This window comes from Apodemus sylvaticus, chromosome 10 (assembly GCF_947179515.1).
Source record: "Apodemus sylvaticus chromosome 10, mApoSyl1.1, whole genome shotgun sequence".
NCBI lineage: Eukaryota > Metazoa > Chordata > Mammalia > Rodentia > Muridae > Apodemus > Apodemus sylvaticus.
The window spans coordinates 39,097,888-39,540,579 of NC_067481.1; the positions used below are offsets into that span (position 1 = coordinate 39,097,888).

Here is a 442,692-nt window from a genome sequence, read left to right on the forward strand (position 1 = left end):
GCTGCCCCGGGACTCCGGGGCTGCCCTTTACCAGACCGGTCTCTCCCCCTTTTAATTTGCCAGTACGGGTTTTTGTTTTTGTTTTGTTTTTGTTTTTCTCGTCCGACCAGAGCGGGTTTCTTCTTTTTGGAGGAGCTGGTTGTCTTCAGAAGTCATCCCCTCGACTCTAGTTGCCCTGTCGCTCCGGGCCTCACCGGACCAAACCAAAGACCATGGTGCACTGTGCGGGCTGCAAAAGGCCCATCCTGGACCGTTTCCTCTTGAACGTGCTGGACAGGGCCTGGCACGTCAAGTGCGTCCAGTGCTGTGAATGTAAATGCAACCTGACCGAGAAATGCTTCTCCCGGGAAGGCAAGCTCTACTGTAAAAACGACTTCTTCCGGTGAGTACTTTCCTCCCGCGCCTTTGCGGCTCCTTCCCCATGGGCCCTCCCTGGCCAGCTTGGGATCAGAGGTCTGTGTGGCCACGGCAGCCAGCCGCGTTAGGAGCTGCCTTTCACTAGGGCAGCCAAGTCTTTCCCCGCTTCTACCTCTTAGGAAGCTAGCTGGTATGAGAGATATATTCCTTTTCTCTTTATCTTTTTATAAACAAATCAGCTGTTGCACTTGGTTCTGGAAAGCGTGGTCGGGGTTTGACTGCCCGCGCCTGGGAAGAAAGGGTCTGAGCCGGCTTCAGCTCAGAAACCCTTCCTAACCGAGGAAGAGGTAGAGCAGCCTCGGGGTTGCAGCTTTCTCTTGTCTTTCCCCGAAGCCAAGCTCTCCAGCAACCAAAGGCCTTTTCTGGTCTTCCCAGATTGCCGATTCTCCAAGTTGAGCTTTGAAGCTCCAGCTTTATCCCAGCCATTGCCTTTTACCAGAAGTAAAAGAGAGATCTTGTCGGAACTACAGAGTCCCTGTGGCCCAGAAAGCCACAATAAAGAGTCCGACCTTGAGGCCAATCCTGTATGCCTAGGGATCTCCCCAAACGTGGATTGGCCTCAAAGCATAGATCTGGGAGAACCGTAAGGTTTGGCTTTGGCCTCAGTCCAATGCCCAGGCTCCTATTCATACCTTTCCAGCCAATGCCTCACCAGGAAGCCCACCTCCTGTCCGATACGCAGCTCGTTAGAACCGGGAAAATTCTCTTCTGTTTACCGCTTTACATGGATTTTAAAAAACTCATTGTTTGTCCCGATCACAACTCAACAGAATGGTTCGAATGTAAACGATATTTCCCACTGATTTGAAATCCCACATTTTACTCCGCTGTTTTGGTCCTGGTTTCTGAGGCTATCTCAAATCTGGGAAAGAGTTTGAAGCTACTCGGCCTCCTTTTGCCCAAAGGCCCTGGAAGCGCAGTCCTCAGGGGGCGATTTAGGACGCGCGCCTCTTGTGTTTGCAAAGGAGCAAAAATCGGTACAATCTGCTGCTGAGGAAAGGCTGAGTTTTGGAGCTTCTGCAGACTGCGCGGGTTTTTACTCTGGAAGGCCTGAGAGCCTAAACCACACCGGCTTGGGGTGGGGGTGGGGTCGGTGGCCGTGGGGGCCCTCGAGGCCTTGCGAGCGGCAACGCTCAGCAGGGCACCTAAAGCCGGCTCAACCCGGCATCAGCTCCGGCTTGCGCCAATCTGCCAAGCTTTTGCGCAAGAGCGTGGCAAGAGCCCAACTACAGCCACCAAGGCTCGCGGAGTCAGGGTTTGTTTACTCACCGCGAGATCGGACTTTGCCAACTCCTCGCCTGAGCGCAGGTCCTTTTGTGGCGAGAGAAAGGCAAACCTAGCGGAATAGAGCGGGCATTTATTTCTAAGGAGCTCTTAACTTGGAATTAACTTCTTTGAAGACAACCGGGAAATGGGCGCTCTGTTTCCCTTCTGCTCTGGTAGCCACTTTGAAGCCTTTTCTTGCGACGCCTTTTTTCCTGGGGGCAATGTCTAGGCTATGAGGTCAGAGGTAGTGGGCAGCTTGGGCCTTAACTCTAACCGAATGTATTTCCTCCTTTCTCCCTGATGTCCGGCATCCTCCCCCGTTTCCTCACTTGCTTAATAAATTCTTATATTTATTCTCTCCCCCACCCCAACTTCTTCCCTGGCTATCTTTATTTCATCCTGGCTCCTACTTCTTTCTAACCCTCACCCACCCTACGCAGATGTTTCGGTACCAAATGCGCGGGTTGTGCGCAGGGCATCTCTCCAAGCGATCTGGTTCGCAGAGCGCGAAGCAAAGTGTTTCACCTCAACTGCTTCACCTGCATGATGTGTAACAAGCAGCTTTCCACCGGCGAGGAGCTCTACATCATCGACGAGAACAAGTTCGTGTGTAAAGAGGATTACCTGAGTAACAGCAGTGTCGCCAAAGAGAACAGCCTCCACTCGGGTGAGGCCAGGATTCCCAACTGGCTAGTGGGCGGGTATCGGGGAGGGGAGGAAAGCCCGCCAAGACCCTTACTCACCAACCCTTTCCCTCTCCCCAGCCACCACAGGCAGTGACCCTAGTTTATCTCCGGATTCCCAAGATCCATCGCAGGATGATGCCAAGGACTCTGAAAGTGCCAACGTATCGGATAAGGAAGGTGGTAGCAATGAGAATGATGACCAGAACCTTGGTGCCAAGCGCAGGGGACCCCGGACCACAATCAAAGCCAAGCAACTGGAGACGTTGAAGGCAGCCTTTGCAGCTACACCCAAGCCCACGCGCCACATCCGTGAGCAATTGGCCCAGGAGACTGGCCTCAACATGCGTGTTATCCAGGTCAGAACCCTGGTTTGTCACTCTGTCTCTCAAAGACTTGAATGGTCCCCAAGGGATCCTAGGCTGATCCTGGGGGGAGCCCAGAGTTCTTAAGGTTGGGGGAGAAGTAACTGGGGCTAGGAAAAGACTGGAAGGGGCTAGGAAAAGGGAAATGTGAGAAAAAGCCCACAGAGCTGGTAGTGGCTTAAAGGGTAGGGACCAGCTTGGGAGCCCAGGATAAAGCAGGAGGAAGGGACGAGGTCCAACACTACACTGGCAACAGCTAGCACCCGTCTTTCTGTACACGTCCTGTCCTTTAGGAGCTGGTTGTGGGCTCCAGAGTGACCCGGTTCTGGTTTCTGCATAACAAGCTCTCTTCTAATTTCTCAACCCCAAATTTGTTAGTTTTGTGCCACAGTTAGAAAAGTCTCAGAGCGGACTTGCTCTCCCCAGGTAGATAGGGCACCATGGGTTGAAGGAGAGATGGTTTCCAGCTCCCACAGATGCTGTCTGGAGTAGGACAAGGTTAAGCCATCTGCAGGTAGCTGGGCCTCTACACTGGAAAGAGGCCAGATAGAGTGTGGCTCAGACACTAGGAGTCTGGTCTTACCCGTACTATGTGTCTAATCAGAGGGCCTGGAGGCCACGTGTTGGTGTGGGTGAATATGCCTGTGAAGCTGACTGTGCCTGTCCTAGTGCTGGAAAGGGGCAGTCTCTGGGAGGCTGTGTGAACTGGTGCTCATGAATGTGGGGTTGTGTGTCTGTCACTATTGGTGAGAGGCTGTGGCTAAGTACATTTGGCACTTGGAGACTGTGTGTGGGTATGAAAAGCGGATTGTGGGTTTTGGTGTCACTACCCTTGGGAAACAAGCAGCAGGAGGCTTTATGAGTCTCTGTCACTATCATGATATGGGGTAGGGGCTACAAGAGACCCTGAAATGGCAGCCGAGTATGTGACACTATCTTGAAACGTTTCAATATCTATGATTCCTTAGATAATGCAATGCGGAAAATGTGACTGTTGGTAATAGTGGAACTGCAAAGTCAGACAAGGCAGTAGTCTGCTCAAATGCCATTCTTGGGAATCCTGCACATCCTTAGCCTGGTCCTACTCAGAGACCAACACACACCCGCGCATGTTCACACGCGCGCGCGCGCGCGCGCACACACACACACACACACACACAAACGCCCCCTCCCCTCCAGCCAGCTGGGCCCCGTTATACACCGCTGCCCAGTGGAGTTTCCGCGGTCTGACTTTGTGCCTGTGTGCTTCAGGTCTGGTTCCAGAATCGACGCTCCAAGGAGCGGAGGATGAAGCAGCTAAGCGCGCTGGGCGCGCGGCGCCACGCCTTTTTCCGCAGTCCTCGCCGGATGCGGCCGCTGGTGGACCGCCTGGAGCCCGGCGAACTCATCCCCAACGGCCCCTTCTCCTTTTACGGAGGTGAGTGTGGCTGAGTGACAAGGGGGTGTCCGGGGACTGTGCGGGCTTCGCTGGATCCGGGTGGCAGTGCGGGAGGTATCACCTCTAGCTATCTCTGAGGTGTAAGGGCGAAGGCTGGATAGCAAGTCAAAGGATGCGACCGAAGTCCCAACCCCCTTGAGAAGAGGGCCCCCGAGTAGGGAGCAGCTCCGAATCTTGTGCCAAGTCTCCATTCTGTTCCGGAGCCTCACAAACAGCCAGTATGCCGAGCCGCCGAGCAATGCTCGCTTGAAAGCCTGCCTTTCTAATTTGTGGGTGTTACTAGACCCGGGATTGCGCCTGATAGTATTGCCTTCGTTCTCCTTACTGGTCCGCAGATTACCAGAGTGAGTACTACGGTCCCGGAGGAAACTATGACTTTTTCCCACAAGGACCGCCATCCTCGCAGGCCCAGACACCAGTGGACCTACCCTTTGTGCCATCATCTGGGCCTTCGGGAACGCCCCTTGGAGGTCTGGACCACCCGCTGCCTGGTCACCACCCTTCCAGCGAGGCGCAGCGATTCACTGACATCCTGGCACATCCCCCAGGGGACTCGCCTAGTCCTGAGCCCAGCTTGCCTGGGCCTCTCCACTCCATGTCAGCGGAAGTCTTCGGTCCCAGTCCACCTTTCTCATCTCTGTCAGTCAATGGTGGAGCCAGCTACGGGAACCACTTGTCACACCCTCCTGAAATGAACGAGGCAGCCGTGTGGTAGCGGGGTCTCGCTTGAGCCACGGGAGCTCGCGGTTGTACAGAGACGAGCTTTTATTTCAGAAAAATATGAGATAAAAACGAACAAACAAACAAAAAACAAAAAACCAAGCCTCCTGCTCCACTTCCTTCATCTTCGAGGACTATTCTGTGTGAGGAGACTGGATGGCAAAAGGGATCCAAAATAGGACCCAAATCGGCCTCAAAGTAGAGCTGGTATATTCATCCACACACTGGCTGGCAACGCGCAGAACTGGGGCTACGGAAGGGGAATTCTGAGCTCTCCCCATCTTCGCGACCTGGATCCATGGACAGACTCCACTGGCGGTTCCTCTGACTAATGGAAAGGCGTCTTGGATAGCTGAAGACTTGTCTCACTCAGTCCTGGGCTCCCCAGGAGCCTGGGGAGGGAGACCTTTCTAGAGGCGCTCTGCCAGATATGGAAGGAAAAGATGTCAGGGGCGCTCCAGGCCAGAGGGTTCTAGTTCTAGTTCTGGGAGATTCCCTTCTTAGTGTTGTCTCAGAGTTCAGCGAGGACAACATACTCTTAATAGCTTCAGAAACACCGACCTGCTGTGCATCAGGTGGGACTATATATATATATATATATATTTTGTCTATCCGGGTTTTTGATTTTTGTTTTCTCCAAAATTGCAAAATTCTAAATGTAAAGCCCTCAGTATCAACTCTTCTACCTTCACCTCTCTCTCTCTCTCTCTCTCTCTCTCTCTCTCTCTCTCTCTCTCTCTCTCTCCCTACAGACACACACACACACACACACACACACACACACACACATATTCTCTCCACAGGATGGTCTCCAGCCAGACCTCTCAGTAAAATGACTTGAACATCACCTCTACAAAAAAAAGTATTCTACCTTCACATGAAAGTTTAAAAAAAAAAAAAAGACTATCGAACTAAAAACAGTCAACTGTTTACGTATAATGTTAAATTCAGGAGTTCAGTGTTTTACTAATATATATCCTGTTTTGAAACCTCTTGTTCAAAAACAAAATGTTTTGAGCAATCAACCAAAATTGTTCCTTTTCTTTTCCTGTAGATGTTCTGACAGATTTGCAGGGCTTGCAGCTCACTGTGCTAGTATGTAAAAAGGTGTTGTTTACACGAGGCAAAGGAAAAACATGATATTCAGACAGTTGCCAAATAGAATAAATTATAGCACAAATACTGTAAAGGTGCCTGGCACCAGCAACCTGAGAAAGTGTTTAAAAAAAGTGTTACAAGGTTAAAAAAAAAAAATCTTTGCTAACTTTTAGTCCTGTTAAACATTCATGAAATTGTTAATATGACTTATATAGACCCACACAGGTTTTATTTTTGTGTCTTTAAAATAAAAATCCAAAATATTTAAATTTTATGGTCAAATATGCAGTCAACAGCTGCTACTTTTTTCTTTATATATTAAATTTCTCATATGTCTTTTATTGTTCTAATAAACCTAAGCTTGTGTGACCTCCAGTGCATATTAGACCATTCACTGTATGAAAGAAAACATGTTGAATAAATTTGTGAGTTTTTAATAAAAATAGAAAACCTGATGTTTAGATAACTGGTGTGGTATTCCATGTTTTCAGTGAGTGGAAGGAAGTCCCAATAGAGTGTTGAATGGATCCTCAGAAGCCAGTAGCAAGGGAGGCCAGATGGAAGTGACTCATTTTCACCTTGACTCTGGTTGAAGTTCTTTCCCGAAGCCAGCCAAGCATTCTTTGGCTTCCTGCTGTTATTAAATACAGATTTGCATTCTCTGGGTTTAACTGATATAGTTGAAGAGATATTTGCTGATAAGTTAATATAGAATTGAAAATATGATTCAAATCCATGGTATGGGTCTGTGGTTAGGGGAGAGAACCCCCCCCCCCCCCACACACACACACACATCCTGTCTCCTCTCTGCACTTGCAAAGCCAGGCTTATGAATGTCAGATACTTGTAAATATAGTTAGACCTAGTCTTTTACAGTTTCAATTCATTTTCCATAGATAATCCTGCTTTCTAATTTGGTGGGTTGAAAGATAACCGAAAATGAATATAAAATATAACTAGAAATGAGATCCTTTAATCCTTTTCACAGAACTGATATAAAATTATTATTTTATAGTATCTGCCACATTTGAAGTTCCTCAGAAGGAAAACTATTTTGTCTGGCACAAGATGCATATTGAGTTTCTGCAGAAGATGAACAAAAATGACCAATAGAGAAATCAAATTGCAACTGAGAGTTGCCAATAGAAAGGGCCTGAGAATAGTTAACTCCCACCCAAAGTTTCATTAGAAATGGAAGACATGTGAATGTTTTCTTCTGTGAAAATAATGTGTGGGTGTTTTGAGTGTTTTAATATCAGGGTTCCAGGGTTTCTTTACTATAGCAGCTAGAGTTCAGTCTGGATTCTTCTTCTTCTTCTTCTTCTTCTTCTTCTTCTTCTTCTTCTTCTTCTTCTTCTTCTTAGTCAAGCATTTTACATTAAGTTGTATGCAATTTCTAGCACTATTTGCTTATTTTGTTAAAACACAGCCAAGTTTACCGTCCCTGTAGAGAAGGCTTTAGAGTAAACTGTATTTCATTGCCCTCCTAGGATGGCTTATCTAACTAACAACAACCAGGGAGGAATCTGGCCCTGTTCTTTCAGAAACAAAAATTTATGAAATACAAAGGAGACTTTGGAAACTCCTAGCCTAGCTGTGGCATACAGCACATTATCTTGATATGCAATAACAGACTCTGTGTTTTTTCTTTTAGCATTTATATACATTAAATCAGAGATCACATTCACTACAGCCACCATCCTGGAACCCTCCCCCTTAAAGGCAGTCATTTAGCTGAACCTATGCTCATTGGGAAGTGGCATTTTCCTATCAAGGGTGCTGAATTATTTAGCATCTTTATTGTGTTATCAGAGTATTTGATAAGAAACGCTTTAAGAGTTGGGCAGGCGGCGTAGATTCGTAGATTCAATTTTAACTCTGAGCTGGCGGCGCGATCTTTTCCCTCTGCGGGTCATTGTGAGACCCAGCGAATACCAGGACAAGTGGTACCAGATCAGCGGGGATCAGCAGGGGATCAGCAGGGGCTGGGTCGCAGTCACCTCTGCTGCACACCTCTGGCCCGGAGCTGCCAGGAGAGACTGACAGGAAGAAGGGAAGTGTCTTTTGGTCCTCTGTCGCCCCCTCCTATCCGAGAGGAATATTCCCCACCGCGGAATTTGGCAAGCACTTTTCTTGCCCCAGGCTATCTTAAAGCCTCCACTTCTGTGCCTCCAGACACTTGTAGTCAGGGTTCCGGGTCTAAGCTGAGGGTCTCGAAGCTCACCGACTCACCTTATCCCCCTAACAGCTTGTTTTGATGCAAGGCCACGCAAGAAGGCAGGCAAATTAGTGCAGACCCAGGACAGGTCCTTTCAGGGATCCAGCCTGAGATTGATACTGTTTAGAAAGACAGACAGGTCAAAACCTGGTTTCTCTAAACTTGTGAAACCAGCTGTTTCCGGCCATCGGACGGAGGTGTCTAATTTAGTCACCCTCTGCCCATCCATGGCTATCCCGCCACTTTGCAGTACAGGCAGCAGACAGAGGGAGGTGAACCCAAACCCCTGTCTTGTCTGCCGGGCAGACTGCTTCACCTTTTTCTTCCTCTCGGCTCAGCCCACCTGCTCAACATCCTAGAACACTTAAAGGCTAAAACTTCTTAAGGAAGCTCAACTGCCCTTTACTGGCCCCTCCCACAACCCACCCTCCAAGTCCAGAGGCTGGCCACCTGGAGTCCTTCACCCGCCTTTCAGGGAATAAGAAAGTCGCTGGAGAAGGGGCTCCAAGGCTTTTGAGTGGTTTCTCCCTCGCTCCCGTGTTAACTTCCTTTAATTGCATCTTAAGTTCTACCATTCTTTCTTATTCACTCCCCTCCAGGAAGAAGATTTCCCTGGGTAGGAAAGCCAAGGAAGCAATTTGGGGGGGGCCTAGGGTATACATGTGTCAAGAGTAAAGCGCTATTGACTACTTAAAAAAACAAAAAAACAAAACAAAAACCAAAAAAACAATGGAGCTGGCGGTGGTGGCACACGCCTGAAATCCCAGCACCTAGGAGGCAGAGGCAGGCGGATTTCTGAGTTCGAGGCCAGCCTGGTCTATAGAGTTCCAGGACTGGCAGCCAGGGCTACACAGAGAAATCCTGTCTCAAAAAACCAAAACCAAAACAACAAAACAAAAAACAAAAAGGGTCCCAAGTCAGGAGCAGGCAGGACAGGGGAGGGGAGCTTGGGAGGCAGTCTATGGCACCGCACCTTACAGTGTCTGCTCTGCTTTGCCTCAAGTGAGCCAACAGTGTCCTGTACACACTACAGCTTCAAGGTGCTCTCTACCCTGCTTCCTTTTCTCTTTCCCCTTTCTCCTCACCTTTGAGGGAAGGCTTCTAAGAATGCCTAGCACCTGAAATAACAAAGGAGGAGGATCTGGGGGGAATAGAACTTACTAAATGTGCGGTAGGAGACCATTTTTTGTTCTCTATGCCCAAGACAACTGCACACTGAAGAGAACCGAGGAGCACAGTTTTGCTATGGAGGCTTGAATAGAGACCGGACTGCAATCACAGAGTACCTTAAAAAGCAAGCTCTCTAAACTGTTCTCAGCCACACACAGTGATTTTCTTCGCCCGAGTCTTTGCCTAGCCTGACATTCTTTGCTCTCCATGTCTGAAAGACATTACCCTAAAACAGTCTCTTTTTTCTCCTCTTTTGTACTTTTGGTCATCTTCACTCAAGGTCCAGTTAGGACAGGAACATGGAACAAGCCACACTAAAGTAAATTATTGCCTGAATTTGAGGGTCTCTGGATTGTCTTCCAGTGGGTTCTACTGGTGTGCTACCGGCTATCTACATTGCTGGCTTTGGGATCTAGTTGGCCTGGAGTATACTTAAGAAATGGTACAGCTTGGGAATTTAGAACTGGAAGAGTTCCGGCTTAGCATACAAAACACTCTGGGTTCAGCCCCTAGCTCTGAATAAACAAGGTGTAGTGGCAGGCACATGCTTCTAATCCCAGTGGAGGCAGGAGGATCAAGGAATTCATGGTCATCTTCAACTACATAGCGTGTTGGAGGCTAGAGATTGTTTCAACATACAAACAGGCATGGACACAATGTCTATTATTCAAGAGGTTTTTTTTTTTTTTTTTTTTTTTTTTTTTTTTTTTTTTTAACTGAATTCTTCTGAAGCAGCTTTCCTGTTTACAGTAGATTCTAGGTCTCCATGGAGGAAGACCTCCAACAGATCAGTATAGACAGATCACTTTACACTCAGATTTGCCATTCCTCGTTGTAGTTCACCTTTCCTGCCCTTCTAGGCTGGTCACTGTGTAGAGTCTAACTTACACATCTTATATTTCATCTAGCAGTGCCTGCCACATAGTGGGCAGTCAAGGGACGTTCCAAGAAGGAAAACGAATGCAAAGTGGTTGCATAGTTTCATGTGCCTGGGTGCAATTAAATGTATCTCATCAAGGTCTTTGTATTTTGAGTCTAACCATCTAATACTAGAACTGAGTGAAGGGTTTCTCTTCTCCATTGTTCACTAGTTTCGGGGCTCTGACTGAATCACTCCATCTTTGAACAGAAAAGCTGTTAATATCAGTGTGTAGTAGAGTAATTCTACGCGCCCCACCCCGCCCCCTTTTGCTTGCACAGGCAAGAGGGTACAAGAAGCTACAAAAACAATCTTGATTTGTGGTACCACCATCGCGATTCCTAATTATTTCCACCAGTAAAGATCGCACCTCGCCACACACGGACACACGCAGGCTTCTCAGATCCTGGCCGTATAGATGAAAGCTGTATGCCTGGCCCCAGGCTCCTCTGCACTGAGAAAAGCCTTGTTTTGAGTCCCGGGTCTGTGCTTGCTCGAGTGTGTACCTGAGGTTTGAGAGGCTTATCCTTTACTCCTTTCACAAATCAGCTATCCACCATGAGCTACAGCTACTTTACACTTAATTCCTAAACCAACCTCGCACAAAGCTTGAGGCGTTATTTCGTGCTTAGGGGACCCTGGCAGCTCGTAGTACAATCAACCTTTCTCGCTAGACGCGGTCACGTGCTCTTGCGCGCTCCCGTGCCGCGTCCGGGACTCTGGCGCACGCGCGTTAGGCTGCTTAACCTACGGTTTCGGGCGCTTGCGTCTCCAGCCTGGCAGCCCAGTGGTGACGCGAGGCCCCGCCTCTCCGGCGCGCGCGCGCGCGCGCGCCTCCCGGAAGTTGTCTACAGGGATTCTGAGGCGAGGTCTCCGCCTGTAGTTGCCAGATAGAGTCGGGCTGTAGCACCACAGCCGGGAGCGTCGGGCGGGGGCTCGTGCAGCAGTTTCACGAGCGCTGCGCCGACAGTGACCTGGTGACCATGGCGGAGCCTCAGCCCTTGGCTCTGCAGCTGGAACAGTTGTTGAATCCGAGACCGCGTGAGGCTGATCCTGAGGCCGACCCGGAGGAGGGTGAGGCCTGACTGGGGCTAACCACGTGCAGAGCTGTGGGCCCGACTTAAAGTGGGCCCTAGTGGGCCGCTGGTGCTTGAACCTGCTCTCCTTCCCTTTGCGCTGAGGAAAATTGTCTCTTGGGAGGCTTGTCCCCTGGAGGGGTGGAGGGTGACGCGAGCTGTAAAAAAAGCCTTCTAGACTTTGCGGGTGGGCGGGACACGAGGACTCTGGCGGGGAGATGCCGTAGGGAGCCACTGGCAGCCGGCTGGCGCTTGTTTAGGATGTCCTCCGGTATTCCCTTCGAAGGGAGAAAGAAGTCTGATGAGTTTTAGGTTTTTGTGTGTTTGGAACTGACTGCTTCTAAAATCTTAATTCGAGAGTGAAAAAGATTACCAGATGCTGTTTAACCATGTTTATTTAGGTCTTAACTCATTTGTCCACATTCTGATGACAGACTGATCCTCCATAAACCTGTTCTGAGACTGGCTGGGTCAGGGAGGTGTGAGGAAGACAGCTGGAGGGGTGTCATGAGTGTCTATAGCACTCAATGACGGTGGTCACATATTGAGGAAGAATTAAGGACCCTGGGAATGTAGCCAATATATTTGATGCACTGGATTTAATCTTCAGAACCTCTGAAAAAGAAAAAGAATAGAAGACACCATGGGAAACGAAGGAAGACTCAGACTGGATTTATAGCATCCAAGGCATAAAAACATGTCTCTTAGTAGAGGTAGGGAGTTAGCTCTCTGTTTAGAAACAGAAAGCAATATGGCAGCAGTCTCCCTAGGAACCAGAAGTAAACTCCCTATTCCTGTAAGTTAGTGGAGATGTTACAGAGGACACTTAATGAATGGAGGGTTGGGGATGTAGCCCAGTAGTAAGAGTCCTCACCTAGCCCAGGAAGGTGGGGTGTGGGCTTAAGTGGGTTCCTATTCAAGTTTTTTCTAACCTAAGATTCTGTTCTCCTCCCTCCCCAACAGCCACTAGAGCCAAAGTGATTGACAGGTTTGATGAAGGGGAAGAGGAGGAAGGTGATCTGGCAGTGAGTAGCTTTAGAAAATTGGCACCAGTCTCCCTCTTGGACACCGACAAAAGATATTCTGGCAAGACAACTTCTAGGAAGGCGTGGAAAGCAGACCACTGGGAGCAGACTCTGCCAAGTTCATCTGGTGAGTAGACATTTCCACCCCAAACTCTTCTCTTGGCCTAGTTTTGTATGGTTAAGCTGTTTTGTTTCTGGATTCTTTCCGGAAGTCTGTGTGTCTCTACTCACTTTAGGAGTGACCATTGAATTGGTACAAGGAAGGGCCTTAGAGGTCAGCATTTTACTTTAAAAAGAATCCTAAAGCCCAGTTAGGCTTTTTATCTCGTCTTGTTTGACTTTGTTTCCTGTTAGCATTTTAGAGATAGTAGTAAGTTTGTTCAATAGAGCACGATGACATGCTTGTTCTCTAATATAGGCTCCCACAGATTAATTGAGATGTGGCCTGGTAATTTTCTCTAGGTAACTCCTTTCCCCTTTTCCCTCATGATTTAGATAACGAAATATCTGATGAAGGAGGATCTGAAGATGGGGACTCGGAGGGCCTGGGCCTGGAGGAGATCTCAGAAGATGTTGAGGAAGACTTAGAAGGTGAGGATGAGGATAGTTCTTTTATCTTAGAACTAGGAGAGACTGAAGCAGGGGAATCAGGAGTTCAAGGACAGCCTGAGCTACATAGTAAGTTCCGTACCAGCACGTACTACACCAAAGACCCTGTCTTAAAAGAACAAACAACAAGTTAAGGTTAACATTTAGAGGGGGAAAATGAGCAATGGGTAATGGGTATTGACAGGACTATGTGGTAAAGTTTACATGCACGTGTTGCTTTTTATATTTAGATTCTTTTTGTTTTTCAGGTCTTGTATTGATTTCCTGTGTATTAGTTTCTCATGAAACTGGCCTTTTGTCATTGTAAATGATAACATAATGCTTCCATCTTTCCTGAGAAAGAATTACCTTATAGTTTTAAGCAGTAGTACATTTCTCAAGGTGGAAGAGGTCTCTAGATATGGATATTGAGAGGATGCCATTTATTTTAGGGAGGTCAGTGGAGTTATGTTGAGAATCCATTGCTACTCCAAGGACCTGTCTGTCATTCAGGTTATGATATGTATGATTCAGCCCTTGACAGAGTTTAGGAACTTATCAGGCTTTGTCTACAGGCTTTGTATACAGTTGTGTTTCAGGCTACCAGGACTCATGTTTTGTTTGTCTTTGTTTTCCCTTAGCATTTCTAGAGATGATACAAACATAGTAACTTTGTTCAGTAGAACAGAGCACACTAACTGCTTGTTCTTTCATATTAGCTCCCACAGAAATGAAATGAATTAATTGAAATGAAAGATGTGGCCTGGTAGTTTTCTCTAGGTAACTCCCTACCCCCCTTTTTCTCCCTCATGATTTAGATAACGAAATATCTGATGAAGAAGGATCTGAGGATGGGGACTCAGAGGGCCTGGGCCTGGGCCTGGAGGAGATCTCAGAAGATGCTGAGGAAGACTTAGAAGGTGAGGATGAGGAAGACAGAGAAGAAGACAGGAACAGTGAAGATGACGGTGTGGTGACGGCCTTCTCCAGTGTCAAAGTTTCTGAGGAAGTGGAAAAAGGCAGAGCCGTGAAGAATCAGATAGGTGCGCTTTTCGCTGCCTGCTCGCTTTTCAGCATTTCTGCGTTAGTCTGCTCTTTAGTTGTGGTTTTTCCGATTCTCCAGGGTCCTTCCAGTTAGTCTAGACTGGCCTCGCTTAACCAGAGGCCTGCATCCTGGTACCTGTGTAACTGCTCAGCAGGTTCTGCGCTAGTCCTTATGGGATTACAGGCGTGCGCCACCACCGCCCGGCTGAGTTTCCTCTTTCATAGCAAGTATTTCCATCTAAGAGAATTTACTTTGTAGAATGAAGAATGTTTGTATGGCATGAAAGTCACAAAGTATGCTGCTTAGAAATTGGTGTTCTTGTCCTTCTCCAGTGCCCAGCCCAGAAAGACTACCTGATCCTGACATTGGGTTCTCTTTTACATTTTTCTTTTCCTCAGCATTGTGGGACCAGCTCCTAGAAGGAAGGATCAAATTACAAAAAGCTCTCTTGACTACCAATCAGTTGCCTCAACCAGATGTTTTCCCTGTCTTCAAGGACAAAGGTGGCCCAGAATTTGCCAGTGCTCTGAAAAACAGTAAGAATACTCATATCATTTTGGGGTATACTGGATTGGATGTAAAAAAAAAAAAAAGTTTTGATTTTAGTGATACTACAATATAGAATATTGGTTTCATTTCTTTGATTACATTTGATCTTATCCAAAACACTGAATAATCAACTATTCTTAAAATAGCAATATAATTATCAGTGAGGACAATTTTGAATTGGATCAGATTCTTGAGTCTGTTTTATGATATCAATCGCCATCCTTCCCTTGACTTTTTGATTTAATTCTTAAAGGTTTTTGTTTGTTTGTTTGTTTGTTTGTTTGTTTTTTGGATTTGTTTTTTTTTTTCAAGACAGGGTTTCTCTGTATAGCCCTGGCTGTCCTGGAACTCACTCTGTAGACCAAACTGGCCTCGAACTCAGAAATCTGCCTGCCTCTGCCTCCTAGAGTGCTGGGATTACAGGCGTGCACCACCACCGCCCGGCTAATTCTTAAAGTTTTTATTCTTTTTTTTTTTCCCTATGTAGTTTTGGCAGTCGGAATTCAGTCTGTAGACCAGGCTGGCCTTGAACTCAGATATTTTCCTGCCTCCTTGACTGGAGTGCTAGGATTAAAGGTGTACGCCACCGCTCTGGATAAGTTACTTCTTAAATTGTTAGGGAAAACTATTGGAAAAGCCTACTGATATGGAACCAGAGGGAGCAAGAGATTGAGAAATTAAACTCAGTCCTTATGGTGGTTTGACCGTGTGTTTAAAGGATGCATTCCTCTGTTGGGGGGGGGGGGGCTTTAAATGGTGTATTGCTCTTTCCTTTGGGTAACAAAGGGGAGAGAGACTGACTGTAGGGGAAGAACTATTTTGGAAGAGAATTACTAAGCTATACAATTCGAGAGAGAGAAAAAATCACACAGGTTATGTGTTGCTTAATTCCTTTACTTTACAGATGAGAAAACCAGAGACAGTGGCTCACTCATGATTATTAACAAAAGATATAAAGCTCCAGCTTTTCTTCCCTTAAACCAGGAGTGCCCTCACACCATGCTGTCTCCTGGGTGTCCAGTGGCACCAGGGTCCTCTAACTTGTATGCTGAGATGTTGATGTTTGTTTTTTCAAACTTAAATGCTGGATAATTGCCTGCAGTCCTTGTTATTTTGGAGGCTAAGGCAGGAGTATCCTTTTAGCCTAGGATTTAAGAGCTTGCTGAGCAACCCAAACAAAAAACAAATTAAAAAAAAATTTATGAACCCCAAAATGTAACCCTTTATAGTAGGGAGTTAGATTTAGAACAGCATTGAGGACATCTGGCTTGGTATTGTCTTTAAGAAGAGTCACTTGAAAACAATTCAGGATGCATATGTGCAACTTTGAGGACAAAAATTTCTTCCTTCCTTCTTTCTTTTCTTTCTTTCTTTCTTTCTTTCTTTCTTTCTTTCTTTCTTTCTTTCTTTCTTTCTTTCTTTCTTTCTTTCTTTCTTTCTTTCTTTCTTTCTTTCTTTCATATATGCAAGTACAGTGTCTCTCTCTTCAGAGAGACACACCAGACATACCAAAAGAGGGTACCAGGTCCCATTACAGATGGTTGTGAGCTTCCATGTGGTTGCTGGGATTTGAACTCAGGACCTATGGAAGAGCAGCCAGTGTTCTTAACCGCTGAACCATCTCTCCAGCCCTTTTTTCTTTCTTTTTTATTTTTTAAAGACATGGTCTTACTATGTAGACCGGCTGGTCTCACAGAGATTTACCGTGCCAGGATTAAAAGGCATGGGCCACCACACCTGGCTTAGCATTTCTTTTGTAGGAGAATATGTGGTTAGAATGACTTTCTGTGGACAGTTTTTAGTTTTTTGGTCTGTCATGCTTATACTTGAAGTTTGTTTTCTGTGAAATCTAGACAGGTTTTTCAGGATCAGAGTGTGTATTGAGTTCTGTAAAAAAAGAAAAGGAACTACCTGATCTCCTCTCCTGGCTCCTCTTTTTCCTCCCTAAATACATGATCTATTTTCTTAGGTTTCTGGAGTACTGCTTTGCTATATTTAGTGCCCCAGTATCCTCTTTTCTGAGATGCCTTTGGATGAAACCTAAACTGCTCTAGAGAAAATTTTTTAAACATTTTATAGTATGATCTTTTCCATTTTGTTACTCAGTCTTACCTGAATTTTTATAAACATTCATTAAAATACAGATTTTTTTTTTCTGGGTTAGCATCACATACTTAAGTTCTTTAGTCACTTGCATGTTACTTTAATTCTGCTTTGTAACACTTCTGGACTTTTTTTTTTTTTTTTTTGGTTTGTTTGGATTTGGTTGTTTTTTTTTTTTGAGACAGGGTTTCTCTGTATAGCTCTGGCTGTCCTGGAACTCACTCTGTAGACCAGGCTGGCCTCGAACTCAGAAATCCACCTGCCTCTGACTCCCAAGTGCTGGGATTACAGGCGTGCACTACCACTGCCTGGCCACTTCTGGACTTTCTATCTTTGCACTTAACCAGTTACTTGTCCTGGTGAACATTAGTCACCCTAAGGTCTGATAGTCTGACATGTGTAGGTTGTGGTAGAAGAGGGGAAAGGATGGAGTGTTGTTTGGTATTACATTCCAGGAGGATGGGGGGGGGGATCTAATAACCAGAATTTCTGTGCAACCGAAGGTAGCTGTTTTTTGTTTGCTTCCATCTTCTTATGACAGTGTGGCTTAATATATAATGTACACCACTGTCGTGGATGATTTTCAAAACAATTTCTTGGGTATATTGTTCTGAGTAACTAGTTTATATAGTTCTATTATAACTACTATGAAACAAGCTGAATTTATACCAGTTGAGTCTAATTTACTTTGCTTTTGATTTAGTAGGTTTTTGTTTGGTTTTGTTTTGTTCTTTTGTGAGACAAAGTCTTCTGTCTGACTCACATGCTGTGTAAATCAAACTTCAAACTTAGATGTACCTGTCCTTGTCTGAAGAGTTGGGATTAAAGGCGTGCTTAGTCAGAACAGTTACAGTTAGGTCGCCCAGGTTTGTTTGTTCAGTTTTAGACAGGTCTCCTGTTCCTTAACTTTGCTCTGGACTAGCTGTGTGGTGGAAGATAACCTTGCACTCCTGTTCCTTAACTTTGCTCTGGACTAGCTGTGTGGTGGAAGATAACCTTGCACTCCTAATTCTCTTCTTCCACCAGCATTAAATAATGCTTGATTATTTACCTTTTTATTTATTTATTTTTGAGACAGTGTCTCATGAATTCATGCTGTCCTCTAATTTGCTGTGTAGTTAAGGATAGCCTTGGTCTTCTGATCTTCCTACCTCTATCTCGTGTGCTGGGGGTACAGACGTGTGCTACCATGTCTAGAGTGCAAGTACCCTAATACCCTGCCTGGTTAGACACTATCTCAGCAGTTGATTAGCTCTATGGTCTTGGGCAGGTCACTTCACAGTAAGGTAGGACTAATATGTTTGTGAGGATTAAAGGACATAATCAGTGTAAAAGCATTATAGTTGCACAGGGACTACCATACACCCCACTGTAAGAATTATATACTAGGGTTACTTTTCCTGTTGAAAGGCATTTGACAATGTATTTTTACAATCTTTTTACTAGTATTTAGAATCCCCATGTAGTTTAATCTAAGTATTGTCTAGTGTTATAGTCTACTGTAATACTTGTAAAATTTTCTTCTTATGCTGGGCAGTGGTGGCGCACGCTTTAATACCATCACTTGGGAGGCAGAGGAAAGCAGATTTCTGAGTTTGACGCCAGCTTGGTCTACAGAGATAGCCAGGGCTATACAGAGAAACCCTGTCTTGAAAACCCCCCTCCCAAAAAACAAAAAAAAAACCCACTTTCCTCTTATGCTGCTATAGAAAGGTAAGTTGATAGTGATTTCCTTATTGTCCTGCAGAAGCATTTAGCAAAGTATTTTCCTTTTTAATATTTGTGATTTTGTGCACGTGTGCACACACATGCACATACATGTAAGAGAGAAAAAAAAACATGCAAGCTGGAGCAAACAAGCACAATTACATTAGACATCCCATATATGGAAGTCAGAGAACTTTGTGGGGTTTCTTGTCTCCTTCTACTTTTATGTAGGTTCTGAGAATAGATTTCAGCTTATTAGACTTGCAATGCAAGTACTTTTACCTGCTGAGCCATCTCACTGGTCCAACCTTGAAGTATGTTTTTGGGGCTTTGGTGACCCCCAAATACACTGTTCACATTCTCCTACCTGTCTGATCTCTTCACAAGTTCTTTAAATGTATATATGATTTTTAAGTTTTCAAAGAGATTTATTTACTATGTATGCAGCATTCTGCCTGCATGTATGCCTGCAGGCCAGAAGAGGGCAACAGGTCTCCATATGGTTGTGAGCCATCATGTGGTGGCTGGGAATTGAACTCAGGACCTCTTAACCTCTGAGCTATCTCTCCATCCCTGGTTTTTAATTTTTAAAATTATGAGTATGTGTATGCATTTATGCACATGAGTACAGGTATCTCTGGAGACCAGAAGAGGGCATCATATCCTCTGGCTGGAGTTACAGGCAGTTGTGAAACATCTGACTTGGGTACTGGGAACTGAATTCCAGTTCTATAGGAGTGGTAAGCACTGTTTTATTTACCTTTGATATATTTCTCCAGTTCTTTAAGTTCTCTCTGCCACTGCAGTGTAAACTGCAGTAAATACAGGATTCTGTTCTTAGGTTGTGTGTACTCAGTGTATTTTCCTTGTACTATAGTTTACTCTCGGTCTTCCTGATAGCTTTTAAAATATACTTAATAGCTATACTTTTAGCACTGTAGACCCCTAGAACCAAGTCTTTGTGTCTTCAGCACTTCAAAATCTACTTTTCAGAATTGTAACATATATTTCCTTGCTTTTCCTAGTACTTGCACTTAGTTTCCAGGCCTCTTGCTGTTGTGTGTTGGCAATTGCATCTCTTGAGCTGTCAAGTGACTTCCTAGTAGCTGTGTAAGATTAAGCTGTAGAATAACTGTAACAAAATTAAGGGATATTCTTTACACAAGCTACTTCCCCAAAGATATTAGCTTTCCCCCTTTGACTTGCATTTAACCAGTCTTAAAACATCAGGAATTAGGCCTTTTATGTTGATGACAGTGTTGTGTAAGGAAGAAGGCAAGTTATTTAAGAAAATGCCAAATAAATTATATGTACTATGTTATGTACACAGACTATATTAAAGTAGGAAGGAGAGCACAGTAAGCCCCCATTTAATATCACTAGCTTAAACAGTTAACTCATGCTACTCTTCCTCCCCCACCCCCCCCAAGACAGGGTTTCTCTGTGTAGCCCTGGCTGATCTGGAACTCACTCTGTAGACCAGGATGGCCTCAAACTCAGAAATCCGCCTGCCTCTGCCTCCCAAGTGCTGGGATTAAAGGTGTGCGCCACCACTGCCCAGCCAACTCGTGCTACTCTTACTGCATCTTTCTTTATATTGGTAACTTCTCCTTTCTGGACCATTGTTAAGTAAATAATGTATGCTTTCTCATGTTTTCAGCGTTTCAGCATGTATTGCTAAAAAATAAGGTATTATTTTTTTAAAGATTTATTCTTTTTATCTGTGTTTGCCTGCATGTGTTTACATGCATCTTATACATGCTTGGTGCCATTGGAGGCAAGAGAAGGACATTAGATTTCCTGGAACTGGATTTATGTATGGTTGTGAACCACTGTGTGGGTGCTGGGAGTCAAACCTAGGTCCTCTGCAAGAGCAACATGTGCTCTTTACTGAACTGCTTCTCCAACCCTAAAAATGTTATTACTAGCTAGATGTGGCTCTTCCTTTTAATCCTAATGGATTTCTGAGTTCCAGGTCAGCCTGGTCTACAAGAGCAAGTTCCAGGATAGTCAGGCCTAATTAGTGAGACCCTGTCTCAGAAAAAAAAAATCTTGTAGTCATTGCTCCACATAAAAATATTAGCAAGTTAGTTAATAGTGCTAGGAAACGAACCCAGGGCATTGTACATGCTAGCAAGTTCTCTGCCACTGAGCAATACCTTGGCTGGGCAGTTAGAATGGCTGATGTGGACAGATGGGAGAATTGAATGCTTTTCTGTAACAGGCACTCTGCTGTCTTCCCAGAGTTTGCTGTACAGCTTTAAATGAAGTGATAATAGGAAAGCTAAACTTTAACCATAGGAAGTTGACCTTTTAGTTAAATGCATGTTATTAATGTGTTTAATGAGATGCATTACAAACTGCAGTGAGCACCATGTTTCATTACAGGTCTAAAATGCAATATCATTAAAGACCTTTAATAGAAACAATGGTTGACATTTTGATATTTCCCATAAGCAAAACACCCAGGAATACAGTATAATGTACATAAATGTAGAGAAAGTTCTAATTTTCTTACTTAAGAGTTTAAAAACAAATTCTGTTAGTAATGTGTGTTTTCCTTGCTCCCTTCATTTTCCTGTTTCTGATTTATATTCACCTCATTGTTCCGTGGCCCTTTTCTCAAGATCCGCAATAATTTTGACTTGATTAGATTTATTATTGTTTTATTTTGTATTTGAGACAGGGTCTTACTTTGTAGCCCTGGCTGTCCTGCAACTTGCTGTATAGACCAGTCTGGCCTTGAACTAAAAAAAGAGCCCTGCCTCTGCCTCCTGGGTGTTAAAGGCGTGAATACCACATCCTGCTGAATAGAGTAGCAGGTTTGTTTTTTTTTAATTTAAATCTTTTTTAAATTTAATTTTTATTAGATAGATTTATTTTATGTCTATGAGTATGCAGGTGCACCCTTGTGTACCCATAGAGGTCAGAAGAGGATGTTGGATCTCTTAGAACTAGAGTTACAATGGTTGTGAGCCATGCTATATGAGTGCTAGAAACTGAACCCTGGTCCTCTGAAAGAGAAACAAGTGTTCTTATGGGTGAACCATTGCACCAGCCTCAGACTAGCACACTTAATACTAATTTGACCTCGGCACTTAGAGACCGACATTTTCTTGGGGCTGGGCAGATGGCTCAGCAGGTGCTTGTTTGCCAACTTGCTTTGCAGCCTGAGGTCAGTCCCCGGACCTGATAGGGTGGAGAGAACTGATTCCCTCAAGTTGCCCTCTGACTTTTATCTATATGCTGTAGCATACATGTACCACCTCAATAATAAATGTTAACAATTTTTAATTAAAAAATGAAGTTTTCAAATTTGAATTAATCATGGAAAGTAACTCACTAGGTAGAACAGACTGAAACTCAAAGATCTGCCTACCTCTGCCTCCGATAAAAGGCAATGTACCATCACCTCCTCACTTGCTTGTTTGCCTGCCTGCCTTCTTCCTTCCTTCCTTCCTTCCTTCCTTCCTTCCTTCCTTCCTTCCCCCTCTCTCTCTTTCCCTCCCTCCTTTTCTTTTTTTCCCTTTTTTCCTTTTCTTTTTTTCTTCTTTTTTCCTTTTGGTATTTTTGAGACAGGATTTCTCTATATATCCCTGGCTGTTCTGAAACTTGCCCTGCATACCAGATCCCATCTTATGGGCGATGGGCAGGTAACTGTGTAGATGGCCTCATCAAACACTTTTGAGGCTTTGTTTTATAAGAGTGGAACGTTCCAGATATTTTACAGCACCTGTCTTCTCCATAGCTGGTTAGGTTAGGTTGACTCAGGTTTTGCCTCAGTTTCTTGTCTTTCTTACCCTAAGATCAAGCTTTATTCCTAGTAAAAGAGGTATTGCAAGAATGGTGTTGGCATTTGAATATCACTTTACGTAGACATTTTCTTTCTTTTCTTCGGAGACAGATTTTGACTGTATTGGACCTTGTTCTGTAGACCAGGCTGGCCTATATAATTCAGAGATCCACCTGCCACTGCCTCCGAGTGCTGGGATTGAAGGCCTGTGCCATCATGCCTTGGTCCACAATAACAGATTTTAAATTTGTAATGAGTAGGCTGGGGTTTTTAGCATTCAAAATCATCCCTTCTTTTCCCTTCCCCTACTGTCCTCAGGGTTTTACATGGCCAGGCTGTCATCAAACTCTGTTTATAGCTGACAGTAACCTTGAACTCTTGGTTCTCTTGCTTCTCCTTCCCAAGTGCTGGGATAAGTATGTGCTACCAAGATTTGCTCAAGATTATGCATGTGATTTGACCTTTCTTAAATAGCTAAATCCTGAGCCCCTGAAAGTTTATATTGCTTGTTTTTGTTTGGGCATGTGACCTTATCACATGCATAAGGTGACCTTATCATCACAAAGAAAAGGGCATAAAATCTTGAGCAAATCTTGGTAGCACATACCTATCATCCCAGCGCTTGGGAAGGAGAAGCAAGAGAGCCAAGAGTTCAAAGTTACTGTCAGCTATAAACAGAATTTGAGGATAGCCTGGCCATGTAAAACCCTGTGGACAGTAGGGGAAGGGAAAAGAAGGGATGATTTTGAATGCTAAAAACCCCAGCCTACTCATTTTGTTTTGTTTTTTGAGATGGGGTTTTCTGTGTATTCCTAGTTGTCTTGGGACTTGCTTCGTAGACCAGACTGGTCTCAGACTCAGAGGTCCGCCTGCCTCTGCCTCCCAAGTGCTGGGATTAAAGGCATGTGCCACCACCTCCCAGTGGAGTTTATATTCTTTTGTCAGGCTTTAGCCTGGCATAATTTTTTTGAGATTGATCTATATCAGTCTCAATCAATCTCAATATTTCTTTTAAAATATTTACTTATTTGCTTATTATTGTGTACATTTATGCATGATGTGTGTATAGGAATGAGGTAGGGCTACATATGCCAGAACACCTATAGAGGTCAATTCTAGGGAGTCAGTTCTGTCCTTCCTTTTTATATGTGATTGAGCTCAATTTTCCAGGCTTGTGTGGCAAGCTCCCACTGATGTCTCACCATCACAAGCCATATTTTTCATCAGATAAGTTTTCAGTGTTTTTTACTGTTAAACAACATTCACTTAATTGCTTGTAGTTTGGGACTGTTACAGATCTGCCATAAACATATATGTATTATTGTGTAGGCTCAGATTTTTATTTTTCTTTATAACTGAAAATGGAATGGCTAAATCATATCTTAAACGGGTTTTTAAACAACCTAACTGTTTATCAAAGCAGTCACATTCTTCTAGAACCTAGCAGAGGGTCCATCTTCCAGAAATACTTGGTTTGACCACTCTGACGTTTTAGAAATTCTAATAATTGTGCAGTTCATCAACTTTTTAGGTTATAAAATTGAATCCCTATATACTCTTTGTTCTTCCTTGGTGGGTTACTTTAAAAAATTTAAGTAGAATGTAAGAGTTCAGAAGTGACCTTTTAAAAGAGGCAAGTCTTTACAATGGCAAAAGAAGCTGGAGAGGGGGCTAGGTGGTTAGAAGCATTGGTTGCTTTTCCAGAAGACCTAGGTTTGAATCCCAGCACCTGTATGGTAACTAACAACCATCTGTACTCCAGTTCCAGGGGATCTTATGCTCTCTTCTGGTCTCTGAGGGCATCAGGCAGTTATGTGCATATATATGCACATAGGCAAAACACTCATATACATAAAAATAACAGTTAAAAAGTTTATAAAAGGCAAGAGAATAGTCTTGAACAAACAACAAATGAACATATATCTCATGCCTTATATTAAAATCAATCCAAACTGGTTTATAGTAACTTACATGTAAAACATAAAACTATAAAGTGTTTTCAAGACCACAATTTTTATGGCCTTGGGTTAGGCAGTGATTTCTTAGACACCATAACACAAAATCAGTCTATGGGACTAGAGAGATGGCTCCGTGTTTAAGAGCACTGAATGCCCTTCCAGAGGATTTAGGTTCAGTTCCCAGAATCTACACGTAGGTTTTCCCCTCTGTAACTCCCATCTCAGGGTATCTGGTGCCCCTTCTGGCCTTTGTTGGAGTTGCATGCATGTGGTACACAGACCTATATGCAGGTAAAACACCAAAACCCATAACATAAAGTCTAAATAAAAGTAAATAATTAAGAAAAAAAGGTACAGTCCATAAAAGAAGAAATTAATGATTGTGCTGTCTGAATCAGAACCTTGTGTTCTATGTTAACAGACTGAAAAAACAAGATACAGATAGGAGGAAATACTTGTAAATCATGTTCCAGACCAAAACATGCCTTTAGAATATGTCAACATATGTGTCTCAAAACACAACAATGAAATTACTCATTTAAAACATGCACAAGTGCCAGCAATTTGCCTCAGAGGGTAAAGATGTCTGTCACCAACACTGAAGGCATACACTCAGTTCCCTGGGACCCAGTGGTAGAAAGAGATGACCCACTCCTGAAAGTTTTCCTTTGACTTTCACACATGCATATGCATACACAAAGCAATAATGTAAAAAACAAATAAGAATAAAGACACAGACAAGGATTAGACAGAACCTTTACCAGAGAAAATGTATGATGGCAAATAAGTAGATGGAAAGACATCTCACCCAGTCATGTTCATGTAATACGCTTGGGAGATTCCTTTGGATTTCATTAGAGTATGCAGCAACAAAACCTAACACCAACTTGGGATTTTCCCAGGATGTTGTTGGTAAGAATACAAAACAGTACAACCATTTTGGAAAAACAGCTTGGAAAAAAGTTTTATTTCTAAAAATAAATGTAAGCATGTATTTACCATAGGATCCACATGCCGAAGTCCTACTGTTAGATCTTAGGGAAATGAAAACATTCACACAAAGATTTGCACACAGACGTTTACAGCAGCACTATTCATAATCAGAATATCTGGAAACAGCCCAAATGTCCTTCAAACAAATTGGAGAAATGTGTAAACAAATTGTGGTACATTACTCAGCAATAAAAAAGAATCATTCTCAGTGGTATTATGCTAACTGAAAACCTCAAAAGGTTATTCACTTTAAAACTCCATTTACATGACATTCTGGTGAATGTGGAACTATGGAGAAGAGAACAGCTCAGCAGCAGCCTGTGGGCTAAGGATGGGGGAAGGGTTTGACTACAAAGAGGCAGTCCAGCTTTTTTCTTTGTCTTGTATGAGTTTCCATTTTCCTCTCCAGTAGCCTCATTTCCTTGAGAGTGTTTCCCACCTGTTCTCCACCTGCTTGCTGGTGAACCCTTCAGCTTGCATTGATTGTGAACATTTTGCTTGGACTGAAGGAAAGGAGTGTAAATAGTTGTGCGCATATTCCCAGATAACAGGAATATTTCTTAGAGTAATGGATACACATACAGTGTTTCTAGGGATAGAGAGATAATCTACATCAACCTATAGTGTCACTTTTGCTTGAAATATATATATCTTTGGCACTAAAACGTTACCCAGAAGAGAATAATAGATTATATAAAGCTTCTGGATTTTGATGTGGGTTAAAACTGAAAAATGAGATGTCTTTAAACTATTTTTTCTTCTCTCTTTGATAAGTGATATAATGTGGTTTGGACACTCAGAGATTCCTGAGATTCCAGGTTCTGGTTGATGATTTACTGCAAAATTGCTTATAAATTGAAGTAGAAAATGTTTTGCAGACCTGGCAGCTTTCTGGCTTCACACCCATTTGTCACCCAGCATTTCCCTTTGTGTATAGAACAAGAATTAATTAGGCTGCACTGCAGGAAAAGTTTATGGCTATAATTTATATAGAATGAATTTCTTTTTAAAGAGACAGCATTGTTTTGTTAAACCTACACATGCGCGCGCGTGCGCGCATACACATACACACACACATTATATATATGTATATATAAGATGTTTTGGTGGTGGTAGTTTTTTTTGGTTTTTGTTTTTCCTTAAAGCTTGAGGAGCAGACATTTATCTTTCAGTTTAATATGATATGGGATAGAAGCTTTTGTAGTGATTGCTTTCTGATTAAACTTGGTTTTTAATTCCTTGTGTGCTAGAGAGCACTCAGGTGCAGGTTTGCACTTCAGACGACAGTCAGACTTGTCTGGTTTCCAGAGCTTCATATTCTCTTGGTCCTTGGAAGACTTGGGATTCTGTCTTTCATAGGGTCTTGCTCATTCAATTAATGTTTTCATAATCAATGCAAGTCAGAACTTGCAATTTGTTCCTGATTTGCACATTAAAGAGCTCCATTAATTAAGAATCCTGGTGTTTGGCATGTTCCCGCAGGATCCGTGCATTATTTACGTGGTAAAAGTGTGAGGAGCGAGTTCTTAACTGTGTTGCACTTGCAGCTAGTCTTGCCTTCTTGCTCTCTTCTTTCTTTTCTTTTTACTTGTGGTGAATAACAGTTGTTTCACAACTCATTGAAACTCCTTAGGGATACATTGTACCAAAATAGGAACAAATGATCCAAAGGAGAGGGCTGTGAAGGAAGAGTAGGAGGGAAATCCTTTGTTTAAAAGAAAAAACAAATCCTGAAAAAGTATGTAGAATTTATGTGTTTGGTTTTATGTTCTTACTTGACATGAAAGTAGGAAATGTGAGAGTTGAATGGTAATTCTGTTTTCTCTCAGATTGCCCCTTTCTTTTAGTAGTAATTGTATTTACAAGTGAAGTTGCTTTTTATAACCCAAATAATCCTATAAATGTAAAGCCCAGCCAGCAGTATGCTATATGAAGTGGGCTTTTTCATCACTTTTAAAGGTGGTGGTAGCTTACACCTTTAATTCCAGTCCTTTGAAGCAGAGGCAGTTGAATTTCTGAGTTCAGGGCCAGCCTGGTCTACAGAGTGAGTTCTAAGATAGCCAGGGCTACATCTTGAACCAAATCACACCACCCAAAAATAGAAGTGGGTTCTTTTGCCATTTCTCTGGAAGTCTTGTTCTAAGCCAGTGGTTGTCATCAACTTGATGTTTGAAAGGTATATTGATGGGCGGCATGAAATAAGACCACCATATCAGCCGATTCCTCTTTGTCTTGTATGGCTACTGCTTACCTACTTATAACACAGTTTGCTGATACTAACTGCTGCCATCTTTATCAATACCATAGGAAACAAAATTTCCCCCAAGAATGCAGGTATTTATTTGAGATGAGCTTTTTATATAGCCAGCCTTGAATGCATGATCCTCCTGCCTCAGCCTCTTACATGTTAGGATTTCCAGAGTGTGCCACCATGCCTGGAATTTCTTGGTATTTATGGGACTTAATTCTTAGTTCAATTTGTATTCTTGCTTTTCTTTCCCTGCCTCCTCTAGTTTTGAGGAAGGTATCTCAGTTAAACCTGGAATTCAGTATGAAGATAGAAAGAATGTAAGAAATAGTACAGAAGAGTGTAAAAGAAAAGACAAACATTCAGAGAACTTTGGGGATTTCTGTGTTCGAGGCCAGCCTGGTCTACAAAGTGAATTCCAGGAAAGCCAGGGCTATATAGAGAAACCCTGTTTCGGAAAAAAAAAAAATCCAGAAAACTTTGGGATTCAACTCTTAAGATCCAGGCACTGAACATGGGTAACTAGGCTATGAACAAGCACCTCTACCTAATCAGCTGTCTTGCCAGTCCTCCCCACTTTAAAAATTTGCCATTAAGTCATTGTTTTGCTATTTTGTTTTGTCTTGTTTTTAGTGCTAGGGTTGGAGCTCAGTGCTTTGTACATTGTGCTACCCTTGAGTCACAGTTATCTTCCATTTAATTTTATTTACATATACATATATAAATATAATATATAATATATATCATATATATTCTCTTTATTTTATGTGTATGCGTATTTTGCCTGCATGTGTGTCTATATACCACATATATGTACTGTCAGCAGAGACAGAAATGGGCATCAGAATCCCTGGCTTGGAGTTATAGATAGTTGTGAACTACCATGTTAGTGCTGAGAACTTGACCTGGGTACTCTGAAAGAACCACCAGTAAAATACCCTTAGCTCCTGAGTCATTTCTCCAGCTCCTTACATTATGTTTTAATGGCAATTTGACCAAAAGAAGTTGGATGGAATGACCAAACCAGGCCACAGTGCTACTTACAGATTACCTGGGTAACTTTTCCACACAATTTTCTCTTGATCACTTATATAATTATCATATTTATAACCTGTCTGAAGACAAGTTTGTACTTATAAAACATTTTCTTTTATCTTTTTAAAAATATTTAGTTATTTTATTTATTTACTTATTATATGAGTAATAGCTATCAGACACACCAGAAGAGAGTATCAGATGCTATTACAGACGGTTGTGAGCCACCTTGTAGTTGCTGGGAATTGAACTCAGGATCTCTGGTAGAGCAGTTGGTGCTCCTAATCGCTGAGCCATCTCTTTAGTCCTCTTTTCTTTTTCTATTATTTTAAAACAGCCTCAATGCATTCCAGGCTGGCCTCAAACTTGCTTTGTAGCTATGGAATACTTTGAAAATCTGATGCTGCTGCTTCTACCATATTGGACTTAGGCAGTGCTAGGGATCAAACCCAGATTTTTGTGCATGTCAGACAAGCATTCTGCAAACTGTTATAGGCATATTTGAAAGTTATAGTTGGAATTGCTTGTCTTTAGTTTATTTGTTCCTTCCTTCCTTTTTTAGACAAGTTCTGACTATATAGCTCAGGCTACCCTAGAACTTTTCCCCTCCTCTGCCATCTAAGTTCTGGGATTATTGGTGTGTGTCACCATGCATGACCCTTTGTCAATTTTTAAATGTCTTTCATGTCATTGAGTATAGTGGTACACACCTTTAATCTTAGCAGTCTGAAGGCAGAGACCGGCAAATTTCTTGAGTTTGAGGCCAGCCAATTCTAAAGAGCTAGTTCCAGGACAGCCAGAACTATACAGAAAGACCCTATCTCAAAATATCTTTTATGTCACATTACTTGGTATTCTCAAATCTACCACTTTCTGTCTCCCTATGCCTTGAACAATTGACTAAATTTGCATCTGGAAAAATGCAAACTGATTCTAGTTTGAGAAGAGTCCTTTCTAACTAACCCCTTATCCTGTTTTATATAAGCAAAAGCTTTATAGGTAGAGAGTGTTAGACTTTTTTATATGAAAATGTCACATCACAATGTATACACATCAGTCATTGTGAGGTGTTAGGCAGTGGGTTGAGACAAATGTTCCAACTCAAATTTTTTCTTTGTTTTCATTAAGACTTATAAAATACAACACTATGAGCAAGAAGAAATCAAGTAGGATGTTTTGAGAATGGAGATCATTCAATTTATTTTTATCTTAGTTTTTTTTTTTTATTGTACAAGTGCAATGCTATATACCACTACATTCAAAACTCATGAAAACAATCTCATTGGTTCAATACACCAGCTCTGTCAATTCCTGATGGGGGGGGGGGTGGGGTATGTACAAAAGCCTTGCCCGTGAAGTAGGTGCTAAGGACTACTGTACAGGTGAGGGAATCAAATCACTTGACTAGTTACAGATAAAACCAGAAACTGATTTTCTTCATTCACCTCAGTCCTTATTCTTGATCACACTATCCAGTCACTGTGTGGATAATCTTATGAGCTGTTCAAAGAAAAGATGCGAAAATACTTAGAAATAAGTGCCAAAGCTTGAAAACAGAAAGGAGAAACACAGAGATGAATGTGTTATTAAGATATATTTGGGTAAGCCGGGCAGTGGTGGTGCACGCCTGTAATCCCAGCACTCAGGGAGGTAGAGGCAGGTGAATTTTTGAGTTCAAGGCCAGCCTGGTCTACAGAGTGAGTTCCAGGACAGCCAAGGCTACACAGAGAAACCCTGTCTCAAATAAACCAAAAAAAAAAAAGACCTTATTAAAAAAAAAAAGATATGTTGGGTAGAGACCAATAATAATAAAAGGTCTTACTGAGTTAAAAGGAGGCCTTGAGTGTGTTGTTCTTGTCTTGATTGATAGCAATGGCTGCGAGTAATCCCTTCCTCCTGCCTGGCATTTTGAAGACTTGAAAGGAGGAGCAGCAAGTCAATGGACCAAGCTGATTCTGCCCCAAGTCTACATCGTCAACACAATACCATCCTGAGAGGGTTAGCAATCACCACACTGCTGAGGAAGGTCTCGTGAAGGACCATGACATGCAGGAGGATATTTCTACACTGAGCGTGATGGCTCCTTGCCTAGAACCCTGGCCTGGAACATTTGTGACAGACAGACAAGTGATGCTGTTTGAGAAGAGTAGTATTGGAGTATTGACCTTAGTGGCATCGGGGTGTGGTAGAGGTATATGTTGCTGGATTCTGTTGTCTGGGCTATTTTTGGTGCAGCTAGCAAATTACCTCGCTGTGGCAGGGCGAGGACCCGCAGATGCGCCTGCTGGGGTACAGCCTCAGCCAACTCCCTGGGCTATAGGCGAGTACCTCACTCTTGACATCACAAATAGCCAACCTGGAGTGTCTGTGCTGTGGTTGTACTATTCTTGATGGTGTTCTTAAGAACCTAGATGGCCTCTTCTATAACCAACTTCTTGGTCCTTGCTATTGCCATCATAACGAGCAAAGGGAATATCAAGAACATCAAGGTTCGTAAGATACTAGTGACTGAAACTCTGGAGACTATGGTTGAAAGCCTGGACATCACACAGGAGCAAATACTCCACAGCTGGGAGGGATTACTTAACAGCCCACTGGCAGCAAAGATAGTGATCCGGAGCTTACTTTGAAAGAATGTTTGCTTGGATCGGTGAAGCCTTCACCCTCTTGTCTCTGTGCCTTGGACTGTTGTGCCAGCAGACAGAATATCCAGTGCTAACAAGGATCTCTACATCCCTGTGAACTATCCAACGGTTCAGAGATTTCCCCTGGCCTGCACTCTTTGATCTTTTCCGTGCTCAAATTGGTTTTGATGAGTATGCAAGCGTGATTGCATTCGGACAGTATGATGCTGGAGGGCAAGCTGCTGGTGGGCATTGGATGGGGTGGGAGTTTGCTTTCTGTGATAGTTTTCAAGATAGAATTTATTAATCTTTTGCATGTTTCTCTTCAACTCACCATCAAAGTAGGAGGGAATACCACCATGTAACAATACCAGGGGTTGAATAATCATATTGTCCAATTGAAGACAATCATAGACAAGTGGTTTCAAGACTATATTGTACAAAAAACTGCGCCTGCTAGGTTCTGACTGGACTCTGTGAGCCACCCAGCACTGGTCCTGACCCAACGTCGGAGGTCATCCACAATCTCCTCTTGTAATGTAGAAAGGCAACAAGTTACTACTTCAAAAGTTACTACCTCTTAAGTATCACCATACATGTAGAAACCACTCAGTCTCACTTGGTTTAATTTTAAAAAGAAAGAAAGAAAAAGGTTTGGAGAACATTAAGTTCTCAGAACTAGAGCTAGGAAGACCCTTGGGACATCAGTTGATATAGTCTGTCCATAGGCAGGTAAGACATTTCTTAGGTGATGAAATAATAGGTAAATATGTATTTTTTTCTTTTTTAGATTTATTTTATATGTATGAGTATTTTGCCTGTATGTGTGGGTGTTTATGGGTATGTATGTATGTATTTATACCATGTGTGTGCCTGGTGCCTGTGGAGACCAGAAGAAGGAGTTGGATCCCCTGAAACTGGAATTACTGATAGTTGTGAGCCACCATGTAAGTTCTGAGGATTAAACTCAGGTCTTCTGCAAGACCAACAAGTACTCTAAACTGCAGAGTCCATCTGTCCAGCCCCCTATTTTTAGACAATATATATCTATTATATGAACTTTGGAAAAAGCTAAGCAAAATGAGGCAATAGTCTCCCCTAATTCTAGTTAGGTTCTTTTAAGCTAGGCATTATGGTGTAAGCATGCATTTCACACACTCAAGAGTTAAAGGCAGGAGCACCACAAAGTGTGTTGTGTGGTGGGGATAGAGTTAAGTATTTTCAGTATTTTGGTATGTGGTCTTTTCTTTATCCTAGATGTTTCTTTTCTATGTATATAGTTAGAAAATAGGAACATACTCTAAATTGTTCTATACACTGACATTTTTTCATGTAACATGACTTTTTCTGTGTCATTACATGTTCTATTTGCATTGTTTCTAATGACAGTGTCGGCTTTCGTCATATGGGTAGTTTAATCACTTCTTTATTGTTGGATATTTGGGTTATTTCCAGGTTTTCATTTTCCTAAATAATGAACAGAAATTTTTGTTACCGAATCTCACATTCAGGATCACCTTGTTACAGAAATTGAATTCTAGACGTGGAATCTGTGCATTTTCCAGGACAGTTGAAACTTTAAGGCTTTTGATCCCGAACACCAAACTGTTCTCCAGAAAAGTTTTATTAGTTTACACTCTTTCTTTATTTATATTAACGTGAGTTTCCTATCCTTGTCAACACTGGGTATTATAATTTTGTTTCATCTCTGCTGCTTTGATAAGTGGAAAATGGTGTGCATATTTTAATTTACATTTCTTTTAATTTACATTTCACAGTATTTAATGAGGGCAAGCATTTTCTACCTTATAGTTATTGGTCTGTGTTATTTCCTTTGTGAATCAAATAGGAAGACATTTAAACTGGTTTTAGGGATGGGTTTTTCTTGTCAGCCAATCTGAAAACTACCTCTTATTCCTCCTAGTTATTCTCTTTTCTTCCTTCCTTTCCTCCTCCTCTTCCTCCGCCTTCCCCTTTCTCTCTTCTCCCTCCCTTCCTCCCTCCGTCCCTCCCTCCCTCCCTCCCTCCCTTCTTCTTTCTTTTTCTCTTATAGAGAGAGGTTTTCATTCTGAGGCCCAGGTGACTTTGAACTCAGGGCCCTCCCACATTAGCCCTTCCAAGCACTAAGATTAGTATGTATGTCATCACACAGGTTCCTGGTTTGACTTTAACTGCTCCATCTTTTTGCTAGATTTTTTTTTTTTATTGTTACAGAGAATTAAATTTACCTTAGAAGACGACACCCTCCTTTGGTTGGTACGTAGGTACATAGATTTTTTGGGGGTGGGGGGTGGACAGGGTCTCTGTGTAGCTCTGGCTGTGAACTCATTATATAGACCAGGCTGGCTTGAAACTTACAGAGATTACCTGCCTCTGCCTCTGTGAAGTGCTGGGATTACAGGTATGCACCACCACATCTGGCTTCCTCCTCCTCCTCCTCCTCCTCCTCCTCTTCCTCCTCTTCTAATTCAATTTTATTTTATGTGTATAGATGTTTGCCTGCATGTATGTCTGTGCATCATGTGTGCCGAGTGTCCATAGAGGGTGTCGAATCTCCTAGAACTGAAGTCACAGAGAATTGTGAGTCACTGTATAGGTGTTGGGAATCAAACTTGGATCTTTTGGAAGAACATCCAAGGCTCTTGATCATTGAATCATATCCCCAACCCCATCTTTTTATATTTTTGAAGATATTTTATTATTGTTTATTTTAGAGTCTTGCTAACTTGCTACTTGCTGTACAGCTCAGGCTGACCTCAAACTCGTGACTGCCTCAGCTTCTTGAGTTCTCAGATTTTGGGCATGCTCCACCCTGCCAGACTTTGCTTTATTTGATCTTCATTGCCCATTTAAATAATTCAGAAGAGCTAGAGAAATGGCTCAGCAATTAAAAGAACTTGCTGTTCTTTCAGAAGACTGGAGTTCGATTCCCAACACACAAGCTGGGCAGCTTATAACTGTCATTTATGCCTGTCACTTCAGCTCCGGGTATCCAGTACCTCTTCTGGCTTCTGTACACCTGTGCATGTATGTGGCATATGGTCATATACATAAATTAAAAAATTTCTAAAAAAAATTTTAAGTCATAAAACTTGTTTGTTACAAAAATATTTTTCCTAACAAAACTGAATATGCTTCTCTTACCTCAAATAACACTGAAATATACACTGAAGAATGTGACAAGTCTTTCTGTTCTCAATATTTTCTCTAGAGATAAACCATTCTTTTCCTATTTTATTTTGTTTTGTTTTGTTTTATTTTAGAGACAGGGTTTTTCTGTGTAGCACTGGCTGTCCAGGAACTCATTCTTTAGACAAGGCTGCCTTTGAACTCAGTGATCTGCCTACCTCTGCCTCCTGAGTGTTGGGACTAAAGGCGTGTGCCACCACTGCCTAGTGAGAGCTGTCCTTAACAAGTCTGTTTATTGTATATCTATTCAAATACTTTCTATCAGTAAAACTGTAAAAACAATGTGAGCTCATGCCTTGAGTATCTTCTATTTGGTGTGCATACCTGACCTCTCTTTCTTTTCTCTTTTTGAAATAGTTTGCTAATAACAATCATAAGACCATATTGCCTGCAAATATTTAAATATATGACTTTTTAAAAAATGAGGACATTTCTTATGCAATCATTATCTCACCTAAGCAAGTTAATAGTCCTAGTAATGTTGTAATGTGCCCATTCCATATTCAGATTGATTTTTTTTTCTTCATGGTTTGGTTTGTTTAAACCAAGCTCCATTTATATGTACCTTTTGCAGCTGTTACACAAGAATATTTCTGGTTAAGATAAAATTAAGCAGTTCCTTACAAATGGGCAACAAAGATTTTTGTATGTTTTTTCCTAACTTATTACAAACAATGCTGAAAATGCTTTTTGTACCTACCTCTTTGCTTTAAAATTCATTTCTTTATGATTAATTTCTAGCTGTGGAAGGAAACATAGATGTGTATAATTTGATGCATTTTACCTGACTGCTTTCTGGATGTGCAGAGCTAATTAAACTCTTATCTGTTGTGAAGGGACTTTTCCTTAAATTCTTGACAGCTTCAAGATTTATCAGAAAAAATATTTTATTAATATGTATGTGTATTTTTGTAGGATTAGGATCCCAGAGTTCTACATGTTTTAGGGTGGTGCTGCACCTATGAGCTTCATCCCCAGGCCAAGAAATTGATTACAACAAGCTTGATAGTAGATGTCACTTATCACATAGATTTGGTCTTTTTTTTTTTTTTTTTTTAATGTTTCAATAGTTTTACTTTTTTTTTTTTTTTAAGTATAACTTTAAGCATCTTGTCTGTGTTTGGCTATTGGAAATTTTGAGGCTTATTATTTTATTTCTTAGCATAGCCTTTTAAAAATATACATGTTCCTTTATCTTTTCCTGGTGGGACTTGGTTTTTGTTTTTAATATTTGGGCTTCCTTTCATTTTCCTACATTGTGTTTTCAATTGTGGGAACCAAATTTGGGTGAAACATTTTAATAGAGTCTCACTAGTGTTTTCTTATTAAGTGGTGATATTGAAATGGGAAATTTAGTAATTGAAGAAAGATTTTGGGAATTGAGGAGATGGCTCAGTGTTTAAGACTGCTTCCTGTTCTTACAGAGAAACAGAGTTGTGTTTCCAGCATCATTGCTGGCTTACAATTGCCTGTAATTCCAGCTTCAGGACCTCTTATGCCCTCTTTTGACCTCTACACTCATGTCTACCTCCTCCACATATCATAATTAAATTTATCTTAAATTATTTCTGTATTATTAATTATTAATTAAATTTTAACATTTATGATAATAATGCTGCAGAAAAATCACACACTGAAATTAATCAGACCTAAAGACTTTATAATTCAGTGAACTTCTATATAGTTAGGATGGTCATTCAGAACAATAGCTGGGGAACTTTGCATTGGATTTAATATAAAATGAAATACTAGTTAGTTTTAAATAAGAATTTGGAGGAAAATGGATATACTTAGAATGTATAATAATATTAAGTGAAGTCACACAATCTCAGAAAGAACATATTTAATATAATTATTTGTTTAATCTGTGCTAGAGATTAAACTCAGGGCCTTGTGCATTCAGGCAAGTGCTTATAGCTAAGACATGCTCCCAGCAGTCTTAGTAACTGAAATTTGATTGGACTTGGTTCCATGTTAATTTTGCTTCATAATCCAGAAGGATGCATTAATATAGAGAAGAAAACTTCAGGAACTTGAGAAATGGCTCGGCAGTTAAGAGTGCTGAATGTTCTTCCAGAGGACCCAGGTTCTTTTCCCAGCACCTACATGGCAGCTCAAAACTGTAACTTCAATTCCAGGGAATCTTAACAGCCTCACACAGAAATACATGCAGGCAAAACACCAATGTACATAGATTAAATAAAAAAGAGAAAATGAAAACTTCAGTTTTTTTAAAGCTCAGTAATTTTTTTTTTATATTAAAATGGACATAGAATAGCAGTATCTGCCCCAAAAGGGTTACTGGAAGGATTTAAATGAGATAATAGAGTCTTTTCTTAGGGTATATAGTCCTCTGGCCACAGTATTTGTTTCTTCTTAAAAAGATTATGTGAATAAATATTAGATTTAGTTAGCTCAGTTATTTGAAGTCTTGAAATTAACATAAAAATTTTATGTGTCATGATTAGGGAGTTGGGGTATGTGGTTGCCTGCCCATGGTCCCAGTACTTGGAAAGGAGTCTCAAGTATCAAGAGTTCAAGATTACCCTGGTTATATACAGAATTTGAGGCCAGCCTGGGCTATGTGAAACCCTGTGGCTGAACACAAAAACACAAAGCACACACACAACAAAAATAGATTAGACTGTCACTGGAATATATATACTCATCAATATAGAATAGATTCACCTCTATTTATACATATTCAACAACAGAGACTCCACCACTTACCAGTCCTGAGCGTAGCAAGGGTGTATAGCCTTTGATTTCAGAGTGCTCATAGGAAGATGTGGGTTTTAGTAAACTGCTTTGAATGCAGAACACATTATTTATATGGTTTTATATGAATATAACCTCTCAAAGTGATTCATTCTGAGTTACTGAATAAATAACCCTTGGTCTCACTAGTACTCAAAGAAACACAATTGAGACATTGTTTGAAATTTTATGGCTCAGTTTATTATGTACTAATAATCACTAAGTCTTCATGAAAATGTGCTTATTTTATGATTTTAAGTTCCTAAACCTGGAGCTGGGGCGTAGCTCAGTCAGTACAGTGTTTGCCAGCATGGGTTGGATGTGCTACTGCAAGCCTTCAATCCTAGCACTCAAGAGGTTGATCAGAAGCTCAAGAGTTCATCTTTTGTTTTCATTTAGATTTTAGTCAGATATTTTACATTGACTTTCTGAGATGAAAACATTCATAGAAATTCATTCTGGCCCAGGTGATGTGTTAGATGCTAAGGTCTGAGTTGAAGGCCAATCTGACCTATAGAGTGAGTTCCAGGACTACACAGAAATCCTGTCTCAAAAAAACCAAAGGCATTGGGGTGGGGCGTTGGGGTGGGACATTGGTGATGTGGCTGGAGAGATGGTTCAGCCATTAAAAGCACTGTCTACTCTTCCAGAGATCCTGAGTTCAATTCCCAGCAATCACATTGGTGGCTCACAACCATCTATAATGGGATCTGAGGCCCTCCTCTGGTGTGTCTGAAGAGAGCCACAATATACTCATACATAAAAATAAATAAATCTTAGAATAAACAAACAAAACAAAAGGGAGTCGTTGGAGGGAAGAAAGAAAAAAAGAAATCAGACTCATAGTAGGATGTGATGATAGAAGTGACCCTTAGATAAAAGTGACTAATGCTACATGAAATCCTGTTTCAAAAAGGCACTTCCTAAACCCCTTTTTATTGGATTTGCTTGTATGTCACTTTTCATTGGATTTATTTGCATGCCTATAGGATTTTGAGAAATTGGTCAGGCTCAGTTTTACAATAGGAAAAAAATCATATGTTTTTTAGAAATAGAAGTCCTAATATCCTTTGTGGGGGGTTAGGCTTCTCAAGACTATTTTACATGAATTAAGAGAGGGTTTCTTAGGTTTTGGTTCTAATTTTTTTTTAATAACTTTCCTTATTTCACAGTTTACTTTAAATTTTAATAAAATTTTAAATTATGAAAGTAATATATGCTTATAAAATATTCAAACAGTTCAGAAGTATATCAAATACAAATGAAAGTATCCCCACTCTTCCTGGGTAACTACTGCTCTGCAGTTTAAATAATCACTAGTAAATAAACTCAGATTTTAAGTACCTTGTATTCTGAATATTTACTCTTTCTGTTTAAAGGGGGGAAATGAATTCCTTTTCAGGAAAGTATTCAAGAACAGTGGAGGCTGTCTAGGACCTGTGCGGGAAGGTAACTGTGGAGGATTTCTGGAAGTACATTGATCAGTTAGATTGTTGTGTCCTATAGGGCTTTTTAAGGATTTATTGGCACTTCATCAAGGTGTTTGAGAGACTATTCAGGGAAACTGAAGAAATTCCGCAGTTCCGTTCTCTTCCTTATAAATTCATGCCTGGTCAGAAATTACAGCGTGAGTGGGATGTCCCTCCACAGAACTCCAGTATACTCTATTTATCATGCTACTTAGTGTGGCAGTAATGTAAAGTGCTGAGGATTTTTTCTTTCTTGTTTCCTTCTGCACAGGGGCTCACTCAGAATATATTTCACCATATGTCTCTTCGTCTCTCCCTCCTTTCAACTTCTGCTCACTTCCCCAATTCCCCACATCATTCTCTTAAAAGAAAAAAAATAAGTTTTGTCCACTGAGTCCTCTTTCTTATTTTATTTAATATATCTTGAGTTGAATGTTTCTTACAAAAACACTTTGCATTCTGAATTAGCCCATCAAGCTGTTTTCTCTGTAGACTCTTCCACAGGCTGCACGTCTTCTAAAGCTATACCCTCTGAGGTTAGAAAACCCAAGTCTGCTTATGGCTTAGCATTCATGATTTTAGAATATAAGTCCCCATACTCTGCTACATTCTTGTTGTTATTTTTACACCATTAAGAAAATTGTACTTTTGCTCCATAGAAATAGCCATCACAGGGGTGCCTGTGTCCCTTCCCTGTCCACTCAGAGCCACAGTTCCTGCCACAGTTGCCCATTTGTCTAAATTTCTGCATGTAAGAATGCTTATACCTGAACATCTGCATCCTTACATGGAAATACACAAATCCTAGTTGGATGTACATTAGAAATGATAGCCATTCATCCAAATGGTGGATGTTGAGGAATTGTAACTTGCAGTCCTCTTTCTTACTGGTAATGCCATTCTGCTTGGGGAATATAGAACAAGCCCAAACAGTAATACTGACAGAATTCGGAATTATGATACAGTGAAGCCTTCACGTAATTCTTTGTTGAAGAAGTTAGGGCCTAAATGTTAAGGCTTATTGTTATTCTGAGTTGATAATCTCTGCCTTGCTTTAATAATTTTTCCTCATGCCTGGGTAGCCTGCGAGTTGCACAATAATCACTCACACAGCTTTGTAATCAATGCCCAAAGTAATAGGATTCCTCTGGCCACCGGCAATTAATAAATTTGTGTCTTTTTTAAAACACTAGCAAGTCGGGCCTGAAATACGACTGACTGGCTCTCCTCATTTGCATATTTATTGCAGTGGAAAAATTCTTACCAGATGATTGATGCTGAGCCTGCCTCTTGAATTCCAAGCAGCACATTATTATGAAATGAAAAATGCCGGCCATACAGTTGATTAAAGTTGAAGACAGTGGAATCGGTGTTTTTTAAGATTGTGGGAGAATTAAAGGCATATTTTAATAGATGTTGACAAGAAGTGAACTAACAAAAGCAAAGCAAAGGATTTGCTTGAAAAGATTTAATCAAACGTCTTTCTTGGGGGATTAATTGCTGGGGATGACTAGTGCAAGTGGCAGGCTTGTGTGGATTTGAATGAAAAGTATTGTTCTCGGCCAGTCTTTCTTGTGTCATTTTGACCTGTACTTTAGCTCTAGTTTTGGAGTTACTTTTGATCAAGAAAAAAAGACACTCTTACAATCTGCAAATTCCAGCTCAGTGTGTCCATCAGGGGTGATGAGGGAAAGATTGGGTGTACTTGGTTGTAAATAATTGTTTGCATACTTATTTACAATAACTATATAGGCATTTAAAAAGTGGAAAGGCTAGCTTCATTTTACTTTATACATTCATACACTTATCATTTCCCCTCCTTCCACTGCCAAAAATCTACTTGTCAGTTTATAATCTAATTAGCACACATACAAACTGATTCTTTGCCTACAATTTTGCTATTAGGCAATCTAGATGGATCAGGAAACAAACTTGTTAGCTGAAGATGGTTTTTAGACTGATGACATTTATAGAAAAGCTTGCAAATGAGTAGTGTGTAAATGAATACTGGGATCAGTGAATGCCAGTCCAGTCCAGTCTTAGTACTGTATCTCAGAACGTGCAGCTCTTAAAAGACTTTGACCATGTAGGAGATGATGGTTTTACAGTAACAGACCTTTTCTTTCTAAAGGCTTTAGGAAAATATCCAAAATAGGTCTATAAACAATAATACAGCTATCATTTTTTACCTCATTTTTATAAGATTAACAGAGAAAGAATTGCCTACATTATACAGGTGAGAAAGTTGAGCCTCAAAGATATTAAATCAGTCCTTCGGGCTCTGGACTCTCAATAAAGTGCTCTTTCCCTTGTTCTGTACTCAGAATTATTCCAAACACTGGTAGCTGCTTATATTGAGTCTTGTGGGAAAGCATATGTCTTTCTTAATCTCCTCTTAGGAAAAAGGCTTCTGGAAATGGACCATGTAGGGCAAACTAAACACAAATATCCTTGAGAGTCTCCATTTGTTTTGTGGCTATATGCCAAGAAGCTCGAACATTGAGTCTTCATTGCATCTCTTAACTTTTTAACTCTGTAATCGTTAGCAGAAAAATTAGAGGTGAATTAGATACTGTTGATTTCAGTTTATCTATTATTCATAGTGTTAGACAAATAGAATTCAGTTCTGTATGAATAATAAAGAGGATATTTATTTGTTTTGCCTGGGAGGAATTTGAAGAATTCACTTTTGGATTTGAGCATTCAGATTCTTCACTCCCCATCTGTAGCTTTGTGGAGGCCTTTTACCTTCAGCAAAGGATTACTCTACTGTGTCTGAGGTTTTATACAGCATCTCTTCATTTATAAGTAGAGCATGGGGCTCGCTGGGTACCTTGCTCATGTGTGGAAGTCAGAGAACATCTTGCAGGAGTCAGTTCTCTCCTTCCATCATGTGGGTTGCAGGGGTCAAACTTGGGTCATTAGGCTCAATAGCAAGGACCTTTACTGGGTGAAGCATCTTACCAAACCAGCTTTTGCATACTAGACACAAGTGTGGACTTCATATTTGTAAAGAAGTGAAAATTGAGTCCTGTTTTCTAAGTGTGTTTATGGGAAGTTACCTGTGTAGTGATTTGATTAACTCTGTGTGTGTGAGGTTAGGGGAGCTTAAAAACATAAATAATTATAGAGTTCATTCCTGGCCAGTCTCTTGACTTAAGGGCTATTTTTTGAGTGAGTGAAGGGGTGTAAGATATGCAAACATATGAGTGTTAACAGAAAAGCACTTTGATTTACTGATGCTGGCTCTCTACTTTCTTTTTGGATTGATAATGTTGAATTGGATCCACAGTAGATTAAAAAACAAAACAAAAAACAACTGGGACAAAATAAAAAGTCCTCAAGAGTGGCCCTTAACAATTGTAGTCTTTCGCTGGGCAGTGGTGGTGCACCCCTTTAATCCCGGCACTCAGGAAGCACAGGGAGGCATATCACTGAATTCGAGGCTAGCCTGGTCTACAGAGAGTTCCAGACAGCCAGGGCTACCCGGAGAGACTGTATCTTGAGAAGAAAAGAAAAAAAAAAGGAAGGAAGTTATTTAGGAAGGAAGGAAAAGTTTCACTAGATCCCTTTACATTCTTGGTTACTCCACACATTGGAGTCCGACTGTAACGTGTTAGTTGCCAAGCAGCCGTGGCACATTGTTTTGTAGCTTTCTTTTAAAAATATTTCTAACCAAATGTTTTATGTATATATGAGTATTTTGCCTGCATATGTATGTGCACCACATATGTGCCTGGTACCTGTTGAGGTCAGAAGAGGACATTGAATCTTCTAGAAGTGGAATTATTTATTGATAGTTTTGTTTGTTTCTGATTGGTTGATTCATTTAAGGTTATCAGGGGTCATCTGCCATACTGTGCTTCCTTTTAAAGTCTAAATGTTCATTTTTTTTCTGATCGTTTTGCATAAACTCAGTTTAAAATAAGTATTTTGCTCCCTATAAAGATTGATTAGAATTATTTGCTGTACTGTGGACTTGAGCTTTAAGTCATTGTGTTTTAGGTTTCTGTTTGGTTGGTTTTGGGTGGTGGTGCTGGTTTGAACCCAAGGCCCTTTTCATGCTGCATAACTGCTCAACTACTGAACTATATCAGTTTTGTTGTTTTTATTGTGGCACATAAACCTAGTCTTTATTAAACCATTTTAAATGTATAGCTTAGTGTCATTAAGTACAATTTATATTGTACTGTCTGTCTCCAGAACATGTTCATACCCCAAATTGTACTGTTAAATGATAATTCTCCATTTCCTCTCATTTATTAATCTCAATATTTTAGGTCCTTTGTGTTAATGGAGTTATATACACTTTTATACAACTGGCATTTTTCTTTTCTTAGTATAGAATAGAATTTATTTGGGGGCATGGGAAGGAGGGTTGAGAAAGGAGTAAAGGCAGAGAAAGAGAGGGGATAGAGAACAGAGAGAGAAAGAAAGAAAGAAAGAAAGAAAGAAAGAAAGAAAGAAAGAAAGAAAGAAAGAAAGAAAGAAAGAAAGAAAGAAAAGAGGCTGATAGGGAACATGGGGGATGAGGGAAGGGAGAGGAGAGAGGCAGAAAGGAGTCAAAGGGAGAGAAGAGAGTCAGAGGCAACTGGCATATTCTTAACGGAGGGTTTAGTCTGGTGATCGTTACATCTGTCTTTATGAGAACAGGTTTTATTATGTAGCCTAGGCTGTTCTAAAATGTGATCCTTCTGCTTCAACTTCACAAGTGCTTCTATTATAGGCAAGCACTACCACACACACACACCTGACTTGTTTTTCATTTTCATTTTCTCAGTGCTTACTTGGTCCAAGGGATTTTTTCCCCTTTGAGAATGTAATTACATCATTTCTCCTTTCCCTTTTCTCCCTCCAAACCCTCTCATATACCTACCCCTCCTTCCTCCATTTCAAATTCATGGCCTCTTTTTTTCATTAATTGTTATTATATGTATGTATGTATGTATGTATGTATGTATGTATAGTTAAATATTAGTTTCTCAATCTGTGTTGTGTGTGTGTGTTCGTGTTCAGAGCTGATCATTTGGCACTGGATAATTAATAGGTGTGCTCTTCCCTGGAGAAGACTATTTCTCCTGCTCTCAGCATTCCTAATTTGCCTGCAGTTCTTTGTCTAGGAAAGAGGCCGTATGGGCTTTCCCTGGCCTACTCTGACGTCTGTCACTGAACTTGTTCATCTCGTGGTTAGGCAGTCATGCTGGTGAGACTTCATTTGTGTAGCTTCAGATAGCACTAGTTGACAGAGTCTCACAGCAGACTCTCTGTTCCTATGGCTCTTCAAAATCTTTGCATCCTCACTTAATGTTTGCTCCCTGAGTCTTAGATTCAGGGATTGTTTTGTAGATGTAACCTTCAGGATGTAACCTCCACAGCTCTGCATTTTGATTGGTTGAGATTTTATGTAATGATCTCCATCTGTTGTAAAAAGACGTTTCCTTGATGAGAGGTAAGGACTACACTTATCTGTGGGTGTAAAGACAAATATTTAGAGGGTTTGTGGTTTGTAAATTGGTAGTTGTAGATTCTCCTCCAAGATCCATGACTTCACTGGGCATGAGTAGTTTTCTAGTTTCCACTACCAGGAATGGTTTTCTTTTTGTTGAATGAATCTTACGTGCACTGAGAAGCTGTTGGTTTCTGCCAAGGCATGCCACTACTGTACCTTTATGCTATTGTGCCATGCTGGATGTTGTGATTCACAGGCATCATGGCTGGATTGTTGGTTGCTTTTCTCCTCTGGAAGTTTGCATGGCACCTTTGGGTACATGAAAGTTAGTCCTCAGGGAGGAAGCATTCAGATCAGTTCCATCCCTAGGGCCTCTGGGCTCTGGGTCTGAAGTGCATGGTGTCTTCAGCAATAGGTACTTAACCTTCCACCTTTGGGCAGTAGCAGTAGTCTGTATGTTTTGGGTGTGTCTCTTGGACAATCCTGACCAACAGTTCAAGAGAAGGCGTCTCATGCCTGGTTTTTGTTAGGGCTTCTTTGGTTCTTGATGGGGAGATTGTGAATCCAGATGAGAAATTTTCATTCAAACTGTATATTTATATTTGGACTAACGTGTATTAAATAAATTTAATAGTTATTAGTATGATTCCTTATGATTTTATCAGATACCTTTACTATTATTTTGCCTTCCTTTTTCTGTGTTTATCTCCCTCTCACCTCCCGAATCTGAGCCCCCATTTTGTTCCCTTTTCTCTGATCAGATCAGTTGTGCCCTGGTTTCCTCTTTACTGTTTCCCTGCTCCCCACCCTGGCAATGGCCCCTTTTACGTCCCTGATTTTTGCAGTTACTCCAGGATATGTGCTCTCATCTAAAGATTTGGAGCTAGGAGCCTCTGATGAAAGAGGACGTGTGATCTTTTCTAGTTCCATGGTTTCAATTGAGTCAGTTTTTCAGACTGGATTTTCAAAATGGATTTGTGGTTTCACTTTGGGAACTGGTATTTATCTCTTATAAAGTTACAGCACTTGCCTAGCAGCATGTGAAGCCTTAGACTTAATCTTTAGCACAGGAAAAAACAAAACTGAGCGTACTCCCATGACTGTGTAAGTTCTCACAGTGCATCGTCCTACAGAAACAACAAAACCAAGGCAAAGTCTGCTAGAGAATAATGTAAAACAGTGGCAGAGTGGGATCCTGACCCCCATCTCTGTTGTCATGGGCTTTTCCTCAGTGCTTTCCTAGGAAGGCAGTTTTGCCTTTAAAATTATCATATTCTCAGCCTTATATTTTTATTTTTTATTTTTTTGTTAAGACAGAGTTTCTCTGCATAATGGCCCTGGCTATCCTGGACCTCGCTTTATAGATTAGGCTGGCCTCAAACTCAGACATCCTCCTGCCTCTGTCTCCCAAGCTCTGATATCAAAGGTGTGTGTCACCATGCCCAGCTCCTTATCCTTTATTCTTCTACTATTCATTTTGTAGTAGAATTTGTTTTATTCTAGTCATTTTGTCTATATTTGTCCATTTCCCGAAATCTGATTTACAGAGAAATGGCTCTGTATGAGGGTTCATATGCTTCTTGTATGAAATGCTTTGCTGTACATTCAGGTCAGTCTTGACTTAAGATCGCCCTGCCTCAGTCCTGCATGATCTGAGTATATGAGGTACCATTTCTGGCTCTGATTTATTTTGTTCTTCCTCTCTATGGTGGAAAACTTATATTTTTGGGTTTTTTGTTGTTGTTGTTTTTTAGAGATAGAGAGTAATCCGTTGATAATTTTGGTCTGGCACACAAGGTATTTAGGATTTTTAGGAAATATATTATAAATTCTTTCAAATTGCATGAATGTACACTAGTTATGAAAGGATTATAGAATTTATAAAAGTTATGAGGTATCATTTAAATAAGGAAATTGTATTTATATAGCTTTATATACAGATAATGTAAACGTGTATAAAGTTGTTTTAGGTCATAAAGGTCTTCCTGACTAGTCTGGGAAGGCTTTCTCAGGTAGTAAGCTCTTAGCTTTATGTTAAAATAGAACAATATGGATGGAGCCATTGTTTAACTTGTGTTGGTGGTACTCCATTACTGGATTGGCTAGGATAGAAAATGGCTTAAAAAAAAAAGGCTGCCTGTGCTAGGCAAGGAAGGAGACTAGAAAGAAACAGAGTAAGACTCAAAAAAAAAAAAAAAATCATTTAGTCAAAGTATGTGTGTGCTGAAGTGAGTAGGGAGTAAATGTAGAGATTGTAATGAGAGTAGGGAGATCTGTGAGATTATAGCTTGAAAGGGGGCAAGAAGTGATTGAACCATGGCCACAAAGGAACAGTTATTGTTATTGGTCTCAGACAGTCCTCAGTTAGGTCCTCCTACAGGAGATGATTTTACAGCTACATGGCCCCCAATGTTTGCATAGAGGTGACTGTCTCTGTTCCTCCTACAAATTATATTATCAATGATAATATAAATGGAAAATATGGGAATTCATAGCCAATTACATGTATAGAGTTATAAGTATCCAAATGCCAGTGATTTGTGAAAACAAAGTACAGAAGAAAAATATAGTCAAGAGGGAAATATTAGGTGGAAGAAAGTTCTGTTTTGAGATGGTAGGTTTGAATTGTGATAGGGTACTGAAGCAGAGATTGTCTGGCAGTTACTGAAGATGTGAGATTTCATTATTAGAGTAGAATTTGAGTGCTCTCAACAAGTATTATTATCAATATTTAGTGAGCTCTTTTTTTTTTTTAAAGATTTATTTATTTATTTATCATATGTAATGACACTTCAAATACCCCAGAGAGGCTGGCAGATCTCGTTACAGATGGTTGCATGTGGTTGCTGGGATTTGAACTCAGGACCTTCAGAAGAGCTCTTAACCACTGGGCCATCTCTCCAGCCCTAGTGAGCTCTTCAGTAGAGGTATTCTAAGGCAGAAGTCAAGAGTTCCGAGGTCTGGGGGTTTTTGTTTGAGACTGGGTTCTCTGAAACCTTGCCTCCCCCGGAACTCACTTTGCAGACTAGGCTGACCTTGAACTCACAGAGACCCACCTGCCTCTGCCTCCCAAATACTGAGATTAAAGATGTCTGACACCATGCCCAGCAGAGGTCTGGTTTTAATGTTTTGGTTTGTTTGAGACAAGTCTCTCTCTAGCCCACACTCACTTTAAATTCCTTTTGTAGTACAGAAGATGACTTTGAATTTCTGACCTTTCTGCCTCCACCTCGTGAGTTCTGGAATTATAGATGTGCCACCATGCTCTGTTAATGGTGGTTGTTGAGTATCAATCCTAGGGCCTTTATGAATGCCAGGCAAGCAGTCTACTGACTGAGTTACAGCTCTAGATTTTTATTGTTTTTGAAAGTTTGTAGCCATGGATTGTATATTTAATCTTGACCTGTATTATAGATGCACTCTGTTGACTGTAAGAACCGAGTGAGAGTACTGTCTATGAGTAACCCACTCCCCTGGTAGGGTCTTTCTGTGTAGCCTGGTGGTGGCCTGGTGCTTGAGCTTCTCAAGTTCTGTGCATGTACAAATTAATATACAATTCACTACCATAAGTTGGAAACTAGTAACTTGAGGTTTTTTGATCTGGTTTGGCTCTGGTTTTTCCCTGTGTGTGATATGCATTTATGTATGTATACATGTTCTTGTGTGTATGAGTGTACATGTATGCTTGTGCCTGTGGAGATCAGAGACCAACATCAGGGGGATATCTTCTTTGGTGGTTCTTTACCTTATTTACAAGAGGCATGGTCTCTTACATAAACCTGGAGCTTGCTGTTTTGCTCTAGTCAGCCAGCTTGTTCTGGGGATCCCATTTCAGCTTTCCTAAGTCTGGGAATCTGAACTCTGGTCCTTGTGCTTTTACCCACTGATCCTTGTCTCTAGCCCCCCTAACTTGGGTTTTGTATGGACAGAGACTTAATGTAGGATATGTTTGAGAAGTTGAGAGACTAATTTGCAGATCAGAGGCAGATGAGATCTGACAGGAGAGAGAGAACTGAGCTTCATTCTTCAGAAGACAGGAGAGCCTTCCAGGAGAAATTGCTTCTCAGACTCATCGCCCAGGAGATCTGAGGGTAGCCTGTAGAATATACCCAAGGAACTTATTACCGGGGCAGATTTTATTATTTATGATGACAGGCAAGGAGTTTGCCAAACTTAATAACTTTAAGAACTGGCCACTGAAGTCTTTCTCTCTACAGACACATTTCTAAGCACCTTCCACATGCAGTCTTGCTTATCCTTAGCATCACATGAGACAGGCACTGGAGTAGTTTCCATGGAGTTGATCTTAGAGAGTACTGATTGTCTCCCCTCAGAACTGTCTCCAGTCAGAACTTCTAAGGAAACAGGGGGTGACAGCAATAGTAAGAGAGTTGTAAATGACTAATTATCCCTTTTCTCTGCTTTATTTCTATTCCAGGTCACAAAGCACTTAAAGCCTTGTTAAGGTCTTTGGTGGATCTTCAGGAAGAGTTGCTTTTCCAGTACCCAGACACTAGATATCTAGTAAATGGGACGAAACCCAATACAGAGAGGTAAGGGGAAAACAGAACCATGGGCTTGCTTATTTTCTTATCTGTCTGAAAAAGAAAGGCATGGCCTGCTCAGACAGATAGATATGGGATTTTATAAAAGGTAAACTGGAACACCCTTATTTTCAACTGGTGGTCAGAACAGGACAGTGGGGGATTAGAGTGCTTGTTCTAGCTTTTTTGTAACTGCTTATCTTTGTAGCCTAAGGCAAATTATTTGCCTTCTCTTTTGTTCTATAATAGTAGATTACAATCATGTTTTGAATATTAATGCTTATGAAATACTTTGTGCCCATACCATGGACACAGCCGTCCCCTTGAGCACTTTCTACGTATTGGAACCTGTAATACAGAGAGTGCCTTTGCCCAAGTAGTTGGAGGTTGTGGTATATTCATTCTCACATGGTTTTCATCACATGTACAGTTGTCCCTCTATAGCCAAGGGGGAATGGCTCTGGAACCTTTCATGGGTACCCACATCTGCCGATTTTGAGTCCTTTATGCATCTTTCTATAATCTTATGTCATCCCTGAATACCAGTTACACAACATGCTGCTAGGTAGATAGTTGCTAGGGAGTAATGCCCATATTTGGAGTGGCTGTGAACTTCCTCTGCTGTTTTTGATCTGCATTGCTTTTCAGGTTAGTGTTAATGTGGGTGCTTATCCCTTGCAATTTTCTTCACATTAAGCTTCTCTTCATTTGGTCCAATTAATATTATTCACCTCTTAACAGTTGGTTATGGAAATATGTTTCTCTTATTGATTTTGGTATTTAAGGTCACAGAAATGTGAGTATGTGTTTAATTTTTAAAGTTTTAAAGCTTCTCCTGTAACAGTATGTGCTTGCTTCATATATATTTCAAAGGATATTTTTACAACCTCATTTCTTTTTATGGTAAGCTTACCATTAAAAAAAGTTCAACCTAGGCACTTTGGATATTTATTTGAAAATTCCCATGAATCTTTGATTCTTCTTATGAACTTTAAAACATTTTTTAATCTTTATTTGTATTTTATGTGTATAGGTGTTTTGCCTGCATGAATGTTTGTGCACCATGTATAATCAGTGCCTTCAGAGGCCAGAAGAGGGTATCAGCTCCCCCTGGGACTGGAATTGCAAACATTTGTGAGCCATCATGTGGATGCTGGGGATCAACTGGAGACCTCTGGAAGGTCAGCCAGTGCTCTTAACCATGGAACATTTTAGCTCATGAAATTCTTTTCAACCAAACAAAAAGTCATCCTCGTATTTCTGATATAATATAGTTATAATGGGTAGGATCTAAATACTTGATGTGAACCTAATCTGTTATTCATGTAATGCTTACTTTGGACTTAATGTTCTTACTGGTTTTCTAGTGAGGAGATTTCCAGTGAAGATGATGAGCTAGTGAGAGAGAAGAAGAAACAAAGAAAGGCCCCACCCAAGAGGAAGCTAGAGATGGAGGACTATCCCAGCTTCATGGCAAAGCGCTCTGCTGACTTCACCATCTACAGGAACCGCATACTACAGAAATGGCATGATAAAACCAAGCTTGCTTCTGGGAAACTGGGCAAGGTGTGTGTGTGTGTGTGTGTGCGCATGGGTCTACTGGCTTTTACCATTTGATGTTAACTTTATTAGAATGTTTTATTCTGGAAAAGTTGCCTTGTTCTGTGCTCAAAGTATAAAATACTTTTAAATAAGCAGATTTGAAAACATTATAAAGGAGCAGAAGTAAGTGATGACTGCTTAAGACTAAGATTTTTCGAGAACCATTGTTAAGTATACTCAGCTTTTAATAGAAACACCTCTGCAAAGACAACTCTCTATTTCTCTGCTGACACAGAGAGAAGCCAGTGTAGCTGCCTTCAGCACTGACCTGTGTTATCTGACATTGTTAAATGTTGTTGTAGGGTTTCGGCGCCTTTGAACGCTCCATCTTGACTCAGATTGATCATATTCTGATGGACAAAGAAAGATTACTTCGAAGGACACAGACCAAGCGCTCTGCCTACCGAGTTCTTGGCAAACCTGAGCCAGTTCCTGAGCCTGTTGCAGAGATTTTGCCAGGAGAACCGGTAAGAACTCGGGACACATGCTGATGGGAACAGTCTCTGGGAGACTAATTAAATGAATAGCCTGCAGAATGAACTCTTTCTGTGAGAAACAGGTGAGCTGCAGAGAGCAGCACTGCTCTGCTGGGGCCAGCATGAGGCTTTGAGGTATTCCTGTTACATCTCCATTTTGTGTTTGATTAGGAGTTCAGCAGGGGAAATGTTTAAAGTCCAGTTTTTAAGATTTAGGGAATTTGGATGTTTGTGGTTACTTCTGTGATCTGGAGATTGAGCCCACGGCTGCGCAAACTCTCTACTGCTGTCCTGTACCCCAGACCTTAAGATACAATTTAGAGCTACTGTGTAGAAATGGCAGCATAGACATTTCCTTAATGTTTACCTTTGGGCACTCTAGAGAGGATCTGAAAGTAGAATATTAAAATTATTTTGTTTAAAATGAAATATTTTTATTTGGGTTTTTTGGGAGGAGGATATTTCTGAGATAGGTTTTCTCTATATAGCCCTGGCTGTCCAGGAACTCACTATATAGTCCAGGCTGACTTCACAGAGACCATTTGCACCCGACTTCCAAGTGCCTTAATCTAAGAGAATTAAAGGCATGCGCCACAACCCCTAGCTGCTTTTTGTTTATTTTGTGTGTATGTATGAGTGTTTTACCTCCAGAAGACACTGTTGACTTCTCTGGAACTGGATCATGTGGATGCTGGGAACTGAACCTGGGTCCTCTATAAGCAAGTGCTCTTAACTGCTAAGCCATCTCTCAATACCTCCCCCCATTTTAATTCTATAATTTATATTTTTTTATGTTTATAGATTGTTGTTTTTTTTGTTTTTTGTTTGTTTTGGTTTTTTGGATTTTGGTTTTTGTGAGACAGGGTTTCTCTCTATAGCCCTGGCTGTCCTGGAACTCACTTTGTAGACTAGGCTGGCCTCGAACTCAGAAATCCGCCTGCCTCTGCCTCCCAGAGTGCTGGGATTACAGGCGTGGGCCACCACCGCCCGGCTGTGTTTTTTAAAAAATTAGAATTATCTCACTTTCCTTTTTCCCCTTTCTTCCTTCTAGCCCTCCTATGTCCTCCAACTCTCAAACTGATAGCCTCTTTTTCTTTGGTTTATTATTGTTACATACATATATACACATATCTAAATACAACCTGCTGAGTCTGTTTTGTTGTCTGTATGTGTGTAATTTCAGGACTGCCTGCCTCATATTGAATAACCAATAAGGGAGCTCATCCTTGGAGAGGATAGGTTTTCCTCTCCAAGAGGTCATCTATCTATGGGCAAGACCCTTTGAAACATTTCCCCTTCCATGTTGCAGAGTCTGAGTTTTTAACTATACACACACACACACACTTTATTTATTTATATATATATATTTTTTAATACTTTTTAATTTCATAAGATTTTAAAATGAAGTGTTAAATTTTTTCTACTCTGAAAATTCTAATCTTTATATTGTTGCTACAAGTTTTATGAATATGACATATATATGTAACGTAGATAAATGTGAATTTTTTTCCATTTAAAATTATTTTTAAATTTTTTTATTTTTAATAATGTGTTTTTACACACACACGTGGTATGTGCATGTGAATGCAGGCCAGAGGCACTGGGTCCTCTGGAGCTGGAGTTATAGTTGTGTTGTGAACAACCTGATGTATGTGCTCGGAATTGAATTCCATCCTCTAGAAGAGCAATACATGCTCTTAACCAACAAGCCCCTTTTTAAATCTTTAAAAAGCTGTTTTCACAGTTCCATCACACACACATACCACATGTGGTATGTGCTGCAATAATATTCTCTCCCATTATCCTCTCTTATCCCCTTCCACTCCACCAAACTCTGTCTTCTTCCCAGACGGTCTCCTCCTACCTTTGTGTCTTTTCTGTTTGTTTGTGGCCCACTGCTGTTAATTAGGATTTCCTCCGTAAGCATGGATAGATTATTTGCTTGAGCAAGGACAGCCTAGCATTGAAGATTATGGCTCTCTTGCCCCCAGCAGCCATTAATTGCTTATAGTACCTCAGGGCTTGTTTTGTAAAATTAAATCAAATAGATATATGTGCATCTATATAAATATATAAAATCCCATTGCATTTTAAAATATTAAAAAAATAAATATCCTATATTTTAGATACATTAGCATGAAAATCTACCTAGTTATTTTCTGTCTATAAAGAATTCCATTGTATGCTGGGCTGTAGTGGTGGGAGGCAGCGGTAGACAGATCTCTTGAGATCTAGGCTAGGACAGCCAGGGCTATAGAGAAATCCCTTCTGGAAAACAACAAACTATTAAAAAAAATTCTCTTAAATGACTTTAAGGTATAATTTAGTCAAACTTGATGTTTTTGTTGTCTCCGGTTAGAAACAAATTATAGGAACCATTTCTAAATATTTCTATTTCTTTGTATGAATATATGGATGAATTTTTTAAATTTAAAATGTTAAAAAATACATTAAATACTAATTGATATTGCCAAATTACCTCCCAAAAGGGCCACATTAATTTCAGTCCCTCTGGCTCTTTTCTCAGTCCTGAGTATTACCAGTCTAAGAGGTGAAATATTTTTTGTGTGGATTTTGGTAAAAGTGAGCTTAAACGTTTTCATGATAATTTATGCCCCTTGATTCTGTCAGCCACCTGTTAATAGTTTTCCCTCCTTTCCCACTTTTTTTTTTAAGACTTGGTCTCACTATAGCATTCAGATACTTGAATTTTTTTACTTATTTAATTTAACTAACTAATTAATTTATGCATTCATTTATTTATTTATTTTATAAGTTCTTAGCTGGGTTTTATGGCTCACACCTTTTAATCACAGCATTCTCTGAGTTCGAGGCCAGCCTGGTCCATAGAAGGAGTTCCAGGACAGCCAGGGCTACACAGAGACACTCTATCCTGAAACAGGCAAACAAACAAGTAAATGAATAAATAAGTAAATTTTAAGAGTTCTTTTTATCTTAAGGAAAAAGTGCTTTGACCTTTATGCATAGGCTTTAGAGTAGCTAGGTTAATTGGACAGACTTCCTGGGATCCACACTTTATACCCTTTCCTTCCTATTGACATAGGAGATCCTTCCTCAGGTCCCTGCCAATGCTCACCTGAAGGACTTGGACGAGGAGATATTTGATGATGATGACTTTTACCACCAGGTATGAGTGTTACACATTCTCCCTTTGTTACAACAAGCCAGGGTTTTTTTTTTGTTTTTTTGTTTTTTTTTTGCATTTTAAAACCACTGATTGCATTCTCTGAGTAAAAGGAGTTAAGACTTAAATGGTGTCATTTTGGATGGTGAGTTTTCTTTGCCTTCATATTTTCCTTTTGAGGTGAAAACATCTCAGCTGTTTGTGAGTGCAGTTCTGGTCTAAATTATCTGTACAACAGTTTAAGCTATAGTCAGGGTCTTTACTCTTTGCTGCTGCTAGGTGTTACTTATTTTTGTTTTCAGTTTTGAGTGATCGTCTCACTGTGTACTAGTCCAAGGCAGCTTCAAACCAGCAGTGCTGCTCCAGTCTCTTGAGTGCTGGAACAGGTATGCACGGCCACATTGGTTATTCAGCCTAACCTTTCTTGTCCCGGTCCAGGCACCAGCTATCAGACCCAGAACCTTGTACATGCCAGGCAACAGTTGGGATCCTAGAGTTCTTGAAATGAAGTTCTGGTTCTATAACCTAACTCAGTTTTTCTACTGTGATTTGTTAAAAAAAAAAAAAAAGGATTAATTTATTTTTATTTTCCTATTTTTGTATGTCTGTGTATCATGAATGTGCTTTGTGCCCAAGGAGGCCAGAAGAGACTGTTAGGTCCCTTGGAACTGGAGTTATGGATGATCGTGAACCTCCATGAGGGTGCTGGTAACTTAACCCTGGTCTTTGCAAGAACAGTAAATGCTGTTACTCAGTAACTGAGCCACTTCTCCAAGCACCTGTTTTTTTTTTTTTTTTTTTCTAAAGATTTATTATTATATGTGATTACACTGTAGCTGTTTTCAGACACACCAGAAGAGGGTATCAGATCTCATTATCGATGGTTGTGAGCCACCATGTGGTTGCTGGGATTTGAACTTAAGGCCTTCCTTCAGAAGAGCAGTCAGTGCTCTTAACCGCTGAGCCATCTCTTCAGCTCCAACAGCACCTTTAATGTAATTTTTTGGTATGTGTTTAAGTCAGTTTAGTTGTGCATTAAAAATGTAAGCTACTGTTGGGTTTCTCATCTTTCTGTCTAATAGTTTAAAGAGATCATCAGTAAAAGTTGATCCATACCTCAAGTCTTTATTTTATCATTGTTGCAATTGTTTGTTTTGGCATTTTAGAGATAGCATCTCACTGTGTTCCCTAGATTAGCCTTGAACTTGCAATTCTTCGCTTCCACTTCCCCTGTGCTGAGTGAGAACCCAGGGGGTGCCACCTAGTAGTTCTCAGCCTGGTAGTTCTTGTCTCTTAGGAGAGTTCTCCCAATTCTTTTCCTGACATTATTTGCTTGCATGTCACTCTTTAGAAAAGATAATAATAATCTAATAATCCTAGTGCTTGCTTAGATGGACTAAACACGAGATATTATAAAGGGCTACAGTAACTGTCTATTCCTGAATCTCTTGGGAGTTATATTAATGAAATGTGCTTTCTTGCCCAGTGGAGAGTTGAGGATGCTGCTTACCAGTGTTGTACTTTTTTTGTTGAGCCATTACTTATTAAGAGAAGACATTACTCTTGAATTTCTAGTTAGTTTTTGCCAGAGGTTTTGCAACAAATTGTTGAAGATTTAGTCAGAAATGATAAAAATGTACTGAAAAAATCTCTGAGGAAAATTATGGTAAAATGAGAACAGGTGATCTGTCTGTGTTGGATTTGCCATAGAAAGAAACACTCATTTTAATATTTCTATTTAAACTGTTATTTGTGTGTGTGTATGTGTATACACTCACAGCATGTGTGCAGTACCCGTGTTCAGAAGAGGGTGTTGGATCCTATGGAACTAGAGTTACAGGTGGTTGTGAACCCCCTGATATGGGTGCTGGGAGTCAAACCCTAGTCTGCTGCAAAAGCAGCAAATGATTTCACCCTGCTGAGCCATCTCTCCAGACCCATCATTTTTATTATTTGATACAATTATTGTCATAAATAAGTGTGACAAGTACATTAAGGGTAGAGCAGAGAGTATTGGCCTTGACTGCTCTCGTCAGGGGTCTTGATTCTCTTCCTTTTCTCCTCTTCTTAAACCCATTTGTCTGAAGGACAGGGAATGTTCTGGAGAGTCTCAGGATGTACTTGACACAGGATATTAATGCTGTCTAATTGTGTGAGATCATGGGAGACAATCAAAAATGTTGTAGTCCTCATTAACTGAAGTGTTCATTGCTGGAATAAAAGTGCATTGTGAGTTAAATAGACTGAAGATGGGAAAGCCGAGATTGCTGCAGAGAAGCCGATTGCACTGGCAAGACCAGGGGCCGTGAACATATTCCTTCCTGATTTCTTTGTCTTCTCTTTTTATTTTTTATTTATTTATTTTGATTCTGAAGACCTATTTAAAAAATATCATTACTTGATTGGTCCTTTATCCCAATTAATAATTTTAAGTTCAATAAATACTGATTTCAGAGTTATGACTAGTCACATCTTAGCTTTTCCCCTTGCTGGTTAATTGGGGTGCTGAGGTTAATCTAAATTAAAACTTAAACTAAATAGAGGTCAGTAAGGCAGCTGAAACACCTGAGTGAAACAAATGGGGCTGCCAGGCACAACTTTATCTTGGCTGTTTCCCAGGAGGGAAGTGGCAGCAAATTGGAGTTGTTTCAGCCTTCTGTAAAGGTGAATGATGGGTGACACTTGTTAATGTACAGCGTCTCCGGAAGCATTCCAGATTGCTTTGCTTCTGTACCAACTGCTGCCATCCTTGCACACTCAGTAGGAACTGGACCAGTTGCCAACATCTGGCGGCACAGCGAGGCACGGGTGCAAGTCTTGAAACCCCACAGATTCTAAATATGGTGCTTAGAACGGTGCAAGCTTTAATCACTTACCACTCCCTGGCAGCAGGCTGCGACAGCTTATCCTAGCCTCGTACATCACGTCCTGACATCTGCTGAGCTGCAAGGCAGCTGCACATTCATTTTCTTTTCTTGCCTTTTCCCACTGCTTCTTAGCCCTCTTCTGCTCACTGCCCCTTTCCTCCCCCATCTCCTCCCTTCAGCTTTCCTCCCCCTCCCCAGTATGCTGCTTGGAAGAGATGATCTGTAAAGATTACTGCTTCATTGTGTGCAAGTAATTGTGGTGATGCCAGACCCTTGACAGACACAGCGTAGCACCTGTTCTGCTGACCTGGTTAATTTCTTCTGTTGAGTGGGATTTGCCAGAGATTGGAACTGAAGCCAATTCAATGATAAGGCTAAAGAAAATGGCTGTATGTTTTCTGTCACCTCCCAATTAAATTGGCTTCATAAAGTGCTTTCCTTATTTGTCAGGGTAGTGAGCCTGAGCTAAGTGTTGCATTCAGAAGGGGTACAATGTGTTACTATAGAACTGCGAGTTTCTTTTATTTTTTTTTCTCTTTTGTCTTTTTAAAATATGGTCATGTGGATGAGGTAGATGGTGAATATAATACATTGTGTGTGTGTGTGTATGTGTGCACACACACATACACACACACACCTTTTTAGCATACTTGAGGCTAAACTCTTTGGGTCCATGTTTTGTAAGGAAGAGATTATAACCACATTGAATTTTAATGTTCCATTGTAAGGGTTTAAAGGCTTACTTGGTTAATTCAGGTATTATGAGGCTGTGTAAATGGCCTAACTGCAGAGAATGATGTAGAGGGTCAGGGGCCCCCCACCTGCTCACACACATTCAATTTTACTCTCATTCTTTGTTGTTTAATGGTCCTTGAACTTAAAAAGCATGGCTACTTTGTTTGGTAATAGTACATGTGTACACACACACAAACACATATACTTAATGCAAGCGTGTGTATTTTTACATACAAAAATGACAGACCTGAGGGATATCATGATAAATCTCATCCATCTATCCGTCCACTTATTTGAGATAGGATTTCTCTATGTATTTCGTCCTCCCTGCCCTGAGCTCACTGTGTAGACCAGGTTGGCCTAGAAGTCACAAAGATTCTCCTTTCTCTTCTTTCAGAGTGCTAGGATTTTTTTTTTTTTTAAGATTTATTTTATGTATGTGAGTACACTGTCAATCTCTTCAGACACACCAGAAGAGGGCATTAGATCCCATTACAGATGTTGTGAGCCACCATGTGGTTGCTGGGATTTGAACTCAGGACCTCTGAAAGAGCAGCCAGTGCTCTTAACTGCTGAGCCATCCATTTTTCCAGCTCCACAGTGCTAGGATTAATGGTGTGTTCCACCATTCCGGCTTAATTTTTATTTATTTTTCTAAATGACTTTTTCATATTATTATATTTGTATTAGTTAATTTTTGTTCTTGCTGTGATAGAACACTCTAAGTGAAAACAACTTTTAGAAGAGTTTATTTGAGTTTCTGTTTCCAGAGGAAGAGTCCATTATACCAAGGGAGGCATATCAGCAGGCAGACAGAGCAGGAACCTGAGAGATCACATCCTCAACTGCAATCATAGAGCAGAGCAAACTGGAAATACTGCAAGGCTATATTTTCAAAGCCCTCCCCCAGTGATGTGCTTCCTCTAGCAGAAGTGTACCTCCTAAACCTAGACAGCAAATGCCCTTACCTGACACTGAGCCATTCTACTGGCTCTTATTTATTTATTTATTTAGGCATAGTCTCACTGTGTAGCCCAGGCTAGCCTGAACCTCTTAGCTTCCTTTCTCAGCCTTTCCAGTGTTTCGATTATAATTTAACCCTATAATTTAAAATTTCACTGCATTTATCTGTTTATTATGTATCTGTGTGCAACTATAGTGAGTTTATATGCATGGTGCACATGTGGAGGTCAGAGGACAACTCACAGGAGTCAATTCTCTCTTCCTTCCCTCATCCTCTCTTTGATGAACTTCTGATCATTAGCCTTGCCTTGGTGGCATGCACCTTTACTTCCTGGGCCATCTTGCCAGCCTAATCCTTCCACTTAAAAAAATTCCTTTATTACATTTATTCATTTATTTATTTGCGTGTGTGGGTGAGAACATGTTTGTGCATGTGAACTCAGAGTTTGGGGCTTGGTGGCAAGCACCATCACCCACTCAGCCATCTTGCCAGCTCCCAGGATTAGCAGTTTTAGAGCTGAAAAACATAAAAAGTTTGGAAACTTAAATAATGTCCTAAAAAAAAAAACATTACACAGCCAGGCGGTAGTGGCACACGCCTGTAATCCCAGCACTCTGGGAGGTAGAGGCAGGCGGATTTCTGAGTTCAAGGCCAGCCTGGTCTACAGAGTGAGTTCCAGGACAGCCAGGGCTATACAGAGAAACCCTGTCTCGAAAAAAAACAAAATCAAAAACAGACCAAAAAACAAAAAAAATCACACAGCAATTGGCAACATTGGCCTCAATCTCTAGGCTGCCTAGACCAAATTTTGTTTTATGTACCCTTATTTCTTAAATATTTCATTCTTTACCATAAAAAAATTATAGCTTTATGGCTTACAGTTTATAAATAAGCTTTACTTTTTCTTTTTTAGGACTCAAAGAAATATGTTGTTAGAAAGTAATTTTTTTTTCTTTAGAAGGCAAATGATTTATTGAACTCCTGTTACTTAACAATTCTAATGAAAAAATTAGCTTTGTAGTTTTGATACTGGTTTGTGTGGAAGCTGGATTGCCAAAGGCCTGATGTGCCCAGCAGTAGGGACTTTAGGAAAGGCCTGTGGTCTTCTGCAGAAAAGCAGTGTAAGTTCTCACTTTTGAATGGAATTGGTTTGCGTTCATTCTATCTGTCTACTTTCAAAGCTCATCCCTAAAGACAACTTCACAAAACATCAAGAGAGTGTGAAGCATGGTCATTCAGAATGCATTAAGTATCTATTTTTCATTTTCATGTACTGCTTTGTAATATTTTTTTTTAAAAGATGGGTTACCTGTATTATCACTACTTAGGAGTTTCTTTTGTTTGTTTTTTAAAAGCCCAGGCAGCTTTTTCTTGGTAAACTTGAATTCTTAATGGTTTAGGAGCATATATTCTCTGAGTACTGGTTCTATACCAGCCACCTGGTATATAAGTAGACGGGTGACTGACATCTTTATTTAATCCTCATAAGATTAAATAAAGTGTGATGTGAATTGCCCCTTCACAGTAAACAATGTAAAGTGACTGCGCTTTTCATATTCCTGAGCTCTGACCAGTTTCTTGCCACCTCAGCAGCTATTTTGTTCAGAAAGCCTGAATTGAACTGAGATGTTGACAGGTCAGTGTGCGCATTCCTAAGGGTTCATCAGGATTTTCATGTTGCTTCCAGCTTTGTTTAGGTTTGATCTGGTTTGTCTTGCCACTTTGAATCTTGCCAGGAGTACCTAGAGAAAGGCATAGCAGGCTTTTCTTTTGTGCTGACCACTTTGATAAGTTAAATTTCTCCTTTTATTTCCATTTAGGACATGTCTAGTACTGACCTTGCTACATGCTAGACCTCTGTATCCAAGATATTTGATAATGCCATAAACAAGTAATTACTAATTTGGTGAACTATTAAAAGTTGATCGTGTTGAGAAAGAAGTAGAGAAGCAGCAGGCTGACAAGATGGTTTTCTTTAATTAACTCGGTGAGTGATTAATATGGACAGTTAATGTAGTGGCTTTAATTGTGTCCATTTAAATGAAGTGAGAATAAGTGGTGTCTCAAGCTATCTCTGAAGTTAATAGTAGTACAGTAGTCTTTCTGTTGCTGTGTAACTTCCCAGTAGCTCAGTTAATGGTTATTAACATGTTAGGAAGTCTGATATGAATTTCTTCTTGCTCCCACCAGTACTGGGAAATAGATGCCTTTTATAAGAGGTTTTTTTTTTTGGTATTTAATTTTATTTTTAAATGTTCATATTTTGGATCTGGGTAGTGGTTCTTAAAAGTCTAATGAAATTTATTGTGTATAGGTAGTAGTGGTGATTTTTAGAGAGATACATATGTAAAAAAAATTTGAAAATTGATATTATGGCTGAAGATAGAGCAGAGAGCTAACCAATTTGGGCTTGGGGGGCATGGTAATATTATTTTAAAAAACTGATTAGCAATGTCTGATTAAATTTTAACAATCTCAAGATAATTTTGTGTGTGGCCCATGTGTAAGGATTTTATTTGAGATATATGGTATCTTGAATACTATCTCTGTAGACATTGCTGTTACTGTCAGCATTGAGTATGATGTTAGCACCAGCATTTGGTCACTAGCTTGAGGTCATTATCATGCAGGCTGCTGCAGAAGGTCTAGAGGTACTTTTTCCTGACTTCAATTTTATTTCATTGAGAAAGAGTCTTATGTAGTGCAGGCTGGCCTTGAACTCCCTTGATCTACTTCTGTACAAGGGTCCTTCCATGTAGAAGGCTTATAGGCCTGAACACTACACCCAGCCAGGGCACATTTTAAATGCTAGGTCCCGAAGTCTCATCAAACCACAGCATCAAGGGAAGGTAACATGATTAGACTGTTGATAGGGTTTCATTGTGCTGCCTTGACTGGCCTGGAATTCTCTATGTAGACCAAACTGGCCTTGAGCTCACAGAGATCCTCCTGTCTCAGCCTCTTGGAATTAAAGGAGTATGTCACCATACCTAGCACCTTCATTTCCTTTACTTTATTGTTTTTAAAAGTATACCAGAGCCTGACTTATATACTCTGCTTCACTCATTAAAGATAAAACTGTAGAACAAAGCTTTAAACAATACAGTTTATTGGGCTAGTTAAGAAAGAAGTAGGGTTGTCTTAAAACTATTAAGGAAACTTTCTTAAGCGTAAATGGTACCGTGAAAGTTTACTTGGCAAGTATGTGGCCAGAATTGCCCTTTTTTGTAATAATAAGCACAATATATGTTGGCTGAGTATAAACTAAACATAGGATGCCAGCAGTATTTTTGTAACTGCAAGTGAAGAATTTGGTACTTCTCACAGATAGGCATATTGACTTGGTACTGAGTTCTGTTTAATGTTTTCTTTCTTCAAAGAAACTTATAGGGAAATGCTCTAACAAAGAAGAGGGTAAGTTAATAAATCTTCCAAAATATGTGCGATTATAGATCTAAAATTGAATCTTATTAGCCTCAGGAGTGACTAGGGGAGATCAACCCTCACACAGAATCAATATGGAAATGGAAGGGTTCTTGATTCCAGTTTGACTTCCTTTGCAGTGCATTTACCTTTTGATTGAACAAATTTGAAAATTCACTTGAGGACACTCTGACAGTTCACTTGTATCACTTTTATGAATTATGACCATTCCATTAACATTCATTGTGCCAGGTGATGGATTTATAGAGGCTAATCTGCTGAAATTCCCTTCCCAAGGAGTTAATCTTTCTAAAGAGAAGGCGGTTCTAACTTTGTGAAATTACATAGCTCTTCTTTAAAAATACAACTTGAGCCTGGCAAGGTGAGCCACACCTTTAATCCTTGCTCATGAAAGCTGGAGGTAGGTGGATCTCTAGAAGTTAGAGGACTTCCTAGGATACATAGTAAGACCCTGTCTCAAAAACAGCATGACTGGAGGAGTAGATATGCCTCTAATCCCTCTATTCAGGAGGCAGAGTCAGGCAAATCTCTGAGTTCAAGAATGGTATGGTCTACCTAACAAACATCCAGAGCTACATAGTGAGATTCTGTCTTTAATTATTCTTTATTTTCAAGAATTCAGTCATTGTTGGAAACCAGATTATAAGAAGAACCTTCAGATTGATAATGGTTACGAGAGGATCCCATTATGCTATTGTCTTACCTTTTGGAGAAGAAAACCCTTCAAGCTCAGTATAGTGACAGCCTGGGGTGGGAAGATTCTAAGTTTGAGGCCAGTGTGGGCTGAAGAGCAAACCTCTGTCTTTACAAAAAACAAACCAAAAAACAATGCCATTTTCCACTCAGTCAGTCAGTCAGTCAGCAAGCATTTGAGGTTTTTTAATATTTATTGTGTGTTTTTTTGAGAAATTCTTCTTTTTGCTCTTCTAGTCTGTTGTTCAATGTGTAGTTGTTGTATCTAACTAAACATAAGGGTTTTGTTTTTATTGTTTAGGAGCAATCTTACTTTGTTGCCTAGGGTACCCTAGAATTTACTATGCTACCCAGACTGTCCTTGAATTCATGATCTTCTTGCCTGAACCTCCCAGTGCTAGGATTGCAGACGCATGCCACCATGCTCAACAAATTTGTTTTGATTATTAAAATAAAATAAAATAAAATAAAATTTGAAAACCCTCTCAATCAGTCACACCAGCTACATTTCAAGGGTTTAGTAGTGGTCTATGCTAGAGACTACTGTGTCAGGCTCTATAACTATGGACCATTTCTATACTATCTGTATTTCAGGGCTCTATTAAAGGCTGGAAGCAGACAAAGTCCCTGTTGTTGTGAATACTCACTGTAGATTAGATAGGATGAAGCAGGGAAACACTGACAAGCACAGCAAGATAGGGAAGGGCGATGTGTCTTCCAGGCAATACGGTGGTGTCTGAACAGAGATGGAGAAAGTCACCAACACCCACGCAAGTGTCTGCATGGGGAGTGTTGCAGGGAGTGGGTGGCAAGTGCAAAGGCTCTGAGGCACAAAGGAGCCACCACAACCTAGGGACATCAAAAAGACAGTAGACAGGAAACAATGGAGCAAGTTCTTCAGGCACCTTAGACTTTAGACAACAATAGAGGAACATGAGATAGGTCACATGATTGATACTTTACAGGGTTACCCTGGTGGTTGTGCTGAAAATAGATATAAAACCATAAGTGACAAGGGAGCAGATGTAGAGACTGGGAAGCGTGTGATAGTGCCTGCAAGAGATGGTGGGGTCTTGACTTTGGAGGGAAAGTGTTTGGGTTGTGGAGATGAGTTGAAGACTGAGCTGAGGATTTGCAAGAAACCAAAACTTTGGTTATAAGAAGTCTACTCCTTCCTGTCTCTTTTTTCCTGTGTCCACATTTATTTAGTTGTCTTGTTTGTTGGTTTGGTTTGCTGTGGTGTGGTGTGGTGTGGTGTAGTGTGTGTGTGTGTGTTAAAAGATTTTAGTTATTTTTAATTATGTGTGTGTGTTTGCATGCCAGTCTATACATAGGCATGCAGTTGCCCTTGAAAGCCAGAAGAGCTTATAGATCCCTGGAGCTAAGGTTACATGCAGTTGTAAGCCACATAGCATGTAGTCCTCTGCAAGAATAGTAGGCACTCCTAACCACTAAGCAATCTTTCTAGTTCTTTGTTCTGATTTTTTAAACAAGCTTTTGCTATGTAGCTCTGGCTGGTCTTGAAGTTACTATGTAGCGCTGGTTTATCTCAATCACTAATTGATAGAGGAATGCTCAACCCACTTGGTGGCACCATCCCTAGGCAGGTCCTGGGTTGTATTAAATAACTAGCTAAGCATGAGCTACAGAGTGAGTCAGCTGACAAGCAGTGCACCTCCATGGTTCCTGCATCCAGTTCCTGCCTGAGTTCCTGCCTGGACTCTGAACTGTCAGCTGGCAGTATAAGAGCCGTAAACCCTTTCTTCCTTAACTTGATTTTGATCAGAGTGTTAATCACAACAGCAGAATGAAACTAGAGTACTGGGCTGGAGAGATGGCTCAGTGGTTAAGAGCTCCAACTGCTCTTCCGAAAGTTCTGAGTTCAAATCCCAGCATCTACATGGTGGCTCACAACCATCTGTAATAAGATCTGATGCCCTCTTCTGGGGTGTCTGAAGACAGCTACAGTGTACTTACATATAAGAAATAAATGAATAAATAAATAAATCTTTAAAAAAAAAAGAAAGAAACTAGAGTACCACATAAAGGTGGAAGCAGAGAGTTGGCTTCACTAGTGTGCCATGGCATGTGTGCACATGAGTGTACATGTGTACAAATTAAGGATCAATAAGATATCTCAGCAAATGAAGTGTCTTGCCAACTCAGAAAACCTGGATTCAATCCCTGGAACCACAAGGTAGAAGGAGAGAACCAGTTCCTATCTGTTGTTCTCTGACCTGCATGCATCTCCCCTCCCACATGTGCAAGACCCACACACAATAGAGTAAATGTAATTATTTTTCAAGTTAAAAGAGCTAACGCTCATGCAGGCTAGATTAAAGAAGAGTTATTAGCAGGTAGGGGGAAGAGGTCCAGTGTCATCCAGTAACACCATTGTCAGATAGAACATCTCAAAAGAAGGAAGCAGACCAGTATTTCTTATGCATATTGATAAAAAACTAGCAAACTTGGATATGATTGTTTGGTTCAGTGATAAAGAGCCTGCCTACCATATACAAGGCCTGGATTTGATTCTTTACACTGTAAAATCAAAAGTCCAAAGACTCAATTCATAAACATGTTGGAAAGATTTTATACTATGACCATGTGGTATTTAGCCTATCTATTCAAGCCTAATTTAATAAAAAATTTAAGTAAATCAATATGATAGATTCTGACAATAGATATTAAAAAACAATAAACATTATTAAACATATTATTTTCTTGATAAAAAAAAACACTCAGAATACATGTAAGTTCTCACCTGAGTGTTGTCTTATCTCTAAGGGACTAGGAAAATGAATTTAGTCTCAGAAGACCCTAGAGTTAGGGCTCAGGGAATTAAATAAGCCCAGGGCACAGGGGCTTGTGTTTCTCTTGTAGCCATATGGAGCTGATTGAGCTCAGACACTAAGATTTAATGTGGTTAGTGTCATCACACAGGATCTTCTGCTCTCTAATTCTGGAATGAAAAAGTTTGCAATGCCCATGTGTTTGTTTATGTGGTAAGCTTCCTATGGTGCAGGACCATATCAGAGTGGTTCTGAATCTGTAGTCTTTTATCCCACTTCCTCATTTACCATCAGTGTGGAGAATCCACAAAAAATTAAAAATAAACCTGCCATGTCACTCCAAAATACCGCAGTCCTTGGCATTCTACTCCATAGATACTCAGCTGTGTTCATTGCTGTTTGCTTCACAATAGCTAGGACAAAGAAACAACATAAGTGTCTTTGTGGCTTATGTAAACTGTGGAATACTATTCAGCTCTAAAGAAGAATGAAGTCATGAAATCCATTTCAGGTAAATGGATGGAATGGGGAAAGATCAGATGAAGTGAGGTCACACAGGACTGCCCAGACTGCTGAGGCAGTTATGGCATATGCACTTTGTTTTCTTTCTTTCCTTGCAAAAATTTCTGAATTCCAAGATTTAATCCCTTGTAAGAGGTCTATGGATCTATATAACAAAGGCATAGCCTGTAGGAGAGTAGAGGAGACTTTCCAGGAGTGATTGTCCTAAGGAACCATGGGATCAATATCTACCTGATAAAGAAGGTGAGCACTAGAGGAGAGGATGCTGAAAAGATGGCAGTCAGTAGAGTATTGATCCGAGTGGGACTGAAGAATTATTGGTATCTGAATGCTAGAGGCAGGATGTGAGAAGAGTTTGTTTCTGCCAGGCTTTTAGTCCTTATGAAACATAATTACAGAATACAGATTAGTTCTTGCCTTTCAGTTTCTTACCTCTAAGTTCTCCAGCTTGGTGGGACTTCTCTGTTCGTTCAACACAAATGATAGATTATATGATACTGTTAAAAGAATTATTTCTAAGTACCCAGAAATAGTCAGCACTTAAGCTCTGGCCCATAGGGACCCCTCCTCACATTTAGGACAGGTATTTTGGGAACAAAAAGGCTGGAATATTTCAATGAAAACTGTTGTAAAATTTCACCAACGGCACCCTTCTTCTTCTGTTTACTCTTAGCAAAGATTCCAAAGAGTGGCTTAATGCTATACTTAAGAGTTCTTATTAAATTGTTTTTATTTGTGGTAAGAATAAAGGAAAAAACAAATTGGCAACAAGTTCACTAGAATTTCAAATCATTGTGTTCATACATGAGTGCCTGATGCTAATAGTGATTTTCTTATACTTCTAGTAAATAATTAGACATTGAGATAGTGTATATTATGTCTAAAGAAATGTATGGGTTCTGATAAGAAAACCTACTGTTTTGACTAATAAATTTTATGCCAGCTGGCCAAGCTTACTGGAATATTATGACCTTTGAAAACATTGCCACCTCATTTGTTATTTAAGCTTGTACATCCTTCCAGGTCACAGTCCAGCTGCAACACACCTGAGTCAGAAGTAACTGAGAAAAAGCAACTGAGTTTCTAAAGACCTGCCGGGGAGGGCTCAGGTGGACTTACCCACCAGGATAGCATAGCAATACATTCTCTGCCCTAGTAACCAAAGGCCAGTCATTAGTAACTGTAGAAGTAAGATGTTTCTTGGAATTTATCTATCTACTCATTCTGGTTTTCTTCCATTGGACTCCATTACTTTTCTCATAATGCTGTACTTTTCCCCTATAAAAGCTGAATACTTTTTGTACTTGTTTCTAAGGTGGCTGCTTACTTTGACTAAAAAATATATTAAGTAATTGTGTGGGTGGCATCGATCTTGGATGTATGTAAGAATTTGGATAACTGAATTACCTGCCCTCAAGAAGCTGATAGCAAGGTAAAGATGATATAAACAATAAAAATGCATACTGCTGAGGCCTTTCTGATTACAGAAGAGTGAAGGTTTACTAATGGTTTGGGGAAATTAAAGAAGGCTCTAACATTTGTTTAGTAAGATAGTGGAAGAAGGACTATTAAGCAGTAGAGTTAGTTGGAAGTAAGTGGACCCTGTGGAAAGAGGTGAGAGAAACAAGCCCTGTGGGAGGGAAATCATCTTATATTGACCTTACACTGTGGGGGCGGGGGGTGCATGTAACAATTCCTTCACAACAATTTAAAATTACAGTATATGCAAATCTACTTTTTATAAGCCTTAAGCAAGTAAAAATCAAAAGTGACAGGATTTGAGAGACTCTAAGGGAAGATGTGGTGTCTGAAGAGTCTGCAGAGCCCACAGTATCTCTGGAATAACTGAAAAAAAAAAGGCGGGTCTTATGAGAAGATGCTTTTAAAAAGTGGTCTCTTGAAATTGGAAGTAAAGATGGCAGAACAGAGACTCATGGTGGTGACAGGTGTCAGATCGTGACTATAGTAGATCATGTTGTGGCTGAGCAGAGCTAGTCCCGCCATTGCTCTAGCCCTTGCTGTAGGAGGAGAGGAACTTGTGGCCACAGCGCTGCCCATGGGATGCAAGTGCCAGGGTTGTACTAGTGAGCCAGGATAGTACAGGATAGCCAGCATCGAGGGCAGAGAGGTATGCAGTAGCCTGGAGTTCTTGGGAATCCTGACTCTGGGCAACATCAGGAAATCCGAGATAAGTTTCAGTAATAGTCCAGTATTTATGGTGCTTCAGAAACCAGAAACTTTGAATTAGACCAATTAAACTTATTGCAGTATTTTCATGAAAAGCTCTCTCTCTCTCTCTCTGTGTGTGTGTGTGTGTGTGTGTGTGTGTGTGTGTGAGAGAGAGAGAGAGAGAGAGAGAGAGAGAGAGCAGTTTGCAGTGCTATTTCAGTGAATACATATGGGGTGGAGTGGTGAAAAAGATGGTGGACTGGAGTAGTAGAGAGGCAGGAGCAGTGGCAGCAGATGTGGGAGCACGTAGAAGCTGCCATTGAAGGGTGAGCATGTCATTGCAGAGTAAGGCCACAGGGGCAGCCCCAACATGTTGCCCAACTCTGAGCACTGGATAAGATGGAGAACAGTTCATTTTCTGGATCCGACCTCCATGGAAGACTTTACTGGTTCGCTTTGCACCTGGAGGCCATGTTGGTGTCTGTGGTTTTTCCTGCTGCTGACTGCTGGCTAGTGAAGCTTCTTTTGCAGTGGCTTCAATGACTGCAGGCTTGTAGTTGAGAGTAAGAGACACTGAAGGATTCTGTGACAGCCTCTCCCACCCCCAAAGAAATAGTCTAGACAGAAAGCTGTCAAAGATAGTCCTTTAAAATTGTGACAGGGATGCTGAAGTGTAGCTTTTCACTCTTGATGGCTTCTGGTGGTGGTGGGGTTGCAAGAGTCAGTTATCCATAAGAGGCTGGCCACAAGGGGTTTGGACTGCTCTAATGAGTATATGGTCAACACAAGTTGGACTTAGTGGAGGGGTTGTTGTTGTTTGTGTGTTTGTTTGTTTGTTTTGGAGGATGACACAGTGTTATCAGGGTACATTGTGTGAAATTTCCAAATAATCAGTAAGAATATTTTGTTGGAAAAAAATGGGAAAATCACAAGCGTCTTCTTTTAGGTTAATTTGGTTTATTCTGTCTGTCTGTCTGTCTGTCTGTCTGTCTTTGAGGCAGGGTCTCACTTTGTACCTTTAGTTGTCCTGGAACCCTGCTCTATAGACCAGGCTGGTCCTAAACTCAGAGATCTACCCGCCTCTATCTCCTGAGTACTGGAATTAAAGGTGTGTATTGTCACCACACTAGCTTTATGGTTAATTTGAAAGACTAGGGAGCTGAAAACAGACCATGGGTGGTAAAGGCCCTGCTTTTGTACCTCATTGTGGGAGAGTCTGAACACACACATAGGAACTGGGCCATCTCTGGGTACTAAGGAAGGAGTTAGAAATCCTGCCTTCAGCTAGGCCAGCTGAGTTATAAAAAGGGTTGTCCTAGCATTTTCCTTCTCCAAGATCTGAGTCTTTGGACTTTAAAAGCCTGAGAAGTAGAACTCAGTCACTCTAGATCACAAATTTAGAAAGCCCAGGGATTAGGTGATCATAAAATCAAGTTCTTTTTAAATGGTTTGGCTTTTTGACAGTGTGCTAAGACAGTTAATTGGAGAAAAGAATAGACTTTTCAACAAATGAAACAATAAGATTCTACACATGCAAGAATAGAGCTGGACCTCTACTCTTCACCTTATACCATGTACAGAGTTAACTGAAACGCACCATATAAATTGGAAAACTCTTAGAATAACTTATAGGAGTAAATCTCCATGACCTTGGGCTACACAGTGGTTTTCTGTATACAACATTAAAAACACAAATAGAGGAAAAAAATAGATTATATCAAAATTAGCTACTTAACCTGCTTCAAACGATACCATCAAGAAAGTAGAAGGGCACTTCCCTTGTAAGGAACTAGTGCACAAAGTACACAAACAGCTACACCTTGATGACAAAACATAACCTAACTTCATTATTTTATTTTATATTATTTTTAAATTTGTGTGTGTGTTTGTGTGTGTGTGTTGCCCTCAGTTATTTCTGTGTACTATGTGTATACAATGCCCTTGGAGACCAAAGACCAAAAGAAGGCATATTGGATCCCTCTGAGACTAGAGTTATTCATGGTTGTGAGCTACCAGTTCATGCTGAAAACCAAACCTGGGTCCTCTTCAAGAGCAGCCAATGCTCTTGACCACCAAACCATCTCTCCAGGACTCCTGGGTCACCAAAATGGGTAAAGAATCTGAATAGACATTTCTCCATGAAGATACACGGAGAACCAGTAAATACAGGAAGAGGTCCCACATTATCAGGGACATACAAACTCAGACCTCTATAAGTTATGGCTTCTTACTCTTAAGGTGTGCTGTATTACCTTACTAAATAACACCCATGGGTAATATGCTGATGACATTTTTTGTACTTTTTCTGAAATCTTGGACCCCAGTAAGTTAGACAGGCAGCCCAGCCGGATTGGTAGCATCTTCTCCACCATGTGTGACTAAGCAAAGGATGCAGACACAGGATGCTTGAAAGCAGACACAGCACCACCTTGGTATTTGAGGGACAGTGGCTGCAGTGTCATAGATCCTCTGAAGTTGTGGGACTCCCAGTCTTTGTCAGGGCTTGTGGCGCTCTCTTCCAGGTGAAGCCATGCCTGTGTGCTGGAGGAACCTTCCATGAGCACTTGCTCCCTAGTGGCCATAATGGTCCAGGCTCAAGGGATCAGGGGTGATTAAGAAAACCAGGAATGGTGGTTGTAATCTCTTGTGTGGCTGAAACAAGGTACAGCAGTAAAATCCAGTCATTTCATTCTTTTCTCTTCATTAAAAAATATAATAAAAATTATTATTAATGTCTCCCTTCCCCTCTTGCCTCGCTTCTCCCAGAACACTGACTGGAAAGCAGAGCATGGCCCTTGGGCCGCTGTTTGCTCTGCAGCTGGTTACACAGGTTTACACTGTCGTGCCTGTCTGTGGAGCGCTGGATTTGGATCTTGTATTTAGCTGCCAGAAGTGACTGTGATGAAGTAGGAGAGATAAACTGATAGATTGGCTGCCAGAAAGATGTTAGGAATCAATCAGATAAGCAGGGTAGAGAAATTGCTTGCTGTTTTCTAGTGATAATAAACCGGTGGCCTCTGGTCCCTGCATTTTTAACCGTAATTGCTGTGGTAATAATGCCCAAAATAAGCAAATGAGAAAACTTCACAGTAGGGTTTTTAATTGCAATTGAGATATCCTTTCCTGTGTGCAATAAAGCTGCAGCTTATGGAAATGGATGTTTTTATAAATTTTACTTCTTCAGTGCCTACTTACACACAACAATGAAAATTAGAAAGTAAACTACTTTCATGGGAATTTATATCTTCTCCGTTCCCCCAAAGGCTTCAGCTATTTAATTTATTGAAATATCTATGTAACCACTATGCTTTACCTGTAAAATAGTTGCTTGTTTTTGTGAAGAAACAAATTTTAAGGCAACCATGTATTATTGATAGATGGTTAGCAGGAATGGTTTATTTTAAATTTCTCTCAGATGTCTAGAAACTTAATTTCTGTTGTCATTTCTCTGCATGTAGAACTTATATAGGAGGATTACACCTAATTTTATTATTGCAAGTTAAAGTTCTCTTCTCCTTTTCTGTTTAAATTTCATGGCATCTTTATACTGAGGACTCTCAAGTCCTATGCAAATTCGTGTGTGTGCAGATTGAGATTTTTATTGGCTGCAGTGGAGTGCCAGAATTAAGAGGAGAATGGGGGAATAATGTTAGAACCCCCATAGAGTTAACCCTAGAGAATGGAGACCCACTTCTTTATACAAGGAGTGAACATGAATGACTTCCTTTTGGTTCTTCAGAACTTTGGTGGCTCTGCTGCGGGTGTTTGGTCATGTCTATTTAAGCCAGTTGATAGTACCAGCATGGCAGAGTACAGCTGTAGAAGAAGGTACGAAGATGAAGTCTACACTCTTCATTGTTGACAGTCAAGGCTTTCACTCAGGGAAAACTTTTTGATTGCTGGGGTTATAGTTCTGAAGTTAACTCTGCACTATTGTCCCATTGGTTGAAAACAGATGTGTTTCTCTGTCCACAGCCCTTCCCATCTGTCCTTTTAAAGATTATCCATTGTTGATCAGACAAGGAAAACTGGTCAGAAAACAGTGAAAAGAATGTTGCACATTCTGATGCATTTGAAAGAAACTCTGGCACCATAAGTCACCCAAATGGATGTCAGTACAGCTATTGTGGTAGCTACCTTTGAAAACCACAAAAATACAAAAGAATTAATGAATATTCTTATTTAAAAGTGGTCACTATGCTGTTCAGAATTCTTTCCATGCCCTTTTAAGCCAGTTGCCACTGGGAGATGATAATAACTCAGTTGCTTTCCTTTTCCCTTAGCTCCTTCGAGAACTCATAGAGAGGAAGACCAGCTCTTTGGATCCAAATGATCAGGTGGCCATGGGAAGGTAACTTTGGTTTTCTGTTCACTCAAGCTGTTGTGCAGGAACTTCTCCCATTGAATCCCTTTAATTTTGCCTCCAAGACAATGACTGGTCCTATAATTATCAGTCTTAGGATCTTTACCCTTAGTGTGGATTGTGTTTATGTCCATAGCAATCTGCTGACCAGTGTGTAAAGGCTTCTGCCTAAACTGTGCTCTCAGCTCTCAGAGCAGGTTCCTTGTTGTGCTGAGTACAACAGGTTCCTGGCTCAGATGAATCTGCTTTGTTAATCTCCCCTAGTGTAGACATCCACCCCTCAGAGAAGCTTCAGCTCAACTGGAAATGGAACATAATAGCATTACCCAGAAGTCCGTGTAGAATGCAAAGTAGTGAAGGAAGGCTCTTGTTTGTATGCTTATCCTGTGCATTCAAAATAAGAAGGGCATGTAGAGTACTACCTAATGAGTGGTGTGCACTTAAATAACCTCGAGCCATAATTTGAAAAAGCGTAAGAAAGAAACTAAAGCTGTAAATGTCAGAATGAGATTCTGGGCAGAGCAGCATTTTGAGTGGCAATGAAAAATTAGCACTGATGAAGTAATTTTGAGTTGAATTTTGGGGTAGGGCACTGTTGACATTTCCTGTGTCTTTGGAATGTTGTAGGGATGTTCACTATATAGTTAATGTGATAGAGCAAATTGTATTTAAGTGATGATTATATTATACATTTATCTGACTTTACAATAAAATAGATTATGGTAATTAAGATTATATTAAGATTACAGTAATTGGATTTCCCTAGGACCCCCCCCCCCATGTTGGGTTTTCCTTGTGCAAGTCAGGCAAGATGACTAGCTGCTACTGCAATTTCCCTTTTCATTTGTTCACAGGAACAATTTGAGGGGATTCTTCTAGCTTGTTTTCAACTCTTATGTGAAAAATTAAGTTCCTGAGGGACTCTTAAGATGACCACAGACATATGAATCCTGTATAGACCCTGACCCACTAAACCATCTATGAAAAAGAGACAATCTAGGGTGTTTGGAAACTGATAAAGAATTGAGAATAAATAGTATTTATTGCCGGGCGGTGGTGGCACGCACCTTTAATCCCTGCACTTGGGAGGCAGAGGCAGGCGGATTTCTGAGTTCGAGGCCAACCTGGTCTACAGAGTGAGTTCCAGGACAGCCAGGGCTATACAGAGAAACCCTGTCTCGGGAAAAAAAAAAAAAACCAACAAAACAAAAATATTATTTATTGTGTCCGGTTTCCTGTTTTTTTTTTTTTAAGTGTAATAATGGTATTAAAATTACATTGAGGCTAGGTGGTAGCTCACACATTTAATCCCAGTACCTGGTGTTGTGTACATAAAAAGATGAAGAGAAGTGGGATGTGTTCTATGGAGGTGTGGTGAGGTGTAGGGGGAGGGGTGCCTCAATGGTGCCCATGCTGAAGCGTCCCTTCCCCGAGAGACCAGCCACACAACAGTATACCATAGAATAGATTTTATTCAGGGTAGAAGAGGGAGGGAGAGAGAGAGAGAGAGAGAGAGAGAGAGAGAGAGAGAGAGAGAGAGAGAGAGAGGAGAGAGAGAAAAGTAGTAGTGACCACGTGGAGCGAGAAGGGGGAAGGGAATGGGGAGAAAGGGGGGGAAGGGGAAGCAGAGACAGAGAGAGGAGGGGCAGCTCCTTTTGTAATGGGTCAGGCATACCTGGATGTTGCCTGGTAACTATGGAGTGGAGCTTAGACAGATTGCTAACATTCCCCCATTTTGGTTTAATTAAAAAAGAAAAAATTATAAAGAAAGAGGTGATAGTGAAACAGGAATAGGGTTGTCATAATATCTGATTACTTCCTGCTGGCATTGGGGATGATGTATCTCTGGAAACCTAGAAGAATGGGTATGGGAAATGTTTGTCCAGTTTTAGGAGAGTTGGCTGTTTCCTTGCTGTCCAGGATCTATGGAACCATCTGTGGATAGATCAGAAGGAACAAGTCCAGTAGAAGTGCCTGTGTCTGTGGAGGAGATTGGAGCCTCTGGAGGTTGCTGCTCTAGAGCTGTCCTAGATGTAGTAAGCACCTGGACTTGACAAGATGCTGAAACACACACACAAATATATATATATATATTAAAGGTAGAGAGTAAGATTAAGTGTGTTTGGGAGAAAGAAAATTTTTTTCCACCTCGGAGGAAAAGGCAGGTGGATCTTTGTGTGTTTTAGGCAGCCTAGCTACACAGGGAATTCTAGGCCAGCCAAGGCTACATAGTGAAAGCTATCTAAAAAAATAAAATAAAATAAAAGAGATAATATTGAGGGAGGGAAAGAATGGTCTTTATCTTTTATTAACACATACGGAAATATTACAGATAGAATATAAATATTACTATATAGAGAATACAAATTAAACAACTATAAGCCTAGTGGATGATTAAGTTAGAAGGGAAGAGCAGGTGAGATGGCTTAGTAGTTCTGAGCACTTGAAGCTTTGGTTCCTAGCACCCACATGGTGGCTTACATCTATCTGTAAATGCAGTTCCAGGGATTCTGACACCCTCTCTGACCTCCATGGGCACAGGGCTTAATTTACAAAAATACATGCAGGTAAACACTAACACACATAAAATAAATTAAATCTTTAAATGCAATTAGAAAGGAGGACTGGGGGCTGGAGAGATGGCTCAGCAGTTAAGAACACTGACTGCTCTTCTGAAGGTCCTGAGTTCAAATCTCAGCAACCACATGGTGACTCACAACCATCCGTAATGAGATCTGACGCCCTCTTCTGGAGTGTCTGAAGACAGCTATAGTGTACTCACATATAATAAATAAATAAATGTTTAAAAAAATATTTAAAAAAAAAAGAAAGAAAGAAAGGATGACTGGTAAAATGACTTAGTAGGTAAAGGCCATTTGCCACCAATCTGATGATCTGAATTGGTGCTCTTGCAGATGACTTGGGTTTGGTTCCCAGAATCCACATAGTGGAAGGAGACCCCCATGAGTTGTCCTCTGAATTTAATACATGTGCTGTAATAATTTTGGGCATGCACGAGTGAGGACACACACATAGATAAATAAATTAGTGTAAGTTTTTTAACTAGAAGAAGCAAAAGCGCTGAGTCTAGAAAACTGAGCCAGGCATAGGAGAAGTGCATGTCTTTAACCTTAGCACTTAAGAGGTAGCGGCAAGTTCAGGAACAGCCAGGGCTACATAGAGAGACTCTGTCAAAAGGCAAGAGAGAGGGCTGATGAGCTTTCAGACCAACTAGCACTTGTAGTAGCAAGAGGCCATGTGTGTAAGCTGGAGCAGGGACCGGCAGCTCACACTTGGGGCTTTCCTGCAGACCACAGGCAGAGTGCTCGTCACAGCAACTGCACCGAGGAATGTTGTTAACCAGATTTGCTTAGGATTTCCCAGCTGCCATTTGTCTTACCATTGCACAAATCCTCTCCAATTGATTAGTCACTTTTGCCCAAGACTATTTGAGGAATTTGATTTAGGTTGGTGATTTCTTTCTGCAGGGTTGTTAGTGAGAAAAATTCTAATTTGTCAATATTCATAACTGTTTCTGTGGTTGGTGATGCATAACATGGCTTGTGATTTTCCCAGGCAGTGGCTAGCAATCCAGAAACTACGAAGCAAAATCCGCAAGAAGGTAGATAGAAAAGCCAGCAAAGGAAGGAAACTTCGGTAAGTTTGTGCGAAGCAAATGAACAAGAGACCATGCTGCATCTCTTTCGTTTTGTTTGTCCCAGCTTTCTTCTGATGAATCTAGTTTTGATTTTGGTTTTTGAGACATGCTGACCTTAAACTTTAAAAATGTCCTACCTGACTGAGCCTCTTAGGTGTTAACAGTATGCTGGTATATGCTGTCATGCCCATTGCTTATGAGTCTGTTTTTACAGATGATAAAAGTAACAAAATGATGTGCAAATATTTCTATGACCGTTATTACTCTAAAAGGGAAAATACAGTTTATTGAATTTTTATTCTATTGTTGTGAGTGGATGTATAAAATACTGTTAGTGTTTCCCTAAAAGAAATAATTAGAAAACAAAAATCAGAATTATTATTTTAGCTTTAAAAAGAGAAAAGTTGAGGACTTTAAAAATATTAATAGTATTCTTAGATGATGAGGAATATAATTTTTGTGGGAAAATAGAAGCATTTTTGATGCTATAAAAACTCTCCACTATGAACTAATAATGAGTCCAGAGAAGATGCAGATACTGTTCTTGCATAGGACATGAGTTTGATCACCAGGACCCTTATCAGGCAGCTCACAACTGCCTGTAACTCTGGATCCCCTGGAGTTAGACATACACATATATATCTACACATGGATGCATAAATAAATAATAAAAGATATTTTTAAAAAAGAAACATACAAAAGACAGAGCAAAAGAGTAGGAACTGACATTGCTAGACTTTTAGATTGACATCCTCGGGCCAGAGTAGGGCAGTGTTATCTGACAAAACCTCAGTATCAAAGAGTCTGCTTTGTTCAGCAAAAAACATCTTCACCTTGTTGTATTAGATATATAACTATATATAAATTGTGTATGTGTGTGTGCACACGTGTATCCTACATCATTAAAGAGTTAAAGAGGCTCTCTTGTTGCATTTTCTTTAGACAAATAAATATAGATCTGTCTCACTTTTTTTTTTAAATTTATTTATTGTTATATGTAAGTACATTGTAGCTGTCTTCAGACACACCAGAAGAGGGCATCTGATCTCATTACAGATGGTTGTGAGCCACCATGTGGTTGCTGGGATTTGAACTCAGGACCTTTAGGAAGAGCAGTCGGTGCTCTTAACCTCTGAGCCATCTCTCCAGCCCCCTATCTGTCTCACTTTTAAAATGTCTGTAACTTCAGCACTAGGAAGTACAGTCGGGAGTATTCTGAGTTGGAAGCTTGCCTGGGGAGCTAGCAAAAGCCTGTTGAGACAGGGAGAGAACCAACTTCACACAAGCAGATTTCATACTTGCTTGACCTTGTTTGGGTTTATTAAAAACATACCAGGAAATGCTGGCTCATCTTTGCAGGAGTGCAAAAGGGCTGCTATTTTTCCTACATTGCAGCCTGAACTGTTAGAATTTTTCCACTTTTCAGTTGATGCAGCTCTAGTGCTTCTCTGGACATTGTCACTGTTGAAGTTAAGAGGGTGACTCAAGCCACACTGAGTTTGGAGTCCAGTTCTGACAGTGATTATTGGTTACTTTAGGGGAGAACTTGAACTCTTTATGCTGGTTTCTTCGTTTGTAAAATGGGAATGATAATGACTCAGAACCAGTTTGTGAGTGAGAGTGATTGAAGCCGGCTGTGGAGCTCTCAGTGCTCGGTCCCCGGAAGCACTGCTGCAGCATTGCTCGCTGTTGCCGTTACTCTCCTGTCATCCTTCCAGGGCTGGGCCAGTTGGTCACCCTAGTGTTTGTTTCCTTGCCCAGTTCCACTCCTTTTCTGTAGCTGTCCTTCCTTCCTCTCCACATGTATTTACAGAGCGTGACTAACGGTCTGTGTAAGTGGCAGCTTCAGTCATTACTGTGAGACTCGGGTTGCACAGTGGGGCTTTGTATAAGACTGTAACTTACTAGGTTTCTCCAGACACTGGGAGACATGGGTTCAAAGACTGTATAGATATCTGCTACACAGCGAGCAATCTGTTAGTCTATCTAATGGAATTTCTCTTGGAAATAAATGTATATTCTTCCAGTGAATTGAGAGAGGCCAGCTGTGATGGTAGAACCCGTAAGCTCAGCACTTAGGAAGCCAAAGCCAGAGGATCAAAAGCTTGAGGCCATCTTGGACTACACAGTGAGAGACCCTACTTCCTAAAAAGTAAAGAGAGAGAAAGAGGAGAATGGAAAATGTCTACATTATTATATTACTTTGAATTTTTAAATTGTTAGAACCAAGAATTGTACATATCCTTTGTAGTCAAGAGTGGTGTTACTTTATCCTTTTAGATAGTTCCAACCTAACTGCCAGCTGTAGAGCCTTGTAGATGATTGTCAGTCAGAAAACAATGTTGATCCAGGAATGAGAATTGGCTGTGACTGCAGGCAGAGCAGAAAGTAAGAGATCTGGGGCTGGAAGCTTTGCTCACTGGTGGAATGCTTGCTGAGAGTCCATGAGGCTCTTCTGTCCTTAGACCAAAAAGGAAAGTTGGGCTGGCCTTGGAAAGCAAGCACTCTTCTGTTGTGTTAACTGAGTTAGAATATGAGGCTGTTTCTCAGACCAGAATCAGAATTTCTAATTTTATCAGGTTGAAAGAAAACAATAGGATATTGTGTAGGGTGTGTGTGTGTGTGTGTGTGTGTGTGTGTGTGTGTGTGTATGTGTGTGTGTATGTGTAGGCCAAAAGTTAACATTGGGTGTCTTCCTCAGTTGCTTTTTATATTGAGCCAGGATTTCTCATTTGAACCCAGAGCTGGTGATCCAGCTGGACTCACTAGCCAGTTTGCTACCGGAGTTGCCTTCTTAACACCAGGAGTATAGGCAGTCAGCTATGTACATGGGTGGTGAGTAGCCAAACCGTGGTCTGTATGCTTCCTTGGCAAGCCATTTCCACGTATCAGGATTTTGTTTTAATAGAAATTGCTTTTATTATCTTAATTTATGAAATTAATTTCATTGAACTGTTAGAGGTCTGTGTCGATGAAATTATATAACTTGATAGTGGTTGAAATCCCCACCTGCTCAACTATCCAGAGACATTAAAAATCTTATTTTGAGCCAGGCAGTGTTGTCTCATGCCTTTAGTCCCAGCACTTGGGAGGCAGAGGTAGGCGGATTTTTGAGTTTGAGGCCAGCCTGGTCTACAAAGTGAGTTCCAGGACAGCCAGGTCTACACAGAGAAACCCTGTCTCAAAAAACAAAAAACAAACAAACAAAAATCTTATTTTGATGACACCCATTCAAGAGACAGTCTTTAAGCAAAACAGAACTAAACATGTTGTAGTTTATACTCCAGGCTCAGCATTGAGGCATGCAGCCTGCACAGGAAGATTGCAAGGTGCCACATCTACACTGAACTGTTAGAAGCTAGTTAGACCAGTTAAAAGCAAAGAGAAGCCAGGTGGTGGTGGCGCACACCTGTAATCCCAGCACTCTGAGAGGCAGAGGGATTTCTGAGTTCGAGGCCAGCCTGGTCTACAGAGTGAGTTCCCAGGACAGCCAGGGCTGTACAGAGAAACCCTGTCTCAAAAAAAAAAAAAAAAAAAAAAAGCAAAGAGAGTAATGTGTTACAAATGTTTGCCTGCTTAAGACAGTGGGGGTGGGGCATCTTGGGAATTTCGGGCTTAAAGTGAACATGGAGGAGTGGAGGTAGTGAGGCTTGATGTAATCTAGTCAAGCTAGATTACAGCCATATTCTGTGGGACCACAGTGAGCCATTTCAAGAGTCCAGGCAAAGGAATATTGTCATTATACTTGTGTTATAGAAAGACAGTTCTAGGAATTTGTGAACTAGGAAGTAGAATAGAAATTTATGAGAGCAAGGGCTAGATGAAAGATAGGAGATGAACCTGAATTCAGGTGAGGACTGGGGGCTTCACAGTGACTTGTCAGGTAAGCATATGCTACAAGGAGGAAATCTGGTTTGTTTGGGTTTTGGTTCTTCACATTGCTGAGGGAGAGAGTAAATCGTGTTTCGGAATACCTGAATTTGTCATAACCTTAAGAGGTCTTATTTTTTGAGAGACATTTTTAATTGAGAAGAGTGTAGATATTTATATTATCTGGTAGTTTGGAAGCAATATAATTGCCATTTCCCCCAAAACTGTGTAATATGATTCTGTAATGAGAAGAATAGAACCCCAAGAAATAAATATCAGCATATATGAGACTGACAGAGGGAGAGGAGCCCATAAAGAATGCTGAGTAGAGACAGAGGCACCACAGTGGGTATGGAAGTGTTTGCTGTGAGCCAGAAGTGCCTGTCATGTCAGAAGTCACAGAGGCCCTCTCCTTTCTCTACCCAAGGAGCTCTTGGCTATTGTGTTTAAGACTAGAAGTAGCAGCCAACAGGCCTTCCATACTAAAATGCCTCAGGAATCTCTCTGCTCAATCTGTTTCTCTATTTATCTTCCTTCCCTTCTTCCCTCCCTCCTTTCTCTCTCTCCTTTCCTCCCCGCACCCCCTATTTTTCTCTCTCTAGACAGGGTCTCACTATGTAGCCCAGGCTGATCTGAACCTCTCAGCGGACCAGTCTGGCCTCAGATACAGAGTTCTACCTGCCTCTGCCTCTAAGTGCAACTTTGACTGTCTGGTTTAGCCTTTAGGATACCATTTAATATCTTGTCTAATGTCTCCCATAATTCTGGTTACTAAGTAAATGTAGAAGGAGCCAGAGAAGTAGTAACTCACCAGTGGGCAAACGCCACAGCAAATAATTCTTTTCTTCTGGTTACTAAAAAATGTGTGTGTGTGTGTGTGTGTGTGTGTGCACATGTGGAGGCCATCAGTTGCCATCAGTTGTTTTCCTCTATAATTTTCTTCCAGGATCCTCTTGTCACCGCACTGCCCCAGCACTGCGGCTACAGCTGCATCCGCTGTGCCCAGCGTGTACGTGGAGGTGCTAACTCAGGCCCTCTGTTTTGCACATCAAGCACTTTACTCCTTGAGCCTTCTCTCCAGCTCCACATAGCAATACATTTTGCAGATAAGACCCACAAGTAGATATTAAATCAATGAGTAAAAATGTCTAAGGAGGGCCAAACAGGTCTCTGTGAGTTTGAAGCCAACCAGGCTAGTTAGAGCTACATAATGAGACCCTGACAGAATAAAAAGAAAGAAAAGAAAATGTTTGAGGAGAACCCTGGAGGTCAGGTCATGAGGATTGTTTCAACTTTGAGACCAGGCTAAGCTACAATGTGAACTCCATCATAAACAAAACCCTTAATTTTTTTCCATTGTATAATATGTTCATAATATACTAAATAAATTATATAGACAAGAGCACTCTGAAACTGTGATGATAATGCAGAATATTAAATACAGTCTTCTGTTGCTTACCAAGAGAAGACCTGTTATCTGATTTACTTACACATTTACACAAAACTAGGTGTTGCAGCCTATGACATAGCTAGGCTGGGTAGTGTATGTCTTTGACTATATAGCCATCTTTCAACAAAATATTGTATGTGGGGGATAACTGTATTACAGTCTCATTTTTAAACTTTTTGTGCATATAGGTGTGTATTTTTTTCTGTTACTCTTGGATTGAAAGAAGTCTCATGTTTTTTTAAAATTCATTTGTTGAAAAATGAAATTTGGGGAATTTAGATATGAGTGATTTAATAGGTAATTATTTCATATGTGTAAAATTATTTCTGAAACTGAAATAATTACATGCATGACTTTTTTGGTTTTTATTTTTTGTCTGTAAACATTTTGCTCAAGTAAAACTTTTGCATATATGTCTTTGAGCTTGGTTATGTATAAAGACATCTAAGCCTTTTCTAGGGTTTTGTTTTTTTGTTTTTTTGTTTTTTTTTTTTTCTTCTGGGACAGGGTTTCTCTGTATAGCCCTGGCTGTCCTGGAACTCACTCTGTAGACCAGGCTGGCCTCAAACTCAGAAATCTGCCTGCCTCTGCCTCCCAGAGTGCTTGGATTACAGGTGTGCGCCACCACCACCCAGCTTCTAAGCCTTTTCTTTTCTTTTCTTTTCCTTTCTTTCTTTCTTTCTTTCTTTCTTTCTTTCTTTCTTTCTTTCTTTCTTTCTTTCTTTCTTTCTTTCTTTCTTTTTATTTACATTGCAAATGATTTCCCCTTTTCTGGGTCCCCACTCCCCTCAAGTCCCATAAGCCCTCTTCCGTCCCCCTATTCTTCCATCCACCCCTTCCCACTTCCCTGTTCTGGGATTCCCCTATACTCTTGCAAGAGTATCCATTCCTCCGTTGAAGGACATCTAGGTTCTTTCCAGCTTCTGGCTACTACAAATAGGGCTGCTATGAATATAGTGGAGCATGTGTCCTTATTGCATGCTGAAGAATCCTCTGGATATGCCCAGTAGTGGTATAACAGGGTCCTCAGGAAGTGACATGCCCAGTTTTCTGAGGAACCGCCAGACTGATTTCCAAAGTGATTGCACCATCTTGCAATCCCACCAGCAGTGGAGGAGTGTTCCTCTTTCTCCACATCCTCGCCAACACCTGCTGTCTCCTGAGTTTTTGACCTTAGCCATTCTGACTGGTGTTTCTAAGCTTTTTCTAATTGGTAGAGTGAAAGAGTACATTGTGGAATTCTTTGGTGTAATTCGATTACTGTTTAGTGGTATATGTGCTTAGTGAATTTTTCCTATAAATTTCAAATGACTGTACACAAAAATACCTTTATCTTTTGACAGATAGTACAGGTGGGGTAGCTTAAATTTCATGGCATTTCAAACTAATGTTTGGAATCAGAGTTGTTCAGAACTTAGCTGTGGTCCCTCAGCTAAAGGTGGTACTTCATGTGAAGGACCCAGTAGAGTCCTGTGGAGATGATCGCAGGCATGGCACAGAAAACTTAAATTCACACAAAGAAGGCTAGGGTAGCTGGGGGCTTGTCTGGAATGGCTCACCTGTATCCACTGTTTCCTCTGTGTGAGCTAAATGGATCTATGCTAAACTGTCATTTTCACTAATTGTGTGTGTGTGTGTGTGTGTGTCTGTCTGTCTGTCTGTCCGTGTTTTCAAGACAGGGTTTTTCTTTCCAGGTTGTCTTGAAACTCACTCTATAGACCAAGCTGGCCTCAGACTCAGAGATCACCTGCTCCTGCCTCCTGAGACCTGGGGTCAAAGGGGAGTGTAAACACTGCCCGGCTGTTTTCACTGTTCTGGTACCAGACTATTTCCTGTTGCATTAAGAGGAAAAGAGAGAAGAGACTTGAAAGTGCCTGTGAACTTCCCTCCCCACCACTCTGGAACCAAAGTTCATGGGATCAGTCATGGGATTTAGCTGATCAAGTATGTTTCTTTTATGAGTTAATGGTTACTAATGTTGCTGTTTGTTTTCTGACTTTATTTAGGTTCCATGTCCTTAGCAAGCTCCTAAGTTTCATGGCACCAATTGACCACACTGAAATGAATGACGATGCCAGGTGAGTGGCAGTGCTTGTATGTCTCAGGTGCCTGATAGTGATGGTCACAGCCAGTCAGTGGCAGCACAGCAAGGTCTGTCACCTGTGTTTCCTGCCTTGGTTACTATGAAGCCCAATCAGACCCCATAAATCTCAACACCATCTCTGGGGGCTTGCTCTCCTTAGCATTCGTCCACCTGCCGGGTCATCTGCTCCTCTCAAGGCAGAGGCTGTGTGCGCTGTGTGTGTGGCTCCCTCGGCACCACGCAGGGAAGGGCCGCGGCCGCTATGGTTGTTGAAGCTGCTGTTGGGGATTACAGATTTTTTTATTTTTATTTATTTATTTATTTTTCTGAAACAGGGTTTCTCTGTATAGCCCTGGCTGTCCTGGAACTCACTCTGTAGACCAGGCTGGCCTCGAACTCAGACATCCACCTGCTTCTGCCTCCCAAGTGCTAGGATTAAAGGCGTGTGCCACCACTGCCCAGCTCAGATTTTTTGTTTTAAATAAAAGAAGTGTGTGTTCATAAAGCTGAAATGATAGGGTCTGTAAAGGGGATGAGCTGATGCTCATTGTTATCCAGAGATAACATTTTATTTGTTTATTTATTTATCTTAGGGCAGGATCTCACTGTGTGGCCCAAGCTAGCCTAGAACTTACAGAGTTCTGCCTGCCTCTATCTCCCAAGAGCTAGGATAAAAAAAAAGTGCCATGATGCCTTGCTTTATTTTTTTATTAGATATTTTCTTTATTTACATTTCAAATACTATCCCCTTTTCTTGTTTCCCCTCTGAAAACCCCCTTTCTCATTCCCCCTCCCCCTGTTCACTGATCCACTCACTCCTGTTTCCTGTCCTGGCATTCCCCTGTAATAGACCAACGAGCCTTCACAGGTCCAAGGGCCTCTCCTCTCATTGATGTCCAACAAGGCCATCCTCTGTTACGTATGTGTCTGGAGCCACGGATCCCTCATGTGTACTCTTAGGTTGGTGATTAAGTCCCTGGGAGCTCTGGGGGTACTGGTTGGTTCATACTGTTGTGCCTCCTATGGGACTGCAAACCCCTTCAGCTCCTTGGATACTTTCTCTAACTCCTCCATTGGGGACCCAGTGCTCAGTTCAATGGTTGGCTGAGAGCATCCCCTCTGTATTTGTCAGGTACTAGCAGGGCCTGTCAGGAGACAGCTATATCAGGCTCCTGTCAGCAAGCACTTGTTGGCATCTACAAAGTGTCTGGGTTTGGTAACCATATATGGGATGAATCCTCAACAGAGGAATGGATACAGAAAATGTGGTACATTTACACAATGGATTACTATTCAGCTATTAAAAACAATGAATTCATGAAATTCTTAGGCAAATGGATGGAACTAGAAAATATCATCCTGAGTGAGGGGACTCAGTCACAAAAGAAGACACATGGCATGCACTCACTGATAAGTGGATATTATCCCAGAAGCTCAGAACACCCAAGATATAATTCACAGACCACACGAAGCTCAAGACCAAAGTGTGGATGCTTCAGTCCTTCTTAGAAGGTACAAAATACATGGGTACAAAGTACCCATGGGAGGAAATATACAGAGACAAAATGAGGAACAGAGACTGAAGGAAACACATCCAGAGACTGCCTTGCTTTATTTTTTTAGGTTTTTTTTTTTTTTTTTTTTTTTTTGGATTTTGGTTTTTTCAAGACAGGGTTTCTCTGTATAGACCTGACTGTCCTGGAACTCACTCTGTAGACCAGGCTGGCCTCGAACTCAGAAATCCTCCTGCCTCTGCCCCCTAAGTGCTGGGATTACAGGCGTGCACCACCACCGCCCAGCTATTTTTTTTTAGTTTTTAATTGTTTTGTTTTGTTGAGACTCTCTTAGCTCAGATGAAGTGACACTCTTTGGACAGTCCAGACTGACTTGAAACTCAGGACAATCATCCTGCCTTATTTTCTCATGTGAGGAGCTTAGAGGTATTTGCCACCACACACACAGCCTTTTTTTTAAAAAAGAATAATTTACTGGGCATGCAGCATACCTTTAATCCCAGGACTCTGGCAGCAGAGACTGGCAGATCTCTGAATTTGAAGCCAGTCTGGTCTACAAAGTTACTTTGAAAATAGCCTAGGATACACAGAGAAATCATGTCTCACCAAATCAAAATACTAATACTAATACATTCTTCTGCTGTGTATTTGTGTCGCACACTTTACTCCCAGCATTTGGAAAGCAGAGGCAAGTTCTCTGAGTTCAAAGCTATCCTGGACTCCATAGCAAGTTCTAGAACATCCAGGCTGCATAGTGAGTTTCTGCTGAAGAAGGTGGAAGAAGAAGAGAAAAAATATTTCTTCTCAGTTTATTCATTTTCATTCTACCCTAATGAAGAGATTCCCCCTTTCTTATATTTATTTACCATGAGTGATTTGTTTATGGAAACATCAATTCCTACTTTCCTATCTTACTCGATGAGTTATTTATTTTGATATTAAAACTGTACAGATTGGTGGAAGTCCCTTCAAGCCTGGTTGTATCATTTTGACCCTACCACTTTTTATATCCTTATTCTTTGCACATGATACTTAATTTTTTTCTTTCTTTGGTGGTTCATTTTTAGACAGGGTCTCACTTCATATTCCTGGTTGGTGTGGAACAGGCTGGCTTCCACCATGTTGGACCTTTCAAAGGTTATCTTCTACTTTCCTTGTGCTTGCTCTGAAATTGTTCCTTCTTGAAGAAGCCCTTCCTATTAGTGGTGCTCAGGTTTGGGTGTAAAATAGTGTTTATTATTTCTGGCTATTCTTATGTGGAGGGACTCACAGTGTAAACACACGGAACATGTGGGCACACATGTGTACTCTCAAAATGTTTCTATTCAGAGTTTGTTGGTTTGGGGTTCGTTTGTATATTTGTTTCTACTTGTTCTTTTCTTTTTCATAGAATTAAAATTATGTTCTACTATAAATATTTTTTATACTGTGAACATTGTTATGTCATTAAAATTTAAAATTCATATGACAATAATATTTTATATCATTTAGCCATTCACTGACTTGTAGACACATTATTATATCACACACACAAAAAATATTGTTAGTCTTCTTAGTGGTTGACTGTAGGCTGGTGTTGGTTTTGCCAGGTGTCTCTTAAGTCACATTTAGCCTTTGGACTTGTTTCCAAAGCTCACTGGATCATATTGTCTCTTGGCCTGAAATTAACAGATCTACCAGTATAGGCCACACCCTGCCTGCTGTTTGCCATTGGGTTTGTTTGAATGCAAAGCAGCTTGTCCATAATCCTACATAGACATGAATTTCTTATCCTCACCTCCTGAGTGCTGGGACTGTAGGTGTGCACTGATGTGCAGTTTTCATTCGGTGCAGAACATTTAACCCAGGGTTTCATGCATGCTGGGCTATACCATTTGAGCTAAATATCTAGCATGCTTCCAGAATGAGAAAAATCTGAAATTAAAAAGGTGCCACATAGCTAACTATTTGACCAGCATGTTGGCACTCAGAAGTTTCTGCTTTCAGGGACTAGGTTCCATTGTAATGGTACATCCCTTGCCTGGCATCCTTGAAGGCTCAGGTCCCCACACTGTGACAACCAAGTATAGGTTTCAGATTTTCATGTTGGTGCTGCCTAACCTGTATAAAGTAGGAAAAAAAAAAGAGACCAAATAGTTTTACTGCCATGCAAAGATCTTCAGGATAATCTGTTAACAGATGAGAGAAATTTTGCCTGTAGCAGTCATTATAGTTTAAAATAAAAACTAAGGGGCTGGAGAGATGGCTCGGCAATTAAGAACACTTGTTGCTCTTGTATAGGACCCAGGTTCAGCTCCCAGCACCTACATTCTGGTTGCAACCACTTGTAACTATTTCCAGGAAATCAGTGCCCTCTTCTGAACTCCACAGGTACCAGGCATGCAGTGTGAACTTTCATGTAATGTACATACATACATACATACATACATACATGCAGGCAAAGCACACATAAAATGAATAAATTAAAGTTTAAAAGCTACAAACATTAAACAGGCATATGGTATCCTTGGGTGTCTGTACCACAATGTGTGACTGTATGAGAGTGTTTGCCCAGAGATTGCCAGTGGGGAAGGGACAGGACAGCACGCAGTGAAGAAGCTTTCTTGTCTGCCTCTGGGCTAACCTATTCTATGAGAGAACTCATCTGTCACTCATTAGGAAGAAAGAAGCAAGCCTTTGATTTATTACTGGGGACTGGGGTGAAGTAAAAGATTCTTTTACTGTATTGTGTCTGTGGTACTTGAATTTTCTACAGTAGTTTGTATTGCTTTGTATCAACATTTTCAGTTTTGAATGTGAACTATGTTTTGTATGTGAACTTTGGTGGCATAGGGAAGGGTCTGCTACTCCTTTGTTGCAGTGAAAGATGGGCTCTCCCTGGTGGTTTCTGCCCTAGGCCGACTTTGTGGCACCTAGCTGCTTCTTCCAAGCTCTCCTCCCTAACTGTAGCATCATGAATTCCCTGTGCTCTTGATGTTTTGTTCCCAGAAGCAGCTCCCCCACAGTTCTGAGCTGATCCAGGTCTGTGGTTGCCTTCATCTCTCTGCAGGTGTTCCTTGGCTCCAGGTTATTGTTTGCAAATAGGCCTAAATTAGATTCTGCCCAGCGGTTGAGGTCTCTGAGTGCTCTTTCTTGACTCTCCCTTGTCCCTGTCCAGTTTGAGGTCAATACATTTAGATTGGTTGGAGAGGACTGAAAGAGGATGTACTCATTAAGAGAAAGAACAGAACTCCTTCACACAGGTTGTTAACACACACATCGTGGTTTGTGGAAGGGTAGCGTGGCACCCCCATCTTGTCCCTTGTGAAGTGTCTTTAGTTAGTTAATTTTTGCTGATACAAATTCTTTTCTTACACTAGGAATTTTTGTCTTGAAGTGATCTATTTAAAAAACCTTTTTAAATGCAAAGTAGCCCAGCTGAATTCTCTGGTCGCCATACTTCCCCTTGGGAGAGAGTCACTTTGGATCCTGGTGTGTTTTCAGGGCCCTTGTTACTGAATGTCTTCGGGTGACCCTGACATATCCTGTGTCCAGTAGGTGTGACTCTAGCTCTGAGGAGACACGTGTGTCTGGGAAACATTTTCCTGAACTGAAAGAATCTTTGTGCCTTTGCACAAGGCTTGGTTACCATGAGCCTGAAAGCAAGTCCCACTTCACCACACTCTGTACAGCAAGCAATGGGTGGGCTGAGGAGAGCAGACATGGGCTGCCACTCTGTGCCAGACCTGGCTTCCGTCTGACTTACAGGCAGAGGTTTTTCTAAGCTGGCCATAGACTTTGAGTACCAGAGTTTCCCTGACCTGATGTGAATACTGACCACAGAGAGTTCGCTGTTGTCAGCCTCCATAGCCTTCCACTGCCTTTTGCTGTCTGTGCTAGGCCTTTGGAGGCAGACTTCAGAGGTGTGAAGTCTTGTCATATGTGGTGCAGGTAGAAGTCAGTCATGTGCCTTCAGGAAGAGCATTGCAAGTCCCTGAGATGCGCTGAGAAGGGGCCCATGACTGAGCTTCACTAACTCTGGTTTCTGCTCTTGGCAAGGACAGAGGGTCTCAACAAAACAGTCAGCTGGTACAGGCCCAAGAAAAGTGGGTGGCTGTGTTTCCTGCCATTTCTGGGAGGATTCTCCTTCCAGGTTGACTCTGGCACTGACCCTTATAAGTTCAGGTTATTGCATTTTTCTGTGTAACTTACTTTCCTTTATTACAAACATGGTGGCAACATTAGCATTTAGAATTATTTGGTTCCTTTACCAAAACAAACAAAATACCAGCAAATTCTTAATAGGAACTGCAGCCTCAACTCTTCCCCAGAATAAACCCTCATCCTTTCTACAAGTGTAAAGCTGCTGGCATTAAGCAGAACGAGGGGGCCTTTGGTAATGAGTACTGTGTACTGAACGTATTATTGTCTTACATCTGGAGCTTAAGAAATGTGCAAATGTAAGCCCATCTTGTAAAGTGCTTTGTCAACATTGCAGCCATGTTGCTCCTGAGGTGCCTTGGTATAATAGAATTCCTACAGGCAATTTGTCTTTGGCTTGCCATTTTTTGTGTATGAGTATGCAGCCTACATTCTACTTGCAGGCGTGTTCCCCTCTCTCCTGATGGCAGTCCTGTCCCCAGCCCATACCCCCTACCCTACCCCTACCCTACGTACTTTCTTAAAGCTCTCCTGCCTACTGTGCTGCTTTATTCAATAGAATCGGGCACTGGTCTTGAGACATTGTGCTGTAGCTTGCACAGCATCGAGAGCTCATGTGCTCTTGACCCCAGGAAACACTATTCTTACAGCATTTTCTGTTGGGTAAGAACTTTAGGCAAGAATGGTTAAAATACAGATGCTTTCTCTGGGGCTTCTTATCTCCGAAGAAGACACAGGTTATTCTGACAGGTGAAACAACTCTGGGCAGATATGCAACATTGATCTAATCAGCAGAACAAGAGCCCCGCTCTAACCGGTGCTACCTTTTACCAGCGTCATTAAGGGCTCCCATTACTCTTTTATTAGCTGCTCCTTCTCTTCCTTATCAGATTGCAGAGCAAACATAACTCAAGGCAGTGATTTGATCTCTGTTAAAGAGGATTACAGCTTTGCATTAACTCGGATTGACATAGTTTATATAATTCACTTGTTGATACTCAGGAGAGTGTTGCCGCATGCCTGACCTCCCGGCAGTGCCGAGGGGAAAGGATCCCTGTAGACCATCATTAAAGATGGTGCCCAGCACAGACCGGCTCCAGGCCTTCAGGTAACAGCAGAGAGGATAATGGAGCACTCTCAAGCTCAAGTCTAAGACTGGGCCAGACTCAAGCCTGGGTTGAAAATAAGACATTACTGTTGTGTCTTTGTTCTTCCTGTTTGGTGCTGTTGGCCTCTCACACTAGAGAATCGGAACTGCCAAATGGAGGTTTGGTTCCAAGCAGGAGAGAGTGATAGAAGTGCATCTTCTCAATTGGACTGAGGACACGGAGCAGAGAAATCCTTCTAAGGCGGGCTTTGTGGCTGCGGTTTTCTTTTCTGCAGCCAGGTTCTCAGTATTTCCTCATAATTTAAATCTCTCTCTTCTCCCAAAAGGGGAATGTGCATGTTTATTAAAGTGGTTCTAGAATTTTTTCTTAAAGATTTGTTTTAAAATTATTATGAGATTCTAAATGTAGCCTCTTACAGATACTACTTTAATCGCAGCTAAAGTGGCTTATAGGTATGTAGCTAAGCTTTCAGCCTTTCTCTTGATTGGCCATTCACACATATTATTAATGTTTCCCGTGGTGATCCCCAGCTGACATCAGAGATCTTTTTGTTTCACCGTGATGCCTTGATTTGCTCTCTTTTTTTCCATCCTGTTCTGATTAGCAGGGCAATAGCAGTGAGGGACATGATCTTCTCTACCCCATTGTGATCAGCAGTGGATGGCACTGAGGGATGGGGTCCTTCTCCTCACCGAGCACTGCCTCAGACATGTGTCAACCTTCATCAGAAGGCAGTGGGATAGTTGGCAGTATCTACAGTTTGTGATTAAAATACTAAGTCATGGAGTAATGAAATAACTTGCTCACATTACAAGTTGTGAACTAGAGTGTCCCAGAGTGTAGCCCTGCTGCTCCTGGAGAGTCTGTGGAAATAATGCAGTATCTCAACCAAAGAGAATTTTAGCTTGCCTAGAGTAAATCTGAAAGCTTGGCTTACAGGCTGTTTACATTTTGGTATGAATCACTGAATTTCCCAAACCTGTCCTGTGGTTATTCTGCCTGGTGCTGGTGCAAGGCTTAAACCACATAATAAGCTTTGACTTCCTGTCCTTCGCATTCTGCCCATTGCCATTGGACCTGTCGCTCCAACCCTAGAGTGCCCTTTCCTCTGTGGTGAAAGTAACACAGAGAGGACAGAAAACTTCGTCTAGCACCTGCTTTTTCTTTTCTTTTTCTTTCTCTCTTTTTTAACATTTATTTTGTTTGTGTATTCATGCACACACGCTGGTCCATATGGAGGTCAGAGGATAGCTTAGGGGAGTTTGTTCTTTCCTTCCATTGTGTGGGTGCCCTTGGTGGCTTTTTTGTTTGTTGTTGTTGTTGTTTAGCATGCAGTAACAAAATTCATTACAAGGCCTTTTTACTGTGGGATATTTCTGCTGCTTTTGCATAGCTGTTGGAATCCACCCTGTGTTTGTTTGGCATCTTCCCCTCCCTCCATCACAGGAGCTGTCCTCACACCCTGCACTTCCCTCTGACTTCTATTCGTGTCCTCAGAGCTTTGGTTAATACAGCATGTTGTTCAGTGCTGTCCCGTCTCCCTCATGTGACCTTCCCATGTGACTATCACAGAGGCTGCATCAGCTCTGCGCGGCTCCACACTGATCTCCCTTGATTCTCTGGAAGCAACCTGTTCTTCCTTGCCTATAGAATAAACTGCCTGCCTGGACTCCTGTTTAAGCAGCTAGGTGCCATCCAGGGTGGGACTGCCTCTAGAGCATGCTCCACACGCTGCACCGCCCTTCCTGAGGGCATCTCCAGTCACCTGACATTCAGTCGCTTGCCTTTCCTCAGCCCTTCTCAGTGGTGGATCCTTCTCCCTGAAGCCCCTTGTCATGTTGGCCCTTCTCTCTTGTGTCTAGTGCAATTCAGGACAGCAGGTAACTAGAGGCTCCTTCTTGTGAAGAACCTTAGCTCCTACTGTAATAGAGCGACCACGCTCATGCTGTAGTCAGGGCCTCAGCCCCGGACAGTGGTGTTGGTCCTAGTTGTATTCCGCCTATGCTGAAAGCAGTTTTGTAACACACAGAGCATTTGCAAGACAACTTATTTAAGGCCTTCTGAGTCTGTCAGCACTTTCAAAGCCAGAGGACTGTGAGTGAATGTGTCCTGCTCATCTGTGGTGTGGCCTGAGGTGGCTCTGTATACCTTAGTGAAGCCAGTCAGTTCCTCTTGTTCACCTTCACTTTGTTTTGATTTTTAGAATGAAGTGCCCTTTTCCATGTTCGTTTCTAGGGAGGAATGATTTTAGATATGACTTAAATAAATGGAGTTTGTGTGTCCCCTCATTGCTTTGCCTAAGCATTCCCGTATTCCTTTTTTTGTGCCTGCTCAAAGCTTCCTTTCCATAATGCCTGTGGTGCCTGCTCTTACAGCTCTGTGCACAGGGGCTGGTGAGGTAATTTTGAGGACAGCTCTGTAAGATGGACTCCATAGAAACCTCTCCGGTCTGACTGACTCAGACTGTCCCCCACCATGTCACTTTCTAAGTATACTCCCATTCTAGAACACTGCACTGCTGGCCACTACCTGGCCATGTTGTTCATAGCTTATAGCCTCTGTGGATGTTCTGAGATGAGGGATACGCCAGTGGGGTCTCAGATAGCCTTTGTTTAGAGGTTGTTTGAGTCATTTTCACTTGCATGAACCTGGGGGAAAGATCCAAAACCACTAAGTTTTTCACTTCTTGAGTTTTGTGTTCCTCTGTTGGTGTTTCTCTTGACCATCTTGACTGTGATTTTTATACTAGGATGGCCTCCTATGAACTGCTGGTTATTGTGGAAACTGGCTCTGATGACTAGTAAAAGCTATGGCTGCTTTTAGAATTGTCTCATGTAAAAAGAAAACAGTAGAATGCATTTGTTTGTCTATCACTGAAGGCATAATAAATAAACCTGGTCAGCTCCTGTTATTTTTATGTTGTCATGAAAAGGAGACATAAGGGGCATCCATGTCCAGGTAGGTGTCACCGAGCACTCCTGGGATGGGGCCGAGTGAGCCTCAGCCACGCCTTGTGTCCTATCCATGGCTTCCCTCTGGGAAGCAGAGCACTTTATAAACATTAACTCATTCACCCTCTGGGCACCTCCACTTAAAAGGTAAATAAGGTAGAAGTTTCTTTCTTCTCCAATATAGATGAGGAACACCAGCTAGGGGAGAAATGGTTTGAACAGAGGCTGGCTAGGTGGGGCCTAGATGGAGCCACGGTGTTGTCCTGGGCAGCTCTCCTTTTTGCGGCTCAGGGCAGTGGGGGCTGGTCCTTTGTGTGGAGCGCGAGATGCTGCAGTTGTTGTTCAGTGCTTTGTGCTCTGTTATAAGAAGGGAGAAATCAATAGACATTTTCTCATACACACATACACACACACACACACACACACACACACACACACACACACACACACACACACACACGGCAGCCATCCGCCTTTCCTGCAGCCTGATCCAGCAGGAGGAGGTACAGCTATGCAAGCCAGCAGAACACACTGGCTTCCAAGGAAGACATGGAAATTCCTCATCCTACATTTAGCAGTAAGCTCCCTAAAGCTAGTCATAAAACCGGCTGAGGCCAGCACATCACTGACTGCAGGACCAGTCAGGCCAGCTGGAGGGGGCAGACGGCTGCTGTACGGTGGAGGGTTCTCTGGATGTGTTCTGACAGGAGGTACTCCTAGCGTAGACTCTGTTCACAATCTGGTTTATGGAGAAGATACTCTTTGAGGGATACTGTTAGGAAATAAAAAGACGAAGGCAGCAACTTTTATCTATTCAAATTATATCTGTATTAGTGTACGGATAGTCATAGATCCAGGCATAGCAGTTTATGCCCATAATATCAGTAGTATTCTAGAGGCTGAGGCAGGAAAATCACTATAAATTCAGTGAATTTATAGCAAAGGCCAGTCTGAACTACATAATGAGTTCCAGTACAGTTTGGACTATACAGGTGGTTCTATCTCAAGTTAGTCCTATTTTATTATTGTGAAAGATGTCATTAATATCTGGAATTTAGTTACAGTTACTGCCACTAAACAGTTTAGTGTAGGATATGAGTGATAGAAGTTTTGCCTCTGTAAACAGAAAGATAGGTTCAGTTACCAGAGCAGCTTTGCATGACAAGGAGGAATGCAGCTGCTCTCCAGGTGAGTGGCTCTGCAGCTGTGAGTACCCTTCACACAGAAGAGACATGTGAGCGAACGCAGGCGAGCTATCCAGATGCAAGAGGGAGGCTGAGAGTGGAACCAAAAGACATTCATTCACGGAGCCTGGGCATCATGACAGCAGCCCAGCATGCTGGCTCCTCCAGGGGGAAGAACAGCGTGTCTGACCCTGACTCTGGCTGACCAGTTTGTACATGTTCCCATCCCTTAGAATTTGAGGTTCAGTGGAGTGAGAACTGTATCCTGTGCCTTGGACCCCAGCACTGATACGAATGCCGGTGTGGGGGGCACCAGCTCCACCTTCCTCCTACTAAGGAAGTGAGCCACTTCTAAGTGGTGAAGCCTCCCTGGCTTGCCGTAGGAGCCTTCAAAGGGGCGGCTGTCTGAACAGGAGCTTCATCTTCCTGAAGCAGCAGTCATGAAACCGTAAGCACAACAGCAGCCAGCTCTATTGCCAGGGTCACAGTGGCCTGATGGTAATAGTAAACAGCTCCAGCACATAAGAGTGCCCTGTGCCCAGCTCCAGAATAAAAATAAATAAAAATAAGAGAAAACCCTGATAAAAAAAACCAGTGAGGTGATTTGTCGTCTTTCCTTTGTGAGGCCATTTGTCTTCTCTCACATCAAATCTGTTATAAAACAGTCAAACTGTGAAAGTAGAAATCATCCCAGGAATCTGGAATATTAACATGCAGGAGCAGCAAGGAACAAGCAGGTCTCCTTTTGTCTGGAGAGACCCCCACCCCAACAAATCTAATAAGGTAAATTATTTTTCTTTAAAAGGATATGAAAGACTTCAAGCTAGTAGGAGGAATAGTTGAAGTTTTGAGGATTTTTTTGTCTTTGTTAATGTGGACTGAATTTATAACTGGCATGTAAGGAGAAAGCCTTTACAAATTCCTACCTTGTCCCTCTTCTCTCCTCTCCTTTCCCCATCTTTTCAGGCTCTTTGTTTGGGGCCTGAACCTGCTTCTTTAAACATTTATAAATCTTGAATCTGTCTGATCTTTAGGTGACAGGCCAGAGGCCGCGTCACCAGCTGTAATTTAGAGCTGTGGGGCTAAAGGCATCTGCAGGGGTTTGAAGGACCCAGTTCTGACCTGACTGAAGGAGCACATTGGAATAGCCCTCCTCAAGTCTCCTTCAAGCTCCTGGAAGGATGCTGATGAGAGCAGACAGCCTGGGTAATTTATGGGCTCCTGATCCCCTTTGAAATGAGTCATATACTGCCACCTTGTGGTAAATTGGCACATCTGCGGTTTGCTCTCATCATTTTGTATCCAGGCTCTGATGATTAGTGATACTAGAGAGATTCTCTGGGTCACCTAGTACTTTACTTGCTTAATCCCATCAAATAGTTTTCAGGATTTTTTCTTAAGGGAAAAAAAGACACACAGAAGTCTTCTGTGGGAGGCTTCCCTGTTCTTTTTGCTATTCCCTTTGTTTTATGGTGTGTACGTGTGTGTATCTGTATGCCTTCATTTCTGGTTTGGATTTGGCTTGGTGTGAAACCTAGGAAAATCAGAAAGAAACTTTTGTTAGTAGGAGAAAAGGGGAGTCAGTGCTGACTTCCTTAGCTGTAAGCGGGAGTCATGCATAAGCTTTCTGCCCTGTGAATTGTGTTATTGAGAGGCAACTGTGAGGTGTCGAGATGGGCAGTTGTTCCTCATACCTGTGTGAAGGAGACACTGCTTTGTGTTAGAGATGGCATTCATGGAAGATGCAGTAGTCTTGCTGCTGAAGAAGCTGCCATTTTCTCAGGCGAAATCGGGAACTAGCTCTGACAACAGGTTGCAGCTCTTGTACACCATTACAACTGCTACTGCTGGACTTTCTTTTCCTCTTTGGATATTTAAGACAGCAAGCTGATGTCTCTTGATTTTTGTATCTCTAGAAAAGAAGCAGCCATGCATGCATATCGGTTGTCCTCTGGCTTACTCTCCTTTCTGATCCAGGCGATTTACTGGAAGGGGATCCTTCATTTAGTTCCATTGGCAGAGTGCCGGAGCCTATTGATGGATAGAGCAGGAGAGAGTGGAACTCTGAAAGTGAGGGTGTCTGTGTTCAGAAGGTAGGAGACTAGCCCAGGATGTGGCTCCGTGTTACAGCACTTGCCTGAGATATAGAGGACCCTGGATATGTTCCTGGCATATGCACACAAATGCGCTGATGGAGTCCTCTGTTCCCACTGACCTACCTGCACTACACCAGCAATGCTATAATTGGCACAATGCTGGTATTGGCACCGAAGGTCTGAAGGCCTTACCTGGAGAGGCAAATTAGAGGCGTTGGGTTCAGAAGATTGCCAGGAAGATTTGCAGAGGCAATGGAGAGAGCTGAGGAGCAGAAGCTGGTTAGCCTGCCATGGGACACAGCCATTCGCCTTGCTCCTGGCCTGGTTCTGGGGATGAGGGCCAGTGGGTCAGTCATAGAATGGCAGACTTCAGTCCCTGTGGGTCTCTCTTAGGTGGTCAGGTGACTGAACGTGGTGGATATTCCCTGGTGTCTTTGTTGTTGTTTTTTTATTTTTGTTTTTTAGGATTTAAAAGTGTGTATGAAATAAAAAAATGTGAATCTGCACATATGAGTGCAGGTGCCTCCAGAGGCCAGAGGAGAATATAAGATTGGCAGAAGCTGGACTTGTAGGCAGTATGAGCTACCCAAAGTATGTGCTGGAAAGTGAGGTTGGATTGTCTGGGAGAGTACTCCTAACAGCCAACTCCTAATAGCTGACTGTCTCTCTAGCCTTAACAGTAGCTAGTAAAGTTTAGGCTGGCATTCAAACACTTACTAATTTATTATACTGTGTGCTGTATTTGAGTCCAAGGATTATCCATGTCTGTATGTGTTTATAAGCTTTCAAAAGTACTTAGTACATTGTTTTCAGAACACAAAAATGAATGGCATGGTCAGTGGCACCGAGTTTGGTCAGGGTACTGTAGCACAGTGCACTTGTCTACACAGCAGCCAGTGCATTTGTCTACACAAGCAACCCCCACCTTGTCTTCTTGGAGCCTTCTTATAAAGTTTTAAACTTGATATGGACTTGGTTCAGCATGGCACTGGTGGAGTTAAAATTGTTAGTCTTCTGCCTGTGTGTGCCTTTACTGTCCCTGCTTCTTAGATGTATGTAGAGGGTCACAGGCTGCCAGACGGTAGGTAGTGTGTCGTGTAGGGTCTGCAGTGTGCAGAGGAGGTAGAGAGCAGAGAGGTAAGGTGGTCAGGGTGCTCTCCAGATGTGTTGTAGGTATCAGGCCCTGGAGAAGCAGCAAAGGAACAACTTTCACATTAATCCAACGCAATTATGCGTCTAGGTTCAGAACTGTCTTTCTCTTTTTTCCTTCCTTCCTTCTTTCCTAGCTTCTTTCCTATTTTATACAAGCTCTTACTCTATATCCCAGGCTGGTCTTGAACGTGGGATCCATTTACCCCAGCCTCCCAAATGCTGAGATCACAGGCATGTGCCACTGTGCCTGACTCATATTGTGTCCATACTCAGACTACTTTGTTGGAAGGTGCATTTGGAAGACATGAGGTTCTCACTTATAGAGAGACTTGGATGTAGTTTTAGATGGTGGACATACTTTTCTGGGGATCTGTGGGTCAGCTGCTTTCTTTGTGCTGTCCACAAGAGGAGCCAGGTACAGCATTAGGGGTGTTGGGGGGAGCCTTGGAGCTTGGGGTTTCCAGGCAAAAGAGTAGAAGGAGCATAGTCTCCAGAAGGCAGATAGGAGAATTCAGATCCATATGCGGTGAGCTACTGACCTAGCAAATTGAAAGCTCCGCACAGGCCATTTGCAGGTTTAATAAGCTGTGTTCTACTATTTGCCCAAATAGCATGAAAGACAATGATGTGTGCTGCAGTCCTGTGAGGAGTGCATGCCCTACGCTAAGACCATGGAAATCCTCGCCCACCAGTGCTGCTTGCATGTCTACCACTGCTCTACTTTTAGAACACAGAGGGTAGACACACCCTTGTGCGCCCACGTGCACACACACTCTGTCTTTATGGAAAATGGCTGCTACTGCATGAGCATTTTTTCCCCAGAAACAGGGTTTATGATAATATAGTAAAAATATTAAATTAGAAAATGCCTCACTAAGGGTTATAAAACCTTACTACGCTAGAGATATGTAATTATCCCCTCTGCAGCCTAAATGACAGTTTAAAAGAAATAAAAATGTCCATGCTCGTTACTTGCTGTTGTACCTTGTAATAAAGGGGGAGTTAAATTTTAATTCAAGGAAAAGCTCCTGCCATTGACCCCCAACTCTGGGGTCCAAGTCCTGGTAAGGACTCTGTGGCCCATGCTGTGTCGGTTCAGCGTTCAGATGTGTTCTACAGTGGACATGGACACTGGCCATTGAGAGCAGGGGAATAGAGATGAGACAGGGAGGCAGTTCAGACCACAGATCCTCATCTTCTCAGGATGTGACCAGGAGCAGGAGGCTCTGTTTGAAACAATGGCTCACCAAGCTCACTGTGCAGAGCCTTACAGGGACAGCATCACAGTGCTCCACATACACTGGAGGACTAGAGAGTCAGGATGGCCGGCGCCACTGGCTCGCTTCTGGTGTCTTCTCTTTGCAACTCCTACAAGTTGTCTTCTGACCTCCATATGTGACCAGGCATGAACACACAATAATAAAACAAATAAAAATACACCCCAGAAAATATTACATGGCAACTTGGAATGTGTGGTGGCATGCAGGCTCGTGTTGTTTTTCCTGCGGCTGGGCTCCGGCTCTGCCATACACCGACATTTACAGGGTTCAAGCTCCAGTGTAACAGGGGCCCTGTGGTTTTTTTTAGGGACGGGTGCTGCTCTAGGAAAGGAGGGGCCTGACCCTGTGGTGCTGTCTAGGAGGAGATGTGGATGTATCTAGAGCTGAAGTGGAAGGCATCAGAAAGGGTAGGGTGGGGTCACCCCGTGTTCGTGTTTCCTGTAAGGCAATTCCAGCTGACGAGCAGAGGACTGGATTTGCTTGCAGATGTTTACATTGGAATAATCCTTTCTTCACTCTCCCTGCCTCCCTCTCTATTATATTTTAAGAACAGAGGTGACTCAATTTCCCAGGTTACTTTGCTACAAGCAGCTGCGTGTGTTTGTCCGTTTGCGCACTGAGTGTGAAATGATGTTCTCTTAAAATACAGGTTGAGCATTTCACTCTGCTCCTGGCATGTAAGCCCTCAGTAGACAGTGACTACTGCCTTTGGCCCGGGCCCTGTACTGCCATTGTGGAGCGGAGTGGAACCATTTGCTTGGGGGCAATGGTGGCTCTTGGTGCAGGCCACCAGGAGGAGGGAGGCCAAGAAGATTAAAGCAGCGCTGTGCCCCACATCTCTCCTCAGCCAGCATTGCCTTGAAGTCACTCTGTCCTTTTTTGTCATGGCTGCTCTCTCCTTGCTTCATTTTGTTGAAATGGCTAAGGAGGCTGTGGTGGGAAATAGGCTACAGTGTGAGGAGTGAAGGTGGGCGGGGCTGCTGGGCATCTGGAGGGGCAGCATGTGGTGTCATTTGCATCTGGGGTGAGGCCTTCACCTCTGTAAGGCTGGGCAGATGGCTTGGAGCTAGGGAACAATGGGAATGTGTGTGGATCAGGGCTAGTTGGCAGTGCAGGGTGAGGCTTCCAGCAAATTGTTGTGACTGAAATGCCTGTAATAAAGTTAGAGTCCCTCTGTTGTTTTCTCTTCACAGCTTCTCTGCCTGTGTGTTGGTCCCCATCTGACAGTGCTGGCTTCATGCTTTTCCCCTCCTTGCCTACCTTGCATGTCCTAAGAGCTGGGGTCCCCGTGTTAGCGTCTCTTACTCCGCAGCTACAGCAGATGAGTGCTGAGAAGCTGAGCCGCCATCATGGCACAGGCCAGTGATCTCAACACTGATGGCAGAGGCAGGGAGGCCACAAGTTAAAGCCAAAGAGAGCCCGGCCGTGGTGGTGCATGTCTATAATCCCAGCACTCTGGGAGGCAGAGGCGGGTGGATTTCTGAGTTCGAGGCCAGCCTGGTCTACAGAGTGAGTTCCAGGACAGCCAGGGCTGTACAGAGAAACCCTGTCTCAAAAAAAAAAAAAAAAAAAAAAAAACCCAAAAACAAACAAACAAACAAACAAACAAAAAAAGCCCAAGAGAACCCTGTTAGAGCAAGACAAATCAAGGACAGTTGCAAAGATGGCTTCTTTTGCCTCAGGGTGTCTGCTGGGAGTCCTCAGACAGCAAGAACACCTTCAGAAACCCATTTTCTTAGCATGATAGCAGTCTAAGGGCTAGATCTGAAGATGTCGTCTGTGGCATTCCTCTGGGATGTGAACAGAGCAGATGTGGAACCTTGCCTCAGGTGTGTCCCCAGGGCTGACTCCTGGATCCCAGGGACCCTCATCTTGTAGGTCTGGCCTGTTGGAACTGTGAGCCTCCTCCCACTGCAGGGCGTCTCTGCTTCCCATGTATGGATGAATGTGTTCTAGATCCTGGTTCTTCTGACAAGGCAGCTAGCTCCTCGTCTGACTCACGCCCTTAGCCATTTCCTAGGTTGAGCTAAATGTGTCACACAGATATAACAATAATAAAAGCTGTATGATTAATTGCTCTATTTCTAAAAAAGACATTTTATTTTTACTTCTGTGTATGTGGGTTTATGCCTGAGGGGTTTATGCCAGATCCCTGAAGCTAGACTCACATGGTTGTAAACTGCCTGATATGGCTGCAGGAAAACAAAACCTGGGTTTTAGGTTTTGGGTTTTTGTTTTTGATTTTGCTTTGTTTTGTTTTTGAAGAGCAGCACGTGCTCTTAAACCCCAAACCATCTCCCTGTCTCTATCATTGTGTTTCTGATGTCCAAATTCAACTGTAGAGTTGGGCACAATGGTTCATACCAGCAATCCAGCACTCGAAGGGCAGAGGCAACAGGAGCCAGCGTATGGAAGCCAATGCCAAAAATAGTGAGACCTTAGAAATACAGTGCTGGGGATGGGGGGAGCCCAGCTGATAAAACACTTGCTGTACAAAGAAGGGCCTGGGTTTGACCTTTGCACCTGCATTAAAAGCCAGGTAAGGGTCCACACTTATAACCAGCACTGGGGAGGTGGAGCCAGGAGGATCCTTAGAGCGCACTGGCCAGCCATAGCCACAGAGAAGCCCTGTGTCAGGGCACAAAGTGGAGAGTTCCTAAGAAAGTTCCCCACCCCACCCCCACATGACTTGTTTCATTTCAGTGCTTTGTGGTGTATGAATCACATACTCGTGCACACTTATGTATCCCGGTTCCTACGAGCTCTCGGGAGGATGCCAGGCTTCTTCTTGCTGAACCTAAGAGTGCACGGTTTTTCTGGCTAACCTACCTATCCAGCAAGCCCCAGTGACCCCTGTTTTCACTCTGGCTCCCCAACACCGAGGTTACTGAATGCATAGGCACACTTAGCTTTTCACATGGGTACTAGATATCTGAATTTTACCCAGTGAGCCATTTTCTCAGCCCAATAATGTTAATTTTTAAAATCCAACTTTAAAAATAAATTAGCCAATTAAATGATTTCTGAGACCGAGATTAGAGTGGAAGGGTATGGGGGAGGGGAAGAGCCCCGGCTCAGCTCTGAGGCTCTGCACACGTGACCGTAATTGGGATCTTGTCGCTGGGTCATCTCCATTGTTTTTCAAGTACTGCCAAGTCCCAGAAAATGTATGAAAACTAAATTATATCCCCTACATCCCATGTCTGATTGAATCCTCTCGTTGCTTGCCAGTCTCATATATCCTATTAAAATATTCAATCTTGTTTTCTTACTTGAAGAGCCTGTCTGTAAAGGGCAAACTTATAGAAAACTCATTCCCTAGAGACAGGGTATCCAGCCACACTGGACTATTTACATATTTCACTATGTGATTGGCTGCTTCTGGGTTTCTCCCTTCCCTTGTATTTGTGAGTAAGTGCTCCGAGATGTGCTTCTTAATTACATGGCTGTGTTTTCAATTGAAGAAACAGATGAAGGTATTTCCCAATTTCTTGGTTCCTTTTTAACCTTGAAAAGTTAAGCAGTGTGTTAACCAGTTTGCTTTATTTCCTAGGACTGAGTTGTATCGATCTCTTTTTGGCCAGCTCAACCATCCTGATGCAGACCATAGGGAGTGACAGTAGCATCTTCTCAGACCGACCTCAGTACAGAACCCACCTGCTGCTTCCAATAAAATGGTCAAAACTATAATAAATCTTTTTTTTTTAATCTGTTGTCATTGTCTTCACTGTGAGTTCTTGAGCTAGAAGAGGTGATAATAGAGTTAAATTGCTGAAAGGATTTGTATTTTTCTAGTTGTAGTTTCCTCATACACTGTAGAACATCATTTCTTGTCCATTCATCCCTGTGCACACTCAGGTTGTTTTTACTTCTGGACTGGTGTGAGTTAACATTGGGGTCGCTGACCTTCACCTGCTGATCTCTAGTCCCTTTGGTACATTCAGAGCATGGGTTGCTATGCCTGCCCTCCCTCCCTCCCTCCCTCCCTGGTGTGTGTGTGTGTGTGCACACCCAGGACCTCACAGGCTCTGAGTACATGTTCTGCTCTCCAGATCCTTTTCGGGGTTTGGTGGGGCCTCTGTAATGGTCACTCTAATTTTTGTTCCCCAGATAGTGTTGAAGGGCTTGCTGCTTTGCCAACATTTGTCATGTCTCAAATTTGGTAAAAGCCATTTCACCAGAGGATGCCTCAGTGTGCTTTAATTTGCTTCTCTATATCAGTAATGTCCCCCGTTCTCTAGTGAACTTCTTGGCCAGTTGTATGTCTTATTTTGAGAAATCTGTTTTCGGTATGGATATTTGTTCTAAAAAATGGATGGATGGAGAAATGTGGTATGTGCACAGAGGAATTCTATTCGGACTTAAGCCAAGAAAAGATTCTTTCCGTGGTGACAGCAGGAATAAGCCCAGAGGATACTGCTAAGTGAAATAAGCCAGGAATAGAAAGACAAGAATTGCCAGGCGATGGTGGCACAGGCCTGTAATCCCAGCACTCTGGGAGGCAGAGGCAGGCGGTTTCTGGGTTTGAGGCCAGCCTGGTCTACAGAGTGAGTTTCAGGACATCCAGGGCTACACAGAGAAACCTTGTCTTGAAAAAAAAAAATCCAAAAAACAAAACAAAAACAAAAGACAAGAATCTCCCTTGTAAGCAAAGTTGGAAACAGTTAACTCTCGAGTGAAGAGGAGGGTGTGGCTACCATCAACTGGGAAGGAATGGAGGGCATGAGAAGTTGCTGGCATAGAGAGTTGTCTAGAGGAGTGAGCTTTGAGGACCAGAGTAATGTAAGGAATGAATTCCAGATGCCTCGCCATAAAAAAATGATTAGTTGGTACTGGGTTTGTTAAAAGGCTCAGTTCAGCCACTTCATGCTGTGCACTTCTAGAATGTTGCCCTTTAGACCATGAAAGTATAAAGTTAGGATTTTGGGGCAGAGGGTGTTGCTCATTGATAGAGCATTTGCCCAGGATGCAGAGGCCCCCAGTTCCATCTCTAGCACCAAAAGCAAAATCTAATTGTTAAATCCATGAAAGAAATACCTATACTGCTTTGGGTAGATGAAGACTAATTTGGCCAGACCACAGCCCAAAGGTGGGCTAGGGAGCTAACCCTGATTTCTCCCAGCAGAGACTGGTGGATCTTTGACTTCCAACTACAGCCTGATCTACAAGGTGAGTTCCAGGACAGCCAGGGCATTTTAGAAAGGCGTTGTCTCAAAAGAAAGATTCCCCAGGCCCTCCTTAGCTGCTGTGATCCAGCAGGAGGTGGCGGGGTCCTTGTTTTTCACCCAAAGGTCAAAAGCTGGAAATTAAATCCCCACAAGTGGGATTTACTGGCGTGCTGTGGTCAATATGCGTCAGATTATCCTCCACAGGAGGGGTAGGCATCCCAGACCAGCACCCTCTGCCCCTTTGCTCCAGTTTTCATAAAGAGCAATGGGATGAGAGAAGAGATAGCAAACAGCCACGGACAGCTGAGCGCAGCTTTAACTCAGAACCAGGCTTTTTTTTTTAAAGTCAGATCTTGATAGTGTTTTGTTAAAACAGTAGCAATGTTTTTTGTCCCCGGAATCCTGTGTGTGTTGGGGGCAGAGTACCACCATGGAATTTTCCAGTTGAATGGGGCTACTGGAGAGAAGAGCTCTCTCTCTTCCTCATTGTGCCTCCACAGAGACCCCAAGCTACCTCCTAGGCTTGACTGTCATGGAAATGCTTCAATTAGACTGTCCCTAGTCATTCAAAAGACAAGCCAGCAGAAACCAGTGGGTCCCACACATAGGCCTCTTCCCAAATGACCACCTGGAAATGTGAAACATTCCAGACAGTCCCATCCCCGGTCAGAGCTGATGCTCAAAAAACAGTGTGGTGCTGAGTGTGTGGAGATCTGGGAGGCCAGAAAAACCCAGAAAGACAGATCACCTGAGGAGGAGGGCCTGAACAGGTAACTCAAAATATATGGAGCCCAGCAAGTTCAACTAAAATGAGTTACAGACAGGAGAGATGAAAAAAGGGGAAGAGATTCTCACTAAAAGGGAGATGTTCGTTTTAAAATGCAGAAGACCACCATCCCTCCAGCCAGGAATAAATTGGAAACTATTTTAATTGACATGGATCCTGCAATTCCGCTGCTTCTAGAAAGATGGATTAGTTGATAGATTTGCATTTTAATAAAACTAATACTTTGCATTTGGTAGCTGATGCTGACTTTCAAATGAGAAGTTACAGAGAGTTCCTATCCTGAGTCCTCGGTGGTGGTGACTGTACTGGCCTCTGTGCATGGGGTTTGCCCAGCCTGCACATCACACTCAAGCCCCTGTCTTTCGCTCTCCAGCAGGGGGGTGAGGCAGTAACTGCTCCCCAGAGCAACATCTGCCAGCACACGGTGGCATCACAGATAGCTTGGAAGAACATGATGTCGTCATCGGCAGACAAAGAGGTAGGGCCGGCTTCTTGCCTTATTTTTAGATTTAAAAAAATATATAAGACATCTGTCATCCCATTACCCAAAAGTAACAGCTCTAGCCCCATAGGGTGGCACAGGCCTGGGGCAGAGGAATTGCAAGTTTAAGGCTAATCTGGTCTAAACAGATTCAGTGATGATGACTATATGTTATTATAATTAATAATTATTGTTATTAGATTCAGTGATGAGCTTCTCTGTCTTCTATGGGTAGGCATACTCTTCTCTGTGGGGATGATATTAGCGTGGATGACTTAGTGTGCCCAGATGCAAACCCAGGACTCTGAGCATGCTAGACACTTATCTACCACTAAGCTGCTCCCATGTGTCCAATACTTGATTTTCTTTTTTACTGGATTGGGTTTTTGTTTGTTTGTTTGTTTTTTCCATTTTTAGCTGGGCTGTGGTGGTGTGTGCCTTTAATCCCAGCACTTGGGAGGCAGAGCCAGGCCAATCTCTGAGTTCAAGGCTAGCCTGGTCTACAGTTCCTAGGCAGCCACGGCTACACAGAAAGACCCTGTCTTTAAAATTTTTGTTTTTATTTGAACTTTAAGGACAATAAAAACAATTACTTGGGGCTGGGGTGCAGCTCGTGAGAGGGTGTATGCTCAGCATGCCTGAGACTCAATCTCTAGCAATAAAAAAACCGTAAAAACCAAGCACCTCCATGGCCACGTGTACCACCTCACACCACGAAACACCACAGAACACAGACGATACCCCAGTGACAGCCAGTGGCCACAGGGTCTACGTGTCCTGGAAAAGCTGCTGTCCATGTTTGTATGCACACCAGGTTGGACCCACTCACTAGTCTCTTTTGGAGCAGTGCAGATATTTCACCAGATCCTCCTTGGACGTGTTCGTAGACTACATGTCTGCATGTGTCTCTACACTGCAACCAAATGAGGCTCAAAACTGTAACTCTAGTTCCAGAGAATCTGATGTCCATTTCCAGCCTCTTAGTACCCGACATGTATGTGATGCACAGATATATTTAAAGGCAAAACACACAAAATTTAATTTTAAACAACAAAAATGTACACAAGGGGCCAGAATTTGGTTCCCAGTACTCACCACAAGCCTATAACTCCCGAGGATATGATGTCTGCTACTTGTCTTTGTGGGTACCTACATTTGCACACACAAATAAAATGAAAATATTAAAAACAATAAATAATCAATGTGGCTGGGACATAGCTCAATGACAGGGTTAGTGCTTATAAGGCCTGAGTTCAATTTCAGTTACAAGGGAAAGACTGCAGTATGTCCTTTCATTCTGTGGGGACTGTTCATATCCAAGTGTATTTTTCAAAAGAAGGCATATTTGAAAAGGTTCAACATTAATCAAGGAAGTGCAAGCCACATTGAAAACTGCAGTGATGCTTTCCTGTCATCCCAGCACTTGGGAAGCTGAGGCAGGAGGATTCCTGGGTGTTTGTGGCCACCCTAGACTACACAGAAAAACTCTTGTCTCAAAAAAAAACAAAAACAAAAAAAAAAAAAAAAACAAAACCAAAAACAGAACCACACAACCAGAGATGGCGAAAGCCTAGTCCCAGTGTAAGCAGGAGGTCACTACAAAGCGGAGGTCGCCTGCTCTGCTGAGAGAGTCCCAGGACAACCGGTAGACCCTATCTTAAAAAAATAAAAAGTTGGGGGTCGCTCAGCAGCTGGAGTGAGCCCAGAGCTCCCACAGGGACCCAGGGTGAGACCTGAGAATGCTCAGACACTTGTAGGCCTGCTAGCCTGGCCTACGCAGAACATAACACGAGCTGTCCCAATCAGAGAGGTCAGTTGTCCTCTGACCACGACACTCACCACCATGTGCCATGCTTGAACCCCTGCGTTCACCCTTGGGACTGTGTGCTCACTGTTACAAAGATTAAAATAATAAAACCCACAAAATAAAAGGCCACCACCTGTTTAGAAGACTGTAAAAGAGGAAAAGGTTCGTGCAGAGAGGATGTGGGAGGGGTCCTCTGTGTGGGGAACGGAGGCAAGTCTGGCCACTATGAGAAGGTCGTGCTACTTCTCTAAGGTTTCTCCAGGGATGACAGACTCAGGTGACGAGGCATCTGCCCTGCCGTGTTATTGTAATACTATTCATAACTCTATTTGCAATTGCCAAGACAGACCTGAGGTGTCAGTGTGTGCCTATAATAATCCCAGAACTTGGGAGGCAGAGGCAGCAGAATTGCCATAAGTTTAAGGCCAGGAGGATATAGCAAGATCCCGGAGAGAACGGGGCGGGGGAGTCGGGGGTGGGGGCTGGGGAGGAGAGATATTAAAGAAAAAAGAAAAGCTCAACCAAAATGCTCATTAACTGATAAGTAAAATGGGGCACGGCTATGCAGTGGAATAGTATTCACCTGTGAAAAGGCCAAGTCCTGTCTTTTGTGACACTGTCTGTAACTGGAGAGCACTAAGACGCTGAGAGCAGAGCAGTGCTTACAGAGGCAGGAGAGTTACAGAGCTGAGGGAGGAGGCAAGTGGAAAGGGCCCTGGTATGCCCAGGAAGGAGACAATGCATTCTGGCGGTGTCTGACATACTTTAAAGAAGCTAGAAGGGCCACAAGGCCCTGCAGGATGTTTGCCATCACCACGCGCGTGTCAAAGGCGGTGAGACCCTCAGTGTGCAATTTTCATGTGTTGATTTTTAAAAAGATGAATTAATCACCATTGTTGCAAGAAAGGGTAAGAAGGGGAGAGGAAAGGGGAGAGACACAGGAAGAAAAGGAAGGGAAGAGGGAGAGAGAGAAAGAGGACAGAGAGAGAGAGAGAGAGGGAGAGAGAGAGAGAGAGAGAGAGAGAGAGAGAGAGAGAGAGAGAGAGAGAGAGAGAACCATTTCATTTGGAGCAGTCACTCTGTGGAAAGACCCGACTCTCTCCTAGGCCAGACTCCGTGGAGGTGAGGAAGGGAAAGGAGCCTGGGGCTGCAGGCTGGGGGCGGGGGCGGGGCGGGGGCGGGGCTGCAGGCTGGGGCGGGGGCGGGGGGGGGGGGGGGAGAAGGCTGCAGGCTGGGGCGGGGGCGCCGCAGCTCAGGATGCTGGGACACTGGGCTGACTTTTCAGTGATTTGTTTAGTCCAAACCTTGCTGGCGCATTTCCCAAAGATGCTCTTGCTGTTCGGGTTCAAGTTGGCCCTGTGCTTGTGTTGGTGACAGGCTCTCGCCTCCGCGAACCCGACCTTTGGTTTTTTTAAGTGCACCAACCACATTTTCTCTTTTCTTCCATTCTCCTTCATAACATTAAATAAATAAATAAATAAAACCCTGCCTGTCATTTGGTAAGTTCATTAACTAATTCTCCTCAGTCGGCGGGATCCATATCAGCCTGCGATTTGTGTATATTCAATTTGTCCGACAGCTCTATTGACGACGCCTTCATTACCTGTGCCTTTGCAGGGAGGCTGGGTAAGCGGCCAGTTGCCGTATCTCCCATCTGTTTCCCTGTGTGGGCATAGATTTCCCAATGCCCTGTGGGTCTCTGGAAGGGTCATTTTAGTAACATTTACATTCCTGAGGAGTTCATGGCTTTATTTCCCCTGGTTCTGACTTCTCAGAGTTCATTTGTTGAGGTCAAGGATGCCGAATTCTTAAGAAAGGAAATTTAACAGAATATGGAGAGGGAAGAAAAGCAAATTCAAAATCAATGACAGAGACTAGAAGGCTCCAAGAGACAGCCTGCCAGTGACACAAAGCTCCCTGCACCCAGCTTCCCTTAGGGTAGCAAAGAGAAGATTTGTCCTTGCTGCGTCAGGGAGACAGTGACATTGTCAGGACTTTAGAGACAGGACAGAGAGCACAGAGAGACAGGTGGAAATCAGACTCAGGGTTCCTGTCAGGAACCTGAGGGTGAATCACAGTCTGTGATGCTTTCCATGAGAGGACCAAGGACTGCAGAGATGGCTCAGTGGTTAGGGACATGTAGCACTCTTATAGATGACCTGAGTTCAGTTCCCAGCACCTAGGTCACAGCTGCCTGTCACTCCAGCTCCGGAGGATCTATACCCCTCTTCTGGCTGCCAAAGACAACCTCAACACAGACACAGACAGACAGGCAGACTGACAAACAGAAACATTTTTTTGTTTGTTTGTTTGTTTTGTTTTTTGAGTCAGGGTTTCTCTGTAGTCCTGGCTGTCCTGGTCAGGGTTTCTCTGTGTAGCCCTGGCTGTCTTGGAACTCACTCTGTAGACAAGGCTGGCCTCGAACTCAGAAATCTGCCTGCCTCTGCCTCCCAAGTGCTGGGATTACAGGCGTGTGCCACCACTGCCCAGCCAGACATATTATTAAAAAAAAAAAAATCTTGGAGCTGGAGATGGCTCAGAAGTTAAGAACACAGGCTGCTCTTCCAGGGATCCTGGGTTCAATTCCCAGCACCAACATGGTGACTCACAACCATCTGAAACTCTAGTCCTAGGGGACCAGATGCCTTCTTCTGGCCTCTGTTGTCACAGACACACATGAAGGCCAAACACCCATACATACAATCAATCAAACAAACAAAAATAAGATAAAATCAGTTCTTTAGTTGGAAAAGTGAATTAGCTGGGTCAGCCAGCCCTATTTTTGGGGTCTTCAGTGGGCGGTGGCTGCCTTGGGAAGCTCCCAGGGTGTGTTTGGACCATTGCTCCTGACTCTGGCCTCAGCTGTTTACCTACCTACTGTGAGGCAGGCTCTGACTGAGACCTAGAGAGTTGTGTCCCAGCAGGTGCCCCTGCATTCCCAGCATTCCCTGCCACTGTCCCACCCACTGCTACTCCTGGCAGCCTGACCCTGAACCCACTTTCAGGTGTGGCTCACTTTCAAGGATGCGGCTGTGGTGTTCTGGATGCTTCCTCCTTTCTAGAGGGCCCGCTGGAGGGCGGGCGCATTAGCACACAGGTGGTGCCTAGAGAGGATCAACGCATTTAACTCAGTTCTGCAGTTGCTTTCCACAGAGTGGTCCAGGGTAGCTCCAGGCCTGCTGGTCTGTGGTAATGTTCAGATGTGGGACTCTCTTTGTCCTGTGATGGTGTCTGGGGAACCTAAGGTATTCTGACTCTAGGAGGGCCTAGCTAAATGATGGAACATTCTAGGGTAGGGTTGATTCTGGCCCTCTCATTCTGCAGAGTCGCTGGCTGGGAGTAGTTTGAGCACTTAGTGGGGCTTCCTAAGGCTGCAGGACAGTTCGGCTCTGTATAACCACTTCCCATCTTTTTGTGGCAAGCCGGAGAGAGCTCCAGCTGTCCCTGGGCAGACAGGCCTGTAATTCACACACCTGTACCAGGCTCCACAGGCAGAGCTCATGGGCCCTGCGAGATGTGGAGGTGTCATGTCTCGGAACTTCTCAACCCTAGCATCTGGGGTAAGCAAAAGTGCCGCCGTGGGTGATTTAGCGCCTAGTGCCCAGAGCGCACGTGAGAGGGCGAGCCTCTCCTGAGGGATTAGGCGGGAACAAAATCCCTGAAGCTACACAATTATTTTCCAGTTTGACTCCTGTGTCCTTTCAAGTTGTAGCGTGCTGCACTTGGCTTTAAGAGCCCCACGGAAGCCTAATAGGGAACACTTTTGAGTGTGATAACTCTGGGCTGGTATTGTTTGAGAAGATAAGCAGAAAGGGGCAGGGGATTCTGAAGCCACTTATCGGAGCCTTAGCAGGAACAGGGCTCTCTGCACCCCCACCTAACAAGCTGCAGTGTTTTCCCAGGATTCTGTGGGGCACTTGCCTTGGAAAGCTTTGCTCCCAGGAGGCCCAGGCCCGGGGTGTGTGTGTGTGTGTGTGTGTGTGTGTGTGTCAGAATGCCCTGGGGTTGGCTCCTCAAGCCTCTGTTGCCCCGAAGAGACTGTTTTAAGGTCGCATCTCAATCCTGGAGGAGGGTAAGAGGGGACAGAGTAAGCCCTAGTTCCTGTTATATAATTAGACAGAACTCTTCCTTCCAGGAGGAGCAAAACGAGGCCAAGGACGGCCTACGCCTCGAGACTGCTTCTTGCAGTGGCCCGGGCAAGTAGGCCACGGGGATTTCTGCTCTGGCCATGAAGTCCTGCCTTGGCTTCCGATGGCCAGGAGGGTCTGTCCAGAGAGGAGTGTGCCGTGCATTCTTTTTGGGGTAAACCCTTGAGATTATGTCCCAGGTGGAGGTCAGGGGGAGCTAGCAGCAGCTGTGGGCTCTGTCACTGAGGGCTACAGTGTCATGCTGGTTCTGACAGTCCTTGTGGCCCCTGGCTGCTGTGAGTAGGATAAACATGTGAGCCTCTTTATTTACAAAGCTGGGCGCCAGGCTGGCCCTTCTGAAGTTCATTACATTTATGTGAGAGTGAAATGCTGACGCTTTATTAGTTGCAGGCGGGGCTGCTCATTGGAAGCTGGGCCTCTGTTCTGTGGAGCTCTGCGTCCATGCACTCCTTCCATAGTGAGGACCTACCGGCTCCCCTTGCCTCTCCCCCACCCCCAGAAGAGAATTTCAACTTCAAGACAAACAACTTCATTTACAAGTGTGCCTCTAATTAGCTGTAGAATTAGGAAAGCCTGAGTTTTCCCCCATAGATCGGCTAAAGCCTCCAGGGAGACTGGTGGAATAGAGAATCGCATTTCCAATTATTTTGTTGAATTGCTAATTTAGTTATTGTGCCTGGTGTAATTGTGATGGGTATTGGGTGTGCAATTCAATTTGTTTTAAATATTTGTGGGAAGGCTGATCAGTAATGGAGCTGACCTATTTTATGGCCCAAATTGAGAAAAAAAGGCTAAAACGTAACAGCCACAAAGATATAGTTTGTTTCCATTTTTATTTGGATCTCTCTCATCCCTCTTAAGACCATCCGACGCAACAAAAGGATTAAATTAAAAGATGACAGCATTTTGATCCTCTCCCTTTGAAGGCAGCGCTGTTCCTGGTAGTTTAATATGCAGATACTGTAGGGTAGTGTGGACTGGCGAGAAGTCTCCACCCCATTGCCTCTGTGCCTTTAAGTGACCTGGGAATCAGCTTGGGAACAGCATGAACCTTGAAAGGAGTGAGAACCAGCAGGCAGTGCTCATAGTCAGGAGGGCAGCTCCTACAGCCGGATATCCAGGGTGGAGCCCAAGGGCCTGCTCAGAGGGAAGGGACATTTGGTCCACAATGCTTTGAGCACAGGGCTTGGTGACCAGAGTCCCCACCCAGGGGGCTGTGCATACACTCATGTGGCTTGAGCCTGTGCAGCTGTGTTGAGGGTTAGGAGTGAAATGTCTTCACTCCCAACAGCAATGGCTTGTGGGAACTCCTTGTGGGCTCCTGTCTGCACTGTAGAGGTCACACCCTGGGGCAATGCTTGGGAGTTGAGTAATTGCAGTCTGGGCCTGTAAGGGGGCAAGGATATGCTGGAGGGTCACAGAGAATGCCTGGGTGCTGTGAGCTCTGTGTCAGGGCTGCTCACCTGGAGCCACACCTCCACCTCCACCTCCATCACCTCCACCTCCATCACCTCCACCTCCATCACCTCCACCTCCATCACCTCCATCTCCATCACCTCCACCTCCATCACCTCCATCTCCATCACCTCCACCTCCATCACCTCCAACTCCATCACCTCCACCTCCATCACCTCCAACTCCATCACCTCCATCTCCATCACCTCCATCTCCATCACCTCCATCTCCATCACCTCCACCTCCATCACCTCCACCTCCATCACCTCCATCACCTCCACCTCCATCACCTCCATCTCCATCACCTCCACCTCCATCACCTCCATCTCCATCACCTCCATCTCCATCACCTCCATCTCCATCACCTCCTCCACCTCCACCACCTCCACCTCCACCCTATCACCTCCTCCACCTCCACCTCTTCCACCACCTCCACCATCACCATCACTTCCACCACCTCCACTTCCTCCACCACCACCACCTTCACCACTTCCACCACCTCTACCTCCTCTACCACCACCACCTCCACCCCGACCACACACAGCTAAGTTGAGTCAAAGCTACAGTGGCCAGCCCTAGAAGACTTTGAGAGAGAAAGCAGTAAGATGACAGTTGTCCTATGATTTGGCCCTAAAAGGTTTCATTTTGCATTCCAATTTGCTGAAAAAGGAGCCAGTGCCTGGCGTTCCTCTTCTTGTTCTGAGTGGTGGGGGCGGGGCAGAGGTCGCAGCCTGCCCCTCCCTTATCAAGCTGTCCTAGAGGACCTGGGCAACAGCAGCTGAGGGGGGCAGCCCTGAGGAGTGGGAACCAATAGAAAAGAAGAAACCAACAATCAGAGAAGGCCGCTGGGGCTGGTGTACCTGGCTGGATGCCAGTGCATGATGCCCTTGTCACCCTGCCCCTTGCTGGCTCCTCAGGCACACTGCAGATTTGTTACCGAGGGATAATGAACATAGCTCACGATCCACCTTTTGGGGATGGGTGGGACTTTTTCTTGTCTTTTGCATGTGGGGCTGTTCTTGCCTGTGTGTCCGTGCACTGTATGCATGTCTTGTGTCTGCAGAGGCATTAGAGGGCATCGCATCTTTAGAACTGGGGTCACTGATGGCCAACCATGTGAGTGCTAAGAATTGAACCCCGGGCCTCTGGAAGGAGAGCCAGGGCTTAACTGCTGAGCCGTTCATTTCCTGGTCCCCATGGAAACCCAGCCACTGTAAACATCTAGTGGAGTGGTTCTCAGAAAGGCTAAGGTGTGATGCGGCCAATCTTAGGGTGTTTTCACCCTCCATTCTGACTGACTGTAGCCCTGGCCCTGGGCCCAGGAATACCTCACCAGCTGTAGCTGCGGGCGCTGTACCTGGGTGCGCTAATACCAAGGGTCAGACAACAGCAGCTCAGCCAGGCTTCCTTCCTTCACTCGTGCGTCTCTCGTGCAGACTGTTGGACTTTATTAGGTCAGTGTGACACAGTATGTCTAACATCACAGTTTGTGTGTCCCCTCAGCTATGCAGAGAGGGTGTATAAGGCTGCTGTGCAGGGCCATAGGCTTCGTGGGCCACGTTTTCATTTCTCTCGGGTAGGCAGAGCATTCCTGCCTACAGAAGTTTGAGGCTTGTGAATTGACCAAGCTGTTCCACAGCGGCCTGTTTCCCCACAGCCAGCCAATGCTTCCTGACTGTCGTCTGCCTGCAGCCGCGGTCCTACTGAGGACTCTCAGCCTGGCCTCTGAACTCTTCCCTGATGCCTGACTTGGGGCCTCTGCTCAGAGCTCTATTAGCCACTCATCTATCCATCTAGTTTCGAATTTTGTGCCTTTTGCCTGTTTTTAATGGACTCGCCTTATTGTATTGATTCCCTGTACGTAAGCCCTTCATTAGAAAAATGGTTGGCTTATTTTTACTTTTCTTTCTTTCTTTTTTTTTCCCTTTGTTTTTTTTGTTTTGTTTTGTTTTTTTGTTGTTGTTGTTTTTGTTTTTTGTTTGTTTTTTTCCGAGACAGGGTTTCTCTGTGTAGCCCTGGCTGTCCTGGAACTCACTCTGTAGACCAGGCTGGCCTCGAACTCAGAAATCCACCTACCTCTGCCTCCCAAGTGCTGGGATTACAGGCGTGCGCCACCACTGCCTGGCTCTATTTTTACTTTTCTTAACAAGATATGTCTTTTAAAGAACACAAAAAAATAAATTGATAAAGTCTGAGCCAGATGTGGTGAATTCCTTTGACCCCTGCCCTCAGGAGGAAGAGGCAGGTGGATCTCTGTGAGTTTGAAGCCACCCTAGTCTATGTAATTCCAGGCAGCCAGGACTACATAGTGAGACTTGAGTTTAAAAACACAAAAACAGGCTGGATGGTGGTGGCGCACGCCTGTAATCCCAGCACTTGGGAGGCAGAGGCAGGTGGATTTCTGAGTTTGAGGCCAGCCTGGTCTACAGAGTGAGTTCCAGGACAGCCAGAGCTATACAGAGAAACCCTGTCTCAAAACAACAACAACAACAACAAAAAAAACAAAAAACAAAAAAAAAAAAAAAAAACCAAAAGCAGGTGGTGTCTCACGCCTATAATCCCAGCACTCTGGGAGGCAGAGGCAGGCAGATTTTTGAGTTTGAGGCCAGCCTGGTCTACAGAGTGAGTTCCAGGACAGCTAGGACTATACAGAGAAACCCTGTCTCAAAAAACCCAAATTCAAAACAAAAAACAAAAACAAACCTGATTTCTTTTTTCCCTTATAGTTTTGGTATCACATTTAAGAAGGCTTTGTCTAACCCAAAGTCACAAACATGTGGATGCTTTCTCTCAGAAGTTGGAGCTCCCTCAGTGACTTTTGAGACAAGGTCTTACCGTGTAGCCCAGACTGGCTGTGAGCCCAATATCCTTCTGCCCAAGCCTCCAGATGGCTGGGCTAACTTGCCTAGTTCTTACCTGTGTGTATACTGACGTTTTGTCTTTGGTCCTGGTATGGAAATCTGAGAATACAGTTTTTGTCTGAAATCAAGTGACCATAAGTGTAAGATTAATTATATTATATATTATAAATAATTATATATTATATATTGTAATATAAATACATTAATTATATATTGTTTTGTACTGTACCTGTTTTGAAATCAGCCAGCAATAAGTCCTATAAATATTTATCAGGGGGCTGGAGAGGTGGTTCAGCGGTTAAGGGCACTGACTGCTCTTCTGGAGGTCCTGAGTTCAAATCCCAGCAACCACACGGGACCACACACACATCATTATGGATGGCTCACAACCATCCGTAATGAGATTTGACGTCCTCTTCTGTGTGTCTGAAGACAGTTACAGTGTACTTACATATAATAATAAAATATTATTAAATTAAAAAAATATTTATCAGAATTGTCTGGCTGTTTGGTCCCTTGCATTTCCGTAAGATTTTAGGACAAATTTGTTAATTCTGTTTTGGGACCAGGTCTTGGGTTGCCTAGGCTGGTCTAAGACTCACAGGACTCCTGGTTTATGGCAGGGACCACATTCAGAGCTGCACACATGCAAGGCGATTTCTATCAGCTGAGCTTCATCCTCTGGCGCCACATTTGTTGATTTCTATAAAGATTTCTGTGTCTGCTGAGCAGGGCATAGGTACACCCGCCTTCGTTGGGAGGCCTGAGCCCAGGGGTTTGAGGCCCACGTGGGTAACACAGCCGAGCCAGTGTTTGAAACTATAATAAAAACTAAATAAACCCCACTGCGATTCCAATGGGGACTGCACCGACTTTACGGATCAGTGTGGGGGAATCGCCACCTTAACCCCAGACTCTGACTCACAAGCGGAGGCCCTCCCTTCCTTTGTAGATACCTAGTCTCTCTAAGCAGTGTTTATAACTTCTTGTGTACAAATCTCGGTCCTTTTGTGAAATTACTAAGTATCTGGTTTTTGGTGCTTCAATGAAACTGTTAATTTCAACTTTTGGGTTCTCCTCGCTGGAGGCACACATGAGGACCTTACTTATTTTGCAATCATTTTGTTTGAAGCAAGGTCTCACTGTGTAGCCCAGGCTGGCCTGGAAGTAGGTGGAGAACTTGTAACAGTCCCTCGCTCCAGCTTACAAGTGCTGAGATTAGTGGTGTGACCACCATGCCCGCACAACCCACGTTTCTAAGTATTTTCCATGATCTCTCGGCCTGTTCTCTTCTTCAGCCTGCAGCACCTGGTGAGTGGCGAGAGAGCGCCGGACCCTCCTTCATCCCGGAGCATCATACGCTCCTCTCATGAGGTTTCCACAGAGACTCGCTTTCTCAGGCTGAGGCCCCGGAATCACTTTGCTGTGAATCTGTGCTGTGGGTGGGTAGGTGCTGGGTTTCCAACTGCATTGCTGACACTGTCCTTTACCCTTGGTTGATATGTGCTGCGTTCATCTTGGCTGTTAAACTAATCTTGTACTCCTGGAACAAATGGTCACTAACTATGGGGTATGACTTTGGGAAAATGAACATTACTAGACTGTTTTTCATATTTACTAAGATTTTTTTGTTTTTGTTTTTTTGAGACAGGGTTTCTCTGTATAGCCCTGGCTGTCCTGGAACTCACTCTGTAGACCAGGCTGGCCTCGAACTTAGAAATCCACCTGCCTCTGCCTCCCGACTGCTGGGATTAAAGGCATGTGCCAATACTGCCCAGCTTAAGATTTTTGTGTTGTTTAAGACCATCTGGCCCTGGGTTAACTACACCAGCCTCAAACTCACAGAGATTCGCCTGCTTCTGCCTCCCGGGCCCTGGGAGCACCACCATGTCTGGCTGCCAAGGTTCTCCCATCTGTGTTCATGATGGATGGGAGCCTCCTGTGGCTTTGGTACCAGCACACTGGCCTGAAGGAATGAACAAGGTGCTGCCCCCTTCTCCCTCCTGTCATGAGACCCGACGCTTTTCTTTAGACCTGAGAGCTGTCAGCATCTGTCTTCCTAGAAAGCTGCCTGTCCTTGCTGTATGGACACTGGTCCCCCTTTCTCTCTCAATTTATTTGCTTCTGTATTTTATGCATATGGGTAACTTGTCAGCATGGCTAGACACCAGAGGAGGAGACTGGACCTCACTGGACTCAGTTATAGATGGTCGTGAGCTGCATGTGGGTACTGGGACTTCTGGAAGAGGAGCCACTGTTCTTAACAGATGAGCCATCTCTCCAGTCTCTCATTCCTAATTTTGGAAGTTTGTCTAGGTGAACCTTTTTTCAAGAGCTGACTCTTGGCCTTGTAGATTTTTCTCTATTTGGACCCTTTTCTCCCATTCACGTCTACTTTTCTCCTGCACTGTATTTACTTTGGGCTTCTGTTCCCTTTCCAGGGTTGGATGTTGGTTTTCAAGGAGTTTAAACTATTGCTCCAGGTCCAGACCTGTATTGTTAAATGACTTTCCTTCCCTCTTCCTTTTTTTTTTTTTAAAAATTACTTTTACTTTGTCTGTGCATGGGTGTTTTGTCTGCATGTGCATGCAGTGCCCACAAAGGCAAGAAGAGGACATCACATCCTCTGGAACTGGAGTTAGAGATGGTTGTGCCCCACTGTGAACTAAGCCCAGCTCCTTTGCAAGAGTTTGATCACTGAGCTGTCTCTCCAGCGTTCTGGTTCATTCTTTCTTTGAGACAGCAGCTCACTTTGTAACCTTGGGTGGCCTCCGGTTCTCTCTCCACCCTCGTCCCTCCACCTCCCCTGTGATGGGATCACAGGCATCCGCCACCATGTCTATTTCTGCACTACCTGTTTCTTTTCTCCATTGTTAATTTTGCCTTTAGTATTTTGGGACTGTGCTGATAGGTGTGATTATTATAGCTCCAGTACAGATGGGTGTTTATTAAAAATGTCCGTGTGTCTCTACAGATATCCCCCTCTCTGTCTCCGTCTCTCTCTCTTGAGACAGGGTTTCTCTGCATAGCACTGTTCTGTAATTCATTAGGTAGTCCAAGCTAGCCACAAACTCTCATAGAGACTTTGGACTTTCACATGGTTGAGACTGTTATAGGTTGGAACTTCTTTTTATATTATTTTATTTATTTATTTATTTATTTTTTGGTTTTTTGGATTTGTTTTTTTTCCGAGTCAGGGTTTCTCTGTGTAGCCCTGGCTATCCTGGAACTGTGTAGATCAGGCTGGCCTTGAACTCAGAAATCTGCCTGCCTCTGCCTCCCAGAGAGGTCGGAACTTTTGAAGTTGGACTAAATGCATTTGCATTATGATATCGCTGTAAGCCTTTCAGGGCCAAGGAGTGGAATGTGATAGTTTGAATAAAAATGACCCTCACAGGCTCACAGAGAATGTCACTATTAGGAGGTGTGGCTTTGTTGCTGCCTTTGAATCAATATGTAGAACTCTCAACTTCTTTTCCATCATTAAATCTGCCTAAGTGTTGCCATGTTCCCCATCACAATGATAATGAAGCAGATCTCTGATGCTGTAACCCAGTCCCATGAAATGTTGTCCTTAATAAGAGTTGTTGTAGTCATGGTATCCCTTCACAGCACTCGGCGCCCTAAGACAGCGGTTGGTCCTAGGGTCTGGGGTAGTGCTGTCACAGGCCTGGTTAGGCTTCTGTTTGGAGGAATGTGAACTGTGGAACTTTGGATTAGAAAAGCAGTTGAACACCTTAAGCAGGGTTAATGGACTGTTCTCTAGAACGGTGGAAGACAGTGGAACTGAGTGTGACTTGAACTGTGGAGGGCCTAGCTCAAGAGGTTTCAGAGGAGAATGTTAGTGACCTCGAGTACGTACTCAGCTACTAGAACCTGTAAATAAGGTCTCAAATTTGCTATAACTTTTCAAAGTTTTGATTTGTTTTCCTGTTAATGCCTTATACGTTAAGTAGCATGCTCTTTTTATAGTACGCTATAGTGTGTATGTCCTATATAGAGTGGCTAAAATATGAAATATGATATATTGAATTAAGCATTTTAAAGTGGTAAGTATATTTATATTGTTTTGTAACAGATCTCCAAACCTTTTTATCCCAACCAGCCCTGGGCCACTCTATTCTTCATGTGTGTGCATGTGCGTGTCTGTGCGTGTGTGTGTGTGTGCGTGTGTGTGTGTGTGTGTGTGTGTGTGTGTGTGTGTGTGTGTAGGGCACTACCTCACTCAACAGTAGTTCTTGGGGAGATGTATGAGGCATGTACTCTGGATCATATGCAGTGCTATTTAAAAGGTTTTGATGGGAGCTGAAGGGGTGGCTCGGTGGCTTCCAGAGGACCAGAGTCTGTTTCCAGCACTCAAGTTGGATAGTTCACCACTTGAGGTGGCAGCTCTGGGGATCCAATGCCCTTTTCTGGTCCCCACAAGCACATGCATACATGTGTTATACATGTGACAAACACATGGAAATAAAACCGGGGAAAGGTTCTGTGGAACTATTTCCCAGCAGCAAGCCCCTTGCACTTGGCACTGTGCAGGAAGTTCTAGCTCTGTATTTTTAGCAACAGTTGCTGTCACTGTACTGTGCCATCCTAATGCCCCTGTGGTGACGCTGTACTGTGGCTCTGTTATTCTCCATTAAACAATGCTGGTTGTCAGTGCATCATCTCAAAGTGTCACCAGGCTTTGTCGCTGTAGTTGGGCTCTTTATATATTTCAGAATCAACCCCTTAATGGATAGAAGATAAACATTTGTGACTTACATTGGGTTAGATTCACGATTGTCTTAAGGATAATCAGTGCGATTCTGGCAAAGTCTAGTAGCTTGGTTCTGCTGCAGCTTTCGTCCCCCTCTTCTGTGTGACTGTCGTGTATATTATACTACAAGGGATGATTTAAACCCTTGCCTTTACACTAGGGCTGTGGGGAGCATGCTCCACGTACATGTGTGACAATCAGAGGACAACTTGCTAGCGCTGATTCCCCCATATCACCATGTGGGTTCTGGGGATCGAACCTGGGCTGTCAGACTTAGTGCTAAGAGTTCTTACCTGCTGAGCCTTCTCACTGACCCAATCTTTTACTGATTATCTATTTGCTTATTTATTTTTGAGACAAGGTCTCAATGTGTAGCCTAGGTAGCTTTGAACTTGAGATTGCCCTGGCCAGGCAGGTACATCCTGCATAACTGTGGGTCTACTGGTGGTTCCAGAAAAGACAGCACATGTGATTTTTGAATTATCCACGTTATTCCTCTTTCCTGGGGCACATCTGTGTAGATGTGCATTGCCTCTTGGAGTCATCTTTTCCCCTAGTGACTGAGTGCCTGTAAGAACTTCACTGGCTGGCCTGCTGGTGTATATTATTTTTTTCTAAACCTTCACTTATTTTAGAGATAGTTTTGGTATCCTTATGGCTCTTTTTCTTTTAAAAAATGACTTAGTTTTAAATTTCTATGTATGTGTATCACATGTGTGCCTGTGGAGGCCAGAAGTGGGTGTCAGGGCCTCGGGAGCGTGACTTGCAGTCAGTGGTGAATTGCTCTAGGTGGGTGTTGGGAACTAAACTCAGGTCCTCTGGAAAAACAGCAACTGCTCAGTGCTGTACCATCTCTCCAGCCCCGTCCCATCCTATGAATCCTGAGTTGCCTTTCCCCTTAGTGTCAGTGTATTGCATCCCAGTGAGGAAGGGGGACTCAGCCGTCTCCTGTGTGGTTCTTAGTCTCAGCTTTTGACCATGCTGGTCGTTTGTACTTCTTGGTGTCTATGGGGCTTCCTGGGTATGGAAGGTATTTTCATCTGATTGGGAAGCTTGCTTCAAATCTCCCTTTACCTGCCCCTGTCCTTGTCTCTGGCCCTATTGGCATGCTGTGGTTGCCACATTAGGATTTCTTTTTTCATCATTTTCCCTGTTCTTCCCATTGGATGGTTCTACCACTTTCTTCAGTTTACACTCTTTGACTCCTCAGGGTCTGCCCACATCATAGCACACCAGTGCTATAGACACTTATTTTTGTTTGAGACAGGGCCTCTGTGAAGAGTCACAGTGCAGTAATTAATTCTCCTGCCTCTGCCTTCTGAGTGTTGGGATCGTAGGCAATAGCTATTAGGATGTACTTTAAAAATGTGTTTCTTCATTGAGATTCTCCATTGGCTAATTCACTTTCGCACATTTTTTAAATTGATTTTTGTGTATATGAGTGTTTTGGCTGCATGTACACTGCATGTGTCCTTGGTGCCCACAGAGATTAGAATGGGTGTCGGATTCCCTGGACATGTTGTGAGCCACCATGGAGGTGCTGGGGATTAAACCTGGGTCTACTCTAAGAACAGCCAAGGCTCTTCACTACTAAGCCGCCTCTCCAGCCCCACACACTTTAATTCTTAAAATGTGTTTCCTTTCATTGATTCTCTGTGTGTAACCATGGGTTGAACACAGCAGGGCTGTGTTTTTAAAGAAATGAACAGGTAGGGATGGTAAGATGGCTCAGGGTAAAAGTGCTTGCCACATAGCTTAATGCCAAAGTTTTGTTCCCCTGAACCCATGGTGCCTTCTCACCTCCACCCACACACAGAATAAGAAAAACAAGTGCCCTGAGAACTTGCTAGTAATACCTGGCAATGAAGTCATAATACCTATTTCCCAGAAAGTTGTTACAATCCATACTGTGCCAGGGAGGTGTCAGGAGCTTTCCCAAGGATGGAAGAGGAGTCCAGCTTAGACTCACCTGGTCCATTTTGAGGCAGGGTCTGGCTATGGCCTGAGGCTGGCCTGGAATTTGCTGTGATATTCTTGCTCTGCCTCCAGATTGCTGGGATCAGAGGTGTGCACCACCCTGCCCTCTGCCCTTATATCTGCTGTCTATCAAAGAGCCAGGCAGCCCAGGCAGAATGCTGTCAGCCTTTTCCTATCTTCAAACTTTAGCTTTCTGCGTGGTTTCAGTCTCTCCTCATTTTTAGCAACCCTCTGCTTCCTCTAGAATAATTGAGTCCTTTAGCCCACTTACTAAGGTCTAGCCTACCCACTTTTAGTTCTTCTTACCTGGTGAAGCCCATTCTGGCCTCCTGGGGTGGAGGCGCTGTTATTCTATTTTCTCATCACCTGTAGGGCACCTTCCTTTGGGAGGCAGAGCTTATGAGTACTGAGTTTATGTAGCTGTCCTAATACGAGTATTTGTTAACTGCCTAATAGGGGTTCCAGCCATGATAAGACAAGGAAGCCAGTTATGTCCAGGATCAGAGAAACCCCAGAAGACACAAAGACAGCTCAGATGTCTGAGGCACATGCATTTTTGGAATATATAAAATAGTTGTCAGCCTAGGGTTATTTTCAGTACTTGTCCAGGGCGACCCTGCTAACTCATGGACCACACATACATGGTGGGGAGCACTGTCCTGGACCCAGATTTTGTGGCATCCAGGACAGTGCTCCCCACCCCACCCCCTGTTTTTTGTGCTGACTCTAGTCTAACCCTTCCCACACAGTAACCCACATTCAGATATCAGAGGCATCTAAGAGCAGGAGCAGCTGGCTTCAGGTCTGACACCTGCTTTGTCTGTCACTCTCCCAGTGGTTCTGACTAACTGCAGACACCAACACTTCTGACAGGAGGCTTCGAGTCTTAGCTGTGTGTGTGCTCATGCTCTTTTGGGCCTCTGTGCTCTCTGCCTCCCCAGGGGGATCGCAGGCAGTGTGAGCCTATCTCAAAAGTATAGACTAGTGCTAGCTAAGCACAGGGTTTGCTGAAAGCCCATACCCTGGCCCTCGGCTGCAGACCAGGCTTCTGTGCTGACTCAGTTCCCTGTTCACAGTGTGCAGCTGCAGGCAAGAAGCAGTTCTCACAAGGATCCTGTATTCCTCTACTTCTTGTTTTGAGACAGGCTCATATATAGACCAGGGTGGCCTAGATCCCAGTCCTCAACCCCTTGAATGCTAGATTATACTAAGCGTGGGCCACAAAGCCCAGCTCACACCTCTCTTCTTGCTCCTCTTTCTAGAACACTGACTTAGGGTGGCTAATACATCTTAATGTTATTCATAAACGGTATCACCCCCAGCTTTCAAACAAAACAATTCCCCCAAACGAAACTGAGCTTAGCAATCAGCCGAGAGCCCCTGCTACCCTGCTTTGCTGCCTCCATCCCTTGGAGGTTCAGCGCTTGTTCTGAGGAACTGGGAGCAGGGGTGTCAAGGACACACAATCATGACTTTCCTGCCCTCTGTGTTCTAAGTGCTCTGACTTTAAAACATAGAAAGCCTAAAAAAAAAAATCCTCAAGGATAGTGTGGTCCCAGAACTCATGGTGTGGGGACAGTGGAAGGTCATGTATGGTGGCAGGGAGCAGGGTTCAGCGTTTCAAGGATTTTTGGGTGGCTCTTCTCTGGGCTTGGCCTCTGGAGCTGGTACTCACAAACAGGCTGAGTTCCTCCCTCTTGAGGTCTTTCTTGTCCCTTCCCTAAACCGATTCTCTTTTAGGGGAATGGCTTATTAGGACTCCTACCTGGATCTTGGCAGTAAAAATTCTGTAGAACACTCTTATGGAAGAACACCATTAGAGACTTTGTATTTAGCTGGGGGGATTTGAACACTGGGAGTGTCAGAACATAGGGCAGGCCAAGGCCAGCACTGGACAGCTATCATGTTCTTATCCTGTTCATTCCTAGCAATTTCAGGAGACAAAGGCTAGCTGGTACTGTAGAGACAAGGAGGGGCTTGTCCATTCTCTGGCCCCTGCAGTTCTGCTGATAATGGGTGGCTGGGCACGGATTGAAATGACAAACGGTGGCTCTTCTACAAATGTGGAGATTTTTATTTCAACAAAACGTGAAAAGAGTGCATTGGACTGAAGCCCCTGCTCGCTGGCATGTGTGTCCATCGAATTCTCACTGACACGAGTGAAGGCTGCTTTGTGAACAAGTGGACAGATAATATGGCAATCTCAGTTCCAGCAAGTCTGGGTCAATACATCATTCATCCTCCTCCCTCAGTAACCTTGCATGTGTAATGGGCTGTGGGACCATCACACTGCCCATGTGCTGTGGCTCTGACTTCTCCGTATGAGAAGCCCTGGTCTTGGGGATGGGGCAGCAGGGAAAAGGGCGTTATACAAGCACAGCCCACGTCACCTCTGAAGAAATGGCAGGACAGGCCTCTGGGAAGGCAACTGTCATACCACTAGGGGAGTGTGGGATTGGATGTGCTGTAGCAAAGTGTAGAGGCTGGAGACAAGTCCCATCCTTACCCACCAGGTAAGCAGAGAACCAGGGGCCAGGGAGCTTCCTTCTGGACTGAGGATGCTCCCCACCTGATGCGACCCTGGCCCTCCTGTTCCTTCCACCAGGGCTTGTGGGGGTGGGGCACCTTGCATCTATAGTCCCTTGGATGTCCACTTGCAATGTGGCACCATTGAGAAGGTCCTCTGGAATATCTGCTTGAGGTCCTGAAGGGGGGTCAGCTCTTTTCCTGGAATCCAGGTTAAGGCTCAGACTGAAGTACTCACTCAAAGGTTTCTGTGGCAGGCATCTTTTTCCTCCTTGATCTTCAGGGACAGATGTATTAGTCATAAAGTAAAACTGAATGCTACATCAGCTCTGATCATCTCCATTCTTGCTTTAGGAACACAAATGCTGAACCATCAACTTCTTTCCTGGGCAAATGGGTTGTTAAACTCTTTGGGCCACCCCTGAGGAGGCGGTGTTGCTGGTCATGGAGGCCCCAGAAAGTCTGGAGATACCAGCACCGAGACTGAACTGTAAGGTATCTTAAGGGCAGGTGACTTCTTCCCTGGAAGCCTCCTAACATCAGGAGGGTCAGTTACTGGTGCTGAAAGCACAGGTGTCATCAGGTGGGTGACCTGCCATACCTTCTGTCAGGAATAGGCATAGCCCCACAGTGACAAACCTGTACCCAGAAGAGACGTCTCCTGTCTTGAAGTAGTCTCTCCTATCATCAACAGGAAAGAGCCTCTTCTTAGCTCACTACACCTCAGGTTCCACCCAGAGACTAGGGCCCTTACACACAGGCCTTTAGCTCCTAGGTCTAGTCACTGTGTGACTACATAGTGATAAGGAAGGTGGTGGCAGGTTGACCACCTCCCCAGGGATACTGAGACAGCGCTGAGGAGGTTGAGAGTGTTTGACCAGGAACAATGACATGCTATGGTTTTGAGCCTGTTAGATCATCATGGCTTTTCCCTCATCTCTGTTCTCACAGGCCTGCGACAGATTTTCTGCTCTGATGTTTCTCAGTTGTCTTGCTGTGGTTAGATGGGGACTGCCCCTCTCCAGTGCCTGCATGTGCCTGGCTGCACGTGGGGTGGTAACTGATGGACGTGTACCTCCTCCTTCCTCAGCCCCAGCCCTCCCCTGCTGCCTGTGGCTGTGGCTCATGGGGCAGGGGCTGCAGACACTTGGACACTTTTCACACGACCCTGTGTTGGGGCAGGCAGGACAGGAGGGCAGTCCTGCTTTAGTCTAGTAAGACCTCATGGTACAAGCATGTACCTTTCATTGCCTTCTCAGTCCTGTGCATGGAAAGGCCTGCGGTCACAGCTGGGCTAATAAATACTGAACCGGGTGTGTGTGACTGGGCTTTGTGCTCCTGTAGCCCAGGATGTCATGCAGAGCCTGGAACATTCAAGGGGAAGCAAACGCCACTGACTCCAGTCCCAGGCCTCTGGTGCCTTCTCATTACAATGGTCTCAGATGGGAGAGGCAGCCCTGGCTCTCTTCTCCGGAGACAGGGCAGCGGTGGGTGGGAAGCTCCTCCTACGTGGAAGGGGAATCCATGGTGGAGAGGATCCTTACAACTTCTGCTCGCTGAGTGGGTGAGATGTGCTGGGTCATATGGACGATGGAATCCATGGCAACCTCTGGATTGGCCTGTACCAAGCTGGAGAGAAGATTAGGGATCGTGAAGAAGATAGAAGGGTGTCGACTGGCCTGCTTACGAACTGCCAGACGAGCAGGCTAACGGGCAGTCGTACACACTGTACTCACCATGTCGTGTCATGATTTTCCTATGTTCAAATGCCCCCGTAGCTAGGGAATAGTATAAAATGAACTAGAAAACATCTCTCTATGTTAGAAAATAAAGAGTAATTAAAAAATAATCCCCCAAGGAAAAAATGATGGTTACACACTGACAGTGGTGCCAGTAAGGAGGGCACTTCCTAGACAGAATTATTTTGTTGCCAAATGTCCCAAAGCAAACTATAAAATTAGGTTAGTAGGAATAGCCTACATAAAAAATTAATATACAAATATGTCAGGAGCTCTTGCAGAGTTTGAGTGGAGTATAATTGTGGAGGGCAGAGTCCAGATGAAGGAGCAGCTTGGGTAGGCAATAGAATTTTAACATCAGGGGTCAGATGATCTTTGGGTACTCTGTGATGCCAGAATACTGCATTTATGATGATATGGCCAGAATGCAGAACTTGAAGCACAAAGATCAGATAACCTAAAAATAAGAATGTTCTACAAACAGAAGACTGGGGGACTGAGAGACGGCTCAGTAGTTAGGAGCACTGACTGCTCATCTAAAAGTCCCGAGTTCAATCCCAGCAACTATTTGGTAGCTCACAACTGCCTGTGATGGGTTCTGTACTCACATAAATAAAACAAACATGAGTAGGGCCTGGCAGCGCAGAGGATCCCCACGTGCTCCAGCACTGAGCCAGCCACACTCATGGGAACATTCCACAAAAGCGTTCAGTCAGTAGCTTACTTACTAAAGGTGATTACTTTACTGTAGCCACCTAGAAAAATGTTCTTCTATCCTTAGAGTCAGCACTCAGTGTCAATAAGGTAAACACATAAACAGCAGGAGAATCACTAGTACCAGCTTTTACTTTTGAGACTTTTTTTCTAAGTAATATATTTCCAAACAGTTTTACGGACATCACCCCAGGAGATGTCAGCTTTCCCTCCTAGGATCAACTACTTGGTCTGAATATCTGTACTTAGAGTGAACGCATGAGAAAGTGTCCTGACACAGGAAGCTGTGTCTCAGGGCTGTATCTGGATCTGTCGGCCAACTACAACAGTTCCAGACGGGAGCCACAGAGCTCAGGGCAGCATTATCTCACAGCTTATTCTAAACTTTTTTTTTTTTTTTTTTTCAAGACAGGGTTTCTCTGTGTAGCCCTGGCTGTCCTGGAACTCACTCTGTAGACCAGGCTGGCCTCAAACTCAGAAATCCGCCTGCCTCTGCCTCCCAAGTGCTGGGATTACAGGCGTGCGCCACCACCACCCATCTTAAACTTTTCATTTTAAAAAAACGTATCCCCCAGCCTTGAGGACCTCCTGGCGGTCTCACCTGCGGATCTGTTTAAGGACATAGTCCCTGCTGATGTATTTGATGTTCTCCTCTATCACAGAGCGGACACCATCTTCCTCTGTCAGTTGCTTCTCCAGCCACTCCACCAGGTCCTTATTATTGTCCCAGACATAAGCCTGTAAACACACACGTGTTGGTCAAGCACCAGGAGCCAGGCCTAAACACCCAATTGTCTAGTGTCCCAAAAGTTTCCTTGGTGTAAAAACACTGTTCACCCTTCTCCTTTTCTGTTGTGGCTGAATGTGGAGAGGACAGGCAGCGGGAAGCCTTCCTTTGACCTTCAGATGCTCACATGGGCGTCTGTCCTGTGAGGCTCTCATCTACTGTCCTACAACAGTAGGTCTGTGTGGAGCAGGGTACTTGAGTGTGACCAGGAGGGAAAGGTGTGTATGTGGCTGTTTTTTTTTTTTGGAAGGAGCAGAGACACTGATCCTCAAAGGACTATTCCAGTCCAAGCAAGATGTGGCAGACAAGGCTTCAACTGTGCCTTAGCCCTTTAGCTGGGGAAGCCTGCTGTGCCTGGTAAAGACACATGGGAGCAAGGACAACACACAATACAACCTGGCTGCTGATACTGGGAAGTCTTGCTATAGTACTGGCACTAAGACAGAAAGCCAGCCCACTTTATGAGCGCTGAGAACACCTAGGAGGGTCAAGAAGTCTGGAGCCCTCAGAGGGTCATAGCCCACCTCACCTCCTTCCTTTCAAGATCATTTACTGAGTATGTGTGAGGCAGCCGACTACATAATAACTCAGGAGTGTGCTAAAGTCTCATAGCCTTCTCCTTGCTCTCTTCTCTCATTTCTTTACAAATCATTTAGGAATCGTTTTGTTAATGGTTTCCGGAAAACCAAGTACCACCATTAGGGCTCATTCATATTTATGTCATTTTGTTTGGGTAATTAACCACGAAGCTCGTCATTTAAAGGTGTGCTACCCTTTTCTGTTATCACTAACGAAGTCAAAGTCAGAATGACAATGAGTTTGGCTCTGTAATTTAATAGGTGGGCACTGTAGGGACTCTGAGGCTCATGTTGTGGCTTCAGGAAACCCAGATATAAGCAAAGCCACAAAGCCACAGCTGTAGCCTCAGGGCCTCCACAGTGTAGACTACTGATCATTCTAAGTAGCAGCATCTGGCGTTAGGAAGGAAGCCTACTGGGCTGTCTTCTAACAGATACCATGCTTTAAAATACCATTTATTGCTAGGTGTGGTGGCTCACACTTCATCCCAGCACCTATAAGGTTGAGGCCAACCTGGGCTACACTGAGGCAAGGGTACAGAGTGAGACCCTGTGGTTTCCTTTCAGACTCATGTCCTCCCCCGACTTAGCTGGTGAGCTGGCTGTGCCTGGCTGTTTACTATAGCTGGATTACACATTCCCAGGACTAAGGAGCAGACTTTTCCAGAAGTCTGTCTACCTCTTTTCCCGGTTCCAGATTTGCTTACTTTGGGCATATCTGATGGAGGTGAGCTCTCCTCACACAACAAGCTGGGAACTACCCCCCTCCCACCACGGAAAACCGTGGCAGACTCTGCTGACCAGGAGGTGCCTTGCTCATGTGGTCTAGCTTATAGCTGGCCCCAGACGGATGAACAAACCTGGCCTCTAGCCACTGCCACCTTTATAAACCTGGCCATTTCCTCATTGGTGATTAAAAGTTCTCTGTGGCTTGAGGACTGCACACCTTCCCAACCTTGGAGGATTTGGTGGAGAGAGATTTAAAAACAACAACAAAAAAACCCCAAAACAATAGCAGCTTTAGCTTTAGAAGGAAACCAAACAAAATCCAACTAGATTCACTCAGGATCCCAATGCCTTTAGTTTAGGAGAATATTTAATACTCTTATTAATCATTTTTAATCCGTTTGCTTTTAATTAAGAAACAGCATGATGCTTTGCTATCAACATATGCCAGGGAGCAGATTAATTGTGGCTTAAGATAACTCTCCTTGATTGGTGTAATGCATTAGCTGACGAGATGCCAGCTTCTAACGATGCTCACACACTACACTGGAGAAAGTCAGTTACCCTCTAGAGTAAACACCCCTGCCTTCCCCTCCTGCAGCCACAAGCTACCATGGGTGTTTCAACATTTTATAACAGTTCCCAGGCAGAACTACAGCACCACATTCCAAGCTTTTAGATGCTTAAAAATATGCACCCCGTGTATGAAACAGTTTATTCAGAACACAACTGGATGGTACCACTCAGTCCGAAGCCCAGAGTACATGCAGAGAGAGCTCTAACCAACTGATTTTAACAAAAAGAAATGAATTTGCATTTTCTCAATGCTGTTTTGTCTGAATCAGTCTGGGAGGTTTTCCATACTCTCTGCTCTGAGCTCTTCTGTTCCACTTAGGAAAAGCAAGCTGCCTTCAAGAACAGTTATGAGACTCACCATCCCAGGCATGAAGCAGGACAGGCCACCTCTGTTCCAAGGGGGAAAAGTCATTATAGACTTCATAATTCTATAATTATAAAAATGTAGCCATCTACTACAAACTTGTATGAAATGCTGGCTACTAGCCTCATGACATCCCAGCCAGAGCATCTTAATATCAATTACATATCAATAATTAAACATCACAACACTTGCTTGTCTTACAATACACGTTCAACAGACACTCTTTCTGCATCAATGGATAAGTATCTCAGGCACCATTCAGCCCCACTAATTATATGTAATAATTAGTCTAGCTTACAAAATCTAAATGACCTGTTTGAAAGGTTCATTTCTAATGTACTGGACAGCTGTTAAGCTCTCCCTAAGCAATGGTAAAACAGGGCCAGGGAGTGACTAGGGCACAACCTGGTGGCTATGAGCCCTGACTACCATGCCTACAAATGACTTCACTGTGTATGTTGCTTAAGAGATACTTCCAAGCCGGGCAGTAGTGGCGCACGCCTGTAATCCCAGCACTCTGGGAGGCAGAGGCAGGTGGATTTCTGAGTTCGAGGCCAGCCTGGTCTACAGAGTGAGTTCCAGGACAGCCAGGGCTACACAGAGAAACCTTGTCTCAAAAAAGCCAAAATCCAAAAAACCAAAAAAAACTAACAAAAACAAAAACAAAAAAAGAGATACTTCCAGCTGGAGCGATGCCTAAGAGCTATCTGACCTGGCATGTATGGAGGGATGTGGGGGTGACGAGGGAGATATGTTTTCAATATATCAATGTTTCCAAGATGCAAAGTCATTTCTTTCAGAGGCTTTGGAGAACACCACAGAAAGATCATGTAAGCAGTGGCTTGCTAGATTCCATGGCTGGGCCAGGCAATTCCTGCCATTTTGCCCTCACCTCATCCCTCCCTCCCTGGTACAGTGAACTATCTATAGGTTGTTTGAGGCAATAGAGACCTATCAACACAAGATCCCATTCCAGAGTAAGAGGAAGCAGGTAACTCTGGACAATTAGAATAAATCAGGGCACCAAGCCTTGAGGACATGGCTGCAAGCCAAGAGGTCTCCGAGGGTGTGTCAGTGTGGCCACGTCTTATGTTCTTATGTTCTCTCTCTCTCTCTCTCTCTCTCTCTCTCTCTCTGTCTCTCTTTCTCTCCACCCTCACCCTTCCTTTCTCTTCTTGAGACGGTCTCACTATATATTCCTGGCTAGCCTAGAATTCCCATCCCTGGGTTTTGGGATTAAAGGCATACCCACCATGCCTGGTTGCTATTTAACTTCTAACATGCTTTGCCTGTGACACCATAAACATTATCCCCATTTTATACATAAGGGAATGGGTGTTCAAATAATGTATTCAGCAAATAAATGTAAAACTGGAAACTTCAAGAGTTTGAGATCTCAAAACTCACTCTCCCCCACTCCCCAGTGTTTCATGGCAAGTCTTAACTGTGATTTCTCCTGTTGGAGTCTGCAGGCACAGAACCAATCAGCCTCATAGAAAACTATATACCTCTAGAAATCAAAACAGAAACCATCTTCATGAAGCAAACATGTGCTATGTTTGCACAACCTAATTTAGCCCGTAGCTCGTGAAGTTTTTCCTTAGGGAGCTGTGGTTATGAAGCTGCTTCTGACCACAGTGAGACCATGAGCTGCAAACCCAAGAACTTCCTCCAACAGGACTGCCCAGTGGGTCCAAGTGCAATCCTAGAAATCATGGGATGAAGGTCTCTAAAGGAACAAAAGTTTCATATTGCTCAAGAAAACAAAATCTCTTGGGGTATGTGTGGGCAATACAAAGAATGGCTAATAGATGCCTCTCACTTCATGACTTCTGCACCAGTAACTACAACAAAGACCTAGCACTCAAAAAGACTCTACCAGTCTTTGCGCTTGAGGGAACCACCACATGAAACCTGTCACTATTAGAAGTCTATGTGTGTGCCTCCACTGAGTGCTTCAGCCATTTCCTAACACCAGGCAGCTGCTATGGTGGCCCTGCAGAGGCAAAACTACACCTTGAACACTGCAGCACTTCCTTCTCTCAAGGGTGCTGCCGATTTTATCACCTATCCTACACTAACTAGGTCCTGCTGAGCCTGCAGAATGTGGCAGGAGGTTTCAAAGTCGCATGTCCTGACTTCACAGGCTCAGTTGTCCTTCCTTTCTCTCTTTCCTGTCCTCTGGCAGGAGAGCTCACAGGGAATGCAATCTTCTGTAAACACGGGCAAAGGAAATAGTATCAACTATTGGGGATCGCGGGTATTTAATGCACAGACAGCCTCTTCCCGAGCTTGTGCCTGCAGGGTCTTCTGCACTCAGTCCAGCTGGGAGCCTGTGCACACAGAGCTCGCACTGATGAGAGAGAGCAATGGCTAGTTTCTGTAGACACGCTGCCCCCTGGGAGGACGCCACTAAGGAGCAAGCGAGGGACCTATCTATTCACTTCATGCTTGGAGGGAAGCGATTCCTTCTCCTCATCCTTGTGCCCACCGAGGCTGTTCACGTCCATTAGTGACTAATGTGGTAGGGAGGCGTATGGGCCACACACACACACTCCATTTACCTAGCTGGCCACTCTTAACTGGAGAACAACCTCTTATTTTACACTTGCATGACTTTCAATGCCAACTTCCACTAGAAGCTGCCAGTAGCCACTGACAAAATTGTCTCACTCAATTATGATGCCAGAGACTGACCTTAACCTGAACCAAATGTCAGAGACTGTCCCGCTCCCCTGCTGCACATCTGAAATATTTATCCAAGAAGCTTCCCAGTCATAAAGAAACAGGCAGACTTAACACAAAGGTGAGTTTCAGAATACTCCACATCACTGACTTTAAAACTGATGGTGAGTCTTACAGCTCCTTGATGAGAAAGGTCGTTAGCAAAGACTCCAGGTAACATTTTTGAGGAGACTGGAGTGACCCTCTGTAGGACAAGGCCACCAGCTGCTTTCTATCAATATCTGACAGTCACCAAAGATTTTGATCACACAAGTACTAAATGACAGAGTAGATCTGTCTAATAGCCTGATAAAATAGGAAATGGCTTAGCAGTTAAGGACATGTGCTGCCAAAGCTGAAGACCTGAGTTTGATCCCAGGAACCCAGTTTCTTCAAGCTGTCCTCTGACTTTTACATGTAGACTGTGCCTGTGTAGGCAGGAATACCGTCTCTTACTGCTAAGCTCCTGGGGTCTAGTGTGTTGTGTTACAAATGGTTTACTAAATGACTCTGAAGCTGCAGACAGGCCTTTCTAGCTTTTCTAAGGATGTGAGAGCAGAGCATTTGGCTGTGTAAACAGGAGAGGGCTGGGTGTTAGGCTCCTTGTCTACGCTCTGCCCCTGGAGGCCTGCAGACTCTCCGAGTACCCTGTAGCTCAACTCGCTGTGCGGGTCGTTGGTAGGGCCTCACGTACCTTCACTGTGCCTTCCACTTCCACAAACCAGCGTCTCAGCATGGCCTGGATCTGGCCATCAGTCAGCTCAGGGTTGGCGTTGTGGATTTTCTTCTTGACCAGGTCCTCCAGCAGGAGGCGCCTCAGCCGCCAGTAGAAGAAGGTTCGGGATGTTTTCCAATCTAAGATATCCTAGACTCACAGAAAAGCATAGAGGAATTAGTGTAGTCACTGTAGCACTAGCACTCAATCTGAAGGACTCAATCAAAAGCTACTCTCCAGGAAAGTCCTTGGACACCCCAAAACTGGCCTGAACTTCCCACCCCTTCACTACCTCAGAACAAACCACAGAACGCTGCACAGTCAGTAGCCAGCCAAGACCTCACGGTGGTTGTGAGCAAGAGATTGAATTCCCAGAGAACTAGAAAGGTAAGAGTCTGTTTTGAGCAGTCAGCCTAACTTTCATGAAGATCAAAGGTGACTCAGCTGTCACCATAACCTTGACACTGTAGTACTCTACAATCTGAGGATCACTTGGATTGATATCACTTAATGAAGGCACACATGACTCAGTTTACTACCAGAATTCTCAGAGTGGTGTCAGGATTCCAGGGAAACCTAAATCATTTTGTTTTAGATGACAGGGGACACAGAAAAGGGGAAAGATCGCTTAAACAAAACTGGAAATGGTTTGATCTGCATAAGCCGTGCTGATCTGGCCCTGATCTGGCCCTCGCAGCTCCCTGCTTGTGTGCCTATGTCACTTATAAGGCTTTGACAAGTCAGAAATGGCAATTGTGTTACTTACGTTAATGACACCCTTCTCCTGCATCCGGCCTGGTGTGTCGTGCAAGTCAGCAAACTGCACAGCTACCTGATGGTAAATGGGAAGCAGGAACTCCTCCCGCTCCTTCAACTTGCTCTCCAGCTCCTTCCGCTCAGTGAGGCTTAGCTCTGGGGTGCCTGCAATTATATAAACCTGTCTGTCACACTCAGCAGTGACCAGAATCTTGGTGTAGATGCAGCCACCATCCTTTCCTCTAGGGCCCAGCTTTCTACTGTCATCACTAAGTCGTTGATGCAGAACAGACTCTGAGGATGTAGTCCTGTCCTTACTTTGTCACAGGGCGCTCACATGTCTTCTTTGTCCTATAGAGGTCACAAGTATGAAAGCAGTGGTGTGAACTCTGCTCTCTAGGCCTCTTCTGAGCAGGTGAAGTGACCACCCAGGGGTCTGGACCTCTCTCATCTGTCCAGTGCCCTAGAGCAAGGCTCCTCAATCTCAAGGCAAGACTGGTGCAAGGACACCATGCCCATCATTACCGAAGAGCATCAGAGTAGCCGGACTTGTCCAAGTCTAGTATTTGTAGGAGAGCTTCCCTGAGAGCGGAGCAGACCAGCAGCTCTGGTGTGACCATGTCATCAACAGGTGCGTGGGGACTGCTAGGCACCGAGTTGCAAGCTGCTGCACTCCACTCTAGTGCCAGGTTTGGATATACTTAACCTCAAAGCAATACAATTCAGTCAAGTAAAGCAGGTTCCGGGTATTATTCCCTGGTTTCCCAATCCCTGACCAGGTGACAACGTTTCAGGAGGGGAAGAGCAACGCAGCTGTGTGGATTGCTAAGCACAGAACACAGAAGTCTTTAGCTTCTTAGAACAAGGACGGCCACTCCCTCAGCAGCCAGGTTTTAGTACAGGTGTTGTGTGTTTGATTCCCTCCCTAATTACTTTCAGAATGGGGTCTGTAATCAATACTGAAGATTTATCTGCCTGCCAAGAATGGAAGAGTATGTCTAGCTGAAGAAACAACAGATGACAGCCTGGCACTGGGGACAATCTCATGTGAGTACCACACAGGAGGACAGGGACGAACTGTGGCACCTAGCTTCATTTTATGGGGCTTTTTGGATGCCCAACTTCTGGTTTACAACTGTAAGAAGCAGGTACAGGCCGTTGGTCTTGGGTGCCCACACTGAAGGCAATCACTGACCTGCTTTAGGCCCTTTCATCTTCACTTCCAAAGGCTGTATTTTTCTTAGCACCTTACAGGTAAGGACATTGAGACACTGAGAACTTTTGTGACTTATCAAGGCCACAGAGTAATGGAGTGACAGCCAGGGCTTCTCTGAGGCTTTTGGACAGTATCACACTGCTGTTTTCACTTGGAGAAGACCAGACCTCAACAGTAGTACACCCTTTCATTTTAGAAGGCTAAGGCACAGTGGAAGACTCCTGAATGAGGAGGCACAAGTCATCTTAGTCTTACTGTATAGCTAAGACCAGGACAATGTCTGTAGCTTCTACTACTGTTTTAGTCAAGGATGTAAAAATACAGTTTTCTGGGGCCCAAAGGATGGTAGTACTGAGAAGACAGTTCAACAGGGAACTCCAAACTCTTCAAGATTCCTCTGGGTAAACAACCAACATTGTACTTGAATGTACATGTGATTCTATATGGGCCATACATAATTTATTGAGTACTTATTTTGTGTCAGGCACTGCTGCACTTGAGTTTCTCAAGATTATATATGTTATAAGTCAGTATTCTCTGTCTCTCTCCAGATTTAGGGCTGTACAGCTGTTAATCTGCAGCTAAGATGAATCCTCAGTGCTTCGAGTATTTTCCAGGTCACTTCATATATCTTAACTCTGATCTTATACCCACCTTTCCACTTTAGAAACCAGAAAAAGGAGGCTCTGAAGTATAAAGTGGCACCTGGCTGTTAAGCAATTCAGTCTGGATTTACACTCAGGTGTGGCCACACCCAATACCTGTGCTTGTTCTCAGTAAAGGTCCTGAAAATGGCTAAGCAGATCTTCAGGCAGTAGCTAGAGAGTTGGTTCCTTGTGCTTGCAGAGTTAAGAGCAGTCTCAACATCTGGATGCAGTAGAAGAAGGAACAGCAGACTGAGGAGAGCCTTCTGGAAGCAAGCTGATGGTTTTACCACACTGGAGGAAAAGGGGAGGTTGGGCCAACTGCGCTAGTCTAGAATTTCGAAGGAATAATGAAATACGATGGTCCTCTTGTCTTCCCAGGAGTCAGAAAATGAAGCAGTATTCCCCAAAGGTCACCTCAGAAGAAAAAGGGCCAGGAGAGGTGCTGACAAGACTTAAGCATGTAAAGACCCAGGGTATGCGCTTTGTTTCCAGGGAAAGTGTCTCTAAATCTTTTATGTCCTAGGAGTGAAGGCTGCTCTCAAGTGGGTGCCACCCTTGCGCCGTGCACTAAGGGCCCCACTCTCTGTACAGCAGAGCAGCCGGCTCCGGTAATGATTTAGGGGAGATTAACAAATATGTCAATGTCTATTTTCTGCTTAATTTAAAAGCGGCGTCTATAAAGATTTTTGACTTCTGAACCCTGTTCTCCTGAAAGAAAGAAGGTAAGAATGAGGAGGGATAAAGAGTGATTATCCCATCATTGATCGTTTGTCAGGAGCATTTCTTATTCACTAGACTATTGTAAAAAGCTAAGCTCTCGATCAATCCTGTAAGCTCCCTGTACAATTAAATATCTTGGAATGGTTTTCTTTCTTTTCTAGCCAGATTGCAGGGCCTCAGGGTTTTTAGGAAAGTGTGTGTGTGTGTGTGTGTGTGTGTGTATTTAAGAATATGCTCTAAAGAGGAAAGCCATTCCTTAGAAGCCTGCCTTAGGCAAAGGCTAAAGTGGGAGAAAGGTAGGCTACTCCTATCCCTTCATAAAATCAAAGGTTCCCATGAAATCATAAAAGCCAAACCTATGATTCAAGAATTAACATAAAAAGTAAAACACAGATAAGCCATCACTAGCCTAATCAAGTGTCAAGAGCTGGTATCACTGAGATGCCATGATGCTTCATTGCCTCTAATATGTCAATCCTGAAATGTCATGACCTCAAAGATGAGGAGACTAAAAGACAACAAGTAACTTGCCAAATGCTGCAGAACGAGGAGACCAGAGGTGGCACTGGTGGCCTACAGAGTCCAGCCATAGTCCTGGGTTTTTAATTTTCTTTATATTTATTTGTTTTATGTATATTAGTGTTTCATCTTTATGTATGAACAACACATGTATGTGTACACCTCATGTGCCTGGTGCAGTGGTCAGAGATGTCATTGGAGTCTTTAGAACTATAGTTACAGATGGTGTGAGCTGTCACATGGGTGCTAGGAACCAAACTCTGGGTCTTTAAAACAGCTTAAACTGATCTACAAGTATCCCAGTCCCACAGCCTGTCAGGCTAAAGCCAGGACAAACAGTGCCACATGGAATAGCTGGCTTCTGCTGCAGCTGTTTGACACAGAAGATAGCCAGCCCTACCTCAGGTCAAACAAATACAACTCAGGGAGGACTCGTAGGGAGGAGGGTTCTAAAGCCTAGAACGACGACCCTCAGTACCTCACCCAGGCTTGGCTTCTCATTTATAATCCTAATCTAGGAACTGGGGATACAGATCATCCCCATTTATACATATATACATTCATAATATCAAAGTCTTAAAAAACAAAAACATGCCGGGTGGTGGTGGCGCACGCCCGTAATCCCAGCACTCTAGGAGGCAGAGGCAGGTGGATTTCTGAGTTTGAGGCCAGCCTGGTCTACAGAGTGAGTTCCAGGACAGCCAGGGCTACACAGAGAAATCCTGTCTCGAAAAACCAAATCCAAAAAACCAAAAAACCAAAACACCAAAACCAAAACCAAAACAAAAACAACCCCAAAACACTCTTAACTTGTCTTTTAAGAGGCCTATGTAGATCTAAATCTAACTTTAACTTTTATAGACTCTTCTTTCTCTTAAAAAAAAAAAAAGCGTTTTGCTTTGATTGGTTAAACATAAGATATAGAAGAGCTAAGAGCTGGATTACCCTTCCTATAAGCTCCTTCCTGATATTAAACCTGTTACTGAGAAATCATAAACACTGAACTCTCCTTCTGGTTTAAATGTAGAAACAGAAGTAGCAGTTAGAAGAACTATACAATCACATTTTTTATGCTGGAAAATTTCCTCTATGAGGATAGTAAGAAAAAAAATCACAAAAAAGTATTTCTGTATTTCTATATACATAAACACGTGCTTTTTAAAAAATGATTATTTTATGTGCATTGGTTTTGATTGGTGTTTGTCTGTGTGAGTGTGTTGGGGCCCCTAGAACAGGAGTTCCAGACTGTTGTGCATTCTCATGTGAGTGCTGGGAATTGAACACAGGAACTATGGAAGAGCAGAGGTGCTCTTAACCGCTGAGCCATCTCTCCAGACCTAACAGGCTTTAAAAAAAAAGTCACAAAAACATTCTTGAGAAACTGTAAATTAGATCTGTTTTAAATGCCCCAAGGGAGCTATTTAGAAGGAGCCCTGCAGTGAGTCCCTTGGTAAAGCACATAATCCTTTAGTAATGGGAATAATTTTTCCCAATGTATCTGCCCCCCCAATCCTATTTTCATATGTCTGCTTTTTTTCTTTTCAAAAGGAGCCACACCTACTTAAACAGAACTGCACTGCATATTGATTTCAAGTGTAATCTTCCCAAGGGATGTCTAATCCAGAAATTCCCTGCAATAGTGTGAAAAATACCTTATTCATATTTTAAACAATCCTTAGAGTAAACTGAATAAAAATGAATAGTTCTCCCTTTAGTCCATCCCCCTTCCCCCCCCCCCCCAAGACAAATTCACATGAGAAAGTGAGGGAACAACACAGAATTTCCTGACTTCTGGTAGAGATAGTCCTCTCTGGCCTTTGCTGTTTTCTCTCCCTAAATCTGACAGGTTAGGATACATGGATCTGGGCTAGTTAAGAACAGAGGGGAAGAGGGCCTTGGACATATTCTGACATCAGCTTTCAGGTGGAGAGAAGCCTGGGTTTCCTTGAACAAAACCCCTGCTAAGCCCTAATTGTAAATCACAGCTTTCTGGGAGGGAACAAGGCTGGTGCATATATATGCATACATGTGCATATATACACACTCATCCATTTTTTTCTCCCTCTGACACACACACACACACACACACACACACACACACACAATTGGATTGAGCTGAAGTCAAACTAAAATGGCTCCCCCACAAATGCCATGGTCTCACTAAATTCCATCAGGCTAAACAGGCTGAGAATGAAAGTGAGGAGGTGTGTCTTTAGCTACTACCAATTATGTCTTCTCAGCTTCCTTCCCACATAAATATTGGGACATCTTTCCTAGTCTCAACTTCCTAGGCAAAAAACACCTCTTTTTGCTTCAGACAAGCAGCTCTGGCTTTTTTTTTTTTTTTTTTTTTTTTTTTTTTTTTTTTTTTTTTTTTTTTTTTTAGTTTGTAACAGCTTGAAGAAATGGGAGAACACACACTTTTGATAGTAAGCCCTCAATCTCCATCACCCATGTTAGTCCTTTTCAAGTCATTCTTGCTGATAAAGAGGTAGTTTTGGAGAATGGCATCTGGAAGTTTTACATGCATATCCTCAACTGCCACAATACTCCAAATGCACCAGCTACCTCAGTCTATTAGGCATATTGGATCCTAGTTAGGCCTGAAGACCAGTGAGGGCCAGCAAGGAACCGAACCTGCTAGCCATCAGGGTGGTTTCATATGGGTAGAGCTGTGAAGCTCCATGGCAGGCTACCCAACTGTCTGGGAATAAGGGTCCCCTATGTGACTGAGGGAGAGGGACACCTGGGTACTAATAATTGCTTTGTACTTGAGCTCAGTAGTTCCTTCTCCATCTAAAGGGGTTTGACATTTCTCTCAGATCCATGGGAAGACCTCAGCTCACAACACAGGAGAGGCAGGGCTAGCCCAGCACTCTTCTCCCCTGCCATTCTCCTGCTGTCTTCTGAGAGGCAGTAGTAGGATGATATTGAGACAGACAGGCATTGGAAGACCCGGACTCTGTTTCCAGAGAAGGAATTTGATTTTCTTAAGTCCCAGATGGTAGAATGTAATCCTCCCTTCAATGACTACCAGGGTTTGCTGCATCTGAGAACACAGGGCCAGAACTAGCTCAGTGATGGGACATCCTGCCATCTAAACTTACTATTAAGGGCAATTATTTTATTTCAAACAGAAATCAGCATAAACTGTTATTACTGAAGATCTGCAAATCTTCTCTTCTAAACCAGCCACAGAATGGCAAGTACTCATTTAAGAATGTAAGCTCCTGGTTTCAATCCTTAGCGCTTTCTCTTGATCTACCTATCAAATACAGCTTGGAAGAGATGAAGTAAACCATTCAGAAATTATTATTTATATCCTTAGTGAGTACACTGTAATTTTGTGCAGCCAATCAGTTTGCACAGGTCTGTTTAGGTACTCTGTGGGTGCTCCCCAGTCCAGAGGCTGATTTGGAAGGAGATCAGAAATACAAGACAACACCCATTCCTATAGGCTTTTGCCTAAATTAGATTTTCTCTGTGTAGCTGGTTTTAGCTCATAATGGGAAAGAATCCCTGTTTGATTTAGACCAGGCTCAGTATTTGGTGTAGGGACTGAGAATTCTACTCTGTGCTCTCACGTACATTTACTGTTTGTCTTGGAAGCCGTGTTTAATCTTCATTCTTGCTTCAATTTTGCAATCTAGACAGTGAGGTCATTTTTCACCTATTTTGTAAAAGGCATTGGTAGTGTTTGGTTGTGGGCATTGTGAGAGAAGCCAGAGGACACTGCACCTCTCCCCAGCCTGGGTTTATATGATGCTGTAGCTCATCCAAGCCAATCTGCTGCGTCGTAACTACATTTGAGTAGTCTCTGAGAGACTGCAAACACCTGTAAATAACATACCTTACAGTTATTTCTAATCCACATCCACTTGTTTCCAAGATGCCTGGAATCAGAGATTGCTTCAGATTTAGCAGACCATGGACCCATCCATCCATCCATCCATCCATCCATCCATCCATCCATCCATCCATCCATTCTTTGAGACAGGGTTTCTCAGGGTAGCCCTGGTAATCCTGGAACTTACTCTGTAGATCAGGCTGCCCTTGAATTCAGGGATCTGCCTGCCTCTGCCTCCGGAGTGCTGGGATTCTTTTTTGAGTGCCATTATTTGGTCAAGATTAAATAAATATAATTTTCCTCAGCATGAATAGGAAATTGATAATGAGATGATTCATAACCAATGATGAAGCAGCCATCACCTGGGGATCTTTTCCTTCCCATGGCACATGCTCCTACAGTTGAAGGTGCAAGATGGGGACAGAGCAACACCACTCCTGTGAAGGGAAGGAAGCCCTGGCCCACACTCTACCACCCAGGCCTTCGCGAACAGATGTGGAGAAGATCCCTCCTTCTACCATCCTGTTACTCAAAAGGATGATAACAGCCATTGGGGGGTTAAAAAGAGGCAGTGAACCCCCAGTTAATGAGTAGGAATTCAGCAGGCAGTGCAAGATAAATGGGGCTCTCTCTGCTTCTGCTAGAGTCAGCATGAACTGCGGCCCTGCGGCTTGTTTGTGGCAAATGGAGTGCGCGAAATATCAAAGGGCAGTGATCCAGAAGAAGACCGACTTTGACAAATTTTAAATTGGCCAGAAAGAAAACCAGGAGAAAAAAAAAGAAAAAAAGAAAGAAGAAAAAAAAATAAATGAAAGAAAATTAGGCAATTGTTTGTGTCTTACAGTTGTGGCATTGCTGCCTTTGTACAGAATTATTGGTAAAAATAGCAGCAGCATTGCACCTCTCTCCACTGGATGCTGGAGCAATTATGAACCACCTCAGAGAGATGCTTATCAGCAGCTGAAGCTTTTAGAGTTTCCTGTGTACAGTTGTAAGTAACCTGCTCTTGGGCTGCAGTCACTTTAATTAAAGTGTATGGGATTGGTCAGAGGTAATTATCCTGTTTGGAAAAGAAAGGAAAAATCACCTCAACAAATCTGGTGGTAGTAGATTTCAGAACAACCCCTGCCAGGTTCCCTTTGTATATGCATTTCCCCCAGAAAGGGTCAGGCTGCGGCTGGGTTAGTTTTTGGTTGCTGTTAGCTGACAGCTAACAATGAGGCACAAACAGGGATTATTGTGGCTCAAGTCACTAGTTTTGGCAAATAACCTGGGCCAGGCTTCACCTACACAGACTCCACACTACAGGCGCTCAGGAGAGCTTTTCTGATCCTACATGCTGAAGATAATAGAAACCAAAACCAGTATTTTATTAAACTGTTCCTTAGAACAGAAATGAGCTAACATCTTTCTGCTCTTCCCATTCACTAGGTTGTATTGCTTTTTATTAACCTCTCTATTCCTTTAGAAAAACAAAACCACAATAAAACAAAACAAATCCTAAACAAGCTTTACTGACATAGCAAGCGCTCAATGGGAGAAAGCTGCTCAGCATTTTAAAGGAATCAGAGCCGTCCAGGGCTCTCGGAGTTTAGCCTCACGCTCTAACCATAAGTGCCTTCCAAGAGCTCGGAGACAAATGAGCACCCGGGCAGTGGATGGACGCATGGCATGCAAATGATCCCAGGGTATGGCTGCTGTAGGCTCTGTCTGGAGGCACAGAGTGCACAATCTTTACTTCCATTTTCTGTAGCATACTGACCCCAAGAACAGTGCCTGGGTAGAGAGAGACTAGCTTTTCCATAATGTGACACTGACTCACACCCCCCTAGACATGAGACAGACTGTCCAGAGAGAAAGTGGAAATAAGAAATATTTACGTCGCAGACATCCTTCACCTGATTACTGATTAGCCTGCCTTCCAAAGCAACTTCTAGCTAATGATACTCTACGAGAACATCATCCCAGTAAGTGGGCTCTTTGCCCTTTAAGGAGAATCATGTGACTTTCCTTTTCAGTGCCCACCTTCTATCCTATCACACTATTTCATTCTACCAGGGTTCTTACCATACAGAGGACGGTAAATAAAGATCATCGTGAATTTGATCACATGCTTCAGTGCCTCCTCCCCTGACCTACGAATGCACTCATTACAAATCAGCTGAATGGCTCATTGATTTGCCAGGACAAGCAGACGTACCCAATCGCTCAGCCAAGCGGATGTAGATTGGGTCTACCCGACGCATGGTTTTCACCAGATCCTTTTTGCGGAATTTGATTTCTACTGTCCCTTCTGGTTCCAGAACAGATCCCCTGGATGCAAGAAAGAAAACAAAACAGTGGATTTAGAGGAAAGACACAGAATTTGGCCAGTTACAATTTGTGGAACAGGAAACAGGGTTACTGTTTTGGTCACTCGTGGTTCCCAGAAGTTACCCCTGGGAAAAAAGCAGGTATTTAAGATGTATCAAAGTGAGGTATAAGAAAGGCAATTAAAATAATAAAGCAATTAAAATAATTCTCATTAACACATCGATAGATTTCCATCTCAAAGAGAGAATACAGATTCCAGCTGATAAAGGGGACAGACAGCACATTTTTGTTTTCCAGAAAAACACAACAAAACCAAAAAATCCCAAAAGGTAGGATCCTGGCAGAGAAACCATCTCCAGTACTTGGGCTGTACAAGTGAGTGTGTGTATATGGTAGGGAGTAGTGTTGGTAATGACTGTCTTGTACCACAGCTGTTAAAATACTTCTGGAAGCACACATACTAGGCCAGGCTGAGAGGCATTAGATAGATATTTCTTAATAGACTTAAAAAAAATGTTTACAGAAGGGTTTCTGGTGTCAGAATATTGTTAACATTCACTGTAAGAAATTCCAAGGCCTTCACTTTGCTAACTTCCATAGCACTGGGCAGGATGCTTTAGTTCTTGGTATCAGGATAGCGTAGGGCTTAAAATAAGAGACTCATGGTAGTACATTACCTTAGGGATTCAAAAGTGAAACTACTACAGTTTCCTAGGTAGCTCTTGGAGTAGAAGGCTAAAATTTGGGGAGATAGAAGCAGGTGTTCCAATAAAATGATGGGATGTAGTAATGCACATGGACAATGATATTGATATTTTCAGAAAAGCACTGTAAACACACAAGAGGATACCTGGCTTAATTTGTTTAATTTCAAGAGCTATTTTCTTACAGATCTGGGCTTCTTTGCAGTTTTTGCTCTTTTTTGTGGTGGGGTGGTAGGAGCGGAGTGGTTTACAAACATAGTTCTTTAGCCTCTTAGAATGTCAGAGTGAAGCCCCTGAACTCCAACAGAAGGGGGCAGCTTTGGTCTGGAGTCAGAGTGTGGGTGAGCTCATTAATAGGAGAGACAATCTCAGAAGATCAAAGACCACTCCAAATTTATCTACAATTAGTGGATTAAACTCCGAAACTGGGCTATAGAGATGACTCAGTGGTTAAGAATGCTTGCTGCTCTTCCAGAGAACCTGTATTTGATTCCGAGCATCCATAGTGCTTACAATTACTTAACTCCAGTTTCAGGGATCTGATACCCTTTACAGCCCCCACACACAGCATACACTCACAGACACATGCATATACATATAAACAAAAACAAATCTTAATAAGACAGACAGACAGACAGACAGACAGACAGACAGACACACACACACACACACACACACACACACACACACACACACAAAGTTCTGGTTACATTTGAGTCTTCCTTTAAGATCCTTTTTGCCCCAAAAAGAGACTGTTAAGAGCCATATCCAAACAGAGAATGGGAAGGGAGAATCTTTTGGAGTTTGGAAGGGCCTGGAAGAGGAATTAGTAGTAAAATAATCTGGGATGGGGACTAGATCGAGAAAACCTGACTCTAGCCTGGTTTCCTTCTTGTGCCAGCAGACAGTATTTAGAAAGCCTATTTTTCTCACCTTGGAGTCCTTTAGGAATGGACAGATTAAAGTGAAGTTGTCATGACTATAATGTTTTGGGGTTGGGGCAGCAACAGCTAAAGGGTCCCTGAAGGCATGGAATGCAGTAAAGAAGGCGTGATACCTGCTTTCCTCGGTCGGCGTTACATCTCCATGTGCCGAGGGTTGATGGTAGGGTCGATCACAACCCAAGAGCCACCCCGGAGCTCAGCCTGGGGCGGAATGTAAACCATAACAGGCTGGGAACATTCCCGCAGGCCGTCCACAATGTAAGCGCCAAACTTGAGCACTTGGTCATACATGTCTATGGAGAATGAAACAAATGAGAAACAATCAAACTTCTCCTCAAAGCACAGCGCTCACGGTATGGGACATGCAGAAGACAGACATTTTGTCTCTATGAGGTGGTTGCTCATGAGAGAAGTGACAGGTCTTAGGGTTCCAGTCACCACAGGTCCTGTGGCCATCCCAAGGGTTACAGTGACTGATGCCTCCGCCTGTATCCCACTCAAGATTTCAAAGGAATGTCAAAAGCACATGACAGAAATGCAATCTTTCACAAGACACAGTATGCAAAGCTCACGATTAAATATCCATTTTATATCCTCCCTGCATTTCTGTATTCAGGTTTCACCACATTAATTCATACTTGCTCTACAAACGTTAAGTATTTTTCATGTCAATATGTGATCTCTCTCACTACATTAAGTTTTCTGAAGGAAGGAACTATTCCAGCTTCTTTCAATTCCTTTCACGATTCTTAGCATACAATGAGTTCTTAAAATATGTAGCTAATGGCAATGGGTCTTGAAAAAAGAATGCTTTCTTAAAAACTGGAGCCAGGAGTGGTAGGGCACACTTATAATCCCATAATTCCTTGTACTTGGGAGGCCGAGGCAGGAGAATGGTGGTGAAAAGTGAAGGCAGCCTGGATGGACCACAGACAGGGCGAGTTCCAGATCAACCGAGCAACTCAGTGAGACCTTATTTCAAAATAAGATAAAAACTGTGGACTTTTCATCCCTGTCACACAAAGACTTGCCCAGTGTTGAAATATACTCAGTGCTTAAGGTCAGCAGGTAATGAGTGAATAGATATATGTACTTTTGAAATAATATAAGAAAAAGTATTTAATTAATTGTATTTTTATAGGCTATTGTGAGAAAAAATTATATATGCACACTCATATATGAAATCTCACATGGCCACATTCTTTTCATTCTGTTAAAGAATACTCTGTAGTCCTCCCAAAGCCGGAAGCAACTTGCAGACAAAGACCCTTGGTGCACAGATGAGAGAGTTCTGGGATCAGTCATTCATTTACCAATGCTTTATGAGCTGTTCCCCACTTCCCAGATCCGTAAGGTTTGAACATTGCTAGTTAAAGGTTCTGAGTCCAGACATTTCATGAGCACTTTGCTGCAGCCACAAAGGATCCTTCCCAAACAACAATAACAGGTTCACATGGGTTCAAAGTCTTCTATCCAGAGAGGATCTCAATGTGGAATATATTAATTCAGGAAATCCAAGGCAAAGAAGCATTTTTCAGGAAGTTAGAGCAAACCAAATAGAAACTGCTTTAATTGTAGTTATGGGCAAATCAAACTGCCACGGTCTCCAGAGCAAAAATGGCTCTACAGTCAGAGCCTCAGTGAGCATAGTTCACTGTGAGACACCTGCTCTAACTCTCACTTAGAGTCCACGGCTCTAACCAAGCTTATCTGTGAGGACTTCTGAAATTCCAAGTTGCCCCAGGATACATTTCCTACTCCATGTGGAATGTGTATGGTCATATACTCTGTATATATGATCAGAGTGAAGACATTTATTTCTTTGGGTGAAAGCAAAGACCAAAAAAAAAAAAAAAAAAAAAAAAAAAAAAAAAAACCTACTGCTAATTGCACAACTGCTGTATGAAGAGCGGGAATAAAGGACTTTAAGCGCTTTACGCTAATTCTGTGCTTATGAAAATAATTGCTCAGTTCAAATTATTTTAACTAAATTAATTCTTTAGTGGATATTTCAACTAGTGCTACATAATAAAATAATTGTGTAATTAGCGGTACATTTTTCAGTACTGCCAAGAGTACAGTTTCAGAGCAAGCAGCAGGAAGGAGTGGCCCTCTTGGTGTGTGTACAGAGGAGAAACGGTAGAGTAGATTAAAAGACGAAAATAAAGCAAAAGAGAAAACAAAAGCCATATGCCTTGAAAACAAATGAAGTTACAGGCAAACAAAGACAAGGTTTATAGCCATGTTCCTCATTCTTACTTGTTAAGGGTATTTCTATCAAAATCTATCCGTGTATTGTCCATTTGGTTAATTCTCCAAAGGGCAAGACTTTTCTTATATTTTCATTCATTTCATAAAAAAAGAAACAAACAAACAAACAAAAAAAAACCACAACAGCTGGGCATGATGGCACATGCCTTTAATTTCAGCACTCTCGAGGTAGAGGCAGGGAGATCTCTGTGAGTTCCAGGACAGTAGACCTACTGAGTGAGTTCTAGAACAGCCAGGGCTACACAGAGAAACCCTACCTCAGAAACAAAAGAAAGTACAAGTTAACTTCACACTACATGGAAGTTAGAATGAAACAGTAAAAAATTTTCATTTTAGTGACAAGGACTTTGGTGCGTCCTTTTCATCACTGGGTAGATTACCACACAGCAGGAATCATGACTGCACACACATACACTTGCATGCCCTTGTAAAACATACACAATATTAATAATCAGAATATTTATATTTTTCCTACATCCATGTTACAGCTCAGCAATAGGAAGCATACTTAGGAAGAGTAAATGGCAGAGATGATAATCAATTAAAGTTTTTCTTCTAAGATAGGGTTTTACCATGTAGCCCAGGTTGGCCTTGAACCCAAAATCCTCCTGTCTGTCTCCTGATGGCTGAGATTAAAAGCATGGTGTTAGCATGCCCAGATTCAAACTTACAACTTTAAAGTTACCATTTTATTATCTTACTTGATTCATCCATAACTGTTTGGAAAGAGTATGAGGCTTGAGAGGAATCTCTAACATCTAATGGCTGACTTCACTAAAACCACAAGAGCCTTGAATGATTGAACCTATTTAAATGTGGCCTGGATTTCCTTTATGTTCACAGATGTCAGAACTGTACTGTACTGAAGGCACTAGCAATTATATGAGGGGCTTGGATATGGCTGCCAAACAAATATCTTCAAGCTCTAAATCTGACAAAGGAAAGGGACTTTAGGCTCCTTTAAAGCTGCCATGCTTGGAGCTAGCATAACACTTCTATCTCCCCTGGAACAGCAACAGATCTATATTGTGACTGTCAAAATACCCCTGAACAGGCTATTCAAATATAAACACATAGCAAATTCTACAATTAATATGCTAATACTGAATCACAAGTTTCACCAAATCAAGTATTTTGAAACAGTGATCTGACATACCAATGTCTGAAACCCTTCTACATTTTGAGAAATAAAGACTTAGCTAAGAACACCAGGGGAGGGTCTCCAAGGATTTATGGCAGAGTCAGTTCAGGGAAATTTAAAGCTACACATTTGCTTGTCGTTCTGGTCCTTGAGAAAGGCAACTGGACTGGAAACGGAAATATTGATCCGTTCTTCGCTGGAGAGGAAGGCGACTTCTAGCATCCTGGGAAAGTGCATCTGCATGAATGGTGATCACACCCAGCCTCCAGCATCAACTCTGCCTGGGGCCTTTATTGTTAGACAACAGGGATAAGCTGTGGCAACCACAGGTACCAACAAGGGAGTAGGGTGCGGAAGTATTTCCGCAGTGCCCCACACTAGCAAACTGGAACAGATCTTATTGGCTTAGGCAAGATTATGTTAGGCACTGAGGTAAACATTAGGTGTACATTAGCTGCATACATGTGATATCTCTCATGAGTTCATTACAGCCAGTGGACATTGTATTTCAACATCCAAGTAATCAGAGACTTTAAAATAGACTTTCATTCCAGTTAAAGTTTTCAATAAATGTGTTTTTTATTGTTATTTATAACCTGTCCTAGGAAAAAAAATAATAAGTATAACATGAAAAGCCAACTGAGAGTGACCCTGTAGCACCAGCAGTGAGGCGGCTTAATATCACTGGGATTTGCATCCTATCAAGCTATTCACGCTGAGGCTGGGACCCTGGTGCTAATTTCTAGTAAATTTCACGCTTGATGTCTCCCTGTTGTGGGTCATTGCCGGTTCGTCTAAATAAACTGCTTCCAAATGGCTCTTCCATCTAAATATTCAGCCAGTTTTTATAATTTAATTTTGCATTATGCTGAATAGCCTTCCGGCCAGATAGAGCTCATTGGAAAAAAAGCACCAATACCATCTTGACAAGCTTTTATTTATTTATTTATATTTTTTACTGCTCGAATTAGACCTCCTAGGCTGACTAGTAAAGAGTTTTTTTTTCTCCCTCCACTAATGTCAATTTTCAGCATAGCAAGAGCTGTCTCTAATCTTTTCCTACTCATTACACACAATTTTGGAGTCATTTTACCCACAGTGCAGTCGGCTCCTGGCTGTGTGTTTGTGTGCACTGAGGGATGGCATAATTGTTTATTTTCCCTCCCTGCATAATCCCCAGCCAGTATTGAAACCAAAACTGCAAACATCTCCCCAAGGGATGTGGTGAATGACAAGGGGCTCTCAGTTAGGTCCTCTTCCATGAGATAATATGTGGAACACCCTGACCTGTATGCACACATGAGAGTGTTCTCCCCTCCTGTGCTCACACAGACCTCTATCTCGCCTAAAGCCTCTGTAACTCTCGTGATATGTAAATGGACAGCATCATACCTAAGCTGAGAAGAAAGAACTTTGCTCTGGACTATATTAGGCCAATAACTCATTTCCAACCAGGGACAGGAATTATTTAGTGAGCAGAGATTAAGTTGGATGATAAAGTTTGAGATAAAAGTAATACTAATAATTGTTAAGCCGTTCTATCAAGATAGCTAACCAATATATTTTACACATAGAAATGGTTAAAATGAGGACTATGTATCTTTTTTTTGTTTTTTTTTTTTTTGTTTTTTGAGTCAGGGTTTCTCTGTATAGTCCTGGCTGTCCTGGAACTCACTCTGTAGACCAGGCTGGCCTCAAACTCAGAAATCCACCTGCCTCTGCCTCCCAAGTGCTGGGATTACAGGCATGCGCCACCACGCCCGGCTCTATGTATCTTTTATCACAATTAAAAATAACTTTATTTTGAGACAAGGAGTTACATACATCAGGCTAATTTTGAATTTGCGCTAATGTTCAGGAAAAAAAATAAAACAAAACTCATTTCTGAGTTCTAGCTATTTGTTCCTACAATAACTACAGGCATTTTCAGACGGAGGGGAAAATAGAAAAGTGATGTTTTTCAGGATATCCAAGGGTGTTATAAATTGAGTGGTTCTGGTCCTGGACTCTGGTTAGTCAGAGCACTCTAGAGAGAGATGGGCAGGTAGGATGGTTCAGTGTGTGAATGCCCTCAGTGAGCAAATCTGAGGAAGTTAGATCTCAAGCTCGCTTAAAGGATAGAACTGACCCTTCAAATGCATTGTGGTGCATTTGAATGCATGCACCCCTACACACACACACACACACACACACACACACACACACATTTAAAAAAGAGAGAGAGATCCATACTCTTCTATCAACTCGGTCATTTTTTAAAGCTACTCACTTAAGGAGATTTACTTAAGCCAAACCTTAATTCATGTGCACTGTGCTCTGAAATTTGACATGTCTCTTAGAGATGCTTGTGATTACAGAAGACATCATGATCACAGGTAATTTACTTTCTAGTACACAGATTCAATAACCCATCCACACCACACTGAGAATAGCTATGACTATGTAGTCCAGGTTGGCCTCAAACTCACATCAATCCTCCTGCCTTAGCCTCCCAAGTGCTAGAATTACAGAATGTGGTACCAGTCTTGCCTCCAATGAATCTTAATTTTGCATGTAATATTCCGGGGCTTAGCAATCCATATAAAGCACTGATGCCAAAACAGGCAGCAAAATTGAAGCCAGCAGATATAAAGTCAGGTTCCCTGGAACTGGAGTTAAAAATGTTTGTGAGCCACCACAATGTAGGTGTTGGGAACTAAAACCAGGTTCAAAGCAAGGGAAATAAATGCTCTAACCACTTAGCCATCTTTCAGTAGAAGTGGCAACTCTGACCTCTAGGAAGATAGGCTAGGCAGGGTGACTCCCTGCAGGTGTGCAAAGAAGACTGCATTGTTAGTACCCTGCAGTAAAGTCAAAAGGAGCATCTCTGAGCATGCAGGTTTCAGCGTAAAACAAACAGAAGAAAGTGGGAGCAAAATGAGAGCCACTACAAACAGAGCCTCACATGTGTGAACGAGTGTGAACAGCCTTCTCCATCCTAGCTTCCATGTGGTATCTTCTCTTGAACCCCCCCCCCCCCAGTAATTTGCTTATATATTACAGTTTTATTACATTTCCCAAAGAACATTTTTCTTGATTCCTTGAGGCAATGTCTGCCTCTGACATATCTTTGTTTCATATGTACCTAATAAAGGTACATATAGGAACTCTGTAAAAGTGTGTACAATTGACCTGATTAAACTATATACTCCTTTTCTCATAGTATTTGTATAGATGATTTACCTTTATATTTAAAAAAAAATATGTAAGGGGATGGCAACATGGCTCAGTGGGTAAAGGTGCTTGCTATTATATTAACAACTTGAGTTAGAATTCCAGGAGCTATATGACAGGAGAAGAGAACCAAAAACTTGTCCTTTGACTCTTCCTCCTACCATCCCCACAACCAAATGTAATAATAATAATAATGATAATGATAACGATGATGATGATGATAATAATAATAATAATAATAATAAAAATCAAAGTTCTCAAGTGGGCCTGGAAAGATGGCCCAGTGATTAGAACATTTCTTCCTCCTGCATTGAAGTTCAGTTTAGTTCCCAGCACCCACATGGTGGCTCACAAACATCCATAACTCCAGTTCCAGGGAACCTGGCATCCTCTGCTGGCTTCAGCAGGCAGCAGGCATACATGTGATGCACATGAATACATGGAGGCAAAACACATAGATACATAAAAAAAGTTTTAAAAAGTGCGTAAGCATTAAGCTATAATGTACAGCCTTCTCCATGAAGAGGTATTTCTTTAATAAAAATGATCTTTTTGATGACTGCAAAAACAGTAACAGCAAAAAACAAAACAAAACAACAACAACAAACCAGTAATATCTTTCATTTTCTCAATGAGGCCTGGCCAGGCCAGGTACATCACTGTCAAACATTGTGAATACATCTCACACGTGGACAGTGACCCACAAAGAGGGGCTCTCTCAGGCTTTCCCTCAAAAAGCAGAGGAGTTCCTGTTCTAAGCTTTGCATAGGCTTTCTATGGAGGGCTCATTATTTCGCATTTCCAAAATCTCGGCAATCTCAATCACTTCCGTGTGTCAGCTCCTTCCATTTCCCCAACCCATCTATTCCTTCAGAATCCTGAGGTGAATGAGGAATGGAGCCATCAGCACACTCTCACAGCCTGTAGGTGCAGATGCTGGCCTTTGCACAGCTGTGGGTGTCTATCCTAAGATGAGGAAATCATTTTTGGCTCTCCCTGGACTGTCCGCACTGGCTCTGTTCATGGAGAATTTTTAGTTAATAGTGACACTGGCTGCCTAATCACTAGGAAATTCCCATGGCATGGACTACAGCTTTTATACTAATGGTCTAATCTGCTGGAGCCAGAGGCCTAGGGCTGTTGGTGGATAATAAAAAGATATCACAAATTGCCAAAGAACAGGCCGACTCTGGTGTAGTTTTTTCATTTTCTTGCAGTTACTGCTAATTTCAGAATACATCTTGATCATCCAAGAATGTTAGAGAGTAATGTGAGTGAAGAACATGTCCAGAAAAGAGGAGTGGGAATCAAAGGATACTTTCCACCAGACCCCCAGAATGGTCTAACATGCTGAATCTTCAACAGTAGCCCACCTAGAGAAGATTAGATTATTCAGTAATTTTTTGAGGGTGGGGTGGGGAGGTGATAGGGTTTCACTGTGCAGCCCTGGCTGTCATGGAACTCAGAGCTCTACCTGGGACTAAAGGCATGCCCACCAGGCCCACAGGACCACTATTACTCCTTTACTCTATTACCACTACCACCCTCTTTTCCCTGCCTCCCAGTCCCTGCTTAGCAATCACTGGTTCCTTTCTAGCCCACCCCAGGCCTGTCACTTTCTCCCCAGCCCATCAGTCACCTTTCATCCCACCAGAGAAGCCTCTCCAGTTGGCAAAGACCATTAGAGGTAGCCCTTCACGGTTAAAGTCCTTGATAGCTTGATAGGTCTTAAATGCAGAGTCTGGGAACCAAACCTGGCCGGCCTGCTGGATTATCTGTTGGGGAAAGTAAAGGAGGAGCCAGTTATCATCATGATTTGAAGGAGAACCTCCTTTAACTGATCAAGGTGTTATGAAGAATAGTAAACTCAAGATCAAACCAGATAAATTATAACTGTTGTTCATCATGAGGATAACCCCCAAAGTGAGAAAGAAAAGATCTTTGACCTTGTTGAATACTCTTTTCTGGGGAGCCTGACTACACATCACCCCTTAGACTAAGAACTGACTTGCTTCTCTCAAGCAGTCATAGCAACTATTTTTAAAAGGCAACTCAATTACATTACTATCTTTTCTTTATTTTGTGTATGTATGTGCATGTGGGTGAATAGGTGTGTACCTATGTGTACATGCACCAGGGATTGATACTGACTATCATTCTCAGGTCCCATCTACTTTGCTTTTTTGAGATAGGATCTCTCACTGGCCTAGAGTTCACTCTAGTAGGTGAGGCTGGCTGGTCAGCAAGCCCCAGGAATCCACCTGTCTTTGCCTCCCTAGTGCTAGGATTACAGGCATGTGGCATCAGATCTAATTTGTTTGATTTTTAAATGTTCCCAGTCCTACTCTCTCAAAGCGAGAAACTGTACAGCCCCCAAGTCCTTTCACCTCTCTGGCACTGTGACTAGTCAGTCACCTGACTCTTGGTCCTCCTTATTGTTCTCCTTCACCCTGCCCGCCTCATTCAAGCTGGTGACACAGAATGAAAGAAGAATCCATATTTAAAAAGAAAAGGACTGTAGTTTTCACAACTGGCCGTCTATAAGACTGTTATCATTCAGGGAATCTAGAACAGATAAGCAGCAGCACCAGTTGCGTCTCTGTAAGACTACCTGCCCAACAAAAGCAGACTGCATTCCAGCATCACTAAGATGACTGTCAGGGCCTAGTTAACTTTTCACATAAAACTTTGCTTGCAGTTATCTATAGGCATCTTAAAAGTGATCTGTGTTCTGCAATCATTTCTGGTGGCTGCCACAACTTCCCTCTAAAATCTGGTGGCTTGGAATCTGCCCAATACATCTGCAGGGACTGTAGAAGGGAAACAAACTCCAGGCACAAAGGTACTCCAAAAGCAAGAGCACAAGAAATACTTGAGGTGACCAACCTTGGCTTCAGAATCCAGGTTTGCAGGATCAGCTGGGATACTGAGTTCCACTGTTCGGGTTTCTACAGCAACTACTCCCACGGGTATTCCTCCTAACCTGGGGGAAGGGAGAGCCACACAGGAACATAGTGCATCTTAATATTACAATTAGGCTTTTATTTTTCAGTTGCACACAAACATTGAGAGAAAAACTAGATGCAAACAGAGGGGAAGACTCTAATGCTTCTGGGGGTTAAATGTGAAACCTTTGGGTTTCATTCACATTGTAAATACAATGAAAAGTACTCACACACTCAACAGGATAAATTCAAACTGAGTGCTGAATTAGGGAACTCAACAGACTAGTGTGCACATCTACTTCTGTGGCTGCCAAATGAAACGTCTCAATTTGCTGTCAATCAGCTCTTGATAGTGGGGCACAGTCTGAAACAGCTGGCCTTAGGGGATAGAGCCTTGGTAGTTAAACAAGCCCTTGACTTTACTTCAACACTGCTGAACAACTAAACATTGTTGTTTAGTGGAAAACAACAATGAGACAGGAATATTTTTCAGTGATAATCTTGGTAGAATCTGTATCAGAAGCAGATACTTAATTTCAAAGCTATGTTAAACTGGGATTCAGAAGCTTCAAGCTTCTGCATGTATATGTAATAATTTCCTATACTAGCCCTTCACTTCCTAGAATGAATCAGAGATGAAGGGAAGAAGGAAGAAAAACCAAGAGGGAGACATCAGATGCGGAGTGAGTCCTTACTCCAGAAAATGTGATTCCATCTGTGTTCTGCCAGTGGCTTTCCCCTGGGCTGGGCCTGGGCTGGGTTATACTCATTCTCTACAACATGTCCATAACAAACTTTTCCATGAAGGATGGTTTTTAGCTGGTATATCAGCCACTGGAAATGGATTCTTTTCCTCACAAGAGACCTAACTGGAACTTAGTGGAGACCACCCACCACCCCCTTGTCACTTGCTTGCACTGAATCAGAAACAAAAGCCCTCTAGACAACCAGACAACGAGCAGGAGGTACACAGGAGAGTTCAGAAATATTTCTGTTCACAATGATTAACACTCCAACTGGAAACTTGTAATTGCAAAAGCCACCCTAAATCGGTAACTTATAACTTATATATTAGGGCCCATGTGACCTAATAAAGAACATCTTTATCCGAGTATTACAGTTATTTATTGAAGTTGAAAACAGCTCAGAACAACTTCTGTTTTCTATTATACTTCATATAAATTTTATCAGGCTAGCACATGAAGATGCTACATCTTGTTTTATAGTGTGTCCCTGGACAAGGTGCCATGGAATAATAAAAGACAATTTACAGCCAACAGCACACATATTCCAAACATACATACCAAAGATGAGTTTTGGCAGCACTTACAGTAACAATCCCAGAAGAATACATTTATATTTATTTCTTGAAATGCCACTGCCTTTCAAAGAAGCTAGCTCCATTTGTTTTATATACTTCTGAGCATGTGGATGTGTTTGGAGTAAGAAGCCCAGAACTCATCAGATGGAAAGAAAGGAAGAAGGCAGAGTGAGTGTCGGAATCAACAAGAGCTGAGCTACCCAAGGCCAGCCTGACTGACAGTTGTACAGTAACTGCTACTGCTCTGATCTTAAGGGTAAAGCACTGCTGTCTCACATCCCACAGGAGGTGTAAAGACTTTAGCAGAATTTTGGCCTTGGAAGGCTTAAATACTTCTGCATATTTTATACATAGGAAAGGTAAAACAGACTAATCAATATAACACAAGGCCCCAGGACTAACCGTATGCCCTTCTTCCACTTCTTCAGTAGGAATTTTACCAACATAAAATAATTCTCACATGGATGCTGTAGCTTTGGGTGAGGGAAAGACCTGAAAGTGAGCAGCTAGTTTCCGAGTTCCTGTCTCAGGTGACTCCTATTCAGTGTCGCAGGGGCAGGCCCTGTCTGTGGGATTTGCCATCTGATGGCTCCTTGTCACTGGCTGCACGAGGCATGCTGACCTGATGTACTGAGAGAACCACAAAGCCTAGAATTATTTTCAAGGCTAGCATCTAAATCTCAAACCAATGTGTCGTGTTGGAGAATCTTGAGCAGGTGCCTCTTTTCACCAAGATAAGAAAAACTGATTGCCCCCTGGAGGAAGGTGAGCCCCCAATGCAGATCTCGCAGGCAGCATGTCTGCAGCACAGACCTATATTAAGATCAGCCTTGGCAGGTGCTCGTTATAGCAAGCACGACAGATTATTTTGCACAGAGCTTGCTGTTGAGTGAAGCACTTCTTAGAGTGGGTATTAAAATTTAATAGAAACTTCCATTTCCCACTTGAAAAATATGTGTATCCCAGCAACCTATATCAGCTTATTTTACTCACTCCTGCTTCAGATTAAAAAATTTTTTTTCAATTCAAATCTGATTCTATTCCAATACAGTATAGTATTATAAGTCATTTCAGTAGCCATGATGTCACCAAAAAACCCCTCTCAGGGTATATAGAGAACCATGTGGTGCCTGCTCCTAAGAAGTAGTAGTCTTCTGGGGAAGAAACTGACTGGCAACTGAAACTGTAGTGTGGCTTTGAGATTCCCAAGGGGTTCTCTTGCAGAAGAATAAAAAGGAAAAATTGTCAAAATCAGCCTTGGGACTACACACCTCATTAGGACACAGTAATGACTAGAGGAATCAGTAGGTTACCTTGGCTCTGGCTCTCATTTAATCCTCTTAGAAAACGCAGACAAAGAGCATTATTGGTAAAAGCCATGACCTTTACTATGTTGACTTGGAATAAAAAGTGTTTCCAAAACAAAAGAGGTCTTACCTGGCTCTGCCAACTACCACAGTCTGTGCCCAGGGCTGCATGATTTCGGAGAAAGATCCATAGTCAAAAAATCCACTTAACCACTGGCCTTTCTGGGCTGTGAAGGAAACGGGTGGGGTGAGACAGACATCAAAAGCATGGGCAGTGCACTGGGCCGATGGGTTCAAGGTGGGATCTGAAATAAATCTTTAAAAAAAGATCCAACTCAAGGAGGGATCTGGGGATTTGTCTTGAGGAGTTCGTTGTTTCTAACCATACTATAACGGATGGAAGCATTAAGCAACTGAGTGTTCATGTGCCTTCAGAAATCATCCCCTATTTCATTTGCTAGTCTGCATAGAAAGAATCATTTATCAGCAAAAGCATCATTTATTGTTAAACGATGGGGTTCAGCTAGCAGAGAGTTTGCGTGCCTTTAAATAAATAGCTTGCATTTTTTTCAAAACACCACAAACATTTGTCAAGAGGCAGCCAAGTCATTAAAGATGTTTTTAAAATGTTTATTTCTATTTTAAAACTTGCCTTACAATTTTGTTTGATTCCACTGATTTTCTTTTAATGGGAAGATGAAAACACTAAGTATTAATGATCAGATGAAGATTCAAACTTGGAGGTAAATAAAAGATTCAGTCTCTCTGCCAGAATGCAACAATACAGACTCACTTTACTTATGACTGACAAAGTATAATCTTTCTACATGAAGGGCCATGACACACACCCTTGACAGAACAAAAACATAACGGTTAAGCTATATACATTTAAAAATATACACACACTTAATAACATCACCTCTTTCCCTTATCCAGTTCCCTATTCTGGCAAGGCATGTAACTTTCACCACCTTAGTTTAAGACATGAATGTTTGACCAAGTCTCCATAAAGGCTTCTGCAAATACCTGTTTCCTCGTTTGCCCTCTCAGCTCACAGTTTCTCAGTGATTCTTCTAATTTGAACGAGGCCCTCCACCCTCTAAACCTCAAGCCCAAAACCAATTAAAAGTAGAGATCCGAGCAAGCTAACCTCTGCTGACTTAAACAGGACGGACAGTGTTTTATCAAGACTAAACTTGTAATTACTGTGTTCTACATTCCTTGCCTCTATGGCCCCAGTGTAAAATGTGATCATCCATTTCAAAATTATCTCTCTATCGTGAGCCTAAAGCTGATCGTTTAGATTCTGGTCTCGTGTTGGGCGTCAGTTTGAAGAATATCATGGCACTATCTCCTCTAATAAATGACTTTAACTTTTCACCTAGAAGATATCTGCTTTAACTTATCATAGGGAATCATCTGCTTTCTTTAACGCACCCACTAAATTAAAATCTGAAGCCACTCGATTTGGGAGCTAGTGTTGGCTGCACATAGACAGCAGGATGAATTACTAGAGCGCTGATGAAAAAATATTATCCAAAACACCAGAAAACTTAGTTTCTCACACATTTCATTTATTCTGTGGTTCTTATTACTAATGACCTGGATAATGCCCACCTAAATATGTGCTTCTGTTCACCCTATGAAACAAAGGTGCTTTGCTTTTTAAGACAATCTTATCCAGGGTAGACTTGAATTGCCATCCTTCTGCCTCATCCCCTTAAAGTACTGGATTAAATGCATATACTATCATCTTTTGCAAAGGGCTCAAATTCTGATGAAGGTTCTAAGCCAAATTTGTAGTTTTACCAGGATACTGAAATTAGCTTTATATGCCTGGGTCATTTTATGATTTTTACTTTGATAATAAGTGATCTGAACTATAGAATTAATTTCTTTTTTTTTTTGATTTTGTTTTGTTTTTGGTTTTGGTTTTTTTCTAGACAGGGTTTCTCTGTGTAGCCCTGGCTGTCCTGGAACTCACTCTATAGACCAGGCTGGCCTCGAACTCAGAAATCTGCCTGCCTCTGCCTCCCAGAGTGCTGGGATTACAGGTGTGCGCCACCACTGCCCGGCCTCAGAATTAATTTCAAAACCAGAAGGTTTACTTGTTTCAAAATTCTTGGGAGCTGGCTAGAAGTATGCTAGGTGGTAGGATTCTTGCCTGGGTGCAGGCTCTACTACCACAACAAAACCATCCCACCTCATATGCTGACTAGGAAGGAAGGAGTCGTTGGCTATGCTGGCTAGACTTGATGGTCCCACAAGGAACCATCTTTCACTCAGATGCAGAGCTGGAGTCCACTGAGACACTTCCCTATGCTTCCCAGGAGAACACTACTGAGCTCTGTTCTGAAGTTAGAGGGGAAACACTTAATTCCCAGAAAAGTCCTAGATTTTTAAGGCCAATCACTGTGTCAGACTTAGGTTCTCACCATAATCATGTATAAAAATAAGGAGGAGAAAGATTACTATGGGTTTTTTTTTTCTTTTTGCCTATATAAGAAAAAGTAATTTTATTAAGAGTAGTAAGAAAAGGCCTGGAGAAAAGGAGTTATGATTATAAATTAAAACTAACAGAGTTCTCTTGAATTTTCTAGAATATCTACAGTTAGAGATCATGTCTAGTCTAACTGCATCAAAAAAATAGCTGTGGGATCCTGCAAAAATAAGACACATATATGAAAGTGCACTGACTGATCTTCCGAAGGTCCTGAGTTCAAATCCCAGCAACCACATGGTGGCTCACAACCATCCATATGAGATCTAATGCCCTCCTCTGGTGTGTCAGAGGAGTTACAGTGTACTTACATATATAATAAATAAATCTTTAAAAAAAAAGTGCTCTGCTTTGAGTGGTTTCTATTAAGTATTGATTATGAACAAATCTTTTTATTTCAGCAGAATCACAATGGCCCTTAAATATTAGCAAAATACCTTCTGCAATATATTTTTTATTTTAATGTGTATAATATTTTGCCCACATGTGTATCTGTATGCCAGGTGTGTACCTGGTACCTAGGGAGGCCAGAGCAGGATGTTGATTTCCATGGAACTGTAGTTACAGGTGGTTGTGGGCTGCCATGTAGTTTCTGGAAGAGCAACCAGCGGTTGTAACCAGTGAGCCATCTCTCCAGCCCCCGTGACCCATTCTTGATATTACAGTATTTTAAAAATGATTAGTGACAACAGACATGCAAGAAAGAACCAACACTTCCTCACACTCTTCAGAGAAAGCAGGGTCAGGTGTGGTAGGGAGCTCATGCTGGGAATCTCAGCACTCAGCATCCTGGAGCAAAGGGACTTGAAAGTTAAGGCCCAACCTGAGCTACATCACCAGTTCCAGGCCAGCTTGGGCTATAAAGATAAACCTTACCTCAATGAAAAACAAAACAAAACAACAGGCTACTTGGGGTTTTACAAAAGCAACTGCCAAGTGGATTGACAATGTAAATTTAGTTTCTTCACTCACCCTTTTTTTCCTGCAGTATGTGTGTGTCTGTGTCTAGTGTATGAGGCATGTGAGGCAAGAGGACAGCCTCAGGTGTTGTCCTCTCTCAGGTGCCACCTACTGGCCTGGAACTACAGTCCACTAGGCTAGATGTCCAGCAAGCCCCCAGGGCTCCATCTGTCTTCACCTCCCAAGTGCTGAGATTATAAGCACACGCTACCATGCCCAACTTTTTAAAATGAGGGCTCTAGGGATAGAACTCAGAACTTCTTAAAAGCATTTTACTATCAATACTATTCCCAGAATCATAGGAAGAATGTGGGAGTGGTGTGATATTCAGCAATAGTTTGCTAATAAGCATATAGTTAAATTCTACATTTAAAGTTCAGAGATAGTTTCTCAAGGTAACTCCATTAATCTGTCTTCCCCCATCTTTTGTTTTAGAGACACAGTTTAGCGATGCATTTCAGGCTGGACTGGAATCACCATGCAGCCTAAATTGGCCTTATGCTACTACGCTTAAGGTGATTCTTATGCTTTGGCCTCTCAAGTGCAGACATGCATCCCTATAGTTGGCTCAATGCTCTTTTTCATAGACACGGGTTGGCCAGAGTCTGGTCCTTGGCCGGGGATGTAGTAACTCAGTGATAAAGTGCTTACCTAGATAAATGAAGCTCGCTCTAAGTTTGATCCCCAGGATCCCTACTCCCATCCCAACAAAAAGGATTCTGGTCCTATAAGACCAGGATTTTTATGGCTAGTACTAAACCGTTTAAAGACCTAAGTTCCTTAGAAACAGAAGGAATGAATAAGTGACTGAGCAAAGCTCACCTTTCTCCTGTTTGTTCACCAAGATTTTGGTTTTTTACCTTTTGCTTCATAGGGATTTTTTTCTTGTTTCCTCCTCCTCTCTGGGTATTTAGCTCTAGTTTCTTACAAATGTGCTTTTGTGCTAGAGTCTAAAGTTAGATAGTTACTAGACAGTCAGGATACTATCAGGTCCTTAAACATATACGTACTTGGGTGAGGACGGCCTGCCAGCATCCACCGGGGATCATACGGGGCCTTTGTGGGAACAAACTCGATGATTCTATCTATAGGATCCTTGGAATTCAGGAGAGGAACTGAACTGTGTACGCTCTAGAGAAGAATAGGAGAGAATGGGCACCAATCAGCAGATGTCCGTCTCAGATCTCAACTCAGCAACAACAGCTCCACACAAAGACAGCAGGGCCCACTTTCAGAATTACACCATTGGTCCCAGGCATCAAGCAGAAGCATCCCAGCTATGTGTCAAGCTCCAAGAAACACACACAATTCCCAATTCTTATTTAGGAGCCTACTACACACTGGTGCATCCTGACCTGATCCATCCTGCCCTTGCTCTCTGAGAAGCAAGCTCCTGGAGGACAAAGGGCTACTACAGGGAGGAAAGGCACAGAGATGAGGAAGTCTTAATATTTTGGAATCTGAACATATAGAGGCCATGAAATATCTGTGGCTGGAAAAGAGTGGAAGTTAATGAGATGAGATTCAAAGGTATTCTGAAGGTAGGAGGTAAAAGACAGCTTCAAGAAAAAGACATCTACAGGTTTCAGAGAAATACTTCATGAGAAATTCTTCAGTGTAGCTCAAACACAGTAAGGTGAGGCAGATGGTGGGTAGGGAAGGCTCACCTTCGGCATGTATGACAGCCAGTGTAAGACTGTGAACACCCCCTCAAAGTCATCGCAGACAGTGGAGTGGGTAACCCCATTGTTGTGCATGATCTGGATGCCCCCAAGCTGATTGTTGGAGGTGTACACTTCCCGACCAAGAACCTAGACAAAAGAGCAAATGAAAAGACATTGGTCTCTATACATAGAACAATGTACATTATTTCCCAATTCTTTCTTTTTTTTTGTTTTTTTGTTTTTTTGGGACAGGGTTTCTCTGTGTAGCCCTGGGTGTCCTGGAACTCACTCTGTAAACCAGGCTGGCCAAAACCTCAGAAATCCACCTGCCTCTGCCTCCCTTTTAATCCAAGTGCTGGGATTAAAGATGTGCACCACCACAGCACAGCTACTTCCCAATTCTTACTAAAATAGGGTTTTTTTTTTTTGCCCCTCTACCAAACAAAGACAAACCCATTTTTTTATGGGTTGTTCAGAGGGACTGCCAGAACTTTTTTTCTAAAGGAAAATTTAGAAAACAAAAAAGACCTTTAACAGTTACATACATTGTTGTAATTTTAAAACTATCAAGCTCCCTCCCTCTAGAAGCCACCATAAGACAAATGCAGAGGACTTCAGCTCTGAGAAAAAAAAATGTGGTAGGTAGGCTGGAACCTTGGGGGGTACTGACTACATCTTCTTTTACAGTCTACCAGTTATGTAGACACACACACACACACACACACACACACACACACACACACGCTGAGTCTATGTTAAAGAAAGGCTATGGAGAGCTGGGTGCCTTATTTTTCTAAAGAATTAACTTCATCTTGACATTCGATTTTTAAAGCTGGCCCACTGTCTCCGTCCCCCATTCCTAAACCAGGTGGAATCCTGACACAGCTAGTGACACCTCTCAGCCCCTAGACTCCAGTCTTCTTTGTTTGCTGGGTGTGAGGCTGTGATTTACTTCCCAAGCCTGTTATCCTCTGAGGACTGGAAAGGATTCAGGCCTCACCCTATTGTCTCTGGAGGACTTTAACCCTTGTCAGGTGGGGGCACTTGCAAATGGAAACTACAAAGTTTCCCCTAAAGATGAAAAAAAGAAAGAAAAAATATTCTCAGACTTGGAAATTGTAGGGTTTCATTTCTTCCCTAAGATTGGTTAATAATTTCTTCCAGGGAGGGAGGTTTTCTGACCCAGCAGATGGAAGTCAGGCAGCCTGATCACCAACTATTGCAAACTGCTGAGTGTGTAGTAATTGCCAGTCATCGAGGGTAGCCCTGGAGAGCACTAAACAGTTGTGGAGGGCTCACTGTACACGCTCTTTTCTGTTTCCTTTCCTCTCTTCTAAGAAACACATCAGAAAAAAAATTTTTTTTCTAACTTTTATTCATTTCAGTCTCTTGGGAGAACCTAAACAAATTAAGGCCAACAAACCATGCTTGTATATTTTCAATTGGCCCTTCTTATTAGGTGCTTGGAGAGGTTCCCCTGCCTGCTGGGTCAGCCCCCTGCATCAAGACCTTCCAAAGGCTGAGCAAGTTGGTGACCAAAGTAATAACCTTGCTGTGATCCCGCTGGCCTTGGTTCCATTTAACTTCAGCTAGGAAAGGCGCAAGCGAGTGTTCGGAAAAGAATATGGAGAGCAAAATTGCTCTGCGATTACTGCTGTCCTTGATAAGGAAGCACAGAGAACAAGTCTTTCCAGGCAGCCCTAAGCCAAGCAACATGCTGGCAGCTGCTTTGAAGGGGCCGGTGAGCAGGGGAGACCATATCTGAGCAGTGGGCTGCCATCCTCCTCTCAGTCTGTCTTTAATCTCAGCCCAGGCTCTGCGGCTCTTTTCTCATTCTCCTGCTGTCTCTTTCCATTTGCCCTCTCTCTGACTGATACACTGATCTCTCGGTCACTCGGCTTTCTGCTCCACTGAGTCCATATTACTAATAACACCTCCGCCACGGCCAGTTTACCTCATGAAGGCAGGAGCACATCATTACAAAATAAACTCATAACTTTGACATTCTAGCAAATACATGCCGTTTGTTATTTTTATGGCTTTAGTCTTTCTAACAGGCAGAGGGCATTACATACCTGTTTCATTTATATCTTTAAGTGTGAATGCATACACACTCTTGCACATGCACCAGGAAACAAAACAGAACAACAACAAAAAAACCCAAACAAATAGAAATTTCCAAAGCAGCCCGTTGATGGGGAGTCTGGTGGAGGCAGAAGGCCCGTCATTCAGGGAGGCCACGCTCTGATCTGACTCTGGTTTTATGGCTGTCATAAACCTGATGGCCCACAACTGGTCCTTCTGGGACAGACTGCTTCTCTGCTAGAAGTCATTCAGTGTGATCAGCAGTATTTTTAATTATTAAAATAAAATTGGAAAGGAGAAATGAAATAAAAAGGAGACACTGTGCTGACCCTGAATATCTGATATTCATAATTTATGTCAGGAGCCAGATACTCCCTGTTGCATAGGAAAGGGATATTTTCTGTTCAAAAACATTATTTTTGGTCCCACTTTGATACTTGATGATGTCTAGCCACAAGAACACTGAACAATTACAAAACAAGTATGAACCAAGAAAGGACCAAGCTTGGACAAAGGGCCCTAAGACGACCAAGAACAGCTTGTTATTTAAGTGCACTATCTTGAATGTCTTCTCCCTGTTTTCAATGAGTTGAGAAGGGCATCCAGAATGAGGCTACTCCCAGAGAGATTCTAACACGTACCCATTCTATTATACAGACAGTTATTTTGAACCCCAGTGTACGCTTCTTTGAACCCCAATTCTGCATCTTCACGTCGGAGCAAGATCCAGTGACTTTGCATGTCTTCTCCCTCAAGTTCTAATGCTCTGGAAATGCGTGTGAAAGCAGCAGCATTTGTGCATTTCTTTTCCTCTGGGTTCCAAAGAAACCCTAGGGGTCCCCACAACTGAAAACACTATTTCTGTGCTAACAAATACTTATCACCTGAGAAGACTCATTTGATTTGTTAATAAAGGAGAAATCACAGGATAGAGTTACAGAGCATCCAAAGAGCCCTATCTGAGTGGTACTGGGAGATGGGGGTAGGGTAGGGATGGAGACAGAAATGAAGCCATTTCTTCAACTATAAAGAGACAGGGACAATCAGAGTCACTTGACAATCAAGAGGAACCAGTAGCCTGGACTATACTTCTTCTTCTTCTTTTTTTTTTTTTTTTTTTTTGGTTTTTTGGATTTGGGTTTTTTTTTCTAGACAGGGTTTCTCTGTATAGACCAGGCTGTCCTGGAACTCACTCTGTAGACCAGGCTGTCCTGGAACTCAGAAATTTGCCTGCCTCTGCCTCTCAGAGTGCTGGGATTACAGGTGTGTGCCACCACCGCCCGGCTTTAGGATACTTCTTGACAAAAGTTCCAACCAAGGCAGCAGAATCTGGGCTAGGACAGATTCTATCCTGCCCAACACTGAAATGATTATGCAGGGATAGCCACATAAGTCCTACCTGGCAACTAGAAAGATAAGAAAGATCCACAATTACTGTTTTTCTCAATATGTTGAGCTACCAACCCTTGAGGGAAAGCTGTGGGTCAACAGCCCTCACCATCATCATATCTTCATTAGTGGATACGCTTCATTTGTCACCCACTGACACTTAGACAGGCATTTCTGTATTGTCAAGTTCCTTACAGTGTTCTGGTTCCTGAGTCATTCTCCTCACATTTTCTACTACATGATACAATCTTCTAATTTATTCCTAACAAGAATTTACTACCATTGACACACAAGAGACATCAAAAAGGGGACTCCTGAGGCCACCTTTGCTCTCTAGTCCTACGTGGTCAAAGAAGATCCATGAAATAACAAGAAAAACATGATCCCAGGGTTCTCTGCTTAGAAGTGCCCAGAACACAGACCTAAAGGGCCAAAATGGAGAGGAAAGATTTCACCCAGTCTGGCAATATACTTAAGTTTCACTGAACCTTCCACTTAGTGCAGCTGGTAGACCTAAGAATTAAAGTATCTCATGAAAGCCAGTTAGTACAGATGCAATTGTTAAAAGGTTTCACCAAAGGTGCTATAGAGTCTGCAGAAATGCTGAGATGCCTAAGGGTATAAATGAATGCAGTCAAACATACTAAGGCCACTATTGCTGCTGCTGCTTATCCAGAGACACTGCAGACAGCTCAGGTTTACCACAGCTGACAGGCAATGAAAACAGTCTAATATACTGCCTGCTCTCACCTTTAAATCCCTTTTTGGAGATCAAGATAAACACATTCTTCCTTTCTCCAGTGCTCCAAACATTTGACTGAAGTGGCAAAGCACTGTGAGCATTTGTGCAAATGAAATCACTGTGTAATACTGAATGAGTGCAGTATTTTCTTGTAAGGATATTTGTCAGCACAGCATTGAGATTTCCAAATATCACAGATGCAACCTATATCAGTTCCTAAAATCTTGCTTTTATTCTAATATACATATTTTTGGAATATTATATTGGAATGTGTATTAGTTTTGGAACCTTTACTTATATGTAAATATTTGCCAATCATTTGATAAGACGGAAAATACTAATGGTGAATATCGATCATGGTAAAGGAAATCTGCATCTTTCTTCCCTTTTTAACAATCCTTGGAGAGTCGGGGCATCTACTATTTTAGGAAGCAGGGAGCACAAAATTCCTAAATTCCTCTGACTCTTAGGATCAGGCTACATAGGCGGAGTTCTCGATGCAATCCTCTCTTAGTATTCCCATTCTCCAGAGGGTAAATTTACTGAGCAATCATCATCACTGGATCTCATGCATGATTCCAGGTATTAACGTCACTCTGGGATGTTACTGATAAAGGATGGGGAGGGCAGACAGACAGATGAGTGAAAGCAGATGGCAGGGGAAAAGAGTGGTACAAAGGGACAAGAGGGAGGATGGAGAAAAAGAAAGGGCTGAGGGGAGAGAGGGAAGGGGAAGATGGTAACAGCACTTCTGCCCCCAGTAGCCTCCTTGACCGGAGAGAACTACATCTTAAAAAGCTGACAAGTAATTCAATCTCCAATTAACAATTCTAAGTGCTGCTGCACATATTACTGTGTAAATGTCTCGCCAGGAATATATCCAAGGGTGAATTGAATTAAATTTCTTGGGAGTCAGGAGCAATGCCTCTGTGACCAAGAATATTTGGATGTTACCAAATATACAGCTAAAGGGTTACACTCCTTTCTATACCATTGTTGTCATGGTGGGCACTGGCAAACTAGGGAGCTAGCCGGGAGCTGGTGGATTAGGCTTGGGGGCAGAGAGGAAGCTCAGTGATACACACTGGCAGGCAGAGAGGATTTGAGCCATAGTTTGAGTCAAGATAATCCCTTGGCAAGACTCAAAAAATCTCTCAATAAGAAACAAATTTGGATGTGATCAAGTTTGCTGAAGAGTATACTGGGGCAAAGAGACTGTCGCTACCAGAGGTAGGAATAGACTGGTTTTGTTTTAAATGTATTTTAAAACAAGTGTCTTGTTATGTATGTAGTTCAGGTTGACCTCAAGCTTGGTCTTCTAGGGCAGATGTGTGACATCATTCCCTGATAGGAAAGTATTTAGCTACAAAGACACTGAGGCACAGATCAGAAAAAGTACTACAAGAGCTCTGTTCATTGAGAACACAAGCACAAATTCACCAGTAGAGGAATAATAAGGACTTACAAGTGCAGGGGTAAGGGGTAGATACTCGTAATGTAAAGGAATAAAGAAGAGCCATAGATAGTTCGCCTGTCAAATGTAAGAGAAAAGGCACAGGTTTCCGAATAGAGAGCTGCCTGCCAAAAGAAATTACTCATCCCAGAGACCCATCAGCTACCTACTCATTTAGCTGGAGATGTGAAAGTACTGACAATAAATCAATTCCAAATGGAGATACTTAGCATTTTAAATAAAGTCTGGTTTAGAGCCAGGTGTGGTGACTAATGCCTGAGATCCCAGCACTTGGGAACTGGAGGCAGGAGAGCCAGGAGTTTATAGTCAGCTTCCACTCTGTGAGGCCCCAACTCAAAAGAGAACCAAGTGGATATACAAGAGTCTGGCTTATTCACATGTAACAAAAGTATCCAATTTATGGTGTAAAATTCTATGACACTGACAAACATATCCAATCACATTCAGTACATAGTAATGACATGGGAACATCATCATCACACTCCTCTGTCCCCTCTGCCTACTCCTAACAGCCAGTGATCTCATTTCTGCTCTGACTGCTTGGCCTTTTGTATGATGGCATACAAAGAGATTCACAGAGTATATAGCACTCAGGGCCTAGCCTTCCTTTGGTTATATGGAATGCATCATGTTCATTCATGCAGTTCAAGTGTAGGTACTTCTTTTTCATAGCTGGGTGCCAGGACTTCAGTGTTTGTCAGCTGGTAGACATCTAGGCTGTCAGTTTGGGGATAGACTAGGAAGAAAGCTGCCACGAACATTTGGATACGGGTAACTTCTGGACTGTATGGTAAGTATTAAGCTAACTTAAAAGAAACAGAAACCAAAGCCACAGATTTCAAAGTAGCAATACCACTTCTGCATTTCTTTCAATAGTGGACAGAGTTCTAGCTATCCCAATCCACATCAGAATGTGGAATTTAGTAAATTAATCATTATAAGATATTTGTTTTTGTTTTCCTAGAGCTGGGACTGTAGCTCAGTTTCAGAGCACTTACCTGGCATGTATCAGACTGTGGGTTTGATCGCCATCACCATAGACAACAAAAAGCTGTAATCGCTTAGGGAAAGATTGTGATGCTGTGAAACTGTAGTTTTAATTTCCCTAATGAGTAGTGACAGACAAGATTGCATCCAACCTTAACCATCTTCTTTCATGGAGAGTCTACTCAAATTTCTTGACTTTATATTTAACTATTGGACTGTTTCCTTATTGAGTTCTGAGAATTCTTTATGTATTCTAGATTGTCTTTTATTAGATACAGGCTTCCCATAGATATTTTTAATATGTTTAGTTACCTCCTGACTTTTCTAAATAGACTGATACTTGAGGCAAATGGCAAAATGACCAAATGCCAGAGCTCAGAGCAGCCAGATAGCTGATATAGCTACAAAGATATACTTGCTAGAGCTTGACTTCCTGGATAGTAAGTAGCATTTATTCTTTCTCCGCAGCTTTTTTTTTTTTTCATTTTCTTTAATCCCTTAGTATCAGGCATATCCAAACATTAGTCCGCATGTATCATGATGGACACCAAGCATGAATAGGTCCCACACTTTACAAATAACAAATGCAATGAATGAATGTCACAGTTTCATATGCACTACAGAAACTCAATACTGACATATTTAAGCAAGTTGAGCCACTAAAAACAAGTCTCATATTAGTGCTATAATGTGAAGAATAAAAGGAAAGGAAGTGACTCATTCCTTTTTAGATGTCTTTGGTGCAAATGCTGGCTGATTATTTTTGAGTTGTTATTGGTTCTGACCACGACCCTTAACACTTATTTTGCGTGTGTATGAGTGTATGAACACTTGTGCACCATGGCATGTGTACGTCAGAGAACAATCTGTGAGAGTCGGTGCTCGCCTTTTCTCATGTGGGATCAGGGGATGGAAACCAGTTCCATACATTTAGCAGCACCATTGCTTTCCTGCTGAGCCATCCCTCTGGGCCTCTTTAAAAGTTCTCTACATGGACTACTAATAAACCAGTAGCTCTAGTCATATGTTATCAGGGTTGCTCTGATATCTATACCGAATTGTATAAACCTGCTTTATTGATTGAGAAAAGATATTTTATCAATGAGTCAAGTAGAAAAGAAAGATATCTAAAAGCTGCCTATCTGTTAAGATGGCCTTAACTCATATTTGTATCCTATGCTATTGCTCAAACTGGAGTGAATTCTTTTCCTTAACAACTGGTTTCTCAAATTTTCAGATATGTGTGCTATTTTACAGGACTTAAATCCTGGGCACTGAGACATTATTAAAATTAGAAATTGGTCATGACTCAAGGACAAGAACATGAGGTTTAGGAATGATAATCTGGAGTTCAATCTAAAATGCTCCTCAAGCTTCTCTTATGATTCAACACTACTGCCTGTGCACATTAGGTGATTAGACTGTGATGACAGTCATCCTGAAGAGAAGGGACATAGCTAGATTTGGACCCAGGCACAGGGGACACTCCTAGGATGAGGACCAGCCAAGAATCAGGTTTCTGAAGAATCTAGAGTCCCAAGTCTTTATCACAGTCACACAGCAGTCTGCACAGCAAAGGCTTAGGCCTATCTTCCTTAGGAAAGACTGTAGTCCTCGAATTTCTAATCTACCAACATGTGCCGTTGTTGCACTTTTAATTTATGGGTGTTAGGGGGCCCCTCTGACTTGGGAACATATTGGCTTGGTCTAATGCTTGGAGATTATTAAACTTGGAGCTGTGCTCCACTATCAGGTGTACAGATCTTTTATTTAGAAGATATGGTGCTCTAAATGCACAAAGAGCTCCCTGTCACCTTCACATTAAAGCCCCTAGTGCCTGGTAAATGGAATTATATAGCTGTCATCTCCTTTCCCCAAAGTTTTAAGAGTACAATGGGCTCATTTTTTCACACTCCATCCCAGCTTCAGAACTAAGAGACCTACTTTGTATTGATTTAAGGTCTCAGAAATAAATAAACCTGCTTCACCGCTGTGATTCACAACAAATTCATGATACACTATTGCATGATATATTTCAAGCTCTGGCTCCAGCTCTCTTTTCCTCTAGTGAGTGATGGGGGAGGTGGGAGGTAGCAGGGAGCTGCAAAGCTGACAGCCTGATGGTTATTGGAGATGGCTGCAGACTGCAAATCCAAGAGGAGACACTATTGGAGGAGTACAGGATTTTTAACTGGGAGGCAAGGGTGAGAAGCTAATTTACTTGATTTCCAGGCTGGTGTTGGGGGAGAAGAAAGGTTGAAGAGAGAGGAGAGAGCTGACAGGGTAGTAAGCTTCAAGTGAAGAACAATCTGAAAAGGAGCTATGAACCTGTGTAGAAAGAGGAACGTGAAGAAAACACACTAACAATGGTGTGAGAAATGCATGACTAGAAAATGAAGGCACTGAGGACACAGCTCTGCATAAGGGGCCATGCCCACAGATGTAAGAGATTAGTTAGCTTGAGTTCAGGGAAAATGCTTTACTAGTAACAGGAAGAAGTGAAGAGACCCTTGTGAATCACAGAATATGCGAAGTAAAGGCACTTCTTTATTTAACACTCAAAAGACACACTAGAATCTTGGCAGTTTGAAATGGTTATCCTGGAGATGTGGCAGAGATACATCAGAGTTCCACATAGATAAAGTGATTTAGAGCCTGCATATTGAAGTGAGGGTAACAAATTCTAGCAGGTTAGCTTTTGTATGTATGCCCTCAAGGCTTTGAGTGCCCCAAACTATGTCACCTTTATTGATTCTACCAGACACTGGACTTAAAGAATTTGAGCTATTACCCTTAATATCTACTCTCTAGCCACATGCCTAAACTGTAACTTCTGACAAGGAAGTTGATGGCAAAGCAGAAGGTAGGATAATTTGGCCCCAAAACTTCTGCACAGCACTGCGGGAGATCCCTAAGTCTCTATAGCACAATTACACAGCTGTTCTTTCTATGTCTCGTTCTCTCCAGGGTCTTACCTGTCCCTGGCTGTCCTGACTCACTGTACAGACCAAGCTGGTCTAAACTGTCCTCTGCAGAGATTAAAGGCATGAACCACTATGTCTATCAAGATAAAATTTAAATCACAATGTTACTTCCACCAATATATAAGAATCCTACATTTCATTATATGTAAATTTAATATAATACCCTAATATGTAGTACCTTTTAAAATTCCACTGTCCTAACATGTTCTCTTTTTGTTTTAGCCTAACATAGTTCTCTACTTCCAGATCAACACCCATTTTTTGTAGTACAGAATGGTAGCAATTAAAAGGAAATGTAAGAGCTCTTTTAGCCTTCTATTTTAAGGTAAGCAATACACACTAAATGCTTCTCATTTTACACAAAGAACTAAAGTCCAAAGTTACTTGCAAAAGGGAGACTGAGCAAAAATTGTTTTCATCTAAAGGTTTTGTGTGTTGGTCAGTTTGTGCCATCTTGACACAAACTAAAGTCTCCTGGGAAGAGATAATTACAATTGAAGAACTGCCTCAATCAATTGGTGTGTGTGTGTTTGTGTGTGTGCATGTATGCACACAAATGAACAAATTTTCTCAATGACTGATGTGGGAGGACCCAGCCACCTTGGACAGTGCCACCACTGGACAGGTATACTGTGCTGCATGAGAGAGCAGACTGAGCAAGCCGTGGAACAAGCCAGTTAATAGCTTTCCTTCCGTGGTTCTCTCTCTCCTGCTTAAGATCCTCCCTGACCTCCCTCAACGATGTACTTACAAGCCAAATAAATGCTTTTCTCCCCAAGTAGCTTTGGTCATGGTATTTATTACAGAAACATAAAGCAAACTAGAAAATTCTAGAACTCCAAAGACTTTGAGCCTACTTCTACTCTTTTGGCCAGTGTGATCATTCCTGTGTCTGTATTCAATGCCCCAAAGCAGAGTCTCAGGTGTTTCCCTTTATCTAGAAGCACGAGAACCTGTTAGTTCTCCCAAGTCTGTAGTACTAAAGCCATTATAGATACATTAGGCTCTCTTAGATAGTCAGAGGCAACTTCTATAATGGAAATCTGAATGGCAATTCCACTGTGCAGCATCTCCAAGCTAGTGTTCAGAACCAGGCTGCTCGTACATCACTAAGGCTTGCTAACAGTCAGAGAAATACTTGGTACAGTTTTCTACAAACAGGGCCAACAAAGGAAAACCAAAACAGCTTTCTAAAATGGGACCAGATTTACCAACATTTTGTCTCTGTGTAGAAGGTGGGCTTGAAAATTAAGATCAGATATCTGCTACAATATTCTCTGAGAATTCACTCATAGTGTCAATGCAAAATTCATTTAGACAAGATATTAAAGCAATCTCTTTACAAAGGAGAGAGCTATGGGATATAGGAACTATCTATTGTAAAAATAGGGAGTGAGGGGCTTTTAACAATGCTAATTGATGGACTGATGCTTAGAGTGACTCGGGTTATTGTATCAACAAGTCCCTGGGGACCCTGAGAGACAGATGACTGAATGTATACTACCCTATCATGGCCAAACATGGTGCCTCTGAAATTAATGGTGTTCCACAGTGTGTTAATGGTCTTTATATAACATCCATTGGGAACATCAATATGTGAATGTACGACTAAAGTGAAGAAAGCCATGTAACACTTTTTTTTTTCCAAAGAACTTTTGCCTCTAGAGAGCAGGAAGTATACAGAATACTGTTTATGTTCTACTCAAGCATCTGGATTCTGAACTGTGGTAAGTACAAAGCTGGGATGTATTTTTAGAAAGACCACATAGCACCAGGAGTTCCCTAAGTTAACTCATCTAATTCCCACAAAAACCTTGGTACATAAGTATTATCATGGCTTATGTACAATTGTACAATTAATAAAACTGAAACACAGGTGGGGAATGGGGGTGTTAAGAAATTGCTCAGGGTGATAATTTGTACGTGGTAGAGCCAGAAACTAAACCTGAGCAGCCTCGCTCTACAGTTTGTGTTAACCTCTTTCTGTCAAAGTGATAACACTGCCCATCCCACAGGGACAGCTGAGGGCTGTTTCCCTCCTTGAATCTCCCTAAGTCTTTCACATTGTGTATGACAGCATCATGGATGGGTGTGGAAAGCATACAGTGCAGGTCTCTGGTTCTACAAACAAGTCTCCTTCATATGATCTACAGTGCTATGTTCAAGAGTCAGATGTGAGTAACATCACACACTTCACATTGCATAGTTACATATAATGAAGGTAAATCAGAGAGGGCTGTGATTTTTTTGGACTAAGTCTCAAAAGCAAGATTAACATTAAAAAGATGGCTTAGTGATGATGCTCTTCCAGAGGACATGAGCTCAGGTCCCAGTGTCCCCATCAGGCAGCTCATACCAGGCCATCACCTAAAGTAATCCCAGCTATAGGCCAGGCACCTGATGCCTCTGGCCTCCACAAGCACCCGTGCTTAATGTGCACATCCCCACTATACACATACACTTAATCAAAAAATAAAAACAAATCCTAAAGAAATAGCAAGATTAACAGAATTAGGACTTGGAGGTCTAACTTAGAGCTTACAGCCCCATGTACTACATGAGTACTTTCTCTACTGGATTCAGTGCATAGATTGGCCTAACTTTACTAAAGGGGAAGAGTTTATGGAGTTTCTTTTTTTCCTAACAGAGAAGCAGAAGCTCTTAAAAAAATGTTTACCACAAGGAAGTCACATAGAACCTTCAGAGTAATCTACCCCCACATTATCACAGCCATTAGCAAAGAGAGGTCTTACCTCTCCAGGCAACTGCTATTCAGAGCACACCCACAAACTACAAATCCCGATCACTGTCCAAAGATTAGGCTTTCATCAAGTTTGGGACTAAGAGATAGTAGGCTCTGACCTATGTCAGTGTTGCCGAATAACAGAGATCCCTCTAGCCTGGCTGCCACTGGACACAATGTTGAATACGAGAAACAGAAACTGAGAGGTGCTGGGGAAGGGGAAATATTTATACTTCTGCAAATGTCTAAATGCCACCCTAACTTAGGATTTTATAACTGCAAATCATCTCAGCTCACCAAAGGTCTATCTTAGCAACAGTTCAAGTACATAGCTGCTGCCTCTGCCACACCAGCATGGGTCCCTTCACCCTAGGTAGTCAGTAATATCCACCAGGCTAACCCTATTATTTTGAGGACTTAGCAATGTGCAGCCTATAGTACCTGAAGTCATAGCTGCTGTAGCCTTGAGAGACATGAAAAGCAAATCCTCATGGACTTCAATATATGCATGGACAGTGGGCAGAGGCCTGAGCTTCTCTGTAATGAGACTCAAGTTCACATTCTAATTGATCCAGTCTGTCTATTGTTTCAGTCTTGCCCGAGCCCTGACACCACTCTAACCCCCAACAACAAGGAACTGGGAAGAAGCTCTTGACTTTGAGTTTCAGATGTCATTTGGGCTACTTCTAATCACCAATTCACTGGCTTAAAGTACCAAAGCTGGATCACAAAGGTCAAATCAAGAAATCATCTTGCTCCTTAGCTTGGCAATATTCTAAATACTTTACAAATAACTGCAGGGAACAAAACATGGCAGGTGTGGAAGGAACATAAATACTCTGATCACAAGAGGAAAAGGATGAAAATACTAATGTGGAAAATATCTTCTTGTTTTGAAATAAACTATACAGTAGCAGGGAACAGTCTTGGAGAATAAAATGAAAGGAGGAAGAAAGAGCAGCAGTACATTTATTTACTATGCAGATCACTAGAGGGGAGGGAGGAAGTCCCTAAAACAAGACACTTTGGAAGTGTAAGGTAGGAAGGTGCACACCACGTATAAAGTCACCAACACCACGTGTAAAGATATGGAATGCAGCCATAAAAGTCCAATGCACACATGCAATGTAGTAAGTTGGAAGTTGTGTGTACTAAAGCTTTTTATCTATTAAAGGAATGAACAGTTTTACATGTTGCTGTGTTATGTGAATCGAGCATGTGGCTTGTCAACCCTTCCTCTCCCAATATCCCATGTTAAGTTAAATCAGTGATGGAGCTTAAGGGGGTGGGAAGGGTTGGGGGAAAATCCAAGAGAAAGAAAGTTTTTAAAAAATCTCTACCTCAGCAAAAGTTTTCATTAAAATTTTAAACAAATGATCCCTGTGTCCTTCTCTCTTGCTGCCTGGGGCTCCATGCTATTTCTATGCAAATAACAACCTCGTGGTTTATATCTTATTATTTCCACGGGAGCTGCAACGACATGACCTGAGACGTGTAAGAGGTGGGATGGGGGGGGGTGGAAAGGAGAGAGAGAGAAAGGCAGAAAGGGAGAGAGAGATGGAGTGGGTGTTCACTCAAGTGTGAAAAAATATTGTCAGGAGTGAGCGTCAAGAACAAAAAAAAAATTGCAGGGATAACGTGTTTATTTCAGTCCCGCCACCCCACCCCACCCCCACCCTTGCAAACAGGCACCTTTTAAAATTCATTGGGCATCGGGCGATCACACACAATCCATCTGCTCGCACTTTATCATTTGCATTTCATGCCTCCTGGCTTCTGATGTGCTGATACTTTGATGCAGTCAGGAGACTCGCATTATCATTATTTCAATTTCCAAAGGGGTCAACGGGATCAGCACTTGCACACACAAAATCTTTTCTCCCCTATAACCTCTATGTACCCCTTTCTTATTCTTCACCCCAATGTTTAACATAAAGGATAAAGACTCCAAAAGGTGAGTATTAGATGTTTACAGTCTAAAACTGTATATAAACCTGCATATACTGCCTACATTTCCACTCTACACATAAGTACACAGATACAGTGACCACAATGGTCAAGGCTTAAAAAGCAAGCTGCACAGTGCTTCAAACACACAAAGACTTTCTCACATGTGGACACTCGGGGAGGAGTGCATTCAGAAAAAGACAGACAAGCAAGACTTAGAAACAAAGAGAGATCAGTTCACTTAGAAAGATGTAGACGAAGAGAGACTAGCACGAGCCAGGCGTGAGATGGAAAGAAACGTGCAGGGAGGATGGTAAGCGGAGACCAGAGAGACAGAGTGAGCATGTATGTGAGACGCTAGCATTCAGGAGTGAGCCAGAGGCAGCAATCTGAGCTGGCGCTCTCTGATAGCTTCCCTTTTCATTCCTGATAAGCAACAGAGCTGAGAGGACATTCTTAATGAATTTGCATGAAATTGGGTGTCTTCCAGAAACAAGACTTTGTAGTTAAGAGGTGCAGACATGAAGATAGTATAGCAGGTGGAGCAGGATTAGGAAACCTCTACAAAGAATATGCCCTTCAACTAAAATGATCACGTCCTTCTGGGAACGAGCATTGTTAAACTACCAGAGAGCCTCCCCTCAGTAACCAGGTTCTTCTCTAGCAAACAGCACTGTAGGCTACGGAAGAGCTAAATACTGAATTTGATCAGAACAGATTTTTTAAAAAAATAAACCACTACTGTTTTCTTCTTGGTACGAATGAAATTCAAGTAATACGATGCTAGCAAATCCCTCTAAAAAGAAAACCTTTGCTGTTTAACAATCTCTGTGTGTAACATACCGGGGAGGGGGGGGGCACTAATATAAACCATATACACTTCAGAAACATCCTCTGTCTACATATGACAACATCACAGAAATAGAGGTATATTATCATTTAAAAAATCTGTCCTCATAGAAAACAGTGTCTAAAACTCTTCAATGTTCATCAAAACCTCATACTCAGATAATAACCAAAGGAGCAACTTAAAATAATTAAGACTCTCAGCAGTTCTCCCCTGCAGCAATCTTCAGTGGTGGCAGTTCATTTCCAGGCGGCTACTCTGCCTTTCCTTAGAGAGAAAAGCAAACCCTGTGATTTCTGATATTCCCTCAATGACAATGAACTGACCAACATCATCTACATGGGAACACCAGGACTGACCAGCTAGTCTCTATTCTGTCATTTAAAAACCAAATCTTAAAAAGCATTTCTACTATATAAGCGTTCTTTTTTAGAGGTATATTTAGAAATTTCTCAAAACAGCTAAAACGTACATTCTCAACACCTCACTAGTATTCAATCCAGCCAGTGTCACAAACACAATATCCAATACTATGTGGCGTGTGTGTAACTCTACAAGCTGTCACCAAGTCATATAAGGGAGATCCAGGAAAGGCCACATTTTGTACTAAGTACCTACCTGTGTATTTTTCTTAGCATGACAAAATTAAGATGCAAATTAATTCCTCCCTTTAACAGACAAGAAAGCTGAAGAGAGCTAAAGGGCTCCGTAACTTGCACAGTAGAAGCCAACTAATTTCAAACTATTCCATTTCATATGTGTTTCCTGCTCTGGAGGGAAAATAAAGTTCTGATGCTTAAAGGGTGTGTGTATGTGTGTATGGAAGGGAGGGGGAGGGGAGGAGGGGCGGAGGGAGAGGAGGACGACGACGGAGGGAGTGCTGAATGGTCTTGGTTAGTTTCACTCTTCTGTGCATTATCCTCACCATCTCTCTCACCCTTTTAGGAGAGCCTCGTCAGCTCAAATGTGTCCTCTGTCTGTGTCATTCCTTCTGCACAGTCCATCTGTAGAACCCAATCATTTCACCGTTCATTGTTTACTGAGCTCTTCCACCATACAATGTTCTTTTTCAGAGGTATGTTTAGAAATTTCTCAAAACATTAAAATTGCACATTCCCAATACCTCAACCAGTGCTAAATCCACATTGTAGACTCAAAAGACTTAGAATCATATGGTACATAGTTACTCAAAAATATTTGTTGAATGAAATAATGAATGAATGAATGAATGGGTAAGTCAGTCAGTTGGTAAACATTAGAAGAGACACACTAAGGAAGGCATGTGCTGAAGGCTGCCCTCTAGTCAGAACCATGAACTGAAAAGTCATACCTTTTCATTATTAAACAATCTCATATATATGGACCAAATCCTGGTAACTTACTTTGTTGAGGGCACCAGCTCCTGTCAGAATTAAGTGAGAATTCTCAACCTGGATGGTTCTTTGTCCCAGCCGGACAAGGTAAGCTCCAATACCAATGGCCCGGCATGTAACCTAAAAAAAAGAATAAATTCTGCATGTCACATATTTATGCCCTTTCCCAAGCTGTAAAAACAAAGGCATATATATATATATATATATATATATATATATATATATATATATATGAAATATATAAAATTCTTATGAACAAAGGCATATATATATATATATGAAATATATAAAATTCTTATGAACAGAAATATTGCTTTCTATGAAGTCTAATGACAATACAACTCCCACCCAATCCAATTTCCAGGTCAAATAAAGGACAAAGTTTACTGAATAATGAGTATTAGACACTCTAGGAGTTGTGGTTCTTTTATTTGCCCACTTCACAGATGTCTGCTATTCCCACAACATGCACAAGTAAAGTGCTAAGAAGAAATTCAAGTTATTAAAAGTCTGGTAGAATATCTGGAGAAATGAGAAATGAAATTAAATGTTGAAAGAGCCTGTTTTTGGGAAATTTAGTAGTTTATATCATCTTGTCATTTATTGTGTATAATTACGATAAATATGTAGATATAACATCTCAGGAAGTATTTCAGTTTAGGACCCAACAGCAGTGAGGAAGGGCAGAAATAAACCCAGCCACACACCTGGCTTTTCAATAAGTTTCATATCTTGTGGGGAATGGAGGATGTAGCTCTGTGGGAGAGAACGCCTGTTAAGACAATGTGAGACCCTGGGTTCAATCCCAGAACTGAAAGGAAACTTCACTCTAGGAATATTTACCAGGCTGATGGTGATGATCTCATCATAAGCCAATGAGGATTCCCCAGCAATCATTCCAGAACCCCGAAGGTTCTCTGCTCCAAGTCCTTCTTCTTTCCCAATAATATCTGTTATCTTGTACCTATTGCATAGTCGTGCCAAATCACAAATGTTAAACACAGTATTAGGAACTTACAAACAGAACCACCACCATTATGAGACTATTTAGACTCTTTAATTCTCTTCAGGTTCTTCATTCCCAAGGGTCTCCATTTAACTTTATTGGGAATGATATTCTCTAACAGGAACAATAAAACTTGGAATTTAGTAGCTAAGTTAAAGCTTTGCTGATTCAAATACTGGTGTGGCTCTGAAGATAATGATCATTTCTATAAAATGGGGACAGTGGACTCTACCTCTAAGATATGGAAGAGATGATAGTTAAAGCAGCAAAACAACATGACACAGTTCAGATTTTAAAAGCCCTTGCTTATATCCTTGGGCATATTCTTAAGAAAAAAAGCAGGCTCAACATATATCTCTAAAGTAAGCCACAACCATTAAGTAATCTTAGACAGTTTTATATAAAAATAAAAAAACACAAATAAAGAAATAAAGAGGATGTGGAGATTATCATCCTTCTCCTTTTCAAAGATTAGAATAAAAAGGAAGGTCAAAACAATGTATTCCCACTTACAAATAACAAGTATACTGGTGAGGGTTCCTGGCTACAGTTCTCTGAAGGGAATGATGTGATGTATGCAGAAGTGAAATGCTGACTGTGTTACCCAGAAAGCATCCTGTGGGTCTAGTGGGAGTCACTCATTGGGAGGGACAGCTGACAATGGGAAATGGGAGATGGCAACAGAGCTAATAAAAGGATGTCCAGCACCATACATACACATGCGAATACACACGCACAGATGTACACATGTCCCCCCACATGCCCCCGCGCGCGCACGCACACGCGTGCGCGCACACACACACACACACACACGGAAAGTACAGAGCTAGAAACAGAGATGGGCATACATTACTTATTATTCTGGCACAGGGCAAGAATTGTACTTTATTTTAACTTTCATGAGCTGAAATAATAAAGATAAGCACTGTATAACAGCTCTTAACTACCTCAGCCCTGGATTTTTCAGCTCCTTTCTGTCTCTCCCTCCTCTGACTCCATTTCTTTGTCTTAGCGGTGGTCCGTGACTATATCTCTGCTTCTCAGATCGCTCTAGCTTTCTATTTTTAGCCTCTCCCAATATCAAGTTATCCACAATTCGTTTTCTCTATATATCTAGACTTCAGATTCTAGAGTTACAAATAAGCTAATCTTCCTTTAGAAAGAGACATGAAAAAACTGGCCAAACTCCACCATATCCACACCGTGTTCCAAGGCATCCCCGGGGCACCACAGTGAACCCCTAGGGACACTGCAGTATATTTCTAGAAAAACACTATGACATGTGATATCTGTTAGACCCCATGTGAATGATTAGCTTTAGGAAGTTCACAGCTTAACAGAAGATAGAATGTTGTCAAAAGAAATGCAGCACTATCTTTATAAAACCAGGTTTTTTGCAGTTTCTGTGGAACAAAAACAAGCTTTGCACAAAAAGCAAGGAAGAACAAGAAATGAGGGTGGTTATATGCAAGGTAACGCCAAGGTCTACAAGCACAGTATCACGTTATTTGTAAATTACTGTAATTATTTAAGAATCAGCTAGGTACTACTCTCAGATGCTAGAGGTAAGATATGAGGGACAGGAGTTCAAGACCATCCTTAACTACACGGTGAATTCAAGGTTAGCCTGAGGTTCTGAAAGCCTCTTTCAATACTCCCTAAGACCCTACCCAGAAATCATGAATGAAATACTTTTTTTTCAATTCACATGGATTACTTTATCCAAGCCATCATTACCCTCACAAGAAAGAAACATTTATGATGCTATTTGCATTCAACTACTTAATTAAAAAAATACATTAGGTCTATGTTTAGTCTAGGGGTGCTGTGAAAAAAGTATTACAGACATATTAAAGGTGCCATGAGCTGGATGGTGGTGGCACATGCCTTTAATACCACCACTTGGGGGGCAGAGGCAAGGGGGATCTCTGAATTCCAAGACAAACAGGTTTACACAAGGAAACTCCGCTTTGGGGGAGGGCGTGGGGGAATTGTTGTAAACTAAGAAAGTCTGAGAACCAATGGCATAACTTCTATGAAGAAAACTATGTACATCAGGAAATAGGAAAATATGCCTTTTTTTGGGGGGGGGAAATTAAAGAGAGATGTCAGGTCGTTATGGGTCATTTCTGGTGATTAAAACATAGGTTAGCCCATGAGCTTATTCTCCAGCACCATAAAAACAAAAAACTATCAAAGAAGCACATCAGCTAATTACAACTTGGAAAAAATTATCACGTCCCACAGCAATAGTTAAAATAGTATGGAGATGGCCCACGAATGTAAGAATTAGTCAATAAATAGTACCACAGCAATTAACATTCTAGAAAATATGTGCAAAGAAGTTATCAAAATTCAGCCTCACTGTTAATCAAAAATGCAAGATAAAAATAACAGTTGCTATCTTGTTTTTGGAGACAGGGTTTCTCTGTGCAGCCATGGTTGTCCTGGAACTTTTACTGTAGATCAGGCTGGAATCGAACTTACAGAGAGATCCCACTGCCTCTGCCTCTGCCTCTGCCTCCCGAGTGCTGCCCGACTAACAGTTGCTATTTTTGATAAGATACGTACTCATCATTACTAAATATAGTAATTACTGTTTGAAACAACAATCAGTGAAACATTCAGAACAGAGGAGATCAGAGTTATCATGTACTTACTGACTGGGGATGCAAATCTTGGAAGGGCAATTTGAAAAATTTAAAAAACTTTAAATATGGACTTTCTGACATGTAAATATTTAGACATTTATATAAAGGGTTATCAGATACCCTGTGCTTCAACATACCACCCCCAAAAGCCCTTATGAATGAAATTTTTGCAATTCCATGTACAATTAATATACTGTATTATTTTATTCAAGTGATCAAGCTGTTAGGACAGAAACACTTGAAGCTGTTGTATTTAAGTACTTTAAGCATTAGTGTATGTTTTAGCTTATGGATAGGGTGCCAGGAACAAAGATTAGGGACAGTCCAAAAGTGTCAGTAAATGAATATTCAACTCAGAGATATAACAGTGAAAGGCTGGAAATGGCCTGAATGTTCAAAATTAGTATACTCACTATGATATAATATTACACAACTATTAAACTTTGTGTTCATTCTGAAGGAAAATTAGCTTTATATGTAACACAACTCTAATCTAAATATAAGAAATTGCCCTAAAATAAATTTTAGTTCAAAGGATAAAAAAACAAAACAATACAAAACCTCTTATCTACTATAATCCCAATTACATAGGGAAAAAAGCATCATGAATACAGAAAAGGCAGTGAGAATAATGTAAATTCATAATTGTGCTTTAGGTTAGGCCTGTGGCTGGCATTTTACTTTTTCTTCAGAATTATTTACACATTTCATTGTTTCTCAAATGAGTAAATAATATAAATATTACCTGAAAGCCTCCATCAATAGCAGGGCATTTCAGCTAATAAGCTAAAGCACACATCTAAGACTTCAGAGAGTTTCAAGGTTGCATGAGCACAAAGTAAAGAGATATTCTCTATCTTTCAGAATCATGGCCGAGTTTATCTGACACACAATACCTACCTGGATTCTCCTTCATCTTCCACATGTTCACAGTGGACAGAATTGAGAGCACTGACTCTTTTATAATCCTGGGGTGTCAGATATAAATACTTGTATCCCTGTGAAGCACAAATAGTGTTTTTTAAAACTCATCTTCTATTAGCACATAACCAAGACAAAGTCAAACATATATAATGAAACTTGCTCCAAAGCTAGCTTTAAACTGATAAGTTATTTGAGTGACTGTCTAGCAGAACACTAGCAGAGGTGGTCTGAAAGATGGAAGTTCCTATATTTTAGTCACTGACTATCTGACCTTGAAACAATATATGCTATAGTTCCAATTCCAGGTATGTTCCATTCATTTCATTTTCAATAGGGTTAAAGGGTCATTTCTGAGTCTTTAGTGATACTTCCATTAAATATATCAGCATGGGACTCAGGAATTGTGTGAATTACTGCTCTTCACTCAAATCTGTATCATCATAATTGAGAGGGATAAGGTATAACTGAGAGGATCACAAATTTGGGAAATTAATATTAAAATCAGAGGTCTAAGCAGTAAAAAGTCTGAGCACAGAATTTATACTTTTACTTTTTTTTCAATAAGTAAGTTCTATTTATATTAAAAAGTTCTATTAATACTTAATGATTTATTTGCACGCATATATATACAAACTTACAATTAAAGCAAAGTACCATGTTATACATGTTTAACATGCTGTACGTATTTACAAATTAGCAGTTATTTTACACTGAGATGTGGTACAACTGTCATGACTAATTCTAAGTTCTTCCAATACCCAAACAGAAACACAAACTTGCGAGTAGTCATTACTGACTTCATTATATATTTTATAGATGCATCTTAATGAACTATAATTTACATTCACTAAAATCCACTGACTTTGTTATACACTTTTATTTTTGAGGCATTGTCTGGCTGTTTCCCAGGCTGGCCTTTACAACCAGAGGAGCTGGGATCGTGGGCTTTAGCAACCACCCTTGACTTATATCATTATAACCTGATGAGTTCTGATAAGTATATGTACTTGTGTTAGCGTCATGGTAATCAGAACAGTCTTGAAATAGTCTTGTCTATAAGGATATGAGTAGGAAAAGAAATTGAGAAAGAGGAGGCACAAAGGCAGATAGAAAACCAAGAAAAGTATCTCAAAGATAAAGCAGAGACTACTGGCATCAAATGCTGCTGAATCATCAAATAACCACAAAGGTAAAGACAGAGAAGCAACATTGAATTTGCAACAATCTCTGGTGACCTTGACAAAAGTAACGTGATTAAAATGGTTCAGGTGCAAGCTTCACAGAAGGAGGTTCAAGAAAGTACATAGTACATCCCAGGCCAGCTAAAGCTACATAGAGAGACCTAAAAACAAACAAAAAAACCAACCAACCAAACAAAAAACAAAAAACCAAGCTGGGTGGTGGTGGTGAACACCTTTAATCTTAGCACTCAGGAGGCAGAGGCAGAGAGGCAGAGAGGCAGAGGCAGGTGAACCTCTGGAGTTTGAGGCCAGTCTGGTCTACAGAGTGAGTTCCAGGACACCCAGGGTTACACAATGAAACACTACCCAGAAAGAACAAATCAAACTAAATCAAAAAAAGCCAAAACCAAAGCAAAACAAACAAACAAACAAAACAATAAAAAAACCCACCAAACAAGTTGAATGAAATGAAAGTGAAAAAGAAAAAAAAAAGTGGTAGAGTCACAGTATTTGTAAGCTTAAAGGATCACTGGATTTTGAAAACTACAGAAACTGAGCATATGGAACACATGATGATGTCCTGCCATTCCAACCCTTGCTCCACTGTAGACAGCTACTAGTTGCCCTGGCAAGCTAGAAGCTCCCAGGACAATAGAATGGAAAGGTAGCAAAGAGAGGGACGCTTAAAAGTGATTTTATAGAGAGAGCAAGCAAGGGTGGGGCCATCAGAGAGAGATCTCAGAGACCCTGCTATGGTAAGGATCACCTAATGTGTACAACAATCCCAAAACTTATCACACAACTAAGAAGCATTGGAAAGAGTTAATATAGTAGATGTTAAAAGGTGGGAGAGGTGACTCCGGGGTTAAAAGCACTCACTTCCTGCTACTGCTCTTAGGATACAGGTTCAATTCCCAGCACCTATATGACAGGGCAAAGTGGCTGTGACTCCAGTTCCAGAGGCTCCAACATCCTCTTTTTTTGGCCACATGTGTGTTCTCTCTCTCTCTCTCTCTCTCTCTCTCTCTCTCTCTCTCTCTCACACACACACACACACACACACACACACACACACACACGCGCGCACACGATATACATATATATACTCAGTCACATACACATAAAATAAATAAATTTGGGAGCTGGAGAGATGAGTCAGTGATTAAGAGTATGTTCTTCTCTTGAAGAGGACCCAGCATCTATGTTGGGTAGCTCACGACTACTCAATATAGTGTCTCGAAACCACTTAAGTGGTTTTGTTTTGTTTTAAATTTCATCTTGTATATTATGTGTACTATTAGTGGGTATGCATGTGGAGGTCAGAGAACTTGTAGTAACTGGCTCTTCCTTTCTATTGCTGTGGATTCCAGGGATTGAACTCAGGCCTTTTGGGTTGGCACCATGCATCTTACTCTTCACCATCTTACTGGCCCTAAGGAATTTTTGTAAGTAATTTTGTAAATGCTCTCTTTTAAACATAAACCTCCTTTGTTCCTCTCATGCACATCAACATATATCCATGCATAAACATAAAGTCTTGAAATTAGCATTTGAAATGTTAATGAAGATTATATTCAATTAAAAAAAAACATAGTTTTGAGGTGTTATCTCCGTGTGGCCCATACCTTGTAGGGATCTTCAGGATCTACCCAGGCCACGTGGAACATATGACGTATTTCTTCTGCCAGTCCAATTCTAGCTCCACTGTTGGCTGCCACGTAGATGCGTGGGATGCCTTCTGCTCTGGCAAGTTCAGAAGCTCTGAGAAACAGCAAATCCTCCTGAGGTCCAAAGGAGCCAATTCGATACGTAATGTCATTGCCGATGACAATGATATCTCGGCCATCTGGATATTCAGGGCTTTTAAGGCTCATTTTCCAGGCTACCATGCCAATCTACAACGACAGAAACAAATGAATACAGCTTCTTGCACACCTTTACTGTGAGATTTTTTTGAAGGTAAGACCCTAGCTTTAGATACACCCTTCAGAAGATGTGCACTGTGAAAGAACCAAGCTCCCTCTTGGAAAGCAGACAAACATTCTAGGACACTGTTTCACATTATTACTGTGATGTCTCAATTCATCGATGGATTTACTTGAACAAAATGGAAAAACTCCAAATCTAAATGTACTCAAGATTACATGCTGAAGAAAGACAAGACAGTGGAGATGAGTCCAGAATGCCCACTTTCCTAACTCTACAGTAGACACTATTTCCAGCCTTGGTGAGATTTGTTTCAAGAAACCTTTAGCACATATGGGATAGGAGAAGCATCACCTCTGAGACTGTCCAACGTTTGTGATCTGAGGCCCTTTTATTGTCCTCTGTGAAAGATTCCTTGATGGCTTGGGTACAGATATTTTCAATTTTGGCAAGGATTTACTGTCACAACTCTTGTTGCTATCTTCCAGCTCCAGAAAACCAAAGGATGCACAGAGCTAATCTCTTGATGCACTATGATGTATGTAAATCTCTGCTCTCTGTTCAGTGGCATCTGACCAGCCACACAAACAAATGGTACAGACTTGAAAGACAGAGGCGACATGTCTCTTCTCAAACCCTCACGCTCTCTCCTTTTTAATCCCCTTCTATATGAGAACTACTCAATCCTACTTGTTTATTTGTTAGTCCCATTTCTCTCGTATTCACTTACACCTCAGTTACAGCTGCAGTTTTCATGCCTGCTTGTCTATCTCCCCTACACCTGGATAAGTAATGCTTTCCATTCTTTACCCTCTGTTTCCTCTGTCTCCTGCTTCCCTCCCTACCCCCACCACTCATGCCCAAACACAAAGCCTACCAGATGAGCATTTCTGGCCCTGCCTAATGGAGCCCAGCCACATCTGCAGCCTTGGTCCCTCATCCCCAGACTGCTGCATATCACCTCATTGGGGAGCTGGCCATCAAGAAGGGCCATTAACAGATGTAAATAGCAGCATCCCTGGAAAGCCACATGCATCACCCAGACTCAACCCGGCCAGTGATCATAAGCTCTGAGTACACATTCCTCAATCCAATTGCACATCCACTGTAATCAGGCTGGTTGAAGCTTTCTACACAGCGATTTGTGATTCTCTGCATTAAGAAATATATATGAAACACCCACTGATAAATATAAGCTATTTAATATATCATTGGCCGAATACAAAATGGATGTAATATAGGAAAAAATTCCACTTACTGTCTGAGATAAGATACTACTCTATCGGCTCATTAAAGACAAATAAGGGAAAAGAAGCCTACCATTTGAATGCTACACACAGAAACCCCAAATATCAGGACAATCTTGATCTAAAGCAGCAGCAGCAGCAGCAGCAGCAGCAGCAGCAGCAGCAGCAGCAGCAGCAGCAAAGATAGTCTATAAAATGCATGCATGGTACTGTGTTAGCTAAGCCACACATCTGTTTTTCAGAAAAGGAAAGCCCCTCCCTGTCTACTTTCTTATAGTGTATCTGTCGTTAGGAAGAGTGGGTTTAACACCAAATTTTATGCTATTTTAACCTTAGCCACCTAGGCCATCTTAGACACAAGCCCTGAAGATTCTACTTTGGCATTTGTATCCTAATGTAAACACTGTGACTGTGGCACTGGGAAAGCAGATAATACTCTTATCTTTCCTCATTATCTAGGGACTCTTGTGTCACTTGGGCAGCCAGTTCAACAACTGGCCAGGTCATTATGCTTGCAAAATTGACTTCTAATTAGGTGTCAACACAGTAGCACCAAGAACATTTTTTCTCTCTTCAGTTTTTTTAAGGCAGGTTACGCCATATAGCTTCAGATGACCTGGAATTTGTTATGCAGTCCAAGACGGTCTTGAATTTACAATCCTCCTGCCTCAGCCTCCTGTGTGTTGGGATTACAGACACACAAGACCATATCTGGTTTTACACCTTACTTTCTTTTCCCAATGTCTTTCATTGATTAGCCACTACTCACTGACTCCTACATTAAAAGTGACAAAAGAGAACTGAAGAGTGTTGAGCCAATCCCAGTAAAGGAAGGATCCTTACAAGAACACATTCAGGTTTGAGTTAGTACAATGAACACATGTGGAAGCATCTGTAGTTCAATTAACATTAAAATTTGGATTTTATTGCTAATCAAACAGTAGGGTGAATAAGGGTAAACATGGGCTTTGGAGTCAACCAAACTTAGATCTAAATTGAAGACCTATCATTTATTAGGTTTTGTGACCTTGGTATATATTTATTAACCTTATTAAACTTCAATGTCCCTATATGAAAGATAAAGACAGCTGATGAATTTGATGAGCTACTGGAAGCAGAACTCTATATTAAATCCAACATACAAAGCTTGCTCTTTTCTTTCCTCAAGCAATCTAAATCCTATTTCAAAGTTTCATTCAATCTCCCTTCCCCACTAAAGCTTCCCCATTCTAAAGTGACTCCTGTACCCTGGTGTTCTCTGATCTTCAAGATCTTCATGTTCTTCATTTGATAGTAGGTCAGATACGACATACAACTGACTGACTGACTGACTAACTTTCTTTCCTGAGACAGCATTTAATTTTGTAGAGAACTCACTATGTAGCAAAGTGTTGGCCTCAAACTCATGGGAATCCTATCTCAGCCTCTTAAAGGCTAAGACTGCATGTGTATGCCATCAGTCATAGAATATTCATTTCATTAAAACAAACAATACTACTTGGAAATACTTGGAAACACTGTGGGTTAAAACACTGGGCATGACCAATATCTAAAGGTTATAGATTGAGAATCGCATTAAGCGAAACTATAAGGGAAGAATAGGTTATTATCGCATGACTATCTACTATATGCTACACTGCACTATAAGTTGATAAACACTGATAATAATAAGAGCTTAAGTGAGAGAGGAAGTCAGATGTCTTGGTACAAATGTTAGTTTCATACTAGTAAAGCCGTGTACACAGCAACCTCGACAGGCTCGCTTTCCTCACCTATAAAATAGAACTTTTCTTGAAGGATTGTTATGAAGAGCACATTGAAGTAGCACAGAGCCTGCACATACATGCTCTCAAAGTAGCTGTTACAATGCGGAAGGTTGTTAGCTGTTACTGTCATAAAAACGGGGGCACAAAGTAACTTTCAGGAGGGGGCTTTTCTGGGGAGTCAAACCATGGCTCCATACATATTATGCATACACACTTCCACTGAGCTATATTCTCCACCCACTAACTTGTTTGTATAGCTAGTGAGAATTATTTATTTTTTTAAGGGAAGGCGCAAAGAAAAAGAAATGCTGTTCTTTACTAGAGAAATGATAGAAGTACATTTCAGAATAATATTATTGTCTTCAATTGAATACAATATGGATGATGAATATTAATTACAGTATAAACACAAAACTCACTGATCCCTAACTGCACTGTGGCTTCATGGATTGGATCCAGGAATAGAAAAAGAATATTATTAGGAAAAAAACTAGTGAAACTCACAACAAATTCATTAGTTTTTATAAAACTGCAACAATGATAATGTCTTCATTTTGATATTTCCAGTATGCTTATATGATGTTAATGCAAGAGGTAAGGTGTTTAGTTTAGTGGTAGAATGCATACTATTGTTTCAGTAACTTTTCTGGGTCTACACTTATTAAAAACTAGTGCAAACGTATACTTCCAGCATTCTGAAGGCAGAGGCGGGAGAATTACAAACTCAAAGTTTCAGACTAGCTTGGGCTTCTGCCATGCCTACTGCACTCTCTGTACTGTACTGAATACTGTTTTCTTTCTTATACACACACACTTTTTTGAAGCAAAGAATATTGCATAGTTTCTGTTAGTATTCTGAGTAGCATTACAATCATGAAACTGTTAAATGTGTGGTCCTGACAGTCAAAACATCTCAAATGTTGACAGATGGAGCAAGAAGAGGATGGAGATAAAGTACAAAGAAAAACATGCTACTGGGACTCAGCAGGTATAGGAATCTTGGGTGAAGACACGTCAAAGTCGGGGAGACTGCAGAGGCTGGGTTTGTGGCAGGGAAGACATATTCAGTCAATTCAATTCTTGCTTGTTTCTATATTAAAACATTCAATCTCAAAGTGATGGCTTTGAAGATTATGAATAGCAATTAAAAGTACTTATGATGATGTAGTACATAAGTAGAAAAGGACACAAAAATACATGGATATTATTACTGTAATAGACAAAACAGTATGATAGTTAAGGGTATAGACTCAGAAGCTAGATTCCTAGAATCTGAGTGTGTTGGTGCGCAGCTATAATCCCAGCACTTGGGAAGCAAAATCATTGAGTTATACTGCAAAATTTTGTCTTAAAAAATAAAATATTTAGTCAGATGTGGCGGGACACATCTATAAGCCCAGCCCTTAGCAGGCAGCGGGAGGAGGAAGTCTTTAAGTTCTAAGTAAGTCAGGGTTATAAAGCAAGAGCCCAGCTTAGAACAAACAGTAAGAACTATCTTGGGCTGTTGGGGCTATCACTTTATTTTTAAAAGAGAAGTGTTCTGTGGCACTGTGGTAGAATGTAAACATATGTATACACAGGTTTATACAATATTAATATCTCTACCTGAGAAGTAACTGCTTCTCGGTGTTTTTCTGGTCTGTTGGTTAAATACATATTTATACTTTTAAAGTCAATATTTGTATAATAGGCAAGAACAGTGCCTATCAGCTAAATACATATTTAGGACTATACCACATGTATTACAAACATGTACTAAAATCGAAAGCTTATATTTATACAGAGCCTTTCGTCTTGAAGGGGACTAAAGAGCTTACAAACATATGTACATAAAAGGGTGTTAGCAATGATAGGCAGACAAGTATCACTTCCTCACTTCCCTATGTCTCTTAGCAGTCCTGGGCAGGAACATAGACTGTCAACAGGTGCAGACCTGTAACAGCTGCAAATGCATTAACACAGCAATCCAGTTGGAACACTCAGGCACCTAGGACAGCAGCTGGAAAACAGCATCTGCTTTCCTCTAGTGCAGAAGCACCATGGCCATTTCCAGCTTTGTATTTTTAAATTATTCTCTACCAAATTCAACTAATCACTTGACAAAATTGAATTTGATACTGAAAATTGCTTCTGAATGCAAAACACTTGGTCTGATGATTGAACACTAGGTTGAAGAACGCTTCCTCTTGCCCTTGATTTAAAGAGGGGGGTGGGAGCTGGGGCTTAACAGTCAGGAGAAAGGACTTAAAATATTTTAAGAATAGCTTTGTCTCAGAGGATTCAGCCACTATATCAAAAGACAGTTATATCCCCTCTTCCTCATTTAATTAGGACACTGTAAGTTTTTTAGTCCAGTTACTTTATATCTGTGGGTCCTATCAGTGGCTGCAATTCTATAAGAATATAAACAGTGTGACAATGCGATTAGGAATGTAGCACTAACTGACTTCATCTAAGCCCAACCAACAGCCTTGTACTCTAACAAAATAACCACCAAGGAAACTACAGCCCGGAATTCTCTTAGTCCCACTTTTATGTAGGTAAATTTTGGTTTAGAAAAGAAAAGAAAAGAAAAGAAAAGAAAAGAAAAGAAAAGAAAAGAAAAGAAAAGAAAAGAGAAGAAAAGAGAAGAAAAGAGAAGAAAAGAGAAGAAAAGAAAAGAAAAGAAAAGAAAAGAAAAGAAAACTCCAGAACAGAAGCCTGAAGAGGACTGAAGGCTGCAGAAGGGCAACCTGTGGCCTCCTTGTCTGAGGGGCATGTCTGTGTCTAATGAGTTTCCAAGCAGGCTGGCAGCAGCAGGCATTCTCTTCCCTGGCCAAATCCTGTCTACAGCACTGTGCATCCATATAGTCCTACGTACTTATCACTGAAAAGTATGTTTTCATTGTCATAGATAGCCACAAGTAACTTTTAAAATACAGAAATCTATTTTTTTTTCGTAACAAAACTTCCAGTGAGCAGGTTTCTTAGGCTTAGGGTTATCAGTTCAAGCTAACTAATCATCTTAAGGTGAGAGGGGAGGTGGGCCAAAAGCACCAGTGAGTAAGCGAGAGAGGAGCAGCAGTAAGGGTTTATTTTCCTTATGCAAGTCCTGAGGAAGAAAATAATTCTCTGGCCACACTCTGCTCCTGGAATAAACATGCTCAAATGAGGGAGGAGGGGCAGGGAGGGGAAGCAAGCAGAAGAGAACAGTCTTATTTAACTGTTTTTATGTGGGTAAAATGATTTGTGCCATGGTATTTCCATAAGAAGTGGGACCATTATTTTCCTGTAGAAACACATTTGGTTTGAAAAGTATCACTGGACAGGACGTGAAAAATCAAACCAAATGAATTATTCACAACCTCCGATCAGAGGTGATCATTATTTCTGATGCTCCAAACAGTGATTAGGATTCTGCCCTGAGATGTCATTTTCTCGCTGAATAACACCAGCAATAGAAAAAGGCATTATCTATCTATCCATATATGTATTTTTTTCTCCTGGGAGGACCCTGGTTTAGTGTTACTATAACAGATACTAAAAAATATGATAATATTAACATTTATTCTGGTGGTATCCATAAGTGCCATTAGTCTGACATACAGTGTCAACACTAATCATGACCCAAAATTAACACCAAAATTGACATCAACATTAATTGTATTCTCAGTGTGACTAGAATGTTCAAGTGCACACAGGCACTTCCCAAAGATGCTGCTGTTGTCGTAAAGCTCAACACGGAGCAACGTGAAGGAAAAGCTGGGGGTAGAACATGACAGGGTTTACTTTGAGGGTGTAATGGGGCACCTGTCAGCTCCTGCCAGGCGGTGGGAGCAGAAAACAAATCTTTGCCTCAGACGCCTTTCTTCTCTCCACACTCTAAGCTCAGCAGTGACAACACTTTCTCATGTAGGCTGAGGCACATGTTTCCTATGTTAAAGCCTACACTGGCCATTGTTCTAACTCTGCTAATGCCCGAAAGATGACTACTGTAAGGCTCTAGAGAGAACACAACAAACCCTAGGCTGTCACAGCTGAAATAGCCTTGAATCAGAAAAATGAAAAGAACAAGACCCAGAGAGAATAAACTTCAAGATGAGCTTCGTTTTAGGAACTTAATCCAAAGGTTACCTTTAGCCCTTTTAAATATAAATATAGGAAATTAAAGCTGTACTTTTAATTAAAAACTATCAAAAGCAATTGCTATAACTATAACAAAATACAAGAAAATATTTAAAAGGTATATATTTAAGGCAATGTGATATCTGATTTAATTTGTCCTGTTTGTGAAAACTAGGCTTTCCATGCTATTTATGCTAGTGCTAATGTCAAACAATCACGTGAGCTCAAGACATCTTTCTTAATAATTGAAAACTTATTTGTATATGAAAAGTTTCAACCATATGAAAATATATGAAAAAATATATAATATATATTATATATGAATATATATTCATATATAAAAATATATATGAAAATATAACCAAAGATTACAATAATAATCTTGTACTAGGGAATAATTTCTAACCCTAACCCTAATCCTAACCCTAACCCTCTCCAGCCCTTGTCTTCTGCTTCTCTAAGTGCTCTTTCAGAGCTCAACTTCAAGCCCGTACAAGTCAAATGAGCTGTTCTTCTAATACATCTCTAACAAAAGATTTAAAGAAAAGACAATAAAATTTATCCAGACTATCTTCACAATCTGGAAGCTAATTTGGGGTTGAGTTAAAAAATGATATATAAAAACATAGTATTAAACTAGAAAAGTGTTTGTGTCCCATGTTCAGGAAAAACAAGCAATCATTTTAGTATTCAAGCCAACAAGCACACGCACACTCTCCAGGCACCTTTAGACAACAATGGGCTCCATGAGAATTTGAGTCCATGGTTAGCTAAGTGGTAGCAGCTCCTTTTCTCACCACTGTGTCCAAATACCCCGCTAAAGCAAACTTAAGGGAAGTTTATTTTAGCTTGGGTTGATGAGAGGATACACTTCATCATGGTGGGAAGACCTGGACTCAGGGATGTACTGGTAACATTGTGTCTGTGTCCAGGAAGCAGAGAGCATCAGCAGAAGTCAAGTCCCTATTCTGTGGAAAATGGGTCACCACATTCAGGGAAGGGACTTCCTTTAGGAACTAAATCTCTCTGGAAACACCTCAGATGTTAGTCTGAGTCAAAGTGTGTCTGTGATTATAGCACCAGTCAGGCTGACAAGGGAGCATCCCACTTGTTAAACATGGAAAGGGCCTGGCCTCAGAGCAGTTAGGACACAGCTCCTGATGAAGGTCATCTAGGGTTCTAAGCTTATTTTGGCTCCTTGACCTCTGTTTTCTATTACTACATTCTTTTCTTCTTTCAGCTCCCCCAACCCTCCTTTTTCTTGAGACAGTCTTTCTACACAGCCCTGGCTGTCATAGAACTCACTATGTGGATCAGGTTGGCCTCAAACTCATAAGATATGACTGCTTCTGCCTCCAAAATGCTAGGAAACACTCTTTTCTTAAATGCTCAAACTAAAACTTTCAAAGAAATATAGCCTACAGTCACAATAGTAGGATCTGAGTGGTTCCTAGTTGATGGAGTGTTTATTATATCAGTTTTAAAAAATATTTGTCTATATTGTCTAAAGTATTTTAAAATTAGAAAAAAAAAAAAAAGAGGGTTGGTCAGGAGACTCAGTAGATGAAGGCACTCACCACAAAGGCAGCTAACCAGAGTCTGAGACCTGGAACCCACATGGTTGAAGGAGAGAATGGATTCCCACAAGATGGAATCTGATCTCCACTGTGTGCCACAGTACACATTAACACATATACAATCTGTCTGTCTGGTCTGTCTCTGCTTCTCTCTCTCATACACACATATACACACACACTCTAAATAAATAAATGATAGCACACTATAAGCAATTAATGGTACCTATATACTGATATAAGTATGCTAAGTAGTTTCAAAGTTCGATTCCTAATACCCACTATCTCCCTCATTCCACCCGAGAACACAAAGCAGAAAATAAAATAAACATATCAACCATGATAGTTACTAGTCTTTAAATTTTAATTTTATCAATTTATTTCTTATTTGAGCATTCTTTTCTTTAAAAAGCAATGTGCCAGGTTATAAGGTAGGTTCAACACATATTCAACCAGAGTTAAAAGACCAAAAGGAACGTTAGAAAAAACAAAAAAACTACCGTGGCAACAACAACAAAGTAAAAAATAAAAAGGAATAAAGAAAACAAGTGGGTGTGCCTCACCAGGCAGGGGAGTTTAAAAAGCCTGTTTTCCTCCTAAAGGGAAGAGGAGGGAAAACCCTGACACCTAGTGCCCATCTGAAACACGAAACCTCCGAGCCACTTAGATTCCCTAGCATTGAGGCTTATATTGAGATGCAGCAGATGTGTTCCCAGAACAACAACAATAAACCTGAAGGAAAAATTCTTAGGCCATGCCAGGATTGCAGGCTATCATTATCATTCCTGTTTTGGGTTCCATATACTATACCTCATTGTTATAACTATTTCTAAGCATAGTGTTTTCTCATTTCCAGTTTTTCATTACGGTAAGAGAAATGCAAAGAAATGTTAAAAATCCATGTTCTAGGGATTCGGTTTCCACCAACACTGAAGTTACTGCAAGAGTTGCCTCCTGATCACATTTTCATCATTAAAGATCACTGATTGAGTGTTAGTAACTGTAATAAGTAAACAAACAAATAAGATGCCAGTGGATTTATTTCAGAACATTAAGAATGTAACAGCCGGGTGGTGGTCACACACACACACACACACACACACACACACGAATGTAACAACATGAAAGCCAGGGTTTTTCTTTTTCCTAGCAGGTAAAGTTGAGTTGTTCTCTGTCAAGTCCATTGCAGCTGCTGGCCTGATCTTAGCCTGAGCTTTTTAATAACTGGGTCTAGTGCAGAAAGCAGCTATGCTGCATTGGAGAAGTGTTACTTGAAATGTTGCCACCTGCAATTACAGCTTCCACCAAGTGATCAAAATAGGCTAGCAAGCTGGCAGAAGGATGTCACTGACTCCTCAGAACAGAAGTGGTAGAGCAGCTGGACTGAGAGCTGCGTCTTGGGCTCCACAGTGTACTCATCTAGCTGTGTATTTACACACAGTGCTCATCATCCACAGTGCACTCATCCAGCTGTGTATTTACACAGTGCTCACCACTGCAGTGCACTCATCCAGCTGTGTATTTACACACAGTGCTCAACACTGCAGTGCACTCGTCTAGCTGTGTATTTACACACAGTGCTCACCACTGCAGTGCACTCATCCAGCTGTGTATTTACACACAGTGCTCACCACTGCAGTGTACTCATCCAGCTGTGTATTTTCACACAGTGCTCATCATCCACAGTGCACTCATCCAGCTGTGTATTTACACACAGTGCTCATCTCTGCAGCATTGGGGCAGCTAGAAAGGAAATCAGTTTAGTCTCTGTTGCAATCACATTTTCCTCAATTTTCATCTTTACTTGAAACTATTAAGAAAATCCAGGCAACTCATCTTTACAGCTATTTGCAAGTAATGTAGTTCACAGATTTGGTTCACATTGTTCATATTCCCACTCTAAATTCATATTAAATGCAATGCCATTCAAATCTCACAATGAGAAGAAGTATCCTGTACTTCTAATCAGGAATTAGGTAGTACTTCTTTAGTTACATCTTTCTTGATGAGGGGAGGGACAGCAGAAAAACAGGAAGGAGTAAGCTAACACAGAGCCAGAAAAGCTATTTCTTGTGCTTTTAGCACAGGCACAAGTGTTCAGAACACAGGTCACATCTCTGCTGAAATAGCCAATATCTTCCTCAAGCAAAAAACAGGTTACCTAAAATTAAATAGAACTGAACTGGTCCAGGTTCTGGTCCTATCACCTTTTACTTATTTACTATCCTAGGAAGAAAGAGAGGAAGACAGGATGATGAACAAGGTAACAATGGTCTAGTAAATGCATGCTTTCTGCCTCTGGTTGTAGGGAAAAGCATCTCAATTCATGGAAAAACCTATTCAGGAATCTGTTGTTTTACATTCAATCCTTATATCCATGTGCTAGCTTATAAACCCAGAAACTCCACTACTTCAAGGTAATTCACTATCATCCACAATGATGACCTGGTAGAGCTGTCACTTTGGAAAACATTACATTATGATTTAATGTCTATGTAGCATCAATGCATTTACATTGAGCCTTGGCTTTCATAACATTAACAGGTCAATTTTTTTATTCCTTTTTAAATAAAACTATTCCTCACAGCTCTGTTCTGATGCCCATTCTCTTTGGCAAGGACAGATTTGCTCCAAATTCCATCAGAAGGAGCTCTCTTTGTCTCCCCTCTCAGTCTACAGGTGATAGGTAGAGTGCTAGGCTCATGACAAACTGGTCTCTTTGGCCAAAGAAAATTAAACTGCACTAGTGGAAAGTCAACGTTCCCTGATAAAAGTGGGAGGAGATAGATCCTAGTGACATTTCGTCATCTTATATACAGCTGTCCCTCAGAGTCAAATGCTGAAACTCCATCCTTAGACTTGTCTCTCAAAGGACACACTCCATTGTATGTCCAAGCTACTGGTAGCAGAGCTTGCGTCTAATACCTTAGCCTCATTTCTGTCATGCCATTTCCTATAATCTAGCTAAGGTCACTGACCTCACCAGCTACCCTGGGCATCAGATATTGACTATTCACAAAAGAACATCAGCCTTATTCTTCCTCAACTCTCAGGCTCAGAAACAGTGAGCTAACAAGCAGGCTCAATCCTAGTCAGTCATCTGAGAAAAAGAAAAAAGAAAAAAAGAAAACATGTAACTGAGAAAGGGAAGATGGACGAATGAGAAAGGTGACACAGAGCAATGGCTATCTTCACAAATGCTGTTAGCATTCTGATTTCAAAACTGCTGGGTGAAGCGAAACCCATGGTTACCACTGCACCCTGCCACTCCCTGCAGTAGCCGCTCTTTATCCTCAGGTTTGTTAGGTCCTAAAGGGGTTAAAAAAAAAAAAACCTTTAAAAATTTTTTTTTTGTTCGTGTGTGTGTGTGTGTGTGTGTGTGTGTGTGTGTGTGTGTGGTCTTTGGGTACAGAGTTCCGTATAATAAGACTATTTGTATTCATACTGGCAGAGTAAACACTACATGTTCATGCCCAGGCAGCTCTGTGCTTGTAATTTCAGCAAGAACAGAGCTCTGTCCCTCTGGGACTTCACTATTCCCCCACTCTCCATTCACTCAAACAGAATGAGAACAGAGAAAAAGCAGAAGCAAGCTCATGGCACTACAGCTAGCATTTCACGTGGCTTAAAAAAAAAATCTCATTTTGTGTTTTAATTACATTAGTTAAAACTATTTTATTCTCAGCCTCATGTTCACAAGGGCACTTTCTATTCCTCAATAGATGTTCAATGAATCAAAATTGCAGACTAACACAGTGAAGCTTTTCCTTCCTGCTGAGGGGCTGCAAGCAGAAGCCATTCAGTAGCCAAACAGTAGAGCTCTGCTTCAACTTTGTGAGTCAATGCGTATGCGTTTACCATCGGCAACAGCTGCACTTGCACCCCATCTTCTTGCCATTTGTTGAGGCACCAGATTGGAAGATCTCCTACTACTCTAAGCGTCTCCGTCTGGTTCAGTGTTTGTCTCCATTCTAGAGCTAAATCACCTGCTCTTGCTGACTATACTGAAAAGCCATAAACCTTATACACAAAACAAATATTTTAGAAAAAGATACAGAAGCTGGGCTTGGTAGCACATGCCATCATACCAGAGACAGAGTTCAAGGCCAGTGTATTCTACAAAGTAAGCTCCAGGATAGCCAGATATACATAGAGAGATCCTATTTCCAAAGAACCAAAGAACTGAACACAGTAGAAAAAATCCACATAGTCTCTCCAGTGATCAACCAGCTTGCTTACAGTGAACACCCAGATAAGGGTTATTTTAAGAAATAAGTTTAGCTAGGAATTATCTGAATCTGTGATTTAAAAAAAAATGTATTTTTAGGTGTGTTAATACTTTTATCATTGCTAGAATTGTACCTTAGAAGCAAAATCAAAATTTTATGACTTTTACTACACGGAGATGAGGGGACACACAAGAATATATCTTTATGTCATTATTAGATGGTACTGTATGAGAAAGGTTGTCAATCTTAGAAAATACTTTGTTTGTTTTGTTTTAAGACAGGGAGTCACATAACCCAGGTTAACTTTCAACTAATTTTCCTGCCTCAGTCTCCAAATGCTGGTGTGTGACACAGCACATGGCTAGAAATGTGTATTTTATTTTTAAAAATTATATTATTTATAATTACTAATACTTACTTTATTATATTTATTATTTATTTTTAAAATTTAAATATATTTTGATATTATTTTTCTCCCCAAGTCATTCCAGAATCTCTCCCTGTCCTTCTCTACCCAACTTTTAAGTTTTTAATAACTATCAAAATCAGGGAGGTGTGGTGGCACACATGTGCCACTTAGAAGGCAAGAAGAGTTTAAAAACAGCCTAGTCTATGTGAGAGTTCCAGGCCACCCAGGCAAATGTAGTGAATGAGACTTTGCCTCAAAAACAAACAAACAAACAAACTAACAAACAAGCAAACAGGCTTTGTGCTTCTTTTACATGGTGGGTTCTGACTGAGCACTTTAGGAAGAACTTCCTTACTATGCTTACAATATCATCAAGTCCAATAACTGCAGTGTAAAAAAGCAACCTAAAGATCTCAAAATTCAAAACCTTCCTAACAAAGGAAAAGACTCTGTTCTCATGCGCCTTCAAAGATTTACTCACAATCTTGGTCCACTTACATTCCTACCTTCAATTCTATTTTGAAACAAATCTAAAACATTATAGACCTTTGATGCTTAAAGTATGTATGCCCATCAGAAAATACCCCTTTTCACAAAGCACAATTGTAATACTATTATCATATCTAAAAATTTCACAGTAATTTCTTGATTTGGTTCATTCTCTTGCTGAGGAAATCTACCCAAAATACTGTCCTGACTCTCCCACTTGAGTCTTAGATCCTACTGTGTAACGCCAGCTCTCATGAAAGGCTGGTACTAGTGGACGCAGACCTGGAAAGGGACGAGGGCTTAAATACTTGCCTCATTTCCTCCTGGAAGTCTGTTCATATGGACCAGCTGGCCTTGATCATCCAACACCAGTTCAGTATATGTCAGTATGTCGGAAGGCAAAGGGGGTGAAGGAAGAAATGCTTGAGTGGACATGGACTCCCAGAGTTTGATGAGCGACTAATGGAAAAAAGAAGTTTGACTTATCAGTGACAATTAACATTTCAACATGGATAAAAATCACTGTCAAACTCACACTGGCTCTGCTTTCTTTTCTAAGAGTTCTATGGAGAGTGTGAGCCTTGGACTAAATGCTCCAACCTTCACTCTCAGCAAACATACACTTGGAACCATTTTTAGAGCATCTGTTAGTAGGTCAAAAGTCAGGTACTTATGCAATAAGGTCAAACTACTGAATGAGTCTGAAAAAGCAGTGGAGCATTTACACATACAAAGCCCTAACACCATCGCAGGGAGAGTAAAATAAAAACTCAAACAGCATCGGCAGGTGTGGTACCTCGTGTCTTTAATCTCTGCCTCAGCACCGAGAGGTTGAAGTAGGTTCATCTCTGTGAGTTCTAGACCAGCCTGGTCTACATACTACATAGTCAGTTCTAGGCTAGCCAAGACTATAGTGAGACTCAAAAAGCAAAACAAAACAAATAAAACCATATAAATAATATCTCATCTTAGAAGTCTGTGTGTCCAAGTGTTGGAAGGTGGGGCTCCTAGGGAACCAGTCAACAGAAGATTGTTTATAAAAAGCAGGCAGGATGTTCTGCTAGTACAAGCAAACCTGGGAAAGCCAGGACCAGGTTTCTTTTCTTTTCTTTTCTTTTCAATTCTATATATTCTTTATTTACATTTCAAGTGATTTCCCCTTTTCTGGATCCCCCCCCTCCCTGAAAATCCCATAAACCCTCTTCCCTCCCCCTGTTCGCCAATCCACCCCTTCCCACTTCCCTGTCCTGGTACTCCCCTACACTGCGGTTCTGAGCCTTTCCAGGACCAGGGGCCACTCCTTCCTTCTTCTTGGGTATCATTTGATATGTGAATTGTGTCTTGAGTATTCCAAGCTTCTAGGATAATATTCGTTGATCAGTGAGTGCATACCATGAGTATTCTTTTAAGACTGGGTTACCTCACTTAGGGTGATGTTCTCTAGTTCCATCCATTTGTCTAAGAATTTCATGAATTCATTGTTTCTAATGGCTGAATAGTACTCCATTGTGTATATAAACCACATTTTCTGTATCTATTCCTCTGTTGAGGGACATCTGGGTTCTTTCCAGCTTCTGGCTATTATAAATAGGGCTGCTATGAACATAGTGGAGCATGTATCCTAGTTATATGCTGGGGAATCCTCTGGGTATATGCCCAGGAGTAGTATAGTGGGGTCCCAAGTATCATTCCCAGTTTTCTGAGGAACCACCAGACTGATTTCCAGAGTGGAAGTAGTACTTTTCACAGTGATAGGCCCGCACACAGAAACTAGTTAAGATGGGTATGACCATAAATATCGATCAATTATTCTCAAATTGGAATTTGAAAATAAAGCTCTGCATTTATGAAAGCATTCAGGATTCCCATGTCCTACTTCTTATGTAAATAAAACAACTTGTTTAGAAGCAGGAACTACTTCAGCTCTGTCCTTTCTTGTCTTAAATGTCTAAAGCCCAAATAACTCATAGCTAGCTGTCCTAGCTGTGTCCCATGTCAATTAAAGGGACATAGCACTGACACTGGGAATTAGAAGCACACATAGTTGTCACGTTGATGATATCATAAAATGGAGATATTGAGTGACGGCAGATGTGTTCTGCGATACAACGGCATAAATAAATGGTTACATAAAGGTACCTTGTTCTTTGGGACACTACAGGAACCATAGACTACTGAACAAGCCCACAGATAAGTATTACATTAAGATTCAAATGTGGTAATACTGATAACATTGACTAAAAGACTCAAAAAATTCTACAAAGATATTTTTAAAAAAGAAACCCAGTATTCTTTGATGCTTTGTTATAACTTGCTTGTGATATATGCCCCCATACTTTTGATGGGAAAAATCTGCAGCACAGGAGAGGGTTCACCATCGTAAAGATCAAGGAGTTTATTTTCATATAGGGGAAAGCTTCATAATGTCATACTTTTCTCATGCTAATTTTAATTCAACTATAATAAATCTCCTACAAAAAATGTCATACCTTAAACTATATATTTTGCTATATCCATTTGTTTCTGCTATCTATATTGATTCTCATATTAGCTTAGGCTAAGGAACCATCGTGGAAAACAGGAATATGAAAACTCAAGTTCCATCCCTCTTTTTTACTCTAATTAGATCACAGATGTAATATACGTGACTTCCCACACAAGTCCTTGTAAGCCACAATGTGGTATGGGCTTACTTTCTTCTACCTGAGATTTCTCTTCTTACCACTCCACCTGTTAATTTATAAACAGCCATCCAACAGTTGAGTTAGAGTCACTAAAACCATCAATGAAATAGAAATTAGATTAGGGTAAAGATATTTCCTGTCCTTGTGATGCTCTTTTCAAGGCACAGCTGTGCCTAATGAAGATTCAGGGAAAGCTCATGCCCTCAAAACTCCCGCCCGTCAGACACCTTTACCTGCCGAAACATCTCTGGGATATCATATATATAGGTTGTTCCTAAGGACTGTGCCTGAAACCTCTTTGATTGAAGAAGGTCTTTGGTCACGTATGGAGTGTTGATTAACATTCCATGCAACGGTCCCTGCTTGTCTCCATATGCCTGAAACATGATCTGTGGGGGGAAAACAGAATGCACAGACAATTAAGAGAGAGACAGAAAATGAAATAGCTGCCTAGAGCATCATTTCCACAAATGTTATTTCTTAAAAAATAGTTGTGGGTGAGAGAAATGCTAAGCAGTGGAGATTTGCCTCATGACACTGGGTATTTGGTGCTGTCTCTTCTCTGCTGGCTAACTGACTCTAAAATAGTGATATGTAACCAGCCATACATACTAGGGTGTACTTAGTTTGGGATTAGTTGAAATCAACAATAAAGTTCAGTGTAAATTTCACATCTTAGAGACAGAATGGTAGCACTTGTTTTCTAAAGGGACATGAATCTCAGATACTAAAAATGATGTCAGCTAACTAGACAGAACAGCTCTAGTATTTAAGTCAAGAAACAGCTGTGCAATAGAGATGATTCTTGTTCTTGGGCTAGATCAAGCCTCTACCACTTGATCATGAATTAGTCCCCTTCATAAGAAGGTGCTTTGTAATCATTATTAGTCACACAAAAACTTCAACTATTTCTACCAGAGGTAAATTTCATCCATTCACCTAGTTAATTCTTGTTAGCTCATAAAACAGAACCTATGGTAAAATCACTATATTTTACTAAATTACATATTAAATTATAAATACTTCACTCTAGTATACTGTCTATAACTAGTGAATTCCTACAATTGCTGGATTGTCACAAAATGAAACCACCACACCAGTTTTTAATCATTTTAACTCAAATATTTCTAGAAGAGTACTTCATACTCCATATATTTAGCTAGTTTTATTTGCTCATGAATATTTATAAGGGATGTCATTATTTCAATTCAATTAATATTTATTGAGTGCTCAGAGGTTGTATAACACTAAACTAGGCACTTTATGTATGAGCACATAAAATATAGATTCCCAACACTTTGAATACAAATGGAGATTGGGATGAAAAGGTGTGTGTGTGTGTGTGTGTGCGCGCGCGCGCAGCGCGGCGCGCGCGCGTGTGTGTATTTTTTCTTTTCACATATCGGGATTTAAGATATAAGCACAAGATTTATGAATTTGATATATATGCATAGAACAGAATTAAGTACTGTCCTAAGCCTGAAGGTTGTCCAGCTAAGCGAATCCTTAGTATCACATCTCAGAGAAATACTAGTGCTCTGATGACTTGTCAGCCAGATCTTATTCTGGGCATATATATCATAGGCTGTTTAGAGGCCCCTGAGTCAAACCCCAAGTGCTCTTCTGTAATACCAAAGGGCAAAGTTACTATGTGGGAGACAGCAGCACCAACATCTTGAAAATAAAAGAATTAGTCATACTTTTAATGGGTTCCAAGTGTTTTGGGCAAGAGTAGAATGTGGAAAAACTGGATTAGGGACAAAGACTGAATCAGAGTAAGAAAGAGGAACAAAATGGCAGGCTCAAGACTGTGAGACAGCTCAGCCAGCAAAGATAGATACCCGCTACCTAACCTGATGACCTGAGTTCAATGCCTGGTCTGAAAAACCTGATTTCTTCAAACTGTTCTTATCTGAACTATATCCCCCTCTCCCAATTAAAAATTAAAAGCAGCAGGGTTTAGGGACTGTATTTCCTACTAAGAGAGGTAAAACCTATGGGTACAGGATTTGAAATTCAATTTTGCCAAGCCCTGGGATGAAGTTAGGTTAGACAGAATAAAGCAATGTAACTACTCAGTAAGGAACAGGACTAAAGAATGCTGCCTGGGTATATATACTGTTGCTGGAATTTAAAACAGGAACTACTTCCTGGCTTGTCAGTTTCTTAATGTTAAAAATATAGTTACTATGAACCATCAATTAGACTCCTATGTATTTACTCAGGAGAAATAAAAACTTATCTACATGAAGATTTGCAAATAATAATTGGGCATGGTAGTGTACATTTTAGTCCCAGCACTGGGAGGCAAAGGCAGGAGGATTTCTGTGAGTTCAAAAGCAAGCCTAATCTACATAGTGAGTTCTAGGACAGTCAGAGGCATGTAGTGAGACCATGTCTCAAACAAAACAAAACGGTTTGCAAATGAATGCACATTAAAGATTTATTCCCAAAAAACCCGAAATTGAAAATAAAATTCCAATAATTGAACGGATATAAACACTTTGATAAATCTACAAAATGGAGTAGTGCTCCTCAGTCTGTGCAACACAGATGAACCCACAAAACGTTAAAGTAAACAGAACAAGGAGGATACAAAACAGTATGAACTGTCTGATTTCATTTACATGCAACTATAGGACAGACAAAACTAATCTATAGCAACAGAAAGCAGATCAATGGCTGCCTGAGTCTATGATTGGGAGCCTGCCTTTCATTTGTGGGATGACAAGAAATTATCAATCATGACTGTGATGACACTCTCACAAACATATACAATTGTCACACTTAATCAATTACAACAAATAAGTCCATTTTGGTACATATAAACCATATAAACTCCTTAACACTGTAAACTCATTAGAGGCGACATTAGACTATTCTCTTTATTTTCCTCACTGGAAATCAACTCACTTAAGCAACAGATTAACCCAAACCTCTTCTCCCTACTTAGGACTGCCTGACATTGTTCATTATAGCCTATAGGACAAAGACTGTATAAGAAACATGGAACTCAAGACAGTTAACTTCTCTTCTTATCGGCAGGACAAATAATGTAGTAGAGCATGAGGCTGGTAGTAATGGATCCTAACTGAATGACCTGCTATCTATGTTAGCTCCATTTTCTCCTAGGATGAACATGGTAATTAGCTGTGGAGGGCATGTTTTATAAGTCTGAAAACATGCACAGGCTTTATTTATACCTCCCACTGAGGGCTGCAGCTGGGCTTCTCTTAGAGAACTATCTCTGACCTACACAGTGGCATCCTTAGAACCCTGTATGTACTTTCTTTATAATGGCTCTTATCATATCATGCAAACATCAGTCACTCATCTGTCTTTTCCCATTGTGATAAAACATTTCTTAAGGAAGAACTGCTTTGTATTCATAGTTCACACAGGATAAATATCAGTAAACACTAAGCAAATGAACACATGATAAACACGGTCCTGTATTATATCAGTTTCCTATGATTCACCAAGAGAATGTGAAGTTCAAAGATAAGCACCAGTAGTCACTGGCACATGGAAGTGGCAGGGCTGCCCTGTGGTCAGTCCCCACTTCTACCACTGCTTACAACCTGGCTTCCATGCTGAGGCAAGGCTCAGCTTCCTTAGGGCTTTTTAAATATGCTGCTCCCCTTCAGGTTGAGGGCAGCTTATTCACTCGTACAGACACCTATTGCGTGTTTATTTTGTGCCAGGCACAATACTAAATCTCTGCTTGAAGGCACCTGTGTCTTTCATGCACCAGTGTCACCACAAACCGGCATCAGGGAAATCTAAGAGCTTTCTAATAAAAGAAATGGAAAAAAAGAAGAAAGTTATGAAGAAAAAACATATTTATCAAAAATATTAAAATCTCAAGTGGCCCTCTTATTTTATAGAAGAATAGGCCTGCCTTGAAGCCATTGTAGAAGTTAATTAAAAGCATCCCTAGCTATGGAAAGCCTTGAGTGAGAATGTCCTTAAGGTTGTCCTGAACACCATCACATGCAGCAAAACCTCCGGAGCCCCTTTTCTCGCTCACCCTGCACTCCATGCACACTGTTCTAACTGTGTATTCTTAAAGAATAGAGTTATTTGGTCATCTAACTGAGAATCAGAACAAAATGAAAGGTCACTAAGAAAACTGCTTTAAACTAGGATTAAAAACATTCATATACAAAGCACACATATCTACCTCTATTTAATAATCTACCTCTATTTCTGGATTTAAATGGACATAAATAAAAGCAAAAGACACATAATCTCTTCCCAGAACCAAATGCATAAAACAGTCTAAAGCCCTGGTTCAAGCCCACCCTTCTGCGTAAGTACACTTTCCAAGTACCCATGGCCTAAAATAAGATACTACCTCTGAAGATGTGCCAGTATCATAGAAAATGGTCCAAATGTTTAGAAACATATGTAGTGAGCAAATTAAAAAAGAATGCTGTTATCATAGAATCAGGTGGCTCTTTCTTTCTTTCTTTTTTTTTTTTTTTAGGTGATTCATTTTTCATTCTGCATTCCCAAATTTTCCCCCTTGCAAAGAAGGTTACAGTCTGCCACTTTACTCAAGTACAGACAGAGCACTCAGGTCAGAGAAGGGCAGTGAGATTGCCTGACTAGAATACGCAATGTACACACATGCAGAAGCCACAGCTTGACCCTGTTCCTGATGTAGTACTAGCTGAAATTTCCCCCTTTTAAAGACAAAAGTTGTAGATAAATTCCAGCAAGTCTCCTTTCCTCATCTGCCAGTGAAGTGTCAACTTGCTGAGAACAGGAAGAAGAAATCAGACCAGGCAGTTTAGATTACTAAGTAGCACAAGAACCCTGGAAACAACAACCCCTCTGAACTGCACAATTGCCTGTGAAGTTGGTTCACCTGCCCTATTAGCGCTCATCAATATCCATAACACATTTATCAAGAAGCACAAAGATGTTTTCAAGTGTAAAGGCTGGTCACTGGGGTTCCATATGCTGGGCCAAATCAAACCTTGGAGGAGTCTGCTTGACTACTGTACCTGTGCTGTCCTGGAGTCAGTTACTTCCTTATACAGGCTGATGTCCAAGTAGTAGCCAGACTCGTTTGTCAGGAAGAGGCGGATGGGAATTGCTTTTCCAGTTGTTGTCAGGCGAATGTTGATTTTCAGTTCTGCCTGGAGGACCCGCAATTTCCATAGCCGACTTCCATATCGCATTACCATGCTCCGCACAGATTCTTCAATCTGACACAGATAAAATACCAAGTGTAAATCTGAAATACTTTGTAACTAAAAGTTGTTTTAAGTTTACACATCTTTGCAAAAGACCATTGGAATAAGATGCTGGTTTATGGAAATATGAACCACACTTAGACTTTATAAAGAAAACTCATCTCATTTATTCTCCCTGTCCTATTTAGTTTTTATCATCAATTTGACACAACCTAAAGTTACCTGGGAAGAAGGACACCTCAACTGCAGAAGTGCCTCAATTAGACAATCCTGATAGATGTAAGAGGGGCCAGGCTACTGTAAGCAACACTATCCCTAGGTGAGTAGATCTGAGCTGTATAATAAGAAAGCTGAGTTTGAGCTGGTAAACAAGCCAGTAAGCAGCCTCCATGGTATCTGCTGTAGGTTCCTACCTTGTGTTCTTGTTTGGAATTTCATCAAAATGGTGGACTGTGATCTGGAAGAGGAAGCTGAAATACAACCTGTCCTTTCCTACATTGCTTTTGGTTGTAGTTTTCCTTGTTTTTCATCACAGCAGCAGAAAGAAACTAGGACGGCCTCAACTCCAACTCTTGCTTGGAACAAGTTAGAAACAATTTCATACTGGTTTGGAATTTGAGTGGTTTTCTTTGAATCACAACCTCCAAATCTGTACAACTCCTTCTCCATTCTAATTATATTCATACTCTATATCAATGATCTGCAATATCTAAAATTAAAAGCCAGGGGATTTAAGAGAAAGCCCCCAATAAGAATAAACCCCCCTGGTTAACTAGCTATTAAGTAGCATTTCTATGCATGGTAACTATGTTTCATTACACTTTCCCTGACCCTAAATCAACACAGCAATTACCACCATGAGCTTTTTCCACAAAATTTTATTAAACTTGATAATGTATGTCTCTTAGTAAACTGCACAAATTAAAGAAAGGCAATTTGTAGGTTGTACTAGAACATTCCCTCTAAACATTAGATCTTTAAAATTTGGTCACTGCCAAGTCCAACTGGTATTTACAGAGATGAGATGTTCCCTCATTTCCCTGAAACTTGGTACTGAGACAGTTTGGTACTCCACAGAGTTAGAAGACTTCTTTTAAGTGGATATCCTTGGAAGTGACTTTGTAAGGTAATAAGACAGTGTAGTGGGTAAAGGTACTTGTCGCCAAGTCTGAGAACTTTTATTTGATCCTTAGAACCCACATGGTATAAGGGGAGAGCCAAGTCTTACCAAGTAGAAAAATACATAAATGGTTTTGTTCCTAACATGCTAAAGCTTTACTTGTTCCCTTTGGGGCTGCAAGTACCCAGGTCTTTCTCAGAAGCTCTCAGCTTCTTACAAAGCATTAAAATTACCTTATATGCCCCAATTACATTTTTCAGTAGTAGGTATCACTCTGCATGCATTTTGTTTGATAGAATTTTAACTTAGGTTAGGTTTCAGGTAGATAGCTTCCCTTTTCCCACACTGTGCTTGCTAACCCTTCTTTTCTCCAGAGAATAAAAGCTAACAATCTGGGTGTATCTAGGAAACAACAGATGTATGATTAGCAAGGCAGAGTACGAGTACTCAGAAAAGGGGCAGAGAGGCTGATGTTTAAAAAAAAATCATAGAAAATACTCATAGAAAAGTCCAACCTAAAAGTATATAGTGTCCTAGCCATGCTATAAGACTTCTAGCTTTATTAGAGCTGAAGTGAAATTTTGCTGTATCTGATGATGAGAATTGAAACTCAAAGAACAGCTTTTCAAATAGACACAATTATCCCATCATTTGCCTGGGGTTTTAAAGAAGAAAAAAAGGAGAAAACTTTCTTAGGTCTTGGATACTAACTTCAACTGAAGATACACTTCAGATAGCAGAGGGATTAGGAAGCACACAGAGTCCTGGGTTTGATCACCAGTACTTAGTAACCCAGCACTTCGTGGGAGGGAGGAAGACCAGAAGCTGAAGATCACTCTCTGCAATATGGGGAGTTTGAGGCTAGCTTGGGGGACACATGACTATGCTTTAAGAAGAAGCAAAAGTTCATGTCTACAATGGATGTGAAAGGAAGGTAGATACTGACAGTCCTATACAAATGCACAGCAACACAGGAGAAGGCAGAAAGATCAGGACAGAGCCACTTGCCCTTCCCTGTTCCACCTAGGTAGGCTAAAAGCTAAGTTCGGAACCATCTTTGTACTTCCCTTAAATCCACAGTTTAGAATAGAGCCTTGGGGATTAAAACAGATACAGCATGTGAAATTCCTTACAGCCAAATTCTCTCACTGTGGGGAAACAGGGTAGACAGTTTGGGACAGTGTTGCATCTAAGCAAGGTCACTCATAAGTAGCACTTAATGCATAAAGGCAATAATTTAGTCAAAATGTCTAATAATAGCAAAATTAATTACTTCAGATGAAAAATTCTAGGGGACCATAAAAATAGGACTACTACTATGGCAAATATAAAACTATTATCAATGGAGGAGTTTTTACTACAGCAAATAAATAGCCAACAAGTAAGTAGCACACCACCTGCAGTTTTGATGACTATACTTAATGACTAGATAAAAAAAAATTGAGAGTATCCCATGAAACAGTGTTAACAAGCAACCTGTGACTTTAAACAATTAAGAGGCCAACTAGCTGACAAGTGGGCCACATACAAATGAGGCCTTTGGTGGGGACTGACAAAGAAAACTGTGAGAAATGTACCTTTGATGGATCCATGATGACTGTGGGCACAAAGTTGAGGAAGATATGGTTACAGTCAGTGCGGACATTTGTATTATTAAAAGCAACTTCCAATTCATCCATGGCTTCCAGGAGTAGCCGCTCCCCTTCATTTTGTAGATATTCAAAAGAAGCTTCCTATATAGGAAAAAAAATCACCACTGTGCTTTAAAAACAATAAAGAGGGGCTGAGAAAAGGAAGTTACTGGGAAAGTACAAAGACTAGAGTTTGGATCTCCAGTGCTCATGAAAAAGCTGAGTGGGACCCAGCATCTGCAACCCCAACATCAGGGGAAGGTAGGAAATGGAGACAGGTGAATTAAAGGGTACAAAGACAAGCCACTCTAGCTGAAACTATTAGTTCCAGGTCCAGTGAGAGATACTGTCTCAAATAAAACACAAGGTAGAGAGCCAATAGAACTATGTATGTGTGCATGTACACACACACACACACACACACACACACATACATACACACAGAGTAATAAAATAGGCAGCAACAGAGGAAGATATCTTCACATGAACTTCTAGCCTCCACGTGTACTTGAATGGGTAGGTGTACAACTTAAGAAGCAATATGACAAAATAGTAGTGTATCTGGCTATACATGGTTTACCACCCCCTACCCCCACCCCCGCCAACCCCTAGTTTTTATTCAAGACAGGGTTTCTCTGTATAGCCCTGGCTGTCCTGGAACTCACTTTGTAGACCAGGCTGGCCTCGAACTCAGAAATCCACTTGCCTCTGCCTCCCAAGTGCTGGGATTATAGGTGTGTGACACCACTGCCTGGCTTGGCTTACCTTTCCTTTGATTGTCAGTCTATTGATCTTAGAAGGTAAGGGCAGGAAAGGGATAAAATAGAGAGCCCCTGTCAGCCCTTTCTCCAGCCTCTTAGGATATTTGCCTTTAAGAGGTAGAGATGTTAGGCATCCCCAGGGCTGAAATCTCAGTACGACTTTGTTTCACATATGCCAGACAGAGCTCTTTAGAAAGAAAACCTGTTTAGAATGGAGAGTTAAAGAAAGCTTACAGCAGTGGAACTCAGTAGTTAGCATGGGAGGAATCCGCCCATGCATTCAGATGAGTTTACAATAGGGTTACTATATCTTTCTTCTTATTTGTTACCATTACCCAAGTCTTTGTACATTTATTTTCCTGCTGACCATACTTTTCTTTCTTCAAGTGAGTGCTTTCATGCTTCTAATATCAAGAAAAATCAAATTAAAGAAAAATGAGCCTTTTATTATATTGAATATTAGAAAGTGACAAAGGCAAAAGCTTTGATTCAAATAATCAAACCCTGATTTTGAGCTATGACTGACTCTCAGTCCTTTTCCTCAAGGATAACTTCCCATTAGTGTAATATACCCACCTTCGTGACCAGATCAGAGTGCCTGATGATCGCACGAACAAAGAACCTGTAATCAGTCACTTCTGTGCCTACTTCTACTTTAGCAGCCCCAAGATACAGGTGCATCTTGTGATTAGCACATGGAATGGCAGTAAGGTCAAAATTTCTCATCCGGTTCAGCTCCAACTGGAAAGCCAGAGCAGGCTCCAGGTGTCGATAAATACGGTCCTCCTCAAACTGAGCACAAGAAGGAGAGGGAGAACAGTTTACATGAGGCAGTGATTGCAAAAGTACTTTAAGATTGTGTTGCTAAAACAGATTCTTAGGACTGGACATGGTGACTCACATTTGTAATACCCAAGAGCCTCAGACAGAAGGATTAAACCATGTTTCAAGAAGAGAGAGAGAGAGAGAGAGAGAGAGAGAGAGAGAGAGAGAGAGAGAGAGAGAGAGGGAGAGGGAGGGAAGGAGGGAGGGAGGGGAGAGGAGAGAGAAGAGAGGAGAGAAAAGACAGACAGACAGACAGACAAAGAACATGCCAGAACACCTTTGTTTCTCAAGTAGATCAAACTCTCTGATAAAACTCTCTGAGTTTTAGGTTGGCCTGGTCTACAGAGTATAAGATTCTGTCCCCAAAAAGAGAACTAAATGAAAACAACAGAAAGAAAACTAATTCCCTCAGAACAACGAAAGCATTTAATAGTGTTATAATTTTTTAAAAACAACCAACTCTATAGGTTGCCTCAGATTAATTAATTATCTACTTCGCATGACAGCGTTGTGAGTTGACCCAAGTAGCATGAAATACTTAAGAGCAAGACTCATATCTTATCCTTTATGACAAAGCACAAAGACCATAATAATAAGTAACTACCATATAATTTTTAGATGATATTCGGCTTTGGGGCATTCCATCCTAATAGCTACATCATTGTTTATGTAAAAAAAAGCTTTATTAGTCCATTTCTACATGTTTGCTGGATATAAACTGTTTTGCTAGAAAGTCTGTCAATTAAGTCAATGGAAGAGACACCTAAAATATAAGCTGGTAAGAGGGAGAAATCAACACAGTATGAAAATTTACTTTAAAACTAAAAGCCAAATGGACACAAAGAAGAGTTGAATATAAATCAACTGATTGTGGGTGACAAAAATAATCCCACTAAATAAAGCAGTCTTTAATAACACATCAAAACTGTTCTGAAGGAAAGGGATGATTTAGAATTATCTCCTTCTTTGGGTCAACACATTGACGGCTTCCTAAAGCTAGCCCTTTCTGAAGGAAGCATGCTTTAGAGAAAGGGGAATGGCAGTAGTGAACTGCACAGCACAGAGAGAGGAGGGAAGGATGTGGGGTTGGGGGAGGATGGAGAAGAGGGAGGAAGAAGAGAGGGAGAGAAAAGGAAGCAATGGAATGAATCAGCCTTACCTTATCCCTTGCTCGGAATGTGAAAAATTTGGGGAATTCTCTCTGTGTTAAAGAAAAAGGCAAAGTGTGTTAGTCCTTCATGGAATGGCTCTTTGAGGACACAATATGGCCTCAGTCAAGTGTCTGGAAGGCAGTCTCCCAGATCGCATGTTTTTTATTTGAGCTTACTCCAGGGAAGAAGGGCCCTCTGAGCAATGCTCAATTTGACCCCACTTGAGAATCACCGCACTAGCAACCTACCTTTAGTACTGATCATCTCCCAAGAAAAGTTTCCACTTCTTTTCTCAAGTGGGAAAAAAAGTGTTCCTGCATGTGACTTTTGGCACAATCTGGCAAATAAGATCAATATACCTTACACTACAACCACTGCAGTGGGGCTTTCTAGTCTGATTTCCCAAGTTTCTCCTTAAGAAAAGTCATCAAATGTAAACTAGCCAAGTAAAATTTGAGCCTGTGGTACCCCCACCCCCATTCATTCTGAAGCCAATCATTCCAAGGATTTAATAATAACATCCCAAGACAAAGGAAGTAGTCAATGCTACTTTGGTCACTGCTGCTCCGTCTAGGAAAAGAGAGGTTGGGACCAGTGAACTTGAAATCATTAGGTCTTCCTGCACAGCATTACACAAGAAAGCAACCAATTTACTAGAACCCTATTAATTAACAAAGATGAATTCAATTAGTGGAGTTCATTAGTTTCTGAAATTTAACTTATTAACACCGAATACTCGTGTTTCTCGGATGGCAAGCTCTCCTGGCAGTGCTGCAGTGAGTCATTACTATTTCCTCTCTAGGAGTTCCATTAGGCACCTTCCTCATTATAGTGCAATGTAATCAAGTGAGAGTCGGTGCGAGGCAGAGACCTGGACTAGCTGGATGCATTTTCCAGGAGCCATGAAGGAAGTGCAGACTCAGATCTACTACTCGGAGGGCGCTCTTTTGTGCCATTTAGGGGCCTGATCTCAGCCCCTGCTTTAAAGACGAGCAAGGCTTAGCTCAAGGGGAAAATCAAGCCAAGTCTCTCATGACAACCCACGCCTTTTGACTTTCAAGCACAGGCTGTTATCTTTATTCTTGTTATAATCAAAATTCCTGCCAGGCGGTGGTGGTACACACCTTTAATCCCAGCACTTGGGAGGCAGAAGCTGGTGGATTTCTGAGTTTGAGGCCAGCCTGGTCTACAGAGTGAGTTCCAGGACAGCCAGGGCTACATAGAGAAACCCTGTTTTGAAAAATCAAAATAAAATAAAATAAAATAAAATATAATCAAAATTCCTTATGTTTTTCTTTGGTGAGACAAAAAAAAAAAAATAAAGAGGGAAAGTTAAGAATAGGAAGCAAGGCAAACTCATACTGTAACACCATGAGTTTTTAATTCACAGAAAGCTTCTGCAGTTGTTTCTACATATATTCTGCTCTACCCTTACACTTATACACTTAATAAATCATTTTATAATTTCCTAGTTGTTGCTTTTTTTGTTTTTTGTTTGAGACAGGCCTAGAACTCACTATGAGGTTGTCTTCACCTCTACCTACCTCTGCCTCCCAGAGCTGGCAATGCAGGACTGCCTCAGCATGCCTGGCTATGTTTTCCTAGTATTTTAACTATAGAGTTGAACTTAACAGATTTCTAGATGTTCATTTACCAACACTAGAAGAATCAAAAGGTCTTTAAAAGCCTTTCAAAAGTGAAAGTGAGTTTTACATATGACTGACACTTTACTAATAGGATTTGGTTCTAAACAATCTCCGGCACACCTCCTGGCTGCCCCAACTACATGCAGCAACAGGGGCACAATGTCAACATGAAGTAGGAAGTGCTTTAGCTGAGCTGCCAGCTCCATCCTCTGAGCTTTATATAGTCTAGTTTTGGTTTAACTGTAGAGAAATCTAGCTTCCATGGGGTTTCCCTGAAAGCAAAGTAAGTAATGTTGTCAGATGCTGTTTAAAAGCATACACTTTTCTATGTGCCTGAACTGAGGCATTTGTATGATATGTCATTTTTGTGTACGCCTGTCCCATTTTTACTGAAAATCAAAACAGAAGCAACCCAAAATTTCTAAGAGGCTTTCTTTTCCACCAAAACAATTAATCAAATCTGTAGGCATGAAAATCAGACAGTTTGAACGGAAATATCTTTACTGCATAGGAAAAGGGCTACTCTTTTGGCAGAGGGTGAGCTATGTATGGTAATATGGTAAAGTACCAGTTTAAAAACGTGCTTTTACTGGGTGTGGTAGTGCATGCCTTTCATCCCAGGACTAAGGAAACAGAGGCAGGTAGATCTCTGTGTGCTGTAGGATAGCCAAGGCTACCTACACAGTGAGATCCTGTCTCAAAAGAACAAAACAAACCACAAAACAAGAAGCAAACCTCCTCAACAAACAGCAAATGCCACTCTATCACAGACAGCTGAGAAGGCATTTGAGATGATAATCCGCTCTCCCCAACTTCTAAGTAGTCTCTGAATCACTGAAATTCAGAATATTTCCACCAGGGGCTGGCAAGAAATAATTGTCTGCAATAGACAAGCAGGAGAATCAACTCATTCTGCAGGCTTTCACTAAAAGGCAACTTTTGGGGACTTATAAGACAAACAAACTACTACAAAACATCTGGATAAAACTAAAGTGAAAACTCCATTCTGATCCCATGGCTTTTGTGACTTCCTGCCTCTCACTCATCTTCATGCTGCCAAGTTCCTGCTCACAGCACTCCTGCTTATCCCATCAGTGATGTGATTGCTTTCTAGGCAAGCTCTAGTGTTATGGGCAAATATCATAATTGAATGTACACAAAGAAAACCCTCTTAGTGTTCTAATGCCAAAAAAACAAAAGAATGCAACATTTCTCAGAAAGAAATTATACCCCTGCTGTGTTCTAATCAGCCAACCATCATCAAGACAATCAAAATAATTTGCCTAAATTAGCCAATCAAGACACCCTGCAAATCAGAGAATGTGAGACCCTGAAAGAGAAAGCATCATAGCTGATTATGATACTAATAATCGTGTTAAAAACCTAATGAGATGAAGAAATTGGGAGCTTGCTGGTACAATTCTCTTCTACCTCAACATGCTGAGAACTAATTATATAGACTGTAATTAAAACAAACCCCTAACCAAACCTGGTTAGTTAGTCCAAACAGAACTACCTTAAAAACAGAAAAGAGGCAAACACAAACTACTATGAGACATGATAACTGTTTATGATAGGATACTCCTCCCTCAAGGCCATAATAATCCAAACTACTTTGCCTTACATGAGAGTCACTCATCATGTAAACAATCATGAAAGTCCAACTAGCTCTTGGGAGATTTGTGGCAATTTTTAAAAAATCCCACAAACCCTTAGAAGACCAAAAAAAGAAAAAAGAAAAGAAACATTTTGTAAAACAAAACAAAAACACAAACTATGTGATTTTGCATACTGTCTCAGCATTTGGACTTTATAGGTTTTTTTTTTCTTTAAAAGAAGATATTTTTAAAATTCCTATTTTAATATCTTTGCTTTAAAAACAGAAAGGACTCAAGTTTTAAAAAGCATAATATGTAAGTTTCTTCTTATAAAGCTTTTGGGATTTAAAATCTAAAATACTAATGTAACTAACAGGGACTTAATAGAGAAATTCCAGAAGCCAAAACTGTGAGGCAGTGCAGGATGGTATCAGCATGCGGAAGGCTGAGGTGGCAGAGTGAGACCCTGCCACCCCCTTCTCCCAAAAAATAAAAAAAAGGAAAACAATAATAAAAAACTTCAAGGAAACAAAAACCAAATCAAGAAATCTCTCTCTCTCTCTCTCTCTCTCTCTCTCTTAACTATGACAGATATATTTAAAAGGGCAGACTTCTTTTTCCTACAACTTTCTATTTAAACATTAATTTTAAGCAGTTCTTTGCTTCTTATTAAGGAGAGTTGACTTAATTAGTTGGCTATGAAAACAGATTCTATACCCGGTGCTTTTACTGCTGGTGTGATAGCTGTGTCAGAGTAAGAGTCTGTATTTAGAATCAAATAGTCAAGGAAGCAGCAGACAGACCAGTGGCCAGGTTTCTATTCAACAATCATGACCTCACAATGAGGTACTGAACTGCTTATGGACTCACTGGTATTGGAATAAACACCGAACTGGTATACCTACACTCTATGAATCCCTCTTTTATCGTTGTTATTGTTTGGTTGGTTGGTTGGCTTGTCAAGACAGGATTTCTCTGTGTAGCCCGGGCTGTCCCAGAACTCAGCACTGTAGACCAGACTGGCCTTGAACTCAAAGATTTACCTGCCTCTCCTGCTTAAGTGCTGCAATTAAAGGTGTATACCACTATTGCCCAGGTGTGAATCCCTCTTTCTTGTCTGGCCCTCATTTGTCTCATGGTTCTAGGATAATCAGAAAGATCCATGACTTTGAAAGAGAAGTTTGTTTCACTCCTCACCAACCAATATTGTTGCTAACAAAACTTGGTAACCTTTCTCTTCTCCTTGCTGCGCCCTAGACACACTCTGTTCTATTCAGCAATACAGGGATTTCACAGTGTAGAACAGAGGAGGCTGCATACATCACTGTGGATTACCAAGAAGCCAGGGAGATCAAGGGATTCATCTCTAACACTCCTGGAAAGCTTCCTCTTTTTCACACTACACTAACTATAGGCCAAGCACATATCAGACAATACGACAGAGGCTAAGCATTCTTCATGAATGGCAAGCTGCCACCAAAAGAAAAACTCAGAGAGGCACCAGGACTGTATTCCTGCACTTGTACAATTCCTGTCAAGGTTCCCTGGCTGTTCAGTAGTAAGTCGCCTTGTCCCCTGCAAACCCGATAATCATTTCTAAGGAGCCAAACATAAAAATGTCTCATTCTTTACAGCAAATTCAGCCCACAATGAAACTTTAAATGTTCATTTAGCTCTAAAGCAGCCTCTCTACATTCAAAAAAATGAAGGTATTTATAATCTGATTTGCCACTTGATGCTACTATAAACAAAAACTGGACAGTAACAGCTAGAAGACCAGCCTGCTAGCCTCATTAATTAAGAAATTTGAGCTATACATATCCCTATGCAAACTAAATTCAGAAATAGGAGGATAGCAGGGAAAAAATTAAATCAGATAAGACAGATTCAGAAATAAGGTTATTTTTGTTATTGTGGTTGTTGCTTGTTATTGTATTTAGTATGCATTTCATATCTATAGTAAAAATAAAAAATGTTAACGAAAACAATAAATTTTATGTTTTTGAAAAATTTAGGGGACAGTTTTATTTAACCCTGGAATATTATAGTAAACTAGTCACTGGACTATATGTGTGATGACATTAAATGCACTCTAAGCAAAAAAGGTAAAATAACTTTACAAATTCATGTCAGTCTCTTTAATAATATGCTAGAATTCCAATGTCCGTGAGCTTGCTAACAGTTCAGAAGCCTAGCCCAATTTTGACACACATCCAGGGGCCCGGCTTCTGGCATGTGTACCTTAGTTCTGATAGCATCTACCAGCCACGGTGTTTATTCATGGGCGCTCAGAGTCTATCCCCAAGTATCAATTTTATTCTCTAAGCTCCTGATTTTTCTTCCTAAAGCCCCAGGGTTCTCTCTAAGCTCCACATACTTCTCCATTGACTCCTGTTTCCTATCTGAAGTTATTGATTGATGTATACCTGCACTCTGCTGGATTTCTTGACATCAATAACACAAGTGAGTTGTGTAGTCCACAACATTTCCTAAAGCATTTCAGAAAAATCTTAGCTGTTTAGCTTGCAGGGTAGGCTCTCTCGCTTTTCTATAGACTAGACAGATCAGCAAGCTGAATGAAGAAAAACAAAATATCAAATGCCTTCAGTTTAGGAAGCCCTTTTCCAAAACACAAAATATTACCTGCTCATTCTTACAAATGAGCAGTACTTGAATAGTAAGCTTAATTATTTTAACTGCTACGATAAACAAGTGGCAACAACAAAAACTATAAAGAATTTTCTCAGAAAAATCAAGACTTCCTAACACCCTTGCAATCTTGCTTACTCACACAGAAGCAATGTGCAATGAAACATTTTGTCTGCAATCAGCATTCTGAGTGACACTGTGAATACAGATTAGTTTTCTGGTTCTGACCATACTGGTTAGAACTTTAGTTTACACTAAGGTCTGGTTATGACCTTAGTGTAAACTAAAGTTTAGATGCATACTGATAGCTTAACTTTCTTTCAAAAAAAAGCTTTAACCTCACAAATATAAAGAGTTAATTCAAGTAAATGGGAGAGCAAAGAGAATGCTTAGTATTTATTTATTTATGCTCTTAAAATTAGCATAGAAAAATAAGTTTGGGCTCTACAAATGCATTTTAAGCAATATATCACTGGCCTTCAAAACTGAGGTTTCCTGATATCAGAACCTGTAGCCATTTTTAGTAGGAACCAAGTGCACCAGACGTGCTTTCTTACTGCCTCATTGTGTGGAGACCTTGTAGGGAAATGACTGCTGAGTTCCTATTTCCTATTCAACAGAAGCAATGTACATGCTCTTCCTTATCTATGTCTCAGACCTACACTGAGACTTCTAAAGCAGAGTTTAACAAAAAGAAGAGACTTACCTTAGAATATTAGATAAAATTAAAAACTCATTCCCATACTTTAGACAGTTGATACTCATCTAGCCCTTCCAAATAACTCAGACATATTCTGTTTAAGTTATCAGTTAAAAGCAGATAAAACCTTTTACAGTTGATACTTTGACTTACATGAAATCTCTGATCCACCTCACAATTGACTTGTTTTCTAAAATCCTTTCAAATAAAAAAAAGAGAGGAGAGAAAAGAATAAGTGACCATTTAATAAAACCTAGTAAATTAGGCAATTAGTAAAAATACTAAAAATAAACTGAGTAACAGTTAAGTTTCTAGAATTTCAAATATTACCAAAAGATTTTTTAAAAATTAAATTTACAGAGAAATAGTTATTTCTTTGTATAGAGTCTATAAAAACATATTATTGAAGCCCCATTTCTTATCTTTAAGCTTGTGATGGCAACATAAACACTAGGCAGATATAATTCACATGTCAATACCTTTTGTGCAACCAGGAACGTAAGTCGCCGGATCCCATGGTCAACTAGAGTAGCTTTCTATGAAAAAACATACAAAATATAAGACAGATGACAAATAAAATTTCACCTTATTTAGTCTTTACAAGATTCTTACTGGAATAAGTACTCTTTCTGGAATACAGAACTCATCTAAGAACCTTCAAAATTAGAAATAAATTTGAACATTGTTCCTGGGACCAAGTGTTAAAAAAAAAATAGATGTTATATTGATCAGGAGAGAACAGAAAGAGAACTCTGTAGAGAAGAAAGGGCCATATGAAGTCTTAGAACTAATTCACCTCAAGGTAAAACATACTGTGATGCTTAGTTTTGTCAGTGTGACAATCTAGAATCACCAGGGGAAGAGTCTGGTGATGGGGTAATTTTAAAAAATGGTTTATTTGCTTTTATTGTTTGGCATGGACACTTCACCTGAGTGTATAATCTGTGCATCTCATGTATGCAGTGCTCAAGGAGGCCAGAAAAGGACATCAGCATTTCTGGAACTGGAGATCCAGATAGCTGTGAGCTGCCCTGTGACAGCTGGGATTCAAACCCAAATCCACTGGAACAGCACAGTGTTCTTAATTTCTGAGGTATCTCCACGGCCCCTGTGTAGGGTAATCTTGATTACACTGAGGTGGGAAGACCTGCCTGGTGTGAGTCAACTTTCTTTAATGATATGAACTCTGATAGTTTGAGTATACTCCAGGGCAGACTCATTCCAGGGAGAGTAATAGAGCAAGAGAAATTACAGAGAGGAGGAGGAAGAGGAGGAGTAGGAGGAGGAGGAGGAGGAAGAGGAAGAGGAGGAGGAGGAGGAGGAGGAGGAGGCGGCAGAGGAGGAGGAGGAGGGGGAGGGGAGGATGAGGACTTACAGTTGGGTGGTAAGTGAGGAGAGGGAGTGAGATGAACATGATGGGGATGGATGAGATCAGAATAGAATGGCTAAAATTCTCAAAGAATTAATAAAATATGATTTGGTGGACTGGAAAAATGTCTCACCAGTTAAAGAACATGAATTGTTTTTCTAGAGTTCAATTCCCTTACTGGGCAGCTTACAACTATCTGTAAATTCAGCTCCAGAAGAACCTGAAAACTCTAGCCTCTGTGAGCACCTGCAATTACATGTATATCTCTACGGACAGACAGACACATATACATACAATTTTAAATACAGTTTTTTTAAAATAGTAAATATATAAAAAGCTGCCAGACTTAGCAGTACCTGTCTGTAACCCCAGCACACAGGAGGCTGCGGGAGAAGGATGGGTGGGTGACTACAGGGACAACCCAAACTAAAGCAAGTTGCAAAAGTTGCCCTCTTTAAAAGGGGCATTCAAAAGATGTTTAACAAGTTTTTAAACTTGGGGATCATTCATAGATCTATTTGGTATAGGCAAATAAGATGTTAGAAATCAACAGAAAACACTGGCTTTAAGATAGCCTCTTAAATGAGTCTTGAACTTCCAAACCTAAGCTTTCCTCAATGCTGAACTGTTCATTTACTTCAAGAAGCAAAGGAACAGTAAGTTTCATATGTTTTTAAAGGTCATTACAAAGGAGCTACATGGTTATAAGCAGGAAGGCAATCTCACTAACTGAATGACTTGGGAGAATTCATGAATAACACAAAGAGAAACATAAGTAGACTTTCACAGTCCTCAGCAAGACGGCAGTTTGATTATATTCCTTACTATATAACTTAGACAGTTTATAATCAAGTTCTTTTTTAATCATTAAAACTACATTTATTGAAACTGGAGAGATGAGTCAATGTTTAAAAGCACTGGCCTTTCTTCCCAGAAGACCTAGGTTTAATTCCCAGCATCCAAGTAGCAACTCATTCCCAGCTATAACTCCAGTCCTAGGGTACCCAACATTCTCTTCTGGCTTCCATGGGCCATAGATATGGTACATAAACATACATGTAAGCAAAACACTCATACACATAAACTAAAATTAAAAATTACATTTACTATTTGTGTGTTTGAGTCTGTATTAGTGTGGGTCTTGAGGACTGACTAGAGGTCAGCGGGCGTAGTGGCCCGTGTCTTTACTCACTTAGCTATCTTGCTGGCCTCCAATTCCTAACATTCAATAAATATAGGATATTTTTAAAACTTGAAATGTTTTTCTCTTATAAAAAAGCAAATTTCTAGGCCATTTCCTCCTATTTCTTGATTCCTAGTATGATATTACTGAATATTAATACTGCTATTATTGATAACATAAGCAACAACTAATAGGGAAAACATATTTTCTATAAACGAACTTCCATGATAAATTCCTAGGTCAAATATTAGTAAATTTTAGTGTAACAATTAAAGATTATCCACATTGTCATCATACTCTTCAGTGTAAGTAAACAGATACTGACATTAAAAAAAAAACCAAAAAAAAACATCATGCTAAAAGAAAGGAGATAAAGAGATGTTCTCTCGTGTGCTGAGCAACACTCTTCAGACACCAACAGAGAATTCCACTACAGCCGAGTCCTTCAGAGACAAGCATCAATAGCTATGTTCTGGCAAGGGAAGAAAATAACTTTAATAATGCCATGATTTAAAATCAAAATTGTTATTGCTTTTAAAATTCCACAAGTGGCTGACAATAACAGCAGAGCAACAGGATTCTGATTACATTGTAATAATGCGGGTCTCACAGCAAGTCCACAGCTATTACCCAGCGATTAGGCGTCATCACCTGGAGAAACTCCATTTACACTGACTGCTTCAATCTCCTCCACAAGTCATTTACAAATATATGATCCTAATTTCTATGAGAAAAAAAGGACATGCTGGGACTAGAAGATTATTTGGACAATTTGGATCAACCTATTTGATAGTTTAATGTGTGCCTTAAAAAAAAAAAAACTTTTTCTAAACTGCTACAAGTATGATTATGAAGTGAGAAACAAAACGAGTTATCACTCCCGTTTTTTTTTTCAAAATTGCTTTTCCCTCCTTCTCTTACATCTATTTTAAAAATGTGAAGATGAAAATAGCAAGTATTCTAAGATAAGCATCTTAACTGAAGTTTTCTCTAGGCTCACAGTGTTAGCATTCTGCCCTACCCTTCTAAATGTCTCAGGCAAGGACAGCAGATTTCCCTAGCTAGCTTCGGGGTAAGAACTCTTTGGATCACCATATAGAGGTACTCAATCCTTAGGGCACTGGAAAACAAAAGGCCTGAAGTTGTGAATACACAATCAAATATAGGTAATTCACACCAAAAAGTCTAGACAGTAACTTCCGCTGACTTATTCCATGAAATGGCTACTGCCGTGGACACCAGGACTCCTCCACTGAGGTCACTGTGGTACTGGCCAAAGAAGGTTGATTTTAGGTAAAGATAGTATATACGGTTTTTATAGAAAAAAATTACCAAGCCAGCGAATTTATTTGCTTCTCTGAAAGTAAAATCTCCTTGTGTTGGCCACTGCAAGCCCAAAATCAGTTTACCTGCCCTGAAATGTCAGAGTAAAGGCTGACTCATGTTAATTACTTCAGCACCATTTCCTGCCTAGGTATCTACCATGTGCATTACCTGATCTGAATGTCAAGGACACTCTTTTTTTAGAAGTCTGAATTAAGTTTTAAAATATTTACTGAGTTCTTCATAGCAAGTACTAAGTGCTGTCCCTTTAGATGTAAACATAAGGGTGTGGCTATTAAAGGCTGTTTTAAGAGCTTTAGCATCTCTCACATAGCATGAATACAACTCAGTAGTAGAACAGTAGTCTGGTTTGCAGGAGACCTGGGATTTCCATCCCCTATACCATTACTACTGTTGATTGATTACTGTCTTAAATACATTTATTCAGTTCCCCTAACTAAATTCTATGGGGATAAAAATGTATTATTTTCCAAATCTCTTAGATCTGGTATGAAAGCCTTAGCTCCATTATCTCCCGCTTGGTTATACAGCAGCATTAATTAACCTCTCAGAACTTGAGCTTTTCCATGTGTACAACCAGAGTTGTAACACCCAACTCATGCAAAACTTGTGAGATTGTAGAAAAGTACAAATAAATGGAGATAAAATTTCTGTATAAATAAACATCATTGTTGTTTTAAAAATGGAAGCTAGCCGGGTGGTGGTGGTGCACGCCTATAATCCCAGCACTCTGGGAGGCAGAGGTGGATTTCTGAGTTCGAGGCCAGCCTGGTCTACAGAGTGAGTTCCTGGACAGCTAGGGCTATACAGAGAAACCCTGTCTCAAAAAAAAAAAAAAAAAAAAAAAAAAAAAAACAAACAAAAAAAAAAAACAAAAACAAAAAAAGAAAATCCAAAAAAACAAACCAAACCAAACCAAAATGTAAGCTGCTGCCAGACAGTGGTAGCTCACATGTTTAATCCCAGCACTTGGAAGGCAGAGGAAGGTGAATCTATGAGTTCAAGGCCAGTCTACAAAGCTGGTTCCAGAAGTGCCAGGGCTACACAGAGAACACATGTCTTAGAAAACAAAAAACCAAAACCAACCAAAAACCAACCAACCAACCAAACAAACAAACAAACAAGTTAAGAGGCCATTCATCTCAAATACACAGGAGGCAAAGGCAGTCATATCTCTCTGAGTTTGAGACTAGCTTGGTATACATAGTGAGTTCCAGGCAGTCAGAGCTACATAGAGTCATCTTGTCTCGGAAAATCACAACAAAATGCCAAAATAACAATAATAAATAACAAACTCTACACACACACACACACACACACACACACACACACACACACACACGTATGTATGTATATATGCTGATCAAACAGTAATTTATACACTCAAATGACAAAGAAACAAAAAGAAAGCTGGAAGTATTGTAAATATTTTTAAGGGGGATGAGGGAGAACAGAGGTAGAACCTGCGTGGGGTTTGAGCACATGTCAGCAGGTGACAGGAATGAACAACAAATGTTCAAAACTGAAACGCTAGGAGAATTGGAAACATATTTTCTTTAAAATCATTTGAATATCTGAGGTCTTGTCATAAAAAGATAATCATTATAGATCATTAAATTACCTGGAAATTTTTTCTTAAAGGCAAAGTTAGCCATAGTCTTAAGAGTTATAATAAAAGACACAGTAATGATAAACCTTACAGGCAGAAAAGGATGAAAAGAAGGCTATGACGCAGCCAGCAGAAAGGAGCCGCCACCAGCTTTTACCCAATCAAGGACTCACATTCTGCTGGGTGAACTCTCTGAACATGGCTGCAAGCCTGTCATCCTCGATATCGCCATCAGTCTTGATAGCCACATTCAGAATGTGTATTGGTTCGTCCCTGGGCACCTGCGATCCAGCAATACAAACCAAAGAAAACGATGAGGCTGGCTGCTGCAGAAGCTGGAGGAAGCTACCTGGTAAGGAAAGGCATACACCCACGGGACACTCTGGCTTGCTACTCTGTAAGTTATAATAAGCACACTCAAACTGCGGCCCAACGGTCACAGCAGAGTTAAATAAAGCACATAAGACATCAAATGCTATAGCTTGAGGTGACTTCAAATCTGGACATGAACTTAGAAGTCACAGTTTCTCTATCTTTTTCAATAACAAAATGGGTGCAAAAGAATCTGCACGAGGGAAAGAAAGCACTGTAACAGCGCCCACTTACTATACTTACAGATCACCAAATGGTGCATTTATCAAGTCACGGGAAAATAGGGGAATAATCATTTACTGAGAAATTAATTAAGGGATTTAGTAAAAGGACACCTTTAAAAACAAAACATAGAAGTCCACCATTTCCTGAGGACTATGAAAGACGTAAGCTATCATTGCAAGGGAACTCTAAAGTAATCTTTAAAGCAACACTAGGAGACCCAGAGGCAGTTCTAATGGATACACAAATAGTGAAACACACTCTCCACTACAGACTTCAAAATTAATATAATACTTTATAAATGTAGTATTTATATCCATTTATTTTTTAAGTATTTTGAGACTACAAAATCAAGTAATATAACAAGTATAAAAAGTCGAATTCTTCTCTTAATAATTTCAAAGTCAGAAAAATATAGTATAATGAAAGTCCCACATCTGTGAGTACAAAGTGGTCTTCCAAAGGGAGCACCATACCTTGTCCTCATCATAGAGTGAAGTATGGCCAGACTCTGGGAATGTGGGGCTCTGGGGTGGAGAGTCACAGAAGCAGCCCATTACTTCATCAAAGATCCTATAAAGAAGAAAAAAAAAAAAAAAACCACCGGGAGAAATGTTCACAATAGAAACCCAAGTGGCAGGAAACTAATGGTGCTACGGTAGCTTAGGCTAAAAGAATAATCTACCCTATTGTGTGCACAACAGTCAACAGAATAGAAATACCAGTATCTAGAGATGACATGCAAAATATCACCAAGTGGCAGAAATTAGGAGGATGGATTGTTTAAACTTTAATAAAACATATATATTTTTTCTTTTAAGAAATGATATAAAGCTTTTTTGCTTTGTTTTGTTTTCATATGTAAGATATGTGCAGCCCTGTCACCATTGCTCTTAAAGCAGCAAAAGGATCCTGGGACTGGAGCAGTGACAGGCCAATGTAATTACCCCTCCCCCTAGGGTAATGCATCAGTATACATCAACAGATAGAAGCTGAATGCATTTAATCAAAAGATGTATCGTCTCTAGTGGGGCTCACTCTAGTGTTGTGTTTAATTTCTCCTGACATTTCACTCATCACAGAGCAGACAGCTTCTTCTGTTAGCTTCTGAGGTAAAGATGATTTTGTCCCTCACCCCCCATTTTTTTTGTTTGTTTTTTGTTTTGTTTTCCCCCGGACTAGGCTTTATACTGAAAGGAGAGGCTGAACAAGGAGTAGAATTCGAAAGGCATCTATCTCTCTGAGGGCATATATAATGAAAACTGTATCTCTTTGGCTACCTCATGGCTCTTCAGGGGAATCTTTATTTTTTCAGAAAAGTCAAACCTCCAAAACTAGAGGTTCATGGCTTCCCTTGTAAAGACAGGGAAAACAGTGCTATAATGCCTTACCTGACAAAATCTTCAAAGGTCCGGAAAGAAACCATTCCGCCCATCCGCTGACAAGGTGGTGTGAAGGCATTGTCCAACAGAACATCGCTGACACTAGCTACATGAGTCATGCCATAGTGGTTGAGGTTGGAGGCAAAGGACATTCTAAACAGTGATTCAATCAAGCACATTAGAAACGGAGCAAGGACTGGGAGCTTAACAAGGGGAAAGGAGTGTGGAGAAAGTGGTCATGTGGGATCAGGTTGCAGAGCAGATATGGTTTTTTTACCCACTGCAGATAAAGTGGTAAGATTCATGTTTCATTTGACTTTCTCAACACTATTGCTTCATCACTCCAAAATGTGATCAGACAGACATCTAAGGCCCACCAGGAATTGTGTGGTAGTCTTTACCCAATGATCTTTTGGATGAATGATATAGGGGTTAAAAACCATCCTGCATCTTCCCCATCTCCTCTCGTCCTTTAAAAAACAGTAAGCAAGCCAAGTGAGTTGTAGTTATTTACTATTTAAGATACTTTCCCCCTTGGGAATAGATTAAACATCCCCAGAAACAGTTTTATTAATATCACAGAATAATTCTAATGAAGAAGAATGAAGTGGTTTAGTAAATAACAATAGCAAGTTATTTATGGAATAGAAGTCCTCAAAAGGAACTTTATTGAGGTATTTACCTTTTCCTTTGGTCGACTGACAAATATTTATTGACTATAGTTCTCCCTTTTTGAAAGAGTTTGAATCCACATTGCAAAATTCCTTTTTATATTTAAGAACATTTGAACTATGGCAAAAATATCTATACCAAAAGCCTTATTAACTTCTAGCAAGATACAAAGGTAGAGCATTCGTCTCAAAGTATGTGTAAGCATGACAATCAGTTACTAAATGGAGATGCTTCAAGAGAACTGAATTGATTTGTTCAATCTAACTCCATAATGAATATGAATATTCTTTGATGCATCTCAGCAGAATGTACTCATAAATAATATCGTAAGGTATTTCTGAAGGACCAATCAGGACAGCCTGCTAGAAAGGACCAAGCTAAAGGATGCCTCCAGGATTTGTTTGACACATTACTGGCATATTGACCAAGCAAATTCAGAGTGAGATGATGAGGCCTGTTCTTCGGAAAACTATTCAAAACTCTCGCTGAAGAACACCACCCACAATGTTGCAGGAGAAAGAGAGCAATGTTGAACTTGAGATCTGAGGCTCACTGCAAGTCCTGTTTATACAAGGATGCTTTGTAAGGTAAGGATACTGCTCACACAGACTAAAGAGACTGACACTCCAGGGTTTTATTCTTTTGGTAATAAGGACAATAGGACAGAAATGTCATCATTTAGTAGTATTGAAAAACAGAAGGCAGAATGAGAGAAGAAACCATTGATACCATGGGTGAAACAAACGAAGCACACCTCAAGCAAGTCTTACACATGGTGCTCACTAGAAACAGGGATTCTGAGCTTATTAACTCAGAAATTATTATCCTGATTCCTAGGATCACCAAGTATACATATGCAACGAGCAAGTTTGTGAGGCACCTTTTCTATCTGCCTATTATTAGACAGGAAAAGAAGCAAAGGGTTCCAGATAATATTTGAAGGAGCCCCTTTACACCTAACAGGCTGTGATTGTGGCAAACATGGGGTTAAACATATTTTTCACTTGGCAGAACCCCATGGGAAATATATACAAGTTTCAGTTTCCTTCCATCTCTATGCTCACGGGCAAGAACAGCTAAGGTTGGCAGATCTGAACCAAGCTTCCCTCTTTGAGGGAGACCAAGGGGGCTGTAGAAGCACATTCGTTTTTTTCTTTCTTTCTTTCTCTTCCTTCCTTCCTTCCTTCCTTCCTTCCTTCCTTCCTTCCTTCCTTCCTTCCTTCCTTCCTTAAATAGAGCTATAGGACTATAATTTCTTTTAGTTATTAGTATTTTAAAAGGAAAGAAACTATGTAAGCCTATAAATATTGTCACATGTAGCATCTACAGAGAGTTTGCCACCAACTTGTCACTGCCTTAGCACTGTCTGGATTCTGTCCAATCAGAACTGCTGTCCTCTCAAACTTGCATGTGACCTTGCTTGGCTGAGGAAGCAGGAGAAATGCAAAACACATACTGAAATGCCACAATACTCGCATTGTATTTATTGGTTTGGGAACACAGTTCAAAGTAACAAAAGCTAATATACTTTTCCAATGTTACTCTTAGAGGTATAAAATAAAATGACTTTTATATTATGGTAACACTTTAACATTTTCAAAAAACAGTTAATAAACTGATGCAACACGAGATCAGCTATTTCTGGAATTTTACTCCTCTAAAAGGAGAAGCAAATTAAAGAAACTAATATTGTGAATGTTTTGCCAGGCTAAGAATAATCTTAAGGGTTTCTTCTCTGAAAGCCCCAAATGTAATGAAAACTTAGCAAGATGTTGCCAGCAACGCTGAACATTAGCCTGTCAACACACTCCCTCTCACACAGAGCTCAATGGGGTCTCTGCTGTACTAACACTTTTGAAGTACTTTTGGAACAGCTAAAGACATATTTTCTGAACAGAAAGAGTAACTCAGTATGTCCAAGGGGAAGATGAGGATTTCCTACTAGAAGATAATACATTAGCTTGTTGGCTGTAGTATGATTTTTTTTCCATGTTTCACTATTCTAAGTTGTTTTTTCTGGGGGGGGGTGGTGCTTTTAATTGGAAAAGAAACTAAGTATACGGTACCTGTTTAGCGTGGGGATGTTCCCTCTGTAATTAAACAACCACAGTTAGTTACTGATAGGTTAGTGAAAACCATAATAAAAGAATTGTCAGAGTAGATACAGACCAGTCACTAGGAGCTCCAGTTTAGCAGCTCTGGCATCAGCAGACATAATTAAGTGCTCATTACCCTTCAACCCCCAGGGTACCTCCAAAGAGGCTTCTTCCTGACCTACCTCACCACAGCAGCTGTTGAGGAGAGGGTCCAGATGTATCACCAGGGATTTTTTTTAAAACATAACTCTCATTACAAAATAATAATAATAATAATAATAACAACAACAACAACAATAATGATGATGATGATGATGTAGAGTAAAACACAGACTGGTAAAAAGTCAAGCTTTAGTATATGGCACATTATCTTAACCTGAAACATGAAATATGCTCCCTGACAAAATGTCTACAATATTCCTTGCTCCTATTACAAAGGAGCAATCAGAAGTTGGTTCCATGGCTCTTTCTACCTTATTGTTTTCTGGAATATGTAATAAATGTAAGGAAATGAATCCAGTGATACAAGTACCCTGAAATTCAGCCCCATTTTTCCACTCTGAAAGGTAGCACGTATTCTAGGGCACAGGAGCTTAAGGGCTCTGAAAGTCCTAAGGAATCTTAAGTTATACTAGTAGTTTGGTATAACTTGCTACAGTTAATATTCTTTAATTAAATGAGTGTAAGATAACTTTTTAATTATTATTAGCTTGAAAACTCTAGGCTTTTCACTAATGGTACCTAACTTTGACTAGTGTTAGAACTTCCTTATAAGGAAGAAGGTGCCAAACTCATGAAAGAAAGATTGAGCCTAGTGGCGAAGGCATGCGCACTGAGGTGGCAGACGGAGGCTCATCTCCAAGTTTGAAGGCAGCCTGTAGCCTCCCTCTACAGAGGGAGTTCAAGGACAGCCAGGGCTACACAGAGAAACCCTTTCTTGAAAAACCACTGAAAAAGAAAAAGAAAAAGAAAAAAAGAAATAAAGATAGATTGAAATACATAAAGAGGAAACAAGGCAAGACTTGCATTCTCTTTGGTATTTGAAACTATTTCTTGGAATTTTGATGTCAAACATCTCCAAACAGAAAATGAGTCAGACAAAAACTCTTTCTTTAAATGTTAAAATGGCAAAGGAATATTACCCACAATATAAGGGTAATGCAAGGGGGTTAACTGATTGGTATTTTAACCTTCTTACATTCTTTCATCAGCACTGAATCATTATGGAAATTTTTGGCACACAGAAGACTTAATGGATAGGACACGCCCGGGAGGTGTTGATGATGTGTGGGAATGAGGATCAGGGAAGGAAAACGATGCACTTTCCACAGCAGTGAAAGGAGCAGGAGAGACTCAACTGACCATATAAATAAAAGGTTGTGGCATATCACTGGACACAAACTGTATACTTTGCGTGATTTGTGACCAGCAATGCTCTTTGCATCAAAACTGTTTCAGAGTGAGCTCATAAGACAACAAGAGCTACCTGGAGTACAAATCCCTGAACCTTTACTGTCTAGATTCCTTGAGCTCTCACTTAGAGGAGAATGGGATTTATTTATGAGAAATTCTTAATTATAATGTACTTGGTCCCCAAGAATATAAAAACTATGCAGATTTACAGCAGAGCTGACTGTAGTGGAACAGAAAACTTACTGAAGATGGTTAAAAGAGTGCCTTACTCTTGTGATATAAAAGATCCTAAAGAATCTGCAGTCTCTTATCAGGAACCTCACTTCAGAGAGAAGAAAACTACAGCCAAAGCAATCTCTGGCTCCACTCACCTAGATTTGCAGAGTTTAGAAACCAGCACAATGTGAACTGTTAACAAACTTCTTAATAAAATGGACTTACTATTTCTATAGCTACCGTAGCCTCTTAGGGCATCTTCACAGGATGAAGGCAGAGTTTTCAGAACAAGATCTAAATTAAAAAGCACATCGTCTAACAACCCAAAGCTAGCTCTTCTCCACAGCAGTTTTCAAGCTCTCATAGGGAGCCTCCTGCTGCTTTGTCATAGAAGTACTCACCGAATATCACGGGGTGGGGGTGGGGGCAGTAAAAAGGAAGGAAGGAAGGAAGGAAGGAAGGAAGGAAGGAAGGAAGGAAGGAAGGAAGGAAGGAAGGAAGGAAGGAAGGAACATTGTCACTTAATTAAAAAAAATGGCTCCAAGTTAATCATGTGAGAGTCAAGATTGGCCAATTTATCCTCACTGGCAAACTAAGAATTTGGGGGTCATAAAAAGATGAACAAGAAGGAAAGACAAACTGTTTCTAAACAGGCCAATGCTTAGCCATATTCTTAAGGTTTCTTTATATAGTAGCTGATAGAATAGTTTTAGAATTTGATTAACACTGCCAACTATACAATATTTTGAAATACTAGAGGTCTACATTCATGGCCTATACAAAAAAATAAGATAAAGGTAAAATATTATATTTATGAAGCTAAAAATAAAATTTACCACATTCAACTGTATATTCATCATTTTTGATAAGGAAATCAACTATATTTTCAAGTACATAAATGAGCTGTTCAATTCTGCTGTTTAAAATATTCAACATATTTATTATGTTGCCATCTTCATTTATGTTTGGTAACTACTGAATTCACTCTCCCTTTAGTAATTTAAATTAGTTCCATTTTACAGATATGACAACTACACAACAAGATAGATCTATCTTTTCTAAAGATACTGCTCTCTATGGTGCCACAAACCAGAATCTGCACCTTATATTTTCTCATCTCTGTATTTAAAGCTAGCATTCCACACAATATAGACTTTAAAGACAAGACAGTCTTTTGACTCCTGACATTTCTTGTGTTAAGTTACTTCTCATTTTTTTTGACCTGCCTACCAAGTCTATCGAGGGAACCTGTATGAATACAAAGTAAGAGTTGCTATGTGCTATCTGAATCCTTTCTAATTTGACAAACACTAACTTCTCTGGCAGGTGACAGTTCTTTGAACCTGTACACCACCCTTTACAGTTGAATTTCATTCTGTTTGATTTTAGATGGCCGTACATACATATTTTAACATATAAAAATGTTGCTGGCTATTTTGTCTTCTAAGTAAAAGAAAAAGCAAAAAGAACCCTATATGAAAATCACGGGGATGCATGCAAACAACCAGTCATTGTTACACCACGCTGTGACTGAGAGCCAGCACAGGGCAAATCTTTTGAAATCAGGCAGCAAAGCAGAAACAGAAGAGGTCAGCTGAGTAACCTGCTAGCAGTCAGTAACAACAGTACCACAGAAGAAAGAGCAATTTAACTGGCTGTGACCAGTGGTGGTCTCTTCATGTGACTATATTTCAGCAGAAGAATCCAAATCAAGAGCTGTAAAACATGTCTGAAACATGAATTTCCCTTGGTGTCCCTCTCCAATCTCCTTGACGTTCCGATGCCCTGATTCCATTGCAAAGCTTGAGTTTACAATGAAATGATCATTGCCTCATTCATTTGCAGCCTCTTCTAAGCCCCTTCTTTGCTCTGCTGGAAGATTGTGCTATTCCTGAAACAGGAATGCCAACAGGGTTACAGTACATTACTGCTGCCTGCTGTATAATTAGCTACAAACCCACAGCACAAAACTACAGGGATTTACAGATGCCCTGGATTCTGCTTTTCCTTCCCTCCTGGAATCAGCTAGTCTTCCCTGACAAGAAGGGACCTTGGGCAACCCTAATGATATATTGAGAGCTTTAAACTCGACTCTCCAATCTTACGAGTCCTGAGTGCCAAAATAACACAGCAGAGACAGGAAGCTGAGCCATGGACACAGGAAAGCACTTTGGTAAGCACTTAAACCTGCTGAGAATCTTCTCTTCTGCCAGATGCTTGCATCTTATCAGCAGACTACGCTGAATGAAGAAAACAAGCACTGTAGGATTATATCTATTTATAGCTTATTCCAGCCTGCTAACTACAGTCAAGTGCTCCCACTGCTAAAAGTCCTAAAAGTTGGATGACTTTGGAGTATCTCAGTACTTTCCAAGAGGGTTCTAATCTCTGGATGTCAGAGATTATCAAAGTTCTCAAGAATGGAAGCAGGTTGCTGATTAGTCACATGGATAGCCTCTCATTTCTAACTTTAAGATCTTTAGAACACTGAGCAACAGCTGAACACCTAAGGTGCCAAACCACTAAACTCAGCTATGAACAAAACATGTTATCAGGAGAGAGAGCACAGCTGACCTCTTTTGGATATAAGGCCTGAAAAAAGCACAGTACTTGAACCTAAGTGTCTAACACAAATGAGGAAGATTTACAGGAATGAATAGCAAAGAAGGTGAGATGCAACTTAACTAAAGTATGAATTTCCATCTAAGAACTAGGTGGAAACACCAATAGGTCCTCACCCATTATAAAATATGTATAGAAATATACGACAAGTATATAATACCTCCATTTCCAACATCAACTTTGATACTTAGATGAATAACAAATCAATTAAAAGTTTTTAAAATTGCCCATTAACTACTATGTGTTACATACGAAATTTATTCTGAGTTTTAAATTTTGTACTCCCAGCTTGTCAATAATATAGTCATATGCAATCAAAGAATTTATAGTATAATGTGCTTTAGATATATTTGTATAAAATAGCTGTATTTTAGAATATTAACTTACACAGAGTAACTGAAGAACATTAAATATGTTCAAGGTTAAGAGAAATTCTAACAAATTGTCAAAAATAAAAACATTAGGATAATGGTTCATATAACAAGGCTTTGGCATTTTTAGCACCAGTGAGTGATACCATGGGATCAGAAGTAGAAGGGGGAGGAGAGAGGAATGGGGTGGCTCGAGGAAAAGACGGGTACAAACCCGTCTCAGGCTCTAGACCTAAGCCTCTAGAATGGCAAATGACAGAAGCTTGAGCTCCAGGATCAATTCCTGTCAAGAACTAGCTGTTCAGTAAGGAGCTTGGCTCACGGACTCTGAGAAGCAGAGAATGAGCTCCCTGAAGTAGACAAGCTGTATCAAGCATCCCCATATCAAGAAAATGATTGAAGAATCTTACATACATCTCCCTCGAGAATAACTGCTAAACAGCCACAAGCTACAATAAAAAACTGGCACTTAAAATTATATACAACAGCAAATAAAATCTAGATTCTAAGGTTTAGAAGACAAGCAGAAAATATACAAAAACAGACATGTGTCACAGGTTTCTAACTATTCTTTAGCCACTGTACCAGAAAAGAGAATGAAAAGAAACAGGTAACTCCAGCCCAGGCAGCGGTTGTTCCTGAGAACCTGAGTTTGATTCCCAGCACCCACATGGTGGCTCACAACCTCTATAATGCTGGATCCAATTTTTCAAAAGATCCAATGCCCTCTTCTGGTCTCTGAGGGCACCGGGCATGGGCATGATGCACAGATGTATATCGAGGCAAAACATCCACATACATAAAAATAAAATAAATAGAATCTTAAGGAAAAAAGCCTATGGAAACTTTGTAAGCCGATTGACCAAATGTGCTAAAAAGGAATTAGCACAATCTGTTCTTGGCCAGAGTGGCCCTACTCATTATAAATGTGCTTGTGCCTATGTTCCAAGAATCTAAACAAGTCCTAACAAAACATGGGCCTTCGATTCAAAAGACATTTGCGTTTTCCTGAATGAATGCCGACAAAAACAACAACATCCACTGCGGCTGTCAGGTTACAGCCAATGATCCATGTTCTAGTGCATTGTACTATGGGAGTCAAATCAATAGGCAAAAACTGAAGTGAGAATCCTACCAGGTAACCACATAGTTCTGTTAGCTATGGCAGCTTACAAAGATATTCCTAACTAAGTGCTGAACAATATAAATCTAGGACTAGGAAAGAAAATGCAAAAGTAACTGGTTACATAAAATGTATATTTTCATGCCAGATATAGTGGTGCATGCCTGCAATCCTCTTACTCAGGATGAAAGCAGGTAGATCTAGAGATCAAAGTCATCCTCAGCTGTACAGTAGCTGCAGACCAGCCCAGGCTGTCATTAAGAATTTGTCTCAAAATGATACAAGCCCCCAAAACAACATTTTCTTCCCAAAGAATTTGTGTTAACCTCAACTGGGAGAAAAGGTTATAATCTGCTTTGCATGGATATATGTATGATTCTCTATATCTCTATATCTATATCTGTATACTCTATTTTGACAGTCATTATTGAAGCATGTGTCAAATATTATAATGTAAATCTGCATCTGGTATGGATAATTCCTACAACTACTAATAATAGCAACCTAAGAGGTATTTTTCTTCCTCTCTCCTAGGGACTATACCATAAATGTAACAAAAGGACTCACTATTATTGTCCTAATTAAATTTTGGTCTAGGTTTGAGCTGAACGGTATGGAAGTAACTAGCTGAATATGGCTAGGGAACACTGGACATGGAGCTGGTCTGTATTGAGATTGTTACCCAGGTAAAATTAACTGAATTTCAAGGGCTGAGTATGAATAAGAAAATAAAAAACATTACATTAATAATTTTTACTATATATTTAAAAGATATTTCACACTTATTGGTTTAAATGACTTATTAAAATTGTTTCTTTTTGTGCTTTCAAATGTAGCTAACAGGAATTCAAAATTATGTATGTGGTGTGAATTAGATTCTACTACATAGTGCTGAGTATCAGAGGAAATTTACAGTCACCAACAGGACCCTAATCCAAAATGAGTAAGAGTATGGAAGGCAGGATACCAATATGTGCATTTTCAAGGTACTCCTTAAATAATTCCAATAATCCTTAGAACAGAAGGGAAAAAAAAATTGAAGCTAGAAAAATGAGCTAAGCTTTTTTAAAAGGTGACCGGGCTTATTGTAAGTCTTCAGCCTTTGTTTCAGCTGCCAGGAGAAAGACTCCAAATCCTTGGAGTTTCCCAAGCAGTGGGAATGTGTTTTGTTATTCATGCATCCCATCTGAGCTTATGCTAAGAGGTCATATGACTCCAGATAGAAGCTACTCACTAGAAACACCAACCATGTGGTTAGAGGGTTACGGCTGTATGCTAACCTGACCTCTGGGGAGGTGAGACTGAGTACATTCAGGTGGCCTATGATTTGCTCAATCGTGCCTAAGAAATAAAACCTTGATAAAAACCTGACACAAGCTTGTTGGAGTTTCCTGGCTGGTGAGCACAGTGATGCTGAGAATGTGGTGTGCCTGATTCCACAGAGAAAGAACAAAGAAGCAGCATCTGAAGCCCTCCTACACTTCCCTCCAGATGTTTTATTTGCCTGGTCCTGATCTAGATTCTTTACAACTAAAATAAAGCGCAATGGTCACACTGTAACTCTAGCAAGCAGAAGACTGAGGCAAGGAGGACTGTGAATTGTGGGGGGTGGGAGTGTGGGGCAGCCTGAGTTATATAATGAGAGCCTGTTTCAACAAACAAAAATTTGAAAAAACGACAATAAAATTGTGAAGCTTACTTATTAAACTGAGAAACTGTAGAGACCACCAGCTCTGTAGTCCACTGGTCAAAAATGTGGGTGGCCTGGGCTGTTCCATGGAGGGCTGATAGTTTTTGATCAAACCAGATTTGGGTAGAAATCAAAATAAAATTATAATGCATCAATTGGTATCAGAATACAGTTATAATTTCAGATACATATATAAACAAACAAATATAAAATCTTATCAAATGTTAAATCAAGTAGCATATCTGTAACTTTCTGAATGAGCTTTTCTCTAAAATTAAATATATCATTTCATGACCAAATCTTATCATCTGATCAAAAACTAAAAAAAAGGCTTTAGAACTTTAAAAATGTATGCATTTTATAGATTTGTGTGTGTATGTGTGTGTGGGGGGGGTGCGCATGCATACAAAGTTTGCCTGTCTCTTCCTCCTCAGCATGGGGTTTTAAATGCATGGCTCGTACTTGGCTTTAATGTGGGCACTATGGACCTAAACTTGGGTGTTCATCTTTGTGTGACTAAGCTATTTCCCAGCAAATTTTATGGTTTTCACAAAGAATATTTATCTTCACTTGTATAAGTTATAAATACTACTTCTACTAATAGTGATGACATTCCTGTAGCTTTAATATTGCACACATAATCAAGGAAAACATCAGCAGCTATAGATTATACTTCTTTTCAAACATGAGCTTTATCCATAGGCATGTTTACATTATGGATGTTGGGAGGGACAAGAATATTTTGAAGCCAAGATTTACTACCTTTATGTAGAAAGGTGAGTATGGCTTCTAAATGAAACAGTTAAGCATTTCAATTTCCAGTCAACTTTTTTCTCCAAACTAGACATACAGCCAAATTGTAAAAGATGTGGCTAGTGTGATGACTGTCAAGGCATTTGCCAGCCAAGCATGATGGCCTGACTGGGCTTAATCCCTAGTTCTACATGGTAGAAGGAGAGAATTGACTCCTGCAAGTTTTCTTTATACACAGATACAGACACATAAATGTAAAAAGTAAGGTAGGGTCAGAACAATTCACACAGCCAGGGAAGAAGTCAGGAGGAGCCCTGCAAGCCGACCACAAATCACTGCCACAGGAAAGAGGTAGGAGAAAAGCAGGAAGGGAGGGTGTCTTGAGAATTACAAAGCATTAAGTATAGCATGTAGTTCTCTACAATTATTCAAGGAATGCAGGAAAAGAAAGAAGACCTGATATGGAGCCCGAATGTGCCACAAGTACTTCGCTGCTCGATGAAGGACAACCATTCGTTTCTAGAAAATGAGATTCTGAAATCCATGGAGGCAAAAATGTACTGAGAGATGCTTGCTAAATCAAGGATATATGCTTTTCTCTGCCAGCCAAAAGACATTTTTTGAGGTGGAAAAGTGAAAGGATCATCTAAGACAAAGAAGAGATGTACTTTTCCTGAAGATGCCTCTGTTCATCTGCCGACCTATGCTGGATCAACAGTGGCATCCAGTGGCCAAAACTCTCAGCACAGACTTCTTTGTCTCTAGAAAGGCTCTATTGCTTTGGGTGAAGTGGCAATTCAGAACAAAACAATTTCTGGTGTCTATAACTAAGGATCCCCAAAGACATAGTGGTTTGTAACACCAGCAAAGGACCAAGGCAATAAAGAAGAAATGGAGAGGAGCAGGGTATGATTGGCTGTGGTATTTTTATTTCCTGTGGTCTTACTAAAAACAATAAAAAATACAGGATGCATGGCATGGAATTCTTGGAATTTCATTGCCACAGAATATTTTTATTAAGTATATAAATAAATTATTTTCATTTTAAACCCAAAGCCAAACAAATTTACATATGCATATTTTAAAGGACTTGGGGAAAGAAAAATAATGGAACTAGATGGCCAATTAAGTCATTAATTTATATTCTAGAAGTCTGATTCTTGAGTATGACTTTTAAAAAAAATGGCTGATGAAATTACAACCACTAAATTCAGGTGTCAGCGTTACAGGAGGCAGAGACTGCTCAGGTGGACCAGTCTACAGACAGCACAAGCCAAAGCAGAGCCTGCACAAAACATTGCTGCCTGTACAACCACTGCCTTATGGTAGGGAGGGTCCGGCAAGTCAAATGTTCCTGGCAGAAAGAAGAGAAGGAATAGAAAGAAGGTAGGAAAGAAAAGGGGGGAGGGGAAGGATGTTTTATTAATTACATATACAAGCAAGAATGAACAAGACAACCCTGACCGTCTGTCTTAACTAGACCATACTGTATCTCTCCAGATTAAGACATAGGCATCAAGAAGCTCCTCTTTCAGGGTTCATTCAAGTCTGCTCATTTGTTTATCTACATTTCTTGCTACAAGCATCAAGGAATTGCCATTTGGTACCCCTCTTAACTGTACCTTACACCAGCTAAGGTACAGGTCGGCGGCTAGCTCAGGTGCATGTACCAGCTCAACTCACCTGTTTGGATGGGATGTGGGCAGCATGAACTGAAATTCCACCACACAGGTATTGTCCTTAAGCTGACGGTGTTGTACACTGTTGAGTTCATAGGCAATATAAGCCCTTCGAACATATACCTGGTTAAAAAGTAATCCTCAGTAAATACACTTTGAAACAGAAATGAGGACAGTGTCTGGATCAAGGAAGTCTTGAAATGACGCATCTGTTATGGAGATGGCAATTTGCTGTGAGAGGGGGCAAGACCCTGAACATAATAACATGCTTTAATTGTTAATGCTGGGGTTTTAATGTTTTACCTATGACTCTGACTATAGCGAAATAAAATGAAAACAAGGCAGCACCTGGTGGATACCCAGGGGCATGGGAAATCTTTCCCATTACCTTAAACACTGGAGGTTTTATCTTTAGCAAAAGACACCATACAGAATCATAACTACTAATTTATTAGCATAATGATTCCAACAGAAAATAGAGTAGTGAGAAAAAGAAGAGGCGCTGATTCCAGGCTACTTTGGGGAATAAAGAGGGAAAACAGAAAATCACCATCACGTTCAACTTCTTATCTATCTTGTATCCCGCCCCCAATCATACTGCTCCAGATCAGTATTTAAGCATTTCCATCCTCAACCATATGCAAAAGCAGGAGGCATAATGTGACATAACAACTCAGACTCACTAACTTGATTCAGTACTTAAAGAAACTGCAACAGACTGGATCTTTGTAAAACCCAGCAGCCCACCTCCCGCCCCATACACACACACTTCATGTTCAGTTTGCCAAGCACATGGAAAGCTACATGAGGTTCTGTCAGCATGTGAGACACAGAAAGAGGCACCTCACTAGATGGCATGAAAGCCTGGAAAAACACCAAGATATTTCAAATATGTGCTACTTTACATTTTACCCACAGAATACAAATAAAAATTATCCAAGAAAGCTAGCAACAGACTATGTGATGTTCTACTACATAAAATCATTGAAAGCACATCTCTTTCCTACTTTTAAAATAGATCTACTTGACAATGTTAGGGAAGTATTCAGGGTCGCAATTTTTGTGTTTAACGAGGTGGTGTGCTGTGGTGCAAAGGTCTTTGGAGTTAGGCTGACCACATTCAAACTCCTCTGCTTAATGTGTGTTTTGTGGGCAAGCTCCCTAACCTCATAGTCTCACTTGTTTGTTTTCTCGTTTTAACTTTATAAAGCAGCTGTAGGATTAGATGAAAACATAAAACACCTAAAGCGCAGTTCATTAAATACTACATAACTAAAATTTGGCTCTAATAATAAGGTAATATATGCAGATCAACCATACAGCTCTCACTTATGCTCCTGTGAGTCTTAATTCATTATAAGATGGAAAAATTCAAGTACCTGGCAGCTGTTTCCCTGTTATTTGACCCAGAAGCTGGCGATTAATGCAGATAAGACAGCAGGCAAAGCACCTGACTGTAAGCATTTAGCGTTCCAGAAGAAAAGAGCAAGAGAAAAGAACTGACAGACATAAAACTCCAGGAAAACCACAGAAAGGCTGAGTAACACGCCAGCACTCACCTCCAAAGCCGCCATCCTCACCACCTGGTTGCTGTGGTAAAAAAAGTTCGGGAGGACATCAAAAATAGATGTTTCCGATAGGATGAGTTTCTAGAAGGCAAAAGGATATAGAAGTTCTCAGTGAGATCTAAGAATTCTGCTGGTGAATGCCATGCATAAGCATAACGTTTCTGGTTCTCCTTCCTGAGCTACTGTGGAAAACAGAATAATACCTTTTCCCACGGGGTTGCCTTGGGGATTATATTGGTTAAGAAATGTAAAACTGTTAAAAGTGTTTACTGAAATATGCCAATAATATGCCAATATATGTAGGTGCTTATGAGTATTGCCATCTGGGACCTCTACTTGTGCTTCCTAAATACCACCTAATACTCCACTATCAGAAATCCCAAGCTTGAAAGCTAATGGAAACCCTAGATATCACCTACGAACCACATAATTAAAAAGATCCCTCTCAGCTTCTAGGTTCCCTAGGAGGAGTCCTACAGAAAGCATGGATCTTCCTTTGGTCAGTCATAACAACAGTACTCTGGTTTCCCACTAGGAAAACACAAAGGCACCCCTGCGAAAATGATGTTATTTATAAAATTGTTGAAGTCCTTCATTTGTAGCAAAATTACCCAATAATTTTATAAAATTGGCTTTTTATACAATGTAATACTAAGCATTTAAATAAAATTAAAGTTAAATTAATATTTAACTAGCTTTGTCTCTAGAAGAGGAAGAACTATCTCTATATAGCACATCTGATTCAAGCACCAGAAATCAAATAATGCTGCCAATTAATTCTGGTGTAGAATGTTTTCAAAAGATGGAAACTTCAATAAGACACTTCTATCGAAGAAGGCTCATTTGATTTTTAAGGCTAAGCTATGATCCTGCAACATTTTTATGAAAAACAAACCCATAAACATAAATCATTTCTAAAATTCAAGGAATGAAATTTCATGACATAGAAGTCAAAATTAATTGATTATATCTTTAATTGAACAATGGTTATGGGAATAAAAGGAATAGGAGTGTGGAGTGGTAGGAAGGGGCTATTATAATACCTGCAGGTTCTCAATGCAAAACTGGTGTCCATACATGTCAATGGCTGATAGGAAGATAGACTCTACTTGGTTATGGCGAAGCTCATATGATGGCAAATGGGAAGCAATAAGAACCTAGAGTGAAGGCAAAATAAGAGCGTAAGTTCCTGAGGGGGTGATTATTCTAGGCTCCTATTAAGCCGCCTGATACAAAGGCAATAAATATAAATCTGTAAGTGAAGGCATCAAAGATAAAACAGAGACCAAGTAAAACAACTTCTAGGTCCTGTAGCATAAAGTCAATGCCACCACACACTGAATCTCAGTTGCTTCTCACCATGATTTGCGCTGTGGACAATTTCCCATAAGGGTAGGGGGAAGGGAGAACAAACAGCTTCAATCAAGTTCTATCAGTGTATGTGATTTACCTTTGCAAAGCTGCTAGTCCTGGAGACTGCATGACTAGCTGTTAATTGGGAATCAGGTCTGGCAGGAAGCAGCTGTGAGGAAGGTGGATGCAGTATAGCTAGCCTTTTACAAGTTTGCAGTAGAAAGGGAGGAAAAGCTGCTTTGACAGCCCCAGGTATTCAGCACCAAAGAGAAGGCATCAGGAGCTAACGCTGAAGGGTGTGAGAGCCAGAACGGAAAAGCAGTGTCACAAACAAACGGAGTCAGTAGGACCTGAATATCCTCAGCAGGTCACTGAGAGGTTCAATAACTTTGAGGAGTTCAGTGACATGGATACAATTGTAGAGAAAGCAGAAGGTCACTGAGCAGCTTCAAATGCTGTGTCCTTGTCAATGCCCAGGCAATGAAAACACAAAGGGAGTGCCAGCTCTCAGCTTCCCTGCAGAAACCTTTTGGAATGGAAATGAGGACTACAGGGTGAGGCTAACTGGACTTCTCTGGGGCTGTTCCGATTGCTAGTGCCGAAGATTCAAGTCATTATCTTTTGCTTTCCACACTTGATTGTTTTCTATATACTTATACCTTTTCATCTGTTTCTAAGCTCCCTTTGGGAAGTAAAAAATACTGAGTTTATTTCCTTCCCTCAGTTTCCTTTCCTCCACGTGACCCTGGTTTAGGACTATAGTGAGGTCTGTGGAGAAGACAGGAAACAATACCAGTATTTTGTAATGTGAGAAATCCAACATTAACCATGTCCTTTGTCTTTAAATAATCCTTCATCGCATGAAAACATTGCATAATCTCTGTGAAGTGCACTGTGTCTAGAACTGTCCAGACTAAGAAAAATATCATTCTTTCAAAATAACCAGCATCTGCTCTTACCTGACGAGCACGCAATGCCACTTTAGCGTTGGTGGTCTTGCTGAGTTGAGTTAGCTCTGTGAGGATATTTAGCAGCTCATCAGTAAGTGTAGGGTCCCGGCCACACAACTGATCCTAAGTGTTAAAGTGGAAATAAACACATAAACTTACATCACAAAGAACTCTGAGGCACAAAACCTGAGAGAAGGAAAGGAAATAGCTCTGCCTCTGAGCTGCATCTCAGCACTGTTGGCAGCTCCTCAGTCTCCTTCCCCCTTCTCTTGACCATCAGCCATTTCTGGAAGAATTTCTGTACCATATTTAACCTTTTCTCATCTAAGGGAGCCTCTCTTTGTCCCTGTCCAGACTGTATCACAGACGTGAAAGCATGGGATTGGTAAGTGGGCTCGCTGCTCTTGCAGAGGACCCAGTTTTGGTTTTCAGCACCTACGTGGCTCACAACCATCTTTAACTCTAAGTTTCTAGAAAATCTGACACCCTCTTCTGGACTCCAAAAATACTAGACATGCATATAGGCAAAAATACTCACAGACTCATAAAAGCCAAAACTAAATCATGCCATACCAATAACAACAGCAGCAGCAGCAGCAGCAGCTGCAGCAGCAGCAGCAATGGACTTTTGACCTTTGGAATAGACATGCATTTCCCAAAACATGCAAGATCCTTAAAACTTTCCAAGTCACAAGCCAAATACTTTTGGACTATTCAACACAATTATGCTAGGAAGAAGGCATTTCAAGATCATATGAGAAAATGATTTCTAACACTAGATTCTCTTACCACAAACCAGTCAGTGGTTTACTTCAACTGTCAATAGTCACAAAACACATAATTTGTATTTAAGGAAGTAAAAGTATTGTTTTTATCCAACAATAATGAATAATGAATGAATAAAATTAAAACTAACATTGAAGTAAAAATAAGTCCAGGATTCTGTTGAACACATAGCAAACTACTAAAGGTCTTAACCCACCTATCCTAAGCATAAACAAAGAAGAGAAACTCTAACTCAGTCTCATCTTTTGTGAACAAGTAATAAGCAGAGACAAGACATAAAAGGACAGAAGCAAAAAAGAGATGCTAAGAGCAGGAAGAGACCAAAATAAGTTTCCCCATCCCACTCCTTTTCCTTTCCTAAGGTCCCTATGATGTATAAACACATTCCTGTCTGGAGAAATTACTTCAATCATCAGAACAGCCCACTAAAATATCTTAAAACACAGTAGTTGTTCTGGGGAAAATAACAATTCATGATCTTTGCAAATGACTAGACTAAGGTCCAATAGCCAAAAAAGCCAATGTACTGAAATAAAGCCAGTTACCTCTCTGACCTGCAAAATTTTTTGATAGTGAATAAGCCCTTTGAAAGAAATTGAGCCTTAACGTAAGGAAAAACTAAGTTATCCTCTTGCTTAACTACAAACCATATTCTAACCTAAAAGAAAAAAGGCACACAAAACACATAAGTCATGTTTCTTTTCATTATAAAAGAAAGGGAATAAGAGAGCAGGGAAAACAGCATCTGATGGGGGCAGAGAGAATGTGGAGATTTAGGGAAAAAACAAAATATGAAGTAATTATTCATTCACAATTACAGGTTGACAGTCTTCCTAGGCTCTCAATAACAGAGCATGAAAGCCGGACTTCCTCAGAGGCCAAAATCAAATAGAGTTTGAATGGAACTCTATTTGTATTCATTTTTCCTAACTTACAAGTTTCCATTCAAATATCTGTAGCTATGGATGGTTATAAGTTGATAAGTGGTCAACTGAACCTAGCTCCTTACAAGAGCAACAAGTACTCTTAACTGAGTGCCTCCAGCCCCCCAAATATTTTTTTCCATTATCACCATTAAGGCTTGGAAAAAAGATTAGCAATAATAAATTACATGTAGAGTAAAATATCAACCGTCTTTTGGCCTTAGTTCAGACATAGTGTTGAAACCCTGAACGAAGCAATCAGTGTCCTTAAAAACCACTCAGGCTAAGTGCCTCGGGCAACAGGTGCAGACACATCCTGCCTAAGCTTTCTCTGGGCAACTGGACAGCCCAAGACTACCATGCCAATCTTTTAATTTTTGTAACAATGCCATTAGAGCCAATACCACAACAGCAGATCTGTTTCCAAAACAACAAAACAACACACACAAAAACCCTAAAACCAACAGGAAAAAAAGGTTCATTTAAATAACTAATCAGTTAACTCTAAGTCACCTACAGAAATCTGCAGACCAAAGTGAAAACTACTGGTCATCCAAGGTCACGATGGCCCAACAGTTATTTCTTGCTTTTTATTCTCATCCTAGATGTTTGCTAAGAATATTTTAGAGTTGCAGAAATACAATAAATATGCTTAAAGTAGCAGTCCATAGCCAAAGTTACATAAAAAGTTGACAGAAAGCCCAACGGAGTTCAGTATGATTTCAGCATATTAAGCATTGGTGCTCCAAGAAAGGCAATTCAATACAGAAGGGACAAGGCTTTGGATATGGACATTTACTACTTATCATTCAGCTGAGTAAGACTTCCTCCTGACAAAGATGCTGTAAGTGTATCAATTGATTGGCAAAAGCACCTTTATTCAGTGTGATTGTTAGCTTAAAATGTCAACTTGACACAACCTAGAGTCACCTAGCAAGAGTATCTCAACGAGGGGCTGTCCACACAGGCTTGTCTATGGCATATCTGTGGGGAACTGTCTTAATTTAGTTAATGTGGACGAACAAGCCTATGGTGGGTGGCACCGTCTCCTAGGCAGAGAGTGTCCTGAACTGTGTAAAGTGGTGAGATCAAGCTGAGCACAGGCAAGCAAGAAAGCAAAGCATGCGTGCACCTCTCTCTGCTCTTGACCAGGGATGAAGTGTGACTTGGCCTAGACTTGAGAGCTAAGATAAACTCTTTGTACCCTAAGTTGCTTTTTGTTCTGACATTTTATTAGAACAACAGAAATAAAACTGAACATTCATTAAATGACATTTCTGAGAAAGCTTTTTTCTTTGTACTTACACACTAGACAGATTACATGCACCCATGATAAAAAAAAAAAAGGAAGGAAAGAAACTGGTCTGCATTTTATATTCTTTTTCTGAATCAAATCACATGCAGCATGACTTGTAAAACCATGTTCCTGTGGACAAAAGCAAAGCAGTGGAGAAGTCTACTCCACAGAAATTTGCTTAGCAGTCCTTGGGGCAAGTTACCACTATGCACATATGTTAACAACTGCAGAGGACCACAGCGCCTCTCCATTGGAGCGACTTGATTTTCTTGATTCTTTCCTTTAGGTTCAAAGGCCCAGAAGTCATCATCTAGCTCAGGAAAGTACACCGTCAACGTTCCTACTGGTAGGAAGCAGAGATTGGAATGCTGGGCACATAACCATCAATCAGGAGACCAAGGTAAGCAAAGAAAGGTGACCAGAAGAGAATACAAGCTGGGGGAATTGAAATGCTACCAAGTACCAGTGACATCTGCAAAAGACAGTAATATGTGCAAAGAGGAATCCTAACAACTCAAAGGCGACTCTCATTAATGCAGATGTGGGGGAGGGGAGCAGCTGGCCACAATCAAAAAGGAAAGTATGCCTAGTATTCAGAAATACTAGATTAAAAAGGGGCACCATCTGAATCTTTCCCTTATCTACGTCACTGCTAAGTGGCCCTGACTCAGTCATATCAATTAATCCCTTAATTTCAAAATCCTCAAGATAAAGTAAAAATAACTAATATTTGAAAATAAATTAGTGATATACAAGACTATAAGTACTATTTTGCTCACTGAGTCTTCTTTTGTTTTTCTTTTTTTGGGGGGTAGGGGAAAACAAGAAGTGAAGAAACTAAAATAAAGAAACTGGTAAATCCAACTGCCAGTGTACCTCTACCTCCTAGTCATCCAAACCAGACACTGAAAGCCCGTTTGTTTCTCCAGGGCTCAGCCTGCTAGGAAGAAAGTTGGCACACTATCTATGCAGGTAAGAAATAATCAGGATGACAAGGTGGGGGTAAAAGCAGCAGCAAGTCAGGGTCCCATTGGCTTCTGCCTGTCCTGACTGGCAAAAGCAGCAAGCAAAGCCTCAAACCAGTTCTCTGACAGGGCCCAACGCCTCTGCAGCACCCCCGTGTAATTACACACTTGAGTGACTGGACTCTGAAGAAAATTGAAGGCCTGAGCTCCGAACAGCTGCCATTTTCTCTCTCCATCACACCAGCGTGATTACTTGAGAAATGAACAGCCCCAGCTCAAAGCTACTCCAGAATTCTCAGAGGAAATATGGCTCCGTGTTCCAATAATGAGATTCTTAAGGCAAGCGTTACTTACAATCACTCCGCAAAAGGAGCGAGCCGAGCCCCTATATCTTACAAATTAGAATTTAAGAAACCCAGCGACAGTCCTGGACGATCATTACTCTTCTGCTGCTCCGAGGATTCTGGGCTTTGGTCTATTTTTAGTGCAGAAAACTGTTAAGTTCTTAAAAAGGTAATCATAATAAGATGAAAAATTTGCCATAATTAGCTTTCTATAAAGGCAAATTTCAGCCCCATTTTGGTTCACACTGGCAGATCCTTCTACCTTCTAATCATTTCCCCTTTCTGCCAGAAAGTCTTGACTCCTCCAAATGAGAATTAACAATCCTTGCATTAAAATTTGAAAAAGAAAAGTAGGATTTCTGAGGGAAAATAAACAGCAAGTAGCTCTAGATTATACAACTCTTCGCAGAAAGCTGTCTCATGGGAAAGCTAAAATGGTACTTTGTGCCAATATTTCCACCCTTCTCAAAGACCTGGTTTCCTCACCAGGCAGCCATTCCAGGGTAGCAACGGTAATGAACTCTCCCTATAATGACACGTTTCTTAAAGTGGCTTCCTATAAAATGTTATATCCAATAGAGCCAACCAGTGAGGCAGAAGGCTGAATGGTGGTAATGCTGTCAACCAGAGACGTAAGGAAGACCATCTCCTTTCACTCTGAGGGATTATATAAAAATGGCAGTCAACATTTATATGGGGTTTTCCCCTCCATGAAGAAATGATGGACTTAAACATAGCAAGAATGATCATATCCAAAGGGCTGGGAAAGGGAGCTCAAAGAGTAGCTGTACTTCAGTCCCAAGCAAGACAACTGTGCAGCAGCAGGCCCATGGGACCATGGAGGAGGGCCTCTAAGAACAGTCCCATTGTTCTCCAACCCCCAACACTAGCTTAGCTAGGAAGAACTAGGAGTGGAGAAGTTGAAATCAACATGAAAACCTTCCACTTTGCAAACTCCCACCAGTGTTAGATGCAGCTCAGGCCAGCTCACAGAAGCCGGTTTCATTCCTCCTCCTACTCTCTAATAATCTGTATATTAGTCAGATATGGGGACAAATGAATAGAGTCATTGCAACAAGAGCATAGATTTTCATATAAATCAAAGAAGATGCCAAATACATTTAATTATTTTTTTGGAGGGAGAGGAACAGCACTAAATCTCTCCTATTTTATTAAGTTTCTGACAGGAAAGCCGGTGCTTGCATTGCTGGATATTTGCAAGAGTTAAAATGGAGCAGCATACTGGTGAGAGGAAACTGCATTTAAGAGCTGCCATCATGTTGACAGCAGAAGCATGGGCCAGGAGTTCCTAAGTACAGCTGAAAGAACTAAGTTTCTGTACACATCTATGCAGAACAGTCCCTTCCTGCCATCCACTGCCTGGATCCAGCAACTTCTAATCCACAGCCCAAGCTCATTTACCATCATTTTAAGACAGCAGTTTTCCTTCTCAGACAGACAGACAGACAGACAGACAGACAGACACACATTTTGCAGAACATCAACCAGTTGTACAAGTTCGAGAAACAAACTGGATACTCACAATAAGCATTGTCACCAGGAGATTCTTTTTGGTGACCTGAGCGTGGGAGAAGATGTAGTTCAGTACAGTGTTCATGTCGCTTTTGTTCTCTTCCCGAAGGGCGAATACACATTTGTCGTAGTGGCCTACAAGTGGTAAAGAAAACTGGTCCTCACCATGTATACACGAAGCCTCATCCTTACTAACTAGCTATTTCTTAATGCATATACACAGCTGATAAACAGTGAGAAGAAAGACCTTTTTTTGGAGGGCTTTAGACCAAGGGTCATTAGAACCCAAGTATAAACCTGGGTTCAAGGTCAAGCTCTACTCCTAATTCACTATGCCAGTCACTGGACCTCTCTGGGTCTTGATTTTATTTAAAAAAAATTAAAAGGGAGGTGGGATGTACTTTTAAAATAAATGTGGGACTGGTGGGAGTCCTATCCCACTTTTTTCTCTTCATGATCTTGTTTGTTCTCCTGGAATAATTTCCTTTAAAAAGAAGGTTTGGCTGCTTAGAAATCAGTGTCAAGGGCTCAACAGGTACAGTGCTTGCCTCACAAGCACCAGTTCCTGAGTATGACCCCTGGGACCCACAGAAGAATGCCCAAGATGGTGGTGCATGTTTCTAGTCCCAGAGGTGGAGAGGTGGACACACGAGGATCTTTGGAACTCAATGGCCAGCCCATGTAATCTGATTGGGGAGCTCTGGGCAAGCGAGAGACCTTGAATCAAAACAAGTGAATGGCACTTCTGACCAGCAGTTGTCCTCACACCTGTACAGATACACACACAACACATGCATACATAAAGGTCACACACATAGAACTCACTCACATGTAACTGCTGAAACCATGAACCCTGACCACCTTTGAGGTCTACTGCAGGTCTACCTTTGGTTTCACACTGACTCCTTGAGAAGAACATTCCACCCTAACTGCTAAGCACTGTTTAAGCTAAGAAATTATACTTATCAATATTCGTAAGTGTGTCTGCTATATTGGAAATCAATATGTCTACTGTAACTCCAGGAAAAAGCAAGCAAGGCCCAGGAATTCCAAACCAAGCCATGACACACATGATGGGGAGCCTTGCAATGTACAAAGCCTGCAGGGAGTACAGCCTGGTGCCTGCTGGCCTCTGGAAAGCACGAAACAAACCTCCAGCACTCCACAGCACATCTATGGTACATGTAGGTGAAACATAGGCCTTTAGAAGATAACTTGGCTACAAATTAAATTTCCAAGAAAGGAAAAACTAGTGTTTGCATTTTTGTGAACCAGAATTTTATGAAATCACAAAAATATGAAAGGATTATCACTCCATTCAGATTCTATGTTAAACTACAAAATAAAACAGCGATGTTTAAAATATATCACTGTATTTCCCTAGAATAACATTTGACCAGGGCAACGCTAACTTATATGCTTTAAGTATCAGAAATTAACATAATAGTATTTTTCAAAATGAAATTAGTATGTTTGGAAAAACACTAAAATATACTAGTTAGAAAACAACCAATCTAATAAAAGGTTCAATTTTGATAAAATGGAAAATGTTTAAAAATTGTCTGCCCTTAGGCTAGAGACGTAGCTGAATAGCGGAGCAGTCATCTAGCATGCTCAATCTCCAGCACTGAGGGAGAAATAAAGAAAACAGAGCTGCTGTCCTGTATTTCCTCCCACTGAGACTCAGCGTTGCAAGAATAAAAGAAATGCACTGGGACAACAGTAATTATTAAGAGTGGGGGTGGGGTGGGAGGAATAAAAAGAACATATTTACCTGAGGTGAGGGGACACAGTAACAAAAACAAAACAAAAGAATAACAAGTAGTCAGTCACTTTAAAAATAACTATTAATTGTGACAGAGAAAAGAGGAGGGAAGATGGCCTAGTGGTTAAGCTCACTGGCTGCTCTTCTAGATGGCCTGGATTCGATTCCCAGTGCCAAATGGCAGGTCACAACCATTTGTTAACTCCAGTTCCGGGGGTAATGGGATACCCTTCTGACCTCCTCAGGCATGAGGCATGTATACATGCAGATATGCATATGTATACATGCATAGTCATACATCCAAACCCACGTTATTTACTCCATAAAAAAAATAATCTTTTTAAAATTATTTTATTTTATGCATATGGGTGTTTTGACTGCCAAGAATTTGTACACCAGATGCATGCAATGCCATCAGAGGCCAGAAGAGGACATTAGATCGTGGGAAACTGGAGCTTGGAATGGTTGTGAGCTGCCACGTGAACTCTCTGGGTTTTATTCTTCTTTTTAAACATTTATTTTTTATAAGCCATTTCTCCGAAAATAGCTCAGAAAAACTTCATAAATAATAATATATACATATATATAATAAAATATATACTGAAATTTAAATGATACCTATATGCCATTTCAATTCTTTATATATTAAAAAAGAACTTTCCAAGATCTTCCTGCCTCAACCTCCCAAGTACTGAGATTACAAGTGTATACTATCAAACTCAGCTTAAAAAGAAAGAGAGAGGGGCTGGAGATATGCCTCACTGGTTAGAGCACTGACTGCTCTTCTAGAGGTCCTTAGTTCAATTCCCAGCAACCACATGGTGGCTCACAACCATCTGTAATGGGATCTGATGCCCTCTTCTGATGTGTCTGAAGAAAGCTATAGTATACTCATACATAAAATAAATAAATCTTTAAAAAATGGGGGGGATTTAATAAGAATATTACTTTAACCAGGCAGTGGTGGTGTGTGCCTTTACTCCCAGCACTTGGCAGGAAGAGGCAGGCAGATTTTTGTGAATTCAGGAGAGGCAGGATAGCCAGGGCTACACAGAAAAACCGTGTCTTGAAAAGCCAGGGAAAAAAGACTATCAATTTAATTTTATTGTATGTACTTATGCGCCACAGGCATGCAGAAGCCCAGCATGGAGAGAAGGGTGTGGGACCGCCAGAGCTAGCACCGTGCACGGCTGTGGCTCTGCAGGAAGTGCTTTTCCTGTTGAGCCTTCTCTCCAGGCCTAATCTCCAAACCCCCTCTTCTAAAGAGGCATTTCTCAATATTTGGTCCAACACTGGCCTTGAATTTGGCAATCTTCCTGCCTCGGTCTCCTGAGTGACCTGCTATGTATTCTTCTTCAGAAAAAATTACTAAGCTGAATTTATAATAATTATTCTTTTGTTTCCTTTACATTTATCACCGATACATCTAACTTAATATTTCCTTGAATTCTAGAATTCAAAAAGTCATTCTATTTGTATATATTCAGAGGGTTTCCCTCCGCTTTCTTTTTTTCCTACTATGACCACTAGTGACACAAACAGGCCTTATATTTTGGAGTAAGATTCCTTGGCTAAAGAGCACAAATAAAAACTTAGCATTATAAAAGACTTATTCAATAAGGACATGCAGTTTTCTGAGGCAATCATGCCATTTGCACTTCTCCTCCCAGGGGCAGGATAAGATGACAATGCGATTGTAAAATCTGTGATTTGGGCTCCCATTTCTGTGATTGGCAATGGGACCAAGCATTTTCTTGAAGTTTATGGATTATTTGTGCTTTCTCTTCTGTGAAATATCCTTTCCTCTCTTTTGCACACTCATCTATTTGATTGCCTTCTATGTACTAGTACTAATCCTGCCACAGGTGTAATACGGTAAATAGCTCCTCTTTACTCTGTGGCCTGCATTGTAGATTTCTTAACAGTACATGGGATGAACAGCAGTTCCTGAAAAGACAGAAGGAATCAGTTGTTTCCTTTATGCGATGTACTTCCTGTTTGTAGTTTGGTAAGTTCCTCTCTATCCAGAGGCTTTAAGGATATCCTAAAATTTCATACTTTTTCTTTTTGGATAAACATTTAAGTCTTCACTTAAAGTTGGTTTTGAGCATCTGGAATGAAATACGAAGGGCAGGCTCATTGTCTTGGTACTGTTACCAACGCCTACCCTTCTCTTTTCCTCACGATCACAATGCCCACTCTATCAGGCAACGAATCACAAGCGCATAGGTCTGCTTCTGGATAATTGTGGTTCATTTGTAACTATGTCCTGCCATAAATGCCACCGCTGTTTAATTAATATGGCTTCATAATAAACCTTGGTATCTCATCTGGCAAATATTTTTTGCATTCCATTTCTTTTGAAGTACATTTTGTTATTGTTTGAAACAGGGTCTCACTAGGTAGTGCTACAGTTTGCTGTGTGGAATCCTGCCTGATTTTGAATGAACAGCAATCCTCCTACCTCTATCTTCTGAGTGCTGAGATTACAACTATACCTACTTTAGAAATTTATTAGTTATTTCCAGAATTTTGCTTAGATTTTAGAATTAGCTAGATAAATTTCATGAAGATCCCTGAAAGGTACTTATTGGAATGTCAACAATTGACAAGTAAAATTGTGTGTGGGGGGGGGGGGGAGCCAATACCTTTGTAACAGTGTCTGCTGTTGACATTGACCTAGATAGTTGTTACTGTTGTTCATTCATTAGGATCTCCTCCAGAAGAGAACTGAACATTTTAAGTGATATATTTTTCAAAACTGTTTTTCTAAACATTACTGAAAAGAAGTCTTTTCTGGCTGGGCGGTGGTGGCACACACCTTTAATCTCAGCACTTGGGAGGAAGAGACAGGTGGATTTCTTGAGTTTGAGGCCAGCCTGGTCTACAGAGTGGGTCCCAGGACAGCCAGGGCTATACAGAGAAACCCTGTCTCAAAAAACCAAAAAAAAAAAAAAAAAGAGAGAGAGAGAGAGAGAGAGGAGGAAGAGGAGGAGAAGGAGGAGGAGGAGGAGGAAGAGGAGGAAGAGGAGGAGGAAGAGGAGGAAGAGGAGGAAGAAGAGGAAGAAGAAGAAGAAGAAGAAGAAGAAGAAGAAGAAGAAGAATTATTATTATTATTATTTTCTGATGGGATCTGGTAGCACTTACCTTGAATCCCAATAGTTGGGAGGCAGAGGCAGAAGGATCTTCTATGAATAAGGCCAGGCTAGTCTACATAGCAAGTGGCAGGCAGCAGGGTTACAGAATGAAACCTTGTCTCAAAAATAAGTAAGTAAATAAGTTTGAAAAAAATAAAACCTTTTCTGAAGTGTTAAGGACTGAACCTGGGGTCTCATGCATGATAGTCAAGTGCTCTTGTCGAGAGATGTACACTAGCTGCAAATGAATTTTATATGTTCCATTTTTTTTCTTTTTGAGTCAAAGCCTGCCTCTGCCTCCCAAATAAAGGCACTCACCACTAAGCTCTGCATGTTCGACATTTGTACTTAGAAATTTTGTCCAGTTTTAAATAATTTAGTAATAAATCTTGGGGTTTGTAGAGCCTTCTAAGTGGACACCTGAGCATACACGAGTCCTCAAGTCTTTTAATTTTTTTAAGACACGGTCTCATGTAGCCAAGGCTGGTCTTGAATCTCCCAAGTCTTAGGATTTCAGTGGAAAGCCATCTTGCTCTAGAACTTTTAAAACCCTTTTCTTAACTTTCTGCAACAGCAAGGACGCCCAGCATGGTGCTGAGTGGACACAGTGACACCAGAGCCTTTGTCCTAAAGTGGATGTTTTGAACACTTTGCCACTACGTATGACATATCACAAGGGGTAAGGATGTAGTTTAGTGATTTTTATCCCCAGCACAGGAGTAGAAGTGGGGATACATCAACAGAAAAAATACCATGTCATTCTACACTGAATTTTGTCCAATTTCCCCCAAATTTCTTGTAATGATGAACCTGTTCACTCTTTCTTATTCTACTAGTACATGATAAATTAGATCATTGGCTGCCCCTAAATTCATCAACCTGGCTTGTTTAAAAGCCTGTTAATATCTACTTGTTGAATTTAACTGATCATGAAGGGTAGAGACATCTTTTAAATGATGCAAAAGTGAATAGAACAGAAGAGATAATTTTAGATGCTATTTCAATTTTCTGGTGTTACACTGCCATCTTGTGGTAAGATGCCATAAATGGCAGTATGAGGCTTTAAAATTGTAACCCAAGCATTTCACTCTTAAACAGTATCCATCATTTAGTGAAGCTCTTCAGAGAAAGCCAGGGATAAATTCCACCTAAATGACACACTAAAAAGCAGTGGAGATTTTGAGCTCTTCTCATATGCCTGTGGTTCAAGCCTTGGATTAGGTGCTGAGAGGCAAGCTCTTCAGATAAGGAATTTCATTTCCAGGTTGGTCATGACTCAACTAACTCTCACTACACTCAGTCAAGAAGATGTCAACTGAGAATGCTAATCCCTCCAAAAACAATTATCTCAAGCCTTCCTCAGAAGCACACTGAAGCTTCAGTCTCTCCAGTTTTGTCAGTATTCTTTTTCATGCTGGTGAAGTATGGAAGTTTTCATTTTTAAGGGAATTAGTGAAGGAAGGAAAAGCTTGTTCATGAGGAATGTTGGTAAGAGCATGAACTGCCTTGGCTCTTACATGGTATTTTAATCAGAACTACCATTGTCCTTAGACAGTCCCCAGGATGAACTTACCATTCTGAAACTGTGTCTCTACCCGCAGGTACTGCCGGAGCAGATCCATTACCACAGCCTTCATGTGGCCGCGGATGCCACTTCGGTACCTGTGAATCAGGACAGCAACAGCATTAGCGAACCCCGAGGCCACGTTTACTCTTCTCTGATTGCCCCATGAACTGCTTTCCTACTGAACACAGGGCAGACCTATAGCTTACATTTTCAGGTTGAAAATTATTAATTTAAATTTTAAAGTGAAAAGTAACTTCAGCACAGAGGAAAAGGAAAGGAAAAATAACACCTCACCATCACACCACCCTGGACTTCATACCCAGATCTAACAATAACCTGACTTAGCTCCTACTGCTGAGCAGAAGTTATAAACATGCTTGAAATGGCTAAGGGACTTTTGAAAAGTTTTAAGTATCTTAAAGTTGAAAATGTTCTAGATAGCTTTTTATTCAAATACCTGAATCCATAAAATATAAAGAATAAATATCATGTTGGAGTATATGCTAGAAGAAAAACTAGGAGCTTCATCAAAATAGCAAATATAAAGAAAACAATAGAATTTGGGGACCATAATAACTGACAGAATATCATAAGAACAGAAGAAATCGCCAGGCAGTGGTGGCGCATGCCTTTAATCCCAGCACTTGGGAGGCAGAGGCAGGCAGATTTCTGAGTTTGAGGCCAGCCTGGTATACAGAGTGAGTTCCAGGACAGCCAGGGCTACACAGAGAAACCTTGTCTCGAAAAACCAAAAATTTATAAAAAATAAGTAAATAAATAAATAAAAGAAATTGAAATGAAAAATAAAAAAAATTATTAAAAAACCCAGCAGAAACAATGAGTTCAGTCACAGATCTAAGAAGTAAAAAAGATGTAACAGACTATCTGAGATAAAAAGTACTTTCTTCTCTCTGAAAGTAAGATTGAAGTAAATCTTTATGCCCAACTGAAAACAAAGAAAGCATGAGAATCTAGAGACCCACGTGACTACCTCTGCACCAGCTGGACAATGCTCTGGGTGTTCATGAAGAAGACTTCCCGCTCAGATTTCCGGTTCAGTGTAGCTGCATGGCTATCTAGGATGTTGGCAATCTAAGGCAAAAGAAATAAGAAAAATGAAGCTCCTTCTGCCAAAGGGACCCAATGGACATACTTCTGCATCAGCACCACTATCAAACAGTCTCCTTGGTTACAACATGGCAAACCTGTGTCTGGCATGTTGTCAATACTAGTAAGTTAGTATAAGTTTAGACACTTGCTAAAGAAGCAAGCAAACTTTTAAGTTAGATAACTTTTTCCACTCTTTCCCAGACAGACTAAAGACCACATCCTGGAACTCAATTAGCCAGAGAGTGTGACGGGCAAGAAGCCACCCAGGGTCAAACCCACACCTCACCCCTGGTCCCTTACTTGCCCACCTTTACTCCCTATGTAGCTATGCATTTCAGGAAAAGAGCAAGGATGCTGCCGAGGTGGTTGGGAAGGGTCAGACAAACACATTACCAATATCCTGGCTGTCAATCTTACAGAAACATGTCTAATTAGGGACTCTCCCCAAAAGCACAGTAATATGGAATACACAGTCACAGCATTTTCATCACATAGTGAGAGATAATTTACAGTTCACATAAGGTGACTCATATCCTGAGGCAGGTTTTATGAAGGATTCACGCTTTCGATGGTAAAATCACAGACACGAAGGAGTAGCCAAACAGAGAAGCCTCCTAGAGCATGAACTCTAGTGGCCACCAAGGGAAAAATGATGACAGTGTTGCTTCATAAATACCTGCTGGCTGGGAAACTGACACAGGACTGATGTGATGTTGCTAGCATACTGAGCCATTTCCTTCTTAATAGACTTCTCCACATTGAGGGGGATCCGGCCAGAGACACTGGTCATGATATCCTGCAGTTCTAGCAAAGGCAGGGAGGGATCTCTCAGAGTCTTCATCAATCGTTCTACCCAGTCTTTTACCTGTGGAGAAAGAAATAATCAAATGGGATGCAAAGACAACACAATTCTGCAAATAAATCAGATCCCTGACTCTCCTGCACTATGGTGCTGGTGCTTCCTTTAGATTTCCTTATTTTATGTGAATGTGTACCACATGAGTGCCTAAGAGTTACAGATGGTGTTGAACCTCCATGCGCATCCTAGCAATCTATCCTCTTCAAGAGGAACAACTGCTATAACTCTGAACCATCTCTCTAGCCCAGCCCGGTGCTTACTGTAGAACTGCAGCCTAAACATCAAACACTGCTTCAGTCCGTGGTTCAAAAGGAATAATCCCAAGCAAATGACAAAATTAAGAAACAAGGATTTAAAATGTCAAGTCTAGTCAGGCATGGTGATACATGTCTTTAATCCTGGCCCTTGGGAAGCAGAGGCAGAGGTAGAAGTAGTCAGGTCTCTGTGAGTTCAAGGACAGCCTGGGCTACATAGTAGTAAGTTTCAAGACAGCAAGGGCTACATAGAGAAATCTTGTCTCAAAAAACAAACTTCAAGGCCAACAAAGTAAGATGGGGAGATTACAGGTCAAACAACTTTTTCCTCCTAAAAAAAAATTCTTAATGAGCTGGGGGTATACCTCAATGGTGCAGTGATTACATAGCATGCTTGTTTTAGGCCCTGGGTTCGATCCCCAGCATCAGAAAGAGTGGGAGAATCAATCTTAAAACAAATTCCTCCTGAGATTGTAAACTCCTCTGGAGAATGAACACATTCTCCCCGTGGGAGCGGTTCATACCCTGCTGCTGAAGAAAGGGTCTGGAAGGCAGTATCCACTCATCACATTGACCAGGTTATCCAGGACGTAGTGGAAAACTCGATGGAGCTTCTCGCCTCTGAGAGCTGTGCTCTGGATCTGTGGCAGACTGCCCGTGTGAAGCTCAGCCTGTGATCACAAGAGATCATTGGTCATTACCGTCTACTCTGGGCACAAAGACCACTGCAATTCAGTCACCATCAAAACTGAGACACCCCTTCATGACACACACCTGTTTATAGAAAAGTCAATAGAAGAAACACTATGAGAAAAAGACACAATCTCAGCTTTATATTGGCTAGTGCAAGCTCCAGTCCCACAATACTGTAGGTACAAACATAAGGCATAAAATTGGGAGGAACAAAAAATGATTAAGAAAATGCTGACAAGAAGCTAACCATGAACGAGGAACGGGGATACCATTTGCAATCTAAATAAAGCAAATATCTACTTGAAAAAGAAGAAGCTAACCATGGTGGTACACACTTGTAATCACAAAACTCTGAGAGATGGAAGCAAAGGAGGGACAGGGCCTGGGGAGATGGCTCACTGGATAAAAGCACTTGCTGCATAAGCATTAGAACCTGAGTTCAGACTCCTCGGGACCCACAGAAGAAAAGCTGGGTGTAGCCACACACAGCACCGTGCTTGTGGGGGACAGAGGGGTGAGAAGCAGGACTGCTGGGAACTGCTGGCTGCCAGCCTAGCTCCAAGTTCAATAAGAAAACCTGGCCTCCAGGGAATAGAGAAGAGCGTGATAAAGCAGGACACCAAATGCCCCCCACAGACACACACACATGCAGACAGCACATACACACACTTTCACACACATGCAAAACAGGACGGACGAAGGGAAAGGATGGGAAAGAACAGGAACCAGCAAACCAAGCACCTTCAAGCACTGTGTTTTTCACCCTCGGAGCGGGTTTCAGAGCCTTCCTCCTCACCTGTTGAACTTTGCTGGGATTGTCCAGCTGCATTTTGGCTATCACACAGCCAGGGTCAAGTGCTGCTCCAGGTCGCTTGACATAATGGATGCAGCCAGACTCTACAGCCGTTAAAGTCATCACCATCTTCATTACCTATAATGAAGATGTAAGTTAGAGCCTGATCTCCCTTTATGGACATGAACAGTTTAAAGGTCAGTTTTCTCCTATCACCTCAATTGGAAAACACTTAATTTAACACCCCCAAAATAGGAATCTATGAAAATCTCCAGTGAAATACGAAGGCAACTGGTAAATTTCTCAGAAGCAAATCTAAGGGCTAATAACAGATACTGATTCCTGTGTTGCTTTTAGGTTTTTGTCTGTTTTGCATAAAGCTTGCTTTGTAGCTGAGGATGACCCTGAACTCCTGACTTTCCTGCCTACCATGTGCCTAGCATTTTTCTAACTTTTAAACACATTTTGCTGTTTGTGAATTTGTCTGTCTGTCTCTCCATATTTATATTAAAAGTGATGGACTGTCTGTCCTCATGATAGCAGCATTTCCACACTTTTCCTTCGCTTACCACCAGCCCAGTAAGTACACCTTCTAAATCTCTCAGCACATCTTCTCTTGCAGTATCTTTGCACTAGGCTCTCCCCATTTCAGGTCTAGAGTACTTTTTAAATTTACCATGAGATGTCCGTCGTGCCATTTACGTCTGATGGTCCCCCAAACCATTACCCTAGAGCCTAAATCTCCTCCTATCATTTTGTCCACTTAAAATTCCTCAGTGAGCTGGGCAGTGGTGGTGCACGCCTGTAATCCCAGCACTCTGGGAGGCAGAGACAGGTGGATTTCTGAGTTCGAGGCCAGCCTGGTCTACAGAGTGAGTTCCAGGACAGCCAGGGCTACACAGAGAAACCCTGTCTCCAAAAAACCAAATCAAAAAAAAAAAAAAAAAAACAAAACCAAAAAACAAAAACAAAAACAAAACAAAACAAAAAAAACAAAAAAAAACCCCAAAAACCCTTCTGTGATTGCCATGGGCTTCTGGACAGTCTTAGCCAAGGGTCCTTGAAGACGTCAATTTCCTTCCATAGAAACTCACATCAAACTCTAATCTACCTCAGTCAGTTCTAACACAGCACACTACCCTGCTCCTGTGCCTTGTGGTTAGGTTAAACACTGTCTCCTGCACTTTCTTACCTGATCTAGCTTTCTGTCTTGTCACAGTAAGACCAGGTAAACATCTCTCCTTGTGGGATGTCTTTCCTTCCCTGGCTCTCTCTGTTCTTAGCCTTCATCCTTCATGACTCAGCCGCTATTATGCTCCCCACTCTGCCTATTGTATTTTGACTGTGTAGCAAACAATTAGCATAACACCTGTAACTTAGTCCTACTGCTACTATACTTTTTAAGCTCAAATTTCTTCACTGTCAAAGGAAAATGGTGATTTTTTTAATTGCTTTTAAAGTCTTAAGGTGACAGTCCACATGAAATGAACCAATGATCTTTCTTTGTTATTTTCAATGAGTCTACTCCCATCACCCTACATTCCCTTCCATGCCCCAACAGCCCAGTCCCCACCCTAACCTCAATCTCTGCATAGCACTGGCCAGCAAACACATGACCGCCATCTTCCACAATATACTGGATTAACTTCCCAGCAGACGGTGAGCGCATTACAGATGGGTCATTTTCCTTCTCAAACACACAGGTTTTATTGCCAATTGTGATTCGGTATCTAGGAGATAAGTAGAGCAGGCAATCCAATAAAGCACTCAGGTTATAAAAAAAATGAGAGAAAATGTCTGTCTTAAAAACAACAAAACAAAAACCACACAGAAAAGATTATCACATATACAATGCAGACATATAAAAAGGCATTCATTGTATGTTTGTTAATAATTTTTAAATTACACTTTTATTTTATTTAGTTTACATGTGATTGTACCACGTATGGGCATGTGTAGTTATGGAAGTCAAGGACAACTTGCAGGAGTGGGCACTGTTCTTCTACCATGTGGGTTCTCAGAGATCAAATTCAGGTGTCAGGTTTGGCAGCAAGGGCCTTATCTAGCTATCTTGCTGGCCCTTGTTTACAACTTTAGTATCAATCTTTAGTCAAAAGTTAGAATCAATAAATTATGATATATTTATAACATGGAATATACCATAACTATTAAAAATAATAGATATGTATATAAAAATAAAAGATAATAATAATTAATAACTAATATCCCCGCCCTTCTTCTCTTCCTCCAATTTCTCTCTCTATGAAAGGACCTCACTATATAGTCCAGTCCTGCCTCAGTCTTCTTCAGCCTCCTAAATGCTTAGAGTCACAGGCATGAAATGCCAAGCTCAGCTATAACTAACATTTGTGGAACAATAACTATGTTGTAGGCAAGATTTTAAGCACTTCAAGTGATTGGTTCATTCAATTCTCACAGAAGTATGACTGGTGTGATATACTGAGAGAGAAAGAGAAAGAGAGAAAGAGAGAGAGAATAAGAGAGGGAGGGAGAGAAAGAAGGAAGGAGAAGAGAGGTATATAAGTAGAGGAGGGGGTAAGGGGTGCAGGGAGGGAGAATGCTGAGAATGTACTTCAGTTAGTACAGTGCTTATCTAGCATGAATGAAGCTCTGGGTTCAGCCCCCGCATCATGTAAATCAGGTGTGGTGTGTGATATAACCTCAGCACGCAGGTGATGGAAGAAAGAAGATCAGAAAGAAAGCTCAAGGTCACCTCTACATAGCAAGACCTGAGCTATGAGGCAGGGTGGGTGGGGGAGATGGCTCAGTGGATAAGAACACTTGCTGCTCTTGCAAAGGACTAGAGTTAAATTCCCAGCATTCACATGGTGACTCACAACTACCCGCAACTCCAGTTCCAGATCCAACTCCCTCTTCTGATCTCTGTTGGCTCCTGCACACACAGTGCATGTACATATACTCAGGCATGCATAAAATAAATAAATATTGATTTAAAAAAGAAAAAGCACAAATAGTATTTAACAGATATTTGTGAATACATTTAAAGGAAAAACAGTATGGACCTTTATGCAATTCTTACATGCATTTCATAAATTCTAATAAATATACAAAAAACTATCAACTGTGGTCATTTATTTCAAGGGGAAACTATTTTTCACTGACCACCACATTGGAGTGGTAGACAATCATGTTTTCTTTCCTTAAAAGATAGAATCTCACTAAGTTGTTATGCTGGCCTTAAACTCATAGGCTCAAGTGAGTCCTTCCCTCAACCTCCTACTTCAACCTGAGTAGCTGAAATTCTAGGCACAGAACACAATACCCAACTTGAGACATCTTGATAATTAAAAACATTTTTGCACTGTTAAAGGAAGAGTTAATCTAACAGCCAACAAGCGGGCTCATCACTCACCTGTCTACCTCCTCCTTCATGTATGTGGTGTAACTGCTACCATCATAAGACAGGAGCAGCCCACCGTCACTCAGCCGATGCACATCCACTTCCACACACGAACCGTTCATTATCACCACGTAGGAGTTGGGAGACTGCCGAGTCACCTGTAGTAAACGAGAGCCAGAAAGCCAAGCCGTGACCCCTTCCCAGCACACCTCAGACACAGCTGGAGTAGTTACAGGGACAGGTTAGGACGTCTGTCAGCGAGAGTAATGCTAGTGCTGCTTGTCAGTCCTGTTGTGAGCAAACAGGGAGCGTCGGCTGCTTCTCTGTTCCAGCTGGTCCCTGCCTCTTCATACTTTTGGAAGTATGTCACGGTGAGAAATAACTGGATAGATTTTCATAGAATCACTAAATACTGATTCAGAAGACTGTCACCAATGGCTGTAATATTCCAATCCATAAACAAAAGTGAACTTTTCTCAGCCTCTCAAGAGAAAAATTAATTTTCACCTAAGAAAACTAGTTTTAACAAAAGAAGAGAAGATAGAAACTAAGGTGTAGACTTTGGTGGGGATTGCATACCTTAAGTACATATTTGATTCCTTCATAGATAAGTTCAACATCTACTGTGTTCAGAAGTGTGTGAGCAGGAAGGACTTGACCCCTGAAAGAATGACAATATATGACATACTTATTTCTATAAAGTTCTAATAGGTTATAAAGAAATCTCAAAGATTATTGATTGTGATATTTCCTGAAATAGTAAGGAGAGAAAACACCTAGATTGTCTGTAAAGGACTGATCATATAAATTATGGATAAATACTGAAATTTCTTTTCTACATTTAATCGTGGTAAGATACACAAAACATACAACTTACTGTGTGGCATGAAGGAAGCCAGAGTGTGTGAAGTTCTGAGTGAGAGTGTGCTGTTGACATGAACACAGACTTCCTTGGACCCAAAGCCTCAGACTCACGAGAAAATGGGAAAGCCTTGGTCCCGGTGCAAATGTTGACAGTGTGTGCAGAACTTCCACCATAGCTGTCTTTCCTCAGATGTTTACAGCCTGAAGATTGTTCCCAATAGATACCATGCCTACCAAGATTACCTAAGCCTGTATCTCTCCACGATCCAGCTGTATACATAAATCCTGCTTCCCTGATTAGCCGTGTGTAAGAATCCTGCTGACTTGTATGCAATAAACCCACCTTTCTGTTCAACTGTATATAATAAACACACCGAGCTTCTGGGATGCTGTGGTTTCATCATTAAGAGCCCAGTTCACCCGACTCCAGATATTTCTCTAACCATGTATTTGTCTGTGTTTGTCTTTTCCTTATTCCCTCAAGGTCCAAGCCACTGGAAGCCACGCAAGGACACAGCAACTTAACCATTTTATATGTATAGTAGTATATAGCCTTAAGTCACATCACTGTTCAACTATTTAGAATGTTTTTACTTAGCGGAGGGTAGCATTCTATTAACAGTGACTGCATTTACATAAGTGTCTTCCTAAAACCTGGCATGTTCTGTTTCTATAAATTTTGACTATTCATGATACCTCTTGATACTAAAACCATACAGTTTATCTTTATTTTGTGTATGACTGGATTATTTCACTTAGTCTGAACCTCAAAGTTCCTATGTGTTTTAGCATGTTTTACAATGTGCTTCCTCTTTAATGTTTGATAAAATCCTGTGATGTGTATACACCCACCACTATCTGTTTATCCTATTCATCATGGATTACGGGCTTTTTTCTACTGTACAGTCACCATGAACAGCACTGCCATGAAAATGTAGGCATCAGGGGCTGGAGAGATGGCTCAATGGCTAAGAGGACTGACTGTTCTTCCAGAGGTCCTGAGTTCAAATCCCAACAACCACATGGTGGCTCACAACCATCTGAACAGCTACAGTATATTCACATACATAAAATAAATAAATCTTTAAAAAAAAAAAAAAGGCTGGGCGGTGGTGGCGCATGCCTGTAATCCCAGCACTCTGGGAGGCAGAGGCAGAGGCAGAGGCAGGAGGATTTCTGAGTTCGAGGCCAGCCTAGTCTATAGAGTGAGTTCTAGGACAGCCAGGGCTATACAGAGAAACCCTGTCTCGAAAAAAACAAATCCAAAACAGAAAGAAAAGAAAAGAAAAGAAAAGAAAAGAAAAGAAAAGAAAAGAAAAGAAAAGAAAAGAAAAGAAAAGAAAAGAAAGAAAGAAAGAAAGAAAGAAAGAAAATAAATAAATGTAGACATCTCTCTGAGAGTCAGCTTATACTTCTTTTGATATATCCAGAACTACTATAGCTGGACCACTATAGCAGTTTCATTCTGAACTTTCTGAGAAATTTTAATTCTGTGTACCACAGGAACTGCATTGTTTTAGATCCCCACCAACAGCGCACAGGGATCCCAATTTCTCCATATCCTTGCCCAAACTTATTATTTTGTGGTTCTTGATAGCAGACATAAGAGTTCATAGAGGTCGTGAGTTGTATTTCCCTGATGATCAGTCATATTAAGCATCTTCTCAAACACATACAAAATATTAAAGTCATTAAAAAGAAAGAAGCAGCCTGGTGGTGGTGGTACACGCTTATAATCCCAGCACTCTGGGAGGCAGAGGCAGGCAAATTTCTGAGTTCGAGGTCAGCCTGGTCTTTAACGTGGGTTCCAGGACAGCCAGGGCTATACAGAGAAACCCTGTCTCGAAAAAACCAAATCCAAAAAAAAAAAACCAAATCCAAAAAAAAAAAAAAAAAAAAAGGAAGAAAGGAAGAAAGGAAGGAAGAAGAAAGGAAGAAAGGAAGAAAAAAAGAAAGAAAGAAAGAAAGAAAGAAAGAAAGAAAGAAAGAAAGAAAGAAAGAAAGAAAGAAAGAAAAGAAGCTTTTCACATAGTGATAGGAAACACTAAAAGATACTATGATGTGAAAAGAAGCCAAGTTGGAGCAGTTAACTAATGGTTATGGCAGGCTGTATTTATGCACATATATGCACAAGAACCAAAGAAAGAGACCATGAGTCTGAGAGGGTATAGAAGGGGTTGGAGGAGAGAACATGGGAGGAGTTGGACAGAGGAAAGAGAAGGGGGTAACGATATTGTATTTTAATTAAAGTTTAAATTTTTAATTGAATCTTAATTTAATTATTAAATTCTAAATCTTTAAAAAAAAAAAGAATAAAATTAGGTTTAAAAAAAAGCAGGAGGAAGCTGGATGTGGTGGCACACACCTTTAATCTGAGCACCTGGGAGGCAGAAGCAGTACTCTGTGCAGTTCAAGGCCAGCCTGGTGTCCACAGTGACACAGGCTCTTTCATACAGAGAAACCCTGTCTTGATAAACCAAACCAAAAGAAAAAAAATAAACTATTATTATTATTGTTGTTGTTGTTGTTATTATTATCATCATTATTAATGAGATAAAAGCAGAAGGTAAGAAATAAACATCGGCCCTGTTTGCTTGGGTGCAGGAGATCTGCAAGCTGACCAACTCAGCTGGCACACAGGTCCAGATCCAGGGCTGTGAGTTGGCACACCCAACATCTACCCCATTGCTGAGCTGTTGAAGCTTGTCAAGGGGGCAGGCAGTCCTGCAGAACTGAAGCTGCAGGCTCTCAAGGAGTCGGGTAAGAATTATACTGACAGTGCAGCAGAAGCCAGACCAATGACTCTCTACAGTGAACATTTGCAAGTAAAGATGTGTGGGCAAAGAGGTGTGCTGTGGCACATGCTGTGCCACATGACAGTGTCCACATCGGATTTTAAAAAATTATTCTTCATTTTTATTTTCATTGGGGGATGGGTGAGTGGCAGGTATGGCGGGACTGGGAAAGGACTGCGATTGGGGCGCATGATGTGAAACTCACAAGGAATCAATAAAAAAATCTAAAGGAGGAGGAGGAGGAAGAAGTGGCAGCTGCAGCAGCTGTCACAGTGGAATGACTATTAGTTTAAGGCCAGGATCCTGTCACAAATGAACAATTTAAATCAGATTTTGAAAAATAAAACAGGGAGTGCTAAAAAGAGGATATTTGAGTTACTGATAGCCAGTAGAGGTAGGTAAAGAGTATGCACATTATCTGTACCGGTCACACACTAATAAAGGCAAATTATGAGGCAGGGCACGGTGCTGCACACCTTTAATCCCTATGTTCTGGAGGCAGAAGCAAGCAGAGCTCTGTGAGCTCGAGGCTAGCCTAGTCTCCATAGTGAGTTCCAGGACAACAAGGTCTACATAGAAAGACCCGTCTGAAAAGACAAAAAAATTCAAACCAAATCATGCCATGTCTCATGGCATGTGCCTATAATCAAGCACTTGTGAGGTGTGGGCAGAAGGACTGTGAGTTTAAGGTCAGCCTCAGCTGCATGGTGAGTTTGAGGCCAGCCAGGTCAACATGAAACTCTTTCTCAAAGTATGCCCTCCCCAAATACTAATTTCAAAATACACGTTTACAAGATGAATTAAAAATGGAATGTTGGAACTGGAGAGGTGGCCTAGCGCTCAAGAGCGCGTGCTTGCTGCTCTGCCTGAGGACCTGAGCACAATGCCCAGATTGCACACAGACTGGGTCACAACTGGCGTTTAACTCCAGCACCAGGAGACCCAGCAGCATCTTCTGGCCTCTGCACACATCCACACATATGTGGCATTTATAAACACACATACATTTTATTTTGTTTTATTCTTTTTAAAGAATATTAGGCTCAATGGGCTGATGCATCTGTAACGTCAGCTCTCTGGAGGCTGAGGCAAGTGGACTGTGGGTTAGAACCATCCTGGACTACTTAGGAATTCAGTGCCAACATAAGGAGACTGTCTCCAAACAACATAACACAACAAACAAAAAGAAGACTAAAGGATGTGTGAATGCATTCTGTATGCTTAGGGGATCCAGTTAACTAGGTTAGAGATGCACGCTGAGGACTGGAAATGAGAAAGAATGGACTGTGAGGGGCCAAGGATTAAGTGGGATTAAGATTTGAGTCAGAAAAGAAATGCAAGCTGCATGAGAGTAACACAGTGAGATGTTTATCACAGGCCTTGAAACCTCAGTTCAATTTTCAAAAATTTGCTTCTTTTCTTCCTTTCAGATACTCTGGAAGGAGGCCGATGTAAGTCTAACAACACAGGGAAATAAAGGGCCTGCGTTTGAAATGTGTGGATGGGATTAGCCCTTTGGACCATTCCCCTAGGGACTGGGGCAGAGATTAGTCCCTGGAATCAACATACAAAATTAGTTCCGCTTCATACATGTCTGACCCTACACTTGAAAGACCTCAAGGTCATCCTGAATATCAGCCTCAATTATTACTTCCCGGAATGTAGTTAGTTAATTCCAGAGATACTTAGGGTTTGATGGTGGGAGAAATGATGGGTTTTATCACTATGGTCTGAGAAGCTTGGCTCAGGGAAGCGGGTTTGGTGCAGCTGGATCTGTGTTTGAAAAATGAGATTGATCTCGGAGCTGAGGGGATTTCTGCTGTAAAGGCAAGAGGGTCTGGGTTCAGACTTCCAGCATCTATGGAAAGGAGGCATAGTGGCATGTGTCTAACTCCAGCACTGTGGTGATGACCACGGAGGAGGCTGGGGTAGTGAAGACAAGCATATCCCGGGAGTTTATTGGCCAGGAAATCTAACTGAATTAATGAGCTCCAGGCTAAGTGAGTAAGTATCTCTGAAAATAAAGTGAGGCCAGATATAGTGGTTGGTGCACACCTTTAATCCCAGCACTCATGGGGAAGAGGCAGGATCTCTGTGAGTTAGAGGCCAGTGTCTCACAGTCTATACAATGAGTTCTAATATAGGCAGACAACAAAGAGAGACCCTGTCTCAAAAAAATCAAAAAGGAAAACAGGAACACAAACAAACAAACACAAACCAGCCAACTGAACAAAACCCATAAACATAAAGTACTACCCAACCACATGTTTACACATGTAGATTACAAGCACATACCCACATGAACACTTACATAACAAACACATGCACACTTAAAAAGACGGGAAAAGTGAGCTATTCTACTGTGGCATAAACTATCCCAGCCATCCCCTCTTTCCTTTGCACCAGTTCAGGAAGAACAACCAGCAATCATAAAGAGCCAGGAAGTTGCAGAAAAGCAAATGGACCTTTGAGCTACAGTCCTGTACTAAACACTGACTGGCTAGCACAGCTGCAAACGTAGCTTACCTCTCTAAGGAGTGAAGGAAGTTAGAGATGCTGTTCCTCAGGCTCACATCTGCAACATGGAGAGCCCCACACACAACTCCCAACATGGTGTCAGGACGCTCTGCCTACAAAGAACAGAGGACAGATCAAAAGCATGGTCACATGACACCACAACCACACAAATAAAATCAAGATCAGATTTATTATGAAGAAGCATCCTTACTCCCACAGTAATTTTTCAGCCAAGCATGGAAAATCCTAGCCTTAGGTGAGGTTGAAGCCACTTTTATTTCATTATTTATTTGCCTGCATATATATAGGTGTATCATGCGCGTGCCTGGTACCCCTGGAGGTCAGAGGGCAGCATCAGGTCCCCAGGAATTACAGGTGACTATGAGTCACCATGTAGATACGGAGAACTGAATCAGGTTCTCAGAAAGAGCAGTAAGTGCTCTTAAGGGGACAAGTCATCTTTCCAGCTCCCACTGAGACCTTACAAAGCAACAGGGAAGAACTGGGTGTAGAGAATGGACAAGTTATTCGAGAGGACACAAAGCCAATTGTTGTTATAGTTCTCTCTCATACGTTTTTCTTTCTTTCTCTTTTTTTCATTATTGGTAGTAGATAAAGGCATAAAATATATCGGTAGTAAAAGTAACAATGTGAAATTCTACAGTTTTAGAATAGCTATTTTAACTGTATAGTTCATTGAGATATATAAACTTTGGGTCTCAGTAACTGTCACATGAGGTAATTTTTAATTGCAAGGTTTTTGATGATAAACTTATATTTTAAAAAGAAACAAAAAGGTGCTGGAGAGATGGCTCAGTGGTTAAGAGCTCTGACTGCTCATCCAGAGGTCCTGAGTTCAATTCCCAGCAACCACATGGTGGCTCACAGCCATCTGTTACAGGATCTGATGCCCTCTTCTGGTGTGTCTGAAGACAGCAACAGTGTACTCCTATGAATAAAATAAATCTTAAAAAGTAAAAAATAAAAACCTTTAAAAAAAAAAGAAAAAGAAATAAAAAGCAACAAACAAAAAAACTCTACATTTACCTTTAGATTTTAAAGAGATTTTTAAAAATAAATTTCCTTCTATTCACTGTAAAATTTTCATTGAGCAAATCAGACTAGTTCAAAAACAGACTTTTATGAGAAAAAAAGAATCTAAAGTACAAAGATTTAACATGTGATAATTTATTAAGAAAACAAAATGGAACCAGGAAGTGGTGGTGCACATGTTTAATCCCTACACTTGGGAAACAGAGGCAGAAGTTTAAGGCCAGCCTGGTTTGCAACGTGCCTTCCAGGACAATCAGGGCTACACAGAACAACTCTGTCTTAAAGAGTAAAAATCCCCCTGCCAGCCTGATGACCTGAATTGATTCTCAGAACCCACAAAGTAGAGAAGGAGAGAACTGAGCCCTGGAAGTTGTCCTTTAACATCCACATGCTTACACACTCTTCATAAGGCAATCAATCAATCAATCAATAAAATGTCATAAAAATGCTTTTTTAAAAAGAAAGAAAACAAAGTGTTAGTCAAAGTGTTGACTTTTAGACTTAGATGAATCTAGTAATTTATTCAAAATTATAAAAGAAAGTGGAGCAGGAGCTGAGTTCAGTCCCTGAAATCCATATTGTACGGGGGGGGGGGGGGGCCGACTGGCTCGCACAAATTATTCTGACCCCAACATGTACTTGCCCTCTACCACAAAGATTGTGTAGTATAGGCACAAGAACTCTCTTTTGACTTGTGAATGATAGCTGAGCATTCTAGCAAAGTAATACATCCCTGGCCTGGAACAGGAACTTATAAAATGCTAAACAAACCTGAATCCTAGATTTTTCTGGGTAATACGAGCCATTGACAGTAGAATCTTGATGACAAAACCTGATGATGACAGAAGCCTATAGAAGCCGTGTAAGCAAGAAGAAGAGCACACACCTGCACTTTCTCTGCGATCAGCCTGTCCAGCCAGCCAGTGTCGATTCTGTTCAGCTGAAAGCTTTCTGTCTCCAACAGTTTAATGAGGTATTCCACGGTAGTTCGAAAGTCACCCCGAATAGACAGTTCCTTCAGTGCCACCACCATATTTCTAGAAGAATAGAAAATATTGTTATAGCAACAAATATTTCAGTGTTTCTCAATCATCTGAAAGAATTGTTTCATTCTTTTTGAGTCTTAGCAGAAGGACAGATAGTTCCAAGGACAGATGAGGGTACAGACGTAAGTCTGCTCATTTTCACAAATTTCAGATAGGAGAGCTTCCAAGAAGTCAGGAAACAGAAGTTTTGATTGGTACTACCATAAGAGCACCAGCAAATCGCAAACAATTTGCCATAAAGAGTAGAGACAGACCCACTCTTTGATTTTCATCATTCTATTCATTTATTGCTGACTAGCTAGAACCAGGACGGCACTTATTTTCTATACCCTAACATCTTATTTTATCAATTTATATATAAGTTCCATGTAACAAAACAAACTTAAAAGATATAATTTAGTAAAATTTGACAAGAATTCCCTATCCACCCTGCAAAAAAAGCAATAGACAGGAGCTGGTTGACACAGCCGCATGCTTCTTTTTTTTGGGGGGGGGGGGGGTTTAGTTTTTTTGATTTGGTTTTTTTCAAGACAGGGTTTCTCTGCATAGCCCTGGTTGTCCTGGAACTCACTCTATAGACCAAGCTGGCCTCGAACTCAGAAATCCGCCCGCCTCTGCCTCCCAGAGTGCTGGGTTTACAGGCGTGCGCCACCACCGCCCGGCTAGCTGCATGCTTCTTTAATGCCCTTCTCTAAGCCCAATGCAATCATACTTGCTCACTTCACAATATAGTAATTGCTTTGTCTTCCTTCCTCTGGATTATAGTACCATGAGGACACAGACTGTATTTGGTCTTTACTGTACTGTCAGGCCCAGCATGATGGTAACTGTTTAATGTGATAAATTTATGACCGACTGAAGAAAAGAAAGAACAAAGCAAACAGACCAAAAAGAAAATATGTGCTGTGTTCAGGAAATGGTGCAGCTAAGAGAGCTCACAGGCAGAGAGAGGCAAATCTGTTGATAGAAAAGGAACATATGAACTATATGCTTATTGTTCATGAGATATAGTAACAACAACATAGATATGTTGCTGTTTTTATGGTATTTATGTTATGAGGAACGGTGTTGGATGTGTAGGCAAAGACTATTACAGAGAGCAAGATCTAACAATCAACGAAAGACTACAGATTAGAGGCCACAAAGAAAGCTCTGAGCTGAAAGAAGAATTTCTGGTGCAGTATCAGGAACCAAATACATTGCAGTGACTAATTCAATATGATAATGGTGACCTAGTTTGTTTTCTTCTACAAAGAAATATAGAGAGCAGACCAAAAGAAAGTAATGAGAATTCTGACCACGGCTTTGCACATATCCTGTAAAATAAATACAATGGTCTGCTTAATCAAGACTGAAACAAAAATGCCAATAGAGACCAGCCTGGAAACATACATGAGACAGGGAAAGTGAAGAGGGACTGTCGGAAATACTCAATTCATGTCCCAGTTAAATGAAGCAGTCACATGAAACTTCTACAAGCTCGCTAAACAGGTTAAGGCACCTTCTGCCAAGCCTAATTACCAAAGTTCAATTCCCAGAATCCACACAGTGGAAAAACTGACTTCTGCAGACTGTAAACACACACACATACATACACACACACCACATCAGATTATTAAAGCAATATAACACACTGAGAGGCAACTTTATACATTTATTTTCTGATAGGACTACTATAATTTTGAAATTTTTCACATACAGTCTTGAATGAATATAAAGAAGTATAAAATAAAAAACAGAGGAATAATTAGACCTCATCACTTTTGGAAACATTGTTACAAGCTTAAGAACTGGACTGGACTGGAGAATTGGTCCAGCAGTTAAGATCACAAGCTGCTTTTGCAAAGAACCAGGGTCAGTTGTTAGCACCTACATGGTAGCTCACAACAATTTATAACTCTAGCTCCAGTGGATCTAACCCCGCTTCTGACCTCTGCAGACATGACCATGCATATCTCACATACATATGTGCAGGGAAACCATTCATACACCTAAAACTAAAAAAAAAAAAATCTAACAGTAATAACAACAAAATCTCTTAAGAATATTAACAAATACTAAGGGAATACACATTCTGTGTATAGTTCAAAGGTGAAGGGAATGCTATTAAATCGGTGGTACAGGCAACACACCATTAAAGCTTTAATTGAAACAGAAAGAGAAGTTTGGAAGTAGCAAAGTATGCATAAAGTACTACTGTGTTCAATCTCTAGCACCACAAAGAAAAGACAAAAGGCAGGAGAGAGAAGAGAAAGTGAGGAGGAAAAGTGGAGAGGGAAGACAGAGGCAGATGAACTAAATTTGAATCTAAGACAGATATTTTAAAACATATACTCATCAAAATTACTTCCTAAGGCACAATTTTTATGCAAGCAAAACTGGTTGATAATTTGATATTTGTAATTAACAGAATATTAATATTTAATATGTCATTTATATTTATATAAACTGTTCCATGCTTTAGTGTAATTATTCTCTTTTCATAAATCAAGTAAGATTTTATTTTTAAATGTCAGGACACCATGGTGATGGTGGTCAATAATACTGAATATCTGAACATGCTAGGATGGAATACTTTAAAGATTATCACCAGAAATAAAAAATGGTAAGACTATGAGTTGATTAAAATGCCAAAAACTTTGATTCCACAAGGCATGCGTATATCAAAGCAGCATGTAGTACACCCTTAAATACATAGATACATATATGTGTACGTATACATACATATATACATACATACATACATATATACCTTTATACATACACATACAGATTTTACCTGTCAAATTAGAAAATGTAATGAGTGTGAGTTGCTCATAGCTATAGAGGGAGGCCCTGGGTGAACTAGTATGACCTTAGAAGCACTTTATATTATCTATAACTTGTTTGATACCAAACTCATGGTCAAGAATCTACCTCTCCAGCCAGGCAGTGGTGGTGCATGCCTGTAATCCCAGCACTCTGGGAGGCAGAGGCAGGCGGATTTCTGAGCTCGAGTCCAGCCTTGTCTACAGAGTGAGTTCCAGGACAGCCAGGGCTATACAGAGAAACCCTGTCTCAAAAAAATCAAAAAATCCAAAAAACCAAAAAGAATCTACCTCTCCACAGTAATATTACCATTACTGTAAAAATAAAAACAAATCCAACATTAAAGCAAATAACTTCACTTTCAATTAAAAAAAAAAAAGCAAAAATCTTGAAAAGACTCAGAAACAAACAAATCTACCAAGTAGGACAGAACAGAACACAGCATGAATTCAGTTACAATCTAAGATATATTTCTTCAAGCAAGTTCTCCACAGCAGCATTCCCACAGCAGATAAAGAATGGTCAATACCTTCACTGAGGATTAGCCCAATTTTATTTTAAAAAAATGCAATGAAATGCTATCATACTCACGAGATTGCTTCTTCCCTGTTTTCTCCCCAAGAAAAGCAGTGACCGAACTGAGAATCAGCAAACTCATGAAGTCCCCCAGCAGCAGCAACACTGAAATAACCCCAAACGTTCTTATTGCTGCGAAAATTAAGTTCCTGAACTGTTCCAGAGCTGGGCTTGAACCCCTGTTAGAGGATGAGAACAAACTACATTTAGTGGCAGGGAAAAGAACACTGATACTCGATGTTCAGGCTCTGGGTTCATTAAGCACAGCTGACCCAAAACCATACAAGCCAAGGTCCAGAGCTAGAGTCCACAAGACCCAGAGCACAGACCCACGGATGCTCCTAGAGTGGCTTAAGTGACATTAAATGGCCAGTGCAGCAACCATCATGTATCTGCTCTCCAAATCTTCTATAAATTTCCCTCTCAAAACCCAGTCCAAGACTTCAAAAGCATGTCCTCAGACACCTGTCTTAACATTAAGCCCTTTAAGTGAAGGGTTACCTCATCTGGGTTTTCACTGGTGATCCGAGCAGCAATCACATGGCCTCTTGGGCAAGGAACATGAGCAGAATTTTCAAAATCAATGGGAGCATCGCCCCAAGGAGATACCCCATACATCATACGAATATCTTTGATCCTAAATAGAGGGATCCCCATGGCAATCTGAAAGGTAACAAAGCACATGTCATTTTCCAGTCCCTTTTCTTAGCAGAGGAAGCTATCAAAATACCTAATAGTCTTTGCATATTTTGCAAAGTAATTTTGGAATTACTTCTAAAGCATTCTACTTTTGTAATCTGCATTCTACAATTAAGTTACATAAAAACAGAACACAATGCTAAAGGTTATTTGCTAGAATCATTCTTTCCTAAAATGTCCCCAAATTCCTAATGTAACAGACATTTTCCTCTGCTGTCATTTCTCCATGGGGGAATGAGAATAAAGTTTTCTAAAAAGTAAACAAGTTCTGATAGGTGAAAACCCTTCATGACATTATAGTTGTCTCTCATGCTGCAAACCTCTGGAAAGAGTAAATAAACCTTTAGACCTTTACTTGGGTGGCTACTCCTACAAAGGAAGGGCAAAAAACTAACCGAGGAGGGATATGATCAACATGCATAAAACGCCATAATGAAGCCTTGTTTGTTCTGAGACAGGGTCTTGCTACATAGCCCTGGCTGGCCTAGAACTTGCTATGCAGACTAGGCTGACCCTAAACTCACAGAGATCTGTCTGTCTGTCTCTGCCTCTTGAGTGTTGGAATTAACAGGATGTGCCAGCTACCCTGGAAAAGCCAGTTATTTTATTTTATTTATTTATTTGTTTGGTTGGTTTTTTTGGGGGTTTGGTTTTTTGAGACAGGGTTTCTCTGTATAGCTTTGGCTGTCCTGGAACTCACTCTGTAGACCAGGCTGGCCTCGAACTCAGAAATCCGCCTGCCTCTGCTTCCCAGAGTGCTGGGATTACAGGTGTGCGCCACCACAGCCCAGCTGCCAGTTATTTTATAAAATTAATATACCCTAATAACAGTTCTCTGAAGTATTTTTTTAGTTTGAATAACATCAGAAAACTAACCAACACCACATAGCCCATATTTATGAGAAATAAAGATAGGTAAGGCTCTTGCTTATTTGTACTTCTCTTCAAATTCTCTAAACTCTTCCTTGAGTCCAGGTCAGGGGGACCCACCTGGAGCTGTGCTGCAGGAAGATTGACATCAGCCACCATCTCTGTACAAGGATGTTCAACCTGTAGCCGAGGGTTCAGTTCCAAAAAGTAGAAGCTTCCATCCTGGCTGTACAAGTATTCCACAGTCCCAGCACTCACATAACCAACCATTTTGGCAAGTTTCACTGCACACTTAAAGGAAAATAAGAGACTGTGAGTCTACCACTTGTCCAGCCATTGTGTCACTGTAACTATATACAGCTAACTGTCAACTACCGGGTGCTTAGATAAGTCACCCAAAATTCTGACCCACATTAAAAAAAAATCATACCCACTCTGATTACATAATGCTTGAGATAACAAACTCACTGACAAAGTGGGAGAAAAGAGTGTTTTCACATAAGATCACAAGCAGTCTCCCATTAGAGCAAAGGGCATAGAGCAAAACAAACAAAGATGGGCGCAAACTCCTCATTGACTCCTAGTTTCCAGGATTCCCAATATGTTCATGTTCTTAGAAAACCCAGCTAGAGATTGGGTTTTCTAATCTCTCATGTAGCTAGTGACTAATCTCTTATAGGGATCATGTCTTCACCAACAGGATTTGAGCACAGGTAAGTGAGATGTATAACATATAAATAATCAGATTTCGACCATGTAGATGAGAACATGCAGTTAAGAATGGCAAATCAAAATAGAATCACTGTATTTCTTGAATCTTTTTATTATATATAGTAATTTAACCTGTATCCTAACCACAATGGTCATTCAAAACAGCAGATGGAATGATGCTATTTTGAAAACTAAAATGTGATGCTAGTTTAGCATAAGGTAGAGGGTCACAAGGAAACACTGCAGATGGGTAAGCTGGGTGGTGAGCTCCTTGTTACAGAGGACACATTTAATAGATTATTTCCTACAAAATGAAATGTTTGCTCCATATTAACTAAGTATGAAAAACATGTAAGGACTATGTCTGTAGTGGACAGAAGGCATGCCTAGCATGCCCAAGGCTCTGGGTTTGATCCCTAGCCCAATATAAACCAGGTGGGGTGACACATACCTTGAGAGGGGTGAAGGTGAGGCAAGAGGATCACAAGTTCAAAACTATCCTCACCTACATAGAGTTTGAGCCCAGCCTAAGATACATAACACTCTTCATCTAAAAGAAATTAGTACATCTGATTATTCCAACGTGAAGCTGAGTATAAGTAAACAGTCTAGAAAGTTACTGAATAATTGAGAGAATTACATTTCTGAACAGCCCACAAGCCTGGCCTTTAAAGTATGTGACTAAAGTCTGAAATAATATTTGTACTTCTGATCCCTCACCAGTGGGAATTAGGATAGGGAACTTCCCCTAAAGGAGACAGTCTGAAAACCCATGTCACAGAAACTGAATAGGGTAGAACTTCACCCAGTATCAATTCAGATGTCTTATAAGACAATGGCAAAGGAACTAACTTCCTATGAGCAGAGAAATTGAAAAAATACTCGCCTACGTAACAGGGAAGGCACAAACAACAAAAAGCTGTTAGCTTCTGTGGGCCAATGATTCACTATTCCAAATAGGAATTCTCCTGCTTTTATTCTAGCATTGCATAACTGGTATACAACTAAGAGAGACAAAGAAAAACTCCTTTAGATCAGTGGCCCATGAACAAAAAGCAAAGTACCTCACCTACAGATCTTCAAGAACCTAGAGACCCTTGATCTGAGATGTGTATCTTGCAGCACTAGGTGACTGTGGTGACTTCAGTCTGTTTTTCTTAGAGAAAAACCATGCTCTCAGCCTGAGCTAGCAAACAAGAAATGGATAGCAAGAACAGACTGAGGCACAGCTTACTCCAGGCCTTCTGTCTTAGTTAGGGTTTTACTGCTGTGAACAGACACCATAACCAATGCAAGTTTTATAAAAGACAACATGTAATTGGGGCTGGCTTACAGGCTCAGAGGTTCAGTCTATTGTCATCAAGGCAGAAGCACGACAGCTTCCAAGCAGAAGCTGAGGGTTCTCCATCTTTATCCAAAGGAAGCCAGGAACAGACCTGGCATGCTCAGTCATCTAGGAGGACGATCTCTAAGCCCATCCCCACAGTGCCACACCTTCTAATAGTGCCACTCCCTTGGATGAGAATATACAAACCATCACATCCTGCAACACTTTTGTTCATCTTTTGAGGGGAGAATTTCTCAAATTTGAGCTGGCACATGGTCACGCAGCTAGTGATTCTAACTCCTAACAATTCTTGTTCTGAGTTATAATGAAACTGTGTGCAGAGGAATGTGAGAAGTGTCTTGTGTGACTTATGTATCATGTAATTATTTGCCTGCCCTCCACATGCTCCTCCACCCCGGCTAAAATGGGGCATAATCTTGCAGAATGCCTCATTATCAAAATTCTGATGCCACACAAGATCAAAGGTTAGCAAACCTTTTTGGTAACTGACCAAATAGTAATTATTTTCAACTTTGTGGATTATAGTCTCTGTCACTGCTACTCAGCTATTTCACTGTTGCAATAAAACAGTCAAATATAAATTATAAGCTATATAGCATAGTTGTGTTCCACTAAAATTTTATTTACAAAATAAAACAGCAGGCCAGATTTGGCCTATGAGCTATAGTTTGCTAAATTCTACTTAGGAAAGGGAAGAACAATAAACCATGGTATCTGGTACAAGTCTATATCTGAACTAGAATGAAAGAGATCATTAGAAAGTACATCTCACTTAAAACACTATATTTGAGGAATTCCTATTATAGCAGGTGAGGAATGAAAATAAGAAATAGAAAATACTTCTAAGACAGACTATAGTTTAATTTGTTTAGAACTCAGAATGATGGAAATTGAATCATTAATGACATGGAGAGTAAGCCATTATGAGGGTTTACATATGCTAGGCCCAGGAAGTGGCACTATTTGGGAGGTGTGGCCCCTTGGAGTAGGTATGTCACTGTGGGTGTGGGCTTAAGGCCCTCATCCTAGCTGCCTGGAAGTCAGTATTCTGTTAGCAGCCTTCAGATGAAGATGTAGAACTCTCAGCTCTGCCTGCACCATATCTGCCTGGATGCTGCCATGCTCCCACCTTGATAATAATGGACTAAACCTCTGAACCTGTAAGCCAGCCACAATTAAATGTTGTCCTTTATAAAACTTGCCTTGGTCCCATGGTGTCTGTTCATGGCAGTAAAACCCTAACTAAGACAGTCATTCTTCCAGAAAAAAAACAAAAGTATGTTCACTTCCCTAAGTACAATTATTGCCAAGGCACACTGCATAACAAAGACATTTTTCTTTATACAAAAGTATGAAATACCTAAGCTCACAGATACCTAGAGGGCATTGTAAGCAGATAATGAATTTGAATAAATCAGCTAAAGATAACTTGTTTTTAGACAAGGCCTCACTATATAGCACAGGCTAGCCTAGAACTCTCCATCTTTCAATGCCAGCCTCCCAAAGGGTGGAATCCTAAGTGAGTCACCGTACCTGGCAGAATATTTCATGTTAATCAACCCTACAAACTACAAGCCACCTGCTCTTCATGAATCTTGTTAAAATCTTAACATGTTTCTCTTATTTACCTTACTCAAATTAGCATGCTAATTTTCTACCTATCTATCCATTCATCCATCTATCAGTTAATTTTGTTGAAACAGGGTTTCTCAGTATAGTCTTGGATATCTTGGAACTTTCTCTGTAGATCAGACTGGCCTCAAACTCAGAAAGATTCACCTGCCCCTGGCTTCCAGGTGCTGAGAGTAAAGAAGAGTGCCACCACCTCAAGGGTCTTTTCTTATTTTGTAAGTATTAACTATATTTAGACTTTGTAAGTTTCTTGACAATTTTCCTAGAAGAACAACAACATAAGCTGTTTCTACAGTTAAAGAAAAAAATCTTATCCATTATCTAGAAGTATTAGAAGTATTGCTTGTATTTCTTCCATTCCCAGAATAATATTTGAGGTGTGTGTCTGTGTAGGAAAACAACAATGAAAGCACTTAATAGACACACCTGTTCCATGTGTTCAAATACTGCTGGGGTAGCAATAGCAGCAGGAGCTTCTTCAATGATCTTCTGATGCCTGCGCTGTACAGAGCAGTCACGACCAAACAAAGAAATAGCATTTCCATACTGATCTGCCAGAATCTGGACCTCCAGATGACGAGATTGCTTTGCTAGTCTCATTACAAATATAGGTGATCCAGGGACTTCAGCTTGAACCTGTGTTAGAAAAGGAAACAAGATTCTTTAGTAAGGAATTTTTCAATGTTAAAATGTTGCTTTGATTTCAATAAGCAGATGCCTTAAGTGTCAGGGAAAACAGAACAGAACAAGTACAGTCCATGCCTTTGTCAATCTCTAATGTGCTGCATTCTTAGTTATATCACCCATATTAAATAATAAATATGAAAACATAAAGCACCCAGTATGTTACAAAGGGCAAACAAAATATTTGAAAACACACACATAAACAAATCCCCAAAATACTGCCATCTACTCAAGACAATCACATGTAGACTTTGTTCCTAACTAGTTGCCTTCCTAATCTACATGACATCACATATGCTAGTGCTAAAGTCAAAAGCCTTCCATCTTGAGTTCTGAGAAACATGTTAGTGGGCACAAAAATCTTAAACTACCAATTGACTTTTGTTAGTATTTCAAAGATATCTCAATGTTTTCTGGATTCTAGAAGGTCTACTGAGATTTCAAATGTTAATCATCCTTCTTTCTTCTCCTCTTTCTCTTCTTCCTCCCCTTCCTTTTCTCTTCCTCCTCTTCTTCCTTCTCTTCTTCCTCTTCCTCCTCCTCCTCTGTTCCCCCTCCAGAATCTCACTGAGTAACCCTGGCTGGCCTAGAACTCACTGAGATCCATCTGCTTTTGTGTCCCCAGGGCAGGACTGAAGCTGTGTGCCACCATACCTGTTAACTGTTAATCTTCTTAGCCTTTTGCAAATAATCTTTGTGCTCTAACAGCTTTTAGATTGTATGTAAGGGCCTCTCTATCTTTTTCTTTTATTTGGGGGGGGGAGGGGGAGAGGCAGGCAGCAGATTTATTAATAAGCTTAGATGTAGTTTTCCTTGTATTCACCATGCTTGAGGCTCAAAAGGTTTTTTTTAATTTGTGCTTGGCAACTTTTATTAGTTTGAAAAAATTATTGGACATTATCTCTTCAAATGCAGCCTTCTGCTCCATTATTTCTTCATCTATTGCTGTTTTAGTCTCATCTGTGAGTCTTAAAAAGTGCATAATGCTAGAGACCATCACAGTACCCCAAGGCTGTATACTCTAGCTTTTCTACTTCAGTTTGCTATCTACATAAGCTACTTAAAAACTCTGTGGACTGCTGAAAATGTTAACCTTTCACTTGCTCCTGATGCTCAACTGCACAGTTCTCCTGCTTCTTGCTTCATGGGAGTATCGCCTGGTGGCTCAGGTGCTCTTTCCCAAGTCCAGTGAGTAGTACTGACTGTTGTCTGGTAAGTGTAAACAGCCTCAATGGAATGTGCTCATTTCTGTTGAATGTAGTCTCTCATCCTTCAGTGGGCTTTTCAGTATGGTACACAGTGCAAACCAAGCTTCTTCAGTACAATGTCCTTAGAGGGTGAGGCAAAAGCTGCATGTCCTCTTGAAGTGTAGGCTCCAATATACAGACGTCACTTTGACCAACTAACAGTGGTCTAAGCAAACCACAAAAATGGCAATAATTCAAAAAGTGAGGAAAGCTATGCTACCTCTTCATGGGAAGAAAGGCAAAGTCACATTGCAAAGGGTGTATATACAGGAATGGGAGGAGTTATTGTGGCCATCTCTGCAAACAATGTACTAGGGTCCACCCTATGGCCACAATAATGGACATACCTCCCACATGCAAGTTAGACTCACCCCCTCCCAAGACCCCCAAAGTCTCATCCAATCAGGTCATCAGGCTTAACCTTCACTGTTCTCATGACTCATGTCCAGAAACAAGAGTCCCCTTCGGTTCACCTCCTCAGTCACATGCTCTTCATCCAAAGACCTGAGAACTAAAGAGACAAGTTATCTGCCCCAAACCCCAACACTTAAGATGAGATTGGGAAGAAGAACTGTGAGGGAGATTCTTATTCAAATGGAAAGGATTGGAGATACTCAGTGGTTTCACAGTAGTCTTCAAATAGAAATAATGTATATGTTGTTGGTTTCCCTTACTCAAAGAGCAAAAATTTCTTTTTTAATTTTTTTTCTTAGGATTTTATGTATATGGATGTTTTGCTTACATTTCTGTCTATGTACCACATGTGTGTCTGGTGTCTTGACAAGGGCAAATAGGGGGATCATATCCCCTGAGACTGGCTGTGAGCTACCCATGTGAGTACTGGGAATCAAAGCCAATTCCTCTGGAAAAGCAGTCAGTGTTCTGAACTACTGAGCCGTTCATTCTCCAGCCGTTTTTGCTTTTGAGATAATGTCTCAAGTAGCCAGGATGGGTTCAAACTCAAAATGTATCTGAAGATGACCTAGAAATCCTGGTCCTCCTTTGCTTCCTGGAGTGCTATGATTACAGGCATACACAACCATGTACAGCTTATGTGATGCCGAAAATCAAACCTGGGCCCCCATGCATGCTAAAATAAGCATGTTACCAACTGAGGTACACTCCCAGTCTCTCATCTTTTATAGTTATATTCAGCATGAATAGATACTTTCAATATTTTGTTTTGAGATCTTAATCAGATTCATGACTCCATGAATTATATCACCTTTTTAAGCTTTTTAAATTATTATTATTATCTAATTATATGTAAGTTTGTGTGAAGGTACGGGCACGGCAGTCTGACAGTCCAAGTGTCTGCCCCTAGGCCAGATGAAGACATCTGATGTCCCTGAGCTAGAATTACAGGCAGTTGTGACTCACCAAATAGTGCTAGGAACTGAACTCTGGTACTCTACAAGAGCAGTACATGCTGTAAACAGCCAAGTCATCTCTCTAGCTCTGAATTACATTATCTTTTAAGTTATTTTAAATAATAGTTTTTGCCAGTTGTTCCACTATTACAGAATGTGGGCAATCGTGTTTTCAGATTCTATTAATAATACTCTACTACTTTCTAGCCCAATTAACAATGTGCTCAGCATCCCTATAATGTTATCAATACCCTTCTCTGAATTCTTATCCCGTGAGCTAATTATTCTAAAAGTAGTGTCACCTGTTGCAGGATGGCAGGATCACACCTTTTGCTATCACTTCCTGTGTCAGTCATGCTTTGACAGTAGTTTCCCTTTATTGTGCTTGTTTGTCTGGCAGTACTAGGGATCGATTAAATCTAGGGCCTAATGTATGCTGGGCAAGCATTCTATTGATGACCTACAGCTTTAGTCAGCAAACTTAAAAACAATAAAGAAAAAAAACCCTAGTGACTTGGGACAGTATTTTGAGCTAGAATTAGCTGGTAAACCTGTCACTTGTGCACTGTTGTTACCTAGCAGCTCAACTAGGGTTTGAGTATCTATGAAGTCTCACTGGCATATTCAAATATGGTGCTGACAGTCACCTAGTAGGATTCAGAGCCTTGGCAGAAAGGATTCTTCTGTGCTTCATGGCTTCCCTTTCTCTCATAGGGTAGAATGGATTTTGTATGTGGCAGTTGAGGGCTTGTTCCAATTAGGCAAGGTATATAAACTATACCACCAATTGAAATATAAGCTTCAGAATTTCTGCTTCCTTTTGTAGGTCAAAACAAATTGAAAGGACAACTGGAACACAATGAAAGAAAAGAGGATGTCTCTTCTTGATGATAAGTTGTTGCAAAATATTTCCTATCCATTCACATTGAGGCACTGAGATGCCAGTGATTGGAGGGGAGAGAGAAGGAAGAGCTAAGGGAAGTGAAGGGCAGAGAGAGAGAGGGAGGTGGGGGGGCTTGGTGGACAAGACGAGTGGGGTGGAAAAAAGGAGGCGTGGATATCCAAAGGCTTCAGACATATTTCTGGTGTTTTGGAGAGGTTAGATAATTGGGATAAAGAGCAGTACATGCTGTAAACAGCCAAGTCATCTCTCTAGCTCTGAATTACATTATCTTTTAAGTTATTTTAGATAATAGTTTACATAGTTGGCATTATGTAATTGAGAGTTTTATATACATTAAGATATTTGGTTAATTATTCAAGTTTAAGGTTATGCTTTACCGGATACTTGGAAGGAGTAGTGCAGAGGCCTGGCAGGGCAGTACTCATTCTTAATAATTACCCACTACAGTAAGAGACACAATCATATGCTATACAATAAAAGGTGTACAGAGACTGATGCTTTCACAGTCATCTTCGAAACTAATACATTGCTCTTCTCTGTAATGTTTTGGTCTTTTTGTCTCTTTTTATGCTTGAGTCTAAGTTTTCTTCTATTTTTCCAAAGACTGATCCTTCCTTTGATCTTATCTAACATGTTATTTAATTCTTCTACAGATGCCTTAATTTCAATTACTGTATTTTCAGTTCTAGAATGTTTCTTTTTTTATTTCTTTAAATTTTTTTTTCTTTTGGTTTTCCAAGAAAGGGGTTCTCTGTATAGCCCTGGCTGTCCTAGAATTCACTCTGTAGACAAGGCTGGTCTCGACCTCAGAAATCCGCCTGCCTCTGCCTCCCAAGTGCTGGGATTAAAGATGTGCACCACCACTACCCGGATTTTATGATTTCAAATTCTCTGTCAAAATTCTCAGCATTGCCTTTAATTTTCTTAAACGTGCTAAGCATAGTTACTCGAAGGTCCTTGTCTGATAGCTCTATTATCTAATTCCCCTTTGGATCTGTTTCTGCTGACTTTTGTTCCTGGTTTTAAATCATGCAATTTATATACCACATAAAAAAATAATTTTGAGTTCTACATATAATCTTCCCCTGGAGAGGATGGACATTTGCTTTATGTATGCTGAGGGTTAAAAGTTTGGCAATTATAGACATAATACCTAAATTAAGTCAAGTGCTTACAGTCTGACTTTAGTTCCTAGGAGGGTTGGTTGGGCTACTACAGGTTCATTCTTCCTCCTTTGGCTCAGTCCTTTAGGATCCCAATATAAAAAAGAAGAATCGTTGGAGCCTTCAAAATCGCATGTTCAACCATCACTAAGTCTAAATTTCATCTTCTTAGTCAAATGAAAATTCTAACCATTTTGTAGGTGTTTGTTTTTTTTCTTATTCCTTCTTGAAGAAGAGCTTGTTTTCTGTTTGGTTGGTTGTTTTTTGAGGCAAATTCTTACTATATAGACAAGGCTGCCCTTAATGTTAATATTCTGCTTCAAATTCTTCAGTGCTGGTGTTAGGTTTGTGAATTATTATGCCCAGCTGGGTATTTTTTTTTTTTTTACCTTGAACTGGAAGATATCTTTGTGGGGGGAAAAGTCTTCAATTCCCAGGCTCACCTCTGAATTTCTTTCTCCTCTTATGATTCTTGGTTTTGTTCTGTTTTGTTAGTTGTTGGTTTTTTGAGATGGGTTCCTCTGTGTAGCTTTGGCTGTCCTGGAATTCCTTTTGTAGGTTTGACCTTGAATTCACAGAGACCTACCTGCCTCTGCCTTTTGAGCGCTGATATTAAAGGTATGTGCCACTAGCACCCACTTTTTTTTATAATTCTTTACTGTCTTGAAAGCTTCCCATCTCTTAAAACTAACTTTAAAGGAGACACACACAGCGAGAGACCCCAGTTTTCCTTTTCTGTTCACTACAATATTTAAGTCAAGAATGACCTTAACTTCTGATCCACTTACTCTGAAGATACCACCTTGAACATGCTTAATCTCATCTGATTCTCCTGCTTATACTGTGTGTGTGTGTGTGTGTGTGTGTGTGTGTGTGTGTGTGTGCATGCGTGCACGCAAGCACCTAGGTATATATATCACTGCAGAGAATATAAGTATGCACCACTATGAATGGTTTATACAGTACCAGGACTTGAATCTAAGGCATCCTACATGCAAAGCAAATATTCTACCTCCTAAACAATGAAATCAGCCCCATGTCAGCAATTTTAGTTGCTTTTTAAGTGGAAAGATGGATTTAGCTGGCTATTATTAGAAATTAGGAACTTTCACATAAAACAGATTCTTAGTGTTCTAGAGTCTTCATATACTTAATTCCAAACTAAAATGTAGTTATGAAATATCTGTGTTATCATTGATTAAAATGATTTTACATTAGGAGAACAAGCCTTTTTTCAGAACTCCATGAAATATTACTTTAACTACAAAATTAAACAAAAGGAACATAATGAAAAGGACAGGTAATATAAAACTTCTGACATTCGAAATAAAATGTAGTAAAACAATAGTTCTTTAATTTTCTTTATCAAATCATAGCTTTTCCTCTTACCTTCTAATAACTCAGCAAGAAATTTGCTACTGAATGGTTTTTGAAAAGGGAGGGAGGTGAATAAAAGGTAAGTAGGGGCATCTACACAAAAGGAGGGGATGAAGTATGAGAAGAAGGGCTAGCAACATGACAAGGTAAGACCTGTGCCCAGGGGGGCTGCAGAGATGGCTCAGCAGTTAAGAGCACTGACTGCTCTTCTGAAGGTCCTGAGTTCAAATCCCAGCAACCACATGGTGACCCACAACCTTCCGTAATGAGATCTGATGCCCTCTTCTGGTGTGTCTGAAGACAGCTACAGTGTATTTACATATAATAAATAAATAAATCTTAAAAAAAAAAAAAAAGACCTGTGCCCAGTTTTCTTTTTTCTGACACATATTTTCCTGAGTATTGGTAGAAGAGAAAAAAGAAAAGAAAAAAAAATTAAGCATGTGAAAGTAACTCTTAGGTAGAACAGGAAGAATTTTGTCTCCCTTTAACATCACCTATAGTATGGCCACATCAAGCAAGGCTAATGCTGAGAAACCATAGGATAAGCTCTCTGAGCACCCACACTGAGGTACACATACCATCAGGTTCCTGTGCATGGGTGGGATGGCCACACAGCATAGATGAGGGTATTGGCTGCTGGGCCAAGAAGATAGAAGACATGATAGAAACTCAAGGGACTCCAGCCAACTTTGCATGACACGAGGTAAAGTCTATCAGAGAGCCTGGCACCAGGCCAACATATGGGCAATTGATGAGGATCATCCCACCATACCATACCCTTACCTACAATGTCACAACACAGAGTGTAAAAACACTGTCTCTCCTTACCATTAAATACCATGAGCAGCATATACCATGCAGAGAAGAGCTACTTACATAAGTGAATGGAATTACATTAAATTAGATATTTCATTAATTTCCCCCATTCCTATCAATAATCAGGTAAAGGCTACGGATAAAGCTTAGATTACAAACACATAAAAATAAAAACTTGACATTTTCTATACATCTAAGGTACAGTATAAAAGAAATCACTCATCTCTGATATACATGGCAGCTCAAACAAGCAAACTCAACTTGTACTCTACCTGTCTGAAGAGGTTAGGGAAGTCATCTGCATTGTTAACTTTTCTGATTCCCTTCCCTCCTCCTCCCTCTGAGGCCTTGATCATCACTGGATATCCAACTTCCTCAGCTGCCTTCAAGGGAAAAAAGAAAAAAGAAAAACAGTTATATTAGTAGAGAAACGTCTCCATTTAAGAATACAGTCATTAAAGAGCTGGGCATAATGGCACACACCTTTGACCCCAGCACTTGAAAGGCAGAAGCAGGCAGATCTCTGTGACTTTGAAGATAGCCTGGTCTGCATAGTGAGTTCCAGGACAGCCAGGACTATATAGAGAGATCCTGTCTCAAAAATAAATAAACCCTGCAGCCCTACACACTCGGCAACTCACAAGTACCTGAAACTCCAGCTCCAGAAGATTCGATCTGGCCTCTTAGGGTACCTGCACACACATACACATCTAGTAAAAATTGTCTCCATGGATCTCTGAGACCCTTAGCTGTGGCAGACCTTGATTCTACTTGGTTTAGACACTGTCTCTTCTTCACAGCTTCATATGCTGAGTTAGCACACCCTCAACTCCAGTTACAGATGCCCTGCCCTGCTTTCACAGGCAATGCACACACCTGATGTGCAGATATACATGCAGACAAAATACCTATACAAAAAACTTTTAAAGAGAGAAAACAAAGAATAACTTGCCAAAGTCAGTAAGGCAGACCTTTTAAAAAAACGTAATATCAGGGAAATGTGACACAAGCACATTTCTACAGAGATGAAATATAATTAGAGTTATGATACTATCAGCCTCTCTCCTTCATTCCTCCTCAAGGGGAAAAGTTATTTGACTGGCCAGTTTGGAAGGAAAAATGGGCATGCTTGCTCAATTGCTTCTTCTGAAGTCAGCCCACAACACACAACACATACTCTTTGTGAGCTAGATTTCAGCCATGTAACAAGCAGAATGGTAAGAGCTTTTTCTATGGAAAGAAGTCTTGTTATTTAGCACTGCCAGTTACCAGATGTGAGGGAGGAACCTTGCTAACTAACTCTCCATTCATCCTATAAATTTCATTGTTGCTATATACATAAGCCATTTTTTGGTTTGGTTTTTTTTTTGGATTTTGGTTTTTGTTTTGTTTTGTTTTTTTTGGCAAATACCTCTATAACAATAAAGCTGACATTCTGACATCTACCTGCCTACTCCTCAAGGGGATTCACAAGGGGAAAGGGATGTTGTTGGCCATCTCTCACACAGTAACAGCTGGTGAAGAGGAAGAATCAGTACTTCCTTAAACCCAATTAACCACACAAGAACTGCTGTGCAGGTCACCAGTTCTCTTCTAAAATAAATTATTTAAGTTTAAAATCACTTCCACACTCCATACTTAAGAAATTTTTATCTTAGCCATAAGGATAAAAGTTTTACAACAGAGTTGTAAAACTCTGTTAGCATATCATGAATCTGAATTTGAATCCCTCTTTTTGTAACCAGAAATAACCACCCTGGAGTCAATAACTTACCTTTAGACCATCATCCACATCCTTCACATAGCCTTTCTCATACAGATCCTGTGGAACATTTAAGATACGTTTCGAAAAATCATTTTCTTGCCAATCCACTCGAAGACCTATAATAGACAATAATGATTTGAGACCGTCTATGAAAAGTTCGTGCCAATTTTCTGCCCACTCTCAAAGTCTACACTGGACTCACACTTGATATGTAGTGAAGATTGGTCTTCAGCTTGCAATCCTCATGCCTCTGCTTCCCGATTGCATGGAATACAAACATGTTCCACACACTTGGCTATGTCATACCATCTGTTAAATCCTATTGTATTGGCAGCTAGAGAGATGGCTCAGAAATTAAGGGCACCATCTTTTCTTCCAGAGGTCCTGAGCTCAATTCCCAGCAACCACATGGTGGCTCACATCCGTCTATAATAGAATCTGATGCCTTCTTCTGGCCTGCAGGTGCACATGCTAATAGAGTATTAATATACATAAAATAAATAAATCTTTTTAAAAAAGAGCTACTGTATTTGTCAAAATTAAAGGTAGGTCAAGCGGTGGTGGTGCACGCCTGTAATCCCAGTACTCTGGGAGGCAGAGGCAGTTGGAATTCTGAGTTCGAGGCCAGCCTGGTCTACAGAGTGAGTTCCAGGACAGCCAGGGCTACACAGAGAAACCCTGTCTCAGAAAAAAAAAAAATTGAAAAAAAAAAATTAAAGGTAGATGAGAAGTGGGATAGAAAGATACAGTAAAACCTTGATCAGTTTTTGTAGATGATAGTATTCAGCTATAGAATGGGCTAGAATTTGGGGGGCTTACACTAGAAAGAGCCAGGGGAGTGAACCTAGTTACACAAATGCAACTAGGATTGGGGGAGGGGGGAGCAGAGGGAAAGGGAAAAGGAAAAAGAGAGAAAAGCATGGCAGACTTCACACAGCAACACACTGGCAAAATACCTTCAATGTTTTCAGGCCTGCTCTAGGGCCAGAGGTCTGAGAAATAATTCAATCTTTATGAGCCTTTGGAAATGGAAATGGCCATTTTATTGGTCTCAGCAGAGTCGTGCAGTTGTGCTCCCTGAATGCCTCTGCATTCAGCTCCAAGGGGAACACTACAGTCCCTCCATTCAAACAAGAACGAATTCAACCTTTTAAACTATTTGACCCAGCAGGTCTGGAGAGGATATGGCAATCCTCTCCCTGGAGAGCCAGAAGAACAAGGATTCAAATCTTTTCAGCCTCAAGACAATGGTCATTCCTATTTTTAAAAGATTTTAGTGTGTTTGTTCTTTGTGTATGAGTACAAAAAAGGTGAAGTTCATATTATTTTGTGCTCAAAAAAAATTCACATGATACTCCAAAGAACTGGCAAGAATAAATCATTTCTCAGTTTTTCTTTTTAGCCCTTCATTTGGGAGGAAGGCGACCACTGACCTAATCTTTTGCATCCATACAAAACACTGGCAGGCATGCACACATCTAAGAAAGTAGGATCAAGGTACTTGCTGGTGAATCACATTACTTCCCAGGCACTGCTGAAGTCTTACTTCAACTAACAAGCCTGCCTCTGAAGATGCTTCCAGTTTACCCCAACCCCTACCAAAATGTTTCCTAGAGGTTCTCCAAATCAAGTTACTGTATTATTCCAGATCTCAGTTTAGTATCTACACCCAATACTCAATTTATATCCCTAAAATATGATAAAAATCACAAAAGTATTAAGCTAAGAGATTTTCTTCTTCCTGTCTGTCTGTCTGTCTGTCTGGTTTTCCAAACAGGATCTCTCTGTGTAGTCCTGGCTATCCTGGAACTCATTCTGTAAAACAGGATGACCTTGAACTCACAGAGATCCACCTGCTGAGCTACCTGTGAATTGCCTAGTGTGGATACAGGGAACTGAACTCAGAACCACTGGAAGAACAGCAAACTGTATTAACCACTGAGCCACCTGTCCAACCTTTGATGACTATATTCTCTTATTTCTAAAAATTATCTATCTATCTATCTATCTATCTATCTATCTATCTATCTATCTATCTATCTTTGAGGCAGGGTCTCTCTCTATAACCCTGGCTGTCCTGAAACTCACTATGTAAACCAGGCTGGCCTTAAACTCAGAGGTTTGCCTGCTCCTGACTCTTGAGCACGACCCCCCAGCCCCCTCCCATACCTGGCTGACATTCTATTTCTTACCAAGTATCTCAATCCAGTCTACAACAACTTAAGCCCAGGCCACATATTCTACTTAACCTCTCATACCGTAAGATATAAAGGAGAAGGCTAGAGAGATGGCTCAGTGGATAAAGTCCTTGCTGTGGAAGTGTGAGGCTCAGAGTTCAGATCTTCAGATTCCAAAAGTCAGGAAGGTACAGTGGCTACCTATAATCATAGCACTCAGGAGGCAGAGACAGGCAAGGTAGGAGTAGGTTATCTAGCTAGAACAGCTAAATCAGAAAATACTAAGTTAAGCAAGAGAGATTTCCTCAATAAGAGAACGAAGAAGGAAGGACTTTAACATTTTGGCTTTCACATATGCCCGTGTGTGTATGTGTTTGTGTGTGTGTAATGTGTTCACACATACAGATATCACACACACATATAAAAATTAACAAATAAACAAACAAAAACAAGAAATAATGTCTTACCACTGCCACTCCAGGGAAGAGTTGGGATACCTGCAGTCTGAGCCACAATAGAAGATGCAATCTTATCCCCCAAAGCCCACATGGCCTGGCTTGGAGGGCCTAAAATAAAACAAGACAAGAAAGGAACCTTAACAGCAGCATCTCTGCCTCCTTATATTTGGTACATATATTGGCCTTATAATTATTTTTTATAATTCTTTTGTCCTACTTATGACATATCGTGACCACCACATTTTGACTCATTTTTACATTGTTCCTAGAATCCAGGGTTGTACATAGGAAAAACCCAATATATAGAAATTCTATCTTTTATTTCTAAAAAACACAATTTTTGTGAATTGTGTTCCACATTAACCAAGTAACCAAGTCATTTCTCCAAAGCTAAGTCCTAAAGTAAAGCTGGTAAAATTTTAGGGTTTACATCTGAATTATACCTTAATTGGTCTTAGGAAACCTAACAAAGATTTTTTTTTCCCCTTTAATAATCTGTACAAAGCATCACCAGCATTGTGGAGGGGCCCTGACACAGAAACACCTGCAGCCACGTAACCTCCAGTTTTCCTTTTGCCATGATAAAAGGAGAAAAGCTGAACAAAATACCTCTCAAGGGTAGACTATATAATTTAAAATATATGTAAATATATAATATATAAATACATACCATGCAAAGGGGCTGATTCATATATAAGGGTACACTGCTAGTATATCATAGGAGTTAGTTACTTTTAATATCAAAAACCAAGTCCTTCTTCTACATGTTATCTTGATGTTAATGGCAAAGTTTTTAAATAGTCAGTGTTTCAAAAACCAGTCTTTTTCATGTCTTACTAACTGAAAATATCATCAAGATAAAGTTAAAAAAACAAAAAACTACAACAAAAAAAACCAAGAAACAAGTTAAGAAATGAAGGGATACCAGGCGTTGGTGGTAGTTGGTACATGTCTTGGGAGGCAGAGACCGATCTGTGAGTTTGAGGCTAGCCTGGTCTTAAGTTCCAGGACAGCCAGGATTATACAGAGAAAACCTGTCTTAAGAAACTAAATTATGAACATATTGGAGCATGTGCCCCTGTAGTATGGTGGGGCATCTTTTGGGTATATGCCTAAGAGTGGTATATCTGGGTCTTCAGGTAGAGGCCCAACAAGCAGCTGACTAGATAGAGCCAGATACTTACGCCCAACCAATGAACTGAAGTTGAGGACCCCTGTGGATGAATTAGGGAAAGGCTGGAAAAAGCTGAGGAGGAGGAGGAGGAGGAGGGCTACCCTATAGGAAGACCAGCAGTCAACTAACCCAGACCCATGTGATCTCTCAGATACTGAGCCACCAACCAGGCAGCATACACTAGCTGATATGAGGACCCTGACACATATATAGCAGAGAACTGCCTGGTCTGGCCTCAGTGAGAAAAGACACCCTAACCCTCGAGAGATCTGAAGCCCCAGTGGGTGGGGAGGCCTGGCAGGGATAGAGGGACATCCTCTTTGAGACAGGAGGTGAGGAGGAATGGGATGAGGAACTGTGGGAGGGCAGTGGGAGGGGAATAACAACTGGACTGTAAAAAAAATTAAAGTAATAAAAAAACTATATTAATTAAGGAGTTTTTAAAAAGTAGAGAAGGTTATTCTAAGAACTGCTTACTGTTTTAAAAACAAAGGAAAGTAAGACTACAGAACAGAGTATGGACAAACTGACACAAGAACGACAGGAATAGCAGCCCACGACTCACCCATGAAAGCAATGCCATTTTTTAAGAGCAGCTCCGGGAGCTTCGGGTTCTCCGAGGCATGGCCCCAGCCAGCCCACACTGCCTACAACAGAAGAAAAATGTGGATCATTCTTAAGTGATACCAGGAAGCTACAAACAGCCTTACTGTACCCAGGCTGGCCCTCCCATATGTGGTACAACAGTTCTACAGCAGCCTAGTGGTTAATTCAACTGCCATGCCTGACTGCTGGCAAACCTTCCGCAGAATAACAAGCAGTGGATTGCAGAAAAAGCCCTAAAGAAGCACAAGTCGTGCTCTTTAGGAAATGCAATTCACAGCCCTTCAGCTAGGCTCTCTAGAGCTTTCTAAAGAAACCTTGACCATCTTTACAGTCTGGTCACCCTATTCTGCCTTCCTTTCTCGGGGTGAAAAGGTCACAAGAGTCCACCAGTAGTTCTCAATCTATGGGCCTCATCCTCTTTGGGGATGGAGCAACACTTTCACAGGGGTTACATTCGACCATTAGAAAACACAGATTTAAATTATAATGTATAACAGTAGCAAAATTGCAGTTATGAAGTAGGAACAAAGTCATTTATTGTTGGAGTCAGCAGACATGAAGAGCTGTGGTAAAGGATGGAGCATTAGGAAGGGTGAGAACCACTTCATTAGAAGGTTTTCCCCCTCATTGGGCTTTAAGGTATTTATTCTAAACGTCATAAGACAATGTGAAAAGAAGAAATAATTTTCTAAAACATCAATTAAGATATTTTGTAGGAAATAGTCTTATACTTACTAGAGATGGTTTTGTACTTACTAGAGAATAAAAAGATTCTCTGAAAAATCTTTCTTGATATTCTATTTCTATTATGTGTATTTTAACTATGCCTTCCTTTCCATGTCTCTTTCCTCGTTTGTTTTAACTACTTCATACAAAGACATTTACAAATTTTCCAGGGCTAGAGAAATGGCTCAGTGGTTAAGAGCACTAGGTGCTCGTACAGCGGACCTGACTTCTATTCCCACCACCCATATGGCAGCTCACAACTGACAGTATCGCCAGTTCCTGGGGATCCAACACCCTCACATACACACATATATGCAGGCAAAACATCACTACACATAAAATAAAATATTTTTTTTAATTCCAAAAAGAGACTTTACATTAACTTCTCTGGATACAAGTCTACCCTTCTGACTACGTGTGAAATGCATGGACTTGCTTCTCGAAGCTTACTTGTACAGGTATCCTTTTAGCGATATCAAGAATCAGTTCCACATTTGCATAATTGTTGTTGTTTGGTCCTCCAGGCACTGGAACATAGTGGTCTGCCATCTTAATGTATTCTAAAGATCACAAACAAATTAATGAGAAAAACAGACATTTCTTTCAAATTATTATCATAGAGCAAAACTATGGGAAGGACAGAGACTATTCTCAATAACCACAGAATAAATGGCATAATTTAAAAATAAAAGTAGTAGGATAATTTCTATTTATCTTTCATTGGAGGTTCTGATTTTAAACCACATATTAAGGATATGTGTACTACTAAAGCAGTAGTTTTATCTTTCATTGGAGGTTCTGATTTTAAACCACATATTAAGGATATGTGTACTACTAAAGCAGTAGTTTTATCTTTCATTGGAGGTTCTGATTTTAAACCACATATTAAGGATATGTGTACTACTAAAGCAGTAGTTTTATCTTTCATTGGAGGTTCTGATTTTAAACCACATATTAAGGATATGTGTACTACTAAAGCAGTAGTTTTATCTTTCATTGGAGGTTCTGATTTTAAACCACATATTAAGGATATGTGTACTACTAAAGCAGTAGTTTTCAAGCATTTCACTTTAAAGTTATTTTTGTTTCTTCTCCATAGGAGGGAACATGGTAATTCCAAAAGAATTAGATTACACATTCAGGAGGTAATAACACTAGTTTTATAAAGTCAAGTTCAGGGAGATATAGTGACACAAAGCTGCAACTCCAGTGTTCAGCAGGTGGAGGAAAGAAAATGGCAAGTTAGCAACCTGCCTGGGCTACAGATGTTTAAAATAGATCACAAGCACCCACTGTCTATCTTGTAGATAACAAGCTCACACTCTAGCACCTGTGCAACCTTACAGAATAAAACTATAGTCAGTTTAACAACACGCTGTGCCACACACACACACACACACACACACACACACACACACACACACGCATGCTGAATTGCTCATACTTCCATCCATACTAATATCTTCTTCAGTTCTGACACCATCTGCCATTGTTTTGAAGTGCATCTCTCTGGTTACCACTGACACAGAATCTCTTTTCATATACTTAGTATACCTTTTCTTTCTTTCTTTTTTCTTTTTTTTTTTTCTTTTTCTGTTTTGACTTTTCAAGACAGGGCTTGTCTGAGCAGCTCTGACTGCCCTAGAGTGTATAGCTCTATAGATCAGGCTGGCCTTGAATTCTGCCTCTTAAAGGCATGCACCACCACAGGCCAGCTACTTTTCTATTTTAAATGTATTTCATGATTGGTTTTTGAGATAGAAATTTCCTATGCTAACCAGGCTGGCCTTGAGTTCTGGGATCAAGCGAGCTTCTTGCATCGGCCCTGAGTGCCTGGGACCACAGCCTATTCCACAACACTTACCTTATATCTTTGTTACAGGCTACTTATTCATAATTGCCATACGTTTTGTATGAATTATGTTTTCCCCTTATAGGCAGAAACTACTACCAGTGTTTTCTATTGTATCTTAAACATATTCCCACTTTTGCTTAAAAACAGCAATTAAAAATTTTTTTGAGATTTTGCTGCATATGCTGTAAGCATATGAGGTGCTTTCCTGTATTTATATCTATGTACCATGTGCGTGCAGTGCCCTCAGAGGCCAAAAGAGTGCTGGATCTCGTGGAACTTGGGTTACAGACAGGCTTTGGCTGCCATGTGGTTTCTGGGAATCATGTGGTTGCCATTTGGTTTCTGGGATCCAGGCTGAGCCATCTCTGTAGCCGCCCCAAATAGCATTTTTTTTTAGTCAAATCTACATAAGTTTTCCACTGTGGCTTAATCTTTTCTAGTAGCCCTAATGTCACCTATATCACACTCAACATACATACATACGTACGTACATACGTACATACACAGGGTTCAAAGATTTTGATACCAGCTAACAAGATTTCAAAGTTCTATACAAATCAACTCTCAATTATTCTTATTAAGGACAATAAAGAAGGTGGAAGATGTGACTCAATTGGCAGAGCATGCATGAAGACCTAGGGTTAAGCTCTAAGCAGCACATAAATTAGGCCTGGTAGTGCATATCTATATCCTAGCACTTGAGAGTAGAGAAACAATAGTTCAGAATCCTTCTCAGCTATAGCACAAATGTGAGGAGCCTGGATCCAGGAGTCTCTGTCTCCAAGAAAACAGTAAAGGAAAGAGAAGAACTGGCAGACAAAGGCAACTTGAGTGACCTAGATGGACAATGAAGGAACCACATGTATAATCCCTTAAATAAAAATGTATTAAGTTTAAATTTAAGAGGGGGGGGGAGAGGAGAGAGAGGGAGAAAGGGAGGGAGGGAGGAAGAGAGAGAAGTCTTAGGAGGCAGAAAAAAAGTCTCACATTTTAATCTTATAACCTATATTTCTCCATCAATTCCTATGTCCTATAATCAGCAGCACTATTTTGATATGCATTCTCTAAAAATTAAGGAAGTACTCCTCAAACTGCCAAGCATGCCTTATCCATTGGCCCACAAACAGACTCAACCAATGACTAACAGTAAACACTTAAGGAGGGGAGGGGACAAGAGGTTTTTTCTGTATTATTTCTCCCTACGCAGCACAACATATAGATTGTTTACACTGTATTAAGTCCTAGAGATTTAAATACATTGAGATACAGGAGAGTTGGGTATGGCAGCTCATCCTGTACTCTCAGCATCTCCGGGGTAGGCAGAAGGACTGCTGAGCCCAGGGTGGGCTTGTCTCCAAACAAACATACTATACTATTGTATACAAAGGACTTGAGTATATGCAGGCTCTGGCATCAGTATAGGGACACAGAGTAGACCTGCATAGTCACTGATGATGACTGTGCTCAAACTCATCCTATTATTTCATGAATCATTCACCTTTCCAGCTTTTCTAGACATCATACGATAATGTTATGAAATGGGGAAATGGTAACGTGGCTTGGTGGGTAAGGACACTTGCCTTGAAGCAATGCAACCTAAGTTTCATCCCTAGAACCTACATGGTTCCCATGGAACACAGACACACACACACACACATTTTAAATTACAAAACTATTATCATCCTGTCAATTTTGTCTGTTCCTCTACAGTCTTAGAGGATGAAACCCACTCTTCATGTTAATAACTAATTCTATCTAAAATTTCTGTTACAATTTGTAAAATTTTAAAAATGTTGCAAACTAAAAAATAATTATGCTGTTATACAAGTTTACAAAAGTCACAGAACTATATACTTTTGAAAGGTGACTATTATGTTAAATAAATTATACTGAATAAAACTACTAGACATCAACTTGAGTCAAATGTAAAAATCACCTGTAATTTGTATGGTTGGTACGATAGGCCTCTCTATTGTTCTATTTCTGCATGACTTGTTTCTTTCTAGAAGAGCATCGGCACAGGGGATGAGATGTTCCTTCACAGTAACAATGGCAGGCAGTTGTTTGGGATAGCCATGTGACAAGGAGTCAAAAGTAATCTTGGTCCAACCAACAGCCGTCTTGGTACTTATTCTAGGACATTACTGATTTTTTCCCCTCAGAATAAATACCAAGAAGTAGGAATTATGAGTCAGAAGATACATGTAATTTTGTCCATCTATTCTCCTGAGGCCTGTTCCTCCATCTCTTCAAGGCTACTGAGGAACTTAAGGTCTCTCCTAGATTTAAACCCCTTTGACTCCTTCCACTCAGACTATACACATTCCTGAAGTTGTTTCATTCTGAGAAGAGTGATAAATATGGTGTTCCCCTGTAGTCACAAGAGGCTGGGGTAGTAGAATCACTTGAGCTCAGGACCTCAAAGCCAGCCCAGAAAAATCACAAAATTGTCTCACTTTTTAAAACTAGTTAAAAACAAGACAAAACAAAACAAACAAACAAACAAAAAAAAACCCCTCCCTTTTCTATTGTGACTGCCTTTCTTTTTCTCTTCCCATAAGATTCCTAAAAATTGGTCCATATTGGCTCTTCATCACTTCCCCACTCCTTAATACCCTATATTAATCTTCATCCTCTTGCCGGGCAGTGATGGCACACGCCTTTAATCCCAGCACTTGGGAGGCAGAGGCAGGCGGATTTATGAGTTCAAGGCCAGCCTGGTCTACAGAGTGAGTTCCAGGACAGTCAGGGCTACACAGAGAAACCCTGTCTCGAAAAAAACCAAATAAATAAATACATACATACATACATACATACATAAATCTTCATGCTGTCATACAATATCCCACTGAAATAATTCTCCAAAGTTACCAATGGCCAATGACTTCTTCATTGCTATATGAGCATCTGGTCTTCTGGACTTGTTCATTGTTTGACTGTTGACACATTTGGCCTTTGCGTCTCTCTTTGTCTAACGGCACTAAGACTCAAAGCCAGGGCCTCATGGATGCTAGGCAGGCCTCACTCTGCCACTCAGTTACCTACCCTCAGCCCTGAACTTGTCTTTTCCCTCTTTCTTTCATCACTTTACTAATTTCTCAGCTTTGTTCATGGACTTAGCTCCCCGAGTCTGTCCCACACACTCTTCCATGTGACGTCATATTTAGCCTTCTTAGTTTTCTAGATGTTCTTTGGAAGGCAGTATTATCAACACTGCATATCTGCAATAATTCACACATCTTAAACTTCACCTGTATTTTATAACTGTTCTTCTTCAAACAGCTCTTCCTAGTTACTCAGAATCATCCATCTAATTTGTTGGTTTCTTTATTCTTTTTCTTTAAACAACAACAAGACAAAAACCTGGGGGTTAGCTAGTTCGTTCACTGGTTAAGAATGCATATTACAGCCACATGGTGGTTCACAACTATCTAATTCCAGTTCCAGGGATCAGATTCCCTCTTTGGGCCTCTGCTACCTCCTACATATACATACTGCACATAAACTCACACAAACACAAATATGCATATACACAAAACAAATAAAACTTTTAAAAAGAATCTATATCATATATATTCATACACACATTTATATGGAATATAAGGTATCCAATATGAGCATAACTGGGAATGGAAAAGGAGTGAGAGTAGAGTCATATACAGAAACTAGATACTGGGCTAGAGAGCTGGCTTAATGGTTGTTCTTCCAGGGGATGTAGGTTCACTTTCCCACATAGCAAGCAGCTCACAAGAAATCCAACACCCTTTCCTAAGCATACAAGTAGTATATAGACATTCGTGCAGTATGCATACCCATACACATAAGATGGCCTTGATATGGGAATTGATGATACTGGATAATAGGTAGATGAGATTCATTAATACTATTTTTATAAGCTCCATCTATTTTAAAATATACAACTTAAATGTCTACTATGTACATATATATCACATATACACACATACACAGAAGTAGACACATACATGTAAAAAGATAAAGTGTGACCTTTGAGGATGAAAAATCAAGGCTCTCCTGGGAAATGCTACATTGTATCTTGTATTTTAATAATATATACATACAATTTCCACATACAATTTCCAGAAAAGTGCTTACATCACACCATCATTTGCTGTTTTTACTTCCTGGTATACCCTTCGTCTCACAACTCTGACCTATTCTTGGTCAGGCATGAGTTCTTTATGAAAGTCTCTTCTTAATAAGCTTCCTAAGCATTAGATATCTCATTTCTGGGTTCTCACAGAACCCTATGATATGCTGCTATCATAGCATTTATCTCATTATATTGAAATATTTGTTTCCTAGAACAAGATCACACTGTATTCCTATTGGTCTTCATGATTATAGAATGATTAAATACATGACTAAAAGGCATAGCAGGTACAAATGGAATAGCAAAAAAGAAATCCAATAAAGTGGTTTATATTTAGTATAAGATTTCATCTTTATGAATTTCCTTTTATAGGTATACAAATGGTAGTGCAGAGAGAGAGAGAGAGAGTAAAGGATGCATGATTTCAGATACCAACATTTGCTTTTCAGCAATTTGTGACATCTGTTTCAAAATAAGATGACATAATAACTTACTTCTTAGGAATTGTCTTAATATTGTCAACATGTAGACTACATTTACAAATTTACAAACCAAAATAGGCCCTGAAAGAAGATATCTGTGTGTTTTCCGCCTTCAGATAGTGATTAAAGGTGTGTACAAAGGACTGGAGAGATGCTTCTGAGATTAAGAGCACTTGGTTTTCTTTTCTTTTTTTTTTTCTTTTTTGCAGAAGACCCAGGTTCTGTTGCTAACACCCAAGCAAGCCAACAACTGACTAACATTTCCAGAAGATCTGACAACCTCTTCCGGTCTTCATGGGCCCTGCATATACATAGTACAAACATATATGCAGGCAAAATACCCACATACATAAAATACAAACAATTAAAATGGGGTGAGGGTGGGATGGAATGGTGCATGCCTTTAATACCAGAAGTTCAAAGGCAGAGACAAGCAGATCTCTATGAGTTTGAGACCAGCCTGGTTGGTCTACATAGTAAGGTCCAGACTTGCCAAAGCTACATGATGAGACTATTTCTCAAAAAAAGAAAGTAGGGAAAGCCCATTTGGGCCCCAAGATAATACTCTCTCAGTGATAGGAACAAAAAATGGGAATGTTTATTCTACAATATTCCCTGATTCCATAAGTCATAAGGGAAACACCATTCACTTCCAAACATTTTCAGTTAGAAACACTAAAGTATTTGACCCTAACAAATACTTAATACTGGAAAAGTCATACACCTCACAGCCCAAATACTTGTGCCAAATTTCTACCTCCTAATCTCAGAATACAGGGACCTGTGTAGTTAGCTACAGCATAATCACTTTTGTATGTCTATTACTGATACATTTTATTGTTTATTTATTACTGGCGTCTTTTTAAAAGAGAAATCTTTGCAGAGGATTTCACTGGCAGTCTTGGGGATCTCCCTAGGGTAACATTCTTCTACTTACTCTACTCAATGCTTTATACCTAACATGACATAAAGCCAGGATCTCACCTGCATTGGCTTTAAGGTCTTCAGGTGTAACCATGACAACAAATCGGATTGCACGTTCATTTCGAAACATTTCATAAGACCACCGACGGATAGATCGCATGCATTTCACTGCTGCAATACCATTGTTGGCGATAAGAACCTGGGAGGTAGGGATATGAAATGGGAAATGGAAGAAAAGGTAGCCAAGAAAGGCAAAGATAGAAAAACAAGGATACATTTTTACATATCTTCCTTTGTTCAAGCAAGAACTGTTGCTAGGCCAAGTTGCTGAGAAACAACTCCTACAAGATCAAGCAATATTGTAGCATGTACTAGCTAGAACTAATAACTTTCAAACTTCATTTTCTAAAAACATTAAATCATACACTCACATTATTTATTTGTAAATAAGTCAAGCATAACTATTACTAAGGGATATAATGTATAATATATTCAATAAGAAATGGGGGAATGTTATGCTATGTGGTATTATATACTATTCTCTATTGTAATAAGAGATCTTGGCATCCATTTTCCAAATGCTGAACCCAGAGTGCTTTAGAGTGAAAGAAACTCCTCAGCTTCATGGTCATGAGAAAAATTCTAAAAATCAAATAATTCTGAAAAATTTCTGTAAATAAGCCTTCCATCTACTTAGGTATATCTTGCAATCATACCCCTGAATATCTCACAGGCTAATAGGTACATAATCTACCTTTATTGACAAAATATAAGATACTGACAAAACAATGTTTTGACAAGTTTTAGATAACAATGACATAGAACTGCTTTTGGGGGTAGAGGATGGCAGGAGAAAATGACAACACAAAGAGCTTCATTACATAAGTCACAAACCCTTGATCTTCCTATGTCTATCTCCCAAGTGCAACTACCCGACATCTATGTGGTATATTTTCTCTAAACATCTCAAATGCCTGATAGGAGCCAGTAAACCCTAAATCTGTCAGCCTTCTCTTCTGAAACTTGCTCTACTTCTTTAAACTCAGTGCTATCACATTTATCTTCCCTCTGGCACTATACAAGGTAACCAATTATTCCTTAAACCCTCCCTGCCAGGTTAAAGAAGCTCTGCCTGTAAAACCACAAGATCTAGTGTTGGTGATGGTGGTGCAAAACTTAAAATAAATTGGGAGGCAGAAGTAGGTGGATCTCTTAAATTCAAGGCTAGTCTGGTATATAGAGTGAGTTCTAGGACAGCTGGGGATATATAGAGAAGCCCTGACACGCACGCACGCACACATACACACACACACACACACAAAAGCAAAAAAAAAAAAAAAAAAACAACCCACAAGATCTTTCAAAAAGAACATTAGAAGCAGAGTTTCAACTCCTTATCAACTATGACCAAATTACCACCACTAATATATATATGTGTGTGTGTGTGTGTGTACATGTAAATACATGAGTACACAGTGAGATTATATATTAGTAACATGCTAGGGAGACAGAAAGGATAGCCCTGCATAAAAAGACAAAGTCCCTAAAAATCTAACTATCATTTTGAACAAACAGAAACAACAGATCTAGGCATAAAATCTCACATACTTCAAGCAAAATAGTTTAGTAAGTTTAACTTACCTTCTCAATCACTTTATTTCCTCCAAAACGAGTAACAAATTCTGCTGGAGAAGCCACAGTGAAATCCCGTTGTGAGTCTATTTTCTTTCTGTCTCGACCTTGTTTTACTAGGTGCAAGCCAGACATGCTGGATCTATTCAAAGTGAGAATCCAAAAGAAACTTTATATAGAATTTCTTCATAACACTCATATCTTCTGAAAACATTCCTTTCACAAGCATACTATAACAGCACTTCCCTAGGATCCTTGTGGAGCCTACATGCTGCTGGACCACAGGAAAGGAAACAGTCCTTAGTGAACACAATGGGTCAGGCCTGTCATCCCAGCACTGTGACACTTTGGCAGGAATGCCTAAAGTTCCAGGCCAATATGGGCTAAAGAATGAGATTCTTGTCTCAAGAATATGAAAATAAGGGGCTGCAGAAGTGACTAAGTGGTTAGGAATACTTGCTGCTCTAAAAGAGGACCTGAATTTAGCTCCCAGTACCTGCCAGCACAGTGGCTAATCGAGTTCGAGGGGTTTGCATACCTCTACTTACCTCAGTAGACACCAGGCACACATGGTGCACAAACATACACTCATACACATAAAATAAATAAGCAATTATAGGCAGAATTCTTGTGTAGCAAGAACAAGGCCCTGGGTCCTATCACTAACTAGCATACAGATAAAATAGATACGCTATTTTAAAAAAAGGCAGATTTCTGAGTTCGAGGCCAGCCTGGTCTACATAATAAGTTCCAGGACAGCCAGGGCTACACAGAGAAACCCTGTCTCCAAAAAACAGAAAGAAAAAAAGAAAAAAGAAAGAAAGAAAGAAAGAAAAGAAAAGAAAAGAAAAGAAAAGAAAAGAAAAGAAAAAAAAGAAAAGAAAGTCTTCCCACTTCAAATGATTTAATTAAAAAAAAAAAAAAAGGAACTGCAGAAATGGCTGTGAGTAAGAGCACATATTGCTTTTGCAGAAGACCACAGAGTTCAGTTTGAAGTACCCATGTCAGACAGGTCACAACTGCCTGTATCTCTAGATCCAGAGGACTGGCCATCCTCTTCTGAACTCTGTGAACATCTGCACTTGCATGTGTACACACAGACAGACAAACAGACAGAATTAAAAATTAATTTTTTAGGTGGCTGGAAAAATGGCTCATTGGTTAAGAGCACTAGATGCTCCTCCAGAGGCCCCAGGCTAGATTCCCAAGTGTCAGCTCAGAATGCCAGTCTATAATGCCAGTCCCGGGGGATCTATCATCCTCTTCTGGCACAAAGCACATATGTAGTGTGTGGACACATGCGGTCAGAACATCCACATATACACGTTATTTTTTTAATCTTTTTTACAAAGGAAAAGAAAATCTGATGAACATGCAATTAAGCAGAGTAGTTATATAAGGAGAGAATGGCGAGAGAGGGGTTGAAGTGACGAGGCAACATAGCTAGACATAGCTTACAGAAGTCTAGAGCCTATCTTTGTTTCATGTGGACAGGTTTTTAAACTCCTATAGACTTACTTAGTTAGTTAGTTAGTTAGTTAGTTAGTTAGTCAGTTAGTTAGTTAGGTGTTTTTGAGACAAGGTTTCTCTGTGCCCTGGCTGTACTGGAACTCGCTCTATAGACCAGGCTGGCCTGGAACTCATGAAGATTAGCCTGCCTCTACCTCCCAGGTGCTGGGATTAAAGGAATGCCATCACTGTACACAGCTTCAGATTTTTATTTTTAACCCAGCAAGATGGGTCAGTGGGTATAGGTGCTTGCCATGCAAGCCTGAGTTTTCAATCTATGGGACTCACATAAGATGGAAGGTGAGAATCAGGAAGTTATCCTCTGACCTACACTATGCATTGTGGCATGTACATCCAAATACACACCATGCACACAATAATAAATAAATTTTAAACCAATTTTTTAAAAGATAAATAGTGGGCCCTATGTAGCTTAGTACATCACAAATGGAATTATAATTATATGATCAAATAATTCTTGCCAGGCATTGTGATACACACCTTTAGTCCCAGAATTCAGGAGGCAAAGGCAGAAGGATCTCTCAGTTAGAAGCCAACCTGGTCTACAAAGTGAGTTCTAGAATATCTAGGGCTACACATTGAGAATGTCTCAAAAAACAAAAACAAACAAAAATTCTATATATCTGAAGTAAGAGAGAAACAGACACTAACATTCTAACATCCTGTGATCTAAGGAAATAAAGAATAAGGAGATACACGATTTAGGAGAAGAAAAAGAAAAATATCATGAAAATAAAAAGATCGAGAGGTCAAGAGTGGGAGTAACAGTCTTTAATTCCAGCACTCAAGAGACAGAAGCAGCCATGAGCTCTGAGTTCAGGGCCAGTTTGGTCTCCATAGCAATTTGCAGGCCAGTCAGAGCTTCACAGTGAGACACTGTCTCAAAATAAAGTAATAAAATAAATAAAATAAAATGATTAAGAGCCTCATTCTTTGGTTGCCTTGTTTCAAATTTTACGGTAGTATTTTCCATTCTAGGTTCCAATTGTAAATGTGAAACTATTTCTTTCTTCATCCCCTGGAATTGCATCTTTTGGAGAAATGGTACCAAAATCTTATGATATTGTCTTTTCTAAAACCAATATAGTATTACAGATTTGAAAAAAGAAAAATAACCATTCTTCTCTCAGTATATCTATAAAAGGCAATAGGTAAGTTCTCTTCTTACCTTTTTCAATGACTTACGGTAGCTCAGGTTAGCCCAGAGTTCACTATTAAATGTACCCCTCAGGCCTCCTGCTTCAGCCTTCCTATTGCTGGTATCACAGGTATACACCACAGGCCTGGCTAAGGTGGCTCTTCCTAACCCCCACCCCACTTCAAGACAGGGTTTTTCTGTGCAGCTCAGGCTGTCCTGGAAGTCACACTATAGACCCGGCTTAAGGTGGCTCTTCTTAACTTACAGAACTATTACCCACAGGAGGATAGCAACAAAGGACATTCAGAGAATAATTAGTGGTTACTTAACTATACTTAACGAGCTAGCTAAAACAACAGCCCTCAGTGTATTCTAAGGTGCCAAAGCACTCTCTGAGATGACTTTTCAAACTAGTCAATTTCCTAAACGTTTCTTTATTTAAAAAAATAAATAAAAGCCTGCAATGAGACTCTAGTGCTTACCTCTTCCAGTATATACAATAAAGTATTAAAAACAAAACAAAACTCCTTTAATTCTAGCACTTGGGAGGCAGAGGCAGACGGATTTCTGAGTCTGAGGCCAGTCTGGTCTATAGAGTGAGTTCCAGGACAGCCAGGGCTACACAGAGAAATCCTGTCTCGAAAAAAAAAAAAAAACAAAAAACAAAAAACAAAAAACAAAAAACAAAAACAAAATAAAATAAAACACGCGTGCACACACACACACACACAAACAAAACAAGAACCTTCACCCTTTTCTATTAATAATATGCTTAGTTACTCTGCACTTGGATTGGAACTTTAAAGAGGGTTAAGAAAATGCACCCTACAAATAGAATGACTTGTCCAAATTTTCAAAGGAAGTTTAAAGCACAAAGAAGAACTCTAGTTTCCTAGACCTCCTTTCAGTGTTTTCCAACTATACCGTGAAACATCTATGGTAACATTAACAAGGTCTGGAAACAAAGCCATACACTGTTCTCTGAAAACAAACCTTCCCTTATCTGTCTCCAACTATACTGGCTATGCATTCATCTCTTTCAGGTTGTAAGTCTATGACACCAGTGCATCATCACACTGATCAATAACATGATGAATTTCACAAGCACCAGTCTTAAGGGAAACACAACACAAAACTGCACAGTAATACCACAAAAAAATGACACTCTAAAACTAGGATAATTGATCTGCAGTTCAGAGAGTTCAGGAGTGTGCTGAAGGAGAATGTCGCAAAGGCATGAGAGGACGATGCAGATCTTGACTAACGTGATAATTACACTAGTATGTACACATATCAAGACTATAAGTACTATCACTTTTAAAGGGTAAATTTTACTATAGGTAAATTGTATCTCAACAAACCTGACTTCAAAAAACAAAACAAGATGATAAAAAGCAAAAAACATAACCCTCAGGTTAGTGAGATGGATCAATGATTAAAAGCACTTGGCTGCTCTTCCAGAGTACCTAGGTTCAGTTTCTAGCACCCACACAGTGGATGACAACTGTCTATGACTCCAGTTCCAGGGGAATCCAATGTCCTCTTCTGGCATCCATGGACATCTGCATGCAAATGTGTACATACATACTTGCAGGCACACGCACATGCATACAAAATAAATTAATAACTAAGAAATTTTAATATCCTCCCAATAGCTAAGTAGGTGATTTTAAAGAAAGAGACAATGACTGTGAAGTCCCTAACTGCATATATCATGTAAACTGACATGACCCTGCTTTGTGACTATAATTTAAATTTAACAAGTACAACTTTGAGAGGCAAATAAAAGCGGGGTATGGCTGGAAGCAGAACTGACAGGGGAGCTGTATGAGAATAGCAGGAAAATGTTCTCACATTTGGACCCTTCCATTCTCCCAATAGTTCAATAATTACCTCTTCTCCAGTGGCCCAAGACAGGGTAAGCAACGACCATACGTGCACAAGAGAAACAGTCGGTGCACTCAGGCATGGAGGACAGCAAAGTAACGTAGCAGGCAAAAACAAACGGACGGAGCGTGAACAGAAAGCAGCTTTCTCTCACCTACCTTCCCAGGAAGCTATTGGAGATTAAGAATCTAGGCAAAACACAAACAAAAATGCAAGCGACACAGTGGCGTAGAAGAATCCCCAAGATGACAGTTAAAACTAAAGGATAAATTAGTAGCTACTTCAAAATTAAAAGGGAGCAGATTAGCTGTTTTGTTTGTGTGTAGTGCTCTGGCTCTTGCACACCAGACAGAGTGAGCTACAAGTCAGGCACTCACACTAAAGCCCTCTGCAGACGGAAGCTAAGCTCTTCATCTGACCTTTTGGAGAAATCAGGATTACAGACAGGACAGGCAACCTATTATGACAATTATCATTAACATATGAGATATTCCCTTTGCCTTAGTCCATACACATGTACGAAGAGACCCTGATAAACTGAATTAAACTACAGCTACTTTACAAGAATTTAGAGCATATGCCACTATGCCCAACTGGATCTTATATTGTTAGAGCACTGAGCCCATCATATCCTCCCAAATTCCCTGCCACTCCAGTGGTTAAATTTTAATATATGAATTGGAAACAAAGCAAAAATTCAGGGGCAATGAGTATATATACAAATACATATACATTTTATTATGTAAGTGTACATTTTTATATGTATAACAAAAAGTATTTTAATACATTTGATATAACTGTATATATAATTAAAAATTTTTGATATTACATATAGGGGTTTACTATAAACTTAGTTACTTTTTTACTTCTTTGATTCTTGGTTTTGTTTAGTTTTCCCTCAAAAGCATGAAAGAAAAGGAATGCTCTCGAACCAGGCAGCCTCAACCATGAACAACGCAGCAATGGCCAAGATTAAGGCTCTGGACCTATGTGGCAAGAAGGTGGAGCTGTTGAAACAACTAGACATTGTCAAAGTGACAGGAGGTGCCACGTCCAAGCTCTCCAAGATATTTCGCCTGCGTTCTCACTTCATTAACCATATTCAAAAAGAAAACCTCAGGAAATTCTACAAAGGCAAGAAGTACAAGCCCCTGGACCTGTGACCCAAGAAGACTAGAGCTATGTTCTGCCGGCTCACCAAGCATGAAGAGACACTGAAGACCAAGAAGTAGCAGCAGAAGGAGAGGCTGTACCCACTGTGAAAGTATGCAGTCAAGGCCTGAGACAACAGTGACAATAAAGTACAAGACTGACTGGTAAAAAAAAGAAAAAGAAAACGGATGATTGTTCTAATAATAATTTTGAAAACTTGGTGATTTTCAATTTATTTTTTTTCATAATTCTGGTTAATTTTCAGGCAATTTTGTTCAAAATAGAAACTAGATCACAAAAAAAGACATTAAATAAAAAAGACAATGGACTGACCTTTAATGACTGCTATCAAGCAAATCATTTAGGTCTTTTTTAATGTTTTTTGTTTTGTTTTGTTTTGTTTCTTGGTTTTTTGAGTCAGGGTTTCTCTGAGTAGCCCTGGCTGTCCTGGAACTCACTCTGTAGACCAGGCTGGCCTCAAACTCAGAAATCCACTTGCCTCTGCCTCCCAAGTGCTAGGATTACAGGCGTGTACCACCACCACCCGGCTTTTAATGTATATTTTTAAAGTAAGTGTGTGTGTGTGTGTGTGTGTGTGTGATGTGTGCATGCATGCGTGGATGTGAGTATATGTATATTGTGCATATGCAGAGGTCAGAGGACAACTTTGGAGCTGCTTCTCTTCTTCAACCCTTCCTTATGTGGGATCAAATTCAGGTTGCCAAGCTTTCTCCTTGAGTCTTTTATGTCAATATGCTCAAAGAAGACACAAGCCTCTAAGATGCCTAAAGCAGAAGCATAAAGCTCTCTACACAGACTCTACAGTTTAGGAAAACCTGGGAGTTTGGCATCCTTAACAACTCCAGTCTAGCTACATGGCAAGAAAACTTGATCAGGTCCCTTTTCTGGCCTAGAAATATACCCTAAAATAGTTTTCAGCAAAACTATTTTCAACAGGATGCTATAACTGCAAAGAGCTTTCCTCCTTTACAATAGCTTTAGACACTTAACTTTTGAAATGCCAGCTTAAACTTATTCCAGTGAGCAACTAGGCACTGACTGAACTCCCTTCATGGACTAGTTGGACCGCAAGGACCAAACAGAGCGGGCCGTGGTGGCGCACACCTTTAATACCCACACTCTGGGAGGCAGAGGCAGGCGGATTTCTGAGTTCGACGCCATCCTGGTCTACAGAGTGAGTTCCAGGACAGCCAGAACTATACAAAAACCCTGTCTCGAAAAAACCAAAAAGTCAAAAACAAAAACAAAACAAAAAAACCAAGGACCAAACAGAACCGGTGCTTCTTAACATGGCTACACTACAACATCATTCCACATATCTTTTATCCAAATTCTGCATGAAAAATACCGGTTTATATATATTTAAATATGTCAGTTTTTATTCATTTCTTACAGAACAAAATCAGAGGCTTCAAAGGGTTCAGTAGTTAAGAGCCTTTGATGTTCTTGAAGAGAACCTGGTTCAGTTCCCAGCACCTACAACCATCTGTAACTCCAGCTCCAGGAATCTGATACTGTCTGTGCACATCTGTACATACAGGGCAAACACTCATACACATATAACAAATAAATCTTTAATAATGTAAAACACAAAAACAAAAAACAAAAGATCAGCATTTATTTTCTTAGAAATTAAAGAAAAATTATCTAATCAATTTCCCTACAAATTCAAGGTAGGACCAGTGATAGCTTTCAGATATATGCTACCCAACTAAGTCACCTAAAACTAATTTTTGAAGCATGTACCATCTCCTTTTTTATATGCAGAATCCTCGGAATCAAAATGGCAAATGATGGGAGATTTTTCTTCAGATTTTGGTCTTGCATCCAACCACCCCAACCCCTTACAGGTGCTTCAAACCTAGGAGAGCAAGAGGTAGTATGCTGCCCTGTCTGCTTATTTGGCTGCTTCAGTCACAGCAGATGGCCTCAAACTACAAGTGTGTTGTCTACTTTGACCTCAGTGTTTTCCCATCGCATCTCTCCTCTTTGTTGCATTTTCTCCTCACACATAGGTCACACACGGAGCAGGGGCGTAGGGGGGTGGAATCTAACCTCCTGCACAGCTAGAAACAGAGCTCTGCTTTAGCTACAGCAGATGTTTCACCAACAGCCACTTTATCTGAAAGCCACTAGAGAAAGGCTGCAGTGCCCTTTCTGGCTGCCAGGAACACCTGACAGGAAGCCCTGAGTAAAAAGAAAGCAACACTTAACCAACAACTAAGTCAAGAGAATAATAGGGTCATGAAACACAGAAGGAGGAGGACAGCTCAACCAAAGTAGGTAATTTCTGAGATCCAATCAAAACAAATAATACTGATTAGTACTCTCCAAGAGGAAAAGGAGGCAAGAAGAGGAGAGGGCACAAGCAGGAAGGAAATATAGCCTAAGGAACTTTGAAAAAGTAAAAGGGATTTCAGGTCTTCAGTGAAAAATTTCAAACTATTCACCAAAACCCGCATAAAGCATGGAGGTGATACAAAAGAGACATAAAAGACACAGAAATCCTTTCAAAGGAAAAGAGGGCCTGTACAATATTTTGGACAAAGAGGTCCAACTTATTTTAAGCAGGAAAAGAAAATCCAGGCTTAAAGACTAGTAGGTGCATATCACTTAAAAATTAAATTTGTCATAGACATATGAATAATCAATGGTGGACTGTTATGCAGCAGTATTTTCCTGATGGCACTGATTAAGCGGATACTCATGAGACTGCACCACTGTAGCAAGATGAAAGGCAATAGAACAGCCTCCTGAGACAAATCCTCAGGATACCTATAACTCATTGTAGTCAACTGACTTGACTCTTGTGCCACAAGAAAAATTTGCCTCCAGAAATGCTGGATGATAACAGCCTAATAACCTTCCAGAGAAGTCCTCCAGATCAGAAGTATACACATGACAGAGAAGACATGTAAGAGTAAGGGTAAGCTGAATACATCTTAATCTCTTTTTGGTTTTGGTTTTTGAGACAGGGTCTCTATGTAGCTCTGGCTGTCCTAGAACTCACTCTGCAGACCAGGCTGGCCTTGAACTCTAAAATCCGCCTGCCTCTGCCTCCCAAGTGCTGGGATTAAAGGTATGCGCCACTACTGCCTGGCATAGCTCTGGCTGTCCTGGAGCTCACTGTGTGAACCTGTTGGCCTAGCTTGAAACTCAAAGATCCACCTGCCTCTGCCTTACCAGTGCTGAGATTAAAGGTGTGCACAACCATGCCCAACTTTCTTAATCTAATGTACTGAGGCGGCCATGGTTGAGAAGCCTCCAGGGCTACCTAGCATGACCAGCAGCCATAATAAAAAACTATAAGTCCCAGTTTGCTCTCTATGCCGCTGCATCATTCCTTCTCTATTGGTGAAGATGGCCAAGCATAGCATTGCAGTCGAGAATAAAACTGACACAGAGGAGCCCTTCTATCATTGAACATCTTCATACAAAAATGTCTCAGAAAGAGTGTAGTATCACATGACTTTAATCCCAGCAGTCAGGAAACAGAGACAGCCAGACTGTTGTAAGAGGCTAGCCTGAGCTACTAACAAATTCTCAGCCAACCATGGTTACATAGTGACACTCTATCTAGAAAAAAAAAAAAAAAAAAGAATGAATGAAATAAAAGGGCCCATGTGTTAAAGGACTTGTCTCTCAAGCTCTGCCTCACTAGTGAGTTATCCACTCACTGATGGCATTATTGTGAGGAGGAGGAAAAGTGGAGGGGAGCTACTGGACACATGTCCTTGAAGGCTGGATCTGTCTAAGTCCCACTCCTTCCTTTGACTCTCTGCTTCACAGCTCTGAGTTGAGCAGCTCTGATCCATCAGCCCTCTCTGCCATGATGTCATCTGCCTCGGGTCTAAATAATAGAACCAACCGACAATAACCTGAAACCCCTGATACTGCGAGCCACAAGAAATTTTGCTTTTCTCTATTTTTGGGGGGCTTTGGGGGGAATACTCCAAGACAAGGTGTCTCTGTGTAGCCCTGGCTGTCCTGGACCTTAGTCTGTAGACCAGGCTATCCTCAAACCTACAGATCTGCCTGCCTCTGCATCTGTGCTGGGATTTAAAAGTGTGCAACACAACCGCCACCAGACAATGTTTCTTCCCATAAGATGCTCTTCTCAAGTAGCTTGTCACAGCAATAAAAGGCCAACATATGAAGTAGGAATGTATGTGTGTGTGTGTTCGTTTAGCACACAAATATTTTTCTATAAAGTGGCTTTTATCAATTAACATTCCCACCAGTGGTGTAAGAATTTCCTGTGCTCTACATTTTTCTTGACATTTAATACTTGTATTTTAGTTTTAGCCTTTGTGGTTGGTATAAGAGTTTAGCACAGTCAGGGATAGTTGTATATACCTTTTAATCCAGCACTCAGGAGACAGAGGCAGGTAGTTAGTTCTGAGTTTAAAGCTAGCCTGGTCTACAGAGGTAGTCCCATGACAGTCAGGGCTACACAGAGACTCTACCTCAAAATCAAAAGAAACTGAGTCAGATGTGCCCATCACATGTCTGTAATCACAGTGCTGGGGGGTGGAGGCATTGGAGATACTGGGTCTTGCTGGATGTCAGGTTCAGGAAGAGACCCTGTCTCAAAGAAACAAGGCAGAGTGGCACAACAGGTTACTTGTTAGCTTTCTCTAGATTCTACACATACACAGATGGCTGGAAGAATATACCCACACATACCCATGTGCATATACCACACACATATACCACACACGCTTGTACACACACACAAATCACAATAAAAAATGGACTAATAATAAAAATATATATCAAAACTTGAAGGATTTTATAGTATCTAATAGCTGGATAGAAAAATGGATAGATAATACAATAAAATAAATATAGAAAAAATGTTAGTGGCAGAATCTGGGAACTGGGCATGTAAATACTCTCTGAAGAATCTTCTCACTTTGCTGAATGCCTTGATTTAATTATATTTGCTAAATATGGCAATTCTAGACAAGTGTACTAAAGCTATATAAAATTAGGTATCATTAAAGGAACCAGTGAAAGATACTCAGGAATGCTATCTTTGAAACTTTTCTGAAAGTATAAAATTATTTAAAAATAAAAAGATTTTAAAATTAAGTTTTAAAATATTTTAATAATGCAAGAAAGTATTACATTAAAAAACTGAACTGTTTTTACTAGGACATCATTTTTGATAAAATTTACTATTAGTTTGTAAAAAGTTAAAGAAAATAGTAAATAGTGATTACTACTGAATGACACTATTGTGGTTTTTTTTGTTTTTGTTTTTTGTTTTTGTTTTTGTTTTGTTTTTTCGTTTTTTCGAGACAGGGTTTCTCTGTGTAGCCGCAGTTGTGCAGTTGTCCTGGAACTTACTCTGTAGACCAGACTGGCCTCAAAACTCAGAAATCCACCTGTCTCTGCCTCCCAAGTGCTGGGATTAAAGGCATGTGCCACCACCACCAGCTGACACTGCTGTAGATTTTAGTTCCTTTCTATACTTGTCAAGTTCTAATTTTTCGACAATGAACATACTATTTTTAATAATTTAAAAATAAAAATCAGTAAATACATCACTTTTGTATTTATGCCAATGGAAAGAAATCAGAAAATAAACATGAAATGTGGAAGAAATATAAGATTGTGGAAGAGCTTTACTAGTAACAGTTGCACATCTTTCTAGAATAAACTCCTGAGACAGAAACACATAACATGGTCACAGACAGCTCCTGTTTTCAGAACGTAAAGGAGGGAGGGTAGGTGACAGAAAAAGCATGACTATTGCCCCCAGCAAGAGCACCACATCACAGATCTCATAATGACCTTCTCTGTCTACTCACTATTATAGCACCATAGCAACTGGGAACCTCAGAATAGTAAGAAAAGAGGACTGAAAGAAACTTTAGAAAGCTGCTGGAAGGAAGGAAAAGTCAGGCAGGTCAAATGAGAAACGCTAAGAGAAACATAAAGCGCCCTCACTCACAGGCCTAGCTATAAGAGAAACATAAAGCGCCCTCACTCACAGGCCTAGCTATAAGAGAAACATAAAGCGCCCTCACTCACAGGCCTAGCTATAAGAGAAACATAAAGCGCCCTTACTCACAGGCCTAGCTATAAGAGAAACATAAAGCACTCTCACTCACAGGCCTAGCTATAAGAGAAACATAAAGCACCCTCACTCACAGGACTAGCTATAAGCAAAGGAAGAGCTGCAAACCTGAGCCAGCTCCCTGTGTGCGAGCTTGACACAAATGAGGAGGAAAAAGACATGGGATTTTAATAATGCTTATTCTTAGTGTAAGAACTCTTAAACTGACAGTGTTTTCTGAAACCAAGCCTTCAACACTAAATATCCAACTTTTATGCAAAAGACTTAAAAAAGCTCCCTGGTCAAAACATTTTACCAAGCCAGGCACAGTGGCACAAGCCTGTAAACCTAGCATGTATTCAACAGCAGCCTCGGCTACAATGTAACTTCAATAGCCTGAGCTTCATAATAAGACTCTGTTTCAAAACCAAAACAAGAAAATTATCTCAAATAAGGGTTCCTTGATAATAAAATCACTCCAGCACTTAGGAAGGAGCTCAGGCAGATTTCTTTTTTAAATCAAAGACAACATGGCCTACATAATAAGGCCATGTCTCAAGTAAATGTATAAACAAACATTTGAACCACATTATATTGGGTGTGGCACATTTTATATTCCTAAAAGCTATTATTTAATATTATATCTATTACTAGGCTTTAATGAAGTCATTAAACTGATTAAAGTCATTAAACACAAGAAGTTTAAGGTGATACTAAATAAAAAAGGGAATTTTTATTTCTTTCTCTGCCAAACAAAAATAGTTTAGCTATAACTAAAAAAGTTCTATTGGGGCTGGGAAGATGGCTCAGTGATTACGAGCACTGACTGCTCTTCCAGAAGTCCTGAGTTCAATGCCCAGCAACCACATGTGGCTCACAACCATCTGTGATGAAATCTGATGCCCTCTTTTGGTGTGTCTAAAGACCCCTACAGTGTACTTATAAGTACACTAAATAAATCTTTAAAAAAAAAAATAGTTCTGTTGTTCATAGGTTTTAATGAAAATGGTCATCTTCATCATGACTATGTAACTGACTACATTGTTAGTGTTAAGGAAATACCAAAATGGTGTCTGCCACTGTTCAGCTACAGACATAGAATGGTGTCTTTTTTTTCTTGCACTTTAGATTATTTTTCTAAATAATCATTAGCAACCATGCACATATTTCCATGAATTATTAACTTCTTCTCAAACAAGTCCCTGATCACTAACTATCACAAAAGGTAGAGTACAGGAGTGGGGTGCTAATATAATTAAGAAAACTAAGTAGGGCCAGATGTGGTGTATAAAGTCCTTAACCTGACCATTCAGTATTTTTTAAGATTTATTTATTTAATTTATGTATATGAATACACTGCTGCTGTCTTCAGACACACCAGAAGAGGTCATTGGATCCCATTACAGATGATTGTGAGCCACCATGTGGTTGCTGGGAACTGAACTAAGAACCTCTGAAAGAGCAGTCAGTGCTCTTAATCGCTGAGCCATCTCTCCAGGCCTCAACCATTCAGCATTTTAACCACATTATTTTAAGGTGTTTAACACAAAATTGAGATGGAGTTTCAAATATAAACATGAAGGAGACTCTCAGTACCCTAAGAGGTTAAAGACCAAAATGTGGGGAATACCTTGCTTATAATTGGACTTTAACCAGGAATTTGATATAATATCTGGAAAAACTGTTTACAATCTTGTTTGACTGATAGCATGGGTTGATATCACATGGTTTAAGTACAAAATAATGTGACCTTAAGTGGCTTCAGAGAAACTACCAAAACTAAAACAAATAAGACAACTCTATTTGATGCCACCAAATCACATACTAGTTACCAAAATTAAAATGTACACATTTCGTTTTTTACGTCTCTCTTCTTAATTAATTCTGTTCAATTAACTAATGGCTTTCAGAGATATCTAAACCTGACTGTAGCTGATAAGGCCAGGTTGATCCTACCTAACAATAAAAAGTCTAAACAGTTCTTCAATGAAATTTACCTGGTCCCACCAGGTTCTAACTATTTCCTAAGCTCTTGTTTTCAAATACTTGGCAGATAAAGCTTTTGTTGACTCTAGAAAAGTACAATGCATGTCTCTGCCATCCCTAGAAAAGTCTATTTCTTATTCCAGCTCATCCATCAGACCACTAAAATCTTTACTTAGCACCTGAAATGAAGCTCACAACCATTATTCTACTTTGTTTCAGAGGCCTCTAGTTAACACTCATGAAGAATGGGCCTGTCTCCTTAACCTCTATCAAGGGTAAAAGATCAGGCTATTCATTCTAGAAGTTGCTAGTAAACACAACCAGTTTCTACTTAGTATTCTAAGTGTTAAAGCAGTGCCTGATTCATTATCTTCATTTTTCTGAGAGGAAATGAGTTCAAGGAAAAATTATGGATTGCCAATGATCATATACAATTTAATCAGCTACACATATCACTAAAGTCTTCCCATCAAAGAAAAAATTAAATTACTCCCCAAAACATTGCCATATCCACAGATAAAATGGCTCGAGGTAGAAACCTTGTCCTATTTGGAACACTAGCTAAGAAACGAGTGGAAACTGGCCTCTGCCCAGGCCGCTGGTCACACTCCTGCTCACGAGCAACCAACATGAGAGCTGTGGCAGCAATGAGGCATCCAAGACATTCTCAGGCAGTCATGCCACCAGCCACACAGCCTCTGCCTGACAGCCATGGACCTTGAGAATGGCTTGGCACCTACACACTGCCTCAGAATATCATCAGCTGAGTTTCCTGCAATAGCATTTATTGCATCATTGCCAAACTCAGTGTCCTAATTCAACAACTGAACACTATGTTTCACACAAAATTAAGACAAATTTCTCAAAGAGCATTATGACTTCAAAGATTTAGCATAAGCTCATCTTTCTCAATAGAGGACTAAGACATTTTGAGACTTAACCTTGGTTGTATGGGATGATATGCTACGTTACAAAAGTAGTGATGGTAGTGGTGTTGAGACAGGGTCTCCCTATGTAGCCTTGTATGTCCTGGAACTCACTATGGAGATAAGGATAGCCTCAAACTCACAGAGCTCTGCCTGCCTGCCTCTGCCTCCCAGGTGCTGGGATTAAAGGTATGAGTACCAACACCTCCAGACCTATTGCAAAACTTTTAGTACCTCTGTCCTCCCAATGTAATTGATCTCAGCAGGTCACAATTCCCACACACTTCCAAATGACTTTGAGGGGAAAGATGCAACCAGTACTCACCTAAGGGTCAAAACATGTTTACATACAGTCTTAATTTCTAGTCCCTGATGCTAATGCTTCTTTTTGAACCCAGGTTAGATATAATACTTTGTTCATTCACTCCAGAAAGCCAACCTTATCAGAAACACTTAGAAAAGTTTAAGAAAGGGAAAGGGAAAGGGAAAGGGAAAGGGAAAGGGAAAGGGAAAGGGAAAGGGAAAGGGAAAGGGAAAGGGCAAGGGAAAGGGAGAAAGGGAAAGGGAAAGGGAAAAAGGGAAAGGGAAAGGGAAAGGGAAAGGGAAAGGGAAAAAGGGAAGGGGAAAGGGAAAAAGGGAAAGGGAAAAAGGGAAAGGGAAAGGGAAAGGGGGAAAAGGAAAGGGAGAGGGAAAGGGAAAGGGAAAGGGAAAGGGGGAAAAGGAAAGGGAGAGGGAAAGGGAAAGGGAAAGGGAAAGGGGGAAAGGGAAAGGGGGAAAGGGAAAGGGAGAGGGAAAGGGAAAGGGAGAGGGAAAGGGAAAGGGAAAGGGAAAGGGGGAAAGGGAAAGGGGGAAAGGGAGAGGGAGAGGGAAAGGGAAAGGGAAAGGGAAAGGGGAAAGGGAAAGGGGGAAAGGGAGAGGGAAAGGGAAAGGGAAAGGGAAAGGGAAAGGAAAAGGAAAAGGGAGAGGGAAAGGAAAAGGGAAAGGAAAGGAAAGGAAAGGAAAGGAAAAAGGAAAGGAAAAAGGAAAGGAAAGGAAAGGAAAAAGGAAAGGAAAAAGGAAAGGAAAAAGGAAAGGAAAGGAAAAAGGAAAGGAAAGGAAAGGAAAGGAAAGGAAAAAGGAAAGGAAAAAGGAAAGGAAAGGAAAGGAAAAAGGAAAGGAAAGGAAAAAGGAAAGGAAAGGAAAGGAAAGGAAAAAGGAAAGGAAAGGAAAAAGGAAAGGAAAGGAAAAAGGAAAGGAAAGGAAAAAGGAAAGGGAAGGAAAAAGGAAAGGAAAGGAAAGGAAAAAGGAAAGGAAAGGAAAGGAAAGGAAAGGAAAAAGGAAAAAGGAAAGGAAAGGAAAGGTTAGGTTAGGTTGTAAGGTCAGACAATCAGAGTAAAACAATTACAAAAATTCAGCTGGGACATTTGAGTTTGAATCTCAACCTTAACCAAGTTATTTTCCCTCATCAGACCTCTACAAAAAAGCATCTGGCTCATCAAGCAAAGTAGCCTGTGCCTGTAATCACAGTGATCAGGACATTAAGCCAGGACAAAACCAAGTTTAAGGTAAGCCTAAGGAATAAGAGATCCTGTACTGACAATACATAAATATAGCACTAAAACTTTAGGTAGGGTATCTGCTTCATTGTGAGTTCCAGGAATCATGAAATAAAACATAACTAAGGTGCTTTACTCTTCTGACCTCCACATAGCTTAAATGGGAGTGATTATTAATATATTCTAACTGCCTCGTTTTACAGAAGCTATGATTCTAAGCCCCACAGATAACAACGAATCACCAGAACGGAATTTTACTACAGAATCAATATCTTCAGTATATAAAAAGAAGCCTATATTATGGGTTATTTTATGACCCATTAATAACAGACTATCAAGATAATAACAGTAGTAGCACCTACCCTAATTTGTGTTTATCTAGATTAGAACTACAATATTTACCCTCAATGCACATTAGAAACATCTGGATAACATTGTTTGTCTGTTTTATTGTATATTCCTGTGTGTTTAAATTTCAAGGGATGTGGATAATTTCCTAAAGTTTACTCACAAAATATTTGATCCAAAATCTTTAAACCTAATAATTAAAAAGCAAATGACTAGACTAGTTGTCTAATTAGCCATCAATCAAAGGGTGTGGTGGCTTATACCAGTACCTAGCAGTCCAGTACCTCTACCCAAGCCAGGGCAGCAAGATTAGGAGTTTAATGCTGACCTGGGCTGGGCTACATAGTAAGTTTGAGGCCAGCCTAAGTTACATGAGGCCCTGTCCCAGAACAAAACAAAAAACATTACTTTAACATAAGTGAGGTACACCTCTAATACCAGCACTAAGAAGCTGAAATCAGGAGGATCAAGAATTCAGGAGTTTGGAGCTACATCAGACCCAGTTTTGAAATGTCCATAGGCACTGTGTATAGTGCCAGCACTCGGGAAGCAAAGGCAGGAAGATCTCAACAAGCTCCAGGTCAGCCTGCTCTATATAGGAAGTTCCAGTCCAAGGGAGGAGTAGGGGCAGGGCGGGAGGGGGTAATAGAACCCTGACTCAAAACACAAACAACAAAACCACACAGGCTAAGAATGACAATCAGTGGTTAAGTGTTCACCTAGCATGTATAAGGCTCTGGGTTCAATTGCTAGCGCTGATATGGGAGAAGGGGGAAACGCTACAAATTTGGCCACGTCTGCAAAATTCCTATCAATCAATGAGTTACGATATCATTAATCAAAGTACTACAGAAGCTGAAATTTTTCAACCTAACTCTCCTTGTCTGGGTCATACTGAAGGGCCTAGTATGTATAAAGGATGGGAAAACTGAGGAGAACATGTAGGAAAAGATACTCCAAGCCAGAAAAGTACATCATTTCCTAGTCACAGAAGATGGGCCAGATAAATGGAGGTGAAAGTAATATATTCTTACTGCTTTCAGAATATAAGCAGTGAAAATAACAAGACAGATTAAGCACATTAAGCATGAAACAGCTTTTCTCACCTCATGTGAAAGGCCAAACCATCCTGTAAGCCAGAGATGCCCAAATCAGAAAGTGTATCTGAGCTGACAGAGGCTGGGGACAGGGAGCCCTCCTTCTCCTCTAGGTCCAGCTTCACCAGGTTACTGATCTCATCTTCTGAGTTGTCTTCAGACACAGACCCAATTATGAATCGAGAATGCTGGTTCAGCTCCAGAGTTTTGGCCAACGGAGATGGTTCATCCATTATTCTTTCAAAATAAGCTCTCAGAGCTATGGGAAAAATGAAGAGACAAGCAGGTCACAAGCAATAACCTATAAGTGAGAACATGTAAGAAAGTAAAGCATAAACCACAAGTCGCTTGGAAATAAGTCTGAGAACTGGCTTCCTTGGCTACTCTTTATGATTTTTTGTTTTTTAAAACAGGGTTTGTCTGTGTAGCTTTGGCTGCCTAGGAACTCACTCTTCAGACCAGACTGGCCTTTAACTCACGGAGATCTACCTACCTTTGCCTCCCGAGCACTGAAATTAAAGGCTGGTTCCCATGGCTATTCTATTCGAATTCGCTTGTTTGCTCCAACGGAGGAAGAGAGGTTGTGGTAACTATGTTTATAAATTAAAAGTTTTAGAAGTATTTCTCATAATCTATAAGCATTACCAATCTCTTCACTAATTCAGTGATACTGAAGGAATAACTATTATCAATGGGAACCCTTTACTATAAGTAAAAGCTGTTGTGAGACTGTGATTCATCTGCAGCACTGTGGGTAATAAATGCTAAAGAGTTTAGCAAGAGTGGCAACTGCTTGAAACTGGGTGGTTAAACTACATAATGATCACCTGGTTCCAAACACCATACAACGAAAAGTTATGAATTTTACTAAATATATGTATTTAAACAACAAACGAAAAACTCTTGTCTATACATGTTTTTTTCTTCAACTGATTATTTTAAAAATCTACCCCCAAATGTCTATTTTTGTTGTTAATTTCATACACAGAATTTGTAGAGGGAGTGAATCTACCACCAAATTTTAAATCTGTACTCAGAGTAGTTGATGTGCCATCACAAACTCTAGTTTTCTAGATACAGGACATTACTAGCTATCATCAGTAGCTAATGAACAAACCTAACCAAAAATCATTACCAGTTCAAAGCCCCATATCAAAAACAAACAAAAAAATCCAAACACCAAACTAAGCTAAAAGTATTCTTTCCCTTCAAAATTTTTATTTTAAAAACTTTAAATCATGGTATGGTAGCACATGCCTTTAATCCCAGCACTCAAGAGGCAGAAGCAGGTGGATCTCTATGAGTTCCAGGACAGCCAGGGTTGTAAATCTGTATGTCAACTCGGTACTAAGCAATGTGCAGTGTAATCAATAATTTTAATTCAGAAAATGGCTCTCAATCCAAATTTTATGATGTTCCAAGATATGGTACTATTAGAAAACAATTTATTGATAATTTTATATGCTATAGCCCACTATTCAGATATAAAAGTATGTGGAGAGCAGTGTTTGATTATATCAGACAAGAAAACATCAATGTTTTGGTAGGGTGTGATCATGGCTCTGAGGATTAAACTCAGGCCTTCACATGTAAGGCAGGTGTTCTTCCATTGAGCAATACCCTGTCCTCTTCTACTGTGTGTGTGTGTGTGTGTGTGTTGTTTGTTTGTTTGTTTTGAGATAAGAGTCACATCAAACTACTCAGGATGACCTTGAACTTGCTCTGTGGATCAGGCTGGTTTTGAACCGTGAACCTCCTGATCAGCCCTCTGAGGTGTGGGGATTACGTACTTCTGCCACCAGACTTGGTTTTTAAGTGTTTAGATGGCAAGAAATATATTAAAATTACACATTCACCATTCTTTTGGCATGATTTGTAAGTCAGAGTTTATCTGTTTAGAGACAAAATCATATTTCCAAACACTAGGACAGTACAGTTCCCAGAATGTGACTCCTGGACTTGGAACTGCTATTAGGGAATTTGTAAGAGTGTGAGTTCTTGGGCCTATCTTAAACCAACTTTTTCAGAAGCTTTAGACTGAAGTATAATAATGTGTTTTAAAAAAAAGACACAAAGCTTAAAAACCACTGTGCTACAAGAGAAAACAATAACAAGCTGCCAGAAATAAAAAATATACAGATGAAAATTTTAAAAAAATCTGTGAACATTCTGTAAAAGAACTGAAGAATACTTACGCTAACTTTTATTTTTAAAACTAGCATAAATAAATACATACAGAAGTGAGAAATGATTAGGAAGAGGTCTAAAGAGAGGGGAAGAGGGGGAAAAGACAGGATAACATGGGGGAAGGAAGACAAAATATGACTTTTTCTGCTAGGTAGAATCTAGATTTAAACATATTGCTATGTGTATATACATACATACATACATATATATATGGCATGTAAGTAGAAAATGAATATTTAAGGTAAGGAAGGGGATCAATAAGGGTGGGGAGAGGGACTGGGAAAGGCAGTGTAAGGGCGAATGTGAAACTAACAAAACAAAAATATATTTAAAGTGGCACTTGTCTAGCATACAAGAGGCCCACTTCAATATCCAGCAATGAAAAAAATTGTCTATATTTACTATACATTTGCATTGCAGTACTGTATTCTTTTTTTTTTCTTAAGTCTCCAAATTATATGGAATTTAATCTAAAAGACAATCAAATCATTAGAAGAAAACAAGAATTAGGGAAAGGAAAAAGGGACATTCCAACACACTGACCATGTTAAAAATAATAAAAAGTACAGCAACTGAAGAGAATAAAAAATAAAGGCTGGCCAAATATTTAGGAGAGGCAGGGAAAAGATGGCTTCTCACAGTCAGGCTAACTCCAAACTTCTGTAGCAGGGGATGACTTGCCTCCACCCCCCAACAGCTGGGATGACAGAGCACTTCCACACCTGGTTCACAGTTGCCGCCTTCACAGGGGAACTAAGGCACACATGTGTCCTTCACAGGGGAACTAAGGCACACATGTGTACATTCTAACCTATAATCTGACTGAAATCTGATGGTCACAAAAATAAAATAAAATTAATGAGAAAGTAATGACTCTTGGAGATCATGAAAGGTCAGTGTTGGTAAAATACAGTCCCTGGGCCGATGAATGAAAGGCTCGGCACGGCCAGCTTCATGCTGTCCTCTCCTAGGGGCCAGGGCCCAGGCAGCCTTGTCTAAGGGCTGCAGACACTCGAAGCGGCCATGTCTAACAGCTGACACCTGCCTAGCGGCAAGCACCTGTACAGAGCACTGCTCCCCAGAGCAGGCATGCACACCACCAGAGAGGGAGGTCATGGCTGGAAAATCACTGAGTAGCCATCTAGACACTCTAGAAGCTACCACAGCCTGTCCCATTTCCACTGATTCTCAATTAGAGAGAAAGTAGTGGGTCACCACCATTGTCATTGTCAGCCTCCCTGTTCGCTTGGGTCACTCACCCTACGTCTGCCAAAATTCTTTGTGGAAGACAACAGAAACCCACAGTTGAACATTTTAGCACATGAAAACTTTTACTACATTATAAAGATAAAAGAGTATTATTTGAAACTGACCTCGTATAATTCTTATTGTCTCAGCAGATATCCGCCTCCAAAAAGAACTAAACAAAGAAAAAAACGGAAATTTGAAGGTTGCTTTTTCTGTTTGTTTTTCTTTTATTTAAAAAAAAAAACAATTTTTCCTCAATTACAGTTCTACTCAGTGTAGTACAAAAATAGTAAAATTCAAAATATTATGTTTTCTGGTAAATATTACCTAACTTCAAGCATAAAGTTCAGTAGTTTATTACTTCATGATATAAAACACAAACATTTCATATTTTAAAACTTTATTTCTAAACATACTAAACAGTGATTCACCTTTTTTCATAAAATAGCTTTTCTGAAAAAAACCATACTCAAAATCAATGCATCACAACACTTATTACTTCTAACATTTCATTGAAAATAAGGCAATAGAGAGAAAATAACTTCATTTTCTAGAACTCAGGCTGGGTATGTTTAAAATGGTTACATGCATTACAAACTAGAAACCAGGGAGAGAGCAGCATTCACATTATTCTAAGTCCTTAAACTCTAAAGGGACAAAAAAGTATACTCCTCACACCCTAGGTTTGCTTCTAAACTAACAACTTAAAAGTATCCATGGAAGAAAGTCTCCATTTTGATTATGTATAAGAAATACCCTAAAGCTTTGCAGAACTACACATGTGCAGTGGGACCTCTGGCCTATGCTTGCAGTCTTAGCCTTTGAATGGTAGCAGATCAGGAGTTCCAGGAGTTCAAAGCTACTCTTGGCAACAGATCTGGGCCAGGCAAGGACTGTATGAAACCCTGTCTCAAAAACAAGAATTAAAAATTAAAAATTAAAAAAAGAAAAACCTGGGAGGTGGTGCCACACACATTTAATCCTAGAACTCAGGAAGCAAAAGTAGGTAGCCAGTCTGGTCTACAAAGCAAGGTCAAAAACAGCAAGGAAAACAGAACAAAACCAAATTTAAAAAAAAAAAAAAACTTCTACAATACTCATGTATAAAATCCACTCCACATCTACTAAATCAGACCTGCAGTTGGAGAAGACACAGGTATCTCAATTACTTTTATTTTTATGTATCTGAGTGTTTTGCCTGCATGTCTGCCTGGTACTCACGGAGGCCAGAAGAGGGCATTGGAGTCCCTAGAACTGAAGTCACAGAAGGATATGAGCTACCATGTGGGTGCTAGAAATAAAAAAAAGGCTCACTTGAAAGAGCAGCCAGTGCTATTAACTGCTGAGCCATCTCTCCAGCCTTACATTTTTAAAAATTGGTTCTTTGGGGAGTTTCATTCAACATGCTTTGATATAGTGACCCTATCCTAGATATCTAAGTCTTAAATTCAGTTGATAATACTAGTGTGTGGAAGGCTGAGGTAGGAGGATGGTCTATTCCCAACCAGCCTGGACCACATGAGACATTTTCTAAAACATAAAAGGGCTGACTTATACAAAGTCTGGCACTCTGAATTAAATCCCAGAATCCACATAGCAAGTTGCCTTCTGACCTCCACAGGCATGCTATGGCTTACACATACGCAAACCCCAATAAAATAACTTAAAAAAAAAAAGAATTTAGTTGTTGGTAGGAAGTTAGATAGCTCAATAAAATGTACTTGCTACCAAGCCTGAAGATCTGAGTTCCACCTGGTAAAAGGACTCCTGAAAGTTGACTTCCACCACATATTTAAGCTTAATCTCCACCCCCATGTGGGGTGTGTTTGTGTGTCTGTCTGTCTCTCCCTCTCTGTGTGTGTGTGTGTGTCTCTGTCTCTCTCTCTCTGTCTCTCTGTCTCTGTCTCTGTCTCTCTCTCTCTCTCTCACACACACACACATACACACACAGATGGTGCCTCCCAACACAGATATTAATACACTAAATAAATAAATAATTAAGGAATGTAGTTTTTGGTTAAATGTCTACAAACCGCCAGATATTTTCTGGGAAAGCAGAAAAAGTAGGAAATAACTAGGTAAAGCCACAAAGCCAAAACCCACAACAGAATCTCCAAAACATTTCAGCTATGTACATGAAAGAATTAAGTAAAGAAAGGACTGGCTGGGGGTTGGGGATTTAGCTCAGTGGTAGAGCGCTTGCCTAGCAAGCGCAAGGCCCTGGGTTCGGTCCTTAGCTCTGTTAAAAAAAAAAAAAAAGAAAGAAAGGAAGGAAGGAAGGAAGGAAGGAAGGAAGGAAGGAAGGAAGGAAGGAAGGAAGGAAGGAAGGAAGGACTGGCTGAGCTTGTCTCAGAGGTTTCTGATCATTCCATTTCCCTGTATCTCATGAGGCCAGGTACCAGCTGATAAAAGGCTAAAAGTCTAGTTCTCCAGAAAGGGTCCATTTATAGACTGGAGAATACCAACAAGAGGAAAAGGTACTCTTACCATATTAAAGCTGGATACATTAAGTAAATATATTAAGACCTCACAAGATCTTTTGTAGAACTGAACAGCTGAAGCACTAGGGTGGGGTGGGGAAGAGGTGTTAGATAATGAGGAGACCTTAAGCTAGCAACACTGAGGTACCTAAGTTTCCCACCAGATCATCCTTTGATACAGCTAACAGTCTGTAAGGCCCACTCAAATTGTCACAAGCTCTCATCCCCTCTTCCATCCACCTTCTAAAATACAAGCAGGCAATTAAGTATTACCAGATGTCTGAGAAAGTGTCCAAATGAAAGAATCGAGAGCAAATAACTACTTGTAAAATCAAAAAACACACAACCAAAGAGTATGAAAAACAAAGTATAACTATGGGGACAAAATAAAAAGATAGAAGGGCTCAATTCCATTTCTATGGTTACTCCCTTCAGTCACAAAACCCTAGGTCAAGCCATGAGAAAATACTAGACCAATTCAAATTGTGAGAGACTCTATAATATAAATGCTGACCAGACTTCAAACTTGAAAGTCATTGGGAAAGGCTAAGACCTTTCACAAAGAAAGTACATAAGCACCAAACGCAACACAGAACCATGATTTAGCTACCCAACAGGAAAACCCTATGTGGGTTGAGGGGTAAAATCTGAAAAATGTCTGCAGCAAACAATACTCTCATCAGAGAGTTTCTACTGCTTCTTTTGTGTGTGTGTCAGGACTGAGCCTCCAGAGGGTGGGCAAAGTAAGTAAGCACACCCAAGCCCCAACGTTAACTTCTTAGGTTTGATAAAGGTACTATTACCATGTGAGATGCCCATACTGAATGAAGTTTAGTCAAAAGTGTGCAGAGCTCTCTGTGGAATATTCCCACTCAACCTTTCTTTAAGTCTAAAATTACTAAAAAAGTCAAAATCTAAAGAGCTATCATTGTTATCCTAAGGCATCTAAGAGAAAATATTGCTAAATGCAAATGGTATACTTTTTAAAGAGATATTAAAAAAATAACAAATACATAGGTGTGTTGGTACAGGCCTGTGAGTCCAAGAGGCTTACATCAAGTTCAGGGCTAGCCTTGACTACACAAAAAGACTCTGTCTCAGAAAACAAATACAAAAGGAAAAAAGAAACTAGAAATAATTCCTTTTACTACAATATCTCATTGTTACCCAGGCTGATCTCAATTTTGTGGGCTCAAGAAGGTAATCTCATATTTAAGTTTACATTAAAAAAGGAACATTAGTTGTTACAGCTTGTCCATTTATTTGTCTCTGCCCACATCTAAGTGTGAGTAAGTTAAAAGACAACTGAGGGAGTCTATTCCTCCTTCAACCACTTCGGTCCTGGGGTTGAAACTCAAGTGCTCAGGCTTGTCCAGCAAGTGCCCTTACCCACTACTGAGCCATCTCATTGCCCAGAAGTAATTCTTAAAATTAAAAAAAAAAAAAGAAAAAGTAAAATTTTTGAATTAAAAAAAAAACAGTAAAAACTTATCTGCGAATCATACCACTCCCTGACAAAATACATGAATATTTTTAAAACTTAAAGTTAAAAAAATAATCACAGCAATAAAAAAGCTTACCACAAAAAAATAGAAGATACAACTATAGACACTATCTCACCTTTTTAAAAAAAAAAGCCCAGACCTGGTGATGCACACCTTTAATCCCAGCACTCAGGAGGCAGAGGCAAGTATGGATTTCTATGAGTTTGAGGCTAACTTGGTCTATGTATTAAGTTTCAAGATAGGCCCCATCTCCAAAAAAAAGAAAAAAAAAAGAGAAAGAAAAAGGTATTACTGAGATGAGTAAGAAATCTTAAATGGAAATATAAATCAGATATTTTTACATTCATGTTAAATGAGGGAGGCATAATAAGTGATTAAACCAGAAAATGTCCTAATTATTAGAATAAGCAGAAGTATATATGGATTCTTCAGCGTAGTTTGAAATGATTCATAAAAAAATAATACATATACAACAAAGAGCAGCAAAGCAAATGTGACAAAATGCTAAAAATTGATGAATCTAGGTCAAGGGAACATTGATATTTATTGCATTATTCTTTGTAAGCTGAAAACTTTTAAATAAAAAGTTAAAAAAAATTTCTTCCCATGTATTCTTTCTCAAGATGCCACTAAGAATATTTCAGACACAAGTGAGGGGAAAGAAACCAAGCATGTGGAAGATATGGAATATGAATTCTCCAGCAGCAGAGAAGATGGGAAAGAGATCCCTAGGGTGATAGTGAGGAGGGAGCCCAGGATGACCTTTAAGTGCCAGATGCAAGAGGCAGGAACTTAGGCTGGAGTTAGCCAGGAGTCTGAGAGAGATTTTTAGATGAAAATTAATGGACTATCTGGCTCACATCAGTGTTCTGAGAGAATGAGAAAACTTGTGCAGAGTTAATACATGGTAAACTCACAGAAAGCTAACAACAGAAATGAAGACCATTACTACCTCCAAAGTTATAATTGTACAGGATATGACTAAATCCTGTACAGCATTTACATATTTATAATATAAACTTTCTGATAAAAATAAGACTATAATCTATTGTAAGATATCAGTAGGCAATGCTTACTGTTTGTGAGAAATCAAGATGCAACCAGGCAAGCATGCTGTTCACACAAAAAGATATATCACAAAAGAAACTAAAGTAGGAATCAGTAGGATTTTAATCAACTTTGTGAACCCTGTAACTTTTTATGCAAGGGATTAAACATGTGGCCAAGTGCTGGACTAGGGTGTGTGAAGCCTGGACTCAGTATAACAGAGGGAGGGAGAAGGGGGCTTGCCAGGTAAAGAGTGGCCCCTACTATAATTCCAGAACTTGGTGACCCCAAACCTCAAGTATAATAAACATAAACCTATGTAAATTAAGAGATTTATAACATTTAGACACCTTTAATCCCATCACTTGGAAGCCAGAGGCAAGTGAATCTCTGAATTCTGGGCCAACCAAAGTTATATAAAGAGCAAACAAAAAAATTTATAATTTCTTAAATGTAAGTTATTTAACCAGGCATGGAAGTACAAACCTGTTACCTCAGTACTTGGGAGGAAGAGAAAGAAGGAGCAGACTTCACAGTCAGCCTTGGCTATGCTGGCCACAATGTGAGTTGGAGGCCATCAGTAAGCTGGATAAAACCACATCTGAACACAAGCAACCGACTCCGGTGAAAGACCAGGAGCCTCTAATCCCACACAAGAGGCAAAAGATTATTGAATTCAAGGTCAGCCTGAGTGAACACCAAGCCAACCTGTAAGATGTCTCAAAGGACAAATAGTAAAATATCTCATAACTATTATGCATAGACTTTAATCCTATCTCATACATAAAACCCTATCTCAAACAACAATAACAAAAACTCACAGACAGCCGGACAGCACTAGGTAGGCAGAAGCAGGTGGATAGCAAACAAAATAACCCTGTCTCAGAAAACAAAACAAACAAAAACGATACTAAAATGTTTGCTACTAGTGTGGGTAAATATAAAACAAAGACCAGAGGGTAGACACTGCTTCACTCTTTTATACTTAAATTTTGAACTTAACTTGCATATGCATCATGACCTGAAGATTTTAAAATAAGCTTAGTAGACAGTTTTCCCTTTATTCCAAGATCCTATGACCCCTTATCTTGAACATTTAGACAATTAAAATATTATTCACATATTAGCACTATATGTTTTACTGTGTAATTGACTCTTAAATCATCTTGTGGATAAAGTTGGAAAAAATTATTCTCTTTAGAGTCACACACCCCAATATCCAATATCGCAAAATGCTGCATAAATACCAGACTTTGATGGGTTATTATAGGGTTAAAAAATTAGGAGGTGGACTGGAGAGAGAGCATTGACTACTCTTCCAAAGTCATGAGTTCAAATCCCAGCACCCACATGGTAGCTCAAAACCATCCGAAAACAGATCTGACGCCCTCTTCTGGTGTCTGAAGACAGCTACAGTGTACTTACATATAATAAATAAATAAATCTTTAAAAAAAAAAACAAAAAAATCTAGGAGACATGAACTAAGTATTTATTTCAAATAGTATCCTTTGAAAACCTAAGGCATTTCCATTTTTTAATTTAAAAAGCTTTAAAATTTTTCATAGTTCAGTATCTAGAGAGCTGTACCAACAATCTGGGTATCCCCATTACCTCAGAGTCTCAAGGACTGAAAGACTTTCTTATGAAAATATTGCTAGTGCACACTTTTAATCCCAACACTTAGTAGGCAGAGGCCAATTTGGTCTACAGAGTCCCAATATAACCAAGACTCCACAGAGAAACCCTATCTCAAAAAACAAACAAAAAAATATTGCTTGGCTAGGTATTATGCTTGAGGCCAGCCTGTGCTACATAAGATCCCATCTATAACAACAAATAAACAAAAACATGCAGACAGATAGACAGACAGTTAGCTGGGGAAAGAGAGACAGATCACTGATTAAGAGTGCTTGTTCCACAATCATAGGAACAAGATTCCAATGCCCATGTGACAAGCTAAGAGTCTCTGAAAACATCTGCAACCATGGCTCCAAGGATTACTGGACAAGAATGACCTCTTGCCTAGATAAGCCCCAGGCTTGCTTCCAGACTACGCTACCTGGGCCTCAGGTTCAGGGATAGACCATCTTAAGGCATAAGCAAAGAATGACAGTAGACACCAGACACCCTCTTATGGCCTCCATACATGCACAGATAAATATTTTTAAAATGCATTGATTTTTATTGCTGTTCCCAAGTCTTCTAGATCTGTTGATGCACTATATTAGCATTGGAGAACTAAAGCAAGAAAAATATTTACAGTTTAAGGCAACATTCCTAACTCTTGTGGAGTTAAACCTCTCCCTAAAATTAAACAGAAACTTTAAGGTACAGATAGGAACTGCCTACTGAGAATATAACTCATGAAGCTCTAAATTCAATTCTAGTACCAAAAACCAAAAATAATCTCCTAAAAGTTAGTTGACCTATGAAACATTAGATCAGATAGTGAAATACATATAAACTGCTAGTTTTAAATGAAAAGAACCAATGAAAAACTATCCCTGCCAAGCAGTGGTATCGCACACCTTTAGTCCCAGCTCTGGGAAGACAGAGGCAGGAGGAGCTTGGAACCAGGCTGATCTACAGAGTTCTGGGACAGCCAAGGCTATACAGAAAACCCTGTAATTAAGTGGAAAACTAGACCAGAAACGTCCTTAGATACTTTGGGTGGGTGGCAGGAGGGGGTTGTTTAGACAGGGTTTCTTTGTGTAGTCTTGACTGCTCTGGAACTCACTTGGTAGACCAGGCTGGCATCAAACTCAAGAGATCCACCAGTCCCTGCCTCCTGAGCACTGGGATTAAAGGTGTGCACCATAAACTAGTGACTTATGTGAAATGGAATCAAAGAAATTAAACAGCTTGTGTGCCAGACCCAGGAATATCAATAAATACTAAAGAAAAAAATATAAACAACTCAAAATATCCTTCATCATGAACTAATCTGATATTACCTCTAATTAAACTAAAAACAAATAAGTTTCTACCAGCCTTACTATTCCCAGATATGTGTATATGCACACACACATACATGTAAGCAGTGACTAAATTTGAATGGCTAAAGAAAGATTGAAAAGCTTCACTTTTGAGCTTACTTCTGACATAATTCATAAATGAGGTCTTAAAAAAAAAAAACTTCCTCAAAATCTAGGTCTATTTTTCAAACATAACAAGTTCATTCAAAAATTTCAAATGTCAAGCTGGAGAGATGGTTCAGTGGTTAAGAGCACTGACTGCTCTTCTAAAGGTCCTGAGTTCAAATCCCAGCAACCACATGGTGGCTCACAACCATCCATAATGAGATCTGTGCCCTCTTCTGGTGTGTCTGAAGACAGCTACAAGTGTACTTACATATAATAATAAATAAATCTTTAAAAAAAATTCAAATGTCATGTTATCATGTCAAAAAATTATTTATACATGCTGACTCTAAGATGATCTCCTTCATAATTTATATATATGGTCATGTGATTCAACCCCCAGTGTTATAAAATAGTAACTATTTTTGCAGTGCCTCAGGTAAGGATGGGTCAGAACAGAATGCTCAAAGGATGGAATGAACTTAAGTCTCATTTAACAACACTGGAAAGTGGCATCAATTGAGGACATCAACGTATGGGTGCCGTGATTAACATCCCTTTCTGGTTTGGGGTTTTTTTTGTTTTGTTTTGTTTTTTTGCTTTTTTTTTTTTTTTTTTTTTTTTTTGGAGACAGGATTCTTCTCATGCAGCCCTTAGCTCACCTGGAACCTGCTGTGTAGACCATGGCCTCAAACTCACAGAAGTCTTCCTGTTTCTGTCTGTCTTCTGAGTTTTGAGATTACATGCAGGGGCTATGCCACATCCAACAAAATCCCTTATTGTGAAACTTTTTACCTGTCTCCTTAACCATCCTAAAACCAGATGGCAAATGGCAACTTGAATAAGTAACAAATTGGTAAGAGAACTCAATCACTAGAATACACTTGGTGGAGACTAACTGGCTAAACTTGTAAGAGCTTGTGCCAGGTCACATGCACTCTTCCAAGTAAGTGCAGCATCCTTGTAACGCTACTGTCTCTACCATGTCAAATGAATCAATGCATTCAAGGAAAGCTCAGAATTATTAAAGACAGAGAGACAGACATAAACTACTGAAATAGGAATCTGTTTAAAAAGTGGATGGATTAATGAGGACTACTTTCAAATGGTAGACCCTTCCACAGTGATTAAGATTTACTAATTTAAATGTATGGAAATATGCTTGGTGTGTGACTTCTACAGTTATTACTCTTTGAAAACATGTGAAGGGTGGCGATATGGCTCAACCAGTAAACACACATCAAGTTCAAGCACGGGAACTGGAGTTCAATCTACAGGGAACGAGAGAACTAACTCCCCAGAACTGTCTTCTGACCTTACCCTGTTCCTCCTGTGCCCACATAGATAGACGTTTTGAAAAAGTTAGAGAATGCCAGGTGGTCGTAGCACACACCTTTAGTCCCAGTACTCAGGAGGCAGAGGCAGGCAGATCTCTGAATTTGGGGCTAGCCTGGACTACAGAGAGAATTCCAGGACAGCTAGAGCTACATGGAGAAACCCTGTCACAAAACAAAACAAACAAAACAACAAAAGTTAGAGAATGATAAAATAACTTTTTTTCTGAATTGCTTCAAAAAGTAGCCTAGCCTTTCCCAGGTAAAAACATTAAAGTGTATTACTGCATGATTTTAATTGTTGGTTCCTCATCCAATAATTAAGGTATTAGCTACCTTAAAACTGAAAATGAAACAAAACAAAAACAAAAAAACAGGGCTATCTAATTTTTTTTGACATTCCAAAATGACATCATCTGCAAATATCTTGGGTCCTATTCACAGAAGCCCTGGGACTCAAGTGACCTGGGGACTGTAGGTGGACATGCCCATTTTAAAGAAAGGTACAGTGGGGCTGAGGACGCTAAGTCGGTGATGTGCCTGCTTAGCATCCACAAAGCCCTGGTTCAATCCCCAGCACTGCATAAAAGATCTGAAGGCCAAGGAGGCAGCTCAACACATGCAGGCACTTGCCAGGAGCCCACATGGTAGGAGAGAACCAACTCTCATAAATTGTCTTCTGATCTTATACACACACACACACACACACACACACACACACACGCATGCACACGCGGGCGAGTAAAAAACCAAAACAATATGGTGGCAGACACCTGTAATCCCAGAAGGTAGCTCAGCTGGTAAAGGGACTGTTGTTGAACTGATGCTCTCCGTTCAATCCCCAAGGCTCACATGATAGAAGAGTAAACAGATATCAGTCTGTCTTCTGACCTCCACATGGCAGGCATGCTTACATTCCCCACAAAAAATAAATAGATAAAAGTTTTTCGGTTTCTTTTTTTAAAGGGGTAAGCACTTATAGAGCCTGACAATCTGAATTCAAACCTGAAAACCCATTCCCAACGGTTGTCCTCAGACCTCCACACATGCACCTGAGCATCTACATGAACACACACACACACACACACACACACACAAATGTAAAAAAAAAAAATGGAAAAGGTAAAGGAAAAGCTGGGTGTGGTGTGTGGTAGGGCACCCTTTAATCTCAGCATTTGGAAGGCAGAGGCAGGCAGATCTTGAGTTCAAGGCTAGCCTGGTCTACAAAAAAAGTTCCAGGACAGCCAGAGCTATACACTACTGAGGATCAACCATATCTCAGGAGGGAGGGGGGCAGGGAGAGAACACAGAGCAGAGTGTGTCAATACAAGTCTACGATCCGTGTACTCGAGACACCGAGACAGGAGAATTTCAAGTCCAAGGCTACACATATGAAGACCCTCCAAATAAAACAAAACACTGGCTTCAGACCAGTTGAACCAGTCTGTATGACAGGTAAAAAGTTCCTACTTCTTAGCTGAAAAGCACTCTACACCTAAACTTGTTCACAGCACTTTAGAGTTCGCCAAGGCTAGCTTTCACAATGGTAGTTCTTTGATATTACCTAGTCATGGTCTGATGTATAAATTCATTATTTCCCAACTTCCCCTTCCATTTTGAAAACGACTTAATCTTTTCTTTGAAGTATTTCTATTCTCTGGTAAATCACAAGCAAAACCTGTACAATACTAATAAGTGCAGGCAGCTCCAGATACTGGTATTTTACTGCTGACCTCTTTCAAACACACAGGTTTTGCTAATTATCATTGGGGTCACATCAATACTTCTGTTAAGGCTTAAATAGTATTTAGAAATAAACTGAAGCTAACGAAGTGGGAACAAACTTACTACTTCGCAGCAAGCAAGCACCTACTACTACCTACACTGCTTTAAAAAAAAATCCTACTGCTAGATAACAACTCTTTTCCAAGAAGTGCTTGTCAAATGAACCCAAAAAATTCCCAAGACAGATGTCAAGGGCATCCCCATTCACCAAGCAACAGACAAATTAGGGCTTTCCTATCCGCCCAGAGAGAGGAAACTAAACTATGTAACCAAGGAAAGCACACTTCCCAGCCTGAACTGTAGAAGTAGAGGGAAAAATTAAACAGAAAAGTCAAGAGAGAACAACTTCTGAGTGAAGGCCAGATTATATCTATCTTGCACATTGGGAAGTTTATGAAACGATTTATGTAGACACGGAAGCTGGAAATCCTAGAGCCTTTTGATTTGTCTTCAATCTCCTAACAAAACCATCTAAAATAATTTCCTCTGATCAGTTAATACTCCTGTATGCTTCTATAAAAACACACAAGGCCTACATGATGCCCCTGCTTTTTAAAGCTTATTGGAAATGTCCACTTTCCGAATACCCAAATCCAAACTACATACATATCGGCCCAGATGTGGGCAGAATGTCCACTCACATTTTCCTCTGAACTCTAGCTTCCTATCACCTTCTTAGGTCTTATCGCCAATAGCTGCCCTAAATTAGCAAGGCGAACGCCAAACGGAGAGTTAAGTACTGGTGAGCACGCTTTTACTACTTACGTCCCTCATAGAAACCCTCAAATCCTGTGAGCAGGAACTGGCAAAGGGACAGCCCGCCTGGCCCGGGCTCTCCCCGCGATACAAAGGCACAGTGAGTGCCACAGCAGTCCGCGCCCCACACCTCTCTCCGCAAGAGAGGAACAAGACTTTCCGTGCAACCAGACCCAACCCTCAACACCCGCCTCCCACGTGGTCTTCTCCCTCTCGGAGCCCAGGATCCGACGCAAAGAATCAGACCCGCAAGTAGGCAGCAAGCACCGGGCAGACACACTGGTCCCTCCCTAAGGGCCCTGGGCGGTACTCCTCCCAGGTTCCGGGGTCTCGGCTCGCAAGCCACCGGACCCCGGAGCCCTCCACGCGAAGCTCGAGCAAGGGGACTTAGAGGCCGCGGAGCTGAGGAGAGGACTCGGCTGCCCGGCCCGGGGTCTGCATGGGATGGAGCCCCACCGCGTGCCGGCGGAGGCTAGGAGGCCGCCCCCTGCCGGCTGCCCCTCCGCGGCCCGGGCCGCTCCGGATTGCGCTGCGGCCCTCGCCTCACCTCAGGCTGGCGGCACGCAGGGACCGACGGTCGCTGAGTCCCTGCGCCGAGGTGTGCTGGGCGGGAGGCGACGCCGGCGACTAGGCGATGGCTGACAGGCGCTCCGCAGGCCGGCCCGGCACCCGGGCCGAGGAGGGCGGGGCTTCGGTGGACTGCCCCGCCCCCGGCCCGCCCCCGCCCGTCCGCCCACCTCAGCCGCCCAGCCCCATTAGGTCCGCGCGCGTCCGGGGTTACTCCAGGCCGTTCACCTCCGACCCCGCTCCGGGCAGCCGCGCGGTCTGGGCGCCAGGGGGAGGGGGCGAGGCGCGGGCTCGGGCCGGCGTCAACCAATGGGCGCGCAGCGCGGGGCGGGGCGACGTGAGGCGATGCCGATGGTCCGAGCGCCGCTCTGCCATTCGGGGCCGAGCGGTGCGAGGGCGGGCGGGTCTGGAAAGTGGTGGGTGCCCCTTCTGCCTGGGCGGGTTTGGGACCAGCCCAACGGCTCCACCTCCCGGCAGAAAGCGGAGTGGAAGCCATGGTTCCGCTCGAAACTCCCCACAAGGACCTGCTGGCGAGTAGCGCGGGAAGGGAACCCAGGGGAGCCAAGAAGTGCGGGTCAGCGATGTGCTGGCCCTGGATGAACCGTGGCATTGCTAATCCTGACACTCTAATGAGGCCTGTGCCATGCCTGTCCACTGCCTTCAGATTAGTGCAGGCTAGCCAATGCAACTAATCCATCACCAGCCCCTTTGCTTAGCTCCCCAGCCTACCTCAAAAGGAGCTGCTGATGTTGAATCATGGAGTATTTCTAAAGAGAAGCGTTAGTAAAAAAAAAGTTTGGTGGGTAAGGCAGGGTTCAAAGGACAGCAGTCTCATGCCTGCCCTCAACAGTGTGTGCCAGGGAGTCCTGCCTGACTTCTTTTATATATATATATATATATATCATTTACTGGGATTGCTCCAAGCCTTTTGAGGTGAATGAAGACAACCAATTTCTCTAGAATCACTTCACAGCAAAACTTTCATGGTAGTATGTACTGAAGATTAATGGTGATTGGAAGACTTCCCAACACAGTACAATCATTGGTCATAGGTGCCGTGACACTATGAAGAAATCCATTCGACAAGAATGGGCTGAGTACTAACCTATTGCAAGAATTCAGAAGAGCACCCAGAGTTCTTTTCCCAGCCCCACACATGCCTGTGGTGAAGGCCAGGAAAGGTGCAGAAGAGAACACTGTGGCCAGAAGAGTAGTTCAGGGCCAGAGGCCAAAAAGTGAAAAGGGTGGAAAGCCACACCCCAGGAAACAAATTCTTGGATGGAAGCTATGACAGGAAGATATTAAGATTGGTCAACAGGAACAATGGAATCCCTTATTGCCATAAGGTGGCAGCTTCTCCAAGAATTTACTCACTCACTTTTGAAGTAATAAGGATTAGAAACAAATTGGGGAATTCACAGATTTTACAAAACAGTGACCTATATTTTAACAGTAACTGTGTCAATGGGATAAGTGTCAGCTGAACAAAGGAAATTCAAAGCTTAAAAAAAAAAGATAATTGAGCAAGAGTTTCTGGTTTAACAAGACGTTCCACTTACTGACTAAGAATAATCTGGGAAGCTTTGCCTCTCCATAGTAGTGCTCCCTGAAGCTGGCATGACAATGTGACCAAGTAAAAAGAATTAAAAAATCTTGAAGTCACCTCTTAGTCTTTTACTTTTTAAACTCTTTCCCTAGGATTCTTAATGGTGTTGCTGTTTGACAGCTTTAGGAATATGACAATAATGGGCTTACCCTCAAAAACTCAAGAACTGTGAGCTGTAACCATTTGCCTCACATGTGCAAGACTGTGGGCTCCACCCCCAAGTGAGGTATTCAAATGGACCAGCTCTTGGCAGGGCCAGTGAGTTGGCTCAGCAGGTAAAGGAGTTTGCCACCAAGCCTGAGGACCTAAGTACTATCCCAACCCACATGGCAGAAGGAGAAAACTGAGCAAAGTTCACATGTACACAGGGGTATGAAAATAATTGTCAAAAAAAGTAAACTGCTCAAGATAAGGTCTAATGAAAGAGCTATAAGAGTACACTACACGGCAAAGGCAGGAGAATCGGGCCTCCAAGTTTTTACCTAGCCTGGCCTTGGGAGACTGATGAAAGATACAAAACAACAAAAAGCTACAGGAAGAGAAAACAAGAATGAGTTAGGATAGCCCAAAACCACTTGCAAAGAATCTGCTATCAAATGCTAAGACACCTGAGCAGAGAACTGGCAAAGGGCTGTGTCTGTAAGACAGTAGTAACTCCTGGAACTGGAACCACTCCTGAGTGTTGTGCTGCTAGGGACAGGCCAAGACCTGCCCATCCTACTGTGGCCTTCATGAGTCCTTGCCACACAAGCTGTGTGTCTATAAGAGGAAGAAAGCCAAAGGGTGGAGAAACATACTGTACAAGACTAACAGGTGGAAGAGAAGCAGGGTGAGTGTGCATTCTAGAAGCTGATACTAGAGGTCTTTTCAGGGCTGAATTATATCCCCCAAACCCAATGCTGAAGTCCTAATCTACAGTAAGTACCTCAAGATATGTGGGGGAGTAGGGGTGGAGATAGGATCTTAAAAGATATTATTAAATTAAAACATGATCATTTAGAGTAGACCCTAGTAAAATAAGGCTGGCGCAATTAAACAAATGGATATTAAGATACAGATAGAGACGATCCTTTGAAGGCAAAGAAGACAGTGGTTGATAAGCCTAGAAGAAAATATTCAGAAGGGAATTAACACTGTTGGCATTTTGATTATGAACTTCTAGCCTCAAAAAAATGTGAATAATTCTATATTGTTTCTGTAGTGTATGGTATTTTGTTATTACAGTCCTAAAAATTACAAGGCCTCTAGGGATTTTTTGTTTTGTTTTGTTTTGTTTTGTTTTAAGGTCCTGTCCCTGCACAAGAGAGATGGACAGATGGTGCAACAGCACTGACCATTCTTCCAAAAGACCTGGGTTCAAGTCCCAGTACACACATGGATGGCTCACACAGTCTAATTTCAGTTCCAGGGGATACTAGATCCTCTGGACACTGAACATATCCAGTTCTGACATCCTCTTCTGGCCTCTTCAGGTACTAGGCACATGTGTGGTACATAACAAACATGCAAGGAAAGCACTCATACACATTAAAAAATTATTTAAAAAAAAAGATTGTGTAAGGAGGAAGCCAGCTCTTCCTGTAAGTGGCCTGAGGTGACCTGTGAAAATGGCTCACTACACTCTTGACCCAGAAAACACTACAAAGGCATCCAAATCAAGAGGTTCCAATCATTGTGTTCACTTTAAGAAGGTAAAACTGTTCAGGCCATCAAGGACACTCCTATTCAAAAGGCCACCAAATACATGAAACATGTCACTTTAAAGAGAACATGAAGCCCTTCTTGCTGTTTAATGGCTGAGTTGGTAGGTCATCTAGACCAAACAGTGGGACAGGACAAGAGTATAGCTCAAAGGGAATGCTGATTTTTTTTTTTTTGCTTCGCATACTTAAAAGTGCAGAGACTGTGAACTTAAGAGTTCAGATGTAGGTCCTCTAGACACTGAACATACGCAGGTGAGCCAAGCGTCTACAATGAAGCAACAAATTTACAGAGCTCATGGCCAGATTACCCCACACCTGACTTCCCCGCTACACTGAGATGAGCTCGCCTGGAAGGAACAAATTATTCCCCCAGAAGAAACTGAAGAGACAAAACTTATGACACGGGAATAAATTTAGCATGAATAAAGGAAAGTTTATTTTAAGAAAAGGAGACGGAGCACAGTAAGCACTCTGGAGGCTAAAGCAAGAGGATGGAGCATTCAAGACAATCCGTGGCTACACAGCAACTCTGAGGCTAGCTAGACCACATGAAACAAAGCCAGACTCCAAAACAAAACTATCAAAAATGAAGCTCTGGGGCCTGGAGAGATGGCTCAGTGATTACGAGCACTGACTGCTCTTCCAGAGGTCTTGAGTTCAATTACCAGCAACCACATGGTGGCTCACAACCATCTGTAATGAGATCTGAATACTCTCTTCTGGTGTGTCTGAAGACGGCTACAGTGTACTCACATAAATAAAATAAATAAATAAATCTTTAGAAAATAGAAGAAGCAGAAGTTGTGTAGAGGTGTCAGGAATTGACCCTAAGCATCCCAGCTGTCTTCGATCCTCTCTTTCCCTATGTGGGAAAAGTCTGAGAGGTCCTTGTCTTTACAATGATTACAATCTGTTTGGAAGACAAAAAGAGCACTCTTTTTTCTTTGCTTTGTCTTTTTGTTTTATTTTTTGTTTTTAATACAGGGTTTCTCTGTGTCAAGCTGGCTGTCCTGAAACTTGCTCTGTAGACCAAGATGACCTCAAACTCACAGAGATCTGCCTGCCTCTGCCTCATGAGTGCTGGGATTAAAGGCATGTGCCACCACTGCCCAGCTAAAACTAGCACTCTTAAACAGTAGCTGTACCTCACTCTTTAGATGATGGCCATGTAAATTTGTAAGGGGCATAGGTGAGAGGATAAATTCTCAAAAGCAGATAAACCCATATATATCTAAATAGTATATTAGCATTTTCCATATAGTTCCATTTGGCAGTCATTTCTGCTTAAGATTAGAGCAGTATTTCTCAAGGTATGCTCCTCTGGCCACCTGTACTAGGAACACTGGAGTACTTGTTTAAAGTGTGGATTCCTGATGCAGCAAGATGGCTCAACCTGTTAAAGTACTTGGCACTAATCATGATGACCTGAGTTTGATCCCTAGAGCCCACATATTGGAAAACAGAATTAGAACATCCTCCCACAAGTTATCTGACCTCCACATCAGGACCATGTCATGTTCATACCTACATGCACATGTGCACATTCACACACACACATACACACATATGTATGTACATATGTATGTATACATATAATTTTTTAAAAAGAAAAATGCAGAGTCTTTAAGAAAGGAAACCTAGTAATTGTTCACAGTGAAGTTTGATAACAGAAGTTTAGTGTTTGGCATTATTGTTCCCCTGTCTGCTGCTAGAGTATCTTGTTGAACAGCAATGTCTCCAAAACTTGCATTTCTAAGATAACAATCTTCATGTCAGGATTAGATTGAACTAAAGAAGCAAAGAGTGAGTACCGTGTAGTCCTGGAGCTGGTGGAGCTCAGTGGTAAAGCATCTGCCTGCATCATGAGGCCCTGGGTTTAATCCCAGTAACCACGAAAGGGAGGGGAAGGAAAAAAAGTGCCTTAATGGAAATGGAGCCCAGAGGTAAAATTGCCAGACTTTAGCTGAGTATGGTGGGGGTTGGGGGGGAACTGGTAATCCCAGCACTAGAGCCAGTAGCAGGAGGGTCACAAGTTTAAAGGCAAGCTAATCTACATAAAGGGTGTGAGGTCAGCCAGGGATACAGAGTGAGACAGTGAGACCCTGAATAAAATAAAATAAAACAAAATCAAAGTACCATTTTGAAGGGACTACCAATATTCACAGTCTGACCTGGTGGCTTCTAGCATTTGCCATAACTGTTCTTCCCCCCCCCCCCCCCTGAGACAGGGTTTCTCTGTATAGCCCTGACTGTCCTGGAACTCACTCTGTAGACCAGGCTGGCCTCAAACTCAGAAATCTGCCTGCCTCTACCTCCCAAGTGCTGGGATTACGGGTGTGCACCACCACTGACTGGCTTGCCATAACTGTTCTTATTCCTTTCCTTTGCTGTCAGATTTACCATTCCTCCTTCCTTTTGTTTCTTTTTCTTTCTTCTTCTTTTTTTTTTTAATCTTTTAGTCCTTGAAAGTCTTGGGGCAGGAGAGATGGCTCACTGGCTACTTTTCCTGAGGATCCAGGTTCAATTCCCAGCACCTACATAGCAGCTCACAATTGTCTGTAACTACAGTTCTAGGGTTTCTGAGACACTACCCCCAACATACACACACATGCAGGCAAAACACCTATGATTATAAAATAAAAATGAATTTAAGAAAAGAAAGTCTCATTATTCTCTTGAACGGTATCTCTTCCCCAGCTTCCATTTATCTCTTTCCTATGCATCCTAGCAGCAACATCATCCCAGCACAAATACACTGCTAATTCTGCTGTAATTTTGTATGCATACCGAAGACAGCATCCTACAGTTTAATATAAGGCCAGGTATAGATACTAGTTACTGCTTCATTGACTGAAATAAAGATTAGCACTGAGTGGGAGTGGCACAGGACTTTAATGCCAGTGCTTGGGAGGCAGAGGCAGGCAGATATCTGAGTCTGAGGACAGCCTGGTCTACAGAGTGAGTTCCAGGCCAGCCAGGGTTATACAGAGAGACCCTGTCTCAGACGACGACAACAAAACAAGAACAACAAACAAACCAAAAAAAAAAAAAAAAAAAAAAAAAAAAAAGACCGAAAGGAAGGAAGGAAAGAAGAAAGAAAAAAAGAAAAGAAGAGAAGAGAAACGACAGATTAGCTCCATACCTGAGCCGCTGTGCTCTTCTTGATCTCGGCCTATCAGTCTTCACTTTGCCTTTGGGAGGCAAAGCCTCCACTAAGTACTTAGCAGCTCTATTGATAATCAGAATTCAAAAAAGCCAGCCCCTTGCCAAAAACTGTGGCTCCAATTGTAAGATAAAAGGTACAGAGGCCTTATCTGAACACCAGTCCCTTTGCCCCGGTCAAGCATTCAGGTTTGTCCAGAATTAAGAGTCTTTCGGAACCTCACACCATAAGGTCAGAAAATCTCCTCAGGGAGGCCTCTTTATAAGACCGGTCCTGGTGTCGAAAGGCAAGATTCCATTGCATAATGAAGGACAGTGTTTGTACTGGAGACTGCCCACGGTGTTTTCACATGGACACTGGGGGTTCCACAGGCTACATGGGTTTTCACATGGCATTCAGCTCTCCCTTCCCCCTTCTTAGCCAATCCCACACACTTCCAAACCCTAGCTGTATTTCATGTAGTCCCACATTAGTTTTTTCCTGCATGAAAAAAACTGCACCCAGGGTGTGGTGTGAGTGTGCTTGTGCATGAGTGTGTGTGTGTGTGTGTGTGTGAGAGAGAGAGAGAGAGGGAGAGAGAGAGAGAGAGAATATGTGTGTGTATGTGGTTGTGTGTGTTTGCCTGTGGTATAATGTGCATACATATATATACATATACACCCATACCCCAAAATTAAACACCTGGATAAATGTTGAAGACCTTTTACTTAAAGGCAGGATAATAGGTTGCTTTCTTTAATTGTTGCTGAGTCCTGGGATTCTGACCTTGAGATCCACTGCTTTATAACCTACACACCTCATTCTCCTGCACCCGGAAAGGCTTCCTGGCTAATTATTTCCCTCCCGTGTCATTACCTCCCGCTTACATTATTCCAGTATCTCTATTACACCTATATCAGACTGGGGATTCTCCTGCTGCGTGTTTAGGCATTTGTCCTCCTCAACTTCCCTCAACACCCCATTGCTGCTGTTGCATATGAAGCACAGTAAATCATAAAAATAACATAATCTTTGCAGTCTTTACTATCAAGAAACACTAACCCATTACTCAACTTCTTTTTATCTTTTTCATTCCTTCGGTCCTTACTTTTTTTTTTTTTTGAGACCCACAGCCTGAGCTAGCGCAAATTCTTCATTCTTCTACTTCTATCTCCAGAAGGAATACAGGCATGTGGTAATCACTCATATATTCCTTTATTAGTTCTTCTCTCTCTCTCTCTCTCTCTCTCTCATTTTTTTGTTTTTTTTTTTTTTTTTTTTTTTTTTTTTTTTTTTTTTTGTTGTTGTTGTTGTTTTTCAATACCAGGGTATAGCCCTGGCTGTCCTGGAACTCACTCTGTAGACCAGGCTGGCCTCGAACTCAGAAATCCACCTGCCTCTGCCTCCTAAGTGCTGGGATTAAAGGCATGCACCACCACCACCGCCCAGCTCCTCTTTTATTAGTTCTTAATCAGATCTTGGCGCCCTATCTTTAAAGAGAAATCTACTTCTGATAAATAACCTATATATACAGTAAGAAAGCTAGCAAACAAAACCTGAGTATATGTGGATCTCCTGAGCCAATGTGACTATTAGCTTAATACAAACAAAGGATGATGACAATCGAAAATAATCCAAGGGAAATGTAGCTTAAATCAATGAGTGAAGTGGCCATAATCTCTTAAATAGAGAGTCAGTACAAACTGAGAAGAACTGATTCTTAGGAATCTAAGCCAAAGATAGAGGAAGCTTCTTTTATGCTATAGATTATTCAAAAACAAAACACAAAAATGAAAAAAAAAAAAAAAAAACCCTTGAGCTCTTTAATCAGAGAGACTAGGCCTAAAATCCTGAGCCAGTAACTAGCTTTGTCGCTAATAAGACTGTGAACAAGTGACTCCTTTTCTGTGTCTCTGCTTCCTTGACTGTACAATGGACTATAGGGTGGTGTTTGGATGAAACAGTCAGCATGTAAAGCCCCTAGTGCAGAGCTTGGACACAGGAGGCACACAGAAAACAGCGCTTGCTCTCTTCTCCTCAGGCCCCCTTTACCCATTTTCTTTTTTTCTTTTTTTTTTATTCGATATATTTTTATTTACATTTCAAATGATTTCCCCTTTTCTAGACCCCCACTCCCCGAAAGTCCCATCAGCCCCTTTCCTTCCCCCTGTTTTCCCACCCAACCCTTCCTACTTCCCTGTTCTGGTTTTGCCCTATACTGCTTCACTGAGTTTTTCCAGAACAAGGGACCACTCCTTCGTTCTTCTTGTACCTCATTTGATGTGTGGATTATGTTTTGGGTATTCCAGTTTTCTAGGCTAACATCCACTTATTAGTGAGTGCATACCATGATTCATCTTTTGAGTCTGGGTTACCTCACTTAGTATGATGTTCTCCAGCTCCATCCATTTGCCTAAGAATTTCATGAATTCATTGTTTCTAATGGCTGAATAGTACTCCATTGTGTATATATACCACATTTTTTGCATCCATTCTTCTGTTGAGGGATACCTGGGTTCTTTCCAGCTTCTGGCTATTATAAATAGGGCTGCTATGAACATAGTGGAACATATATCCTTATTACATGCTGGGGAATCTTCTGGGTATATGCCCAGGAGTTTTACCCATTTTCTATGAGCACTTAGAACACCTTGCTCTATGGCTACCCTATGGATTCAGGAGTTCTATGTTATTAAAATCTGTGGTATTAATTCAGAATAGTAGAGCATATGTAAAAACCAAGCAGCATTATGAATCCCTCACCCTTGCTTGGAAAGAAGGAGCAAATGTCCATGATCTAAGGTTTGGGGACCGACCAAAGGGATCCTCAGGTTCTTTTCATGTCCTACTGAAACAGTTCTTTGACCCCTCTGTCAAGAGTATGTGACAGGGAGCTGAGGAGATGGCTCTGTAGTTTGAAGTACTTGTTGCTCTTGCAGAGGACACAGTTTAATTCCTAATACCGAATGCTGGTTCACCACTATCTATGACTGCAGTTCCAGGGCCTCTGACACTCTCTTGATCTCTGAGGGCACCAAGCATACAAGTGGTGTGTGTGTGTGTGTGTGTGTGTGTGTGTGTGTGTATACGTGTACATAAATGTATATATGTATATCTATGTGTGTATATATATATGCAGGCAAAACACTTGTACATAAAATTAATAATTTAAAAAGAACACAGAACAAGTATATGCTGTAAACAGAATTATCATTAAAACAACTTCTTAGAAACATAATTTACTATACAGTCAATCTGAACATAACTTACATACCCTCCAGCCTAGCTCCAGCTTCTGTATTTATACCCTGGGAAACCTTCAAGTATGTTCTGGGAGTATTGCAGCAATCGAGTATTTAAATCGTGCTACATCCATACACTGGAAAGTTATAAAGCAGTAAGTGCAAACAAAAACATTACTACATGAAACATTTTGAATAAACTTCAAAATTAGTACTGTGAGAGAGAGAGAGAGAGAGAGAGAGAGCCTGGTGTGGTGGTCCATGCCTTTAATTCCAGCACCCAGCACTCAGGAGGTAGAAGCAAGTAGATCTCCGTGAATTCAAGGCCAGCCTGTTCTAAATAATGAGTTCTAGGACAGTCAGGGCTATGTAGAGAGACACCTGACTTAAAATAACAACTTTTCTTAAAAAAAAAAAAAAGACTTAAATAAATAAACAAAGAATTCTTAAGTTTCTAATTTAAAAGATAGGCTAGGCCAGGAGTGGTGATATGACCTTAATTCCAGAATACAAGGCAGGCAGACTTCTGTGAGTCTGGTCTGGAAGTCTGGTCTATATATGGAATTGCAAGACAGTAGGGACTACATAGTGAGACCCACTCAAGAAAGAAAGAAAGAAAGAAAGAAAGAAAGAAAGAAAGAAAGAAAGAAAGAAAGAAAGAAAGAAAGAAAGAAAGGAAGGAAGGAAGGAAGGAAGGAAGGAAGAAAAAAAGAAAGAAAAGAAAAGAAAAGAAGGAAAGAGAGAAAGGAAGGAAGAAAGGAAGGAAAAAGATAAATAGGCTAAATCTGAATGAGTGAGAACCAAGTATTATGATTTAAATGTATGAAGGTTGCCAGGATGAAGTGAAGCCCACTGCTTTTTATTCAACCTAAATTTTTTTGTTTTTGTTTTTGTTTTTGTTTGTTTTTTTAGAGACAGGGTTTCCCTGTGTAGCCCTGGCTGTCCTGAAACTCACTTTGTAGACCAGGCTGGCCTCGAACTCGGAAATCCACCTGCCTCTGTCTCCCAAGCACTGGGATTAAAGGTGTATGCCACCACCGCTGCCGCCCGGCTAAAATTTTTAATAAGAAATTATTTTTAAAACAGGCAGAACTCATCTGGGGTGATAAGAATCAGATAATAGTTATTCCTAAACTGGGCATGGTAGCTTATGTCTAAAATCCTCCAGGAGTCCAAGGTAAGACCAGGAGACCAAGGTAAGGCTATCACAAGTTTTAGTTTGACCCTGTCTCAAAAAAACAAATAAGTCATTAAAAAGATTGGTGAGACAGCTCAGCGGGTTAAGGTACTTACTGCCAAGTTGGCAACTTCAGTTCAGTTCCCAGAATCCACATGGTAGAAGGACTTAAGCAGTGAAGGCACAAAGACATTAAGGAACTTGCTTGCAATAATTCAAGTAATTACTGGACCTCAACTAGAACCTTTAAAGGCCTCCTGGTTTCTGGTTCCTCTTCCAGACCCACTCTCTGACTATTTATTCCTTCTTTCCAACTCTCTTCCAGAGGTCACAACTGGTCACATCATCTCTACCACTAGATATTTGGGCTTCATTATAGTTCTGTGTCTCTGCTCCACAGTGTGGCATGCTCCAACATTCAAATTGACTTCAGGGCATCCAGGAGTAGATTTAATCCCTAGTAACACACACACACACACACACACACATCACACACACACACACACACACACACACACACACACTGGAAAAGAAGACTGGTCCAAGAGTGTATAAAAGAAAACTGCAATTTCATCTTTGACCATGTATTAGATCACTTTTGGGGGAAAAAATGAGATTTTCCACCACCTCTGACACAGAAGACTCCAGATCCATTCCTTCCTTTGCTGCAAGGTGGCAGCACCATCACATGGCAGCTACAGAAAACTTTAAACAGCAGAGAATGTGTCAACACCATAGGGAGTAGAGAATCGCGTGATCAGGGTAAGGGAACAGTCAACAAAGATCATGAAAGCCCTGGAAAGCAACAGAGCCCTTTAATCTACTCTCCTGTCCTGAGAGAACCAAGCAACTGTGGTGGAGGAAGCTGGCAGGCCCAGAGATGTGCTGCTGGGCTGGACCCCCAGCACTTCCTTTATTCTTTCCCTATTTTAGCCAACAAGTCGTCCTTCAGAGATCTGCCTTTCATTAATGTTTCCCCACCAAGACTTTGATGCTTAGTTTGGCCAGATTTCAAGCTGTATTGATGTATCAGGACACAGGGTGCTATTTAAAGTGTGATCCGATTACAGTATCACAAAGCCCCCTTATGGAAGTCCTTTGAACCAGCCCTTTATGAGATTATTGATCACATAAAGCAAGAATTTCAGCCTCTGGAACTTTCTCATACACAGCTAAGTCCATGTTGGCTTCGACGAAGCATATTACAGTTGACAGGAATGCTGAGGAGACTCTGGACACTGACCAACATCTAATTAGATCTTTTCTTTTTATGATCTCACCTAGCTATGCCATCAAGAAGTCTTTAGAGTCAAGCATAGAAGTACAGATTTGCAATCTCCAAGCTTATGAGGCAGAAGCAAGATCAGGAGTGAAGGCCAGCCTGGAATATAGAATGAATTCCAAAAAATTCTGGACTATATAAAAAGATCACTTTTTTTTTAAGAAAAAAGGCTTTAAAGCATAATACTAATTATATAGTCTTTGCTAAGAGATACAATGGGGGGGGGGGAATTCAATAACAACTACTTCCAACTGTAGACAGTATTCCTCGTGCACCAAATCTAGCTTCCTCTTGACCCAAGAGTCATAAGGAAGTTGTTTTATCTATACTCCTTCCATTTATTCATGAGTGTGGTAATATACACTATTCCATAGATATCCCTATGTTCATGTGAACTTATGGTCATAACTATAAATGAATCTGAGACATCTTTTGGTTGAATCTCAGTTTATACAAGGGAAAAATTGAGATCCTAAGCAGCCAAGTCATTTCCCCATGGTGACAAAATAGACTTGAACCACAACTCAGCTGTACTGATTCTTAGAGTCCGGTGTTCTCATTGGTGTAAGGCACTGACTCATTCTGTCCTGGTATTTCATCTCTCCTAGAACTCGTACCTGTTAATAGGCATCTCTTCATTTCTTAATGATGGTGTATATACTTCTGTGCCCCCATCAGAGAGCACACCTGTGAGTACGTGTCTATCTGCAAGTATGTATAAAGCATATCTTTAGGTGTTGATAACCTTTCTGTTAAGGAAACCTCTGGATAATGATAGTTCTCGTTGTTGGCATCATCAGTGAAGTCGGGGCAGGCTTCCAAAGTCAATCATTAATAAGCAGGTTTGGTTCTTTCTCCAATCAGCTGTATTCTTGGGTCTTCAGGAAACAAGGCAAAGTGGTCAGGGTAGAACCAGATAGTGAGAGTGAAACTTGGTTCCAGGACAGTAAAAGCAACAAGAGGCAAGGCTGTAAGGGGCTATGACAGAGTAACAGTGGGCTGTGGGCAGAAGTGCTCATGAGCTTAGGTTGGCATGGATACCATCTTAGTCTTCATCCTAATGATTGCATCCTATGATTCCAACAAGAACGGTAAGTACGTGTCTAGCCTGTTTATTCTGGGACATCCAAAAGGAAGCCTAGAAAGCATTTGGAGTCTCTTCTATCAGATAGGGACATAGCCAATATCCAACAAGTTGTTCTTTGCCAAAGTTACCCCATATCTCCTGACAGTTAGCCCAGGGAGACATCTATGTGTTTTACGAGACATCTTGAGGGAATGTAGTGCCTTCTGTTCCTTTTGCTTACTTGGATTACCATAAAAGCATGGTCAGACAGCTTTCATTGTGAGATAGTACCACAGTTTTGTAATTAGCCTCACCTAGAGCTCTCAAATTCATGACCTTCATTTTTAAGGTGGAACACTCAAATAGTTTAAATGGAGAGTTAATGGAGGAGTTCTGGAGGAGTGGTGAAACGGGGGTTGGGGGTGGGGTGAGGAGTAGAATGGGACTGTTAGATACTCTGGTAATCGTTGACTGACTTGGGGATTTCTGTTTGTTTTGTGCAGAGGCTTGAAAGACAGGCTCAGGATGCTAGGCAAGTGCCCCTGTCCTGGTAGTAAATGCTTATTTAAAATATGTTTTTTTTTTCAGAGTTTCCTAAACATTTCTTCTCTAAAATTAGCTAGCGGGAATTTAAGGCAAAATAATATAATGTATAGCAAATGTATAGCAAAAATAATATAATGTATAGCAATGGCACACTTATGCACATTAAGAAAATACACTTAATTCCAGTGGATGTCGTAGGACATCCACTTAATTATTTTATTAAGAGATAGAGGCAGGGGGATTGCAATCAGAACAAAGCCAGCACCCCCCCTTTTTTAGCAGCAGCTAAAGCTGAATGTGGTAGCCAGGTGGTGGTGGCACACGCCTGTAATCCCAGCACACAATCCCAGGAGGCAGAGGCAGGCAGATTTCTGAGTTCGAGGTCAGCCTGATCTACAGAGTGAGTTCCAGGACGGCCAGGGCTATACAGAGAAACCCTGTCTTGACAAAACCAAATCCAAAAAACAAAAAACAAAAAACAAAACAACAACAACAAAAACCTGAATGTGGTAGAAAATGTTTTTTATTAGATTTATTCATTTTATGTGTGAATGTTTGGCCTGCACGTAGGTCTGTGCACCACACAGGTACCTGATGCCATTTTTCAGTGGGAAAGAGCAGCAGATTCCCTGGAAATGGAGTCAAGAATAGTTGTGAACCATCATGTGGGAGCTGGGACTCAAACTCTAGTCCTCTGCAGGACAGGAGCAGCCAGTGCCCTTGACCACTCAGCAGGATCAGAGGATGCTTCTAATCTCAGCACTTGGAAGACAGAGGCAGGTAGTGTTCTGAATTTAAGGCCAACCTAGTCCACATAGCTAGTTCCAGGCCATCCAGATCTATAATAGTGAAACCCTATCTCAAAAAAAGAAAATTAAAATAACAAACAAACAAACAAAACAGAGAAAGAAAATTCCCACGCCTCTTGAGTCATGTACCACAAAAGCAAAAATAACTGTGGTCAGTAGCTCTGTGGAAGTCTAGAGAGCCACATCCAAGGACGTAGGACATAATAAACCTTCAAGGTTCTCTCCTTGTAACACAGAAGGCAGAAGACAGGCAGTGGAGGGACACACTTTAACCCCAGCATCTGGTAGACAGAAGGGCAGATCTGAGTTCAAGGCTAGCCTGGTCTACAGTACTTTTCAGGGTGGCCAGAACTACACAGAGAAACCCTGTCTTGAAAAGCAGATAAAACAAACTTTTTAAAACAAATGGATGGATTAGTCTCTCATTAACTTAGTAGTCACATCTCTTTCATTTTTTTTCTCTCAAAAAGAATATATTGGTACTCAGTTTTATTTACAATGGGGAGTTCCTACTTGATGCATTTGGCCATGTATTTTAAAGTCCCTTTCAGGGAGTACTTGGTCTCCCCAGTTCTAGGTTTTATAAGCAGAAACTCTTTTGTCTCTTCTCCTGTCTTAGAACTCTAAAGAGAAAGGATCAGTAAATCCTGACCCATTTTTCCTTCCTAGGCCTCAGAAAGAGCAGCTGCCAAGTGGAACAGCTGCCCAGCTTCTTCCCAGAGGATGTGAGGAGCAGCAAGGACTTGGTAATACGAGGTAGGGAATGGAGAGCTTTCTGGAAAACTACTTTACCATCCCAGGAGTTTGTTTTTAACCTTTAAAAGATGCCTAGACAGTGGTGACACATGCCTTTAATCCCAGCACTCTGGGAGGCAGAGGCAGGCGGATTTCTGAGTTTGAGGCCAGCCTGGTCTACAGAGTGAGTTCCAGGACAGCCAGGGCTACACAGAGAAACCCTGTCTTGAAAAAAACCAAATCCAAAAAAAAAAATAATAATAATAAGATGCCTTATCTCTGTACTTCTTAGTCCAGATCTCAAATATGCGTTTCAAAAAAGATTTATTTGTGTTATGTAACTGAGTCTCTATCTGCATGTACACCTGCATGACAGAAGAGGGCATCAGATCCTAGGCTAGATGGTTGTGAGCCACCGTGTTGTTGCTGGGAATTGAACTCAGGACCTCTGAAAGAGCAGACAGTGCTCTTAACGTCTGAGTCATCTTTCCAGCCCCCCTCTAATATGCTATTTTAAAGATACATATCTCCTCAGGAGGTTGTCTGGAAATGACTTTCTATAGTAACCTGACACCTAATGCATGCCTATATAAATCAGACAGGGAAGAAGAGACAAAAGGAAATGCACTCAGCCCTGTCTGCATTTCTCTGTGCTGGACTCTCTGTAGCCACTTTATCTCCATGAGACTCCTTGCAGGAGGAAAAGCAGGACCTGCACAGTTAGTGACATAAATCCAGATGGAGGAGAAAGTGAACCAAAGGAGGTCAAAGTGCACCCGTGGAGTTTAACAGGAGTCAGGAATAAAAGTGGGTTATCTGGGCCCTGTGCAGACTGAGAACCAGCTCTGTTTTTCTGTTTAGTTCCTCTAGAAACTCACACAGATATCGAAGGGAGCCCATTCATCCGAAATCAGACTATAACTACACTGCAGTGCCTTGGCTCTGGGAGGAGAGTGACAGCCCACCTTGTATATTCAGAGAGAATGCCAAAGGTCAAGTACATTCTGAAGAACCCGCTGGCCATTACTGATCTTCCTAGAAACAGCACTGCTTCCCCCAGCTGTGACCTCAGGCCCACCTCCCAGTTTCAGAATGGATCCCTTCTAACAGGTAAAGTGAGATCAGAAAGCCGATAGAGGTAGGGCGGCACTAACATTCAGCTGACATCCTTAGTGGCCTGTGTCTATTTAGTAGCAGCCAAAGCCACAATGAAATGTCCTGTTCTCCCCTTGGGGGGAAATTGGTGTCCTCTTGAGAACCAGTCTTCTAATTCTTTTAACAAGAATTTGAAATTATACTTACATGTTTATCTATTTATCGTGTGTGTGTGTGTGTGTGTGTGTGTGTGTGTGCACATGTGTGTGCACATGTGTGTGCACATGTGTTGGGGTTAGAGGATGGCTGAGGACAACTTTGGGAGTCAGACCTAACTTTGGTCTTCAGGCTTGGTGGCAAGTGCCTTTATCCACTGATCCAACTCACTGGCTCCCGGCCCCATATTTCTAATTTCTAAGACCCCTTTTAACCTTAGTTTCCTGTGATATTCATAAGGTCTATCTTTTATATATATAAAAGTTCTTACTATATATTTCTGGCTGACCTATAACTGCTAATATAGACCAGGCTAGCCTCAAATTTACAGAGTCTATTTGCTTCTGCCTCCTGAATGCTAGAATTAAAAGTGAATGCCACCACACTGGTGCGTGGGTCTTCTTTTAACAATATATTGTGGGCCACATAAGGGGTATACACCCTAAATTCCAGCACTCAGGAGACAGAGGCAGGCTGATCTCTGTGAGTCTGGGGCCAGCCATGTCTACATAGTGAGTTCCAGGACAGCCAGAGCTGTCAAGAAAAAAAAAATTTTAAAAACAAACAATATTTTGTAAATTTTGTTTATTTTTAGTGCACACAGTGAAATTTACAAACAGAACATATTTATAGTGAAAGACAATCAATCCTTCTTCCTATTCTTGTCTCTCAGCCCTCCAGTCCTCCCCCTTGAGATAGAAGGAACTACTATTACTGTATTTTCTTCCAAAGAGAGCACATATAAGTGTGTATAGATTTTCTCCCCCACCCCCAACACCCCTCTTTGGAGTCAAAATCTCATATAACTCAGGATGTCCTCTAAGTTGCTATGCACCAGGGCTAGCCTTGACCTTCCAAAACTCCTGCATCTACCTCCAATGTGCTAGAATGGAAGGCACGAGACACTACCACAGCTCCTCTACAAGTGTGAAGAGCACAGGCAGAGCCACATTGTAAACCCTGCTTGGCACCTTGCTTTTCTCACACGCATGGGTTTGTTCCATGCCCATATCCACTAATGTGACTCATGTGTAGTTGGGTTGTAGATATTGAATCCAAAGCCTCGAACACGCTAAACACAAATTCAATTTCTGAGCGTATTATGTCAACCGCCCTGCCTCATTCCTCTACTACAGTGCAGTTTATTCCCCTAGTTCACCACTGATGGGAATTTTGGTTCTTTCTATTCTCTTACTGATACAATGACCTCCTATGCACCTGCTATTTATTGAGAAAGTGAATTCCAAGAAGCAGAGCTGCAGTGTGAATGGCTCATTCAGCCCCACAGCCGTGGCCCCACTTTACACTCCTACTTACACCTCATGAAACCGCGCGTTCCCCAACCCAGTGGTTCTCAATCTCAGTGTCTGCCGTCTGCCATCCTCCTCCTCTTTTATGCATTCTTTCTATCAAGTAGTTTCTGACCAGTAGATTAGCATAGAAAGTTCTCCCCTAGACTCTGTTGCTGTACTGTAGGGAAAACGACACTCAACACTTAGAGAACCCAGGGCAAGGGGAGTAGAAGGATCACAAGCAGGATGAGAGAGAAATAAGCATAGACTAGAGGACTGGAGAGATGGCTCAGAGGTGTAGAGCACTGACTGCTCTTCCAGAGGTCCCAAGTTCAATTCCCAGCAACCTCATGGTGGCTCACGACCATCTGTAATGGGATCTGATGCCCTCTTCTGGTGTGTCTAAAAACAGCAACAGTGTACTCACATGCAATAAATAAATAATCTAAAGAGAATATGGAAAGAACTATTAAACAAAAACAAAAAGAAAAAGAAAAACAAGGAGAGCAGCCATGTGTGGTGTGCACACCTTAAAAAAACAAAAACAAACCTAGACTAGAGATTGAGAAACAAGTGGCAGTCATTTCCTCAGGATATGGCTCAAGAGCTGTAAATTGTTTATCCTTACATGACCTGGGTGTTTCATTCACTTTATTATCCTTAAAAAAAATCTGCCACTAAAAGCCAGGCATGGTGGAGCACACCTGTAATCCCATTATACAACATATCAGGTTTGAAGCCAGCTTTGGCTATACAAAATTGTTTCAAAAACAAAACAAAACAAAAAACCAACTAACTAGTTGATTAAACTCTTCCACTGATAATGACAGATTCAAGAGCTCTGAAAACTCAATGTCAATTCATTTGAACCTTTATGTCCTCTCACCCTGACACCCTGCTTGACCCGATCTCAGTACTGGCCTTAAGTCATTTTCCAGACTGCAGTTCAATGAGTGGTATTGTATCATTCTATGTACTGTGGGACATTAGTCATTAGAAATTCTGAACCAGGAAAACTGGGGTTTAGAAGGGAGGAAAGATGCCAAAGATCAGCCTACCCCATTGAATACATTGGCCTTGGAGAGGCCTCTGGGCTTGATGCTCCCTCCAGGAGGAAGAGTCTTCCTCCTTCTCCCAGATACTCACTCAAGGCAGAGGCTCCGAGATTCAGACTCTGAGCCCAGTACCATATACTATTTGAGGTGTGTAAACAGACCACACGGATGTATGCAGGTTAGTTTGGTCTCCTGATCACCATTTGCCATTCACTTCTATGAAACCATGATGACAAATCCCAACCAACCATCTTATAAATGAACTTTTAAAACAAGCTTTCTCTCCAAGTCTGAAGATGCCTATTCTGAATTTAAATCACATTAAATCACCAAGATCTGATAGATCTCAAATAGGTTAGAAGTAAAAACTAGGTCAATAAATAGTCAGACTTAGAAGGATACAGGAGAGATGCACCCTGAAGTTGCCGCACTGGACGACATCAGTCCACAGAGGAAGGTGTCTGAAACACATTCAGATGACATCAATGAAGATATTCTCAAGTAATGTAAGAATTTGGAATTCTAAGGATGAAAACTTTCAACAGCACAGATAGTCACTGCAAGACATGGACCAAACATAAAATGCAGAGAAGAAACAGAAGGTAGGGGCTGAGGCTGTAGCCCAGCTGACAGAGTGAACTCTTCTAAGCTAAGCTGGTTTTGGTCAGAGTGTCTTCTCACAGCAACATAAAGGGAGCTGGGCCAAGCACTTACAATGTAGTTTATATTTCCTGTTCCTATTGCTCAGATTTTATCTTTAGAAGTTTTCCAGTTACCCATCAGGGTTTCAGGTTGCATAGAGATCTGGATTTCTTTTGGTGGGGCAGGGTTCCAAGACAGGGTTTCTCTGTGTAGCCCTGGCTGTCCTGGAACTTACTCTGTAGACCAGACTGGCCTTGAACTTAGAGATCTGCCTGCCTCTGCCTCCCAAGTGCTGGAGACATGTTTTGAAAGACCAAACACCCTACCTGATTTTGTTTTGTCGTTTGGAAGCTGGCTGTCATGCACCCCAGCTCCCTGTGAGGCTGAGCATAATAAGCGTGGACTCCCATTTCCCCAGCCGCTCCCTCCTGATTGCTGAGATCACAAGTGCGCACCGCCACACATGCCTGCTTCATCCATTTGATAAATATTTCTACTTTGTTTGTTGAAACGGTCTCACTGTGTAGCCTTGGCTGGCCTGGAACTCACTCTGTAGACCAAGCTGGCCTCAAATACAAAGATCCACTTGTCTCTGCCTCCAAGTGCTGAGTGTGCAAATATTTTCTTCTTGTGTGACTTTTTCAGTTTTGGTGGAGACAAGGTTGTTCTCTGTGTAGCCCTGGCTGTCCTACAACTCACTCTATAGACCAGGTTAGCCTCAAACTCAGAGATCCACCTCTGTCTCCCAAGCGGTGGGATTAAAGGTGTGCGCCACCACTGCCCAGTGGAAATAAACTATATTTTCAAACATGTTCTACCTTGATGCTCAGTTACCTCATATATAAGAACTGAAAGAGATGAAATGCCAACATGGATGGACATTAATTCAGTAATAATACTACACTGACAGATGAGGCTGATTTGGTAGAGTACCATTATCCCTCTAGCTGCCAGGCAGAGTTCTTTTGCTTAGACAATCTCTAGGTTTCCCTTCATCTTTCAGACCCAGTTCACCAGCCTGCAAAACAGTTTCCTACTTTCTTTCACATCTTTGTTTCTGATCTTCACGACACTCCTGAGAAATAGATACAGTGATTATTTTTTTTATTACAGCCATATTACAAACAGGGAAACCTAAACTCAGAAATAATGTAATTTGTCCAAAGTGAGTCTTGTTTATCTTCTAACATACATGATACTACCTAAGAGAACTCACTGCAGTGGGGCCATGGCGGCACATGCCTTTGATGTCAGTGCTTGGGAGGCAGAAGCAGAGAGATTTTTGAGTTCGAGGCCAGCCTGGTCTAAAGAGCAAGTTCCAGGACAGCCAGGACTACAAAGAGAAACCCTGTCTCGAGTGGGGGAAAAAGCCAAAGGTGAGCGATGATAAGAATCCATGTAAAATGGAATAAGGGCCCAGCAGACGGCTTGGAGGCGAAGGCTTGCTACCCAATGATGCAAGCCAGACAACCTGAGTTCCAATCCTAGCACTTGCATAAAGGGAGAAGGAGAGAACCCCCTCACAAAGCTGTCCTCTGATCTCCACATAGATCTTTACCCCCAGTAAAGAATAAAATTTAAAGTTGAATAGAAGACTAGGTTTGGTCATACACCTACAACCTCAGTAGTTGGGAACCTGAGGTAAGAGTCCCTCTTCGATTTTGAGGCCAGTCTGGGCTCGGAAGGAGTTCAATGCTAATATGAGCTCCTCAGTCACAGCCCGTCTTAAATAAGAAGGGGTGGGGGTTTGGAGAGGAACTGGATTCAGGTCTGAATTTGGTTAGGTCCACTCTGTAAGCAGGTCCAGCTAGTTGCAGCCACGGCCAGACTGCATCTGCCCTTCCTCACTTCTATCCCTGGTTTGGATCCCATCACCTCTCATCTGCTGTCCCCCAAATCCAATGCCACCACCAGGTCATGCTGCCTTTACCCTCGTCCTATGTTGGTCCATTTCTACACAGCAGTTCAGTGAGTGGTCAGTTGAAAGGAAGCTTAGTTGGACATGGTGGTTCCCACCTGTGATCCTAGCGCCTAATAGGCTGAAGCAGGAGGATTGCTGTGAGTTGGAGGTCTGCCTAGTTAGAGGGTGAAACCTGTCTCAAAAAAAAAAAAAAGTAATAATTCCCCTCTCCACAAAAAGGTCACTTTTTAGATCTAAACCTTGCAACAGAACTCTATGTCCAAATCCCTTAACTTGGCACACAGAGCCTGGAGCCCGTATCCTCTCCACCCTACCTCCTCCTGCTAGCTGCTGGCTGGTCCACTGGGCCCCTACAACTGTCCCACGTCAGACACACTCTGCCTCAGGGCTTTATCCCCACTGTCCCCTCCCTTTCCCTAAACGACTTCCCTCAAGCCTTGGATCAATTCTAACCTCAGAGAGGCTTGGCCTATACAGCAGGTTGCCCATCTACTGTCTGAATACTGCACAGGCTACTTTATCTTGCAGGGTTTGGGGTTTTGTTGTTATTGTTTTTGGTTTTTAAAGATTTATTTCAGTTTATGTGTGTCTGCCTCTCTCTTTAATTCTCTCTCTCTCTCTCTGTGTATGTGTGTGTGTATGTGTGTGTGTGTGTGTCACATGTATATCAGGAGAGGCTGGAAGAAGGTTTTAACGGAAATTACAGGCAGTTATGAGTGGCCTAATATGGTGCTGGGAACCAAACCCAGGTTCTCTGCATTAGCAGAAACTGTTCTTAATCACCAAGCCATCTCTCCCATCCTTAAATTTGACTTTTAAGAGAGTCTCACACTCTGTAGTTCAGACTGGCTAAGAAATCACCAGGTAGCCCAGGATGGCCTTGAACTCCTGGTAATCCTCCTGCCTCAGCCTTACCGGTACTAGGATTATAGGTATGAGTTATCACAACTAGCTTCTTGTTCTAGTTTTTTGTTTGTTTGTTTGTATTTTGCTTTGTTTTAGTGTTTTTAAGAAAGTCTCTCTAGGGCTGGAGAGTTGGCTCAGTGGTCAAGAACACTGACTGTTCTTCTGAAGGTCCCGTGTTCAAATCACAGCAACCAGATGATGCTCACAATCATCTGTAATGAGATCTGACTACCTCTTCTGGAGTGTCTGAAGACAGCTACAGTGTACTTACACATAATAAGTAAAATAAATCTTTAAAAAAGAGAGAGAGAGAGTCTCTCTAGTTGTCCTGGAACTGACTATATAAGCCTGGTTGGCTTCTGCCTCTTGAGCGCTGGGATCAAAAGTATACTATGGCCAACCCTAGTTTTAATTTTTTAAGTAGCACTTATCCTAATAAATAATAACTTTTTTGTTTTGTTTTCTGAGAGATCATGCTATTGATCTGTGACTGGCTTGGTACTCACTATGTAGTCCAAGCTGGCCTTGAACTCAAGGTTATCCTCCTGCCTCAGCTCCCTCAGGACTGGAAGGTAGGTATATCCACTATACCAGGCCACAAAATGTGCGATAGTCACTGTTGTCTCTGCTTCTGCCCAGATCCCTCACCTCTTTGTTCTCTTGCTATTTTGAATCCATATGATATAAAATATTGAGGCAGTACCTGGCACATAGTAAGACACTGTTTTTTTAATCCTAAATGAGTGAAACTGAGGAGAACACAAATCCAGGTGCCTCTCCATCTCCCAGTTCCTCTTGCTTTCCTCACTGCCTTCTCAAGAGTGGTTTAGGGGACTCACTAAACAGACCTGCAGCAGTCATTCGGGCAAATGCATTTCACGTTCCTGCCTGGACTTTGGCATCAGCTCTATTAATAAAGGAGAATCTCAGTAGTGTTACACCCTCCACCTTTATTATTATTATTATGACTGCAAGAATGATAGGCAGGTAAGACATGGCTCATTCCTTTCTTCCAATCCTAGTCAAACACCTCCAGGGGATTTAATCCTTATCTCCTTTTAGTATCTTGGCCTCATTTATTCTTGGCATTATTCTGTGCCTACACCTAAAACCTATGAACAGAGAGGTCAGCGGGGCCACAGTGAGACATGTCATTTGAACTGTGTCGAGCTAGGGTTTTATCAGGTAAACCCATGGCAGCGTGGTGCTGGCCCACAGCTGTCCATCTGTTGCTTCTTTTTCTTTTATAGCTTTTTTACCAGGGATCTCGCAATGCACGGTCTACCCAGCGAAGGACAGATCTGCTTCATCAGCGATGGTGCCCATCACTACCTCCTCCACCTCTCCTAGAAGTAAAGGAGAGGAAACCACAAGCACTGGGGCCTTCCCCGTCCCTTTAACACAAGGTACACATTAAAGCAAGAGCGGAAAGAAAAAGAGGCATTTAGCTCCAATATTACTCTAGGTCTCCTGGGAATTTCCTGGAAAAGTTATTCAATTTTTTTAAAAATTTGATTTGCCAGGAGGCAGCAGCGGTGGTGATGCATGCCTTTGATCCCAGCACTCAGGAGGCAGAGGCAAGTGGGTCTCTATGAGTTCAAGCCCAGTCTGGCCTACAGAGTGAGATGCAGGACAGCCAGAGCTACACAGAGAAACTCTGTCTCAATATAAAAACTCTCTGGTGTTTTGAGGGCTGAACAGATGGTGCAGAGGTTAACAGCATTGGTTGCTCTTCCAGAGGTCCTGTCCCAGCAACCACATGGCGATTCATAAGCATCTGTAATGGGATCTGCACGCAGGTGTACATACAGCTAGTGTACTCAGATACATAAAATAAATAAATAAATCTTTTAAAAGAATGTTCTATGTTATAATAGGGGGAAAACAACTCCCCATAGAAAGTTCCCAGACACAAGTGTAGTTTGGTATAATCAATAATTCTTTACCTTGGGGATGGAGAGATGGCTCTGTGATTAAGAACCATCTTGTATATGTAGAAGACCCTGCTTTGGATCCCTGCACCCACACCAGGTAACTCACAACCATGTGCAATTCTAGTTCCAAAGGATCTGATGCCCCACCCCCCAGCACTTGAAAGCACCTTCATGCAAACAGTACACATAATCACACAGGCACACACATATGTAGGCTAATAAAAATAGTAAATACCGCCGGGCGGTAGCCTGTAATCCCAGCACTCTGGGAGGCAGAGGCAGGCGGATTCTGAGTTCGAGACCAGCCTGGTCTACAGAGTGAGTTCCAGGACAGCCGGGGCTATACAGAGAAACCCTGTCTCAAATAAAAAAAAAAAAAAAAAAAAAAAAAAAAAAGTAAATACCTTTTTAAAATGATCGTTCAAGAAAATGAAATCACCTGTAGCCAGATTTGAATACAGAGTAAATCCAACTAGTTCATGACACCAGCCACTTGCAGTATAGATGCATATTTCAATATTAAGCAATATTAAGCTGATTTCAGCCAACCACATATTTTCATCTCTACTCTTTTTTAAAAATTAGCCCTCCTTCCTAAATTTACCAAGACTCAATTTCTGTAAGATTCAAGATTAGGTTACATCCCTGGCTCATACCAATAGAGAAGTAAATGTGAGATTAGTGATAACAGGGTGCACGTGAGCCTGCCCTGGATCTGGATTGAGATTCAGAAGCAATAACAGCTCACCATTGCTCCTCCTATATCCTCATAAAACCAAGACAAGATGTTTGGTTTTGATTCTTTTTGGGACAGGGTCACACTGTGTAGCCCTGGCTACCCTGGCATTCATTAAATAAACCAGGCTGGCCTTGGACTTAGAGACCAGCTGCCTCTACTTCCTGCATGCTAGGACGAAAGGCATGCAGCCCCAGGACTGAAATAAAGGTGATTTCTGTGTGGTTTTATTTATTTTTCTTTTCTCAGTGCTAAAGATGGAAGTACATGTGATTTTTAAAATATTTTTTAATGTACATTGGTACTTTGCCTACCTGTGTGTCTGTGTGAGGGCGGCAGATCCCCTGGAACTGGAGTTACAGAGAGCTGTCATGTGTGCCCTGAGATCCAAACTCAGGTCCTCTTGAAAAGAAGCCTGTGCTCGTGACCGCTGAGCAACCTCTCCAGCCCCATGACTTTTTTTTTTTTAAATATTGTCTATTTAATGTATATGAGTACACTGTAGCTGTCTTCAGACATACCAGAAGAGGGTATCAGATCTTATTACAGATGGTTGTGAGCCACCATGTAGTTTCTGGGAATTGAATTCAGAACCTCTGGAAAGCAGTGGTCTTAATCACTAAGCCACCTCTCCAGCCTGATTTTTTTTTTCTTTTTTTCTTTTTTTCTTTTCTTTCTTTCTTTCTTTCTTTTTTTTTTTTTCTGGTTTTTTGGTTTTTTGGTTTTTTTCGAGACAGGGTTTCTCTGTGTAGCCCTGGCTGTCCTGGAACTCACTCTGTAGACCAGGCTGGCCTCCAACTCAGAAATCCTCCTGCCTCTGCCTCCCAGAGTGCTGGGATTACAGGCGTGTGCCACCACTGCCCGGCTTCTGATTTTTTTTTTTTTTTTAATGTTGAGATCTTCAAGAGGACTGACTAGGAAAGATGGGTTAAGCACTCCTTGTGCACCCCACGCCTTTTCTTCATAAGAAAAGTGCAAGAATCAGCCACACATGACTATGGAGAATCCCAAATCCTAGGGAAGGTGGCTCACTCGTAAAAGAGGCTAGAGAAGGGCCTTCTGAGTCTAAGCCCTAAGTGGAAATCCAGTCTCTGACTCTGAGTAAGGTTGTCCCTGATTAATCTGTGAGCAAGAAGTTCACGTCAAGGTGAGCCCTGATCATGCTTTCTGTCCTTTCTCCCCTTCCCTCTTTCCTTTCAGACACAGGCATGTCCTTAAAGATGAGGCAGAAATGGAGTCTTATAGTCAAAGCTCTGATTGCCGCTACTCTGCTGCTCAGTGGGGCTGCTATCATAGTGTTTGTCATCTTTGAAGTCCCGTGCCCGGTAAGTTTCCACTGTGTACTGATGTACAGGGCTCCAGGCTTCCTCAGTGAAGACTGCCTCCTGTTGGAAAGGCAGCACAGAGTAGGGAAAGCAAACAGCAGCTGAGTGGCTTTGCAAAGTGGCTTTGACTTCTCCATTCCATAGCTGCCTTATCTGTGAAATAGGGCTCCTGGGTGTTTGTCTTGCCTGTGGCTGTGGAAGGTAATTGGGATCCATCCCATATGAGAGGCACTGGGCATATAAAAGGGGTGCTACCTCCATCACCCCCACAGGGTTTCTCTGTGTAGCCCTCAGCTATCCTGGAACTCACTCTGAAGACCAGACTGGCCTCAAACTGAGAAATCCACCTGCCTCTGTCTCCCTAAAGGCATAAGGCATACACAGCTACTGCCATCTCACCCCAGGCTTGAGGGTGCCCCCTTTCTCTCTCTCTCTCTCTCTCTCTCTCTCTCTCTCTCTCTCTCTCTGTCTCTCTCTCATTTTTATTTTTGTTTTATGTGCATTGATGCTTTGCCTGCATGTGTATCTGTGTAAAGGTGTCAGAACTCTTGGAGATAGAATTTTAGACAGGTGTGAACTGCCATGCAGTTGCTGGGAATTGAACTCAGGAAGAACAGCCAGTGCTCTTAACTGCTGAGCCATCTCTCCAGCCCTAAGGTGCTCTTTTAATGTGAGCTCCTTCTCTCTACTCTCTTGTGTCTTTCTTAGATATGAGAATCTTTCTAGAATCCTAGAACTTGGGAGGTAGAAAGCAGACCAGGAATTCCAGGCCAGTTTTGCCCATGTTGCAAATTTTATGTCGGCCAGATTGCCTTAGAAAGACAAGGGTGGAGGGAGAGAGGGGTAAGAAAATAAAGTACTATTTTCTTAACATGAGATATGAAAGATAATCAAATGTGTACCAGCAACTGAAATGATAACCAGTCATGCTCTCTTCAGAGTCAATGCCTACGGGCCAGTCGGCTGTGCCAATGCCAATGGTTACGGAGAAGGGAAAGGAAGGAAGAAGACCAGCAGCCCGGGACAACTGAGTCCCAGTTGGACTCTCAGCCCGAGAAGGTAAGTATTCTCTGTACAGATTATGCCATTTGTTTAGAAAAAACAATGTTAACCTGTAAGTAGTGGGATGTAGGGAAATGATTCAGTTATAAAGCAAATATGAATTATTATGTGACAATAAACTGGCCAGATGTGGGGGCACATACCTTTAATCCCAACACTCGAGGCAGAGACAGAGGCAGAGGCAGGGGCAGAGGCAGAGGCAGGCAGATTTCTATGAGTTTAGGCCAGCCTGGTATACATAGTGAATCCCAGGATAGCCAAAGGAAAAAAAAAGTTATTTGGCTGGGTGTGGAAGTATATACCTATAATCCTAGCACTTTGGAGGTAGATGGAGAATCAATAGTTCAAGGCCAACTTCAGCTTCATCTTTAAAGGGAGTTTGAGGCTATCTTGGGCTACAGGAGATACCATTTAAACAAAAACAAATGAAGAAGAAGAAAGAGGTTGAAAAGGAAGAGGCAGAGAAGGAGAAGAAGGAAGAGGAGAAGAGAAGAGGAAGAGAAGAGGAGGAGAGACAGAGACAGCAAATTGTGGAAAAAGAAAGGGGGGAGTTGGAGAGAGAGAAAAATGCATATTTCTGGGACCCATATAGACTGAATCAGGATGCCTAGTGTCTAGGATAGGTCCAGGAATCTTTATTATTCTTACTATTATTCAGATGGGTTCTCACTATGTTGCCCAGGTTAGCCTTATTTTTTGTTGTTGTTGTTGTTTATTTCAAATCATCCACCTGCCTCAGCTTTCCAAGAAACATGAAGCAGGCTTATGCTACAGAGCTCATCTTATTCTTAGATTTTTAACAAGCTCCCTAAAAGGCTGAAGAGATGGATCAGCAGTTAAGAGCAGTTCTCAGCCCCCCACACAGGGATGGCCCACAACTACCTTGTAACTCCCAGGTCCATGGGTTACAGCGCCCTCTTCTGGTTTCCTTCCGTACAAATATAATGCACACACAAACAAGCAGCCAACTACATATAAAAATAATATTTAAACACATGGTCTGTAAGCAGAGGTGGATTTTTGGTGAAACTAATAATACTTCATGTCCCATGAACAAGGTTTGCAGCCGATGTAAGCCTTACATTTCTTTTTTGTTTGTTTGTTTTCAAGACAGATTTTCTCTGTGTAGCCCTGGATGTCTTGGAACTCACCCTGTAGACCAGGCTGGCCTCGAACTCAGAAATCTGCCTGCCTCTGTCTCCTGAATGCTGACATTAAAGGCGTGTGCCACCATCACCCAGTTAAAGTTTTACATTTCTTTAGGAAGGTTTCCCCTAATTGCAAGATCTTTAGCATTAAAACATATGTGTCCAAGCTCTCAGATACAGTGGGTAACTCTCAGATACAGTGATCCACTGCATTTCAACTCAGTTTAGGGACTTGGCAAAGACACTTTCATTTTTTTTTTGTCTTTAGGTTTCTTAGCAAGATTATAAATAGTGCCTTTTGGTATCTGACCTGACACTACAGGGTGATTCACCGAGCTGCCTTTAATACAGACTCCCAGGCCAGTGCAGGCTCAGCTTTGGAATAGTAGAAAGTGATGAGTAGGCCGTTTCCCTAAGATGTCCAGACTCTCACTAAGGTAAAAAGACAAGGCTTCCACTGTGCAGGGACTCCACTGGGCATCACAGTAAGACTGTCTCAAAAACAAACAAACAAACAAACAAACAAGCAAACCAGTCATCAAACAAAGCCACTCCCCACACACTAAACTCAGCAAGTTATTCATTCCTGGAGAATTATAGCTCTGAGAAATGGTTTCAAAGATGATGTAGTAAAGGGGTTTGATCCTCAGCACCACCACACACACACACCCTCACACACACACCCTCACACACACACACTCACACACACACACTCACACATGCACTCACATACACTGACACACACACTCACTCACACACATGCACATGCACACACATGCACACACACACCTGCGTAGTCCAGCATGGCACAGGTGCCGCCATTCTTTTCAAGAATGAACTGCACACAACAGTGACAAGCACAGTACAGCACAACACCCCACACCCCACACCCCATCCCCCCAGCCTAGCTACAGACTTTTTCTTATCTCGGTACTCAAATGCGTGAACTCATTTATCCTCTTGAGGTTAGATTAGTATTTTCTAATCTTATAAGTGTGGGTGTTTTGCCTGAATGTACTCCCTATGGGTGTGGTAGCACACTTGGGAGATGGAGGCAGGAGGATCAAGAGTTCAAAGCATTCTCCACTACATAGCTTGATATACAAGAGATCCTGTCTCAAACATAAATATTCACTCAGACCCCAGATCTCTGTCTCGATCCCGACCTCTTTAAAACCTAAGACCCGCTGGGTTTGATTCAAGGAAGGAAGGAGAATTTCTTCTGTGTATTTGGGATCCAAAGTAGCTGGACATGCAGGGCCTTTTCCATTCAAGAAAATGCAGTCAGGAAGGGTGAGACCGGCCCCCGCTGGCCCCCGCTGGCCCCTGCTGGCCCCCGGCTGTGATTGAGCACAGCATTCACACTGTCCCAGAACAACCGCTGGCAGCAGAGAGGCAAGCTCAGGTGTACTTGCGTGTTTTCTCCCCAGCTATCTCCTGCTGATTCAGGTCATTTACACTCTCGTTCGTGTGTCCCCTTCACCTCCAGGTTAGACACGGTGTACCTAACTCTTCAGACTCCGAGAGAACGACAAGCATCACGGTAATCCACCAGACGTACTTCTGAGCTCTGCATCGCCTGACTCTGAGCACAGCACTGTCTTCTGCACTGCAAATCAATTCGGGGGACGCTGGAAGCTCCTATCTGCATGGGGACATTATAGTCAGACGGTATGCCAGGACAGTAGCGGAAGAGTCCGGGCTGAGCAGAGCTACCTTCGTGCCTCTGCAGCTGACACAGCCATATGCGCCTGCCATTCACTCTGCACATTCTTAAGTGGGTTACCTTTCCATCCCAGCAAATGAAGATAAAGTCCTTGCCTCTGAGTGTTCCACATGAACCTTGCTGCTTTCTCGGATGAAAGGTGCGGCCTCCCCAGGCCGACAGCGCGGCATACATCCCGGGTCTTGGCCTCCCAGCTTCCTTCGCGCTCACAGCTGTCATCCACCTTCCGCCCGGGCACCTCCTCTCCTAGGGCTTAGGACTTATGATTTAGCCTCTGTCACTACACATAGTTATCAACAACCTGGTAAAGGGAACCCAGCCTTAGGCATCCAACGGCCCTTCTTAATAAGTCATTCCTAGAGGAGTTCAGAACAACAGAAATACAGCTTCAAATGAAATCTGAAGGTTCAGAATTCCTAAGGTAGAACTGATATTATGCTTTCGTTTCCCTTTTCTTTTGTTGTTTTTCTTGTGCTGTGATTTGGACCAAGGTTCTCACACTGAAAGTACTGTACAACTGAACTATATACCTAGCCGGGCGGTGGTGGCGCACGCCTGTAATCCCAGCACTCTGGGAGGCAGAGGCAGGTGGATTTCCGAGTTCGAGGCCAGCCTGGTCTACAGAGTGAGTTCCAGGACAGCCAGGAATATACAGAGAAACCCCGTCTCGAAAACAAACAAACAAACAAACAAAAAAAGAACTATATACCTAACCCTTTTTGTAAAAGTAACTTATTTTGAGACAGGATATTGCTGGGTTCAGAGGACCTGGAATTCTCTGGATGCCTTAAACTTTCAACTCTCTGGCTTCAGCCTCCTAGAGCAGCTGGCAATTCGAGTGTGCACAGGAAGGCCTGGCTGTGCCTTATTTAATTTGTAATTTTGTGAGACAAGAATTTTCAGGCTGGCCTCCAACTTACTATGTACCTAAGGATCACCGTGAACTCCCAACCATCCCACCTCCTGGCTAGGCATTGTTTTACCAATGAGCTGCATATGGGTTTTTTGTTTTTGTTTTTGTTTTGTTTTTTGGATTTGGTTTTTCAAGACAGGGTTTCTCTGTGTAGCCCTGGCTGTCCTGGAACTCACTCTGTAGACCATGCTGACCTCAAACTCTGAAATCCGCCTGCCTCTGCCTCTGCCTGCCTCCCAGCTGGGATTACAGGCGTGCGCCACCACCGCCCGGCTGCATATTGTTTTGATAAGGACTCTGGAACAAAATGATTGTGATGATGAGGCCTCTCACAGAGGATAGCTATGAACAGAGTCTGACCTGCTAATTAAGAGTTCAGAGAGGGTTAGACGTAGTGGCACGTGCCTTTAATTCAAGCACTCAGGAGGCAGAGATAGGCAGATCTCTGAGTTCATGGCCAGCCAGATCTAAAGAATGAGTTCCAGGACAGGCAGGGCTACACAGAGAAACCCTGTCTCAAAAAATAAAACAAATACATAGAGTTCCGTCGAAAACAGAGCCAAGGCCTGAAGCAACTGGAGCAGCGGACAAGGTTGCCCTGCTTCTTTCCCTGTGATTGTGAAACCTTTCCAGTTGCCAAGTATATGTACACACACACACAGACACACACACACACACACACACACACACACACACACACACACGCGCGCACACACACACTCCCAGGATGACCTTCAGCTCATGAGCCTCCTGTCTTCCACTTCCCATGCACTTGGATCACAGGCACGGCACACGGCACCAAGTCTGGCAAGTGATTCTGTTTTCTTAGTTCTTGAGAAGAACCCATACACGAAGTCTAGCCTTCCTCCTTCCACTTTAAGTACTGTTCCCAACAGGATTCTCGAAAGTGTGCTAACTGCACAGGGAACAAGCTGAGCCGGGAGGAAAGGGCAGGTACAAGGAGATGGCGAGCCAGCGCTCCCGGAAGAGCAGAAGAACCTCTCAAATTCCACAGAACACGCTTTAGCACACAGCAGACGGGCGACACAAGACTGCGCGTGGCCTTGGATATGTGAGAGGATCACGAGCACCCTTCTAGTGACTCGAAACATCCCCTCACGTTGATTCTGATACCTGTTACTTTGCTTGACCCTATAATAGAGGGGGGGGGAGAGAGAGAAAGAGAGAGAGAGAGAGAGAGAGAGAGAGAGAGAGAGAGAGAGAGAGAGCTGCTCTTTGCCAGGTCTAGGGGGGAGGCTATTAAAAAGACTATCTGATTCTAGGATTAAAGGCAGCCTTCATCCCCTCCTCACCAACAGAATGTTCCTCAACCCGGAAGCCTGAAATTTCCTAGAAGCTGAGAGCCAGGCCAGGTGCATGCTGTTCTGCTCTTCTGTGAGACTGAAACCTGGGTGACACCTGTACTGACTTGCTTCGTGGAAACTGACACGGTCCAAACTGTGCAATCTGTTTGGAGGACAGTTGTCTTGGCAAAAGCAAGACTCTTCTGAGCATTTCCCCCACTCCCTAATCACCTAGCAGCTTTGAATCCCTCCCCTGGTGAAGAGAGGATTTGGAAACTAGGAGCTGAGGAGAGCGGAGGAGAAGGGGGCACTCCTGTGTGGACTTTGCAATGTGGACTTCAGTCTGCAGATTACCCCAGAGTCACATACAAATGCTCCGGTCATCATTGTAGACACACTCTTATAAAACACGCAATGTGACTGCCAGTGAGTCCTCTGCAAAGTGCCAAATTCCTGTTGCAAATGATTTTTCATTAAAGTGTCTTATTTCGTTTTTCTGAGTCCTAAAGTGCATTCTCACTATCAAAATTTACAGAAAATAATGAAGAATATAAAGGAATAGAAGAATATAACTTACATTTAACTCTCCTCCCGCAGGTAACCAGTTACACTGATACTTCTTTTATGGGCCTTATAAACATATGTGCATATGATGACAGACATACATTGCATAGCATAACACTCTCCATATGACTTTTAACCTGATGCCCTCTTCCCCACTTATATATTAGCACTGTATTTCCAATTGGCACACTAATTACCTTGTGAGTATTTTTCAGTTTCAAAGGGAGCTCGAAGCCTTTCTTTCTGGAGGGTTGGTACGACCCTGATAAACTTTGCTTTGTTTTGCATTGCTCGATAAGGTCTTGTGCAGTTCAGCTAGCTGTGACTTCACAATGTGGTCAAGGGTGATCCTGAGCTTCTGATTTCTCTCTCTCTCTACTCCTAAGACTGGGGTTGCAAGTCTACACCACTCCACCTGGCTAATATCCCAATTCAGAACTTTTCTCCCTCTCCCTCTGTAGCCCAGGCTGCTCTGAACTTACTATGTAGGACTGACTGTCTGATCCTCCTGCCTCAGCTTCCCAAGTGCTCGGAGTACAGGTGTGAACTATCTGCTCAGCTTCTCAATACTTTTTGGTAGGGCCAAAGATTAAGGCAGATACTGGCTTGGTGCAAACAAGACAAGTTCAAAAACCCTCTACTTTGAACTTTTGAAGCTATTGCCTAATGACACTGAGCAAATGGCTGTAGGTGTAGACTGTTAGGAGTGCTTCAAAATCAGGAGCTATGGCGCAGGAATGATCCTAGCCCTAGGCAGCCAAGGCAGGAAGACTGCCATGAATTCCTCCCAGTCAGCATAGACTACACAGTAAGTTCTCTGCCAACCTTGGCTACACAGTGAGACCCTGCCTTAAAAGACAATTCCCTTCAGAGAAAGTAATGGAATGAAAATAACGAGAGGCTGGAGAGATGGCTCATCAGTTATGAGCACTGACTGCTCTTCTGAAGGTCCTGAGTCCAAGTCCTGACAACCACATGGTGGCTCACAACCATCTGTAATGAAATCTGATGCCCTCTTCTGGTGGGTCTGAAGACAGCTACAGTGTACTTATATATAGCAATAAATAGGGCTGGGCGGTGGTGATGCATGCCTGTAATCCCAGCACTCTGGGAGGCAGAGGCAGGCAGATTTCTGAGTTCGAGGCCAGCCTGGTCTACAGAGTGAGTTCCAGGATAGCCAGGGCTATACAGAAAAACCCTGTCTCAAAAAAACCAAAATCCAAAAAACAAAAAAACAAAAACAAAAACAAAAGAACAATAAATAAATCTAAGGAAAAAATAGAAAGCAGAAGTGGGGACTATTTTAGAGAAAAGGGAGGTTGGGGGTAGGGGTGGGATAAGATTCACATATGAGACATACATATGTGAACATCACAATGAAACCCATTTTTTGTTTATTAAGCAAAATAGAAAATAAAAAGGGCTACAAGAAGGATTTTTCCTTAAAAAGTGTTATTTTGTTAAATATAAATATAAAATATGCTGGGCAGTGGTGGCACATGCCTTTAATCCCAGCACTTGGGAGGCAGAGGCAGGCAGATCTCTGAGTTCGAGACCAGCCTGGTCTACAGAGTGAGTTCCAGGACAGCCAGGGCCATACAGAGAAACCCTGTCTTGAAAAACTATATATATAATAAAAAATATAAAGGGCTAGAGAGACTGTTCCTCTTCCAGATGAACTGAGTTTGGGTCTTAGCACCTACACCAGTCAGCTCTTAATCACCTGTAACTCTCGTTCCAAGGGACCTGACGCCCTCTTCTGGATTCCACAGGTACCTACACGCATGTGAAACTTATTTGCACACACCCACATACAGGTACATTAAAATAACAAAAATAAATCTAAACTATTGTCAACACAAAATATGCAGCAAATATATATCAATTTCTTCATTTTCAGATTTATTTATTGTGCATCTGTATTTTGTCTTCATGTATGAATATGTACTATGTATGTCTGTTGCCTGTGGCTGTGAGCTGACGTGAGGGCCTGGGAACTGAACCTGGGTCATCTACTAGAGCAACAAGTGCTCTCCAGTGCTGAATCACCTCTCCAGTCTCCATTTCTTAATTTTTTTAAAAGCTTTATTTACTTATTATATGCAAGTACACTGTAGCTCAGACACTTCAGAAGAGGGAGTCAGATCTCATTACGGATGGTTGTGAGCCACCATGTGGTTGCTGGGATTTGAACACAGGACCTTTGGAAGAGCAGTCAGTGCTCTTAGCCACTGAGCCAGCTCTCCACCCCCCCCCCCCCCGTTTCTTAATTTTTAAAAAAAAGATTTATTGATTTTTATATATATGAGCACATTATAGCTAGCTGTCTTCAGACACACCAGAAGAGGGCATCAGATCCCATTAGAGATGGTTGTGAGTCACCATGTGGTTGCTGAGATTGGAACTCAGAACTTCTGGAAGAACAGTCAGTGCTCTTAACTGATGAGCCATCTCTCCAGCTCCCTATTTCTTAATTTTTAAGCTATAATTGTGACTGAATCAAAACTGACCAAGCTGGTTGTGGTGGCACATGCTTGCAACTGAGGCAGGAGACTTGCCATGAGTTTGAAGCCAACCTGGGCTACATAATGAGTACAAGACTCGCCTGTGCTACATAGAGATTTTTGTCTTAAACAAACAAAACCAAACAAACTGATGAGGGATTCTGGATATCTGGAATTGGTGAGCGAGCATTAGCATTCTTCCTTTCCTGCCCCCCAGAGTTATGCAGTGGTGGGCTTAGGGTATCAGCAGCCCTCACCACTCGCTACCCCCACTTCTCATTTTGGATGTTATTTAAACGCTACGCAACAGATTCTGACCTAAAGTGTTTCCCCAGCGTTTAGATTGAGCTATTTTCCAAGAACAGTTCCTTAGGACAAGGAGCCATAAACCCTTTACTTATTGACATATTTGCCTAGGACAGGTTAAGAGTTTATGCCCCCCTCTTTCCCATTCTCAGAATTCCATTCCCAAGTTCATACAACAGCCTTCGGACTGTCTTGAGGACTATTTCTCTATCAGGTATACTTCCTGGTTCTTGAAACTCTGTAGTGCCCCTGTGAATCTGTGTGACTTTATATATTGCTGTGTACTAGTGAAGCGTCGTGCTTGTGTAAGCACTCATTTGAGGGCTGGTGTGCCATCACTGAATGGACAGTTAAGGGCAGCATAGCACAGCTGTTTTCCCAGTAAAGGAGATGGCTCCCAGGGCCTTGCATGTACCGTACAAGTGCTCCACATCTCCAGCCCTTTTCTGTTTTTACTTTTTGAGACAAAGCCTAACTTGCCCAGGCTGGCTTTGAACTTGTGATCTAACTGTGGCACCAAGCAAGCCTGACTCCTTTTTTTTTTTTCCCCCCCGAGACAGGGTTTCTCTGTATAGCCCTGTCTGTCCTGGAACTCACTCTGTAGACCAGGCTGGCCTCAAACTCAGAAATCCGCCTGCCTCTGCCTCCCAGAGTGCTGGGATTACAGGCGTGCGCCACCACTGCCCGGCTGCCTGACTCCTTTTAATGAAAGAATCAGGTAATTTCATTTTCACATAAAGTTTGCTACTGGGTTTTTTTAAATTTAAGATTTATTTTTTTAAAAAGATTTATTTATATGTAAGTACACTGTAGCGGTCTTCAGACATTCCAGAAGAGGGCGTCAGATCTTGTTACGTATGGATGGTTGTGAGCCATCATGTGGTTGCTGGGATCTGAACTCAGGAACTTCGGAAGAGCAGTAGGAGCTCTTAACCACTGAGCCATCTTTCCAGCCCAAGATTATTTTTTTAATTGTATATGTGCATATGTGGGAACAGTGCCCACAGAGGATAGATGCATCTGATGCTCCTGGAGTTGGAGTTACGGAACTGACCAACATGGATGCTGAGAACCAAACTCAAGTCCTCTGCAAAAGTAGTACCCCTTAACGCGGAGCCCTCTCCAGCCCCAAGATGCTATTGAGTTTTTAGAAAAGGTAAATGAAAAAGGGCCCACTCTGTGATTGTTGGTGAGGTTTGAATTAATCTCCCTCTGTTTATTATATTACTATGACTACCACTGCCACTACAACAATAACTCTACTGCTACTGCTGCTGCAACTATCACTACTACTACAACTACTACTACTATTACTACTGCTACTACTACTGCCATTACTACTATTACTACTGCTACAACTGCTGCTACTACTAATACTACTGCTACTCTTATTACTATTATTATTACTGCTATTGCTACTACTTTGAAGCTTTGAGAAAGGGCCTCTCTATGTAGCTATGACTGGCCTGGAACTATCATTATGTAGACCAGGCTGGCCTTGAGTACCTAGAGATCCATCTACCTCTGTCTCTCAAGGGCTTGGATTACATACATGTACCACCACACCCAACACATTCGTTTCTCAATTAATATTCATTTGTTGTTAATTTTAATGTGTATGCACACATGCATGTATGTGCCTGTGTGTGGAGATGTCATCTTTAGGAATACTATGCACCTCTTTGGAGACGTTAAATTCTCCTCAGCCTGGAGCTTACTAATGGGCCAGGTTGGCTGGCTGGGGAGTTCCAGGGATCCTCCTGTCTCTGCCTCCCCAGCACTGAGGTGACAAGCTTACATCATCACATCCATGTTTTTTACATGAGTACTGGGGATCAAACTCAGATTCCCATGCTCGCAGTGCACTTCACAGACTGAGCAATCCCTCCGTCAGGATCTTGTTGGTAGTCTTGAGAACTGGTCTTACACAGTTGAGGGTGGCCTTGAACTCCCCAGCTTCTTGCCTCTGAGCGCTGAGATTATAGGTGTGGCCGCCCAGTTCACATCATGCTAAAGACTGACGCAGAGCTTCATGGTCACTCTACCAACTAAACTTCCATCCCAGCTCTTGTTATGTTTCTGCTTCAGTCAGTCAGTCAGTCAGTCAGTCAGTCAGTCAGTCTGTCTGTCTGTCTATAGGACAGTCTCCCTAGCCCAGACTAGCTGAATTCATATATGCAAACCAGCCTGACCTAGAAGTCATAATTGGTATTCCTGCCTCAGCCCCCCAAGTGCTGGGATTAAAGGCAAGAGTTAATAAACGAATTTTATAGTCTTCTCTCTTGGATTTCTATATCTCTTGTTATTTCTCTCTTCTTTTGGTGTGTATTTTTTAAATATTTATTTGTATCACTTTTTTGTTTGTTTGTTTTTTGGATTTGGTTTTTTCGAGACAGGGTCTCTCTGTATAGCCCTGGCTGTCCTGGAACTCACTCTGTAGACCAGGCTGGCCTCCAACTCAGAAATCCACCTGCCTCTGCCTCCCAGAGTGCTGGGATTACAGGCGTGTGCCACCACTGTCCTGCTTGTATCATTTTTTATTTCTCTGTGTGTGTGTGTGGGGGGACTTTGAAAAAGCAGCAAATGCTCTTAACTACTGAGCCATTGTCTCTCTAACCCCTCTTCCAATATATTTTGGAAGACAATATGTTTGTTTGTAACAGGATCTCATTCTGTTACATGCTAGCTCAGAACTAAGTAGACTAAATAGTCCAGGCCAGCCTTGAATTTATGACAATCTTCCTGCTTCCATTAACCCAGTGCTGGGATTTCCAACGTTTTTTCTTTTCCTTATCTAAAATTTTGATTTGAACTTTAGGAAATACAGCTTCACTTGTACACTGAAATTTTAGGCCAAATAAATCCGATGTCTCCACAACTTTATCTGGTGCCACTTAGCAGCAACAAGTACTCTTTGGGTTGTAAGTTAGGCACTTTCAAATGGACTCCTGTGAATTCGTGCCACCTAATGGCCAAAGTAGTAACTGCATCCTGAAAAGCACAGGGTGACCATGAATAAATGTAATGTAGAGAAGCCGCAATAAAGGTGAAGTCTATATTGCTGCCCGGTGGGAAAATGCTTCCTAACAGCCAATGATTGTTCCACTTTACGTCTCATTTTCTAAATGGCTTAAAGTAGAATGAGAAAGGATATAGTCAGAGGTTTAGAGCCCTGGTCTCTTCAGGATTACATGGTGCCCTGAAGACTTCTCAAGGATCTTACTCAAGTCTCTCCTCCTCCCTAACGTGCTGGAAATGAAGACTAAACAGTGCAGGGCATAGAGTTCTCTTTAGCCTCTAGAAGAGTCAAAACCCTGCTGAGAAGACACTGAAATAGAAGACCCACGAGCCAGGTGTATGGAAACATCAGCAGTTTCTCTCATACAACTATGCTTTAGCCGGTCCACGTCTAGGGCTATGCCAAGAAGGATTCATGGGCTTTTAGGATTTAAAGATTCAGTTTTGCTAGATTAACAAAGACACTCCAGGCCAAGCATGGTGTGCAGCCCTTTAATCCCAGCACTCAGGAAGCAGAGGCAGGTGAATCTCTGTGAGTTCTAGGACAGCTAGGACTACATTGTGAGTCTCTGTCTCCAAAACAAAACACCACAAACACAAACAAAGAGTCTCACTGTGTTGACTAGGTTGGTCTTGGCTCTACCTTCTTAGTATTAGGATAAAAAGTGTCACCAGAGCTGGGTGGTGGTGGCGCACACCTGTAATCCCAGCACTATGGGAGGCAAAGGCAGAGGCAGAGGCAGGCGGATTTCTGAGTTTGAGGCCAGCCTAGTCTACAGAGTGAGTTCCAGGACAGCCAGGGCTACACAGAGAAAAAACCAAATCCAAAAAACCAAAAAAAATAAAAAGTGTTACCAGGCATGTATATATGCATGTATGTATGTATATTACTTTGCTGTGAGGTGGCTCAAAATTAAAGATGCCTGCCACCAAGCCCATGCACCGAGTCCCCTCCCTCTCTGGGACTTACATGGTGGAAGGAACCAACTTCTATTGTAAGTTATTCCATGACCTCCACAAGCACATGGCAGGCTCCTCACCCCTGCACAAATAAAAATTCTAAATATATATATTTTTAGAATTATTTATTCATCTTATGTGAGTGCCCTGTCGATGTCTTCAGACACACCAGAAGAGGACATCGGATCTCATTATGGATGGTTGTGAGCCACCATGTGGTTGCTGGGAATTGAACTCAGGACCTCTGGAAGAGCAGTCAGTGCTCTTAACCGCTGAGCCATCTCTCCAGCGCTTTAAATATACATTTTCAAAGGTCAAAAGTTTTCTTTATGTTTATATGTGCTTGCCTCCTTAAGTTTGTGTGCACCATGTATACACAGGAGCCCCTGGAGACCAGACAAGGGCATCAGATACCCTGGAACTAGAAACAAAGGTGACCGTGAGCTCCATTTGGGTGCTGGGAGCTGAACCCAGGTCCTCTGCAAAAGCAGCAAGTGCTCTTGACCGTTCTCTGGCTCCTGTATCAATGTCCCAATACAAGCTAAATGAGACTCTGTTTCAAAAAAAAAAATTTTTTTAAAATAACTCAAGATTTGAGGTTCTAATAGTCTCACCTGGTTTCAAGAATTCATTCTTACTTTGCCTTCGATGGCTGGATTTAAAATGCTCTTAATGCTTAGACTAAAAAGTTCTATAAAACGAAACATAGTTTAGAAATCTCCCCATTTGTTTTTTACTTATTTCTGAGATAAGATCTTCCTGAGTAGCCCTGGTGATCCAGGGGGGTCTTGAACTCACACAGATCCACTTGCTTCTGTCTCTCAAGGGCTGAGATTAAAGTTATGTGCTTTTATTCTATCTATCTATCTATCTATCTATCTATCTATCTATCTATCTATCTATCTATCTATCTACTTTGAAACAGGGTCTCTCTATGTAGCCCTGGCTGTCCAGGAACTCTCTATGTAGATCAGGCTTGCCTGGAACTCGGAGAGCCACCTGCCTCTGCCTCCCAAGTGCTGGCATTAAAGGCTACCACTCCTGATGTGCTCTTATGTTCAGTTAACATATAATAACTGCACGTATTTGGGGTGAAGTTAATGTGATATTTCAATACACATATATAATATATAATGACGCAATAAGGGTAATTATCATTTTCATCACCTCACACCTCACGCTAGGAACATTTAAAACCCTCTTCTAGCTAGCTATTTTAATGTTTACTAAACTGTTAACTGCAGCCACAAGTGCTAGCGAAAAGTAGAACTTCTTCCCAACAATGTCTCCGTACTCCAAACCCATACTTTTCCTGTCCTTCCTCCTCCCTTCCCTTCCGAGCTTCTGTGGCCCCACTTCTATTCTCCATCTCTGTGGGATAGATACATTTTTAGCTCTCACTCATTAGCGGAGGCATTGTGAAGGACTCTACTTTATTATCAACATGCATGACAAAGCAAAGCTGTTGGGTTGTCAGCATATCTCAACCCCATTCTCTTTTCCTTGTTTTGTTTGGGCAATTTTTTCATGTGCATGTTGTCAGTTCTTTTGAGAGAGGGTCCCATGTAGCCCAGGCTAGCCTCAAACTCATTATGTAGCTAAGCCTAGCCTTGGACTCCTCACCTTCTACTTTCACCTCCTAAGTGCTAGGATTACAGTTGTATACCACCACATTTGGCCTCACTTAATTCTTTTTTGTAAAATTATATTTATTTACTCATTTAATCACATGTACCATAGCATGCATGCGGAAGTCAGAGGACAAACTGGATGATTCAGTGTTCTCCTCCCACCAAGATGGTCCCAGGAATCAGATTCAGGTCATCGGGCTCGACTGTAAGTACCTTTACCCACCGAGCAATCGGGCTAGCCCTATTCAGTTCTTTACGTCAGACCATGAGGAAAACCAAGACTAAGCAAAATCAAGTTATCAACTTCTAGGATCTGTGATGGTCTTACTGTGAAATGAAACCAGGTAATTCTTTCATTCCGCTAGATTCTGCTATTCTAAATTTCTATGACGTTTTAAAATAAATTCAAAATGCAACAACATCTACGCTTTGGCGATATGTTCATTTAAAAAGCAAAGGAGTACAAGCTGCTATAATTCAGGCTATTTGGTAAGCACAGGCATGATGATCACTTGGACCCATAGTTCCAGGCCACCAGGGAACATGATGAAATCTCAAAGTAACAAAAGCATCAACCAAACCAGGGTACGAGATAAAGCACTTCTGCCCAGACTGTTTGTCTCGGCACAGTGAAGACGAACTTTGGCAAAATACTGTACTGGGCCAGAGCAATGGCATAGTTAGAGAAGTCTCTGGAAGCCTCTCCCTGCTGCACTAGTGCCTCTGTCCCAGGAGCTCTCTCTCTTTACAGAGGAATGCCTCTGGCTTTTATCTATTCTTCTGGGAGAGCCTTTCACTCAATAGGTTGCTTCTTCCTGGTGGGTTAAGTGTTTATATCTGTAGATACTGATTACTAACTTCTGATGCTTATTATATAAGAATAAAGGGCAATCTGAGGCAAGGTCAGGGAAACAAGCAGGTTGACGGGAACCGCACAGCCCCTGCATCTGCTGCCCGATACCTTCTCCTGTCATCTTTTCTACAAAATTCTCGACATCACAAACACAGTGAGCTTCCAAAGTGCAAGTCTACAACATTGCTTTTCAGCAGAAGATGACTCGGTGACTGTCTTTCACATACTAGTTCAGCAGCTACCTCTAACATAAATCAGTCAGGTGTTGTGGCAGGCACTTGCCATCTGAGGCCAGCCTGGACCATATGACAAGGTCTAAGAAAAAAAAGCCCTAAACTTCATCTGGTTTTCTTATTATTCATGCTTGTTATAGCTGCCTTGCTGGGACTAGTGGTGTGCACTACCCCCTCCCCCTTTTTTTCTTTCTTTTTCTTTCTTTCTTTCTTTCTTTCTTTCTTTCTTTCTTTTTTTTTTTTTTTTTTTTTTTTTGAGACAGGGTCTCTCTATGTAGCCCTAGCTGTACTGGAGCTCATTTTGTATACCAGGCTGGACTTGAACTCACAAAGATCCACCTGCTTCTGCCTCTTATTGCTGAGATTAAAAGTATGGGCCCCCATGCCAGGCTAATTGTTTTTTCCTTTGGGGGTGGAACAGTATGAGACAGGTCACTCTATGTAGTCCTGGATGTCCTGGAACTCATTATGTAGACCAGGTTAGCCTCAACTCGAAGAGTTATGTCTACCTCTGCCTTCCATGTGCTGGGACAGCCAGGGCTACACAGAGAACACCCCCCCCCCCCAGTTTCTCTATGGATATGTTCTAAATAGACTCTGGATTTCCCAGAGCCAGTCTTTGTCCTGAACCAGTTTTTACCACCACTGTTGTACAAAGCAGTGGTCAGCATGTGGCCTGGAAGCCCGACTCTCCACTGTGCTGGTGGCTCATGCTCTCCGTCTCTGCATCACTGGCATATAGGTGATGCCACCCCCCTGAAGGGGTTTCCTGGGACTAAAATAACACACACACACACACACACACACCACACACACAGACACACACACACATATATACATATACACACAAACACACACACACACAAAACAACACCACATACAGAGAGCCTTAAACAAAAGCTATTTTGGTACTTTGCTATGTCATTTTGAAGAGTGTGTTTGTGAGTACAAGATTAAATAGTAGAAAAATGTTCTTGGCCTGATTATAGATTTTAGAAAATTAATAAAATGAGCAGTGACACAGCAAAAAAAAAAAAAATGTGTTGGCTGTGTGAAAATACCCAATTACAGTCATTTATATAAGAAGGTTAACATTTAAGGCCTAATTATCGTGCAGCACCATAGCAATTAGACATATCATTAAATATGCACAGGGTTAACCTTTTTTCTGAGTTCCTTCCATTTGATTACAGTAGTAAAGTACTCGCTGAGCTCAAAGAACAGTCTTCAGCTAATTGCTCCTGATACACGAGTTTGCTCACCACTCATGAAACAGGACAGATCCTGAACTCATCTCCACTTGAGCCCACGGTACTCATCCTAGTGCAACTATATTTGCCCCATGACATGTGAGGTAACAGACTCTCGACTTCATATCGAGCAGTGACAAAATCGGTTTATTTGCCCCTTTCTCTCAATATCTTTTGGTCTCTAGAAAATAGGAGTCACTGATTCAAATAACATAAATATCCTAGGCCTTGGTGCTACACAACGGATTCTATAACAGCTTTATTTTTTAATATTTTAAATTATGTGTATGAATGTGTGCACGCATGTGAATGCAGTGCCCATAGCGGCCAGAAGAGGGCAGCAGGATTCTACTGGAACTGGACAGATTGTGTACAGGCAGAGGCTAGGAACCAATCCCAGGTACTCTGGAAGAACAGGCAATGTTTTTAGCCACTGAGTTCTCTCTCCAGCTCCAGACTCCTGGTCTTAAGCAGTGCTGGGATAGAATGAAGAGCTTTGTGTACACTGGGCAAGGACTGTATCGACTGAGTTTCATCCTCACCTAAGACTGTTTGAATTAGGTATTACCACTTTATATATAAGGAAGGAAAAGTCACAGGAAGGTAAGAACTGAGATTTTTCTTCTGCTTGTTTTTTGAGACAGGTTCTCACCCCGATGCCTAGGCTCACTTAGAACTAGAAGCAACCCTCCTGCTTCAGCTTCTAGAAGCGAGGAGGTGGCTGTCAGCCACTGCCCAGCTTTCACTTAGCTAAATTGTTTTTTAACACTTTTAATTTCAAAAATTTCCATTCGTGTATTATCCTGCACATGTGTGTATGTGCAGGTATGTGTACTCATGCTGTGTACTGCGTGTGAAAGTCAGGGGATAGCTCGCAGGAACCCGTTCTCCTTCTATTCAGTGAGTTCCGAAGCAGCGAGCGCTTTTATCTGCGGAACCATCTCGCTGGCCTGACTTATTTTTAATTTTCACTTTAAAGTTGTTTTGTATGTGGGCAGCATATGTCATAGTACATGTGGAGGTCATGAGACAACTTTTAGAAGTCAATTCTCTTCTTCCACCATGGGGCTTAGAGATCAAGCTCAGAAATCAGTCTTGCATGGCAAGTGCTTTTACCATGGGGTTATCTTACCAGCTCTCCTGAACTTGGACAAATTCTTAGCAGTGGTAACAGGGAGAGAGACAGGATTCAAATTCAGGAAAGTATCAAGGTCTGCTCTCTCAAAATTATATTTTAAAAAACGGGCGTGGAGTGGTACACTCTTTTAATCCCAGAACATTGGGGGCAGAGGCAGAAAGATCTCTGTGAGGTCCAGGCTAGCCTAGCCAACAAAGCTAGTTCCAGGACACCTTAAAAAAAATAAAATAAATAATTATATTAAATCAGGTCAACTTCCTTATAGATATTTCAAATATTCATTGTGCATTCACTCACTGTTTGCTAAGAGTACAGATTGTCATCAAATGATGACAAATGTTTTGGGAGCCTGTGTTGAGAGTCAGCAGGTGGAGGCCTGTGTATCAGGCTGAAAGGTATGCAGCTGGGCTGCCGAGTAGGCATAGTTAGCTTTTCTGAATGTCAGGGCCTAGAACACTTCCACTTGCCCCAACGTTTTAGACTCTATGCAAAGAAAGCCTGGTTGCGTCATGAAGCAGTGATCCTGTACTTTGCTGCTGTTTTTAAGATTCATTTATTTATGTACAGGAGTGCTCTCTCTGCATATACACCTGCATGCCAGAAGAGGGCATCAGATCCTATTACAGATGGTTGTGAGATACTGAATGGGTGCTGGGAATTGAATTCAGCACCTCTGAAAGAACAACTAGTGCTCTTAACCGCTGAGCCATCTCTCCAGCCCCTATCCTGGACTTTGTAAGGAGGAAAAAGAAGTCAGTCAAATGAAGAGGAGGCAAATGTTTAGGGTAATAACAGCCTGGGTATGTCAAAGCTTTATTGAATCACCATGACATTATGGAAATTTCAATAACTGAGACTGTTACTAGATCCATCTTAACTAAATTAGGTTTTTATTTTACTTCTTGTAAATAGCTTTTCAAAATAGCTTTTACTTGTGATATAAACTTGCTGTATAGCTGGGGACAAGCTCAAGCTCATCCTGCCCCTGCCTTTTAGGTGCTGTGCTGACAGGTGTGTGCTACCACACCCAGTCTCAGGTGGGGCTGGGATGGACCTGGGGCTTGCTCAGACTAGATAAGCTCTGTCCCTAATTTTTTTTTTTTTGTTAGTGTCTCATGTAGCCCAGGCTACCCTACAGTGATACACACAGACACACACAGACACACAGACACACACACACACACACAATCCTGCTGCCTGTGTTCCAAGTGTTGAGAACACAGGCCCATGCTGCCATGTCTGGTTACAGACCTTTTACTTCTGGCTGTGTTACCTTAATGACATGGGCAAGTGAACTTGTTTCCCCTTATTGTAATGTGGGATACAGCAAGATCCTTTATCAGCATCTGCCCTTCTTCACCCCTTTTCCTCTTTAGAGCTCATCTTCCTGGTGTATAATCCTACAAGGCAGGCTATCAGGTAGGGGCAGAGATATTAAAGGGTGCTTCAGCCCTTCTCTGATGGCTGCAGTAGGGGTAGGCCAAGTCATATAAGATGCGTAGGAACACTCTGTGAAGAAAAGGTTTAATTCTCTAACTCTTTCTCTTGCTCAGTTTATGTTCTTTATTGACGCAGGGGCCAAACCTGGCAGCACTTGGTCGGTGAGGAGAGGCACCTCATGGAAAACAACACACCTCAACGCTGTTCCAGTCACAGGGTCCGAGGACGGAAGGGGCTGTGCCTGGGTGTTAGCATGGACCCTTGCTCTAGATCTCTAGCTCTTCAGACTGAGGTGGCCACAGAGAGGGCCATGGGGAGGGAGGGAACGGTGAGCTGAGTGTGTGAGGGGTGGCCGGCCAGCAGGCTCCAGCCAGCGCTTCTGTGAGAGACACCGGGAGAAGCAGCCAACATGTCCTACTTGAGACTCCAGTACTGTGTTTGCCAGGCTCCTCTTCCCTCTGTGGACTCTATCACAGGAAAGCACGTTGAAGAGTCCCGCTATGAGCTAAGTGGTCTGGTGCAGGACCCGAATCCTCCGCTTATTGTCACTGATGGGGTAGATCTCAGTGACTAGACAGAAAGAAGGCACAGCTTTTGCTAATATTCTTTTTTTTTAAATTGATGTTTGACCTGCATGTATGTCTGTATGAGGAATAGAGTTACAAACAGTTGTGAGCTGCCAGGTGGCTTCTGGGACTCGAACCTGGGTCCACTGGAAGTGCAACCAATACTCTTAGCTGCTAAGTCATCTTTCCAGCCCAGAGACTTGCTTTTTAAAAACTATACTTGTATGCCCCCAGCCATCTCAGCCAGGTGGAAAATATGGAAACTTGTATGACAGCAAGGATGGAGTCTTTCAACATTTAGGGTATAGAAAGCAAGAGACCTATGGAGGAGGGCCCCCGACTAGGAGCTCAGGCTAGGGCAGCAAGAGTACCCAACTGAGGCTAGCCTGAGCTACACAGTGAGTTCCAGGCCGTCTAACAGAACTCTGTCTCACTGTAGAGAGGAAAACTACGTAGACATAACAGTGTATTATTTCCACCAGAAGGAAGCTCAGAACATGCACTTTTGACTCTAACACCTCCATGGATGAGAAGGAATTGAGGAAATATTTTGTTCCCAACCAATGCAGTCAAGTTACAGAGCCTGGCATCAGGAAACAATTTTCCTTGTTAGGCTCCTAGTTCAAAAGTTGACTCTTCACTCAAGCTTTAAAAACAGTGGTCAGGAGCCGGGCGTGGTGGCGCATGCCTGTAATCCCAGCACTTGGGAGGCAGAGGCAGATGGATTTCTGAGTTCGAGGCCAGCCTGGTCTATAGAGTGAGTTCCAGGATAGCCAGGACTACACAGAGAAACACTGTCTCGAAAAACCAATTAAAAAAAAAAAAAAGCAGTGGTCAGAGGCTGGAGAGATGGCTCAGTGGTTAAAAGCACTGACTGCTCTTCTGAAGGTCCTGAGTTCAAATCCCAGCAACCACATGGTGGCTCACAACCATCTGTAATGAGATCTGATGCCCTCTTCTGGTGTGTCTGAAGAGAGCTACTTATATATAATATATATAGTATATGATATATTTATATATAACTATATATAAATAAAATCTAAAAACAATTAAAAACAAAACAACAGTGATCAGGGGTTAGGGAAACAGCCAACAGCGGACCCGGGTTCAGTTTCCAGCACCCATATTTTCTTCGCTCACAACTGTCTGTATCTCAAGTTCCAAGAGATTCAGCGTCCTCACACAGACAAACATGCAGACAAACACTAATGCACATGAAACAAAAAATTCAAAAAAAAAAAAAAAGCCAGGAATGGTAGTACACATCTTTAACCCCAGCACTCAGGAGGCAGAAGCAGGCAGATCTCTGTGAGTTCAGGCTAGAATGGTTTATGAAGTGAGTGCTAAGACAGCCAGGAATGTTACACAGAGAAGCCCTGTCTTAAAAAACCAAACCAAACCAAACCAAATCAAAGCAAACCAAAAGCAATCAGTAAGTATGTACACTTATTCTGTGGCTTTCATTTCCAGATGTGACTCTAGAGACGGTGAGTGGGGAAGCAGGACACATCTTTGTTCTGAAGTTAACTCTAGGGTATGCTGGGCATTCAGAGTTTTGAAGGGTCAGGAGAAGGAAGGTTCTGGAGAAGTGATGCCCAGGATGAAGAAAAGCCCTCGCTTGGCAAGAAAGCCTGGAGGTGAGGGTGACTATGAGACTGGGAGGTTTTTCCATGTGGCTGGGGAACAGATGATGAGGAGATGGACAGAGAAGCCAGTCACGGGGTATGTGTAGTTCAGGGACAGAGTTCTTGCCTTGTATTAGATCCAAAGCAACAAAACGTAACACACACACCCCAAAAAAGTAAAAACAAGAAGATAGGCTCTGAAGGGCCTATCTTCTGCAAGGAATGATATATAGATTTATTGTACAAAGGGAGCCCCAGCTTAGTGAATCAAGGCAATATTAATACTTAGGTAACAATATTAATACATAGGTGACAATAACAGAAATAAACCAAGGAACTGACTGGTTAATTCAGGAATTATGGTCATTTTTCTTGTAAGTCATGTTCAGCCAGTAAAAATATTTAGTACATATCTTTTCTTTCTAATAACTTATTTATTTTTATTTTTTGTGCATTGGTGTTTTGCCAATGTGTCTTGCTGATATGTCTGTGTGACAGTATCAGATCTTGGAGTTATAGGCACTTATGAGCTGCCATGTGGTTGCTGGGAATTAAACCTGGGTCCTCTGGAAGAACAGTTGGTGTTCTTAACCACTGATCCATCTCTCCAGCCGCAGAGTATATGCCTTTTTTATTTTTATTTTATTTTATTTTATTTTATTTTGAGTTTTTAACCAGGTGGTGGTAGTGGCACACACCTTTAAGTCCAGTACTTGGGAGGCAGAGGTAGGCAAATCTCTGTAAATTCAAGGCCAGTTCTGTGAGTTCAAGGCCATTCTGGTCTATATAGTAAGTTCTAGGAGAGCCAGGACTGTTATACAAAGAGACCCTCTATAGAAAACAAAAACAGGGCTGGTGAGATGGCTTAGCAGGTAAGAGCACTGACTGCTCTCCTAAAGGTCCTGAGTTCAAATCCCAGCAACCACATGGTGGCTCACAACCATCCATAATCAAAAAGACAACTACAGTGTACTTATGTATAATAATAAATAAATCTTTGGGCCAGATAAAGCAGGGACTGAGCGAGCAAGGTTAACTGGAGTGAGTGGGGTTGACCAGAGCTCGGGCTAAGGTCCTAAATTCAATTCCCAGCAACCACATGAAGGCTCACAACCATCTGTATAGCTACTTAAAAGGTTTTTTCTTTGTAATTTATTTTATGTGTATAATAAGTGCTTTGCCTGTGTGTATTACTTGCACGCCTGGTGCCCATGGAGGTCAGAAGGCACTGGATCCCTCAAAACTAGAGTTACAGGTAGTTGTGATCTACCATTTGGTGAACCTAGGTCCTCTTGGTAAGAACAGCCAGTGCTCTTAACCACTGAGCCACATCTCCAGCCCTTAGGACTTCTTTTTTCATCTCTCTCTCTCTCTCTCTCTCTCTCTCTCTCTCTCTCTCTCTCACACACACACACACACACACACACACACACACACACACCCTCCCCCACCAGTAACATTATCTATGCCTTTTGCCTTTTTCTGTTGTTGTTTTTTGAGGCAGGAATTCCCTAACCCAATCCTCTACCGGCCTGGAAGCTGTGATACAGACCAGACTGGCCTCCGCTTGCACAATCCTCTTGCCACTGACTCCTGAGGGCCAGGAGGATTCAAGGTGTGGTCCACTCTATGTGGCCATACCTTTGTCTTTATTCATCTCACCAGTACTTGCTGGTCCTACCTTTCTGGGTGCTGAGGTTACAAAGAGAAAGGGCGGTCTGTTCTCAAGCTGGGGAAAACACAAAGACACAATTATACTCAATTTGAGCCCTGAGCTCTCCACTGAGCAGTAGAATCCTATTATGATTTCCAGTCAGTACGCAAAACAGATCCCAAACAAAACTTGGCTTCTAAGTCTGTCTTCCATGGACTCTGGTTCTCTTCTGATTGGCCTGCCATGCCACTAGCACTACACTGCTTAGGGAAGAAATGGAGGAGCTTCTAACAGTGTCATCCTTTCCTTTCACTGGAAAGTGTGTGTGTGTGTGTGTGTGTGTGTGTGTGTCTGTGTGTATGTCTCTGTGTGCACATATATGTATATATTTGACCATGTGTACCTTTACATATGGAGGCCAGAGGTCGATGCTGATTTCCTTCCCCAATGCTCTCAACCTTGTTTTTGGCGGTTTCTCCTGGACCTCATCACTTTGGCTAGACTGGCTGGCCAATGAGTTCCAGGGATGTGCCTGTCCCACCAATGTGGGATTGTTACTGAGTGGAATAGTGTGCTAGAGATCTGAGCTCAGGTCTGCACGTACTCCATTGACTAAGGTATCACCCCAGCCCCTTCATTCTATTTTTTGAGACAGCTATCTCTCGAGGAACCTGAAGCTCATTGATTTGGCTAGACTGGCTCACCACCATGCCCCAGGGATCCTCTCATCTCTTTCCCAGTGCTGGGGCTACAGGCATGCACCACCTTGACTAGGGCACTGAGGTTCAAACTCAAACACTTCACAGACCAAGCCATCCCACCAGACCCTGAAAATTTTTGGTTCTTATTGAACTAATTTTTAAATTCACATAATGCGTTTCATTATTTGTGTCATTTTCACACCCACGACATCATACTTTGTTGGATCTCTTTGGATACATCTTAATTAATTTAATTCTCATCCCTCTTGGACATTTTGACTTAACCATTTTTTGAGTCAGGATCTTATGCACCAGACTGAACTGGAATTTTCTGTGTGCCCAGGCTGGCCTCCTGTGTGCTGGGATTACAGGCATGAGCTACTACTCTTTTCTTAAATGCACTGATTTCTACCGTTTGTATATTTCTATCATATCCCAGTGAAATCGAAAATCGGACCAAAGTTTACTGGGTCCTGATTGCTTTCCATCAAGTCTCTTTGCTCGGATCTGCTCCAGCCACTCTGACCTCCTTGCCTCTTCTCCATGCCTATCAGTGCATGCACCGGGGCCACTGTATCTGCTGGTCCTCATCTATGGTGTTCTCTAGAAATGACGGCGCTTCTGTTTCTCATTAAATAATTGGATTTCTGCTTGTGTGTTATGTCTGCTAAGAGGCTTTTCTTCCCTATCTAAAAGAAAATCTTTCATTGTTATCTTTAGATCCTGATTTATTTACCATAAAACCACATTAAAAGGCATCTTTAAGCCGGGCAGTGGTGGAACTTGCCTTTAATCCCAGCACTTGGGAGGCAGAGGCAGGTGGATTTCTGAGTTTGAGGGTAGCCTGGTCTACAGAGTGAGTTCCAGGACAGCCAGGGCTACACAGAGAAACCCTGTCTCAAAAAAAAAAAAAAAAAAGCAAAAAAGCAAAAGGCATCTTTTAATATTTATTAATTACATATTGATATGCAACATACTTATCTTTTATTGTTTACATATAATACATGATCCTTATGTGCAAGAGAATATGCTTTTCTCACTACCAAATTCTCAGCACCCAGAGAAGCAGCTGCTAGTACCTTTGGAGACTCAGTAAATGTGAAGTACCCTATAGCATTAAGTGTTTATTTAATGTGGTGAGAGCAGGTGACCTTCACATGTGAATTTGTAATGCTTTTTTCTTTTCAACTCTTTTTTTGGAGACAGAGCTCTCACTTTGTAGTTCAGACTCAAACTCAAAGCAATTGTCCTGCACTCTCCCAAGTGTTGAGATCACAGATGTAAACCACTAAACCACACCCAGCTTCACATTTTTTATTTTAATAATAGACTTATATTTACCTGTGTACCAAAAAAACTAATCAAGATGCCACACGGGCGGATATCATATAAATGAATTCCAACAGAAATTGGGCAAATCTATGAAACAGATTTGAAAATAGATATACAGCATAATAGTTAAGATCAGCCATGGTTGAAATTTCTTCCTCAACACTTGGTAGCACTGTGAGCCTAAGTTACAAATTTCAATGCCTAAATTTCCTCAGCTGGACCATGAGGACTGTAACAGTGCCTCCCTCAGAAGTTGTTTTAGGCAAGTCCTTATGTGTAACCCTCTTTGTACTATGCCTGGCATGCAGTAAGGAGGGACTCCACAAATGGAAGCTGTTATAAGAATCTCTACTAGTAGTAAATAAGAGATGTTGGGACATACCTAGCCCTCAAGAGTGACATCAGAGTGGACCACCACATCATCACTGCGCTTCCATGTGGGCCTCTGAAGCCCAGAGAGGGGATGGGTCTTTCCAGAGAAGGCAATTTCGACGTCCCAGAAGTATCAGAATAATACTCAAGTCATTCAGTCTGGGTAATCCATGAGTGGCATGGTGCGGCCCGGGCTCTCCATCCTCCAGCCCAGTGCCTGGGCAGCCTCAGTTTCCTTGCTTGCAACAGAACTGGAATGGGACTGTTAAGAAAAAATCCAGACTGAACCGGCCGGGGCCGCCTTAACACATGCCCCCGGGCCGCCTGTGGCGACGGAGAAAGTGACAGCAGGTCAGACTTCAGGGCCCACCGACAAGCAGCCAGGTACCTTGGTTCCCCATCCCGGGGCGGCACCACCGGGACCCGCCCCGCTGCCGGACTGGAGAAGGCGGGACAGCCTCGGCGTGCTCGTGGCTGAGTGGCACGGGGCCGCGCACGTGCTTCGGGGCCGCGCACGCAGGCCGTAGCGCGCACGCAGAGGGTCTGCACAGCGCGCGCAGCGGCGGGCTCTTCGGTGCCTAGGTGCGGGACGTGGCGAGGTGAGGCGCGGGGCCCAGCGGCGGGAGCGAAAGCACGCGGGGTCACGAGGTGCGGGCTGGCTCTGCGGAGCCGCGTGGCGAGGGAGGTTGGCGCGGCCGGGCCCCTCCCCCCCGCGGCTGGCGGGTGCGGCACCTCGGTATTCCGGGCTGGGCGGTGGAGCGCGGCCCTGCCCACCTGACCCGCCGAACCCCCACGTGGGTCTCCGCGACCCAGTGTTTAGCACTGTTTTGGAGCGGACGCCCGGATCCAGTGACTTGCCGGAAGACCGTGCAGCTCTAAGGATGCTCTCTGCACAACTACCAAGCCCGCGACTCCCCTGTGCTCCTCTTTGGGGCTGTCTCTCCATCCCTTCCCTGCTCCTTCTAGTAATTAATTTAAATGTAGCCCATCTCTCAAGGATGTTAGTGTCATTGCATGGTCTTTTCAGGAAGGAGAGGAAGGAGGATTTTGCATTCTGCAGCATTGTGCTTTACGATGTAAAGTGTTTGTCAGTATGTATTGTAGAGTCTTTGAGAGGGTAAAAGGTCTTTTGCTAGGGCCCTGCTGTTCACCAGCCTGTAAAAACATTGTGCAAATACCCCAGTCTTTACCGCTTTTTTTTCTTGAGAAAAAAACAACCTGAGTCAGGAGATTGCTAGGATTCCTAGTCCACGTACGGAAACTCCGTTCAGTACCTGGCATATGGATGTTGGCTATTGTTTTAATCCTGGGTGTATATAATATGCCTTTGTTAAATTCATATTTTTTTAATTTATTACCTTTTTAGGCAGCCTCATTTATCTTGGGCCAACCTTGAACTTAAGAATAGTTCCCAAGAACTTCCTTGAGCCCCTCCCTGATCCTCCTGCCTGTACCTCTGGAGTACTGGGTTCATTTGCTGGATGTTGGAGTTAGAATATAAAGCATTCTTCGTGCCAAAACATCCTACAGCTGAGCTACAGAGCCCACAACATTCCTCTTCAAAGACCTAGTTTTCTTGGAAATATATAGAGGAAAACACTCACCCCTACCCAAAGTAGTCAAAAATTTGGCCCTCAGCCTTATTATCTAAACATTGCATATACTTTGTATAAATTAGTCCCCAAGCTAAAAATGTCAAAGTGAAAAAACTATTTCAGGAGAAATCTTATAAAACTAACATTTGTCCAAACTGATACCTGCTTTGTTTTGGTTCAGGTTTTTTTTTTTTTTCTCTCTCTCTCTCTACACAGGGTTTCTCTGTGTAGCCTTGGCTGTCCTGCAGCTCACTCTGTAGCTCAGGCTGCCTGTGGTTCATGAATGCTAGGATCAAAGGTGTGTACCACCACTGCCCAGCTTGTTTTGAGTTTGGGGTTTCCAGCAGTCCAAGATAGCCAGGGATGACATTGAAGTCCTCCTATTTCTACCTCCTGTTTGAAGGAGTAAGTTACTGATCGATATATGTTGGATAGGATTCCTTAGTTTCCAGTAATAAAATTCAAATTTATTTTTTGAGACAGGGTCTCGCTATGTAGCCCTGGCTGGCTCAGAATTCTCCATGTAGACTAGGCTGGTCTTGAACTAACAGAGATCTATTTTCTTTTGCTTCCTGGGTACTAGAATTAAAGGTGCATACCACTACACCTGCAAGTTCCTGAGTTTGTAAGGAGGGATGTGCCTTAAATTCTGTGAGTGAGGAGGTCCGAGTATTATGGTGGTCAGCCGCACAGTTGCCATATCAGTTTACCAGAATAAGCCTTGGAATGGTTTTCTGATCTGTTTAGGTCTTCTCTTTGTTCATAGGGGATTGTGGGATTATTAACCTTTGGCAACATCTGAAGTCTTGAAGAGACTCTATATCAAGGAAGACCAGACTAGTCAGCTAGAAGATGGACCGCTTGGGATCCTTTAGCAGTAAGTACAGCGGGACAAGTCTCCAGTGACGATGAATAGCCGACTGAAGGAGAGGTTGACCAGGGAAGCACTGCCTTTGATGTTGAATGGTGTCCCTTGAAGGAATTATGACTATCACATAAAAGTAAAATCAGGCCATATTGTCTGTTGTTTGCCTAATGAATGTGACACAGCTTCTTCACTTTAGAGTAAAGCCAAACTGAGTAGACCAGCCACCATATGATTGGTCTGTAAATAGACATGTTTATTTTGAGCCCAGGGTCTCACGTAGATTAGCTAGCCGGGAGCTGGCTTTACTTATTAATCAAGTGCTGGGGTTTCAGACTTGTACCATCATTGGATTTCAAAGAAATAGAAATCACAAATTTGGGCAGTGCACACACATACACATACTCACATGCACAGCCCCGAAGTAGATGTTCATTAGTAAGAACCAGAAGTATGGTTTGAGGATTTGTTTCTTTTCATTTTATCAAAGTCACTCTACATTTTCCCTCCATATATACAGAAACTTAGAATCTTTGACACATCTAGTTCTATATTTCCATTTTAGCAATGTTCTAAGTGTAAATTGAAATACTCCCACCTCTTGTCTTTAAAGATGGGGTTTCTTTGTGTGACTGAGGCTGTCCTGGAACTCTCTGTAGATCAGGCTGCCTCTGCCTCTGGCTCTGCCTCTTCCTCCCAAGTCCAGGATTAAAGGCAGGTGCCACTCCCTCCCTGCTGTTCCCACCCTTGGCCTGTCATTTTGGCTTATTTCTTTAATCCCAGCACTCAGGAGGCAGAGGCTAGGTCATCTTTGTGAGTTCAAGACCAGTCTGAGCCACATAATGAGCTCTAGACAAGCCTGGGCTACATAGTGAGATCTTGCCTTAAAAACAAACAAACAAAAAACCCCACAAATACTAATAATGATTTGTAGTTTTGTTTATCTATTCTTAAATTCCCCTCCAAATGAGCTGTGCTCCTGTGCATTCCTGCCTGCCCTGTTCCCCACATCCCTGCTGCAAATGTTCAAGCTTCGAATTGTTTTCTCTCTTGTAGTGAGAAGTTACATATTCGTGTAGTTTTCATTTTTATTTCTCCTTACGAGCAAAGGTAAATAATCTTCTCCCAATTAAAGACCATTTTTATCTCTCCTTCCCTTCCCAACTCTGTTTTATTTTTTTTGTTCTTGAAGTGAAGACTCACTTTGTTGGGAAAGCTGGTTTCAAGTTCAGATTCTCTTTTTTTTCTTTTCTTCCAAGTTCATATTCTTAAATGAGTCCCCCAGCCTCATCTTCCCAGAACTTGGGACTCCAGGCACACCACTCACTCACTGTTCCTGGCTTTGCTTTGTTTTGTTCTGTTTGGCTTTTTTGAGACAGGGTTTTATTGTATATCTCCTGCATGGAACTTAATATGTAGCTTAAGCAGATCTTGAAGTCACAGGAATCCTTCCTCAGCTTCCCCAGGACTTACGAGTGTGGTCCCAACAGCAGTGTGCTTCTTCAGTTTTAGGTTATCCTTTGATGGTGTGACTCAAACTTGGGGCCTCGGGAATATTTTTATAGAATAAGAATTTCAGTTGCTAGAGAGAGGCTCAGAGGTTAAGATCGATCGCTGGCTGCTCTTCCAGAGAACCTGAGTTCAGTCACCATTACCTGAGGGCTACAACTATTTGTAACTCCAGCCCCAGGGGATCAGAGAACTCCTGATCTCCACAAGCACTGCATGTACACGGTGTGCAAACATTGATGCAGCCAGAATACTCATTAAAAATCAAGATTAAAAGTTAAAGAAGAATTTCAACTTTTTTCTCTTGAGTTTGCAAATACTTTCTTCCAGTTTACTTGCTTTTTCAACTTTGTGTATAATGTTTTGTTTTGTAAAGATTTATTTATGTGTCTGTGTATTTGTCTCTGTGAGTTTATTTGTACTACATGTGTACAGGCACCCCTTCAGGCCACAAAAGGATTTGGCATCACCTGAAACTGGAGTGTAGATTCGTGGGTACTGGGACCCGAACCCAGGTCTCCTGTAAAAGCAGGAAACATTCTTATGCACTGAGCCATCCTACCAATACTGTTCGTAGTGGTTTTGCTCTTTTTGGGGGGGGGGGGTTGTTTTGTTTTGTTTTTTGGATTTGGTTTTTTTTGTTTGTTTGTTTGTTTATTTTGAGACAGGGTTTCTCTGTATAGCCCTGGCTGTCCTGGAACTCACTCTGTAGACCAGGTTGGCCTTGAACTCAGAAATCCGCCTGCCTCTGCCTCTGCCTCTGCCTCTGTCTCTGTCTCTGTCTCTGCCTCCGCCTCCCAGAGTGCTGGGATTACAGGTATGTGCCACCACCGCCCGGCGGTTTTGCTTTTAAGATTTATTTTTATTTTATTTTCTAAAAGAAATTTATTATTTTCTGTGTATGAGTGTTTTGCCCTCTCGTATGTCTGCTGCACATGCATACTGATGCCTTTAGAGGCCAAAGGAGGGAGAGACAGATGGTCTGAGCTGCTGTATGGATGCTGGGAATTGGGCCCTGAGCCTCTGGAAGAACAGCCACTGCTGTGAACTGCTGGGCTATTTCTCCAGCCCCAAAGATTTAATTTCTAGTTGTGTGTGCGTGTACGTACGTACATGTGTGTGCAGGAGGAAGCAGAAGAAAGTGTCAGGAGCTCGTGGAGCTTTTACAGGCTGTTGTAGGAAACAAACTTTAGTTCTCTAGAAGAGGACTATATGCTCTGAACCTCTGAACCTTCTCTCCAGCCCACTTATAGTATTTTTATTGACTTAACATTTTTGTTTTTTCTAGGCAAGGTTTCTCTGTGTAACCCTAGCTGTCCTGGAACTCACTCTGTAGAGAAGGCTGGCCTCAAATTCATGTCTCTGCCTCCCAAGTTCTGGTATTAAAGGCACACACCACTATCGGCTGACCAGTTTAGTCATATTCTTTTAAAATGTATTTTCTCTGAGTTTTTTGATTTATTTTCATTGTTTTATAATTGTGTATGTATTGATATGTACATATGAATGTAGGTATGGAGGCCAGGCAGAGGTATCAGATCCCCTGCAGTGGTTGGGAGTTACATACCATGAGTATTCTAGGGAACACACATGCCTACACATATACACAAAGTGGATAAATAAATGTAATCAAAATAAATAAACACTCAAAATCCTTGATCAGTCCTCTGTGCACTCAGTAATTTGAGTTTTAGGAAACTACATGGAGAGAGAAATGTGAAGCGTTTACGTGTGTGTGTGTGCGCGTGTGCATATCAAAGATGCTGATAAAGTAACAAACTGTAAATGTCCTAAATGCGTACAGAGCCACTAGTGGAGAACTTGTTAGATTAATTCTCAACCTTTTAGACCCAATTATAATCATTTTATATTTTTTAAGTTTCTGATTAATTGAAAAATGGAATAGGTGTGTACATAATTTCAAACATAAAAATAATTCCATAATAAATGGAATAATTTATAATGAAACTTAATTTATAGTAAAATAGCAAGTATATCAATATGTTTTAAAGACATTATTACTGCTAGATTGATGGCACAGACTTGTAATCCCAACATTGGGAGGCTGAGGCAGAAAGATTGCCTCCAGTTCAAGGGATAGACTTGAGTTAGAGAATTAAATCTTGTCATAAAAAATGTGAGGGTGGAAGCCATGCGGTGGTGGTGCACGCCTGTAATCCCAGCACTCTGGGAGGCAGAGGCAGGCGGATTTCTGAGTTCGAGGCCAGCCTGGGTGAGTGAGTTCCAAGACAGCCAGGGCTATACAGAGAAACCCTGTCTTGAAAAAAACCAAATCCAAAAAAAAAAAAAATGTGTGGGGGGGTGGGAGGATGGGACATTAAAGCTGTGGGAAACATGGTGACGTAAGCAGGCAGCTGCTTACCCATAGTTTGAGTCTCGAGAAACACAGGCTAAATCAGGCTGTTAGTGGCTAAGAAATGTTACAGGTCTTAGTAATACCTGGTCAAATTCTGAACAAAACAGAGTACAACCTCCTATTGTGTACAGTTGTATTAGAGTATTCAAATATGTTAAAATTTTGTTAAGACAGGGTTTCACTAAGTAGCTCTGGCTGGTGCTGATCTCATAAAAATCTACCTGCTTGTCTCCTCAATGCTAGGATTAAAGGCATTGACCACCACATCCTGCAGGCACTGGGGCTGGGCTGTAGTTCCGTGAGTACTGTTACAAACCTCTTTGACTAGCATGTATAAGGTCCTGGGGTCAGATCCCCAACACTCACTATCAGAAACAGACATTTTTCTGTTTATATTCTATATTCTAGGGATTGTAATTGGGAGCTTTGTTTTTCTTTTTTTTTTTTCTTTTTTTGTTTTGTTTTGTTTTTTGTTTTTTTGAGTCAGGGTTTCTTTGTGTAGTCCTGGCTGTCCTAGAACTCACTCTGTAGACCAGGCTGGTCTTGAACTCAGAAATCCTTCTGCCTCTGCCTCCCAAGTGCTGGGATTACAGGTGTGAGCCACCACCGCCGGCTGGGGGCTTTGTTTTTTCTATTTAGTTGAATATCTAATGAAAAATCGAAAGTTGCTAAGGACCTGAGCTAGGGCTTTTTGTTTGGTTTGTTTTGCTGTGTGGGAAGGACTGTCTTCAGTACTTAACATCTATCTAGAATCCCAGTTCCTATCTAGAAAATGTTCTCAGGGCATCTACAAATTGTAGTAGCAAAAAGCTGCCTCCTTAGATTTCCAAAATCTCTTTCTAGGGGGTAGTTCAGAACCATCAGGTTAGTTAATTGATGAAGTGAACTGTTAAAAAGGATAGAAAAGGGTCAGCAAGATGGCTCAAGCCTGAGGACCTAAGTTCAGTTCCTGTAACCCACGTGCAGGAAGAAGAAAACTGACTCCCAACAGTTGTCTTCTGCCATCCATGTGCTGCTGCGCACACAAATAAATGTAAATAAATAATAAAATGTAATACAAAAAAGTTAGGAAGATCTCTTGTGATGATATGGAACCACATGAACCTAGGAGTTCAGGGCCAGTTTTGACAACTTAAAGCCTGTCTCTTGAAAATAAAAATAAAGCAAGAGTTCAGGGGATGGTGATTTGGTAAAGATTGGTATCTGGGACTGGAGAGATGTCTTGTCACTTAAGGTATTCCTTGTAAGGGGCAAGCAGTCATGTGGCCTGTAACTCCAGCTCCAGGGCATCTAAGACCCTCTTCTGGTCTCCATTGGCACCTGCACTCAAATGCATGTGTCACACACAGACATACAAATAGACATAATTTTTAAAAAAACAACTGACATCTAGCACTTAATATTTTATTTTTATCAGAAGTGGTAAATGGCCAATGCCTGTTATCCCTTCCCTTTGGAGGTAGAAGTAGGCAGACAAGGAGTTGAAGGTCATAGTTGGGGACTAGCCTGGGCTACATGAGACCCTGTCTCAAAAACAGAGCAAAAAGCATAAGCTTCAGGCAGGCCATTTTTTTTTACCCTGTCAGTTTTCTCTGTCTTCATTGCACAGCAAGTGGCTGTTAGAGCAAAGAAAGGTGCCTCAGAAGGTGTTTCTTAGCTTTATGGAGGAAAGTGCTGTTATAGAATGTGATAGCTAAACAAATAAGTCCCTTCATCTCCCTTCCAAGGCCTTTGTCCCACATTCCCAGGGGCAATCACAGAACAATGGGTTGCTCTGACTTCAGAGAGGCAGGATGTAGGGCGACCTGGAACAAAGGTATCTGTGGTCTTAGGGCTTTGGGGAATTTGTATGTGCCCTTTGCCTTCATCAGTCAGAACAAGAGCAGGCCTGTGTGCAGTGGTTTGCCTTTTCCGTGTATCTCAAGCCTAGACTCAAAGCTTAAATCTCAAATTGGAATTCCTCCAACTTGTTAAGAATTTGAACTTGCTGAGAACTTGAAAGACCAGGGCAGTGACTGCCTGTGTGTGCTGCTGCCTAGGCGAAACAATTGTTGCCTTTTTGTCTGGTTTGCTTTATATACATGTGCTACATAGGGAATGTGCTCAGTTTTCTTTTCCTTGTGGCAAAGTGGGCTTGGTAAAACTTTAAAACTTCTGTTTTTAAGTTTCTCTTTTCTGCAGGGGCCATCTCTGCCTAATGTTTGAAGCCATAGGTTTACTGGAGGAAGGACCACACTGCCATGCACTAGACAGAGTGGTTCTTGTTTGGTCATTTCCCTACGGTGTGTCTGTCAGTGCAGTCAGACTCCAGCCATTTGTAGAGTTTTAAACTTACCATTTCTTTTCTGTATGTTCCAGATGACCCATCTGATAGGCCGCCTTGCAGAGGCTGCTCCTCCTACCTCATGGAACCTTACATTAAATGTGCTGAATGTGGGCCTCCTCCTTTCTTCCTGTGTTTACAGGTAACCCTGAGGAGAAGGTCTCTCCTAGTCTGTTTCGTGGATGCAGTAACTTAGGAGCAACCTGCATGAGCTCTCTTCCTACAGGTAGTCCTCCCTACAGACTTTAGCAGGAAGGTCAGGAACAGATGGGCGAAGCAGACAGGGCTATTCCACAGAGCTGCTCAGCTTAATGCTGACCACTTTCCTCAGTAAACTGAAAGATTTCAATTCCAGGAGTCAGAGCTGGCAGGTTGTTCCTTTTGACCTCACTGTTTAACTTGTTAGAGTAGACTTTGTGTAGTCGACAAATGACCAAAGTGTTCTGTGGGCTCTATTAGGAGTAATACTGGTGAGGTGTGCCAGGTGCTACTTTGAGTACCTCACTTGAATCAGCCCTAAATCATCATCACTGCAGTGCTGGGAAGTAAGTAAATATCTCCATTTTATAGACAAAACTCAGCCAAAGAAAGCCTAGAAAATGTGCTTGTTGGGATCTTACCCAGGTGTTGTCAGGTCTTACCCAGCCTAAGACACTTGATTGTAAGAACCATTCCAGAGACAGCAGAGATGGCACAGTGCTTGCTGTGCTAGCATGAAGAATTGAGTTTGAATCCCAGCAGACTAGCTAAATGACAAACTCTAGGTTCAGTGAGAGATCCTGTCTCAAAAAATAAAGTAGAGAGAGCGATAGAGGAAGACTCCTAATTGTGGCTTTCATAAAGGTGTGCATAGGTGAGTGCACCTACAGACACATGTGTGCACACACAATATCCAGTTTTAGATATGGTAAAATGTAAAAAAGTGATCCTCTTGGTTTTTTTTTTTTGTTTTGTTTTGTTTTGTTTTTTTTTTTTTTTGGATTTGGTTTTTTTGAGACAGGGTTTCTCTGTATAGCCCTGGCTGTCCTGAAGCTCACTCTGTAGACCAGGCTGGCCTTGAACTCAGAAATCCACCTGCCTCTGCCTCCCAGAGTGGTGGATTAAAGGCGCGCGCCACCACTGCCCAGCCGTGATCCTCTTTAAGTTATAAAAAGAGTATATACTAGAATCCCAGTACTCGGGTAGAGGCAGAGACAGGCAGATCTCTGAGTCAAGCTAGCTCTTTCTCTTCCGGTCCCAGGCTCTGCAGGAGCCACGGGTTACTGTGCTGACATGGCCAAGTCCAAGAACCACACTACCTACAACCAGTCCTGCAAATGGCACAGAAATGGCATCAAGAAACCCCAGGTTCTCTACATAGCCCGAGCTGTCCTGGAACTCACTCTGATTGTAGACCAAGCTGACCTCAAACTTGGAAAGATCCTCCTGCCTCTATCTCCCGAGTGCTGGGATTAAAGGCATACGCTACCATGCCTGGCTTTTATTTTTTGTTTTTTAAGATTTATTTATTTATTTATTTGAGTTCAGCGTAGCATCAGATCCCATTACAGATCGTTGTGAGCCACCATGTAGTTGCTGGGAATTGAACTCAGGACCTCTGGAAGAGCAGTCAAATGTTCTGCTGAGCCCGCTTATTTTGATTTTGAAAGTCATGGTCTCTTGTAGTCTAGCACATATAGAACTGGCTGTGTAGCTGAGTGAGGATAACCTTGAACTCTTGATTCTTTTAGCTCCTCCCAAGTGCTGAGTTTGTATCTGGGCTGTATATGCTTAGCAAGCGCTCTACCAACTGAGCCTCATCCCCAGCCCTAAGAAAGTACTTTTTTTAAGTAGCTTTTAGTAATTTAACATTTTTTTTCCTTCACAGTGTTTCACTCGAGGATTTGAGTACAAGAAACATCAGAGTGATCATACGTACGAAATAATGGTAATGATGACATTGATGGAAACTTTCATTCCTTTTTCAAGTATTTAGACTGAGAACTAAGTTTCCTTCTCTATGTATCTCTTTTCTTCTTCTCTTCTGAATTTGATAATTATTAGGAGCCCTTTTAGTTCTTTGTAAACTATTAAAATATTTAAATATAAAAATGGCTAGAGAGATGGCTCAGCAGTTAAGAGCACTGGTTGTTCTTCCAGACTACCTGGGTTCAGTTCCCAGCACCCAAATGGTAGCTCACATCTGTCTGTAATTCCAGTTCCGGAGGATCCGATACCTCACACAGACATGAAGACAAAATACCAAGGCACATGAAGTTTTAAAAAAAAAAAAGCCCGCTATAATAAATAAAGAAGTCTGTTAGAATAAGTAAGCAAATAAATAAACAGACAAATAGATGGGCAATGTGGCTCCTGCCTGTAAGCCCAGCATTTAGGAGGGTTGCTATGAGTTCAAGGCGAGCGAGGGATACAGTGTGAAGCCCTGTGTGGTGGTTTACATGAGAGTGGCCCCAAGCATTTGAGTACTTCATCTCCATTTGGTAGCTATTAGGGAAGTAACTTTTCTGTTGCTGTGATGAAACACCATTACCAAGTTGACTTATACAAGGAAGGGTTTATTTGGGGTTATAGTTTCAGAGGGTAGGAGTCCATTCATCATGATGGGCAGCATAGCTATAGGCAGGTAAGCCTGGCACAAAAGTAGCAGCTGAGAGCTCATATCGTGATCCACAAACAAAACGCAGAGAGATGGGGATGACAGGAGGCTTGTGAAACCTTATGCCCACCTCCAGTGACGAACTTCTTTCAACAAAGGCCATGCCTTTTATTCCTTCCCAAACAGCCACCAAATAGGAACCAAGTATCAGATGTCTGAGACTTAAGGAACTCATTTTCATTCAAATTACCATACCCTGTCTCAACAAATAATAGGACTGGAAGGATGACCTGTCAGTTTTGAGTGCTAGCTGTTCTTGAAGACTGGAATTCAGTTCCCAGCACTGATTCTGGGCAACACAACTCCCTATAGCTGCAGTTCTAGGGAAAACCCGATACCAGTTTCACCTGATACCCACTCCCGGACTCCGTAGATATCTCACTCGTATGTGCACAAAAGTGTGTGTACACACGTGTGTGCAGACACGTGCGAACTTACACACACACACACACATACACCATCATTAAAAATAGAGTAAATCTTAAAAAAAACTCAAAGAAGATAAGAAGAATTTGAAGAGACAAACTGGTTAATAGGCCAGAAAAGACTTGACTCTGATTGAGTAATGGCATTGCCACCTTTAAAGGAGTGCCGCCACTCTTCCAGCCCTGGCCAGGTCAGTAAGCCAACATGGATAATCGGGTATGCTTGACACGTCTATGTACCGTGCTAAAATAGTTATGTCTGTGGGCTGGAGAGATGGCTCAGCAGTTAAGAGCACTGGTTGCTTTTCCAGAGATCCTGAGTTCAATTCCTAGCAACCACATGGTGGCTCACACCATATATAATAGGATCTGATGCCCTCTTCTGGCACACAGGTGTAAATACAGATAGAACATTCATATACATAAATAAATGTTTAAAAAAAGGAAAAAAAGCCGGGCGGTGGTGGCACACGCCTGTAATCCCAGCACTTGGGAGGCAGAGGCAGGCGGATATCTGAGTTCAGAGCCAGCCTGGTCTACAAAGTGAGTTCCAGGACAACCAGGGCTACACAGAGAAACCCTGTCTCAAAAAAAAAAAAACAAAAAACAACAAAAAAAAAAAAACAAATCCCCCCCCCCCCAAAAAAAAGGAAAAATAGTTTTGTCTGGATCCAGGGTAATCTAGGTCAGTGGCAGATCTGTGCCACTGTGTGCCACGCCCTTCTGTGGTGTACACCAGACTTTGGATTTGATCTCTGGCACTTCAGGGGAAATTCTGTGTTTTCAAAGCACTTAAAGCAACTAAAACAAGTTTTCGACACAGCCTCTGGTACAGTTTTTCTTTCAGTAGTAATTTCATAGTGTAAATTATTTATTCGGAACTGTATTAGTTTTCTACAGTTGCTATTATAAATTATGAGAAATTAAGTGGCTTAAGACAACACAGATTTATTCCTGCACAATTCAGCAGGTCAGCAGAGCAGTGGGCTTGCTGGTTTGTGGCAGGTCTTGAGAGGCTGAAATTGAGGTGCTGGGCTAGCCTGGGCTTTTATCTTGACACCTGGGGGGTAGACTTATTCTTGGTTCATTCAGGTCATTGGCAGAATTTACTCTTTCCTTACAGGCTTGCTGGCTGTTGACCAGAGTTTGTTCTTGGCGTTTAAAGGCTTCTGGCTCCTAGCCCCCCTTTTGCTGTCTCCAAAGCCACTGACACTGGGAGTCCTTGAGGTCTGCTGATGAGCTTGAGCCTTTGGCCTGCTGCTTTATTCTGCTTACTCATTCTTCTGCCTCCCTTTAGTACTTCTAAGAAGCTTTAAACTTTTTTAATATTTTATTTTATGTGTTTTGGCTGCATATATGTCTGTACACCAGGCAGTGCCTGGTGTTCCTGGAGGTCAGAAGAGAATGGCGAATCCTCTGGACAGCTGTGAGCCACAATATGGATTCTGGGAATTAAACCCAGGTCCTCCGGAAGATAGCCAGTGTTCTTAACTACTAAACCATCTCTCCAGCTCCTCTCTAATACTTTCAAGGACTTGTACAATTTTACTGGGCTCATCTAGATAGTCTTGTTTCTCTACTGTGTTAGTTGGTGGTAATTTTAATTCCATCTGAAGAGTGTTTAATTTTAAATAATTTTACCTGCAGTTCCTAGTGCATGATTAAAAAGAAACAGGAATTTTGGGAGAAATGCAGAATATGTTTAGAATTCTGCCTACTGTGTAATTCATGGCACATTTATGTGTGTTTTATAAAAGATTAGAAAGAAGCTGGTAGTGCATACCGTTAATCCCAGTACGTAGGAGGCCGAGGCAGGTGGAGCTCTGTGAGTTTGAGGCCAGCCTGGTCTACACATTGAGCTCCAAGCCAGAGTCCTGGGTTCTATCCTCACTGCCACATAAAACCAGACATAGTGGTACACAGAAAGGACCTGGGAGTACTTGGGAAATTAAGCCAGAATGATCAGTAGTCAAAGGTTTTTCTCATTTTCTACATGGGAAATTGGAGGCTAGCCAGGACTACATAAGACCCTGTTTCAAAAGCAAAATAAAACCAAAACATTCAGAAGAAAATCGACATGAATTTGATCATTTGTTGGCTCCTGCTACTGCACCTGAGCCTTTAATACTGGTGGTCCTGTTCTGGACTATAATCAGTCAAGGAAAGCAAGTTAGAGTTTGGGGAGAGCAACTAGCTGCCTTCCCTTACCCTTTCCAGCCTCTCCTTTTAAAAAATATTTATTTTTATTATTTTGAATTATGTGTCAGTGTTATGTGCTTGCCTGTGGTTGTGTGCATGTGAGTTCAGATGCCAGCTTCGGCCAGAGACATCTGATCATTTAGAGCTGGCATCACAGTTGTGAGGCGTTTGACATGGGTTCTGGTGACCGAACTCAGGGCCTCTGGAAGAGCAGCAAGTTCTCCTAATCACAGTTGTTTCTCCAGCCTGCAGTCTCTTTAATTTTAAGTTTTTTTGACACAGGGTCCTGTAGCTCAGGCTGGCCTCACACTTGTTATGTAGCCAAAGAAGGGCTTGAATCCTGGATCTTCTACCTCTACCTCCAAGGGTTTACTCTTAAATCTCACATTCACTAAATGGAACAGTAAACAAAATGCCTTTTGCCGATTGCACATTGAATGAAGGGTTGGAAAGTCAGTCAGAGCAGCTTTGTATTTGAGTTCATTTCACCAAAGTTACTATATCTTCAGAAAATTGATTCACTTTTTTAAATCCACATAAGAACATTTAGACTTGCCAGGCAGTTGTGGTGCACGCCTTTAATCCCAACGCTTGGGAGGCAGAGACAGGTGGATTTCTGAGTTCAAGGACAGCCTGGCCTACACAGTGAATTCCAGGACAGCCAGGGCTATGCAGAGAAACCCTGAAAGCAAAAACCAACCAAACAAACAAACAAAAAAGACCATCTAGACTCAGATTTTGTTATTTATTTTATTTATTTTTATGGTGCAAAGTTTGGATCACATGCTATTACTGAGCTATGTCTAAAATTTTATTCATTTGAAATGGTAAAATAACCCCTTATGAGATCATTTTATAGCTCAGGTAGTTTGTAGTCCTGGGCAGCCACTGGAGGAAAGCTGACTGTGACCTTAGCTATTCTGGGTGCCATGTCTTCCACACAATGCTTAAACTGTTTCACTTTAGCCAAATCTACTTAGTTCTTGTTACATCATCCTTTCTCACATGCTCACCACCCATACAATCATCTTTCATCAGTCTGAACTTCGGGGAGCCTCTGGGAACTTCTGATATACTCCCTAGCTTTTATTAGCCAATCTTAGCTATTCCAACAGATCTTTCCTTCTGTAGAAGTGATGACCAGCTTTTTTCTTTCTATACTCTAAGCCTCTAAATTCTTGATTCCTTGCAGCATGAAGCATCTGATAGCTTTAAATGGGTTCAGTACTTTTTTCATCTCACAGTGCTGCATTTTTGGGAGTTACTCATGCTGTGGTGGGTGGTACACTAATAGAATTCTGAATTCGGTAGCTATTTTTGTCTTATAGCTCTTAGGACATTAAGCAGGAGAAGGCAGCTCTTCTACCACACCCTTTATGACAGTAATTCTTTTTTTTTTTTTTAAGTTTATTTAATTTTGTGAGTACACTGTTGCTGTCTTCAGACACACCAGAAGAGGGCATCAGAGCCCATTACAGATGGTTGTGAGCTACCACGTGGTTGCTGGGATTTGAACTCAGGACCTTTGGAAGAGCAGTCAGTGCTCTTAACCACTGAGCCATCTCTCCAGCCCTTTAATTTTTATTTTTAACTATGTGTATGTACATGTGTGCCTACAGAGGCTAGAGATGTCAGATGCCCCTAGAGTTGGGATTATAGTACTTGAGAGCTTCCCCATGTGGGTGATGGGAACCAACTTCAGGACCTCCGCAATAGCACTATAGTTCTTAAAGTCTGAGTCATTTCTCAGCCCTTGATCTCTTCTGGAGTTAAAAAACTTCATTATTGATTTATTTTCCAGGTGGAGTCTCTGAATCCTTGGCTAGTCTATATTTGTTGCATTGGCTTAGGCTAGCCTTAATGTTCTATCCTGAGACCCCAGCCTTCTAATTGCTGGAATCACAGACATTTGCTGTTGTGCCCACTTGATATTATTCTGCTTGCTTGTTTGAGAAAAGGTCTCCCTTACTATATAGCACTGGCTGGCCAGAACCTTGCTGTTTGGAATAAACTGTCCTCAGACTTATGGCAAGCGTAATGCATTTGCTTTCTTAGCACTGGGATTGCAGCTGTCTGTCATCACTCCAACCAGGTTGTTTTGAGATGAGAGCAAAGTCCACACTTTTCAGCCTTGTTCCTGATTGCCTTTTGCATACCTTTTGTTCTGCGTGGTTCTTTTATCTCTTGTTTTTTGAGGCAGGGTCTCTCTTTGTAGCCTTGGCTGTATAGTCCTGGAACTTCCTCTATAGACCACACTGGCCTAGAACTTACAGAGATCCACCTGCCTCTGCTTCCCAAGTACTGGAATTGAAGGTGTGTACCACCATGCCTGAATTTTTTATTTTTTTAAATTATTTGTAAGTGTGTGCACATGTGTATGCATGTGAATCAGGTGCCTGTGGAGACTAAAGGTGTTAGATCTCCTGGAGCTGGAATTACAGTTGGTTTTTAGCTACCTGACATAGGTACTAGAAGAGCAGTATGCATTTCTGACTGATGAACCAATAAACATTATCACCCATAATTACTATCCAACACATTTCAGAAACATTTATTCTTCTCAGAAAAAATAATTAAGCATAACTATGTTTTACTGGAGAATGTCTTAGCTGATAGAGGTCAGAACTTGAGATTAAGTATCTCCTTGCTAGCCTTTCTACCTTTGTCTTTGAGACATATCTCACTGAACCTGAAGTCAGTGATCCTGCCTGTTTCTCACTGGGATTACAGATGGGTGTCACTGCATATAATGCTGTCTTCTTAAACCATGTACTGTATGGTTGGAACTCCAGCATGTCATTCCTATCCTGTTCCTAACCAAAGCTCTTTTTCTCCTTAGACCTCAGACTTCCCTGTTCTTGATCCCAGCTGGACAGCTCAAGAAGAAATGGCCCTTTTAGAAGCTGTAATGGACTGTGGCTTTGGAAATTGGTAAGAATTTAGTACTGAGTATTCTCATAGGCTCAAGAGAAGCCATTGTTGAAGCATAAAAGGAGAGAGCTAAGAAATTGAAAAGCTGTGCTACTTCTCTGATGACCAAAGATTCGGAAACAAGTTCCCATCTCTGTTCACATCTTCTGTCCTGAAACATCCCAAAATGCACCATGCTTAGTGGTTTCATGACCGAGCAGTTCTCTGAGGTTACTTTGGATACATCAACATCAAGATTGTTCTTCCTGAGTTGTAGAGAAGTAGAGGTGACTAATTATTGCCCCCATCTGGGCAGTGGGTTCCAGATTCATTTCAGTGAATGACACTTGAGGTGGATAATCATAGCTGGCCTGAGGTTGAAGCTTCACTGATTTCTTAACTGAGTTCTGTCTTTAGCTTTCAAACTGCCTTACTTGAACTTGCTGGCATTAAACAGGAGTTATTACTATTGCCCTAGGATGCAGTACCACTTTTAAAATCGATATGTACAGGTTGTGGCTTATATGTGCTAGAGATTGATACCAAATGCCTTCCTCTTGCTTGCCCTCCAGATTTGTTTTTTGGTTGGTTGGTTGGTTTGTTTTTGTTTTTGAGAGAAGGTCTCTCACCTAATCTGGAGGTTGTGGTTTCAGCCTGTTTGGGTTGGCTAACAAATCCCCAGGATCTACCTATATCTGCCTTCAGAGTACTGGAGTTACAGATGCAGGCCACATGCCTAGCTTTTACATGCGTGCTGGGATGTGAACTCAGGTCTTTATGCCTATACAGAGAGCATTTTACCCCCTGAACCATCTCCTATCTCCCAGATTTTGCATTTTAGGAACACTCATGCTGATAATTTTGTTTTGTGCACTAGATAGCAGAGATGTTATTAAGCATATTTGCTCATGAAGCAGCTGAAGCTTGGGGAGTGTAATTCTTTCTCATTTGATGTAGCTTCTTAGTGAAGGACCCTCTGCTGGATCTTCCCTGATTGCTAGCACTCATCTTCCTTCCTGGTGTTATTAGGTGTGCCGTCCTCCCAGGCCACGAGAAAGACCAGAGTTCTCACAGTTTGTTTCCATTCATTCATTTAGCACCATACATATGCATCATAAACTGTATTGTAGAGAATAAAGATGGTAAAGCTGATCACTGGTGGCAGCTCGCTAGTCATGCCTGAGGTTTAATGTTTCTCTAGAGTGGACCAGTCCTCCTCATCTTCCTTCCCTCTTAGCAAGACTAGGGAAAAGTCTGTTACTAGATTGGGGAAGGTAGCTCAGTGTTAGAGCTTCTGCTTAGCATGTGTGAGGTGTTGGGTCCAGTCCCCATCACCACACTAAAGAATCTAGTTGCTTCTACATTCAGTGTGGATAAGGCACTATGCTGGGTAGTAGGAGCACAGGGATTTAGCTTCATGCCCTCGTCTAGCCTGTTTGCCTAGTAAGGGAAGCATACTGTCTGTAGGTGACTGAAGTGCACAGCAGCATAGTCATGCCCAAGGAAAGGATTGAGTGAGTTTGAGGGGACTAAGACATTCACCTCTGCCTCTCCATCACTTGGAATAGGGAGGCCTCAGTATATTTGGGATTTGTCTTCTTTAGCAAGTTTATTTTTCTCTTTGGGTCTCATTTTTTATGCTGTGAAATTGAAATAACAATATACTACAAAGCTAGCACCAAGGCAACCTTAAATTCTGTCTGAGTGTGTGTAGCTCAGTGCCATGCATAATCATGGAAAGTCTAGTGAAGAAATGTATGCTCGTGACATTTGTTTTATATAACATAAAACATTAAAGATAAAATTACATGTATGTAATTCTTTAGACTGGGTCTCAGTGTAGGCCTGACTGGCCCAGAATGCTATGTAAACCTGGCTGGCCTCAAATACACAGAGATCCACATGACTCTGCCCTCTCGTGCTGGGATTTAAGGCGTGTGCCATCATCCCTGGCTTGTACATCTTGCATCCTCCAGTATGCTTTCTGTTGGTATTGATGATCTCTTAAGGTTTTTAAAGCTTATTATTTATTTACATATTTATTAAGTTTATGTGCATGTGTGTGTGTCTATATGAACATTTGTCACTGGTGTTCACATGCCAAGGAAGCCAGAAAAGGGAGTTATAGGCCATTATGAGCCACTGAAGGAAATTCTTTAAGTGCTGAGCCAGCTCTCCTGCTGTCTTAGTTAGGGATTTACTGCTGTGAACAGACATGGCAACTGTTACAAGGACAACATTAAATTGGAACTGGCTTCCAGGTTCATAGGTTCAGTCCATTATCAAGGTGGGGGAGCATGGCAGCATTCAGGAAGGCATTGCGTGGAGGATTGTTTAGAGTTCTACATCTTCATCTGAAGGACGCTAGGAGAAGACTGGTTCTCATGAGGTTAGAAGGAAAGTTTCATTGTCCATCCCTACAGAGACACATTTCCTTCAACAAGGCCACTCCTACTCCAGTAATGCCACACCTCCTAATAGTGCTACTTCCTAGGCCAAACATATTCAAACCACCACACCTCCCCCGTAAACATTTTTGTAAGTCACCTTTATTATGGTGCATATATACATGGAAGTCAAAGGATAGCTTGCAAGAATTGCTTCTCTCCTTCCACCTTTTGGAGCATAGGCTGTTTCTTTTTAGAAAGTTCTTTCTGTGTAGTCCTGGCTGTACTGGAACTTGGTATATAGGCCAGTCTCACCTCCACCTCCCAAGTTCTAAGGTTAAAAGGTAAGCCGCCACACCAGGTCTCTCTCTCTTTAAAGACATTGTCTTACTCTATAACCCTAGCTGATCTGGAACTGACTTGTGGATCATGCTGGCTTCAAACTCATAGACTGTGCCTTCTTCTACCTTCTTAGTGTTAATATTATGGGCATTGTCACCATGTCTGGTTCCAAGGTTTCTTCTTATTTGTAGCTGTTCTTTCTCTGGCCTACCTCAGGAAAATGTATAGACGATGGTGATGATGAATGAAACAAAGCTTCAAGCATCCATCTCAGGCTGGCCTTTGAACTCAATATGTAGCCGGAGATCACTTTGAATTCCTGACCCTTCTGCCTCTGCCTTCTGAGTGTGTACCTCCATGTCTCAGCTTCATGTATTCTAAGCAGAAGCACTCAACTAACTGAGTTACATACCCAGCCTAGAAATGTATGGTTATTTATAGTCATCTTCTTTCCAGTGGAAAGAAAAGGTTCCTTTATTGCTTCTCTGTCTTGAAATACCAGAATTTGGGACATCACTGGTATATCTCTCACTGGTTTGCTTACATCTGCTGATACTGTATTGATTTGACTGCAAATATGAAATGAACAAGCCAAGCTTTCAGTGGTCTATAGAAGTAAGAAAGTTCCTCTTTTTCCACGTTTCGCTAGGCAGGATGTGGCTAATCAAATGTGCACCAAAACCAAGGAGGAGTGTGAGAAGCACTACATGAAGCATTTCATCAATAACCCTCTGTTTGCATCCACCCTGCTAAACCTGAAGCAAGCTGAGGCAGCCAGAACTGCCGACACAGCCATTCCATTTCACTGTAAGTAAGAGCAGTCAGCCCATCCTTGGACTGCCTCCATAGCTGATAGCGAGAGATTATGGCTGTTGAGTCAAGACTATGCTATGACAGGGAGGAATCACATCCCACAGGTCAGAGTTGTAGTCTCCTACTCTCCATCTCTTGGAATATATTAGTTAACATTAATGATTGTTTCTGTAGGGTCATACATCCAAAAGGGGTCAGTCTGTCTATGCTGTTATTTGTTTAAAAAGCCTTTTCATTCGTTTAAATAGTTGATAATCAGATTCAGTACTTGCCTATCAGGATCCAGTATTGCCTGTGTGTTAAATCCAAGGAGTACTTTGTTCTTTTTATTTACTTGGTTAGGGCAGTGAAAGCAAACTTTTTTAATCTTAGATGCCTGTGAGGATCAGTAGGGTAACCAAAGCCTTATGAGTTAACAGACTACTGTCTTCCTTGTGTGGCCCAGAGCACAAGTGACAAACATAAATGTTTTCCCTTCGGCCTCCTTTCCTCACGGCTTGGAAACAACTTTGTTGCTGACTCCTCCAAGGTTGCAATACCTCCTGTTTGTGTAGTGTTTGGATATTAGCATTTTCCTGAAGTCCATAAGGCCATGTTTGTTCTTTTTTTGGAGGGGGGGGGGTGTTTGGATTTGGTTTTTTTCGAGACAGGTTTCTCTGTATAGCCCTGGCTATCCTGGAACTCACTCTGTAGACCAGGCTGGCCTCGAATTCAGAAATCAGCTTGCCTCTGCCTCCCAGAGTGCTGGGATTAAAGGCATGTGCCACCACCGCCCAGCTTACCATGTTTGTTCTTAACAGCAACCCAGTAAAATAACTATAATGGATGCTTTTGTGTTACACAAAACTAGGAGACTAAGACATTTTAAAGGTTGAACAATTTGTACAAGGTTGTAAAACTGGTTGTTTGTTTGGACAAGCTGGCTTTAGATTTAGAGATTGACCTGCCTCTGCCTCTGCCTCCCGAGTGCTTGTGGTGGTGTTTTATTTTGTGCTGAAACAAGTTTTTCAAATGTGTAGAATTGTCGGCAGGCACTGGGACACAGTTTGACTTCCAAATCCAGGATGCTTGACTTCTCCGGTAGAGGAGATTGGTAAATTGGTATTGGTGCTGAGGCTCAAAGGAAAGGGAACTGACAGGATGCCTGGATTCTACAGCAACACTGAAGGACAGGATCTGTGTTTCTGTTTTGTTTCACTTTTCATTCAGTTTGGGAAAGTAAAAATCAGAGGACTAGGCTACAGGATGGCTCAGCAGTCAAGCCTGGTGACCTAAACTCAATCACTGGAATCCTCCTCATGCATGTCATTGCACATGCCTGCCCACACAAATGCATGCAAATCAGAGGTGGTCGTTAGAGGATTCCTTCAGACTTTGTTTCCTTCATCAGGAAATCTGCCTGGGCTAGGTGGGCATTGTGTGGCACATGCCTGAAACCCAGTGATAGCCACGTGGGAAGCTGCAGCATGGGGACTGTGAATCTGGGAGTAGTTTAGGATATATGATGTGTTTGAAATACTGTCTCATATGGGGAAGGGGGAACCGGGAAAGGGAAAATCATTTGGAATGTAAACACAGAATATAGAACATAAGAAAATAAAAAAAAAGAAGAAATACTGTCTCAGCACAAATAAAAACAACATCGTCCTTAGGTGGTGGATCTCTGAATTCGAGGCCAGCCTGTCCTTCAAGTGAGTTCCAGGGCTGCATAAGAGAGACCCTGTCCCAAAAAGAAAAGTAAAAAACAGCAAAAAGAAGATATGGTTTTTTCATAATTAACATTTCACTCTTTATAAAACTTTTACATTTATTCTTGTGAATCCTTTTTCTCAAAGAAATCCGTTTGAGATATGGTCCCCACTCCTGTAACCTAGTACTCAGCTTCATAGATGTGGTCCCCACTCCTCTAACGCAGTACTCAGCAGGCTGAGGAAGGCACCCTCAGCTTCACACCCTGCCTCTGACCTTGAACTCAACTATGTAGCTGAATGTGACCTTGACCTCCTGATCCTTTGGCTTTTGCCGCATGGATGCTAGGATTGCAGGCGTGTGCCATCGTACCCTGAGAAATTCTGGGTTGCTTGTTTGTTTGTTTTTAAATCCAAAATATGAAGACATTTATTTGACGTTTTCATGTTAATGTTTGTTCCAGCTGCAGATGACCCTCCCCGGCCTGCCTTTGACTCGCTGCTGTCTCGGGACATGGCAGGATACATGCCAGCTCGGGCAGATTTCATTGAGGTAACAAACACTTGTTTTTAGCATACAATGAGGAAAAACTTATAAGGTTATTATCTTCCTAAAGGGAGATTAGGATTTTCAGGCCTGTGGAGTGACATTTGCTTGTTCCTTTTCCCACTGCAAGCACTCTGTTTAGCAGTGACAGTTCTGAGTGAGAACTGACTACTTAGGGTACAGTGGTGTTGCTCCCACTGACTCCATAGGTGTGAAATGTCTGTAGTTGTCATTCCTCAGTGAGGGGTTTCCAGAAGTTAACAAGCCAAGGAGCAGGTTACATTTTTAAGCTTTTTCTATTATAAAGTTCCTATTGCAACCAGACTTTGGTGTTATTGTTTGAAAGTAGCATACAAACATTTTGAGTTTTAGATAGGCCTGGGTTGTGCCGTGAAAGCCTGTCTCAGAAAAGAAAAAAAAAGTAGCACAGATAGTATATAAACAAAACAAATAGATACAGTCTTCCAATACAAGCTTATTTTCCAAGCTGAGGGCTGGGTAATGGTTGTATATACATGTGCCTATTAAAACTATGTTCCTTACTTAGCCATGAAATTAAAGAAAATAAACGTGGAAGTGGTCACAAGCTCTAACTTGCTCTCTGAAGTCATCTGCAGTGCTCTTAGAGATGGAGGTGTCAAACTAGAGCCCAGCCTGCCACAGACAGGCAAAACACCCACGGGTGTTTTGTCCACAGCAGTGGGAGTGCATAGCCTCCCCATAGTCTTCCTCTTCCAGGAACTGGAATAGACTACTCTGGTCTTAGTGTAGAGCATAAATTGTATTATGACTAAACAGATCCCTCAAAAGTTGGTAAAGGGAAAATGAATTCATGCAGAGTACTTGAAGACCTAGTCAAAGATTCTCTGTGGAATGAACAAACTATTGAACATTTTTAAATGATAGACTTAGCTTCACTCTTAGTATTGTGGTATCCCAGCACTTTTTTTCTATAACTTTCCCTTAGACCTTTTATCCAATTTTCTATAACTTTCCCTTTGCCTTTTATCCGATTTAGTACTTAGCAATATTTTCTGTTTGCATCTGAGGCATGGCTATTGTGAAGGCAGTACTCAACTCTGATGGCTTTGGGTGTTGTCTTCCACAGGAGTTTGACAATTATGCAGAATGGGACTTAAGAGACATTGATTTTGTTGAAGATGATTCGGACATCTTACATGGTAACATTTATTTTATCAGAGGCTTGTTGAATACAATTATTGATGACACTGTGCCGGATGCTGGAATATAAGGATTGATAAAACATGTCTTCTGCTCTTAGCAAATTCACAACTTAGTGGTTGGGCTGGTGACAGAGTGTGCCTTAGGCCCAGGGTTGGATTCAGGCACTACAGAAAACCAAAATCTAGTGGTTAAGTTGTTAAATTTACCTTCTTGCCAAGCTTTGGCCTGTCTGACTTATGATGATAGTAAGAATATTGATCACATAATAGAACTTGGGAACTATCTAGTCCCTTGGGCTAGAAGCCCTAATTGAGGTAGTTGATTAAGTAACCCATGCCTCTTTAGGGAAATAGTACACAGACCTTGGATTTCGGTTGTAACTGCAGATACTGTTTACAAACATTTGGTTTTGGTTTTGGTTTTTTGGATTTTTTTTTTTTTTTTTCAGACAGGGTTTCTCTGTATAGCCCTGGCTGTCCTGGAACTCACTCTGTAGACAAGGCTGGCCTCGAACTCAGAAATCCACCTGCCTCTGCCTCCCAGAGTACTGGGATTAGAGCTGTGCGCCACCACCGCCCGGCTCACAAACATTTGTTAACACAGAGTTAGGAAATGGTCAAGAGTGTACTTTAGACCAAAATTGGCAATTAGAGAGTCATTCTTCGGGTACTGCCCTATCTTTTTCTTGAGACAGTCTCTCACTCTAGCTAGAACTTGCCAAGTAGACTAGACTAGATTCGCAGTGAGCCCTGGAGATGTGGCTGTCTCCATCTCCCCAGGAATTACAAGTATGTGCCACCAAGTCTGGCTTTACTTTCAGGTGGGTTCAGGTTAAGAGCTTTACCGACTGAACTGTTTCCCCAGCTCTCCCTCCCAGGTTAGAAATGGAGACAGTGTCTTACATAGCCTATGGTCTCAAACTTGCCTTATAGCCAAGGATGGTTTTGAACTCCTGATTCTATGTCCAGCTCCTGGGTGCTGCATTTGCTGGGATGCAACTCTTTCCTCCACACTGGAGACTGAGTGTTGTGAACTGTATGATACACAAATAAATGTTCTTAAAGAGAATGTTTCAGAAGCACTGAAGATGAAGGGAGTGTCTTCCTGGCAGCACCCCAGGGTACCTTGTTTATGGCTCTGAGCTCTTGCAGCAGCTGTGCTGGCAGGATAACCATGGCTGACACATGTTGCCCCCAGCAGTCTCTCAGAACAACAAGTAAAGGAGGAGTTCAGGAGCCCGAAAGACTCGGGAAGGAACAAGAAGGAACTTTAGGCATAGCTGGCACACAGGCACAGATTGGTGGGAATCAGGACATTGATTCAAGCTTGGGCTTGCTTCTGAGTCACAGTGGAATCCTGGGCAAGTCCTTGGAGTCCTGTTTCTTTGTGTCCCATATCGGTAAAGAATGATACCACTTAGAGTGTGCATGTGTCCAGTGGGTGATGGTGTGCAGTGCAGGCTAGTGTTATTCCATACATTGTACTGCTAATACGACTGGGCATCAGCAACATTCCTTTCAGGCTCCCTCACTCATAATGCAGATGCCAACAAGCTCTTCCTTTGTGTCACCCAAAGATTTGTGTTGATTCATGGAATTTATCCAATAAAGTCAGCTTTGTGGTCTATTATAGAGGCACGGGTACAATAGAGTGATAGTTAATTACATTCCAAGTATACCAGGAGGTTCCTATCATGGGCCCAGGAAACACATGTCCTGTATAATAATTTCTGAGGAAAACAAGGAAGTTCTGAAATCTCGTAAGTGGCACTGTCTCCTACCTTGTTGAAATAAGAAGCTATTACTGGTTCAGAAAGAATCAAGAGGACTCATTAAGTCTCTGGTCTTGTGACATTGTGAGATTTCCAGGCAGATGCTTAGTGAGCCCACTGGGCTCACCTCCTTTCATCTGTGGAAAAATCTGACTAAATATGTGGACAACCCCTTTCTTAAAATGTCCCAGGGTCCTAAACTGACAGGTGGACCATCTTTATGGTTATTGTTCCATAACCCAGGGAAGTCGAGGCACCAGGCACTGTGCTGAGTCAGGGTATGCAATGCTTCTCAGGGTTACATGCTAGCATAGTTTGTGCTCCCTTTGGCTGGTTGGTTTTGGACTAACTCTGTAGCCAAATGGCTTAGAACTTGCTCTGTAGATCAGGCTGTCCTGGAATCTTCTTGTGTCTGTCTGTTTTCAAGCACTGATATTTCATCCATGTACCACCATGCCAAACCTCCATGCCATCTCTATGTGAAAACTTCACTTCATCAAGGTTTCTCTGCCAGCTGTGGACCCCTTTTATTCCCCTCAGTGTATTTCTTCTATTTAAATTCTCAGCTTCTAGACATTAACTATATGCCAGAGGTGCAGCAGATCTTTCTGCACTAATTTGTTACTGTCTCACTTTATAGAAATCTAGTTGTGTATGCATAAGTGGTTAGATAGAAATATTATAATAATAATAATAATAGCTAAGACATACTTTATTTACTGGTTTTTTTGGGGGGGGGGTTTCCGAGACAGGGTTTCTCTGTATAGCCCTGGCTGTCCTGGAGCTCACTCTGTAGACCAGGCTGGCCTTGAACTCAGAAATCCATCTGTCTCTGCCTCCCAGAGAGCTGGGATTACAGGCGTGCGCCTACTGTATACAGGCAGCAAGTATCGGAACCATTCCCATAGTCTGTTCTTAGCATTGAACAATATTATCAAGATTTTGTTGGTTTTGAGGGTGTTTGGGGTGGTGGTGGTAATGCTTATTTAATTATATGTGTATGATATATGTGTGCCATGTGTGATATATGTGTATGCCATGACACTAATAGGGAGGTCAGAGGACAACTTTTAGGAATTCCAACATGTGAGTTTTGGGGATGAAAGTCAGATTGTCAGGTTTGGTGGTATGTGCCTTTATTACTGAACCATCTCTGTGCCACCCCCCCCCCCCCCACCCCTTTTTGTTGTTGTTTTTGTTTTTTTGAGTTAGGATTTTATACTGTAATGTAAGCTAGCCTCAAACTTAAAGCTTTTCATCTGTTGTGACCTTCCGGGTGCTGAGATTAGAGGCAAGAGCCAGTACACCTCCAACATCCCGTCTTCACATCTTTAATATTTTTGTTGCTGTTTCTTTCCTTTGCTCACATTTGTAGTCTTATGTGACTACATAAGCTGCACCACATGGAGAGGTGGGAATAGATAATTTTCTCTTTTTACATTCAAAGAAATATATAAAGTTAAGTAATTTGCCTTTGGCTTCCTTATAACTGACTTTAATCATTAGGTTATGTAGTTTTCATTTGTAGAATTATTTTTGTGCATCTTGGCCAAAAGCTTGCAGGGGCAAATAACTTTATTTTGTTTTGTTTTATTTTTCAAGACATGGCTCCTCTATGTATCGTGGCTGTTCTTGAACTCAGAGATCCACCTCCCTTTGCTTCCCAATTGCTTGCATTAAAGGTGTGTACCATCATGCCTGGCCCTATTTTATTATGTTTTTAACTATTTATATGTGTGTGTGTGCATGAGAAGGCCAGAGGAAGATGTCAGGTGTCTTCCTTTATCACTATTAGTCAGGGTTCTCTACTCACAGAACTTATGGAATGTTTCTACATATTAAGGGAATTTATTGTGATGACTTACAGTCTACAGTCCAACTAACCAAACAATGGGCAGCTGTGAGTGGGAAGTCCAAGGGTCTAGTTGCTCCGTCCCACCAGGCTAGTTGTTTCAGCTGGTCCTCTGTATAAGCTGGAATCCTGAAGAAGTAGGTTTCAACAATATGCTGGCAAGTAAGTGCAAGAAGAGTGAGTCTTCCTTCTTCAGTATCTGTATACAGACCTCTAGCTGAAGGTGGAGCCCAGACTAAAGGTGTACACTACCGCGCCTGGATTTGGAGCTTGCCTTGTCCCAGACTGGTCTTAAACTCAGAGATCTGCTTGCCTCAGTCTTCCAGGACTAAAGGCATGTACTACCTTGCCTGAGCCTAAGCTTTTCATGGCCTCTATGCCTCAAGATCTCCATGCCAAGATCCGGGTCAGAAGCCTGAGTCTTCCAGCCCCAAGATCTAGATCACAGGTGTGTCCTCCATTTCTGGATTATAGTTCATTCCAGATGTAGTCAAGTTGACAACCAGGAATAGCCATCACAACTGTCCACATCTTTTGAGACAGCATCTCTCACTGAAGCCGAACCTCCTCTTTTGGCTAAGCTGGCTGGTCAGCAGGCTCCCAGGATCCATCATCTCTCCTCCTCCAGCTGGGGTGCAGGGACGTGCAGCCATGCCCAACTTTTTAAAGACTTGAACTCTGGGTTTCTGCTTTTGTAGCAGTCACTCATATCCACTGAGCCGTCTCCCTAACCTCTTAATTTTTTTAAGATTTATTTATTTTTTGCAGGGGGAGCATATACCTTTAATCCATTACACATGTTTTATAGAAATAAGGACTCAGGAGGCAGAGACAGGAGGATCTCAAAGTTTGAGGTCAGCCTGTAGTCTAGGACAGCCAGGACTATATAGAGGTCTTATCTGAAAAACCACAATCAAGAGTGTTCTCTTTATTTTTTAAAATTATGTTTATTTGTGTGTGTGTGTGTGTGTGTGTGTGTGTGTATGTGTGTGTGTTTGTCCACATGCATGCAGGTGCCTATAGAGGCTAGAGATTGTCACTTTCCCCAGAGCTTGAGTTATAGCCATTTTGAGCTACCAGACATGGGTATCAGGAACCAAAACCATAATCCTCTGCAAGAGCTCTTGACCACTGAACCATCTTTCCTGTCTCACTCAGACTCCAGTTGAGAATGACCTTGAACCTGACCCTCCTACCTCAGCCTCCTAAGGCTGGGATTATAGGTGTGGCTCAGAGTTTTGCTTCTTATGATTACTGTTTGTGACCCTGCATTGAGGAATTTGATTGGCCTCTCAGCAGTTCAGTTCTCTCAGTTGACTTTCTTGCCAAGCAAACAGTAAGTGCCTTCTGTCAAGAAAACAGAAACATGTTGCTAGCTATTTTGAACAATGTTAGAAATACATTGCAGTGGGAAGGAACTGCCTCTGTCTTCTGCCCACTTCTTAAAATATTTTAAGGCCAGCCATTTGGAAACTAACAGTCTCCAGTGTAATCACAGGGCAACTGTTCTTCCCCCAGAGCTGAGGTTTCAGGACCTTGTGTCAGTGGGTAGGTTCTGAGTGGTCTCTGGCCAGTTTGTTTGGCAAATTGTGCAGGTCCTCTGAGGTTTCACAGCCTGCCTTCTCCTTCTCATCCTGCTCTGCACCCCCCTGGGTTGTTATGCTGTTAAGATCTTACAGGTTTTGCTTCTGAGCATGCTTTATAAGAAAGGGGGTCGTTTCCAATACTAATTCTTCTCTGGGAGAATGCCAGCTCTCCTCCCTTTGCGACTGTTTCTTCTCTTGTTGCCTGGAGCCAAAGGCACTGAAATAATCAGGCAGTAGAACCAGTGGTTACCAGTATTTATTTATAGATTATTTTGTAGTACAGTCCCAAGGTTACTTCTGTTTTAATTTAGTCATTCCTACACAAGTCTCAGAAAACAACAAAGTAAAATTAGCATTTTTACAAAATTACAGAAATTATCTCTAATTTGCACTGTCCAAGATCTCCAAGATACATCTCTTCTATAGAATGTATCTACGTGGATAAATAGTGAAGGATTTAAAAGACCTAAATGTGATTATTTCCACTATGACAATTTTTGTCCTTCTGTTTGGAATTGTTTCTTCTCAGTCCTTCCAGTCTCATAAGAAACTTCATTATAAACTTTGTATGTGGTCACACTGTGTGTCAGAGACTTGTTCCCTTCCCCTTTCCACAGCCTGCCCATAAAAAACTGGCTGTTAAACAAAGACAGGGGATGGATTTCCCTGTGGTATCAGGACTGTCTCAAATCAAGAAATGTTTGTAATACAGAGTGTGGTGGCACATGCCCTTATTCCTAGCACTGGAGAAGGATCATACAGGGCTTGAGACTTTTCTTTGCCTTCATACAATTAAAAAAAAAAAATCACTGATTCTTATGCACCATTATATTGAAAGAGTCCATGATTCAACAAAGAATGATACCCCAGACTCAAATAGTATGCAAAAGCAATGAGTGTTTTATTCTGTAGAAGTTCAGTATGCTGGGGTCTACCATTTACCCAAGATGGAGATACCCCAGTGAGCTCGAAGGCCCAATTTAAAGTACATTAGGGGAATTCCTGCAAGGGCTGGATGATCTTTAACCTAATTGGTTGGCTTTATATCTAAGGACCTTTGTTGAGGAGGAAGGGCTGGAAACTGACCCATTGCCCCTACCTCAGGTCAGGTGGCTGGGCAGCTTCTAAGTGGCTGCTTGAGGCCTGGGGTTTTTCCAGTAATTGACTTGCCTAGACTTATCCTGTTCAGGGAAACAGATCTAGGCCTAGTCTCTTGACCCACCAATTTGAAACCTGTCATGGAGTTGGCCTGTCTCAGTATTCTGTCCTTTTATTTCATTGGTCCTATTATTTTCTCCTTCGTCATAAAGTTTGATGTGACTAGAAATGTGGGTTTCAAACTGTTCTGTGGAGGACCTTCAGGGCTGTTGCTGGGAAAGGTAGCTGGACCTATAGAGGAAAGGCTCAGCTAGGTGAGATTTGACTTACTGTGCTGAATAAGATTTTGTTTATAAACAGTGTTTAGAATTAATAGAACATGACTCATTGCTGTCCTGGGCTAATCTAGAACATGGACATCTGTATAAAGGGTGAAGATGAGATTGCATTGCTTATGAATTATCAGCATTCCAGGGGCTCTGGATTCTAATTTGGAATGAAGCTTACTTGTTGAAAGATAAATGAGTATTCCCAGACATCGTCAAATTCATTGCTAGAAAGGACTGGTGTATTTTTTTTTTTAAGTGCTTATACACTTTGGTTTTTCAAGACAGGTGGCAAGCTGTCTTGTGATGCTGGAGGTCGCAGCACTTCCGTGAATGTACTCAGTGGTGAAAACACAAACACCACACTGCATTACACAAAGCTTAAAGACATATCAAGTCCTTAAGACTAGTTCCAGAGTGTTCTGAAGTCGTTAAATTACAGTGCTTTCAGACTCTCATGAAGAGTGGTTATTAAGCAGTACAGTGCTAAGTTATATGCTACTTAGGGTTTCTTCTAGAATTGTTAATAATTAGTCTACACTTTTTAACCCCGGAGGTCTTCTAATTATAAACTGCCTGTGCAGTTTTTTTAAATTAACCATTTTATTCATTTAACTTCAAATGATATCCTTCTTTCTTGCTATGCCTCCACGAACCCCCCCATCCCATCCCCCTTCATAATTTTTAACTTTTAATTTTTTATTACTAGACTATTAAGCCAGGTTGAGGGTAGGACTAACAGAGAAAGTAATGCCACTCACAGATAGACAACAGATGGAAGATTCATTGTTTTTAAGATGACAGGGTTTCTCTTTGTAGCCTGGCTGTTCTTAAACTTACTCTGTAGACCTTAAACTCAGAGATTACTACCTGTCTTTGTCTCCCAAGTTCAGGATTTAAGAGTGTATGTCACCATGCCTAACTTCATTGTTTTCTAGCAGCTCTGAAAAACAATTTAAATTAAATTAAATCCGTGATCCTTCCTTAGCAGGGTGTGGTCTGGGGGCTGGTGTTTTCTGAGCATGATGTAGTGGGACCATGGGAGATTAATAGGAAACACAGTGCTGGGCAGTGGTGGTGCATGCCTTTAATCCCAGCACTTGGGAGACAGAGGCCGGTGGATCTCTGAGTTCAAGGTCAGCCTGGTCAACAGAGTGAGTTCCAGGACAGTCAGGGCTACACAGAAAAACCCTGTCTTGAAAAACAAAACAACAACAACAAAAAATAGGAAATACAGTGTACTATGTAGAGCTTGAGTGCCTGTAAGTGGTGGGGTGTAGCAGAAGAGTTAGAAGCAAGGGAACTGCACCAACAAATTGTATTGTAAAATAATCCTCTCACTCCCATTTGGAGGCAGGGAGTTGGAGAAGGCAGGGAGCACAGTCAGTATGATAATGCTCTTCTATAAGGAGGCATGGGGATGACAAGAAGCAAGATGCCTGCGTTGAGGGATAGGATTAGGCAGAAAGAGATGGCTGGCTATGTAGGAAGAGGGGAAAGAGGTTCCAGCTTGGTTTCTGTCTTGGACAGCTAGCTTTACTGTAATGCTGCTAACCAAGATAAGAGTTTTAGGAGATGGGAAAGAGGTAGAAATATGTAAGTTCTATGGATGCCATGGTAGTAGGGCTATCCAACAGGATGTAAAGCTTTAAACGGTTGTGAGAGTTTTAGGTCGTATGGTCTGGTGGAATTTGGAACCCTGAAAGATGAAGAGTTTGTAGAAATGTGATGAGGAGTGAAAAGAGAGATGGGAACCTTAGGAACTTTGAAGATGGAAAGAGTATGTTGGGGAAGGAAAGAGCAGGACAGTCACATTGATTCCAGCCCTCCCTCTTGTTCACCCTGACACCAAAGCTAGAAAGGTTGGAGCATGAACAAGCAAGGCATGGCTTTGCAGTGCTTAAGCTGCTTACTGCATCTTTTCATTCAGAGCAGAACGCAGCAGCCGAAAATGCTGTTCCAGCCGTGTGCCAGCACTGTCCATCAGAGTTGTCCTGTTGTTCTTAGCTGAGTCCTGTGCCAGTGTTGTCCATCAGAGTTGTTCTGTCGTTCTTAGCTGAGCCCTGTGCCATCACAGCAGCACTTGCCTGGTCTGGGCTGGGTTGCTAGTGCTACTCAAATGATGATAACAATATGATGGGGAAATTTAGTGTGCTCACATATTTTTTATAGATGAGTTAAGGTTTGGTTAAGCCAGGTATGGTAGCGCATGATTATAATCTCAACTCTAAGGAGACAGAGGCAGGAGGATAGCGTCAAGTTCAAAGTTAGCCAATATGGCAAAACTCTGGGTCAAAACCCTCCCTTAAAAATAATTGTCTGGCAGGGAATTTTTTGTCTTGACTTCTATTTTTATGTTTATTATTTATATGTACATTTGTATTTATAGCTCTGAAGATGGCTGTGGTGGATATCTATCATTCCAGGTTAAAAGAGAGGCAAAGACGAAAAAAGTAAGTGTGGGAAAGCCCTCATGTTTTCTCTCACCTTTGGATTGTTGATTGCATGTTGTCCATAAGAACACTGTGCCATGTGACCTTGTGCTCACCACCTTAGGTGTGGTGCATGGAAGAGGGTTTGTCTGTGTAGCCCTGCATTTCCTGGAACTGATCTGTAGACCGTGCTCAACTTGCCTCTGCCTCCTGAGTGCTAGGATTAAAGGTGTGTGCCACCACTGTCCAGCTTTGATCCATAAGTGCTTTAAAGAAATTCTGGCAAGCTTTACTGTTCTGCCCTTTCCAGCAGACCAGAAATAGACACTCGAGGACAGGAAGTCTAGCTCAGCAGTGAGGCCCCAGGTTCAATCCTCAGAACACCCCCCCCAAATGTTTTGCTCTAATTTTCAATGTAGGTAAATAAACAGAAGACAGACAGTCATGTATGCATTGAGACATAAAAATTATAAAATCGTGACTCTTTTATTTATTCATTACAGTGGCTAACAGTTCAGAAAGAGGTATACAGAGTGTATGGTGGCTATGCAGGAATGTGCCATGTACACAGATATGTTTGTTGTTGTGATAGTACTAATTTCTGGATTCGGTTGTATCCTCAATAAAAAAGAGATGTCATTGAGAGAGACTTGAAGGACCATGATGTGATCTGTAGTGATGCTTTCTCTAGCATGTCTGGAACAGCTTCTGTGAGGTGCTGCAGAAGCTCACAGATGCTCCCTGAAAAGTCTCAACGCTAGTTACAAACATCTCTGGTATAAATCAGAGGTTGTGGATGTGTTACCCAGTGTGCTTTACTTGAATTTGCTTTGTAGCACTCACAGACTTGGTTGTTGAGAGTTGCTCTTACTCATGATGTTCTTCCATTTAAACATGGTCAGTCTGTATTTCGAGTGGCTTCAAAGTATGTAAGTGCATGATTTTACATGCTTAATATGTAATCATTATTATTCCCTTTCTTGGATCTTGGCTAGCATTTCACTTAAATGTCTGTTCTTAATTATCATTTCTACAAGTTGTGTAGATTATCATCATATTGACAGGTTCCTTTACCATCTGGACAGACATGTGGTTTTCAGCCTTTCAGTAGTAACTGAGTTTTCTGGGAGAGTCCTCTGTGTCTCAAGAGGAGCAGTGGCTCTCTGCCTTCCTAATGCTGTGACCCTTTAACACAGTTCCTCACATGATGACCTCCAGCCATAAAATTATTTCCTTGCTACTTCATAATTTTCTGTAATTTTGCTACTGTAATGTAGATATTGATAGACTGGATACCTGATATGTGACCCCCAAAGGGGTCATGACCCTAGGTTAAAAACTGCTGATTTAGAGGCTAATACAGAAGTGTGTGGAAAATAACTTCTCTGGACCCTGATATTCCACCTCATAGAAGACACAAATGTGGAACTTTTTAAAAAAATTTTAATTAATGTATTATTTTGTTTATTTGAAGCAGGGTTTTTCTTTGTAGCTTAGGCTGTCCTGGAACTGGCTCTACAGACCAGACTGGCCTCAGACTCAGATCTGCCTGCCTCTGCCTCCTGAGTGCTGGGATTAAAACTGTGTGCCACCACTCCCCATCCTGAAACTTAGTTTTAATACATAGATTATTGTGGGTTTTTTTTAATTCTAGGATTATAAGAGATCACGGATTAGTCAACCTTAGAAAGTTCCGATGTGAGTATGAGCTGATCTTTTTATTCTAAATTTGTCTAACATTGTTGAGTAGTTTTGGGTCATTGTGGGAGTGTTCATAATATACATTGCATGCTAGCTAGCATCACTTAGGAAGAATTAAAGGTTCTGCTGCAGGACTAATGCTGTCAGTCACTGGTAAGAGTGTCTAGCATATTGGATGAGATGTTGATTCCTTGCACTAAAACCAAAAGCAAACTAAACCCAACAGTACTGGAGGCAGCTCTGATCCATAGTGGCAGTGAGGAGCCCTTCATTCATAGTCAGCAGCATTGCCTAAGAACGAATTGTTACGGTGATTACAGCATGAATGTTAATGCATCATTTTCTACACAGTCTGGTTTCGAGACTGTGTGTTAACCATGACCTTGGTCATCAGGTTATAAAAACATTTTCATACAGCTGGAGAGATGCTCAACAGTTCAGACACTTGCTCTTGCAGAGGATTGGGATTTGGGTCCCAACACCTACATGGTGGCTCACCACCATCTATTTTTTATTTCAGTTCCAGGGGGTTTGGTGCCCTCTTTTTATCTCTCTGGGCATGGTGTGGCATACATGTGGTGCACATACATAGATACAGGTGGAGCACTCGCGCATTTTTTACTTTTTTATTTATTTTTTTAAAAGAAAAATCAGTAGAGGGGTTGGCAGAGTCTCACAGTTGAAAGAGTGCCTGCCTCAGGGCAGTAATCAGTTTGTCACACAGGGATATTCCAAGTGAAATATTCTTTGGTTGTTTGGTTGGTTGGGTTTGTTTGTTTGTTTGGTTGGTTGGTTGGTTTTTGAGACCAAAAAAGGTTCTGATTACTCTTGCTGGCTTGGAAGTTGCTATTCTAGAGACTTGTAATGGTCCTCCTGCCTCCACCTAAAGTACTGTGCTTACAGGCTGGTGCCCCTATACCTAGTTGGATGGTTTCTTAAATCTTTGCTTTCCTTGTTTTCCTGTAGTAATCTATATCAGAAATTTTGGCCAAAGTTGTTTGATAACACAGATTCTACCTTTTTAATTCCCTTTCTCTTGTGACAGCAGTGCCTACCTAGTCTTGTGCCTGGTCCCGTGCAAATTAAAAAGCATGAGGAGGGACATCAATAGTACTTAGTGGTAGAGACAATCTCCATGATAACATCCTTTAGTGAGGTGCTATGATGCTGTAATTATGATTAATGACTTGTGTTCTCAGCTGTTCTGTTTGCATGCGGTCATGGGCACCTTAGTCATGTGAGGCTAAAAAAATGTCCTTGCATTTCACTTCCTGTTTTAAAAAATAATGCCACAAAGTTAGAGGTCCTTACAGTCCTTACAGTCTCTGACATGTTGTGTTTTAATTCTTCAGTAATGGAACGGCGGTACCCCAAGGAGGTCCAAGACCTTTATGAAACAATGAGGAGATTTGCAAGGATTGTGGGACCAGTGGAGCATGACAAGTTCATTGAAAGCCATGCATGTAGGTGGTTTTTGGAACTCGTGGTGTGTGTGTGTGTGTGTGTGTGTGTGTGTGTGTGTGTGTGTGTGTGTATGTGTGTGTGTCTGTGCCTCTGTTGTGTATGTGTCTGTGCCTCTGGTGTGTGTGTGTGTGTGTGTGTGTGTGTGTGTGTGTGTGTCTGACTGTCTCTGTCTGTCAGTTCTTCAAGCAGTTCTCTCTTTTTATTTTAAAGAATTCTCTGGATAGCTCATCTCATGCAAAATACAAGTCCAGTCTTTTATTTAACATATCAATCCAATCATTTACTCCCGGTTTTCCTTTTGGTTATCTTATGAATCAGTTTATGAGACAGCAAACATATATTTTTCTTAACATATCAAAAGAATTCAGAATTCTGTCTGCCTTTATTAAGCATAGATTATAAGATACTTGGGTGGGACCCTGCCCTGAAGTTAGCATTTTTACCACATATGGACATAACCTTGCTTAGACTGACCTTGAACTCTAGATTCTGCCTGTCTTTGTATCTTTCTGACAAGCTGGCTCATAGTGTAGCCCCTTTGTTCTTTTAGATTTGTAAAACCCCTCGTAATTCATATTGCATCCCTATATTCTACATAGTTGAGAAATTATATATTTTTTTTAACTCATGTATTTAGAGCTCTTTCCCATAACCTTTTTCCCCCCATTGCATTATTCACTTTATTCTTTGGTTTTTGTTTTTGTTTGTTTGTTTGTTTTATAAAAGTTTATTACACTGTTTGACAACAGGTTCTAGGATAACACTTCATTCTAGCTATTAGGTGGCAAAGATGTTATGACAGGGAATCCAGATGTTTAAATAGGAATGGAAGAGGAACATCACCATCACCTCAGGTGTGAGGAACAGCTTACTTTTTGCCAGATTTCTTAATTCCACCTGTGGTCAGGGGGCCCTTCCCTGTGGCCTTGGCTTTTAGCTCCTGAGTTTCTTCTGCTCCTCTTTTATTTCTTCTTGAAAGCCTTGTCTTCCTTATCTATCTCCTTGGCCTGCTTCTTAGGCTGTTTCAGGGGCTTCTTTTTGCCACCTTCCCAGCCTGACATGGACCTCCAGCCCCTTCACCAGACCCTGATCCTCTTTCCCATAACCTTAAGGGCTGTCCTGAAGGTCCCAACATTGACCATTTCATGGAGACATAGTCACATTCTTGATTCTTGGACTCATCCTGTTTCTAATTCTCATGAAGTCATTATCGTAACAGGGAGGACATTCCTCGGAGGAATGTGAAATATGTACATTATTACACAAACAGGCCTTACACCCACAGCAGCATTGATGCTCATGGAAGCTCACACCGGGGCCCTGTCCCAGGGGCAAGGACTGTGTCACTCTGTTTCCACCAGGTCCACGCCTTTAGTTCTGAGAGTTTTATGTTGTGTTGTTTTGATTTTTCTAGAAACACTTTTTACCATTACTCTCGTGCAAATATTTCTTAGGAAGCATGCCAGGCATTTGTCTGAGCCAGGTTGATTGTCCTGGGGAACACCTTCCTTGACTGTCAGTGTTTGTGTGGCTGGTATCGAGTGACTGTTCTTTCCTTCCTGTCCTAGTTTATATCATTCCTGGCATATGTGTCACCACACCGTGGGTAGCTTTGCCTTCATCCCTTGTTTGAAAAGCACCCATGTTGTAATGTTCTATCACAAAATAGCCCATCAGCGTAGCCTGAGCTGTGTGCTCAGCAGCAGTTTCTGGCTTATGGAGTATGCAGTGTTCTTTATTCCCTATAGGAAAGAAGAAAAAAAAAGCAGGGCTTGAATAAAGCTTTGTCCTTGCTGTGCAGCGGAGCCTCATCCAGAGGCAAACTGTATCAAAGAACTTGACTGTGTTAGTAGAAACGCTGTCACGGTGGTGGCAAAAGAACATTTAGATTTTAAAAAAAACAAAACAACAACAACAACAACAAAAACCACTTTATTTTTTTGAAACAGGGTTTCTCCATCCTAGAACTTACAGATATCTGCCTGCCTCTACCTCTGAAATACTAGGATTAAAAGTGTATACCATCACCACCCTGCTAAAATATTATGATCCGAACCGTTTTTTTTTTTTTTTTTTCACATTTATAGGTGTCTCCTAAAGTCCCAGTTGTTGCTTCTGGAGGCGACATTTGGAGGATAGCTGGAATAGGCTCTTCTCAACTGGCAGGGGGGGTGGATTTCTTTTTTTTCTTTTCCTTTGAGGGGTGTTTTGCTTTTCTTTTTGAGACAGGGTCTCACTATGTAGCTCTGGCTATCCTAGGGCCAGGCTGCTCTTAAACTAACAGAGATCTACCTGTCTGCCTCCCAAGTGAGTTCCAGGATAGCCAGGGCTACATAGAGAAACATTGTTTCAAAAAAACAAAAGAGAAAAGAGGGAAAAGGGCATCCTAAGATGAAGTCACCATCTTGTATGTGTGGTGGAATCACTAAATCACACCTAACCCTTACTCCCTAGCATTGATTTGTTTTAACAATTTTTCTCCTTTGTTCTCCTGTGGAAACAGTGGAATTTGAACTCCGAAGGGAAATCAAGAGGCTCCAAGAATATAGGACAGCAGGCATTACCAATTTTTGTAGTAAGTATGTTTTCACTACCTGCAGTATCAAAGTGCCCGAATATAAGAAGGGGACCTCTTAAGTCTTGAAAACTTAACAGACAAAGAGCCTTTCAGATGAGTTTTTAAACTTCCTAGTAAAGCTTCATCTGTTTAGTTCCTATAAATACCAGATTATGAGGATAAAAACAAAGTTATGGGACACAGCAGAAAGAAACACTGCTTTAGAGTTGGAAGTCTGCTTTGGCTCCTTTAAAAGGTCTTAGCTGGGCATAGTAGCTCATGTTTTTATTCCCAGCACTGGGGTACAGGGGCAAGTAGATCCCTGTGAGTCTGGGGCCAGCCTGATCTGTATATTCTGTAGAGTGGGATCCTATCAACACACACAGGGGAGTGAGATAGGGCGGGGTATGTGATTCATATGTTTAACCTCAGCCTTTTAAATCTTACTCGTGTACAGCCTAATCCTTTTTATTTACCAGGCATTTACTGGGGTACGGTGCTTACATCCAACTTACTGAAGGTGCTGATCATAATTGTATTAATATAGCAGTAAATATCTAACATTTATTTAACATGCCCTAGGTCTATGGGCTACATTTCACCTTCAAGTCATTGGTTATTGTGATAGCTTAAGAGATGTTGTCACTTCAAATTAATGAAGAAATCAAAGTTTAAAGAGATTATTAAGATAGTTAGTAGAAGAGCCAGGTCATAAGGAAAGACTGTGCCTAGGCAGCATAGGCCGCGGTTGGGATGCTCCGTCAGTCTCTTAGAATTATTGAAAGCCACTGGTTTGGTTGATGTTACTCAGAAGACACTAAGTAACTACAGCTGAGCAGGATGCATAAGCACTTCCAAAGGCAAGAATGTGAGTGACATTGATTTATACCTTTGGGAATCTTCTTCCAAAAATGTCAATTTGAAAGGGAATAAAAATACTCAGTGTAAAGGGAGATTCCAGATGCAGACATACACATGGAAGAGGCCAGTGTGGGCTGAGCTGTTAGCAGGCCCTTCTGCCCTCCTGCGCTGTGCCGCCTTGTGTTGTTATGTGTCCTCTACCCTCCAGGTGCCAGGACATATGATCACCTGAAGAAGACACGCGAGGAGGAACGCCTTAAACGCACCATGCTCTCCGAAGTTCTCCAGTACATCCAGGACAGCAGTGCGTGCCAGCAGTGGCTCCGCCGGCAGGCTGACATGTGCGCACTTACTTAGTCGGGGCCGGGGAGGCGCGCCTGGCATACTTTGGCCTTCTCATATATTTGTGGACATTTTTGTGGGTACTCTGTATAGAAGAGTAGGAACAATTTTTATTAATCCATCTAAAAACTATATAGAACTGGCAGGCTTAAGAAGCAAAACTGGCCATATGCAATTCTCTGTTCCTTTTTTGTTCTTATTTTAAAAATTAGTGAATTTATATTTGGTTTTGGTGGTACACATTAGCACCCTGTCTTAACCCAGTCCTACCCATATCTTTCTTTATTCTTTCTTTTTTTTTGAAGATTTATTTATTTATAAGAGTACCCTGTAGCTGTCAGACACACCAGAAGAGGGCATCAATCCCATTACAGATGGCTGTGAGCCACCTTGTGGTTGCTGGGAATTGAACTCGGGACCTCTGAAAGAGCAGTCAGTGCTCTTAACCGCTGAGCCATCTCTCCAGCCCTCCTACCCTTAATCTTTCCCCACTTAGATAGTGGTGAGATTTTTTTTTTCCTTTTTTTTGTTTGTCTGTTAAAATATTCCTTCCCTGTGGCTGGCTTTGGTGATGTCCCCTGTTACGAGCTCTTAGCAAAGGAAAGGTTTTTCTCCGTGGAGTACATTTCCTTTCCTGCACAGTGAGATGTCCTGTAAAACTACTATGCTATCTTACCTTAGCTTTTCATCGGTGATCTTACTGTGAGGGGTTAAAATTACCTTCTTTGAGCAGGCCAGTGGTGGCATATATCTTTAATCTCTGAACTTGGGAGGCAGAGGGAAAGGGATCTCTGTGTTTCAGGCCAAGTTCTAGGCCAGCTAGGGCTACACAGAAAAACCTTGTCTCAAAACAACAACAACAACAACAACATAATCCTTCTCTGATATGACCTAATTTTGAATTCCCTTTCTTTGTTTTAGTGATTCTGGGCTGAGTCCTTCTGTTCTGATGGCTTCCAGCTCAGGTATGCTTTCTCAGACTAATGCAAGCGACCGCTTGTGGGTGTCTTTTTGTTTTGTTTCTTTTTCAGCACTGGAGATTGAGCCCAGGACTCTTGCATACTGCACTGTCGCCAGCCCAGAGCAGCTGTGGGCTAGGATAGCCACATTTCCAGGGCTAGGATAGCTACATTTCCAGGGCTAGGATAGCCACATTTCCAGGGCTAGGATAGCTACATTTCCAGGACTAGGATAGCCACATTTCCAGGGCTAGGATAGCCACATTTCCAGGGCTAGGATAGCTACATTTCCAGGGCTAGGATAGCCACATTTCCAGGGCTAGGATAGCCACATTTCCAGGGCTAGGATAGCTACATTTCCAGGGCTCATGGGAGCACAGCTACCCTACATTGTGGAACATGGTTCTTTGGTGGGGTGGCCTTAGCCAGGGTTGCCACAGTTTGGACACCAGCATGCTTTCAGATTTCTCAATCAGAGCAGAACTCAAAATGATGCTTCTGGTGTTCACAGTCAGGACTGAAATCGTATGTCACAGAGTTGCAGTGAGTTTGGGAGATGCTACATGAAGAGCTTTGTATTTGACATGAGCAGCAGGTCCCTTGCCAGAAATTCAAGGATTTCTTGTAAGTTAGAGATTTAGACAATCTCTGTGTCTGAGCCTTTGCATTTGCTCTAAGTTGACAAAGCAAAACTAAGCCAGAGCAGTCTGTGGTTCTTGGTGACTGTTGTCTGTGACTACATATTTGGGGAAGATACTAGTTATGAAGTTCCTGAGCCAAAACTGTGGTCCTAATCATCACCCACCCTTGCCCCATATGACAGCGTTTCTCCTAATCTGCACACCCAGACCACTCCACCATCAGCCCCATAGTGGTCTACTGTCCCCAATTGCCAGTTCACCATTCTCTATAACACAACCCTTTGAAATTTTTTCTTTAACGTTAGTAATGATGTGACACTCACCTGTAATCCCAGCACTGGGAGACTGAGTTGGGAGGATGGAAAGTTTGGGTTTAACCTGGGCCACATAGTGAGACTTTCTCAAAGAAAACAAAATCTTCATATTTTCAGGATCTAATAGTGCTCAGATGCAGGCACTTAGTAAATAATAATTTTCCTTTGTTTCAAATAATTTTTTATTTAAATATTTATTTATTTTATGTGTATGTACCTACGTTTTATATATATATGTACCACATGTGCCTGCAGAGGCCATAAGGTCTTCTAGAACTGGAGTTACAGACAGTTGTGAGCTCCCTAATTGAGCGCTAGAAACTGAACCTGGATTCTTTGTAAAAGCAGCATTTAAAAAATTTAGTATTTGCTAATTAAATTGAGCACACAGCTTTTCTTTTTCTTTTTTCTTTCTTTTTTTTTTTTTTTTTTTTTTTTTGTCTCTGTGTCTTTAATCAGCGCTCACTCACCATTTCCTCCTAAGTTGGTGTTAGCCTGCCTGCCTGCCTTCCCCTTGTGTCCGTGTTGAGTCCCTGGCTGCCCTTTATGCGCTGAGTTGCTCTTTAGGCAGTAAAGACTGGGAGCCCAGCATCCACGGTCGTGGCCTAGTCTTGGGAGACTTCCAAAGCAGTACATGGTTTTATCTCCATTTCTGAGCAGGGTAAGCCCTTAGCCCTTTTGATGTCCCTGAGAATCAGGTTTTCCAGAATAAATGAAGCAGTTTCTTCCTTCTGCCCCATTCCAGTGCCAGTCCTCACAAAACTTACCTCATTCCACCCATCCCCACCTGGGCCTTCATCCTAAGCATAAATTCAGAATAAAACCAAGGGCTGGTGATGGCTCAGAGGGAAAGATGTTTGGATGCGAGGCTGGCAGTCTGGTAAAGCTGGAAGGGGGGAATTAACACCTCACAGTTGTCACATCTGTGCCGTGCATCACATATACTTTATAGTAATCATAATACAGTAAAAAAAAAAAAAAAAGCAAACTTATACATTCATCTTTATATATTGGTCTGACCTGGATGCCTCCTGCTTGGGTTTCTTTCTCAGACACGAAATTGATATTGGTCTCTGGCTTACCATATAGTAAATATAGCATTTGGCTTGTTCCAGTGTGGATCTTTGAGTTAAACATCACTCACTTCTTTTCAAAGAAAAATAAACGAACAAGCAAGGCCTTTGGTGGTGATGCTGCCTTTGATCTGAAGGTATATAGTACTTGGTTAATTACTATGTGTGACTTGTCCTGCTGGAAACTAGTGACAAGAGAGAATATGGATGGAGATGGATTCCTATCTCCATTCGTCAGCTGTCAAGACAGATAGAACATAGCCTTTCTATACAGGATGAACATCTGGTTCCAGAATTTAGAGGAACCTGTTTGAGAGAAACAGATAGCCAATGACTCCAATGTGCTGGGCAGTCATTGAGGTGAAGGTGTGCATGATCCTATCTGTATTTTGATAGAGCAAAGAGCACATAGATTATTATTTCTATTTCAAATAAATATTAGAGTGACCATATTAGGTTTTTTGTTTTTTGCGGGTATTTTTTGTTTTTTTTGTTTTTTGTTTTTTTTGGGGGGTTTTTTTTTGGGGGGGGGGGTTTGGATTTGTTTTTTTTCGAGACAGGGTTTCTCTGTGTAGCCCTGGCTGTCCTGGAGCTCACTCTGTAGACCAGGCAGGCCTCGAACTCAGAAATCCTCCTTCCTCTGCCTCCCAGAGTGCTGGGATGACAGAGTTAGAGTCCACGATCCAGGGCAAAGGCACGGCTGCAGGAACAGCTGAGAGCTGTCATCTTGACCTGCAGTTAGGAGGCAGAGCACACACTGGAATGAAACCTCAAAGCACACACACACACACCAAGTGACATATCTCTGTTAAGGCCACACCTCCTAATTTTTCCAAAACAGTTCCACCAACTGGGGACTAGGCATTTAAATATCAGCCTGAGAAGCTAGCTAAACCAGCCTAAAGCAGTGGGTCAAGCTTTCTGTTTTACACTTGAACAGTTACACCTCTGTGAAATATTTGTTCTTTTGAATCTGTGTCTATAGGAAGACGAAGTGCACCACCATTGAACCTCACGGGCCTCCCTGGTACAGAGAAACTCAATGAAAAGGAAAAGGAGGTAATAAAAGGAAGGGGAACCGGAGGAAAGAAGAGGGGCTGGCTGATGCATTGGGCTCTCACTAAATCCATTACAATGTCCAACCTATTTTACTACACTTGTCTAACATGCACAGCTCTTGTCTGAGAAGTCTGGGAGCTAAAGAGTTAACCTTGGCAAGCACCAGAAAACTACTTTCATTTTGCAGCTACCTTTCCCCCTTCAAAGAGAAGTTCATGCAATAATGTCAATTAAATAATAGCAGTTAAAAAAAATAATAGTGGTAGTTTTTATTTATTGAGCATTTAGTATGAGTCAAACTTTTTGTAGACCTAAAGTAGCTTTTACATGAAAATAGGATTTTTCCTATTAAAGTGGTTACTTTGAGAAGTTCTGCATTTATTCTAACAATGTAACAACCATCATTTAAAATGTTTTTATAATTGTCTCCACAGCATATTTATAAGCATAGGGAAAATAATTCAGTGTCATATATAGTTGCACATTAGTTTTGTATTGGAGACAGTGTCTCACGATGTAAGACTGAGGCCTGTAACTAAATCCCTATGTAGTGCTGCTGGCCACAGATTCAACAGAGATCTGCCTACCTCCTCTGCCACTCAGGTGCACTGGCGCACACAAACACACCTATAACACATTAATTGATTAATTTTGATTTTTAAAAGTATTGTTTCTTTAGCATTATAATCAGGAAATTGTTCTTGTATTGTTTTTTTCTGTTTCTAACACTTAAACCTGTACAAGTATAGAATATATCTTTAATTTTAGCACTAGAGAGCCTGAGACAGGAAGAGATTTTTAAGGTAAGCCTAGGCCTTATAGCAAAGAGGTTATCTCAAAATAAAAATCTGCTTGGGTGATACCTTAATCCCAGCCCTCGGAGGTAGAGGCAGGAAGATCAGTTCACGCCAACCCACAGCTCTCAGCTATATTGTGAGTTCAAAGGCAGCCTGCACTACCAGAGACCCTGTCTCAAAACCAAAATAAACCAACAAACAAAAATGTAACAGAAGAGGAGCTAGTCTCTTGCTCCATTGCAGTTCCTAGTGTCTGTCTCTCCACCTGTTGGTCCATAGCATTTAAGAAGTCACCATGCAGGGACCTTTACTAGTCTTCTTGTAATCAGAAATAATAAACATTTTGGGGGTGGGGTAAAAAGAAGGATGTGTTGAAGAAAGTCTCACACCAGTTTCTCAGAGTGTGTGTGTGTCTGTGTCTGTGTCTGTGTGTCTGTATCTGTGTGTGTGTCTGTGTAATGGTCTGGCATTCCAAGCATCTTTTTACTGCGCACCCATATGTTGTTGACTCAGAATTCTCCTTGCTGAGTAATAGCAGGTGAACTAAACTAAACCTACTTTTTGCAGTCGCAGTAAAGGTGGCCTCCTCCCCATGGTAGGAGATGGTAAAAAACATAGGCTACTCTCTTTTGCTAACACCAGTGCTGAGGTTTACACTCAGGAATCCAATCAGTCACCTGCAGTGCCACCACCCCTCAATGCCGTGATGTGCTTTATGTCATTTCCCTGAATAGTGTCAGAATGGTGCTAGGTTTCCACCCCAGGCATTTAACACTCAACTCGAGTGCAAGCCTAGCAGCTCCTCAGGCATGTGTATCTGTTCCCTGACTAGACCCTTGAGCCAGCCTTCACTTGCAGAAGGCTCTTCTGGATTCAGAGCCTGCCTTTTTCTTCCTGAGGGGCTGTCTCCAGAAGAGAGGAAGTGGAATGTGGTCCAGCCACTCAACAGCTCCCATAAATAGTTGGAGGTTGATGTCACTTTTTTCAAATGCATTTTGAGTGTGAGGGGGAAGGGAGGGGCATGTACGCACCATGAGATGCTGTGGAGGTCAGAAGACAATGTGAAGAAGTTGTTGGTTTTCTCTTTTCACCATGTGGGTCCCAGCAACCAAACTTGGGTTGTCAGTCATGGTGGCAAATGCCTTTACCTGCTGAACCCCTCCGCCTCCCTTCTTTTTTATTTTGGGGTTGCTAGACATGCTGGATTAATTTGTGAGAACGGTAGTATTAATGCTTATTAAATTTGTCCTGTCTTACAGCTCTGTCAGGTGGTGAGGTTGGTACCTGGAGCCTATTTGGAATATAAGTCTGCTCTATTGAATGAGTGTCACAAGCAAGGAGGCTTGAGACTAGCACAAGCAAGAGCACTCATCAAGATAGATGTGAACAAAACCCGGAAAATCTATGACTTCCTCATCCGAGAAGGGTACATTACCAAAGCCTGAGTCTCTGTGCTTGGCGGTGCAAGCCAGAACAATGGAATGTGGCCAGTCAAAGGGCAGTGTACACATTCCAGAGACTTGTGCTTGAGTTGCCTTCTTACCAAGAAAAGGAGAGACACTGGGAGTCTAAGGGTGAGATAACCGCCTTCTTCTCTGCCCTCTGTAAAGCGCTCCTATTGTGATACAATGCTCAGAGTGTGCTCACCGAGTTATTACTAAACTTCAATGAGCATTCGCTCCCAGCACCTCTTGTAAGTCAGACAAGGGCCACACACAGGACCTCATGTCAAGGCTGCGGTGGAAATAGAAGGGAACCAAGCCACAGCATTTCATCCCAAGAGGCCAGCTCAGACCCACGCAATAGAAAGTAAAGTTTACTCACTCTGCCTTCCCATCTTGCAGGCAGATTTTAAATGAAGGTTTTTAGAGCATAGGAAAGCCTTTCTTCCAAGGATTTTTTTTCTTTTTTTATGCTGACATCTTAGTTTATAAGATGAAGAGGTGGAACTCTCCCCCATGATGGTCTGTCTGAAACTTCATTTTAACTGTAATGTCTTGCTTTGTACTTTGCAGTCTGGCTGTCTGATGTGCAGTCGACTCTTGAGGAGGTGGCACCGGATATAAAATGTCTCTGTTATTTTTAGAATTAATGGATTAAAATGTTTTGCTATTTAATTTGTGGGTGTGTCAGATATTCTGGTACCTTAAGCACAACTTGGGTTGTTGGATGTTCGCCTCAACACGCTGCACTGTCTCTGCTTACACGTGTATCCCGTGTCCTGGTCTCACCTTTTTACCCTGGGTTTCCCAGGATTCCAGACCCATGAGGATGGAGGTGATGTAACTAACCCAGCTCTGCTTCGATTCAGACCTGAACCCTAATTCTCAGTGGTGAAAGGCTAGCCTGCAATAAAAGCTGCTTTTCAAACACAAGTAAAGCCGCTTGCTATGAGACGCACCCGCTGTGGGGTGAGTCGTTCCGCCACATCTGAAACGTGGTCCTCAAGCCAAGCACACAGTCACGGGTATCTCACGTCTGCTGCAAGGTAGGTATAACTTAGACTGTGCACAAATCACCCCCAGTACCTAATTCTTTCACTCCTTAAACGTTCAAACATCCAGTGAGGATGTGCTTTGTCAGACTTGTAACTGATAGAAATGTGTATGTAACTTGCTAATAGATATCCAGAGAATGAGAAATTAGTACACATTTGACAGTTCATGGGCCAGGGGGGCTTGGCATGACCTAGAGTGTCCGTTCTTCTCTTCCACCACTCTGAAGAGCAGACAAGCAGACGTGTGCATCGGGCTGATGCAGCACTTCTGCCCAACTAGCACCTTCCTGGCTGGAAAAGAGCAACTTCCTGTCCTTAAAAGGGACAACGTTTTTGTCTTATTGCTTGTTTCAATTTTGTTTCTTTTCTTTTTAAAGCAAACTTGAAGTTGGGTGAGCAGGATCTGGTGGGGGGAGCTGGAGGAGGAGAAGTAAGATCGAAATAAATGAGAAAATGTTTTTAAAAGGACAACTTGTGGAAATGGTTTTCTTTCCTTGGTAGTCGTTTCTTCTTAGAAAATGCATTTTATCATACCATCAACCCTGGTTGGTTATAAACAGACTCCATTCCACTGTGAAAGGTAATCACTGTTCTGAGACTTGGGATACAGTAGACTCCAGTGTTTGGTGATATTTGCTGTGGTGTGAAGAGTTTTAATCTTGATTAAGAAAAGCTTCCTGAAATGAGGGCTTTTGAGGCTGAGATGAAAGGAGGGGGGATGGCAGATGGAAGTGGGGAGCTGTTCTAGACAGAGAGGAGGGTGGGGTGTCGGCAGCAGTGGGAGGGAGGGAATCGACCAAGAGATCTGGCTAGGACACGGGCAGCTGTGGCCTCCCAGTTGGGAGGCTGGTAGGACAGACTGAAACCTGAGGAGCAGCGGCATGCTAGAGAGTGCTTGGGGATTTGTACACATGGTGAGGAATGGGGTGAAAGATGGAGCCGTCGTTGCACGTCTCTAGACTTCAGGGTTACCGAGCCCAACTTTCTATAATTTCAGGCCTTGTGTTGTGAAATTTCTCAAAGGTTTAGCCTTATTTCGAGTAAGGAGTTGTTGTCCTGTTTGGGGAGAGGGTATTTTGTTTTTGGAGGGGAATTTTTTTGGTCTTGTTTTTATTTGTTTATTTTCTAATTTGGAGACATGGTCTTACTGTATAGCCCAAGCTGGTCTTGAATTTGTAATCCTTCTGCCTCAGTCTCCCGGGTGCTGGGTTATGGGAATGCATCCATGCCCATGCCTTGTGACTGTGGTTCCCCAAGGAACTAGAAGTGGAACAGGTCTCGCTTTTGCCTGGCTAGCGCTACATTTCCAGTCATGGAGCCCCTGGACTGGAGTTAACTGGATCACTCTCCTTTGCATTTATTTTAGAAAAACACTTACTGAATTTGCTATGGCTGCCCCAGTTTCCATCTGTGTTCTTAACACCTAGACTGTCTACCAAGTACCGGCAGGAGGCCTTTCGTTAACATTGTGTGCTTCTCTGCAGCCACATAGGGTTGGCTGAGAGCCAGCTACACTGATAGTGCCTGCTCCTGTCTCCGATCAGTTCAGAAAAGAGTTTACTCTCCAAATTTCAACCCCTCTGCTTCTGCCTCCCAAGTATTGGGATCACAGCTGTGATCCACGGCACCTGCTCACCCATCTGTTTTAAAGGATGCCTTTGGGAATACCTTCAAGATACATACTGTGTTGTTCACAAAATACACAAAACCCAATCCTACAATTTATGATGTGTATGGCATCTTATGTTTGAATTGCTAATCTGTACCTGTTTTCCTTTCTATCATACTTAGCCACAGGTAGACAGCCTCTACCAGATCACCCCAAAAGAACCAGTCCAGGTACAATGCTAAGATTTAAAAGGTTTCTTTTTAGTGGGATTCTAGCTCTCTGAGTTCCACCAGCCCTGTGAAGTCTTGAGGAAAGTAAACAGGATCTTCGCTAAAGTAGGGTCAGAGCAGTTGGGAGAATCATAGCCGTTCGATTAGTTAGGGACTGAGATTAAACAGTAAGGAACAGGATGTGTGCAGTGATATCTGCTATCCAGCACTCATGAGGCAGAGGCAGGAGCATTGCTGCCTTTGAGGCCAGCTTGGTTTTCACATTCAGTTTCCCTATCTAATGGCAGGGAAGCTCTTATTGATTGTCCTGGCTTCCAGTGTTTGAGATGTTCTACAATGGAAATGTACTAACTGCCCTTTGATTTCTGTTGACCCAGCATTCCAGTGACATAGATAATTGCAGGAAGAGATGAATTTGACATTAAAACATTAAAATCTCTTCCTCACAATGAGTTTTTCTTTTCTTTCTTTCTCTCTCTCTCTCTCTTTCTCTCTCTCTCTCAAGAAAGGGTTTCTCAGTGTTGCCCTTGCTGTCCTCAAACTCAGAGATCTCCTAGGCTCTGCTGGTATTAAAAGCAAGCCCCGCCACTGCCAGGCTATGATGAGTTTCTTGTTATACAAGTGTCTTGTTATTAGATTCCTCTCCTACTGAGAACAGGAATGAAGTAGAGTAAAGAATACACTTATTCCTAAAAGTTTTAAAACCCAATACCAAAAAAAAAAAAAAAAAAAGAATCCAACAGATGTAACCTTGAAGGTCACTTGTGCTGGACTTATATTTGGAAACCCTAAGGTTAATTTTTGCCAGCCCATGTTGTCCTGTGTCCTTTAGGGCCAGATAATTGAGTCTGATGCACTTGACTATCTACTTCAGAGTACAGTAGGTAGGTTTCTTTGGCATCAGACTGAATTGTTAGGCTGAATTAATCTTGCATTCTTTACCATGCAAACCTTTTCAGTTTGTATTAGACTCTCCTGTGGTCTGAGGCCTTGACAAAATTCCAGTGACTTACTAATAAGCCTCTGTCCATAGTTAACAGGGGACAAAATCAGCATCTTAGGAAGTGTGGGAAGACGCTGCCATGGAAGCAGCGGGGTGAAATGTGGGAAGAGCTGGAGATGGAGCTCAGTTGGTGGTGTGCATGAGTCCCCTGGGTTCAGGGCCCAGCACGGCATAACGGGTGGTGGTGCATACCTATAATTTCCAGATTCAGGAGGGGGAGGTAGGATCAGAAGTTAAAGGTCAATATTGAGCTACAAATAGTGTTAAAGGCCAGCCTGGGCTACATAAAACCCTGTCTCCAAAAAGAAGACTGGGAGATGACTCATTTGGTAAAGTGCTTGCCTGGCACAGGGACCTGAGTTTTGATCTCCAGCAGTCACATAAAATGCTAGGAACAGCAACATGAGCCTGTAGGTGCTGGGGAAGCAGAGAGGTGGGTCCAGGGGCTTGCTGGCCAGTAGACTTAACCAAATGGGTGAGTCTCACTGAGAGACTGTCTCAATAAAACAAGGTGGAGAGTAGTGATTGGGGCAGACACTCTGGTCTCCGGGTGCTCCTGTGCATACATGAATAATGTGCACACACTTAAGCCAACCCTTTCTTAGAATGCCGAACTGTCATCTTTAGCAGGCTGACAGCCAAGTTCCAGCTCTTGACACGCCTAATGCATCTCTCTGGAGGATTGTGTTGAGTGCATTCTCCCTCAGATTTTGAGTAATCTGTTCTCTTAGTGAACACCAGAAAACTATCCTGTGCCTCCTTTCCATTACCACTTTTCATTTACAAAATTCCTTTAAAACAACAACAAAAAGCATTGTAAGAGATAAAGCAAAGATGAGTTGTTGGCAGTAGAACTTAATGTGTAAGTATCACCTGTGTGGAAACTCTGAGGAGTCTGTTTTTGGTATAGTCCTTTATATTAGTAATAGAAAGTTGTCAGAGTGAAATGGGCAGTTTCCAGGTGACTCATTAAACCTCCACTATCCCCCCCTCCCAAAAAAAAACTATCTAAAGGAATTGAAACACATAGAAAGGCTTTGATAAGCCCAGCTCCAGGGTACAAAGGGCTTGGCAATGGGTGGGCTGACTTGACTGAAAGTTTTGACAGCAAGATGAAGTAGACAGTAAGATATGAAGATCTTTGCTGGAGGCAGGTGTTAGTGTCTCCACCTGTTTCCACCTTTGTCCCTGTCACAAGCCTTGTCTTAACCAAGGCAAGCTGCAGCAAATAGAGCTAATCTGCCAGACCTAGTGGTCATTAGCTAAGCAATGTTAGCTTCACCTGGCTTCCCACCCCATCAAGAAGATCTTTGCCTGGTTCTGGTCATGCAGAGCTGCAGATCCAGGCTTCCTGCCAGCTCTTAAGTCAAGGTATGGGTTTTAACTTCATGAACCAAAGCAAAAACAGCTTTTCAAAGTCTTCCAGGAGCGCCTCCGCCCCCAACAACTGCAGAGAAGAAGGCGTTTGTGGGAGAGAAGGATAGCTATAGACGTCATTGCATCATCCAGATCCCAGCTGTGACCTGGCTCAGAGTTTTCCAGTTAAAAATAACCATGGCTTAGACTTGGGAAGAAAAAAGTAAACTGTTGCATCTCCATGGAAACCAGTGGGGGTGAAGCACTGGCTTTTCAGCACATGTAACAAGATGGGGTGGATGAAGAGGCCAGAAAAGTATAAGCCCTGTGATGAAAGGTGATACCCCTAATTAGCATCCAGGATGTAGTCAGAGACAGCCCCAGGGCTTTGCAAGAAGGATCTGTTTACAAGCAAGTATGCATCTTGGGCCTTTTCAAGTCTACTGGAGTCTTCCAGCCTTCCTGTAGCAGATTTGCTAGTGTTTAGCAAAGGGCAGATGAACAGTAGGTGCTATAGTACAAT

At 41.6% G+C, this 442,692-nt stretch overlaps 5 protein-coding genes and 2 pseudogenes across 13 annotated transcripts; 5 read left to right on the forward strand and 2 right to left on the reverse strand.

Moving 5' to 3' along the window:
- The first annotated feature begins 212 nt into the window (after nucleotides 1-212).
- On the forward strand, nucleotides 213-4,884 carry Lhx1 (LIM homeobox 1). Its single transcript, XM_052197456.1, has 5 exons — nucleotides 213-382; nucleotides 2,124-2,350; nucleotides 2,448-2,725; nucleotides 3,983-4,148; nucleotides 4,505-4,884. The coding sequence occupies exons 1-5, from the start codon at nucleotides 213-215 to the stop codon at nucleotides 4,882-4,884; spliced, it is 1,221 nt and encodes a 406-aa protein (XP_052053416.1).
- Nucleotides 4,885-11,123: 6,239 nt separating this feature from the next.
- Nucleotides 11,124-102,413, forward strand: Aatf (apoptosis antagonizing transcription factor). 2 transcript variants are annotated; one of them, XM_052194971.1, is made up of 13 exons: nucleotides 11,124-11,368; nucleotides 12,334-12,522; nucleotides 12,891-12,986; nucleotides 13,802-14,026; nucleotides 14,427-14,564; nucleotides 48,341-48,455; nucleotides 49,814-50,012; nucleotides 50,351-50,515; nucleotides 53,589-53,672; nucleotides 72,139-72,206; nucleotides 75,795-75,875; nucleotides 83,203-83,274; nucleotides 102,259-102,413. In XM_052194971.1, the coding sequence occupies exons 1-13, from the start codon at nucleotides 11,278-11,280 to the stop codon at nucleotides 102,320-102,322; spliced, it is 1,587 nt and encodes a 528-aa protein (XP_052050931.1). In that variant the 5' UTR covers nucleotides 11,124-11,277; the 3' UTR covers nucleotides 102,323-102,413. The 2 variants fall into 2 exon arrangements, with proteins under 2 accessions (XP_052050931.1, XP_052050932.1); XM_052194972.1 differs by lacking the exon at nucleotides 12,891-12,986.
- Nucleotides 102,414-124,196: 21,783 nt separating this feature from the next.
- Acaca (acetyl-CoA carboxylase alpha) lies at nucleotides 124,197-391,215 on the reverse strand. 4 transcript variants are annotated; one of them, XM_052193828.1, is made up of 56 exons: nucleotides 390,831-391,215; nucleotides 325,661-325,707; nucleotides 322,110-322,359; nucleotides 304,426-304,558; nucleotides 302,845-302,983; nucleotides 295,863-295,972; nucleotides 294,646-294,727; nucleotides 292,916-293,014; nucleotides 290,281-290,387; nucleotides 288,779-288,889; nucleotides 281,369-281,578; nucleotides 277,372-277,542; nucleotides 276,184-276,345; nucleotides 275,698-275,861; nucleotides 272,139-272,289; nucleotides 270,209-270,312; nucleotides 264,603-264,684; nucleotides 264,036-264,181; nucleotides 262,221-262,371; nucleotides 260,645-260,779; nucleotides 259,680-259,826; nucleotides 258,719-258,907; nucleotides 257,924-258,024; nucleotides 256,939-257,027; nucleotides 250,474-250,598; nucleotides 244,625-244,738; nucleotides 243,356-243,469; nucleotides 242,304-242,393; nucleotides 240,749-240,867; nucleotides 230,848-230,871; nucleotides 228,119-228,262; nucleotides 227,204-227,300; nucleotides 226,307-226,414; nucleotides 221,108-221,164; nucleotides 220,782-220,826; nucleotides 214,044-214,085; nucleotides 212,636-212,851; nucleotides 211,245-211,400; nucleotides 208,356-208,559; nucleotides 203,577-203,732; nucleotides 200,972-201,118; nucleotides 186,541-186,810; nucleotides 183,711-183,808; nucleotides 179,997-180,117; nucleotides 179,163-179,273; nucleotides 162,586-162,729; nucleotides 161,929-162,049; nucleotides 157,589-157,685; nucleotides 154,772-154,868; nucleotides 153,525-153,660; nucleotides 145,394-145,553; nucleotides 143,500-143,630; nucleotides 134,361-134,515; nucleotides 133,574-133,744; nucleotides 127,726-127,862; nucleotides 124,197-126,300 (listed from the first exon to the last, which is right to left on the reverse strand). In XM_052193828.1, exons 1-56 carry the CDS (start codon nucleotides 390,869-390,871, stop codon nucleotides 126,177-126,179), a joined length of 7,152 nt encoding a protein of 2,383 aa, XP_052049788.1. In that variant the 5' UTR covers nucleotides 390,872-391,215; the 3' UTR covers nucleotides 124,197-126,176. The 4 variants fall into 4 exon arrangements, with proteins under 4 accessions (XP_052049788.1, XP_052049785.1, XP_052049786.1 ...); XM_052193825.1 differs by lacking the exons at nucleotides 124,197-126,300; nucleotides 127,726-127,862; nucleotides 133,574-133,744; ... (1 more) ...; nucleotides 143,500-143,630; nucleotides 390,831-391,215 and adding an exon at nucleotides 338,071-338,341 and having other exon boundaries at nucleotides 145,388-145,553; XM_052193826.1 differs by lacking the exons at nucleotides 124,197-126,300; nucleotides 127,726-127,862; nucleotides 133,574-133,744; ... (1 more) ...; nucleotides 143,500-143,630; nucleotides 390,831-391,215 and adding an exon at nucleotides 337,533-337,628 and having other exon boundaries at nucleotides 145,388-145,553.
- LOC127693227 (60S ribosomal protein L35-like) lies at nucleotides 309,934-310,254 on the forward strand (annotated as a pseudogene).
- On the forward strand, nucleotides 351,276-368,297 carry C10H17orf78 (chromosome 10 C17orf78 homolog). Its single transcript, XM_052193859.1, has 7 exons — nucleotides 351,276-351,333; nucleotides 353,333-353,419; nucleotides 354,260-354,508; nucleotides 361,776-361,931; nucleotides 364,396-364,520; nucleotides 365,460-365,579; nucleotides 368,220-368,297. Exons 1-7 carry the CDS (start codon nucleotides 351,276-351,278, stop codon nucleotides 368,295-368,297), a joined length of 873 nt encoding a protein of 290 aa, XP_052049819.1.
- Nucleotides 391,216-391,339: 124 nt separating the features above from the next.
- Nucleotides 391,340-437,591, forward strand: Tada2a (transcriptional adaptor 2A). Of its 5 annotated transcripts, XM_052193854.1 has the most exons (17): nucleotides 391,340-391,419; nucleotides 393,182-393,292; nucleotides 397,410-397,464; nucleotides 399,525-399,631; nucleotides 401,357-401,416; nucleotides 407,609-407,700; nucleotides 411,058-411,215; nucleotides 413,374-413,462; nucleotides 414,565-414,637; nucleotides 423,664-423,727; nucleotides 425,361-425,404; nucleotides 426,760-426,870; nucleotides 429,375-429,446; nucleotides 430,498-430,630; nucleotides 431,553-431,596; nucleotides 434,604-434,677; nucleotides 436,734-437,591. In XM_052193854.1, the coding sequence occupies exons 4-17, from the start codon at nucleotides 399,572-399,574 to the stop codon at nucleotides 436,917-436,919; spliced, it is 1,260 nt and encodes a 419-aa protein (XP_052049814.1). In that variant the 5' UTR covers nucleotides 391,340-391,419; nucleotides 393,182-393,292; nucleotides 397,410-397,464; nucleotides 399,525-399,571; the 3' UTR covers nucleotides 436,920-437,591. The 5 variants fall into 5 exon arrangements, with proteins under 5 accessions (XP_052049814.1, XP_052049813.1, XP_052049816.1 ...); XM_052193853.1 differs by lacking the exon at nucleotides 397,410-397,464; XM_052193856.1 differs by lacking the exons at nucleotides 397,410-397,464; nucleotides 399,525-399,631 and adding an exon at nucleotides 399,632-399,715.
- On the reverse strand, nucleotides 427,740-428,005 carry LOC127693228 (translation machinery-associated protein 7-like; annotated as a pseudogene).
- Nucleotides 437,592-442,692: the final 5,101 nt, after the last annotated feature.

What these genes read in the sequence shown, in the direction of transcription:
- Lhx1 (XM_052197456.1), top strand. Translation starts at nt 213, where the DNA reads ATGGTGCACTGTGCGGGCTGCAAAAGGCCCATCCTGGACCGTTTCCTC. An exon ending in AGAGAACAGCCTCCACTCGG is followed by an intron (nt 2,351 to 2,447) that starts GTGAGGCCAGGA and finishes CCCTCTCCCCAG; the next exon opens with CCACCACAGGCAGTGACCCT. An exon ending in TCAACATGCGTGTTATCCAG is followed by an intron (nt 2,726 to 3,982) that starts GTCAGAACCCTG and finishes TGTGTGCTTCAG; the next exon opens with GTCTGGTTCCAGAATCGACG.
- Tada2a (XM_052193853.1), top strand. Translation starts at nt 393,268, where the DNA reads ATGGACCGCTTGGGATCCTTTAGCA. An exon ending in CACAGCCATTCCATTTCACT is followed by an intron (nt 411,216 to 413,373) that starts GTAAGTAAGAGC and finishes TGTTTGTTCCAG; the next exon opens with CTGCAGATGACCCTCCCCGG. An exon ending in CTCCGCCGGCAGGCTGACAT is followed by an intron (nt 430,631 to 431,552) that starts GTGCGCACTTAC and finishes TCTTTGTTTTAG; the next exon opens with TGATTCTGGGCTGAGTCCTT.
- C10H17orf78 (XM_052193859.1), top strand. Translation starts at nt 351,276, where the DNA reads ATGGATACCATCTTAGTCTTCATCCTAATGATTGCATCCTATGATTCC. An exon ending in CTATGATTCCAACAAGAACG is followed by an intron (nt 351,334 to 353,332) that starts GTAAGTACGTGT and finishes TTTCCTTCCTAG; the next exon opens with GCCTCAGAAAGAGCAGCTGC. An exon ending in CCCCGTCCCTTTAACACAAG is followed by an intron (nt 361,932 to 364,395) that starts GTACACATTAAA and finishes CTTTCCTTTCAG; the next exon opens with ACACAGGCATGTCCTTAAAG.
- Acaca (XM_052193828.1), bottom strand. Translation starts at nt 390,871, where the DNA reads ATGATGTGGTGGTCCACTCTGATGTCACTCTTGAGGGCTAG. An exon ending in AGACCTTAAAGCCAATGCAG is followed by an intron (nt 295,973 to 302,844) that starts GTGAGATCCTGG and finishes TGTGATCTTTAG; the next exon opens with AATACATTAAGATGGCAGAC. An exon ending in ATCCCAGCAAAGTTCAACAG is followed by an intron (nt 259,827 to 260,644) that starts GTGAGGAGGAAG and finishes TTGTGATCACAG; the next exon opens with GCTGAGCTTCACACGGGCAG.
- Aatf (XM_052194971.1), top strand. Translation starts at nt 11,278, where the DNA reads ATGGCGGAGCCTCAGCCCTTGGCTCTGCAGCTGGAACAGTTGTTGAAT. An exon ending in GACTCTGCCAAGTTCATCTG is followed by an intron (nt 12,523 to 12,890) that starts GTGAGTAGACAT and finishes CTCATGATTTAG; the next exon opens with ATAACGAAATATCTGATGAA. An exon ending in TGCCAGTGCTCTGAAAAACA is followed by an intron (nt 14,565 to 48,340) that starts GTAAGAATACTC and finishes TTTCTATTCCAG; the next exon opens with GTCACAAAGCACTTAAAGCC.